Below are 459,182 nucleotides of genomic sequence, written 5' to 3'. Positions count from 1 at the left end.
CTCTCTCCTGCCACCATGTAAGACGAGCCTTGCTTCCCCTTTGCCTTCCACCATTCCACCATGATTGTAAGTTTCCTGAGGCCTCCCAAGCCATGTGGAGCTCTGAGTCAATTAAACCTCTTTATAGATAACTCAGTCTCAGGTGGTTCTTTTTGTTCTTTAATTGAAACAGAGTCTCACTCTGCTGCCCAGGCTGGAGTGCAGTGGTGCGATCTCAGCTCACTGGAATCTCCACCTTCCAGATTCAAGCGATTCTCCTGCCTCAGCCTCCGGAGCAGCTGGGACTACAGGCATGCACTACTATGCTTGGCTAATTTTTTGTATATTTAGTAGAGACGGGGTTTCACCATGTTGGCCAGGCTGGCCTCCTGACCTCAAGTGATCCACCCACCTCAGCCTCTCAAAGTGCTGGGATGACAGGAGTGAGACACTGCGCCCGGCCCCTCTTGTAGTTCTTTATAGTGGTGTGAAAACGAACTAATACAAATTTATTCACTGTAGTTAATTTAAAGTCCTTGTCTGCAAACTGTAATGTCTGGATCACTGCGGGGTCTACTTCTATTGTCTCTTTTTTCCTCTTAGTTATTGGCCATATTTTCTTGCCTCTTTCCATGTCTGAAAGTTGTTTATTAAATGCCTGACATTGTGTATAAAAGAGCCGGTGAGACCCGGGTGATCTCATCCGCACCAGCGAGGGTCTCTTTTCCTCGTTAAGGCAGAGAGAGCGCAGCCTCACCGTGTCCCTCCGGCCAGGGTTGTGCTGGGAGGAGCAGCTTGCAGTTTTAGTGAGACTCAGTCTACCCACACTTGGGTATGGCCTTGCCTGCCTGGCAGACCTCCGTTTCCCTGAGGTCTGCACAAGGCCTGGCTCTGCCTTTTGGAGGTTCCAGCTGAACTCTCCAGCCTTCTATGTCTCCTGGCTTTGTAATCACATGAATGATTTGACAGAGATGGAGAGGATATGCTTGAGGAACTCTGTCCCCAGGGATGGGAGGGCCAGAGAGTCCACTCTGCCTTAGGACTTAGCTAAACTCCCACCTCCCAGCCTCCCCTGTGGCCATAGACTCAGCACATGCCCCTCAGAAGAACCAGTGGTTTGTTTGAGCCCCTCGAGTTTCCAATCTGCCTTTAGCTCCGTGGCAAGCACCAAAAGTTTTGCCATTTCTCTTTGTCCAGAAGTGGCCTCTTGTCTGGGCCAGACCGGTGTCCAGCCAGCAGGCAGCTGGGAAACACTCGGCTCAGCTTGGGGGTGCTTGTCCCTTGCCTAGTTGCCTCTACAGCTCTCTGATGCCCTTGGAGGCAGGATTCTCACACACCCCCTGGCTTTTTCTCGTCGTGGTTGCAGGATCACTGGCCTGCCGTGGGCTGCCACCTCCCACGTGGAAGTGGAACTCTCCATGAGCTTTTTGTTCCATCTTGTCGCTAACCCAGCCTCTGAACCTCTCACCACATCACTCCTCCCTCCGTGCGGCCTCGTCCCCTCCGTGGTTTCATAAGCGTCTGCAACACACCACACACCTGCTTGCTGATAGTTCAGCAGCGTAAAGAATCTGGTTTAAAATCGTTTTGCCCCAGAACTTTGAAGACATCGTCTGTGATTTCTAGCTTTAGTTGTTGCTAGTGAGGACATTGTGTGCTGGGGGCGTTCTGGGATCCGCCTCCGCGGCAGTACCAGGGGACTCCCATGCCCTCTGCCTTCTAGTTGGGTTTGGCAAAGGGAGGAACTGGCAGGAGATGGAGGTGGGAGGAGAGCAAGATCAGGCCTTTTCTTTCCTGATACCCCACCAGGCTGCTCTGGGTGGGCCCATCTCTTAACCAAGGCTGCTGCCCGTGTGAGGGTCTCCTGGCAACAGCTTGCCTCCCAGGGTTCCTGTTAGGGGGGTGCCAGCTCTACGCTCCTGATCCCGAGACGTGGCTCAGTCTTCCGAGTCTCCTTTAAGCCGCACACACACTTCCAGAGGCCCTTTCGTTAAGCACCACTCAAAGCACAAAACCACAAGGGCCCAGGCGGCCGCAGGATGAAACACCGCAAGTGTCCCGGGAAGGCAGGTTCATTACTTGGAGAAAAAATAAAATTATATTCCTAGCCAAGTGTTCACATAAATCAATTCCAGGTGGGCTAGAGAATAAATAAAAAAGCAAATCATTCTATAAATAAAAACACATACGTCTGTAAGTATTGCACCAATTTTGAATTTGATAAGAACTTTCTAAGCATAAACCAAACAGTCTTCATCAAGGGAAAATATGTACAAATTTGAGTGCATAGAATTTTAACATTTTTATTTATAAAAATACCTTAAATAAATTAAAAGTCAAGTGACAAACAGGAAAAAGTATTTGCCACAGATGAAGAACCACAAAACTAATTTAAAAAAAAACAAATATCCCAGTAAAAAAATGGAGAAAGACCAGCCTAAGACGATTTAAATGAAACAAATCAAATGTCCAAAGTAGAAATGCTTAACATCTCTAGTCATCAGATAAATTAAATTAAAACTACGTACAATTTATCCTGTATCAAATCCCCTCTCCCCTGCCCCTTGGGTCCAATCTGAGGGCCCCTAACAGTTCCGCCTTTGAGGCAGCCCTGCGCCCCGTGGGACACCCCTCCTGTGCTGTGAGCCACTTTGACTCTGTTGATTTCAGACGGTGCCCTGAGATTTTCCTCCCACTACCCAAAAGGCCATTAACATATTTTCCTAAACAAATAGGCAGTTTCCCCTGGAGACAGACTCACTGGGACTTGGCAGCCCACCAGAGCACAGAGCCCGCCGCTCAAAGTCAGAACCCAGAAAGCAAAGCTCGCCCCACTCTGCGGCTGGTCTCCAGGCTGGTGAAAGTCAAGGCCATTACCAAGCCCCTGCTCTTCCCCTCCAGCCCCCTGCCTGCCCCAAACTGCCCCCCTGGCCTGGCCTCTGGGACCTGCAGAGGTTTCCCACCTGTGCTTGCCTGAGGCCTTACAGTCAGATCTTTTACCCTAATGCCCCTCCTGGGACAGGCCCCAGGGAACCAGCCCCACCCCGTGGCTGGACACCTGCCGCTGCCCCAGCCCTCCTGGCTGAGCCCTGTTTCACCCTCGCTGGGGCAGCCCTGGTCACCGAGCCTAGCTTTCACGGGTTTATTGTCCTCTGGTGCCCCGGGGCAGGCTCGATCGGGCAAGGAGAGTCCCAAGCAGGGTCAGCGTGCCAGGGACAGGCTGGAAGGGCCGAGCAGACGCTTGCCATCAGGCCTTCCCGCTCCGGGTTTTGGGGTGAGGTTGTGGTTTTCTTCTATTTTATAAATGTTCTACAATTTTATTATTAAATAAGTCAGGAGCCATTATTATTATTATTATATTATTATTTTCAGGGAAAACAAGCATCAAGTGGGCCCACTGAGTTTTCTTCTTGGTGAAGGAAGGGCCAGAGCTTGAACTGAGGCAGACGGCGGAGGGGGACTCTGCGGCTCTTGGGACCTGCTGACCCCTGGGCAGGGGGCAGGGGCTGCAACAGCCGTGGCCACGGGGCTGCAAACATCAGCCTAGCAGTGTCCCGTGGCCCAGGGCAAGGGGCCAGTGCTGCCAGAGATTCCTGAGGCCCTGGTGGGTGGGAGACAGAACCCCAACCCCCAACACCCCCACCACTGTCCAGGAGGCAGGAAGAAGTGCCCACAGGGGCAAGGACCGCGTGAGGGTCAACAGGCCCAAGAGGCCCCAGAAAAGACTCGGAGAGCTGCTGCAGCCCCTTCAGAACAGCCAGCACTGTCTACACTCTCTAGGTGCCGCTAGACCCCTCCCCTCCCCTCCCCTGCTTTCCCTCCCCTCCCCCGCCTTCCATCTCCTCCCCTCCCCTGCCTTCCCTCCCCTCCCCTCCCCTGCCTTCCCTCCCCTCCCCTGCCTTCCCTCCCCTCCCCTCCCCTGCTTTCCATCTCCTCCCCTATCCCATCTCCTCCCTCCCCTCCCCCTGCCTCCCATCTCCTCCCCATCTCCTCCCTCCCCTCCCTTTCCAGCTTCTTCTCCTCCTCCCCTTCTCCCTCCCCGAACTCCCTCTCCTTCTCCCTCCCTTCTTCCCTCTCTCCCTTGGTTCCTCTCTCCCTCCCTTGCCCTCTCCCTCTTTCCTTGCCTCCTTTCATTTCAGCGTTGAGCGGGATGAATGGGCGTGAAGACCCTCAGTCTCCCCTTGTATGCAGGCAGGGAGGTGGACCTGAGTCCTGTCAGCGCCAGACCAGCAGGACTCTGACCACCCCCAGAGCGGCACCCTGTCCCTCACCTCCCCAACACCCCCACGACCCTGGCGCCTCCCAGGGGCTGTTCCCCCGTCCCCTCCCGCCCTGGGAGCTGGCGTTGCCCCGCCTGCCTGGAGCCGGCCTTGGGGCCGCACAGCTCTGCTCAGTAGCGTTCCTCCCTTCCTTAGCCTTGAGCCTGAGACAGGTGTCCCCTGGCCCCACCCAGCACCTTGTGCTCATGCACCGCGTTGAACCGTGGCTGGCCCTGGGAGGGGGATATCCTCCCTTGTGAGGACGTGAGGGGCTGCAGGTCAGAGGCAGCTGGTGTCCTGCCCTCCTCCTGCCCCCAGGCAGAGTCCTGGGCAGGTGGCCTTGGTGGACGGGCATCTTCCTGGGCCCTCGGGAGCCGCGGTAATGAGCTGTTGCGTAAGCGCTCACCTTTCCTCTCTGGGCGGCTCTAAGGGCTTTTTGATTTAATTGCCAGTGTATTTCCAGAAGCAAAATCTGGGGCACTGTGGTGAGAGCAGCCTGGGGAGACTGGGCAGCAGGTGGGGCCAAGGCTTCCCCACCCCTGGGAGGGCAGCCTCGGCCCGGGCAGAGGCTGGCTTTGGGGGGATGCTGGACATGGGCCGGGTGGTGAGCTGAGCCGGGGCCTGGCGCCCCCTCCTCGAGTCAAACGCCCTCTGCCGAGGGTCCCTCCCCCCACGGAGCATCACATGGGGCCCCTCCTCCCCTGCTCAGCTCACGCCCCCACCCGGTCAGCTGGCACTCTCCCTGACTGTCTTTCATCAGGCAAATGGCTGAGTGCTGGGCACAGCCACGGTCCACAGGCCACAGTTACCTGAGGCCTCCTTTTTCAAATTGTCACCCAGGTGTCACCTGCGTGGACCCTGCCGTGTCTCTACCTAAGGGCTCCCCAGCTCAGTGGGTGACACATGGCCCTGGCCAGCTGAGAGCACTGAGGTGGCTGGAGGAGCAAGAGTCTTTCTGTCCAGCACCCAGGGCCTCACAGGGCTGAGCCTCCCTGGCTTTGGCGTCCCCACGTGCAACAGGAAAGGCGGGTCAGGGGAGTTCTGGACTGACCCAGGCCGCCCAGCTTCTCAGGGCTTGCGGTGGGCCTGCCATCCACCTCCAGGGCCAGCTGGGGTGGGGAAGGAAGCAGGACCTCCAGCCACAGGCCGATGGCTCCTTTGGGGAAACCGAGACTTCCATCTGCCTGGCACCTCTTCCCGCCCCGTTGGAAAAAGGACCCTTTCCCACGGAACCTGCACCAAGGCGATGGCCCCACTGGCTTTCTTGCTCCCCGGCCACACAGGGTGGACCCCTGGTCTAGGCCTGGCTCAGGGTAGGGTCCAGTCCACTGGCACTCAGGGAAGCGCTCCCTCTCCTGAGTCTCCAGTCCTGGGGGGTCGGTCCTTTTGGAGCCTTCTCTACAGTCCAGGGGCAGAGCCTGCCTTGGGAGGAGGCGGCGTGGAGGGTGTGATGGAGACCGGGCTGGTCTGAAGCCCTCTGAGCGGAAGGGAGCTCCTTCCCGGGGGCCGAGGACAGCAGGCTCAGCAGGCCAGACGGTGGTGGGAGGAACTGCAGGGTGCCGGGGTGGGCCGGGCACGTCCTTGGGCACCAACCAGGCGGGGCCGTGTGTGACAATTTTAGAAAGGATTTGATATTTGTTATTTCAAAAAAGGCATCCAAGCTGTCTCTGTGGGAAAGAACAGAACTCTGACCTTTCACCCATTCGATGGCTTAGTGCTGTTGTTATTTCAAATCATACACAGGGGGCACCCTGATCCTTCAGCGCCAGGGGCCTCAGAGGGTCTCAGCTGGAAGTTTGCATGCAGGGCCGGGCGGGTTTGAGTTGAGCACACAGAGCAGAGGGGTGGCAATGTGGGCACGACCTCAGCCCGGCACCCTGGCCTGAACCAGGCCTTGGCAGCCTGTCTGGGGCAGGCTGGGCTGTGCTGTGGCCACAGGAGGGGCCCGGTGGGGGCTGCATCCCCTCTGGCATCCCAGGGCCAGCCTGACTGCAGCCTCATGGCTCCTGAACACCCTCCAGCTGGGTCCCAGTGGTGCCCCTCAGGCCCTGTCCCTGGACCAGCCCTCACTCAGAGCCACCAAGGGGGTCTGTTGGGAGGGGGCTGGCCGGCCTCAACCTGCGGGCCCGGGCGTCTCACCTGTAAGGTGACCTGGACGGGACCAGACATGACCCCTGTCCTGCACAAGGCCCCCTGCGTGGTCCGGGTGCCTGGGCTTCCCCATCTGTAAAATGGGAGCGTGACCCTGACCTTATGCAGGGCTTGTGAGGGTCACCGGCTAGGCCTGCACGTGGTGCTCAGCGCCATACCTGGCGTCGTGGTCACTCGTCTTCCTGCTCCGCCCCCCGGGCCCTCCTGATGTCACGGAGACAGAGCCGCCTCCCTTCTGCCGCCCCCTCGCTCAGGGCGTGGTGGGGACTCCAGCTGGTTCTCCACGGCCTCCTGAGCAGGGGCTACAGCCTGGGCCACCTCCTCCTGCTCTGAGCACGCAGGCCAGAGAGCCCCGAGCGGAGGGCCGGGTGCGGTCTGTGAGGCTGCACACTCCTGCTTCTGGGGCCTTCCCCAGGCTGGGCTCGGTGTGACTGACGGAGGCTGCGGAGCTCTTCCGGCTCTGAGCCAGGCACGGAGGCCGGGCTGTGAGTCTCCAGAGGGGCTGTCGGACACGCACCTGAGGGTCCGTGAGGGCCAACGAGCCGTTCAGTAGCAAAGACCTTCCTAAGGGAGTGTGTCCTGGGGCAGGCTGGGCCCGGAAGGATTGCGGCGGGGGGCTGCAGCTGTGTAAGCACGGGGAGGGTGGCGCTAGCGAGGAGGAATTGCTGGGGAGCAGTCCTTGACTGGTGACTACACGCAGGGAGGATCTGGCTTGTGGGACCTTACCCTGGGGATGGCAGGGCAGGGTGGGGCGGGGCAGGGCAGGGCAAGGCAGGGCAGGGCAGGGCAGGGCAGGGTCTGGCTCTGTGCTGCCCACTGGGCTGTATCCACAGGGCATCCGCAGGGCCGCCAGACACTGCCCAAAGCCACCAGCACCCACCCTGGACTCTGCAGAAACCAGCCTTGCACCCTCAGGGAAGGCCGTCAGCCTTTGAGCCCCTGTGGGGGGACCTGCTGCCCAGCAAAGGTGTGGGAGTAGGGGCTGGGGACCCTACCAGGGGGCAGGCACTGAGGCTCTCCATGCTGGACTGTGCTGGGCCACACCTTCTTTCAGCCTTCCCAGGCCTGTGCCCAGGGGGCCCTGGGTTCTGGTGCCAGCAGGGAGGCCAGCCTGGGGTCCTGAGCCACCATCCCCCAGGGAAGGGCGCAGGCCAACGTCCTGACCCCTGCGTGTGCCTACCGTGGGCCAGGATTTGCTGTTCATGTGATCCTGCTCCATGCTGTGACGTCAGGGCTACTGTCACCACCTCACAAGGAAAGAAACAGGCTCTGAGAGAGAGGCCAGGGAGGGCCCCCAGCCACAGCCAGCCCTCAGCTAATCCAAGTCTGCATGTTCCACGTCCTGGGCTCAGCTCCCTGCCCTGCCTGGCCGGGAGGACGGGGACTTCTCTGGCCCTGGCCAGGGCCTGGCTCAGGCAAAGCATCCTGGAAGCTTCTGGGTTGGGGCAAGCACGGGATCTGACTCTCAGCCAGAGAAGAGAACCAGCCAGCGTTGTCCAAGGGAGGCCCAGCCACCCCTACCACACCCGGGAGGCAGCGAGCCTGCTCCAAGGGAGGGAGCTGGGTCTCTGGGCAAAGCAGACAGCGTGGGGTTCCCTGGAACCAGGAAGGGCGGTTGGCTCCCCTTGGCCAAGGGCAGGCAAGCATGGCCTCCTCCTGGAAGCCTGGGCCGGTTCCAGGCTTGGACAGAACAAGCTGGTTTTCACTCCGGCAGAGAACACGAGGATCCGGCCGAGCCAGCGACAGCCTTTCCAAGACACGTGGGCAGGCTGAGCAGCCCTGGCCCCAGGTCCCCTGTGGGCCTGCCAGGAGGCATGCCGCTGTGTCAGGGAGGCTGTCCTTAGGGGCGTGTGGGTAGCCAGTGAGGGGGACCACGGCCCCCAGCTCGGTGATGGATGCATTCAAGGCTGGGGCATCTCCGGCTGCCAGGCCCTGGAGCTTTGCAGGGTGCATCAGGGTTCCAGACCGCCCAGGCTTGAGCACAGCGCCGCCATGCACGTCTGTTGACTCTGGCGAATGACTCCTCACTTTCCCCAACTGCGGTACGGGCACCATCAAAGCCCCCGACGATGCAGCTCCAGGGACCCTGTGAGTAGCTCAGCCTGGTGTGGGCGGCCCAGACCCACCCACCTCCTGCCCTGGGACCTGGGTGCTGGGAGCCGTCTGTCCCGGCCTCATCACCGGCCACGCACTCCTGGGAGAGGTCTTTCCCATAATCACTCTGGGGTCCGAGCACGTCCTGCCCATCTCCTCAGGCCCACTTCCCTGCAAGGGGAAGGGGCTCCTGGCCCACAGAAGCCCCATGGGGCTGGGCCTGTGGGGCTGGACATGCTTCTTGAGCTGCAGAGGCATCTCACTCCCTCCTGTGGCCAAAACCCTCCAGAACCTGCCTGCTCATAAAAATGATGGCACACGCACTGTGCTGGGCCAGGGCTACGGAGCACCCAGACCAGGAAAGCTCTTGTGCTCCTGCCGACAAAGCCCACATGTAGGGTCAGTGGCTGGCACGGGGCAGTCTGTTCCCAGCTGAATATGCTCAGAACCTCCTTGGAAAAATCCCATATTGGTCAGGGCAGAGCCCCAGAAGACACTGGCCAAGGGCGCTGTCAGGATTTGGGGACTCTGGCCCTGGGGCCCAGCCCCCCACCGCCTGGCAACCTTGGAGAAGAGGCTCAGGGTGGCAGTGATGCAACAGGCCACCCTGCGCTGCTCCGACGGCCTCTACGGGCCGCCCTGCGCTGCTCTGATGGCCTGGCTTTCCACCCTGTCCAGCGTTGCCTGGGGCCCCGGGCCAGAGACTGGCCATGGCCCGCACCCCAGCCTCGGGTGGCCACCGGCAGAGCAGCGCAGGCTACTGCCCCTGGGGCCTGCTCAGGGAGTGGGAACCACCCCTCTCTCCAGGAAAAGATGTGGAGCCTCGTGGAATTGACCCGATCCCCACTGGCCACGCCGGGCAGCCTCGGACCAGCCTGATGCCCTCACCCAGCCCGAGGCCCCACTCCAGGGCCTCTCTCCCAGACAACTGTGCAGCTGCTGATGACTGAAGAGGGAGAAGGAGGGAAGGGGAGGGATAGAGCAGGCGCCCCAGGAGAGGGGCACCCAGGCCCTGCAGTGTGGACCTGGCATTCCAGCGCCATGGTGTGCATGAGCTGTGCTCTGCCAGGGCTCAGTCTAAAGGGCTGGGAAGCCCCATGACTGTGGGTTCCACACAGCGATCCGTGCCCACCGGCAGCAGGTGGCTTCCTGAGCCGCTGTCCCTGCGGGGAGTAGAGGCGTACCTGCTTGCTACCCGCCTGGGCCTCCAGATGGAGGTCTGGGCTTTGCCCACCAGCTCCAGCGGCCGCCGGGCCAGGAGGAGCATGGGGCCCATCGAGGGATCCCCCTTTCCTCTGCCAGCAGCAGGTGCCTCCCGGCTGCCCTGACCTCCACGTGCTGGGCTACTCTGGGTGCTCATCGCTGGAGGGTGGGAGCCCGGAGTCCTGCTCACAGCCAAGTGTCCTTGCGGTCTGGAGACCCAGGTAAAACAAGGCATGGGCTGAGGCTGCGCCTCCTGTGGGATGGGGTGCCTCGGCCCTGCAGGGGCCCAGCCTGTCCCTGTGGGTCTCCCTACTTTGTCAGGGGTTGGGTGCCAGCACCTCCCTTTCCCTCCTGGAGCCCAGCCTTCCTGCTCTCTCGCCGCCCGTCCTTGAGCTGAAGCCCCCCACCCGCCCCCTCCTCAGTTTTGTCCCCCAACCCCCCACCATCGTTATTTCCTTATTTAGGGCCCACACACCTCGAGGCAGCTGGGCCTTCCGAGAAGAAACTGCAGGCCCCATTCTGCTGGGACCTCTGGGACGGTGGCTCCCCGTGGTTCCGAGGCCCGCGGAGTCCAACCACCTTCTGTGTAATTTAGAATCGACCTGAAGAATCTCATTCTCAGCTCCCCAGGGAGCCCCCAGCCCGCCCCGGTTCCGGAGGCTGCTCTGCTTCCCAGGAGGAAGAGCCCAGTGACCTGATTTCACCCAAGGCCCAAGGAGGGGCCCGGCAGGGCAAGGAAAGCTTGGGGGAGCTGGATTGGGTGCCGGGTGCAGGGCTGCAGGCTGGACTCTGCTAGGACAGCCACCAGCAGCGGGCACAGCTGAGCCCATGCCTGCTTGAAACCAGCCAGGGCAGGTGGCAAAGGGCAGGCTGCACCCTCAGCCTGGAACCTCGCCCAGGGAACCGGGAGATGCCTCACAGGAGTGACTCGCACCTGCCCCTCTGGGACTCCCTGGACCCCACCCTGCTGGGGCGGCTGCATCACACACAGGCCCCTTCTGCAGCAAAATAAGGCACCTCGAAGAGGTCACAAGCTGAGAGCTCCCCAGTCTGGTGACCCAGCCCGTGCCGCCCTAACTGCTGGCCCTCAGTCAGCCTCGCTGGAATGGCCTCTGCATGCCCCATAGGCCCTCGTCTCCCTGGGCCACGCTGAGTGCTCAGCTGCCACGCCTGGCGTGGGGCGTAGTTAGGCCCCACCCGGATGTGGGACGCCCATGGCTCTTCCTCTCCTGTTCCGGAGCCACGGCCACACGAGCACAGGGGAATAGCACTGGACACAGAGCAGAGCCAGCCATGCCCCCAGGGAGGTGTGCACAGGCCAGAGAGTGCCAGGGAAGCAAGAGAGAGGGGCTGGGGGCAACAAGGAAGGGCGGGAGGGGCTGCCAGGACGGGGAGACAGGAGGGCTCCTGAGAGGAGATCAGATGGAAAGCACTGTTAGCTGGGGGGGAGAGAAGAAGGGGAGGAGGAGGATGGAGGAGGAAAGAGGAGGAGGATGAAGGAGGAGGGAGGAGGATGGAGGGCAGAGGAGGGAACTTGACAGTGGAGGGGGAGAGCTGAGAGCAGGGCAGGCCTGGGGTGCGGGGCCCTGGTGTTGCTGTGAATTCCAAGTAGAGTGCCAGCCTGTCCTTCCTTCCTCTGGAGTCTGGGGGAGACACAGGGGCTCTGAGTGGCCTTGGAACAGGCAGGTCCAGGCTGGTGTGGCTGAGGCTCTGGCAGCCACCGTTCCTCCCGCCTGGGACCACTCTGGGGAGGACCCCCAGGCTCCAAGGGCATGGAGAGGTCCTGCTAGGACCTAATGGAGCTGCAGGTCAGGCAGAGCCTGGAGTGTCCCTGCCATCCCAGGAGGGCCCCTCACTGGCCTGGGGAAAGTAGAGGCAGCCCAGACAGTCTGCAGCCACCTCCACCCAGGCCAGGTGGGGACAGGGCCCCTGGGAGGCAGAAGCAAGGGCAGTGAGAACCCGGCTGCTCCGTCCATCTCTGTGCTGGCCGAGCCCAGACAGACCCTCTTCCCCAGGGGATCCCACAGCATGCAGATGCTGCCCCCTACTCCAGCACCCTCCAGGGCTGCTGGGCAGACCCAAAGTCCATCCTAGACTAGCTCCACAATTGGGAAAGCCTGAATAACCACAAAACAAACCGAAGTCATTCTTCACTGTCCCTCAAGGAGCAGATGTTGGAGAAGTTTGAACCTACATGGGGCCAAAACCACCTAACCGGGACCACCTGCAACATGGCTCATTGTCCTTGCCGCCTGAACTCAGCACTCCCCTCTGCAGTGCCTGGCTGCAGAGGGGAGGGGCCACGTGGAAGGCAGCAGAGAAGTGGCTGGGCGCTGCATGGAGCATGGGCCGGAGGCCATCGGCCGCCATGGAGAAGGCGATCCCTCACCTGGCCAGCTGGTTTAATCCCAGGTCTGTGCTCTCAGCATCTGGCCCCACTTTTCAGCTGCAGCCCCCACCCTGTGTTGGTCACCCACAGGTCACCCTGAGCTGGACAGGCACACCCACTGCAAAGCTCAACTCCGGGTGTGAGGCTGAGGAGGCCGCAGGCACCGGGACGCTTTTGGAGACTGTGTGAGGGCAACACCACCGTTGGAAGAGACCCCCACGTGGGGGGCACGCCCGAGATGCACCCCAAGACATCCACGCCCTAAACCCTCTGACCTGCAAATGTGTTACTTTGCATGGCAGAGGGAACTGAGTGACCCTAACATGGGGACATTGTCTGGATCATCCGGGTGGATCCCCCGAGTTACAAGAGTCCAGAAAAGGAGAGGAGGGAGGCAGAAGACGAGAGTCCAGGGAGACACGAGGGTGGAAACTCAGCTGGTGGCTGCTGCTGGCTTCAACAGGCAGGAGGGGCCAGGAGCCGGGAACGTTGTGGCCTCTAGAAGCTGGAAAAGGCAAGAAAACGAATTCTCTCCGAGTCCCCAAAGAACACACAGCTCTGCCCACACCCTGGTTTCAGCCTAGTGAGATCTGAGTTGGACTTTGACCTCCACACTGTGGGCTCACAGGTGGACTTTTCAAGCTGTTCAGTTTGTGGCCATCAGTTAGAGCAGCCACAGGAGACTCCTCCACCACCTTTCCGAAGCCTGCAGCCCGGCAGAGAAAGGAGCACGTGGCCTGTGCACCGCCAGACTGCACGCAACACAGCTCCCACCATCACCAGGCACCTGCGGCGGGTCTGAGTTGTTCTGTAGACAGAAGTGTGTGGGGGTCCCAAGGCTGAGTGTGGCAGAGCCACCTGCTGAGGTCCTGGTCTACGGGGGTCTCCACCCAGCCTCCTGACCCCCATCAGAGCTGGCAGACAGCCTGGGAGGCCTCAGAGGCTGCGGGGCCAGGCCTCACCTGACGGGAGGGTTGCCAGGGCCTGAGGCAGGAGCACGGCCGGTCTGCGGTGGTGCGGGGAGCCATGCCGGGGGCCGAGATCAATGGGAGACCCCTGTGTCCTCGCTCACTGCGGCACACCCTCCAGTCACACCCTGCCCTGTGTCCTCTCCCACTGCGGCACACCCTCCAGTCACACCTTGCCCAGTTTAAAAGTTCACAGCCCAGGCTCTTCCAGGAACAGGGAGGGCCAGACTCCCAGACTGTGTGCAAAGCGGCTGCCCTGCCCTGGTGCTCAGCTCAGGGTGCAGACTCCTGGAGGGATGACGATGACAAGGATGACGATGATGCCGGTGCACACAGGACGCAGGGACCGCGGCGGCCATCACAGCACTGCACCTTGGAGGTGGGAAACCTGGCAGGGCCTGCACATTCCACGACGGGGGCAGTGAAGCCCAGTGACTGGGGAAATCACAGTGGGAACCGCCTGGAGGACGCGCCACAAGCTGATGGCAAGGCAGACGCTTGGCCTGTGAACCCCATGTCCTCTGTAACTGTGCTAGTGGTTTTGTGGTCAGAGGTCTTTTTGGAGAAGCATTTGGTGCTGTTGGCTCCAGGGTGGTTTCCAGGGGGAATGGGAATGCGTGCGGAGAGGCAGGCTCCCATGGGGCGTGGGGCTCAGGGCACAGGGCTGTGGTACAGGGCGCGGGGCGTCGGGCACCTGCTCACGTGGGCGGGGTGCCCTCTGCTGGTGGAGGTGGGCACGGCAGCGGGCTGGGCGCTGCGGGCTGGGCGGAGGGGGCTGCGCTGTGGCCCACAGGAGTTGGGGAGCATGGGGGGCAGTGTTCTGGCCACACTGTTCAGGGCCGTCTCCAGCTTCCGTCTCCAGTCCCAGGAGCCACTTCCACCTGCCGGCTCTGGGGGACTCGCTCTTTTGGGGGCCCTTGATATCTGAGGATGGGAGTCCTAGGAAAAGTGCCACCGTGGCCACCTTGGTCTCTTTCCTGAGAGACAGACTTGGCATTGATGATGCTCCCTGGGGAACGCCATTGCCCAGAGCAGCCAATCAAGCCACTCGGGTGGACAGCGTTGCTCAGGCGCTCCTGGCGTCAAGGAGGTTTTCAGGCCCCTGATCATGCTGGGTCCCGGGAACACCCCCTGGGCTGAGGCTCTGGAATCTGGGTGGGATGGTCTCTCCTAGACCCCCTCAGCGGGTGCCTGTCATCCACACAAGGCTCAGCCTCATAGGCTCCACGCCAGCAGGGACCATCACCGCCTCCATCAGGGTCCACATTTCCCCCACGTCGCGGGGCCTCTGCTGGCACCCAGCCTTCTATGCTCCTGCCACGAGCACGGCCTCCTTGGAGGATGGGAGCCACAGACAGGGCCAGATGACGAGGAGAGAAGGTGCCCCAAGACCTCCGTGTGCCCACGCCCCTCCCTTCGGGGACGGCCGGGTGCGTTCCTCCATGCCAGCCAGTCAGTGCAGAGCCTGCAGCCCACAGCCGCAAGGAGGTAAAGGCTGAGGTTGGCTGGGCCCTGTGGGATCCGCCTCACATCCACTCTCGGGTGCAGGCGGGAAGGAGGGGTCCGGATGGTGCCACCTGGTGATCTGGCACAGGCAGGTCCCTCATTGGGGTGATGGCTTCCCGGGGCCCTCCAGGCCCCTCCTGGCGGTGGGTATTGGTACCTCCTGTGCTTGGTGGCTGCCCGCGAAGCTGTCCCTCCCCTGCCCTCCCTCCCCAGGCACCTGCTACCCACCTGCTTACCGCGGGGGTGAGTACTTTCTGAGGACATGAAAAGGAGCCAGAGGCTGGCAAGAGGCAGGTGTTGGGGTCCAAACCCACGGTGCTCCGGGCTCTGAGGAGGCTGCATCCGGCTGCTGAGGTGGGTTGGGGGCTGGGGTGGTCCTGACTTAGGCGGCAGCAGGGAAGCACATCCCAAAAGGGAGGCTGGCTGGGAATGTGGGGCTGGCTGGGGAATTCAGGCGGCACCTGGGGCAAGCCACCCTGCCTCAGTTTCCCCTTCAATCAATCATCTTGCCTTTACACCCACCCAATGTCAGCCTCTAACATCCGGTGTGGGCAGAGAGTTGGCACACCTGCCTGTACTGAGATCCTGCAGAGATCACTGTCCACACTCTGAGGCCAGGGCTTGGCAGAGATGCTGACCCCCTCCAGGCACCTCCAAGGGGCTGCAGAGACTGACAGCCCAGCCAGGCCACAGGTGAAGAGGGCTTGAGCTAGACCAGGCCGTCCGCAGGGGCAGAGGATGAGGGCCCTGACCCAGCAACACTGCACAGAGGCTCTGGGCTCCTGCAGGGGCCACGATCACCCCCAGGAGCCACCTCCACTGGCTGGAAGTGCTGCATGGGCTCCTGCCGGGGTTCTGTGGCACCTGCTGCCCACCTGCTGCCCCGCTGGAGTGAGTGCAAAGGTCTGGAAGTGCTGGAGAGCCCACAGGGAGATGGGCTGGACAGCCCAGACCCCAAGGCAGCTTCCTTCACGCAGGGTCGCGCTCAGGAAACGATGGCCTCCTGGCTCTCACCTGAGCACACGTGGCTTTCTGCATGGTTTGTCCATGCATGTCCCATTGGCTCCCAGCATTGCCATCATCTGCCAAGCATTGCGGTTGCTGGGGAATGAAGTTGTCATCTCCCAGTGACAGCATGGCCTGAACCTTGCTCCTCTCCCAGGACCCAAGCTCCCTGCACGGAGGACAGAGCATGGTCCTTGCTCCATCCAGGCTCCACCCACAACACCCTGCATCCTCGCAGCCCAGGCAGGGTGCCCCTGTGGAGGGGACACCATGCCCTGCCACGCAGCCTCAGAACAGCCTCCTGGAGGGCACACGCTCCTGTCCCTGGGCCGTGCGGACACTCTGGCCACACGTGTGTGAGGGGCCTCATGGTCTGGAAGCGGTGTGGTGGCAGCCACATGGCAGGGCCAGCACCAACTCACACCTCAAAGCATGTCGTGTCTTGGGGAGGCCGTGGCCAAGGTGGCCGCCTGGCTCAGCCTCTGTGGTCCTTGGGCCCTGGTCACAGGACTTCCTATGCAACATGATGATGTGCCTGACATGGGGTCTCAGCGGGAGCAATCAGCTTCAGTGCAGGGTGTGCAGCAGAGCAGGCACCAGAATGCACACCCAGGACTGTGTCCCCCCAGGACTGTGCCCATCATGGACTATACCCCTCAGACTGTGGCTGCTGGTAGGATGCACCCCCTGTGGACCGCCCCCCATGACTGTCACCCCCACAGTGCCCCTCTCAGGCTGTATCAGACGCCCTCTGTGAAGGAGCAGGCTCTCCGGAGCAAAGGAGGCACAGGAGCTTTGCGGAGACATGTGCCATTTCCCCAGCCCCACCTGTGCTCCATAAGGACCCTCCTCAGACCTACAGAGAGGGGCTGGCCTGGAGGGTCAGCCTGGGAGCAGGGCTGGGAGAACTGAGACCCCCACAGCTGGGACCCTGAGCACCAGCACCCTGGCCTCATTGGTGACCTGAAGTCCTGCTGTCTCCACCCACAGGGCTCCATCCCCGTCTCCAGGGACTCCTGGCACCCTGAAATGCAGACTAGCAGCTGGCTCCCAAGGTTCTGAGATCTCTGGCCTCAAACCCCTGGCCTGGCTTTCCCTCTGCTGCTGGACTGTGGTATCAGGTCCTTCCCTGCACTGAAAGGCGGCCTTCGACCCGGCCTCCCATCCCCACACGCCCCAACTCGTGCTCCCTTGGCACAGGGCCGCTGGCTCCTCCCACACCTGGCCACTGAGCAAGTGGGGGCCAGGGGACCGCAGCTGGGAGGGACTCGGGAAGCCTGCCCAAGTTATCCTACCTTAGCCGGAACTTCTGAGTCGTCCAGTCCCGGCTGTGGGCTGCCCATCCCTCCCTACGTGCTGGGCTCACCTGCCACCAAAACGGACAAAAATGCCAGGAGATGCCGACCCGTCCTCGGCCACTCGGGGCAGCCGGAGTGTCCTGTCCACCTGGGATTTGTGCTGCTGTCACGGTCGCTCACACATCATCCTCTTTGAGACGTCAGTTTCAAGACTTTTCCACGTGGGGTCACCATGGCTGAGGACTCAGGCTACTCAGAGGAGCTTGGCGCATGGGCCTGACCCCAGCGTGGATGGATGCCCATCTGGGTCTCTGTGCTGCTGGAACTGGAGTGGAGTTGGAAGAGAGGCGCTTCAGAGCTGCTGGAGACAAGCACACCCCAGGCCCATGGGAAACCTGGTCAAGGCTGGCCACAGCTCAAGCTTGCCATCCCAGATCTTTGGGAGGCCGAGGCAGGAGGATCACTTGAGGCCAGGAGTTCAAGACCAGCTTGGTCAACTGAGAGAAACCTCATCTCTACAAAAATAAGTTTAGAAATTAGCTGGGCATGGTGGCGCATGCCTGTAGTCCCAGCTACTAGGGAGACCGAGGTGGGAGGATCTCTGGAGCCTGGAAGGTTGAGGCTGCCCAGCCTGGGCAACAGAGTGAGACCCTATGTCAAAAAGAAAAGAAAAGAAAACCCGTTGGGGGCTGCTGCCTGGAAAAACCACACCCAGGCAGAATTCAGTACTGCCACGCCCCTTCTGAAGTTTGGTTTGAAAATATGGCCATTGCACCTCAGATAATCATGTTTACACTTCTTGACAGTGGAAATTCTTTACCCGGAATCATGCTGGGGTCTCGAGGCCCACAGCGGGACGCCCAGGGCTGCTCTGGTTCTGAGGTGGCTGGGGTGGTGGCTCTGACCCCTTGGCCCTACCCTTCTGGACTCACGCTGGTCACCGGGTCCTGCAGCCTGTGCCCTCTCCCCTGAGAGGACTGGGATGACCTTAGAATTCGTCCAAGAGTGACTGCAGCCCTGGAGTCTCGGACGTTCGTTTTGAGGTGTGTGCAGCTGGGCTCCAGTCTAGGGCCTATCTCTGAGCTGAGAATAACCGCACGCGGTCCCGTGGTTCACGAGGGATCGGTGCAGGCTGCGGGGAGATAGACGTTTGTGTGCCGTGGGGGAAGGGGGGCCCTGGGCTCCCTGCGCACCTCTCCCTGGAGACTCAGAACTAGAGACCTCGCCACTAGACCCACAGACGCTGCCCATTGCTCCTGGGATGGCTCCGCAGACGTAGCCTCCTGATGCGGCCTCACCCTGGCAGCCTGCGAAGAAGCCACATCTTTACCTTACGGAGACGGCTTCTTTCCTTAAACCTCATGAACCAACCTCTGTGGACTTCAGACTTTTCTTCTGCAGCTTCCTCACCCTCTCCACCTTTGTGGAGTTGGAGAGAGTTAGGGCCTTGCTCTGGTCGAGGCTCTGGCTTAAGGGAGGGTCATGGCTGGTTTGATCTTCTGTCCGGACCACTCGAACTTTCTCCACATCAGCAAGGAGGCAGTTTCACTTGTTGGCAACTGTGTGTCCACTGGAGTAGCATTTTAACTTCCTTCAAGGACATTTCCTGGGTATTCATAACTTGGCTCACTGGTGCAAGAGGCCTAGCTATCGACCTTGGCCTTCACCTGCCTGCCTCACTCAGCTTAGCCATGTCCAGCTTGTGATTTAAAGCGAGAGACCAGCAACTCTTCCCTCCACTTACACTTAGAGGCCATCGTGGGGCTCTGCTGTGACGTGTCATGAAAGGGGCACACCTGTGGGGGACAACACAGCCTCTGCACAGTCTCTTCTGAGTCCAAACTCGGGACCACGCCCTGGTGCCTCGGAGAGGGGCCAGGGAGCCGGGGCTTGGCCACCCACCTCTGTGCCTGGGGTCCTGACCTGTCCCTCAGCCCACGGCGCGGTGTGCGGCACCTGCCACGGGCCGTCCCGCCCTGGTCTTCGCTGTGTCTTCTCCACCTGGGAAAGCTCCAGCTTCAACCCTGGGGCTCAAAGCCAGAAGGCTCCTGCCCCTACACCCTCCTATGAGCCTCCTCCGGGCCCTATTTAGCAAATGGTTATGCAGGTACATTCATGCATAAAGACTCGGTTCTCTAAGTCCCTGCTCTAGAAAGAAGTCATCGTGTCCCCCTCTCGCAGCCGCCGCGTCTGTTTGTAAGCCCTGCAGGGGCCACTCCGGAACGACCCCCCGGGCCCCGCCCCGCGGCCACGCGGGGACGCGATGCTAGGAGGTGTCGGCAGGGGGCGCCGCTACACCGTCCAGCCCCTTTCCGGTTCCTGCGGGGCCGGCGGGGGGTGGAGCCAGCGCCCGCCCTGCCCCGCGACCCCGCCCCTGGGAAGTCCCCGCGCACGGGACTCGCGGGGCCTTCCGGAGCCGCCTTGGACAGGTGCCCGGGGCTCTGCTGTTTGCAGAAGCGTCACCACCTGCAATTTTCTGCACATTCTGCAGAACAGTGTTGGGGGGTGGGTAATGTGATCCTGGGGTACAGAAGGGGAAACCGAGGCACAAGAGATTTATCCTAACCTGGCCTTAAATCTGGCTGCTGGGAAGTGGCCACGCAGGGCCTAGTGGTTCACTCTTCCCCTGTCCTTCCCAGGCCCCGCCCCCCCCAATCCCTGGTGGACTGGCCCCTAGGTGGGCTGTGGGCACTGGGAGATGTTCCTTGCGGGGCTCAGTCCTGGGGCCTCCTGCACGGTGCTGGGTGGATCTGCCTAGCCGGGACTGCCAGGGCTGAGGTGCTGGAAACACTCAGGTTCCTAGGTAGGGCTCAGCCCCCAGGGGCAGGAGGTGAGGGGTCATCCTTCAGCCTTAATGGCCAGGCCTGACTGGGGCCTGGCAGGTGCAGCAGGACGGGCTACTTGGATCCCTCAGACCTCCAGTCCCTCCCTCCCAGCTCCATGGCCTCCCAGAGGTCCCCAGCCAGGACACAGGCCTTTCCAGAGCTGCCTGGGGAGATCAGGGTCAGGGTGCCCCTCCCTGGTGGATCCTGCCGCACATGGAGAGGGTGGTCTGCCTGAGTGGCGCCGGCACCTCGTGCAGTGTGAGGTCCCAGGCGCAGCGTGGGCGTCTAGGCACAGTGCGGGCTCCCAGGTGCAGCGTGGGTGACAAGGCACAGTGTAAGCTGCCGGGTACAGCGTGGGCACCCAGTGCCTGGGGGAGCTGCATGCTGGGTGGCAGCTGTGTCCTTCTGTATGGGACCAGCAGAGGGTGTCACGCCCCTCTAGGGCAGCGCTGACCACCCAGAGACTGCAGGGTCGGGTCCCTGGGCAGCAGAGGGCCCTAGGGCTAGGCAGGGCCATGCTGGGTGCCTCTGGTGCTGGAGCCCTGTGGCACCTTTGGCTGGACCCTGACATGGGCTCCCCACCCCACCCTCAGGCCCAGGCGGCTCCAGTGGCCACTCAAGGGCCACGCCCCAGGTACAGTGCATGGCTTTACCTGGAGGGTATGCGGGGCCACCCCCAACACACATATCGCTGTCCCCTTTCCCCAACACACGGACGGCTGTCCCCTTGGGCTCAGCTCCTGCAGGCGGCTGCAGCGTGCTCCCTGCCAGACTGTGGCAGCCAGCGCAGGGGTCCCGGCACCCCAGCATGCCCCACCCAGCACCCTGCTCTTCCACAGGGAGATGCTCCCCTCTTGCCTTCCGTGCCACCTTCCCCTCTGGCCCTGAACATCCTGATTTCTTCCTCCACAGCCAAAGTGTCAGCCAGGGGCTGCCTGCAGGTCCTCACCCACTAACTCACTCATTCAGCAACCGCAGGTGAGGCAAGCCTCTGTGCTGACCCGCCGGGCGCCGCCCCTCTGTTGCGCATGGTCTCCTGGGAGAAGGTTCCTGGAGGCAGGAGCTGCTCCCCTGCCCAGGATGGGGCCAGCAGGGAGGCAAGGGGTGGCCACGAGGTGGTCACCCATTCCCCTGGAATGCTGTGTTTTGGGGGGCCCTTGTCAAGTGAAGGTAATGGCTCAGCTGTTTTGGGACAAGCCCATCTGAGCCTGGAGCATGGTTTGGAACAGCCAGAGCCTGGAAGGTGCTGGGGGAAGCTGCCTTTGCATCTGAGCCCTGTCCAGGTCCCAGCCAGCTCCCAGCCCTGCGTGCTCCAGGCCAGGTGGGCTCAAAATGTACCCTGAGCTCTGAGAGGGCAAGAGAGGGGCTGACATAGACCTGGCATAGAGTGGGGCGCAGTGCTTGGCGGGCCCACCCCTCGCCCTGCCTGTTTCCAGGATTCAGTTCCCCTATCTGCGAACTGTAGAACCAAAGCGGACATCCCCAGGAATTCTAAGACGCTCAGACTCCAAGGACCCTCCCCCATTCAGCCAGGGGCCGCCCCTTCATTTCCTCGGGCCAGGCCTTGTAAAGGGTGGGCCCCTCTGAGGACCTCCAGAAAGCTGATCCTCCTGACTGGGGGGCTGTGCCCTGGGCTTTGGAACATGAGGGGGGGCCCAGAGGTCAGCCCTCCCTCAGCTGGCCCAGGTCCATGTCCAGTGACCTGTGGGACCCTCAGAGTCTGTGCTGGCTGGACACACTCCTGCCACTCCACCCTGTGCTGCAGTGTCCTGGGACCAAGGCTCCTTGACAATGACCAAGACCTTTAGGTGGTTTCTGCACCCTCAAGGAGGGGGGATGTGCAGGGGAAGGACAAGGAGAAGTGGGGGCCTGGGGGGCACGGGCCTGGACTCCCAAGTCCAGGGTGGCTGACGTGAGGGCAGGGGGCCTCTCAGGGGAGCCCCAGGGTGACCACCCTGCCCCCCACTCTCCCTTCACGAAGGCCACACCGCAAAATCCACAGGATAGGACAAATACCTCAGTTTGGGGCCAAGTCCGCCCCTTCCCACCAGCAGAGGCCTGGGGAGTCCCTCCCCGCACACAGATCCCCAAACACTCAGAGCCTGCCCTCTGTCTCCTTCCTTCTGTCACCTTCTCCAGGGTCCATGGTGGGGGCTGGGATGGCAGGACCTCGGCGGGGAAGAGTGGGAGTGGGGTGCCTCTGAGCACGGGAGGGCCTTCTCAGGGCAGCAGCCATGGCCCAGGAGCCTCCTCAGTCAGGCTGGGGAGGGGACCGGGGTGGGGGATGGGGTCGGGGCTGGGGTGGGGGTTGGAGTAGGGGTTGGGGTGGAGGCTAGGGTGGGGCCTGGAGTGGATGTTGGGGTGGGGGTTGGGGTGGATGTTGTGGTGGGGGCTGGGGTTGGGGTGGGGATTGGGGTGGGGGTTGGGGTGGGGGTTGGGGTGAGGGCTGGGGTGAGGTTGGGGTGAGGACTGGGGTGGGGGCTGGGGTGAGGGTTGCGGGGCTGGGGTGGGGGCTGGGGTGAGGGTTGGGGGCTGGGGTGGGGGTTGAAGTAGGGGCTGGGGTGGGGGTTGAGGTTGGGTGGGGGTTGGGGTGGGGGCTGGGGTGGGGGCTGGGATGCCTCCAGTCTGCCAGGGCTTCGAAGTGGCCATCATGAGGATCGGGCATTGGGGAGCCGGTGCCCACCCACCCACTCATGAGCTCCCCAGCAGAGGAGGCAGGCCCCAAGGCTGCCAGTGGGGAGATCCCTGGCTCCCGGGTGAGATCCACCTGCCAGGGGGCTCCACCGACTCCCCGAGCACCCCCCACCCCAGCAGCCCTACTTCCTCCCATTACCTGGGAAAGGCCAGCCCGTCGCCACAGACCTGCATGGGCATACTGGCTCCGTGTCAAAGTCAGACATGAATATTTCACGAGCGGCATCATAAATAATGCAATTATTTAGAAAGACACTGAATATTTTATAGACCGAAGTGCAGCCCAGTTTAAAGAGGGGATCCACATCATGAGGGGCTGGTTTTCTCGTCCACGTGCTGAAGGCCAGAGTGGCACGGGGGGGCACACCTGGTACCGGCTCCAGAGTGGCATGGGGGGGCACACCTGGTACCGGCTCCGGCTGCAGCCCCCACCCCCGCTGACCCCACGTGTCCTCATCAGGGTCCCTTTGGGCCCCACACCTGCCTTCCCAGAGCATCCCTCTGCTTTAGGGGAGTAAATGGAAGCTGGGTTCCTGGAGAACAGACAGAACCTTCCAGGGCCCAGGGCCTTCCACCTCCTTCCTCCACCTCCTGGGCTCCGTTCTCCATTTCTCCTCCCAAATGGAAGTTTCTTTTCGGATTTTTACATCTTCCGTAATGAATAGCTTTTCTAGTACTTTATTTTATTAAAACTTATAATTTATTTTGAAAACCAAAAGCCCGAGACAAAGGCGTGAGTCCCATAGGAAGTGCTGGGGTGAGGTGGGCAGGACCAGGCAGGGGCTGGGGCAAGGGTGGGAGGGGCCAGGCCGGACTGGGGCAAGGGTGGGAGGGGCCAGGCCGGACTGGGGCAAGGGTGGGAGGGGCCGGGCAGGACTGGGGCAAGGGTGGGAGGGGCCGGGCAGGACTGGGGCAAGGGTTGGCGGTGACACGAAGGGTTGGGACGAGTGGGAGGGGCCAAGCAGGGGCTGGGCAAGGGTGGGAGGGGCCAGGCCGGACTGGGGCAAGGGTGGGAGGGGCCAGGCCGGACTGGGGCAAGGGTGGGAGGGGCCAGGCCGGACTGGGGCAAGGGTGGGAGGGGCCGGGCAGGACTGGGGCAAGGGTGGGAGGGGCCGGGCAGGACTGGGGCAAGGGTGGGAGGGGCCGGGCAGGACTGGGGCAAGGGTGGGAGGGGCCGGGCAGGACTGGGGCAAGGGTGGGAGGGGCCGGGCAGGGCTGGGGCAAGGGTGGGAGGGGCCGGGCAGGACTGGGGCAAGGGTGGGAGGGGCCGGGCAGGACTGGGGCAAGGGTGGGAGGGGCCGGGCCGGACTGGGGCAAGGGTGGGAGGGGCCAGGCAGGGCTGGGGCAAGGGTGGGAGGGGCCGGGCCGGACTGGGGCAAGGGTTGGCGGTGACACGAAGGGTTGGGACGAGTGGGAGGGGCCAAGCAGGGGCTGGGCAAGGGTGGGAGGGGCCGGGCAGGGCTGAGGCAAGGGTGGGCGGGGCCAGCCAGGGTTGGGGTGAGGTGGGCGGGTCAGGCAGGGCTGGTGTGAGATGGGTGGGGCCAGGCAGAGCTGGGCTCCCTCAGGCCTGGGAGGGGCCGAGGTCCCAGTGGTTAGGGCAGCCTCATCTGGGAAAGGGACCCTCCTTCTCCTTCTTAGGCGGTCTTCTCTTTTCCTCCTTTGTGGTTAGAATTAATACTGTTAACGTTCTTCTCGGGCTGTAATTAACCGTCTTGTTAGCCCTGGCTGTCGGGGCTGATTTTCCCTTATTCTCTCAGTGTCCGGTGTTTCAGCCTGGAGCCATCACTTACTTAGTATTTTAATTAGGAATTTTGACAGGAGATTTGTTTCCTGCCTCTGCCCTCTGCCTTCTCCCGGAGATAAGGGATTGTGCCTCTGGAGACCCCCAGGCTCTAGACCTGCCCAGGGCCAGCGGCAGTGGGCGGAGAGGGTCCTCTCCCCTTGGGTCAGCCCGGCCTGGCCTCCCAGGCTCACCGCCTGCCCCTTGAGGGCCCAGAGCCGCCATTCCCCGCTTCAGGCTTCGAAGGCCGCATTCCTGAAACCCTGACTAACAGACGCCTGTTCCCACAGGCCCAGCCCAGAACTGGCTCTTCCAGCCGCCTGTGAGGCTTGATCTACCACGGGAGCTGCCTCAGCCAGGTCTGGGCCACTGGAGTGCGGAGGCCGCGGGCGCCCGGAGGCAGGGGCGCTGGGGTGCTGGGGCTGACGCAGAGAAAGCGCTCTCGTGGTCTGGGGTTGGCCTTGATGAGAAATGGGCGACGTGCTTCTTGTCTGAGGTTTCTCTGTGAACAGGAAGCTGAGAACCCATGTGTACTGAGTTATCCTGGGTGCCTGTGGTCTTTTGAGAGGTGGGGAAGTGGGCGAGAGGGAGAGATTAATTCAGACAAGAAAGGAGGGAAGGGGAGAGAAGAGGGAGGAGGCTGCACACAAGAAGGGGCCCGACTGGGAGCCCCTCCATCCCCCACCCCGTTAGGAAAAAGCCCAGTGGACCTCGCCCTGCCAGGCCCTGCCTGAAGCACCTGGGTGTGATCAGCCTGGCTTCCCCAGGGCCCCACTGCGCCCCCACCTTCAGTCCCTCCAGCCCAAGTCTGGGCCACGTGGAGGCTCTGAGAGCCTGTCTACACCACTGCCTGGGGCAGCCCTCCTTGGGCCCCAGGGCTGGGCTTCTGGGCCTACGGGTGACCCCTGCTGCTGGAGGGAGAGGCCCTCTGCCCAGTCCCTGGGTCTCTGGCCATCGGGCCCCAGAACCGCTTCCTGATGACCCTCGGATTCAAAGCTGAGGCAGGAGGGGTTTTCAGGAAATCCCAGCCGCAGGAATCCCAGGCACAATCCCACAGCTGGGCCTGGTGCCCCTCTACCAGGGGCCGGGCTCAGGGGCTCCCATGGGCCTCTCAGGGGACCCCCACCCATGCGTTGATTCATGCACTTCCTGCCCTCCCCCGCCCCAGCAGCTGCTCCCGGCCACCTTTCCCTCCTCTCATTGACCCCTGACCTGCCAGTGCCAGGGGCCCCCCAGAGCCGCATGGAAGGTCCTGCTCAGAGAGCACCTGGGCACCCAGCCTCTCCTGTCCCTCCTCTTGCCCCTCCTCCTCCCGCTTCTCCCAGCTCCCGCCCTTCACTTCCTCTGTGCCCTCCCACAGTGAGGCAGCAGGGGGCAGAAAGGCAGGCTCTTCCGGGCCCTCCCAGGCCTCCCAGCACCTGAGGCCTCCTCAGCCTGGACCAAGTGCGGGGTGCCCAGGCCCCTGCTGTGGCTCTGGAGAAAGGCCAGGCTCCTTCCCAGCAGGGTGGGCATCCTGCCAGCCCGAGCAGCTGAAGCACTGACCTCAGGACCCCCACCTCCTCCTGCCCACCCCACCCTCCTGTCTGGGCCAGGCCGGCGGGCCATCTTGCACCTTCTGCCTGGGTCTAGCCCTCATCTCTCCTTCCTCCCACTGCCTAGGTCCCTTCGGTACTCCACTGCCCACAAGCCCCTCCAAGCTGGGGCACGGGCCATCCGGCTCAAGGCTGGGCCTCGCCAAGGCCCACAATAGCTCACCTGCTAGTGCTTCTACCCCGGGCCTCTCCAAGAAGCTGCTGGAACCTCCCCACACGCCTCTGCAGGTCAAGGGTACCCAGGGCCCACCCTGAGGCCCCTATGCCCTCGCCCTGGCCCCACCACGGGGCTCCTCTGCCCAGACGTCCCAGGTCCAGAGTGGAGGCTCAGCCTTGGGCCTCAGTCCGCTCCCGGCCCGGATGTGAGGGTGGGTCGCAGCTGCACGGCCTCGCTGCCCACCAGGCCTGCGGAAGGGAGGACACGCCCTCCCACAGACCCTGTGATGGCGGCTGCCATGGAAGGTGTCTAGGCCCTTTTGGGCATCCCCTGCCCCCGTCTAGGTCCCCAGGTACTTGCAGAAAAGAAGGGGTGAGCACAGCCTTCTGTAAGGGGGCGCCCGAGTCCTGGCCAAGGTGGCCGCCCACCCTGGGGCTCCACAGTCCAGGCAGCCACCTCTTCAGTCTCTCCCCTTAATGTGGGGCAGAGTGGATAGAGGGACTCCCTCCTCTGACCAGCCAGGCAGGCAGGGAAACCCGGGCACGGGAGCCCAGGGCTGGTGGCCATGCCCTGAGGGAACTGGCTGCACTTGCAGCCCAGGCCACAGGCCCCAGGACACCCCAGACCTCTTGGCAGGACCCCAGGGTTAAAAGGCAGTTTGTGGCGCCACTTCTCCCCTGATGATGGACACCTTGAAGGGGCTCTGGGCACCAGCGGAACAAACGTCATAGGGAAACTCAGCAGCTGACCTACCACCAGGACCCACCTGTCCTCTGCCCTCCCAGAATCCTGGTCATGCGTCCAGCAAGCTCCCAGGGAGGACACGCCAGGCACTGGGCCCATGGACACGCTGTAGAGAAACGCCGCAATCGTTAGGGGCATGTGACTAAGACGCCTCCTTCCCATAGGCACCCACGGGGTGCGGCTCTTTCCAAAACGCCACATTAAAACAGCTGCAGGAGGACCGAAGGGGCCTCGTGCCCATCCCCTGCTGCTACTCCCCAGCCCGCCCTCAGCCTCCTGCCGCTGGAGCTCTGCCCACCTGCACACCCCACTCTTCTTCATCCCCAGCCCCATAAGCGAGACTACCTTGAGGCCAGTAGGTGCTTCCTGAGAGTTTAGGAATAACAGGGGAACTACAGCAAATAGCAACAATTTTAAAAGCAAACAAGGCATCAGCCCTTGCCATCCTCAAGCCGTGACCACCCCTGCCCAGGACGGAGCTCCAGCGGCTGCACACTTCCCCCAGGGCTCGCCCTGCAGCTACCTCTCAGCTCCTGGGAGGAAACTCCACATTTCAGCTGCTTTATACCCAGAGAAGCCTCCTGCCTCCCTTCCCAGTCCTGGCAGATCCTGGGCCTCTCCTGCCTGCCTGGCCTCTTGGAAATAACTGGCTGAGCCTCTCTGTGTGTCTGGCACAGCATGGGGCCCAGAGGCCAGAGCCACCGGAGGTACCCTGCAGAGAGGGTAGGGTTGCAAAATCCTCCCCCCCACCCCCACAACTGCAGAACACACCCTGGGCCCAGCTGGGCTCTAGAGGTGCCCAGGAGAGGGAACTGAATTATTTCAGGAATTGGAGATGCCCCTGTGGCTGAGGAGGAGCTGGGGCTGGGGCCGGGGCCAGGGCCGGGGCTCTGACCTGCCACTCTGCCCCACATTAAGGGCAGAGACCGAAGAGGTGGCTGCCTGGACCTTGGAGCCCCAGGGTGGGCGGCCACCTTGGCCAGGACTCGGGCGCCCCCTTACAGAAGGCTGTGCTCACCCCTTCTTTTCTGCAAGTACCTGGGGACCTAGACGGGGGCAGGGGGCCTGGGGGTCTGGGCCTGGGGGCCAGACCCTCCATCATTTCCTAGGCTGGTGCTCAGAAATGGAGGAATCTCAGGACAGGTCCCTGTGGTCTACGGGGTGGCAGGCCTGAGGCTGGCCCTCTCTGCAGAGGACACCTTGGGGGCTGCTGATCAGCCTTGAGGCCAGAGATGGCTCTCACCTGCTTCCCCGTCACAGGACCAGCACTGTCAGCCTCACCTGGAGGCTTTCTGCAGGGCTGGTTCTCTTGTCCCATCAGTGTCTGTGTGGGGTCACCCTGTTCCCCTAGGAGGGTGGGTCTGCAGGGGGGAAGCCAGAGTGGCCCTTGGAGACCTCAGGACCCCAGAGGGAATGAGCAGGGAGCCTTGAGGGTCTGGAGGAGGAATTCAGAGAGGCAGGAAGCCGGGGAGCCCTGAGGAGAGGCGAGAGGGAGTGAGCGAGCGGGGGAGGGAGTGAGGGGGGAGGGAGCCCTGAGGAAGGGGAGGGGAGTGAGCGGGGAGGGAGTGAGGAGGGAGGGAGCCCTGAGGAGAGGGGAGGAGAGTGAGTGGGAGTGAGGGGGGGAGCCCTGAGGAGAGGGGAGGAGGAGTGGGGGGGTGGGGAGCCCTGAGGAAGGGGAGGGGAGTGAGCAGGGAGGGAGTGAGGCGGGGAGCCCTGAGGAAGGGGAGAGGGAGTGAGTGGGGAGGGAGTGAGGGGAGGGAGCCCTGAGGAAGGGGAGTGGGGGGAGGGGAAGGGTGAGGCAGGAAGCCAGGGAGCCCTGAGGAGAGGGGAGAGGAGTGAGGGGGAGGGGAAGGTGTGAGGGGAGTGGGGGTTGAGAGGAGAGGGAAGGAAGGGAAGGGGGAGGGGAGGGCGATGGGGGAGCCCCCACAGACACCCCAGCTGCTGGCTGGGCGCTGGGCACCCCCCAACCGTTGGGCCTTGCTCCCACTAGGGGCAGTCGTGTCCCAGCCCCACAGTCAGGTCTGAGTCAGGGACCCGTGGCGCCCGCCCTCCCTCAGCTGAGCTCACCAACAGCTGAGAAATATTCATTTAAAAAAGCCCCCATTAAAGAGCTAACTCATTGCTGACACTGCAACTTTTTATTTTATTTTATTTTATTTATTTATTTATTTTGGAGACGGAGTCTCGCTCTGTCGCCCAGGCTGGAGTGCAGTGGCGTGATCTCGGCTCACTGCAAGCTCCGCCTCCCGGGTTCACGCCATTCTCCTGCCTCAGCCTCCCGAGTAGCTGGGACTACAGGCGCCCGCCACCACGCCTGGCTAATTTTTTGTATTTTTAGTAGAGATGGGGTTTCACCGTGTTAGCCAGGATGGTCTCAGTCTCTTGACCTCGTGATCCACCTGCCTTGGCCTCCCAAGGTGCTGGGATTACAGGCGTGAGCCACCGCACCTGGCCTTATTTTATTTTATTTGAGACAGAGTCTCACTCTGTTGCCCAGGCTGGAGTGCAGTGGCACGATCTCAGCTCACTGCAACCTCCGTCTCCTGGGCTCAAGGAATTCTCCTACCTCAGCCTCCCAAGTAGCTGGGACTAAAGGCGTCCCCCACCATGTCCAGCTAATTTTTGTGTTTTTAGTAGAGATAGGGTTTCACCATATTGGCCAGTCTGGTCTTGAACTCCTGACCTCAGGTAATCTGCCCACCTCGGCCTCCCAAAGTGCTGGGATTACAGGTGTGAGCCACCACACCCGGCCTGCAACTTATTTTTATATTAAAAAATTTGAGTCCTTAGAGGACGGAGGCCTACAGAGCCATGGGCCAGGCAGAGCAGAGGCAAGAAGGCAGAGGTGAGGGTGGCACCGTCCCCTGCCGGGGCCTGCAGTGTCATCTGGGGCTGGATCTCCAGGCCCCGTCCTCCTGCGACCACCTCGCTGCCCATGTGAACCTGTGGTCAGCCCCGGGGACCTCGGGGAGGCAGGAGGAAGTGTGCACCCTGCCCTGCCTGCTGGCTGGGAGCCCACGGGGTGGGCAAGGGGTGGGCAATGCCTTGTGACGTCTCCCATGTGGCTTCCTTCATTTTTTCTGAAGTGCCCTGGTCCTTTTCCTTCTTTTTAAACATTTTATTGTGGATGTGTCCCACCCCACTTAAGGAAGAGTCTAGTACCTCATGCCGGCCGCCCCGTCCTGGCCCCCCGCCCATTCCGGCCCCCCCATTCCGGCACCCCATTCCAGCCCCCCCATTCCGGTCCCCCCATTCCGGCCCCCGCATTCCAGGCCCCCCATTCTGGCCCCTCCATTCTGGCCCCCCCATTCCAATCCCCCATCTGCCCCCCCCATTCCGGCCCCCCCATTTCAGCCCCTCCATTCTGCTGCTGTCCCTTGGTGTGTGAATGTTTCCGTTTGTCTCTACAAGATCACGAGTTCCCTGCGCTGAGCTCTTTTTCCTTTCCCCTTCCCCAGCGCCCCTGCTCTGTGCTGCATTTGGAAAGAACCTAAATGTCCTCCCTCTGAAGACTGGTTAAACATCTGGTTATGATCCAGTGGTAAGCAGTGCCTCCCTTGGGTTAAGAATACACACGCACACATGCATACACATGCGTAAACACACACATGTACACACATGCACACTCATACACTCACATGCCCACTTATACACATACATGCACACATGCACTCCTAAACTCACATGCATGCGCACACACGCACATGCACACACACGTGCACACACACACTCATACACATATACGTACACACATGCACACACACGTGCACACATGCAATGCACTCATACATACATGCACACATGCGCTCCTACATTCACACACACATGCGTGCACACACGCACACGCACATGCACACTCACGCAAGTCACACGTGCACATACGCACATGCACACTCATATGCACACACGCACACCCACACTCACATGCATACGCACCTGCTAACAGCCCTGAGGAGGGAACCCCGGGTTAACAGGAGCTGCCCCTGAATGTGTGAGGGATGGGCTGGTTTAGGATACCATGCTTGGCTGTCAATATTTTGTAATTGTTCTGTAAAAAGAGTGGATTCATTTTGTAATAAGCAAATAAGCTTAAAAAAGAAAAAGAAATCTGGGATCAGGAGAATTCGGGGTTTTACCCACCTTCGCTTTAAATTCCATTTCTGCTCTCAATGTTTGGTAATGGTTTCACGGCCTTTTCAATTGCTCACGTGAGTGTTTTCAACCACCAGCTCACGTTTCTGGAATCCGTTCCTTTGGCTGTGCCACTTGTGATCCCTTCTGCTCCAACGTTTGCCTGGGGAGCTCATTAGGTAGCCAGGACCCTGGGCCACTGCACCCCACCAGGACGGCAGGACTGAAAAGGCCACTGACGTGAGTGCGGGGAGGTCGGGTGGAGATGAGCTCAGCCCGGCTTAAAGTGGGGCATCCCGACACCCCCAAAGGCATGGGGCAGGAGCGGCGGGGCGAGTGTCTTGCCAGGCTTAAGGCTCTAGGACCAGAAACCGGGCTCAGGGAGAGGCTCCTGGGTTGAAGAGTGGCCGTGGGGGCTCAGGAAGTCCTGCCCCAGCCTTTCCTGTGCTGCTTGAGTTCTCACTCTATGAGTATATTCTGACGAAAATGAAAATTAGAACATGAAACCTCCCTTTCTCTTCTGCTGGCCTCGAGGGTACACATGCTGTCGGCTGGCGGAGTAGGCCCTGTCCCACCGCAGGCAGCATTCTGCAGGCCAATTTGAGAGGCCTAGTGCCTGCCACGCAACCACCCTCGGCCCTGAGCCGTCTTCGAGGAATGGGGTCCCGGGCCCTGCAAGAGATGCCTGGTGCTGGGCATCACTCAGCCTAGTGTGAGGGAACCCATGGAGTGGAGATGGCAGGGCGTGGGGGGGTCCTGAGAGCCAGAGTCTGCACCACAGTGGTGGCTGGGGCCATGGACAGTGGGGCTCAGGGACGCTGCTGAGGAGACAGTGGGCCCAGATCCTGTGTGCTGGGGAGAGAGTGGGCCCAGATCCTGTGTGCTGGGGAGACAGTGGGCCCAGATCCTGTGTGCTGGGGGGGTAGACAGTGGGCCCAGATCCCGTGTGCTGGGCAGGGGAGACAGTGGGTCCAGATCCCGTGTGCTGGGGGGAGACAGTGGGCCCAGATCCCGTGTGCTGGGAAGACAGTGGGTCCAGATCCCATGTGCTGGGGGGAGACAGTGGGCCCAGATCCCGTGTGCTGGGGGGGAGACAGTGGGCCCAGATCCCGTGTGCTGGGGGGGAGACAGTGGGCCCAGATCCTGTGTGCTGGGGGGGAGACAGTGGGCCCAGATCCCGTGTGCTGGGAAGACAGTGGGTCCAGATCCCATGTGCTGGGCAGGGGAGACAGTGGGCCCAGATCCCGTGTGCTGGGAAGACAGTGGGTCCAGATCCCATGTGCTGGGCAGGGGAGACAGTGGGCCCAGATCCCGTGTGCTGGGAAGACAGTGGGTCCAGATCCCGTGTGCTGGGGGGAGACAGTGGGCCCAGATCCCGTGTGCTGGGCAGGGGAGACAGTGGGTCCAGATCCCGTGTGCTGGGGGGGAGACAGTGGGCCCAGATCCTGTGTGCTGGGGGTGAGGGTAGTGGGAGATGAGGGCAGCACTCCAGCTGTTTTGGGAGTGCCAGCCTGTGGTGGGGTGGGGGAAAGGCCCCCTCATGCAGGCACACATGCACACACACACGAGTCCACACACAGATGCACACAAATCCACAGACAGACATCCGCACATGCACACATGCATCCACACACAGGCGCACACACGCACACATGCGTCCACACGCAGGCACACACGCACACATGAACACACACATCCACATGCAGGCACACACATGCACACACACATCCACCCACAGGCACACAGGAACATGCACATCTACACACATCCACAGACACACACACATGCAGGCATACACTCACATGGGCATACACACCCACACAAGTATCCACATGCAGGCACACACACATCTACATGCATCCACACAGGCATACACATGCATCCACATGCATGCACACAGGCACACATGCATCCACACGCAGGCACACACAGACATGCATCCACACACAGGCAGACAGGCACACACGTATCCACATGCAGGCACACACACCCCCACACCCCACATGCAGGCACACAGGCACACACACATCCTCACACAGGCACACACATGCACGCACGCAGGCACACATGCACGTCGCATGTGCTCTGGGTGGATTTTGGTCACTTTGAGCACGGCGTCACGGCTCATTCTGGGGTCTGTCTCTGCAACTTCAAGGATAGCTGTGGGCACCTGGGGGAGGTCTTCTGGGCATGCCTTGGAGCTCAGATTGGCCAAGGCCCATGCTGTTGACGCAGGAGCCCACCACGTTCACGTTCACCAAAGCCATCCCGGGGATGTAGGTGGCATCTTTTCTGGAAGATTCCATGACTTTCTGGAACCCACTCTCAGCTGAACACAGGGCCTTCGAGAGGCTTCTGCTCCAGGGAAGGTCCCTCCCCCACGTCCAGCTGATCACGTGCTGCTTTCAGTCCAGGGCTTCTGAGGCAGGAAGAGGCCACCGGGACAGCCAGACTCACTGGGCAGGAAATGGGACCCACTGGCCTTGCACTCTGGGGTGACCAGCTGTGCTTGGTCCCCAGGCACCCATCTCCTCCTATTCTTAGGGACAGAGTCAACTGCTCAGCAATAGCAGAGCCCAGGGCCAATAGGACCCCCTGGGGCTCGCCCACACTGTGCCGAGAGGCCTGCACTGGGCACTGGCTCTGGAAAGGCACCGTCAGGGCCACACCAGCTCCAGAAGATGGGAAGATCTGTATTGTACGGCTGGGTGCAGTGGTGTCGGTGGAAGAGGGTCGTGACACTCTTGGAGTGGGCCTGCTCCTGGCCAGCTGCTGACAGTGAGCAGCCTGGTTCTCTGTGTCATGGGCCAGAGCAGACCAGACCAGGGGTGCTGGGCTGGGCCTGGACCGAGGAAGGAGCCTGGCCTGGCCCTCCTGGGTGGTCCCATCTGTCTCTGCATGGGCAGGTGGATGGGGCATCTGCCCTCCTCTGCCCCAGACTCACCCACTGCCCCAGGGATGCCTGGCTTTGTGAGTGGCCTCCAGGGAGAGCCAGCTCCACTTCTCTAGGACACAAACATGCCGGGGCCTGGCTGCGTCCTTGCTGTTGCCAGCTCTCCCCAAATGCCCGTCTCTGAGGGCCGAGACAAAAGCCTGGCCCCGGGACCTCTGGCCACCACAGGGCTGGCAGGGTCCAAGCAGGATGCTTCCAGAAGGAGCGCAAACACAACCCTCTCCAGGCCCTGAAGTCTGTTGCAGGCATGAACTTGGCTGCGCTGGAAGAAGTCCCTTCTCTAACTGCAGCTGTGCTGTGGGCCCTCGGGGATGGGCCTGCCGGGCATCGCTGCCCTCGGGAGTGCATCTCATGGGTGCACCTGGCAGGGGTGGGGACAGAGGCAGTGACTGGGGTGGGTGAATGGGCAGGAGGTCCTGCCGGCCCTGCTGCAGGAGGGAGGCCCTGTGGCTGCCTGTGCCGGGCAGGGAGGAAGCTGCAGCACTCAGGCCCCTGCCTGTGCAAGTGCCACAGAGTGTAGCAGGCCAGGTGGTTCCCACCACTCTCACTTGGTCTACATATAAATATATGGGTCTATATGTGTGTGTCCCAAAAGGAAATATACCAAAGAGGTAACGGATTTATCTCCGGTGGGGGTGATTATGGGTAATTCTAATGTTCTTTTCAGATTTTTTTACATTTTCTTAATAATATGCGGTGAGCACCTGCGATTTTTGTAATGAGAACAGAAGAGAAGACAGATGCAGAAAGCTGGTCAGCGGGCGGTTCTAGGGATGGGCTAGGGACGGGCATGTTTTGCGCTTATAGACTGGCCGCCCGGGCTTCAGGGAAGAGGTGTGGGTGGATCAGATGTAGGCAGGGCCCTGGCCCTGAACATGGAGGCCCAGCTCCCGTCAGAGCCATGGCTCGCACAAGGAGTTGCTGGGGGAGTCCTGTGAGGTCTGGGGGCACACGGCTAGCCCCGCAGGCCCAACTCATTCCCTTGCCCTCGGAAGAGAGAGACAGGCCTCGTCCTCACACAGGCCCACTGGGTGCCCACAGAGGGAAGTGGGGAGCTGGTGGAGCAGTCAGGCCAGCGAACAGCATGGTGTCACCAGTCTGTCCCTATGCACAGGCCCACCTGGCCACACCTCCCCCGGCTACCATCCCCGAGGTTGTGGCAGGCTGTGGCTGGGATGTGGCAGACACACCAAGAGGTGATTGAGGGGGCAGGGGCCTTGGGCCCAGCCAGACGTCTCCCTGTTGTTCACACAGAGGCCAAAAGGGCTGCCCTGGCCCTGACTACTCCTTTGGGGATGTTGGGGTGACATTCTGCCATCTTTCCTGCACCTGGAAGGCCCTGGATTCGAGGTGTATGGGGTCGCTGGTGGGCTTTGTACTTCTCTGGGGTGTTCTGGGGAAACAGAGCCCAGAGTCACCCCTGGAGCTGTCCTCGTGCTCAGGCTGAACGTGGAGGGTGCTTCTTGCCCTCGACTCCATGGAGAGTGCTGTGGGCCTCCTGGCCAGAGATGAGTGTCCCGCCAAATGTCCGCAGGCCAAGAGCGCCTTGGAGGGGGCACCTGAGGAGCTCTGGGCTGAGTCACTGGATGGAGCCAGTCATCCAGGATGCCTGGAAACAACCTTTCTCCCGTCGTTGGGCAGCTGGATTCGCTGGGACTTCCCCTGGGGCCTGGCGGGTTTTCCTAAGGCAGCTGTGTGCCGTGGGTCTCCCTTAGTCTGTCCTAGTGGCAGAGGCCATATGACTGGCACTGGGAAAGATCCCAGCCACGCCCACAGGTCCAGGCCCTCCGAAATGAGAAGACACATGGTGGGAACCCTACAGAGGGGCCTTGGTGCTGGGAGCCCCTCACAGTCAGGGGAGCCAGGGCAGGCGGGCCTGGGTCAGGGGTGTAGACAAGGCTGGGCTGGAGCCACCCAGGGCACAGAGCTGCCCCTCCCCACCGGGCTGGGTGCCCCTCCCTAGGGCGGCCCAGGTTAGCAAATTCAAAAGATCAAAGTTAGAACAACAAATCCATTTTCAGCATACGTGTGCTCCATGCAAATTTGGGACAGACGTATACTAAGCAATGATACATTGCTGATCTGAATTCATCTTAGCTGGGGATCCCGAGTTTTATCTGGCAGCCTGCCTCCCTGCTCCCCACCACCTTGGCTCCCACCAGCTAGGAGCCTTGTAATCTCTGGATGCCAAACTTCAGCCAATGGGCCACATCCAGTGGAGAAGGGACCTGGGGGCACCCAGTCAATGGGCCACATCCAGTGGAGAAGGGACCTGTGGGCACCCAGTCAATGGGCCACATCCAGTGGAGAAGGGGCCTGGGGGCACGCAGCCAATGGGCCACATCCAGTGAAGGGGCCTGGGGGCACGCAGCCAATGGGCCACATCCAGTGGAGAAGGGGCCTGGGGGCACTCAGCCAATGGGCCACATCAAGTGGAGAAGGGGCCTGGGGGCACTCAGCCAATGGGCCACATCCAGTGGAGAAGGAGCCTGGGGGCACCCAGTCAATGGGCCACATCCAGTGGAGAAGGCGCCTGGGGGCACTCAGCCAATGGGCCACATCCAGTGGAGAAGGGGCCTGGGGGCACCCAGTCAATGGGCCACATCCAGTGGAGAAGGGGCCTGAGGGCACCCAGCCAATGGGCCACATCCAGTGGAGAAGGTGCCTGGAGGCACCCAGTCAATGGGCCACATCCAGTGGAGAAGGGGCCTGAGGGCACCCAGCCAATGGGCCACATCCAGTGGAGAAGGGACCTTGGGGCACCCAGTCAATGGGCCCCATCCAGTGGAGAAGGGGCCTGAGGGCACCCAGCCAATGGGCCACATCCAGTGGAGAAGGCACCTGGGGGCACCCAGCCAATGGGCCACATCCAGTGGAGAAGGGGCCTGAGGGCACGCAGGGAGGCTGTGGCAGTGGGCAGAGGGGCGTAGCGGTGTCTGGGGTAGGCAGGATTCTCCAGGGAAACAGAACCATTGGGATGTGTGTACAAACAGTGTACATATAGGGTATATACAGTGTACATAGAGGTCATATACCATGTACATATTGGGTATCTACAATGTACATATAGCGTATATACCATGTACATCATATAGGGTATATACTATGTACATGTAGAGTATATACAGTGTACGTGTAGGACATATACCACATACATATAGGGCATATGCTGTGTACATATAGGGTATATCCCGTGTACATAGAGGTCATATACCATGTACATATTGGGTATCTACAATGTACATATAGGGTATATACCATGTACATCATATAGGGTATATACTATGTACATGTAGAGTATATACAGTGTACGTGTAGGACATATAGCACATACATATAGGGCATATGCTGTGTACATATAGGGTATATCCCGTGTACATATAGGCCATATGCCATGTGCATATAGGACATATACCGTGGACATATAGGGCATATACCATGTACATATAGGGTATATATTGATATTGTGTACATATATAGAATATTCATAGTGTGAGTGTGCATATAGTACACACATATACAGCATATATACAGTGTGTGCATATAGAGTATATATAGTGTGTGTGTGTAAAGTTATAGTGTGTGTATATAGTGTATGCATATGGACTATACTGTGTGTGTATAGTGTATATGTAGCATGCATACAGAGTATATATAGTGTATGTACACATATAATGTGTATATATTATAGAGATAGCATATGTATACATAGTGTGCATATAGTGTACATTAATATAGAGTATGCATATATTTGTGTAATATAGTGTGCATATAGATATATACAGTGTATGTATAGTGTATATATAGTATACATATATAGAGATTATATACAGTGTGCATAGTGTATATGGTCTGTGCATATTGCATACCTATATATTCTATACACAGTGTATGTATGTGTATACATAGTGTGTATATGTAGTATACATGTAGTGTGTGTATATATATATAAAATGTAAATATATACATAGGGAGAGCGTGCAAGAGAGATTTATTTTAAAGAATTGGCTTATGTGTTTGTGGCAGCTGCTCATCTGACACCTGAGGGCCGCTGGAGACCCAGGGACACTCCTGCTGCGGCTCATGTTTGGAAGCTGTCCGGAGGCGGGACTTCCTCTTCCTCCAGGGGCCGCCGTCCGGAGGCGGGACTTCCTCTTCCTCGGGGACAACTGTCTTTTTCTCTTAAGGCCTTGGACTGCCTGGATGAGGCTATAATATGGTCAGTACTCTGCTCTACCCAAAGTCTCCTGATTGAAATATTAACCTCATCCAAGAAACACCCTCACAGCGACGTCTACACTGGTGTTTGACCAAATAGCTGGGGACCGTGGCCTGGTCGAGCTGACACAAAAGTAACCATCACAGCTGCTGCTATGGTCTGAATGTTGATGTCACCCCCAGATTCATTTGTTAGAACTTAAGCCCCAAGGCGATGGCATCACTGGTGGGCTTTGGGAGATGAGGAGGATATGAATGGGACCAGTAGCCTCATAAGAGTTTTGAGGGTCCTGGTTGCCCTTCCCCACCCTCCCGTCCCTGCCACTGGGTGAGGACACAGCAAGAAGCCGCCGTCCTGGGAGCAGAGAGCAGAAAGCAGCCCTCACCAGACGCTGAATCTGCTGGGGCCTCGGTCCTGGACGTCCCAGCCTCCAGAACTGAGCGATGAAATTCTGGTTACAAATTGCCCCCTCTGAGGTATTTTGTTTTAGCAGAAGGAACAGACGAGGATGACCACCGAGGCCCTTCTCAGGCTGCCGCGGGTCTCCAGGATGGGGACAGTCAGCTGGGGCCAACCGAGCTGCATGTGGTCAAGGGCCCATGCATGTGACCAGGGCCCGCCTCCCACGTCACCCAGTGCACCCTCAGCATGGGACACGGACCTAGACACTGCCGGGGTCTCCGTCCTTGCAGGCACTGCCAGGCGCCCCTCCCTGGGAGAAGCTGCAGCTCTGAGGCTACGGTCTTGCAGGTCAGCCACCACCTGGCTTTGTGGTCTGTTATGCCCGGCCTAGTGTCCAGGGTGGTGACATTTATTTGAACAAAGACCAGTCTCCACCACCAAAGTCATGGCTCTGCTGTTGCTTCCAGAACCAAAGAAAGGCTGGCTTCTGGGCTGGGCGTGGTGATTCACGCCTGTAATCCCAGCACTTTGGGAGGCCGAGACGGGCAGATCACGAGGCCAGGAGTTCGAGACCATCTTGGCTAACATGGTGAAACCCTATCTCTACTAAAAATACAAAAAAAATTAGCTGGGTGTGGTGGCACGTGCCTGTAATCTCAGCAACTCAGGAGGCTGAGGCAGGAGAATGGCTTCAACCTCGGAGGCGGAGGTTGCAGTGAGCCAAGATCGCACCACTGCACCCCAGCGTGGGCAACAGAGCAAGACGCTGTCTCAAAAAAAAAAAAAAAAAAAAAAAAAAAAAGTCGGCTTCTCAAGCAGGTGGAATCAGCGCTTGATGAGACTCTGTAATGACTGCATAATGAAGGCCCTCCCGGTCCTCCCCCAGCCGGTGCTCCTGTGAAACGGAGCCTGGGAAGCTCCCTTACTGGAGAAGTCTTTCGGCCGGAGAATCGATTCCTGCAGCCCCTTGTTTCAATTCCGTGAGGCTTGAAGGGAGGGGCCGGCGGGCACCTGCAGACAAATGCATCCCAGGTGTAAGGAGGGTGCCCGTGGTCGCCCACGTGGCCAGCACAGGGCCGAGGGGGATGAGGGCAGGGGCTGCCGCCTGCACTCAGCTCCAGGCCTGCCTCAGGGGAGCTGCAAAGCTACTCATTCTCATCAGCTTCAAGCTGACATCCTTTTTGTCTTCAGTCCAGTATTAGCTTAAAGGGAAAAGCGTTCTTGTTTGAAATGTTAACTGGGTGCATTCTGCTCGTTTTAATTGTTTCATTTGCCTATTACGGCAGCCACAGCAGACGTGTTCCGATTAGCAAAGAGGAAAATCTATCCACTGGATCAAACTTGTAAATGTGCATCTCTCGGGGACTCTGTCCACATCAGGCCTGTCCCTGGGGTCATGGGGTGTGGGGAGGGGAGGCGAGGGGCCAGTGCTGGCCAGGTGGGACGAAGGCCACTGGGTCCGTTCCAGTCATTGACTGCTCTCTTCTCTCCTCGTCCCTCTCACTCAGGCCAGGTCCTGACCCCCTTCCTGCTAAGGGCGGGTGGGCTTGGCAGCCTCTGCTGGGCACAGGGTGGTGGCCACATCTGCTGCCTAAAAGGGCTGCCCCGGAGCATCCCTGGGGGTGCTGTATCTGCACCTCCAGCACTGCAGGCCCCTCACAGTGTCCCAGCCCTGTTGCCGGGTGGCTGCTCCCCTGCCCTTGGGGCTAGGGCATCCAGGTCCTTTGGGGGCTCTGCTGGCGGTGCCCAGACCTGTGGGAGCTGAGCCCCTCCTGATCCAGCCTCCCTGCTGGGTGCCCTCCCCTGGGCCTGCAGGGCGGGAGCCCCCGGGGCTGCTTCTCCTGGGGCCTGGGCCGTTACAGGGTGAACACGAAGCGAGGGCGCACTAAACACGCTCCGTAACTACCTGGGCTTGACTCGGTCTGTCCTCCACACCGCCCTCACCCAGGCCTAACCTGTGTGTGGCACGGCGGGAGGGGCCCCCTGCTGTCTGGGTGGTTGGTGGGCCACTGCACCTGCTCCATCCCACCCGTGGCCTGCACAGCCTGTCCCCACCCTGCATCACTGAGGAGCCTCCTGGGGTTCTGCCGTGGTCCATGCTGCAGACCTGCCTGGGACAGCCCCTGCCAGGCCCCCCAGGCTATCCCTGCTGGGCACTCACTCTGGCCAACCACCATGGCCTGCAGCCTCCCCTGCTTCTCACACTGCCTGGCGTGGGACCCTGTCTCAGAGAGGAGCTCCCCGCTGCGTCCCTCTCTGCATCGGGACGTGCACACTCTGCACTCCCTCTCCAGAATATTTCTCCTTCTCCAGTGACAGCCCGCCAAGCTTGCTCTCAGCTCTTTGAGGATCAGCTTAGAGATGGCTTCTTCCAGGAAGTCCTCCCTGATGCTCCAAAGTGGCTGGTTCCTTCTTTCATGCCCAAACTGCCCCTCACAGCTGCTCACTCCAACAAAGGCACTGGCCTCTGTGATGAACCAGGAGACTGAGAGAGCTGGGGAGATGCTCCAGGGCCTGTCCTGGACTGTCTTGATTCCCTGGGGCCTGGCACATGGCCCGGGGCCTGGAACTCAGACAAGAGCTCCACAGGAGCTGATGGCAGAATGAATGAATGAATGAATGAGGTGCAGGCTCGGGGTCCTTGGAGCCTCCCAGATTTCCAGGCAAGGTGAGACTTTGCCCTGCCTTGGGCCACTCAGACCCTACGGGGAGGGGCCCTTGGGGCCACAGAGCTAGGCAGGTGGGAGCTGCTGAGCCTGTGTGGACAGATGGGGCGTTGGGGGCTACAGGGGGCAGCTGTGCCCCACGGCCTGGCCCTGAGAATGATTCTGTCCTTGGTGCCTCTGAGGGGCTGGTGCCCCAGGCCTCAGAGTGAACCCCAGGCCTTGCCCAGCTGGGTCCAGTCCTGGGGCCTGCACCTTCTAGATGGCCAGCCTGAGCTGCTGGGGGCCCAGCGACCTCAGGGGACAAGAATGGTGGGGAGGAGGAGCCCCTGGGGAGGGGATGCTATTGAGCCCCAGGAGGAGGGTGAGCAGGGGTGGGGTGCGGGGGTGAGGTGGACAGGAAGCTTCAAGGAACACCCCATGATCTGAAGGCACCATCTTCCTTCTCGGGACCCTGCCCCACCAGGCCTGCCGGGCCCTCAGAGGATCACAGCACCCTCACGCTCTGGGACAGGTCCAAGCGCAGCCCGCGTGGCCCCTACAAGCCTGCTGTCATTGGCTAAGGTGAGTTTACCTGAAGGCTCAGGGACCCTGGGGGATGGGCTGAGGGGAGCGGCAGTGTTGCTGGGGACACAGATCCTTGGTGCTGGGTAGACAAGGTTGCCCACCAGGGACCCTCAGGCCCACAGAAACACACTCAGGACACATACGTGACACCCCAACATGCACACACGCTGACACACATGTGCACACACATGCACGGAGAGACACAACGACACCACACAGGCACATGCAGACACATGTGTGCACACATATGCAGATACACAGACACCCCAACACATGCACATATAGACACACCCCAACACACTGACACACGTGTGCACACACATGCACACAGACACAACACCTCAGCATATACACACACGCACACACATACACAGATACATAGATACCCCAACACATGCACACATAGACACAGACACCCCAACACAGACTGACACACACATGCAAACATGCATCCCAACACACACACTGGCACATGTGCACACATCACACCGATGCACATGGACCCCCACACTCACACACACTGACACGCATGTGCTCACACATGCACATATACATACACACTTAGCTGCCTCAGACACACACACCCAGGACCCTCAGGCATGTGCCCCACAATGACCTACAAACACACAAGCTCTCAAGGGTACCCCCACATACACACCACCTCATGGACACACAACCCACGAACACGCGCCACACCTTCCTGCTCTCCCTCACACACACAGACACACACCTCCCACCTGGGTGTCCTCCGCCTGCACTTGCCTGGCAGCCTGCTGTGGTTTCCCTGGAAACACTGTCACCATGGTGGCTTTGCAGAGCCTGGGGTGCAGCTCCAGCGCAAAGCCCAACCTGGGGCACAGGCAGCCAGTGGGCATGGACTGGATTCAGAAGAGACGCCCAGTGGAGGGCTCAGGTGGGAGGGGGACAGGCCCTGAGAGGCACAGTGGGGGCAGGGCAGCTCACTCCCGCCAGAGTCCCTGCAGCTGGGCTGTGCCACCCCTGCCAGGTCCTGAGATGGGAGGAAGTGCAGCCCACCCTGCCCCTGCCTGCCCAGGTCAGCAGTGCCCACGGGCAGAATCCCTTCCTGAGCCCCCTGCTCTCCTGGAGACAGCATGGGCCACAGGAGGAAGGAAGGAGCTGGGGAGAAGGTGGGGCCTGCAGCCTGGCTTGCCAGGGAGGAGGGGTGGATGGGGACCAAGAGCCAGGAATCCCGGCACAGCCGGGAGGAGCCGATGAGCCAGGGCAAGGGGTCAACACTGGAGCCTGATCTCCCAGGAAGGGTGCTGTTCTGGGCCCCGGCTGGGCCAGATGAGGCACCACGTTCCCAGGCCCTGTGTTGGCAGCAGGCCTACCTCTGCCCTCCCAGGCACTCTGGGGTGTGGTCCCAGGGCCTCCCCACTTGAATGGAGGCCAGCCAGGTCCGGCAGGTGGGAGCACCCAGGCATGCGCTGGGTGTGCAGAGGGAGGGCCCATGCTGCCCCACGGTTACCAAGCTGCAGGGACAGAGCACGGGGGCTGCCTCTGTGGCTCTTGGTGGGGCACGGGGCTGTGCTGGGAGGCCCAGACATCAGGGAGGGAGGATGGGCTTGGAATGGGGACTATAAAAGGTCACGGTGGGGAGGGCCGCTGACCCCTGTCCTTCTCACGGGGGGTCTCCAGCACACCCTGCTGCCACTGGCCCCTCGGCCTGGAGCCAGGCTCCATTGTGGAGTGGGTAGTGGCCACTGTGGAAGGGTTGGGGACACTTAGAGGCTGAGCTGCTGGATGCAGGTTGACATTTGAAGCCTGGCCTGATGGAGCTGGGCTTTCCCTGGAGCGCTGGACAGGCCACCCAGCCTTCTGGCTCTGCTTCCCTCCTGCATCTCATGCTGGGATTGATGGGTGGTCAGGGTGCCTGCTCTGAGCTAAGGCCTGACTGGCCCCAAATTCTGGGACCCATGCAGAGGGAAGGGGACATCTGTGGTCCTTGGAGGAAGGAGTCAAAACAATTGGGGCAGAAAATGGGATGAGTGGGCAAGGGCGGGAGAGCACAGCTGAGAATGCCCGGGGATGAGGAGTGAGCAGGGACACTGCGCAGCTGCTCTGGCCTGGACTGAAGCCCACCAGGGTACACCCTGAGGCCTGGTAGAGTGCCAGGGCCACACTGCTGAGGCTCCCTGTCCTCGAAGTCCGCTTGGAGCCCTCCTACCTCTCCAAAGGCGGCATTCTCCCCTCCACCGAGCCCGTGTGTTCATCCACACAGTCCCCATTTCTCAAGGCAGGGGGCTTGCAAGACAGGAGCCAGGCCAGGTCCCGGCCACATCTGGTCCACATGGCTTGTTTGTGGTGTGGTGCCCGCAGCCGTTCCTCCAGAAACATGCCTCAGCAGCCCAGCACCTTCCAGAGAGCCTTGCACACAGGCATGCATGAGGAAGCTGTGAGGAGTGTGATGACAACAGCAATAATGACAAAGGTGATGACAGTGGTGTGAGGTGATAATGAAGACGGTGGTGGTGAAGATGAGATGAAGATGATGGTGGTGATGGTGATGGTGACAGTGATGACAGTGATGGTGGTGTAATGGTGATGAGGTGATGAAGGTGGAGTGATGGTGATGAGATGAAGATGATGGGGATAATGGTGGTGATGACAGTGATAGTGATGGTGTGATGATGGTGACAGTGACTGTGATGGTGATGATGATAGTGATGACAGTGATAGTGATGGTGATGATGATGGTGATTGTGATGGTGATGGTGACAGTCACTGTGATGGTGACAGTCACATAGTGATTGTGATCTGATGATGAATGTGATGACGATGACATTTATAGTGATGGTGTGATGATGATGATGATGGTGATGGTCACGGTGATAGTGATGGTGATGATAGTGATGACAGTGATAGTGATGGTGATGATGATTGTGATGGTGACAGTGATAGTGATGGTGATGATGATGATGGTGATTGTGATGACAGTGAGAGTGATGGTGGTGATGATGGTGATTGTGATGTGATGATGAATGTGATGGTGATGGTGATGATTGTGATGGTGACAGTGATGGTGATTGTGATCTGATGATGAATGTGATGATGATGACGACAGTGATAGTGATGGTGATGATGATGGTGATTGTGATGTGATGATGAATGTGATGATGATGATGGTGACAGTGATGGTGATCATAGTGATTGTGATATGATGATGAATGTGATGACGATGACATTTTAGTGATGGTGTGATGATGATGATGGTGATGGTGACAGTGATAGTGATGGTGATGATAATGATGACAGTGATAGTGATGATGATGATGGTGGTGATTGTGATGACAGTGACAGTGATGGTGTGATGATGATGGTGATGATGGTGATGGTCACAGTGATAGTGATGGTGATGATGATAGTGATGACAGTGATAGTGGTGATGATGATGGTGATTGTGATGACAGTGATAGTGATGGTGTGATGATGGTGATAGTGATGATGATGATGATGGGGATCGTGGCACACCTGAGCTAACCTTTTGGGCCAGCAGCGCCCCCTGCCACTTGCTGGACACCCCAGGCGCCGGCATGCTGGTTGCTCCCCTGCTGTCTCCCAGCTCTCAGGCAGTAACTCTCTCAGTCATGTGAAGACATTGAAATGCAGCCGTCGTGCCTGGCATGCGGTTGGGCATTAATTACATCTCCTTTTGCAAAGCCTAATCAACTTCTCCTAATTAACCTGTTTCCTGTCAATGTGAAATAATTGAATTCACTCGGAATTGGCTGTGCACATAGAGCCATCAGAAGCCTACGTGGCTATTTGTAATGGTGGAGATTTTGCAAACAACATACCTTGTTTTGAAAACACATTTTCAATCCCTGTGGGCATATGTCCCTCTGATGCACAAGCTTTCCGTGCTTTCCTAGAGCAGGGATGCTTCATTCATGGGGTCTGTGAACTTGGACGAGAAAAAGCAACATCTCTATTTTACTAAGCTCTGACTGAAATCTGGCATTTCCTTCCACGAGGAACGCCAGCCATCCCAGGGCTTTATCTCAAATAGAAAACACAGGTGTGTTTGTATCACTTTGCAGTTGTTGCAGGTTTTTCAAACTTGTCCACACTCACCTCCACCTCTAAAACTCAGGGGCTGCTGGACGCTGGGTTTTGTTATCCAGTGCGACGTGTAATGCAGCCACTGCCACCCTCACACATCTGCTTTGTTGATATTTTGACATCTGCTTCACTATGGCTGTTTTCCTTGGTGGCCGTATGTGTTTTTGTCCAAGTAAATCATGAATGGTAGAGCGCAGGGATTTCTAGGGCAGTGAAATGATTCCATACGATACTGTGATGGTGGACACACGGCATCGTGCATTTGTCAAAACTGATGGAACAGCAGCAGTGGTCCCCAACCTTTTTGGCACCAGGGACCAGGGACCAGTTTTATGAAAGACATTTTTCTTATAGACCAGAGGCTGGGGGGGGCGATGATTGGGGATGAAACTGGCCCACCTCAGGTCATCAGGCATTAGATTCTCGTGAGGAGCTCGGAGCCTAGCTCCCTGGCATGGGCAGTTCACAATAGGATTCATGCTCGTATGAGAAGCTAATGCTGCCGCTGATGTGACGGGAGGTGATGCTCAGGTGGTAATGCTTTGCCTGCCCACCTCTCACCTCCTGCTGTGTGGCCTGGTTCCTAACAGGCCCTGGACTGGCACCAGTGCCGATGCAAATGACGGGCATAAGGGCACTGTGGGTGGGGGCTCAGGGAATGCCCTGTGCTACCTGCTCCCTGCTCTGTAAACCAAAAACTGCTCTACAAAATAAAGTCTATTCACTTAAAAAAAAAACTCTTAATTATGAAAAAAATTATCCCCATGCTGTCAAAACGCCCCCTCCCCACAGGAGCAGATGCTCTAGGGACAGCTGGCCCAGGCTCAGGCCAGCTGAGCCCCTTGCCAGCAGGCGTGCAGCCCACGCCTGCCGGAACAGGGGAACAGCATTGGCCTCTGTGTCCTGGAACAGGGTGGGATGCCTGGGGCAGCACAGCCCCCAGATCTATGGCCAGGTACAGCCACCGGCAGTGAACACCTCCGGAGGTGGCCTGCAAGGAAGGAACGGTCACGTCGTTGAAAGTGCAATTCAGCATCCACACGGCACACGCACGCGCACACGTGGGTACACAGCATCCACACGGCACACACACGCGCACGCGTGGGTACACAGCATCCACACGGCACAAGCACGCGCACGCGTGGGTACACAGCATCCACACGGCACACACATGAGCACTCATGGGCACACAGCATCCATATGGCACATGCACACACACACGGGTACACAGCATCCACATGGCACACGCAAGGCACACATGGGCACACAGCATCCACACGGCACACGCACGGGCACACAGCATCCACACGGCACACACACGGGCACACGGCATCCACACGGCACACGCACGTGGACACACGGGCACACGGCATCCACATGGCACACGCACGGGCATGCGGCATCCACACGGCACATGCAAGGCACATGGCATCCACATGGCACACGCACGCGCACACGGCACCCACACGGCACACGCACGGCACACGCACGCGCACGCAGGGGCACACGGCACCCACACGGCACACGCACGCGCAGGCACGGGCACACGGCATCCACACGGCACACGCACGCACACGCATGGGCACCCAGTCGCACATGCGTGTCAGTATCAGCAAGCAGCCCCACTGCAGGACAGGCCCAGTATGCTCCTTTCCCAGTTTTGAGGAGCTGAAATTCTTCCTTAATCTAAATGTTTTCCGTTCGGAACGCACACGTGTTGTGTTTTTTCCACAGTCATTAGATTCAGAGTAATTAAACCAAAACGCTCATTTCTGGAAAGAGACAAAGTATTTTGAGTTTCTACATCAATATTTAACATCTGCCTAACATTTTATATGCTGCCCTGGTGGGTAAAACGATTTCTACTCTCCATAAAGATGGACTCTGCCACAAATCCCTCAAGAAAGAAAGATATTTTCTTGTGAAGAGTCAGCCATAGTGTCTGCCTTACGTAGAGCTTGACAGTTTTTTTTCTTATTTTAAAATCTCAGAGCCAAATTCAGTTCGACAATCAAGCTAAATGATTAGTCGGCTTTAGAGCTGATGTGTGTGAAGTTGGAATTTAGCACATTAAATATTTCAGGGAGAAAGTGCGCAACGTGAGACAGAAAGGCAGAGGCTTCCTCTAGAACTCAGCCTGGAGTGGTTGCAGGAAAATGCGCCAATTAGCAGGGGCTTCGTTCTCGCCAATGTGACAGCTCAGAACATTTGCAATCCATTTTGGAGGATGAGAAAGGAATACTGTGCTCCCCTTCGTGCAAAAACCAAGCCATGCAGAACAAAATTACAGGCCAGGAGGACATGCCAGGGCCTGTATGGACAGTGCTGGATGGTGCAGAACCCACGTGCTGGGTCCCTGTGTGCTCATGCCCATCCAGAGATGCCCTGGGGACACAAACAGGCCCTCAAATGCAGAGGGCCTGTCCAGGGAGCAGGTGAGAGGGAAACGCAAAGACAAGTGGTGCCTCCAGGGTGGCCCAGCTCAAGCCTGCCAGAGCACACCTGCCTCGGCACCGGGGCTTCCGGGACCCCACCACTGAATGCCAGGCCACCCCAGGCAGGGGACAGGCTGCGAGAATGGGCCTCAAGCCCTTGCTGATCTCCTCGCCAGCCACAGTGGGACAAGCTCTGATGGGGCAGCAGGGCCCTACTCACCCCATGGGCAGCCACTGGTTAGAGATACCCCGGCCGCCTGGGTGCCCAAGCCGAGCCTCCCCTGGGGGCCGTGTGCGTCCCATTTGGAGTCCCCACCATGCCCACTGTCCTCTCCACAGCTGCTCTGGTGGGTGGGGTGCTGGCCTACCAGGGTGCAGCAGGGACACCAGGAAGCTCAGCACCTCACTCAGCACCTGCTCTTCAGGCTGAAGCTGGCAGCGGGACCACCTCCACTTGCCTAGGACTGCAGAGCACAACCTGGCACCCTCCTGAAGATGACGCACATGATCATGACCCACAGGACCCAGCGGCTCCACCCCCAGGGGTGAGCCTGAAAGAAGCAAAAACACACAGCCACACACACACACACAGCCACACACACAGCCACACACACACACACAGCCACACACACACAGCCACACACACAGCCACACACACACACAGCCACACAGAGACTGCAGGAAAGCTCACAGCAGCTTTGTGCACAGCAGCCAAAAGGCAGAGACAGCTCACATGTCCACAGACTGACAGATGGACAAACACCATATGTTCACCCACATGGGGAGCATCATTCAGCATAGAAAGGAATGGGGCACAGGCACGCGCCAACACGGGGGCATCGTGAAAGCACTGTGCTCGGCGAAGGAAGCCACACACGACCGCCTGCCAGAACACATGCTACACACAACGGTGTGTCACACACAACCACACATCACACGGAACACGTTACATGCAATGGTGTATCACACACAACCACGTCACACGGACCACATGGAATGCATGTTACAATCATAAATCACACAAACCACATGTCACATGGAACATGTGTTACACACCGTATCTTACACATAACTGCACGTCATACAGAATGTGTGTTACACACAACTGTATCTCACACACAACCGCACATCATACAGAACGCATGTTACACACAATCATATCTCCCACACAACCGCATGTCACATGGATGAAATGGAACGCATGTTACACACAATCATAAATCACACACAACCACATGTCACACAGAACGCAGAACAGGGAAGTCCCCAGAGACGGAAGCAGATGAGGGACTGCTTAGGCCTGGGGAGGAGGGTGATGGCTAAAAGCTGTGGGGTTTCTTTCTGAGGTGAAGCGAATGTTCTAAAAGGGCCCGTGGGGATGTTGCCCATCTATAAACACGCTGAAAGCCATGGACGTGTCCACTGGAAGGGGAGGGATCATATGATATGTGAGCTACGTCTCAAAGAAAGCTGTTTTTTCAAAAAGACTTGTTTCCCGTCTCCCCCGAGGGCTTCCTGGACTCCTGTTGCTTGTCTCTGTCACGAATCCTCACCCCAAAATCATAGGATGAACACCCCAAAGAAATCATGAGAACTCTTCTCTTTGTAGCAAACCACCAAAGGAGAAATTCATGCTTGAAACTGTATCCAAACGGATCAGGGGCCCAAGGGCTGGATGATCTTCACCGCAGCTGGTCTCTGAAAACATGCCTTGTGACCTGCAGTGAGGAGTCCGCATCTGTCTGTGCCACCTGCTGAGACTGTCCTCTCTCGGGCTCCCATGGGGGCTGCGGGCTGGAGCGGGGCCAGGAGGGAGGGGGATGGACGGCTGGGAGGAGGACAGACACCCACACCTCGGTGACAGGTGACAGGCGTTGGCTTGGGCAGAGCCTCGGTGACCTGCCTAGGTTTTCTTCCCCAAAGCAGATCCCAGCTGCGTCTGCACCCAGCAGGCCCCAGAGCCTTCTCCTCCGTGGGGGGGTGGGGGTAAGTCCCCTCCTGCTGGGCTGCCAGGCCTCAGGCAGCCTCGACGCAGCTCTGCACCCAGCTCCCGGCTCCCACAGAGAGCCCTGCAGCTACAGCCGGGGCGGCAGCTTCCAGTGGGCTTCCTGGACCCCTGTCTCCCAGCCACGCCGACCGCAGCCACTATGTGGCTCCTTACAGTCCTCCCCCGGGACCCCTCAGCCCCCACTGGCCTCCGTCTCCCCATCCTGGTGCCCCTCTGCTCTCTGTGGGTCTCCATGGGTCACCCCACTGCCCCGTTCATCTCTCCGTCCTGGCGCCCTCTGCCCTCCGAGGGTCACCCCCGCCGCCCTCTCATCTCTCAGGTCTTGTCCCTGCCTGGCAGCGGGTTGAGCACTGGGCCCACTCCTGGGCCTCCCAGCTCCCTTGGGACCATCTCTCTCACCTCTCCAGCCCCTCCAGCTGTGGACACTGACCCCTGCCTGGCTATGGGGCTCTAGGGCAAGCCCCTCCGGCTCCAGGCCTTCAGCCCCCTCCCCCCAGCCACACCCAGGAAGGAAGGAAGCCCCCACTGCTCTGCCCCTTGGAGGGTCAGCGACGCCTGCCCGCACAGGGAAGCTCTCCTGCCTCCCTTCGTGGTTGGGGAACTGGCTGCCCTGGGTGAGGCCCTCAGGCCTCACCCGCCTCTCTCTGCGGAGAAAAGGCCCGTGGTAGCAGCAGGCGGGGCTGGGGCTAAAAATAACTCTGCTGGGGCAGAGGCTGGCTGGTGAGGCCGCCTCTGTAGGGTGGGGGCGGGAAGGGAGACCGGCCCTGGGACAGCCTCAGCTGGAGCCCAGGGGCGGTGGCCCCAAAGGCCAAGCAGGAGGCCCACTGACCTGACCTCCCCCCGCAGAGAAGCTGGGCAGGGAGCAGGAAGTCCATCTGGGGTCAGGGCGGTGGGGCCCCCCCAGCTGCAGCCCCCTACTTCCAGCCGGGTATTGATCGGCTTGAAGCTCCTTGGGGCACAAAGGAGCTTAACCCTCCTGAGCAGATGACGGCCACGCTCAGGCCAGGGGCAGGGCCCCATCTGCGTCGGCCTCTCCGGAGTGCACCCTTCCCATGGCTGGGGGTGGGGCTGGGGCCGGGGCCGCAGGGTGCAGGGAGCCCAGCGGGAGAGCCCAGCCCTGCCGCGGCTCCTCCCTCAGTGTCCACGGGGAGATGCCCCTGGCCACAGGCAGCCGTTGGCACCTCAGACCTGGGGCAGGAAGGGGAGGGAGCCCCCGGCCACAGGAAGCCACGGAAGGGTGAGCTGGGCACAGAGTTCCAGGGTGACACAAGGCCAGGTCTGCAGAGCAAACATCTGTTAATGCCCAGAAAACTCACCCGGGAAGAAATACGCAAAAGGCCCACAGGGTGTGAGACTGCGGGAGATTCTAATTTTCTTTTTTTTTTTTGCTTTTCTTTATTTTGCTAATTTTTTCCCCCCACCAACAGGGGTTATTTTATAATCAAAGAAACAGAAAACCCTCGCAGAAAAGGGAAGTGCTGGCTGGGGTCCTGGCCACGGTGCCGTCCAGGCAGGATTTGGAAGGGTCCTGGGCTTTGGAGTCCAGGAACCAGCTGTGGCCCCCCGGGTCTCAGCCTCCCCAGCTGTAATGCAAAGTATGCACCCCCAGTGAGGACTCCTCACCTGCTCTTGCCCCTCCCCAGCCATCCCACCACCACCCAGCAGGGCCTAGGCTGCGGGGCTTGCACTGTGAGAAGCCCAGGCAAGGAGGTGACGCAGAGGCCCTGGCCCAGCCCACACAGCCAGGCCACAGAGCTGGAGCCCAGGGCGACCTAGTCTCTGTCCCCAGAAGGCAGACCAGGACTCCAGCCCCAGGAGCCCCACACAGGCCTTGACTCCCTCTCCTGGACCACGCCAGGGTCCCCCTAGATGGCGGGCAGGGGGTTGTGGGCAGGGCCTCCGGGAGATGGGACCAGCAGAAATGGAGCCACCTGGGGGAGGATCTGCAGCAAGAGGAGGAAGATGAAGAACAAGAGGAAGAGGAAGAAGAGAAAGAAGGCTGGAGAGCAGCACCCCAGGCCACGCCACCCACTGCGTCCAGCCCAGCTCTTCCACGCCAGGCCACGACAACCCCTGCGTCTACCCCAGCGCCCATGCCAGCCCCTGCTTCCAGCTCTGTCTGGGGTGGGTTGGAAGTGTGACCCTCAGAGGTAGGGATTGGGGCTCAGGCTGGGACCAGAGAGTGACAGAAAACAGACCGTGCTCCCTGCACCTGCCACCCCGTGTCCTCCCACACGGCCTGGTCCATGTCGAACACGGTAACAGCTGGCCTCAGCAGAGGAGGGACAGCAGCAGCCCTGGTGGAGACGGGATGCTGGTGACCCTGCGGGGCTGGTGGTGCCAGCAGTGCCTTCCCTGCTCCCGGAGGAGTTGCCCTGGGCCCCCAGCACAGCGGCTACTGGGGTCACAAACGTACCCCAACCCCGAAAGCTCCTTGGAAGGCTAAAGGGCCAGAGCCCTCTCCACGACAAACCCTGGGAAGACAGCCAGGGTTGGCTCTGTTCTGAGCGAGGAAGTCTTGCCAGGTGGGGTGCTTGGGAGGCTGGACCCAGAGCAGGGGAGACCCAGAGCAAGAGAGGCCCAGGACCAGCTCCGGGCAGCCCCGCTGAGGCCCCAAGCCCCCTGCCGCACAACCCACTTTGCACCCAGGACCTCGTACTGACTAGGGTTGGCTCCCCAAGGGCCCCTCCCCCAGGAGACCCCTCCTCCAGGCCCCTCCCCCAGGAGACCCCTCCTCCAGGCCCCCCCCCAGGAGACCCCTCCTCCAGGCCCCTCCCCCAGGAGACCCCTCCTCCAGGCCCCTCCCCCAGGAGACCCCTCCTCCAGGCCCCTCCCCCAGGAGACCCCTCCTCCAGGCCCCCCACCAGGAGACCCCTCCTCCAGACTTCCTCCCCCAGGTGCCTCCTCCCCCAAGGCTCCCCGCCAGGTGCTCCTCCCTCAGGTGTTCCGCTCCCAGGTGTCCCCCTGACCCCCTCTAATAGAGGGACGAAACCCTGGTCCCAGAACAGGGCTTTCCCAGCAGGAATTCTTCCCTCAGTTTAGCCTTCCTGGGGAGCCCATGGGTGGAAGGGCGGGGATTCAGGACCTGGTCCAGCCCAGCCTGACCAGTGGGTACTGGCAGCTGGGGAACCCACCTCCCTGGGCCTCCGCTCCTCACCGGATGAAAGCCCCACCCATGCATCTCAGGGTCTCAGGATTGAAGGGCAAGGGCTGGGGCTGGGCTTGGGGAGGAGCTGCAGGCTGTGGCGTCAGTCCTGGCCTCAGGCTCAAAGGCGGGTCCCGTTGCTGTCACCTGCAGTGGCTGAGCTCTAGTTGCAGGCTGGGCAGCTGGGAGTGAATGTGCCCAGGGCTGCACGCATATTTTGTCCCAGGGGTGAGGCCTGCTCCTTCCATTGGACACACACATTTCTTGAAGCAGTGCCAAGCTTTACGAAGGCCTTCCTTCGTAAAGGGGAGCCAACCCTAGTCAGTAGGAGGTCCTGGGTGCAAAGTGGGGTGTGCGGCAGGGGGAGTCACCCCGAGCAGCAGATCAGGCAGGGGCAGCCCCTGGGCACCGGAGCTCAGAGGGATGAGATGCCCAGCCCCAAGGGCCAGGGCCCTGACTCTGCTGCACCCACGTGGGCAGGGCCGGGGAGGGAGGAGGGGAAGGGGAGCTGCTCTCATTCCTCTCAAGTCCTGGCTCTGCTCTCCTGGGCTCATGCGAGCCCCTCCCTGGATTTTCAAAGGCTTCCCAGGACTCTTGGGCCTGGAGGGCTTCAGGAGGATGAGCCCAGCCCCTCCGGGAGGAAGTGATTCTGGGTGATTTTGTTGGAGAAAAGGGCTCTGCTGCTACAAACCAGTTTGAAAACCATGCCCCTCCTCGCAAGTCAGGTCCAGAACCATAGGAAACCATGAGGGTTGTTCCCTCATGTGCCCTGGAGAGGACCCTCCAGGTGTATGCTGCTGCCCTCCCCCGACCCCTCCCCCGCCAGACGATCCTTGCTGAGGGCAGCGATGCCTTTAGAGCACAGAATGTTCTAGCAAAACCAGGAACAAGCAAAGCCACCATCGTCATCTCTGAGATCTCCCTTGGTTCTGAATGAGCAAATCAAGAAACAAGGGATGAGAGGAGTCACTCCAGGAAACAAAGAACAAAGCTCCCCGCGTGCAGAGCACTGCCTCTCCAGGAAATCCCAGCGTCCACTGGAAAGCCAGCAGGGAGGCCTGGAGATGGGGACTCAGCCCACAGCCCTCCTGGGGCTCAGGGCGGTGACCAGCGTCCCCCCACCTGGAGGCAGCGAGATGCAGCCGGTGGCGGCGTCACCCCAACCCGTACGACATGGGCCCCGCCCAGCAGTGCCCAGGGGACTCAGGCCCCGTCAGCCCCGACAGGGACACACGCATGAGTGTGAACTGTGGCCGCACAAGTCACAACTTCAACTATGACATATGTTTCTCTCTCTTTTTGTTTTTAACATTTAAACAAAGAAAGAGCAGATTAATTTTTTTCTTTTCTTTCTTTATTCTTTTTGGTCTTTAAAGTGACAAAAAAGAGGAAAAGGAACACGCTCTTACAAAACAGAGCAAGTTTCTTTTCCTTGTACTGTTGAAGCCCGGTTTCCCAGGGGCCGCCCTTGGCCTCCTCCACACAGCACTGGTCACTCGTAGCAGCATCTGCAGGCCAGGTGCCAGGTGCCCAGCGGGCCCCACGCTCTGGGATGAACTTGGAGTGGGAGACGGTGGGTGGGTCCCCCAGCTCTCAAGTGCACAGAGACCCCGCACCCAAGGGCTGGGGAAGAATCCCACACGTGCAATTGGGTTTTTCTGAAGCCTGCGGGAGACCAAGCTGAGTCTGCGAGACAGCTGCCTCCAGGACACTGCGAGGCAGGGAACAGCTGCCCACACCAGCCGCTGGGCGAGGCCGGGGCGCCAGGCCTGGTTCCTCCATGGGACCCCAGCATGCGGGCAGCAGGTGAGGCCGGGGCGGCAGGCCCAGTTCCTCCATGGAACCCCAGCGCGCGAGGCAGCAGCAGCCAGCAGCCAGCAAGTCACGAGTCCCGACTGCCTCGTGAGCCAGGGCAGCCATGCGCTGAGTGGTGGGAAGAAATACACTCAGCGGGAGGAGCCGCTGGGCTCAGGGCCATCCCCTCCCTGGACACACTGCCGGTCCCCGGGGGGCCTCACACCAGGCCGACCACCGTGCCCAGTGGGCTCTGCACGCAGCCGGCCAGAAGGCTCACAGGGTCCCCGAACAGAGATCGGAAGCTCCAGGACAGCAGGTGCGCCCTCATCGTCGGTGACCTTGGGGGAAAGCAAAAAGGGGCAGAGATTTAACTCAGGGTCGAGTATGGGGGACCAGCCCCTCAAGGTCTGAGCAGCAGGTCAGGGTGCCCCGGAGGGCCTGAGGCTCACCCGGGACCTCCACCGCCCCCCAGCTCCTGCCGGCCCTCCTTCCCTCAGGGCCCACAGCCCGGCTGTGCTGGGAGAGAGTGCAGGGTCTTCCATGCTTGGGGGCTCAGACCACAGCCCTGAAGTCCCGCAGTCCACAGGCCCTACACGCAGGGCCACGGAGAAGCCAGCGGGCCTGGAGCCTTGTGGCCTCTTGGTGGGGGCTGACGACCATGCCTGTGCCGGGCTCATGGTGTGGAAGGACCCCCATACATGACTCCGGGGACCCTCGCCTCGCACTGACGGCCCCGTGGAGACCCGAGCCTGGGGAGGAGCCCCAAGCCCCCTCCACCAGGACACAGCCCCACGCATGGGGATCCCAGGGTGGGAAGGGAGGGCTAGACCCTGAGGGGAAAACCCTTTCCCAGATCTGTGCGGAGCCCCAGGTGTCAGCCCTGCTTCCATCGCCCCCCACCTGAGCCCACGCAGGCCCCGGATGGCCACCTCAGGCAAAAAGACCTGGCGGGGACAGACGATCCCGTCAGCCCCGCAACCCAGGGCCAACCCTGGGCCCTGAAGAGAGCAGCCCCCTAAATCCAACAAACAGAGAGACAGACACTGTCAGCCCCAGTTCTCCACCAGCCGGTGGGTGGAGAGCACAGGGACGGGGAAGGCAGCGGAGCCTGCAGAGCCGAGGGTGCACGGGGCCACGCCAGCCCCGCCACTCCTCCTGTCAGGACAAAGGCGCCCCATGGGCCCTGCCTGACCACAGCAGGGCAGGAGGGACCTGCCCCTGTCGCAGCCCCGCCGAGAAGTCACTGGAGGGACCTGCCCCTGTCCCGGCCCCGCGGAGAGGCCACTGCCACTTCCAGTGCTGCCCTCGTGGAAGCCCTGGGCTGCCATGGGAGAAACTGCAACCGCCCTGAGACCACCATGCCGTGAGGAAGCCCAGCGGCACGCGGGGAGGCCTGGAGGGCACCTGCAGGCGTGTGCCGTGTGAGAGTGTGAGGGTGGATGTGTGTGTGAGCATGAATGTAAGAGGGGATTCTTTCTCCTCACGCTGGGCATTCCTGAGTGACAACACTGTAAACAATTTGAAGACCAAGCACCAAGCCGGGATCAATGCTACAGAGAAGAAAGGGCCGGCAACATCTATAATCCTCTACATGGATGGGCTAAAATCATTAACATAAACACCAAGTCTTGAGTTAGCCAAACATTGTGTGTGTGTGGATGTGTGTGAGTGGATGTGTGTGTGAGTGGATGTGTGTGAGAGTGCATGTGTGTGTGGATATGTGTGTGTGAGTGTGTGAGTGCATGTGTGTGTGAGTGGGTGTGTGAGTGGATGTGTGATTGGATGTGTGTGAGTAAATGTGAGTGGGTGTGTGTGAGTGGATGTGTGTGTATGTGTGTTTGTGTGAATGTGTGTGAGAGTGCGTGTGTGTGACAGTGGATGTCTGGATGTGAGTGGATGTGTGTGAGTGGGTGTGTTTGAGTGAATGTGAGAGTGCGTGTGTGAGTGGATGTGAGTGTGAGAGTGCATGTGTGCGTGTGTAAATGAGTGTGAGTGGATGTGTGTGAGTAAATGAGTGTGAGTGACGTGTGTGACAGTGAGTGGATGTGTGTGAGTGGATATGTGTGTGGGGGGGTGTGTGTGGATGTGTGTGAGTGTGAGTGGATATGTGTGTGAGAGTGGATGTGAATGTGTGAGCGGGTGTGTGTGTGAGTGGATGTGTGTGAGTGTGAGTGGGTGTGTGTGTGAGAGTGGATGTGGATGTGTGGCAGTGAACAGGAGAGATCTCAGCCTCTTCATCTTCCATAGAAAAAGCCCTTAACTAACGTCTAAATTGAAAACTTAAGGATCAAGCAGCAGCAGCAGTACATCGTCTAGAAATACGAAGGTGAATTCTTGTCATTACATATTGCATGTGACCACTGGACTTGTAAAAATTGTACATAGTAAGATTGACACAAACACAAATTAAAGAGAAGCTGCATTTTGGACCATCTCCCATTCACGTCCCAGGGGGAGCAGGAGGCTCTCGGAGGCCCCGCTGACACAGTCCCCAGCCCAACGCCAGTTGAGACCTGCCGGGGGTACCAACAGTGACTCCTAGACAGAGCCATGCGTCAGTGCCTCCACACCACGAGGCTTCACTTTCTCAGTCCTGGAATGACTTCCTCCGACCCCGCAGATTCTGTGCGGGAAGCTGAACAGTCCCTGTGAGGAATGTTTGCGAGGATTAGAGCCGGTCACACAAACGCATTCCTACAAATACCATCTTCCATTTCTCAGAAGGAAGAGGCAGCTGTAACAAGGCAAACTGAGCCACCCACTCCACGGCTGACAGCGAGGTAGAGGCCGACCCCGGAATCGCAGCAGCTCCACCTATGCATCCTCCAGCCCCTGGGGTCCCTCCCAAACTTCTAGGGAGTCACCAGGGACTGCGTGCAAGATGGGTCAGGAGGAGGGCTGTTTGGGGGATCCGCAGAGGCCACAGCTGGTGCTGTGGCACAAGTGGGGTCCCTGCCATGCCTGGAACCTGCTTCGTCCATCCCTTCTAATGCAGCATTTTAGGATTCGAAAGAGGCTCAAATCAAAGGCAACCACACTTCCCTGCAAAGAAACACACAGCCCCAGGAGGTCATTAAAACCATCCAAGTCCTTCTCCATCAACAACAGCATGACCTTTGGAAATGTCGGTAAACATCCATCAGCCACTATCCTCATTAGAAACATGTGTAACGGGCCTTGGGAGGAGACAGCCTGGACGGGCCCTTCGTCCCGAACAGCAGCAGTGGCCTTCGCAGGAGCCTTCCCTCTCCCGGCAGCAGAGACACAGACTCCAAGGCTGGAGCAGCACTGGCCGCTCCTCACGTCTCTCCTACCTTTCTAGATGACCCTCGCTCATGGAGCTGAGCTCAGCTGCTCTGCGTCACTGAGGCCTCCAGGACATGAGGTGTTCTCAGGAACCTGGAGGCCTTGGGGCCCCACCTGCCTGGGAGCCCTCAGAGCCCCCACCGGGACACGGGGTCGGAGTCTCGTGCTCACCTACCTCTCTCCCACCCCACTGTCTCTGAGGCCCCAAGGCACCAGCACCTCCCTGCCTGGGCCACACCTTCTCCATGGTGAGAAAGCTGGTGGCTCACACCCTCCCCACAGCTTGTTGGAGAAAAGACTGGGACAGCCAGAGTCCCCCCAGGGAGTTGGGTGTGTCCCACAGCTCTGCACATCACAAGGAGGCGAGGGGCGGGGAGGAGAAGCCGGCGTGGGGCCTGCTTAGGCTGGAAGCCCGGAAGGACGATGGGGCCCTGCCCAGATGCGGCCACAGGAAGGCCGGGGAGACCAGGACGGGAGTGGACCCAGGGCTGCGGAGGTGCCACAGAATCCTAACACAGTGGGTTTTAAAAAAACGAGGAGTCTCCAAAAATAGAAAGTGAATGAAGATGCTTAAGTGTGTTCTGAGGTCATGACTTTGCCACAGAGAGAGGGATGTGACACATACCCCAAAGGGCCAGACCCCAGGACAAAAAGACGGGCAGGGCGAGCTCAGGCGTTCACTGCCACCACCCACCGGGACGCCCGCGGGCACCCTCCTTGGTGGGAGGTGCTAGGGTCCTTTTCTTCCGAAACTATCATACTGCATCAGAATAGTATTACATATATTATTTTCAGTAATATGTGACATTATGTTGTTATATTTTAAATATTTTACACACCTATATTACATGTTGATATAGATATATTAACCTTTACATCTATAAAATTGATCATGTTAACATTAAACGTCAAGATTTCCGGCATCAGACACAAAAGTGAATCCTAGCTGTGTTGACTGCAAAGGTTTAGAAACAGCAGCGGCCCGAGGGGCAGAAAGCAGGAAGCAGAGCTCCCAGGGACGTGGCTGCCTCAGGCCTGAGCCAGAAAACGCACAGTGAGCCCAGATGACGTGGCACGGCGGGGGCAAAGATGCCAGCAGGCTGCTGTGGTCACCACAGGACACTGGCGCTGGCCTCCGCCAGCTGACCCAAGATGGCACCGTCTGAGCATGGAAAGAATAGCACTTGTGTGGATCGAACCCAACTAGATATGTTAGCAAACATGTGCGCTTTCACGAGACACACACGCTCAGGAGGGACTCCTCGGCCACGCTGGAAGGAGCTGGGGAACCAGCCCCCACATCTACCCTGGCCTCCATGAGAATTCTCTGCAAGCGGGGGGTGGCCGCAAGTCTTGGTGCAGTGCCACTGAAAGCTGGTAAGGAAAGAGGCTTTTCTGCAAGAATTCCAGTGAGTAAATGAAGACCAGGGCCAGCACCTCGTAATCCCTCCTGAAAGAGCAAATCTTAAAGTGATCACCAACGGTAGGCGGAGCCCCAGGGTGAAAACCTGGGTGAACTTGATCGGGAACGGATTAGGCCAACAACCCCAAGCCCACAACCAACCCCCGGGTCTCCAGGAGAGAACAGCCTCCTGCCGGGCAGGAGCTCCCACGGCCCCTGAAGGGGTCCTGGTAAGAGAGTGAGCCCCATGGAGTGCAGGAAGTCCCACCCTCCACTCCCAATCCTCTGACATGGGGCACATGCCCTGTCCAGGGCATTGAAGCCCGGTGGGGTCAGGGGCAAGGATTTGGAGCTGAAGGTGAGACCCAGGAAGCAAGTAGGAGGTCTGGCAACAGGTCCGCATAGTATTAGGGCATCTCACCAGAGGTGGGCACAACGCTTGGCTTTGAAGGCATGGGTGAGCAGGGGCCTCCAGCAGTGTCCCCCCACACTGGGAAAGTCCCCCATGTCCCAGGCATCTGACCCCCTGAGAAGCAACTCCAAACACCCCAGCACCTGCCCGCCTGCCCCACCAACATGGCCTCAATGCCCAAGCTGCTGGCTGGGAGGAAGCGGCAAGGACCGGCTGCCCGGCTGCTGGGAGCCAGGAGGTAGGGCGGGGCCTGAGCCCCTGCAGCAGGCTCAGAATTACAGGCCTCTGTTTCCTTCTGGAACAAAATAATTACAACCTTCACGTGGGACCTGAATTCCCTGAAAGCAACGCAGGGAAGTCAGCTGAGAAACCCGTCCTCAGAAGCAGAAGAGCGTTTTTATTTAGAGTTGGAGGAAGAGAAAAGCAAGTTTTGTGCAGGAAGCTCAAGGACGCTGTTCTAAAAGGAAAACATCAATCAGAAAAGCCGAAGCCTGGAGACGGCGGCGTCGCTGCTTCTGGCCCGGAGACTCCAGTGAGCACCACACTCTCCCAAGTCCCGGCAGCGGCTCCTGCCGACTCAGCACTCCAGTGCCGGGCAGCTTCCTGATTATTATCTTTATTTCCCAGGAGAAATCAACATTATGAAGCTGAAGGTCGGAAGCGGCCCATGCTGCCCCCATGGCCTGTGCACAGCGGACCTTTCTGAAGCAGTGGGTCCCTCCCTTGCCCCACGGGCCCCTGGGCTGAAGCCCATCTCCACCCCTGCTTCCTGGGGCCTTCCCTTCTGTCGGACATGAGGCTCGGGTGGACCCTGGGCTGTGCCCGCGCTGCCCACACAACCGCTGGGGATGTGGAGTGAATGAGACCGGGTGCTCCTCGTCCTGGGAGCCTGGGAATGGCACCTTCTGCCACATCGTGTTTGCGTTGTGATTAAAGGGTTTCCAGATGAGCGGCCCCTCCCGCGCTATCTACGGGTCCCCAGATGCCACCAGGGTACTTCGAAGAGGCAGCGGCCTTGAGCCCATGGAGGCAGAGCCTGGGGCGACGTGGTCATGAGAGGGGGAAGCCTGGACCCCCAGGTCTGTGGAGGCAAGAGGGATTCTTGTCTGGAGCTGAAGGCGCACAGCCCTGCTCGCCTTGACTCAAGCTCCTGACCCCCAGAGGCGTGGGAATAAACGCCTGTGGTCTCAGAGCCCCAGTGTGTGGAGGTTTGTTACAGCAGCTACAGGAAACTCACAGAAGACAAGGACGACCCCAGGAACACTGACCGTCCAGTGGCGCAGAAACCCCGTGCTCCCAACTGCTGACGGAGGCTGTGCTGGGTACGCCCCCAAAAGTCCCCTGCCAGGGCAGGAGGGGAAAGGGTTGGGCCCCTGGGGCCACAGGAGGCTGGACCCCTCCAGCCTGCACTGTCTGGAAGCTGTGAAATCTCCCCCTTGCCCAAGAGGCCGGGACACCAGGAGAGCATTGAGTCCCCACTTCAGGGAGGTGCCCAGCTTCCAGTCCGCACGTCGGTGGAGCACGGCCTGCCCTGGCCACGACAGGGAAGCACAGGAGGTGCCTGTGCAGGACCAAGTGCCCCGTCGGCCCTCACAGCTCCCAGGACCAGGTGCCCCGTTGGCCCTCACGGCTCCCAGGACCAGGTGTCCCCATTGGCCCTCATGGCTCCCAAAACACCAGGCAGCCCGCCGCCCCTCTGGGCACGCCCCCCTCCCCTGCAGTGGTGCTGAGGTGCAGGACGGGCAAGGTCCCGAGCCCCTCAGGTCCTCCCCACACGGCTGGCCAGTGCCACCCACTCTCCGCCACCCTCCTTCCTGCTCCCGCACAGTGCACACATCCAGTCACCTGTCATCTCCACCTGCCTCTGCTGCTCCAAAGCCTCTGCCTCAAGCAGCCAGTCTGTGGAGCTCCCCGCCAAGCATTGTCCTGGCCCAGGTCCCCCCCGATGAATACGGATCCTTGCCCCCAGCCCTCTGCCTGACCCGCCTCTGAGCTTTCCCCTGAGATGCCTCCAGCCAGGCCTCAGGCACCTCCCGAGAACTGGAGCCACCCCTGAGGATGCGGGGCACAGACCGTGGCTCCCCTAGTTCCAGGAGCGACACCTGCACACCGCCCAGCCTCCCCGTCCCCCGTCACTCTCCCTGTCCTCACAGCTGGAGGTCACTGCTTTTATTTGTAAAGCTATCAGATTTTTTTAAAGTTTCATTTTATTTTTAACTGACAAATAATAACAAGACCATCTCACTCCTCTGTCTGTAATTCTCCAACAGCACCCAGAGTCTGTGCCTTGGCCCACCGGGCCCCCTGACCACCTCCGCAACCCCTGGAACATGCCCTGCCCTCCTCCTGCCTAGAACACTTGCCCCCACCCTCACCCCATCAGCTCCTGATTAGCTCACCATTCAGATCCTGGCTCCTGCCACCTCCTCCAGGAAGCCTTCCCGGATCCCAGTCCAGGCCAGGTTTCTCGCTGGATGCTCTGCTTCAAGCCCCTCTTCCCTTCCTTCTCAGCAGTTCCTGTGTGTGATTATGCACTAATTTGGGAACTGGTGATTCACAGCCCTCCCCATTTGGCCCCCTTCTAGCCTGGGCCCAGTGGAGTGCTTGGCCCTCAGTAGAGGTGTGGGTGGGTGGGTGGGTGGGTGGGTGGTGAGGGAGAGACCAGGGGAGCAGAGAGAGGACCTTGAGCCTGGACAGGGGCAGGACCCCAGCCCGAGGCCCTGGGGCTCACCCTGGGGAGGAGCTGCCTTCCCCTCTCAGGCTCGGTGGGCCCAGGCGGTGGTGGGGGTGTGGGTGGCATTGCCTTCTCTGGGTCCCCATTCCCAGCTGCAGGACAAGCCTGGCCAGGCAGCTCCTGCTGGGCCCCTGACCCTGCATGTCCGGTGCCTGCACCTGAAGCAGGAGGCTGCTCCCAGGCACAGTAACCCCAGAGCCTGGTCTCCACCACCTGCCCCCGCCCCGGACCTCAGCTCTAATCCCATGGGGTCCCTGTGGGTGTAGGAGAAGTCCCAGGGAACGGCCTCTCCTGCCAGCCTGAGAGGGCACAGTGGTCACCTCCAAGGGCAGCGGCCACAGGCCATTCACAGGCCCTGGAGCCGGCCGTGACCACCGGGGTGGAGTGCGGCTCACTCAGAGGCGGGACCTGTTGTTACCCTGGGAGCGGTGAACAAACAGGCTCAGAGGTGTTGGCTCCCTGAGACCGCAACAGCAGGTGACCGGCTGGGACAAGGCCCAACGGCCTCTATTCCTGCACAGGAGGCCAGCCCAGCCTCGGCGCACCTCCATCAGGACCTCACACGGAGGGGTGCCCAAGTGTGTCACAGCCATGCGTCCTGGCGCGGCCCCTGCTGAGGCCGATGTGCCCGTCCCTTGTGCCAGCCAGGCTGCCTCTTGGCACTGCCGGCCACAGGCCCAATGCCCTGGCACCCTGTGGTCTGTGGGGCATCCGCCTACCCCTGAGCAGGGCCTCCAGCCCCGCAGCAAGCTGAGAGAGAGTGAGGGGTCTCTCATGGGTAGATGCTGGGCTCAGTGTCCCTGCAACGGAGCCGATCTCGTGGTGCCTGCGGTGACTGCTCCTTGACAAGTGCCTCAGGCAGCAGACACCCACAAACCTCAGGAAGCTTCTGACACCGCCCAGCCATCCCCGTCCTCATCCTCGGGCAGCTGCAGGAGCGGCTGGGGCCAGGCCAGGGTGGCCGGTGGGCGGGAGCTGGGAGGACGACCTTCCCCGGAAGGCCTCCCTGCCCGAGCTCCAGCCCCCACACCAGCCTCCTCCTCCCGCCCCTCCCTCGGGCATGGCCAGCAGCGCCCCACACCTCACTCAGCCTCTGCTCAGAGAGGCGCCTTCACGATGGTGGTGGCGGGTCCCCCTTCCCAGGAAAGGCAGGTACCCCCGCATTTCCCCTACAAAGAGCAGACCAGAGGTGCGCTGCTGACACTTCAAAGCAAACGTGTCCCTCAAGGACCACCAACCCCACAGAGGGCGGGAGATCCCAGGCCCCACGAGACACCAGCTCTGATCACACTGAGCACTTGGTCTTTAGCCCTCAGGAAATAAGACCAAAAAGCCAACCAGGCACACACCACTCTGCGCTTTGGTGCTGAAAGGATCCGGCACCCCCACTCCCAGAGCAGGGGGCTGGTCCCGGCGCAGGCCCCGTGTGCAGGCACTGCCCCCCGTGGAGGCAGGCAAACCCGTCTGGTGAGATTCTTCCTCCACTTCCGGATAAACACAGCCGGCCCTGAGCCTGCAAGACTGTGTCCTCCCGTCCTCCCTCCCGGCTGGGCACTCCCTGCCAGCCAAGGCCTCAGGCCTCACTTGGAGACGTCCTGCGTGGGGGGATGTCATGCCTCGCAAATGCCTGAGTCCAGAACTCGGGGAGGGCCCCCCAGGACAGCAGACGGGAGTCCTCTGACCCTCCTCCTACCCCTCAGAAGATGGTGCCCTGGCTTGAGACACTCCCCAGACTCAAGCTGAGAGACGGCACCCACACCCACTCGCCAACAAGGCACCTGCCCCACGCCTGCCCCAAGGCCCCAGAACTGATCAGAAAAGGGCCTGGTTCCTGGGGCGGGGGGAGCAGCCAGGTTTGTGCCTGGCCTCAGGAGAGCAAGGCAGATGCAGCCGGGTGGCTGGAGGGAGGGGGTGAGGCCAGGCCAGAGCCTGGGCAGCCAGGCAGCCTGGGGACCCTGGGGACCCTGGCTCAACCACAGTGGTCTCTCATCACTGCTTCCGCCGGAACCCCAATACGCAGGGTGCAGCAGTGGAGGGGCACCAGGCGCTCCAGTCCCCGCCCCCAACAAAGGCCCGAGGACGGTCACCTGGGAAACTCTAAGGCCTCTGGGCAGGTGGCCAGGGAAGACAAGGTCACCAGACGTCACCAAGGCCTAGGCGGAGCCCTGCCCCTGCCCTCTGCGTACAGCCCCTGGCCCTGGAATCTCTGCATCCATGGGGTGGTTAGGCCATGGAGCCAGGAAGAAGAGCACAGAGGGCCACCAGCTGCCCCCACCCAGAAAGGACTGCTCCCTGGCCTGCCTTCTCCTGCTGGGAAGACAAGAGGGGCATCTAGGAGGTGCTGAGAAGGCCTCTGGAGCTGGGAGAGTGGCCTTCAGGAGCTCAGGGCAGAAAACAGCCCCTCGGCAGGCTCCGGATGCCCCACGTGGTGATTACAGGGGCATGGGTGGTGCCCCCAGCCCCACAAGGTGACACCCCCACACCTCCACACAGCGTAGTGCCCCCCAGGCACAGAGAATCCACACAAGGCCTGGCTGGAGATTCTAGAAAGTGCTCGTAGTAGAGGCCGACAGTGAGACGCCGTCCCCGGGAACAGGCCCCCACACCATGTCCCAGGTCCCGGGCGCCTGGCCACGCACACAGCCTGCTGACGACGGAGTGCGCACTGACCCAGGAGGAAGATTTGGGGGGTCACAGGGGGCAGGGCTGGGCCAGTCTGGGGAGTTGGGGTGGGGGCTTCATCTGAGGGTGGGAAGCTCACCTCGCCCTCCCTCCTTTAATGTCCTGGGATGGCCTATCCGCGTGCAGGAGGAGGGAGATGCCCGCTCTGATCTTTGGAAAGAGCAGTGAGAGTTTGTTCCCTGAGTGAGTAACGCAAGACAGGGCCTCAGCCTGGGCTCTCCCCTCCCCAGGATCCGTCAAACCACATCCCTGACTCCAAACAACGACTGAGAGCATGAGAAGCTCCCTTCCGGCCTTTGAAAAATGGCTGCCAAACACAAACTCGCTGTGTGCTTCCAACAAGCACCAGCGGTGGCTGGCCTCCTTGCAGTGCGCCTCTTGTGTGAATCAGAAGCGCAGATGGCATCACCAGTGAGGGCAACCATTTTCCAGACGGCTGGGGCCCCAAGCAAGCCAGCTGAGGGGCACAGGCGGCGGCTCCCTGGGCCTCAGGGCCCGGAGCAGAGGCATGGCCTGGACACAGGTGTGAGCTTGGGCCGCTGGGGGGAAGGAGGCTGCCGCTGGCACACTCACCTGGTCAGGGAACCAGTTACGTTTCAAACTGGGTTAAGAGCTCCCTGATTTCCGGGGCCACGTGTCTTGCGGCATTTGCAGCCTCGGTTATAGCTTTCCGATACATCCCCTTCTTCTTACGATTAAATCTCAGTTTGAAAAATTCAGAGAAAGGGGAGAGTTTTGAAATAGACAAGAACGACGTAGTCGGAGAACCAAACCACGAGACCTTCGCTTCTCGCCAAGACGGCTCTCCGTCCTCCTTCTGGCCGAGACTGATGTCAAGAACACGCGCCGGCCACCAAGGAAAACCATGGATCTTACCCCAGACGATGTCCCCCACGGCCACAGTCCTGCCGTCCTCCGTGATGCACTCCGACACGCTCTGTGTGTGCAGCCTGACCGTCAGGGGCGGCACCGTTTGGCGAGCCTCTCTGGACACCGAGGGCGCTGACGCGCCGTGGCCAGGCGAGAGGTCACCCGTGTCTGCCGGCGTCCCTTCCGAGCCGGACGATCTGGCCTCGTCCAGGCTGTCGCTGCTGCACGCCGACTCACTGGCACAGTCCGCTCTCCCCTCAGGGCAGCTGACGAGAAAAGCCAAGCCCTCGCGTCCCTGTGGACCCTGGGGACAGCTCTTGAAGTCATCGTCCTCACCCGAACTTCCAGAAGACAAGTCCGCCAGCCCACCGGCAGGGCCGTCCGCACAGGGCGCCGGCGAGCTGTCCCGCAGGTACCCGTTCAGCTCCCCCACCAGCTCGGCCCGGTACACGGGCTCGTGCTCGCTGTCCCCCAGACGGTGGGGCTTCAGGCGGATCTTAGGGGGCGGCAGGTCCGCGCCGGCCGGCACAGGCCGTGTCAGTTTCAACTTGGGGATGGAGGCCGAGGGCGCGCAGGACGGCCGGTCCCGGGACTCTCTGTCCAGCACCTCGGGGTCCTGGCTGCCGTCGTCCTGCGGGGCCTGCTGGGGACGGAAGGGCTCCAGAGAGCCGTGCACGCGGGAGGGGATCTTGACCACCTCTCCCTTGCCCTGGGGCGTGCTGTAGGAGATCTTGATGACCGGGCTCCGCGGGACCTGCTCTGCCGGGGCCCTGTCCTCCTCGCGCCTCTCCCTCTTGCTCCTCCTGGCGGTGGCCGCAGCCGTGGGCTCGCCGTTCTCCGGCTCCTCCGGCTTGCGGAGCTCCCTGTCCGGGCCGCTGCCCAGCCTCCTGCGGGCCCTGGGCGCGGCTGGGGGTCCGGGGCTGGCCTCCGGGGGGCTCAGCGTGCTCTTGCACTTCTCACAGAGCACCTGGCGCGGCCGCAGGCGGATGGTGCTGAGGATGAGGCGCCCCGGGTCGCGGTTGCGGGACAGACGCCGCCGCGTGCGCTTGATGGTCCTGGGCGGCGGCTGGGGCACCCACAGCTTGTACGTGTCCCGGAGCCACAGCGGGTGAGGGAAGGGGGCGCCTTCGAAGTAGGGAGGGTACGGGGGCAGGCTTCCGGCGGGCAGCGGCGGCACGAGGGGCGGGGGTGGCTCGGGGCGGGTGGTCTCGGGGGGCTGAACCCCGCGGGCAGGAGGGGGGGAGCTGGACCCCAGCTGCATCACCTCTGCATCCCCCTCCTCGGGAGCCCGGCCATGGCTGTCGTTGACAGGGGACTCATCGACCTGGGGCAGCGGAGCCAACGGGGGTAGGCCAAAGAGGCCGGACCTGGCAATGGAGAGAGAGAAACCACAGTGAGAAGGGACCCTGGCACATCTGCCACCCGCACCAGCCCCCAGAGCCAAGGCCCCCGACCCATGCTCCGGCAGGTCTGGGCAGCGAGCCATGCCCTGAGTCCAGGGCTGTATTTCAGGACGGTAAACCAATGCCCATGCTCCCTACGTATGTCCTGGGTTGGACACAGCAGGGCAAGACATGTGCCTTCCAAAGCCAAGCAGCATATGGCCGGGAGGTCAGCTGCTTCCCTGGCCAGAGACAGGCCCAGAGGCTCCGAATCTCAGTCCATGGCCCCAGGGGACATGTGGACCCCAGCAGGAATGCTCCCAGGAGGCCTGACCTGGCCCGGGGAGGGGTCTGGCTGCTTGTGACCCATGGCCCTGGACCCCAAAACTCAGGCTCCTTGCTCACAGGCTCAGCCGTTCCCTCCTCTCCGAGGGGCTGGGGGACTCAGGGAAGACAACCCCTAGGGCCAGGCAACGCTTCAACCCCCAAAGCAAGCCCCTGGAGAAAGCTCCCTGCAGGAGCCCAGAAGAATGCCGTCCTGCAGGAGCCCTGGAGAATGCCGTCCTGCAGGAGCCCTGGAGAATGCCGTCCTGCAGGAGCCCTGGAGAATGCCGTCCTACGGGAGCAGGGTTCCAGGTGCATGACGTGTGTCTGGGGTGGGGCTGCGCGTGGCCCGGGGCTGAGCCCTCTGGAGATGGCCCAGATGCTTTCAGTGGCCCCGAGAGAGCCCTCATCCCCATCTGCCCACCTGGCACCCTCAGGTCCTGCCCTGCTGGGCCACACGAGCTGCAGGGGAAGGGGCACAGGGGGCAGGAGCAGCCACTGCTGGGGGAGCCACAATTAAGGCCCCGCGGCTGCCACAGCCGGGACACCAATCCCAGTTGTAAAGGCCTTCTCATCCTGGGACTCGCTGGGCCGGGCAGCCTGCGCTTAACGGCTAGTGCCCAGCACTGTGCGTGGCTTTGGGGGATTTGTCCTCAGAAGCAGCTCACGTCCTAGAGTGCAGGCCACCTCGCTGCACGGGCACCTGGCTGCCCCATCATTCTCGAGGCCCAAGTGCAGCCAATGTCCCCGAGCCCTGTCCCCTGTTGGCCTCATCCCGCCCAACAAGCTGCTGTGAGCGCGTCAGGAAAACAGTTCTGCGAACGCTGATGTTACCACAGACCATGGAAAACGGGTCCACAGAATCCACGTTTCCACAGGGAACACGCGTAACTGGTAACAAACCAGATGCAATTTTCAAGACCGCTCTAGCTAAACCAGAGAAAAAAGAGAGGGAGATGGAGAGAAAGAGACAGAAAAGCAACACAGCATTGCGACTCGCCGGGGAGGGCACAGCAGTGGCCTTGGGGCCTGTGAGGGGATGAACACGGGGCGGGGGGTTCTGCTCTGTGGTGGGTGGGGGTGGTCAGAGTGAGCGCCACCCGCCCCATTCTCCTCTGGCCAGGCACCGCTGTGGGGCCTGCAGCCACGGGCTAGCAACGGCAGGAGCATCTCTGGAGTGCGGGCTGGGCCCCCTGTGCAAATGGTCTCACTGAGCCCTGCAGCAGCCGTGGGAAGCGGGCTGCCTTCAACTCTGATGGGCTAAGACTTTCGCGAGAAAGGGAGGCCAGTCCCGGGCGGTGCCCTCACCAGTCCCAGCCAGGTGCTGGCGCCAGGACCGAGGAGCACAGACCCCATGCACCCCGGGGGCCAGCGGGCCACACCTGGCCGCTCCAGCGTTTGTGAAGAAAGTTTTACTAGCACACAGCACAGCCCCCAGGTTCCTTTATACGCTGTCCGTGAGCCAGGCCACAGTGGGGCCACCCAAGCCGGCGACTTTCACTTACAGAAAAGGTTTGCCAGAGTTAAGCTGTGGAAGATGAGCCTTTGCCCAAAACCAGCCCCCACCCCCGCCCAGGGTTGCAGGCTGATGTCTCCAAGTCCCCTGGCCTCATAGCCAGAACTGGCCTCCGTACCCAAATCAGCAGCCAGTTCATCATCTTCCATGAGCACCTTGTGAGCATTTAATACAGGCTGAGCATTCTGAGAACCAACTTCGTGTGCTCACACAGAAGCACGTCCATGTGCATGCACACTCCTCACGCTGGTGCACACGCCCGCTGGTGCACGCAGGCACCCTGAGCTTCTGGGCCAGCATGCTTACGGCCCCTTGCTGTTGGGGGAGCCAGGAACCCCTCCATAGGACCCAATGAAAGGGCCTCAAATGAGGGCAAATGAGGGGATGTTGGCAAGGAGAAGGCCTCCCATGGAGCAGAAGCATCCCTGCCAGAGGACGGTGGCTACGACAGCCAGAGGGAGGGGGCAACCCCACTAGGGCTGGGGAACATGGCACCCTGACCACTCGGGGTTGTGGACTGGGCTGAAGGTGCCAGGACCCTGAGGAGGCCCCACAAACGGAGCCAGCCCCATCCCTTGCCCCAGGATCTTCAGCCACAGGCCAGGGGTTAGTCCCTTCCCAGGCAGATCAAATGGGTGGGGGGCAGCCTGAGCTTTGCCATCCCCTTTGGGACCCTGAGTCACACCTGCATCAGTGCCCAGGGACTGGACAAGCCAGCCCTACAAAAACGGCCGGTGACCCTGGCACGTCAGGCAGCCATACTTCCTTCCTGGAGCTGCCGCCCTGCCCAGGCCGCACCCCAGCGCACTGGTGGGTAAACAGGGTGGGAACAGAACAGGGTGGGAACAGCTCACTCCGCAGGCTGGGACGGGTAGGGGAACCCAGCCCTAGGGATCTTGCAAAGCCAACAGCAGAGCCCCCAGGCTGCTGGGACCTCGGCTCCTGCCCTCCTTGAGCAACCCCATGAGATACAGATCACAGTCTTCCCATTTCGCAGATTGGCCAGTGAGGCCGAGCGAGACCAGGGAACGTGCCTCCAGGCTGAGTGGGTGGGTACCCACGGGGGTCTCCAGGCACGGGGACGGCGCTGGCACAGGGAGAACCTCAGTGGCTTATCCTGGACCCTGGGACGTGAAGAGTGGTCCTTCTGGAAGTGCACAGGTGCAGTGTAGTTCCCCACACACCCACCCCCTAGGGACAGGGGCCCCACTGGCCTGGCTGTGACCCACAGGTAACACCGAGCCTTGGCAGGTGGGAAGATGGAGTGGCCCTGGAGCTAGATGGGCCTGCTGGGTCCAGGCTGCCCTTTTAGAGCCATCCGCTGGGCCTTGCCTGTGGGGAAGGGAAGGACATGTGGGGGCCCCATGGGGGCCCTGCCTGTGGGGAAGAGGACATGCGAGGGGCCCCTTGAAATAAGCCTCACGCGACATCCTTGCGAGCTCAGGGACAGAACAAATAACCTTTGCTTTGAGAAAGGGCTAGGGAAACTGAGGCAGGGGTGAGACGCCCTGGAGTCTCTAATTGCAGAACGGACCAGACCCCAAAGCAAAAAGTACGCCAGTGCCACTCCCAATGGCACAGCAGTGTCCTGGCAAGGACACGGGGGCCCTGGAGACCAGGCCTGAGGTCCTCAGCCAGACACAAGTGGCCGAGCCTTAACTCAGCCGTGGCGGCCCTGGGGCCTCGCCTGGATGTCAGGCTCAGCCAAACTCCCAGAAAGGCCCAGGCCTGAGGTCTGCCCGGGACCATGGCCGGGAGGAGCACAGCCCTGGCTGCCTGCCCAAGCCCCCTGCACTCGCTGGCAGCGCCTCCCCACGGCTTCCCCATTCTACAGACCAGGGCCATGAGATGGCAGATGCCCACATGGCAGCCCCCTGCCTGGCCTCCCGGGCCCACATTCACCCTGGACCTTCCTTCCTCACTCTCTGATCAGGAAAGGACACCCTGTTGTGGCCTAAAGAGGTAAAGAAAATGCGGCTCCTGGAACAGGAACAGGCAGCCTCAGCGCAGCGCAGGACAGCCTGAGTCTGGCACCCAAGGCCTCGGCTATGCTCCAGTGTCAGTCTAGAAAGCGTCTGCAGTCTCCCTGTAGCCCTGCAGACACCCACAGCAGGACAGCATGCGGGAAAAGGGCGGGCAGGTCAGGCCTGCTGGGGGCAGTGGGGTCTCCCCAGGCCAACTCTCTCAGGGGTTAGGGAAAAGCAGGCTGGCAGGAGAAGCCACAGGCTAGACACCAGGGGAGCGCCTCCTCCAAGGCCCCACAAGGGGAGCCTGCCTCACCCTGTGGGCACCTGCCCCAGGATCTCCAGGGGAGAGCAGGTGGGGCCAGGTGGCCACGGCCGGCCCCCTGTGTCCTGGACTCAAGGGTTTATGAGCCGTCAGCATAGTCCCTCTCTAAGCCCTGTGGGGCTCCCCAAGTAGCACAAGGCCAGGCCCCCACCCCACACCCTCCTTACCCACTCACTCAGATGCCATCCCCTCGAGACGCTCCGAAGACCAGCCATGCTAGCCAGGCCTCCTGGTGCCCTGGCCTTCAATGCACTAGGCCTGTGTCCCTCTCACTCCCCAAGGGCAGGGGGCACAGCCTATCACCACTGCAGCCCTGGCCCAGGTGCTCCCCCGCTTGGTTGTTGAGTGAATCATCCCAAGAGCAGCCCCCAGCAGTGCAGCCTCCACCTGGACAGGTGAGCCCAGGACAGAGCTCAGGGTGCCCTTCTGCCGGGACAGGCAGTGTCTGGGGTTCTCAGTGTGGGCCAGGGTGTCTGGCCTAGGGTGTGGTTCACAGAGGACAGTCCCCTGACCTTTCCAGCAGTCTGTGTCTGGAACCATAGGCAACCCACAACTGGGGGAGGCCGATAAATACCAGCTCAGAGATGGAGCCAGGAGGCTCTGGTGGGGCAGGCCAGCCCTTCCGCACTCGGAGCCTCGTCTGTCCTCAGGCCACCCCTCAGCCAGGGCCACCCCACCCAAGATCCTCAACCAGAAGCATGTCCCCAAATCACCCACAAAACAACGCAGGTCAGGACAAGGCTTGTGTCATCGATGCTCTGGAAGGAACCACCACCACATTGGCCCAGACTGGGGGAAGATCACTGGAGGCCGCCTGCTCCGGGCTCAGCCCACTTCCTGGCACACAGTAGGTGTGCAGTGAACTCACCCAGATGTACACGCAGGCTGACACTCAAGAGAATCTTGCTTCAGATCACATGGCCCTTGTGGCACAAGCCAGGCAATTCCACCCACCTGCCAAGCCCCTCTCCCCTCTGCTTTGCAAGCAAGGGAGAGAATGCCATCTCCCAAACCGGCCGACAACAAACGCTGGCTGCTGGGCCCACCTCAGCCCTGCATCCCGGCGCCTGTGTGAGCGGGGCCGCCATTCCCGTGGGATTGCTCTGAACAGGTGCCTGGCTGCCCGCCGCCTGCGCTCAACAGCGCCGGTTGTGCTGGGACCCACAGGTTCCCTGAGGTGGGCGGACACCTGTCATAGGGCTCCCAGCAGCTCTTCCCTGTGAGTCAGCACCCACACTTGGGGACTGGGCCTCCACTGTCACATGCAGGGGATAAGGGCGGGCACCACGCCCTGATGAGAAACTGGCACCTGGGGAAGGCAGGTCAGCACCCTGCGGTCCGAGGCAGGGCTGGAAACAGGAGCCCTGGGACTCGGAATACAAGGGCAGAGAACCGGCTGGAGACTCAGGCTCAGGGGAGATGAGGGAGGGGGCGGGGGTCCTTCCAGGACAAGCCTCAGGACTGGGGCTGGGGGAGAGGAGAACAGCCGGACAGACTCAGGCACAGGGGAGATGAGGGAGGGGGCAGGGGTCCTTCCAGGACAAGCCTCAGGACTGGGGGTCGGGGAGCCTGCTCTACCTTCAGATTCCCCACAAGGACAAGGGGGCCAGCCCAAGGCAGCAAGGTTGGCTGCTAAGTGGCTGTGCCCGCAGAGGCCCAGCGCCCGGCTCCGTGGGCGGCTCTGGTTACAGCTGAACGTGGCAGGCAGGGTTGACACCCATGCATCCTACAGCTGCCAGTTCCCACGCCGGGGGTCCCATCGGGCCTGGTTTTTTCCATGAAGGGGAGGCGGTGGTGTAGATTTGCAAACCAGGTTAGCCATGGGCCTCAGGGAGGAGAGCCCGAGGCCACTGCAGATATTCTCAGCCTCCCTTGTCCCGAGTCAAGGAACCTGGGAAATGGGGCAACCCACTGCCGCTCGTGCCCCTCTTCAGGGAGGAAAGGCCAGGCAAGGTGGTGCAGGTCTGGCAGGGGTGCGGCCCTGCTGACCAGGACCAAGCCCAACCCTGCCCGCCAGAGGAAGCTGAGGCCGATGGTGGAGGGGATGGCAGCTCCCAGGTGGCGATTCTCACCCCCCGAGTGTCCCTCCATCCTGCCCGTGCACTCCCAGCGGTAGCCCACACGGAGCGGGCAGGAACCACACGGGAGCCATATGTTAAATCACGTGACTTGTGGATAAATGGCTTCTGGCACATCTAATGAAGAGATAACGTCTGCGAAATAATTGTGGAAGGAACACGGTCCTCTCTGCTAATTCATGTCACCAGGCAAAAATCTGGGCTCCACGGATGGAAAAAGTTGGGCCTTTACAAGAGGAGCCTTTCCCTGCTCCCAGTTTCAAAAGAAAGCCCTGCAGGAGCGCAGCGAGGCCACAGCCTGATTCATGCCTAATCATTGATCTGGCAGCGACAGCTCCCTGCCATGTGACGCGGTGTCCAGGAGGCTCATCTGCACCGCATGGGTCCCTGCAGCCCGTGCACAGGTGCCTCTCAGGAGGAACCGCCCCGCCCTGCCCTGCGCCCCCCACCCAGGAAGCCAGGGCTCCCGGGGGATGTGCCCACGGCTCCCACAGCTTGTACCTCTTCACGCCCCCATGACTCAGGGCTCCCTGGCCTGAAACTGTTCTTAAATCGCACAGCTGGGCGCAACTGCTCTCCCCGAATCCAAACCTCAGCCGCGGAGTCACTCCCAGCAGCCAGGGGCCCGTGGCCTTCGACAGGGCACCCCCACCTGTGAGGAACTGCCAGGGCAAGGCCACGGCGCATCTGACCCTCCCCTGCTTTAACGACAATTCTGCCAACAGTCGAATTCAACAGTGGCTCTGAACAAAGAAAAGTGCATTAATTATGGCAGATGTGTGGAGTTCCGGGACCCCGGCCCCGCGCCCCCCGCCCCGGCCCGCCCCGGCCCGGCGCCCGCCCCGAAAAGTCGCGACGACTTTGAGAACCACTTTTGCCCCCCCGAGTGGCGGCCGCGCTCGCGCGCCCCGAAACTCAGGCTCGGCAGAAACCGAAAGCGGGCGCCGGGGCCACGCCACCCCCAACCCGGAGGCGGGTCCCGGGTCTCCGGGCGGCGGAGGCGGGTGTCGCGTGGGGACCCCGGGGGTGTCCCGGCCCGCGCCCCCGCTCACTTTTTCGTGCAGTCCAGCAGGATCCCCGCGAAGCTCCGCTCGCCGCAGCTCACCGTGACCACCAGCGCGCCGTTGACGACCTGCTCCACCCGCACCGGCAGCCGGCAGCCGGCGCGCGGCTCCATGCTCCCGCCGCGTCCCAGGCCGCCCCCGCCCCGCCGCCGCCGCCGCCGCCGCCGCCGCCGCCGGGTCAGCCCCGCGCGTGACGCCGCCCCGCGGCCGCCTGACGTCACAAAGCTCCGCTGGGGCGGCCGCCACAGCCGAGCCGAGCCGGGCCGGGGGCGCGCGGCCGCGGGCTCCGCTCCCGGGGACCCCGCCCGCCGCCGCCGCGTCCCGGGAGAAGCCGCGCCCGCCCGCAGAGGTCGGCCGGACGCGCGGTGCGGACCCCCGGGCTGGAGAGGGGGCTGCGCCCGGGCTCGCGGCCCACGCTGGCCGGGAGTGTCCCCTGGCTCGGGAGGACCCGAGAGCCACGAGCCCGGGGGCGGCGGGGGGGACACCCGCCGCGGCCGGAGCCCCGGGACCCCATCCCCCCGCTCCCCTGCCTGGGGCCGGTCCCGGGCCCCCCTCCCCCTCCGGGCCCAGCCCTGCGCCCTCCCTCCCTCCCCGGTGGCCCGGATCCTCCCGCCTGGGGTCGGCCGCCCGCGTGTCCCGGCAGCGCCCCGCGCTGGGCTCTGGTGGCCCCGGGCACTGCGGCGAGGAAGTCCCGGGCGGCGCGCGCAGGAAGCCGGGGCAGGCGGAGGGGACGCGGGGCGCCCGGGGGCAGCGGCCTAGTGTCGCCCTCGCCGCGTGGGGGGCGGGACACTGGGTCGCCCCACTGGGCTCGGCGCCTCTCGGGGCGACAAGCGGGCGCGCGCCCGGCTCAGGGCCACCCTGCGCGCCTGGGGGTGGCCGGCACCGGGGCCCGGGGGGTTAACTCCCTCCGGAGGTCTCGGGCGTGTCTCTTCGGGTTGCCGGGCCCAGGGGCCAGGCGCGCCTCCGCCAGTTTACAAAGGAAACAGCCTCCTTCCCCCGCGGCAGGGGCTCCCCGACCCGCGGGCGAGGAGTGGGAGGTGACGGCGCCGGACCCCCTTCCCCCAGGCGCCCGGCTCCCGCGCCTTCAGGCGTCAAAGCCCCCGACTTCCCCGAGCACCAGCACGTCCGCACCCGGCTCAGAACGCAGGGGCCCGGCCTGCTGCGGTGACCTTGGCCCCGGGCCGGGCTTCTGAGCCGGACTTGCAGCGCCTGACGAGGCCTGGAGGCGGGGCGGGGGACCGCGTAGTTGTCCTGGCGACCCAGCGCCGCCGGGCAGGGCTCCTCCCAGCCTGGGAATTGAGGACCACCGCCCCTGGTGCCACTGGGGACCGTCGGGTCGCTGGCGCCTGTCGACCTCGCCCTCCGGCGGCCGCGCGGCAGTGGGAGCCTCAGAGAGGAGCCAGGGCGGAGTGAGGGAGCCCGCGGGGCCTGGGACACCTGACCGTCCGGCTAGAACAGGGGTAGGGACCGAGGCCGAATGAGCCAGAGTTCTGGCCGGGGACAGTCCCAGAGGAGGCCTGGAAGCCCAGTGAGTGTCTGTCCTCCTCTGTGTGGCCTGGGGCTCCCGCCAACACTAAGCCCTTCCTGGGGCCTCAGGCACCTCAAGGCGCCCCGTTCTCCAGGGTCAGCCAGCCCCTGCCCACTGGTTGCCAGGCTTGCAGTGGAGCCTGCCTGCTGTCCTGCCCACAGGCCTCTGCAGCTGCCCCCTCCAGGGGTGGGGCTGACTTTGGAGGAAAAATGCCAGGCAGCAGGGACCCCCTCGCCACCCTGCTCCAGGTTGGGCTGAGCGGCCATCCTGAGGCTGCCCACTTGCTTGGCTCTTCTTCCTGCCTGCTGGAGAGGCCTGCTGGGCACTGCCCTTTCTGAGCATTGGGGACTGCCAGGGTGAATCAGCATTCAGGCTGGTGGGGCCAGCATGGGGTGGGGCTAATGCACAGGGGGCTGTATGTGGGTGGAGGGATCCAGAAAGAGTGTCCAGGGGAGCACCAGCATTCACCAGGGCCCCACCAGGTGGGCAAAAGCAAGGGCTTCCGAGGTGGGGGTGGGGGTGGGCAGGATCCTCTGCAAGGTGTCTGCGTGCGCCTGGGGCTCCTGGTGACTTCCCACGCCAGCAGGAGGAACAGTTTGGGGTGTGCTGAGGGACCCACCTGTGGACTTGCTGGGCTTTGAGAGGAACCAAGGCTGGGTGGCGGCGGGCAGGACAGGGGAAGAGGGTTCCGGGGCACAGAGGGCCAGACAGATGCACCCAGCAGCTGGCAGCTCTGGCTGGAGAGGGGAAGAGGGCAGTGAGAAGCACGGCTGGCCCATGGTACCTCCTGCCCCTCTGCCCTGCCCGCCTTCCCTCTGCCCTGCCCACCTTCCCTCTGCCCTGCCCGCCTTCCCTCTGCCTCTTCCCCTCTGGCCCGTGCTATTTACTGTGTATTGTTAAGTGAACTTGGAAGCCGTTTTTAAAACCTGCTCTCCACTAGGTAAGGTATAAAAAAGACCATCTGCAGACAGGGAGACCATTTTTGCAACTTAAACGGTGGCTGTTCAGGGCCTCCCCCAGCAGCCCTGCCCCCGCACCTGCTCCCACTTGCTTCCCGCCCCGCTCCAACCTGCTTGTTGAAGAAGAGGCCATGGGAGTTTCCAGAGTCCCCGATTAAAGTGCAGGTGTCCTTGGGGACCTCATCAGCCCAGGTATCCCCTCCTGTCTGACCCTGTATTCGGGGGTTGGGAGGCTGTCCTAGGCTTGCTGCTCTGAGCATCTCCCCAGAGGCCACCCTGCTCATGCCAGTCAGTGAGGTCTGCCCAGTTCTGGGAAGCACCCTGGGTACTGGGGCTGGTGCTGCCCACAGTGAGAGGACCCTGAGCTGCCTGGCTGGGCTGGAGAGGAGCCTCGGGAGTACGCCCCTGGCTGGGGTGAAAAGGCCAAGAGTGGGAAGAGACACCTCCGAGGTCTTTAGACTTTGTCTTCAAGAGACTTGATCCAAACAAAAGGTCCTAAAGCCTTTGGTCCTCTGGCTGTAGGCACAGCCGCAGCAAGGCCTAGGACATGCCCAGCTCGGGACGGCCCAGCCAGTCAGATGGGGTAAGCCAAGGGGACAGGAGAGTGTCCGGAACTTCCACCGGGGCTGGGGGTGGGTGACCAGCAGTTGGCAGGATGGGTGGCCTGAAGGGGTACAGTTGAGGGAGGGACAGGTGGCTGGAGGAGGAAGCAGGGGCTGGCCTCTATGTCCCCTGAGACAGCAGGGGAGGAAGGCAGGAACCCCGCAGGCCACCTCCCCTCAGGGTCTGCCTCCCCTGCGGTCCTTGGAGGAACTCCAGGATTTGTCCTCCCTGGCAGCCTGGCTCACTTGCATCACCAGCTCCATGCCCGCCCCTCGTCTTTCAGGGTCGCTCCCCCAGGTCCGAGCTTAGAGGGCCCTCCTGACTGCTGGACCTGGACCTGCCCAGCACTGTCCTACCGCACTACATCATCACTGAGACTTGGGAAGGGCAGTGGTGAGCAGGTTCTCAGCCTTTGTTGGTCTCTTCCACGAGATGAGGCTTACAGCGGCCTCCCCATGACTGAGGTGCAGCCACAGCCTGGCCTGTGTCCAGCCTGCTCCAGAATCACCTGGTATCCCCCCAACCCCCAACACACCTGGGCTTGCTTGATCTTACTGGAGCTCACCAGGGCCTGGCTGTGTGCAAGTCTCATGCAGCATAGTGAGGTGCTCCTGAGATGCATCGAAGGTGTCTGGTCAAGATGGAGGCCTCGCAGGACACAGCCATGAGTCAGAGACCACAGATTTCTCCAGAGCTGGTGCCCAGAGGCCAAAGGCAGGGATGGGCCTTGAGGCTGGGACCCAGGTCGCCTCATGGCAAGCCTTTTGCCCACAGCAGCTGTGGAAGGCAGGAGACAGGATAAAGCCTTTAATACAGAGGGCCTGCTCTGATTTCAGTAAGCAACCATTCATCACTCAAGAAGCCTGGACAGACTAGGGAGCAGGAGCACGCCAGGCCTCCTCCAAGGTGTCTGGCAGGGAGGCCGGCCTGGGGAACACACTCCTTGTCCCTTGTCGTGTCGTCTGAGGCAGGGGCTCAAGGCAATCTTTGCAGATGCTGAGCCAGGAACCCTCGACCTTCTAGCAGGCCACAGATCCTTTGGGCAGTGTTTGTTTTGTTCTGCTCCAGTCTGGAAGCCCTTGGAGGGCAGTGTGGGTCTACAAGGCCAACTTTGTCTTGTCTGTTCTGGAGCTGTCTCCCTGCCCCTTGGGTTATCAGGATGATATAGGGTCACATCCCCTGAGGCAGTATCTCAAAGGACCGGCTGGGAACAGAACCTGCCAAGACTCCACTCGAGGTGGTGCAGAGAGCTGGGCAGGCACATAAACTCTGAGGCCAAACTGCTAGAGTCCTGCCATGTGACCTTGGGGAGACTGCCACCTCCCTTGTGCCTCAGTGTCCTCATCTGTAAAGTGGGAAATATGATGGTACCTACCGTGTAGCCTCGTACTGAATATTAAATGAGTTAATATTAAATGAGATACTTAGTACAGCACAAGCCCCAGTAAAGCTTCCATGAGTTAGCTGCCATCACCATCATCAACACTTTTGTCATTATCAGCATCACCATCACCACCACAGTCTCCACCATCACCGCTACAGCCATCATCACCATGAGCATTACCATCCCACCTCCCCCATCACTACCACCACCATCACCATCACCATTGTCACCACCGTCACCATCATCACCATCACCATCACCATCATCACCACCATCACCATCATCACCATCACCATCATCACCATTACCACCACCCCCATCACCACTACCATCACCATCACCATTATCACATCACCATCATCACCATCACCATTATCACCACCACCACCTCCACCATCACCATCACCACTACTGCCATCATCATCATGATCACCATCCCACCTCCCCCATCACTACTACCACCATCACCATCACCATCATGACCACCATGACTATCATCAGTATCACCCCACCACCATCACTATCACCATCACCATTGCAACCACCATCACACCACCATCACCATTATCACTGTCACTGCCACCACCATCTCCACTATCATCACCATCACACCACCACCACCATCCCCACCATTGTCACCATCACCACCATGACTATCACCACCACCATCACCACCATCACACCTACCATCACCACTACTATCAGCATCATCACCACCACCGCCATCACCATATCACCATCACCATTATCACCAGCAAAATGATCACCACCACCACCACTCTCATGATACTTGTATAGCTGGGCCCTCAGTGGGATCCTCGGGTACACCTGAGGCCTTGTGCTATGCTCAGGGCCAGGTAGGAGATGCAAACCCTGTGCCCACATGCTCTGTGTGCAATCTGCCCCTGCTGGTATCTGGCTGAGGCCCGTGATGCGGAAGAAGCCAGGCAGGTGAGTGGCTCCCAGGTAGCTGCTCTTGAAGCCTCCTCTGACCCCATAACCTGTGCTCTCCCACATCCTTGGCAGGGGAGCCGAGGCAGCCCCCAGGGCCAGGCTGGCTCTCAGCAGTGGCTGTGAATCCCTTCCAGACTCAGGTTCGAGAGGCCCTGTGGCTGCAGCATCTGGGCAAAGATATTTCTAGGGTGGGGCATCCCATCCCCAGACAACTGCTTTGGTTTCCAAACAGTGGATGTGTGACCCTTCTGTTTCTGAAGGAGCTGGCTGTTTCTCAGCAAGACCCGTGCTGTTCTCCATGACCAGAGAACCAATCCACAACACCCGAACCCAGCCCAGGGCCCCTGGGATCACAGGCAACATAGCAGCCTCGCTTAGCAGGTTGTAAGCTCTCTCCTCCGAAGGCCATTCCCAGGATCTAAAGTCCTCATTTCCTGGCTTGAAGTTAACCCTTGAGGTCCTAATGTTGGAGAGAGGAAAAGCCTCCCCCATGTTGATCCAAACGGCTTGGCCAGACATGGATCTCTCTCAGAAGAACCCACGACCAAGGACGCTGGCACGTTCCTGGTGAGGTTCTCCACGAAGAGGTGCAGTGTGAAGTGGCCTGTCACAGAATAAGAGTCCTAAAGCTTACGTTCCCATAAAAGCCCCTGGCCTGGGAAGCAAACACAGACCGGGAGGCCCCTGCCTGGCCTGGGCAGCTCACACAGACTGGGAAGCACTTAAAAGCTGGAGGCCCCTGGAGCTGCTGGTCCACAGGGAGGTGAAGCTGCACTCCTGCCCTAGGGTCTTCCAGGGTGCCTGCTGTGGAGGTTGCTGGAGACGAGCCCACCACTCTAGGGTCCGGGCACCTGGAACACAGCAGGCACTCGGGCGCTTCCAGTCCAGGAGAGGCACCTCCCAGACGGCAGTCTTCTCTGATTGCTTTCTGGAGTTTGAGTGCGGAGGAGGACGAGGTGAGGGAGGCAGCCGAGCTGTGTCCTGATGCATCTTCCAGAGGCACTCTGGGTGGACGCTGGGCCCCTTGGCCTTGCCAGGCTGGGGTCTCCCTTCACAGAGCCCATGCTTGTGGGCCCCACAGCCAGACTAGCACCTTTCTGTCAACACAGCCATGGACACCATGAGAAACTCCCACAGTTAAACACTGCCCAGAGCCCCAGGCCACCTCCTGGGGTGTCATTTTGTAAGGTACCTCACCAACCTCATGAGAAGTCTTTGCTGTAGGGACTTATTTATTTTAAATGAATCAGGGTCTTGCTCTGTCGTGCAGGCTGGAGTGCAGTGGCACAATCATGGCTCACTGCAGCCTCAAAAACTCCTGGGATTAAGCAATCCTCCCACCTCAGCCTCCTGAGTATCTGGTGGTGTTAGCCACCACATCTGGCAGATTTTTTACTTTTAGTAGAGACGGAATCTCGCCATGTTGCCTAGGCTGGTGTAGAACTCCTGGACTCGAGTGATCCTCCCACTTCAGCCTTCCAAAGTGCTAGGATTATAGGCTTGAGCCACCATGCCCTGCTTGTGGGTTTATTTTTTAATCTGACAGTTTTGCCAAACCTCATACTAGAAGGCGGGGCTTCTGTTTGCTAAAAACACCATGATATTTCATCATTAAACCAGTTGTTATCCACATCTGGGATACTTGGAGAAAACCCTCTCAGGGTATATTCACATTTCACGCCCAGCTTGCAAAGGCACCTTCATGCCTTCTGCTCCCCGACCCTGACCTCCCACTCACCTAACGAGCAGGAGCTAGCCTGTGTCCAGAGCGGGGCGGGCGGTGGGGAGGGGGTAGGTAGGAAAGGTCCTGTGCTGCTCCCTCCAGGCAGAGACTCCTAGGGGAGACAGTGTGGTGGCCTGGGGCCCAGGGGCCTCCCTGCAAACTCTTTCCCCTCAAACCCTCCTCCTGGTGGGTGTGGCTATGCATTTGTCCCGACCCCTCCACATGCAGAACCTGGCATGAGCCCTGGGGCGTGGGGACAGACACGGAGTCCAGGTGACCTCAGGGTTGTCCTGAGCTGAGGTGTAGACCCCAGGCAGACCCACAGACAGAGTGGGGCTCTCCGAGGTGTGGTTGGAGGGCCGAGAGCAGAGCCCTGTGCTGGATCTAGGGAGGCACTGGTGTGTCAGCAGGTGCAGCAGCGTGCAGCTGGGCTGGGCTGCGGGGCTCCTGTCCTTGCCCTCCTCCAGTGGCCAGGAGAGGCCAGGTGTTCGTGCTGTCCCCCACAGGATGCCTGAGGGAGGAGGTGCAGGAAGGAGCAGGATCCCCTGGGCTAGGGCTGGAGGGCGCTGGAGGCTGTCGCCTGCGTTCTCCCAGGTGCACAGAAATGAACACCTTCTGGCTGAGAAAGGCTGACTGGGGGGCCTCTGGGCAGCCTGGGGCCTGAGGGGAGCAGAGCTTGCTGGGAGGGCCTCATTCCTTCCCGGGTGGAGGGAGCAGCCAGGCAGCACCCTGACAGCTCCAGCCCTGGATGGAGAGCAGCCCCCACACTGGGCTCCAGCCCTGAGGGGTCTCCCCAGCCTCCTGACCCCACGGAGGAACTGGTGAGTGTAGTGGGTGCAGGGCCAGCTTCCAACAGTGACAAGGGGGACCTGAGCCCAGCTGCCCCCAAGGCCTGGCCAGCACTTGGGGAAGTCCGGCAGGGTGTCCTTGAGGTCACGTGAACTCCGCTTCTGGCCTCACGCCCCAAGGCCCACGCCGGGTTCTGCGCTGTGTGTCCTGAGACCCGGACCGAGCGCATGGGGCCTGAACGGCACCTTCCCTGGCCGGCTGCCCACGGACGTTTGTGGGCTTGGCCCTCCTGTTTTGGGCTCACTTGGGGTGCAGGACTCAGGGATCCACACAGGAGATGAGCCAGGCTTCCTTGAGGGAGCCAGGAGGGCCGGAGTTTTGGCCGATTGCTTTCTCAGCCTGAGACGTTGCCCTGTAATGCTAACCCTGTTGCCATGGCCTGGCGTGGGACCTCCAGGGCCGGGCAGCTGCTTCCCTCAATGAGAGCCCCCGAGCCCCTGCAGGCGGCTCCGTGGTGCGCCCCCTCACCCCCGCATGAGCCCCCCGCCCCCGCATGAGCCCCCCGCCCCCGTATGAGCCCCCCGCCCCCGCATGAGCCCCCCCGCCCCCCGCATGAGCCCCCGCCCCCGCATGAGCCCCCCGCCCCCCGCATGAGCCCCCCGCCCCCCGCATGAGCCCCCCGCCCCCGCATGAGCCCCCCCGCCCCCGCATGAGCCCCCCGCCCCCGCATGAACCCCCCGCCCCCGCATGAGCCCCCCGCCCCCGCATGAGCCCCCCGCCCCCGCATGAACCCCCCGCCCCCGCATGAGCCCCCCGCCCCCGCATGAGCCCCCCGCCCCCGCATGAGCCCCCCGCCCGCGCACGAATCCCCCCGCCCCCCGCATGAGCCCCCGCCCCCGCATGAGCCCCCGCCCCCCGCATGAGCCCCCGCCCCCGCATGATCCCCCCGCCCCCCGCATGAGCCCCCGCCCCCGCATGAGCCCCCCGCCCCCGCATGAGCCCCCGCCCCCGCATGAGCCCCCCGCCCCCGCATGAGCCCCCCGCCCCCGCATGAGCCCCCCGCCCGCGCACGAATCCCCCCGCCCCCCGCATGAGCCCCCGCCCCCGCATGAGCCCCCGCCCCCCGCATGAGCCCCCCGCCCCCGCATGAGCCCCCCGCCCGCGCACGAATCCCCCCGCCCCCGCATGAGCCCCCCGCCCGCGCACGAATCCCCCCGCCCCCGCATGAGCCCGCGCCACGCCTGGCCTTGGAGCGCCACCTGCAGGTGAAGTCGGTTCACGGGAGGCGGGGCCTGCGTCCTGGGGCCCCAGGGCTGGTGACGCCCATCAGCACTCCTGGGACACCGCCTGTGACCCCCTGAGAGCATCCGCCAACCACATTCACGTTTCTCACGCACTGGCTCCCTGCTGCGGCTGCTGCTCTCTCCAAGCCGTGGGCCTGCGACCACCCCAGACCATCTGCCTTCTGCAGCACAGTTCCTGCCCCTGGGGGTTCTCAGGCCTGGCTCTGGGCTGTCGCCTCCCTTTTCCCTTCCCAAGGCAGCTCGGCAGAAAAATGAGAAGTCCCAGAAGCTCAGGACGCCCTGAGCTGGAAGTCAACATAGACGGTACTCACTCAGTAGCTAAGGGAGGCAAAGAGAACAGCAGAGCAGGAACCAGGGGAGGGGGACTCCACCCAGACATCCCAAATCCACCAGGGGAGGGGGATCCCACCCAGAGACCCCAAATACACCAGATAGAGGAGTACCTCCCACCCAGACACTCCAAATCCACCAAGGAGAGGGGTACGTTCCACCCAGACACCCCAAATCCACCAGAGAGAGGGGCACCTCCAACCCAGACACCCCAAATCCACCAGAGAGAGGGGTACCTGTCACCCAGACGCCCCAAATCCACCAGAGAGAGGGGTATGTCCCACCCAGACACCCCAAATCCACCAGGGAGAGGGACACCTCCAACCCAGACACCCCAGATCCACCAGATAGAGGGGCACCTCCCACCCAGACACCCCAAGTTCACCAGGAAGAGGGGCACCTCCAACCCAGACACCCCAGATCCACCAGATAGAGGGGTACCTCCCACCCAGACACCCCAAATCCACCAGGGAGAGGGGCACTTCCCACCCAGACACCCCAAAGCCACCAGGGAGGGGGGCTTCCGCCCAGACACCACAAATCCACCAGGGAGAGGGTTGCCTCCTGCCCAGACACCTCAAATCCACCAGGGAGAGGGGCACCTCCCACCCAGACACCCCAAATCCACCAGATAGAGGGGTACCTCCCACCCAGACACCCCAAATCCACCAGGGAGAGGGGCACCTCCCACCCAGACACCCCAAATCCACCAGAGAGGGGAGGCTTCCTGCCCAGATACCCCAAGTCCACCAGGGAGGGGGGGCCTCCTGCCCAGATACCTCAAATCCACCAGGGAGTGGGGGCTTCCTGCCCAGACACCCCCAATCCACCAGGGAGGGGGGCTTCCTGCCCAGACACCACAAATCCACCAGGGAGAGGGTTGCCTCCTGCCCAGACACCTCAAATCCACCAGGGAGTGAGGGCTTCCTGCCCAGACATCCCAAATCCACCAGGGAGAGGGGCGCCTCCTGCCCAGACACCTGAAATCTATAAGAGGTTACAGGATCCAGAGAGGCCGCAGGGACTTGCTGGCTGCAGGGCCCCATCAGGAGCAGGGCCACGTTCAGAAGATGGGCTGAGTCACAGGGTGGAGGGTGGGTGCCAGGGCCTCCAGCACCGTTTCCCCACCAGCCTGTAAGCACCTTCCAAGCAGGGGTCTGGGTGGTGGCTTCTGTGCCAGCTCCTCTACCCTGCCCAGCAGCAATTACCCGCCACTGCCATCCGGGAGGCAGGCTCTCCCGCTCCCCTTGAAATGGGGCCTCTCACAGAGTGAGGTCGGGGTTTAGAGGGTGAGAGAGGGCAGATGACCACGGGAAGGGTGATGTGGAAAATGAGGGCATGAAGGTGGCCTCCGGAAGACAGGCAGGAGGACATGGATTCCCATGGCGGGCCCTCCCGGAGAACAAGTGGCCAGCTCATCCCTGCCTCCACCCCGCCTTCCAGCTGCTGCCTCTGCCAGGAGCCCGGTCCTCCCTACGGAATATGCAGCCTCTCCCCAGGGCCCATCCAGCAGCACCTTGTCATGAAAGCTCCTTGACCCACAGGACTTTGATTAGACGGCAATGTTCAGGCTGGGCTGTGCCCAGGGCCTGAGGCCAACACAGGGCGCACTTCTGTGTCACAGCAGAAGCAGTGATTGGTGGCTTCAAGTGAAAGGTGGGCAGCATCTTGGCAGGTTCATACAAACAAAAGGTCTCAGGGGACCCCAATTGGAATCCCCCAGACAAGAGTCGGACAAGGGGGCACCACGTGGTGGGTGCACCTCACTCTTCCTGTCTCCCATGAAGACCCAGCTCCAGGCACCCACACCCCATCCTGGAGATGCCAGGACATGGAGTGGTGCTTGTGCACGTGTTGCCCAGAGGGGCGATGTCCGCAGCACTGGCCAGAGAGCAGGGAGGGCCCTGACGCACCACCCATGGCTGGTAGCCAGGCCTGACCCAAGCCGGGCCTGACCCAAGGAGCCACCAAAGAATCGCCTCCCATCTAAAGGCACCAGTTCCCGAGGGAAGGGTACTTTAGTCAAACAGACCCGTGCCAGAGAGATGGCACCAGCAGCACCAGCCAGGGCCCAAGGGGACCCCAGCACGGCACACCCCACACGAGACTTCTAGAGCCAAGAAATAAAGGGTTTTCCAAGGACACATCAGCAAATGAACCGACAGAGAGGATGCGAATGTTGGCATCCAAAGGAAAAGTGTGAAAGAGGAAGTAGAAAAAAGTCCACAAATACTGAGCAAAAGGAAGGAAATGGAAAGAGTGTGGCTCGGGGACACAGCCAGAGCTGAACAATCCATCAAAGGGGCCCCTGAATGACAGAGGGAGCAGGTGGAGGAGAGGCCGCTATTTTTGAAAGAACAGAAGCAAACAGCTTTCCTGAAATGGAGGAAGAGCTGCACCCACAGCCCAGGGGCTCCTGACGTCCCGGTGTAGCTGAAGAGAAAGACCTGAACTCAAAGGCTGGTGAGTATACCATGGCCTCCAGACAGACAGGAGATGCCTCTACAGAATCCTGCTGACCCAGGCTGCGCCTCCACAAGTCTGGGAGCCAGAAGACAGAACAATAACATCGACTCAGAGAGACAAGGATGAGACTCAGCACTTCCGGATCCAGCCCAGGACAACTCACAGCATCCACGCACAGGGCAGGAGGCAGGCTGTGGTCGCTGCCTGTCATTCTACAGAGACCTGGGCTGCCCTGGGACTCACCTTCCCCAGGAGAATACGGAGGAACTGGGGCATGCCAGGATAGGCCCAAGCCTTTGGAAGGCCTGGACACTCCCACTCTGCACTTTTAGAGCCCTGAGCCTCCATGGAGGAAGGCCAGGCACCCTGCTAGAGACCCCAGGGAGGGACCATGGGAGCCAGCGACGTCCTGAGAAAGGTAGTTCCAGTGATCCCAGCATCCCATCTGAGACCAACCTTCCAGGCCACCTGGCCAGAGCGCCAGGTGTGTGAGGGTGCCGTCCTGCACGTCTCAGCTCAGCCCGGCCATCAGATCGCTGGTGCCCCCACGGACAGCCTGAGGACGGGAGAGCCGCCCTGCTGAGCTCGGTCAACCCAAAGCATTCTGAGATCAGGGGGAGGCTGCTGTTTTCAACCACTAAGTGGTCTGTCACAGCAACAGATAACTGAGACGGTGGAGAGAAACAGGACATCAGGACTTCTAAAGGCCTCAGCCGAGGCAGGGGAGAAGAAAAGGAAGGGAAGAGAAAGCCCAATTTTCAAAAATTAAGAGAGAAATATCTGTCTGATATGAGAGAAAGTGGGGGAATGGAAGAGCATAGAGGGACTGCAGGTTCCCAAGAACAATGGAATGAAGAGACTTGATCAAAACAAAGATGGAGGGAATGCAAGCAAGTGTGTGGTTACCACATTACATGTGAATAACCTGGAATTTTCTATCAGCTGTATTTTTTAACACAACCTAACAGGCTTGGAGTTTTTCCTGTACACTGTTTTAAGAAGCATAATTAAAGCAGAGTGATTCTTTTAAAAAGATGGCAGTGAATGAAGTGCGACTTCTGGGCCAGGTGAGCGATGACCTCCTGCTCTTGTAGCCACCAGGGAAGGCCAGACGCAGCAGTCAGAGGAGACGCAGGAGTCACGGGGTGCGTGTGAGGCTGCGAGCCAGGGGCAGCCCTGGAGGGCCTCGAGGGGGACTGGAGCTGCTGCATCCCGGCCTGCCCAGGCTGAGGCCCAGGGCGTCACAGACAGGAAGCAGGGCTGCTGGAGGCCCTGGGGCAGGGTCTAGGGCATCAGAGGCACGGCTGGTCCCCCAGACTATTTTCAGGGTCTGGTACCAGCACAGGAAGCTGAGAGGCTGTTCTGGAGACAGGGTGAAATCTCGGGTTCACAGCAAGCCCAGGACAGGTCTCACCCACCAGCCTGCCAAAGGCAGAGGCTGACCAGGAGTAACTGAAGCTGCGACCCAGTCTCCACCCAGCGCAAGCCCTGCCGGGATGAAGGTGATAAAACCTGTCCCCATTTATGTGCTTCACAGAGGAAAGGGCCAGTCCTCTCACGGAAACCGGCATTGTCCTTAGTCTCTGTGGTTTGTTTACAGAGTTGACCCTTGAACAACGTGGGGTTTACGGCGCGCTGATGCCCCACGCAGCTGAAAATCCACATATTGCTTCTGACGTCCCCAAAATGGAACTACTAATAGGCTACCATTGACGGGAAGCCTTCCTGGTAACATTAACGTTCAATTAGCGCATATTTTGTATGTTATATTACATATTGTAGTCTTACAGTAAGACAGAAAATCATCAGGAAGAGAAAATCTATTTACTACTCATTAAGTGGAAGTGGATCCTCATAAAGCCTTTGTCCTCCCCCTCTTCAGGTTGTGGACGGAGGAGGAGGAGCTGGTCCTGCAGTCTCAGGGGTGGCAGAGGCAGAAGTGGGGGAGGAGGCAGGGGAGGCAGGGGAGGCAGGCACACTCGGTGTAACGTGACGGACATACATGTAATTTCTGCCTGACGTTGCTCTTTCATTTCTCTAAACTTTCTGTGCGGTCCCAATCCTCCTTCCAGCGCTGGCTTTAGTTTCCATGCCTGCATCATAGAAGGGCCCATGTCCTGACAGAGGGCAAAGGCAGCTTGAATGACAGGAATGCTCCTGCCAGGGTCCCGGGTCACCTTCTTTCCCAGCACTGCTTCCTCTACGTCTTTCTCCTCCTCGTGGCCTGGTTTGGAAACACTCATCTCCCTCAGTCTCTCCTGTTCATTGCTGTGGTGCAGCGTCTATTAGCTCTTGAATTTCTCCAAGGCCTGTATCTGGAAACTCTTCACCCTCATCTTTTTTGCTATCTCCACAATTTCTTTAATTGATATATAATAAATGTACATATTTTGGGGGCACATGTGATAATGTGATACACTCGTATAACGTGTGAAGATCAAGTAAGGGTAACTGGGATGCCCATCAACCTATTTCTTCTCTTTCTGCTAGGAACATTGAATGACTCTCTTCTAGCTATGTCGAAATGTGCAACTGACTAACGTTAGGTAGTCACCCTATTGATCTATTGAACGCCAGGTCTTATTTCCTCCATCTCACTGTGCATTTCCACTCATTAGTCACCCCCTGCACTCCCCACTTCCTGGCCTCTGGTCACCACCAGTCTGCTCTTATCTTCGTGAGATCCACTTTTTTAGCCCCCAAGAGTGAGAACAAGCGATGCTTGTTTTTCTGTGCCTGGCTTACTGCAAGTAACATAATGGCCTCCATTCCATCCAGGTGGTGGCAAGAGATGGGATTCCATTCCTTTTCCATCATTTCCGTAATTGGCTGCCATCAATGCTGGGAAGTCGTACACAACATCTGGACGCGGTTTTCCCCAGCAAGAATGTGCCATTTCAGGCTTCGTGGCTTTCCCAGCCTTGCTGCCAACCATGACGGCACGTCTAGTGTGTAATCCCTCAGCCTTTCATGGTGTTCTCCCCTGAGGTTCTCTTCGCCAGCACTGACACTTCTGTCCATACAGTGCCACATGCAATGAGGCTTCCAGGTCCCTACGGCCTCTGGGCCAGAGGCTGCATTGGAGACATATTTGGGGGCAAGTGGGCTCCTTTGACACCTTCAGTGTTGAACTCATGGGGTTCTGGGTGGCCAAGAGGCATTGTCCAATACCAGAACTTTAAAAGGCAGTCACTTACAGGAAGCAAGGTACTTCCTGATTACAGGGACAAAGCATCGATGAAATCAACCCAGAAAAGAGGTTCTTGTCCAGCCTTCTTGTACAACCAAGGAGAAGATGGTGTTTTTCTTTTCCTTTTAAGCTCAGCGGTTAGCAGCTTTCTAGATAAGGGCAGTCCTGATCATAATCTGACTGTGTTTGCACAGAACAGCAGAGCTGGCCTCTCCCCTCCTGCCCTAAATTCTGGTACTTGCTTGTCTTCCTAATTCATGCCTGTGGCATTTTTTTTTTTTTTTTCAGAATAGGGGACTTATGTCTGCATTAAAAACATGTTCAGGCAGATATCCTTTCTCCTCTTTCTCCTCAGTGACTTTCTTCATGGTTTCCGTATCCAGGAACTTGTCTGCTGCCCCTTGGCCGACAGAAGCTGCTTCTCCTGTTATCTTGACATTTTTCCAGCCAAGCCTCTTTCTAAAATTATCAAACCATCCTTTGCTGGGATTAGATTCTCCAGCTTCAGTTCCTTCCCCTTCCTTTTGTTTGAAGAGACTACAGGTACACCTTTCTCAGTGTATTAGTAAGTATTCTCTAGAAGGACAGAATAGGATATATATACATATGAAATGGAGTTTATTAAGGAGAACTGAGGCACAGGATCACAGGGTGAAGTCCCACAATAGGCTGTCTGCAAACTGAGGGGCAAGGAAGCCAGTAGTAGCTCAGTCTGAGTCCCCAAACCTCTAAAGGAGGGAAGCCGACAGTGCAGCCTTCAGTCTGTGGCCGAAGGCCCGAGAGCCCCTGGCAAAACACCAGTGTAGGTCCAAGAGTCCAAAAGCTAAAGAACTTGGAGTCTGATGTTCAAGGGCAGGAAGCATCCAGCATGGGAGAGAGATGAAGGCCAGAAGACTCAGCCAGTCAGCTTCAGCCACCTTCTTCTGCCTGCTTTTTCCAGCCATGCTGGCAGCCGACTGGATGGTGCCTGCCCACACTGTGGTGGGTCTTCTCCCAGTCCACTGACTCAAATGTTAATCTCTTCTGGCAACACCCAGAAACAATACTTTACATTCTTCAATCTAATCAAGTTGACATTTAATATGAACCATCACACACAGCAATCCTATACCCACATAAAAGCTGCATTCCCAATACAAGATAAAAAGGTATTTCACAGAAAGTGTTAAGGCTTTTGTGCCTGCTCACAAATTTCCTTATTTTTTTACTATGGTCCTTACGCTGGATTCATTTATCTTGAATTGGTAGGCAACCGCAGCTGTAAACCTCAATCTACGGAACATATCAAGAAATTCAACTTTTTCTTGAAATGTCATGACTTTTCTCTGCTTCTCAGGAGCTCTTTGGCATGACTGGTGGCACTCTATGGGTCCCAAAGTGTTCTTCAAGGTTTACAGTATTGCGCTCAACATGAAAAATACACAAGAACATCCCGATGTCCCCTTTTTTTCAAGTTGGGGTCTCACTCTGTTGCCCAGGCTTGAGTGCAGTGGTGCAATCACAGCTCACTGCAGCCTCGACCTCCTGGGCTCAAGGGATCCTCCTGCCTCAGCCTCCTGAGTAGCTGGGACTGCAGGCGTGTGCCACCATGTCCAGTTAAAACAGATCACTTTTTACCGTGATACACAATGTACTGAAGACATGAACCGCTCGTGCAGAGATTAGCACCACACGATGTTTTAAGCGGATCCTTGACATGCTTGCGCTCACTGCAATAGCAACAGGAGGTGGCTTTGTAATTATTCCAGCAGCACACTGTGGACTGCAGTTAATTTCATGCAGTTATAATTTAATGCTGCATTTTTTTTTTTTTGAGACAGAGTTTTGCTCTTGTTGCCCAGGCTGGAGTGCAATGGCGTGATCTCGGCTCACTGCAACCTCTGCCTTCCGGGTTCAAGTGATTCTCCTGCCTCAGCCTCCCAAGTAGCTGGAGTTACAGGCATGTGCCACCATGCCTGGCTAATTTTTTATTTTTAGTAGTCACGGGGTTTCTCCATGTTGGCCAGGCTGGTCTTGAACTCCTGACCTTAGGTGATCTGCCCACCTCGGCCTCCCAAAGTGCTGGGATTACAGGCGTGAGCCACTGCACTCGGCCAATGCTGCATCTTTACGGCGACATTTCTCTCTACTGTGAATGGTCCATGTATGGTCTGTATATTTTATGCATTCATGACATAACTTTTTCTTTTTTCAGATATTTCTAGGCTATGTGGCTCATCTGCAAAGTTTTTCAAATTGTTGCAAATTTCCAAAAATTTTTGCAATATATATTTTTTTAAAAATCCACTTATAAGTGGACCCTTATAATTCAAACTCTTGTTCAAGGGTCAACTTATACAATGCTGGACACTCACTAAAAACTTATTAGAAAAATGTAATATATTATAGAAAAAAGAAGAAAAGAGATATAAAGGAAATGAAAAGATGGAGAATTTCAACAGAGAATCGGCATCCACAAAAAATTACCAGACACCTTAGACCTGAAAAACACAACATCTGAAATTTAAAACTGAAAGAAAACACTTATTAAAAAAAAATCATTATAATGATGATGTAAAAGGATCTAGTGGAAAAGGTGGATGGCATGCACGAGCAGATGTGGAATTCCGGCAGAGATGAGAACGAGAACACGGAGGTGAGAGGAAACTCTGGAGAGGAGCAGGATGGGATCTGAGACCACGCACTCCCCGAGAGCTCGGAGGTGAGAGGAAATGCTGGAGAGGAGCAGGATGGGATCTGACACCACGCACTCCCCGAGAACACGGAGGTGAGAGGAAATGCTGGAGATGAGCAGGATGGCATCCAAGACCACGCACTCCCTGAGAACACGGAGGTGAGAGGAAACTCTGGAGAGGAGCAGGATGGGATCTGAGACCACGCACTCCCCGAGAACACGGAGGTGAGAGGAAACTCTGGAGAGGAGCAGGATGGGATCTGACACCACGCACTCCCCGAGAACACGGAGGTGAGAGGAAATGCTGGAGAGGAGCAGGATGGGATCTGACACCACGCACTCCCCGAGAACACAGAGGTGAGAGGAAATGCTGGAGATGAGCAGGATGGGATCTGACACCACGCACTCCCCGAGAACACGGAGGTGAGAGGAAATGCTGGAGATGAGCAGGATGGCATCCAAGACCACGCACTCCCTGAGAACACGGAGGTGACCGGAAACTCTGGAGAGGAGCAGGATGGGATCTGACACCACGCACTCCCCAAGAACACGGAGGTGAGTGGAAATGCTGGAGAAGAGAAGGATGGCATCTGAGACCATGCACTCCCTGAGGCTCACCAGGAAGCCTGACTCGGCCGAGGAAAGACACGCTGCTCAGGGCCTGGGATGTTTCTTCTGAGTGCAATGGTACAATCGTCTATGTTTGTGTTTTTTTCTCTATCATAAAGCTGCTGTTTTTAATGTTAAAAAACCTCATGGGTTTTTCTGTGGGACACAACAGAAGACAGGATTCGTAAATCTAAAACCACGTAGACAGGAGGCATCTAGCCTGATGTACAGAGAGGAATGAAAAATAGAACACATGACAGAAGAGACGTGCAGGTTACAGCCACACACACTCACATATGCACATACACACGGGCGCACACATGCACACACTCGTACGCACGAATGCATACACACATGTGCACACACACACAAAACTGAAGTCTCAGGGAGAAGAGGGAGAACAGGGGAAAAAATAGTAAAAAAAAAAAAAATGGCTAAGAATTTTCCAAAACTGATGAAAGATGCTAACTCCCAGATTTGAGTTCTGTATATTCCAAGAAAAATACGTAAAAAGAAAATTACATCCAGGCACAGCACAGACTGCTGAAAACCAAAGATAAGGAGAAACAATTTTAAGACAAAGAAAAAAGACCCATTACCTTCAAAGGAGCAACAAATAACAATGAACATTGAATCTTTTTTTTTTTTTTTTGAGACGGAGTCTCGCTCTGTCGCCCAGGCTGGAGTGCAGTGGCGCGATCTCGGCTCACTGCAAGCTCCGTCTCCTGGGTTCACGCCATTCTCCCGCCTCAGCCTCCTGAGTAGCTGCGACTACAGCCACCACGCCCGGCTAATTTTTTGTATTTTTTAGTAGAGACGGGGTTTCACCGTGTTAGCCAGGATGGTCTCGATCTCCTGACCTCGTGATCCACTCGCCTCGGCCTCCCAAAGTGCTGGGATTACAGGCGTGAGCCACAGCACCCGGCCTGAACACTGAATTTTTAACAAAACACATGGGAGCCAGAAGACAGTGGAGCCCATCTTTAAAGTTCTGGGAATGGCAAAAATCATCCACCTAGAATTCTGTCCTGTGCAGAATAAAGGCGAACTAAATTTATTTTCAGACAAACAAAAGCTGAGAGAACTTACGGCCAGTCAAAGCATAACCATGATACAAAGAAATACTTAAAAAAAAGTTATTTAGCTAAATGAAAATCAGCCCTCATTGGAGCATGAAGCTGCAGGAAGGAAGAGCATCGGGATGGGTAAAGTGAAGCAAACACTGATGTCTAGGAACAGCGAGTCAAGACACCGTTGGGGCACACGGTACCTGTGTCTTGCGTGCTTACCTGTGGAAGGGAGGCGGACGAGAGCAACAGCATCAATGGCAGGGAACTGGCAGATGGGAGGGACCTTCTCAGGGTCATTGGCTCATTCAGGAAATGCTAATGAACTCAAGGGCATGTATGAAATCTCTAAGGCAACACCCAAGAGAATAATATTAAAAGATATTACTAAAACTCTAATACAAGAGATATAAATAAAAAAATTGATCACTATCAGAAAGCAGCAAAAGAAGAATAAAGGGAATAAAAACATGAGATGGGCACGGAATCCGCCGTACGCACACGCACCTTAAATGTGAGGGCCAAACACTGTAACTGAAACACAGAACTGGCAGCTAGAGAAAGAAAAGGAGTCCCGAGTATATGATGTCTCTATAAGGTGCGCTTTAAATCCAGTACAGTAGAAGGAGGGAAGAAGATGCATTATGAAAACGCTGACCAAAACAGCAGCAGTGTGCCTGGATTAGTATCAGACAAAATCCACAGAAGGCAAGAAGTGAAAAGGAGAGGCGAAGAGAAATAGTTCATAATAATGACAAGGTCAGTTCGACAGGAAGATAAAACAATCCTAAATTTGTAGGCATCTGACAAAATAGCCCCAAAACACGTATAGCAAAAACTCACATAACTAAGAAGAAAACACATGTTCATGATCATAGCTAGAACTGTTCACAGGCCTCTCTCAGTAACTGAGAAACCAGGCTTAAGTCAGTCAGTAAGGGTACAGGAGCTCTGAGCAACAGGATTAGTCAATGTCACCTGACACACACAAAACAATGTACCCAACAACTCAAAATACATTCTTCTCAAGTGCACAGTCTACATTTACCAAAACATATCCTGCGGCAGGCCGCGGGGCGAGGCTTCACAGTTTCAAAGGACTGGGATCACAACGGACACGCTCTCTGATCAACAACCAGGTGAGCACCTTGGAAGCTGAGCCCCAAGCCCAGTTAAACCTTCAGAGGAGAGCAGCTCAACCCACGGCTGACTCCAGCCTCACGGGAGACCCTGACCAGCAACGCCGGCTGAGCTGCTCCAACGCCTGCCCTCAGGCGTGAGAAATGGCAAACGTCTGCTGCTCCAGCCGCTGGGCCGCAACAGGTCACTGACACCTTTTCTAGCTTCCTGAATGGAAAGCTTAGGTGATAAATTTCACGCCCTTCTTCTCTAATACATGGGTTTGGAAGTGATGCATTTCTCTCTAAGCACCAGTTAAACTCTCGGAAAGTACGAAGTGCAGGGCGCAGAGACCCATGAGACAGAAGACAAACAGCAAATCCAGTGAAGCCAAAACCTGGGGCTTTTGGAAAAGAGGAACAAAATTGATAAATCCATAGCAAGAATGATGAAGAACACCAGGTCAAGAATAAAAGAGGGGACATTATTACGGATCCTAAAGATACTGAAAATAAGAGGAACTTTATGCTGATACATTGCACAACTTGGATGAAATGAGGAAACTCACTGAAACCATATTTACCAAAATTAACACAAAAATAAACAAAGTCTGAATAGTCTCACCTCTGTTAAAGAAATCAAACCAAAGATGTTTTCAAGATCCAAGCAAACACTCAGCACAAGAGACTAAGTCACACAGAATCTACACAGCCTGGGCAGACAGAGCATGAAATACGGCTGATCTAGCATGGGGAGGTCTGCAGACCCTGCCGTGTCCCTGGGGTGGAGTCCACTGAGTGGCAGCCTGAGTGGTAGCAACCAGGAAGGGGTCAAGGCTGAAAGGAGGGCCCCGTAGCTGGGCAGGGAGCAGGGGAAAGGAGGGCCCCCAGGGGAAAGGAGGGCTTGTCACTGGGCAGGGAGCAGGGTAACCACTCCCCCGAAGCCCTTTTTGGCTGTCACCCCTCCCTCCTAGCCAAAGGTGGTGCTGCAGGGACTTCCGGCTTGGCGGGAATCGGGTGACCTGGTCTCCTCTCCCACACTCAAATAACTAAGTGAAGGAAAGCTGTGAGTACTTTTGTAACAAGGGCTCCAGGACAGGAGAGAGGCAAGTGCCTGAGTGTGAGCACTCTGTCACATGGCTTGGCGGGAACCTGCAGGAAGAAGGGAAGGCGAGACCACGTGCTCACAGTGTCCTTTCTTTTAATACGGCTGAAATCTTCCACAGCCTCAGGAGAGGGACGTGGACCTGTCTAAGGAAAACAACAGGCTGCGCGAAATCAGCCCTCAGGGTAACACTGAACCTGGCGCTCTTCCGGCACCACACAGGAGGCGACGCCCGGGAAAGAAGACTGAGCGGCTCCTGTCTGAAGACGTCTCCATCAGTCCAGCCACCTGGTGTCACTGGTATCTGCGAACATTTCCTGATTCTCCATATTTTGTGTTAAAAAATGTATTTTGAGGCTGTGCTGCCGGCAGGCCAAGCGAAAGGTTTCCAGTGAGGGCCGCCCGTCGACGATCTTTGTTCAAGGTTAATCCCAATTTTAGCTTCAATACTTCATCCTGTAGCTCTGTGGCCTTATGGGAGACAAGGAGGGGGAGATGTTAGAAAGGCTGGCAGGACTTAGGGCGTCACCACGTCTCTGGCTCAGATTCCACGTGGGGCCCAGGCCATGTGGGCGTCAGCAGAGCCAGCCCCGCTGCCCCGGGGCCCCTGCAAGCCGCATCACGGCGCGGTCCCCCCTGCAATGGGGCCCAGCAGCCTACTTCCAGCCGGCTCCCAGGCCTTCTACCTCATGAGGACACCACCCTCTGCAGGCACACACATGGCCACTCATCCTGGTGTCCCCACGGCCCCACCCAGGTGTCCTGTGCATCTGCACAGGTCAATGGATGAACAGAGACTCAGGGCATCGTCCTGTGGGCAAAGGGAAGGCTGATGCCACACCCCGGGCAGTGTCTTGGCAAGCATCACCACAGCCAAGACCACACCTTAGAGCCGTAACTGTCCTGGGAAGCAGATGGGGCCACAATTGCCACCCCCACCCCACAGACACAGAAGCTGTGGATCAGGGGTTCCTACAGGAGAAGGAACTTGCTGAGCGTGAAACCAGGGGCAGGCTTTCTGTTCCAAACCTCATGGTCCACGGCCAATCCCCTGGGCAGAACAAAGTGAGGCTGAGGAGGGCACTGCGGGGGGCCCTCAGGTGGATAAACTGAGGAGGGGATCTTCCCGTTCCTGCCCCTCAGGCCCTCTGCAGAGTCCCAACCTCCCCCACTCCAAGCACAGGAGCCCTGGGCCACCCGGCTCCCGTCTCCCTCCCCGGCTTGCCTTGCTGGGGGCACAGGTTGGACACTACCTCCAGTGCAGGTCCCAGGAGACCCCTGCAGCCTCCCCGCCCCATACAGACATAATCACAGCAGGTCCCTGGAGCCACTGCACCCCCTCACCATGCAGCCATATCACAGCAGGTCCCTGGAGCCACTGCACCCCCTCACCATGCAGCCATAATCACAGCAGGTCCCTGGAGCCACTGCACCCCCTCACCATGCAGCCATATCACAACAGGTCCCCGGAGACCCCTGCAGCCTCCCCCGCCCCCATATCGTAACTGTGGGCTAGAGCAGCACTCACGGCTCAGCTCTGCGACTTGGTCAATGTTACTTGTTACTGACCCAGTAAGTAGTCATTGATAACGAATTTTGCTTCCCATAGAAACCTGTATTCCCTGTGGGATTCATAACTGCCTCCTTTTAAAATGTTTGTTTTCTACATCTGTCATTACATCCTCTCAAACTGTAAACCTCTCTCGACATCCTCCTCCACTGGCCAAGTCCTCAGACTGACCTGGTCTCCCTGTGGAGACCCCGCCAGGCTCCTCTCACAGTAGGGGGCGGCCGGGGGCTTCTGGGTCAGCTCCCTTTCTTCTGGAACTCTTACCTTCCTCTCTCAGCATCTACTCCCTTGTTTTGATAGAACAAATTCTACAGTAGCTTCTGGAGAAAGACTCTCTAGATGGGAAGCAGCATTTTGAGTCTTTGCGTATCTGAAAACGTCTTATTGTGTGCTGACCCCTGACCTTGCAATGGGAGTACCGAATCCCGGCGCCTGCTGAGGGCAGTGCCATCACCGCGACCAGCTCCCTCCCAGTGCCTGGTTCTGTGTGATCCTCTCCCCCCGCCCTCCCTGGAATCTCCGTGGGTCCGTCCTGCTCTGGTTCGGGATGCTGAGCCATGGTGCCGGCATGTGTGGGCCCTTCTAGCAGGAAGCACGTTGGTTCCTTTGTGACGAGCCCTCCTGCACCTTCTCCCTCCGTCTGCTCTCGTCTCTCCTGCTGGAACCTGCCGGAACCTGCCGGATGCTTCGCTCTGCTCAGGTCGTCCTCTAACTTCCTTTCCTCTTGTCCCATCTGTTTCCCACCTCCCCTTCCTGGGGGATTTATTCATCTACTAATTTAATTTTTTAAATTTTTTGCCACATATTAAACTTTGCCTTGGGAGTTCTTCTGGGTTACCTGAGTGTTCACTTTCTACAACAGCTTGCTGGGTTTCATGGCAGCAGACTTGTCTATTCCTACGGGGGGATTTTAATTCTGGCTTGTCATTTTTAAGTGTCCCCTAATGTTCGCATCCATTCGAAGCTCGCTCCCCAGCCGGCTGGCTTTGGCCTCTCCCTCACCTTGGGGCTTCCCTCAACAGCTGAGGAACCTCTCGTGACTGAGGCCCTGGAACGAGGCTGAGATCGGGGTGTCGGTGGTGGGCTGCTGGCTGCTCAGTGCAGGCTGGGGCTGTCTAGGGTACGCCCAGGTGGCTTCTGTCTTGGTTGGCTGATATCTCAGACAGCGCCATGGAGCTGGCCAGCCCTCCTGGTCGGTTGTGCACCTGACCTTCTGCAGGTCTCTTTAGGCCAAACATGGCTGCTGTCACCACTGTGGTGCCTGGTTGGTCAGCTTATCTAGAGGCAGCCCTGGCTCCTGCTGGGTAGGCTGGAGGAGTCAGTGGGCTGGGCAGAGTAGGGAAGCAGACCCAGGGCCCTGGCGTGACCTGTATAGACTCCGCTTCCTTTTTGTTTTTTGAAATGGAGTTTCGCTCTTGTTGCCCAGGCTGGAGTGCGATGGTGCCATCTCAGCTCACTGCAACCTCTGCCTCCTGGGTTCAAGCGATTCTCCGGCCTTTGTCTCCTGCGTAGCTGGGATTACAGGTGCACACCACTGTGCCCGGCTAATTTTTTGTATTTTTAGTAGAGACGGGGTTTCACCAGGTTGGCCAGGTTGGTCTCAAACTCCTGACCTCAGGTGATTCACCTGCCTTGGCCTCCCAAAGTGCTGGGATTGCAGGCGTGAGTCACCGCACCCCGACCCCCACTTCCCATCCTTCTGTGGTTGGTTTTGTCTTCCTGTGCTTTTCAGCTGGGATTGCAGGCGTGAGCCACCGCACCCCGACCCCCACTTCCCATCCTTCTGTGGTTGGTTTTGTCTTCCTGTGCTTTTCAACTGGGATTGCAGGCGTGAGCCACCGCACCCCGACCCCCACTTCCCATCCTTCTTTGGTTGGTTTTGTCTTCCTGTGCTTTTCAGGCTCTGGGGCTGCATCACTGTGCATCTTTGCTGGCATTTTGCTGGGCAGGCCCTTCATGCTGCACCACTAGGGGGCTTCCTTCGTGCAAAATCGTGCTGGCCTCCATATGTGCGAGGACAAGGGCTCACCTGCCAGCCCCCAGACGACAGCAGCTGAGACCAGGTGGAGCAGTGTGTCTGAGAGGACAGCACCCCCACCAGAGACAGACTCCTGCACACTGGCTCTGCAGCCCTGGCCCACGGCCTCCACCTGAGGGCTGAGGTGGCTGCCCCTGCTCCGGCCATCATGTTTGCATTCCAGCCAGGAAGGGAGGGGACAAAGCTCAGGAAGTTCACATTCATCTTCTGCTCACATCCTGCCGGCCGGAACAGAGCCACAGGCCAATGTCTGGCTGCAAGGGAGGTTGAGAAACGTGGCCATTTGTGGGGCAGCCTGTGCCCAGCTGAGACGTGGGGCTCTATTATTACAGGAAAGACCCTGGGGAGGGGGAGCCTCCTGACAAGCAGGCAGCCTCCTCTCCATTTCCTCATCCTGAGGAGTGAAGGTCGTTTTTGCTCCCTTTCCTGTCATTCTGGTGGCTTCTGGGCAGAGTAGAGATAAGCCTATGTGCAGAATGGGCCGCGTTGACCTGGAAGGGCCACGTCTGTTGGCTGGTTTGCTTTCAGCATCTCCTTTTCATACCTCTGGGCTTTCTTCTCTCTCTGCCCTGACCCGTCCACCCTGGTCCTCTAATCACATGCAAGCTCCTGGCTCATGGGCTGGACTCCAGTCCCTCCTACTTCCCCCATTTGGCATCCCCTTCTCCCACAGGCCAGGCTCCCGGGTGCATGGGGGGGTGCTCCCGACGCACGCCATGCCACCGAGGACTCCTTGCCAGCGCCACGCCATGCGCGGCACTGCGCAGATGCCTTGAAGGAAACACGAGGGGCCGGGGAAGAAGCCGGGAGAATGAGACCCTCTGCTTCTAGAGGTGCAGTGTGAACTTAGATGGTTCTCTGCCTGGGACATGCCAACTGTCTCACGCACATGCGTGCCCGCCTCCATACGGCAGGCTGGTGGGCCACACAGCCACGGAGCCAGGACTCGTCTCTAACGCTGCTGCGGGGTTTGCTCAGGACCTGCTCTAAGGAAAGACACACTCTTCTGGCAAAGCCCGAGACTTCACCTGCAGGGAGGGCTGGCATGATCGTCTCACCAGGATTATACAAATAGGTTCCCTACTGAGTCTAAAGAACACAGTACTTTCTTTTTTGCTAGTGGGCCTGTGTAGGCAGCAGAAAAAGGGAGGGTCATTTGAAATGGACTGAGCCTACAGGAGGTCCAGGTACTCAGAAGGCAAATTTCAGAAAAAAGCATAATTAAGATCGTTTCCTAAACATGCGGCCATCAGGCGGCACGGAGCCTGCCATGCTGTTCTGGTCTGTCTCAGGGACCCCTCTCCCCTGGCCCACCCGCCCGGCGCTCTGTGAGAGGCAGCGGGACAGAGGAGAAGGATGGCTGGAGCTTGTGGACAGCCAACACCACCTGTCTCAACACAATTCACCTCCTCTAGGGCAGGATCAGCTGCTTCCCAGCTCATTCTTGGGAGTTTTAAAACCCCTTCCTCTGGCTCTCCCAAGCCAGGACTGAAGTGAAGGGACCCACCTCATGGGCATCCTCTGGGCTCAAGGGCTGCAGGGAGCCTGTCATGGGAAGTTAGCGGGTGTTTATGTCCCTGTCTCCTGGGCAGGGTGACATAGCACATCCCTCCCTGGATCTTGGCAGTAACTTGGAGTTGGGCACACGACAGGAGCCGGTGCTGGTGACGTGAACCCTTCATCAGGAACTTCACATGAATTTTTTTTAATCACAGAGAAACACGAGACAGGCATTAAAGCACAAGGCGAATTCTGTGGCAATTCATGTCCCCAAGAAGACAGTGCAGTATTTGGACCTTGGCTTTGCATTCAGACCTACCCAGGTTGGACTGAAAGCTCCACCATTTACAGTGTCACCGTAGGGCCAGTTGTGGCACCTCCGTGAGTCTGGGTTTTCTGACCTGTGAAATGGGTGGCACCGCCTTCCTCCTAGGTGGCACGAAAGTCAATGGAGAGACAGGTGTGGCTGGGGCAGGCATTTGAGACCAACCGCCACAGTGTCCTTCTGGGTCATTCTCTTTTGTCTCATGGCCCCACTGCTCTGCATGTAACCAGGGCGGGGGAGCACGGGAGAACAGTGGGGGACACAAGAGCCAGCTCTCAGGTTTCAGATTTCCAAGCAGACTTTAAAAAACCCGGACTTGATTTTTCTAGAGCAGCCTTCATCCCACACTGGAGTGGTCCACTCGATGCGTGCACATGGACACACTGTTACCACCACTCAGAGTCCACAGTCGACATGCAGGCTCATGTGTGGGGTGGCACAGTCTGTGGGGTTTAGACAAACGCATCATCACATGGATCCAACAATACAGCATCATGAAGAGTAGTTTTACTGCCCTAAAACCCTTTTGTGTTCTGCTGATTCACCCCTCAATATCCTACTACCCCCACCCGGGCCACCATGATCCTTTCACCATCTCCATCTGTGTACGGCCTTTTCATGCTGGCATGTCGGCTCCCCCGTGTCTTCTCATTGCTGACGGCTCATTTCCTTTCAGTGCTAAGCAACGTTCCACTATCTGGATGTTCCAGTTTATCCAGTCACCTGCTGAAGGACACCTTGGGTGCTTCCAAGTTTTGGCAATTATGAAAAAAGCTGCTATGTCTGTGTGCAGGTTTTGGTGTAGACATAAGTTTTCATCTCCTTTGGGTAAACACCAAGGAGTGTGATTACTGGATTGTATGATGAGAGTGTGATTAATTTTGTAAGAAACTGTCAAGCTGTCTTCCCAAGTGGCTGTACCATTTTCTATTCCCAACAATTAATGAGTGTTCCTGTTGCTCCACGTCCTCACCAGCATTTGGTGGTGAGTGTTTTGGATTTTTTGATGGTGAATCTCCTTAACTTGCATTTCTGATGACACACAATGTGAAGCTTCTTTTCACATGCTGATCTGCCATCCATGCATCTTCTTTGATGAGGTGTCTCTGCAGATTCTTGGCCCATTTTTTAACTGGCTTGTTTGCTCCTTTTTGTTGAGTTTTTCAGAGTTCTCGGTATATTTTAGATAACATTCCTTTATCGGGTGTATCTTTTCCAAATATTGTCTCCCAGTCTGTGGCCTGTCTTATCCTTTTGGCAGTGTCTTACATAGAACAGAAGTTTTTGATTGTAATGAAGCCCGGCTTATCAATTATTTCTGTCATGGATCTTGCTTTTGGTGTTGTATTTAAACATCATCACCATACCCAAGGTCACTTAGGTTTTCTCCTATGTTATCTTGTAAAAGTTGTACGGTAACACGTTACGTTTAGGTCTATGATCCATTTTGAATTAATTTTTGTGGAGGGTGTGAGGTCTATGTCTAGATTCTTTTTTGTTTTTGGCAGTTGTTCCAGTACCATCTGTTGAAGACTACGCTTTCTCCACTGAGTTGCTTTTGCTCCTCTGTCATATCAGTTAACTCAGTTAACTATATTTGTGTGGGTCTATTTTGGGGCTCTCTATTCTATTTGTCTATTCTTTTGACAATATCACACTGTTATTGTAGCTTTAGAGTCTTCAAGTTGGGGGGTGTCAGTCCTCTGACTTTGTTTTTCCATCAATACTGTGTTGGATATTCTAGGTCTCATCCTCTCCATATATGCTTTAGAAACAGTTTGTCAATATTCACAAAATAATTTGCTGAGATTATGATTGGGAATGCATTAAATCTAAAGTTGGGAAGAACTGACTACCAACAATATTGAGTCTTCCTATCCATGAACATGGAATATCTGTCCATTTATTCAGTTATTTCATTAAAGTTTTGTCGTTTTCCTCATATAGATTTTGTATACATTTTGTTAGATTTTTACTTAGTACCATTGTTTTGGTGCTAATTTAAATGTTATGGTTTTAATCTTAAATTCCACTAGTTAATTGCTGGTACACAGGAAGGTGACTGACTTATGTATATTAACCTTGTATCCTGTAACCTTTTCTATAATCACTTATTAGTTTCAGGAAATTTTTGTCAATTCTTTGGGATTTCCTACATAATCATGTCATCTGAGAATAAAGACAATTTTATTTCTTGTTTCCCAATCTATATACCTTTTGTTTCCTTCTCTTGTCTTCTTGAACTAGCTAAGAGTTCCAGCATGAGGCTGAAAAGCAGCAGTGAGAGGGAATATCTTTGCCTTGCTCCTGATCTTAGTGGAAAAGCTTCTAGTTTCTTGCCATTAAGAATAATGTTAGCTGTAAGTCTTTTCTGGATGTTCTTTAACAAGTTGAGGAAGTTCTCAGCTTATCCTAGTTTGCTGAGAGTTTTTATCATGATAGGTGTTATATTTTGTCAGATGCTTTTTCTGCATCTATTGATAAAACCAACTGATTTTTCTTGTTTAGCTTACTGATGTGATGAATTGCATTGGCTGATTTTTGAACGTTGAATTAGGGTGTGTGATTGCTTTTACACATTGCTGGATTTGATTTCTGAATGTTGAGAATTTTTGCGTCTACATTCATGAGCGATATTGGTCTACACTTTTCCTTTCTTGTAATATCTTTGTATGGTTTTGGTATTAGAGTAATGCTGGCCTCAGAGAATGAGCTAAAAAGTTTTCTCTCTGTTTCTGTCTTCTGGAAGAGATTATCGAGAATTGGTATAGTTTCTTCCTTAAACCTTAAATGTTTGGTAGAATTCACCAGTGAACACTTCTGGGCCTGTGATTTCTGTTTTGGAAGGTAATTAATTATTGATTGAATTCCTGTAATAGATACAAGCATATTCATTTCTTCTGTAAGTTTTGGCAGATGTTGTCTTTCAAGGGATTAATCTATTTCACTAAATTTATCAAATCTGTGGCTAGAGTTGTTCATAATACCAAATCGACTTTTGTGTCCCTAATGTGAAGTGATGGGTTAAGACACAGATGTTTTGCAGCCCTAAGAGGCAGGGTTTGGGTGTCCAAGGACAAGGTCATACTCATAAACGATGGATTTAGAAAGAATAAGAGTTTATCTAAAGGCAGATACAAACTCCTTGGGCTGAGGAGGAAAAGAGTCTCAGAAGTGGGGTCCGAGTCAGGTTGGGTGGGGTCTCCATGAAGTGGCTCCACATCCTGCCCTCATGCCTCCTCTCTCCCATCTCCGGCTCTAGGAGAGAGGGAAACAGCGGAAATGGTGGGAATGGAGCCTGCAGATGGGGTGTGGGGACAGGAAGGCCAGGGTTGCTTCCTCCCCCGTGACAGTGCTGCGTGCTCTGGGGGCAGCCCCGATGCAGCTCGCACCAGCCTGACCTGTGTTCGGGCATGGTACACTGACCTGGAAGAGGCCACCAGCCAGGGGCCTTGGGTAGCTTGAGAGGACAGGCCAGAATCCTTATGGCTGCAGGAAGGGTGGGGACACGGGTATCCAGGTTCACTGCCAGGGACAGCAGCTGTGTCCTTCTACAGCTGGATGGGCTGGCCAGGCAGCAGTTCGGGCAGCAAAGCACTTTCCTTCATTCCTGCGTCTCTCCCACAGCCCAGGATACTCCAAGTACCAGGAGGTGGGCATCAGCGTATGCTGAGTGAATAAACAGCACTGGCGGTGGCTGAGAGGATGGTTAACATTCCAAATATATAGGAGCCACTTCCGTGAGCAGTTCTGCTTAGGAGGCTCCTGGTCAGGAGGCCTTGGATCCCCATGAATATCGGCCTCCCTACATAGACACCGAGCGTGTCAGCCATGGTCCGGTGGCCTCAGCCAGACCCCTCTCTGCAGTGACGCCCCTCATGGCCCAGCCCTGGGCCCACAGCCTGGATCAGCTGGGTGCAAAACCTCAAGCAAGGACCCCACAGACATGTGGAGAGGACTGGTTCCCAGTCCCTGTCAGCAGGCTGCCACTCCTGCCATCAGATTCCCAGTGCTGAGATGCCAAGGCCCGCCATGTGGCCTGGCACATTTGAGGGCTCAGCCCCTCGGCTGAAATGTTTTCCTTCTCATGTGACCAACTGTAATTCTGGGAATTTCTACACCTCATAAGACACATTCCACACAGTCCCACGGTTTTAGAGAGCGCATGCTCTGAAGAGGCACAGTGAGTTCTCTTTATTTTTAATAAAACAATGTTTTAGGCTGTGCACAGTGGCCCAGCAATTTGGGAGGCCAAGGCAGGTGGATCACTTGAGGCCAGGAGTTCGAGACAAGGCTGGCCAACATGGCAAAACCCTATCTCTATTAAAAATACAAAAATTAGCCGGGCATGGTGGTGTACACTTGTCCCAGCTACTCGGGAGGCTGAGGCAGGAGAATCGCTTGAACCTGGGAGGTGGAGGCTGCAGGGAGCCGAGATTGTGCCACCGCACTCCAGCCTGGGTGACAGAACAAGACTCTGTCTCAAAAAAACAAAAACAAAACAAAACAAAAAACACCCCACACTTTTTTAAACAGAACCAAGAAATCCTTACAATTTCCAGATCCTCGGCAGCCTTCCTCATCTCCTCCAGTGGGGCCTGGCCATGGAATCTTCTTTGCTCACGCATTTGGAGGACGTGCTGTTTTATCTTCTCTTCTAAATTTCTCTCCTGCAGGGCACTGAGAAACAAAGGGCAAAGAGGGAAATGACTTGACACATTTACTCTCATCCTAGCAACTCCCGCCATAACCAGGGAGAAAGCATGTGCCTTTCTTCCCAGACCAAACAGCGGTCCTGAGGCTCCCGCACAGCTGTGCCAGTTACTGTGGCGCTGCCCTGGGCCTCCCCGGCACCCACTCTCCTCCAGACTCACGCCGGGGGGCCTGGGCTGCCTCTCCCATCCCTTCTTCAGTAGTTCAGAAGCTGCCAGAACACACACTATTCTTATTTAAAAACCTCAAATTGATTTAAGATATGACACATTTAGGACACTGCACACTGCACCACATGAAGGGAAAAGCAGGTTTCTGTTCCCACATGGAATACACGGTTTTCCTAAATCCTTAAACAGACAAACAGAAAAGTGTATTCAATTATGATTTTAAACATATTTTCTGTTAGCACTGGGGCTCAGGGGTTTGGGGTTCCTTTAATTTTAAAGACAATGACTCAGGGTGGTAGAAAGAGCTGGGGATCTGCTGCAGGTGAGCTGTGGGGTGGCGGGGTCCACTCCAGTCTGCGTGAGTGTGGGGCCCCAGGGTGTGGGCGTGGAGGTAGATGTAAGGGTGGGTGTAAGTGTGGGTGGGTGTGAGTGTGGGCGTGGAGGTAGATGTAAGCATGAGTGTAAGTGTGGGCGTGGAGGTAGATGTAAGTGTGGACGCGGACTGCATGAGTGTGGGGCCCCACGGTGTGGACGTGGGTGTAAGCGTGGGTGTGCAGGTAGATGTAAGTGTGGGTGGGTGTTAAGTGTGGGCGTGGAGGTAGATGTAAGCGTGGACGCGGACTGCCTGAGTGTGGGGCCCCAGGGTGTGGACGTGGGTGTAAGTGTGGGTGTGGAGGTAGATTTAAGTGTGGGTGTAAGTGCGAGTGTGGAGGTAGATGTAAGGGTGGGTGTAAGTGTGGGTGGGTGTAAGTGTGGGTGGGTGTGAGTGTGGGTGTGGAGGTAGATGTAAGCGTGGGTGTAAGCGCGGGTGTGGAGGTAGATGTAAGGGTGGGTGTAAGTGTGGGTGGGTGTAAGCGCGGGTGTGGAGGTAGATTAAGTGTGGGTGTGGTCATGGGTGTGGTGTGGGTGTTGGTGCGGGCGTGGGTGCATGCGCCACTGTGAATACAATGGCACACAGTCTCACTCAGCCTCTCCGAAGACCCTCTTACTCCCAGCAGCAGGGTTTGTGCCGGTTTTGCTTGCTTTTCAGAGTAACTATGGAAAAGAAAGCATGATGTCCTCTGGAGTTCTACAGAACAGAGCCCTCAGGTCAGGGCATGCCCTGTGTCAGCGCCTCAGACTCCAGCTTTTACTGTGCCCAGGGTGATGGGGGGTTAGCGGGCCACTGTGGTCTGCTGTGGGCTTTTTAAAGGCCAAATATGGCAGGTAAACTCCCTGGAGGATGTAAGAGAACATTCAAATGTTTGAGACGAAATGGTTTTAGTCTAAGCCATTTTCACGAGGTTGGGGAGTTAATACAACCTAGTTGGCCTTCGAGATTTTCCCTAAACACTGTCAGCCTCCAGGAGGAACAAATTCTGCAGGAACAGAACATGCCCTTTGTCACCCACATCTCATCCCACCTCACCCTTCCTCCAGGTTTCTTACATCGCAGCCGGGATCCAGGGTACGTTAAACTGAGTGGGGAGCCCCCTGGCAGACGTACGCTGAGCAGCAGGGCCGGGGCCAGGCCCTGGGCCTTCCAAGCTCAGGCCCCACGGTCTCTTCTGCTCTGGCCTCTGAGTGCAGTGAGGCGCTTTCAGTGAGAGCCACAGCGAGCCTGGTGCAGGCCAGGAAAGCACGGGGGCACCGGAGAGCAGTGCTCATGCCCTGGGGTCTCCAGTGGTCTCCCTGAGGCCAGCCTTGGCTTCCCAGGACGCCTGGGAGGTGCGAGGGAGGGGCCCAGCTGAAGAGTCGGCATGGGAAATGCCTGGACAAGAAGGTGTGTCCACACTGAGGCTCCGTGTCAGCCTGGTCCTTATACACGGCTCAGAGGAGGTGGAGGCGACTAGGGAGCCCAGTGATCATCCCCAGGGTGCAGCCACTAACCCAGCTATAGAAGCTGTGAACGCAGAAAATCAAAGGAATGCTGCTGCGAGGTGAGAGGGGTGAACCCCGGACCCCCGAGCAGCTGTGAGGTGAGAGGGTTCATGAACCCCTGACCCCCGAGCTGCTGTGAGGTAAGAGGGGTGAACCCCGGACCCCCGAGCAGCTGTGAGGTGAGAGGGTTCATGAACCCTGGCCCCCCGAGCTGGTGTGAGGTGAGAAGGGTGAGCCCTGGACCCCCGAGCTGGTGTGAGGTGAGAAGGGTGAGCCCTGGACCACCGAGCTGGTGTGAGGTGAGAAGGGTGAACCCCATACTCCTGAGCTGCTGTGAGGTGAGAAGGGTGAACCCCAGACCCCCGAGCTGCTGTGAGGTGAGAAGGGTGAGCCCTGGACCCCCGAGCTGGTGTGAGGTGAGAAGGGTGAACCCCATACTCCTGAGCTGCTGCGAGGTGAGAGGGGTGAACCCCGGACCCCCGAGCAGCTGTGAGGTGAGAGGGTTCATGAACCCGACCCCCGAGCTGCTGTGAGGTAAGAGGGGTGAACCCCGGACCCCCAAGCAGCTGTGAGGTGAGAGGGTTCATGAACCCTGGCCCCCCGAGCTGGTGTGAGGTGAGAAGGGTGAGCCCTGGACCCCCGAGCTGCTGTGAGGTGAGAGGGTTCATGAACCCTGGCCCCCCGAGCTGGTGTGAGGTGAGAAGGGTGAGCCCTGGACCCCCGAGCTGCTGTGAGGTGAGAAGGGTGAACCCCCGGGAACCCTGAACAGCTGCTGTCACTCTCCAGTGAAGCCCCTCCCCTCCCCTCAAGGCCCAGCCAGGGACCCACCCAGGGACCAGCCTCCAGCTTCCGTCCTTGCCTTGCGCCCCGACTCTGCTCTGTCCACCAGGCACTGTGGAGCGTGTCCTGCCCCGTGAACTCGCCGGGCCACCCAGTGCTCCTCAGCCCCATTTGCTCCATCCATCCCTACTCCCCAGTGCCAAGTGCATGCCTCTGAGCCCCTACCCTTCCCCTCACGTTGGTCCCAGGTTAGCACCAGGCTTCCCAAATATCCCTCCCTGCTCTCCTGAACTCCAGGATCCTCTGTGGCTCACCAGCTATCCCTGATGGGCCTGTGGCTGCCTGCCTTTCCCGGGGATGACAACCTGCCCAGCAGCCTGGCCGCCCCCTGGCCAGGGACTCAAAATCAAAACGTCTCAAGTGCTTCCTGACACAGCTTCTCGGTTCTGGCTGTTTCCTCCACCCCATGGTGGCTACTTTGCCTGAGTCCCCTTCACCTGGGTCAACGCCTGGCCTCGCTGCCTCACCCAACACCCCATGAGGGGAAGGGCTGAGCGGCCCTGAGGGTCAGGTCTAAGGAAGCTGGGGTGGGAAGAAATGGGATCAGAACTCAGCATGAGAAGACCTGGGGAGGCAGCGGCGGTGAGGTGGGGAGGGCACGGCAGGGCAGGGCAGGGACTGCAGCGGGTGGATCTCGGATCGCGTCTCCCCTTGGCGCCCACAGCAGCACCCACTACAGAGGGCTCGGGAGCACTCTGTATCCTGGTGACCTACAGGAGCCATGGCTGGGTGACAGCAGTTCCCTGAGGGCAAGGACCCCATCTTCCAGGGTTACCTGGCTCTCCCTGGAGCCCACCACAGCCTGGAGCCCGCCACAGCCTGGGGCCCGCCACAGCCTGGAGTTTCAGGGCTCCTCAGTGCATGCTCATGAAATAAACAACAGCACCTGCCCGTGGGTGGCTGGCTGAGCCCTGGAAGGACTGAGTGCCAGTTGCAGTTACCAACCTCATTTCTTTACTTGCTTGTGGCGATTTCTCTTTGCTTGGTTTCATTTTTCCAGGCGGATTCAGTGGTACTTTCCTGTTATCTATCAGATCTGTGGCAGAGGGAATCTTTGATGCCACCTAGGAAAATGCAACAAGATGATTTCTGGAATCCCAGTAGATGATGTTTTTCCACAAAGCTAACCTGCAAGGTGTGTTAGACTAGCTCCTCGTCCACGAAGAGGTGGGTCCGAGGCCGCCCCGGGTAGACGGTCCCTGTGCAACGCAGTCATCCCCCCAGGTCTTGGCTAGCTCTCGCGCCCTACTGGGATCTGTTTGGACATCTTTCTGGGGCCTCCCTGACAGCCCAGGCTGGGGTAGGAGGTAAAGATGCAGAGTGAGGGGACCCTGGGGTAGCTCGGAAGGCTGCCCTGCATGCCCTTATGCCCCCCACGCCAGGTTTGCTGCAGTGGCTGGCTTCCTACAGGCGTCCTTAGATGGCCCCTCTCCACAGGGGCCCCAGATCTGTTTCTCCAGCTTCAGTGCCAGAACCAGGGAGACCTGGGAGGACCCAACACTCGCTGTGATGTGCAACCTAGGCAGGAGGAGGCTAGCACCCCAACGGCGGCGTGACCAGTGCTGCTCGCTGCTGCCTCCAGTGGACACATGTGAGAGCCACGCTGACCCCTCCGGACCTCAGGGAGCTTTGGGCCTGTGCGGGTGCCTGCAGTGTGTTCCCGGGGACTGTCAGAAACCAACGGATGACAAAAACAGGTAGGAGGGAACCCTGGCAACAGAGTGGGAGAGAAGAACTTCCAACCAGGGGCTACTGCAATGTGGAGACTCGTAGGGTCCATTTAGCATTTACTGAGATGACGTTTGGAATGGTTGTATCTGCCATTCTCTCCTCCAAATGTATTTCCAGGCCGGGGCCTTTGTCTAGCCCTTAGTTTAATCCTAGTACATGCCTGACACTTAGAAAGTGTTCGGCAACCAGAAAGGGCGGAAAGATGGGAGGCAGGGAGGACCAGGGACCACCCACCAACCTTTTCCTATCCCTCCCACCCCACCATAAAGCAAGGCACAGGCTGCAGACACAGCAGAGGAAACTCTTGGCTGACTGAGAGCTGGGACACTTTCAGGTGATCAGGATTCTCCCAAAGGTTCTTCCAACAGAAAGAAAAGAACAAATGCTAAATCCTGGCCGGGCGCAGTGGCTCACACCTGTAATCCCAGCACTTTGGGAGGCCGGGGCGGGTGGACTGCTTGAGGTCAGGAGTTCAAAACCAGCCTGGCCAACATGGCGAAACCTGTCTCTACTAAAAACACAAAAAATTAGCCAGGTGTGGTGGCGCATGCCTGTAGTTCTAGCTACTCAGGAGGCTGAGGCAGGAAAATCGCTTGAACCTGGGAGGCAGAGGTTGCAGTGAGCCAAGATTGTGCCACTGCACTTCAGCCTGTCTCGTAAATAAATAAATAAATAAATGCTAAATCCAGTGGGTGTTTTTTTCTTTTAAAATCAGACACTTAATTTTATTTTAAAAGACATTAAAAGTATGTATTTGGAGGGAAGCCCACCCATCCACATTTTACTCCCACTCTAAAATATAGAGAAGGAAGACTTTTTCGAACATCCAGCTCTTGAGTGAGCAAGCAAAGAACCAAATATAAACACGAACACACCGGCGAAGTCTACAACAGGCTGCCGCTTTGGTGGCGTGGAATGGGCTTTGCGCCAGGGTTTGTACGTCAAGTGTCAAACATGCCACTGACGTGAAGCCCAAAATATGGGCTCAAGTCATGGCTGGTTTCAGAGTGACATGAAGAGAAGTGCAGTGCATTTTACAAAGCAGGTGACAGACCCAGGCTTCACCCAGCCACAGGCTTTAGCTCTGCAGCCCTTTCAGCAGCCGCAGCCTCAAGGCTCCCACCCCATCGAATGTACTTGGGGTGTGACCACACAGTGACGGATCAGCAGAAGCACATGCAGGGCTGGGGGCACACTCCAGGACCAGGCTGCAAAGCCAGCGGCCATGATTCCCCAGGCCCGCCCAGCCCAGCCCAGCCCGTGGGTGCCACTGTCCAGTGGGATCCACCCAGCAGTGGCCACCCAAGGCCGTGGCGCCCTCTCGTGTCCTCCTGCCCAGCTGCAGGGAGCTGGGAGCTTGCCCTCCCCGGGCCAATGCGTGGAACCGCTTCCCTGTTATGGACATGGAAACTGGAGTTGTATTTATTTATGCTTGTCTCTCCAACAATACTGAAATACACAGATACACTTCTGTGTAACTAAATGCCTATATGATTGCTTTTATTTCTATAAAATGGACTCCTAAATGTGTTCAAAGGACACGCTCTTAACTTGGAAGGATGCCTTCCGAGCAGCTGGTGGCAGCAGCCTCCATGCTCTATCCCACGCTCCACCACCTCAGCACCTCCCCACGCTGCTCCACCACCTCGGCTCCTTCCCACGCTCCACCACCTCGGCTCCTCCCCACACTGCTCCATCACCTCGGCTCCTCCCCACGCTGCTCCACCACCTCGGCTCCTCCCCACACTGCTCCATCACCTCGGCTCCTCCCCACGCTGCTCCACCACCTCGGCTCCTTCCCACGCTCCACCACCTCGGCTCCTCCCCACACTCCACCACCTTGGCTCCTCCCCACACTGCTCTACCACCTCGGCTCCTCCCCACACTGCTCCACCACCTCGGCTCCTCCCCACACTGCTCCACCACCTCGGCTCCTCCCTACGCTGCTCCACCAGCTCGGCTCCTTCCCACGCTCCACCACCTCGGCTCCTCCCCACACTCCACCACCTCGGCTCCTCCCCACACTGCTCCATCACCTCGGCTCCTCCCCACGCTGCTCCACCACCTTGGCTCCTCCCCACACTGCTCTACCACCTCGGCTCCTCCCCACACTGCTCCACCACCTCGGCTCCTCCCCACACTGCTCCACCACCTCGGCTCCTCCCCACGCTCCACCACCTCGGCTCCTCCCTACGCTGCTCCACCACCTCGGCTCCTCCCCACACTGCTCCACCACCTCGGCTCCTCCCCACACTGCTCCACCACCTCGGCTCCTCCCCACGCTGCTCCACCACCTCGGCTCCTCCCCACGCTGCTCCATCACCTCGGCTCCTCCCCACGCTGCTCCATCACCTCGGCTCCTCCCCACGCTGCTCCACCACCTCGGCTCCTCCCCACGCTGCTCCATCACCTCGGCTCCTCCCCACGCTGCTCCACCACCTCGGCTCCTCCCCACGCTGCTCCATCACCTCGGCTCCTCCCCACGCTCCACCACCTCGGCTCCTTCCTGCCGACCACACAGGCGCCTCACGTCCACCCTACGTGTCCCTCACAGGCTGAGCATCTTTTCATGTATTTACGGTGGCTTGGATTTCCTCTTCTGTGGACTGCCTGCCATACTTTTTGCCCATTTCTTCTACTGGATTCTCAGATTTTTAAAATCAATTAGTAGCCATTCTTTGTATATTAGATATGAACATTTAGGCACAAAGATTTTCCCTTGGACTCTGACTACAGCACTCTGGGCCATACAAAGTATCTCACCAGTGCCTGGGCCAGCGCAGGCCCAGAGGGTGGCACAGGGAAGCAGCAGGCCTCTCCATGCGTTCAGCTGCCTCACCCAGGGCCTGTGGGGTGCGCAGAACAGCAGCCAGCTACCACGGAGCCCTGCCTGCTGCCACAGCCGAGGGTCTGCCTCTGCACTAGGTGCGCGCTCCCGTGGGCAGGGCCTGTGCCTGGTCCCCTCCCTGCTCAGAGCAGGCCATCAATACTCGCTGACTGAACTGCTCTATCTCATGATAGATGAGTTTCTAGAAAACCTATGTTTTTCTTTTTTAAGAAACTGCGTACACTCTCACTGTGATGGTCTCACAGGACTCAGAAGCACAACTGTGGCAGCATCGACCCCTCCTCTGCGCCCCCCTCCCCAGAGCCACAGCCCTCCCCGCAAAGTCACTGGGTTGCTGTACGTTCTTCCAGACCAATGAGAGTTTTTGTGCACTGTCCTACAACTTGTGCTGCTTTAACTTACAGTGATTTCTTCAAGACACTTGCAAGCCAGTGGATATGATCACTGACTCACCCTTCTGTCGGCCACAGAGGCAGCTCATGGTCTGGATGTGACAATTTAGCCATCTCCATCTGTTGACATTTAAAGTTTCCCATATTTTTGCTATAATTCAGCTCTGAAAGCATTCTTAGCAATGTCCAATTGTGCAAGTATTTTTATTCCTGGAAGTGGCAAAATATGTATTTTTAAACTTTCCCACATATTGGGGAAATTAGGAAAAAGGTGACAGCAAAGATGGCGACTGAGTGTCCTGTGGGGCCTGGGACCTGAGAAGGGTGAGATGCAGTCCTGGTTTATCCAACGCATTGGACACTGTGAATTCCTAACTCTGAGCCTTGTTTTGAGGTTATGTAAGATGTCACCATCAGGGAAGCTGGGCCGGGGGGAGACGGAAACACTATTTTTGCAACTTTCCTGTAAGTCAAAAACTAGTTCAATACAAAGTTAGACAAAGGAAACACTCCTGAACTGTCCAAGCAGTCCACGCCTGCAGGCCCACGTGGCCACGCTCTCTGCTGTAGGGTGAAGCCCTTGGGGGCCTTACCCCAGCTAAGGGGGCTGCAGAGGCAATCCGTGGCCTTTCAAAGTAACACACAGGGAGCATCTCTTAGAAGAAAGCACCAAAGAAACATCTATGACCAAATTCAACAGCACATTTGCCTGACTATGCTCACAGGACAGAGAAGCAAGCCAGGCGCATTCTGGAGGGAGGAGCCACCGGCTCCCACCACCCTGTGCCCACGGCCCATGCCCGCAGCTCTGTGCCCACTGCCCTGTGCCCGGCTGGACTAAGACCCTCATACAGTCTGGGGAAAATGGGAAGAGAGGACTGTACTCAAGATGTCCCGTGTCCCATAGCTTAAGAGCTGGCAATCTTGGGGGACGGTACTCAGGATATCCCATGTCCCATAGCTTAAGAGCTGGCAATCTTGGGGGACGGTACTCAGGATATCCCATGTCCCATAGCTTAAGAGCTGGCAATCTTGGGGGACGGTACTCAGGATATCCCATGTCCCATAGCTTAAGAGCTGGCAATCTTGGGGGACGGTACTCAGGATATCCCATGTCCCATAGCTTAAGAGCTGGCAATCTTGGGGGATGGTACTCAGGATATCCCATGTCCCATAGCTTAAGAGCTGGCAATCTTGGCTTCCAGGGAAACTGCCTGCCTCGAGGTCCAGAGACCAAGGGTGAGGAGCCCAGAAAGACCTCTGTAGCGCTCACCTCGACCTCAGCTGCTTTTTATCTTTTGAATCTTTTCCCCTCATCTCCTCTTCCGCCTTCCCTCTTTGAGCTTCTAATTCCCCAGACAGGAGCCAAAAGTCAGTGAGCCAAGAGGCAAGCCCTCAAGGCTGGGGTGGGAAGCTGTCCCCTCCGGCTGGGCAGTGAGCAATGGTTCTGGATGCTGCACTCCAACCCAGCCCCACCAGCCAGCAGCCTGCACAGGCAGCTTCCTCCCCAAGTCTCAGCTCATCCTCCATGGACAGGGATGCGTGTGAGCACCCACCCACACCCCCAGGTCTCGGCTCATCCTCCATGGACAGGGATGCCTGTGAGCACCCACCCACCCCCGGGACTGGACTAGTGCCCGGTCACCGCCCGCGCGTGCCGTACCATGCTCCTCCGCGGAGGCAGGAGTTTGCTGAGCTCTTCCTTCCTCTTCCTCATCCTCTGGGCTCGCTCTCTCCACTCCTGCAGTGCCCTTTTCTCTCTGGAGAAAGGGAAGGTTAATGTCATAAGTTACAGGCAGCTTCGAGCCAAGGCTACAGGATTCCTCTGTCATTCTACAGCCTTGCGGTGCACCTGTCTCCAGGGGGCACAGGCTGGGGGCGTGCATGCCCTCCGGGTGGGAGTCTGAACCACAGCCTCTTCCTCCCGGCACATCTGGGCAGAGCCGGGAATGCCGGGTTCTATCCCGAGGCTCTGTGTGTCGGTGCTGCCAGCAGTGACTGATGCTGGGGGCCAACCCGACCCAGTGACCGAGGAAAAGGCATCAGGACCCCTTTCAGGTAAGGGCACCAGCTGGGGCTGCCACCACAGGCGCTGCACGACGGGTTGGGGGTGCCTGGCTGCGGGCACTTGTCGACATAAGGTCTATGGAAGATCTGAATGCCTGTCTCTAAGTCCCTCCCTTCAGACACTTGAATTTCACTTTTAAAAACAGGCATCTGGCCAAGGCGGGCGGATCACGAGGTCAGGAGATCGAGACCATCCTGGCTAACGCAGTGAAACCCCATCTCTACTAAAAATACAAAAAATTAGCCGGGTGTAGTGGTGGGCGCCTCTAGTTCCAGCTACTCGGGAGGCTGAGGCAGGAGAATTGCTTGAACCCAGGAGGCAGAGGTTGCAGTGAGCCAAGATTGAGCCACTGCACTCCAGCCTGGGTGACGGAGCAAGACTGTCTCAAAAAACAAAACAAAACAAGACAAGAACAGGCGTCTTCGGGCCTCCGCAGTCTGCAGCCAGAGTCACATGCTCCCTCCTCACAGCTCGCCGCCCAGGGCTGCGAACGTCCCGAGTAACGCCCACATCTGCGGCTGGGCGGGGCTCCTCGCGTGTGGCTGGGGTGGAATGAGGTCCCCAAGAGCCCTTGCTCAGGCCCAGGGCTCCACCCCCGGAAGGCCAGCTCTCCAGCCTGCAGGACTCCTGTGGTTGGTACCCCCTCTCCATCCTGCCCCCAGATCCGGCCTCCTCTTGTTTCTCCCATCATCATCCTGGACGCCTGGGCCCCAGGCCGGGTTTTCCTCGACGCCTCCACCCGACCTCTGCTCTCCTTCCTTGCGGTCACAGCGGCTCAGCCCTCCTGGGCTCTACCCGGCCCACGGCCCACCTCTGACCACCTTCCTGCTGAGGGCTCCATCCCGAGTCAGTGCTGCCTGGGATCAGAGCCTGGCTGCGTCCTCTCCCAGTGCCACCTCAGGGCACAGGTGGTCTCAGCAGCTGCCTCAGGTGAGGCTGTGTCCTGACGCCTGCCTGGGTGTGTCCCAGCCCCCAGCCCCCAGCCCCAGCCAGGGTGGTGCCCCCCGTGTCCCCACTTAGCACCATGTGTGGTGCTGGCCCCGCTGCGCTCCTGGACGAGGGCCTCCACTTAGTGTCACTGTCTTCTGGTCACACCTTGGGAAGCAAAGGGGTGACGCTGTCCACAGGGTGATGTGAAGGGGGCTGTGCCGGGTCTGGGCCCTCAGAATAGGCCTGCCGAGCTGCTCACTAGGAGACTGCAGGACACTGGCTCTGGGCTCCAGGCAGGAAAATAAAGAAGAAAGAGTTCACTTGCTCTTTGTATCCAAGAACTTCTCTTCCATGAAGGTGTGGGACGAGGCCCGAGCCTGTTGTCTGGGGGTAAGAGTGCCCTTTCTGCCCCCTGCAGCTGGTGGTGCCCAGAGAGCCTGGGGCAGGGGCTGTGCCTGCGGAAGGTCTCATCACAATCACCTCCATCACAGCCATGGCCAAGAGGGAGTGGGACTCCCACAGGCAGCCTCCTGGCAGGGCAGGTGATACCTGAGGAGTCAAGGGGGCAGGTGTCTGGACACCCACTTCAGAAAACGGTACCTTGAAACTGGCAGAGCCGAGGCAGGAGTGGGACCCACCTGCAGCAGGGAAGGGAAGGGAGATGCCTGCTGAGGCACACAGTGAGGGGAGGGCAGCTGGCATGCTTGACAGGCGGGGCCGGTCCTGGGGGGCTCACCTCGCAGTGAGTGACGGGCCCGGCTCTGTAGAGCTACCCCGAGGGACAGTGTGGGGCGACTGATGGGCACCAAAGGAAAGCCTTCCCGGTGCTCCCTGGGCCCCAGCAGCTGTGGCCCGTGGCCAGCAAGACCTGGTCCCACAGCGATGGGCTTTCTGGTGCAGCCCGGACCACACTCCCATGTCCTAGGACAGCCCTAGAGCGGTCAGTCAGCCTCATCCTTGCCCGTCAGTATGACAGCCTGGGACAGGGGACCAGTTCTGAGGACTTCACCTCATTCATCTTTTTAATGAAAAAGACAACCAACTACAATGTCTCTCTGGACATTGGGTGACAGCTGTGGACAATCACAGAATCTGTGTGCTGGACACAGCCCCTATCACATGGTCCCGAGAGAAAACAGCACACACACAACGGGGTGGCTTCAGGAGGGTTTATTCATGTTGGGGAGGGAGCAGGTGAGCCACAGGGGCGGTGCAAGAGCCCTGTGCCAGTCAGGGCCGGGCTGCAGCCGCCCACAGGACAGACCAGGGAAGGAGAGATTGTCGGAACCCAGAAGGAGGGAGAGGCTGGACTCGGCCAGCTCCAGGCAGCTCACAAAGAAGCCGGGAAAGTAAAGACGAGGCCCTCGCTCTCCCTTCCTCCTCGACCTCCTGCTGGGGGCCCCCGCTGGCCAAAGCCAACCACCAAGTGAGGGGCACGGGGGTGCTGTGGCTGTGGTCCATGCCAGCCGGACTCCTGGGGCCCAGGGAGGGGTGAAGCCAGGTGGTCAGTGGAGCTGGAGGACAGAGAAGACACTGAGGACACCGAGTCCATCGGCCAACACACCTCGCAAGGTGGTGGCACTGGCGGCAGTCACAGCAACACAAGAATGAACCTCCCTGATGACCGTGTCAGGGCCTGGAATACTCTAGGGAAAATGAGGAGGAAAGGACTGAGGAAGAACAAGAAATGAGGGAAAAGAACAAGAAAGCAGGCAGGTGTCGTGAGGAAGCCAGGGCAAAGACGGACACAAGGGGGCGACCGCGAGCACTGCAACCGGCCTGTCCCACAGGGAGGCCTCGGGGCTGCAAACAAGGGAGCCCATGCACGCAACGCCCTGCAGACCACGAGCGCTGCACCTGCCCCACATGGAGGCCTCAGCGCCTGCCCCACACGGAGGCCTCAGCGCCTGCCCCACACGGAGCGCTGCACCTGCGCCTGCCCCACACGGAGGCCTCAGCGCCTGCCCCACACGGAGGCCTCAGCGCCTGCCCCACACGGAGGCCTCAGCATCTGCCCCACACGGAGCGCTGCACCTGCGCCTGCCCCACACGGAGGCCTCAGCGCCTGCCCCACACGGAGGCCTCAGCGCCTGCCCCACACGGAGCGCTGCACCTGCGCCTGCCCCACACGGAGGCCTCGGGGCTACAAACAAGGGAGCCCATGCACGCAACGCCCTGCAGACCACGAGCGCTGCACCTGCCCCACACGGAGGCCTCAGCGCCTGCCCCACACGGAGCGCTGCACCTGCGCCTGCCCCACCCGGAGGCCTCGGGGCTACAAACAAGGGAGCCCATGCACGCAACGCCCTGCAGACCACGAGCGCTGCACCTGCCCCACACGGAGGCCTCAGCGCCTGCCCCACACGGAGGCCTCAGCGCCTGCCCCACACGGAGGCCTCAGCGCCTGCCCCACACGGAGGCCTCAGCGCCTGCCCCACACGGAGGCCTCAGCATCTGCCCCACACGGAGCGCTGCACCTGCGCCTGCCCCACACGGAGGCCTCAGCGCCTGCCCCACACGGAGGCCTCAGCGCCTGCCCCACACGGAGCGCTGCACCTGCGCCTGCCCCACACGGAGGCCTCAGGGCTGCAAACAAGCGAGCCCGTGCGTGGCGCTACAGACCACAAGGGGCACGTGCAGCTCGGCTTCCAGGTGAGGAAGAGACGGATCCTGGATCAGCATCAGTGAGGGGAGAACTAACTAAACACTTCCACGAGGCCTGCCATAAAATCACAGCCCAGTCCCAGTTCCGGGTGCACTGGGCGGGCTGTGCGGACCCCCACCCTGTGTGGACTCACCGTCTCTGCTGCTCCATCAGAGCCTGCTTCTCCTGGAGCTCTCGGAGCGCCGCCGCTCGGCTCTCTTCCAGTCTTTTTGCTCGGATCGCCATTTGGTACGGTGACAAGAGGTCGGGTAAGATGCTCCTGGAGGAGGCTGTCTTCCTTCTAAAATTACAGAGTGTTTTTAGCTGAATGTTTAACAAAACCCTGTGACGGTAATTCATACAACATGTGAAATGTAAAAGGAGGGCCTGTGGATCATCCGCTCATCTGAACAATTAGCACGACTAGAAGCTGCAGTCACCCCAGAGTCCAGTCTTGACTGTTGATTTCAGGACACGTAATGAAGATGTGTGGATGGCAGCAGGACACTGTCCCAACGCGCCCACTGCCAGCCAGCTACTTTCCCGGGACGCTTGACAGTCGGCTTGGGAAATGCACCTGAAGGACGTGCAGCCTCGGCAGCTGCACCCGACCTGCTTGAGACCAATGCCGCACCCTTGTCTGACCTGGACAGAGATGCCCGCGGAAGCAGGGGGCCTGGCCAGCAGCTCGCCCGGGCTGGACGATGTGACGTGCCTGGAGTTCAGGTGCATGGGGTGGTGCTGCAGCAGGTCGGAATCCCATCGCTGGGTGATGTGGGAGCAGGGGGCGGGGCAGGCAAGGCCATCAGAAGGCGCCTGGCCTCCACAGACACATTCAGGCAGGGTCAGATACTGGGTCCCCCTTGAGGGAAGCCCGCAGGACAGCAGAGGGGATAGCCAGTAACATGGTGGGGTCGCACGGTGCTGGGGACTCCCTCTCCCTGCCCATGAGAGGGAGCTGACAGGTGTGCCTGGTGTTTCCTCCCAGTGAAAACACCTGGGGAAAACCAGGCTGGAGATAGGGGCTCTGAGCCCAGGACTGAGAGCCAGCCAGGTTCCAGAACATGACAACTCCTCACCATGACCCTTGCATCAAAGCAGTTTAAGAAACACAACTGGAAGCCCTGCCTGGTCTTCCCTCTGAAACCAAACACTTCGCCCAGAGGAGAAAGGCCCATCCCATTCCACGGCCTGCCCTGTGCAAAGCCTCACACCAGCAGCACATCTTGGGAGGCCACAGCCAAGCAGCATGCCCGGTGGCCACGTCCCAGGAGGCTGGCCCGCCCCCCCACGCTGCATGACCTTCCACCCTCATCTTCCCCGTCTGCACGGGAACAGCAGTGACTGTCCCTCGTCTTCCCCATCTGCACGGGAACAGCAGTGACTGTCTCAGTAGAGCAGAGAGGGCAGGCATGGCCTGTGCTCTGGGACAGGGGTCACCTGGGGTGCGTGCTGGGCACTGGCCTTTAACCTGCTGCTTTTGGAAGGGCAGGTGGCCCAGGCTCTATGGAACACCAGGCTTCCCCTTGTGGTCTCAGGGTCCTGAGGGGTATGGAGGAGCTGCCCCAGAGGAAGGCCTGCTGGACGTCAGAATCAGGCTGGGGCAGTGATGCTCCGTCGTACTCCAGCTCCATGTTTGATGACTTCAGAATGCTTTGATTCCCTCCCAATATAATTTTGGGATTTCAGGACCAGACCATTATTTACCTATGATTTTTACATAACATCACTTTTCTTGCAAGTATTTTGGACATGAGCACTCAGCCTTATAAGCAGGCCCAGGCCACACGAGTCACCTTGGACCGGGCCTGCTGCTCTCACCATGCCCACTGCTCCCTGGCCAGAGAACACAGAGGAGCACCAGCTTCCCGAGTCCCAGACCCTCAGGAAGGGCCACCACCCTGAGCGCAGACCAGGGCCATAATCTTAGAGCTTCTTCTTAATACCTGTGACCCCACGACAACCTGACCAAGTGGGGAAACTGAGGCCCTGATAATGCATGTGAGACCACAACCACCCCGTGGGAAAGCTGAGGCACAGAGTGGTTCTCTATGGCTCACCCTGGGCAGAGGCAGCAGAGGGGGAAGACAACACTCAGGGCCCACCCAACCATGGGGCAGGGGCTCCAGGTTGAGGCTTCCTGCCAGAGACTCCAGTTCTCTGCTCCAACTTCCCAAGCCACCCAAAGCAATCTCCGAAGGCTAGGGTCTAGTATCCAAATCTGACATATTGATCAAATTATAAGTACGATTAATAAGCATACCACAATTCACTTGGATTAGCTATTATTAGGGTCCCTAACAATAAATAAATATTTGAAGGGAGGAGGGAAGAAAAGAGGTTTCTAAGCAGCAGGCTCAGGATATTCCTGCCCTTTCACCGTGCGACTGTGTGGACTAAGAACACCACAAGCGTGCTGGAGCGTCCGAGGCCTCGCTGTAGCTGGGAACCTGCTGTGTGTGCTGCTAGGACATCCTACCCTTTAATCTTTTAGTGATGCTTCCAAGGTTTGTTTTGTTCTGTTTTGAATGTTCAAACCTACAGGACAGCTGAAAGATCAGGGCCATGAGCGCTTCATGCCAACACCTCCGGGAAGGTCTGGTGCCACTGTGAACCTGCTCGTGCTGGACGCTGCGTGGAGCCTGAGGGACCACAGACCACTGCGGCCTCCAAGAATCTTCACCCCCAGGAAGCCATTGTTGTCCCCTCGGCTATGACAATGTGCCCCTTGAGAATGCATGATCTAGATTCACCAATTGTTATTTTGCAGCATTCTCTCTCTAGATGTTTACACACACACAGGCACACACACCACATGCAGGCACACACACGCACACCACAGATACATACCTCCCATATGTGTAGGCGCACGCCCTACCACGCCCATGATTCGAGTTTTTCTCTCATGTAGTCTCTGCAGAGCCTGTTTCCTAGGGACCCTTGTCCTGGGTGTGAAAGGAAAATAAAATCTCGGCCCCCAAACTCACTGTACCAAAGGCAAAGGCAAGCTTTGGAAGTGGGCCACACAATGACTGCCTTCCTTTTGTCCCCAGGCAGCTGCCATTTATTTTCTGCATAACTGACCTTTCCCCCAACTCCTCTCTTTTCACAGGTAAAATGTGGATTCAGTGAGCACTGATCGAAGCCTCACAAGAATGTGCCCACTTGGCTCACTGCCTGCCCCCACTTTTACTGTTCTTTCCTCCTTTCCCTGCTGCCCATTCTTTCTCCTTTAAATGCTGACATCCTCAAAGCTCTCTCTGGAGAAAGCACAGGCCACAGATCTCACTGTCGCTTATGTCTCTTTTCCCCGGGCGTATCCTCAACCTTGGCAAACTCAGCCTCTGAATGGACTGAGCTCTGCCGCAGATGCTCCGGGCTTGATGCGGGTCCCCGTTACCCTAAACCTGGGACCGGCACTCACTGCACAGTAAACGGTGGCAACGTGGAGGACACTTTAAAAGCTGGACCTGATGTTTTCAAAGATAATTTAAAATAACTGTATAAATTCGCAAAGATCAAGAAAATCCCCCGTTGCTTTTCAGTTTTACCTGAAAACGTGTCTTGGCTTTGGTAGTTCTTTCTCAATGTTCAAGGCCGCCTTGAGATTTGGAGGTAATTCCCTCGTCAAGAGCTGATCTCCCAGAACGTCTGCCTTCACGTGCTCAACAATCTCCTGCCTCAGCTTCCAAAAGCGCCTGATCTCCTCCTCGCTGGGCCAGTTCTCTGAGGAGTCCGCAGACTTCCTGAGTTCACTCAGGTCTGGCTTTTCCACAGGTGGGAGAAAGCTGGCCTTCTCTTTCATCACAGCCCCCTCTGGGTCCTGAGCGTTCACAGCTCCTTGGTTAGACGCGTGGTCTCCAGACAACTCCAGTCCTGGGCTCGGGAGGTCACGGAGGGTCATCTCTCTAACCGGTGGAGCCTCTGGGAGAGTAAGAAACCGCTTTAGTAGCTACCATCAACGCCATCCCTCTGTGACTTATTCAAAAAGCCAGTGACGGCCTGGATGGTGGGGGGTGGGGTGCCCAGATCCTCCATGGCTGCCACGTTCCCTGTCAATCCAAACAATTCCCGTCACCCCACCTGCCACCTGCACCACGCCAGCCTGCTGCGGCACACAAAGCAGTTCCACATGGAGGGAATGGAAACAACACTGCCAGAAGCACACCTGGACTCTCCCACACAGGCCCCACCAGGCGCACCTGACCCTCCCCGCAGGCACCACCGGGCGCACCTGACCCTCCCCTGCAGGCCCCACCAGGCCCCACTGAGCACATCTGACTTTGATGCAGGCCCCACTGGGAGCACCTGACCCTCCCACGCAGGCCCCACCGAGCACACCTGACTCTCACGCAGGCCCCACTGGGTGCACCTGACCTTCCCATGCAGGCCCCACTGGACATGCGTGACCTTCCCACACAAGCCCCACAGGACACATGTGACCTTCCCACACAAGCCCCACTGAGCACGCCTGACCTTCCTACACAGGCCCCATGAGACACGCCTGACCTTCCCACAGAGGCCCCACCAGACACACCTGACCTTCCCACACGGGCCCCACCGGACACGCGTGACCTTCCCACACAGGCCCCACTGAGCACGCCTGACCCTCTCACACAGGCCCCACCGGGCGCGCCTGACCTTCCCACATAGGCCTTACCACTTTGGAGGGACTTTTTGCATGTGTACACAGGGCAATCTTGCCACATTTAATCAACATTTCTGCTTCCCCTCAGATCACTTAGAATCTTTGTTTCTAAGTAATGTTTAGCCCATTATGCCTGCTTTTCTTGTTTGGTGATGCTTTTGTTGACTTTCTCAAAACACGACCTCAGAGAGGCACTCCAGGCACTTTGGGAGCCACTGGGACCTATTGGCCAGTCTTCTCCCAGCACGTGCCCAGCACGACCTGAAGGCTGAGTGAGACCCCAGGTGGCCGTCGCAGTGGACACAGGCGCATGGACATCACGCCCCTGGCTGCCACATGCTCCTGACTGCTGCGTGCTCAGGGTCTTAGGTTTGAAAGGAAAAGTTTTAAAAAATGGGCAAACATGCTTCAAAACGTCCTAAGAAGTTGTAAAATTCCCCCTGGGGTACAAGTGACTAGAAACATGCATATTTGACCAATCTGCCTGTGGACAACTGATTTAGGGCCAGGGACAAAACTGAAATTCATGAAAATGAAAGCAAACAGGAAGAGTGGGATACAGCAAAAAGACTTTTATTTATTTATTTATTTTTTTAAGACGGAATCTCGCTCTGTCATCCAGGCTGGAGTGCAGTGACACCATCTTGGCTCCGCCTCCCGGGTTCACACCATTCTCCTGCCTCAGCCTCCCAAGTAGCTGGGACTACAGGTGCCCACGACCACGCCCAACTAATTTTTTGTATTTTTAGTAGAGACAGGGTTTCACCATGTTAGCCAGGATGGTCTCAATCTCCTGACCTCGTGATCCGCCCGCCTCGGCCTCCCAAAGTGCTGGGATCACAGGCGTGAGCCACCACGCCCGCCAGCAAAGACTTTTTAAAGTAATTGAAAGGACAAAGTACTAAAAATATACATAGTAGCTGAAAAATCACTCTATGTGGCCCTAAAACCTAATAGAAAAGAGTCAGAAAATACTTATTTTTGACCAGTTACTTAATGTATTTTTTTCAAACTTACAGAAAAGTTGCAATAACACCGCTGAGAAGTTGATGGACCCCGCACCCCATCAGCAGCCGCTGGTGCCTGGCCCCCGAGGCTGCTGCCCCCATGAGCCTACCCGCCCTCGCCTCTCTGTCTGGGGTGCTCATGCATTTCCTAAAACACTCAAGGGTAACTTCAGACATCCTGCCCCTCCACCCTCAGATGGAGATGCTCACACATCGCCATAGCGATTCACCAAAACCAGGAGCGTCCCATCGCTGACTTCTGTCATTTACTGGCTGGCCTTCCTCACACCTTGATAACTGTCCCAGTAATGTCCTTTATCATATTTGTCCTGGCCCAGGATCCAATCCAGGATGAAGCATCACATCCAGTTTCCTATTCCTTTAGTCTCCTTCAACTGGAATGAACCTTCAACTTCTCCTCTTTTTTATCCTGATCCTCCAGCAGGGTCTGTCCGTGTCTCCTGTGCTCCCTGTGTCCTGGCTCCGGCTGTGCCTGACGGTTCTGCCCCTCCATCCTTGTCCCAGCTGTCTCCAGGTCCTGGTCCTATCTCTCCTCGGCCACCCCATGCCCTCAGCTACCTGCCCCCACTCCTGCCAGGTGCCCAGTGCCCTCCACACTGCCAGTCCAGCGGCTACTTTTCTTTTCCTATTTTTATCACAACATCCTGGCAGCATCGGGGTCAAGGGTGCCACAGCCAGGCGGCTTCAGCGCAATGCCCCAATGCAGCCACTATAACCTGGTTAAAATATGTCTACAAACAACTCAGCAAGCACAGGGCCAACAGCTGACTCTTAATCATTTAAAACAATTTCCAAATAGAGTCCATCTGGGTCAAAAGTGCAAGGCCACACGTTATTTACGAAGACCTAACCCACACATTTCAATTGCAGCACATCTATAATCACCTTGGCTAATGTTCCAAACATGCATTTTTCTTAAGTATCAAAGTACATCACAAATAGTAAAATTTTAAATATTCTGACAATATTTCAGAATATGTACTTTTTTTGGCAAGGCTTCATTATGATTCTCCTTTATCCCAATTTAACTTTACCTTTTCCAAGTGTAACTACAATGCGTACTCAAGACCAGAACACATCATGAGCATCTGAAAATACCTGGCTGGTCAGTATGTTGAAAGAATGGAACAGGTTAGTGAGCACCCACCAACAAGGTGATTAGATAAAACATGTCTACAGGGCCATTTTCCTGCTAATTTCTTGTACCTCGTTAGGAATAAGGAATATTTCATTGTACTTATTTTAAAATAGCTGCCTAATGCAGCATCAAGTCATTCCTGAAGCAGCCGCCTGCGGGTGGCTTGGAGGTGATAACTGTTTCATTTGATTGATCACAATAAACTTCTACCAAAATCCACTTGAGCCAGGATCTATAATGTGCCCAGATTTATAGAACCAAGGAAAAGTCACAGAGATGACTGGGTCGGCCTGAGATCAGTGTACACTGTGTCAACTCAGCAGAGGACCCATGGCTCCTGTATTTCTCAGGATGTTATTAAAGAGAAGACAGGTTCTGCCCTGATTTTAAAAAGCTGTAACTTCAACGTTAATGTGATTTGTCATAAATCACCTCCTACAAACCTTGAGAAGTTGGATTTCTGGGGAGAGAGTGTTCTACTGCCCACATCCGCAGGAAGCGCTGGATAGCCACCAATCCCTTCTGCACAACGAGCTGAGGAGGGAATTCCAGAGGGCAGTGTCTTAGGTTCAGTGCTTTCAGCGTGGTTACGCTCCCTGCAGTGGAGGAAAAAAAAACTGTCAGCATTCTATATACCATTCTTGAAATGAAAATGAGGAATAAATAATAGTAACTTTTCACATTTTAAAATATGATTCTATTCAGTATTTGGGGGAAAATCACGTTAACAGATGTCAAAGATTTGCTTTAAAGGTAACTCTGCAGGAGACGGATTCCGCAAATTAAGACCAGGATGGTTTCCAAAAAACAAATAAATAAAATCAAACAAACAGAAGCAGCCACAACCACCTTCACAATTCTGTAAAATTCAGAATACAAAGTCGCTATATTATCTAAAATGCCCATTTTCCACATAAAAACTACCAGACATGCAAAGAAAAGGAAAATGTACCCTACACTCAGGAACGGAGCAGACAATGGAAACTGTCTTGGAGGAGGCCCAGATGTTGGGTTTAACAAAGACTTCAAAGCAACCATTTAAATATGTTCAAGCAAATGAAGAAAATTGTGTTTAATTAGAAGAAAATAGAATACAAGGACTCCACAAATGTGAAATGTCACTAAAAATGGAAATTATGTGAACTTGGAGGCTTTGGAAACGATGGCCGCTGAGAGGTAAGGCTCCCGTGGTGGGCAGTGGGCTGGTGGGGGCTGGCTCACTCCCCAGGCTCAGGGCGAAGTCCCCGGAATGAGGAGCACGGGGAAGCACTGCAGGGGCCCTAGTCCTGTGGCGTTTCCCAATCTGAGGGAGCCAGGGTTCAGTGTGAAAGATGGATGCTTGGATTTTGGGTATTTGGGTGTCCCACCTTTCAGCCGCGCTCGCTTTTCACATGTAGGTTAAGTATTAGGCTCTACAAACTGCAAATGCCTTGTTGGCCCTGTCCATTAATGGGCTCTGCCCTGAGCTCACTGGTCCAGTTGGAAAACAGAGACTAAACTAGAAGCTACCTATCTAAATGAAATTCGTTTCCTTATCAAATCCTGTGGCAAGTGACTCTGTATTATCTTGTCATCCATTTTTAGTCTTCAAACACACCCAAACTCCTTCTTTAAAAAGCTTAAATTCTCTCTCTGTTCTTTGAAGTGTAAATTTGCTATTCTGTTTTCTCTAAAACTGTGTAAGGGTTCCAGCCATAACTCGTTCCATTTACAAAGGCACAATTTAACCTAACTGTTCTTTTATTTTTGTTTTTTGTTGTTGTTGTTGTTTTGTTTTTAGAGAGAGGGTCTCGCCCTGTTGTCCAGGTTGGAGTATAGTGGTGCAATCAGAGCTCACTGCAGCCTTGAAGTCCTGGGCTCAAGTTAGCCTCCTGCCTCAGCCTCCTAAGTACCTAGGAACACAGGCATGCACTACTGCACCTGGCTAATTTTATTTTATTTTATTTTTTGTAGAGATGGGGTCTCACTATGTTACCCAGGCTGGTTTCAAACTCCTGGCTTCAGGGGATCCTCCTGCCTTGGCGCCCCAAGGTGCTAAGATTACAGGCATGAGCCACTATGCGTGGTCTCAACTGTTCTTTTAAACTAATGAGTTTTATCTGATTCATGGCTAAAAATAAAATCAAAGCTATACAATCTTAATGTTTGTACTTTTATGTATACATGCGTATACATGTCTGTTTTTATACTGTCTACATGGTAGCAAGTGACTTACAAATAAATGAGTACTCATAAATTAGTTCTCCAAAATGCTTCTCAAGTTCATAATAGAAATGCCTTCAGAATTTTAGACATTTTTTCCTGGGCTACTAGTCCGACAAATTTATACTGTTTCTGCTAGATATTTTAAAGGTCATAAAACTTGCTTCTGTGATAGTTTACGCTTGTTTGATTTGTCTGTCAGTTTATGCTTTTGGTTTTGAGTGTTTAGATTCTGAAGTCTAAAAAAGTGGTCATGATGGGGCCTAGGAACATACGTAAGTGGTAAAACTTCCCAGGAAGGCCAGCGAGATGCAGCGGAGACAGCACGCAGGGCCTGCAGAGGTGTGTGCGGGGCCTTCAGTTTCCTTAGCTGTGTGACGGCGCCAATGGCCCTCACTGTGACTGTGCCTCACACAAGGCTCACACGTCACACCTCCATAAGAACAGTACGTGCTATATCAACAGTTCTTGAGAGCTACATTATCTTGGTCCTAGAAGTAGGAAGGATTTTTAAAATATCTAGCTTACCCTCCTTTGTCATGCCTGATACTTCCATTACAAGGTCTGGCAAGTTCAAAAGATAGCATTTTAAAATCATCTTTTTATTATTTTATACTTACCCAGCTCCACAGGTAACATTTTGATAGGATTTCTTTCTAAAAGCAAAGTTTTCAAATGCCTTTAAAGCAAAACAAAACAAAAAAATTTAAAAAGCAAGATTTAATTGACTATCTCCAAAATATACCATCAAGTTTCTTCATTTTTCTTCTCTTTCAGGGGCAACTTCAATACAGATACACTTAAATTTACAACATGTACACACAAATGGTCTGCTGTCATATGCAAACACAGGTCTAAGCCCTGCACCGCTGACACATGGGACCAGGCAGTCCATAGGGGTGGTGGTGTCCCCTGCTTTGCGGGGTATTGTACACCTCCAGCCTTTCTCCAACAGATGCCAGGGGTACCACCCACCCCCAGGCGTGACAACCACAGATGTCTCCAGACATTGCCAACAGTCTCCTGGGGGTAAAATCTCCCCGTTAAGAACCTCTATTTTAGGCTTTCACACCTTCCAGTTATAACCTCACTGTAAACCAGTCTTTCCTAAGATGTGCAGTGAGGAATCCCAGTGTTTTATCATGCTCTGTGAAAAAAGTTTTCTACGGCCAAAAATGTTTGAGAGACTTCCACCGCACAGTATAACCTGCCCTGCTTGGAGATGAATGATTCATACACTGGGGACTCTGAGAAGCCTCTACGTAAGAAACTCAGCTAAGGCAGCATTTCGGGAAGGCATCTACTTTCATTTAACACCTAGTAACATCCTTATAAAATGCAGCCCAAAATATATCATGGATGCCTAGACAGACGGACAGGAAAGAATGTAAAAATTTACTAGTTGAATGATGGAAAAATCTATATATTCTATTAAACTCTATTTTGTAACTTTTATTGTACTATGCTTCTTGGTTTTCACATTTAATTATGATGATTATTTTTTGAGACAAGGTCTCCACTCTGTTGCCCAGGCTGGAGTGCAGTGACACAATCTCAGCTCACTGCAACCTCTGCTCACTGCAACCTCCGCCTCCTGGGCTCAAGCAATCCTCCCGCCTCAGTCCCCGCAGGTAGCTGAGACTAACGGTGTGTACCACCATGCCTGGCTAAGCTGAGACTAATGGTGTGTGCCACCACGCCTGGCTGAGCTGAGACTAATGGTGTGTGCCACCATGCCTGGCTAATGTTGGTATTTTTTGTAGACACAGGGTATTCCCATGTTGCTGAAGCCAGTTTTGAACTCCTGGGCTCAAGTGATCCTCCCGCCTCAGCCTCTCAAAGTGCTGGGATTATAAGCATAAGCCACCATGCCCAGCCCTCATTTAAATTACCTTTAATTTTTTTATTGGTAACCCCACAGGAAAATCAGATTACTTAAGGTTTAGACAATTTTCTTTCTACTTACTTTCTTGGATTTTCCTTGTTATTTGAATTTTTTTTTTTTTTTTTTGAGATGGAGTCTCACTCTGTGGCTCAGGCTGGAGTGCAGTGGTGTGATCTTGGCTAATTTTTTTGTACTTTTTTTTTTTAGTAGAGACGGAGTTTCACCATGTTGGCCAGGCTGGTCTCGAACTCCTGACCTTGTGATCCGCCCACCTCGGCCATTCAAAGTGCTGGGACTATAGGCGTGAGCCACCGTGCCTGGCCATTATTTGAAGTTTTTAAGGAATAAACTTTATGAAGCAAACTTTTCTTGAACTGCACAAAAGTGGATTATTTCAATGTGGTTCGTTCAGTTCACTGTTTTTGGTTTACTCCCTCTGAATTTTGCTAGTATAAAACCAGCCAACAAGAACAGCATCTGCTCTCTATAAGGTGAACAGAGGCCTCCAGATGCTGAGGAGGGCAGCAAGAGCAGCACCACGCTCTCGGCTTCTCCAATGCTAGGGCTTTGTCAAGGCAGAAAGGTTCTGGCCCACTCACGTGCTGCTGGGTGGGGCTGGGTTCGGTTTTGCCTGAGAGGGATTGCGGGGGGTGCATGTTTACTGACTATTAACCTGAAAGTACAGCACGGGTTTTTCTACCTTATATAATAATATTATTAAAATATTCTGAGCACACTTTAAACGATAAATTGATAAATGTTAATTCCTTAAATACTATCAATAATTCAAAGCTTACCCGTTGATTCGTTTCATTGATTTTAAAATGAATATATAAACGTAAACGTTGAGTTGGACTTGTTGGCCTAAGGAGGTAAATGAACGGATCCATGCTTCCTACATCTTCTCTCTGCCAGCAAGCTGACACATCCAGGACACTGAGAAGGTGGCATGCTAACACCGTCACTGTTTTAATTATGTTTTGAGAGGTTTAAGGCTTTAATAAGCCCACAATCACTTTGTATTTCCGAGTAATATGTCTCAGCTCTGTAGTTGATCTAATTTGAATGTTATCATGGGTTACAAATCACAAATAAAAGTATACCTCCAAAAACATAGGCAGCCAGCTTTGACTAGCAAAATCAAAGAATTTCAAATTTTGAGGACTGTACACTTATTTTAGGGAAAACACGAGTAGTTATGGGAACAGGTCTTAGTTCATTTACATCCTCTGAGTAGCACTTACTCTCCAGAACTGTGTAAGGCTAAAACAATTTGTGGACAAAAGAGCACCCAGTGATTCTAAACCCAGAAGATGATGATCGTGTGAAGAAGAAATCCTTCCCAAAGCACTCTCAGCCTCAGGCTTGGAAGCCTCCCGAGGCCGTGAGGACAGGGTGGACAACTGCCCAGAGAGCACCTGGCTCCCATGCAGCTCCCAAAACACAAGCGGCTGGCCGGGCTCGGCAGATGTACCAGCTGAGCCCCGGAACACTCTTCTCCTCCAGGTCCGTCTGTGGTCCGCCCTGCAGACCCCAGAGTCCCTAGGAGCCCCATGGAGATGCACCGGGTGTGTTTCCACCTGCTCCGGACACCACCTATCATTAGATAAGCAGCTTCCTCGCAGAGCCTGAAGGGTGAGTGATGCATGGTTCCCTCCCATTACCTGTGGCAAAATACACTGACTTCTTATAAAACATTTTTAAAACCAGTGAGTTCAAGGCAAGTGAAGGGCCTCCTACAAGCCTCTATTCTACTGTCCCACGGAGGCCACCATGGCTCTTGGGAGACACCATTCCTCACGTAGGAACTGGGGGCACCCTGGATACCCCTCTTCTTCTTGTGGCCCCACACCCACCCGCATCCCACCAGCTCTGAAGTCCCACCCAGGCCCTGCCGTGGCCAGCCACGCCCAGGCTGCCCCTCCTGCATGGGCTGCTGCCGTGGCCCCAGCTGATATGGGGCCTTCATATCAGCACTTGTCAAAAGAGGTTCAGGTAGCCGGGCGCGGGGGCTCATGCCTGTCATCCCAGCACTTTGGGAGGCCAAGGCAGGCAGATCACTTGAGGTCAGGACTTTGAGACCAGCCTGTCCAACATGGCAAAACCCCGTTTCTACTAAAAATGCAAAAATTAGCCGGGCATGGTGGCGGGCACCTGTAATTCCAGTTCCTTGGGAGGCTGAGGCAAGAGGATCGCTTGAAACCAGGAGGTAGAGGTTGCAGTGAGCCGAGATCACGCCACTGCACTCCAGCCTGGGAGACAGAGCAAGATTCCGTCTCAAAAAAAAAAAAAAAAAGAAAGAAAGAAAAGAAAAAGAGTTAAGGGCAATCATGGCTTCAGAAGGTGAAAAAGCCATGGCGCCGGGGATGTGGGCACAGAAGCAGAGAGCTCAGGAAAGGAGGACGTCTCCATAGTGAGAGTAGAGTCCTGGCTGCTGGGGAAGGGCCAGGCTGAGGAGGGGAAAGGAGGTGTGACGTTTCCACCATGGGCAGGATTACACCCCACAAGTGGGAATGCAAGGAAACTCCTGGAAGGGAAGTGGTGGAAATGGACAGGACACCTGGAGCTTGGTTGGGTGCTCCCAGTTTTCCAAAGTGAGAAGAATTTCTCACTATTTGCCAAGAACCAATGTGGGTTACCCAGGAGCCCTCAGGAGCAAAGGAGCTGGTTTATTTTTTATTTATTTTTTTTGAGACGGACTCTTACTCTGTCACCCAGACTGGAGTGCAGTGGTGTGATCTCAGCTCACTGCAACCTCTGCCTCCTGGGGTCAAGCAATTCTCCTGCCTCAACCTCCTGAGGAGCTGGGATTACAGGCACCCACCACCACGCCTGGCAAATTTTTGTATTTTTATTAGAGATAGGGTTTTGCCATGTTGGCCAGGCTGGTCTCAAACTCCTGACCTCAGGTGATCTGCCCACCTCGGCCTCCCAAAGTTCTGGGATTACACGCGTGAGCCACCGCGCCTGGCCAAAGTTGCTGGTTTAACTCATCAGAGGTATTTCTGATTTTCAGACAGCTTCACACAAGGAGAGTCAGAGCTGGAATCGGCTGTGACAAAAATCACACTGGCTGCCCAGCAAAAAGACACTGTGGCTACAGCATTCTCTGTGGCACCAAATATCCCAAGTTATAGTTCTGTGTTGGGTACATTCAGCCGTCGCAACCTCTTAGCTGGCTTTAAAAATACTATTAAATGTTTCTATTCCGAGGTAAAAATTTAATCAAGAGTAAAGGACAAGGAGCGAAAGAACAGGCACTCGTGCACTGAAAAGATGATTTTTAAAATCTGGAAACATAAACAACTTACTGGTGAGCTCCAATCCCAGAAGGAAGCGCTTTAATTCTATTGTACCGGAGGTCCAGCCAAGTCAGGTTCGGAAGCAACTGAAAGAAATCTTGAGGAATCACACACAGGGCATTCCTTTGCAGATGCAATTGCTTCCATGGAAAAGAGAATCAGAGAATGTTTTGTTAACCAACTAATTTGTAAAACATGATATATCCAAAATCTATTTCCAAAAGAACTACTAACAACCAGAACCGTATATACTAAGTTAAAAAACAAAAACCCAATCTCTTACCCTTAAAAGATGTAAACAGTAGACAAAAGAATCAGAAAGAAAAGAACCAGGACTCCTTCCGGCGGCCTTTGGAGCCGGAACTGACTTCCTGAAGAGCCGGCACTCTGCTGCTGACCCAGCACACCACTGTTTCTATCCCAAAGCCTTTGACATGGTCTGAATTCCGGGGCCCCACACTCAGTGTCTCGGCCGTTTCTCCAGTGCCTGCCGCAGCACCTGGCCCTCGGCAGCCCCCGAAATCGCCTGCTTACTGAGCAAATAGCCAGAGCCATGTCTGGTCTGGGGGACTCAGCCCAACTCAATCATTAAAATGAAACTAAAAGACAGGGACAGAGATGTCTGCCGTGGTGTTCTCTACGATCAGCAGCAAACAAAGCCTCAGCGAGCAGCATTTCAGAAGCAGATTGACACATCAACTCGGTGGCGTTGTAAAGTCGTGACAAATAAGGGAAGGTGGAAGATGAACGTATACACGCTGATTTTAGCTGTGTAAAATGCATATAACATTCACACAATTTTACAGTCACAGTGTGGAAGGATCATAGCTAATTTTTACAATACTGTCATTAATGCTGCTAGTTGTTTATACTCACATTATTATATGTATTTATATCCATATCTGTATTTCCTGAGGGAGTAGAAACAGATGTTCGGAACAATGATCTCAAAGCCAGACTGCCTGGATCCACATCTAGGTTTCAAAATCTATTGGCTGTGTGACCTTGAGCAAGTTCCTGAACCTCTCTGTGCTCCAGTGTCCTCATCTGTGAGACGGGGCAATGTGGGCAAGCACTAAAGAACAGTGCGTGGATTGGCTGTTGTGATTACGTTGCCTTCTCTATGAAACACACACTGCACATTGCACAGAGCACCACATGCCTCCCCATTCCGCCCTCAACACCGTGTCCCTGATCCAAATCACTGACAGATTCCAACTGGAGAAACACTGACTGGAAAAATCACACTCTTCAGAAAGGCACTGGAAACACTATCTTATCTCTGTTAGGAAATTGCCCGAGTCACTGCTTGCTGGCAGCTGGCTCGGTCTCCAGAAAGCATCCTGGCAATCACAGGTCACAGTGTGTGCCCCCACGTATATGGGTGTGCACCCCCCACATACAGGCATGTGCATGCCTCCACGTGCTGCCTTTCTCGGGCCTCTGCAGGAGTGGTTTTACACTTCTTGGTCCTGTTCTTCCCCCCCCAGGGCAAGCTGATTCCAGTGCTCAGCTTTGAAACCATGTCGTTCTCAATGCCAGTAAAAGGAATCTCAGAAAGATAACACTCTTCTTCCTCCCCAGCACCTCTGGAAATGCAGGCACCACCTGTGACTTGGAGCTGGTTATGGTTGAAGGAAATAATATATACAGTGGTCCATTTCCAAGACAAAGTGCCTTGAATTGGCTTAGGTCAGCAAACTACAGAAAAACAGGATGTACTAGGCCCCTACTTGGATAGCCGATGCCTGCTTGTTGGCCATTCCCCACCCCTTAGTTGCCCTCACCCAAACCAAAGAAGATTAGTCTAAGATGAAAGTTTACTAGCCCGCAAAATAGCTCGTTTTGTCCGTTCTTATCAGCCTGCCCAGCTACTTAGGTCATAAATCAAATACTTGAAGAGCCCCTGAGCTGACTGGGATTGCAATGCATTGTGGGCCACGACAAAATAAAGCAGGACAACCCTAAAGAAAATACCTACAGCCCCTGCCCAACAACCAATAGGGAACGTCCAGGAAGACTGCGACCCTATAGTACTCTGCCTATGAGGAACCAGGGGAGGAACCTGCACCGTACAGCCCCTACCCAACAACCAATAGACGACATCCAGGAAGACTGTGACCCCCCCCATAGTACTCAGCCTATGAGGATCTGGGGGAGGGACCTGCGCCCTACAGCCCCTACCCAACAACCAATAGACGACATCCAGGAAGACTGTGACCCCCCCCCATAGTACTCAGCCTCTGAGGATCTGGGGGAGGAACCTGTGCCCTACAGCCCCTACCCAACAACCAATAGGCGAAGTCCAGGAAGACTGTGACCCCCATAGTACTCAGCCTATGAGGATCTGGGGGAGGAACCTGTGCCCTACAGCCCCTACCCAACAACCAATAGGCGAAGTCTGGGAAGACTGTAACCCCCATAGTACTCAGCCTATGAGGAACTGGGGCAGGACCTGCGCACCAGGGGATAAATGGCTTGTTGTAACCCTGCTGGGTGTGCCTGCCCATCAGACACCCAATCTTGCAAGACCGTCATTAAAAAGTCTTTCTTCCACTGTTCTCTGAGTCCATTCTTTGGGTTTGGATGGGTAAGTTTGTTTCTCATGTGGTGAACAGTGAGGTGGCTATGTCACAATACAAATTCCATCTTTCCTATTAGGTCCTGGGAGCCTCATGTGAGGATGGGGGATCTCTGGAAGTGCTGTTTATGACTTTAGAGACTGCAGCCACAGCGGCAGAAAGTCTACCACTCTGATTACCACATTTAAAGACTCTATGCCATGGTAATAAAATTTATACTGACATTTGTCTTCTGAAAGGTATAAACAGTTATCAAGTTTCTTCATCAAGCCTGAAGACCTCTGGAATTTCCTCCTTCTCCCTTTGTGCATAAAGGTAACAGAAACCTCAGGGCTCTGCTGGATCCCTTATTCAGGGCTGAGGATATCTGTTCATTAAAAGTGACACCTGTGTAACAGGAGCCAGGACAAGGCAGGTCCCTGTGACCAGTGCCTCACCCTAGATGTCAGCATGAAGGAAAGAAAGAGCAAGACCAGCGCTGCCGTGACAGCAAAGACAATGCAAATGTAGAGTTTATAACTTAAGCAGCCACTAAAAATCTAAATATGTAGCTCTTGTAGAAGCACTCAAAAATGTCAATCTGGCCAGGTGCGGTGGCTTACACCTGTAATTCCAGCACTTTGGGAAGCTGAGACAGGCAGATCACCTGATCTCAGGCATTCAAGATCAGCCTGGGCAACATGGTGAAACCCCATCTCTACTAAAAATACAAAAAGAAAGTCAATCAATATCATAACTATGTTCCAGACACTGAACTTTCACATTATTCATTTTCACAATAAATGATGTGAAAACATGATCATTCCGACATTCCAGATTAAACCAAATGAGGTTTAAGGAAATTCTGTGAGTCCCAGCAGGGACAAGTGCTGCAGGGGGAACCCTCAACTGTCTAACATCAAACCTGTGCCCTCACAGAAGCTTTCTCTAGAAATCACATGGACAAGACAGCATCTACTGCGGACTGACCCGGAGAAGGGCCGGGCACAAAGTAAAACCAGTGTGTAACATGAGCAAAATCATGGGTGAGAACAAAGTTTTTAACTGCTCATGTTGCCTGATTTTCTTTAAGGTTTTGTGTTTTAATTAAGAGACCAAGCGTGTTTGGCAGTAGTTTCTACCACAGGTTTTGAGAGATGAACTGCAAGGAAGAGAACAGACACCTTCATCTAAATAGATGTACTATTTCCATTGGTTGGTCCCCATCATGAATTTCCCATTTTGTTGTGATTGGCGTATGAAACTATGAGTTAACCTTTCCTCTATTTAATTTTAGAATTCATCAATTCCAAAGAGAAAGAAGCCTACAAATAAAGCCCAGGGGTACATTCCCATTTCTGTCTATAGGGGACCTGTGGGCACACAGCCTGAGGAGCAGCCCCACTTACTTGAAGGCTGGGGATTCTAAAGACCTCCTCCAAACGGCACAGACCACTTTCACTCAAGTCTAAAATCGGTGAGGAGGAAAAGATGATGCCTCCAACACCCTTGTGAACATCTTTGGAGGGGGTGGCAGGCAAGCTCCTAGTCTGACCAGCACCCTCCTCCAGATCAGCAGCAGCCACAGAGGGAACTTCGTAGGAGCTGCTTCCCTCCATCCGTTCTCTTCCAGGGACAGCAGCTCATCCTCCTTGGTCTGGAGTCACCTGGAGACACGGGAAAGGGAAACGTAGAAGCAACTAATTATACCGAGGCAAAACAGAATAGCTGTGTGGCAGATCTACTGTAATGTAACTTGCTTTAAAAGCTATCATTTTTCCTAAGCAGTAGCAAAAATTTGACTTTTAAACATGTAAAAAAAAAAAAAAGGAATACAAAGAGGTTCAGATTAAAATTCTCTGCTCTCACTTTGTACAATGGAGTTCCAAGATTTAACTCCTGGAAAACGCAAAGGCGCACAATAGTAATGATCATTTTAGGGATGTAAACAGATCGGAACATTTCAAAGCCTGTAAATCAACTGCAACGCTTCCATGAAATGACTAGGGGCGGGTGGAAATTTGCACTGTTTCTTACCTCTGGTGTGGTTCTGTGCCATTTGAACTATGTTTTTAGTTTCTTGAGGCCAGGAAGCCTGTCTTTTGTTTACCATTTTGACCCAGTGACCAGAACTAAGTCTGGCTTACACCCAGTTAAGCACCGGGGAAAAACCTGTTAAATTAATCTCGAATTTTCGTTGTCCAGCAACACTTTTACTCAGAAGTATTGTTCACCAAAATCTCATTCAGCGAGGCACACTTCCACTTGCAATTTCCAAACAATTTATTCGGCAATAAGAATCAACGTTGGAATGCATCAGTTCACCTAATTCAAGTCACTCAACAGCCCAATGATTGGCATATGAGGCGCAGATCAGTTAGGGAACTGTTCCAGGGGCGCAGTTAATTGGGGGGTAGAGGCGACACCGGGACCCAGCAGGGTTCAACCCCAGGCAGCCTGCATTCCATGGAAGCCCGCGGGCTTTTTCACGGTCAGTTCACTTGTTTTCTCCGAATCACGGAACTTAAAACAGAGGAGGGGAGGCTTCAAACCTCAGAACAGGGAAAGTATCTTAAAACCAGAAGTGAAACAACAGCCTGGACTCACACAGGGCCCAGGCAGCGCAGGCTCCGTGGGGTTTCCGAGGCTGCCTTCAAGGGATCCCCACGCACGCCCACCCCCGCTCCCTGCCTCGATTTCCCCATCCGGGCGAGGCTGAGTTGGGTCCGACGCTCTGGGCCTCACATTCCAGGCCTCAGAAGGGCAGCCTTTGCGGTCAGCATCGCGGCTGGAGCTAGGCGACAGGGCACGACGGGCCGAGGCACCACCTTCCTGCCGCCGCCCGCCTCGAGGGCTCAGCGAGCTGGCCGTACCCGCCCCGTCTCACCTGCCGCGTCCCCGCCCACTGAAGCGCTGGCGAGCCCCGCCGCTGAGAGCAGCAGCCCGACAATGGAGGCCACCCAGCCAACGCGGTCGCCATGGAGACGCCGGTACGGAATCCCGCAGGCGCCACGCTGAGCGCGAGTGTGTCTGTGATGCGCCTGCGCGAGGGGTGTGGTGCGCCTGCGCGCGGGGGTGTGCGTGTTGTGGGGGTTTGTGCCTGCGTGCGGGGGCGGGGTGTGGGTGCCCCTGCGCGGCAGGGGGTCGGGTGTGGTGCGCCTGCCCGGGAGGGGGCGGGGTGTGGTGCGCCTGCGCTGGGGCGGGGGGTTGCGCTTGCGGTGGGGGGGTTGTGGTGCGCCTGCGCGGGGGTGGCAGGGGGTGGTGCGCCTGCGCACGCACGCGGCCAACGGTAGCATCCGTTTTTCCGCGCCCGCGGCCTTGAAGGGGTGGTGGTCGACGGGCAAGTAGAGACCGCGAGGGTCTGGAGGGGCGACCGGCCTGGCACAGAGGGGAAGGAAGAGAGCGGGATGCTAAGTGCCGTCTGGGGAGCCGGAGGGCCCGGGGCGGGCGGGGCTGCTCGAGGACAGCCGAGCAGAAAAGAATTGCTGCTGAGGCACCACCTTTGGAGCGGTCCTCGCTGCCTGTCCTTCCCGCTGGGCTCACTCCCCGCGTCTCTCCTGGGGCTTCCTGGAGCCACTTCCCACAGGAGCTGCTTGTCCCCAAATCTTGCCTCAGGACTTGCTGCCAGGGGAACGCAGACTCAGAGCGTCCTCTTTGGAGAAGTAAGGCTGCCTCTGGACGGAGGAGTGAGGGGGGCGAGGAAACGCAGTGAGTGTCCTGAGGAAGGGTTTTGAGAATTTGGAAGAAGATGAAATGACACCGGGCGGGAGGGGAGGTGCTCGCGTGGTCCTGTGGAACCCTGGAGTCCCGTGCACCTTCATTCCAGGATCCAACTGATAATGAAAAGTAGCACCCTCTGTCCCACCCAGAAACACTCTGGAAACCCGGACAGTTTAGCTGGAGTCTGCCATGATTTCACTTTTTTTTTTTTTTTTTTTTTTTTGAGGTGGAGTCTTGCTTTGTCTCCCAGGCTGGAGTGCAGTAGCGCGATCTCGGCCCACTGCGACCTCCGCCTCCCAGGTTCAAGCAATTCTCCTGCCTCAGCCTCCCCAGTAGCTGGGACTACAGGCGCGCGCCACCACGTCCAGCTAATTTTTGTATTTTTAGTAGAGACGGGGTTTCATCATGTTGGCCAGGCTGGTCTCGATCTCCTGACCTCATGATCCGCCCCCCTCGGCCTCCCAAAGTGCTGGGATTACAGGCATGAGCCACCGTGCCCGGCCTGATTCCACTTTTTAAAGGAAACGACATAATTATGTGGAGAAACGACTATCCACTTTGAGGGGATTTACGTTTTATTTTTGTGAAGAGATCACAGTAAGAAATGTTTTTTAGGCCGGACACGATGGCTCACGCCTGTAACCCTAGCACTTTGGGAGGCCAGGGTGGGAAGATCGCTTGAGGCCAGGAGTTGGAGACCAGCCTGGGCAACCCAGTCTCTACAAAAATTAAAAAAAAAAAAAAAAAAAAATGCTGGGTGTGGTGGCACACACCTGTAGTTCCAGCTGTGTGGGAGGGTGAGGCAAGAGGATCGCTTGAACCTAGGATTTTGAGGCTGCAGTGAGTTATGATTGTGCCACTTAATGTCAGCTTCGGTGACAGCGAGACCCTGTCTCAAAAAAAAAGTTTTCGTACATACCCAACTATCTACCAATCAGGAAGCTGAAAGCACAACCAGTACCTTCTCAGGAGCGTGGGGAGGCCAGCCACCCGGGCAGAGCAAGGAGAGAATGAGGAGTGACATGGGTGTTGCCGTGAGTGGCGAAGGGGATGGAAGATTTCAGCACGATGCTATTTCTAACAAGTTTCAGCATTCCAGTATCTCTTTTCACAAATAAAACATTTACTAACCATTTGAGCGTATTCCCTCTTGCTTGTTATTGTTGCCTCAGGTTTTTGTTTCACATTTTTCATGCTACATTAATTTTTGTAGTCAGTAGTTAATTGTATGTACGAGCATGTTTTGCCCTTTACTGTGCTCAGTTTTTGCCCAGCCAGATTGTATCCATTGGTAGCCTTTTGGCAAGTATTCTTGGGTGAGCCTCCCAACGTAGGAACGAATGAAGTGTTCGTGTTGATCTGATTATTGAGTGGCTGTGGAGCTGGTGCCGCGTTCCTTGTTGAGTCATTTCCTGTCTTGATTTTAGGACCTTCCTCCGGGCAGCGACTGCTGCTACCCTGCCGAGAAGTTTGCTGCCCGTGGCATTGCTACTTCCATGAAGGAAATCTATCTTCTCTTTTCATGTCTTTGTTCTGAAATTTCGCTGTGGTATTTCTGAGTATAAGTTGGTTTGGCTGTGTTGCCTGGCGCTGGCCGTGTCTTCTCACCTGAGATAGCTAAGTTTCAGTTCCCAGCCCTTCCCGGCCATCTGTCCTCCCGTGGCACCTCTGCACCCTGACATAATTCTTGTTCTGGATCTCCTAAAAGGGAGTAGCTTGCACCCATTCAGTGTCTTCTCCATCTCTCAAACTGCGCTTCCCAGTATTGGTCTCTGTGTTCTCAGTTTACGATCTTCCAGTTTACTAGTTCTGTCTCCATCCAATTAGTTTGTTTAATCTGTTGAGTTTTTAAATAAAACCGCATTGGTCTCTATTTCTAATTTTCTTTTTTGTGTCTAATTTCTTCCAGTTTTTGTTTTATAATCTGTTTTTAATGTTCACGGCTGTTTTCTTTCTTTATCTACCATGAGAATCCCAAACACCTCTATTTATTTATTTTATTTATTTTTTGAGACAGGGTCTCAGTCTGTCACCCAGGCTGGAGTTCAGCGGTGTGATCTCGGCTCACTGTAGCCTTTGCCTCCCAGATTCAAGCAATCCTCCCACCTCAACCCCTCAAGTAGCTGAGACTACAGGCATGTGCCACCACACTGGGCTAATTTTTGTATTTTTTGTAGAGACGGGTTTTACCATGTTGCCCAGGCTGGTCTCGAACTCCTGAGCTCAAGCCATCCACCTGCCTCAGCCTCCCAAAGTGCTGGGATTATAGGCGTGAGCCACTGCCAGTCCTGAGCCACTGCCCGGGGTAGACACATTTATTTTAAACTGTGCTTTATTGTTTTCATCTCCCCTGGGCGGAATTTACCAGTTGATGGCTGATACTGTTATCTGTCTTCTTGGAGTCCTGTGTTTTGAAATCTAGGCTTGCAGGCTTCTGCAGAGGGGGCTTATGTTCTGTTTCCCTGAGTATTCACTGTGTGTCATGCTCTGGCAGGAGCCTCCGTCCAGCCTTTTGGGGTCATGCTTGGGTGCTTGCCTGGCCTTGCCGTTGGGAACTGTAGATCCAGTCCTGGAGCCAGCAAGAGGCTGGGCCGAAGGCTGTCCTCGTCTCCATCTCCAGATATCGCTGCAGAAGTTGTATGTTTTTTCACATTCCTTTCATGGAAGTGAAACCGCCTTTGCAAAATTATAACTGAGGAAATTATGACAGTGAAAGAGATCAGACCTAACCGATTCCATCTTGCTTCTAACTTTTAAGCTGTCCTTGTTCATTCCTGGGCATAGGCCAAACTAACCTTGGGAAGGAATTCAGTTCATGGTTTGACTCTGAAACAAAATGGGTAATAGCCCTTTCCCGAAAATACCCCCTTCTTGCCCAGGGACCAATCTGCCTTTGCAGGACTAACAAATTAGGTACAATATTAGACATTACAGGTTAGGGGTCCTGCAGCCTCTGGCTCCAAGAGTCTAAACCTCCCCAAATTGCTCCTGGGTATAACATCACTATTGTAAAACCCAAGATCAGAGCTTGAGATATTTTGCAAACCCTGCACTCCACAGATCAGCCGACACCACCCAGACCTGTAATCTCGCTCCGGCAGTTCGGGCACCCACCCAGGAGCAGAAAACAGCAAGGAAACCTCACTTCGACCCCCTATGAGTCCATCTCCAACCTGACCAATCAGCACTCCTCATGTCCCAAAGCCCCACCCTCCCAATTATCTTTAAAAACTCTGATCCCAGAATGCGCAGGGAGACTGACTGAGTAATAATAGTAGAACTCCGGTCTCCTGCACAGCCCGCTCTGCGTTAATTACTCTTTCTCCATTGCAATTCCCCTGTCTTGGTAAATGGGCTCTGTCTAGGCAGCAGGCAAGGTGAACCCATAGGGCAGTTACAGAGGCAAGAGACTTATTCCAGCCCTGGTTTTCAGCGATGCTCTTGGCTGTTCTCCACTACTCTCAGGCACTTTCTGCCCCCTCACTCTTCAGGGACAGCCCTCCCAAGCACCTTTCCCTCTTTCTGGGCCCAGAGCCCCCACAGGCCCAAAGTCTGGGTCCTGTGAGCTGCTATGTGTTTCTGATTCATTTTTGGTCTATGAAGTGTTGGTGGTTTTTAAATTTTTGTTTTAAAAATTACCTATTATAGGCCAAGCATGGTGGCTCACACCTGTAATCCCAGCGCTTTGGGAGGCTGAGGCGGGCGGATCACCTGAGGTCAGGAGTTTGAGACCAGCCTGACCAACATGGCGAAACCCCCATCTCCACTAAAAATACAAAAATTATCCAGGCGTGGTGGTGCATACCTGTAGTTCCAGGTACTCGGGTGGCTAAGGCAGGAGAATTGCTTGAACCTGGTAAGCAAAGGTTGCAGTGAGCCGAGAGCATGCCACTGCACTCCAGCCTGGGTGACAGAGCAAGACCCTGTCTCAAAAAAAAAAAAATTTGTTTTAAATAAAAATTACCTATTGTAGCCATGGTTGGGGAGAATTGTGGGAGGGCCTCTGTATTAGTTTGTTTTCATGCTGCTGATAAGGACATACCCAAGACTGGGAAGAAAAAAAGGTTTAATGGACTTAAAGTTCCACATGGCCGGGGAGGCCTCACAATCATGGTGGAAGGTAAGGAGGAGCAAGTCACATCTTACGTGGAGGGCAGCAGGCAAAAGGAGAGAAAGCTTGTGCAGGGGAACTCCCCTTTTTAAAATCATCAGATTTCATGAGACATATTCACTATCACAAGAACAGCCTGGGAAAGACCTGCCCCCATGATTCAGTTACCTCCCACCGGGTCCCTCCCACAGCACGTGAGAATTGAAGATGAGATTTGAGTGGAGACACAGCCAAACCGTATCAGCCTCTAAGCTTGAACTTGCAATACCATCTTGCCCAGAGAAAGTAATATTTTCCAGTACAGGAAATAAAACAGTTTTACTCTGCTTTAGTTTTTTTATGTAATCCCTTATTGTGAAGCTGCCATAAGTTATGTGTGATGTTTTTCCAGTAATTAATATTCTTCTACATTGTAAACCAAAAACAAAAGTCTGAGTCCCCCAACCAGCTGAATGGACCCCTCTTCTCTGTCAAGGGGATTCCAAAGAAACCTGAAACTAGTTCAGACCATGACCAGCAGTGGAGGACTGAGTGCACCTCCTAGTTCAGACTGTGACCAGCAGTGGAGGACTGGGCGCGCTTCCTAGTTCAGACCGTGACCAGCAGTGGAGAACTGGGCGTGCCTCATGATACTCCTCTCCTTTTGGGGTTAGACAGACTCACCAGCATTAACATTAAAATAGAGATCTTGGCTGGGCGAGGTGGCTCACGCCTGTAATCCCAGCACTTGGGGACGCCAAGGCAGGCAGATCACTTGAGGTCAAGAGATCGAGACTAGCTGGCCAACATGGGGAAACCCCATCACTACTAATAATACAAAAATTAGCCAGGCGTGCACCCATAATTCCAACCACCTGGGAGTCTGAGGCACAAGAATTACTCGAATCCAGCAGGTGGAGGTTGTAGTGAGCCGACATCACACCACTGCACTCCAGCCTGGTGGCAGGGTGAAACTTTGTCTCAAAAATAAAATAGAGGTTTTAAGACTGACAGAACAGACTCTGTAGCAATAAGATACCAACTCCAACTGACTCTGGCGTAATATCACATGGCAGATAAGGAAATCAAGATAATTACCCCCAAATTTGTTTATTTTTCATATCTGGAAATGGCCCTGCAAAGCTGTCTTTTGTGGGGCGGAGATTTGTATCTGTGAAGAATCTAACATAACTGGATCTTTACCCTTCCAGGCCTCCCCGATCCTGAAGAGATGAACTGATAGTCTAGCACCCTTTGAAGGTCTACATAGGAAACCATGTTAGTCCATTTTCACGCTGCTGATAAAGACATACCGGCCAGCGTGGTGGCTCATGCCTGTAATCCCAGCACTTTGGGAAGCCAAGGCGGGCAGGTCACGAGGTCAGGAGATCGATAACATCCTGGCTAACACGGTGAAACCCCGTCTCTACTAAAAATACAAAAAATTAGCTGGGCGTGGTTGCAGACTCCGATAGTCCCAGCTACTCTGGAGGCTGAGTCAGGAGAATGGCATGAACCCGGGAGGCGGAGCTTGCAGTGAGCCGAGATCGCGCCACTGCACCCCAGCCTGGGCAACAGAGCAAGACTGTCTTAAAAAAAAAAAAAAAAAGACATACCAAAGACTGGGCGATTTACAAAAGAAAGAGGTTTCATTGGACTTAAGTTCCACCTGGCTGGGGAAGCCTCACAATCATGGCGGAAGGCAAGGAGGAGCAAGTTGCGTCTTACCCGGATGGCAGCAGGCAAGAACTTGTGCAGGGAACTCCCCCTTTTTTTTTTTTAAGACGGACTCTTGCTCTGTCACCCAGGCTGGAGTGCAGTGGTGCGATCTCGGCTCACTGGAAGCTCCGCCTCCTGGGTTCACGCCATTCTCCTGCCTCAGCCTCCCGAGTAGCTGGGACTACAGGCACCCGCCACCACGCCTGGCTAATTTTTTGTATTTTTTAGTAGAGATGGGGTTTCACTGTGTTAGCCAGGACGGTCTTGATCTCCTGACCTTGTGATCCACCCGTCTTGGCTTCTCAAAGTGCTGGGATTACAGGTGTGAGCCACCGCGCCCGGCCGGGGAACTCCTCTTTCTAAAACCATCAGATCTCGTGAGACTTATTCACTATCATGAGAACAACATGGGAAAGACTTGTCCCCATGATTCAGTTACCTCCCACCGGGTCCCTCCCACAACATGTGGGAATTCAACATAAGATTTGGGTGGGGACACAGCCAAACCACATCAGAAACATCAGAATTTACCATCAATTGTTTCTAACAGTAGCCACCAATGAGACTTCATTTACCACTAAGAACTTGATCTCTACAACCCCTTATCTTAACCCAGACACTCCTTCCTGTTGATTGATTCCAGGTCTTTAGATAATAATTCTTTCAACCAATTGTCAATCAGAAAATCTTTGAGTCCACCTATGACCTGTAAGGTCACTCTCCTGCATCTCTCCCCATCCCACTTTCAGTTGTCCTTCCTTTCTAGACCAAACCAATGTATACCTCACAGGCATTGATTGATGTCTTATGTTCCCCTAAAATGTATAAAACCATCTTGCAACCCAACCACCTTGGGCACATCTCAGGATCTCTTGAGACTGCCTTGGGCCATGGTCACTCATATTTAGCTCAGAAATAAACCTCTTTAAGTATTTGACAGAGCTTGACTCTTTTTGTCAACAACATCAAAAGAAAGGCAGTCTTTTTTTAAAATGTAAAATATACTTTATAGAAAGTTGAATGTAAGGACAATACACATTTCTACGTAAGTTTACAGATTTCAAAATGGCCTAAAATTGTTTTTTGGAAGATGTTCAAAATGCCCCTGGCAGCTGATTCCATTTCTGCTCTGCTGTGCCTGCTAAACCAATCATCATACAATGTGACAACTGAAATACATTGCTCTTCCTTGAAAAGAGTTCAGACTGCAAAGTGAAGATGACCTCTGTTTCCTCATATAGGTCTTCTGAGAGCACACCCCAGGACTGGGATTTTGCCAGGAAGATGTGGAATGGTGTGGAAAGACAAGAAGCTGCAGCCTTCAGGCTGCCATGAAAAAGCTGGGGGTGTGTTCTGTGGCCCATCAAGAGGGGGTGTGTAATGAATTGTTAATGAATTTCTCAGATGAGCCAAAGTGGTGAACTTGTCTCAGTACCCAGGGAGACTCAGACTCATCCCCAGCTCTTGGCCTCCATTTTCCCAGCTGCTGTGATTGGAGTGGGTCCCTGGAATTCATATGCTGGAAATTTGGTCCAGGTGTGGGTGTGTTGGGAGGTGGGGTTTAAGGTGTGGTTAGGCCATTAAGAGATTAATGCTGCTCTTTAGGGACTGGGCTAATTCTTGAGGGAGTGAGTGGCTTCCCGCTCTCTCCGGACAGCATTAACTGCCACAGGTTGGGTTATTATAACATGAGGCCACCCCTCATGTTTTGTCCCACTCCCCCTTCCACTTCGCTTCTGTGTCATGATGCAGGACAAAAGCACCACCAGAAACTGTTGCCGTTCTCTTGGGCTTCCCAGCCTTCAAAACTGAGTCAAGTAAACATCTTTCCTGTATAAATCATAACCCAGCCTCAGGTATTCTTTGTAGCAACAGAAAATGGACCAAGACACTGGCCTTGAGACTTGGGTGCAAAATGGTTTAGCTCCATCCATCACCCCATCCCAAGCCAATCTCATGGCCTGTGAGCCTCCAATCCCCATGCACCCCACCTTCTATCTTAAATTCTTTAACCTGAATTCATGTACCTAACATAGACACAGGTTTTGGGGATTCAGACATGGACGTCTCTGAGGGCCATTATTCTGTCTGCCACAATTAGATCAGCACATCTCTTGGAAAGGAACTGTCTTTATTGGAGGAAATACATTGACGAGGTGCCAGGGTGGGCAACAGTCTGTGAACATTGGTATTGGCCTAGGCCAGTGAGAACGCTAGGGATGGAGTCTTAAGCCAGCCAGTGATGGCACTATTCAGTCCATACAGTTAAGAGATATCAAGGATGGGTGACCAGGAAGCCAAGGGCAAGCACCTCAGTAACAATCATGATTCCTGGCCCATTTCCAGACTTGAGCCAGGTTTTGGACCCAGAATGCACTGTGCAAGGAGAAATTGATTTGGTGGAAAATTACATGGTAAGCCTATTGTAAGGGGCAGGAAGAATTCCCAAGAGGTTCAACAAAAACTAAGCAACTGAAAACGTCATTATTTCAGTAAGGACAAGCAGTAGGAAGGGAAATAATCATAGTACACAGAATGAAAGGGTGGTGAGTCCGACGCAGGGCAGCACTTAGACCAGGGAAGAGACATCCTCCTTCCCTGGGCTTTGCATTTTAGAGGGCCTGCATTTCACAGACACAGAACCAGCTATCTGTTCTTTTTGGTTTCGTAAGAACACTCTGGGATTGAGTAAGCGATCAAATGTGTTCAGGAGAGGGACGCACGAACCAAACTGGTCCCTGGGCCAGAGAGAATGGGGCTGAGACATGCACATGTTTGTGGAGAGAGCAGAGAACCACGACCTCCACCCCAGGACACTGGAGAAAGTACAGAGTGGCCACTGCAGATGACCCCAAATGGGTGTCAGGCAGGAGGGCTTCCCAGATCAGGGTGCCTCCTCCCCCTGCTGGGTGGTATGGTCCTGGGAAGGGCTTAGTAATTCCAGGGCTTCTAAGATGCTGGCAACATTTTACTTCCTGTGCTGGTAGTTACACTGGCGTGAAATTTGGTTGAGATGCATGCCCATTACCTGTGTAGTTTCCCACAGGTATGCTATGCGCCAGTGCAAGAGTTTATACACATCCTTAGGAGAAAATGTCAGTGAATTTTACTTTGTTCTTAGGCTAAGAAAGGATTTTTAAACAAGATATAAAAACACCATAAAAATAAATATTGGTAAATTCACTATACTAGAAATAATCCTGTTCATCAGAAAGATACCATAAAGAAAATTAAGTCAGCCAAAAACTGAGAGAAGATACTGGCGACTCTTACATCCAATGAAGATTAGTATCCAGACTATAATCCGATAAAGATAGTATGCAGCATTCCTATGATTCAATAGGGAAAAGATAGAGATACATTTATAGTAATAGGTAAAAAGATATAAACCAATAGCTCACAGTAGAGGAGAAATAAATGGCCAATAAAAATATAAAAGATGCTTCACTTTACTAGCTGTCAGAGAAATGCAATTTGATCCAAGATTGTATTTCAGATGAGTGAGTCTTACACTCACTCAACTGGCACCAGCAAAGCAGCTGCCTTGTGTTGGTGAGCTGGTGAAGCCCACGGAACCCGCTGCTGTGAGAGGGTGTTCGTCAATATCTTGGGAGCATCTGGGGACTCCTGTGCAGGGTTGAATTCTCAAGTGCAACAGCCCCACAATTCCCCCTTTGGACTCCAGTAGAGAAGCAGATGGAGGCGTGCACCAGGACACAGGTGCCAAAATGTGCCCCGCGGGATCATGCATTTAAGCAAAAGCACTGGAAAGGCCAGGACGGGAGAAAGCACAAATACGTCACACTGAAGCCAGACAAGGAAGCATCTTACAGCCTCAAAATGAATGACCAACCCTCCGCCTCCCAGGTTCAAGCGATTCTCCTGCCTCAGCAGTAGCTGGGATTACAGGTGCCTGCCACCACACCCGGCTAATTTTTTGTATTTTTAGTAGAGACAGGGTTTCACTATGTTGGCCAGGCTGGTCTCGAACTCCTGAACTCCAGCCATCCACCCACCTTGGCCTCCCAAAGTGCTGGGATTATAGGCATGAACGACCATGCCCGGCCCTTAGATGGAAATTTTAAAGAGGTTACAGACCAGAGGGTGAATGAAGTGGCTCTGGGACTAGTTTGGGGACCCTCTGGGGAGCTGGCCTTGGGTCATCTTAGACATTGTCCCAGCAGGCTATGTGGAGGGTGACGTGACTCCAGTTGGCTAGTCTCAACAGAATTCCACATAACAAACCATCCCAAAATTAGTACCATGAACGCCAAGCATTTACCTCTTACTCTGCAGGTGGGCTGGGCTTGGCTGGGCTTGGCTGGGCTTGGTCAGTCTTGGCTCTGGGCCACAGATGCAGCTTGCATCTATTCTATGGGTGTCTCATTCTTCTGTGACAAGCAGGTCACCATGTGCCTCCCATGAACATGCAAAGGTGCAAGACGGTAGCTGTGGGAGGACATCCAGGGCCCACTTCGCTGGCATCCCCCCAACATCCCTTTGACCAGTCAGGCCTCACCGTGTTCCATCCCACTCTCCAGTTGGGCCTCTCTGCTCCCTCCCACCTGACACCCCATTGGCCAAACAAACCACACGGCAAGCCAGTCCCAGGATGGTGAGGTGCACTGCACCCACCCCAAGGCCATGGCAGGGTATGGAGATGTCATTTATTATAAGATGGACAGATAAGCTGGACCAATAATTTACAGATTCCAGCAGAGGGTGAGGACACCCAGATGCGCCAGGACTGTAGGAAATCACAATGATGGCAACGCCTTGGCCTTCCTGGGGACAGGGAGCCCTATTTCCAAATATAGTCACATTCTGAGGAGCCGGGGGTTATAACATCAAGTCTGCCCTTGACCTCACACAAGCCAGGCTCCTCCAGGCCCTCTGCTCCACCAGGCCTCAACGTGGCGCACAAAGGATTGAACGGACGCCAGCATCATTTGTAAGAACTCCAGGCCGCATCCCAAGGGTGACCTAGCCCCCCAAATGCCTGCCTGAGAAAACTTAAGCTGCCCAAAGGATCTCTTCTTGGCTCCAGCAACCCGAGAACAGGGCCCCGTGCCCCAGCCTCTGCGGGGGTGGGACCTCACTTCCATAACCGTGGCCAACAAACCTATTATAGACGGGTCTCCTGTGGACCCACCCTCTTCCCACTCTTAAGTTTTCACTTCCCCAGCTCTCCTGAGCCCCAGCGGACCCCCACCCCTCACTGTCCCTTTAAAACCCACAGTCACCGCCGTGCAGATTCAAGCTGAGTCAGGTCACGCTAGACTCTTCCCCATTGCAACAGTTATGACTAATCACAGTCTGCCCTCACCACTCTGGCAATGGGCTGTGTTTATCTTTAACCAGCATGAAAGTGGAGGACACATTCAGCCATAGCACCCATCCTGCACACCCCCCACCATCCCCTACCTGCCCCCTCCCCAGCCTGGATTGTGGGATGTTCCTGAATTTTTCTCTTGTTTTAGAATTTTATCATTCACACGCGCAATGTGCCATCTAGTTTTTCTTGGCTTTATAAACCTCATAAAAATGTGCCATACTGTATGAGGTCTCCTGTAACTTTTTTTTTTTTCTGGAAACAGCTGTTTCTAAGACTTTTTCTCATTGTTGCTTGAACCTGGGAGGCGGAGGTTGCAGTGAGCCGAGATCGTGCCATTATACTCCACCCTGGGAGAAAGTGTGAGACTCCATCTCAAAAAAAAAAAAATCCATCTAAGGTGCAATAGATGAGTTTTATATTATGTAAATTATGCCTCAATAGAGATGACAAAAGGAAGGGGAAAAAAAAACCCTTGGCTACAAGCCATTGTGAAGACACAATACCACAATTTTTATTCAATTTACAGTAAATTTATACCATCCCCACACTCCCACTTTAGGATGAGTACCCTCAGCCCCTGCATTCCCACAGCTGTCTGCAGTCCATTCCGCTCTCACCCCAGCCCTAGGGAAGCACTGACTCTACACATTTGCCTGGACAATGGGGTGCACATTTTAGGTAAATGGAGTCAGACAGTATGTCGTCTTTTCATCTGGTTTTATGTAGAATAATGATTTTGAGGTCCATCCGTGTAGTAGAAGGCATCAGTATTTCATTCCTTTTTATTGCTGAATAATATTCTGTTGAATGGATATACTATTTGTTTATCTGTTCACCAGATGATGGACATTTGGACTATCTACAGTTTGGGGCTATGAAATCATGCTGCTATGAATATTCATGCACCTATCTTTAAGTCATATATTTTATTTTTCTTGGCTAGATTCCTGGTAGTGAAATTACTGGGTCATATGGTAAGATTATGCTTAAATTTAAAATAAATGAACTGTTTTCCAGTGTAGCTGTATCATGACTGGGCGTGGTGGCTCACGCCTGTAATCCCAGCACTTTGGGAGGCCGAGGTGGGCGGATCACCTGAAGTCAGGATTTCGAGACCAGCCTGGCCAACATGGTGAAACCCCACCTCTACTAAAAATACAAAAACTAGCCGAGTGTGATGATGAGCGCCTGTAATCCCAGCTACTTGGGAGGCTGAGGCAGGAGAATTGCTTTAACCCAGGACGTGGAGGTTGCAGTGAGCCAAGATCACGCCACTGCACTCCAGCCTGGGCGACAAGAGAGAAACTCCATCTCAAAACAAAACAAAAAACAAAGTAGCTGCATCACTTTAACAAAATATGGACTCCAGTTCTGCCACATCCAACCCTTGGTATTGTCTGTTTTTTTTTTTTAATTATGGCAATCCTAGTAAGTGTGTAGTTGTATCTCATGGAGGTTTAAATTTTTACTTGCTTCTTCAGAGGTAGCAACAGTTGGCAGGAAGAAGAAAAAATAAACTAAAAGCAATTTTAAAAATTTTATTTGCCCAGTGACTCATAATGTTTATCACATTTTACATGTGTATCAGCCATGTAGCCATTTGTATGTCTTATTTGGTGAAATGTTTTTTCTTTTCTTTTCTTTTCCTTTTTTTTTTTGTTTTTTGAGGCAAGGTCTCACTCTGTTGCCCAGGCTAGAGTGCAGTGGCGCAATCTCAGCTCACTGCAACCTCCGCCTCCCAGGTTCAAGTAATTCCCCTGCCTCAGCCTCCTAAGTAGCTGGGATTACAGGTGCGCACCACCATGCCTGGCTAATTTTTGTATTTTTAGTAGAGACAGGTTTTCCTATGTTGGCTGGGCTGGTCTCGAACTCCTGACCTCAAGTGATCTGCCCGCCTCGGCCTCCCAAGGTGCTGGGATTACAAGCGTGAGCCACCGTGCCTGGTTTTCCAAGTCTTTTACCTACGTTTTTATTAGATTGTTTTCTTTCTCTCTCTCTCTCTCTTTTTTTTTGAGACATAGTCTCCTTCTGTCGCCCAGGCTGGAGTGCAGTGGCGCGATCTTGGCTCACTGCAACCTCCACCTCCCGGGTTAAAGTGATTCTCCTGCCTCAGCATCCCAAGTAGCTGGGACTACAGGCGCCTGCCACCACTCCCGGCTAATTTTTGTATTTTAAGTAGAGACCAGGTTTCACCATATTGGCCAGGCTGGTCTGGAACTCCTGACCTTGTGATCCACCCTCCTTGGCCTCCCAAAGTGCTGAGATTACAGGTGTGAGCCACTGTGCCCAGACTTTTTTTTTTTTTTTTTTTTGAGACAGAGTCTCACAGGCTGGAGTGCCTTGGTGTGATCTCGGTTCACTGCAACCTTTGCCTCCTGGGTTCAAGCGATTCTCCTGCCTCAGCCCCCCGAGTAGCTGGGATTACAGGCACACACCACCATGCCCGGCTAATTTTTGTATTTTTAGCAGAGACGGGGTTTTACCATGTTGGCCAGGATGGTCTTGATCTCTTGACCTTGTGATCTGCCTGCCTTGGCCTCATTTTTATTTTTTTAGACAGTGTCTCACTCTGTCATCCAAACTGGAGTGCACTGGTGCAATCCTGACTCACTGTAGCCTTGACCTCCTGGGCTCAGGCGATCCTCTAACCTCAGCCTCCCAAACTACAGGCACATGCCACCACACCATGTGAATTTTTAAAAATTTTTGTAGAGATGTCATTATGTTGCCAGGCTGGTCTTGAACGCTTGAGTTCAAGAAATCTTCCCGGCCAAGTGTCCTATATGTTCTGGGTACAAGTCCTACACCAGAAAGATGACTTCCAACCTTTCCCCTTGTCTGTTTTCTTAATTGTGTATTTTTGAGTGCCAAAGTTTTTAACTTTAGTGAAGACCAATGAATGAATTTTATGCCTCATTCATGCTTTTGGTGTCACATGTAATAACTCTTGGCCTAACTAGAGGTCATAGAGATTTTCCCCTGTGTTTTCTTCTAGAAATTTTATAGTGTTAGCTCCTACATTTAGGCCTCTGATTCAGTTTGAGTTATTTATGTAAGGGTCTAGGTTTATTGTTCTCATATAAATTTTCAATTGTCTCAGTACTTTCAGTTTTCTTTGGGAAGGAGTTTTAACTTACAAATTCAGTTTCTCTTGTAGATAAATTATATTTTTCAAATAGTTTCTCCATTTTATCTGAGTTACAAATATAATGTACTGGTACTACATTTTCACAACATGCCTTTCTTCATCTTTTAAGTATCTTTTTTTTTTTTTTTTTTGAGATGGAGTCTCACTCTGTCCCAGGCTGGAGTGCAGTGGCATGATCTTGACTCACTGCAACCTCTGCCTCCCAGCCCAGGTTCAAGTGATTCTCCTAATTTTTGTAGTTTTAGAGTCGGGGTTTCATCATGTTGGCCAAGATGGTCTCAATCTCTTGACCTTGTGATCCACCAGCCTTTGCCTCCCAAATTGCTGGGATTACAGGCATAAGCCACCGCGCCTGGACTCTTTTAAGTATCTTTAGATTCTAGAATGATAGCCTTTTCTTCATTTCTAATATTCTAATTCCTCTTTCTCCTTATTCTGTAATCCTGGGGCTTTATACATTTTAATGACTTTTTAAAGGATCACTGATTTGCTTTGCTGATTTTCCTGATCTTTTAGACAGGATCTCACTCTGTTGCCCAAGCTGGAGTGCAGTGGTACGACCATGGTTCACTGTAGCCTCAACCTCCCAGTCTCAAGGGATCCTCCCGCCTTAGCCTCCCGAGTAGCAGGGACTACAGGTGCATGCCACCATGCCTGGCTAATTTTTTTATCCTTATTTTTTGTAGAGACTGGGTCTCACTATGTTGCCTAGGCTGGTCGTAGACTTCTGGGCTCAAGCAATCCTCCCACCTCAGCCTCCTAAAGTGCTCGGGTGACAAGTATGAGTCACCGTGCCTGGCCTTATTTTTTTAACTTTTTATAGCTCATCTTTACTCTCTTCTCCCATGAACAAAACTTCCCATCTTTGCTACATTGGCTTATAGTAGTGATTTTTAAGGTATGTAATTTATTTTTTAAATTTTTTTTTACAATTTATTTTCTTTTTAATTGGCAAATAAAAATGATATATACTTATGGCATGCAACAAGATGTTTCAGAATATGTATACATTGTGGAATGGTTTTTTTAGCTTCTTAAGACAGAACTTAGAAAACTGATTTTTAACATCTCTTATTTTTCTCATACAGGCATTTAAAACTAGCTGCATCTCATACATTTTATTAGTTTGGGTTTTATAATCATTCCATTTGAATATTTTTAAATTTCCTTGTGATTCATTATTTGATAATGGATTATTGTTTAATTTCCAAATGTTGGACTCTCTTTTATAATTGATGCTTAATTTCATTGTGTTCAGATAACACATTATATATTATTTCAATCCTTTGAGATTTATTGAAAATTTTCATTTTGTTTCAGGATATGACATCCTATTTAATATTTCTTGCACACTTGAAAATAATGTGTAATATGCAGTTATTGGTTATTGTGTTCTATAGATGTCGATCAGGTCAACTTGCTTAAGAGTGTTGCCCAAACTTCTATATCCTTAGTAATTGCGTATGTGTGTACCTGTTCTAGCAATTCCTGAGATGGAAGTGTTAAGCTCTACTACTATGACTGTGCGTTTGTCTATTTTTCTCTCCGGTTGTCAAGTTTTGCTTTATATAGTTTGAAGTCTTCTTATTAGGCGCATACATATTTGGGATTGTTAGGTATTCTTTTTTTGTGCTATCTATTTATTTATTTTACTTTTAAGTTCTGGGATACATGTGTAGAATGTGCAGGTTTGTTACATAGCTATACATGTGCCATGCTGGTTTGCTGCACCTATCAACCCATCATCTAGGTTTTAAGCCCCACATGCATTAGGTATTTGTCCTAATGCTGTCCCTCCCCTTGCCCCCAAACCCCCAGCAGGCCTTAGTGTGTGATGTTCCCCTCCCTGTGTCCATGTGTTCTCATTGTTCAGCTTCCACTTATGAATGAGAACATGTGGTGTTTGGTTTTCTGTTCCTGTGTTAGTTTGCTGAGAATGATGGATTCCAGCTTCATCCATGTCCCTGCAAAGGACATGAACTTATTCTTTTTTTTTTGAGATGGAATTTCGCTCTTGTTGCCCAGGCTGGAATGCAATGGTGCAATCTCTGCTCACCGCAACTTCCGCCTCTTAGGTTCGAATGATTCTCCTGTCTCAGCCTCCCAAGTAGCTGGGATTACAGACATGCGCCACCACGCCTGGCTAATTTTGGATTTTTAGTAGAGATGGGGTTTCTCCGTGTTGGTCAGGCTGGTCTTGAACTCCTGAACTCAGGATCTGCCTGCCTCGGCCTCCCAAAGTGCTGGGATTACAGGCATGAGCCACTGCGCCTGGCCAAACTCAATCTTTTTTATGGCTGCATGTTAGGTATTCTTAAATAATTGATCCTTTTATCATTTGAAATGTTCCTTTTTATCTCTAATAATATTCTTTGTCTTGAAGTCTACGTTATCTGATATAAATATAGCTACATCACCTTTCTTATGATTATTATTTGCATGGTATATCTTTTTTCCATCTTTTTACTTTTAAATTCTTTTTTAGTGTTTAGGTTATAATTCATCTTTATATTTAAGATGCAGCTTTTAGAATCAGCATATACATATTAGGGTCTTGCATTTGTATCCAGTCTGATGGTCTCTATCTTCTAATTGAAGTGCGTAGTCCATTTACGTTTACTGTAATGATGAACTCTACCACTCTGCTCTTTATTTTCCTTGTGTCCCATGGGTTGTTTTCATCTTCTCCTGGTGATTTTAGTTACATTGTATCTCCTCTGTTGGCTCGTTAGCTGGGCCACTTTTTAAAGGCATTGCTGTGGATCACGATAGCCACCCTCAGTCTGTCACAGTCAAACCTGAGCTGTAAAACACCACTTCCAGGGAATGTCAGAAAAGCTCAGCAGTGTCATCATCTCTTTGCCCTTTGTAAGTTGTGCAGTTTTACATCTGCACATGCTATCAGGCAGAGTGTTATTAGTTCTGCTATGAGCGATGAATTGTCTTTCAACATGAAATTGATTTGCCCCTCCTTTATATAGATGCAGAAGGGCAGAGGGGCAGAGAAGGGCGGGGCCCAGGTAAGGTGGTGCATCGCGGTGCTGGCCGAGGGCTTATGGCTGGCTGAGTTCTGACAGAGGCTGCTGCTCCATGGATGCCCTGCTTGGCCAGGTAGGATGCCTTCACATGGGCAGGAGAGAGACTCTGCCTGCGAACTCTTGTGGGAAAGAGGAAGGAGAGGTGGCTTATCCTCCCAGCAGTGGTTTTCCATTGGCCAAAGTTCACTGCATGGGTCTTAAACAACCCCCATTTCAGCAGCCTTTCAGGAAGCCAGAGCTAGCACCTTCCACGGAGCTCATGAGGCCTCTTGACCTGGTCCTTGTCATCTCCTTAGCCTTCGTCTCTTGCCACTCCCTGCCTCAATCTCTCCAGCTTAACCAGCCTGGCCTTTCATTCATTCCTTTCTTCTAAAGCATCACATTCTTGCTCACCTCTTGGACGCTACCCATGTTCTGCCCGGAGGGCTGCTCTCCTGCTCCCCTTTGGCTGACGTCTGCCCATCTGTCAGGTGTCAGCTCTGCTGTGGGCTGCCTCGAGGGGGTGTCCCTCATGCTCTGTCAGGACTGGCATCCACTCCTGCTCTCGCAGCCCTCTGTGCATCCCCTCTTTGCCTGCTATCCACTGGGTTCCCGTCTCCCTCGCTGAGAGGGGTGCACGCTCCATCTGACCATTCACTATGTCAGCAGTGTCTGCTGCAGTGCCTAGCATGGAGCAGGTGCTTGGCAAATGTCTGTCGTGTGGCCCGTGTGGAAGGGTCCTTTTTAGCCTTAGAGGCTGCCTCTGTGTGGATGGTAAACAGCCACGGCGTTTAATGTTGCTCATCTCAAGGCCAGTGCTTGTTAGCTGCTGTAAGGGTAGAGTGTGTGACTTAACCGTCACTCGGCATGGCCTTAGGTCCTGTTTATAATTTGGTATCTTATTGCCACAAAGAGCCATTCCGTTTGTCTTATGGTCTCCAGCTTAACATTAAAGCTGGTTGGTTGTTGTGTCTAAACCGTAAAAGGGAGGGGGTATCAGGAGACCCGTCTGACCTCCCATCCCACCATCATAGCCAGGAACTCAGGTTTTTAATTTAATTTTATTTTATTTTTTGAGACAGAGTCTCGCTCTGTCGCCCAGGCTGGAGTGCAGTGGCGTGATCTCGGCTCACAGCAATCTCCACCTCACAGGTTCGGGTGATTCTCATGCCTCAGCTTCCTGAGTAGCTGGTATTACAGGCGTGTGCCACCACGCCTGGCTAAGTTTTGTATTTTTAGTAGAGGTAGAGTTTTGCCATGTTGGCCAGGCTGGTCTCGAACTCCTGACCTCAAGTGAGCCGCCCACCTCGGCCTCCCAAAGTGTTGGGACTACAGGCATGAGCCACTGCATCTGGCCTGGAACTCAGTTTTAAGGTTTTTCTGGAGTTTCCTTGGCCAAGAGCGGGTCTGTCCCATCGGTTGGGGGCTTATGGTTTTAATTTTAGTTTACGTAGTGCAGCATTGAGCCACCAAGAATTCTTGCCAGGCCTTGAAACCTCATGGAACTTGCCCTGCTGGATTTGAACTTACTTGGGACCGATGACTCTTTTTATTCCTTCTTATTTCTCCCTTTTGAAATGGGAATGTATATCTTATGCCTATCTCATCACTGTACCTTGGAAGCATATTTTCCAGTTTCACAGTTACACAGATAAAGGGGAATTTTGCCCAGAATGGATTGAACTGAGGTCTCACCCATGCCTGATTTAGATAATGAGTCTTGGACATCATTTCTGATTGTCTAAATCAGGCATGATTTAGACAATGAGTCTTGGAGACTTTCGAGCTGAAAATATTTAGACGAGAGGCTGGGTGCAGTGGCTCATACCTGTAATCCCAGCACTTTAGGAGGCTGAGTGGGGTGGATTTCTTGAGCCCCAAAGTTTGAGATCAGCCTAGGCCACAGTGTGAAATCCTTGTCTCTACCAAAAGCACAAAAAATCAGCCAGGGGTGGGGTCATGGATCTATGGTCCGAGCTACTCAGGAGCCTGAGATGGGAGGATCGCTTGAGCCTGGGAGGTCGAGGCTGCAGTGAGCCATGATAGCACCACTGCACTCCAGTCTGGGCAACACAGTGAGACTCTGTCTCAAAAAAAATCTTGAGCTGGGATTTTGGACTTAGAGTTGCTGCTGTAATGGTTGGGACTTTGGGGCTGTAGGGTGTGGTGAATCCATGCTGCCCATGGATGTGGTGGGTTAAATGGTGGCCTTTTGCCACCAAAGGACATGTCCGTGCCGGCCCTGTGAATGTGACCTTATCTGGAAAGAGGATCTTTGCAGATGTAACTAAGTTAAGGATCTCAAGATGATATCATCCTGGAGTAGGGTGGGCCCTAAGTCCAATGACAAGTGTCCTTATAGAGGAAGAAAAGGGCGGAGTAGACAGATGAAAAGGCAACGTGATGATGGTGGCAGCAGGGGCTGGGGTTGTGGGTCCTTAAGCAGAGCTGAGCGGTGAACTCATGCTCGGCCCCGGCGCACTGCAGTGGGGGCGAGGGCTCCTTCCTAGTGGCTGCAGCCCGTCCTGCATGTTCTCCGTCGCTGTGCTCCTTCCTGAGTCACCAGGTGGCCACATGACCTTTAAAATCAATACTGTCACCATAGCAACCAAGTGTCCCCACACGTGGGCTCCAAGGCCCTGGCCTTCCAAGAATCCTCAGTCCCAGGCCCCGCCAGGGCTGAATCTGAGGGCGCCACGGCCATCTGTCTTCCATTTCCCAGGAGGGAGGCTGTCCGTGGATTCTCCACATAGGTGGACACCAGCATCGGAGTCCCATGGGAGCCCATTTCCTGTTTTGGGGGTCAGTTCTGAGATGTGTTTTCCAGCAGGAAACAGCACACACGAATCGTGTGATCTGAGGAGATTTAATAAAAGGACTCTTAACAAAGGCGTGGGCAGAGCATGTGTTAATTTCATAATGATGACAGAAGATGAAGCACACATCTCGGTGTGACTGAGCTGTGTGCCAATTATGTGGCAACGGAGGACCCATGTCCAAGGCATGTCCCTCAGGAGGCGTGGCTTTATGGACGAATTATGAACAAATGCACATGAAGCCTGGTGTCAGGGACTGCACCTTGTCCCCCAAACCACCCCCAGCCCTTCAGCACATGCCACGGCCACTCACTTGCTGTCCTGCAGCATGGACCCTCCTGTCCTCCCGCACAAGCCGGTTTCTACCTTAGGGCCAGCTCCTGCTGTTGGAACCCGGACACCTGGCCTCCCTTGGGCTACTCGTTCATGCTCCGGCCTCAGCATCAAGGTCACCTGCTCAGAGACTCATGCTGGACTACCCAAGCTAAAGTGGTCCCACGATCATGCACGTGCTGCCCAGCCATGTGCCTTCCTGTGTGCTCCTGCGTGCTAGACGTCAGTGCACTGAATGCATTTATCTGTCACATTGTCACTTGGTCTCCTGTCATTGGAAGGGGCAGACACCATCGCTGCCCTAATGAAGTTGACGTTCCCGGGCAGCATGGGCACACAGGGGAACTCAGGAATTCTCTACTGGCCTCACTGCCCCTTCCCATCCACAGCTGACTCTGTCCCAGCCTCAGTCCCTCCCAGCATCCCCCTAGAACTTCAGAGCTACCTCCCATGAGGCACCAGGGGTTGGCATCCTCTTGGGGACAGCAGTTCCTGACCCCTCCTGTCTCATGCCTACACTGTGCACCTCTTAACGCTCAGTCTTGTGTTTGCCTGGACCCTGAGCCGTGGCTGGACAGTACAAGAGTTGCACCTGGACAGTACAAGAGTTGTGCCCTGAGCCCACAGGCCCCTCCAGGGCTGATCTGCACTGGCCAAATCTTAGGACCCGGCATTCTTTTGGGAGCTGCTGTTTCCCTACAGATCCTTCCTGTTTCCTGACTGAGAGGCAGGTGCCTGGCTTGGTGTTTGAGGCTCACAGCAAGGGTGAGGTTGGAGGGTCTCCTAGTTAAGTGTGCAGATGTCCCCATGAACCCCTCTGCCCCCCTGCACTCTTGTCTTCTGCAGGACTTGGTATCCCTAGGTCAAGAGCCCCTTTGGACCCTCAGACCAGAGGACTGTCCATCCCCAACTGCCCGGGCCGGGGAGGCGTCCTGGGCTCTGGCTGTATTCACATTCTCCCGCCTTTTGGGGTCCTGGTTACCTGCAGGTCCTCAGCCTCTCCAATCTTCAGAGTCAGCTTTCTACCTGCTGTCTGAAGTCTATTAACATGTCTTCCCTTCTCCTGTTCCCTCTTAGGTGGTGGTGGGGACGTTATATCTTTTATTCCTTTTCTGCCACTTTTAGGGGTCAGAGGGAGAGGAGGAGAGGCGATGATGTAAGTTCAGAGGCTGCGTGTTTTGGGAGGAGCCCTGGGGAGTCTGATGTGTGCACCGGGTACGCAGGGTTCCAGGCACTGCCCTGCCTTGGTACCTCCCCTTCCAAACGCTCCTTCACCACTCCTGCTGGGATGGGCACCGAGGGCTTCCTCTGAGGCAGGTGCTGAACCCACTGCCTTCTGCGTGCCTGCTGGAGAATGGCAACTTTGAGGGAGAGCAGGGAACAGAGCTTCGCAGCTGCAAGGGCTGAAAACTCGGCTCTGTGCACTGGAAGTTAGAGACCGATGCGTTTGTGCTAGCCAGGCAGGGAGAGCTGCGGTGGCTGGTTGGTCAGGTAACCTAGGTTATGCTGCCATAAAAATACCCTCTAAATCTCAGTAGTGAAATGCATGCCATGTGTCCTAAGCGGGTGCATGTCCAGGTGGGTGCATGTCCTAGGCGGGTGCATGTCCAGGCGGGTGCATGTCCAGGCGGGTGCATGTCCTAGGTAGATGGGCATGGTTCCATTCCTTATAGTCCCCAAGGGATGGGGGCTCCTGTTGGCCCAGAAGCCACACAGACTTCCCGTGCTCACATTTCATGCATCAGGCGGTTAGGGCGGGCGGCCACACTGAATGTCAAAGGCCGTGGGGAGGCAGGGCTCACAGTGGCTGAATGACAGGGTAGACAGTTGTGTGCGGTGGGAGGGACGGGAGCGGGAGACACTGGCCTTGGAGCCATGTTGGGGATCCGCTCATCGTCCGGGCGGGCAGCAGGAAATCCCATCTAGGATTTCACCGAGGAGGAAGAGACCCCGTCTTTGTGTCCTGGTTACAGGGCAGAACTTAAGGAGGTAAAGGCTTCCTAAAGTCAAACAGCCCGGTAGCAAAAACTGATTCTTCAGTGACAAGCGCCAGGGGCAGGCGGCGAGGCTCCATGCAGAGCCGCGCCTTCTCCAGGGCACTCCAAGGCGCCCAGCACTTTCCGCGCAAGGTCGCGCCTGGCCCTGCGCAGGGGCAGAGGTGCCCGGAGGTCAAGCCGCGCCCCAGGCCTCCGAAATACGCCGAGTGCCGAGGCCCCTGTCGCATCTGGACAAGGGGACCCTGGGCGACTCGGGCACGCGGTCTCAGGCCGGACGGGGGTCGCGAGGATGGCACGGGGGTGCCCGAGAGCGCGGGCGCACGTGCTCAGGGCTTAGCGCCCACCCCAGGCGCCCGCGTGTGCGCGCGCGCAGCCAGGCCCGCCCTGCCCCACCCCACCCTCTGGCGCAGCGCTTGGACTCAGCCTGCCGCCTCCTGACCGTGAGCCGGGCTCTGCCCGGCAGATTCCCGCCGCCCGCATCCCGGGCCTGCAGCCCGGCCTCACCCTGCGCAAAGCAGAAGGCTGGAGTTTAGGGCTCCCCGCACTGGGCGGCGGAAGCCCGCGCGCCGGCTGTTTTCACGAAGAAGGCAGGGGAGGGAGGCCCCCGGAGACCGCGAGAAGGTCCCGCCGCCGTGCCGGGCACAGCAGTCCCCGTGCCAGGGACGCCGACCTCCGGGGCCCCAGGATACCCGTGGGGACGCTCCCTGCCTCCCTCGCTCTCGTACCCGCCGTCTAGTCTGAGCCGTGGTCCCCGTGTCCCGGCGAACCACAGCCCCCATCCCTAGACTGGTGGCGGCCACCCACTCCCTAGCGACACTCCAGGCACTAGCCCCGCCCCTGCCCCGCCCCCGGCTCGGCCCCGCCCCTACCCTTCCCGAAGCTCCGCACCTGCCACGCCCCGGCGCTCAGCTCCGCCTCGACCCCTTCCAGGAGCTCCGCCCCGCCCCCGCCCCTTCCAGAAGCCCCGCCCCTGCCCCGCCCCCAGCGCTCGCAATCTACGGGGCGGGTTCCACCGCCCAGAAGAGCGCACGGCGGGCGCTGCCGGCCCCGAGCGCTCCCGCTACCACTGCCGCTCCCGGCCCTGCCGGCCGGCCATGCCCCGAGTTCCGGCTGCCGCGCGCACCCAGACCCGGCGATGAGGAGTGGCGCCGAGCGCAGGGGCAGCAGCGCCGCGGCGTCCCCGGGCTCGCCGCCCCCCGGCCGCGCGCGCCCCGCCGGCTCCGACGCGCCCTCGGCCCTGCCGCCGCCCGCTGCTGGCCAGCCCCGGGCCCGGGACTCGGGCGATGTCCGCTCGCAGCCGCGCCCCCTGTTTCAGTGGAGCAAGTGGAAGAAGAGGATGGGCTCGTCCATGTCGGCGGCCACCGCGCGGAGGCCGGTGTTTGACGACAAGGAGGACGGTGAGTGCGGGCACGGGGACGACGTGGGGGCCGCGCGCTATTGCAGGGGCGGGCGCGGCTGGGCGGCTTTTTCCCGCAGGGGTTCCCCCGGTGTCCGGGACGGCTTCCCGGGGCGCCCCGGCTTCCGGAGAAGCTCGCGCCGGGTGGCTGCGGCCCCACGCGAGTTCTGGGCGCCCGCCCGCGTCCTCCGTTTCTAGTGGCGGCGCCGCAGGAGGAGCAGGCTGGGCCCGGGCCCTCGGGGCGAGGGTCCCCCGCGGCTGTGGCGTCTCCGGGCTTGCGCGCGCCTCCGCCCACCGCCCGTGGCAGCCCTGCTTTCCGCTTTCCGTGATCCGCTCGGGCCCACGTGCGGGCTCGTTTGTACTTTGCAGTTAGAGAGGCGCTCACCTGTGCCGCCCGAGTGCGAGTGAGGCTCCTGCCCCACAGGTGGCGGGGCCCGGCCGCTCAGAGGCTCAGTCTCCTTGGTGACCGCGCGGTGTCCATCCTCTGCTCACCCATGTGCGCTGGAGGCAGGGCCAGGCCGTTGTGCAAAGACCTGCCCTGCCAGGAACGAGTGCGCTGCTGAGTCCTGTAGATAAAGCCGCCAACCCCGGGGACTGGTGTCTCCTGAGTGACCGTGCAGCCGTGGGCGCCATAGAAAGCAGAGAAGGCAGGTGAGGTGACATGGGACAGGCCTGCAGGGACACCTCCCGGGGTGCCAGGGGGCCCCGGGGACCCCCGAATTATCACCTGCAGGGAGATGTGGTGCCGCGTCTGCCTGTGGGCACTGTAATACAGTCACATGCAGACATACAGCTCTTTTCTACAGGTAACATGCAAATCATTTAAAATCGTACATTGATGACACATTTCATGTTTTTTGACATTTTCTTAAAATACTTGAAATGTGCATTTTTCATTTATAGATAGCGTGCAGAGGTATGATGGATCCTTCAAAATTTTAGAGCCCAGCGCTCAGGAGCCAGGCTATTTACTTGCGATAAATAATTTAAGCATTATGGGAAATTACAGTAATACGACCTCAGGCCGGCGTTGGTGAGTGTGGGGCCGTGCACCGCCGTTCCTCCGGGAGACGGCACCGGGGATTCATGGTGTGCTGCCTAGAAGGAGGGCTGAAGGCCCAGCCACACCAGGCCCCACACGCTCCAGGGTGGCCCGTCACTGTGTCCTGAACTTCGGGACAGCAGAACTCACGATGGTGAATGTTTGAGAAATGTTTTTGTTTTTAACATAAATATTCAAAGTAAAGAAAGCCCAGAGTGAACTAGGAGCTGATCAGGAGGCAGATTTGCCTCTCGTTTCTGGCTGCGGGTTGAGAGAACGTCTGAGAAACGCATCTGGTTTAGCACTTGCTGGTGTCAGCCAAGAGCTGGCTGCTCTTCTGGGTCTCGGCACCGTGCTCTCCGGGGGTGGGAGTGGAGACAGTGGTGTGGCACTGGGCTGCCTTCAGCTTTGTAGGGTAGACTTCCCTGTGTGTTCACAGTGTGTTATGTCACAGAATTCAAGGATCACTAGAAAGGCAAAAAGAGCAAGCACAGAGTCTGTCTGTGGGGCTCACGGTCTGACTTGGGAATTCTTTCACATCCCCAGCATCACCGTATTTGCCTGTAGTAGGACGGCAGAGATTCGGCTGACGGTGTCCCACGGATGCTGCTGGCTCCGTATGGCTTGGTATGCAGCCACATCCCCAAACTGAGCACCCGCCGGGACTCAGCTGGGCTTTGTGTGGTGAAATCAGGAGGGCAAGACTAGGCCCTGGCCCGAATAGCAGAGGACATCTCTGGGCGGTGACCGCTTCCCTCCGCTTCTTCCTGTCACTGGCAGGGCACAGACAACTTGGGAGTCATAGCACAGGGTTTGCAGAAGAATGTTCTGCACCTCTGAGTGTGGATGCCGGGGACTCGTGTTGGTGGAAGGGATTCAGTTTGGAAGGAGAAAGGAGAGTCTTTTAGGAAGGGACTGTTGCCCCTGAGTCCCACCCCTTTCAGGTTGGTGCAGTCATTTGCCTGGTACTTTCGTGGCCCCGTGGCAGCACTGGCTTAAGGAGGCCCTGGTGCTGTGTTGGTGTCTCGAGTTTACTGAATCTGCACGGTTGCTATGGCAATGCTAGACCTTCCGATGAATTTTTTAGATTAAAACACCTAATTAATATATCAAATTTAGTATGCAGAGAAAAGGAAAAAAGAAATTAAGAGTGCTGTTTAACAAAGTGCCAGGTAAATTTCAACTGATAGGCATAGTTGCGACATATAAGACTAAATGTCCTCTGTTCCTTTTAATCCTTGTGGACTCCAGAACCATTTTCCTAATTTGGCAGATATTTGGTGCATGTACAGAATTCTCTGCACGTCTTTGTCATGCCAGAACTGAGGGTCTCCAGTTTTCCTTCCCCTCAGCCCCTCACATGCTCCCATTCTATCCCTTCTCTGACTTCGGTGAAAAATTCATTTTTGGGGTTGAACTTGGTTAGGGGGTCTTTCTGCTGCTGCTCTGCACCAGAGCTGCATGGCGTTGGGCGAGCCCCTTCATTCCTCTCTGTCTTGGTGTCCTGGTGATACCAAGTGAACCTGAGAGGAGGCTCCGGTACCTTCCCGCTAAGCAGCTCTGCAACCTGGGGGGCGCTCGCCCGTCTCGGGGTCACAGCATTGAGTCTCCAGCCTGACGTGGCATTAGCCCGCCAGCAGGAAGTAGCTCCTCCCTGAGGGGCTTTGCCTTCATCTGGGGAAGGCTGGAGTGGACAGGCCCTTGCAGGCTGTGGACGGCCCGCCCTGGGCGCCGGGCCGGGCAGGCAGTGAGGCAGGACCAGGGGCCACCAGACTCCTCAAGTCATCTCTTAAAATTAGAAACACCTTTGTTTTTTCCTAATTATGAAAGCATTAAAATGTATGCATTTAAAAACATTCTATACTTTATGCCACGGTATCTGTAACTTCAGCATTGGGATCACGGTGTCACCTCCCAGCCTTTTTCTGGAAATACAGTCCCAGGTACAGCCGTGGAGAAACACTCTCTCTTTGTTAGCAGAAGTGGGATCCTGCTCTGCATGCCAATTTGCCGTAAGGTGCTTGTTGATTCAGCGATATGTTGCCAGCCTCTTCCAGACCTGAGGCATCATTTGTTGGCTGAATTTACAACAGTTCTCAGCCCCAGGCTGTGGACCCGAGTCATTCACTGGGCACTCTTAAAAAATGCAGATGCTCAAGCCCCACACCCGTGAACTGTGGGTGAACTGGGGGGGTTTGGTGGGTTGGGGGTGGGGCTCAGGGGCTCAGGCTTTTTTTTTAAGCCCCTCTTGAGTTTTACCAGCAGTCGAGGCTGAGATTCCCGACTCTGCAGTGCTCCCCTGAGCAGCTGTGACTTTCTCTGCTTACTTAGTTTCCTGTCACAGGACTGTGAGGTGTTTCTGTTTTATAAATATCATAAACGACGTATTGATGAACATCGTTGCAGATCTTTGTGCACTTGGCATTGTTTCCCTAGGATACATTTTTAGGAACGACATTGCTCAGGCAAAGGGGTCCGTGTGAAATACCTTAACACGTGTGGCCGCTCAATTGGTCCCTCTCTGAGCATTGTTTATGGGCCATGCTGTCGTGGGGTAACCGGGCAGAGGGGAAGCAGAGAGACTGACAAGACAGGGAGGCAGGAGCGAGTGCAGTGGGTGGCGGGAGGCACCTGCAGGGGAGAGAACCAGACCACCTGCTGCCAGCGGAGCTGGCGGGAAGGGAAAACCCATTTTCACTTGCTCCAGGAGCGGGAGGGTTTGATCGCCTTTTCCCCTGAATCCTCTCCAGCTTTGGGTATCAGCAATGTTTCTATTCTTTGCCAGTCTAAGAGATTAAAAGATGGCACTCATGCTTTGAGTTTCTTTGATTATCAATGAGGTTCATCATCTTTTTACCTTAAATGTTTAGAGCATTCAGCTCTAAACACATTTCACGTGTTTCCACACTTTTTGAATTGCCTGCCCGCGCTTGTTAGCGGCATGTGTCCTGTGGGATGGCAGCCGCAGGTTCCTCTCGCCCTTCCTGGTACACAGGCTGAGCCTTCAGCAGCTTCCCTCCCACGTTCCTCATTTATCTTTTAATGTTGCTACTTAGCTTTTTTCTCTATGGATGTGTTTAATTTGTGTGTGGTCAGATTCATCATCTGCCTTTGTGGCTGCGTCCGGCCTTGCCTTTATGTGACAGCAGTCCTTCCCAGCACAGTTAATAATAATTTAATTCATAAACCTGCATCTGTACTTTCTTCTAGCGCTTCTGTGGTTTCACTTTTTGCGTTGGAAATTGCAGCCCGTAGGGAGTATCGCTTGACGGAGAGTGAGAAAGCTCTCTCCTTCTCGCATTAGTTCTCCTCTTTCCCAGGATGAGTGCAGTTAGGATGTTTCCCCCTGTAGGGATCTGAGGCCTCCCACGCAGCCCCTCACCGCAGAGCCCCAGGCAGGCTGCGCCCTTGCTGCTCCCGGCCTGTGGGACTGGAGTGGGACCGTTTCCACGCTGGCTGCTGCTGATGTGAAGGAACGCTCCACTTTTACAAGGTTCACCTTGTGTGTGGCTGAGACTTCGCTGCCTCTTGCACATGACTGCACTTGGCTAAATTCTCGTTAGTCTATAGCTTTGAAGTTCATTTTGTTGGCTTTCTGGGTGGTCTGTCACGTTGCCTTGGAGTGACTCTAGTGGCCCCGTGATGGTTTTGCCTCGTTCTTTCCTTATGGTGTTGCCGGAGCTCATGGAGCAGAGAAGAGAGAAGGTCCTGAGCCCAGGGGCTGCCGAGGGCTGGGGACAGCTCCTCCCGCACGGTTGGTATGGACGGGTTGTCCTTCCAGAGCGTCAGCTTAGCCCTAGTGTGGGAAAACTTTCCAGTCAGGTGTGGACTCGCATTTTGGAGGGTGCTCTTTCCTTGCCTCCTGACCCTGTGAGGCAAGGGGTGGGGGCTCTCTGTGTGGCCCAGACACCCATCCCCCACAGTGCAGGCGCTTGGTGGTCAGAAGCCTGGTGGCTGCAGAGGCCCCTGGTCTGGGGTGTGGACTGGGGAGGAGGCCTATGGTCCTGGCCTCCTGCCGGGCACCCCGTCACATGTTTGCTCCTGGCTTCCCCGGTTCTGGGCCCAGCACCGGGTGTCCTGGGGGCCCTTGGGGCAGCTGTGCAGCTTGATGCCTCTTCTCCTTCCCAGCTGTGAGGCTGCTCTAGAATGGACTCGGGACCTACTGTCATACTTTTTATGTAACAAATGTCAGCTCTGCGTGTCTATCCATCTGGTTGTGCATTTTACAAGGCTAAAAATAAGCCGGCTTTTCTTTTAGAACTTGAACCACCCAGCTTTCCAGTGGAGAAGTAATGCGAGGATGCCTTGGAGGTGATTTTGTTGAGGGATTGATTCTCTGCGGGTGAAGCCCAGAGACACTCCAAGGTGATCTGAGGGAGGCAAAGTCACAGACAAGTGTTTCTTCCACACGGAGCCGGGACCACTCAGAGCAGCTTTCCTGCCTGTCCCGGACCCCCAGTCACCCAGGACTTGTGAAAATGCGGCTGACCCAGCCGGCCTGGGGTGGGGCCAGGAGCCCACATTTCCAGCCGGCCCCAGGCGGTGCCAGCGCTGCTGGCCCGCGGACATACTTTGAGTGTGAGAGTTTAGTGAGTATATAGCCGGTGCATCATGGTGAGTGAGGGCAGGAAACCCACGGGGTGCTGGTCCCTTGGCCCGGGCTCCCGATGGGCCTGGAGGGGGATCTCTAACCCTCTGTACCACGGGGTTGCCAGTCATCAGAGGGCGCCTCGCGGTGTGGACTTTTAATTTGCTTTTCCTCCTTCTGTTCCTCTCAGTCCTCTTGAAGGCCCAGCCTTCTCCACACGTGGCCGACGTGCAGCTCCTGGTTCACATCTTGCATTTTCACCCGGCCCAGTAGCCCGCACTGTTTCCTTTACACTGGGATGCGGCATCTGTCTTCTGACCCGGATCTGAGGCAGGGTAGTCTGGTGTGTCCACTGGCGGGTTCCTGGGGAGTGTGGCCCCGTGCTTTTGGGCGGAGCATCCTGTGTCCCCGAGCCCACTGCGGGGCCTTGTCTTCCCCGGGGACCCCCACACCTAACGGGCGCTCCCAGCTGTGTCAGGCAGGACCCTCCTAGGGAGGAACCCGGGTTCCAGGCCAGGCCCTGCAGGACCACTCAGAGCAGCTTCCCAGACTTCCTCTTGAGCCCCTCGGCTCTTACATCAAGTAAGGGCCTGTGCCCTGTGGCCCTGACCCTGTCTCTTCCTGGTTGGGAAGCTCGGAGCTGCATCTGGGTTCACATTAGTGGAGGACCAGGCCTTCTACTTGGTGTCGGGAAGCTCGGAGCTGAATCTGGGTTCACGTTAGTGGGGGACCAGGCCTTCTACTTGGTGTTGGGAAGCTCAGAGCTGATTCTGGGCTCATATTAATGGAGGACCAGGCCTTCTACTGGGCGTTAGGAAGCTTGGAGTTGAATCGGACCTCGTGTTAGTGGACGACCAGGCCTTCTACTTGGTGTTGGGAAGCTCAGAGCTGAATCTGGGCTCACGTTAGTGGACGACCAGGCCTTCTACTTGGTGTCATTTCCCTTCCCAGCCAGATTTTCCTCCTCACCTAAAAAGCTCCGTTGAGCTGTGTGTTTCTCTGAACCTCCCTCTCTGCTGTCTGTGTATAACTGGAGATAAAAATAAAGCTCTGTGAACCACCATTTCTCCTGCTGCTGCTGACTAATACTTGGGCACGTGGCGAGACCTTGGTCTTCTCAGCCACCCTCCTGAGTGGGATGCCGCCTTGTTCGGCTCTGGCTGTCAATGGGGGCGAGTGGCCACCCGGGGTGGTATCTCTGTGCCTGGAGCGCTTCCTTACAGGTCTCCTGCCTGCCCTGGGCGTGGGCAGAGACGCAGGCCCCTCCCCTCTCCCAGTATACAGGCAGACCAACCTGCTGATTGATGATAAAGATCAGAACTTGAGACAGTTTGGGGAAAGCTATAAGCAATACAATTATTGTTATTTGTATGGTATGCCTGCTTCATCAGAAAACAGTTTCCTCATTGATTTGAAATCTATTGTTTTAAAAATCAAGGCTGCTGCAGAGATCAGCATGGCTGGGCAGGAGTGCAGACGGAGGTGCTTGCCCTGGCCTGGCTTTGTCCCCCCCAGATTCCATCCAGCCTCCTCTCACCCCACTTCTCCACCTGTGAGGAGGGAGCCCCCATGGTCTCTGCCATGCTTCCTTCTGGGCTCCGGCCCTGCCAATCCTGTGGAAACCCATCTCGATGTTATTTAAGTTCTGAAGCCAAGGAGATGGTGTAGGTGGGAGTCAGTGTCGCCCCCAATTTATTAAAAATAGGAACCGAGCACATTCCATTTCTCACAGTGATTTAGAAAGTTGACTTTGCAAAGGTTTCTCCTCTTTTGAATTCACATCATGACTCTCCGTCCTCCGAACGCAGAAGGCAGAAAGTGTGATAGAGCAGGAGAGAGGCGCCTCTGTGTTTGGAATGTCTGCAGGAGTCTAGCACGGGCGTTGCACGCATTCTGGGGCCTTGGCAAGGATGACATTTGTCTTGTTTTGACCACGATGCTGGGATGTGAGCAGGAGTCCGCGGGGGTTTTGGTGCCGCCTACTCCATGCACCTCTGCCTCTCCCTGTGCCAGCGCCCTGGGTCCCGTCCTCAGTCACTTTGTGACGTCTGACCTCAGAGCCTCTGTTCGCTGTGGGAAAGCTGTTCCTGGCGGCTCTTGTGCCCAATAACAGGGCTCGGGGTCCTGGCACCGCGTTTCTCAAACCGGGTCCTGTTCGTGCCCAGGGGACACATTGTTCCACTTTTCTGTTGCTGCTAGTAAACTACCCTACACTAGTGACTTATCAGCCTCCTTGTGGTTTCTCACGATGCTGTGGGCTAGGAATTTGGACAGGGCCTAGTGGGGACGGGTGTCTCTGCTCTGCATGACGTCTGTGGGACCAGAATGTCCACCGTGGCTCCCTCATCCATGTACACGGCACCTCGGCCAGAGCGGCTCAGAGAGCTGCGGGCTGGTGCAAACCTCCCCAGGGGTCTTGTCCTGAGGTCTCAGTTAGTTTGCTGTTGGCTGGTGGATCAGCTGTCCATGCTGCTGGGTCTCGTCCTGGGGTCTCAGTTCGCTGTTGGCTGGTGGATCAGCTGTCCATGCTGCTAGGTCTTGTCCTGGGGTCTCAGTCCACTGTTGGCTGGTGGATTAGCTGTCTGTGCTGCTGGGTCTTGTCTTGGGGTCTCAGTTTGCTGTTGGCTGGTGGATCAGCTATCCATGCTGCTGGGGTCTCAGTCCACTGTTGGCTGGTGGATTAGCTGTCTGTGCTGCTGGGTCTTGTCCTGGGGTCTCAGTTCTGCTGGTGGACTAGCTGTCTGTGCTGCTGGGTCTTGTCTTGGGGTCTCAGTTCGCTGTTGGCTGGTGGATCAGCTATCCATGCTGCTGGGGTCTCAGTCCACTGTTGGCTGGTGGATCAGCTATCCATGCTGCTGGGGTCTCAGTTCCACTCTTGGCTGGTGGATTAGCTGTCTGTGCTGCTGGGTCTTGTTCTGGGGTCTCAGTTCTGCTAGTAGATTAGCTATCCATGCTGCTTAATGAATTTCCTCATAGCCTAGTGGCCCACAGTGAGCTCCATCTTATCGTTTCTGAGTCGGTGATTCAGGAGTGGCTTAGCCGGTGCATCCTCTTGGTGTCTCTCATGAGGCTGCGGTGAAGATGGCAGCTGGGGCTGCTGTCACCTGAAGGTTTGACTGGGACTGGAGCGACCACTTCCAGGCCAGCTTCCCCATGTGGCTCCTGGATGGAGGCCTCTGTTCCTTGCAAAGGGAGCTTCCCCACACACTGCCTGGGTGACTCCACACACTGCGCTCAACTCCCTCCCAGTGACCCCACACACGGCGCTCAACTCCCCCCCAGTGACCCCACACACGGCGCTCAACTCCCCGGTGACCCCACACAGGGCGCTCCCCTCCCTCCCTCCCCAGTGAGCTGAGCAGGAGCGAGAAGCCACAGCGAGGATCTCAGCCACAGGCTCCTCCCAGCATGTCCTGTTAGGAGCAAGTGAGCAAGTCCAGCTCATCCTCAGGGGAGGGGAGCTGGACCCCGCATCGGAAGGGGCTGCCGTGGGACCTGTGGACTTGTCTCACACCACCACAGCCGTCCTCAGAGTCTCGGCTTCTTCGCCCCACTGGGCCCCACATTGGGGCAGGAGGAATTCCTGAGAGGCCCCAGGGCGCCCACAGACGCAGAGTAGAAGATGCCGGGCCTTCTTGAGGCTTAGGCCTGGGCTGGCACCGTGTCACTTTGACTGCTTTCTGCTGGTTGGAGCCAGTCACAGGCCCAGCTCAGATTCAGGGGAGGGACCACACAGGGTGAAGTCTCCGCATCTGGGGGTGGGCTAGGGCTGCTGCGGGTCGGCCGGGCTGTTTGGAAGAGCTGGACATGGGGCCGGGAGAGCAGGGACGAGTTGGAAGCGTGACCTTCAGGGAGTGGTGCTGCTGCCTGCCACCTGCCAGCATCACACAAGTTCTCTCTCAGCCACCTCTAACCCCAGTTTAGCCAAATGGCCAAGCACCAGCCAGTGTACCCGGGTTGCTGCCGCAGAGCACCAAGACCCCAGGAGACACAAAGCATCTTCTGAGCTTTGAAACTGAAAGAGCTTGGAGGGAAGGCTGTTTGTACTTGAGAACAAACAAACAGGAAGTTGGAGTGGAGTCAACATCTTCCTGAGTTTGGAAAATAAAGCCCCAGAGACCAGGCGGGTGTGCACCTGCTGCTGGCCGCGGGGCGGGCCCCTGACTACGGGGGCTTCGCCGGGGAGTCTCGGAGCTCTGGCTCAGGGCTTCCTGCACTGCCCCTGGAGGACGCACCTGTGACTGCCAGGGTCTTTGTTTATTTTGCCCCCAATTCTTTTTCCTTTTTCTTGTAAACATCAGTCATCTTGTGTGTCTGAAGTGATGTTTTATCTCCAAAGGCAGAAAAGATAATCTGTAAAGTTAGCACATGACTGAAAGAGGGAAAAAGATGAAATAGGAAGAAAGATACAAAGGAAAAGGGGAGGAAAAAAAATCTGTTCTGAAGAAAGCATTGGACCCTGGGACCCCAGCCCCAGAGTGCGTGGCCCAGCTAGTACCGGGGCTGGCGTGGCCCCTGGTGGGGCTGGGAATTGTAGGTGGCAATTGGAAAACCCAGGGTGGGCTAACCAGGCACAGCCACAGCAGGCCCTTCGGTGGATCTTCGGGGTCTGCTGGCAGCGGGGGCGGAGGCACCGGTGGGGTGGCAGCGAGGACTGGCTGCCCTGGACACGCTGGGGATGGCCACGGAGGAGGGGCTGGGGCATGTCCTGCAGAGGGTGTGGGGTGGGAGCCAAGCAGGAGGGGAGTCCTCTGTCATTGGGTCCTGGTGCCCCTTCCCCAGAGCCACAGCAGCCAGAGGCGCAGGAAGGAAGGGGCCTAAGCCGTGACTGTCACCCGCCCAGAAGCTGCACCTGCTCGGGCACCACAAGGAAACAAAAGGTGAAAGGGGTGGTGAGTCAGTGGCAGGAGAGGACACTGGGCAGAGCTGTGCCCAGGCCTTGGCCTCTGTCTGTGGCGATGTCCGCCTCCCTGTCTCTGGGCTGCCTCTCCTTCCCTGCACCCCCTGCCGTGGTCTCCCCACTGGCCCTGACACTCCTTTCCAGAGCCGCAGAGGCTTTCGGCGTCCCAGAGGGCGCGGGCCTGCGAGTCCTGCCTCTGTGGCCACCATGCCCCGGGGTCGCCTGGGACATCTGCTTCCTGCCTGCTGATCGGTGCCATTCCTCACAGCGGCCCCTTTCTGTCTCCAAGTGGCCTGGTTTGGATGATCAATTGTGTGGTTGCCCGGTCTAACCACCAGATGCTGTGCCAGGACGATCTCTTTCTTCCTTTATAGCTTTTTATTATATAATGAAAGTGACGAGAAAAAAATTAAGAAATCCAGCATCTTGTGTCATGTCAGCACTGATAAACAACCATTTGTAGTTTTTCACATGACCTCCCAGTTCGTACTGGAAAACATGCAAAATCTATGTGGCCTTTTAAATTTCAGGATAGTTTAGATTTATAGAAAAGTTGTGAAGCTGATACAGAGAGTTCCCTTGTTCCCCAGAAGCAGTTTCCCCTTACGTCACCGTCTGGCATTAACCGGGTACATTTGTCGTAACTAGAGGACCCGTATCCATACCTCGTTGTGAACTGAAGTCCACACTGGGTTCAGATCTCCTCAGTTGTTCCCCGGTGTCACTTATCTGTCCCAAGATCCCGTGTTACATGAGTCTCCTGGCGCCTTAGTCTACTCCGTGCTGTGACCGTTTCTCAAACTTGCTTTTTATGACCTTGACAGTTTGGACACTGGTCAGCTGTGTTGTAAAATGTCCTTTAACTGGGATTCATTTGATGTTTCTCTCAGGATTATGGGCCTTTGGGAGGAAGACCACGGAGGTAAATGCCATTCTCATGATGTCATACGAGATTACACGCTGTCCACACACCTTCCTGCCGATGCTGGCCCTGTCACTGGTGAGGTGTCTCCACCATGACGTCCCCTTTCCCCCTTTTCCACACTGTCCTCCCTGGCAGGATGGCACCATATGCAGCCCACACCGGGTGTGGGGGTAGTTATGGTCCCCTCATCAAGGGGGCTTATCTATATACGTCATTCAGAATTCTTTTTTTTTTTAAGATGGAATCTTGCTCCGTCGCCCGGGCTGGAGTGCAGTGGCACAACCTCGGCTCACTGCAGCCTCCGCCTCTGGGTTCAAGCGATTCTTTTTCCTCAGCCTCCCGAGTAGCTGGGATTACAGGCGTGCGCCACCACACCCAACTAATTTTTGTATTTTTAGTCGAGACAGAGTTTCGCCATGTCGGCCATGCTGGTCTCAAACTCCTGACCTCGTGATCCGCCCTCCTCGGCCCCCCGAAGTGCTGGGATTACAAGCGTGAGCCACTGCGCCCGGCCTGGAATTCTTCTGTGTAGATTTGTCTCTTCCTTGCGTTAATTCTGTTACCCCGTCATTGATATCACTGTAGACTCATGGGTGCTGATTTTACACGCTGGTTGTAATTCGTCACTGCTTTAATTTCTTGGTCACCCCGTCCCAGTCTGGCCACTGGGAGCTGTCCTTTGCCCTGGCTCCTTCAACACCCCTTCTTCGGTGCTTTCGTTGTTGCTCTTGTGAGTTTCTGATCACTTTCTCACATTCGGGCACTGCACGATGCTGCAGGCTCACCCCGTGTGTTTCCTTACCCAGCCCTAGAACTGGCCATTTCTCCAAGGAGCCCTGGTTTCTTTGTTAGGAGGATGGTGTTAGACACTGAGCTCTGGGTCCCATTGTGCTCCTTGCTCTGGGGGGACAGTGATCTTTTTAAAGTACGAAGCCCATGGTGTCACTGCCGGCTTAAGACTCTTAGCTTTTCCTGTCACTTTGTTTGCTCAGCTTAACGTGTTTTCCGTGCACCTGCTCTGTGCACTGCCGGTGGGCGTGTGAATTGACAGGCCTCCTTTGGAGGCTGTTTCTCTGGGTTTACTGAAGTGGCACAGTCCACACCGAGAGGGGCAGAGGCCGCTGACATCTGGAGCTGTCCTGGCTCTGCTGGCCGGGCCTCAGTGTTCCCTTGTGGACCACACATGATTTACCCGTGTCATACACAGGCAGGACAGATCACGATGAAACAAAGCCACCACACGTGGCAGCTGCAGGACCTGTGGCCTGTCTCCGTGGTCAGGACTTCCGGGGAAGGGGACGGAAGTCACTGCAGGGCTCTGGAATACAGAACCCGGGGCTCTGGGGGGAAGAGCTGTCCATGGTGCTGGCCCTGGGTCGGGGGCTGGTGCACTGACCCATGCCTGGATCAGAGGCTGAGCTGTTGGCTGTAGATGGTGCGAGGTCAATGGCTGATAGCTGTGTACACAACTAGCTGGAGCTCCCGAGGGGCTAAGAGTGAGCCATGCATGTTCGTGTCCCGAGAGTGGAGAAGGGCGCCAGGCATCAGATGGCGTTTGGTGTGTGGCTGTTGAGTGAATAAGCAACATGCTTTATTTCCTGTGCTACGAAAGTGTCAGCCCACAGCCCTATTTCTCAGCCCTCCATTTTCAGCAAAACTCAAACTCACTCACTCCCTGCCGTCTGCAGGCCTCCCCTCCAGTTCTCCCAAAACCCGCTGGAGCTGGAATCTGCCCCACCTGCCCCAAAGATGCCTTGGGGCGGGCCCCTCCCTGTGGCTGTGCTCTGTTCCCAGCCTTCCTTGGCCTCGACCTATGGCAGGGTCTGACACTCCTGATCCCCAACCCCCTTCCCCGTGCCTGCTCCATGGCCTCCTTGGCGGATCCTCCTCGTCTCTGACTCTGACTCTGCCGTGCTGGGGCTCTTTCACCTCCCGCTCCACCCACACGCTGGTGATCTCATGGTTCAAATACCACCTATATGGCAGCGACTCCCAATTCCTGTCTCCAGCTGGGACCTGTTTCCCACATTCCAGGCTTTTCCGTCCACCCTCCGACTCGACATTGCCACTCGAGTGTCTCAGTTCCGCAGGTTCAAATGCGAGTCCTGATGCCCCCATGCTGGCCCCGCCTGAAGGCCCCTGCCTGTGCCCACCTCTGAGCTCCCTCGGGGGCCCCTTCCCTCGTGCCTGTGACCGTCAGGTGTTCTCTTGGCTCTACCCTCTGAAGGGCCCCCTGTGCCCTGGCTCCTTCTGCGTCCCCGGAGCAGGCTCTGCCCCAGCTCTGGTAGGGCTTCCTCGGGGCTGTCCCCACCCCCATTCCCCAGGCAGTGGCTGGTGTGGCCCAGTCTGCTGGACCTCCCACCTGCTGGGCTCCTGGCTCTGTTCTTCAGGCCGAGGCTCACCACGTGCCTGGCTGTGTGATCTCCCCACCCCCACTCTGGCCCTGCCTGCCCTGCGTTCCCTCTGCTGTAGCCGGCCTGACTGCTGCTTCTTAAAAGAGCTCTGCCCACGGCACCCTCCGTGTGCCTGGCCGGCTGCCTTGCTCCCCTGGCCCAGTCTGGGTGGCAGACGCTCTGCAGTAACGCCCACCCCAAGCCAGTGGCTAAGGATGACAGGGCCTTCATTCTGCCGCCTGCCCTGTGTCCCCATGAGTCCAAGGGAGGGCTTGGCTCACTGTCACACTGGCCTGTGTGAAGGTGCAGCCACCAGGGGCTGGAGTGGGAGAAGGAGTGTTCTGAGATGTCTTTTGCTGGCGAAGAATTGCCTTCCCTGGCCTGAGAGTGGCTCACAGCTTGCTGGCCAGGACAGTCGCTTGGCCCTGGGCCATCTCAGAGCCAGGAGGGGAGCCCGCCAGGCGCCAGGCCTGGGTGGAGGGACCGTGAGAGTAGCGATGGCCACTCCATCCTCCTCTCAGCCAGGCCCACTCTAAGTCCTGCCCCAGCCCCCTGGCCCCAGGCCTCTCTTGGCTCTTCCCCAGCGCTGCCCTCCCCGCACGCATGCACGCGCTGCACTGACCGCCCCGCACGTGCCGTGCTCCCCGCTTGCTGATGTTTGCCGTTCGCTGCTCACCTCTGGGTCAGCCTCTTGCCCTGCACGTTGCGTGGGGCAGGTTTCATCTCCTTGGCTCAGTCTTGTGTCCTGAGTGACTTGCAGCACTGGAGCAGGTGAGCACCCACCGAGTCAGGAGGAGGACGTCTGCATGGGGAAGGGAGGGGGGAGGGACCAGGGAGGGACCGGCAGCGGGTCGTCGCGGGGCTTGGGTGCCATCTCCAGAGGGTGAGAGGTTGGCAATCTGATGCCCTCCCTCACACCTTTCTTATAGAAGAGCTCCAGGGGATGGTGTCAGCCAGGCCTCTGAGAGTGGCTTCCCAGGGTCTGGTGTCTTTTTTTCGATAATTCCAGGGCCTGCTTTGGGTGGGGGTCTTGCGTTGGGTGCCCCTCAGAGCACCTGGGCTGGCACCGGGAATCTGTGGATTAGCCTGTATGGGTATGAGCACAAGCATGGGAGTGCATGAATATGGAAGCATGTGTGCAAGCATGAATATATGAATGTGTGTGCATGAGCATGTGAGTGTGTGCATGCGTGTGCATGTATGCATGTGTTTATGTGTGCCTGAGCATGTGTGAATGTGTGTGCATGCATGAATTGTTTACGTGTGTATGAGTGTGTGGATGAATCCGTCAGACTGAGTGTGGATGAGTGTGTGACTGGGTGAGAGAGTGTGGGTATCAATATGCATGTGGTGAGTGTGTGAGCATTGAGTGCCCGGATGGAGAGGCCGAGGCCGATACCCAGGCCCTTGGTGGCAGTGAGGGGACCCTGTCTGGCTGACGCATGGTCCTGGGGGTGCTTGTGAGGGCTGGGCTTGGGCTCCTGGGCTCAGAGTGTGCTGCACTGGCTGTCTACTCCTCGTGGAGGTGCTTATGTTGGCACTGGATGTCCAGGGTGGCAGTCTGCCTCCAATGTCCTTGCTCTTCTTGACTTTAGAGAGTAGCTGAAGTGTTGAGGCCCAGTGCTGACTGGGGTCTGAGGCCAGTCCTGGGAGGTGCTCAGTCCCTGTAGGAGCCTTGGGCCCCTGCAGGGGAAGCCTCCAGGTCTAGAGAGGTCAGTGCAACGGTGGGAAGTGAAGGCTGGGCCGTATGTGGACCTCACTGCAATGCTCTTCTTCCCCGCTCCCCACTGGTGTCTGAGAGGGGAGACACACCACCTCTCGCTGTCAGCATCAGGCTTGCCAGGGCAGGAGGTTAGGAATGGCCATCTTGTGCACACAGGTGGACATGGAGGCCATGTGGTCTGTGTCCTTCAGCTCTGCAGCCTGAGGGTCTTCAGTGCAGGACGGCAGGCAGGTCAGAGCTAGGGTGGGGGGGATGGGGTCTCTGGGACCTGAAGGTTCTCTCTCGAGGCCTGTTTCATGAGCCCCATGGCTCTGCTTGAAGCCTGGCATAGCTCAGCCTCAGCGTTCATACAGGAGTCTGGATGCGTGAAGGATGGTACCTGGTGTGATTCTAAACTCAGACTTGCAGAGGGGCACTCTGGAAGGCTCCAGGCCCAACTCCATTGGGCGGGCTGGCATCTCGTGGGCACAGCCCTTCTTCCCACTAGGTGGCCTGGGCTCTGCAGGTGACCGTGCCTCTAGGCTTTCTTTGGCACAGCTTGACCATGGACTTCTTTCTTCCAAGGCCACGAGGAGGTGTCCACAGGGCTCCTGGGTCCTCAGAAAGCAGAGCCTCATCCTCACAAGGATGACATACATCTCAGATCGAGAACATCCAAGGGGACAGGGTCACCCACAGCCAGTGGAGCCTGTCCTTCCTGTGGACCTGTGTGGCCTGTCCAGGGGCCCAGTGCAGTGGATCGCAGGAAACCTGTGCCAAAATGAACTCACATTCCTTTAATTAAGAAACGGCAATGCTCCAGAGAGCGCAAGCCAGCTCAGCCACCGCCGAGCTAATTGGAAGGTTCAGAAAATTTCCATTAATTACATTTGCCCTCCGGTGGTTTCTTCTCTTCTATGTGCAGTGGCTGTGTTGATTTTGTGTTTTCAACATACAAACAGTGAGGTCCCACAGCCATGAGGGCTGTTATCGAATGCAGGAGAGAGCCGGAAGGGAGGCAGGGGAGAGCCAAGGCAGCGGAAGCCGGTGGAAGACTGGCTGTGCCTCTCCTGCCGTGTTTCCCTTGGGTTGCCCTGGATGTGGCCCTGGGTGTGGTGGGTCTGGATGGGTATCCCTGGACATGGTGGCCCTGGGCTTGGTGGGTCTGGGTGTGGTGGCCCTGGTTGGGTGCCCTCGAGCATGGTAGCCCTGGGCATGATGGCCCTGGATGTGGTGGCCTTGGGTATGATGGCCCTGGATGTGGTGGCCCTGTGAACAGCAGTAGAGCCTTGGGCCCTCAGGGCAGCAATGTCCAGCGCCCCAGGGCTGTGGTCAGGGGGATGCCTCAGGACACAGCATGCTGGACACTGGCTTGGTCTTGGCATCTTCCTGGGTAGTCCTGGGGACCTTAGCTTCTTAGGGGTCTCTTGGAATCCATCCTCATAAACGTCAGAACAGTCAGATGATCTGGCCAAGAGGATCTGGCTTTGAGTTTGGAGATGTCACTCTCCTATGAGCGTGCATGCATACACACATGTGCACAGTAATCGCATCCTCTCTAGGTGCTACCTGCTGCAAGAACACGTTTCTGTCTGTTGCTGAGAAAGCCATGTGGGCAGGGGCCGGGTTATGTTCGCTCTGGACTCCATATGGTCTTGCACATGTAAGTGCTCAATAAATGCTTAGATTTAACTTAACTGGGTAGAAAGAGAAAGTGAATGAGTCAATGTGGAAGGGAGCTGGGCACATGGAGGTTGGGCGTTTTGACCATGAGTGTTGCACAAAGCTGTGTCTCCCTTAGGGAGTGTACTGCGGTGTCCAGCGGGGAGGCATGGCCCAGCCCTGCTCTCCTTTCTGGCTGGGTCCCGGGGTTCTTCTTGGGGTCTATGGTGGAGGCATCTGCTGGCCATAGGGTGGCCGGCTGGTATCTTGGAGACACAGCAGAATCTCTTTGGCAGGTGTGGCCAAATCGGATTGCTGTTGGATGACCATACGGTTTTCAAGAAAATTATGCATCTGAGGTTGGCAAATAATGGGCATTTCCAAACGTGATGTGATAAGTTTTGATATTAGGAACATTTGCATTTTCCTGATGACTGATGATATTCACGACTCTTTCATGTGCTTATTGAACATTGGAGTGGACCGAATGTTTGTGTCCCCACCCACATACATATGTTGAGATCCACCCTCCAGAGTGACAGTATTAGGACCTAGGGCCTTTGGGAGGTACTTAGGTGATAAGGGTGGAACCCTTTTGAAGGGGATTAATGCCTTTATAACAAGGGACCCCAGAGGGCTCTGTCACCACCTTTCTACCCTGTGAGAACATGGAGAGAAGACAGCTGTTTAGGAGCCGAGAAGTGGGCCCTCACCAGACACTGAGTCTTCCGGTGCTTTGATCTTACACTTCCCAGCCTTTACAGCTGTAAGAAATAAATCTCTGTTGTTTGAGGAATCAGGTCTATGGCAATCTGTTATAGTAGCCTGAACTGACTGAGACAGTCATTTGTGTGGCTTACTTTGTGAAGTGTCTGTGCAATTCTTTAGCCCATTTATGTGTGTGTTTTATTAAGTTGTAGGAGTTTAACGATTCTGTATTCAAGTCCTTTGGTGGACAGATGCACTGTGTTTTCTTCCAGTTTATGGCTCAACCATTCATTTTCTCAGCGGTCTCTTTTGATGAGTAGTCTGTGTCTCCTCTAAGAAATCGTTGTCTATCCTAAAGTCAAGTTTAGGTCTAAGATACATTTAAAATTAATTTTTGTGCACAGTGTGAAATGGGGGTAGAGGTTCATTTTTCCATGTGGATATCCATTTACTCCAGCATCATTCATTGAAGAGACTTAGCTTTCCCCATTGGATTACCTTCGTGCTTTTGTCAAAAACCAGTATGTTTGGGTCTATTTTTTTTTATCTTTCTTGTTGCCAGTAACACACTGTCTTGATTATTGTAGCTTTATAGTAAATCTTTAAATGAGATTTTTATGTCCACCAACTTAGTTCATTTCCCAAAATTGTTTCAGCAATTGTGGATCCTCTGTATTTCCATATGAATTTTGAATATAAACTTGTCAATTTATATGTACAGAAGCCTGCCAAGATGTTGATTCAGACTGTGTTAGAAATATAACTCAGTTTTAGGGAGGCTGGACATCTTAATAATAATTAGTTTTTCAATCCATGAACATGGTACATCTCTCCATTTATTGAGGTCTTCTTTAATTTCTCTCAGCATGGGTTGCCATTTTCAGTATACAAGTCTTGTACATCTGTTAAATTTATCCCCAAGTAATTTTTGTTTTATGCTACTGTAACTGGCATTATTTTAGTTGTATTTAAAAATTTTTATTGCTGGTGCATAGGAATATGTTTAATTTTTAATATCAGTTTTATTGAAGTCTAATTTACATAAAATTCACACATTTTAAGGTTGAGATTTAATGAGTTTTGACAAAGGCATACAGTCACCTAACCACTACTGCAATAAAGATGTAGAATATGTCTGTCACCTCAGAAAGCTCGCCCTTGACCCTTTACAGGAAGTCCAGCTCTGGGCTGGAGTTGGCTACACTGGCTCACAGGAGCCAATTCTGCATCTTTGTCTCATTCCTCTTTAGTTCTTAATGGTGGTTTTGGAGAAAGAAGTTTTAAATGTTGATGAAGTTCAGTATATCATCAATTTCTTCCTTTATGGTTTGTTCTTTTTGTGTTCTTTCTAAGAAATCTTCGACCAGCGCTTGATCACAAGGATTTTTTCCTGTGTTTTCTTCTAGAAGTTTTATAGCTGTTAATTTTTGTGTTTCACATGCGGTGAGGGTTGAGGATTTTTTTCCCCTCTTCTTCCCTCCCTCACTCTTCTCCTTTTTATAATCTGGATGTTTTTATGGTCCAGCACTATTTGCTGAAATGACTACCCTTTCCTCATTGTATTACCTTGACACCTTTTTTTTTGGGCTGGGGGAAGAGCTTATAATTGTGGGTTTATTCCTGAACATTATTCTTTTCTGTTGACCTGTATGGCCGTCTTTACCCCAGTTCAACACTATTTATTACTGTAGCTTTATAAGTCTTGGAAGCAAAACCCCAGTTTTGTTCTTTCTCAAAATTATTTTGGCTACTCAGATTATTTGCTCTTTTATCCCAGCTTGTAAATTTCTGCTACTCATTAGTATTATTTGTACTCTTCTGGAGGAGAGACTCATTGGGATTGCACTGAAACTATAGATCAATTCAGGGAGAATGGATCTCTTAAAAATTGAGGATTTTTGGCCAGGCGCAGTGGCTCATGCCTGTAATCCCAGTACTTTGGGAGGCTGAGGCAGGTGGATCACCTGAGGTCAGGAGTTTGAGACCAGCCTGGCCAACATGGTGAAACCCCGTCTCTACTAAAAATCACAAAAATTAGCCGGACATGGTGGTGCACGTCTGTCATCCCAGCTACTTGGGAGGCTGAGGCAGAAGAATCACTTGAACCCGGGAGGTGGAGGTTGCAGTGAGCCGAGATCACGCCACTGCACTCTAGCCTGTTTTGACTGAGTCTCGCTCTGTCGCCCAGGCTGGAGAGTACAGTGGCACGATCTCGGCTCACTGTAGCCTCCACTCCCGGGTTCAAGTGATTCTCTTGCCTCAGCCTCCCAAGTAGGTGGGATTACAGACTCACACCACCACGCTCAGCTAATTTTTGTATTTTTAGTAGAGACGGGGTTTCACCATGTTGGCCAGGCTGGTCTTGAACTCCTGACCTAGTGATCCGCCTCCCTTGGCCTCCCAAAGTGCTGGGATTACAGGTGTGAGCCACCGTGCCTGGCCAAAAATTGATTTTTTAAATCTATGAATCTGTGGCAGTTGGGACATTTTATTTTGGTCGTCTTTAATTTTTCTCAGCACCGTTTCCTAGCTTTCAGTGTGCAAATGTTGCAGATATTTTGTTAAATTTATCCCCACATATTTTATGTTTTTTAAAAAATGAAATCTATTGCTTATATTGTCTTTGTATTCTCCAGCCTTGCTTAAACTCACTCAGAACTTCCATTATCATATTTTTAGATTCTTGAGGGTTTCTCAAATCATTTGCGAATAAAGACAATTTCGCTGCTTTCTTTTAAAACTTTCTGCCTCATTGCACTCTCTGGGATCTCCAGCACAATGAGTAGAAGTGAGAGCAGACATCCTTGCTGTTTTCTGGTCTTAGGGGGAAGCAGTCAACATTTTATTATTTACTGTAATGTTGGCTGAGCCTTGTCATGTGTGCTTTTTATCAGGTAGAGGAAATCTCCTTCTCCTCTTAGTTTGCTGAGTTTTTTATATTTTTAATTATTAACAGTTGTTGAATTTTGTCAAATGCTTTTTCTTCTGTATTTGTGGACGTGATGATTTTTCCTCCTTTATTTTGTTTGTGTAATAAGTTACATTGACTTTTGAATATTATACCAACCTTTCATTTCTAGATTTGTTTTTATGTGTTCCTGAATTCAGTTTTCCAATATTTCATTAATAATTTTTACATCTGTGTTCATTAGGGATATTGGCCTGTGTTTTCTTTCCTGCAGTGTCCTTGTCTGGTTTTGACATCAGGCATGTGCTGGCCTCACAAAATGAGTTGAGCGGTGTTCTCTTCTCAATTTTCTGGAAAAGTTTGTGTAAGGTTGGTGGTGTTTTTCCATTAAATGTTTTCTAACATTCACCAGTGGTGCTGTTTGACCCTGGAGTTTTCTTTGTGTGAAGATTTTAATAATGAGCTCAATTTCTTTAGGAGATAAAGGATTATTCAGATCTTCCATCTCTTTTGTGTTAGTTTTGATAATTTGTGTCTTTCAAGGAATGAGTTTTGTCCATTTCATCTAAGCTGTTGAGTTTGTTGCATGAAGTTGTATTATTTTCCTTTTTTTTTTTTTGAGACAGAGTCTCGCTCCGTCACCCAGGCTGGAGTGCAGTGGCTCAGTCTCGGCTCACTGCGAGCTCCACTTCCCGGGTTCACGCCATTCTCCTGCCTCAGCCTCCCGAGTAGCTGGGATGACAGGCGCCCGCCACCAAGCCTGGCTGATTTTTTGTGCTTTTTTAGTAGAGATGGGATTTCACTGTGTTAGCCAGGATGGTCATCTCCATCTCCTGACCTCATGATCTGCCCGCCTCGGCCTCCCAAAGTGCTGGGCTTACACGCGTGAGCCACCGCGACTGGCCAATATTTTCCTTTTAATGTCTGTAGTGATTCCGCCCTTTTATTCCTCACATTAGTGTTTTGCGTTTTGTTCCTTGTCTATAATAGAGGGGAATGATGCAATCTATCGCTATGTCTGTTGGTTAGTCTGTTCCTTCCTTTCATTTTGTCTATTTTTGCTCCACATATTTTGGGTTGTTGTTGGGTGCATTCACATTTAGGGTTGGTATCTTTCTGATGATTAAACCTTTTAGGAAATGTTCCTCTGCACATTGGTCAAATATCCCTTGTTTGAAATGTGCTTTGATGTAGTCACCTAACTGTATGATCAGTGTTTTCATGATGTATCATTTTCCACCCTTTTCCTTTTTAACCTGTGTCTTTAAATAGGAAGTACATCTTTTACAAATATATAGTGGTGTCTTGCTTTTAAAAATACAGTCTGAAAATATCTGCTCTTTAATTGGAATGTTAGCGTCATTATTGATATGGTTTTCCTTGAGTCTACAGTGTTGCTAATTTTCTCTGTGTTTCCATCTGTTAATTGTTTATCATCAGTCTCCCAGGGTGAGAATATAGACTCCTGAGGGTGGGGACGTTGAGCTCTTTGTGGAGCTCCACAGGCAGGTGTGGGAATGTGTTCTGGGTTCATGCCTGGTCTTTGGGCAGGTGTGGGAATGTGTTCTGGGTTCATGCCTGGTCTTTGGGCAGACGTGGGAATGTGTTCCGGGTTCATGCCTGGTCTTTGGGCAGACGTGGGAATGTGTTCCGGGTTCATGCCTGGTCTTTGGGCAGACGTGGGAATGTGTTCCGGGTTCATGCCTGGTCTTTGGACAGACGTGGGAATGTGTTCCGGGTTCATGCCTGGTCTTTGGGCAGACGTGGGAATGTGTTCCGGGTTCATGCCTGGTCTTTGGGCAGACGTGGGAATGTGTTCTGGGTTCATGCCTGGTCTTTGGACAGACGTGGGAATGTGTTCTGGGTTCATGCCTGGTCTTTGGGCAGATGTGGGAATGTGTTCTGGGTTCATGCCTGGTCTTTGGGCAGACGTGGGAATGTGTTCTGGGTTCATGCCTGGTCTTTGGGCAGACGTGGGAATGTGTTCTGGGTTCATGCCTGGTCTTTGGGCACGTGTGAGAATGTGTTCTGGGTTCATGCCTGGTCTTTGGGCAGATGTGGGAATGTGTTCTGGGTTCATGCCTGGTCTTTGGGCAGATGTGGGAATGTGTTCTGGGTTCATGCCTGGTCTTTGGGCAGGTGGTTCCCAGGGCTGCAGCTCTGTTCGTCTGAGGGGAAAGGCCCATGCAGTCGATGCTACTGGGGGCTCTGTGGGTGTCATGGGTGCTCAGAGTCCCTGTGGAGCCTCATGGGTTGAATCTGCTGCCCTCCCAACCTCACCTGCCCTCCCAACCTCACCTGCCCTCCCAACCTCACCTGCCCCCCCAACCTCACCTGCCCCTGCAACCTCACCTGCCCCCCCAACCTCACCTGCCCCCCCCAACCTCACCTGTTCCCCCCAACCTCACCTGCCCCCCCAACCTCACCTGCCCCCCCAACCTCACCTGCCCCCCCCAACCTCACCTGCCCCTGTTCTCCACCTTGATGCCACCTCCTACTCTGCCCGTTTCCTGCGGGGCTTCCCATGGGGCCCGGCAAGCCGCTGCGGACCCTGCAGACCTCAGGCACGGGTGGATGCGGGGCTTGTGGTCGGCGTCTGCTCTTCACCACCATCCTCCTGTGGTCCACGTGCCCTTTCAGTTGGCCAGCTCTGCTCATGGTTGGTCAGAGGCTGTGGGATGCGCTTAAAAGCCTCAGCAGCAAGTCCTGGAATTTGGAGAGTCTGTGACAGAGAAGGGCACATTCCGTGGCCAGACAGGTTTTGATTCTGTGCCATCTGTGTACTTGCCTCTGACCATCAGGTGGGGGCTGCACCCGTCTTCTCCTTTGGTTCCCCTGGACTTTGGATGGGGCGGGGCTGGACTCAGGGAGGCCTCCTGGGCAGTCTGGGGTGGCTCTTCCCAGCAGAGCGTGGGGAGAAGTGGAGCCACAGCCAGCCATGGGGGCGGAGGAGGAGGCAGCAGCTGTGTTTCTCAGTCTCAGGCGCAGCGGAGTCGGACGTGTATGGCACCACGTGTTCCCTCCTCTTAGTGCTGGGGTCATCTCCATGACAGCCCGCGGCCTCTCCCTCCTCCTCTCTTCAGCTCTGCAGATGCTGGACCCTCAGGTGTTCCCCAAAACCGGGCCCAGACCTGCTGCAACTTGCAGGTCACAAACCACCCCCTTCACTGGCCTTCTGTGCCGAGGAAGATGGGCGGCCTGGAGGGAATCTGCCTTTCTAGAGGCTGGAGCCCTCCCCACTGCCCATCTGTCTGGGAGCCTGGTCCCCATGACACCCTCCTCCCAGTGAGTGCATCCAGGACTCTGCCTCCGCTGGTCGCACGGTGAGGGGGGCGTGGCTGCCGCTGGACCTTCGCAGCCTCGTCTGCGTTCTGCCAACGCCTTCACAGCCTGTTTGCTCCGCTCAGATTTCACAGGGCGGGTTGTGCCATTTTTTCTTGTAACTTACCCGTGTTACAGTCATCCCCAAAGCCACTGATCAGCGTGTTGCTCTGTGCTGAAAACGTTTTGCTGGGGTGTCTTCAGTAGCGCTCACAGAGCTGAGATAGCATAGAGGACTGGCGCAGTCCCTGGGGCCTGGGGCCTCGGCCGGCCTCCCGGCTGGGTCTTGGCCATCGTGGCCCTGAGGTGCACACGCCTCTCCCTGCTCTGTCTGGTCACTGGATTCTTCTCTGCTGCCCCCGGGTTGGCTGCATGGAGTGGGGTCCGCCTTGGTGGACCTTTTGTGGTCAGGACCCCTGGGAATGTGATTGGTGCAGCCTCGGCCTGAGAACGCAGCAGGGCCAGCCTCCCCGACCCCAGCCTCAGAGGGGCTGTGACAGGAAATGACAACACCCCCCACCGCCTCCTGACCAGCAGAGTTGCTGTAGCCTGTGCTGTGTTTTCTCCAGAGAAACCACTTACTTCTTCCCTTCGCTCCAGCAGCTAATAGGGTGCAGCAGTCACTTCTGGCCGGTTCCCCAGAGGAGTGGCTGCTGGTGGCTAAGATGTTTAACTGGTGGCCCCAGCCTACTCAGACAGCTGGGTGATCGGATGCTTTGTGTCGGCTTCCTTAATGGCAAGCTGACTTCGTCGTCGTTGTTATTATTATTTTGTTGTTATTTCTTGTTTCAAGTTGGGGTTTCAGTGTAGTGTTTAGTATGTCACTTCCCCTGGTGAAGCCATGGCTGTGGGTTAAATAAGTGAACTGCAGAAGGACAGGCGCAGGTACAGGTGGGCACAGGCACAGGTGGGCGCAGGCACAGGTGGGCGCAGGCACAGGTGGGCGCAGGTACAGGTGGGCGCAGGCACAGGTGGGTGCAGGTACAGGTGGGCGCAGGCACAGGTGGGTAGCTGACGCCTGGCACTGCCCTCTTCATCAGCCACCAGAAAACTGCAGGAAACCACCCAGGAGCTGTCTCAGAGAGGACTTTATTCCAGTTCCAGCAGCGACTCTGGACGGCCTGGGGAAGCTGGCGCAGCTGGCAGGGCGTGTGGCAGGGATGGGCGCTGTGAGAGCCGGGGTGGGCGGCTGCGAAGCCTCTCGGGCGTGGTGCGGGCTGGTTGGCGCACCTTGGTCCTGCACTGGGCATTTTCAGCACATCCGCTCTTCCCAAGTGTAGCGTGGCTGCTGAGTGTTACACAATGTAGCGCCTCCCCGCCCAGCACCTGTCGCCCCCACCCCCGGAGCGGCTGGGCTGCTGCCTGGCCAGCTGGCGGCTCTGCCTCCAGGCCGGGATCAGGGAGGCGCCTCCCTCTGAATGTCGGCGCTCAGCAGGGACGCTGCTCTGAGAGTGGCAGCGGACAGCATGGGGAGAGTGGCCCCTGTGAACAGGCTCCCGTCTGAGGAGCTCTCTTCCCCCCAGACCCCACCATCCTGGTTGGGCTGAAATAGCCATCGTCAGAGAAGTTGCCCCGCGGCCTCAGCACCATGTCTGATCTCCCACCCGGGCTTCTCCCAAGGTGGAGCAGGTTTCTGTGGGTCCTGGAACCAAAGCAGAGGGGCCTGCAGGTGCCGGGAGGGAATCTGTCTTTTCGTCTCCCGGGGACCTGCACAAACCACCCGACCGGCCCAGGGGGATACTCCCTGTCCGCAACAGTGCTTTCCAACCGGAGCCCTTTTCTGATAGAAGATTTCTGATAGAAGATTTTCAAAGACAGTATTTCTTGAGCTGGGCTTCATGAACATACTCTTTGGGCTATGTGAGAATGTTTTTTTCCTTTAAAAAAAGACAATCATATTAAGCTTGGAATACACTGGTCCAGGCCCACTAAGACGTGAGCTGGCAAAATGGCTTTCTTTTACCCAGCAGGAGCGGGCCCGGTAAGGTACGTTAGGAATAGCTGGGGCACTGTCTGTTTTATGTTGTATTTAACAGGCTTTTGTTTTTTAATAAACAGAGAGGCCCAAAGAAGGAAACAGAAAAGAACCCATAATCTCACACCCAGATAACCCCTATTGCCAACAAAAATAGTTCAAGTAGAAGGTTCAAACACGGACATAGTCTAGAGAAGCAAAAGATGGGGCCTGAAGGTCACTCTGTCTATGCACCTGTGTGTGTGTGTGTGTGTGTGTGTGTGTGTGTGTCCACGAGGATCACGTGTGTGTGTTTAAAGATAGGTCTTGCTCTGTTGTCCAGGATGGAGTGCAGTGGCATGATCATGGAGTGCAGTGCCATGATCACAGAATGTAGTTGCATGATCACAGAGTGCAGGGGTGTGATCACGGAGTGCAGGGACGTGATCACGGAGTGCAGGGGCGTGATCACGGAGTGCAGGGGCGTGATCATGGAATGGAGGCCTCAGCGTAGTCAGGGAGTGCAGTGGCGTGATCATGGAGTGCAGGGGCATGGTCACAGGATGCAGGGGCGTGGTCACGGAGTGCAGGGGCGTGGTCACGGCATGGAGGCCTCAGTGTGATCACGGAGTGCAGGGACATGGTCATGGAGCGCAGGTGGTGTGATCACGGGGTGCAGTGGCGTGATCACAGAGTGGAGGCCTCAGTGATCATGGAATGCAAGGGTGTGATCACCGAGTGCAGGGGTGTGATCAGGGAGTGGAGGTTCATGATCACGGAGTGGAGGTGCGTGATCACGGAGTGGAGTGTGGTGATCATGGAGTGGAGTGTCGTGATCACGGAGTGCAGGGGCGTGGTCACAGAGTGGAGTGGCGTGATCACAGGGTGCAGGGGCGTGGTCACGGGGTGCAGGGGCGTGGTCACGGTGTGGAGGCCTCAGCGTGATCACGGAGTGCAGGGACATGGTCATGGAGCACAGGTGGCATGATCACGGAGTGCAGGGGCGTGATCATGGGGTGCAGTGGCGTGATCACGGAGTGCAGTGGTGTGATCAGGGGGTGGAGGTGCGTGATCACGGGGTGGAGTGTCGTGATCACGGAGTGCAGGGGCATGGTCACGGAGTGGAGGCCTCAGCATAGTCAGGGAGTGCAGTGGCATGATCATGGAGTGCAGGGGCGTGGTCACGGGGTGCAGGGGCGTGGTCACGGGGTGCAGGGGCGTGGTCACGGTGTGGAGGCCTCAGCGTGATCACAGAGTGCAGGGACATGGTCATGGAGCGCAGGTGGCGTGGTCACGGAGTGCAGGGGCGTGATCACAGAGTGCAGGGGCGTGATCACAGAGTGGAGGCCTCAGAGTGATCACGGAATGCAGGGGTGTGATCACCGAGTGCAGGGGCATGATCATGGAGTGCAGTGGTGTGATCAGGGAGTGGAGTGTCCTGATCATGGAGTGCAGGGGCGTGGTCACAGAGTGCAGGGGCGTGGTCACGGGGTGCAGGGGCGTGGTCACGGGGTGCAGGGGCGTGGTCACGGTGTGGAGGCCTCAGCGTGATCACGGAGTGTAGGGGCATGGTCATGGAGCACAGGTGGCGTGATCACAGAGTGCAGGGGCGTGATGATGGGGTGCAGTGGCGTGATCACAGAGTGGAGGCCTCAGAGTGATCATGGAATGCAGGGGTGTGATCACCGAGTACAGGGGCGTGATCACGGAGTGCAGTGGTGTGATCACGGAGTGCAGTGGTGTGATCAGGGAGTGGAGTGTCGTGATCACGGAGTGGAGTGTCGTGATCACGGAGTGCAGTGGCTTGATCATGGAGGAGTGGCATGATCAGGGAGTGGAGTGGCATGATTACAGAGTGCAGGGGCGTGAACATGGAGTGCGGGTGGGCATGATCATGGCTCATTGCAGCCTTGACCTCCTGTGCTCTGGCCATCCCCCTGCCACAGCCCCCCAAAGTGCTGGGATGACAGGTGTGAGCCACTGCACCTGGTCACATGTGTATGTCTTTACACACATGCATGTACTTGTCACGTAGAGTCTGTCATTTACATGAAGAGGAGTGTTGTGTGCAGAGTGTTCTGGACTCCTGCAAAGGCTTTATGTTGTCTCTTTGGGATATGTTCTTATCAGCACGCCGCTCCACCTAGTTTGTAACGTCTGCACGAGAGTCCGTGTTATGGCCGTAACATGGTCATGTCACCTCGCCTGTTATGGACACGGGTAGCCCAGGGCTTTTTGTTCTTACACTTCAGTCGTGAAAGTCACTGCACATCGGTCTTGATGAATTTTTGTGGGCTTGCTGACTGTGGAACTTCACAGTTGCAATCATTACTGTGTTAAACTGGGTGCAGCTGGACTATTGATCACTGTTGCTAATTGCTTCTAGAAGGGCTGGGCCACTTATATGCCCCGTCCCCCGCCCCCTGCATGGTATATGGGCAACTGGCACTGGCTGTATTCAAGACAAAGGGCATCTCCTTGCTATTTTGGCTTGGATTGTTAAATGGGGACTGAGGCAGGGCAGTCTCGGGTCTGACACACTCTTGTACCATGAGTGGCCCTCGTGGCCTCTGCCCCGTCTCCTGTTGGGTTGGTTTTCTCAATAATCTGTATAAGTTCCTTGTAAGAAAAGTAGCCCCTTGTTTGTCATATGTATTGCAAATGCTTTTTCTCAGTTTGTAGTATTTTGAATTTTTTTTTTTTTTTTTTTTTGAGACAGTCTCGCTCTGTCGCCCAGGCTGGAGTGCAGTGGCGCGATCTCGGCTCACTGCAAGCTCCGCCTCCCGGGTTCATGCCATTCTCCCGCCCAGCCTCCTGAGCAGCTGGGAGTACAGGCGCCTGCCACCACGCCCGGCTAATTTTTTCTATTTTTAGTAGAGATGGGGTTTCACCGTGTTAGCCAGGATGGTCTTGATCTCCTGACTTCGTGATCCACCCGCCTCAGCCTCTCAAAGTGCTGGGATTACAGGCGTGAGCCACCGCGCCCGGCCGGTATTTTGATTTTTTAAAAACTGTGTTTATTGTTATCTATGCAGAAGCTTTGCATTTTTGTAGCGTTCTGTGTATCTTCCTGGTCAAGAGCCCTTTCCCTGTAGCTTCTGCAGTCTTTGTCTTCCTTGGAGAGGCCTCTCTTGCTGCAGGATTACAGAGAAATTCACTGGTGAATTTTTGTTTTTAGAACTCACGGAGGCATGGCATGTGCGGGGCATGGCATGTGTGGGTCTTTGCTGGGTTTGTAGTTTCTTCTGTCACTGGACATGAGGTGGGGATCTAGTGTCTCCAGGTCTCTTTCCTGACCCCACAGAGTGATGGTGGAGCTGCTCTGAGAGCCAAGTCAGAGGGCAGAGTCTGCAGAGAGGGGTGTGAGCAATGGGTTCCCAGGGGGTCTTCATGGTAAGGAGTCTATTCCTAAGCTGCCCCCTCAAGACCACCCCCACCTCTCCCTGGAGGGAACTGGGGAGGAACTCCGAAGCCTTGCTTTGCCACTGCTGCCTTCTGCCATCAACAGGATGTTCATGTGATTTTATCGTGATTTGGGAGATGAAGAAAGACCCTCTCCCAGGTGAGCCAGAGTGCAGGCTGGCCCTGCACCGAGACAGCCAATGAAGGAGAGGTCGGGAGGGTGTGTCGGGCCCCGGGTGAGAAGCCAGGTTCCTGCAGCCTGAAGGCAGAGGTTTGGAAAGGAGCATGTGTGCATGTGTGTGTGCACTTGTCTGTGCAAGGGACTCAGAAGAGACACCCTGCTCCCCACAATGCTTTGCCCCGACCAGCTTGGGTCAAGGTCGAATAAAGTCCCCTGCAGGCCTGGGATGTTGCCTGCAGCTGTCCCAAAGGCTGCCGCTGTCCCAAAGGCAGTTGCAAAGCAAGGCTCTGGACTCCTTGCCGATTCCCTGCAGGGCCACGGGCAGGCAGGTGATTGGCCACTGAGCTCTCAGTGAGCTCCAGCTGCCATCCAGCAAGGCGGTGGGCACAGAACTGCAGCCGGGGGCCAGGCTGGCTCTCTGGGTTCCTGAGAAGGAAACTGGTCAGTGGATAGGAAGGGCAGCATGCCATGTTTCTGGATGTTCAGGGCCCTGGTGTGGTCCCAGCCTCCTCAGCCTGGCCACCTCCCCGCACAGGAATGGTGGGCTGGAGCCCAGTTTTGTGGCCGTCTCTGTGCTGCAACTTGGGAAGTCCAGGTGCTGGTGTCCTCCCTGGCTCTCTCTCCAGCGGCTCTCGTGGAGGGCCCTGACTCCCTTCGGCCCGTCTTCGGTGGTTTTGATGGTCCTGGCCAAGACACGCAGCCCAGAATCCACAAACTTGTGCATCCATGGGAAGGCAGACTGCTGGCCCTGCTCGGCTCTTCTGACTCTTATTTTTGGAGACATAAAAGAGAACAGAGTCTTACACTCTGTCTAGAAATAATGCCTTTCCTTACTTCAATTCAGTTGGTCAAAAATAAGCACATCCCTTTCCCAGGGTGATAATCCAATCCTTTGAGCTGGAAGGAGGAATGGAGGAGGGGAGGCTGGGCTGGGGAGGGACAGGAACAGAGGCCGTTCAGTGAGCCCAGATGGGGCGCAGCCACGGCCTCGAGCCCTGGGGAGCCATAGCCTGCATCTGACCTGGACTCTTGGGGACCGTGGGCCACGCTGGGGTAACGGAGGAAACCTTGGGAGAAGATACATTGGGTTTTTTTTTTTTTGAGGCAGGGTCTTGCTCTGTCACCAGGCTGGACTGCAGTGGCACAATCATAGCTCACTGAAGCTTTGAGCTCCTGGGCTCAAGCAATCCTCCCGCCCCAGTCTCCTGAGTAGCTGGGACTATAGGTGTGTGCCATCATGTCCAGCTAATTAAAAACTTTTTTTTTTTCAGAGATGGGGGTCTTGCTGTGTTATCCAGGCTGGTCTCACACTCCTGGCCACAAGCAGTCCTCCCGCCTTGGCTTCCCAAAGTGCTGGGATGACAGGCGTGAGCCGCCGTGCCTCGCCCCTTTTGTGCTCTGAGTGTATCGGGTGGATGCAGATGCTCTGAGTGCCTGTGGTGATGTCCTTCTTGGCATTCACAGGTGCACAGGACCACATTTAGACACCGTGTAGCTGGCACAGGTGCTGACCCTGACCCTGTTCCAGTGCCCAGTGCCAGGAGGTCTGTGGGATGGCTGGTGTCTGTAGGATCACGCGCCTGATGCCAGCCGATCCCAGACTTGGCGTGGTGGCATCTCATCACTCTGCTGAAAGCTCACTTTTCTGCATCTTCCCTTGAAAATGGTTTTTCTGCTGCGGTCATGCTGTTTTCTGTGTTTCGCTGTGGGTCCACCTTCTGATTTGTGTGGACTCGAAAATTGCTGACCGAAAAGCTGGTCCAAAAGCTGGGCCCCAGAATTACCTCCAGGCTCATCTCATGATGAGGGAAGCCTCGCATGTGGGTCTGGCGTCACCGGGTGGCAGCCTGGTGGTGTGGCGGCTTGGGGGTCTTCCATCCTCGCGGGCCTTCACTGTGACCGTTCCGCATGCCAGGGTGGAAGGCAGCCACCACTTGCGGGGTGGGGGGCTGAGGTTTCCTAGGCAGAGGGGGTTTTCCTGTACAGTCTCCTGCCCGACACAGGCCTGGGTGTCTGCTTCTCAGAGATGCCAGGAGGTGGGGAGAAAAGAGGGGCAGGAAGAACATGGAGCTGCTGAGGAGGTTTCCGCTGAAGGCTGTAGTTTCTCTAATGGAAGGGGACGTTTGAAGGGATTTCCCAGGAAGGCAGACCCTGGAGCCTGAGAGAAGGTGGTGTGGGAAGCCCATGGGCCCAGGTCCTCATCCCTGCGGCATGATGCGTCAGTGACGGTGGGTGGCTCTGCACTGCGCTGGCCCCTGGCCACTGGCCCCGTGGCCTGGCTGTGCTGTGACCCTGCATTGCAGTGACACGTCGGCGGAGTGGCCAGAAGGAAGAGCGGGCACTGAGACTCGGAGGTGATTCTGGAGCAAAATCCTAGGATGTCCTGGGCTCTCTTATTGCTTGGATTCCAGGAAAGGGACCTGATTCTCATCCTACGTCCATGGCACGACATCTAGATGTTTCCAAGGCCAGGATGGCTGCCTCCAAGGGCAGGTGGGGCAGATTCATCCCAGACCCCTGGACCTTCCCTCGGCCTCTTGCACCTGCCAGCCTTGCTACTGTTGCTGACTCACCATCTTCCCCGGGGGTCCCAGCACCCACCCCCACCAGCGGCCCTGTGGGGCTGTCTGTGAGTAGCCATGGGGCCTGGTGGGGCAGCACTGCCCAGAGACATGGTGGGCACGGGTACGGGGATGCCGGACCTCCCATGGCTGCTGTCAGGGCTGAGGCCAGACGGGCTGATGGGCCAGATGGCAGCACCAGGGACAGTACCTGCTGCCTGGGCCCCCTGGGTGCTTCCAGGAGGAACTTGGTTCCTCGGCCCTGGGGGACACCGTGAACCACACACTGGGCCTGCTGTGCCATGGTGCTGGGCCCTCAGAAGCTGGGGCTGGCACAGGGTTCTCGGTCCCTGTCCCGGCTGTCACCTTCCATGTTGTCCCCTCTCTGGAGCTGGGGCACCCTCCAGGGAGTGGAAGAACAGGGTGGATTTAAGGCTCTCACTGAAGGAGTCCTGGGAGTGACTCAGCCTTGCCACGTCCCTGGGTGAGGAGGCGCCTGCTGGCTGCCTGTGCGGCGGAGCGACAGGTGACTTGGGGGTGGAGGTGGCCGACTGCCGAGGAGGCTTTGGACTCGGGGACATCTCGGGGCCCTCCGAGGCCTGGTTCCCGTGGATTTTGAGGTTTGCGCTCAGCCGGGTTTATTCTGCAGACAGGCCCACGCCTGAGGGACCAGTGCAGCCTGAGGATCCGGCGTCCGTGGCTCCTGGTGGGCTGAGGGCAGGGGAGGCTCTGCGGCCAGGCCCTGTTAGATTCCCAAGCCTCAGGTGAATGTCAGCGGGCGGTGCAGCCTCCACAGCCTGGTACGAGGTTTTGTCACTGCACATTTCCTGCAAAACAACTGTGAACAGTTGTCAATCTTCATATATTGACCTCCCATCAAACACATACGAAAATTTCTCTGTGAAGAAGTGTCCAAAATAAAACCGTGCACTTACCATGAGATAGGATTTAAAACAGCCGCCTTTCCCTAGCAATGGTGTGTTGCTTCTGTTGACCCACATTTGGTGTGGGATGGGCATTTGATTCAGACGCCACATTACCCTCGTGTGAGTCCTGAATCCGGGCGCAGCTGTTGGCTGCTCCCCAGGCCCTAGGACAGGAGGAGCCAGCCTCTCCGCTGAGTCCCAGTGTGGCCACACCCAGCGTGGATGGTGCTTGCTGTCTGGTCCCGTCCTGAGCAATGACCCCGCAGGCATCTGCAGACTGATGCATTCTCCTTGTAGGTTGCATTTCCAGCCCCAACCCCTGCACCTCAGCTTGCTTCACCTCGCAAATGTTTAAGTCGATGTGCACCTCCCACAACTTGCGGATCTTATGGAAAAAGAGAGCAGAGCCCAGGGTCACACCAGGAATCAGCTGAGAAGTCAGAAGCGCAGTTGGCAGCCCAGGCCCAGTCAGTATGGGGCTGGGGTCAGCACACGCATAGTGGGCTCTTATGATCTTTCACTTAGATCCACTCTCATTCATTCACTCACTGTGCGTTCATTCACTCATTCACTCATCTCTCATTTGCTCACCTCATTCACTCACCATGCATTCATTCACTTACCATGTGTTCATTCACTCACTGCATTCATTCACTGTGCATTCATTCACTCACCGTGTGTTCATTCTCATCTACTCGTTCATTTACTCATTCATCTCATTTACTCATTTGCTAACTCCACTCATTTGTTAACTCCTTCACTCATTCAGTAACTCCACTCATTCAGTAACTCCTTCACTCATTCAGTAACCATGTATTCATTCACTCACCATGTGTTCATTCGCTCATTCATCTCATTTACTCATTTGCTAACTCCCCATTCACTAACTCATTATCATTAACCGTGCATTCGTTCACTCACTCACCATTCACTCACTGTGTTTTCATTCACTCATCTACTGATTCATTCACTCATTCATTCACTCAACAGGGCTTTGTTGAGAACAGATCTGGAGGAGGTACTGCAGTGATATCTCCCTGAGCCCCACAGACACCTGCAGTTGCCCCACCCTAGAGCTGCAGGGACTTAGAGCCCGTTCACAGGACCTTTAGGGCTGAGCAGCTTCCTTTCTTGACTGGGGGCTGCCCTCTTGGTGGGGTCGCTTAGTGAGCACAGAAAGCTCTATCAGATGCCCCGTCAGCCTATTCAAAGCAGTGGAAAGGCTGAGTGGATTGGAACTGATTTGTGTGAAGCTAAGTAAATGTATAGGATGTTAACAAACAAATACTGTTGAGGGGGGCAGCAAGGAAAAAAATGATGTGGGCAATTGCAGTCTTCATTGGGGTGAAATCTTGGTGAAAACGACACACTAAATAGGGATATGGTGAGCCCAGGGTGCAAAGCGTGCGGCTCTGGGGAAGAGGGCTCCGGGCAGAGGGAGCTGTTGGTGCACAGGCCGCATGGTGGGCTCACTGGGCTGCTTCAGAGAGCGCAGCAGAGTCAGGCACAGGGAGGGTGGAGGAGCCGAGGCCAGAGGGGTCTGGGGCTGGGTCCTGGACGGCTTGCTGGCAGCCGGAAGGACATGGGCTATTACTTGAGAGAAATGGGAGTGTGGAGCCTTTGAGCAGAGCGGGGCTTGACATGTTTGTTTCAAAAGGACGACGCCTGCAGCTTTGTTGAGAATAGATTCTAGGGCGAGGGTGGAGGCGGGGAGACCAGGCTGTTGCAGGAATCCAGGCGGGAGTGGACGGTGGCCAGAAGCAGAGGAGGGGCAAGATGCGGTCGGAGTCTGGGAACGCTTGAAGGAAGAGCCTGCAGGATTTCCCGACAGACGGGCTGGGGTGTGAGACAGAGAGGAGTCGAGCCCATGCCAAGGCTTCAGGCCGAGCATCCGGATGAGCTGTTGGTAACTGGGGCTGTGGCAGTGTGAGCTAGGGAGCTGGGTTGAGGGCACGTTAGATTTGGGTTGTGGGTTTCAGACATTGTATTCATTTGCTCGGGTTGTTCGTGGGTGGCGTAAACAACAGCCGCTTGCACTCTCACAGATCCGGAGGCTGGAAGTCCGAGACCACGCGCCGGCAGGGTTGGCTGCCTCTGAGGCCTGGCTCCTTGGCTCGTGGGCAGCGTCCTCACGTGGCCATTCCTCTGTGGGTGTCTCCGTCCTGATCTTTTCTGTGAGGACACGGTCCAGTGGGATTGGGCCCACCCACGTGACCTTGCTTCACCTTAACCAACTCTTTGAAGATCTCATCTCCACACACAGCCACGCTCGGAGGCACGAGGGGTCAGGGCCTCAGCTTAGGACTTCGGGGGCACAGCACAGCCCACGACACACCTACCCTGCCGGGGCTTGCAGGCACACCTGGTCTGTCCTTTCCCCATTTCAGCTGAGCTGGAGAGAAGCTAGACATGCATTCAGGGTAGGGGCCTTGCCCCGCCAGCACACACACAAACATGAGGAGGTCCGGGCGTCCGGGCACTGAGCAGTGGTGTTGTCACTGAGGCAGCCCCAGTGCTGCCTGGGAAGGGGCAGGGCCGTGGCTCTGAGCACAGTGTGCCCAGGAGGCCGCAGGAGTCTCTGGAAAACTCAGACTCCAGATCCCCACCCACACCTGGAAATTTTGTTCTGTAGGTGTGGGGTGTCGGGGAGGGCGCGAGTCTGGGGTCAGGAACGGGTGATCCCAGGTCACTCCGATGTGTGCTTTGGCCACCTTAGGGAAACACCACCGTGGTTTTTCAGTGGTGGGGGCTGGATCCGTGGTTGCAGGTCTTACCAGCTCTCCCAGCCGGACATGACCGTGTCATGCTGACGCCACGGCCACCTTCTTCCCACCCTGAGTGCTGTGTGTGGGGTCAGATTTGGCCACAATGGACGGGACAACATCTTTCTGTGTGAGGCCAGGTGTGGGGCCAGCCTCAGGTGCCCAGTGAGGCAGGGCGTGGGCACAGCACGGGCCCACACTGTTGGGACAAGGAGCTGGGGGCTCTGGGAACGTGGCCTCTGTTCTGACCCTCCATGCTATTCTTGCAGCTCTCTGCCTGGGTCTCTTGCCAGGTGTGCTGGTTTTTTCCTGAGTGCCAGGGGCCTGGGAACCGTTGCTGTAGGGCTGCCTGCTTTACAGATGGGGTGTATGGGCCACTGCCACGTGGAGGCCGAAGCTGGCTGGAAGTGCCTGAGCCCAGGGACACTCTTCTGGATGCCACAGTCCCCAGCCATGGGTCAGGGGTGCCGGCTGCTGAATGGAAGGCCCCGGTTAGGACACTCCTCACCCCCTGTATTTCTATCTGATAATGGAGCCCTAGTCATTTGCGTCTTTGAGTCACTTTGGGGGTGCCACCCTCCTTGCACCCCATCTGACTGTGGTTCAGAACCCCCTTGGTCTCACCCCTGGCTCCTCCCTTAGGACAGATCACCCCCTCTGATTGGTGGGAGGTGAGGCCCCACCCCATTGCCCTACCCTTATTGGCTGTTGCTCTGGAGGGGGGCTGCATCCTTCTGGTCCTGCTTCTGCCCTGGGCCACAGGTGGGTCCTCACCAGGTGTGTTGATGGATGCTTCCAGGATGGGAAGAAGCCCTGGGCCACTCCGCAGCCTCACCGTGGCCAGGATGGAGCTCTGAGTCCAGGGTGATGTGCAGGGCTCGCTGTGGTTCTCTTTGGGCTGCCTGTGGGTTCTCTGCTGGTTACAGACGCAGAGGGAGGGAGGGGTGTCTGGTTGGTACCCCCAGGCCATTCTGCAAGGCAGCACTAGCAAATAAGGCCATGGGTTCATATCCGGCAGGCCGGGGAGCAGGCGTGGGACTCCAAGGGAAGAGGCCATGCTGGGTCCTGGGGTTGCCGTAACTCACGGCCATACCCTGCGGTTCCCACAGTGCACATTCACTCTCAGTTCCAGAGGCTGGCAGGGCCACCTGCCCTCCAGAAGTGCCGTGGAGGGTTTGCTCTCGCCAATTCCAGCTTCCAGAGGTCACTCCCCTGCAGCCATGGCTCATGACCCCTGCATCTGCAAGGCCAGCGGCGTGGGCCCGTGCTTCACTTGTGGTATCACCTTCCCTGGTAGCAGTGTCTCCCTGCAAGGATGGCTGTGAGCAGTTAGGGCCCACCTGGATAATTCAGGAGTCCCACCCTCTCAAGATTGTTCACTCAGTCACATCTGCCAAATCCTTTTTGCCACATAAGGTGAATCACAGGTCCGGGGACTGGGGCCTGGACATCCCTGGAGCCATTGTTCAGCCACCCACAGGCTGTGTGGGGTGGGGTGGGCTCTCTCGGCCTCCTCCTCACGTGGGTGCTGCCCTTGGTCCCCTGCTGCCCTCAGTCCCCTGCCACAGGTTGAGGGGACGCTGTCCCAAGGCCTACAGCAGTACCAGGCATCAGCTTGTAAACTCTGCAGGGTTCTCAAGAGACCATGAAAGCAGTCAGGGGAGGGCTCAGGTCGTCAGGCGTGGAGGACAGGGGGCCTGGCTCAGGCATCCGGGGCCCACGTGGCTGGGAGGCCACCATTGGGTGGGTGTCAGCTATTATGGCCGTGGCAGGCTAGGGACTCTCACTGAACGCCTCCTCCCAACACCAACCTCTCAGGCTTGGGAGAACTGCCCCCACTGTGCCGCTGGAGTCAGCGCTCCCACAGGCATTCGGGGGAGGCCAGGGCTGAAGGGGACCCCAGGGCCCACCTCCACCTTTTGCAAGGCGAGGCAAGGGTCTGGAATGCTCCCAGGTGGATGTGGTTGGGCGACAGCCTGGGGTCTGTCTCATAAGCTCAGGTTTGGAAAATAAGACCATCCACTAGCTGTTAGCCCCGAGCAGCCTTCCTGCCCTTGGGGAAAATCAATCCATCAGCAGCCAGCCCAGAGGCGCTGGCTCTTAGCAGAGCAGTGATGGTGATAAATGGCTGTGAGGCTGCAGCTTGCTGCCACACACTTTCCCCAGGTCCTCCTGCAGCAGCCAGCAGGGCTGGGAGGCAGCCCTGAGCTCAGGGGAAGATCCGGTGCGGCCAGTGGAATCCAGGCTGCATCTCAGTCCTGCAGCTCAGCAGCAGATTTTCCAGGCTCCAGGCACCATGTGTCGGTCAGATGAGGCCAGGCACGTAATCAGCTCACTTGAAGAGACCCTGTGCAGCACCCTGTGCATACCACCGTGTGCACACACATGCACGGAGACACAGACACATGCACAGAGCTGCACCCACAGGCACATGCATGCACACACAGACACACACACGATGTGACACATGCACACACGATGCAACGTGAACCAACAGACACGTGCATGTACACACGCAGGCACACACACACACGATGTGACGCACGCAGGCACAGCTGCACCTGCATACACATGCATGCACACACCGACACACACACACGATGTGGGACATGCGTGCACACAGGCATAGAGCTGAACCTGCATACACAGGCATGCACACACACCGACACACACACACACACGATGTGAGACATGCATGCACACAGGCATAGAGCTGAACCTGCATGCACATGCATGCACACACACCGACACACATACACACGATGTGGGACATGCATGCACACAGGCATAGAGCTGCACCTGCATACACATGCATGCACACACACCGACACACACACACACGATGTGGGACATGGATGCACACAGACAGGCATAGAGCTGAACCTGCATACACAGGCATGCACACACACTGACACACACACACACGATGTGAGACATGCATGCGCACAGACAGGCATAGAGCTGAACCTGCATACACATGCATGCACACACACCGACACACACACACACAATGTGGGACATGCATGCACACAGGCATAGAGCTGAACCTGCATACACATGCATGTACACACGCAGGCACACACACACACACACACACAATGTGACGCATGCACACAGGCACAGCTGCACCTGCATACACAGGCATGCACACACACCGACACACACACACGATGTGGGACATGCATGCACACAGGCATAGAGCTGCACCTGCATACACATGCATGCACACACACTGACACACACACGATGTGGGACATGCATGCACACAGACAGGCATAGAGCTGAACCCGCATACACATGCATGCACACACACCGACACACATACACAATGTGAGAGACATGCATGCACACAGGCATAGAGCTGAACCTGCATACACATGCATGCACACACACCGACACACACACACACACACGATGTGGGACATGCATGCACACAGGCATAGAGCTGAACCTGCATACACATGCATGCACACACACCGACACACACACACACAATGTGACGCATGCACGCAGGCACAGCTGCACCTGCATACACAGGCATGCACACACACCGACACACACACACACGACGTGGGACATGTGGGCACACAGACAGGCATAGAGCCGAACATGCATACACATGCATGCACACACACCGACACACACACACACACACGATGTGGGACATGCATGCACACAGACAGGCATAGAGCTGAACCTGCATGCATATGCATGCACACGCACTGACACACACACACACGATGTGGGACATGCATGCACACAGACAGGCATAGAGCTGAACCTGCATACACATGCATGCACACGCACTGACACACACACACACGATGTGGGACATGCATGCACACAGGCATAGAGCTGAACCTGCATGCACATGCATGCACACGCACCGACACACACACACACGATGTGGGACATGCATGCACATAGACATAGAGCTGAACCTGCATGCACATGCATGCACACACACCGACACACACACACATGATGTGGGACATGCATGCACACAGACAGGCATAGAGCTGAACATGCATACACATGCATGCACATGCACTGACACACACACGATGTGGGACTTGCATGCACACAGGCATAGAGCTGAACATGCATGCACACACACTGACACACACACGATGTGGGACATGCATGCACACAGACAGGCATAGAGCTGAACCCACATACACATGCATGCACACGCACTGACACACATGCACAGAACTGTAGCCCCAGAAACATACATGCACATGCATACAGACACACATGCACATTCACATGTGCAGAGCTACACCCACAGGCACACGCACACATAGGTGTGATCTGAGGTGTATTCCAGGCCTCCAGAATACAAGTGAATGCTGGGCTGTGCAGACTTCTCGCATTTTGGCCAGGTTTCAAGGGACCCCAAAAGGAGACCTGCACCCCACACTGGGCTTGCTGCTTCTAAAGGGGCTGCTACTGCAGCTGGCTCACTGCCTGGACTGAGCCCAGGGCCCACGTGTCACAGGTCAGAGAAACCATGCGGGGAGCAGGGCCGGGGAAGCCTGAGGACAGGCTGGAAGGGGCTGCTCCGGCTTCTGACCCAGCTTTGGGTCTCCCCACTGCAGCGGGGTGGGCGGGGGCTGCCCGCTCAGTGACGGCCGAGCTCCCAACACTCACGGTGGTTGTTGGGGTTGGAGCTGCAGTTCCTCTGCGGCCTCGTCCGCGCAGCCCTCCCCACCCCCAGTGTCCATTGTCACTCCATGCCTCAAGGCTGGCTGAGAAGTCCTGTTGTTCTGACCTCGAGCTGCCCCCAGGTCCTGCTTGTGTGATGCTCTCCTTGGAGTCCCCCCGCCCCACCGGTGGAGCCCCCTCCAGTGCCCTCCTCCCCGAGAGCATTTGTGATCCACTCCTTCCACCCCATGGAGCTAGCCTCCCTTGCCCAGCGCCTCCCCCACCCACGCCCGCGTTCCTTCCTCCCCTCCAGCCCTGGCTCGTTCCTCCCCCAGGGCTCGGGGTTGTCCTGGAGACAAATTGAGGGCTCCTTGGCGTGGGCAGGCCATGTAACCTCAGTGAGCCTCAGTTTCCTGCTGCCAAAGGTAAACACCCATTTCCTGAAATTCAGATAAGATGCCTAAAACGCTTCCACTACAGAATGTCCCTGATCTAGATGATCTATTTATTTGTATTGAGGTATAATTACAGTCAAGGGCACAGATGTGAGTATGCAGATTGATGTTTTGACAGATGGGCACACCTGTGTAACCAAGACCCCCCATGGAGACAGAGAACGTTGTCCTCCTTCTGGAAAGTTCTCTGGGCTCTTTTCCAAGCATCCCCTTCCTACCCCCAGAGACAAACCTGTGCTTCTCACTGTGGATCCGTCCAGCCTGTTCTTGAACTCACACAAACAGAATCGCACGACGCGCTCTTGTAAACCTGGCTTCTTTCCCTCAATGTAACACCTTTGAGATTCATCCACGTGGCTATGGATCGGGAGTTTGTTCCTTTAAAAGAAGTCCCCTAGTGGTATTCCATCGTATGGATATAACATAATTTCTTTATTCATTATCCTCTTGATGGACGTTTGGGTTATTTCCAGTATTTGACTGTTGTAAGGCAGCAAAGCACATTCTTGGGTAGACGTCTGTTTCATTCCTTTTGTGTAAATAGCTAGGAATGGAATTGCCGGGTGGCACAGCAAGTGTATGTTTAACTAAGATGCTGCCTGAGTTTCCCAAGCGGCCGTGCACGGCACCCCCTAACCCCTAGCATGTGGGTCAAGGTGCCCGGTGTCCTTGCCAGGCCTCGCTGCTGTCCCTCTCCCTGGCTGTCCGGGGGGATGGAGGGGGCCCGCGTTGGGTTTTCCTTGTGTTTCCGTGGCGACTAAGGACAGCCTCTCTCCTGTGCTCATTGGCCTTCGGGAGCTTCTCGTCTGTGAAGCATCTGCCTGGGCCTCTTGCCCATCTTTAATGTGCTGCTTGCCATTTATTACTGCCTTGTGTGTGCCCTGGCTGCCTGCGGCTGAATCCTGACCCAGAGCCTTCAGCAGGAAGGAAAGACATTGTCCCGAGCCATGAAAGCGAGAGGCCTCCCAGGGCTGTGCGGGGCTGATGGGCCTGCCCTCCGTCTCTCTGCACCGTGTCCTCTCCTCACACCCAGGCAGGGCCCCAGAGTGCAGTGAGGACCCCACAGGCTCCTCCAGGCTGTGTGTTGCCCTTGCAGCTCTGGTGGTCGCTTCTGCCCTAGTTCCAGAAGCCCAGGACTGGCTCTTCCTGGACACCCTCGCTGTGATGGGCCAGGCCTGGGCTGAGTGTGGCAGGGAGGAGCAGGGGCTGTCATCGAAGGAGAAGAGCCAGTGCCCAGCAGAGTGTCCCCCGGGTGGCTGCAGAGCCCACCTCGCCGCCCTTGCGGCACCCCCAGAGCCACCTCGCTGCCCTGGCAGCTCCCCCAGAGCCCACCTCACTGCCCTTGCGGCTCCCCCAGAGCCACCTCGCCGCCCTGGCAGCTCCCCCAGAGCCCACCTCACTGCCCTTGCGGCACCCCCAGAGCCCACCTCACCGCCCTTGAGGCACCCCCAGAGCCCACCTCACCGCCCTTGCGGCCATGTCTGCTGCTCGCACCTTCTACTGTTCTCATGTTGCAGCAGGTCAGGAAGATGTGTGGCTGTCCTGAATCCTCTGACATCAGGCGGAGTATAAATAAAATACGGGTATGATGGATGAGGCTTGAACTTTTGTGAATTTAACATAGTTTAACGTCTTTCCTAAAGTGAAAGTCAGAATGAAGCGCCCTATTTATTCACATGATTTTTTACGTCTTCCATCAAGGAAAACTGCCATGAGCGACTGTCCCGCCCCCACCTCCCACCGAGGAAACTCGTCTTGAAAAAGAAGACTGTGCTGTCTGCTAGGTCCCACCTCGCTGGCTTTGGGGTGACAGGCCCTGTGGGGGTGTGCCCCATGCGAGCCCCACTAGGTGCTGGTTTGGGGAGTCCTCCTCCCTCCCTGCATCCATGCCCCCCATCAGCTCAAACCCCTCAGGATGGCATCTGGCCCCTCAGCTCCCTGGTGGGAGAGGGTCCTGGAGGGGTCCTGGCCCGGGTCCCTCCTCTCCCTGAGGCCGTTCTTTCACCATCCCCTCTGTCCAGCAGGATGTGCCAGCAGTGCTGGGGTGCAGCACAAAGCTCTGTCCCTTTCTTCCTCAAGGTCCCCAGCTCCCTGTGCGTCCCGCCCACCTAACGCCTACTCCCAGCTCGAGGGGTCCCTGCGGCTCAGTTCTGCCCTGACCACCTTCCCCACCATGTGATGGCATCCACATGGGGCCACCTGATGACCAGGTGTCCCTCCAGGGGGCTGCAGCCTACAGCCAACTGATTGTGGGCCACTTAAATAATTATCTTGTTAATTGAAGTGAAATTCATAGCACACAAAATTAACCACTTTAGAGTGAAGAGTTCCGTGGTGTTTAGTGCATTGACAATGTTGAGAACATACTCTTCACACCACCTCTATCTAACTGCAGGCGCCTCACCAGCCCTAAGGGAGACTCCATGCCTACTGATTACATCCGTCGCCACCGCCTGCCCCAGCTCCTGGCAGCCACCACACTGCCTTCTGTCCCTGGGTCGTGGCACTGGGTATTTCACAGGGACGGAGTCACATGATGCATGAACTCTTGTCTCTGGCTGCCTTCACCTGGCGCTATGTTTCTGTCAGGGTCCTTCCAGCTTGGACCATGTGTCACTGCGCCATGCTTTTTCTTTTTTTATAATCCCAACTTTTTTTTTTTTTTTTTTTGAGATGGAGTCTCGTTCTGTCATCCAGGCTGGAGTGCAGTGGCACAATCTCAGCTCACGGCAGCCTCTGCCTCCCAGGTTCAAGCAGTTCTTATGCCTCAGCCTCCCGAGTAGCTGGGATTACAGGCGTCCACCACCATGCCCAGCTATCTTTTTTTTTTTTGTATTTTTTGTAGAGATGGGGTTTCACCATGTTGGCTAGGTGGGTCTCGAACTCCTGACCTCAGGAGATCCACCTGCCTCTGCCTCCCAAAATGCTGGGATTACATAATCTCAATTTTTATTTTAGATTTGAGGGTGCAGGTTCGTTGCCTGGGTATATTGCGTGATGCTGAGGTTTGGGGTTCAATTGATCCTGTCACCCAAGCACTGAGCATAGTACCCAGTGGCTGGTTTTTCAACCCTTGACTCCTCCTCTTCTCCCCTGCCTCGCAGTCCCGGTGTCCATTGTTCCTGTCTTTATGTCCACGTGTGCCCAGTGGTTAGCTCCCACCTACACATGAGGACATGTGGTATTGAGTTTTCTGTTCCTGCATTAAGTCGCTTAGGATTATGGCCTCCAGCTGCATCCATGTTGCCACAGAGGCCATAATCTTGCTCTTTTTTACGATTGTGTGATATGCCATGGTGTATAGGTACTGCGTTTTCTTTATCCAGTCCACCGTGGATGGGCACCTGGGTTGATTCACGTCATTGCTGTTGTGATTAGCACCACAATGAACACACGAATGCGCGTGTCTTTTTGGTAGAACGATTTGTTTTCTTTTGGATACGTACCCATAATGGGATTGCTGGATCAAATGGTAGTTCTATATTTTTTGAGAAATCTTCAAACTGCTTTCCACAGTGGCTGAACTAATTTAGATTCCCACTAATAGTGTATAAGCGTTTGTTCTCTTTTCTCTGCAGTCTTGCCAGCATCTGTTGTTTTATGACTTTTTAATAACAGTCGTCCTGACTGGTGTGAGATGGTGTCTCATTGTGGCTTTGACTTGCATTTCTCTGATGATTAGTGATGTGGGGCATGTTTTTCATATGCTTGTTGGCCATTTGGATCTGCTGTTGAAAAGTGTCTGTTCATGTATTTTACCTGTTTTTTTTTTTTTTTTTTTTGAGATGGAGTCTCACTCTTGTCACCAGGCCGGAGTACAGTGGTGTGATCTCCTGACCTCGTGATCCACACACCTCAGCCTCCCAAAGTGCTGGGATTACAGGCGTGAGCCACTGTGCCCAGCTGTATCTTACCCGTTTTTTAATAGGTTTATTTGTTTGTTGCTTGTTCAGTTGTTTAAGTTCCTTGTAGATTCTGGTTATTAGAACTTTGTCAGATGCGTAGTTTGTGAATATTTTCTCCCTGTTTGTAGGTTTTCTGTTTCTTCTGTTGATGGTTTCTCTTGCCGTGCAGAAGCTCTTTAGCTTAATTAGGTTCCACTTGTCACATTTCGTTTTTATGGAAATTGCTTTTGAGGACTTAGTCATAAATTCTTTCCAAGGCTGGTGTCAAGAAGGGTGTTTTCTGCTTTTCTCCTAGAACTTTTATAGTTTGAGGTCTTACATTTCAGTCTTTGTCTTGAGTTAATTTTTGTATATGGTGAAAAGCAGAAGTCCAGCTTCATTCTTCCTCATGTGGCTCGCCGGCTCTCCCAGCACCATTTATTGAATGGGGAGTCCTTTCCCCATTGCTTGATTTTGTCAGCTTTGTCGAAGATCAGATGGTTGTAGGTGTGCAGCCTTAATTTGGGGTTTTCTATTCTGCTCCATTGGTCTATGTGTCTGTTTTTGTACCAGTGCCATGCTGTTTTGGTTACTTTGGCCCTGTAGTAGAGTTTGAAGTCCAGTAATGTGATGCCCCCAGCTTTGTTCTTTTTTCTTAGGATCGCTTTGGCTATTTGAGCTCATTTTTGGTTGCATGTGAATTTTAGCATAGTTTTTCCTGTTTCTGTGAAAAATGACTTTGTAGTTTGATAGGAGGAGCATTGAATCAGTAGATTACTTTGGGCAGTATGGCCATTTTAACAATATTGATTCTGCCAATCTGTTAGCATGGGATGCATTTCCACTGGTTTGTGTCATCTCTGACTTCTTTTTTATTTTATTTTTTTGAGACAGACTGTCTCTCCGTTGCCCAGGCTGGAGTGCAGTGGTGCAATCTTGGCTCACTGCAACCTCTGCCTGCCGGGCTCAAGCAATTCTTGTGCCTCAGCCTCCTGACTAGCTGGGATTACAGGTGTGCACCACCATGCCTGACTAATTTTCTGTATTTTAATAGAGACAGGGTTTTACCGTGTTGTCCAGGCTGGTCTCAAACTCCTGACCTCAGGTGATCCACCTGCCTTGGCCTCCCAAAGTGCTGGGATTATAGGTGTGAGCCACCGTGCCCGGCCCCTGATTTCTATCCGCAGTATTTTGTAGTTCCCCTTGTAGAGCTCTTTCATCTCCTTGGTTAGGTGTATTCCTGGGTATTGTATTTTATTTTTTGGCTGTTGTAAATGGGATTGTATTCTTGATTTGGTTCTCAGCTTGAATGTTATTGGTGTATAAAAATGCTGTGGATTGTTGTATGTTGGTTCTGTATCCTGAAACTTTACTGAGGTCGTTTGTCAGTTCCAGGCGCCTCATTCCTTCCCCGGGGAGATTCTCCAGCCACCTGGCAACTCCACAGCCTCCCCATGGGAAGCAGTGATCATCTCCAAGGCCTAAGCTCGTAGTCCCCGAGTCCTCCGCATGGGAAGCAGTGATCGTCTCCAAGGCCTAAGCTCGTAGTCCCCGAGTCCTCCCCATGGGAAGCAGTGATCGTCTCCAAGGCCTAAGCTCGTAGTCCCTGAGGCCTGTGGGAGGTCGGGATGCCAGTCGGACAGCTTCCCCCAGCCCCAGGGGCTGGACTGAGCGGAGGTAGAGCTCTGTGGGCTAGGGGCCTGCTGGGGGCCCGCATGAGCGTCCTGACGGGGTTCTGGGAGGGAGGGTCTGGCAGCGCTGACCTCGCAGCCTGTCCCCTGTGCTCCTGCTGGGCCTTGGCACGTCCAGGGGCCCCCAGGTGCCACTGTGGTGTTGGGCGTGGGCTTTAACTGGGCCCTGTCTCGCCCCTCTCCCTGCCCCTCCAGGTGGTGATGGGCACGTGGTGAAGCAATGCCCACCCGGCCACTGGTGGCATCCATGAGCACTGCATGGGGCACAGACTCGATCACGGGGCCCTGGGTGCAGAATAGTGGGGTGTGCCTCATGGGTATCTGCTGGCCCCTGCTTGCAGGTGGGCCGAGGAAGCAGAGCAGTCCCCTTGAATGACACAGTCCGAAGGTGAGGGTCTGGGAAGCAGCCCCCTGCAACACCCAGGACCCGACAACGGTGCCCAGCATCCCAAGACCGGGGCCTGTGTGTCCGGTGGGAGGGTATGGGAGGGCGCTGGGGCTTGGGGTGGAGCCCATTCCCTGGCACACAGGAGCTGGTGGAGGCAGAGGGGCCGCAGGGGTGGATTTCGCGCTGGCTCCGGCTTGGCCTCCTGCCTCTTCCGTGCAGTTGGCTCTCAGTGGTGCCGTGTCCTTGTCTCCAAGCCGGACACCTGCGAGGACCCCGGGCCGGACTCTGGGGGTGGGCTTTGGTACATTCCCCAGTGGCTGAGCAGGGCCAGGGGCCAGGCGGAGGCTGAGGCCATTGCTGTCCCTGACAACGTGGCTGGGAGGACGTGTCAGTGTCTCCTCAACCTGAACAGTTATTTCTGGGGACAGCTTTGATTCCAGGGTCCCTGAGCCAGGTGACCCTCTCTCAACATCATCAGGGTTTAGCTTGGATTTTTTTTTTTCCTGAACCAGACTTTACACAGCGTGCATTTGTGGCATGTGTGCATGGGGCCTCCGTGATGCGTGCGCTCTGCCCTTGGTCTGGAGCCCATGTAGAACACTCACCCATAACAGGAAACCATGGCAACAACCCCTGCCCTGCGAAGCCCGATGGGCTTATTCAGGCCAGTTGAAAACACACAGTTCCTTCATTCAGGCAACCGGCCCTGTGAGGGCACATCCCAGAAAGTGTGTAGCGAGTGTCACAGGGAAACTGCAGGGGCCGCTCCGGAATGCCGGCCATGGTTTCCTGAGATGGTGGTTATTAGTCCGTTTTCGCATTGCTAGAACTACCTGAGACTGGGTAATAATTTATAAAGAAAAGAGGTTTAATGGACTCACTTCTGCAGGCTGTACAGGAAGCCTGGCTGGGAGGCCTCAGGAAACTTACAGTCATGGTGGAAGGCCAAGGGGAGGCCAGCACGTTCTCATGGCTGGAGCAGGTAGAAGAGAGTGGAGGGGAAGTGACACACACTTTCAGACGCCCAGATCTCATGAGAACTCACTATCACGAGAACAGCAAGGGGGAACTCCACCCCATGATCCAGTCACCTCCCACCAGGACCCTCCTCCAACACTGATCTCGTGAGAACTCACTATCACGAGAACAGCAAGGGGGATCTCCGCCCCGTTGACCCAGTCACCTCCCACCAGGACCCTCCTCCAACACTGGGGATGACAATTCAGCATGAGATTTGGGTGGGGACATAGAGCCAAACCATATCAGGGAGTTACATCTTACATGAGATTTGGGTGGGAACACAGAGCCAAACCATGTCAGGAAGTTACATCTTACCCTGGATGGAAGGAGGGTCCTGCAGGGCCCATTTTCCCACCTGCCCCAGGGCTTGGAGGCTGGGATGGGGAAGGTGCACATGAGGGTGAGAATGGTTGGCTATGGCCCTGTTCATGCCCCCAGCTGTGCCCCAGTACCCGGTGCAGCAGCCTCCCAAGCCACAGCCCTGTCCATGCCCCCAGCTGTGCCCCCAGTACCCGGTGCAGCAGCCTCCCAAGCTATAGCCCTGTTCATGTGTTGTCGAGTGAATGCTTTTAGTTGGAGATGATATTTTCCTACCATTTGCCATTAGCATTTCTAGGATAAAATTCCTTCCTGATGAACTGGTCATCCTCAACCCCCGTCTGCCCACGGGCGGAGACCTTCATGTTGTGGAAGAGGCCATGCCCTGGAGGCCCTCGCAGCCCCTCCTCGGCACTGTGGTGTTTGGGGATCCTCATCCGGCCCTGAGGTGTGCGACCGTGTGGCCTGGGCCCGCTCAGGAGGGGCAGTGGGAATACGTGTGAGTCCAGAAGCAGCTCCTTTCCAGGGCCTGCTGGCCCTCACAGCGTCAGCGTGGACAGCAGTCGGTACCCAGGGCGTTAGGTGCCCAGAGGACCGGCTGTGAGCCCGCCGCCCTGTTCCTGTTCGGTGGGCTGGGAGGAATTCCAGAGGAAGGCCTGCGCGCTGGCCCAGCCACCCGGGAGAGCGCATTGGACCTGTCCTTCCAGGAGAACGCGCTGGCCTAGGCACCCAGGAGAGCGCACTGGACCCGTCCTGAGGATGACACGGGCTCCACCTGTCCTTTGCAAAGAGCCCTGGAAGGGCCCCGTGGGGGGTGATGGGGGGCGGCCAGGGCCACGCTTTCCATTTTAGGAAAAGGAGGCTGTGAGGAACTCTTCGAGTGCTGTTGATGGTTTGGGGAAAGGTGCTTTCCACTCTACCAAGTGCTAATGTGTGTGAAAATCAGACTGGAGCTCATGCCACCTTGGAGCAAAGCTCCCGCTGTGCCCGGCAGACACCTGCCCAGCCTTGGCAGCTGGGCCCTCTTGCCTGTCCACTGCAGATCCAGGAGAGGCAGCTGCCCCCCTCTCTAGGTCAGGTCAGGGCCGATGTCCTGGGGCTGGGACACTTGCTGTTGCTCCCGGGGAGGTCCTGGGGGGCCACTCAGCCGGCATTCATCAGCACATGTGTGTGATGGGGTGACAAGGACAGGGACAGTGAGGGCACTTGGGACATGGAGCCCTTCGTCCTGACCGATTTCCCGGGGCAGGTGGAGTCCGTGCACTGAGGAGAGCCTTGCTGGTCTTTGCAGCCCATGTCAGGGCCTGTGGCTTTCAGGGGCCTGCTGGGCCGCGGCCTCCTTTGGGCCTCAGGCAGGCTGCACAGTGGAGGCTCGAGAGCCCTGAGTCCCACCTGCAGGTGTAGAGGAGCCCCCAGCCCAGGGCAGCTGATGGGTCCCCTGGGGGTGTTTGGTTCTGGGGCCCCCTCCTAGTGTCTGCAGAGGGGCCTGGTGGAGGGTGGGGGTTGGGGGGAGGATTGTGGGGGTGTCAGGCCTGGGATTGCCATCATTGGCTCACAGTGGGCGCCCCTGGGGACAGAGGCAGAGAGAGGGCAGGGCAGGGGGCCGGCAGCAGGGGGTGGGCACCAGATGGGGTGGACAGGGGTGATGTGGCTTTCTGTGCCAGAACAGGCAGCATCCTGCCACCCACTCCTTCGCAGCTCCGCCCCGCCCATCTCTTTGGCTGGGGGGTGTGATGCTCCCTCCCTGCTCTGAGTCACTCCTCCTCCAGCTCTGCCCCTCTCCCTGGGAGCTCTCAGGCACCCTGAATGACCACAGCCCGCTGGCCTAGGGGCCTGTGGCTGCCAGGAGCCACCTCTTCCTAGGAGCCCCTCCGTCTCCCTCTGTGGGAGACAGTGGCACGGGTGTGGGAGGGCTGTGCAGGACCCCAGGGGCTGCAGGTGGGAGGATGGAAGGACAGACACGTGGACAGGGCTTTTTCCAGCCTTGACCCACCCACACACCTACCCATCTCGTGCTGGCCTCTGAACACACTGACCTCTGGGGTCTTTCAGGGCATGTCCTGTATCCACAGGCCTCACCCCCCTGAGGACCCAGCCTCATGGGCAGCCCCCAGCTGGTCCCACAGCGAGCCCTGAGTGTGGCCCTTGGTGCAGCCACACCCCAGGACACAGGGCCCTGCCCATCCATCTGCTCCTGGCCAGGGCTCCTTCCTGGGCTGTTCTGCTTTGATCCCCAGCCCTGGGATCCCACTGGGCTCGCTCCCCCTCATCCAGTGCTGCTGCTGCTGTGGCCAGCGTCCCCCCCACTGGCTAGGCACACCTGCCTCAGGGTTCAGGACTCAGGAGGAACCCCAAGCCCCACCCCGAGTCAGGGCTGTCTCCATTGCAGCTCCGGGGTCCCCAAGCATCTGTGCCTCTGGGCGGGCAGCCCCAGGAGCAGGCTTCTCAGCTGCTGCAGGGCCAGGCGGCCTTGGAGTCCTCCAGGTCTGCCCCTGTGGGTGGTCCTGGGGTGCTGGGCCCTGCGCAGTGAGAGGCAGGGGTGGGTGGGGCCGGGCCTTGGACAGTAGGACCCCTCTAGGCAGCCTGGGGGGAGGTGCTGCTGCCCACCTCTCCAGCGGTTTGGGGAGCTGGAGGAGCCCAGGTCCCTGCTGCCGTGGGCGACTCCTGCGGTCTCAGGCACTGCGGTCTCAGGCCTGAGCCTCTGCCACCCGGAGATACTGTATTGATCAGGCGGTTGCCCTAATCACTCATTTATGGCAGATCCCCGTGTTGTCTGAGGATGTCGATATTAAACACCGGAACATGATTCCAGACAATTTCAGACCAGACAGGACCAGGATCCACAGTGCTGGCCTGGGAAGCTGCCACTGAGCCTGTTTTATGGGTGGAAGCTTTCACTGCAATTAAGGTGGGGGAGGGAGATGGCAAGAATGCTGCCGCCAACAGGGTCCTGCTGGAGGTGTAGGCACCAGGACCCCGGGCTCTGGGTGTGTACCTGGGCAGGAGAAGCCACAATTGTTTCGGAGCCCAGGGGCCCCACAGGACTCAGCTGTGGGCTGCTGCCACATCCTGGCTGTGTCTGTTTCACAGAAAAGACAGGGTGAGGGCATCGCTGCCAAGATGGAGCCTGGGGCACAGGGTATGTTCCCAGAGTAAGACCCCAGTTGGCTCCCCGAGGCTGGAAGGGTGGTGGTGCCAGCTGAGGACAGAGCCCTGTCCCGGAGCTGCCCAGGGATGCCGGGAAGCCGCCAAGCCACCCGGGCGAGTCCAAGCTGGACACCAGGGCTCCAGGGTGTGCAGAGGCTGCAGGCTGCTGGTCATGGGGGTCTGCCCCTGGGTGAGGGGACGGTGGAGAAGGAGAAGGTGGCCAGCTGGGCCCTCGGAGATGCGTGGGCAGCGCACGTAATGCTGGGCCATGGTGCTGGCACCCAGGCATGACCTCGAGGCTCCAGGCCCCCTCTGGACTGAGGAGTCCAGGGTCAGAGGCCGGCACCCACACCCTCATCCCCTCTCCTGATCTCTGACCTTCCTGCCCTGGGGTTTCAACACATCCTCAGTGGTGCAGGAAACCGCGTGGGGCTCAGCAAGGGTTGAGGGACCTGCTTCCTGCAGGGCCCCCTGCTCCTCTCCTGGGTGCTGCTGTGGCTGGACGCTTCTGCTCTATGTTCTCCGCTGTAACTCGGGAGCCTCCTCACCCCTGCCCAGCGGCTCTCATGCCTGTCTCTAGCCCCCACCTGTCTTGTCCCCATCTGCGTCAACCCTGCCCGTCAGCGTGGTGGGTCTTTGTTCCCGCAGGCCATGGCAAGAGGGTGAGGGGTCTGTGAGGTGATGTCTGGTGACTCCTGTGGTTCCTGTTGACCTAGCGGGCCAGGGCACCTGAGGAGTGGGAGTGGGGGGCACCCATTGCCAGGAGGAGCTATCGGGCCGGTTCCAACTCTTCCACCTGGCCCGGTATTTCCTAAGTCAGGAGCCCCGTGTGGGCCAGACATCCCCAGAGGCTGCACAAGCTCTGCGGGGCCTGCGTCTCGGAGTCCTGGGGGATGATTTTCCTCATCATAAGCACTTCCCAGGTCATAGGAGACGAGACGGCATTTAATCAACTTCTGCGTGTGTTTCAACCACGTGTGACATTTGATCTTTGTGACAGCTCTCACAGTAGTGCCCACTTCTGCTGTGCAATCCTCCCATTGGTGAACGGGCTGGTTCTGCCTGAGGACACTTGGACGTGGGGGCCTCTTCCGGATGAGTGGGTGGGGTGGGCTGTGAAGGGAAGCGTCCCAGGCCTGGGACACGCCTGCAGCTGTGGGCAGCTCATCCACCACGTGGCAGCTCTGAAACTGTCCAGCACCCACTTCCCGGGCCTCCAAAGACATCAAGAGGGGACCTGGGGTGTCAGGAGCAGAGCTGATTCTCCAGCTCTTGAGACAGCCTTCGCGTGGGGTGCACGCATTGTGCCGGGGTGACATAGTGCTGATTCCCGGCGCCCTGCGGCAGGCTTATTTTACTCTCCTGGGCTCCCAGGTCTGGGGGCAGCCTTCGTGGAGGGTGCACGCATTGTGCCGGGGTGACATAGTGCTGATTCCCGGCGCCCTGCGGCAGGCTTATTTTACTCTCCTGGGCTCCCAGGTCTGGGGGCAGCCTTCGTGGAGGGTGCACGCATTGTGCCGGGGTGACATAGTGCTGACTCCCGGCACCCTGCGGCAGGCTTATTTTACTCTCCTGGGCTCCCAGGTCTGGGGGCAGCCTTCGTGGAGGGTGCACGCATTGTGCCGGGGTGACATAGTGCTGATTCCCGGCGCCCTGCGGCAGGCTTATTTTACTCTCCTCTCTTCTTTTGCTGTCCTCATTGGGAGTATTTTCTTACCAGTTTTGATACAAGCCCTGGCTTATGAAAAGGCTATTTTTTTTTGTTGTTTTTTTCTCCCCTGATGGAGTTTCGCCCTTTTTGCCCAGGCTGGAGTGCAGAGGCGCGATCTTGGCTCACTGCAACCTCTGCCTCCCGGGTTCATGCCGTTCTCCTGCCTCAGCCTCCTGAGTAGCTGGGATTACAGGCGCCCGCCACTATGCCTGGCTAATTTTTTGTATTTTTAGTAGAGACGGGGTTTCACCATGTTGGCAAGGATGGTCTCGATCTCCTGACCTCGTGATCCACCTGCCTCGGCCTCCCTAAGTGCTGGGATTACAGGCATGAGCCACCGCGCCCTGCCTGAAAAGACTAGGTTTTAACCTGAAACTCCACTGAGGCTTTGGGCTTTCCTAACATGGTTTGTTATTGGAAGTGCTCTTTCTATGCCCATGTGGGCCAGCCACTCAGCCGAGTGCTAGACGCAGAGGCGGGTCCCTGCAGGGCGGGAGGAAGGTTCTAGCCAGGCACACGGGAGGGCAGATCATTTTTTATTCTTGGGGAAAAGTGTTGAAATGTTACCTAACGCTTTTGCCTTGGACTTGGTGGTAGCCATGCCAGAGGTGACGTCTTGGCCATCTCTCGCCTCGAGCCGGTGTTTGGCCTTAGATGTGCTGTGGAGGGGCGGCTCCCTCAGCTCCCTCAGCTCCGCAGGCTCCCTGGACTCCCTCTAGCTCTCTCGACTCCCTCCAGCTCCCTCAGCTCCCTCCAGCTCCCTCGGCTCCCTCCAGCTCCCTCGGCTCCCTCCAGCTCCCTCCAGCTCCCTCGACTCCCTCCAGCTCCCTCGACTCCCTCCAGCTCCCTCCGGCTCCCTCAGCTCCCTCAGCTCCCTCGACTCCCTCCAGCTCCCTCGACTCCCTCCAGCTCCCTCCAGTTCCCTCGACTCCCTCCAGCTCCCTCGACTCCCTCCAGCTCCCTCCAGCTCCCTCGACTCCCTCCAGCTACCTCGGCTCCCCAGGCTCCCTTGACTCTCTCCAGCTCCCTCGGCTCCCTCCAGCTCCCTCTGCTCCCTCCAGCTTCCTTTTGCCCGGTTCCAGTTCCCAGGCCCGGCAGGACCTTCCAGGCAGACATGTGGTTGGGCCACCTGTGCTGGCAACCCAGAAACCAGAAACAATTGCGTTGGAGTGCTGCTTTCCGGAAAAGCTCCTTGCCTTTTCTTTGGTTATTTTGTTGCTCCTGGTAAGCCTGGAGATGGTGGCAAAACTCTCTGAGAACAGGGAAATGCTGCGTTAGGGAGGACGAACGTCCCTGCTGTCTGGGTGCTGGGCTTAGCGCTGACAAGTCTCAAGAGAACCTATCTCTGATTGTGGGGCCTGGTTCAGGGACTGAGACCCCAGCTAGCAGCCCTTGGGGAGGACCTGGAGAGGCTGCCGGACACCGTGGGAGGTGTGGGGGCTGGTGTTGGTTTCTCAACCCACCTGTGTGGATGCAGAATCCAGAGTGACCTGGGAGGAGGCGGCCCCACGCTCGGGTCACTTAGCGGGATTCAGATGGCGACTCTCATAGGACCTGCTCTCAGTTGCCAACACCAAAAAAATAAAAGCCTTCCTTGAAGAATAAATATTTTAAAGACCCTGGATTCGAATGCATTTGCTGTACTGGGAAGACTGTGTCTGTGGCCCTTTGGCCAAGCTGCACAATGAGGGCAGGTGCTGGTGGGCCCGGAGCTCCGAGCCGCTCCGTCCATCCCACGCCCGCCGTTGGGTGCACACAAGTACAGAGGTGCTTCCTTCAGGCAGATGTGTCCTGGTTCCTGGGAAGGAGCCCCCTAGCTGTGAGATGGGATTGTGGGGAGCTGCGTCTGCTTCTCCTTTTACCTGCGTCTTAATTTGAGAGGTGGACAGCACGGGTGAAGGATGCGCTGACAGCATCACTGCACGGCGTAAATCACGCCGAGGAGCGTGACAGACCAGTCTTGGTCCCCGTAATCACGACCCATGCCCACACTTCTTTGCCAAATGTCCCCTTCAGAAATGTCTCCCGACGGCCTTGTAGGATGGCAGCCCCCTCCCCCTTTCCTGCTTTAGCCCCCTCCCTGGCACCTGGTGCCACACTGTGGGCTTGTTGAGTGTTTCCCCCACACTGAAGAGTTCACTCCAGGAGGTTGTCTCCCTCCTTCCTGGGTCTGGAATGGGCCTGGCCAGCGGTTCATGTGGTGACCTCTGACCTTGGCTGGTTAGCAGGCCGCCATGTCCCTAGCGGGTTCTTGGCCAGAGACTTCTGATCAGACAGTGCCAAAGTCCAGCCCTGAGGGGCCCAGCAGGATGAGATGGGGATGTGAGGGGGAGGCGTGGGTCGGAGGCCCCAGGAGGCATAGGGCATTGACCTGCCTGTGGTGAGTAGTGGAGGGTCTGAGGCCCCAGGAGGCGTAGGGCATTGACCTGCCTGTGGTGGGTAGTGGAGGGTCTGAGGCCCCAGGAGGCGTAGGGCATCGACCTGCCTGTGGTGAGTAGTGGAGGGTCTGAGGCCCCAGGAGGCGTAGGGCATTGACCTGCCTGTGGTGGGTAGTGGAGGGTCTGAGGCCCCAGGAGGCGTAGGGCATTGACCTGCCTGTGGTGGGTAGTGGAGGGTCGGAGGCCCCAGGAGGTGTAGGGTGTTGACCTGCCTGTGGTGGGTAGTGGAGGGTCGGAGGCCCCAGGAGGCATAGGGTGTTGACCTGCCTGTGGTGGGTAGTGGAGGGTTTGCATTCAGGGCTCAACCCCCAGAAGCCAGAGTCGATCTGAGGTGGGCACCCACCACCCTCTTGGGGTGCTCACCCAAGTCCTGAGGGGCTGAGTGTGGGGCGAGGTGGGGTAAAGAGATGGTGTGGGGGCTCCTATGCCCCCCCTTCCCAGGGCCACAGGGCTCCTCGGCCGTTCACAGTAGGCTCTGTGTATAAGGAAGGGACCATGCCCACTCCCCTCTGAGGCCCAGATCAAGTGACATGACCCCAACCCTTTGCACACCCACTCCTTCTGGGAGCCTGTCCGGCTTCCTCGGTGACCAGGGCTGCCCATGGCACCACCACGCAGACCCGTCCCTCTGCTCCCTCTCCTCCCATTGCAGGGGCCTGGCCTCTGCCCCCTCCACGGGCCCCCATGAGAGCGGACTTGGGACTAGGCGAAACTGGGTAGGGCCTGGGAGCAGATTCATGGCCTGGGGACCCAGTAGCTGGGGTCACCCCTGCTGTTGGGTGACCACATGGTGGCTCCTAGACCCCCAGGCCGGTCCTGTGGCAGATAGGAGGCAGATGTGTGGGGCCTGGGGCTCAGGGCTCCTTGGGGGTGACCCCAGGGATGGTGGGGTCCTGCTGGGACATCCCTGGCTCCCCTAATGCTCCATAGGCCCCACCCAGGCCTCTGCTATGCAGACCGCCACTGTACCCTCCCACTGGCAGAGGAGGAAACTGAGGCCCCAAGGAGGTGGGCGTGGAGGTGGCCTGCATGGAGCCCACCATGAGGCAGGGATTGGTTTTGGGGGCTCTGAGTGCAGCGTTGGCCTCTTGCCCAGCTTGGAACCTTCCTCCTCTCTGGGGACCAGACGTTGACCTTTGCCTAGAACGGTCTCCGACTTCCGTGCTGCCGATGGAAAGCCAGGCGGAGACGTGGAAGGTTCAGGAACACTTGCCCGGGTCTCCTCTCTGCAATGACCTGTCCCGGGCACCTCACACACACCTGCACTCGGGGCGGGGCCCCTCTCTGCAGTGACCTGTCCCGGGCACCTCACACCCACCTGCCTCGGGGCGGAGCCCCTCTCTGCAGTGACCTGTCCCGTGCGCCTCACACACACCTGCCCTCTCCTCTCTGCAGTGACCTGTCCCGTGCGCCTCACACACACCTGCCCTCTCCTCTCTGCAGTGACCTGTCCCGTGCGCCTCACACACACCTGCCCTCTCCTCTCTGCAGTGACCTGTCCCGTGCGCCTCACACACACCTGCCCTCTCCTCTCTGCAGTGACCTGTCCCGTGCGCCTCACACACACCTGCCCTCTCCTCTCTGCAGTGACCTGTCCCGTGCGCCTCACACACACCTGCCCTCTCTCTGCAGTGACCTGTCCTGTGCGCCTCACACACACCTGCCCTCGGGGTGGGGCTCCTCTCTGCAGTGACCTGTCCCGGGCGCCTCACACACACCTGTCCTCAGGGTGCTGTCCCCTCTGCCAGTGCCACCCTGGGCTCTGCGGCCTCAGCCCCTTCCCTCCCCCGGTGCGGAGCCAGCGTGCAGGGAGCTCTGGGAACTCTCATGAGAGGAGTTTGATGGACTCCGTAGACACCGGCTCCTGGTGACTGTGGTGGTTGCAGGACCACTCTTGGGACACCAGGCTGATTACATATTGCTCCCCTCAAAGCCCACAGGAAGCTGTTTTGACAGATTCCGGCTGGTGGACTTCCTTTTCCTTATCTCCTCCGCTGAGTGCTGGAATGAGAGCTCACCTCTCCTTTGGGAGCCAGGAATGGGGCTGAGCCTGGGCTTGCGTGGGGCAGGGCCGGTGGTCATGGGAGGTCCTGGCCCAGCCTGGGGCAGTGCGGAGACCCTCATGGGTTGCTGATGGCAGGAGCTGGGGACAGGAGCCTGAAACAGCCACTGGGTCTCCAGTTCCACTGGTTTGGAGCCTTTGGGGCTGGGGTCGGGAGGGCATGAGGGCCGCTGTGCACAGTGGCAAGGCCAGGTGGGCACCTGGGGGCAGCAGGAGCTGGGCATCAGGGTGGAGCCACGGTCATCCAGAGGACAGCCACGATGCCGGTCAGCCCCCTGCCAGTGCCCCTGACTCACCTTGCGGGGTCTGGGCCAACAGGTCCTTGAGCAGGGATCCCTGTGGACATGGCCGGCAGGGACCACTTGGCTCGGGGCTTCTCAGGGGCGCTGGTGCGGTGAGCCCTGCCCAGGCCCACAGGTGTCCACTCTGCTGCTTGCACGGCATCCTGGAGCCACATCCAGGATTCCTGCCCTGCCTGCACCTTCCCTGAGCAGCATCTGCATGGCTGTCTTGGACTTGGTGTCCCTTGGTGTCCCTGTGGCTGCCCTCCTTGTCAGTCTTAGGAAGCAGGGACAGTTGTGTTCAAATCACAGGCACTGCAGAGTGGGGGCCGCATGCCCCTAACCCCACAGCCCCACCCTCAGCCCCACTCCCAGCACTCCCGCAACCCCACGGCCCCGCCCCTGACACGCCCTGACCCCCATAGCCCCGCCCCCTGCACGCCCCGCCCCCTGCACGCCCTGACGCCACAGCCCCGCCCCGGCACGCATGCGCCTTGCTGCTGCCTCCCAGCTGGGAGCCTCTGCCGGAGCCGCCGCCTCCGTCGCACAGTCGGGAGGCTTTGCAGGTGTGCAGGGCGCAGGTGACCCAATTGCCGTGACTCCCTTATGCTTCTGACTTGTTATTTAATAGATTTTGTTTCCCATCCTTTTCCTCTCCGGGAGGGACTAACCTTGGGAACTTGTGCTTATTCTCTAAAGTGGAGGTGATGGTGGCTGGACTCCCTTGCTGGTTCACAGCTCGGGGGCCAGAGGCTTAGGGCTCTGTGCTGTGCGGGCTGCTTGGGGTCCTGGGGGAGGCCGCCAGAGCACGTGCCCATGGACAGGAAGATGCTGGCTTCGTTTCCCAGGGCAGTGCAGGACTGGACTCCAGGTACCCATGTGCCAAGTGCCAGGGTCAGGGGCCTGGCACAGCAGGTGCCATGTGGCCGTCCTAGGCATGCACGTGGGCGTGGACCACCACCCTCGTCCTCAGCTCTGTTGGGAATGGCCAAGGCTGTGCCGACCACGGGCTCCTGTGCCCGCTGTGGCTCTTTTGCCTCTACCGGCCGCTGCAAGGAGCACAGGGGTCTCTGGGCAGCGGCAACCTGGGCCTGGGTGGAGCCTAGGTGGACAGAGGGTCCTTGGACCCAGAGCCGCCCAGCGGAGTTCATCTCCCCAAGCTGTAGGCGGCCAGCTCAGCCCTGGGCCTCGCCCTGACACCCTGTCCCCTCCCCACTGCAGGGCAGGCCCCGCAGACTCCGAGGTCTGTCCTGTTGGGGTTGCTGCTGGATGGCATTGGTGTCCCCATCTCCCCTGCCACGGCCCAGCTGCCCTCTCACTCTCCTCCCTCCACTAGTTCAGCCCATCTGTCCCACGTGCTGGTTCACAGCTGACTTTCCTTTAACATCTGGTGACGTTGGGTGACGCCACATGGCGGCAGCTGCTCCCTGCCTGTGCGGCCGCGGCCCGGGCTGCCTTGGAGTGGCTTTGCTGGTGCTGGAGCAGCCTCTGCCTCGATGACATAATCTCTGGGCGTGCATAGGTTTTCTTGAGGAAGGAGGCTAGGATGCAGGGTGGGGCAGCTGCCGCCTGGAACGGGGGCTCGTGGAGGCTGTGTCAGCTTGTGGGTGTCGGCCACGGGTCTTGTCTGTGCAGCACGGCCCGTCCTCTGCGGCCTTTCTGCCCAGTGCCCAGCTCTGATGCCTGGCAGCCTCTTCTCTCACCCCTTGAAGCCCCACCCCCTCCGTCAACTTGGTCCCAACCTCCTGTGCCAGTCAGTGCCCCTCTGGTCACTTGCAGTGGGGAGTGCCTTTCTAAGGCGCTTAAATCAAACCGCTCTCCCCACCTCTGCGAGTCAAGCCCCACTACCGTCTTGTGCAGAGGAGACCAAGGCCACAGGTCACAGCCCCTTCCTCACCCCCAGGTGCTCTGCTGACTGCCCTCCCACTTCACCCAGGACCAGCTTGTGGGTCTGTCCATACCCTTGGGGTCCTTTTCCTGCCTGTGCCCAGGCTGGCCCCTCACCTAGGCACCCCCTCCCTTCCCCCAGCTGATGCCTACTTGTCCTGGAGGGCCCAGCACAGGCGTCCTCTCCCCAGGATGCCACCCTGCGCCTTCAGGCCAGCTCTGCCCTGTGCTCGGAGCCCTGAAGCCTCCGTGGGTCCTTGTCACGGCACCCGTAGCTCAGGCTGAAAGAATTCTGGGTGTGTGACTCTGTCCCCAGGGCCCATGAGGATGGACACTTTGCCTGCTGCGTCTATGCTGAAACCTGGGGCTATCCTGGGGTGCCCTGGGAAGGGAGTGGGCATTTTCCAGTTCAGAGGAAAATGCAAAGAAACCTTTCGTCTAGAAACTGTTCTGTCTCCTCCTCCACACACTGAGTGCCTAAAGCACTTGCCCCACCAGACGGCACAGGGTACCGCCAGGGAGCAGTGGAGATGAGACTCTAGGCCGTGCCTCCCAGGAGGGGTCAGTACCTACCCTGCTGTCTCCCCGGGTCTGCCTCTGGCCTTGGCTGTGTCTTCCCTGCCTTTAGAATAACCATGTGTGTAGGGGGTTGTTCCAGCTGTCGAATTCCCCAGAGAATAAGTGAACATGAGGCTGGGGTAAAAGTGGGTAAATAGGTGAAATGTCATGAACCAGCGGGTGTCCTAAACCTGGCTTCAGGGCACAGTGCTGGCCCTTCATGGATACAGCACACTGAGGGGTGCAGACCTGGGGACACGGACTTAGGGGTGCAGAATTGGGGACACAGGCCTGGGGACACAAGTGGAGGCAGCTGCTGGCCTGGGAGTCATCTGGAGGGGCTCGTCCTGGAGGCCAGGGGGTGACATTGTGGGACCCCCGTCTTATGTGTACGGAGAATGTCCTGGGTTTGAAAGGCAAGTGCAGACGGTCTGGAAAGCCCATCAGAATCCCTTTCCTTGGTGTGAATAGGGCACACGGACAGGTCTCACGAGTGACAATTAGGGGAGCCGTCCTTCTCCCGGAGGGACTTGCAGGTGTGGGAAATGGTGCCTTCTGCAGCTTCGCACAGGCTTGCGGAACGGCTCTCATGCTGGGCGCAGGCTCTCCCAGGCTACACAGGTCATGGTGGACATAGCCACAGCCCTGAGCCGCCTCTCGTTGTTCATCTTGGGGCCGTTTGCAGACTCCCCCAGGCTTGCCCAGTGAGTGCCAGCAGGGCTGACACCCCTGTCCTCTGGAGACGCGGAGCAGGGTGGAGGGGAACCAGGAACAGCTGCTCATGTGTGCATGGCTTCCCCCAAAACCCCAGGCCTGCCTGTCTGGGGGTCTTCACTGGATGGAGCAGCTTTCAGTGGGGGTGGCTGGTGCCTGGGAAGACAGCCCAGTCGAGTCTGGGACTCAGGTGTGTGTGGTTCATTCTTGCCCCATCCATGCTGTGGCTGAGCACATGCCTAATCCCATAGCAATCCTGGGAGTAGGACGTGCAAGACCCAAGGCCCATGTCTTCACTGACCGGGGCTCAGCCCCCTCCTGCCTCGCACAGGAGCGAGAGTTTGGCCCGCCCCACGGCGACCCTCTTCTAGGATGAGGGGCCCTGGGCAGTGTCGGGGTGGGGGATGTTGAGGTGGGGGAGCTGCTCTGGGGTGGGGCCTTGCTGCCACCTCACCAGGTGTCCCTCTGTTTTATCCTGCAGTGAACTTCGACCACTTCCAGATCCTTCGGGCCATTGGGAAGGGCAGCTTTGGCAAGGTAAGGCAGGGCCTGGGGTGGGGACTGGGCTGAGGGGGCAGGGGCAGAACCGTGGAGTCGGACATGCTGTCCCCTGAGCCCACCTACTCCCATCCTCCTTGGGAGAAGCAGCCTTACCTGGGCAGAGGCTCCAGGTCTTTTAGGGAGGACGTGGGCACTCCTGCCACGGAGGCAGCTGGCTGTGCCGCCATCAGACTGGGCCCCATGGTGTCACCAACTCCGCAGCGTCCAGGAGCCACCAGGAGGACAAAATCGCAGCTTTGGCTGAACTGGAGCCTAGAGGCCAGGCTGTGCCTGCGGCTGCTCCTCAGGACCTACAGGGGACAGGACGGAGGGTGGGTGCTGAGCGTGCATCCTCAGCTGGTCCTTGTCCTCATCCTTATCCCTGTCTCCAGCCCCGTCCAGAGTGCCCTGCTGCTGTCCTCCAGATAGGCCTGTTTGCCGGCCTGGACGGAGCCCGTTCCTTTACTCTCCTTTTGTTTTCTCTTGACCAGATCTAACTTCCTGATTGCCGCCTTGTAATATCTAGAGATTGGGGGTAATTATAACTCAAAGAGGCTTAACGAGCACTCGGAAAAGGTTGGAATTAGCCCTCCGGCTTCTGCGCGCAGCTCTGTTGTGGATGAATCACTTCTGAATGGACAGTTCTTTTCAGCTGTCCCGGGAGGCTTAGCAGATGGGTGCTGCCTCCCTCCTGCTCCTGGCTGTACAGCTGCCTGGACACTGTGTCTATTTAAGCCCCATAAGCCCTTTTTAAAGCGATTGCCATGCTACCGGAGCATAATACGTAGGGTATTTGAATGCGATTAATTACCTCCATTTCATTGTATAGCAAACGATGGCTCCACTGGGTTACTTGAGGCCTGGGATGATGAAAAGTCAGAGCAAATGAGCCCCTTTGCGCAGTGCATTGAGAAAGCTCCCGTGCACCAAGAAGAGAGTGCTTTTGAGTCCCTGCATGTTGGGAGGCGCCCGTGGACCTGCACCGTTTTGTTGCTGGTGAGGCTGGTTGACCATCGAGGTGAGGTGCTGAAGCTGGCGGAGTTCGTCAGAGACGCTCAGGGCTGTTGGGACTGACTCAGACCCTCCTGTCCTCCCAGCTGAGCCTAAGTTCTGTTTCCCAGGCCCACAGCGGGTGCACGAGGGGCAGGCAGGATGGAGTTTTGGGGGACTGCTCCCCTCTGGCAGCGGAGGACGGCAGCTGTGACCAGGTTCAGGAGAGGTGGCTTAGGGGGACCCTGGGAGTCACCAGGCATCCAGAAATCAGGTTCAAGGAGGGAGGTTGGGAAGCCTGGGCCCGGCCAGCATGTCTGGAGAGGGCCAGGCCGAGGGCATCTGAGGGGCAGAGACCTGCCCTGGGGAGCGAGGCTGGCGGGTGCAGGTGCTGTTTCCTGGGGCCCCCAGCATCTCCCCATTGCCCCTGTTGCCCCCGCCTCTGCTGGCCCTGCACTCCTGCCTGGGGATGGTCCCCTCCTTCTCATGAGCACAGGTGGGCAGCCTCAGCCCTGCCCACCATCTGTAGACTGCCAGGGTTCTACTCCTTGGACCAGTCCTTAAGAGGCTCGGAAACGCCAGCTGGCCCAGAAATGGGCGGCTGTGGAATGCGGGGAACAGGAGCGAGCTGCTGGGTGCCGTGTTCAGATGCGGGGTAGTCGTGCACCTGGAGGGTTCCTTCCGGCTCACAGTTAGGCCTCCTCATCAGGCCTGCAGGGGTTCTGTGCGGCGCTTGTTGATGGGTGCCTGGCACTGAGGGGAGGGTGAGGTGAGGCCTGTCACTGACCTGGAGGGGTCCTTCCAGCTCTTTCACTGGCCAAGGCAATGACCCCATGGCAGGAAGGATGAGGGCTGAGAAGGGTGGTTCTGCGTGTGGTTGGGCTGTAGCTGTGTCTGCTCACATGTGGCCTCAGTTCAGAGGGGCTGCAGCAGCAGGGGCCCCAGCCACCCCTGTTTCCCTGCAGGTGGTGGTGGGCCCAGGCTCAGCTGTGCCCAAGCCCTGCCAGTGTTTGAGCCACCTGTGAAAATGGCTCCGGGTTGAGGGGTGGGATCCCCTGGCAGAGCACCGGAGCCCACCCGTTCAGGGCGGCGCAGCATTTAGAGTCTGACCGGGTAGAGTCGGGTCCTGCCAAATGGCCCTGGTGCAGCTGCTCTACCACCAGGGCCATGGCTCCACCCTCGGGGCCGCCGCTCTCGGAAATGGATTATCTAGACCTGGCCCTTGGCTTTTGTTTTTGTTTTCAGTTTTTAAAAAATTACAGTGAATTACACATAACAAATTTACCATTTTCACTGTTTTGAAGACAGCTTTGAGGCATGAAGTACATGGTGCCCCCGGTTCTGTCCGGCTGAAAGTGGTGGCGGTAGTTAATTCCAGGACTAACCACTTAGCAGGGAGGAATCTAGACTTGGAGAAAATCTGTTTCTCCCTGCCATGGACATTCGTCCAGCCTGCCCTCCGCCCCTGCCTGCCCCCTTACCCGGCATAGACTTCCGTCCAGCCCACTCTCCACCCCCGCCTCGCCCCCAGGCTGCTCAGTGTGATTAGAAGCCTGCTGCCTCCTCAGCGTCCAGCCGGGGTTCCAGAGGCTGCGGTGTCTGAGAGGCTCGCCACCTCCCCAGCGCTGCCTAATTGTGCTTGTTCAGAATCCAGGACATCGCATTCCAGCCTTGGGCTGTGGATATCTCAGGCTGAGGGCCATGATCCCAGGAGCCACAGATGGGGGCAGCCCCATTCCTGCATCCTCCTGTGAGCTGGTGGGTGGGTGGCTTGGATGCAGCTGCCCCAGGGATGAGGGGAGGTCGCTGCCCCAGGGTCTCTCTGGGACCAGGCTTGGCTGGGGGGTGCAGACCAGTGCAGGTTGGGCTGGGCATGAACCCCAAGCCCATGCCGAGCCCCGGCCCCTCTGGCCTGTAAGGTGGGCCCCATCTCTGGACACGCATCTCTTAAAAGCCATTGACCTTTCCGGTCTGTGGTTCCCCTGGGTGGGGGTACAGCGTTTTCCTGTTCTTTGGGCCCAGGTTTCCCAAACCAAACGTGCCATGGAGGAGCCGCCCCTCTGGCTGCCTTCTGAGGCTGAGAGCCAGGTCTGTGAAACGTGCTGACAGTAGGCACAGGGGCAGGAGGAAAAGCATACGAATTTATTATTAGTGTTACGTGTGCAGGGCATCGTGGGGGAAAAAGAAAACACCCAAAACAGTGGTGGGCCCCAAGGGCTGATGTGCAGGCTGGGAGAAGGGGGCGCGGGGGGCCGCATGGGGGGCACACAGCTTTTGGGGAGACTACAGGGCCCTCGGAGAAGCAGCGGGGGCTGTGATGGTTTGTGACTGAGCCTGAGGCGGGGGTGGATCCTGGCCCCTCTCCCGGGGGAGGGTCCCTCTTCCTGGGCCGCTGGAACTGCAGGGGGGCTGTGCTGGCAGTTCCTCTTGGAGTGTCTGTCTTTAGGCAGATGAGGGGAGTTTGGAGAGAGCCCCCCCAACCTCAGGTGCTGTTTTCCAGTGGTTTCTGCTCCAAACAGTCAACAACGCAGAGTTTACTGGTGCCGTCGGAGCCCCTTCACCACCCGTGCCCTTCCGTCCTCCTGCTGCACTCCCCCCACTCGTCCCGTGTCCTGGGTGCCTTCAGCCGCCCTCCTCCCAGCAGCTCCCAGCTCATGGCCCCTCTCAGAGGACACCAGCCCCTGGCCCCCATACATGCTTGAAGGCCGTCTGCACCCAGCACTGCCTCATTCACGATCAGGGCAAGAAACGTTCTGTTCTGGGGAGAATGGAGTCCATCTGGAATTCAGCATTTTTTCAGTCAGGGTCTCACTGTGTCACCCAGGCTAAAGTGCAGTGGCGTGATCTCGGCTCACTGCGACATCCACCTCCCAGGTTCAAGTGATTCTCATTCCTCAGCCTCCTGAGTAGCTGGGACTACAGGCGTGTGCCACCATGCTCAGCTAATTTTTTTTGTATTTTTAGTAGAGACAGGGTTTCGCTATGTTCTCCAGGCTGGTCTCAAACTCGTGACCTCAAGAGATCTGCCCACCTCAGCCTCCCAAAGTCCTGGGATTACAGCTGTGAGCCGCTGCTCGTGGCTGGAATTCAGCACTTTTAAGTTGGCGGGCTTGAGGTCTGGAGCTGCTTGTGGACAGCCCGTCGAGGGTGCAGGCCTCTCTCTGGGCTTCCCGCTCTGTCCCCTGAATGAAGGGTTCGCTGACCAGTGAGTCCGCAGTGTTCTGGAGCCTCTTCTACACTCTGCCAAAAATGCCGGCTCTTCCTTCGTGTTTATTTTTCCACACGGACTTCTGAATACGTCTTGTCAAGGTCGAAAGTAACCCCGCTGGGATTTGGATAGGAGTTACGTTTTCAGATTAATTGAGAGCAAAGTTGAGATCTTACCCATCTAGGGGTCTAGTGTCTTTTACCCAAATAGGCGTCTGCTTTTTCATCTTGATTCTTCACATTTTGTTCCGTTGATGATACGTCGTTCCTATGGTTATTCTATGTCATGTTGTTACGTGGAACTTTTTGCTGCCGTGACTAACAGACTTTATTTTCTAACTTTTCCCAGTGTTAAATTGTCGACCTTGTCGTTGAGCCACTGCCTGGCCCTGAGCCCTGCCTTCCCGCAGCTGTCAAAGGGGCAGTCGGCGTCCTCTTTGGATGCCTCTTTGGAGCCACGGCTGTGCTTCTGGCTGGAGGAGTTGGGTGGGCTGGGCGTGTGGCTCTTGCACCCAGCCTGGGCAGCAGGTGTGGGTGGAGGGTCGGGTTTGGCTTTGCCAAGCTGTGGCTGGTGCTCCTGGGAATAACAGCCAGGCCCTCACTTAACTAGGAGTGTTTGGGGTGTGAGTGCTAAGTGCTGGGAGATCGTGTGTTCCCGTTGACTTCTGTAGGGGCAGAGGCCGGATTTCCACTCGGCCAGAATGCTGCAGGGAGCACCAGGACGCCAGCTTGACGGTGTCTGATGGGCACAGCTATCAGGAGGCAGAGGCGTGTCTCTAGGGGTGTGGTGCCCCTTTGGGGGTTCGAGAGCCCCTTGCCCAGATGGATTTCTCGGTGGCACGGCTGGCTGTTGGGCAGTGGGCACAGTTGGGTGCAGCCCCGCCCCTTGACCCTAAGTGGGTCTCTGCCCTCTCCTCTCTAACCCCCCTGGCTGGCTGGGCTCCTCGCCCTGCCCTGCGCACCCCTCACCCCAGGCCATCCCCCTGTCCGAGGGAGAGAGAGAGAAGCACAGGCGCACGGCGTCCGCATTTCCCAGGCTGTGGGGAAATAACTAAGAAAACAGGTCAAAAGGCCTTCACCACAGCCCCCACCCACCCCGAGGAACCGCCTGTCCTTGCAGTGACCCCACATCTCAGATGGACCCAACAGAGAGGCAAGAAGAGGATGAGCATGTTTGTGGGTGAAGAAGGTCTGCCTGGCCGGGCTCCCCAGCTCCATGCCCCCGTGCAGGGCCTGTGTACGTGGCCTCTGGATTCCACCTTACCTGGGCCCCCTGTGCCGTCTCAGCGAGAAGACAGTGCCTGTGGTCGCTATGGCAACCCGCCAGCGGCTGCTGTAGGACCACCCTGCCATGTGTGACTGTGACACCGTGGCTGAGCCTGTGGCCTCTGAGTCCACGCCGGGAGGAGCTGGTTCTGAGGGTTCCTCATCCATCGGGGGGACTCGCTGCAGGTGGCGAGCAGCACTGGCTGAGAAGAGCTTGCAGGTGTCCGGGTTCTGGGATGAAACTCAGTTGCCAGCTTGGGGTCATGGGTTTCAGGCCACCACCCAGGCGGCTTGAGTCAGCACTGCCTGTAGCCCAGGCTCTGCCCTGGGGGGGCTTCCCTGGGGGTCTTCTTTGGGGGGGGCCTCGTGCTCTCCAGGCCACCAGGATGGCAGCTCCACCGGAAGGCAGCCTGGGTGAACTCAGCCTGACAGGCAGCTCCGTTTCTTCCTCATGTTCACAGCCAGCGGACGCTGACGTCGATTGGAAGCTGGGTGTGCTGGGGGTTGCTTATCTGTGACGTGTGTTCCCATGGCGAGTGATGCGTCCCTGTCCTCACTGTCCAGACCCTGCTCCTGAGATGTCCAGGCCTGGATCCTGGGCTTGGGACCTGGGGAACCCGGGCCTATGTGCCGTGAGTGACCCCTCACATGACAGCCCCCTAGTGTCCGGGAAGCCTGGCTGAAAGGGAGCCATCAGTGGCCGCTAAAAGTTGACGATGTCCAGCAGCGTCTGCTGGCCTGCTGCCGGGCTCCCGGGGCAGGGGCTGCTGCAGTCACTGCGGGCGGCTGGGCCTGGGTTTCTCCCAGATGGCCCCCACTTTCCAGCAGCACAGGCTCTGGTTTCCTCACCAGCCCACTGCCTGGCCACCCCGCTCAGGGCAGCAGGAGCCCTCTGCGGCGGCCAAGTGCGTGGCATGGAGCGACCCCCATCTGGCAGGGAGTGTGCGGTGCCCCTGGGGACTTTGGAGCAATGGCGTTTCTGGACTCCATTAGTTGGGACTAAGATGGTTTGATACAGGCTTTGTTTGGGTTTTTGCTGACTTTGCTGTGATTCTGTGATTGTGTGTGTGAGATGGGCTCCCCCAGCTTGGGGAGGACCGTTTGCTGGTGCCGGGTCCAGAGAATGTTTACTGGGTTGAGCTGACCTGCTCTCCTGTGGGGACCAAAGGAATCTGCCGGCTGGACCGAGGGCCCCAGGACAGGCTGTGGGGAGGCTCAGTGCACACAGTGCTCTTGTCCTGAGCCCTCACACCATCTATAAAATACCCACCAGCATCCTGAGGGTTCCAGCCTGTGGCTCTCAGGATTGTGGAGTGCAGTACTGGCCACTGCAGACCCTGTCTGGCTTTGGGGTTTAAATGGTTAAGTGCAGTGTGATCTTCCTCCCTTGGACCTCTGATGGGGAGTGCTTGGCCCTGCATGTCCAGCCTGGCCCAGGGCGAGGGTTTCAGGAGCACTGAGGACCCGACAGGGCTGGACAGTCACCCCGGCACTGCAGCCTGGTCTCCGCCCAAGTGTCCACCCAGCGTGCCCGCTCCTCTGTGTGTGCATACCTGTGTACATGAACGTGTGTGTGCCTGCATGTCTGTGTGTTGCGTGTGTGTGCATGCCTCTGTGTGTGCATGTGTGTATGTGGTATGTGTGTGTGTGTGCATGCATTGCACATGTATGAACTGTGTATTTCCAACGCTTTAATGTCAGGGCCTTGCTGACCCTGGAGAGACTGCCCCTCCTGGGCCAGCCACTTCCTAGAGATCAGAAACACTTGCCTTTGGTTGCCTTTCAAATGCAACCCCCAGCTCACCCCCAGCCGTCTGCTCTATGCTTTCCCAGGCTTGAGCCCACATCCCCTGCATGAATCACCTCAGGACCTGACCCCAGACAACCAGGGCAGGCCTGTATTCCCACAGGCCAGTCTCAAACCTGCTCACCTGGCTTTCCCCGCCTTTCCCTGCTTTTCCCGAGGAAGCCTCCACTAAGGCTCTGCCCGTGTTTCCCCTTCACGTCGTCTGCCTCCGAGACCCTGGTCTTTGCTGTGTGGCCCCACGGTGTGGCATGCCCCTCCTCCTGTTGGTAACTATAACGAACGGTCTCATCAATGGCAGGCATCTCCTGATCTCACCCACCTGTGTGATAATAAAACCTACATTTTAAAGCAAGGGGCATCTCCTGAATCATGTGGATCTCTTGGACCTGCTGTGTAGCTTCCCGTGGGGGCCTCCGAGAGCAGCTGCTGCACCACAGTCCTCAGTAGAAGCTGCCTCGGTCCCAAGGAGGCTGCCCCGTGCCCTGGCCAGATGGTGGGAGGAAGTTCCCCCGCCAGCACTGCTGGCAGTTCCCCAGGCCTCGTCCACTTGCCTGCCACACTGAGGGGCCCAGCTTAGCAGCTGCCTTTTCTCTGGGAGGGTCAGGGCTGGAGAGTCTCGGGGGCTCCAGGCTGTGCTGGGTCTGACCACAGTGGCTTTGGAGGGAGGCAGAGATGCTGAGGATTAAACAGATCACCTCCCACCAGGCCAGCGTTGGGAGGGGGATGGCAGCACTGATTAGAGAACCCGGAGGAGCCCTGTGTACAAGGCAGCTGGAGGTTCCTAAATGGTCGGGAAAGGGGGATCCTGCTCTCCCTGCTGTGGGGAAGCTGATTCTTCCAGGGCTGGTTCTCCTCCAGGCTCTAGGGGCAGAGGGGTGAAGCCACACCGGGCCAGCCCCGCCGGCACACACTTGGGGGAAGAGGGGTGAAGCTGCACTTGGGGGCAGAGGGATGGAGCTGCACCGGGGCCAGCCCCGCCGGCACACTCAGGTTCCTCTGTGCCTCGCCCTCTGCTTTGGGTTCACCTCCGCCACCACTGCAGGAGCAAAGAAACCCTGCGTGGGGACCTCGGCGCAGAGTCTGCTTAGGAAGGAGTGGTTACCACGTGCTCCTAAATGGGCCAAAAGGCGGTGGGAATTTGCCGGGCCCGTCTCTCTGGGTCACCCAGGCTGCACCTTTATGCCTTAAAATAGCTGTTTCCCTCATGACTGATTCAGGAGGAGGAGGAGAACTTTCATATCCATTTTCTCATTTTCTTCCCTCGACAGGCGTGTGCATGGTCCTTGCCTTTGCCTTAGAGCTGCAAGGAAGCTGAGGCCAGAGAGGTGGCCCTACTGGCCTCTGGTCAGGTCACCTGGCTTGGGAGGAGCAAACGCCAGTGGAGGGCAGAGGGGCCCAGCCTGTGAGCCCAGGGAGCACAGTCCAGGGAGCACAGTCCAGGGAGCACAGTCAGGGAGTGGGAGCCCAGGGGCAGGAGTGGGCATTTAAAATGAAACCGCCCACCCAGCTGGCAGCTCCGGTCTCAACAGTCGGGAGGCTGTGGCCAGAGACCAAGGGATCCATCCACCCGTGTGGGTCCCTGAGGGCCGGCCTCGTCGTTAGGGGTGGAACTGGGGCAGACAGGGTTTCCGTGATACAACCACAGTGTGGAAGCTGAAGATCTTCTAGTACTTACAGACCTTGGCGGGCGCGTGGCAGGCCTGGTGCCCACAAGCACTTGGAGGTCGGGGGCACAAGCAGGGAGTGCAGGGACCCTGGGGCCAACACGTTTGTCGGGTCCACAGGAGGTCTGCTTGGTGGGTGAACCCCAGGCACCAGGTCGAGGGTCACACCGTGATGGACATGTAAGCTGGCAGGCACATGTCTGAATGGCCGGGAAAGGAAGCCTCTGTTAGGTGGGAGACACGCCTCTAAGTTTCTATCTCTGGCTGCCGGCTGGAGCCACTGGGGTGGGTGGGGGATAGTACTGGAAACCATGTTGAGGGTGACTGAGCCGTTCTGGTGTGGAAAGTTAAACTTGTCATGCTGCCTCAGGTCAGTCTCAAATATGTCATAGGCACCCCCTCCTGGGCTGCCTTCCTGGCTGTCCTGCAGCGAGCCCGCGAGTGAGAAGGAAGCTTCCTCGCCACTGCGCTGGGCCCACACGTGGCAGACACAGCTGCCCAGTGTGTGTGGGGCCCGTGCACGGTGGGGCTGCCACCTGCCACCCAGCCTCAGCTTCCTCATCTGGACCGGGAGCCCCTGGCCACCCCATCGGGTCACCCCCTTCTGCGAACCTCATGACAGGTTGTGGCATCCAGGACCGCGGGGACATTGTTGGCCATTTCCGGGGCAGTCGGGCCTCCGCGTGGGCCCAGAGCCCAGGTCCCAGCATTGACCACGTCCCTTCGCTGACCAGGCCGTGCGCAGGCTCTGCCACCTGGGGAAGGGGCCAGGGGTCCTTTCTGTGCTCCTGACTGAGGCCCATGTGTGGGCTTTGGGGCCACGGAAGCATTGCCTCAACTCTTCTCTTTTTCTAGTTTTTAGAAGATGCAACTCACATGGTATAGAGGAGGAACACTGTGACCCCCCACAAGCACCCGGGTCCGGCCTCATCAGGGACCGACGCGACACCAATCCTGTTACAGCCACAACCTTCGCCACCTCCCGCTGTGCCCTCGGTATCCGACATGAATTCCAGAGAGTGTGTCATTTTATCCACTGATAGTTTAGTGTGTTATCTTTAAAGATGAGGACTCTCTTCGTAGCCACCGCCACGGTATTTTTCCACACCTGAAACAACGGTCTTTACGATCCCATCACACTGCGCCAGGCTTGTGTTCTCCCAGTGTCTGTGAATGTCTTCTGATGGTTTCTCTCAATCAGGATCTGGATGAGTCTGTGCAGTGAGGTGGGTCCGTGACCGCCGGTCACTCTGTGGGCCCTGTCCTTGCTGTTTACTTGCTGAGGGCCCAGATGGCTCTGTGTCCTGAGCATCCTGTCTGCTTCTGCTGCCCACGTCACCTGGAGGCCCCGACACTGTCCCTTCCTCCTGCCTTCTCCTTCCTTCTAGAAATATCCCTTGTAAAAAAGATTTTAGTTCATATTTCCATTGATTGATTGATTTCTTTCCTTTTTTTTTTTTTTTTTTTTAAGGCTGAGTCTTGCTCTGTTGCCAGGCTGGAGTGCAATGGTGCAATCTCGGCTCACTGCAACCTCCGCCTCCCAGGTTCAAGAGATTCCCCTGCCTCAGCCTCCCGAGAAGCTGGGATTACAGGCACACGCCACCACACCCAGCTAATTTTTTGTATTTTAGTAGAGACGGGGTTTTACCATGTTGTCCAGGATGGTCTTGAACTCCTGACCTCGTGATCTGCCCGCCTCCGCCTCTCAAAGTATTGAGATTACAGGTGTGAGCCACAGCGCCTGGCCTGATTTCTTTTAACATATCTGTTTAATCTGCTTCTGCCATCAAGGGTGGCACACCACTCATACAGCTCACACCACTCACACCACTCACACGGTTCATACCAGTCACACAGCTCACACCACTCACACAGTTCATACCAGTCACACAGCTCACACCACTCAGACAGTTCATACCACTCACAGTTCACACTGCTCACACCGCTCACACCAGTCACAGCTTCACCTTGCTTTCTTCCCCAACCGTGTGTCTGGTGCCCCCTGTACAATGTGTATCCCTGCCCTAGGTCCCTTCACAGCCACATCACTTGCCCTGGTGGGCGTGCCACACAAGCTTCCCACCTGCCCCGGTGGGCATACTGCACAAGTGTCCAATGGCTGCTGTAACAAATTAGCCCATGTGCAAGGCTTTGAACAACACAGACTTCCTGTCTTTACCTGACCTCCAACCCCCAAGGCCCCCCCAGCAGCTCATGAGAGCCACAGGCTCGAGGCAGCCAGAGATGCAAGAAGAGGTGGTCCCTGACTGACAGGAACGGATGGCAGCCACACCTGCCCCGGCATCCCACCACTCCCCAAGCAGGAGGGGGAGAGCCCTGGCATGAAGGGGCCGGAAGCTCAGAAGGGGCCATACAGAGCACAGGATGCAGGGTGTGGAGGGTGAAACCCTTTGGGCTCAGAGCTGTGTGGAAACAGGTGAGAGAAAGCTCTCTGAGTGAAGGAGCACCCAGAGTCCCCCCAAGAATTCATAGAGACCTCACCTAGCAGCAGGGCAAGGCAGAAAAAGCGAAGTGGGCAAACCTGCTGGAGGAACCCCCGCTGTTTCAGAGGGGACCGTGGCAAGGCATGGGAATGTGGCAGAAGAGGAAGGGACGTGGAGGTGCCTCCCAGAACTCGGGGATGCATCGGGAAGTGTCAGGAGGACACAAGGGAGAAACAGCGGCAGAGCTCCCTTGGAAGCGGCTGTCAAGCTCGGGCAGCATGGAGGGTGGCCCTCAAGATGGATCACGGATTATGCACATCCTGCACACAGGTCCTCGATCCCAGGGCGAGGAGAGCTGGGAGTAGCCAGGCAAGGTGTTAAGAGCCTTGGTTATCCCCAAGTGGGAGAGTCCACGAGGCCACAGGTTCTCAGCCACTCAGGAGCAGCATCTCCAAGCTCTGTTTGAAGATAGCCAAGAATCCCAGACCTCATCGGAACGATCGCTTGCATGCAAGCACCAGAAAACAGTATGTCCATAGTAGTTCCACAGTGGCGAGGACTCAGACGGCGCCCCAGCCCATCTGCTCTTCCAAGCCCAGTAAGGCTCCAGCCAGCATGAAGCAGCTGAGGGGAGGCAGCTGTTGCCGAAGGGGCCATCCTGCAGTCGCAGCAACTGTGTGCCTTAGCCCCACGGCAATGTTCTGACTAAACAAGGGCTTTAGGCGGGAGCGCGTGTGGGCCTGGGAGGTAGCTCCGTCCCCTGGGAAGCCGGTGGGCTGAGTGCCCCTGCCTGGCCACCAACACCTGACAGCCATAGGGCATGGGGGGTTCCCAGCCTCTTGGGACAAAGACCCCCCTCTGCCATCTGCAGTGGATGGAACAAGAGCCTCAGTGCCAGGTGGTGCCATCGCAGCATGGCCACTACAGCCGCCACCCAGGCCCCTTGGTGAGCTTGCCAGGGTCCACCTCTTCTTGAGAGGTTTGTGGCCTCGTGAGGCGTCTTAACTTCACCAGCCATGGCCTAGGAAGCAGCCACTAGGCATCGGGGGAAAACTGAAACCCCAAAACGGATTCCCACTCACCGCGTTAGAATCCTGAGCTCATCCAGGGAGAGGGACCTGGGACAAGTGGCCTATGGGACACAGCTTCTCAGGGACGTCAAGAGAACAGCTTCAGGGGGGTCTCAGGAGGGGCAGGAGGAGAGTGAGAGATGGAACTGCCTCTGGAGTGCACGGGAGCCCGGTTCTGCCTGGGGGACCCCTCTGCCTCCAGTGCCCTCCCCAGAGGCCCCATACTGGGCTGCACCTTCTTCAGCCGCTGCAGACACCTTCTCCAGCCCCGTCCTGGGCACTGACCCTCCCGTTTTTGTGGTACCCAGCACTGAACCCTGGGAGGGAGCCTGCCTTGCCCTGTCCCGCCCTGCTGTCCCCACGTCCCCAGGCTCTACTTCTCCTTGGGACACCAGAAGCTCCCCCAGGAAGGATTAGGAGGTGGTTTCATTATACCGTTTAGAGGCCTTAGGTACTTGTGGTCAGGCATTTGCTTCTGGGGAACAAAAATTACTTGGAAAGAGAAAGAGCTTGGGTGAATCACTTAAATCTGCCAAATGCATAAACAGCATTTGGTTGAATTGGCAGTCACATGGCTGCAGGCACCAGCCTGTTCCGGGTGGCGCTGTGGCCTCCCCGTCAGTGGCGTTTCATAGGAAAAGCCCAGGGCTCCGGGTGGCGCTGTGGCCTCCCCGTCAGTGGCGTTTCATAGGAAAAGCCCAGGGCTCCGGGTGGCGTTGTGGCCTCCCCATCAGTGGCGTTTCATAGGAAAAGCCCAGGGCTCCGGAGCCCGGGGTTGGCTTGTTCCTCTTTGTGGTGAGACCTCAAACTCCATTTTCTCTTTGGGCTTAAGTTGGTGATTGGAGGAAGCGGCTGGGAAAGCAGGGACCAGTTTCCTGGAGGAAGCGTTTGAGTCGGACCTGCCTGCCCTCAGCCCCCCAGGCCTGGTCATAAAAGGCCGCCGGTTTCCAGTCTTTTTTGTAAACACTGCTCTGCGTGATCTCGGGTGCTGAGGTCCCTCCAGACAGAGACTGCACCAAACCCAGGGCTTTACGCCACCGCTCGTTGGAGCCTCCTGCATCAGGGGCCCGAGGGAGCCTGCCGGACCCGCCCTCTTCTCTGTTGTCTTCACCTAAGAGCACTTTGATGTGATTGACTTAATCAAATCCATTTCAACGGAAAACCCCACACCACCCCAAACCACCTTCAACGTGCCTGACAGTCCAGGCCTCAGAGGGCGGGTCCTAGTGATAAGGGGCAGGACAGGCTCCCCACCTGCTGGCCTGGGTCAGAAAATGGTGAAGGAGATTAGGGGAAGTGGGCTGCTGGGTTGGCAGGTGCTCCGGTGAGGGCGCAGCGTGAGCGCAGGTGAGGCTGCTGCCTGCAGGCGTGGCCGCAGGTGCTCAGAGTCTGCAGGGTGTTATCAGGGATGCAGAGACACAGGAGGCGTGGAGAAAGCGAGTTTCCCGCCACAACCAAGTTCCGTAGCTCAGTGTCTGCAAACAACAGAAGTTTCTCTTGTAGTCCTGGAGATGGGAAGCCTGAGACCTGGCAGGGTGGGCCCTCTGGGCGGCTCCGTGGGAGGACCCGCTGTGCCTTCTCCCGGCGTCTGGTGGCTGCTGGCCACTCGTGGTGTCCTCAGCTTGCCGCCATGTCACTCCATTCCCAGGCTGGCATCTTCACATCACTGCCTCTGCTCCACCTTCACACTCCCTCGCCCCCATGCCTGCGTCATCTTCTCTTTTCTGTCTTTTATCAGGGTGTCTATCATTGGCTTTAGGGCCCATCCCAATTCAGGACCTCCAGATCCTCAACTTAATTACATCTTCAGAGACCTTTATTCCGAATAAGGCCACATTCCGAGGCTCCTGGTGGCTGTGTCTTTTGGGGACGCACTCGGGCCTGCTGTGAGGGATCGAGGCGTTTCCACCAGGGTCTCCAGGGAGGCACCATGGCCACTCACCCTGCACTGCCAGTACCTTGCATGGGGCTGGCATATAGGAAGACTTGCAAGCTTTTCTTGAACTGCAGTTGAGCTGAGAATGTTCCAGGACACAGAGCCCAAAGACTCGGGAGACCTGAGTGTAACCCTGCCTCCCCTTGCTCCTCAGGGCAGCTCCTCCCACAGGGCCAGGCCAGGGGCTTGGACTGTGGCTGATGGCTCCACCATCCAGGCAGTTTGTTTCCCAGGTGGGGTAACAGGCTGGAGGCAAGTGGATCTGCTGCTTTGTTCTGGTGGACAGCAGAGCCGTGGGTGTGCGAGGCCAGGCCCTGTCTCGAGGTGGCTCTTCTGTCCCTGCTCCCTGGCTGTGGGTGATGGGATGCGTGTGACGGGGAGAGCAGGCTTGGGTCACAGGGCCAAGGGGCTGGTCCCAGATGGAGCCCAGGCCACATGCTTGGGAAAGCGGGTGGTCCTGGGTGAGCCTGTCTGGCAGGAGGGTGAGGTCCTGTCTGGAGTAGACACCCGGTCTGTGTCCGCCGCACATGTGACAGGGCCCAGAGGGCACGGGAAGCCCAGGTGCCCTGTCCCCTGGTGAGTGGGCTGTGGGGGTTGAGCACCCCAAGGGAAGGCGTGTTCTTCCAGAGATTCCCCCGTAAGAGCTGAGCTGCATCGTGAGCAGGAGGGGCAGAGGGAGCCTGGAGAGGGTTGGGTCGCCTGGGCAGGCAGCTTTCTGGGGTGGTGCACAAGCGACAGAAAGCCTGAGGCTTGGGACCGGCTGAAGACGGCCTTGGGCTGCGGGTGCTGGCGCCGCTCCAGGCAGAGGTGGGCTCTGCAGCCCCCCCCCCCCCGCCAGCTTCCCCCCCAGCAGCAAGAGCCCTGGCCCCAGCCAGTGGCCCCAAGCCAGGCTCCTGAGGGGCAGAGGGTGAGGGCCGGATTTTCCACCATATTTGTCTCACAGCCTGTCTGGTCCCAGCCCCAGGGCAACAAACAGCCTTTCTGGAGCAGTTTCCAGACCTGCAGTGGCCGCCTTGAGCCTGCAGTGACCGTCTGCAGGAGGCCGCGGGTGCTGGGGCTGGCGCAGGAAAGCACCGTTGCTTCTGCGCCTGTGCAGAGTGAGGCTGGGGCTTCCATCCCGGGCACGGGACTCCTCGGCCTCCTGCGGCCGTGTGCATGGGAGGAAGGCCGTGCTGCCGAGCCACGCGACTCTGCCCCGTTGGCAGTGGGAAGCGGCAGGAGGGGGTCCTGCCAGGGGCAGCCAGGGGCTGCTGCAGCTTACGCTCACTGTCATTCTGAAACCCTCAACTGGCTTTCAAAATAACAATTTAAAAAATGGTCATAGGAAATGCAGGAAGTTCAGGAGAAATCCCGCCCCGCCCCGCCCTCCCAAGGCGGCCTCGTTCAAGCTTAGTCTCCGTCTGTTCTCGGGCTGCCTGCAGCTGCCCCCGCTCCTCAGCAGGTGTGGCCGCGTGTTCAGGAGCCCCCATCAGCACACGCGCCTCTGGGCAGCCCCCAACACAAGGCTCTTCCTGTCCCTTCAGGCTCAGCTTTCCCCTCCCACCGGGCAGGGAGGTGCTGAGGCCACGCCTGTTGTCAGCTTCCTGGAGAGGCCATACTTAGAGCCCATGGTGCCAGGCCAAGCCACTGTCTCCCGCACCACAGTGCTGCAGCCGGATCCACCCAGGCCACCGCTTGGCACCATCAGACATGCTTTCTTAGTTTGGGCCAGCCCGGTGCTCTGTGCACAGTGTGACTCCCAGTGGCCCCTTGCGGGAGGGAGGGTCACCGCTTTGCTTCACAAAAGGACTGAGTCTCAGGGAGGGGTCTCCAGTAAGGGCCCCGGAGCCAGGATGTGACTGAGACAGGTGCCTCCAGGGCCACACACTAACCAGTACAGGAACCTCTGGGGGCAGAATCATGGCCTCCAAAACACCCACATCCAAATCCCAGAACAAACATGTTACCATTCGTGGCAGAGAGGAATGAAGATTGCAGATTGAATTAAGGTTGTTAATCATCTGACTTAATTTTTTTAGAGACAGGGTCTCGCCCTGTCACCCAGGCTGAGTTCAGTGGTACAGTCGTGGCTCACTGCAGCCTCAACCTCTCAGGCTCAAGCAATCCTCCCTTCTCAGTCTCCTGAGTAGCTGGGACTACGGGTGTGTGCCACCACGCTTTCCGGGCATGCAGCCAGGAGCCCAGGGCCATCTGTGGCCCACCTTGAGATCCAGAATCATCCATTTCCTCCAGGCCCCCTGCTGGGCTCCAACTCCTTGAGGACCAGAGAGCAGAGGTTGTGGAAGGCCTTGGAAACGGGTCTGGATTACCTGTCCTGGGAAGGTCTCTCCCAACCTGAGTGTCAGACAGGGGTTAGCTCTGCTGCTCACAATTTTGTGCCTTAATTCCTGGCTTCCCTTTGGGGATCTTCATCCTCAATTCTGATTGACATCCTTGGCCACAAGGGACCCCCCTGCTCATTGATGCTTCTCACCCGTCACCTCACTCTCATCCTCACTGCTAAGCAATTAGCCGTGTGTTTGCGGCATCAGTGTTGACACCGATGATCCATGCTCAGAGGGTACAGGCCTGAAGAGCTATGTGGGGACTGGCGCCCCGGAGGGGGTCCCACTGTGGTGGCAGCGGTGGCCCCCAAGCCCCACGCTCACTCTGTGTGTCTCCTTGCAGGACAGGGTGAGGGGCCTTGGCCTCACGGTGTTGAGACGGGAGTCGGTCTCTGGAGTGTGGAGTGATGTGCGTCCAGGGTGAAGCTGCAGCCATGGTTGATGAGGCTTCCTGAGCGCAGGGCTCTGTGCTCAGTGGGTTTTCGCATTCATTCCCCAGTACCCCTCCGGGCTGCTTGCTGCTCCAAGCCCTGGAAAAGGATGTTGGGGTTTAGGAAGGCAAAACTCCATGCCCAGGTCGTGGCTGGTGAGGGGCGCTCCCCGCACAACCAGCCACTGCTTGGCTCCAACTCACGCCTGGATGCTGTTAGGCTGGACCCTGTCTGTTTGCAGATAGCGCCTGTTGACAGATGTGTCCTGCTGCAGACTTGAAACGCAGGACTGAGTCTCAGGGAGGGGTCTTCACTAACAGCCATGGAGCCAGGATGTCACTGAGACAGGTGCCGCCAGGGCCACACACTAACCAGTACAGGAACCTCTGGGGGGCAGAATCACGGCCTCCAAAACACCCACATCTTAATCCCCAGAGCAAATATGTTACCATATGTGGCAGAGAGGAATGCACCTGCCGCGTCTAGGAGGCAGAGGGGCTGCGGCGCGTCCCCAGGTGTCCCCTTGTGTCCTGACGATGCGTCCCCAGGCATCCCCATGCATTTCCAGGTGTCCCCACGTGTCCCCAGGCGTCCTCAGGCGTCCTGCCGAACAGCCCTGTGCCCTCCAGGTGTGCATTGTGCAGAAGCGGGACACGGAGAAGATGTACGCCATGAAGTACATGAACAAGCAGCAGTGCATCGAGCGCGACGAGGTCCGCAACGTCTTCCGGGAGCTGGAGATCCTGCAGGAGATCGAGCACGTCTTCCTGGTGAACCTCTGGTGAGCCTGCCATGGCCTCGCTGCAGAAAGACTTACCGTCCTGAAGCCGGGAAGGCACTGGCTATCCTCTCCTGCCCTTGGTGCTCCTTGGCCCTCGTGCCTCGGAGATGCCTCTGCCACCCACAGGCCCTCTCTAGCCCTCCTCATCTATCCCCCTTCCTGTGCCCCAGGCCTGGCAGTGGCCCAGGTGGCCATGACATGCTGGGGTTGGTTAATGCAGTGTCTCTTCTGAGCCTGCCGGAAGACCAGGGCTTCCCTACAATGGAGATGTGCTCCCATGGAGTCTCTGGCACTAGTCAGAGAGGGAGAGAGTTTAGGGACTGAAAAACTCACCACTGTCATCACCATCACCATCACCACCATCATCGCCATCACCACCACCATCACCACTGCAACCATCATCACTCTCATCACCGTCATCACTATAATCAACACAATCACTATTGTCACCACCATTACCACCACCACCACGACCACAATCACTGTTATCACCATCACCACCACCCTCAGTCCTCACTACCGTCATCCTCACCATCACCGTCACCACCACCACCATCACTGCCATCGTCAACACCATGGATGCTGGTTGTTAAATGCCAGCTCTTTGCCCAACACTGTCAAGAGTGGTACCTACACGGCCTCATTTTCTGTAACAACCCTCCGAGGCAAATGTCTGTATCCCCATTTTACCGAAGAGGAGGCCGGGCAGCCTGAAGCACCCGGAGCTGGCACTGTAGCTCTGCTCTGCATTTGCCACTCCCAGGTGCCTCTGGCCCCAGCTGGGCCACCTCCAGCACAGGGTGGTGTGTCTTTCCTCAGGATCTGGGCTCAGAGCTGCTCTGGGCTGGGGTGCAATCAGTGCCTTGGGCAGGCCCCTCCTCCTGGGAATGCCTGGTGGCTGATGCTGGGGTGGGGCTGTGGTCCTTAGGGGGAGTGTGTCAGCTGTGGGAGCAGCCATGACTGGCTCCCCAGCTGTGCGCACAACAGGCCTTCCATCGGTGCCCACAGGTACTCCTTCCAGGACGAGGAGGACATGTTCATGGTCGTGGACCTGCTACTGGGCGGGGACCTGCGCTACCACCTGCAGCAGAACGTGCAGTTCTCCGAGGACACGGTGAGGCTGTACATCTGCGAGATGGCACTGGCTCTGGACTACCTGCGCGGCCAGCACATCATCCACAGGTGTGTGCGTGGCAGACGGCGCAGGTACCTGCTGAGGTGGGCGGGGCTGAAGCAGCCTTAGGTCAGGCTGCCGGCACGGCGGCCGTACTCCCTCAGAGCGGGTCTAGCTCCTCTGCCCCACCCTTGCCTGAGTGCCTGCCCCCAGCTGTGGCACCTGTGCCGACCAGGTCAGCCCCATAGCTGTGTGCCTGGTGTCCATCTGGGGGGACCTCGTCCCAGCAGCCCCAGCTGAGACTGGGCACAGTGGGCTGTTAGCCCTGGTGGACAGACCACCAGGCTGGGTCACAGCAGGTGGCCTTCACCTGGTCCATTTAACTGAAGGCTCCTGTTTGCCCATCCACCACATCCCAGGGAATCCAAACTAATTTTAACATTAGCTTAAAGCAGATGAAATTAGGAAGCAGAGCTGGTGTGATGGCTCTGAAAATAAAATTTAAAAAAAGAAAATAGGAAGCAGATTATGAAGGAAGTGAAATTGGGAAGCAGAAATTAGGCTGAAATTCCGCAGCAATGGAACAAAATGAAAATATCTGTGAGGTATATTTTAAAGTCGAATGGACTGGTGTTTGCATTTCTGCTCTTGGGGACTCGGATGTCTGATTATGACCTAGGCACCAGTCACTGAGCACTGGCTGTGTACCTGGAAAAGTTGGGACAAAGCAAGAGCCGAGGTGGCTTGGTCTCCTAGAGGCCGAGTCTTGGAGGGGGAGGGCAGACCCTGCCAGCAATTGCTCTCGTCCTCTGGGGCTCCAGGCCCCCTCCCAGCATCTGGTGCCAGGTGTGTGCTGCTGCCCAGATGCCACAGGGAACGAAGTGGCTGACTTCATCGCCTCTGCCCCCACGCAGGGGTGTGAGGTCCTAGCATCATCCAAGGACCAAGTCAAGCTCCCAGGCCTCTGCCTCGAGTGGGTTGGTGGGATGTCCTGGGGACTCCAGGGATTGTGACAGAGATTCCAGGGCAGAAACAGGGCAGATTCCCAACTCACCTTCCCACTTTCTGCTCTTTCTAGAGATGTCAAGCCTGACAACATTCTCCTGGATGAGAGAGGTGTGTGGGGTTGGGTGTGGGCAGCCCAGGTGGGTGGTGGCAGGGATGGGCCTGTCAGGGGAGGAGGATCCTGCACGCAAGGATGCATCTCTGGTCCTGGGACAGCCACACCTGACCCCTCTCTGCACAGGACATGCACACCTGACCGACTTCAACATTGCCACCATCATCAAGGACGGGGAGCGGGCGACGGCATTAGCAGGCACCAAGCCGTACATGGGTGAGCCCGAGCTGGGGTTCCAGATGGGAGCTGGCTTCCTCCAGGTGGGAAGGACAAGACCTCGGTGGCTTCTCTGTCCCACCCTGGAGGCAGCCTGGTCTCGGGATGTGGCCTCAAGGTGCCGGCCCTGTGCCCACGGGTCCGGGCTGTGACCCCGTGGCAGCTGTTTTTCCTTCTTTCTGTCGGAAAGCTCCGGAGATCTTCCACTCTTTTGTCAACGGCGGGACCGGCTACTCCTTCGAGGTGGACTGGTGGTCGGTGGGGGTGATGGCCTATGAGCTGCTGCGAGGATGGGTATGGACCCCCTGCAGCCCCTGGGCTTGGCTGCCAGGCCCCTGCTCTCTGCCCCCACCAGTGCTGGGGAGGGGGTGGCTGCCCCAGTGTCCAGGTGCGCAGGGATGTCTCCACTGTGTCTGAGGAGTCACGCTTTTATCGAAGTGTGTAGTTGGTGATGGAATGCCTGAGCAGGAGGAGGAAGGACAGACTCACTGTGGTTTCCCGGGGCCGCTGCTGGTGCCTGCAGGCCAGCCTCTGTGGGGGTGGACAAGGCTGAGAACTGGCCAGCAGGGGTGCTGCCTCGGAACTTTCCACAAAAAGTTTCTTTTGGGGCCCTGTGCTCTTACCCTTGTGGCCACGGCGAGGCCAGTCCTGGAGACCGGGAGGCTGGGGGTCCTCTTGTGGACCGTACCCCTCAGCCCTGCACAGGACCCCACCTCTGAGGAAGCCAGCTCCCTCCTGGCCCTCTGGGGCTGATCTACCTGGACCCAGGCCCCCTGGGATCCCAGCCAGATGGGCGCAGCAGCCAGGGCGCAGGACCCAGGCGTAAGCTTTATCTCACCCAGGCTCCTCCGCGGCAGGTGGAGGCCAGGCTGTGCTCAGAGCTGTGCCTGCACTTGGGGTGGGGGGAGGGGGTCCTCTCAGGGCGATGGCACCTGTGTCTGGCATTGTTCTGGGTGTCCTGGGGGCCAGGAGGACCTGCCCAGCACTGCCTCCCTGTCTCCAGAGGCCCTATGACATCCACTCCAGCAACGCCGTGGAGTCCCTGGTGCAGCTGTTCAGCACCGTGAGCGTCCAGTATGTCCCCACGTGGTCCAAGGAGATGGTGGCCTTGCTGCGGAAGGTGAGCCCCCATCCCTGAGCCTCCTCACCCTCCGAGCACCCACCTCCCTCCCTCACTTACCTGCGGCTCGGGACACCCCCTCCAGTGCACAGTTAGTGCCGCTTCCTGGCAGGCACAGATCCCTTCACTGCAACCTGTGGGGGCCTCCGCAGATGGCAGCCCCAAGCCCCAGGAAGCGAGCTGGTGGCAGGCTCTGTGGCCCTCTCATGGCGAGCCCTACCAGGTCACTGGTGTCCTGGTGATCCCCTGAGCTGCGTCTCCAGGCACCCTCACAGCAGGCTTGTGCGCCCGCCCTGCCGGTCACCACAGAGGAGCCCTGAGCCACGTCCCCTTGTCCCACGTATTGGAAGGAGGGTGTCGGGTGGGTGGGTTCAAGCCCATGCTATCTCCGGGACCCTTTGCCCCAGTGCCTCCTGGGGAAGGTGGGCAGCCACTGCCCACTGCAAACACCTCTCAGGGGACATCAGCCTGGCAGGGACACGGGCAGGGGTGTGGCCATCAGTAGTGCCTCCCATTTGTGATCTGGTGCTAGGCTGGGGCTGTGCCTTGACTGGGCTGCACAGCTCCCTGTTCCGAGCCTCGCATTAACACCATAGGGGGTTCGGAGTCAGAGCCAGGCCCAGGCAGGACAGGGAGGGGAGTGAGTGTGCCACACGGGCCCGGCTGCCTCCCGGCCCCCGTGTCTCAGGCAGGTGGGGCCTCCTGCCCTGGAATTGTAGCCAAGCAGCCTAAATCCTTGGGGAGGCCTTGCCTGCCGGGGCCTCTCCCCAGCCCCGAGAGTCTCTTAACTCTGCTGTAGCCCCACGAAGCTCAGTCACACCTGCCCAGGTGGCTCACAAGGTGGCACTGGGCTAGAGAGGGCCTGCGTGGGGACTGGGGATGACCCACACGCCCAAGCCCAGGTCTGGGAAACCTCGCACGGGGTCTGGGTCTGCGGCATTTTCCCTGGAAAGGCGGGAGGTGCCAGCGCTGGGATGTTGCTTCCCAGGCCATGCATGGCTGCCCCGGGCTCATCTGGCCTGTGGAGGTCCCATGATTCGGTGAAGGAAGTGGCTCTGGGATAGTTACTGTGAGGCCAGCCATGTGCCGAGTGTTAGCCGCTAGCCGGGCCTCGGCTGCCACCTCCTGGCAAATCCCAGCAGAGCCTTCCCTGCAGATCCCTCTGCTGTCCTCTGGCGCCAGGGGTTTAGGTAGCAGCACTGAGAACAGGCGTCCCTTGGGCCACATGCTGAGCCAGCCACGGTGCTTTGCCTGATGTCGGCCGTCGGCACCACCCTTCCTCGCGTGGCCCTGAGGTTCCTGAATTCTGAACCTCAGGCTTGGTGGGACCCTCCTCAAGGTGCCCTGGCCTGGGGGTGGCGGGCTATTCCGTGCTGGTGGGCTGTGGGCCCTGGACCCTCTGACTCATGCCTGGTTGCAGCTCCTCACTGTGAACCCCGAGCACCGGCTCTCCAGCCTCCAGGACGTGCAGGCAGCCCCGGCGCTGGCCGGCGTGCTGTGGGACCACCTGAGCGAGAAGAGGGTGGAGCCGGGCTTCGTGCCCAACGTAAGCCTGTGGGCGGCTCAGGTGGGGGGCCCTGGGGATGGATGTGGCGTCCTCCACGGGCCGGGGCTCAGCACCCATCCCTCTGTAGAAAGGCCGTCTGCACTGCGACCCCACCTTTGAGCTGGAGGAGATGATCCTGGAGTCCAGGCCCCTGCACAAGAAGAAGAAGCGTCTGGCCAAGAACAAGTCCCGGGACAACAGCAGGGACAGCTCCCAGTCCGTGAGTGCCAGGGCAGGCTCAGGGCGCGGCGGCGGGCTGGGCTTGGGGCTCCTCTCTACCACCGAGCAAGGCGTGTGGGGACCCCTGGCAGCGCACACGTCTCGGAAGTCCAGCAGACCGTTTCCTGAAGTCCTGAGAAGGCCAGAGACCTCCCTTCTGCCTTTCCCAGCCCCCACCTCGCTCCTTATGAAGCAGGTGGGCAGGGACAACCAGGGCTGGGGTTATGAGTGCACGGGGATGGCCATGTGAAGCCTTCGTGCTTGCCCAGGTGTGCTGGTGTTGGTTGTGTGTGCGGGGACGGCTATGTGAAGCCCTCACACTCGCCCAGGTGCGTCAGCATCAGGTATGTGTGCCGGGACAGCCATGTGAAGCCCTCACACTCACCCAGGTGCGTCGGCATCAGTTGTGTGTGTGGGGACGGCCATGTGAAGCCCTCACACTCGCCCAGGTGTGCTGGCTTTGGTTGTGTGTGCAGGGATGGCCACATGAAGCCCTCACACTCGCCCAGGTGCGTCAGCATCAGGTGTGTGTGTGGGGACGGCCATGTGAAGCCCTCACACTCGCCCAGGTGCGTTGATGTTGTGTGTGCAGGGATGGCCATGTGAAGCCCTCACACTCACCCAGGTGCGTTGATGTCAGTTGTGTGTGCAGGGACAGCCATGTGAAGCCCTCAGACTAGCCCAGGTGTGTCGGTGTCAGTTGTGTGTGTGGGGATGGCCACGTGAAGCCCTCACACTTGCCCAGGTGCGTTGATATTAGTTGTGTGTGCAGGGATGGCCACGTGAAGCCCTCACACTCACCCAGGTGCGTTGATGTCAGTTGTGAGTGTGTGCAGGGATGGCCACATGAAGCCCTCAGACTCGCCCAGGTGTGCTGGCTTTGGTTGTGTGTGCAGGGACGGCCATGTGAAGCCCTCACACTCGCCCAGGTGCGTCAGCATCAGTTGTGTGTGTGGGGACGGCCATGTGAAGCCCTCACACTCACCCAGGTGTGTCGACATCAGTTGTGTGTGGGGGGACGGCCATCTGAAGCCCTCACACTCACCCAGGTGTATCGGTGTCAGTTGTGTGTGCGGGGATGGCCACGTGAAGCCCTCACACTTGCCCAGGTGCGTTGATATTAGTTGTGTGTGCAGGGATGGCCACGTGAAGCCCTCACACTCACCCAGGTGCGTTGATGTCAGTTGTGAGTGTGTGCAGGGATGGCCACGTGAAGCCCTCAGACTAGCCCAGGTGTGCTGGCTTTGGTTGTGTGTGCAGGGACGGCCATGTGAAGCCCTCACACTCGCCCAGGTGCGTCAGCATCAGTTGTGTGTGTGGGGACGGCCATGTGAAGCCCTCACACTCGCCCAGGTGCGTCAGCATCAGTTGTGTGTGTGGGGATGGCCACGTGAAGCCCTCAGACTAGCCCAGGTGCGTCAGCATCAGGTGTGTGTGCCGGGACAGCCACGTGAAGCCCTCACACTCGCCCAGGTGTGCCGGCTTTGGTTGTGTGTGCGGGGACGGCCACGTGAAGCCCTCATGCTCACTCAGGCATGCTGGTATTCTGGGGCTGCCAGGACAGGTGACCACGAATCAGGTGGTTGAAGAACAGCAATGCGTCTCTCTGAGATGGATCTGAGTCGTAATGAAATGGTCTCCTTCACAGCCGGCTGTGCGTGAACTACTCTGTCTCCTGCAGCTCCCCTGTCTTGATAATTGGCTGTCTAGGCAGCGGGTAAGGTGAACCCCTTGGGCAGTTATGTGATGATCTCAGTTTCTGTAAATCGGAAGTCCAGGCATGGTGCAGCTCTGTTCCCTGCTTCGGGGTCTCACCAGAATGTGAGCTAACATTGAGGTCGTGGCCTTGTCAGGTGCAGCTCTGTTTCCTGCTTCTGGGTCTCCCCAGAGTGTGAGCTAATATTGTCTGAGGTCGTGGTCTCATCAGGGATTTGACAGGTGCTGTGGTTGAAATGTTTCCCTTAAAACTCGTGTTGGAATTTGCTTCCTATTGTGATGGTGGTAGAGATGGGACTTTTGGGGGCTGATGGGGCCACGTAGGTTCTTCCAGCATGGATGGGGTTAATGCTGTTGTAGAAGGGTGACTTTAGTCCTCTTTTGAGTCTTTGATCCTCTGCTATGTGAGGACGTGGTGTTCCCAATGTGGACGTGGTTCGTGTTCCATGTGAATGTGATATTCACAATAGAGCATCAACAGGCTCCCTTTTAATCAGCAGATTTAAAAAGAAATGTGTTGTCTCATGGCTTGGAGGCCTGAGTCCAAAGTTAAGATGTCAGCAAAGCCGTGCCCCCTCTGAAGGCTCTCCGGGGAGGAAAACCAGTCCTTGCCCCTCTACCCTCCGGTAGAGGCTGCCTTGGCCTAGACGCATCCCCCCAGCCCCTGCTTCGCTGCCGCGTGGGGTCGGCCTGTGTGTGCGTCTCCATCTCCTCCCCTCTTCTCATAAGGACACCAGGCATTGGATTTAGGGCCCACCCTGATCCAGTATGGCCCCATCTTATCTTGATGATATCTGCAAAGACCTCACTTCCAAATGAGGTCACATTCACAGGTACCCAGGATTAGAATTTGAGTGTGTCATTTTTGGGGACACAGTTTGGCCCATACCACCAGGATGTGGCTGATATTCACCAAGGAGTAGCTATGGTTGTGTGTTGATGTCAGGGTGACGGTGATGACCCTGGGTCCCTCGGTGGTCCCCTTGCCCCTGAGTCTGCCTGAGCCTGTGGTGGATGTCCTGGGAAACTCTTGTGCCTCAGCCCCCGTGCAGCCTCCTCAGACCTGGTGGGCCCTGTGTTGCTCCTGGGCAGAAGACGGGTGTCAGTCCCCTCCTCACCATGATGTGGGGGGCAGGGGTGGGGTCATGCCCTGGGTGCCCTGATTTTGGGGGGAACACGGCCCCCCAGTGGGTCAGGCTCCCATCCTCGCCCCTCCTCCAGGACGGCTGCCGGCAGCCCTGGGTGTCCTCAGGCAGAATTGCTGGTGGAGAGCTGCTGTCTGCCAGGTGGCCACTGTGAGGCACTGCTGAGAGCCACAGGATGGTTGGAAGGTTCTCGGGGTTGGGGGTTCTTTGGCATTGCCCCCATTGGATGTTTAAGTTTTCCCTACCAGAGCATGTCCAGAGCCAGGGCTCTGGGGTGTAGAAACAGGCCCAGGATGAGTTAGGAACCCTCATGGGAGACTCAGGGATGGACAGTGTGCAGAGCCCAGCTGGCCATGCTGAGTTCCCAGGAGGCTCTGGCTGGGAACAGGTAAGGCCAGGCACCTGTGAGCGGGAGGAGCTCGGCTTTGTCTTGGGTTGGTTGTGTGGAGATGTTTTGGCTTGAGGGTAGGAGGTGTTCTGAAAGGAAAGCATCACTCCAAAAAAAAAGTCCCACTGTTAACCTTGAGGCTGAGAGAGGTTTTTGGAAACAGCTTTATTTTGATATAATTCACATTCCATGCAATATACAGTGCATCCATGTAAAGCATATAATTCCATGGTTTTTAATATAGTCACAGGGCTGTGCATTCTCCACCACAATCTGATTTTAGAACCTTTTCATGTAATGTAAGAGAAAGACCCCACCTATTAGCAGTCATGCCCCATTCCCCTCTTCTCCCCTCCCCTGGCAGCCACGAAGCTACTTTCCGTCTCTGTAGGGTTGCCTGTTGTGGGCGTTTCATGGAAGTGGAGTTACACACTATGTGGTCTTTGCAGCTGGCTTCTTTCACTTCGCAGGATGCTTTTGAGGCCCGTCCACGTTGTAGCCTGTCAGTGCTTCATTCCTGTTGATGGCTGAGTAATATTCCACATATGTATCACCTTTCCTTTATCCAGTCATCAGTTGATGAGTATTTGTTCTTTCCACTTGTTAACATTTTTCATTATCATGAATAATGCTGCTGTGAACATTCACATACAAGTCTTTGTGTGGATATGTACTTTTATTTTTGGGGGGCACATACCTAGGCATGAACCCGCTGGGTCATATGTGACTCTGTGCTTCATGTTTGGAGGAAACACCTACCCTTTTCTACAGCAGGTGTGCCATTTTATGCCCCTACCAGCAGTGTGTGAGGGTTCTAATTTCTCCATATATTTACCAAGTCCTGTTATTGTCTGGTTTATTTTTTAAAAAATCATAGTTATCTTAGTGTGCAGTGATTGTGTGGTTATGGTTTGCATTTCTCTGATGATATTGAACATCTTTTGAGGTGTTTTATCAGGCATTGTGTCTAGAGAAATGTCTATCCAAATGTTTTAAAATTTTTATTGTCTTTTTTTTAGTCTACTCTGACAATATATTTTAATTGGCATATTTATTTTACTTTATTTTTTTTTAGAGACAGGGTCTTGCTTTATTACCAAAACTGGAGTGCAGTGGTGCAATGAAGGCTCACTTCAGCCTTGACTTCCTGGGCTCAAGTGATCCTCCCTGCCCCAGCTGCCAGAATGGCTGGAACTGTGGGTGTGCACCACCACACCTGGCTCATTTGAAAAAAATTTTGTTGTAGAGACAGGGTCTCACTATGTTGTCCAGGTTGGTCTCAAACTCTTGGAGTCCTCCCACCTCAGCCTCCCAAAATGCTGGGATTACAGATGTGAGCCACTGTGCCTGACCTAATTGGTGTATTTTAGACCATTCACATTTAAAGCGACCAGGGAGGCTGAGGCAAGAGGACTGCTTGAGTCCAGGAGTTTGAGACCAGCCTGGGCAACAAGGTGAGACCCATCTGTATTAGTCTATTTTCACACTGCTAATAAAGGCATACCTGAGTCTGGGTAATTTATACAGGAAAAAGGTTTAATGGATTTACAGTTCCACATGGCTGGGGAGGCCTCACAGTCGTGGAAGGCAAGGAGGAGAAAGTCACATCTTACATGGATGGCGGCAGGCAAAGAGAGAGCTTGTTCAGGGAAACTTTTGTTTTTAAAACCATCGGATCTCATGAGACTCATTCACTATCATGACAACAGCACAGGAAAGACCCGCCCCCATAATTCAATCACCTCCCACCAGGTTCCTCCCACAACATGTGGGAATTGTGGGAGTCACAATTCAAGCTGAGATTGGGATGGGGACAGAGCCAAACCATATCATTCTGCCCCAGCCCCTCCAAAATCTCATGTCCTCACATTTCAGAACCAATCATGCCTTCCCAACAGTCCCCCATAGTCTTATTTTGGCATTAACTCAAAAGTCCACAGTCCAATGTCTCATCTGAGACAAGGTAAGTCCCTTCTGCCTATGAGTCTGTAAAATCAAAAGCAAGTGACTTCCTAGATACAATAGGGGTACAGGCACTGGGTAAATTCAGCCATTCCAAATGGGAGAAATTGGCCAAAACAAAGGGGCTACAGGCCCCATGCAAGTCTGAAATCCAGCAGGCCTGTCAAATCTTAAAGCTTCAAAATGAACATCTTTGACTCTATCTCTCACATCCAGGTCATGCTGATGCAAGAGTTGGGTTCCCATGGTCTTAGGCAGCTCTGCCCTTGTGGCTCTGCAGAGTACAGCCTTCCTCCCGGCTGCTTTCGTGGGCTGGCATTGAGTGTCTGTGGCTTTTCCAGGTGCATGGTGCAAGCTGTTGGTGGATATACCATTCTGGGGTGTAGAGGATGGTGGCCCTCTTCTCAGAGCTCCACTAGGCAGTGTGCCCCAGTGGGGACTTTGTATAGGGGCACCAACCCCACATTTCCCTTCTGCATTGCCCTAGCAGAGGTTCTCCATGAGGGCCCCACCCCTGCAACAAACTTCTGCCTGGACATCCAGGTGTTTCCATACATCCTCTGAAATGCAGGCAGAGGCTCCCAAACCTCAATTCTTGACTTCTGTGCACCTGCGGGCTCAACACCACATGGAAGCTGCCACAGCTTGGGGCTTGTACCCTCTGAAGCCACAGCCTGAGCTGTACCTTGGCCCCTTTCAGTCATGGCTGGAGCAGCTGGGATGCAGTGCAGCAAGTCCCTAGACTGCACACAGCAGAGGGACCCTGGACCTCGCCCATGAAACCATTTTTTCCTCCTAGGCCTCTGAGTCTGTGATGGTAGGGGCTGCCGCAAAGGTCTGTGGCATGCCCTGGAGACATTTTCCCCATTGTCTTGGTGATTAATATTCAGTTCCTTGTTGCTTATGCAAATTTCTCCTCAGAAAATGGGGTTTTCTTTTTTTTCTCTCTTTTTTTTTTTTTTTGAGACAGTCTTGCTCTGTCACCCAGGCTGGAGTGCAGTGGTGCAATGGCGGCTCATTGCCACTGCAACCTCCGCTTCCTAAGTTCAAGTGATTCTCCTGTCTCAGCCTCCCAAGTAGCTGGGATTACAGGCACGCACCACCACACCCAGCTAATTTTTGTATTTTTAGTAGAGAAGGGTTTCACCATGTTGGCCAGGCTGGTCTTGAACTCCTGACCTCAGGTGATCTGCCTGCCTTAACCTCCCAAAGTGCTAGGATTACAGGCGTGAGCCACCGTGCCCAGCCAGGAGTTTCTTTTCTATTGCATTGTCAGGTTGCAAATTTTTTGAACTTTTATGCTGTTTCCTTTTTAAAATGGAATGCCTTTAACAGCACCCAAGTCACCTCTTGAATGCTTTGCTGCTTAGAAATTTCTTCTGCCACATACCCTAAATCATCTCTCAAATTCAGAGTTCCACAAATCTCTAGGGCAGGGGCAAAATGCTGCCAGTCTCTTTGCTTAAAGCATAACAAGAGCCACCTTTGCTGTAGTTCCCAACAAGTTCCTCATCTCCATCTGAGACCAGCTCAGCCTGGACTTCATTGTCCATATCATTATCAGCATTTTGGTCAAAGCCATTCAACAAGTCTCTAGGAAGTTCCAAACTTTCCCACATTTTCCTGTCTTCTTCTGAGCCCTCCAGATGGTTCCAGCCTCTGCCTATTACCCAGTTCTAAAAAGTTGCTTCCACATTTTCAGGTATCATTTCAGCAGCGCCCTACTTTACTGGTACCAATTTACTGTATTAGTCTGTTCTCACGCTGCTAATAAAGACATATCCGAGACTGGGAAATTTATACAGGAAAAAGGTTTAATGGACTTACAGTTCCACATGGCTGGGGAGGCCTCACAATCATGGCGGAAGGCAAGGAGGAGCAAGTCACATCTTACATGGATGGCAGAGAGAGCTTGTGCAGGGAAACTTTTGTTTTTAAAACCATCAGATCTCATGAGACTCATTCACTATCATGACAACAGCACAGGAAAGACCCGCCCCCATAATTCAATCACCTCCCACTGGGTTCCTCCCATGACACACGGGAATTGTGGGAGTCACAATTCAAGCTGAGATTGGGGTGGGGAGACAGCCAAACCTTATCACCAGCTCTATAAAAGACAAAAAAATTAGGCAGGCATAACAGTGCATGCCTGTAGTTCCAGTGACGTGAGAGGATTGCTTGAGTCCAGGAGTTTGAGACCAGGCTGGGCAACATGGCGAGACCCTGTCTCTACAAAAAAAAATTATCTGGGTGTGGTGGGATACACCTGTGATACCAGCTACGCAGGAGGCTGAGGCAGTAGGATTGCTTGAGCCCAGGAGTTCAAGGCTGCAGTAAGCTATGATCATGCCCCTGCACTCCAGTCTGGGTAACAGAGAGACACGCTGTCTTGTAAATAAATAAGTGGTCATTTATATAGTTCAATATGATATCTACCTTATTTGTAACTGTAGTCTATTTATTGTTCTTCCTTTTTCCCTATTTTTCTGCCTTTTCTGGTTTTAATTAAGCATTTTATATTATTCTAGTTTATCTCCTCTCCTGGCCTGTTAATTATACTTCTTTTTGAAATATTTTTAGTGGTTGGCCTGGACATTGCAGTATACCTTTACCATACAGTCTACCTTCACCTGACACTCTGCCCCCTCATGTGCAGTGGGATGCCTTGTGACGGCACCTCTCGTGCAATCCTCCTGTTCCTGATGACATTGCTGTCATTCATTTCATTTATCTGTATGCTATAATTGCTCATTACATTGTTACTACTGTTATTTTAAACAGTTATCTTTTGGATCAATTAAGAAAAATTAAAAATTTCATTTTACCTCTATTCATTCCTCCTCTAAAGTGCTTCCTTTCTTTATGCAGACCCAAGTTGCTGACCTAAATCATTTTCCTTTCCCCTGAGGAACTTCGTTTAACATGTCTTATAGGACAGGTCCAACAGAGATGAATTCCTTCCCTTTTTGTTTGTCCAAAAAAGTCTTTACTTTCACCTTTAAATAATAATTTCACTGGATATAGAATTCTAGATTGGTAGGTTTTTTACTTTCAACACTTTAAATATTTCACTCCGCTCTCTTCTTGCTTATGTGATTTCTAACAGGCAGTCTGCTCTAATTCTTTTTCTGTAAGTAGAATTCCTCGCCACCCCCCACCCCCAGCTCATTTCAAGATTTTCTCTGTCTTTGGTTTTCTGCAATTTGAATAATGATATGCCTAGGTACAGATTTTTTTTTAATATTCATTCTGCTTGGTGTTCTCTGAGCTTCTTAGATCCTGTGGTTTGGTGTCTGTCATTAATTTCAGAAAATTCCCAGTCATTATTATTTCAAATATTCTGTTCTCTTTCTCTTCTCCTGCTGGAAATCCAATTATGCGTGTGTGGTGCCGTTTGAAATTGTCCCACAGCTCTTGGATATTCTGTTCATTTTTTTCACTCTTTTTTTTTTCTCTTTGCATTTCAGTTCGAGAAGTTTCTGTTGACATTTCTTCAAGCTCATAGATCCTTCCTCATCTGGATCCAGTCTACTGAGGAACCATCAAAGGCATCCTCATTTCTGTTACAGTGTTTTCTACTTCCAGCATTTCCTTTTGATCCCTCCTTGGAGTTTCCATCTCTCTACTTACATTGCCCTTCTGTTCCCCATCTGTTCTTGCCTGCTTTTCCCCTGGAGCCCTTGCCATATTAATCACAGTTATTTCAAATTTCCTGTTTGATAATTCCAACATGGGTGCCATATCTGGATCTGTTCTAATGTGTGCATTGTCTCTTCACACTCTATTTTTTTCCTTAAGACCTTGTAGTCTGCCTTGTAATGTTTGTTGAAAGCTGGACGTGATGTATCTGGTAATAAGAGCTGAAGTAGATGGGCCTTTAGTGTGAGGTTTATGTAATCTGGCCAGGTTTGGGGCAGGGTTTAAAGTCTGCTGTAGCTGTGGGCACCAGAGGCTTCACATTTGTTTTCATTTCCCGGGTTGCCCTTGGGCTTGCCTAAATCCTCCTCCTCAGAGAGAGTCTGCGTCTTGTGGCCCTCTCTGCTGGAATCCCTGTCACACTGCGGAGGCCCTGTGGGTGTGTTGGGAAGATGGTGGGGAGGGAACTGTTCCACAGTCTGTGACCAAATCTCAGTCTTGGGGGCCTGTGCCCCTTCACAGTTGTTGATCTGCTTTTCCCCTCCCCTTAGGTGAGACAGGCTAAAGCGGGGTACAGGCTGAAAAACAGTCCTCCCCCAAGTGAGATAAGCCTTTCCTTTGGAGAGCAAATTCCATTTGCTGTGGAGAATGCTCTGGGTGTATTTCACAGTGGTGACTGTCCCCATCCCATGCCAGAGCCAGGAAGGGATCATCCTTGGCTTCATTAAGACCTGGCAGGGTTCCTGGAGGGGAAACCCACAAAACGTTGGGGGCCTCATAAGACCGCAGCCGCAGGAGTTCTGCACACGGCCCCGGCCGCTCCCCAGAGCTGCCCAGGAGGTGTTCCCACACACCATCAGTTCTGCTCCAGGCCAGCAGGTCTCAGCTGTGACTTTGCTCACCTGTCTCTCCAGACTTGGGGGTCGCCGCAGCGCTTTGACCTCAGCTCTCTGATAGGTCCAGGAAAAGTCATTGATTTTCATTAGTTCAGCATTTTTCCTGTCGCAGGGATGGGAGTGAGGCCTTCCACGTTGTTTACCGCAGAGCAGAAGCCAGAAGTCCTTGCTCGTCTCTGTGTTTCTTCGTCGGAGTCATGTCTTTTATTTCCTGAACGCAGGTGTGTGGTCAGACAGGAGATTGGCAGGTATTTCCTCCTGTTCCATGGGCTATCTTTTCTCTTTCTTGAGGGCATCATTTGCAGCAGGGAAGTCTTGGACCTTGACGTTGTCCGATGTGGCTGTTTCCTCCTTGGCTGCTCTGCTTTGTCTAAGGATCCATCACCTCAGCTGAGGCCACAGGGATTTACTCCCACACTTTCTTCTAAGTCTTGTATAGTTTCAGCTCTTGCGTTTAGCTGTGTGATTCATTTTGGGTTAATTTTTATGAACAATGTCAGGTGAGGGTCCAGCTTCATTCTCTCATCGGTGGATATCTGACTGTCCTAGCACCATTTGCTGAAGAGAGGATTCTTTCCCCATTGAATTGCTTTTGACATCATACCTTGTTTTTTGACTTGCCGTTTTATCCCATTGGTCCAGACGTCTGCCCTGCGCCGGGACTGCACCATCTTGATAACTGTAGCTTTGTAGCAAGCTTTCAAATCAGGATCTGTGAATCCCCCAGTTTTGTTCTTTTTGGACATTATTTGACTGTTCTGGGTCCCTGGCATTTCCACTGAATGCTGAGGGGTCTGACAGTTGCATCTGAGCTGCCAAGCAGGTTTGTGGCGGTGCTAGGGACTGAAGCCTGCTCCATTTCCCAGGCCCCTCCTCGCTGTGGGTGACATCTGGGGTCCGAGGCTGTGTCTCAGCATGTGTGAAGGTGCCACAGGTGCCCTGAGATGGGGATTCCTGGTCCAGTTACTCAGAAAGTGCATCCAGGAGAGACCCCCGCCCTTCTCGGGATGGGAGATGCCAGCAGAGCTTGGCTTTCAAGCAGAAATCTGGAAATCCTGTGGGGAGTGGCTTCGGACTTCAGGGGACCTGGAGCGTCACTTGCGGTTCAAGAGGTCCCTGCCCTGAGGGAGCTGGGCTCTCAAACACCCACACCAGTCAGTCATGGGCGAAGGGCCCCTCTGTGGCCTTCTGACTGTGTGTGTGCTGGCAAAGGGTTCCAGCCACCCAAGGAGGAGGCAGGGGCTGTCAGAGGAAGAGCAGGGCAGATCCAGGCCAGGCACAGACCCTGCCATGGGGTACTGCTGGCGGCGCTACACACACCTTGGGAAGGGAGTCCCTGTGGAAAGGGGTCGTGGTCACACATCTAGGTGACACAGCCCGGCTTGGGCGCTGCTCAGAGCCACCCCTTCCAGATGGTTCTGGAGCAGCTCCTCAGGCTTCTGGTGGCCTCTCTGCCTAGGAAAACATGGCTGTGGACGTTGCAGGATGACCAACAGCCCCTGCCACTGGGCTGCACACAGGGCCACGACGGGCGCTCATGTTCTGCATCACTGGCGCCCACCCCAGCCCCTCCCACCTTGTGTCGCTGTGAATCGCAGGATCCCAGCGGCTCAGTCGGACCCTCATTCCTGAGTAGTCTGAGCCTTAGGTCACCGTCACCTTCTCAGGCCGGCCCGAGTTTGCAGACTTGTCTGTCTATATCAGGGTTAGACCAGAGAGTGCTGAGACACAGCAGATCACCCAGCCTGTCCTCTTCTTGATGACTAAGGACAGGTCCCCTGCCAGGATCGTGACTCCTTTAGGGGAGGCCACAGTGACAGGGCAAAGCCTGGAGGGAGAGAGCCACATGGAGAGGAGAGGGCTGCCCGCAGAGAGCGTGGGAGTCTGCCGGCTTCTTCTCGAGTCCTTGGCAAGGTGCTGGCCGCTCACACCGTGTACGTGTGGGGAATGCCCAGGACCAGGGTGACACCACCAGGAGGAGCGGGCGGGACAGTCCCCACTCAGGGCTAGGAAGAGAGAGTCCACATTCCCGCTGCCAGGGTGAAACCCTCACACCACCACAGATCCAGGAGAGACACGGAGGGCACTGCCTCGGGGTGGGGAACGTGAGCTGCTCCCCAAACCCAAGAAATGTGTTGAGCCCTATGCTTCCTTCCTCGTGGGAAGAGGCGCAAGGTGAGACCGCTTGTCCTTTATCTTGGCGGGCACGTCCGAGTGTGACGCACGTCAGCAAATCCCTGAACCGTTCATCGGAGAACAGCCTTCTGCATCTCCCACACTCTGTTCGTGGGTTTACAGGGTGTCCAGAGTACTTGCCACTTGGCAATCAGCATTAATAGGATCCACAGGGCCAGGCATGGTGGCTCACGCCTGTAATCTCAGCACTTTGGGAGGCCGAAGCAGGCGGAGCACCTGAGGTCAGGAGTTCAAGACTGGCGTGGCCAACATGGTGAAACCCCGTCTCTACAAAAATTAGCTGGGTATGGTGGTGGGCACCTGTAATCCCAGCTACTTGGGAGGCTGAGGCAGCAGAATCACTTGAACCTGGGAGGCGGAGTTGGCAGTGAGCCAAGATCACGCCACTGCACTCTAGTCTGGGTGACAGAGCGAGACCAAAAATAGGATCCATGGATAGCAGGCAAGAGTGTCCAGGTGTTCGAGGCACAGACGACACTGTGACAGGGAAGAGTCCCCTTAGCCCTGGCTGGGGCCGTGAAAGCATGCTGTTGTCCGTCTCGGGTGAACGCAGACTGTTGTCACGCATTGCATAACGATGCTTCCGTCACTGGCCAATCGCATGGGGGGGTGGTCCCGTAAGATGGTAACACTGGGTTTTGCTGTACGTTTTGTATGTCTAGATAGGGTTGAGCGTTCTGGTGTGTACCCACTCACACGTCCCCTCCGACCTTCAGAGCCCAGCTCCCTCCCTCCCAGGGCCTTGGCTGTGACGTGGGTGACTTCCTATGGATCTGAGGTTCTGTGGTCCTCACAAGTGGGCATCCTCTGGCCTCAGCTGCAGGAGGTGGGGGCCCTTTTAATGCCACCCGAGGCCTGCGACTCCCTGCACTTTTCACTGTGACTTGGCTCATCTGGGTCTGTCATTTGCTCACGCGTTGGTAGTGACCAACGTCACCATCCAAGTTCACGGTCACCATAATGATGCTTTCCCCACACCATGCCAGCGCTGAGCGGCCAGCACCCCCTCCACCCCACCCACGCCCTCCCCCGACCCCTGCGTCCTGGGAAGTGGTCCTGCTGCCTGAAGGAAGTAGTCCTGCCTGCCCATCACACACCAGTAAGGGTGGGTCCTGCCAGGGGCAGCCTCCGTCCACAAGCTTGCCCTGAGGACCTGCTTCTAAGACAGCCCTGGTTCCAGGATTCTCTGGGCAGGGCCCCAGAAGCAGGCCTGGGACAGGTGTGTGTGTGCTGTGATGAGGGGCTGGGAGAACCCGGTATGAGACGGGAAAGGCCCGGCAAGGGAGTGGTTTCCAGCAAAGTCCCGCAGAGAACAGCTTCTGCCTGGTCCTGCAGGCCCCACGGAGCAAGTCCAAGCCATCCACCCAGAGGCAAGGGAGCTGGGCCTTGGCATCCTCGGGCTTGGGTGAGTCACCCGCAGAGATGCGAGCTCCCGGGCAGTCTGGCTGCTGGAGGGCCGGGGCACTTCAATAGCCCAGAGGCCGTCATCCAAAGCCACAGGTGGAGGCCCGATGGGGATGCCCAGACACTCACTTGAGGGGACATGGGCGGAACCTGGACAGCGTCCCCCACGCTCACGTGTGCCTTTCCATCCACAGGAGAATGACTATCTTCAAGACTGCCTCGATGCCATCCAGCAAGACTTCGTGATTTTTAACAGAGAAAAGTGAGTGTGTTGGGGGTGGGTGGGCGTGGTGGCAGAGAGGAGGAAAATGGGGCTAAGGTTAAGGTTTTCTTGGCCACGTGAGCGGGCACCTGTGGGCCTGGGGTGCGTGGCCCTGCTCTCTTTGGGGACTCTGAGCAGCAGCTATGGAGGGGAGCGGCGGGAGGCCCCTGCCAGGCTCTGGCATGTTTGTGCTCCACGCGGGGCCCGTGGCTGGAATCTTCTGGGGAGAGACACATCATTTGCCCAGATGAGGGGTGGTGACTTCCTAGGAGGCCCCATCAGAGCCACGTCAACTCCCCCACCCAGGCACGCCCTCAGTCTCTCAGCAGACCTTTCCTGAATGTCAGGCCCCAGGGGACAGAAAGGGCACAGATGACTGGCAGCAGGCAAGGCAGGCCAGAAATAGCAGCAGCTGCCACGGTGGGGCCCAAGGGAGGATGGATGCTCCCTCTGCCCGCACGGGGCAAGGAGGGCCTCCTGGAGGAGGTGGGTCTGAGCTCTTATGGACAGGACGTGCAGGGCAGCACGTGCAGACGGCTGAGGGCACTGACTGGCACCCTGGGGATCAGATGACCGGGTGAAGAATGAGGCTTAGCCGAGCCTCATTCCCAAGTCACTGACCTATGGCACCTGCACAGTCAGGCCTTTCGGCTTCTGGCTGGAAACACGCCGAGCCTCGCCAGCATGCTCACGTGCCCCCACCCGTCCCCAGGCTCCCTGCCAGTGTATCGGGAGCATGGCCTCTCCAGCAGACACCGAGCCTGTGGCCCACGTTTGGGCATCCACGCCATGGCCTACCCCATGAGCCCGTGGGCAGGTCATGGGACCGTGAGGCCAGGGAGGTGGGGGCATAACGCCCTCCATGTGTTCCTGCCACCCCAGGCTGAAGAGGAGCCAGGACCTCCCGAGGGAGCCTCTCCCCGCCCCTGAGTCCAGGGATGCTGCGGAGCCTGTGGAGGACGAGGCGGAACGCTCCGCCCTGCCCATGTGCGGCCCCATTTGCCCCTCGGCCGGGAGCGGCTAGGCCGGGACGCCCGTGGTCCTCACCCCTTGAGCTGCTTTGGAGACTCGGCTGCCAGAGGGAGGGCCATGGGCCGAGGCCTGGCATTCACGTTCCCACCCAGCCTGGCTGGCGGTGCCCACAGTGCCCCGGACACATTTCACACCTCAGGCTCGTGGTGGTGCAGGGGACAAGAGGCTGTGGGTGCAGGGGACACCTGTGGAGGGCATTTCCCGTGGGCCCCCGAGACCCGCCTAGATGGAGGAAGCGCTGCTGGGCGCCCTCTTACCGCTCACGGGGAGCTGGGGCCATGGATGGGACAGGAGTCTTTGTCCCTGCTCAGCCCGGAGGCTGTGCACGGCCCTCGTCACAAGGTGACCCTTGCAGCACAGGCCGCGGGTGCCCCAGGCTCGGCTCAGGTCTTGGAGGTCAAGGGCATGGGTTGGGGTAGTGGGTGGGGAGGTGAATGTTTTCTAGAGATTCAAACTGCTCCAGCAATTTCTGTAGTTTTCACCTCTGAGAATTACAATGTGAGAACCGCTCGATGTTGCATGTTCTGCGTACGTCCTGTGTCTGCCTGGCCGTCAGGCCGGTGCCTGCCGTTTCTGGTTGGCCTGGACTTGGGGCAGCCAGTGGGGTGGGCAGCTCCTCAGGGCAGAGCTCCCGGACCATGGCTTTGGGGTGGGTGCCTGTCTCCGTGGCCCTGGAGCCGTAAGGCTGTGGAAGGCAGAGACGGTCCTGGAGGCAGAGGAGCCCAGGACAGCACCGTGCACCGTGGAGCCACCGCAGTGCCGGGCAGTGCTTGGCCCTCCATAAAGGGACGTATCCCTCTCACTGTGGCTGGGTGGTTCTGTGGTTGGAACTGTAACTAACTGGGTAAACGGCCTGTGTGCTTCTCTCTGGTCTCGCTGGAGGAGGACGGGCTCAGCCCATCAGCCCAGCGCTCCAGACAGGCCTGTGCTGGTTTCCTCTGAGGAAATGGGTGTGGCGGGTCTGTGCCCCTTCCCAGGACAGCGGCCATAGTGGACATGTGCCTAGACCTGTGTCCATGAGCCCCACTGCACCCCTGGCAAACAGGGCCCTCCCGTCCTTGGCTGGGCTGCGAGATGGAGATGACAACGGCCAAAGAACATTTGGGGAAGAACCGGCCATGCCACGAGCAGAGTCAGAAGTCCGAGGGGATAGAATGCAGCTTCCCGTCCCCCACCCACCCCTGTCCTCTGAATCATGGCAGAAACTAGCCTTCCAGCCCTCAGCAGCTCACATGGGGGACACGGCACCCAAATCACCACCAGGAAGGGTGGCCCGGTCTCTGCGAGGGCCCAGAGGCGCCGTGTACTCGGTGGAAGTCTGGCGATGTCAGAGACAGGCTCGGGGCAAGGACAGGTGTGGGGGTTTGAATAAGTGCATTTGGGGAACATGGCAGGGTGGTGCACCTTGTCCTCCTTCGAGACACTGGTGAGGTGTGGGTGCTGTCTGGTTCCCTTGATCGCCCCCCACACTGGGGCAGAGTGGGAGATGCTGGTGTGGGGGACATCAGCTCCCACATCTGGGCCAGAGGGAGCCCCGGGAAGGAAATGCTGAGGGCCCAGGGCCTTCGCCTGGGATCTGCACAGCTTTATAAGCAGCCCAGGGTGAGAGATGGGCCTGTCTGTGGTTCCCAGAGACCACGGCAGGAAATTCTCTGTCACCATCGGTGCATGGGCAGGGGCCAGAGAACCGGTGGCACAAGGTGTCCCTGGCTCTCTGCTCAACAAACAGCGAGTGCCCAGTGACTGCGACCAGGCCCCGCTCTTGGGATGAGGACAACCGTCTGGGAACGTCCACGCACCCTTTGAGACACAGCACGCGCCAGCACCGCAGTCACACACCGGGGGCTCGGGTCAGCCTCATAGCTGCCCGGCCTTGAGTGCTGGGCCTGCGTCTGTGAGCAGCGCCCACCTGGGTGGCGGTGGTGTGTGCTTCACTTCCACACACTCCCGTGCATGCTCCCCGGCCTTCTGGGGTGGCTCGGGCTGTCCGGTGAGAATGTAGGCGGGGGGGGGGGGGGGCCTCTGTCCCGCCCTGGATGTTGGCTGCCCTCTGCCCCGCCCTGGATGTTGGCTGCCCTGCCGGCCCTCTTCCCTGTGAGAGGGTGCGCTCCTCCCTGCCATTGAGGGGAGAAGAGCTGCGGCTGCAGGAGTCGTCGGACCAGCCCACAGCCAGCCAGGCCCCGCCTGTGCAGAGACGGCGTGGGGGAGAGGAGACGGGGCCTTCCTTCCATGCACAGGCGGCTTCAAACCCAGACGTCTTTAATGGGCCTGATTCACATCAGAGGCAGGATGACTGCCTGTCCAGGCGGTGGGTGGCATGCACAGGTTCCTGGCTACAGTGTCCTCAGTGTACAAAGCTGCTACTAAGAAGCCTACGGAAATACACAATCTGTAATAAGAGGACAGTGTCTTCCTAAAGGATCGCAAAACTTCCCTGGATGAGGGCTACATGGAAGCTTAGGTGTGGGCCTTGGGGTGCGTAAAAGGGACCCTCCACGGGCGGGGCTGTGCTGCACCAAGTTCTGATGGGTCCCTGAAGTCTCAGCAGCTGTGTGAGCAGGAGGGCTCTGCGCCCACTTTCCTCCCAGGCCTGCGATGGGCACAGGCCTCTGAGGAGCGGCTGCGGGAGTGTAGGGCTCTGCGAGGCAGTGACTGGTGGTGGGGAGGCGGCGGCAAATGCCCACCAGGCGGGACTCGGCCCCTCGCCGGTTCACCAAGAAGCCTGGTGTCCAGCTGCTCCCACACTGTGAGCCCGGCAGGTTCCCTGTCCCCAGGCTGGGCCCAGCGGGCACTGGGGTGCCTGGGCTCAGGCTGCCGGCATTGTCCCTGCCATGTGGCTCCACCTCACCCTGGCAGTGACATCTCCCCAGGTTCAGCCCTTCTCTTGAGGGGCTCTTGGCAGCAGGACCTGGGACCCCACAAGGAGAGCCTGTGGGGAGGGGGAAGGCAAGACCGCCAAGCACCTTCGAGAAACTTCTACAAAAGAAAATGCTAAGGAGGGGGGCGAGTGCCCTGGGGCCCCCGCGGCCTCGGGTGGGGCCAGCACGGCTCACAGGGCCGGTCCTGGGCGTCTAGGAGAGAGAGGTGATGTTGGAGCGGCCGCCAGGTGGTGCCATGATCTTCTGTGCTGTGCGTCGGGCGATGTGGTCATCAGCCTGAGACCCTGAAGAAAGGGCACAGATGGGCAGGGGAGAATGAGGCAGGGGCAGGGGCCCTTCTATTCAAGGCGTGAGGCAGAGTCAGTGGCTGCGTCAGTGGGGCCAGGACTGCAGAGCCCCCGCACACCTGCCACCACCAGAAGGCCAAGCAGACCAGGTGCCCGGCAGGACTCCCATCCCTGAGGCCCGGGGTGCAGGTGAGGCTGCCCAGGAGATCATGAAACCTGCGGGGACTGTGGGCTGCAGGAAGCCCTTCCTGTCCCGAGAGGAACCCGGGCCAGTCCTGCCTCGTCCCTGCTCTGGGTTCCGGGTGATGAAAGGCTGCCCCTGGCCTCCCAGACAGTGCCGGGTTCTCAGGGACCTGCCCCCAGGCCTGAGTCCCCAGGAGGTGAGCAGGGCTTTGCTATCACCTTCCTGGGTCCGGAGAATGCACCAGAAGCGACGCCAGAGGCCGGACCCTGGCAGCCTGAGCCCTCCCAGGCATTCTCGTGTATCCCTCCAGGCCCCGGGACACAGCTCAGACCCTCCCTTGTGCCTCACGCTTGGTTCTGGGGCCTGCTGGGTGGGGACCTGGATTCCACATGATCCTGAGATCCTCGTCAAGGCCTCCCACCTCCCCTGAGGCTGGATCCATGCTCACTCCTGGGTTCCATGTGACAGCCTCACCCCAGTGCCACTGTCTTGAAGGTGAGGGTTCATCACAGCTGCCCTGGGCAGACAGCGGGCAGGAGGGGCCTCCCTAACTGGGCTCAGCCCTTGGCCCCCACAACACCCCCAGCAGCATCTCCTGCCCCAGTCCCCAGCTGGGTGCCTTCCGTGTGCAGCCCCTCTGGGCACAGGCTGGGCCCTGGTACCTGAGGCCCTGGATGCTCCGGCAGAGCCCCTCACCCCCACTGGTGCCCCAGGCCCAACTCACCAGATAGGCTGAACCCCGACTGATGTAGGTTGCGCACAGGAGGGACGGAGATCTTGCCTGGGCAGGACGCGCGGGCCGGAGCGCCACTCCCTGGCTTGGCAGGCACCATCACCTCGTGGACGGGCCCGTCATACAGTCCACGGGGCACACCGTGGATCTCCGCCAGCTGCCGGGGGGGTGGGGGCAGAGACAGGGCATGAGGGGCTGAGCCTGGGCAGCTGTGGGGCCAGAGATGGGGCATGAGGGGCTGAGCATGGGCAGCTGGAGGGCTGGGCCTGCTCTGCGCCTCTCCAGTGCCAGCTTCAGGAATTTGGGGCTGCCCTGGGGGGGTGCTCAACCCAAGTTCACACACGCCTCCCTCCTTGCAGTCCTCCCCATACGTGTATAATGCCCGCCTGCGGTCCCATCTGCATGTGTGTGCAAACGTCCCTCCCCTCAGTCTTACCAACACAGGTGCACATGCTCAACCTCCCTCCGAGGCCCCACGTGCACTTGTGTGTGCACAGACGCCACTGCGAGTGCCCCTGTGCGTGTGTGAAGCACCTGGTGGTCTGGGGAGACCACACCTGCTGCACCGTCAGACACGGATGATGCCGGGCAAGCGTGGCGTCACCACAGTAAGAGACTGGAAGGCCATGGGGGGGGGGCTCCCGTGGCTGAGCTCCTGAGAGCCCATGTGGAGAGGAGCACACGCCCCAGTCCACAAATCAGCGTGCACGTCTGTCCATGGGGAATCCCAGAAGGACCCACACTGAGGTCCAACTGGGCAGCTCCCGTGGGGAGCTAGATTTCTGCTCACTTTATATCTGTATTTTCTCTAACAACCGTGGATGACTTGGGTGGGACCCAGCTGCCGTTCACAGGCACTTGCAGAGCTGATCCAGGGCCTGAAGGTCCCAGTGCCATGGGGGCCTCCCCTGCCATCTTCCGGGAGCAGGCTCTTCTCCACTTAGACCCACCAGGGCCCTGGGCAAGCAGCGGCCCCGCTCTGTCTTCCTGACCCCTCGGGAGGCCGGGCCAGGTTGACCAGGGGTGCGTTCTGGGCCTAGAACTCAGCGCCCACCTGCCTACCTGCACAACACCCTTGCGGGTGCCGCCCTACCCTGTTGCGAGCTTTGATCCTCTTGTAGACAAAGTCCGGGAATGTTTTCCGAGGGACGAAGCGGCCCGCCCCCGGGGTGACAAACATCTTCCCGTCCTCCAGCGCCACTCGGCCCTGACTTATGACCACGGCAGGCGCTCCCCGGCACTCCACTCCCTCGAAGATGTTGTACTCCACGTTCTGGGGAGAGAGGCCCGAGGGTCCAGTGCCTCCACGCTGGGGCCCAACAGTCCCATCCCCGTTGAGCCGCTGGAGCACTGTGGCCGCCCAGCGTGGAGCAGGCCCGGTGTGCCTACACTGAGCCCCTAGCAAGATGCTGGAACTGAGGGGTTGGAACTCGGGAGGAATGCCCCCCCTCGGCCTACGGACCTCGTTTCTGAGTCCCGTTTCTCTCGAGGACAAAGGGGACAGGCGTGGGCAGGCAGGGAGGGTCACTTCTCCCTTGGCTAGGCAGGTGCACACGGCACCGCTCTGCCCCAGCCTCCTCCATGGCACAAGGGGACCACAGATGCAGCGGCCACGCAGCGAGGTGACGTGGACAGGGCCCATTTCAGTGTCTGGCCTGGGACAGGCTGTGTGGACGGCCCTGGGATGGCTGAGGCCACTGCTGCTGCCACGTGGGCCTCTGTCCTGCGCCTCTCCTGGGAAGGCTGCCCTGGGGTCCCGGCCCCACAAAGGCCAACCCTGACTTACAGCCGCCTTCTCTTACCAGATTGTGGGTCTTGGCAGAGATGATCTTGGTGGCCTTGGGGTTCCATATGACCAGGTCAGCGTCAGAGCCCACAGCCACTCGCCCCTTCCTTGGGTAAAAATTGAAGATTTTGGCAGCATTTGTACTGGTCACCGCGACGAACTCATTCTCGTCCATCTTCCCAGAGGCCTGGGGAACAAGAAGGCTGAGCTGAGGGCGACGGGTGGGGTTGGGGTGAGGCTTGCGCGAGGACAGACACTGGGCCACCAGGACCCCACAAGGATGGATGCCAGGTCACCAGGCCCCCGTGAGGACAGACGCTGGACCACCAGGCCCCCCACAAGGTTGGACGGCAGGACACGGGGCCCCTGCCAGGTCAGATGCTGGACCGCTGGGACCCCACAAAGACGGATACCAGGCCCCCGTGAAGACGGGCACTAGAGTGCCACCCAGGCAGCCAAGATCAGGACAGGGCTCCAGCCACGGCCCTCGCCATGGCAACACTCAGGGTAAGAACGCCTGAGTAACCCCTGGGGTAAGAACGCTGCACTGGTGAGTCAGGGAGCCCATCTCAGTGATGCCTGCTGGTCTGCCCCTTCCTGGGCGAAGCCTTTCTGCATTCACTTTGTGGGTAAAGCTTCCACGAAGGTTCAGCGAGAGTGGAGCTTCAGTGGCAACACCTGTGTCCCCTGAAGGACGTGACAGTCTCCTTGGGGAGCCCTGGAGGCTGGGAAGGCAGGAGCAGCTGAGGGGAAGAGCTCAGTTGCCCGGGGAGGTGGGGCTGAGGATGCGGGAGGGCGCAGGACAGGGCGGTGTGCGACGGGTCGTGAGGGCATCGCGGGGGAGCACTAACATCACAGCGTGGAGACCCCATGCTGACCCCTGGGCAAACACAGTGTCCGGGCAACACTAGAGTCTGCTGAGGGGTGGGGGGCTACCAGCTGCCCCTGTTGCTGTTGGAGTCTCATCTGGAGGGGCCAGAACCACGTGTCTGAGGCGCCCTGGGTGGGGAATCCGCCACCCCGGAGCCCGTGTGCTCTGATCTGTTTCACGAGTGTGCACTGGTTAGATGGGCTCCCTTCTGACCAGCCATCACAATCCCGCCCACAGCCGCTCCCCAGACGGCGTGCCCCGGCCAGGCCTGTGCTCACCACACATTTCTCCCAGACCATCGACATGCGCTCCTCAATGCCGTTGGTGCCCTCGGGGATCAGCGCGAAGTTGTCCTTGCCCACAGCCTTCTGGGCAGTGGTGAAGGTGCAGTGGGCGCTGCCTGTCACCTGGAGGTCCCCGCTGGAAACAAGCCAGGGTCAGAGGGTCCTGGCCTTCCTGAGCCGGCAGAGGCCAGGTCAGCTCCAGCCCCCTTGGCCAGCACAGCCGCAGGGGCTAGAGGTCATCTGAGTGGCTCTCGCTGGGCAGAGCTGGTGCCTCTGTGCAGGGGAGCGGGGACTGGTTCCTGCCAGGGGAGCCCCCGCTGGGACCAAAGGGCTCAGACTTCCCCACCCGCCACTGTCCGGGCTGCCCTATGGGAGCCGTGGGAGAGGCCTGGGGTGTCGGGGCCACAGCCTTGGCAGGGTGTGCAGCGGGCGGCCAACCTGGGGCCACCTGGAGAGGCTGCTTACCTGGACAGCAAGCAGGTGAGGTGGTCCGCCGTGGTGGGGTCTGGGTTGACAGGGGGTGATGTGACGAAGGCTGCGGCCTTGGCCCAGTTCTTGCTCCAGTAGTGTGAACCGTCGGTGCCCAGGCTGGCGGTGATGGGCTCCCCAAACACGACCACCCCTGCAGCACGAGGCCCATGAGAGGTGCCCCACCGACCACCTGCACCCCCTGGGGCCCCGAGAACTGCTGCTGCTGACACCCACGACTGCCCCTCACTTTCCTTGCCTGGGACAGCTTGTGCCCAGTCTAGAGTCCCTGGCCCTGGGCAGGAAGTGGGGCAGAGGCCTGGGTCGCGGGCAGACGTGGTTGGCCCTGGGGGTCCTTCTGGGAAAGGGAGTCTGGCCTGCGGACGCCAAGTCCTCTCTCTGCCCACACCCCACCCCAGGACCCCGGGCACTCCAGCGGGGCCAGGGCGTGCCTGTGGGCTGCGAGGCACAGTGAACTGCATGGCGGCTGACTGGCCGGGGGTGCCCTGGCCATGGCCTCACCAGGGTTCCAGCTCACAGCTGAGGCAGCTCCCACCAGTGGGTGGGGGAGAAATGCTCCCAGGTGGGGTGGGGCACCCCCCGAGAAGAGCCTGGCGGGTGGGGTACCCCTGAGAAGGGCCTGGCCTGCTGCCCCGAGGCTGCTTGGTGTCCTGAGTGAGGCCCGGGCCTCACCCCTGCAGACCCCCATTCACCTGCACGCCTCAGAGTCCTTTTCCCAGTTAACTGAGTGGGTTTCAGTTTCAACCCTCGATGCAGGAAACACATAGAAGGGCACCACCCACCACCACCACCACCCCGCCCCCCACCCTGCCCAGGGACCTGCACAGCCCCAGGCAGGCCCAGAAAACGAGGTCTCTCAGGACTCAGTGCGGACAGCAGGAGGAGGGGAAACCAGACCAGATCCAGAGGCCGCCTAGGGGATGCCCCCTCATTTACCCGTCACCTGGGTTCTGTGCCTGGATCCTTGGCCCTCTCCAGCCCCAGTGATTGCTGGGGCTCCATGGACCCTCTGAGCCCAGTAGCCTCTGGGGGACACCACAGTCAAGCCGCTGCCAATCACAGCTCTGGGTGGCACCCCCCCGCCCAGGCCTGAGGCTCTCTGCAGTGCCAGGCTCCAGCTGGCTGGCATTCTGTGGGCAGGTAGCACCCCGGCTCTGGACACAGCAAATAGCAATGTAGGGAGGGCCTCCTTGTTGGAACTGGAATTCTCTCTTGGAGACCCTCCTCATCATTCCATTCTCCCCACACCCACCCCCACTGGAAATGGGATGAGCGTCCCCATGTTTTGCCTCAGGGCCCCTGGTGAGCAGCTGCTGCTCCAGCAAGGCTGGAAACTCAGGTCCAGCCCCTGCCCCGATGCAGGGACTCAGGGTCCAGTGCCCCACCCCGATGCAGGGACTCAGGGTCCAGTGCCCCGCCCCGATGCAGGGACTCAGGGAACCTGCATCTCCCCAGGGCTGCACCCAGGAGGCCGAGACCATGGCCCCTCGGCATCAGAGGCGGGGCTGGGTGCTCACCTCTGCGCTTGGCCTGAGCGATGGCGTCGGCCGCCCCCTTGCTCATCACCTTGGTGACGTACAGCGGGCAGTTTGCCTGCTTGGCGATGGTGACAGCTCGGTACACCGCCTCAGCCTCCACCTGGGGACGAGATGAGAGGGATGAGGCCACACGAGGGCCCTGGGGCTCCAGACCAGTGTGGGCAATGGGGATGCCCAGGTGTCACCCATGGGATCCCAGGCTCAGGGCAGCCTAGTAGGAGCGGCCCAGCCTCGGGCTCAGTGCCTGGGCCTGCCCACGCCACCTTCTGGGCCTCGGGTACAGGCTGTAGGGTTGTGGGGGGATGGAGGACAAGTGCCTGGCACGGGGAGGATTCACGCCTCCCAGATGAGGTCGGGGCGAGCACAGTGGCAGGGCCAGGAGCCCAGGGCCAGGGTCAGCACAGCCCCAGGCAGCAGTGGTCTGGGCGGAGTTGGCTCGGGTGTGCTGTGGTGCCCTGGGATCTTACCTCCTCGGGGTGGCTGAGCACGTGGCCCTCGGGGCCAGTGATGCCGAGCTCCAGCAACCGCTTCTGCTCCTAAAGAAACCAACAGGATGCCTCGCTCCAAGCCCTGAAGGGAGCCTGGGCCTTGGATGCTAAGCCCAAGGCTGGGAGGCCCCATTCCCCAAGTGGTCCTGGACCCCCAGGCCTCCCAGAATTTCCCAGCCACAGAACACTCAGAATAGAGGGCAGAGGGGCTTGGAGAGGTGTGATTCCTGCTCCCTGAGTTACCAAGGAGGGGACAGCTCGGATAGGGGAAAGTGGCTCCCCCAAGGCTGCAGGGCTCCTGACTGATGGCACCAAGACCCCACCCTCCCACCACTATGCCCATCACGCTGCCTCCCCCAGCGGGGGCATGTGTGGGGGTGTGCACAGGCAGGGAGGGCTCTGCAGGTCAGGAATGGACGACCACTCCTTCCTCCAGCACTGCCTTTCCGTGCAGATTTGCACTACGGCATCCGCTCGTGTCAGGGAAGACATGGTACCGGCCAGAAGCAGCAGCCCCAATACTGAGGCTCCCTCCCGCTGTATGTGGAGCATCCCTAGACCCAGGACAACCTCCTGACGGTGCAGCCGGGGCCTGGCCTTGGGCCACAGAAGTGTTTGTGATGCCCCGATGCCCTCACAGCTGGACGGGTGGACGAGGACACTGGGGACCCCCCACATGCCCCTGCCCGAGTGCCACCACCTTCCTGTAGAGCTCAGGAGGTGGGCAGAGCCCGTCCCGTCCCACGAAGTCTCACTGTGGGTTTGCAGTGTCAGGGAGGTGTGTCCTGTGTGGTGACCCCCACTGAGGTCCCACGGGTATGGGGTGGCCCACTCTCTGAACTCCATCTGTACCTGTGGGTGCCTCTGCTAGAGGGGAAAACAAGGTGCAGGGCCAAGGTTGCCTCAGCCCCAAGGGCCTGGGGGGTCGGCGCCACTGCACGCGGGCTCAGGCCCTCCCCAGCCCGGTGGGATGTGTCTGAAGGATGTGGCCCTGTCAACATGGGTGCCCTTGGCTGGAAGGAAGGTGGTAACCCAACCCCCAGCGGGTACCCCGCTCCACAGGAGGGGCCTCGATCCCTGGGGCTGACACTTTGCTTTTGAGGTATTTTGGATAAGAAGTGTTGATCAAGGAGAAGCTGTTTTATGGCCTCAAAGCTCCCCATCACCCCCCAGTCTCTCTAACTCACTGGTTGACCTTTGACTCGGGGTAAGCTATGACCCTCCCTCAAGGTTTTGTGGGATTCTGTGCTGATGTCTGCGTATCATGAAAGTCACCCTCAGACCCCTGCCCCACCCCACAGGCAGCCCCTGCCCCACGGCAGCCCCTGTGCCTGCCCCACGGCAGCCCTGCCCCACGGCACCTCCTCCACGATGTCCCCGTTCTCAGCGTGCACCTGGGCCAAGGCCCCCAGGTCCCGGATGATGCTGAAGATCTCGTACATCTGGGAAGAGAAGTGGTGGCGTCCTGGGTGGGGCTGCGCCTGCACCAGCAGCGGCCTGGGATATACCTGCCCACTCCGTTCCCCACGCCTGCCCTTACCTGGCTGTCGCTGCACTGGCACCGGTCCTTGTATGCCATGAAGACCAGGAAGGAGTTCACACCTGGAGAAGAGGCAGGGGTCAGAGGCTCAGCCATCACCAGTCAGACAACCTACGGAGCCTCTGCTGCTCCTGCCCACTGGAGGGTTGGGGGTCTTGGGCCCCTCCCCCGCAGTGCTTCCCTCACTGGCTTGCCAGCCCTGGGAGCAGTCCCCCGCTTCCATGCACACACCAGCAAGCTGGGAAGTGAGGCGGAGGCAGCTACATCCAGGCCCTCCTTGCCTGCTCCTGTGCTCCGGGTTAGGAACTGATTGTCCACCCAGCGGCAAATGCAGGTGAGAACCCCTCACACCCATCCAGCAGACCCCCCGTTACTGGAAGAGCCGCTGTGCCTGGGCTCTCGGCCTGGGTTCCACTGGCTCCCTCCTGGAAGTGCGGCCAGGGCCGCGCTGTGCTGGGGACCTGCATTCTGGCCGTCCAGCACATCCAGCACCTGCCTGCAGGGCCTTGGAGCCCCACTTGCCATGCCTGGCTCACAGTGCAGGCTTGTGGGACCACCCAGATCTCAGGGCTGGGCCCTTAGGACGAGCAGAAGGATGAGGGGCTGCCTCTGACGTTGGGGCCCAAACAGGAAGAGGGCTGAGCTCTCCTGTTTCCTGGGCAGCCACAGCCCATCCACCTCCCCCAGGACTCGGAACTTGTGTGGGGACCGGCCTGGGCCTGGAGGCAGGATCCCAACCTCCCATCACTCAAGCCCACCCAACCCATGGCATCTCCTCCTCGCTGGGTGGAAAGTGCTAGTGTGACAAGCTAAGGCACACTGGGGAAACTGAGTCACACTGTGCCCCACAAGCCATCCCTCCAGGTAGCAACCTGTATGTGACCTGGAGTTTGAGGCCTGCCCCCGAGTGTCTGAGGAAGGTCATGTTTGGGTTGCGCAGTGCTGTCCCTGCAACACTACCCCGTGGGCACAGGACTGAGGACTCCTGCATGGCTCTTGGGGAGCAGAGGCCCCAGCACTGCCAACACAGGGTGAGGGGAGGTGCAGGCCCTGCTTCCACCTCCGCTCTGAGACACGAGGCCACAGGCCTCCCGAGTCCACTCACAGAACAGCATGGGTGGCAGAGCAGCTGCCTGGAGTGAGGCCCAGGGACTGAGGATTGACGGGCTCCACCAGCCCCCGGGCAGGGAGGTGAGGGGTCCTGACATCAAGGGGCACCTATGTGATGACCGTCACCCTCTGAGGAATGGGAACCCAGAGGAATGGCCTTGAAGAAATGCCCCTGCCTCCTTCAGGTCTGTAGGGGACGGGTAGCAGGCATCCCTGGGAGTGCCAGGGCCTTGACAGGCTCCTGGGCTTGCTTGGACCCCATCCCGCCCCCACCTCCAGGCTGGAAGCTGTGGGCCGGACTCAGATTAGGAGAGATCGGCTATAATCAGATATGCCACTTGTCAAACCCACTATGAAACTCTGATGTAGTTTTAGCTTCAGGGTTTTTTGTGGGGAAAAATGTTAACTTGTTTATAGACTGATCTGTTTTAGCATTGGTGACAACAAAGAGATATGGATTTAAAAGGGTCTCCCTCTGAAAGGATCCCCAGATGCTAGGAGACTGGGGAACTGCTGCTCTTCCACCCTGGGCAGCCTCTCTTCTAAGAAACGACGGATCTGCTGCATCTTTTCATCAGGAGGACAATTCCAGGATGGGTCCCTCGGATTGGGAAAGAGAAGGCCTCTTGGTCTAGAGCCTTTGAAGGTGGGATGGGCCTTCAAATGACTTTTCTCCAACTTCCACTCAAACCTGGACACCAGCCCCCAGGGCAGAGCAGCACCATCGGCAGAACACAGGGTCAGGGCAGAGGCTCCTCCACCAGGCTCCATGCCCGCCCTCCAGCCCCTCCAGCCACCCTCACCCTTCTCCTTGACCAGGGCCTCCAGCTCCTCCTTGATGCTCTCATGCCATCGGGTGATGTCCACGTGCAGGGAGTAGTCGCAGCAGGCCGCGCTGTCCGCCCGCTCCCGCCACTGCTCGTAGGCCGCCAGCAGGCTCACACCCGTGTCGGGGAAGACGTGGTCCACTGTGAAGGCAGCATGGTCAGCAGCTTCCCCCACTGGTCCCTGGTTCCCACCTCTGCCTCCTCCATGGGAGATTCTGTTTCATGTTCCCAAGAGACCAGAGGACCATTTGAGGGAGACACAGCAGAGGCCACCGGCCCCTGAGAGAGGATGACGCTGCCACGAACCCGTTCTATTGCTTTGTTCAAAGAGGAACCTTCTGTCCCAAGTGCCCCAGCCACCCTCTGAGCACAGAAGGGAGAGGGGAGAAAGGAAAAGCCCCACCCCAAACCATCCCTACTCCCACATCGCACTTGGAGGAGCACAGGAGGTCGGGGCTTTGCCCTGCCTCCAGCTCCTGTCAGGCTGGGTGAGGCACCCCGAGGGCCAGGCTGGGCCAGTGCGCTGTCCAAGGTGCTGGGCCCCACCTCTGGGTGCCTTCCTAGAACAGTGGGAGCTGGGCTGGTTTCCCGAGTGCCCCACAAGACTTGAAAGGGGCCATCCTGCCCCCTGCACACAGCCATCATGCTGCTGCCCCACCAACCACACACCCAAGGCCCGAACACTGCTCACTGGCCTCTCCTGGTGCAGCCAGACACAGCTCCAAGCCAGGTGGTCGGACAGGAGGGCGCACCCGCCAGGGATGCCTTCCTCCAGCACAGCCCTCCCTCGGGCCCCTACTCATCCCAACAAGATGAAGTGGGCACCCAGCCTCCCTGCAGCCACCCACAGTGCCAGCCTGGGCCTGCAGGCCGAGGAAGACAGAGGCAGGATAGAGGCCAGCCTCGTGTCTGTGGTGTTTCTCTGTCTTCGCGGGGACCCACAGCTGGCCGGGTGCCTTGGCACTGGCACGAGGCAGGTGGTCTCGACTGTGCAGACGTCCTGACCGGCTTGGGCCGCCCCCTGAAGGGCGCGAGCAGTGGCCAGTCTCCTCAGACTGCAAGATGGGCTGCTGCTGGTGTTTTCTCCCTTTGTGGCTGAGTAAACCAAACCAAGCTGTGATTTGGTAATGGCTAAATGTCCCGCGAGGTGTTTCAGGGTCCTCAGAGCTGCCCTCCCCGGTGTGCCAGGGACACAAAGCAACTGACGTGCATTAACTCACACATGCCTCAGAAGCTCATGAGGCCAGTGTTCTGTTTTACAGATCAACAAAGTGTGACTTATAAAAGCCAGCTGAGTTTATCTGGAGTCACACAGCTAGAAAACCATACAACCAGGTTCAGCTAGGCTCCTCAGACCCGTTCTCAACCACAGCAGCGATGTCTGTGCCAGACGGACGCCGCAGAGTGAATGGCACCCAAGGCCACACAGTGCAGTCAAGGTCTAGGCTCTGAGGCCTCGTCCTGCCTCCTGAGCTCACCACGTGCTCGTGGTGGGCAGGCGGACTCCACTCACCCACCTGTTAAACTAGGCTTAGCTGAGCCCAGCTGGGCTGAGCTCAGAGGGTTTTAGGAGGAGAGCATGTGAGCCGATGGGTGTCAGGATAGAGCCCGTGCCGGGCACGCAGCCAGCACTACAGAAATAGCAACTCGGGTTATTTTTTGATGGGATAATAATGAGCATTGCTTTTATCTTTTTCTAAAAATACAGTCTCCATCCTTAACTCTTCTTGACATGAGCAAGAACCTTCCAGATATGAAGCTTCCGAGGCATGTGGCTCAAGGTCAAACATGTATCTGGCATTTCAGACAGCATGACCCCTCCCCTCGCCCAAGGCATTTGAGTTTTCCAACCCCCAACTCCGAGCTGGCTACTAGTGCCCAGGGAAGAACAAGTGGACACACGTCAGTCACTGATTTCCAGTCCTGGAAATCCCAGGAGCATTCCAGCACTGGCCACACAGAAACACCCAGAGTGAGACACAGGGATTAGAAAAGCACTCCAGGTTCTCAGACAGATGCAATAAAGGCAGACAGCTGAGAAAGGCACCTTTAGGCGACACTCCTCCTCCCACACACACCTGGCCAGAGAGAGGGGCAGCAGACGCTGGCTGCCCCCTGTAGAGGAGGAGACCCAGACACTCACAGATCATGGTGGTTCCTCCTGCTAGCGCTGCCTTGGTGCCCTGACAGAAGTCGTCAGCCGGTGTCATGCCCAGGACAGGCATCTGCAGCCTTGTGTGGACGTCAACGCCACCAGGAAGGACCATCAGGCCGTGGGCGTCAATGGTCTTGATGCCCCCAGGGACGATGAGGTTTTCTCCGATTTGTCTGAAAGCAGCAGAGATTTCACTGGTTACAGGGAGCCCAGGTCAGAGCCCAGATGGGCTCCCAGCAATGCAGCAGAGCTAAAGGGTTTGCATGAGCTCCAGACCCCGAGGAAAAGGCCAGCACGGCCGGCCACTCACTGGACTAGCTCCTCGGGAGTGCCAGGGAGCAAAGCATCACTCAGCGCAGCTCAGGACGGTCACTGCAGGGTCCAGCCTCACGCAGACGCCACGCCCTGTGGTTTTCCACTCAGGTCCCTGGTTGGTACTTTTTTGACTAGAGGACGGAGCAGCTTGACAAACGGAAGCAGGTGCGCTAATAGATGTGGGCACCAGTATTTAGGAAGCACCTGCTATGAGCCAGGCACCATACTAAGTGCTGCGATGAACAAAGAAACGTGGAAGCTGGTGTCCTGCTTTCGCCCACAGCCACCCAACATACCTCTGCCCTCACCAAAGGCCGGGGCTCTGACAGTGGCCACCAGCTTACTGCTGCCAAGGATGGGTTTAGAAAAGAAGAAACCTCTCCCATGGATTTCACCCAAAAGTCAATGCCTGGATACCACGTGACCAGTGTGTACACAAGAGCTGGGAACTATTTTCACCTGCCTGGATACCACGTGACCAGCGTGTACACACGAGCTGGGAACATACTTTCACCTGCCTGGATACCACGTGACCAGCGTGTACACACGAGCTGGGAACATACTTTCACCTGCCTGGATACCATGTGACCAGCGTGTACACACGAGCTGGGAACTATGTTCATCTGCCTGGATACCACATGACCAGCGTGTACACACGAGCTGGGAACATACTTTCAACTGCCTGGATACCACGTGACCAGTGTGTACACACGAGCTGGGAACTATTTGCACCTGCCTGGATACCACGTGACCAGTGTGTACACAAGAGGTGGGAACATACTTTCACCTGCCTGGATACCACGTGACCAGCGTGTACACACGAGCTGGGAACATACTTTCACCTGCCTGGATACCACGTGACCAGCGTGTACACACGAGCTGGGAACATACTTTCACCTGCCTGGATACCACGTGACCAGCGTGTACACACGAGCTGGGAACATACTTTAACCTGCCTGGATACCATGTGACCAGCGTGTACACACGAGCTGGGAACTATGTTCATCTGCCTGGATACCACATGACCAGCGTGTACACACGAGCTGGGAACATACTTTCATCTGCCTGGATACCACATGACCAGCGTGTACACACGAGCTGGGAACTATTTGCACCTGCCTGGATACCACGTGACCAGTGTGTACACAAGAGGTGGGAACATACTTTCAACTGCCTGGATACCACGTGGCCAGTGTGTACACAAGAGGTGGGAACATACTTTCAACTGCCTGGATACCACGTGGCCAGCGTGTACACACGAGCTGGGAACTATTTGCACCTGCCTGGATACCACGTGACCAGTGTGTACACAAGAGCTGGGAACATACTTTCAACTGCCTGGATACCACGTGACCAGTGTGTACACAAGAGGTGGGAACATACTTTCAACTGCCTGGATACCACGTGGCCAGCGTGTACACACGAGCTGGGAACTATTTGCACCTGCCTGGATACCATGTGACCAGCGTGTACACACGAGCTGGGAACATACTTTCAACTGCCTGGATACCACGTGGCCAGCGTGTACACACGAGCTGGGAACATACTTTCACCTGCCTGGATACCACGTGACCAGCGTGTACACACGAGCTGGGAACATACTTTCAACTGCCTGGATACCACGTGACCAGCGTGTACACACGAGCTGGGAACGTATTTTCATTTTCGGCGGAAACTTACTTTATCAAGCCATCTTCCACGTGCACATCAGCGTAAAAGGACTGGTCGTCATTCACGATCCTCCCACCTCTGATCAGAAGGCGGTCACTCTATCGGGAACAACAAAGGGTAATTTTTCTCCAAACTGAGTTACTCAGTAACACTCTTGGTGCAACTCCTTCCTCTGAAATTATGACTGAAACATTCAGGCAAAATTTCTAGACGTAAAAACGAGCACAAAAGCCTGCAGCGGCTTACTATTCCCCAAGAAGTGGCACCAGGCGCTCAAAAACAGTTGCCCCTGGAAGTGCCACGCACGCCCCACAGCTGCTGCTCAGACCTCGCTGAGGGCAAAGCCCGTGTTGGTGAAAGTGTGGTAGTGCCACAGGTCATATTTATATCTTCTGATTTACCACTGGATTGAGGAGCCCCAGCCTGAGGTGGGAGGCGAACGCTGCCTCATGGCCTCCTGTGCAGCCTCAGAGATCCTGCTCTCCTCCACCCTGTCTTCCACCCACGCAGAGGAGGCTGGGAGCGGACGGAGCTGGACTTTGGTTCCACCCAAACACTACAGACCAGTGATGGTGCCAGGAGGCGGAGGCAGACAGCGCCCCCACAGGCATGGTCCCCACCCCAGGAGGCTGCCTCCCACTGAGGGGAGACCAACGGCAGCAAAAACACACGTGCACAGATCATCACAGTCGGTGACGAATGCGCAGAGCACAGTGAGGGCGCCATGGCAGGGCCATGAGAGAGGGGCTGGGAGAAGGACCTCTGGGGCCAGGGTGGCTGATACAGGGGCAAGGCAGACATGGCGAGCGTTCCAGCCAGGAAGCAGCCTGGCCTTGGGGCAGGAAAGGGCTTGAGCTGCCATCAGCAGACCTGGGAGGAGGCCGAGGGATGGAACCTTCTGGTGGGGTGGTGGTGCCAGAGGCAAGTCGGTGCCCAGAGCTTGGCAGGGGCAGGATATGTAGGCCTGGGGACTCCATGGCTGCCCCCTGACTGGGGGCCTTAAGCAGGTTTCAATCCTGGTTTGATGTTTTAAAGAGATCACCTTTGGCTGCTGTGTTAGAAAGTAGCTTGTGACAGGTAACAGTGGGAGCCGGATCATTGCTGGGGTGATTTCTGAGTGAGATGAGGGGCTCTGGGACAGGACTATGGGAAGGGACGGGAGGAGAGTGGATTCCAGAGAGGCTGGGAGTCAGGAGGGCAGGACTTGCTGACCAAGAGGCCATGGGGGTGATGGGGAAGAGATGGGGTGACCTCGGTTCCAGTGCAGCTCGGACGCACTCCCAGTGGGACACAGAGCGTCAGGCTGGTGAGGCCCGCTCTTTGTAGGTCAGCCCTGGCAGCACAGAGCTGTGGCGTTAGACAGGGATTGACTCCAGTGCTTGGCAGTCATAAATCCACTTCTAAGAATCCTACCAGATGGCCGGGAAGCAGAAGATTAGGCAGAAAGTAGGGTGTCACTGATGGGACTCTGCATGACCGTCAGAGGTGAAGATCTGACCTCATTGGAGAATGGGGGAGAGAAACACAAAAAAGGAGTGAAAGGAGGTGGAGAAGGACGCGCCCACGGGCTGGACTCGGCAACGCTTTTCCCTCCACCGTCTGGCGTGCGCCTCAGCACGCCCTGCAACTGACCCGGCAGGACTGACCGTCTGCATTTAACAGGGAGGTCCGGCCGCCTGCTCTGGGTTTCCAGGGCCCACCCATAGGTGGCCAGGGCCCTAGCCTGGGGCTAGAGCCTTCACGCACCGTCAGTCTGAAGCCAAGAGCATTAAACTGAAGTGCACAATTGGTAAAACTCTCAGAATGAGAAGGAGTTCATTATCTAGGAACTCCATTACAGGATTCACTGCTGACATCTAACTGTGGGGCTGTATTTTCAGGATCCCAGTGACTTGTCAACCTCTACCCCATAGTCTACAAACGGTTGGCAGACTATGCCACAGGCCAGACCCAACCCTCTACCTCTCTTCATACAGCCCTAGGCTAAGAATCGTTCTTGTATATTCACTGAAAACAATAACAAGAGTATGTCATGACTCAAAAATTCTATGAAGTTCACACTGCAGCATCCACAGATGAAGTTTTGTTGGAACACAGTGGTGCCCATCGACTTCCTAAATGTCCAGGACTGCTTTCCTGGCAGGGCCAAGCAGCTGAGACAGGAACAGCGTGGTCCGCAAAGCTGACAACATTTACTCTCGGGCTGGTTGTGGAAGAAGTTTTAGACCCTTGGTCTACAGAGCTGTCTGTTCCCAGCCGCTGCACCTCTCCTCCTCCTGCCCAGTCCCAGCTGAGCGCCAGGCTCAGCCCTGACCCGGCACCACCATGCATTTGCAGAGCCTCTGTGGCCGCATCAGGCCCTGGCTGCCTTCCCGGTGCTGTCCCTCTTCTTCACTTTCCACCCCTCCCAGGGGACCCACGCATTTTCAAGGAAGCCCTAGAAAACGCAACCGGGCAGAAGGAGGCTTGAGGAGACGTGTGGTCTGGGCTCTCTGCTCATAGGCGCCCAAGTGTTCAGGCACCCGCACTGAGACTGGGTTTGGAACCCAGAGGAGACGCAGCTGGGGTGTGGGGCTGTGCTCTTCTTACTGCACTCATCCGGATGGAGGTGAAAGTTCCCGGGAAGCAGCTGCCCCTCCGCACTGACATGGTTGCCTGACCTCCCCTGGGAAGGGGTCCTCCTGCCACCCCCAAACTCGACCCCCACATGCCAGCTGACTGGCAAGACCTCCTGCATCAAGACCAGACCCAGCCGGGCAGAACCCTCTGGAGGCAGCAGCCCCTCCCATCTGGAGAGGGGAGGGCTCCTTCCTCGCTCAGAGTCTGGGGGAGTGGAGCCCACAGCCCACGGCTCGAGCTAATGCCAGAGGTCAGACCCCACGGCCCTCCCGCCGAGGCCAAGTCCAGAGTCGGGTCTGGGACCCCATGGACTCCCCCGCCCAGGTCCTGCCGGGTCCCGAAGCCTCCTTCCTCCCACCCCCATCTCCCCCCGCCCGAGCGGGGAGGCTTTGTTTCTGGCAGAGCGGGACCTCCCGCGCCGGTGCGTGTGGGTGTTGGGGAGGGGTCTCTGCTCTCGAAGGTTCAGGGGCTGCCAGGGTTCCCGGCCAGTGGCCCTTGACCGCTCGCTTTCCTTGGAGTCGCTGAACCCAGGTTACTGGAAGGGTTCGGGGCCACCAGGGACTCCGGCCAGAGCGGCCGGGGCTAAATCGCTTTGTCTCGGACAAAGAGCTCCCGACGCAGCGCCAGTGCGTCCAAGGGGCGGGCGACCCACGGGCTGCGCCGGGAACGGCATCTCCCCGCGCCCCGGACCAGCCCGGGCCAACAAAGGGCCGCGTCCGCCCGCCTCGCCACCCGACCGCCGTGGGAGAAAGGAGCCGCTAGCGCTCCGAGGGACAGGCCGCCCGGCCCCGGGTTCTCCCCGGGCGCAGCCGAGGCTCCCGGAAGCCGGCAAGGCCGGGCAAGGCCGGGCAGGGCCCGGCAGGGCCCGGCAGGGCCGGGCAGGGCCGGGCCGGGCCGGGCCTGGGCGCCCCGCTCCTTAAGGGGGTCTGCGCGGCGCTAGCGGGGACTCTCGGACCCTGGGGCGCGAAGGAGCCGAGCAGGGAAGGGCGGGCGCCAGGACAGGGACCAGACGCAAAGGCAGGGACCCCCCACCCACGCACAAGACCAGGAGGGTCCGCCCGGCGTCCAGGCCCCACTCCGGGCGGCGGGCAGGGGGCGCCGGGCGAAGCGGGACCGGGCTCACCGTGATCCGGGGGATGCTTTTCTTGCCCTGGAAGGACATCCTGCTCCTGGGGGTCTCTGGTAGGGGCGGCACAAGCGGGGGCGGGCGGGCGGGCGGGCGGGCGGGGGGACGCGTGAGCCGGGACGCGTGCGTGGGGACGGCGGGAGACAGACTGCGAGCGCGCGGGGCCGCACGGCTCCGTTCCGGTCCCGCCCCCGCTGGGCCCCGCCCCCACCCCGGCTCCGCCCCCGGCAGGCCCCGCCCCCGATAGGGCCCGCCCCAGCCCGAGCCCCGCCTCACCCCGCCCATCAGCCCCGCCCCCGCCCTCAGCCACTCCTTCGCTTTAAAGCCCCCCCAGCGCTGGAACCGCTGCAGGGTCTGATCTCTGCACCCCGGGCCCCCGCGCAGACCCGCGGACGAGCGCTGGGTGGGGATTTCAACCTGCTCCAGCTGATGTGCGCGGGGTTTGCACCCCGGGGAGGCGAGGGAGAGAGTCCGGCCACGTCCTGCCAGGCCCCGCCCGCGCCCCCGCTGCCCTCCAGCGCGGAACCCAGGTCCCAGGAGACGCGAGGCGCCCAAGGCCCCGGGATTCCGAGCCAGTCAACCCCGGGCCGCGACGCTCTGGGAACCACACCCGTCCAGGAAGGCACCTTGGCCAAAGCCGGCTCCTTCGCAGATGACCCGGGCCAGGGTCCGAGCGCCAGGCTGTGACCCCGCGAGGCTGTTCCACGCTGGCCGCGAGAGACGGAGGGCAGGAGGGGCCCGAATAGGACAGAGAGAGAGAGAGAGAGAGACAGAAGGAGGCGCACGCGCTCCCCAGGGACCGGGACGCGGTGGTGGGCGGGACCTCGCGGGGGTGGGGGGTGGTCGCAGGACCCAGAAGGCTCAGGACCTTTACGGATAGGGAGGACCCCGCAGGGGGGAGCGGGGGAGCCCCACGCCCGGCGTCCTCCGGGTGCGAGGGTCTCGGGGAGTCCGAGCCCGGGCCCACGGCCTCTGTCCCGCGGCCACTACCTGCTGGGGGTCCCGGGCCTGGGCCACGCCGGGCTGCCCTCGGGGACTTGCTGCGGCCGTTGAGGGGTCTCCGCGCGCCGCGCAGACTCGCCTCCCAACCCGAGGGCCCGGGCGGCCGCCGCCCAGAGCGTCCAGCGGCAGCGTCTTGCTCTCGAAGGCGTCCTCCACGCAGCGGAACACGCAGCCAAGCTTGGGCCGGGCCAGAGGCCTCGCGGGCTCCTGAGGCTGCCGCGCGGTCACGGCAGGAGCGGGCGACAGAATCCGGTCTCGGAGCCTCCTGTAGCGAGGTCTGCGCGGCAGGTGCACTGGGCGGACCTGGAGGCCGCGCCCTCCCCCCCCGCCTCCTGCCGCCCGGCAGCGCTGCGCGGAGCTGGCTCTGTCCACGTAGCGGGTGCTGAACGCCCCATTCTGGCCCCTGGGTGCTCGCTTAGTCCCGGCCACGCGTGGCTGCTCGCCCTCGGGACACACTGGGCGCTGGGAAGGCCGGGCGGGGAGCGCGCACCGGAGAAACCGCTGTGGGAATCCCGGCCACATTTCCAGGCCCCTTGGGCCGTCCCACGCCAGACAAGAAAGCCCTGACTCCGAAACCCTGGGCGAGTGTGGAGGGCGCGCGGGGGTGGGGTGTACCCGCCCACGCAAACTGCTGCTGATCTCCCTTAAAGCCGAGTTAGAGGCTTGGGGCGAGACAGGAGTGACGGGCGATGCTGTCACTCCATCTGTCATTCTACCCAGCCTGCAGCAGCTGAATTCGAACCCAGAGACTTCAGGCCTTTGCGTTGTTACCGCAGTCCGCATTTCAAAGCCAGAGTTTGGCCACTGAGTCACCATGACCTCGAGTACTGGCGGGGCCCGAGCCAGCAGAGCTAGGTCCAGCAGCTTCCCACCCCTTCGTCCTCCTCTGGGCTCCCCCTCCCCTAAATGATTAATGCAATGTCTGTTACTCACCTGTGTGGGACCGTCCACGGCAAATATCACCAACTGTTCTTATGCACGTGCAGAAGTTCCGTCCCTTTCCTAACTGTCTGATCTCTTCCATGGTTCACATTTGACCAACAGCCACAGGAGGGAGCCTCCCAGGTGGTCGACCGGAGCCAGGTGCTGCCAGGCACCCGACTGCAGAGCTTGCCCTCCAGGTGATCTCGCAGGTGAGAACTGGGGCTTTCCTCCACAGTGGGCGGAAGGCGCGGACTCCGTTTCTGGTGTGCAGAGGCACTGTTCAGAGAATGAACTCAGAAGTGCAGAAATGGCTCATACGGCTTTCAGTTCAAACTTTAATACCTTTGAGGGGACTTTAATCGTCTAAGATTTAAAACATTTTTTATTAAAACTGTACAATAATTTACAAACGAGTAAAAAATTCTCTGGTATATATCATAGGAATCACAATACAAAAATATTTGTAAAATCTTGTAGATCACCATACAAACCTATTTTAGGCCTGTGAATACTGCTTAGCATGGAACGGAATGTCACGTGGTTAGAGGGTGACTATGAAGGGAGTGCCTGGGAGAATACACACACTACCTGGCATGCCGCCGTAAGAAAACAGGCCCGGTTAGTTTTTGCATAAATTTACAATAAAGCTTTTTAAAAAATATACAGTAAACAAATATATGATTTGATACCTATATTCACAATATGAGTTTCCTGAGGCTAAACTGAATTCCATTACTGTGATAAAACACACACTCTCTCTCAGGGTTTCAAGGATGGGATGACGGTGAGTTGGCGAATGCGTCAGTGCCTCCAAACCCACACTTGGGCACTCTCTTCTTTTTGACTTCTAGTATCGGTGTTCACAAGCCCTGTAAGGCACTCGGGGTATCCTGAAGGCTACAGATTCTGCAAGGGCAGAGACTTTAAGGAACAGCCATAGTCCTTCTCCAGCTCAAAATCTGGACCATGGGCACAAGGTAAACAACACACTGGTGTCAACAAAGGAATCTGCTATTTATGTGGATTTTTACTTTAGACAAACTAAAGTATCTATGTTGTTCTGTGTGTTGAACACAGAGTGTGATGATGTTAATATAATGTAAATGTTGATGTAACAGTACATTTCTGGCAACATTTCAGGGTCCTTCCTCTTGCCTTATTAGGGGGTGATGCATTCATACAGACTTCCCCTGTTAGAAGAGCTAGCAGTAAGACAGCCCAAGTACTTGGAGGAAATTCACTCTAGCCCATTGGTTTGGAAAAGAAGGTATAGCCTGCAATTTAGAAATGCACCTTATTTTTAAATACTTGAATTCTGCTGCTGCTCACTGGACCAGGAGGAGTCAGTGATAAATGCTCATATTTACCTTTTTGGGGGCAAAAACCCAGTTCTGAAATGCTGGGTATTGTAATCAGATGTAAAGAAGGTGCCTATGATAGACGAGTGAAAACAATGATATCTAAGGAGAGGAACTGACGCTCCAACTAGATGTGTGCTTTCAGGAATGGGGCAGAGACGCGATGCAGTTTGGATGTTATTCAGCACATTCCTTGCACCTTCTCCCGTTCCTATATACATACTTTTTACATATAAACAATTACAACTTCATAAGGATTTGGTACATATTTACATGCTTCTCTTTGCCGTATAGTTTGCCTTATTATTATTACAGAACTGTGATTAAGAGTGTCTGTGGTGGATAGAGGTGTATGAAGTGCTCCAGACATATATACAACATGCTAAACCATGATGACCCAAATAAACATGAGGGATGTGAATCTGGGAATGTGAGTTTCACTGCACATCTTTAGATCCGAAACAGCTGGCCCATGCAGCTGTTGTTCCCATGCAGGTACACATTGGGACCATGCCAGGAGCTCTCCCAGAGGAGGAGGCCAGGCTGGCAGGGAGCCAGGTAGAGTTACAACATATTTCTGGATGCCTGCATCGTAGAGTCCATCGGACTTCAACCCAGCGGTTCACCCACAGCGCCACGGTAGCTTTTATTAACACAAGGCTATTGTGTGCCATTCAGTTGTGAGTATAATAAATGTGCCAAGAAGATGCAGTCGTTAAAATGAGACAAAACTATGCACAGAGGACTAAACAGGATTTCAGACTCGAGACGCAAACCCCGAGGTCAGGCTCAGCTAGAGACACTGAACTGGCCCAGTATCTTGCCGAGTAAATCAGGAACTGTGGCTTGAATGACAACAGAAATGGATGGGTCTTTCTTGGACAAGTGCTGATTAATAGTGCATTTTCCAGCAAAAATCCTGCAGCCACCAAAGAAAAAGCATATCTGTCTGATACTATTAGCTTTTCCCTGATTTCAACCTAGGGAGCCATGCCTGGTCCGCAGCCACCGTGTCATCTGCCCCAAAGTCAGACATTTCTTCTGACACAAATATAAAATGAGCCTAATACTTCCAGACAACCCAGTCCTCCCTACGGCAGCTGAGTCGTGTCTTTTATACAATGCTGCCAGTAACAGTCACACCTGGCTGCACAGCTGGCTGCCTCAACTTCTAGGTGCCTCGAAATGGCTAAATCCCACGAATGGCTCTTCTGGTTGCGTGAAAACATGCATAAACGCATGCTTGTGCACACAAGTGAGCACACACACACACCTCCTGTCAATTCAGCTCTGAGAGCAGAACCTTAGCCCACCTAGGGTGGGAGGACACAGAAGTTCCATCTGCAGCCAGTCAGGCTCCATCCACAGGCTGGACGAAGCTCCCGGGCTGCGTCCCGGGTCTCCCAGCAGGAATGGAAATCACACCTAACGTTGCCTTCACCAATGCACTGCTTCCTCTCTGAAAAAGAGTGGAGAAAACGCCGTTTAGTGCGACGACCTGGGGAATGTGTGTGACCCACCACAGGTCAGCACTCAAGGCAGTTGGGGCCTTGACCAGGCACTGGCTCTGCACAGGATGGTCACTGAGCCAATGGCAGGCACTGCCCTCATGGGTCCAGCACCAGCTACAGCGCCACGTCCTGAGCCTCCAGCCCGGGAGACGCACCTGGCACCCACCGAAGGCCACACTCTCAGGAAGATGAGTCCATGCTCCTCACAAAGCCCCTACAGAAGTGACCTTGGATCTTTCTCACCATGTCTGGGCCAGCAGCCCGGTTTCTACCCAACTTCCCTCATTGCTTAGAAAGTGGGCCTCTGCTAAGTTCAAAGTTTTTATTACCTTTCCATTTTTTCATGTTTTTGAAGAAGTTATGAAGGATCTGCTTTTCACAAGGGCGGGCCCCGGATCAGTCCCTGGGGCATGGCAGCATCGGGTGGGAGGCCACGTGGGCTGAGGGGCGGGAGCGAGGGCACGCTGGGACAGAGGCAGAGGGGCGGGAGTGAGGGCACGCTGGGACAGAGGCAGAGGGCCCGGCCGTAGAGACACCACGGTTTTCTAATCTAGGAGAGGTCTGAAGAGCTTTTTGGTTTTTGATTTAACCTAACTTCTAAGTAAGAAGATATTACCTCAAACAGAATGAAAAATAAATGTAGTCAAATGACACATACATGTTTACTTCTTCCCGTATTAAGCGTTACAGTTGAAATCTCTGCTGCAGTTAACATAGTACCTTGTTCTTTGTGCCTTTAATCGGGTTCGTTTCTAAATAGGTTGTCCCGGAACCATCGATCTCTAGAAGGTACAGGAGGAAGGGGACCTGCCAGTCCAGCCCTCATATTTTACAGAGGGAAAAGGTGAAGCCCCATGTAAAACAGGGATTTCCCTCGGTGACACTTCCAGGCTGAGAAGGGCCGGGGATCTGGACACCTACCCAGAAACACTCCCACCCTGTCAATGCCTCTCTGAATTATGTGATCAACTGCCTGGAGTATGAACTAGGCACATGCAAATAGAGAACAGAGGTCTTGTTGAAAATATGATGCTGAATTTTAAAAACTCACTCCCCAAATTAAAGGAACAAGACCAGAGCATTTGGTTTCCTGTGGTCACTTGATCCCTCTCCAGAGCCAGCTGCTGCTCTCCATTGTCAGCACACTCCACTCACTGCCCTATTTCCAGAACAGGAGACTTTCTGCCCCATCCATGGCCGCAACATACCACTCACACACACACACTACATGTGCACGTACACACAATGCACAATACACATACCTGCACATGTGCAAACAGCACATACACACTGCACATGCATGTACACACAATACACTACACACACATGCCCACACAATACGCACAAATGCACTGTACATGTGTACACACAATGCAAAATACACATACAGGCACATGCAATGCACAACACATACACATACATGCACATGCCCAAAGACACCACTCACACACAGCACACACATGCACACGATATATACACACATGCATACACAACACACCACTCACAGCACATGCATACGCGCACACACACACACGCACACACACGCACACACGCGCGCGCACGCACGCACACACGCACACACACGCACACACACGCGCACACACACACGCACGCACACACACGCGCGCGCACACACACGCACACACGCACACGCACACGCACACACGCACGCACACACGCACACACACGCACACACACACGCGCACGCACACACACACGCGCACGCACACACACACGCACACACACGCATGCACGCACGCACACACACACACACACACACAGTTCTGCTTCCAGGTTTGCAGTCTTCCCAAATCCCTCCCGCCCTACCCCATCTGTTCCGTCTCTTCTAGGGAACGTGATCTTCTCCCTCCCACCCACCCTCCCCTTTCTGGGCACTGTCCCTCACAGTCAGCTGAGGACCTCATCCAAACTGGAGCCATGTCAGGCACAGGACAGGTGGGAGGCAGCCATCCATGGGTCTGGCCTTGGTCTCTGTGGCTCCATGGGGCTCCTCAATGCCCCCAAGCAAGCTCTGGCACCCCAGGGTCCTCACTCAAGAGTGTCTCTGTGGACAGGCCTGAGGCTGCTAGCTGCAGAAGTGCCTGCTTGCAACGGTGGCCATTGGCTGGCGTCTGGGAACTTGGCTTCGAAGCATTCCTTTAGTGAGGAGGTTCCTGCCTAGACTGTGCAAACAATGTGATTCATGGCAAACACCAGCCTTCCTTTTGAGGGCCTGGCATGTTAGTGGGTGGGGGGCGCACAACTGAGTAGCCCCCAAATCAAAACCATGAATTTTGGGTCTTAGCTGGAATTTCCCGAGCAGAAACACTGCATATATGGGGCTGTGTTTTGCTGCTGGAGGGAGTGTGTGCCCCGTGTGCACCTCACAGGGGGAAGAGCATGGGAGGGGAGAGAGCACAGGAAGTCTGCTCACAGGCCTCTCCAGGCTGTGCCTGTGAACTCTTCCCTTGCAGATCCAGCCATGCCTCCCGATTATAGGGCTGCGATAATGGTGTGGCTGTGCCATGGTGTGGCTGTTGTGGTGTGACCCTGCCGTGGCGTGACCCTGCTGTGGTGCGACCCTGCCGTGGTGTGGCCCTGCTGTGGTGTGACTGTGTGCTGAGTCCTGTGAATCCTAGCGAGTCCCCAGAGATGCAGGTGGTCTCGGGGACCCCCAGAACATCTGCTTTCACTGTTGCCTGGAAGTGTGGGGGGTGGGGGGAACATGGGGCTGCGAATTGCCTTCAGGGAGCGCATTCTTTTACGTACTTGGCCATTCACGTGGCAAATGTTTATGTGAGTGTATCAGTGCCACAGTAAGGGTTCCGCGGGAGAAACCCAGATAATCCTCATCCCAAGAGCTCCCAGTTCTCAGGGAGGGGGCAGGAAAGTGCTGCTCAGGTGGCTGAGCTTCGAGTGACAGGAGAGAGGTAGGATGTGGGGAGCTCAGGCATAGTGCAGGTGGAGCCCCAACCAGCTCAGAGCCCGGGGAGCCCAAAAGTCCCGTCAACAAATACAGCCCCGTGACCGTGCATGATGCTGGGGGAGGATGAGCACTGAGGGCCCCTGCCCTTCACGCTGGAGGGGAAAGCCTGGGTAATTTTATCTTGGGCTGCAACGAGGATAGCTGATGAAGTGTAGGAACAAGTTGACAACCACAATCATGAACTTGGCTCATTGGACAGTGCCAAGGGCGGCAGCAGGGACAGGAGATGGCAGCATGCCTGGGGCACCACCCAGGGCTGACACAGGGTGTTTCCACAGGTCGGGGCCCCCAGCCCCACGGGCACGAAGGCACCAGAACCTCGCTAAAAGCTGCAGGGCAGAACCCTCATCAATACCACCATGGGTACCACGTGCAGACGTAGTCGTACATATGGATCAGGAAACAGCATTCTGATTGATGTCAAAACAGAGCCGGAGGAACAGGCCCCTGCCGTCTGTGTGTGCTGGAAATTTCCACTGGGATCTCAACTGTTTGGAAACATAACTCAGTTGGCAAGGAAGACAAGAACCTTCCTGGGGTCCGGAACTCTGCCTGCTTCAGAATCAACAGATGATGAATGCCACTGGAAGGCTCGGGACCTACAGCCTCAGTTTCCAAAAATGTGCATGAGACAAGCAACCCCAGGGTTCTCACACAGGGTGAGCCGCTTGGGAGGGGGTGAGACCCTGCAGTCTGGATCCTTGCTCTTCCCCAACACCGCCCCACAAATACACAGATTCCCAGCTGATAGGACATGGAGTGAGGGCCAAGCACAGGACCTTTCCCCATATGCTCTTTTGTCTGAGAAACTTTAGCCAAACATTTTCAAACCAAACAGAAACAAATGGCAGCCACTAACTCTGCTCACAGTCAAGGTATTTTTTTCTTGAAGCTCTGATTTGGGGAAAATATGAAACAGACCTTACCCAGACACAGGCTGTGCCTCCTCCTCCCTCTTCCTCCTCTACCCCCTTCATGGGGTCTCTCTCAACTCTACAGAGGGGACCAGTGCTGTTATCAACTCCCTGTCTGCCCAGGGCCGCCTCTGAGGTCATCCTCTCCCCAGCCACCACGGCGGAGCCCCATGTGGCTCACACGGATGCTGGAATGGTCCTCCCATCCTGGGACAGTCCTCAGGCACGTGGTGCTCTGCTCTGGGTCACCCTCCTACTGATTTTGGCTCTACAGCTCCCTAATAAATAATAAAGGCAGAAGCCACTTTGATGGTGCAGGTGGCAGGTGGGACAGTGAAGTGGGTGCACAGAAGCGGGTGCACAGGAGCAGGTTCACACACAACCAAATGCACAGTGTGCACAGACACACACACTACCCAGGGCACAAGAGCAGGTGCACACATACACGCACACTACCCAGGGCACAGGAGCAGGTGCACACACACAACCAAATGCACAGTGTGCACACACACGCACTACCCAGGGCACAAGAGCAGGTGCACACACACGCACACTACCCAGGGCACAGGAGCAGGTGCGCACGCACAACCAAATGCACAGTGTGCACACACACGCACACTACCCAGGACACAGGAGCAGGTGCACACACACCACCAAATGCAGTGTGCACACACACACACTACCCAGGGCACAAGAGCAGATGCACACACACCACGGCCAAATGCACAGTGTGGACACACACACGCACACTACCCAGGACACAGGAGCAAGTGTATACACACCATGGCCAAATGCACAGTGTGCACAGACATGCACCCTACCCAGGGCACAGGAGCAGGTGCGCACACACGACCAAATGCACAGTGTGCACACACACACACACTACCCAGGGCACAGGAGCAGGTGTATACACACCACGACCAAATGCACAGTGTGCACACACACATGCACACTACCCAGGGCACAGGAGCAAGTGTATACACACCATGACCAAATGCACAGGCACACTCCCCCCACACACTGGCATGTGTGCACACACGTGCGCACACTTTCTGCCTGTTCTCCATGGGTTCCTGGTTTCATTTTGTATCTGGTGGCGGCAGCTGTTCTCACAGGCCTCCACAGCGATGCCCAGCTACCCTTTCTGAAATCGGCTTCTCTAATAATGACATCCCCTATTAACGGCCCCATGGCCAGGCTAGTAAAAGGATCCATTATTGCTTTAACCAAGATGGTTGCATTATAGATTGCAAGACAGCTGGCCCGCAGGCTGTAAGCTGCTGGCTGAAAAGAATAAATTAGACAATAGAGCAATAAAGCGGGGAGGGGGACTCATGGTTTCAAGTCAGTCGTTCAGTTTCTGAGATTTTGTGCAAATCACCCAGTAACATTTGAGAAACACCTTCGCCCTTGGTAAAAACAGAAAGATTCTAAACAAAGAGCAAAGAGAAATAGCTCCAAAGCCAATAGGAACCAGAAAAGAGGTTGGCATCATCTCCCAAAGTCGAAGATTCCAACTCCTAATGTGACCCATGAGGAGTCGCGGCACCAGCGCATCCGGAGACTCCACAGGAATGTTCAAGAAGCAGCACTCGTAACAAGCAGAAGCCTGGAAATAACCAAATGTCCACCAGAGGGGAGGTAAAGCCCCAGCACGAGGTCACAGATTGGAGGGTGCACATGGCTGAATCCCTGCAGAGTGATTCCAAGCACAAACACCCAAAAAAATGCCCGTTAACAAAGATTTCAAACACAATTAAAGAGTCTGCCTTTTGGAAATGTGTCTGCTGCCGTGATCGTATAGCGGTTAGTAGTCTGCGTTGTGGAAACGTGTCTGCTACAAAGCACTGCACAAAGCCCTCATGGGGAGGGGATGGGATGGGCCACGAAGTCAGAGGTCAGTGTTTGTTTTGGGTGGCAGCCACAGATGTAACAATGAAGGGACGAAATGAGCAAGCAGCTGCTGCAGACCAGCAGCAAGAGCGAGGCACACACCAGCACCAGGACCAAGGCCATGCTGTGCACCAAGAAACACGAGGACGATGCTGTGCTGAGGATGAGGGGACCAGGCAGGAGCTGCCAGCAGGGACCCTCCCGCTGGTTCTGCCATGCAAATGCAACGTGACCCCATGGCTGCCTGTGAGCTGGAGGCTGCACGGGAGCTGCTTCTGCCATCAGACAAACACACGGCTGAGCCCAGGGCAGAGTCCCTCCCCGTTCCCTCTTGCGGCTGGAGCCCTGGCTGATGAAGCTGCCTTAACGGGCAGGTGCTGGGGGGCAGATCCTGCAGGGAACATGGTGAGGCACCTTGAAGACTCCGCCCCCTGATCGGGATCTGGCAGCCTCTGCTTCCAAGAGAGACAGGCAGTGCCTGGGCAGTACTCAGGGAGGGGCGCTTCCCCCAGCTCAGCAACTGCCCTGGGAGGGGACAGCCCCAAAGGACTAATTGTTCACACTTGGGTGAGCTGTTTCTAAACACCTCATCTTTTATTTCTCTTTCTTTAACAATATAGACAAATTCAGTAAGAAAACAATTTCACTGGTCTATGATGCAGAGCATTACACATTTCTTTTAAGTGAAGCTTCCTGCTCCATCATGCATGATGGCCATGAACTGTGGATACATCCTGAACAGGGGCAGCCTTTTAAAATCCCTGGATTTTAAGATGACCAAACAGACATCATCTCCAGCAGCAGCATGGAGGCGGCAGTCTGTGACCCAGCTCAGAAGAGCAGGGCTGCTCATTGGCATTCAGGCGCCTGCTCCACAGAAGCTGTAAATCTGAACCTGCTGACAGTTAATCAACACACCTCGAGCTTCCAGACCCTGAGTGGCCACAGGCCCAGGCCCTAGAGATCCAGCCCACCCTGGGGTCAAATGGGGACCAGACACGCTGGCTCTGCCGGCTCAAGGGACCCCACCAGCATCCCTGCTTTCCCATCTTGTGGTGGCAGAGTAAGGTGGACACCCCAGCCAGGACGGCACTGACCACAGAGCCAAGCAGAAGGGACTTTAATAACAAAAAGGAGGAGTTATTGACCATGGGGTGGAAGGAGACAAGGATGTTCTTGGGTGGACATTCACATGCAAAAAATAAACTTCAATCCATACTGAGCCCCATATGCAAAAGTTAACTCAAAGTGAATCACAGGTGTTTTAAATTTAAGACATAAAACCACAGATTCTAGAAGGAAATGGGAGAAAATATTTGTGACTTTGAGTTAGGCAAGGTTTTCTTAGTTCTAACATCAAAAACCACGCTTCATTTTTTTAAAGTAGATAAATTAGACTTCATCAAAATTAAGAATTTCTGCTCTTTAAATGACACTCAAGGGAATGAAAAGATGAAAGACAGACTGGAAGAAATACTTTTCAGCGGTGTATCTGATAATGGCACGTATCCAGAATAGAGGAAGAGCCTCTCAAAACTCAGGAATAACAAAGCAAACAACCCAATACAAAAATGGGCAAATGATCTGAACAGATGTTTCACCAAAGAAGGTATAAGGATGGAAAATCAACACACAAAAAGATGCTCAACATCATTAGTCAGTAGCAAGATGCAAATGAAACCCCAAATAAGATGCCACTCCCCCTCTATTGGAAGGGACCAAATAAGGAGAACCAGCCTAACCTGTGAAGACGTTGCGTGTGGGGCAACGGAAATCCTCCCAGCGCCGGTGGAAATGCAAAATGGAACAGTCACTCTGGACAACAGTTACTTATAAAAAGTAAGCATGCACTCACCATGTAATCCAGCAGACCCAATCCTAGGTATTTACCCAAGAGAAAGAAGACTTGCTTTCGTGAAAAAACCTGTCACACATTATAGCAGTTTTGTTCACATTTGCCCCAAACCGGAAACCACCCTGACGTCCTTCAACAAGCCCCTGGTGCACTGTGGTCCTTTCACCCGAGGGGATTCCGCTCGGGAACAGAAGGAAAACCCACGGAGCCCACAGAGCCCACGGAGCCCACTGAGCCCACGGAGGCCACGGAGGCCATTGAGCCCACCAAGCCCACAGAGCCACACAGCACAAGGAACCTTATGTGGGTTTTGCTGAACGTAAACACAGCCAGATCCCCAAAGCTGCACTATGTGACTCTATTTACCTGATGTGGAAGAGGCAAAACTGACACAATGAGAAACAGGTCAGGGCTGCCAGGAAGGGGCCACTGCACAGGCAGCAGGAGGCAGCTTGGGGATGGGACGGTCTGTGTTGGGGCTGGGTTGGTGGATGCATGCACTGTGCATGGGTCACAACCGAGAAAGCCATTGCAGACACACCACACACACCACAAACACACCACCACAAGCACACCAGAAACCACCAGACACACCAGAGACCACCACAGGCACACCACACACCACCACTAACACATCACAGACACACCACACACTACCACAGACACACCACAGACCACCAGAGACACACCACAGACCACCACAGACACACCACACACACACCACCATGAACATACCACAGGCCACCACACACCACCACTAACACATCACAGACACACCACAGACCACCAGAGACACACCACAGACCACCACAGACACACCACACACACACCACCATGAACATACCACAGGCCACCACACACCACCACTAACACATCACAGACACACCACAGACCACCAGAGACACACCACAGACCACCACAGACACACCACACACACACCACCATGAACATACCACAGGCCACCACACACCACCACAAGCATACCATAGTCAATTGTACTACATGTAAATTTTTTCAAAGAGTCAATATGTGAAGAAACATGAATGAAATATCAGCTGTACAAAGGCACCTGGCTGTATTACAAATGAGCAGCCCTAGGGAGGGTGGGTAAGAAGAGACCCCACCTGAGTTGTTTGGAAAACAGTGTTGTGTGTGGACACCGTGAGGCTGGGGGGAAAGGAATTGTGCTCCAGCTGGGGCATCTGTTTCCTACAGGGTCTGGGTTAGCAATCCTGAGGCAACATGGGTGTATGCCAGGGCCGCACAGATGAGCAGGTACATTGCAGACAGCAAGCGCCAAGTATCTGCTACCGCCAGTGTCACAAACAAGGAGGGGAAGATGGCTGCGAAGAACCACACACCATTGGCCTGGAATTGGAGGCATCACTAAGAACTTGTGGTTTTGTAACAGCAATAGATAGGTAGGTAGATGATGAGAGAGAGAGGGAAGGAGGGGGGGAGAGAGAGAGAGAGAGGGAAGGAGGGGGAGAGAGAGAGAGAGAGAGAGAGGGAAGGAGGGGGAGAGAGAGAGGGAAGGAGGGGGAGGGGGAGAGAGAGAGGGAAGGAGGGGAGAGGGAAGGAGAGGGAGAGAGAGAGGGAAGGAGAGAGAGAGGGAGAGAGAGAGGGAAGGAGAGAGAGAGGGAGAGAGAGAGAGAGGGAAGGAGAGAGAGAGAGAGGGAAGGAGAGAGAGGGAAGGAGAGAGAGAAGGAAGTAGAGAGGGAAGGCGGGAAGCACAGGTGTGTGGGTGTGCACAGGTTGGTTTGCACATGTATTTCCAGGCTGTCTCTGAGACAGCCTAGAAATACTGTCACCCCAGTAGCAACAAGCACACCCAGGTCCAGAGACCTTGGTTTCTGCACACTGCTCTCCAACACAGAAGCCAGAGCTCCCTGGGGAAGGGGTTATGGACCCCGCCTTGTGGGGACAGAGAGGAAGAGAGTGCTTTGCAGGGCGCCGGCCTGGAGGAGCGCTGGAGGCTCCGTGGCAGCGTCTGGGTGAAGAGACATTAACAGCCTGGCTGGGCCACGACCCAGGGACAGACTGAACGGCTGGAAGCATACAGTGCGATACATAAGCAAAGAAATAGGAGAAAAGGGGCAGGTCTTCTCTATAGGAAAATTCTAACCAATGAAATAGAAGGAAGGGGGAGAGCACGTCCCCACAGGAAGACATGCTGCAGGGAAGATCCACCAACGGGTGCGGAGATCGGGGCAACGTTCACAGAGAAACGTGGTGTTTTCAGTCTCGGCGAATCTCCCCCAGTACACGCATAGATTACAAAGGACTCCTTCTCAGTGGAGACCCTGGCAGACACCCCCTTAGGCAAGTGATCAAGGTTACGGCCTCAGTGATGAAACACACCCATCTCGGGCACCCTGGTGTGGTACTTAGGGTCCATCACTCCTGGGGCATGCCCCCCAGATGCATTATCTCCACGGAACCACAGGCCAGGCAGATCCTCCTGAGGAACCTTCTACAAAATAACCCGCCAGTTCTTATCCAAGCGTCGAGGCCAAGAGTGACGAGGAAGAACTAAAAAAGTGTCACTGATGGCAGGCACTACAGAGACAGGATGAGTGAATGCAACGTGGGGTCCTGGAACAGAAAGGAGCATTTGCCAGGAGGAAACCTGGAGAAACCAGAACCCAGGGTGTGGCTGAGTTAAGTTTTGAAAATCTATCATGATTATGCAAGACAGGGACAGGCCGGGCGCAGGGGCTCATGCCTGTAATCCCAGCACTTTGGGAGGCCGAGGCAGGCAGATCACGAGGTCAGGAGTTTGAGACCATCCTGGCCAACATGGTGAAACCCCCGTCTCTACTAAAAATACAAAAATTAGCTGAGTGTGGTGGTGCCTGCCTGTAATCCCCGCTACTCGGGAGGCTGAGGCAGGAGAATTGCTTGAACCCAGGAGGAGGAGGAGGTTGCAGTGAGCCGAGATCGCGCCACTGAACTCCAGCCTGGTGACAGAGAAAGACCCTGTCTCAAAAAAAAAAAAAAAAAAGAAAGAAAAAAATAAGACAGGGACATCAGGGGAAGCAGGCTGAAGGGTACACAGGACTCTCTACACAATTTGTGCAACTTTAAGTCTAAAATTATTTCAAAATAAACAGTTGGGGAAAAAAGCTAATTGGAGAGAAGGGAGATGCTCACTGGGACAGCACAGTAACGTCTCGCGTCTCATTTACTGGGCAAAAATACACTCGGACGGACATTGTCGCAATTCCTCTACCACAGAGCAGGGCGCACAGTGCACCTGCCGGGCTGTGGGTGAGGGGCCCTCTGCTTCCCATGGGTGTGGGGTTGGTGGTCCAGGGCTGGGAGTGGGGACTAGGGCACAAAAGCCCCTTGCTGGCTGCAAGTTTAGGTAGTAGCTCTTTCCTGACACCCTTCAAACTCACGCTGGAGACTGCACACTCGGAGCAGACGCGGTGGGAGAGGATCCCGAGAGGATGACAGCCGCCTCGCTTCAGAGGAGCCCTGTGAGCTGGCGGCCTCGGCCCAAAGTCCCCGCTCCGTAACCTCCCCCAAGGGAGCCTGCAAAGGCATCGCTCTCCTCTCCTCACTTGACTGAACATGCTCAAGAAGGCATTGCTTCTGGTGCTCCAGCGGGGACAGGTTTCTGCTCACAGGTTTCCCCACCCCTGGGTTAGCTGCAGGGTTGGGTGACAGCCCTCCACGAGCATCTGGGGCTGACAGCTCTGCCTGGTGCAACGTGACGCTTGGGGCCAATTGACTCACACGTTTTCCTTTCTGATCTAGCATTCGAGGCTCACTCCCTGATCCCGGGAGGCTGACGGGACTGGCTGAGAAGTCTTCTGTGCGGAGCTGTACAGACGCCTTGTCCACAATGAGCCTGTGGCTTGTCAGCCCCCGAGCGGAGCGGCGCCCACCCACCTCTGTCCCCGCCATGCCGACAGGCCTGAGACACAGTCTGCACGTTGGCGGCCGGCTGCCCCTCCCTGATGACGGTGTGGCCTGTCTACCCTGACCGCCCCCATGGACACACGCTGGGAGCAGGAGAAGCTCCGAGTCACCTCCAGGTCCAGTACCCAGGAAATGGCTCCATCCAGGGATGCCGTCCATGGATGTCCAAGTCCCAGATGTCACCGAGGGCAGCTGTGGGGGGCCTTGCTCCCCAGGCCCCCATCTCCTGACCCGGCGTCCCCTCTGTGACCTGTTGTGGGAACCTGCTCGGGGCTTAGCATGGCCTGGATGGTCCACCTGCCCCTGCTGTGAGGCCTGGCCCGCAGGGGGTGGGAGTGAGGCAGCCGGGAAGCCTCCGCGGGGAGGTTCGTATGGCGGGGAGGTGCGTATGTCCACGCCGTGTGTGTTGTTGTGCTGTGGGGCGTTCCCTGTCCCCAGCCGCCCTCGGGGGACCCTGGAGGCTGTGGAGCTCCCGACCTCTGGCTGCGCTGTCCTTGCCGCACAGTTAGAGATGTTATGCTTGGAGCTCCAGCTCTTGCTGTGGGACCAGAAGTCTCTGGGGACTCGGCAGCCATGTCCTGAGGGATGGTGGGCCTGCGGCGCCCTCGTGTGCCAAGCAGCGGGCGTCCTTGGACAGGGCTGGGACTGCTGGTCTCCCGCTCCTTCTAGAATGAACCTCTGCAGCGAACCTTCTGGCCTGAGGCTGTGCCTGGGCGCCCTTGGTGGATGCAGGAGCCAGATGCTGCTGGGTACCCAGGTCCCGACCCCGCGAGGACGCCGCCTCGTCCACCACGCACCTGAAGAACGCGCCCCAGGGGACCTGCAAGACGGAGCCGCCGCCCCCTTCGCACCTCCTCCTCGCTGCGGACCCCTCCTGAGTCAAGGGTGAAGATGGAGCTGCCGCCCTCTCCTGAGTCCAGGGTGGTGGTCGCACCTCCTCCTCCCCCTCCCATTTTCTACGCAGGGAGCATCTCCCGGGAACAACAGTGCCCGTGGCCCACAGCCGCTGCCCACTGCAGGAGACACAGGTGGCTCTCAGACACGGTGTGGGTCGGAGGTGGGGGAGATGGAGCGCTCCCTGGGCGGCCCCCCATGGGGCTGCCACTGCCTCCCCAAGAACCGGCTCACCCTGCCCCAGGGCCCCGCTGAGTCCCACAGACACAACGGATCCACAAACCCTCCCATAGGGAACCCCGCTGGCGAGGAAAGCTCCACGGTGGAGCATGCCCAGAGTCCTGACCTCCCTCCCTCCCTGCTGGGAGCACCCAGAGTCGCCTCCCCAGAGCGGACACCTCAGGTGCCGGGGCCGAGTGTGGGGCGGCGTCCACGTTCAAGTGCACGGGAGCAGCGGAGGGAGGCGCACTCGGAGAGCGGCCTCATTGCACCTACGGGGTTTCTCCCTTTTCCCGCAAGCCTCCTCCTGCAAGTGGGAGGAGGACCAGCTCTGCCAGACGCCAGGTCCCCGTGGAGCACCATGTCTGCAGACCCTGCCCCAGCGACAGCTCACGCCACGCTCCACACCAGCCCCCAGGCCCTGTCCCGTCAGTGGCGGGAGAGGTGATCTTGACGGGTCAGCAGTGGACGGGGTGGCAGCGTCACGCATGTGCAGACGGGGACACAGAGGTGTGAAGAAGCTGGAGCTCACCTCGCAGGGAGGGTGCAAAGGCCCTCCCCGCGGACAGATGGCAGCCCTTACCTGTCAGCCTCTTGGTCCACGGCTCGTGCAGCGTCCCCACACAGGGCGGGAGGGGAAAGGCCGTCCCCGCGGTTCCCTTCTTGCGCCCGCCATCCCCACCTGGGCTGCTCCTTGTGTGCAAAGGCTTGGGGTGAGGCTTCGGTGCCCGCCGGGGTCCATGGCCTGCAGGGCTGGCCCGTGCAGGGGCTTCCAGGCTGGGTGGCTCTGGGTGCCCAGGGCCTCTGTGACTTCTGGAGATTCACTATGGAGGCAGCCTCTGGCATCCGTGTTCCAGCCAGCTCCGCCCCCTCGTCCCACCTCCTGTCACCACGCTCCCCACGCCTTCCTTGGCTCAGTCCCGCGGTGCTCCCAGCTGGCGGCTTGGGCGGGATCTTGGCCTTCCTGTCTCAGGTTGAGTAGGGAGGCAGAGGGTTGATGGCACCACGCGGCCCGCGGCGGCCACGGCTCTTGTCTGTCCCCACAGAGATGATGATGAACGAGGGTGGATGTGGGGTCTGTTGGCCAGCGGGTGCTCAGGACCCCAGCAACATATTGCAGCATCGGAGGGGCCCCTGAGGCGTCGGGGAGCCCTCCCAGGACCATCCCAGGGAGCCTCCAGGTTCCCCTGAATGAAGGTCACCGTCCAGCTTTCATCTTGTCATCAGGCCAAGCCTCTGTTGTTTCTGAAAATCTTCCTCCAGACACCAGTGGCAGCTACTGTGAGAACCAAGAGAGAGGAGGGGACCCGCGGCTGGTGCTTCTGCACAGAAGCAGTTCTCACCCCTGCTTGGCAGGGAATGCTACACATCCCTGGAAATGGGATGGGGGCTGCCGTCCGGGAGAAGGGACCCAGGGTCCAGCAGCCAAGGCCAGGCCCGTCCCGGAGAAGCCCCCGAGAAGTCGGCAGAGCCAGTTCTAGTTCTGGCACATCCCACGTGGACGGCAGCTCCACGCCCCACACACTGCCCCTTCTCACTCTTCCTCCACGGGACGGGCGTGCAGAGACCAAATCTCCCTGGGTCTTCAGGATGGAGACGCGACGTCCCATTTTGTCCCTGCTTTCTGGTCCCACTGGAGGAAAAGGGTCCGATTCAATGTGGGGCTGGAAGAAATGAAACGTAGAGTGCAGAGTCAGCGAGGCTCCGCTTGGCTGGAGTGAGGGGCGAGGGCCGAGGGGCGAGGGGCGAGGGCCGAGGGGTGAGGGGCGAGGGGCGAGGGCCGAGGGGTGAGGGCCGAGGGGTGAGGGGTGAGGACCGAAGGGCTGCGTGGAGAGGATGTCAGGGAGACTCCACTTGGCTGGAGTGAGGGGTAAGGGGTGAGGGATGAGGGGCTTCATGGAGAGGGAGAGCCCTGCTCCCAGGGGAAGCTCCTCTCGGGACCTGCTGAAGGGTGCAGACTCGAGGACCGAGGCGAACAATGATGTGACGTCCTACTTGCCCCTCCTCCAGTTTGGAAGGAGGCAGCCATCTATGCTGGCGGGTGCCATGGTAGCAGCAGCCATGACCTGTAGACTCCAGCTATCCTGGCCTAAGCTGCCCGGCCTGGCAGGGAGACCAAGCCCTCCTGGCTGAATCTCCAGCACCGCCCGAGCTTGTGCTCAGCACCACCCAGAAAAGAACAAGGACGAATCACAGAACCACCGTGTCTGCCCCCAGGGCCTGCTGCCGAGTGCCACCAAAGCAGAAAGACCCCCTAGAGAGGGTCCTGCATGTTTCTGCTACACTGGGGTGGTGGTGGGAACCCTGCTCTCCTTCCCGTTCAGGAAAGGTGAGCACCTTGCGGCCTCTACAGTGGAAGACTCCGGGTCCTGACCCCCAGGGAGGGACTTCCAGTGTTGAAGGACGCGGGTGGCTTTCTAACAACCCTTTTGGGGATGCTGGGTCATCGCCTTCCAGTTGATCGAATGGCAGGTGGGCAACTCCCTGGCAGGGCAGGGGCAGAGGAGTCTTCCGGGAAGCAGAGCGGGACCCCTGCTGGGCCCTGCCAACGAAATACTCACCACGTCAGGGTGCCAAGACGGACTATGACCAGAGAATGAAAGCTAAGGAGAAAAATAAGAACAAAAATAGAAACTGAAACGGAAAGGGGAGGATGGAGAAACGGAAGGAAAGAAAGAGAAAAAAGAGTTTGTAGTGCTTCTGGCAAGAAATACACGCGATTACAGACTGAAGACAGAGCTGTTGGCAGGGAGGAGAGGACGCTATTAAGGACTGTGCCGAGGGAGGGATGCTGCCCAAATCCCCGGGTCTGAGGGGTGGTGCCGCCACCCCTAGGAACGCACTGGGGACTCTGCACCGGGCAGATGCGGGTGGTGGGCGCTGGTCAGGGGCCCCACACCCAGCGTGTCCCCAGCACCACAAGGCCAGCCTCCCGGGGACTGGGTCTCCTCCTCCCTGAAGTGAAACCCATCGCTGAGACCTGCTGCAGGAATTTTTGGCAAGAGCACCAATGGGGTAATAATAATGGTGAACGTTGTATTGAAAGACATTCCAAGTGCCCAGCAAACAAAAGCAGGCCTGTGAGAATATTGTGGTCTCAGTCCCACCGTAAGCAGCAAAGTACAACCAGCACCCTGAGCAGACAAAGCGCACACAGTCTCACTCTGGGCTGGGGGTCGGGAGCCAGGCCCATCTGGACACGAGAGAAAATCGGGCAGTGGGGCATCGCTTGGGAATGAAGAGCTATTTAGCTAGATTTAAGAAATAACACCTGATCTATTTTTTTCTTTGGAGACAGGATCTCAGTCGGTCACCCAGTCTGGAGTGCAGTGACGTAATCATGGCTCACTGCAGCCTCAACCTCCCAGGCTCAGGTGATCCTCCCACCTCGGCCCCCTGAGTAACGGAGATTATAGGCACGTGCCACCATGTCCAGCTATGTTTTAAAATTTTTTTCTAGAGACAGGGTCTCACTATGTTGCCCAGGCTGGTCTTGAAATCCTGGGCTCAAGCGATCCTCCCATCTAGGCCTCCTAAAGTACTGGAATTACAGGCATGAGCCACCACGCCTAGCCCTCACATTTTTCTAGTATTTAATACAAACAAATATCCTTAGGTTAAGATGCAAAATGAAACAGACATTTGGTTTGGGGAGAGGCTTTGCCCTCTGAGGCTCCAGCCCCCAGAACACTGTGTCCCCTCCCGGCAAGGCCGGGTGCCCCTGCGTGCTAGTGGGTGCTTCCCCACGTGGCCTGGAGTCCACCGGGGCCTCAAAGGCTGTGCCTTGAGTAACTCGTTCCTCAGGATGATGATTCTCACAGGCGGCAGTGAGTGCCCAGTGGAAGGGCATGGGTGTCACCGCCTACGAGGGGCGGGGCAGGGCTAGGGTGGATGTGGGATGACACACGGCCCGTCTAAGGCGACTGCTGTCCAGAGGGACCCGGTCTCTCCTGGCAATTGCAGAGCATCTGTGGGCTCCTCCTCAGGCCGGGACCAGCACATGCCAACCACAGGGGCATCCCAATGCCAGCCTCCTGTTCTCTCCGGAAGGATGAGGCAGAAGGTGGGGCCACTGACCATTTCATTCAGCCCTCGGAGGGAGCCCGTCCCTTCAGTGAGCTCCACCGCATAGCAGATTTAGCAAAAAGTCTCACTCTGAGCTGGGGGTCGGGAGCCGGGCCCCCAGGACCAATCACAATGGAGTGAACACTGTCACCCCCAGACATGACTGAACCAGCCCCACGTGGGAGAACAAGCGCTGCCCTGAACGCCTGCAGGCAACCCCGGGAGAGACTCTGCTGTGCTCCCCTCATCCTGACTTGGGGAGCACCAAGTCTGTTATGTGCATGGACAGAGCAGCCCTGACCCCACACCTCACGGAGCTGGGACCCCGAGAAAGAGCCAGACAGCCCTCCCCAGCCCTGGTGTGTGGCCTCTGCCTAACTGCACGTCAACGGGTGCTTCTGATCCGGGAACTGGATTCTTAGACCAGTGCAAGGTGAACCTGCACGGATCAAAGGCTTCCACACAGCCCAGGCTTCAGTGATGGGAGGAACCCGAGGCCGTTGGCTCCAGATGGGGAAACTGAGGCCACAAGAGGAGTGGCTCCTCTGCGGTCGCATGGCTGGGCCCTGGCAGGGGCATTCCTAGACCCTGGGGCTCCTGTCTCCGGGTCCAGAGCCCTTGCAGCTACCACCCAGCTCAGCTCCGCCCAGCTCAGCTCCGCCCAGCCTTCAGGCCTCCAGGCGGCCGCTTCCCGCTGCTGTTGGGAGCGAAGTCTGCTGCCCCAACGGCCTGGAGCTGAGTGACTCAGGTCGGGGTGACACCGGGTTCCTCTCCCTTGATCTTAACAAGCAACCCCCAAAACTGCATTTGTTTTACCTTTTCCTCCAGTTCCTTTATTTGTCTCTTCTGAGCTTCTATTCTTTCTTCTAACTCTTTAATTCTCTGCAAGATTAAAAGGAAGAACATCTTCAATAGTCACAGTACTCGGGAAACCCAAATCCTTCAAGATTTTCATTCATTTCCTTGGTAACAGATCGTCGCAGAGCAGCTGGCATGGCCATGGCCCGTGGCTCCTGACGAGGACACAAGCCTTTGCTGCACTGCTCTGGCAGGAGAGTGGAGGGTCTTCGCCATGCCACACTCCCCGTGGTGGGAACAATATCCTTCCAATTCCTGCAACTTCAACTCAGAAAGCACAACGCCTGACAGCCAGGGAAATGGTAGGAATGGATTCCCGGTCCCCCAGATGCCACCGCAGCGGAGTAAGGGGCCGCCAGAGGGTCGCAGGAGAGCTGGGCACAGAGAGAGCCTCCCGGTGAGGGGGATGCTGGCGCCTGGGGTCCCCCAAGCATCCGAGCTCCAACCACAGCCCCTCTGAGGCAGCAAAGGGGTTGCAGGTCACTGTCCTCACCCTGAGCCCCTGGAGACCAAAGAGGCCCAGGAGGCTAATGAGGAGCCAGCAGAGCATGGCCAACATTAACCCACCGATGCCCACAGCCAGCTGGCACACAGCACACTTGTTTATGTGAATTTCAACTAAGCCTTCGCTAGTGGTGTTCTTAACAAGGAATACATCCATAAAGCCGCCTCCCAGCCAACCTGGCTCACGGAGAAGCTGGGCCGTGTCCTACACATCCAGGCCATCTAGTCAGCAGGGCTTCTCACCTCCCATTAGAGCAGAACTGACCCAACAGGCCTGAGGTCCCACAGTGCCCTGAGGCAAAGGCAGGCCTTGGGCTGCTGTCCCCAGAGAACATCCTTGCCATCAGGAAACAGTGTCACGGAAAAGACAGTACCCAGGGGTCCAAAAGAGGGGAACTGCCACCCAGAGGCCTCCGCAACACGCCCAGGACACTAGGCTGGTAGGGGAGGCAGTCTGGCCTGAGTGCCTGCCATTGACAGGCATGGCCACCAGGGGTGTGGCCATCAGAGGGTGTGGCCAGCAGGGGGCGTGGCCATTCTGGGGCATGATCATCAGAAGGTGTGGCCATCCAAGGCTCTGTGTGGAAGGCGTGACGGTTTGGGGGCATGGCCATCAGGGTGTAGCCATCAGAGTGTGTGTTATGAGGGGTGTGGCCACTGGAGGGTGGGGCCACAGAGGGGTAGTGGTTGGAGGTGTGGCCGTGGGAGGACCCCCCCTGGCTCTGTGCAGGTCCTGGCCAGGTCTTCACGCCAGCCCTGCCCCCGCCTGCCACACACCTGCTGAGCCAGCTGCAGCAGCTCCATGCGCTCCCGCAGGATCTGGGCGTCCCGCTCGCGCAGCTCACTCATGACCTGGCGCTTCCACTGCTCCACGGCCACCTTGAGCTTCTCGCGCTCCTCCTCTGACAGCAGCTCAGCCACCTTAGCCCCGGCCTCCTGCTGCAGGGCATCATACAGCATGGCTTCCAGCTCCAGGATGTGCTGGGGCGGAAGGGGAGACGCCTTAGTCCTTGCCTTCTCCCCAGAACAAACCTTTCAGGAAGGGCAACGGAGGCCGGGCCACCCTCCGCCTGGGAGCAGGGCCAAGAGGATATGCAACAGGGAGGGACCCAGTGCTGTGGCCTCTGCAGAAGGACCAGGGGCCCCACGGACCTCCCCAGTCTGTGAGAAGACCCTAGAAGCAGAGACGCTGACCAGGCCAGCAAGAGCCAGGACCCTGACCCCAGAGTGGGGGAGGACTGAGCTATGAAGTGGGGAAGCTGAGTGGGAGGTGGAGGGGCTGCAGGTGGCCTGTGGGGATACAGCAAGGTGGGAGGGAGCTGAGTGTGGGGTCACACGCTGCCTCCCCAAATCCAATTCACAGACCCATGGAACCCGATCCTGGTGCTATAACCAGCAGCCAAAATACATAATAACCCAGCAGCCAAAATACACACCTTTTCATGAATTCCTGGGGTTTGGCAGTTTGCTCTGTATATTTCAAAGCTTTTCTTAGGCAAATTTTATTGATACAATCTTTGTAAAAAACAAATTCTCACACTACAGAGGCTCTTTCTTCCCAACCAAATGTAACATCTTCAGAGATAGCAGAAATATTAGGAAATGGAAACAAATGCTTTTGGGCCTCAGTTACACTTTATTGTTCTTGGCGGCCACAAAATAAACTGTCCCCAGCTGTCACAACCAGCTCGCACATCAACCTCCACTTCTTACAGTCACAACCAGCTCACATGTCAACCTCCACTTCTTAGAGCAAAAGAGCTTGGTGCCTTTAAGATGAGCTCCAGCTTCTAAAAATAAACCTGGTCAAGTGCTGGCTTGGAATTAACCTCATGGTGGCTTCACGTGCACCTGGTGGTGGGAGGTGCTCATCAGGACCTCCGTGGTGACACGAACTGTGGGCTGCCTGGATGAGCCTCCCTGCCTTCGGCAGCCACACAGACCACGGTCTCCCACACCCATGTCCAGAGAGGCAAAGTCGGCACTAGCCCCTGCCATAAAGAGCCACCACTGCCCCAGGAGGAACCAGTCATTCCCCTCCTTGCCCCAGTGTCTCCCAGAAGCAGAGCAGGAAGTGCAGAAAAAAACCTCGGTGCTCACAGGCCTGTGGGTCACCTGAGGGCACCCGAGCGACCGAGAGCCACACCATGAACGACATAGGAGAGAACCGGGCGAGTGTGCAGGGAAAGGGAAGGAAATCAACAGTGAACTCAGAAAACTCGGAGCATCCCAAACAAGGGGGCCTTCCTGTTGGAAGTGGAGAGAGAGGCCCACACATCAAACAGGAAGTGGCCCCCCCAATATCACACAGGAAGAGGCCCCCCCAGCATCACCCAAGAAAAGACCCCCTAGCTTCACCCAAGAAGAGGCCCCCCCCAGCATCACACAGGGAGAGACACCCCCCAGCATCACACAGGGAGAGACACCCCCCAGCATCACACAGGGAGAGATACCCCCCAGCATCACACAGGGAGAGATACCCCCCAGCATCACACAGGGAGAGATACCCCCCAGCATCACACAGGGAGAGATACCCCCCAGCATCACACAGGGAGAGACACCCCCCAGCATCACACAGGGAGAGACACCCCCCAGCATCACACAGGGAGAGATACCCCCCAGCATCACACAGGGAGAGACCCCCCCCAGCATCACACAGGGAGAGGCCCCCCAGCATCACACAGGAAGAGACCCCCCCAGCATCACACAGGAAGAGGCCACCGCCTGCATCACACAGGAAGAGGCTCCCCAGCATCACACAGGGAGAGGCCCCCCCCAGTAAGACACAGGAATAGACCCCCCCCAGCATCACACAGGAAGAGGCCCCCCCAGCATCACACAGGGAGACCGCCCCCCCAACATCACACAGGGAGAGACCACCCCAGCATCACACAGGGAGAGACCACCCCAGCATCACACAGGGAGAGGCCCCCCCAGCATCACACAGGGAGAGGCCCCCCCAGCATCACACAGGGAGAGGTCCCCCAGCATCACACAGGAAGAGACCCCCCAGCATCACACAGGAAGAGGCTCCCCAGCATCACACAGGGAGAGGCCCCCTCAATAAGACACAGGAATAGACCCCCCCCAGCATCACACAGGAAGAGGCCCCCCCAGCATCACACAGAAAGACACGCCCCCAGCATCACACAGGAAGAGGCCCCCCCAGCATCACACAGTGAGAGGCCCCCCCCAGCATCACACAGGGAGAGGCCCACCCAGCATCACACAGGGAGAGGCCCACCCAGCATCACACAGGAAGAGACCCCCTAGCATCACACAGGAAGAGGCCACCGCCTGCATCACACAGGGAGAGGCCCCCCCCAGTAAGACATAGAAGTAGACCCCCACCAGCATCACACAGGAAGAGGCCCCCCCCAGCATCACACAGGGAGACCCCCCCCCCAGCATCACACAGGAAGAGACCCCCCAGCATCACACAGGAAGAGACCCCCCCAGCATCACACAGGGAGAGGCCCCCCCAGCATCACACAGGGAGAGGCCCCCCCCAGTAAGACATAGAAGTAGACCCCCACCAGCATCACACAGGAAGAGGCCCCCCCCAGCATCACACAGGGAGACCCCCCCCCCAGCATCACACAGGAAGAGACCCCCCAGCATCACACAGGAAGAGACCCCCCCAGCATCACACAGGGAGAGGCCCCCCCAGCATCACACAGGGAGAGGCCCCCCCAGCATCACACAGGGAGAGGTCCCCCAGCATCACACAGGAAGAGACCCCCCCAGCATCACACAGGAAGAGGCTCCCCAGCATCACACAGGGAGAGGCCCCCTCAATAAGACACAGGAATAGACCCCCCCCAGCATCACACAGGAAGAGGCTCCCCAGCATCACACAGGGAGAGGCCCCCTCAATAAGACACAGGAATAGACCCCCCCCAGCATCACACAGGAAGAGGCCCCCCCAGCATCACACAGTGAGAGGCCCCCCCCAGCATCACACAGGGAGAGGCCCACCCAGCATCACACAGGGAGAGGCCCACCCAGCATCACACAGGAAGAGACCCCCTAGCATCACACAGGAAGAGACCCCCCCCAGCATCACACAGGAAGAGGCCACCGCCTGCATCACACAGGAAGAGACCCCCCCAGCATCACACAGGAAGAGGCCACCGCCTGCATCACACAGGAAGAGGCTCCCCAGCATCACACAGGGAGAGGCCCCCCCCAGTAAGACATAGAAGTAGACCCCCACCAGCATCACACAGGAAGAGGCCCCCCCAGCATCACACAGGGAGACCCCCCCCCAGCATCACACAGGAAGAGACCCCCCAGCATCACACAGGAAGAGACCCCCCCAGCATCACACAGGGAGAGGCCCCCCAGCATCACACAGGGAGAGGCCCCCCAGCATCACACAGCGAGAGGCCCCCCAGCATCACACAGGAAGAGACCCCCCAGTATCACACAGGAAGAGGCCCCCCCAGTATCACACAGGAAGACATGCCCCCAGCATCACACAGGGAGAGGCCCCCTGAGCATCACATAGGGAGAGGACCCCCCAGCATCACACAGGGAGAGGCCCCCCAGCATCACAAAGGAAGAGGACCCCCAGCATCACATAGGAAGACATGCCCCCAGCATCACACAGGGAGACACGCCCCCCCAGCATCACACAGGGAGAGACCCTCCCAGCATCACACAGGAAGACACACCCCCAGCATCACACAGGGAGAGCCTCCTCCAGCATTACACAGGAAGAGAGCCCCCCCACCCAGCATCACGCAGAAAAAACACACCCCCGGCATCCACAGGAATAGGCCCCCTCAGTAAGACACAGGAATAGACCCCCCCCAACCAGCATCACACAGGGAGAGGCCCCCTCAGCATCACACAGGGAGAGGCGCCCTCAGCATCACACAGGGAGAGGCGCCCCCAGCATCACAGAGGAAGAGGTGCCCCCGACATCACACAGGGAGAGGCCCCCCCAGCATCACACAGGGAGAGATGCCCCCACAGCATCACACAGGGAGAGATGCCCCCACAACATCACACAGGAAGAGATACCCCCACAACATCACACAAGGAGAGACGCCCCCAGAATCACACGGGGAGAGACGCCCCCAGAATCACACGGGAAGACACAACCCCAGCGTCACACAGGGAGAGGGCCCTCTGACATCACACAGGAAGAGACCCCCCCCAGCATCACACAGGGAGAGGCCCCCCCCCAGCATCACACAGCGAGAGATCCCCCCCAGCATCACACAGCGAGAGGTCCCCCCCCCCAGCATCACAAAGGAAGATGCCCCTCCCACAGCATCACACAGGAAGATGCCCCTCCCACAGCATCACACAGGAAGATGCCCCTCCCACAGCATCACACAGGAAGATGCCCCTCCCACAGCATCACACAGGAAGATGCCCCTCCCACAGCATCACACAGGAAGATGCCCCTCCCACAGCATCACACAGGAAGATGCCCCTCCCACAGCATCACACAGGAAGATGCCCCTCCCACAGCATCACACAGGAAGATGCCCCTCCCACAGCATCACACAGGAAGATGCCCCTCCCACAGCATCTCACAGGAAGATGCTCCTCCCACAGCATCTCACAGGAGGATGCCCCCAGTCCCCTCCAGAGTAGGGGCCATTAATCCTGGCCCAACCAGCAACCATGTGCCTCCCCACTGGTCTTTGGGGCTGAATGATCCCCTGAGCAGTTGGCCCCATCTGAGGTCTGAGAACACAGCTACTGTGGAGGTGGCAGAGAGAGGTGGCCTCACAGAAAGCTGAAGCTGGGCTTTGATCTTCTGGAAATGTGTGTGGAGACCTACATCTCTAATCCCATGGGGTGTCCATGGGATGTTTGATCACAAGGACCATGGTGGCAGTTGCTCTGGGCCAGGGCCCCCACTCCTGGAGCTCTCTATGCTCAGATCCTGCATTCTGGTCAGGTCAAGGGGGCCCATAGGCCACTTCTCCACTCATGGGACAACTCTCCCGACCCAGTGGAGGGATTCTGGGACTGAGGCATCACTCCAGACACAATCTTACAAAGGGGAATTATCTGTGACGTTAGGGTGGAAAAGGTGGATGGCTGAGTAGACAGATGCTGCCGGGGGCGGGGCGGGGCGGGGCGGGGCGGGGGGGCGGTGGGCAGCCATCCTGGAGGTGCATAAATTTCCATTTCCTCTTTACACCTGCCTCACACACACCTCAAAGTAATGCTGAAAGAAAACACTGGAATTTTTTTGTACAATCTCTTTTTTTTTTCTGTACGAAGTTGAAATTATGCCATAAAACCTGGAGGCCATCAACCTCGTAAAAATTACCCAAATTCTGCCAGGCCCTCAAAACAGTGTTTGATATCAAAGAGCAACAACAAGCTGGGTGAAATATTTGCCATGTCCCATTCTTCTGACTAAGGAAATAAAGGAAATATTTGCAATGGATGGCAAAGGGCTGGTTGCCTTCTTTTATCAAGAGCTCTGACCAAAATGTCAGATAGCATGAGAGAGGTGGGAAAGGTTACAAACAGACGTGGCGTGGAGTTGCATAGAAACATGTTAGACTTTGAGCTCACCAGAGACATGCCTGCTAGGACTGCACCAGGCGGCTGCATATCATGCAGTGGAAGTTTGGGCTGCAAGTTATACCTACTATGGGGAGAAATATTCGGCAGTTCCTAACAACACCTTAAGTGTGCATACCCTTTGGTCATTCCAAATAACTTTTCCTGCAGATAATCTCCATTTGTGTGTCGGGACGTCAGAAATGGATAGGAATTGCTGTTTTGCTGGTGATAGCTAATGCATGGACAGTACCTAAGTCCACTACTGGGGATGAACAGTCCATGATGCGCTCACACCAAGTCACTCCTTGGGCTGGTGGGAAGCGCCCTGGCTGTGCACAGTCAGGTGAAAGGGAAGCATGCTGCAGCTGGTGGGTTTCTCAGGCTATCCATGAAAATGCACGTGCGCACACATGTGGTTACACCCCGCACTTCAGAGAAGGAGAAGAGAACCAGCAAGTGGGGTCCCCTTTGTTGGTGGCATCTGGAGTCCAGAGAACAGGAACGGGAAGAAAATGTCCTTTTCTACTGTGAACATTTCCTACCATTGGCATGATGACCATCTCTCGGAGAACAAGCCTCAGATAAGCATGGGGACCGCGCTTTTGCAAAGATACTATGTGTATCCCCATCCTGCCAAGAGACCATCAGGAGAGAAACCAGAATGCCCACAGTCTTTCTCTGTGTGCTGGGCACGTAGTGAACTTTTTTCTTGGATTTTTCTGTGTTGTAAATCAGAACTATACATTGATTATTCTTTCATTCAGAAAAAAAATGCAATATTAAAAAAAGAAATGCATGTCCTTCTCTTCCCTCTCCTGTCTCAAGGTGGGCTGGATTTAAAAACCTCCGCATAATCCTTAGCTCTTTTCCTCTTCACCTATGCATCACCCGCAAAGCACCTGCTGCCTGCCAGGCCTCGTGCTGGTCTAGGAGACCAGATGGCAGCAGATGCACATGGTCCCTGCTTGCCCCATAGAAAGGCAGAACCACTTCCATGAGTGGGGCATGTCAGGGCCACCTCACTGGGGGTCAGGGAAGGTTTCCTAGAGGAGACGAGGTACCAAACTGAGGCTTGCAGTGTCAATCAGGGATGGGCAGGAGAAGGAAAGGGAGGGCGCCCCAGGCAGATGGAACAGCAGCAGCGAAGGCTGGGTGGGGTCCTCTGTCTCCCGGCCTGCTGTGGTGGTGGCTGCACAGCAGTGGAGATGCCTGCCAGCTAGGCTGATCCCTAGCTGGATCCCAGCCCTCTCCACCCGGGCAGCAACATGGGCCTTGGTGCTCGTGGGAGAGCACTGTTCTAGAGGGTTCTTCCTCATCCAGCAGAGAGGAACCTGTCCATGCCAGCAATCAGCATGAGCAGGATGGAGGAGGATAAGGGGGTACGAGGAGGCTGGAGAGCAGAGGCCAAGAAGCTTCGGGGGACAGAGACTGAGCCGAGGGAGGGAGGCGGGGGCCTGGAGCCTGCAGGACCTGTCGCCTCAGCAAGAAGGTCTCTCCAGTAAGGGCAGCTGGGAGTCCCAGAAGGCGCGGGCAGAGGAGTGTCAGCTGGCTGCAGTTTGGATGGTCTGGGGCACTGAGGGGCCTCTGCTTTTTACATCAAGTGACCACCTACTTCCAGCCTCCTTCCTTCTGACCAAAGCATGCAAGGCCCAGAGGACTGCCTGGGTAAGCTAAGCGCACAGCAGCCTGTGCCTGGGAGCCGCCCCATGAGCAGGGTGGACAGACATGCTCCGTGCTGCACAGGTCCCCGGCCACCTGGAGGGACTCAGGTCTCACCACCACTGGGGCCAGCTCACCCGGGGCTGGCTCTCAGTACTCAGAGGCCGTGAGGACAGTGGCCCAGGAAGAACAGCTGGCAACCTGTGAGCTGCTCCCACGCAGTCATGTGCACACTGCTGGTCAGCAATAGTGACACTAACCATAGCAACAGGAGGGCCATTACCAGTTTAGCCAGGGCCAGCCTCCATGCCCAGCATCTTACAGGAACTCCCAATCCCTAGTGGTTACCAGCTGAGCTGGGCCTCAAACCCAGGTCATCTGCCTCCAAAGCCTCCCATGGCTCACACACTGGCTTCCACAGCAACTGACATGGGCCTTACACCCCCACCCAGGATGCTAGGTGCCTGGTGTGGCTGTTCTTTGCTCTGTAGGCTTCTGCGTTTGAGCCCTGGCCCCTCTGTGTGAGGAACTCACATCCACAAGTGCAGGAAGGAGAGATGCCTAGTGCAGCAGTCATGGCTGTGGGCACAGGAGAAGAATGCTGACATTCGACTCCTGCCTTCATTCTGACTGCGTGTCCTTGGGCAGGTCACCAGCTTCTGTGCCTGGCTGGCCAGACCAGTGCCTGCCACATAGGAAAGGCTCTTGAGTAGGCTGTCATTATAACACTATCATTACCATCCTCATCACCACCACCACCATCATCACCATCATCATTGATCACTATTGTCACCATCATGATCACCATCATCACCACCACTACCACCACTGTCATGATCATCACCACCATATCACCACCATCACCATCATCATGACCATCATCGCCACCATCATCATCACTACCTCCAGCAGCATCACCATTACCACTACTACCACCATGTCATCATGATCATTGCCATCATCATCACCATAACCATTATCATCATCATCATAATCACCATCATCCCCATCATGATCACCATCATGATAACCATTATCACCATCATAATCACCATCATCACCATCCCACTACCACCACCGTCATCATGATCACGATCATCACCATCATCATCACCACCACTATCACCACCATCACCACCACCACCGCCACCACCATCACCATTGCCATTGCCAGCACAATCATCACCACCACCATTGTCATCATCACCATTATCATCACTATCACTCTGAGAGTTCCCAGGCTGAACTTGGCCCCAGGAATGAGCATTTTCATCCCAGCCCACTTTCCCTTGCTTTGAGTAGCCAAGCAGGTCTCCTCACAGGCATGAGGGTCAAGACCCTGCCTGCTGGGCTGGGTCCCGAGGTGAACCTCTTGGTGGTGACACTTGTCTTTCCACAACATGGCCTGATATCCTCCTGGTCGTACCTTCCGTCACGTGATAGGAGTCCAGCAGGGACAGATGATTTTGCTTGTGCAGTCACGGGGGAAGTAGCTCCCAGCGGGGAACCCAGTTCTGAAGCCTAGTTTTCAACCTAGAAACGTCCTATGCTCCTCCCAGCCACACCAGATGAAATAGAACAAGACCACACCTCCCACTAGTGAGCAGGCTGTTGTCCCAGAACAGCCACCAGTTTCTCCAGTTCCTCAGGGGAAGGGTGGGAGGTAGACACCAGCCCACACCAACACCTGGATGGCCTTCAGGAATCCGGGCATGTTTCTGTGCTTGAGTGACCTGCACAAAGGCTGTAGAACATTCTCACTGCACAGTGTGGGTTTAGGCCTCCTCAACTAATCCTGCTCCGTTTATGAAGCTCCAAGTGAAGACCCCATCAGGCAGCTCTGGAGAGCCAGAGCCTGCTGTGCAGGTGTCATTAGGGGCCATTAGGGGCCCTGCGACCTGGCCCACATGGGCACCTGAGGCACTGCTGGGCACCTGAGCCACGTGGCCGTTTCAGCCCAGTGCCCCTCCCCGGGGTTCCAGCAGTCTCGTGCCTCTCACCTTGTTGGCCTGGTCCAAGGCCTGTTTCCGGTAGTCCAGCTCCTCGTCCAGGTAGCCCTTCTGCTTACTGAACAGCTCCTGAAACACAGGAGGGCCATGCCTCGGTCTCGGATGTCCCACCTGCAGCACCGAGCCGCAGAACCTCGGTGAAGGTGCCACCAACCTTCTCGCTCTCCAGATCCACCATCTTCCGCTGCAGCGCCGCCTCTGTCTCCTCAATCTGCTGGAGCCACTGGACACAAACAGAACAAGCAGGACAGTGACCCCTAGGGTCCCCCACCCCGGCTCGTGGAGACAGCTGGGAGAAAAGCCAGGACAGCCTGGGTCTTCCTTCCTCTTCTCCTTAGGGAGGGGAGAGCACAGCCCTCTCCAGGGAGTTGAGGCTGCGCTGGCATCATGGCCCCACCCCTCCCACCCTCCAGGTGTCCAGGAAGTCTACCCCTGACACCTTCTCCAGGAGAGGAGGGACACTAGCTTGGGGCACCGTAGGAGAGACACATCTGCAGAGCTCTGCCAGGACAGGCGGGGAGGGGTGGCCTGTTTCTCCAAACCCCTATGTGCCAGGAGCACCCCTTCTCCTTGCTGTGGGAGGCCCAGCTCACCAGGCAGGTCAGGGCTAGGGGTGGGACTAGGAGCAGGTAGTGGGCTGGGTGGCCCCAGAAGGGGGTCAGGGTAAGTTGAACAGAGAACGCTGCCTGCAGACTCACCATACCTTCCCGCCTTTGGGAGGAAACGCAGACAGGGTTGGTGACAGAGCAAAGTGGAGCCGAATCTGTCCTTTGCAAAGATGCACAGTGGGTGCTGTCTGACCTGAGTGTGTCAGATCTCCCAGGGCAGACGGGGCTTAGTGGACCCCCCAAACCCGGCCCTGCAGGCCCTCCTCCCGAGATCACCACCTCTGAGCTGAGCAGGGCAGGAGACCCCAGGAGCCCGGCCCTCTCCCGACTGTCCACACAGCTGCTGTTACCTTTTCGGCCAAGGTCAGGACTGTCCTGGCTTGTATGACAACCACCTGCTCCTCATTGGTCAGGTTCTGCACCCAAAAGCAGAACACAGGTGCGGTCAGAAGCAGTGCCTTTGGGGGTGAGGGTGAGTGATGGATGCATGGGGAAGCTGACTGGGGAGGCTGACTGGGGACGCCTGGGTGGGGGCCAGAGCTAAAAAGTGCTTTGACTGACATCTCCCTCCCAGCATCTCTGACACCCTTGACTTGAGCTTGTTCCCTCCGGGTGCTGCCGATTTTGTTTTCTCTCATTCTCCCTCTGCTGGTAATCACCAGGTCTAGGTAACCAGCTGAGGCAGATGCGTATGCGCTGCTCAATGCAGGCAGGCCACCAATACATCCCCAGCAGTGGCTGCTGCTCTGCCCAGCCTCTGTCCCCTTCTGTGTTTAAAGCCAGCCTCTGCATATGCACCTGTGGTTATTAAAACACCACTTGGGAACAGTGGAGGAGAGACCACATGTTCATGGCTGTGAAATGGCTGAATCCCTGGAAGGTTTTGTCTCTTTTATGCATGTTTTATTCATGCTTCCTCCCCAACCGAGGGGCCCCTGGGTGGCCCTTCTGGGTAGAGTGATTATGGCTTTCGATGTGGGCACCTCACACTCTCAGACTCTGCTGCAGCCTGCATCCAGACCAGGGCTGCCTGACTCCAGCTCGTGGGGCCTCTCTGATTCTTGCCAGCTCACTCCAAAAGCCCTGTCCATGCCATTCTCTCCCTAGAGTGCAAGCTCCCTAACAGCAGGCATCTCTTGCTGTCCCCCAACCCCAAAGTCTGCACAGGGTCTCCCACAGGGGGGAGTCAGGCTCAGTCTGTAGTCCATGGTGGGGGCCAGCTGCACTCCTGACTCAGGCAAGAACCTCATCCTGCATGGCTGGGGCCAGGTGCCCTCATCTCTCCTGCCCTGCTCCCTTCTCCCATGGCAGGGCTGGGCAGGCCACAGACCTCTCCCAACACTTTAAGTTGGGGAGGCTGAGCAGGTGGCTTCAGGGTGACTGAGGGAATCTACCCAGATGTGATTAAACCACAAGTTGCATGTGAAGTCAACACTGATTGCACAGCCAGGCTTGAAGGGCCACTGTCAGCCCACTGTCAAGAGCTCCCCAGCATCTCCACAGGTCCCCTGAGCTTAAGCCTGGCCATGAGCCCTCCAGTATCCAACCTCCTCTGTCCCTGGGCTCTGTGACAATGGCCTCAGAGGCTGCATGATGACTGCAGGGCTGTCACACTCAGTGGCACTCTTGGTGGACAGCTATGGGGCTGGGCAGGAACCCTGAAATAGGCCTGGGTGGGGCTGGGTACCCCCAACTCTGCCACTACATCAGCTCTGTGACCCTGGGCAGTGCCTTTGGGGACTCAGCTTCTCCAACTGTGAATCAGAGTTGCCCAATACAGTTCCCAAGACCTCATGATGGGGCTGATACCCAGGACTGGACCCCAGAGATGTCAGGTCCACGGCCACCCTGCTGTGGCTCTTCGGCCACCTATGACCACAGTGGAGCCCCCAGCTCTGAGAGAAGCAGACCCACACCCAGAGCCTCCCTGCTGAAAGTACCCCTGCCCTGTGCCTCACTGCTCCCCAGGGGCTGGGCAGGCAAGGGGAGAAGGGAGTCCTCGGATGCAGAGCACTGGATGGAGGAAGTGGAAGGTCAATGAAGGTAGGATGAGGGATGGATAGATGGATGGATGGAGGGAGGGGATGTGGATAGGTGGAAGGATAAAGGATGAAGGATGGAAAGATGGATAAATAGCTTATGGAGGATGGATGAATGAATGAATGATGGAGGATGCATAGATAAATTATGGAGGGTGGATGGATTGATGGATTTTGGAGAATGGATGAATGAATGGAGGATGAAGGAAGGATGGATGGAGAATGAATAGATGGATTATGGAGGATGAATGGGAGATGGATGGATGGGTGAAAGGTTAATGGGTAGAGGATGGTAGATGGAGAAGGAATGGATGGAGGATGGTGGATAGAGGACAGATGGAGGATGGAGAATGAATGGATTAGGGATGATGGATGATAGATAGATGGAGGATGGATGGACAGATTGTGGATGATGGATAAATGGATGGATTAAGGATGATGGATGAAGGATAGATGAAGGATGAAGGATGGATAGATGGATTATGGAGGACGGATAAATGAATTGTGGAGGACAGATAGATGGATTATGGAGGATGGATAAATGAATTGTGGAGGACGGATACATGGATTATGGAGGACGGATACATGGATTATGGAGGACGGATAGATGGATTATGGAGGACGGATAGATGGATTATGGAGGACGGATAAATGAATTGTGGAGGATGGATACATGGATTATGGAGGATGGATGGATGGATTACACAGGATAGATAGATGGATGGATATAAGACAGAGCATGAATGAAGGGCTAGGTAGATGGTGCATTGATGGGGAATAAATGGATGGAGAGCAGAGGATTAGTAATGGGCGGATGAAAATTGGGATGAAGAGGTGCATTATTTTGCCCACTCAGTAATTAACATTCTTTCAAGGAGTTTGCTATAGAAATTGGAACTCTGCCCCAAATGAAATTTAGGAGTTATCTATAGAGTCTGCTTTTCCCCCAAGCCAAGGAAGTGGAACCCCTAAGGGTCTTGGTTTGTCTAAGAGCAACAGCCCCCTATCCTCATGGCAAGTATGGAAGGGCTGAGAGATCCCAGAAGCTGGGCAATGTGATGGGAAGTGCCATCAGCTGGAAGAACCAGGTGTGCACAGCAGAGGCCCCAGTGGGCCCTGGAGCAGTGTGAGGAAGGCTCCGATTCTGAGCAGGCTCTGGGCCTAGTGGAGGGTCTCAGGCAGGGTGGCCCATGGCAGGGCTGTGGGAGGCTGGCAGGGCCTCCTGGACCCCAGAGGGGCTGGGCTGGGGGTTGTGGGTGTAAGAGGCATGCACAAGCCAGGAGAGCGACATACACTTACGGCGTTATCGCCCAGGATGTCCAGCTTCTTCATCAGCTCCGCAACCACAATGTCCTAAGGCACAGAGGACAGGTAGGGGTGAGTGGCCACGGGGTGGGCAGAGGGGGTGGGGAAGGACAGGGCAGGGAAGGGCGGAGGGGAGGTGGTGGGGGTGGGGGAGGGGGAGGGGAGGGGCAGGGGTGAGGTAGGGCAGGGTGGGGGCAGGGGTGAGGTAGGGCGGGGTGGGGGCAGGGGTGAGGTAGGGTGGGGTGGGGGCAGGGGTGAGGTAGGGCGGGGTGGGGGCAGGGGTGAGGTGGGGCAGGGGTGAGGTGGGGGGGTAGGGGTAGGGTGGGGGCAGGGAGGGGGTGAGGTGGGGCAGGGAGGGGGTGGGGCGGGGGTGGAGAGGGTGGGGCGGGGGCGGAGGGGGTGGGGCGGGGGCGGAGGGGGGTGGGGCGGGGGCGGAGGGGGGTGGGGCGGGGGCGGAGAGGGGGTGGGGCGGGGGATGGGTGAGGTGGGGGCGGAGTGGGCAGGAGGGGCGGGACTCACCGTCACACCTTCGGCCTCGCAGTACACCTGGAGGGGGCTCTTCCCGTCCACGAAGGGCGTGTGGTGGAAGCTGATGGCGGGTGACTTCCTCTCCCTCTCCTAGGACAGAGGGACAGAAGGGTGAGCCGCTCCCCTCCCATCCCTTCCCTCTAAGAGGACTGTGCTGGGGCCTGAGGAACACGGGCCAAGACCATGGAACCAGGGATCAACACAGCATTTATGAAAACCAAACCGCAGCGGCAGCAGTGGTGGCAGAATCTGCACTGGACCTGGACCTGCCCACAAGGACTGCCCCTGTATATTCGCTGACCCCAGATGTGCCGGGCAGAGTTCATCACACTCTGGCCACGTGGCCTGGGCAGTCCCACCCTGAGCCCACGGGCACATCCCTCAGTGAATCCCAGGGGCTATGGGGAGGATCAGGGGAGGGGCTGCAGGTTGCATCCCCTTCAGGTCTGACCAGAGGAGCCTCTGGAGAACACAGGCTGGCAGTGCTGCCACTGTCCCCACAGGCAGGCCCACGTGGCCGAGGTCGTCCACACATGGAGTGACCACACAGCTGCCCTGTCCTCCGGCAGTGGACGGGCAGACTCTTAAGAGGCGGCTCCAGCTGGACTGTGAGGCTCCAGGTGCTGGCCTGAGACGGAGGCCTCGGGGCTGTGTGTGGTGCTCGGCAGGGGCGGCCCCTGTGTGGGCCACTTCCTCCCAGCCCCACAGGTGGACCACCCTTGCCGTGAAACAATCACAGCGACGTGGCTGCCCACACCCAGCCTGAGCTGCCCGTGGGATTCCCCTCCTCCCTCCTCCTGTGCAGGTCATGGCAGAGGACACAGGGCCAGGGATGGCAGGGCACAGGCAAAGGGCTCCCAGTCACCGCGTGGCCCCCACTGTCCTCACTCAGGGGCAAGAAACAAACGTCTGCCGACGGCGGAGGCCTGGACAGAGCCCCACACCAGCTGCAGCAGGGCCACGGGGGCGGATGGAGGACGGGCGGATGGAGGACGGACGTGCCGGCTCCTTGGGGGTGGATGGAGGACGGGCGGATGGAGGACGGGCAGATGGAGGACGGACGTGCCAGCTCCTCACCCCACAGGTCTGGAGCAGATGCTGCACTGTCACCCGTCGTGCTTTTGTTTTGTTTTCCCTGCATGACACTGAGCGCCACGGGCCATTTCCCCCATATTTACACGTGCTTTGGGCGGCTGGCCTCATCCTTCGTATGAAGAGGTGGTCCCTGCCTGACACTGAGCTCCATGGCCCATGTTCCCCATTGGATGTTTGGACGGCCGGTATGAAGAGGTGGCGGTTTACGGCCATTTGCCTCTTTCCTCCCTGACGCAGCCTTTTGGGTTCATGTTCATGTTCATGTTCATGTTCAGGGCTTTGTGTGGGTTAGGAAGGCTGAGGACTAGATCCCTGACACAGCCACAGGCCACAGTGCTGGCCATCCACTCAGCTACCTCAAGCTCCAGGATCCTGAACTCCAGCAGCTCGTTTTGGTCTCTGGCGTCCTGCACCTCGTGTCTGAGCCGAGCCTCTTCCGTCTCCATTTGTTTGATCTGCAACATAAAAGATGCATGAGGTGAGGGGTCTGGTTCTCTCTCACCAGAGGTCTTGGGAGGTCAACTCCAGGCTGACGGGACAGCTGCTGGCTGCCGGGGAGGCCGGCTGGCCTGGTACCCAGCCCTGGAAGCGCCTCACAGCCCTCGGTATGTTTGGGTTTGTCCTAGTGAGATAGCCTAGCCATCCGGTGGTGGGTGGGGCTGGGCAGGCAGCACCGCATACCACAAGCCAGGAGCCTGGCGATCATATCGGGGCCCTGAGCTTGGGTGGCCCCTGGACAGGGATGTGGAAGGGAGGCCGTCAAGGATAAACGTCTCCAGCAGGGGCTGTACATCACAAGCCAGGAGCACGGGGGCCTTAGCGGGGCTCTGAGCTAGGATGAGGAAGGGAGGCCGTGGAGGGTAAATGTCCCAGGTGGCTCCCGGGTGCCCCTTGGAGCCCAGGCTGTGCCCAATGGAAGGAGCGGGTACCACGGCTGCCTGGCCACCGGAATTCACTTGGCTAATTAAGGAGCTGTTTAAACGGAACCAGTTACGAGTAAACCGGATGCAGGAGTCCCCCACCCCTTCCAAAGGGTCAAGTGACACGGCCCACGGCATGTGTCCTCAGCAGCCTCATGAGGGCAGGGGCCACCAGGGGCAGACAGCTGTGTCCATCCCCTGAAGCTGAGCTCCAGGGACTGAGGGACCTGCTCTGATGCTCAGGGGACCAAGATAAACTCAGAAGCATTGCATCCTTGGAGTGAGCCGGCTCAGTGGGAGCTGGACCCCCTTGCAGGGCCAGCTGTGTACTGCTGCACAGTGGGCCTGCCGTGGAACACCTGCAGGGCCAGGAATGTGATCTGCACCCAGTGTAGCCAGAAAAAAGCATGGCTCCAAGTGTGCACATGCGCATGTGTGTACGTGCACAAGCATTTCCATGTGCGTGCCAGCATCTCTGTGTGCATGTCTTCAAGTGTACATGCCAGCATTTACGTGTGTGCGTGTTCAAGTGTGCACGCAGGCATTTACGTGTGTGCGTGTTCAAGTGGGTGCCCTTAAGTGCACGTGGATCTCTGCCTGTGCCGGCATTTACGTGGCACACACAGCACTGTGCTGAGCCCTGTGGAAACGCACTTCTAATTTAAGAGATGTTCCGTGTGTCCACGGGAAACATGGGGGTGTCGTTCGCCATTCAAGATGCAAACCAAGCCTAAAGCAGGACCCCCAGAGGGCACGACCAGCCCTGGGCTGGCAGCAGTGCAGAGTCTGCATTGGACGCCTCTGTTTGTCTGAAGCTCTGTCCTGTTGGCACAGATCAGACTCATCAGCCAGGCTACCCTAGCTTCTCCCCAGAGGGCCGCACCTGCCAGCGTGAGACATCGCTGCCTCCTCAGGACACCTGTCCCTGCCCATGGACAAGTGGGGTGGGGGTCACACAGAGCACCCCTCACCTGTGCGTGGTAATGACAGCCCTGCTGGCCTTCCTGCCCCTGGACCCGTAGCCAGCCCCGCCCCTGCCTCATGCCACATCACCTGCTCCCACAGTTGTGAGGTGCACCCCTCTTGGGATGGCCCTGGACTGCCCAGACCTAAGTCTAGGGCCCTCGGTGCTGTGACTCCCTCTTTAACCCAGTGCAGGGAGCAGCTGAGCCAGGTGGGCCTGATGTGGTGGGAGGTGCCGAGAGAAACCTGCACTCCCTTCCCTGCACCTCAGGCAGAAGCTAAGGCCACTGAGAGCAGCCTGGCCACACATCGCATGTTCTGATCTGTTTTACGTCTGATAGTCTTCCAGACCACAAAGCCCGGGCCAGGGTGGGGGTGGGGGTGGGGGTGGGGGCGGGGCAGCACTTCAGGAGCCTCTTGTCATCTGGGACCAAGAGAGCCTGGACCTGGGCCTGCCAGGTGACGCCTTGCCGAAGTCTCAAACACGCACTTGCTCAGCCAGGCTGGTCCATGGGCTCTTCCCCGAGGACTTCAGCTTCCCCACAAGCGTTGCTGGAAGGAGACTTCCCTGACCCAGCCAGGCTTCCCAGGGGGATGATTCTAGTGGTCTCAATAAAGCTCCTCTGTCACGATGCTCTAACCAGCCCACCCACAGAACCATCAGCACAACGGGACACGAATGGAGATGCTGCTGCAGATAGGGGCCTGCCCGGACCCAGGAGAACAGGACCCAGGAGAACAGGCCCCAGCTCCCTCTGTCCAGGCCATCCTCCTCCCCAGGGCTCCTGATGGGGTCCCGCAGGAGGGAGCAGAGCAGAAGGGGCCTGGGACAGCCATTCAGAAGCCTCAGCCCTCGCTCCATCCTTCAGCCCCGCAGGGACCACTGCAACCCCCAGGAGCATAGAGCGAGTCCTGCCAGGGCCTCCAGGGGTTCGGGGCTCACCTTTTCCACAAGCTCTTGATTTCTCCGGTACAGTGCCTGCTTCTCTTCAATCCACTTCATATCCTTGCAAATGGAATTGAAAGAAATAAAGACACTGAGGGAGGAACTCATAAACCAACGTTTAAATCGTGATGTGGCAGAACACCAAAGACCAGTCTGGCCAGCGTGGCAAAGCCCCGTCTCTACAAAAAATACAAAAATTAGCCGGGCGTGGTGGCACATGCCTGTGGTCCCAGCTACTCAGGAGGCTGAGGTGGGAGGATGGCTTGAGCCCAGGAGGTCAAGGCTGTAGAAAGTTATGATCGCACCACTGAAGCTTGTCTTTAGGTACAGCCAAATACCTCCCACCCACGTGTGCCCCCACGCCCGTGCAGATGGCTGCAGGCTCACCTGCCCCTGCTCCGCCAGGGCCTTCTCCAGGTCCTCTATCCGCGCCTGTGCCCTCTGCACTTCGGCTTGTAGCTGCTCACGGGTCTGTAGGACGGGAGGAAAGATACATCAAATTTTCTCTAAAAGCTGGGACAGACAGCACACACACTCGTGGGACGTCAGAAGGGTCTGTCTTTTGGTTCAGTTCATTGAGAAGTGACTGTTCGCCCTTCCTTTGGAAGAGATGCTTTCTAAGAGAGGGAGAACTGTTTTGTTTTTTTTTGAGACAGGGTTTGGCTCTGTCATCCAGACTGGAGCTCAGTGGCACAATCTTGGCTCACTGTAACCTCCGCCTCCCGAGCTCAAGTGATCCTCCCACCTCACCATCCTGAGTAACTGGGACCACAGGTATGCACCACCACACCCCACTAATTTTTGTATTTTTTGTAGAGACGGGGTTTCACCATGTTGCCCAGGCTGGTATCAAACTCCTGAGTTCGAGCAACCCACTTGCCTCAGCCTCCCAAAGTGCTGGGATTACAGGAGTGAGCCACTGCGCCCAGCCCTGGAGGGAGAACTTTAAGGCTTATTTGAAGCAAGAGATCTCACTTAGATTCTAAGGGGAAATCCTGCAGGTTGATTTTGAGAGCCTGTTAGGAGAAATCTTTGTTTACAGGATGACACAGCCAATGAGGATGACTGAGGCCTAGCGTGTGCTCAGCCCTGCCAGGTGCCGGCCAGAGGGCTTTGTTCGAGGGACTCTCCACATGGACCCGCTGGAAGCCCCGGGTGGTGCCGCTGCCTGTACTGGAGCTGCCCCTCTGGAAGCCCCGGGTGGTGTGGCTGCCTGTGCGGGAGCTGCCTCAGCCCAGGGCTCACTGCCTTCCTGAATTCTGTGTTCCTTAACTGACTCCCAGAGCCCGCCCCACATCTACAGGAAAAGCCCTGGCGCTTCCCCCGTCCGCATCCTGGTTTGTGAAGTCCCTCCCGAGTGCCACCGAGGCTTCTAGCCGAGGTCTGAGCCACCTCCCTTAATTCACTTTGCTGTGGTGGCTCCGAACCATGGGGCCACAGTGGCTCCTGCTCTCTCTGGGGATAGCTTCCAAGGGAGAGGTGCGTTTCGGGACAGGACGCAGGGTCAGAGGATCCATCAGCCGGGGTGGGGGGTGGGCGAAGGCGTGACCTGTGGTGCCCGCCCCCGAGTGCTTGGTCCCAGCTCCCTGCCCCCAGGCCGTCCTGGGCTCCTCCCATCACCCCAGCCTCTTCCCTCCCTTAAGGGGTCACAATCGTGGATGTGAGCCCTTGGGTTGGAGAATGCTTAGCAGAGAGGGAATTCCAGTTAGTCCTAACCCTGTTTCCGGACAGGGAAACGGAGCCCACAGAGGGCTGTGGGCCCCCTGCAGCCTCAGGACCGTGGCAGGGATGGGCCCACGTCCATGTCTTCAGACGCCTGTCCTCTCCTGCCCCCTTCCTTATCCTGAGGCTTCCTCGATTTCCACAGTGAGGAGTGACATTTCCAATTATAATACAGAATCAGACTGTGGGATGCCGGCTAGTCTATTTTCTTCATTAATCTTTTCTGTATCTTCTAGTTTTTAAAATAACCATGCAGCACTTCTCGGCATCAGATTTTCCTCTGATTCTAAATGACATTAAACTTTTTTTTACATGCAGTTTGGACATTTTTACTCTCTAAGCAAAGCTTCTGAGTTCTTTGCTTCCATGTGGCCCCCGAGCAAATGTTTCTCTGGCACCCGACAGGAAAAAGGGAAGACAGGATGCTTTCTCCAGCTCCTCCAGCTCCTGGCGAGCTTGGCCAGGAGGATGCGGCTGTTGCCCCGCCCCCGCTGTGAGGGAGAAAGGCTGGGCCCATGAGGCTCTGGGATGTCTCGGGGCTGCTGTGCTTTATGATGCTCTGAACCGAGGCCTTGACTTTTTCCTTTCTCCAAGGGTCATGCAAAAATTAAGTCAAAGTGAAAGAGGCGATATTTAAAGTCCCCAGTTACGGAGACAAATCTCTCCGAGCCTGAGGAGGGGACGCCCCCTCCAAGGCCAGCCCCCCCCACCCCGACTCAGGACAGGAGGAGGGCACAGAGGGGTGGAGCTCTCTCTTAGTTTTCACAACAGACGTCCCCAATGAGGTGCCAGGAAGGCAGGAGGGAAACCAGCCACGTCACCAGGGCGGTCTGGGTGGACAGAGGATGAGGCTGGCGGCTCCCTGGGGCACTAGCGTGGACCACGCTGGGGATGCTCTGTGGACACTCTCCCCTCGCCCCAAGAGGTCCGTCCCCCACCCAGCTCAGCCACCCTAAGTTGCAGAATTGCCAGACACTGGCATCTCTGGCCCTGCAGGGTGGTTTTGGGGTGGGGAGGCCAACGGGAACCCCACACCCCACAGCTGCCTGCTCTGGAGAACCCCTCAGCTCCCCCGGAAAGCAGCCCGTCTCGCTGTGAGGGGTACCAGGTGCAGGTCCTCCAGCGGCTTCCCCTCCGAGCCTCAGTAAGGGAGGGTGGGGCGGCAAGAGGACCCCCGACCCATGGCCCACGCTCTCCCCACGAGGCCTGGTGCCTGCACTGCCCTCCACGGCCCGCAGAGGGCACCCGCCAGCCACACTGAGGCCTTTCCTGGGGGACGACGCTAAGGTGAGCCAGGGAAGTGGGCGGAGGGACACGGCTGCTGGGGTGCTGCCCAGTGGGGAGGCCGGGGGAGAGGGGCCGGGGCCGGGGCCGGGGCAGGCACAGCCTGTGTGAGCTCAGCCTTTGAGGATGAATGACCTCCACAAGTTTCAACACCGAGCTCGATGCTGCCACGGGCCATCGCCATGCTGCCAAGAGTGGAAGAGGTGGTCTGGAAGGAGGCCCACCCTGGGCGCTGTGGGCCCCTGCCACCACTACCACCCCGCCTCCCCCAGGACCCTTACTCACACCTGTGCCTGGCACCGCTCTGGGCCAGTCCCTCCCACCTGGGCCAACTCCCAGCACCGGGATCCCCAATCCCTGGTTTTGATCGGCTTCCATGGGCACCACCAGGACTGCAGGCAAGGGCAGGAGAGGAGGGGCCCGGGCCCAGGAGGGCTAGTGAGGGGGGTGTCCCAGCCCAGGCCACGGGGTCAAGCGGGAAGGCACGAGGGGGGCCGGAACGCGCGGTGGAAGTCACGTAGACCTTAACTTCTCGCTCTGCGTCCAGCGTCCCTCCAACCTGCTCCTGCAACAAAGCGTAGGCACGCTGCAGGGCCTGGTACTCCATGGTCAGCTGCCGGAACCTCAGCTCCGTCTCCTCCTTGGCCATGCCCTGGAGAGACACGGATGCCACACACGCACAGAGACACAGTGTCAGTAGCCAGCACCTCCTCCGATGGCGGGGCCCCGGGGCTTCCCTTCTCCCCAGATATCAAATGGTGTATGGGGGGGTCTCTCTAGCAGCATGAGGGAGGGGACCTGCTCCAGTGTGCAGGGAGGGGCGGCTGCCTGGGGACTCAGTGCTGTTTGGAGAAAGGTTTCCCTGGGGAGGGGAGCACCGAGCCCTGGGGTGGGAGCTGAGTCGGCTGCACGGCTGAGGACAGGGTGAGCCTGCTGGGCTGGTGGCCATGGCCAGGGGCTCAGCTGGGGCTCCTGCTTGCTAGCCAGGCTGCCCTGACCCAGCAGACCCTCTGTTACCAACCAGGCCTGCACACGCTCTGCTCTGCTGAAACACGTCCTGGGAAGAAAGCTGGGCTTTGTGAAGGGGGTAAAGTACCCCAGGCAGCACGTCTCCTCCCAGGTGCACTCTTGCAGGCTCACCCTGCTAGCTGCAGTGCCCCCCGTCACCCCAGGGAGAAGACAGGTGAGCCTGCTGCTGCCTTCAAAGGGTCCCGGTGGACCCCCGGGGCTGGAAGGGTTGGCCACGTCTAGGAGTGACTGAGCCCAGAAGCCTTGGCCTGGCCCAGTTCCCCTGCCCAACCCTGCACCTGAGGCTGTGAGAGGATGTCTTAGATCCCTCAACAGGTCTATGGCCATTGGGCCACCCTCCAGGGTCTGCCACGGGAGGCCCAATCCTTGGCTGTGCCATTGACTGCAGACCCCACTCCTTGTCCCACAGCCACAGGGTCTGGGTCCCACAACACCAAGCCCCGACCTGGTGCTGAAATGGCTGCCTGCGCCTGAGGGTAGCCGTCCTTCTGGAAGAAGGGGCTGGTGGGCAGACACACCTGTGCTGTTATCAGAAAGAAAACTCCTGCTCAACACCCCTCACCCTAATGTGCTCTTGGCACTGAGACCAAACTCCCTGATGAGTGGTTCAGACCCTCCTGGGGAGGCCCCTTAGGAAGGGAGAGCTCACCGTACCCCTATGCAGAAGGGGCGTAGGCTCAGTGGCAGAAGGAGGCATGGTTTGGCCTTCATGGGAGCAAGAGCGGGCCTCAGCCCACACCCCAAGCCATGTCATGGGAGCTTCTCACCGTGCCCGAGTCAGCTATCAGCGGGTCAGTGCCAGTGAGGGCCGCGAAGGGCTTCCCCGTGAAAAGCCGGCAGCCCATGCCCAGCCAAGCCCAGGACCCGGCAGGAGACCCTCGTTACCTCCTCCAAGCCCAGGACCCGGCAGGAGACCCTCGTTACCTCCTCCAAGCCCAGGACCCGGCAGGAGACCCTCGTTACCTCCTCCAAGTCATCGTCCGGGGTGCACGGGGTCTGGTCCGTCCTGTCTGTTTGGTAAGAGACGGAGGAGCCGTCGGATTCCAGGGAAGCCTCTTCGTCGTATCCAAAGAAGGTCTCCACAACCACCGGCTTGTGACCAAAATGCGACGTGTCAGTTCAAACCAGACCCAGGCACAGCCGCCTCCTCCCGCCGCCTCCTCCCGCTGCCCAACGGTGGGGGCCGCAGCCCCACCCTGCGACACACTCCCATCTCTGTCCCTGGCACAGGCCGAGGAGGTGGCCTGGGTGTGAGGGGCGCTCTATGGCAAGGCTGGCAGGGCGGGTGGGGAAGGGGCCTGGAGTCCCGTGGGTGAGCGGGTCCTGGCCCTGCCCTTGGTGGTGGGGAATGAGGCCCTTCGTGGGGCACCGTCCCTGCGGTTCCCTGAGGGTGGTACCCGGGTTAACAGAACCGACGATGGGTGCCTTCCCTGTGTGATCTCATTCCCAGTGATGCATTTCTGTTCCATTTTTTAAAGTTTCAGTCCTTGACTGATTGGAATACAAACAAAAACGGGGTCCTCCGCCAGCTGGTGTGAGAGGCCCTGCCTTTGGGGACCCTCCAGGTTCACCCCGACGTCTGCATCTTTAGGGCCCCCTCACCCCTGCCTTCAAGAATCGAAGAGGGACTCATCTGGGTCCCCTTCAGAAGTGTTACAAAATGGAAAGCCCGCCATCTTCTTCAGTCCCTTCTGCCGTGGCCACAGTGGCCTCCAGGTCTCCTCCCAGTTCTTCTGCCAGAACCTTCCAGCAAAACTCCCTCAGGGACCCCAGGGCCACCCGACTTCCCCTACTCCCCGCCAACCACTGGCCCCTGTCCTGTGTGCCTCCCCACACCCTGTGTCCTCCCTTCACAGGGCCAAGGCGTCTGCTGGACACTTCCAAATCCCAGAGGGGTCCCGAGCGGGGAGAGCCTGGACAGCTCCTCCTCTCCACCTTTCAGAGGGCAAGTGTTTGTGACCGAGGAGCATCTCACAGTCTAACAGCGAGAAAACACTGCTGACAGCTTACAAGCCACACACACACTCACACTCACACATACACACTCACATACTCTCACACACACTCACACATACACACATGCAGACACATATACACTCACATGTACACACAAACACACACACACACTCACACATACACACTCACATACTCATACACTCACATACTCACACACGTACAGACGCATATACACTCACATGTACACACATACAAACACACACACATACACATACACACTCACACACATACACAGATGCATATACACTCACATGTACACACATACACACACACACATACACACACAGATGCATATACACTCACATGTACACACATACACACACACACTCATACACACACATACACAGACACATACACACATGTACATACACACTCATACTCACATACACATGCACACACACACAGATGCATACACACACATGTACACACATACACGCACTCACACACACATACACATACACACACACACACACACACTCAACATAAAGCAGGAGATGAGTTAGGTCCTTTGGCAGCTGCTCCAAAGCCTCCCTTAATAAAAATCATAGGTTTATCACAAAGGATTCTACTGTAGAGAAATGATGACAGGTGTTCACATTTCCTGGGGACGTGGGTCTGCCCTGTGGGGCCTGTGGATGAGGCTGCCACAGCCTGCAAGTGTGGCCGAGGACGGTGAACGGCAGGACAGGCGAGCGTGGGGTGTGTGGCACAGCCAGGATGGGTGAGTGTGAGCAGCCTCAGCCGCCCGTCCTCAGAGCCGTGCATCCCACAGGTCGTGGGGACTCGGACCCTACACAGGCAGTGAGGACACCAGAGCCGGCACCTCTTCATTGCTAGTGTTGCTGGTATGGTTGTTACCAATTCCTATCTTCTCTTGGAAATTTGAAAGAAACAAGTTTATTAAAAATGATAAACAGAATATTTTCTTTGGGTCCTATTTTGGTCATTTCACAGTAACAATTTTTAGAAATAATAAAATTGTTTTTTCATCTCCAAAGACTGATTCCTACTAAGCACACGCCAGCACGCTCTCCACACACACCAGCGCTCTCCACACACGCGGGCGCGGTCCTCGGCACACACACCCAGCGCCCTCCACATACACCGGCGCACCCCTCTCCGCACACACCCGGCGTACTCTCCACACACGCGGGCGCGGTCCTCTCCACACGCACCCGGCATACTCTCCACACACGTGGGCGCGGTCCTCGGCACACACACCCAGCGCCCTCCACGTACACCGGCGCACCCCTCTCCGCACACACCAGCGCTCTCCACACACGCGGGCGTGGTCCTCTCCGCACACACCCGGCGTACTCTCCGCACGTGCCGGTGTGCTGTTCCTTACCTTGGGAAGTTTTGCCATTTTCTTTCTTTGCTTCCGGAATCTTAACAGCTTGTCCCGCTCCTGCGGAAGCCAGTTGAAGAGGTTGTGTAAGTGGTAGAGCAGCTCCACCGGTTTCAGTCCACGGTTTACTGCCCGTGTGCCATCATTTGGATGACAGGGAAGACGGTGTCTGGGCTGGCTTGTCCCCACACCACAGCGGGAGGCCCTGGCTCCAGCTCTGCTCCTCGGGGAGCTCCTGTCTCCAGGGTGACACGGACGGCTCCCCAATTAGGTGGGCTCTGAGCTTGTCTTGCTCAATGGTCTACCAGCTCCCCTTCTAAATGCGTCCAGGGGCCACACGGGGCAGGTGACTTGAGGGGCACACAGTTGTGGGAAGCTGGAAGGGGACTCATGGCCAGGGCCCCTCCGGACCCTGCAGGGGTGGCGTCCACATCTGTGTGGGGACTGGCGCCCTTAAAATACTAAGGAGACCAGGGTCCTGCTGCTCTCCGGGGAACCCATGCTGTGGTTTCATGGCCGTGATGGTGAACCTCTTGGGCTGCGGCTGCCTGTCTGTGCTGGCCAGGGAGAAAGGCATGGTGGGGTGAGCAGCCGGAGAAGGGCAGCCGTCTGACCCTGGCCATTAACTGAGAAACATGATCGTCCCAAGCTGGTGCTGTCTCAACTGGGGCATCAGTGGGTGTCCCTGGCTCCTCTCTGACCCACACTGAAGGGCGTCAGCCACCCGTGCACAGCCTTGGCCAGGTGGCACTGCAACAACAAAATCCACCCGAAAGGCTGCCGCGGCCGCTTCTGTCTGGTCTGTGAGGAGCCCTGGGCACAGAATGGGTCCCACGGGCAACTGCGTGGGGAGCGGAGGCGTGGGGAAGCGGGCGCTGACCATACTTACTAACACGCTCTTCACGTAGCCGGCGGTCTCAAGGGTCTAGGAAAGGAAGACAGCATGTTACGGAATTGCTCAGGGTCCCTGTTAGCCAAGCCCCTTGGGAGCCAGAGGACGGGGCCGCAGCAAACAGCCCGCCGGGTACCTTAGACAGTTCATCTATGAGGTTTTGCTGCTCCACAATCTGAAGCTTCAAGAAATCGACTTCTCTCTCATCCTGACTTTGATCAAGGTCATTCAAGGAACTGGGTCTCCGTATGATTCCAGCTCTCTGTCTCTGAAACGCCAAGCAGCCCACATCACAAGTTGGGGAGTGAAGGGGTCTGGCTGAACACAGTGGGTCGGCGGGGGGGTCTTCTCCCTCAACCCGGGCTGCCACTCTCAGCTGCCCGGCTGGCGGCCTCTGCTCAGGCCTCAGAACAGCCCAGCTGCAGAGTCCCTGGGGAAATGAGGCCTATGTGGGCCCAGTCCTGCAGCAAGGGCAGGTGTGTGCAGCCCGGACAGACACACATGGGCCCTGCGGGTCTCCCAGAAAGCATGGCTGGAGGGGATCGCTCACAGCCCTGAAGCTGACACTGGGTCATCTGTGCCCATTTCCCATGTGGCCTCCTCTCCCAAATCCCTCCTGACTCTAATTCAGTGTGAAAAGAAGGGGGCTTCCATAGAGAGGGGTAAGGAGAGCGCCTCTCCCCCACATCCGGCTGAATTACTCATTGAGTAAACTCTGGCTTCATGGCCTTTGGGGTCCTCAGGGCAGGGGAACGTGGTGACACCGGCTGACGGCCCCCCACTCCTGGCTCATGGCCTTGGCGGAGCAGAGACTCCCTGCCCCCGACTCCTGCTTGGCGCTGTGTGCCAGGCCTCCTCTCCTCCCCAACAGCCGGGACTCCGCAGCCTCTTACTACCCTCGCCCGGGATTTTCCGAGTTGGAGGCCACCTGTTCCAGGCCCTTGAGTGAGACGTGGGCAAACAGGCCTGGGGAGGGGACGCCCCACAGCCGCATCCTTTGCAAGGTCAGGGCCTCCTCCAAGGGTCCCCCTCCCCAGGGCTGGGCTTGGCGGTTGCTCCCCTTCAAACATGCGTGAGGCCAGACTCCAGCAGAAGGCCTGGCCACCCGCCCGGGACCGGCTGTCATGCTAAATCTTGCGTGGAGAAGGGAGGAGATGCTGCCTGGAGCTCGGGTGCGACCGTGGCCCCGTGGAGCCCCCCACCCCCTCACCATTTCTATGTTCTCCTGGGTGACAAATTTTAACTTGTTTTCCATTCGGCGTAAAGCATGAGACAAATCCTCGTTCTTCCGACTGAGGCGCTTGTTTTTATCCAGCAGAGGCTTGTACTGACTCTCAGCTTCTCTTACGCGCTTCAACTGAAAGACAACGCACTATGTGATTGTTCTTTAAGTGACGGAGAACCAGCAGGTCTCCACGCAGAGTCGGCTGACTGACCACAGCTTGGGCTGCAACAACGCAGTCCCCAGCCCTCTACTTGGGAAGTCCACGCCTCCAAGTGGTGCCCACTGGCCCAGCGCCCGGGTGAACCCACTTGCCCAGAGCACTGGTGAACCTGCTCGTCCAGTGCCCAGGTGAACCCGCTCGCCCGGTGCCCTAGTGAACCCAAGCTCAGGGCTGGGCTCGGCGTCCCCGGGGGTGAGTCCCGTCCCATTGACAGATGGGGATGAAGATGAAGACCAGCAGTCTGGGGCCAGCGCTTTGTCTTGCCAAGAAGGGCTGTGGTAAAACCACCCAGCCTACTGGACCCTTGCAGACACGTGACAGCTCACGCACCCTCCGGGATATCGAGTTACCTGGAAATCTCAGTGGCTATAAGGACCAATGGCAACAGCCCCACTGAGAGGCCGCGTCTGCACATCCCAGATCACCTGCAGAACAGAGGCGGCTTCTGCCCCCACTAACGCAGAGCAGGGGTTAGTCAACCAGCCCTTGAGGGGCAAATGTGACCCCTACCTGTTTTTGCTAATAAAGTTCAACTGGAACACAGTCAGGAGACTTCGACGCAAGGCCGGTCCTTGCAACCACCACTCCTTTACGCAAGGAATTTTGAAAGTGGATGCCCCCCAGGTCCCCAGCTCCGCAGTCACAAACCCCCAGGAGCCAGAAGCCCCCGCCCGCGCTCACCAGCTCATTCCTCTCTTCCGACAGCAATGCATTGCGGTCCTCCAGTTTGCGGATAATCGCACTTAACTCCGCGATTTTAAGCTGGAAGCGCCGGGCATCTTTTTCATCCAACTGCTGTTCCTAAAACAAAAATCAACTGCAAATAACGGTTCCTACCCACAAGCCTGGGAAGCCTTTGCAAATCCCAGCACGCTACGGGAACAAAAACGCTGCCGTGGGACGCGCGCCTTTACCTCCACGCGGCTGCCGGGAAGGTTCGGAGCCCCCCGGGGAAAGGCACCCAGCCTGGCACTGTGGTTGCCGCAACCGCGTGAGGCAACAGAACCGACGGGCAGAGCGAGACCCTACCTCACACACAACTATTTTAAAATAACATAAAGTAAAATAATGAAAAGGAGCAGACATGTCTAGAAGTATGCAGATGGAGAGGGCGGGGGCGTGCAAATGCAGAAACCGCGAGTGTGGGTGATGCCAGGAGGACGTCTGCCAGCTCCCAGCCCTCTGCCTGGCCCCTGCCGCTGCCCCTTCAGGAGGGTGCGCGCCCCCTGCCCCACGGGGCGGCATTTCTCTGGTACGATGACATGAGCACGGGAAAGACACTTGTGGGAGACTTCCAAAAGAGGTGACCTGCCTCCAATGGGGCTTCTAAAGAGCCGCTTTTGGGACCCCTGGGACTTCACTCAAAAATTGGTGAAAACATTTGAATCCGGTTTCAGATCTCTCTGGAGTGAATGCTGTAGTCTACCACGCACCAGCAGGAGGGGCTGGATCTCATTCAATGAAGCTGTCTGAATGAGATCTTAAAATAATATTTTCTATTCTTGAAATGTCACTGTCCTAGGACCGGCTCAGCTCACACACAGTTTTATCCTCAAAGCGAACAAGCAGCATCCAGGATGGTCCTGGGCCCGACTCGAGTTCCTCATTCAACAGGTGCAGGAGAGGCTCGGGGTCAAAGACCCAGAAGGACCAGCTGGAGGGTCCCTGGACTTCAGATCCCCCAGCGCATCCCAGAACCACGACAGAGGATATGAGTGCGGAGCGGCAGCAAGGAAGCGGGTGGAGCTCAGCCCGGGGTGGTCGGCAGACCCCACACGACAGAGCGGCCCAGGGAGGAGCGCAGAGTGGCATGATCACATGAGAAGCGGGTGGGAGGGTGACTGGTGATGAGAGTGCCGGAAATCACCCTTGAGGGGCCAGCTGGGCACGCGGTGGGCAGGGAGCCGGTGCACCAGCCTTCCCGGGCCAGAGGCAGAGGCCGTGTGCTTGGAGATGGTGGCAGCGCATACCCAGCACAGCCTCCTCCCACCAACCCAGGGCCGGACTCCGGGCCAGCAAGTGCCATGAACTGCAGCAGAAGGGTGATGAGGCCGGGGCCCACGGGAGGGTGACAGGGCCAGAGCTGATGCTATGTAGACAGAAAGGAAGGAGACGAGTCCACCAGCCCTCTGGACCAGAGCCAGAGGAGCTGAGCACCTAGGGCCAGGCTGGGTGGGGAGGTGCCCAGGCAGGAGGGTGCTGCCTCAACTCGGGCTCTGGTCTCCTGGGGGAGTGGCCCATGCAGGGCCATGCAGCCACATGGCCAGGTCTGTCTGTGACACGGGGTGGGCCGGTGGGCCTGGGAGGTGCTTACAGGGCTTCCCGAGTGGTCTGAAGCGTCTCCTGCACCAGCTGCATGAGGAAGTTCCCGTCTGGGGCTGCCCGGGTGCCGGTCGGCCTCTCGGACCTGGGACAGCTGCTCATCTAGAGCCTCTTTTTGGAGCTGCAGTCTCTGAGCATGCCCGGCTTGAACCCCTAACTCTCTCTCCAGCACGAAGACTGCTCTGTCTTTAAATTTTATCTCCTCCATCTACAAGGAGAACAGAACACAATCACACAGGCGGCAGGACACGGATCTGCAGTTACCATAGAAACGGGCGCAGCCCTGCCAGGCTCTGGGCTCTGAGACCGGAAGCAAAAGCGAAGCATCCTGGACTAAGAGCAGGAGCCCGTGGCCCTGGGCTGAGGCACGACACCCGGGCTCCCAGCAGGCCCTGGCTCAGCCGGCTACGCAGAGCTGCTGCCAGCGGGAGACTCCTTCCTGACGGTCCCCGGGCTCTGTGTGCTCAGCAAGGCACCCCATTCCGTGCTGTCCTGCCGGGGCCCTGGGTGCACACAGGGGTGGTACTTTCTAGCAGGGTCAGCAGAAACCACCTCCAGCTCCTGACTCTGCTGTAGGTTGGACAGAGAGGAGGACACCCAAGTTACCCACACTCTGCCAATAGGAAGGTGCCACGGCCAAGTTTCTTCCCTAAACAGGCAGGGGAGACCATGGGGAACAGAAATTCTGGCCTGAAAGCCAGTGCTACCCCTTCCCCAGCCCAGGCCCACTCCCCAGGGGAGGGCTGTGCAACGTAGGGGCACCACTGTGGTCCTTGGACACCGCCCCTCCATGCTTCTGGGCATGGCTACAAAGCTGGGGCCCCGCACAGCTGTCTTCAGGCAGAGCCACACTGCTCATTAATCTGGCTGCGAGCCAAGGCTTTTGGGGTGAGACGGCAGCCCAGGGGTGTGCAGGATGTCTGCCCCACCAGTGGCTGTGAGAGGTCGGCGGCCCTCCCCACCCTCCCTACAACGTGGCGCTTTGTGCTCAACCTATGAAGGGAAGAAGTCCTTCCTTCCGGGGATATGGCAGCCGCTGCCTGCAAGTACCCCGCCCCGCTTCCGGGCAGGAATGTGCCAGCCAGAACGCGGGCACAGCAGACCCGACAGCCCCCGCTCTTCAGACAGACACGCTCGGCACTTTGGGCATCATTTTCCACGGCACTAGATTTATGAAAAGACAAGGTCTTTGGGGATGAACAACTCAGTTTGAAATATATTTTCAAACAACAGAGCAGAATGGGATATCTTGCTGCTTTACCCATTGTTTGAGGTTTAAACAAGCTAATAAATCTGCTATTGCTGAAATTAGCTTGGAAACAAAGAAATGAGATGTCTAATTAGCCTGGATGGAGCAAGTGATGAGCTGAACAGAAGAAAATAAATCCTTAATTGCTAAATCCCCATTTTCTCTGCACACAGCAATGCTGAAAGAGGCAACACAGTCAGTTAGCAGGAATGGGGCCGGTGAAATAAGAGCGTGTCCATCAGCAGCTGTGCCTGCGGCCTGGCATTTACACTCTCAGACTCAAACAAGATTTTCTTTTATCAGGAGCCCCCACCTTGCTCACGGTGGGCTGTTTCCAGCAGCAGGCAGGGCAGGATTCGGGGGCTTCCCATGCCTGTGCAGGCGCCGCACCCCACCCTGCACTTCTTCCCATGGGGCTGTGGGTGGGGGGCGGCACACCTGTCTCCTGTCCCACCTGCACCCACACAGACACCCGGGGGAAGAGCCCTCCCAGCGGGTTCCGGACTGAGAGGGCTCCCAGGACACGGGACGTTCAAAGCTGAAACAGGCGTCCTGGTGCACCAGGCTGCAAGCATCACCCCACTGCCAGCATCTTCCACTGGGACGAATGCTATGGCTTCCAAACGGCCGCCCTGTGTCCTCTCCTGTGCCTACCCAAGCTGCTCCACTCACAACCCTAGAGTCAGCTCCACAAACAAGAGTCAGAGGCTGTCATAAAACATCCTACCCCGGCACTAAGAACAGGATCCACAACACTTGCTGGAGCCCCCGGGTGCCCCAGAGCTCCCATCTCCCCGGGCCCGACACCCTCACCCCTTAGGTACCCTGTCTCTCAGGCCCCCATACCCTCACCCCATAAGCTCCCATCTCCCCTGGGCCTCACACCTGCACCCCAGAGCTCCCATCTCCCACACCCTCACTCGTTAAGTCCTGTGTCTCTCAAGCCCCCACACACTCACCCCATAAGCTCCTATCTCCCCAGCCCCCCACACCCTTACCTCATAAGCTCCCATCTCCCTGCCCCCCGACTCTTCCCCATACTCTTCATCCCCTGAACTCCCGTCTCCCCACAACGCCCCCATACTCCCTCACCCCATGAGCTCCCTCTGTTGCCTTCCCCACCCACCAGGACCTCCTCACTCCCAGCTGCAGAGGATGCCTGGAAACTGGAGAGAAGCCCCTTGAGACGGTACTCTCCAGGACAGGGGGTGTGCAGGCCGACGCTGAGGCTGGAGGAGAGAAGATGCCCCTCCACTCTGCCCGCCCCCGACTTGCCTGCCCCCAAGCATGCCCCGCACAGTGTCTCTCTGCATGGGGCCCCGACATGCAGCATCACAGCCACCTGTGACGGCTGTCCATAGGCAGAACCCTGAGCCCCCCAAGATGAGCATGTAGAACCTCTAGGGTGGAGCCTGGGAAGCTGCATTTCATAAGCCTCCCTGCTGTGAAGCCCACGGACATGATCTCACCACTGCCCCACAGTGCTGAGGCCCCTGCACACATGCGTCTCGCCACAGCCATGAAGCATGCTCACTACACAGGCCACGTCATCACCCCCAGCATGGTCACTGGCAGCTGTGGCTGCTCCCAACCTGGGCTGACCACGCCTCAGTGCCACAGACAGGTGACTGCCTAAGGTGTTGGCAGAGTACCTGCAACCCCCGAGCAGGTCTCCTGACCCAGGGCCCATGGAGCCAGGATCCTTCCAAACACTGGGCCTGTGCAGGGAGCCCTCACGTCTGGCAGGCGTCACTCACACCACCTCTTCCTCCAGAGGAGTCTGCACCTCAGGGGGGCCCTCCCTCCGCATCAACTCTTGGTTCTGTGGGTGGTGACGTGAGCACACGAATGCGCCTTGTGAGACAGAAAAGGCTGCTGCTCCCAGCGGATGTGCTAGAGATAAGGAGATGTGCTTTGTCCTAGCTGGGGCTTGTTTTCCTAGCACAGAGGGTCTTAATGAGAGAAGGAAGGACCTCCATCACCCAGCTCCCAAGAGCTTAGAATGGGTGGGGGAGATGGGAAAAAAATACACAGATGAGATACAGAGCCTGGTCCTATTATTCCCTGTGAGAAAGCAGAGACCTGGGTGGGGGTGCGTTGGAGGTGCTAGAAGAGGCCGCCAAGCCTCCCTCAGCCTCTGGTGGGGTAGGAGAGCTTGTATGATGAGGGGGAAATGTGACATTTTAGGAGCCCAAGCCCCTTGATGTCCCAGAGACACCAGGACTTACTGCATGTCTGGGAATTAACCCTTGGGAATTTTTCTCTAGACAGAATGTCCAGGTCCCCCTCAATCATGGGATAATCTGCCAATACCATGAGAAGGTGGTTCCCAAGCTTGGTGGTCTCGTGCTGGAATCACCTAAGCAGCTTTCTGAAGGAAAAAAAAAAAAAAAAAGGTACTGATGCCCAGAAACTTCTGGTTCCAGACGTGATGGGGTAGTTGGCATTAGACTTACCCTTCTGCGATGAACAAGTCTAGAAGCTGAACAAGATACACAACGCAGGGGCAGGAGAAGGAGAAAAGGAAAGCAGTGCCTGTCAGCACAGGGCCCCGGACACACAGCGTCACAGCCCCTGCGACCGCTGTCCACAGGCAGATCCCTGAGCCTGTAGATCAGTGCCTCTCATCACGGGGCCCCGCCTCCCCTAACGTTTTCCCTGAGGGCGTTCTTGCAACCTCTCTCCTGGGAAACAGAGCCCGAGCTGCAGAGGCCTCTTCTGTTGCAGGACACTAAGATCAGAATTTGGTTGGGGCTGCCACAGCAGCTGGGATTTGGAGAGCAGAGGAGGGAATGGCAGAAAAGGAATGCCAAAGATCTGACTAAGGATTCCCTCAGGTCCCTGGTCCACTGCTAAGCTGTACGTGTGCAAGGCAGGACTCCCAGAGGCCTTGCAGGAAACAGTTCCTGAGAGTCCGAATGGTAAGTAGAAATGTAAGTGGCTGCACATGGCTGTCGAGACACTGCAATTCAAGCCCAGACAGAATAGAAGATCATAGTGAATTCTCTAGACCCTGGCTACACTCCAGGGGCAGGACAATGTCCTAGGATTTTAAAACTTCATATTAAGAGAAAACTAACAGACCTTCCCTAACAAAGCCTGAAACCACACCTCAAAAGGATCCAGGTAGTCTGCTGGTCAGTACTTGTCTGCTTGAACAAAACTCAACATTCTCTAGACAACAATAACATAATGCGCAGCCTCACAACACATCACCCACAGTGCCAAGAATATAATGAAAATCATTAGACACGTGAAGAAGCAGGGAAAAATAACCAATAACGAAGCTAAGTCTGTGGCAGCACATCAACAGATGACTAGAGTTAGCCAACAAGAACTTAAAAAATAATTGTGATTGATAGAAACAGACCCAGAGATGATGAGGATATTGAAGTAAGCCGATAGGAACTTTTTAAATCATTGTAATTAACTCACTAAAAATAATGTAATTAAAACTTTATATTTTTCTAATAGAGATAGAAAATGAATAAAATGCAGTAATTCAAATGAGAATTAGGATCTATTTTAAAAAAGAAGTAGGCACTCAAATCCTACATACAAGGTCTAAAATTAGAAATTCATTACAAAGGTTTAAAAGCAGACTGGACACAGTAAAATCACAAACCCAAGATAAAATGATAGAAAATATCCAATCAAAGCACAAAAGGAAAAAATAGAAAAATAAAACAGAATAGAGCTCAAGAAAAATGTAAGGTATAGTCAAAGTGTCTAACATACATGTTATTGGAATCCCAGAAAGAGAAAGGAGGAGAAGTAATATTTGACTAAATAATGGTCCAGAATTTTCCATATCTGGTAAAAGACATCCCTTCAGATTCAAGAAGCTCAGCTGTCTCCAAGCAGTATTTTTTTAAAATTACAAAAACACACCTAGACACATCATACTGAAACTGATGAAAACCAGAGTTAAAGAGAATATCTTAAAAGTAGACAGGAAAAAAGACACATTGCCTGAAGGAACAATTCTAAGAGTGATGGCTGGCTTTTCAACGGAAACTAACAAAATCAGAGGACACTGGCAGGACATCTCTTGAGTGTTAAGAAAAACGCCTGACAATGTGAGAGTTCCAGGTTCAATGAATACATCCTTGGAAATGAAGGCAAGTCAAGATGTCCTTAGACAAAAGTAGAGAGCGTCCTTTGTTAATACACCCACAATGCAAATAATTCTAAAGGGAATCTTTCAGGCCGAAGGGAAAAGACTGCAGATAAGAAATTGTAAAGATATAAATATAAAAGACCATTGGCTGCTTATGGGAACAGCAAAAGCCATTTCTTTGGGGGCTTATGATATGTGTCAAAGTAAAATATATGACAATCATAGGAGAAGTGGGTAAATGGAGTTGACCTATTGCCTTATAAGGTACTTGTATTTTGGTTATACGGCAAAATTACTAATTTATGATAGAATGTAGTTAAGGATACATATTAATATTTCTCTGTAACTACTAATGGAATAACACTAAATGTTGACAAAAAAGGAGATAATCCCATACAATGATTGGATAACCCCATGGGATAACCCCATCCAAGGCAAGGAGTAGAGAGAGGCAAGACGAGGGAGGGAGGGAAAAAAAAGGAACAGGGGGATGAGAGTAAAAAACAGCGAGAGAAGAACACAAATTCTCAGCATCAGCAATGAAACAGGAGACAGTGAATGGATAACAAGAAGCTCCGATGAAAAGTCTAGCAAGCAGTGAGGTGCCATGGCTCACGCCTGTAATCCCAGCACTTTGGAAGGCTGAGGCGGGTGGATCAACTGAGGTCAGGAGTTCGAGACCAGCCTGGCCAACATGGTGAAACCCCGTCTCTACTAAAACACACACACACGCACACACACACACACACACACACACAAAATTAGCCAGGCATGGTGGCGCACACCTGTAATCCCAGCTACTTGGGAGGCTGAGGCAGGAGAATCGCTTGAACCCAGGAGGCAGAGTTGCAGTGAACCAAGATGGCACCATTGCACTCTAGCCTGGGCAACAGAGTGAGAAACCATCTCGAAAAAAAAAAAAAAAAGAAAAGTCTAATGTCAATAAGTGGGAAGATGTGTATTAACTGAATATACTCCTTGAAGAATCTATTTTACCAAACTTAACATAAAAATAAACATAAAATCTGAACTTTATATTTATTAAATACATTTAATTCATAATTTAAAAATATATCACAAAACTCCTGACCCAAATAGCTTCACTGGTGAATTTTCCAAACACTTAAGGAAGAAATATACTTACGTTGAACAAACTCATTGAGAGAATAGAAAAAGGAGAATAGTTCCAAAATCATTTTATGAGGCCAGCCAAATCTAGATACCATAACTTGGCAAGGACATTATAAAAAGTGGGAAAAAATCCTAAATCCAGTGTATACTTATATATAAAATAGACAATATATCATGGCCCAGTAAAATTTATTCCAAAAATACAATGCTTATTTTATACTTAAAAGCCAATTAACGTGTCATCTCATCAACAGAATAAAGAAAAAAACACATGATCATTTTGATTTATGCATAAAAAGCATTTGACAGAATTCCATAACCATTCATGAAAAAAATGCTTAGCAAAGTAGGAATACGAGGGAATTTTCTTAATCTGATGAAGAGTATTGCTGGCTGGACACAGTGGCTCACACCTGTAATCACAGTACTTTAGGAGAGTGCAATGGCTCACACCTGTAATCACAGTACTTTGGGAGGATCAGTTGAGCCAGGAGTTCACGACCAGCCTGGGCAACAAAGCGAGACCCTGTCTCTACAACAAATTTAAAACTTAGCCAGGTACGGCAGCATGTGCCTGTAGTCCCAGCTACTCAGGAGGCTGAGGTAGGAGGATCACTTGAGCCTGGGAGGTCAAGGCTGCAGTTAGCTGTGATCTTACCACTGCACTCCAGCCTGGGTGACAGAGCGAGACCGTGTCCAGGAAAAAAAAAAAAAAAAGTATTGCCAAAAAACCCACCAAAAACAAAACCAAAACCAACCAACCAACCTGCAGCTAACATCACAGTCGGTGAAATGAATATTTGATACTTTCACCTGCAGCTGGGAATTAGGACAGGAGGTGGTCACTCTCAACACTTCTCTGTTCAAAGTTACACTGCAGGCCTTCACAGTGCATTAAGGCAAAGGAGAAAACAAAAGGTATGAGCTTGGAAAGGAAGACTTAAACTGTCTTCGGGATGAGGTATGGTGGCTCACTCCTGTCATCCCAGCACTTTGGGACGTGAGGCGGGAGGACTGCGTGAGCCCATGAGTTTACGGCTGCAGTGAGATACGATCATGAGAACTTATCTCTCAAAAAACAACCCCCAAAACTGTCTTTGTTCACATACAACATTATGTACATGGAAAATATTTTTGAAATATACAAACAAGCTGTTAGAATTAATAAGTGAATTTAGCAAGGCTGCAGGTTAGAAGATCGATATAAAAATCAATTGTATTTCTGTATAGCAGCGAAAAATAATTGGAAAGTAATATTTTAAAATGTGAAAAGCAGACCATTTATAATAGCATGAAACGTTAAATATTTAGGAATAATTATAATAATGATATGTAAGACCTCTACACTGAAATTTACAAAACATGGCTGAGAGAAGAGAAAAATCTAACAGTAAATACACCAGGTTCATTAAGGTTCAAGGTGCCAGTTTTTCTGTGGAAACTGACAAGCTGATTTAAGTTTCATACAGAAAAGCGGTAACAATCTTGAAGAAGGGAAAGAAGGAAGTTGTAGAACTTAGACGACGAGATGTCAGGATGTGCTTTAGAGTGTCGGAACTAAGACGTGGTACTAACGCCGCAAGGCGGAGCACCAGACCAGCAGAACGTAACGGGGCCTGGAAAGAGACCCGCGTCTGTGGGCTCACTTGATGCACGACCAAAGTGCTATCGCAGTTCAGGGGGAAAGGACGGTCATTTCAAAAAACAGTCCTGAAATAGTTGGATATCCACACAGCAAGCAGGGATATCCAACTCAATCCATCCCAAACCACTCACAAAAACCGAACTCGGACGAATTATAGAATTAAATGTTAAGAGAAAAACAATAAGGCATCTGAGCGACACAGAGGGGGCAACTTCACGCCCTCGGAGGGGCAGAGGATGTCCAAACCGGACACACACAGCACACAAAAGAAACCGACAAATCGGGCTTCCTTAAAATGCCAAACTTCTTTCATCTAAAGCCAGCATGAGGAAGACAACTGGGTCAGCCACAAACTGAGAGAAGCCATCAACGGGGAGAAGGTGAATACTCTGGCTTAATGGCAGGGAAGACATGAGCAGGTGTTTTATGAAAGGTGACATGCAGATGGGCAGTGGAACGGCCAGCCTCTTTCTTGCCGCTGTCCTAAAGAAATGGCAATACTGTCACTGATGAGGATGTAGAACGAGAGGGGGCTCTGCCCACCAGCCGAATGGCTCTTCTGTCTTGAGGTGAAGCAGCTGCCCGACCTACCACACTGCGATTCCCCTCGTCGCCCCATGAACGCACAAGAGAAAGGCATGCACGCGGCCACCCAGGATGTGATAGGTGCTCGTATGATGGCCAAGTGTGGGACATGACTCAAATGCCTCTCACAGAAGGACGGGTGACCGCGTGGCAATGGACATGTGTAGCACAGCTGGCTGGCTCGGCTGTGATGTGCCGGGGTGGGACAGGTGACCATGTGGCAACGGACGTGTGCGATGCGGCTGGCCAGCTCAGCTGTGATGTGCCGGGGTGGGATGGGTGACCGCGTGGCAATGGATGTGTGTGGCAATGGACGTGTATGGCGCGGCCCACCGGCTCGGCGGTGATGTGCCAGGGTGGGACAGGTGACTGCATGGCAATGGATGTGTGCGGTGTGGCCGGCCGACTCAGTTGTGATGTGCCGGGGTGGGACGTGTGATCACGTGGCAATGGACGTGTATGGCGCGGCCGGCTGGTTCAGCTGTGATGTGCCAGGGTGGGACGGGCGACCGCGTGGCAATGGATGTAGGTGATGTGGCCGGCTCGGCTGTGACGCACCGGGGCGGGCAAAGCAGCAGCAGAAGGACGGGTGCTGCCGGGAGGGGCAATCCTGCTGGGCCCCCACCCCAGTGCTGGGTCATGGTGGACACACAGCCTCAGATCATCACACATTTCTTCCGGATTTGAGCCCATTCTCTGTAGACGTTTCCTCAACATCCACAAAATGGAAAGAAAAGCGAACCCTGATGCCAGGCGTTACCCTCTGGAAATTCTGGGTTAGTTCGGCTGTGGGCACAGCCACGCCCTGGGACTCTAAAGGCTCTCAATATTCCCAAACTCGTCCCCAGCAGGTGTCTCTGGACATCCACAGCCAGGACCGTGGGCAGCTACTCAAGGGTGGGCCTTACCTCAGGGACCCCCTCATCATTTGCAAGGCAAGCACCTGTACGGTGAGGCTTTGGCCCCAGAAGCCGATGCTGCATCTGGCTGTGGGTGGCTGGAAGTCACAATTCAGGGTCTTCAGCAAAACCAAAGCATCATGTGGGAGCCAGGCTTGGGGTGCAAAGGAAGCTGCTGCTGCTGCACTCAGCAATGCCATTTTTGAAGACACACTCATGCCCAGACTCTGAGCGACGCCATCAGAGAGCAAGGGCCTGGCACAAGCTCTCGGTCACTTACCTGACACCCGTCTCCAGGCAAAAAGCAAGGACAGGCTACTCCTCCTACCCCTACCCCCAAAATAGCACTTGGGGAGAAACTGACCTCATTTTTATAGCCATATTTGAATGGGGTTTTAATTACTGCTGTATATTAGCATTCCACTTTAACTAGCTGTCTAGACAACTGGGGGAGGAGGAACCAATATTAGAAATCACAGATCTTTACGGGAAGGAGAAACTGGCTTTTGCGTCTAATTCTTTGGATTTAGAGAGTCTTTAACAACGTCTGAACTTGTATTTTAGCAAACGCGCTGAGCGTGCATGCAGTAGCTGCGTGCACCCAGACGGCTCTCTCAGGCTCTGTGATGACATGGCACAGATCTGCCACGCAGCTGCTTCTGGGGCCCCAGCTCGGCCCTGTCCTCAGAGCCTGTCACCATCCAGATGCACGGACAGGATGGGGCACTGGTCATCGCACCTGTGGGTGGAAAGTGCCTCGCCCCTTCCACGTCTGACTTTAGCAGAAATTTGGCCAAGAAAGCCGCTGGGAGCCCAGCTTCTCCAGGAGCACAGAGTGGGCCATGCGCAGACGAGGATTTGGCTCCGGAGCCTTCCGAGGCTCCAGGTTCCTCTGCTGTAAAATCAAGGGGTCTGCACAGTGGAATCACTGGGGCCTGAAGATGATGGGCCCTGGGCCAGTGGGTGATTCCTGAGTTCCCTAGCCAAGGCATTCTGACACGTACAGGGCAAAGCAGCAGCTCTAACCCCAGTGCCACCCACCACAACCTTCTGGGCAGGGAGAGGGCGTCCCTGACCCACTGGATAACCCAGCTTCTCCAGCAGCCCAGCCCTGAGTGCAGCCTTGCAGCCCTGCTGTGCCCAGCCCTGCCCTGGCAGCAGCGACCGTGCTTGTCTGGGGTGTCTGTTGGCTCCCACATCCCCACCCTGCAGGCCTCTCCTGTCTTCCCTCCATCTGGCTTCCTCTCTGAGACCCTGAGCCCTCACCAGGTGCCACACTTCCAGGCCTGCACTTAGGGTCCCAGGACAAGACAGAGGGCTTGCCTGTTAAAGCCTCCATGCTCTGAGAGCAGGTGTGGCCCTGCCCGGCTGGGCTTCTGCCCCTGCCCAGTCCCTGCCCTGCTGTGTGGCCCCTCCAGTCTCTCCCCATCCAGGGCTAACTGAGGTGCCCAGTGGGCTCCTGAGATGGCAACAGCCTCCCGTTGGCACCCAGGAGCCTCGGCCCAGAAGACCCACAGTCAGGCTGGTGTCTGGGCCAAGGCTGGGGTGCTGGGGCAGGTGGCAGTCAGGGCCCCGACAGCCGGGGAGCCGACCGGGGGGCAGTCAGGGCCCCAACAGCCGGGGAGCCGACCGGGGGGCAGTCAGGGCCCCAACAGCCGGGGAGCCGACCGGGGGGCAGTCAGGGCCCCGACAGCCGGGGAGCCGACCAGGGGGGCTGGGGAGGCCTCTGACTCTGGGCCTTTGCGGGGACAGGGGTGCTGTGCTCTTTACCAATGGGCCACCTCTTGTTGAAATCCATTCAACAAAAATTTATTGAACACCTACCGTAGGTGCTGGGGACTGAGTAGTGAACAAAACAGACCCAAAGTAAAGACAGGAGGCTTTGCTGGCCAGAGTTAGGGAGGCAGAACCTTGAATCACGGGGTCCATTTTGGGAAGAGAAGATGATGGTTCTGAGTGTGTGCTGAACACCCAGGACTCCCTCAGACCCTCCCCCTCCTTCACCAGCCCTGCCAGACGCGACTGTCCTCAGGGTGGACCTTGGTGGGACAGGTTCCACCCCATAGAAGCAGCGCCCTCAGAGAGCACATCCTTGCTGGGGTTGTGGCCATGCGTGTGGCGCTAAGTAGCAAGGGAGGCACGGAAACCCCCAGCTCCCACAGTGTCCCAGTCAGGCCAGCCTCGTCCACAGTGCTCTATCCCCAGGCCTGCCCGTCCCCAGACTCAGATACCACCCTCCCAGGGCCACGGCAATGTGCCCACACCTGGGGGTGGAGGCCATCATGGGACAGCTCTCGAGGGAGCAATGTCTGACCGTGAGCAAAGATCGATTCCTCCCAGAGGCTGGCGCTCCCTGCAGCAGAGACCCATCCCTGACCCGCTACGTCCTCACCCAGGGCCCGGTGAGGCCGAGCGTCCCACACCAGAATGTTCTAGGACTCAGGTGCCGGCCCGTGCTATGGCCACAGAAACAGCAAAATGTTTGCCTGATGTAAGGAACCAAGGTTATGTGATATTTTCAGCTGTAATAGTAGCTGTCTCTCGTTGGGAGAACCCGAGGCCTCCGTCGCCCACCTAGCCTTGCTGGAGCCCCATGAGCTGGGTTGGCGGCTGTCCTGGAACCTGGGAATGATGTTCCTCCCGCCTGCAGCTCCTGCCAGGCCCGGGAGGCCACTGTCCTGCCCTGGGCTTAAAGGTCCAGCAGCACCCCCAGCTCTACTGACTCTGCTGACACTTGGGGCAGGGCCCTGCCTCTGGACCCCACCCTCACCCCAGCCTGCCTCTTCTCTGACTGCCCCCAGTCCCCTGTCCCCAGTCCACCTTCCTCCCACTTTTCTGTCCCAGCCCTGTTCCGAGTCCCTCTCTGAGCAGCTTCCATCCCAGACTTCCCCATCCTCATGAAGCTGCCTCTCATGCCCAGGCTGGACACCACGCTGTGCCGCTGCCCCCGCAGCTCGAGCGGCCACACACCTGCCTGGCTCTCCCAGCCCCTCCACCTCACGCGTAGATTTAACTCCAGACACTCCCTCACAGCTGGGCCTGGGGAGCAGCCCTGTCCGTCACCACGGGATTTTAGAGGCCGGGGTGTTCTCTCATAAATGACGGCCTTAAAAGAGAAGATCTGAGGTCCTGGGACCCTTGTCAGTTAGGCAAGGGGGCCCCATTGGGACAGGGTCCCCAGGAAGAAAGGGTCCCGGTGGCTGGATTCCTGATGCCACCAGAAGCTCCATCACCACAGCTGACACCCTCAGGGCACCTCTCACCACAGCTGATGCCCTCAGGGCACCTCTTGTGATATGGGCATGGAGCCAAGTACTCCCTGGGTTTTTCATTATTTTATTTAAATTGCACAAAACCAGGATATAGACAGATAGATAGCTGGGCTCTGGGAATGGGGCTGAGGGTGAACTGATGGGAGCTGTGTCCCTGATGAGGCCTGGGCAGCTGTGGTCAGGGGTGGAGGAAGGAAGTGCATCCCAGCAGCTGTGCGGACTGAGCTGGGCTCCAGCAGCCACCCCTGGGGGAAGGGGCGAGTCACACCGCGGATGGGATGTGAGCCCCCAGCCAATCCCTCCCCCGCAGGACCCAAGCAGACCCAGAGTTCCTGGATGTTGGTGGTGGGGCAGGGGCTCTCACGGGCAACACTGGTCTTCCCACTGACAGGGGTTTAAGCATCGAAACAGTAAATAAAGGAGATGTCCCAAATCTATGGATTCTGTAGGAAAAGATCATGTAAGACTTTGAAATAGGCAAGAGAAGATTTCTGACTGTCCTTGTATTGGAATGCCAGAGGCCCTGGGGACGACCTGACCCTGGGAGGCCTGTGCCTTTGTCTCTGACTAGGCTATTCTACGACTCCATGGAAAGAAAAGTTAAACTTGGAGAAGAGCGTGAGCAAAGTGTGCATTTCCTGGGCACAGGTGGACATGATTCCTGCTCACGGGAATGCAAATGGGTTTTGTCAGGCAGGAAACGTGAATCTCTGTGGGCCAAATCCTCATTTGAATTGGTTGTAACATCTTGTTTCCTCATCAATTAATGAGTTAATAAAATCTTTGACGTGTTCATTGTAGAGTTTGTATGACAGTCATGATTATACCCTCTGCTAAAATTTACCCTTGAACAGTTTGGTTAAAAACCCAAAATTCCAACAGTTCTTTTTAATTTACAGCAAAGATGATTCTGAAATGTATATGGAATTCTAGAGGGCCAAGAAGAGGCAGGTTACTCTTTAAGGTGAACAAAGCAGGAGAACGTGCTACTCCAGAAATGAAGCCTTTTTATAAAGCTAGAATAATTACTACAAAGTAGGGCGGAGGAGGGACTGACAATGAGACACCAGAAAGTCCACTCTTGTAAGAACAGGTGCAATCTGGCAGAGAGGAGCTGTGAGAAAGGGGGAGACGGTTTTTGAAGTAAGGGCTGCTACAGACATAAGTATGCAAGACGAAACTATAACATTTTTAAAAGATGAAGATTCCTGACTCTGGGATCGAAAGATTTCCTAAACAAGACAAAGTGAGTACCAATCCTAAAGGGAAAGATAAGCAAATTAGACTGTTTTACTTTGAAATTTAAGACCTTAGATCATAACACGATGCTGTTGAGCACAGGAAAAGATAACCCACAGAACGGGGAACACACCTGCACTTCGGTGTAAGTTTTAGGACCAGCTTGCCCGTAGCTGCAAAAAAAAAGCCTGTACGGAGGGGAGAGATCTGGCGAGGATGGAGAGTGAAGACACAGGTTGGAGCATGCTTTTGAAAATTTGAAATAAAATCCAGAAGAATCAGCCAGAGGAACTGTGAATAGCTGCCTCTGGGGGTTCAGATCGGGGGTGAGAGGGGATGGCAGGGAACTGCTGGTTTCTGTTACGAGCCTTTACTTAAGAAAAAAGCTGCCTTCCTCTACTGAGAGCATCGAATCCAACCAAGACAAATGAAAGGGTCGTGTGGCACTGGGCAGAGGCAGCCACCTGTCCCTCCCACCTTCCCGGGACAGTGGCAACGCTTCCTTCCTTCCCCGCACAGAAAAGCAAGCATCGTGTCACGCGAAGAAAGCACCCGGTTCTTATGAGTGCTGGTTTGGGCCGGGTCCTTGGGTTGCTAAGGTGACATCGATATGTGGCTTGGGACAGGGCGAAGAGGTGTAGGGGAGGTTGGAACAGGGACCACTTTGGAAAGGAAGGGAATCACCCGGGTTAGGCACGTTTGGGGGCACCCACGTGTACACTGTGGCGAGGTCATATTTACTCCACAATGGCTGGTTCTCCCTTCCTGGCTGTGGGTGTGGAGAGCGGCTGCCCCTCTCTGGGAGTTCCACATGCTGGCCCAGCCTGGAGGCCATCCCTGGAGACCGGAGGCCCCGGGAAGCAGGCAGAGGGAGGCTGCCCCAGGTGCACAGCCACGCCCCGTGGAAAGACCACTGCATCCCACCCAAGGTGCCCGGGGCTCCGGGTCCTGAAGAGGCACAGGGCTGGGGCACGCACCTCTAAGACAGAGCTCCATTTCCCCCAAAATCACAGGACAGTCTCCTCTCCAAAGGACAAGGGGCATCGGGTGGAATCAGTCCCTTGCAATCCCTGGACATTCTCGTCAGCTGAACCCTGGGCCTTTGAGAACATCGACTCTCCTGGTGCCTGCCATGGGTGCCCAGGTCTCTGGAGCTATTAGGCTGCACCAGATGCCAACGTTAGACCTCATTGATCCACAAAACCGGCAGCTCATCTGGTCCAGCCCAAGTGCAACGGTTCTGCAGAGACAGGGACCTCAGGGCAGCTGGGGGCCATCCCACCCCCCGGGGCCTCCTGATCTCGCCTCTCTGGATCCTGTGAGTTCAACTGGAGAATCACTGGAGAATTCCCTCTGAGTCCCCCCGTGAGGATGTGTGGGACTCCTGCTGCGAAACACTGAGCCCTGCCTGGTGTCAGGTGTGACCCGGGACACTAAGAAGAGATGTCCGTGAACCCTGCGGTGTGGATGGGCAGTGCCGATTTCTAGGTTTCTTGCTGTGGCCCAAGTTAAGAAAGGAAGTAGAGCTGGTGTTTGTGGAAAAGGGGAGGTGAGAGTCTGGCCTGCCCCGTGCGGGCCTGACTGTGGGTCTGAACCTTTTCTAGTGGTCTCGTGACTCTAGGGTCCTCAAAACCAACAGGGGTGGCATGAGGAGCCTGTGCTAAGAATGTCATGGGGGGTGAAGCCGGTGCTGCCCGCGTGCTCCCCGAGCCCACGCCTGCACCCTCGCCCACGCCCGCCCCTGCACCCTCGCCCACGCCCGCCCCTGCACCCTCGCCCACGCCCGCCCCTGCCTGCCCACGTACCAGCCTGCGGATCTCCCGCTCGCACTCCTTCTTGATGCGGGTGATCTCCTCCTGGTGCAGGTGGTACACGCTGCGGATCTCTGCGGCCTTGATCTTGTCCGCTTGGATCACCAGCGTCAGCGCCTCCTCCACCTGCCTTTTGGCGCCCTTGAGCTCGGAGATCTCCTGCTGCATCTTGACCTTCTCCACCTCGAACCCCTTCTTGGCCTCCTCCTTGGCCTCGGACAGCAGCACGGTCTTGACCTTTTCGGGGCCGCCATCACGCAGGGCACTGAGCAGTGCCTGCAGCCGCTGGTTCTCGTTGTCCTTGATCTTGATGACCCTGAGCAGCTCAGCCTCATGCTGCCGCAGCAGCGTCTCACGCACAGCCTGTAGCTCCTTCATCTTCTCCTCGTGCAGCTTTGTCTTGAGCTCCGTGAGCAAGACCGCGGTCTTATGCTGCTCATGCTCGCGCACCTGCCGCAGCTCCTGGTTCTTCTCGCGTTCCACTTTGCTGACCTGAAAGACAACAGCGAGACTGAGTGTGGCAGGAGCTCCAGCCATGCACACACTCACACCTGAATGTGCATTTGGGGGAGCTTCCACGTTGCACACACTCACACCTGAATGTGTATTCAAGGGGAGCTTCCACGTTGCACACACTCACACCTGAATGTGCATTTGGGGGAGCTTCCACGTTGCACACACTCACACCTGAATGTGTATTCGGGGGGAGCGTCCATGATGCACACACTCACACCTGAATGTGTATTCGGGGGGAGCGTCCATGATGCACACACTCACACCTGAATGTGTATTCGGGGGGAGCGTCCATGATGCACACACTCACACATCTGAATGTGTATTCGGGGGGAGCGTCCATGATGCACACACTCACACATCTGAATGTGTATTCGGGGGGAGCGTCCATGATGCACACACTCACACATCTGAATGTGTATTCGGGGGGAGCGTCCATGATGCACACACTCACACATCTGAATGTGTATTCGGGGGGAGCGTCCATGATGCACACACTCACACATCTGAATGTGTATTCGGGGGGAGCGTCCATGATGCACACACTCACACCTGAATGTGCATTTGGGGGAGCTTCCACGTTGCACACACACACTTGAATGTGCATTTGGGGGGAGCTTCCACGTTGCACACACTCACACCTGAATGTGTATTCGGGGGGAGTGTCCATGATGCACACACTCACACCTGAATGTGTATTCGGGGGGAGCGTCCATGATGCACACACTCACACATCTGAATGTGCACTTGGGGAAGATTTTTTTGAAAATCACTGAACACCTGAGGAGCAGGTACTGTTCAGGCAAACCTGAGGTCACCCACCGGAATCTGTAACGCGCTGAAAGGTTTTATCAGTTGTTATTCATGAGAATTGTTGGTATCTGAATCAAAAATACGTTCCAGAAGTTGAGATTGTGTTGTTACTGTTTGAAACCGCGGAGAAAAGGCACTTCTTCTAAGAAGCAAAATAGCCCAGCAAGGGCCTGTCTGGGGTTAAGGGAGGACACGCTGTGGGGGTCCTATATTCAGACCACAGTGCCGGGACCGCTGCCTGCCGTGGGCCAGGCTCTGCTGCCAAGGGCTTTGCTCTCCCGCTCCGAGGAGTTTCCAGCACATCCGGCCCAATGCCCGCTTATGGCTGGACACGGCCATACTTCATTGATGACGTCGCCAAATATTCACGGCTCCAGTGGGAGCTGGAGGACAGCTGAGCCCTCAGGGCTGCTCCAAGGTTGACAGAATCTTAAATGAAATGGACAAAGGTCCTTTCATTTTTTTTTCACGAGTTAACTTTTAGTCAAGCCACATTTCTACTAGAAACGACATTTTTCTTTACATCTTATTTCCAGAGAAATTATCTTCTGCTAACCTCCAACAATTGCTCTAGAATTTGGGGTCCTCTTTGGAGACAACTATTTAAGCACTATTTCCTTTACGTGAATGACACGCTGAAGAGGAACACACCAACCTCCTCTGCCAGTCCTGTCCTGCTGGCACCGAGTCACAGGTCAACATCTCCATTTCAAACCAGCCGTAATTTCCCCTGAGAGGACTCCAGGATGATGCAGAAAACTAGAGTGCAAGATCAGGGCTGTGGCGCCTAGAAGGGCCCAGATGAGTGCAGCCAGGCTGACAAGCGGCTGTGCGGAGGCCTCCTCTGGGCCGCTGGTGGGATCCCAGCCCATCGGTAGCAGGGGCCCAGAGTCCCCCTCTGATCACAGAAGTGTACCACTGGCATGACCCCAACCATGATCAGTGCCCCGCCAGGGTGACCCCTAGCCGCGATCGCGGTGACCCACCAGGGTGACCCCTAGCCGCGATCGCGGTGACCCGGCAGGGTGACCCCTAGCCGCGATCGCGGTGACCTGCCAGTGCTGGAGCTGATTGCAGAGCTGTGTAGTATGAACAGTGCTCAGCGCTAATTTGAACAGATAGGCATTTGGCAGCTTGGGGAAGTGTCTATGGAATCGGAGCCACAGCAGCTAACACTTCATGCGTAATTCACCCTCGCCCGATCACAGCAGCCACTCACCATGCTTTTCCCATATCCTGGAAAAATATGTATTCATTACATTGGTTGAATGAAGAAATGAATTCATTGAGGAACGCTCAATTCAAATATTTTTTAAATCACTGGATTTCTATATATCATCAGCAAATAATTAGGAATGAAAATACCAAATGTACCATTTATAATGGTATCAAAAAAACCAACACTTTTGATGACGTGTTAGAAAACACGCCCAAGACCTCGGTGCTGAAAACTACTAGGTGTTACTGACAGAAATTTAAAAGCGTTTAAATAAATGGAAGAATATATCATACTCATGAACCCAAAGACTCAATATTATAAACATGTTTATTTTCCCCAAATTGATCTATAGATTCAATGCAATTCAATGTATAGAAGCTTTTATAAAAATGCAAATCTCCAAATGGATTCTAAAATGTAGATGGAAATGCAAAGAACCAAGACAGAACAGAATCCAAAACAGACTGTCTCAGGGAGCTACCATGACTAACAGCCAACTTCTGCTGTCCCAGCACAGTGGCACATCCTGTAATCCCAGCACTGTGGGAGGCAGAGGCAGGAGGATGGCTTGAGGAGTTCAAGACCAGCCTGGGCAACACAGTGAGACCCCATCTGTACAAAAAAAATAAATTAATTAAAAAATTAGCCAGGTGCAGTGATGCACGCCTGTAGTCCCAGCTACTTGGGAAGATGAAGTGGGAGGATTGCTTGAGCCGGGGGGTAGAGGCTGCAGTGAGCTGTGATCGCACCACTGCACTATAGCCTGGGTGACAGAATGAGACCCTGTCTCAGAAATAATAAGTAAACTTGTGCCATGCTGCACAGAAGCAACAACCATTCCTTGTTTCTCATCAGTCGGGTAGTCAGCTGGAGTCAGGTGGCCTAGGCTGGACTCAGTGGGTACCACGTGGCAATTTTCCTGGGACTGGCCACTAGTCTAGACACAGTCTCCTCACAGAGAGGACAGAGGTAAAGGAGTAAGCAAGGGACACAGAGGGTTGGGCTTGGGCCTGGCCCAGATCACTGCTACACTGGCCAGAACAAAGCAAAGCTCTACAAAGTCGCACGGCACAGGCATCCTCCCGGGAGAGGCGAAGGACGGGACAGTAACGCTGTCTATGACACAGGCTCACACACGTGGCCATGGATTTATTGTAAAAGTGAAACTGCAGTGCAGCGGGTAAAGCCTTTTTTACGTGAATGGTGCCAGGTCCATCTCACATCCACAGTCATACCCTGCTTACTTCATGTGCCAAAATCAATCCCTGGTAGGTTTCCGATATAAAATTGAAAGGTAAAACAACACAGCTTCTAGAAGAAAACATAGGAAAGTGTCTCCATGACCTGGTACAGGCAAAGATTTCCTCAAAAGGAAAACTCCACAAAGCCCCGCTATCTCTTTCCCAGGCTTTTCTTAGCCCTATGATGAGGAATTCCTCTATTAGCAAACATTCTTCCTCAACAAGATTCTAATGGCTGCAGGGCAGTCTGCTGCGTAAATACAACCTAACGTCCTTAGCAGTTTCCTCAGGCTGGGACAGCCAGGTGGCCGCTTTGTTCCTTATCATTAGCAGAGCTAAAACCAACACCCTGTGTATCTGCTGGATTCCGCTTTTTCTAACAGTGGAGTCACTGTCACAGAAGCCTGGCAGCATCTCAGGGCTGTGCACTGGTGGCCAAGGCACCTGCAGAGAGGCTTCCAGCGGCTTCTGAGGGCATCACTTCTCCACCCAATCAGCAACCCCGGGGATCTGCCATGTATAAAAGTGACTGGGTGCATTCAACTTTGTTTTGATTTGCATGTCCTTAAATAATACTGCTAATGCTTTCGGCCATTCACAGATCATCTACCTCCTGAGCTTTATCACAGAATCCTGGGAGGTGCAAATTGAATCCCCTAAAGCAGGCCAAGAGTGGCTAGTGAGCCCTGAACTGAGGTGACAACTGCTTTCAGACCAGGGATATACAGCATCCTGGTCACTAGGTAGGTGTGTTTCTTGTATATTTCAGTAAGTCACGCTTTAGAAAGTGGGACGGTCACAGTCTTTCAAACCCTAGCTGTGCATGCTCTCTGATGAGAACTGTCTATTTTTTTCTAAGGAGTAGGAAAGAATGGAGCAGCCAAAGGGGGCAGAAGGGAAAGACAGAGGGAGCGAGAGAGGGGATTCGCAGCCAGGCAGAGGCAGGCTGACCAAGAAGCGGCGGCTGGAGAGTCAGATGCGTCCACCATGTGAGCCGGTGTCCAAGGGGAGGTGGAGAGCTGCCCTGTCCAAGGAGACACGTGGCTGTGGACAAGGAGAATCCGAATCCCAGACCCTTCATGGGAACTATTTCCCCACTCCTATAGGCTCAGAACATTCAGGTACCCACAGTAATAAGCAGACAGTCCCCAGGGGAAGGCAGGAGACTTCTTTAAAATGCAAGACATTCACATAAATCTCTGTGAACACAGAGCCAAGCGGGACTTTGTAGACAAAAACACTGAAGAAAAGAATACAATTGAACAAAATAAGGAACCAGGAAAAGAGACCCTTCTTAAAACCTAACAGCCCGAAAGAACAGAGGCGGGATGGAATGTTCTGGAAGCAGGCATGAGGTGGGTGAAGTCCAAGAGTATGGCCTCCTCGCTGCCCTCTCTGGGCTTCCCAGCTGACGAGCCGAGTGCCCAGGGCAGGTCCCAGCCCCGTCTCCCCTCGCACTGTTCTCTGGGCAGCATCTCCCACCACCCGGAGACCCCGCTCCCACACCTGAGGCCCGTGTGCCCCGCGGGACAGCAGGCACCTGTGCTCACCACCCAAATGTCAGCCCCCGCCTGGATGTTGGTGTGAGGCTCCACGGTGTCCTGTCTCACGCAGAGTCCTTGATGTCCTCCGGCCCCCAGTGCCCATCATCCTCGCCCAGATGCCACCTCAGCAAAGGGCAGCCCGGCCACTGCTGCTCAGACCCAAGCCTGGAGCATCCCATGCACCGTCCACCCGCACGCTCTACCCCCGCCTGCCAACACCTCCTGGCTCCTCTCCCCCGTGTCCCAGAGCAGTTCCACACACCATCCACCCACAGATTCTACCCCTGCCTGCCCACATATCCTGGTGCCTCTGCCCCATGCCCCTCCACGGCTGCCACCCTCAGCCATGGCACGGACCTCTGAGCAGCTGCCTCCCACTGCTCTCTGCTCCCCTCAGCCCCTCCCACAGCAGCCAGAGGGTATGTTTAACACGTCAAAATATTTTAAATATATAAACATATTTATAATATATAATATGCAAATAGAAGTCAGGTCATGTCCAGCTTTAAGGCTCCCAGAGGCTGCTGGCTGTGCCTGGAGCATGGCCCAAGCTCCTTGCCTCGCCATGGTGGGATGCCCAGCGGTCCAGGGAGGCCGGCTTTCCTTGTTGTTCCAGCATAGTGATCAGTAACCCCCTTTCTCCCTCCAAAGTGTCCCCAGGCAGACTATAGGTTACTAGGCCCCCTCCTGCCCCACACCCGCATGGCCCCCGGGGCCCATGGCCACCTCTGCTGACCTCTTCTGCACCCTCCCCATGAGGGCTGCACCTGCCCTGGACTTCCCGGCGCTCGAGGTCACACCCATGCCCATTCACCCCATGTCTACCTGGGCTCTAGCCCCACCTGGAGCCACCCCCGACCCTGGGACCTTGCTGTGCTCATGGGGGGGGTCTCTGCTCCAAGGCCACTTCCTCAGCAGTAACCCCAGCACTACTCACTGCGTCTGCTGGCTCTGCCACCCCTTGCCTCGGCCCCTGTCCCCGTCATTGCTGCCTCCCTCCACAGGTCTGCAGGGGCACAGCTGCCTGGGACATGTTTCCTGTGGGGGCAGGAGGCCGGAGCTTCCATGGCGTCTCCCACCTCTAGGCAGGCCCCTCCATTAGAGCTGGGATCTTGTAGGACTTTCCGGGCACCTCCGAAAGGTGTGATAGCCGTGAATTTTCTCTGCTCCCTGCACTTCCTCATCCAGGGTACAGTTCCAAGAGTTGGGGCTCAGCCTGCAGGAGGGCGGGCAGTGGCCAAACCCCAGAACAGGCATCAGGGGCCCTGCTGTGCCCAGACCAGAGCTGGAGCCTTCGTGTCCACGACAAAAACACGGTGACTTACATCCTCATGACACGTATGGCTCTTCCCTGCTTTAAAGGAGCCCACGCTGCACCTTCCTCAAGACAAGGCCGAGTTCACGCCCCTGCGGTTCCCTCGAGAGCCCTCCCTGTGAGCCCCTCCCCTTCTTCACTGGGAACGGTCCCATCTCTCTCCCGACAGAGGGCTGGCACCTGGAGGAGTCAGCTTTTATTTAAATCATTTTATTCTTGAGTTGTCAGATCTCAGTCTGCTCAAGTCTTCCTCAGTGATCGATTAACCATCGGACTGAAATCCAAGACGCTTTTTCCAGAACTCACAGGGACCTTCTTTACCCTGAAAATCACAGTCTGCAAAATGTGATGAAGCAGTTGCAGAATTCTGATGATTTTTGATAAAGAGATGAGCTCCCCACTGCACGGCAGTCCAGTACCGCAGCAGAGAAACAAGCAGCTCCCCTCCCTCGGCTGTTCAATGTAAACGGATTTAACCACCACGTGACAGCACATCTTCACATAACCACAGGCAAAAACTGCACAGAAGGCTGAGCCCATCTATCGTGGGCCCCACGTTGGGATCCGGCCTTGGGAGCTGCAAAGGCTGAGACCCTGCTGGAGGCACCAGCAGCCCGGGAGCACCTGCCCGTGCCTGAGCTGGTGGAGGCCACCAGATGCCGCCTAGGCCACCAGTGGGCTGTGGGAGCTTCCAGAGCACGGCTGGATTCCAGAATGGCTTGGGGGCTGCCTGTCCCCTCCAGGCTACAGGAGGCCGGTGGGGCAGGGTCGGTCTGTTCTGGGAAGGGCTCCTCTGGCTGGCCATTGATTTCCCTCTTGAGGTCCAGAACTGGATTCTCCCCCACGGGTGCTTCTGAGACACCTGGATCTGCTGGAAATTAGATAGGAGGCTCCAGTTCCACAGCTGCAGGCCTAGTTACAGAATCCTGTCCTGGGGTTGTAATGACGATATTACTTTTGGCACGGACACAGTAAAGACTTCAGAAGCATTGATGCTGCCAATTGTAATGACTGAATTCCTATTTTCTGTTCCCTGCTTGGCCAAGACTTATGCAAGTGTTTGGCAAATCAAGGATCCCCACATTTTGTGGTAGAGGCCAAGATGCTGTGTGAGCTGCGGAGCTGCAAGAGCCCAGGGGCCCCGAAGGCTTCCCATAGTCCTGTTTCTGACCACACAGAAGCTACAGCCTCAAGCCCTTCCCCACTCAGGAAGACTCGAAGGTCAACTCAGATGGGATATTCCATTTATGGAATGGAGTAGGGAGAGGAGAAAGCCCAGGTGGGAGCTGGAAGAAAAGCGGCCGGAGGCTCCAGGGTCCTCAGGATCCTCAGGGCCCTCAGGTGCAATGAGCTGAGGTCTCACTACCGTCTGTGAGACCCTCACTGTCGTTCTCAGGACAGAAGACGCCCGGGCGCAGGGGGACCCACACCTCTCTGCGGGCGCGCAGGAACAAGGGCAGGCAGCCGGGCGGAGAGCTTCTAGTTTGCTTATATTTGAACCCAAATGAGGTCATTCGTTAATTGTGGGGGGTGCCTAGCTGCCTGTCTGCCATATTCTTTTCTGTGTGCACACAATCTTTTTTTAACCTCAAATGTTTTTAATTAAAAAAATTTTTGTTTTTTGAGACAGTCTTGCTCTGTCACCCAGGCTGGAGTGCAGTGGCACAATCATGGCTCACTGCAGCCTTGACCTCCTGGGCTCAAGCCATCCTCCCACGTAGCTGAGACTACAGGTGAGTGCCACCATGCCCAGTTTTTTTTAATATATGTGTGTGTATATATATATATATGTGTGTGTGTATATATATATGTGTGTGTGTATATATATATGTGTGTGTATATATATGTGTATGTGTGTATATGTGCATGTATGTGTGTGTATATATATACATATATAATTTGTATACATATATACATTTGCGTGTATATGTATATATACATTTGCGTATATAATTTATATATACATTTGCGTATATAATTTATATATACATTTGCGTATATAATTTATATATACATTTGCGTATATAATTTATATATACATTTGTGTATATAATTTATATACATATATATAATTTTTTTTTTTGGTGGAGACCAGGTTTTGCTATGTTGCCCAGGCTGGTCTCGAATTCCTGGGCTGAAGCGATTCTCCCGCCTCAGCCTTCCAAAGTGCTGGGACTACAGGTATGAACCACTGCACCTGGCATTGAATGTTTTAAATGACACTTGGCTGGGAAGGTCCAGGTTTGGCTTGGAGGCACCAGTGGGAGACAGGACCAGGTAGGAGAAGAGCAGGTGAATGAGGCAGGGGAGGGGTGGGGCAAGGAGGCAGGGGAGGGACGAGTTAATGAGGTAGGAGCAGGGTCAGAGAGCGCTCTGGGGTCTTGGTGGCCCAGGGGCCCTCTCTTGTCTGAGGCTCCACCTGTGTCCCACCCGTCCTTTTTCCCCTCCAGCCCCTGCTTCCAGTAGCTGCACACCCTGGAAGCTGAGGAGATGAAGAATAATTATTTTCTGCATCTCCTGGAAACTCCTTTAATGTTGGAAATCCACTGTCCCCCGGGACTGGCAGGATGAAAGGGCTGGGAGAGGGAGAGAGCTGGCCAGAGGAGCTGGTGTGGGAGGGCAAGTCCACGATGCAGATGCTGAGCGGCCCTGGGCAGGTTCAATGCCTCCCCGTGCCTCTCAGCAGCTTCTGCTCCAGCAGGACCAAGGTCCAGGCTCTGCTGCACAGTGAGGTGTGAAAACCCCAACCTAGAAAGAACCCCCTGGCAGAGATGAGAATATTTCAGAGTCCTTGGCTAAGCCAGGATAACTAGGTCTGCAGGAAGGAGCAACGCCGAGCCATGATCTTGAACCCCACTGGTCCCAGAGCAGCCAGCACCTTCCCACCAGTGTAAGCCAGCAGTGAGGACTCTGCCCGGACCCAACTCCTGGAGCTGCCCTTGGGAGCCAGCTGGATCTCCCTGAAGGGCCCTCTCTGTTCTCCATGGGCCCTGGGGACGTCACCGTCAAACTGCAAACATAGACACGCTCTGGCCCAGCAATTTGGCTTGCAAGAACGTCTCCTGCAGGAGTTCTTTTGCATGTAGTCCAAGACCCAGGTACAGGGCTGCAGTATCAGCCGAGAATCGAATCAGCCTGGATGCCGTCGACAGGCCCACCACGGTGGGGCATGTGAATAACATGGACGAGCTTGTGCCAGCTGCACTGTTCCACGTGGAACTGACTCCAAGAGGCGCTGTGATCACTTGGCAAAAGGGAGTTGCTGCCTGTGCATCCAGCATGCTGTCAGTTACGCTTGAGGAGGCAGGGCTCAGATCGCTTATGCAGGAAACCATAACATGAACCCTCTGGCGAGGGCGTCCAGGATGAGGAGCTCTGAGGCAAACAGGCTTCTTCTCCATTCCTTTCCTCCGGTGCCTTCTGCACGTTGTGCCAAGAGAGCACATCCTCTCCTCCAGGTACAACTAAACATGCCCCGCAGGGTGCCCAGCGGGTCTGGGTTGCAGCCCTCAGACGCCGGCCCTGGAACCTTGCCGGCACCTGGGGAGCCCGCAAGCCTGGCCTGTTGACCATCAAGGAGCGTGTGTCCCTCGGGGCGTCACAGATGGATGTGTTTTGGCAAAACTGCACAAAAAATCACATGATGCTGTTGTAATTAGGTGGACAGAGAACTGGGGACTAAACCTGGGGATGTCCACATGTGGTGTTTTTGTTAAGAAGATAATTATTGGCTGGGGGCAATGGCTTAGCCCTGTAATCCCAGCATGTTGGGAGGCTGAGGCAGGAAGATTGCTTGAGTCCAGGAGTTTGAGACCAGCCCGGGCAAAATGGCGAGACCCAGTCTCTACAAAAAAGTTAAAAAAAAAAAAAAAAATAGCCGGACATGGTGGTGCACACCTGTGGTCTCAGTTATTTGAGGGGCTGAGGTGAGAGGATTGCTTGAGCCCAGGAGGTCGAGGCTGTAGTGAGCTGAGATCACACCACTGCACTCCAGACAGGGTGACAGAGTAAGACTTTGTTTTTTTAAAAAAAGATAATTGTTATATTTTTACTCAATAAAACAAAGGGTTTCATTCTCACTGGGCTCTTGACAAGTCATCTCTTCTTCCACCAGCAAAATGCAGAGAGGGAAGACGACAGCCATGTCTGAGGCTCACCGTGCAGCCTGGTCTCTCCATTTGGGGCAACTCCCCATTTTTTGACGGGGGGCATTAGCACCCTGACCTTGTGCTCCTGCAGCGAGTCGGGGCCTCTGGGCCTTGTTGTTTGGGATTTATGGGCGCCTGGCACAGAGCAGGTGCTAGACGCACATTTACTGATCGTGTCCCCATGCCATCGGCCTTCTGGTATCCGAGAAGCGAGACTCCCCGAGCTGTGCCCCGAAGCCTCAGCAACACTCCCCCCTCCAGGCCACAGGCTGTGTTCATCCCCATTCTACAGAGGAGGGACTCATGGCAGGAGGGGGAGGAACGGGGGCGGGGCCAGATGGTAAATATTTTAGGTTTTGTGGGTCAACTCCAAGGACAATATGTAAATGAGCAGGTGCAGCTGTGGGTTTTTTTTTTTAAATCATTTTTATTTCTTTAGAGACAGGGTCTCGCTCTGTCATGCAGGCTAGAGTACAGTGGCACAATCACAGCTTACTGTAGCCTCAACCTCCTAGACTCAAGTAATTGTCTTGCCTCAGCCTCCCGAGCAGCTGAGCCCACAGGAGCATACCACCGCACCTGCGTAATGTGTCCATTTTTTTTTGTAGAGATGAGGTCTCCCTATGTTGCCCAGGTTGGTCTCGAACTCCTGGGCTCAAGCTATCCTCCCACCTTGGCCTCCTAATGTGCTGGGATGACTCATGTTCTAATACAACTTTCCTTGTGGTGTGGGCACCAAAATCTGAACTACACATGATGATCACGTGTCACGAAACATTCTTCTTCTTTTGATATGACAAGGAGGTGAAATCACAGGAGGGTCAATAAGTCAGAGGTTAAGCAACCACCCCCAAATAACCCGACTCCCCTCCACCGCCAGACCATGCAGGTCCCAAGAGAGATGCCTTTGATGGGCAAGAAACAGGGAGGGAGAGAACTAGGGCCTGGAGTGGGGACACCATCCACGCGTGACCCAGGCCCTTCCAAGCCCACGGCAGGCACCTGCCTTCGTTCCCAGCCCCTTCCTGGAGCTGCCTTCTCTCCAGATGCTCTCTCCCTCGCCTTCTCCTTCCAGGAACCTGGGCACACTTCTTAATGGCTCCTGGGGACCAGGAGATGGAAAGGAGAGGGCAAAGGTCATGCTAGAGGTGGAAAGAGGTTCAGGCGTGGGTAGCCCACCCCAGGGCTTGTCTTGTCTTCTGGTCAGCCCCTCCCCCTGCTTCAGACCCCCACCCCCTTGGCTGCCAGCACAGCTCAGCACAGCCCAATCTTTCCCGAGGCTTCAAAAGCCCCAAAGTGCTGGGCATCCAGCCAGAGGCCATCGTGGGCCTCCCCATCCCCCGGGCTTGCCCCTGCATCTCCACATTCGCTAACGGGTGCTGTTCCTCCAAATCTGGAAGCTCTAAACCGATGGCCCATCCTTTTCCTTTATTCCCATGTGAGAGCCATACCTGCCCACTCTGTTTCAGGTCAGTTCCACCATGGACACTGCAGTGGGAAAGTCAGCGTCCTTTCCAGGTATGGCACCACTGGACACAGACCCCAAGGCCCTGCGGCCTCAGATGGGAGGGCTGTCCCCATGCAGCAGAGGATAATTTCTGTGAGCTCAGCGTGGTTTGCGGTCACCACCACGGCACCTGTGCCTACAGGCCCTCAAGTCTCCCACTGCCTGCCGCCCCACCCCCCACCAAGTGGTCTGTCCCAAGCAGCCTTTAGGACTGGGTGGGGGTTTCCACAGGGATCTGGCCAAACCCACTCCAGGAAGAGCCTCTGGGCCCCAGGGGAGGCAGGAGGGAGGGACATTCAAGGGTGGAGGTCTGGGGAGCGCCCACCTTGCTCTTCTCCTGCTGCAGCTCGATCTGGATGTCTGTGAGCTTGGCTCGAAGATCCTCGTTGGCCGCCTGCAGCGCCGCGAGGGCCTCTGCCTTGTCCCCCTTGGCCCGGCTGCTCATGCCCCTCTTGGACATGGTGAGGCTGGATGGCCAGGGGGATGCCCAGGGGTAGGGTGCTCCGGCTGGGCTGGGCTGGGGGTGGCTGGGGTGTCCACGCCAAGCTCCCAGCAGGTGTCACCCGGGCTGCTGTCACACTACATCTTCTCATTCACCTGGAGGGGAAAGCACACCGCGGTGAGCAGCTCCCTCCGGAGCCGTGGCCTGGAGCTCAGGGGCTTGTGTGCCGGGGCAGGGGCACGTGGACCCCCCACCTCATTGCAGTGCTGAGGATGCTACCTGGACGACGCAGGCCAGGGAACCAGCCCCAGACCTCAGAGCCCATCTGCCCGCCATATGGTGCCCCCAGACAGGGACCCCACATCTAAGAGGACATCCCCACGCCCAGCATGGGATGAACACTCAGCACGGGTGAATTCTTTTCCCTCTTAGGAATCAGAGAGTGAGGGAGTGGGCACCCAACTTCGAACTCAGAATTCTGTACATGGCTGTGAGGCCACATGGCGGCAATGGCACATATAAACCACGAGCTCTCAGACGGCAGAGGGACCCCGTGACCGGGCTCCTCCACAGAGACCCACAAGCTGCACCCAGGAAATGCCCAGAAGTGCGGAAAGCAGGGACTGGAACAGAAGCGCACGCCCAGCTCACAGCAGCACAATCCAGGTAGCTGCCAGTGGAGGCAACCTGCATCCATCGATGGATGAGTGGCTACACAAAATGCAGAATATCCACGTAGCAGAATATTATCCAGCTGTAACCAGGAGGGAGATTCGGACACACGCTATGACAGGAGGATCCCTGAAGACATTAGGCTGGGTGAAATGAGCCGGTCACAGAAGGACAAATGCCGCATGATTTCACGTATATATTCAGGATCTACAGTCGGCAAACCCAGGAACTAAGTAGAATGGTGGGTGCCAGGGGCTGGCAGGAGAGGCAATGGGAGCTACTGTTTAATGGAGATGGATTTTCTTTCTTTTTTTGGAGATAGGGTCTGGCTCTGTGTCCCTCAAGGGGAGTGGCCGTAAATACACAGGAAGCTTCCCTCCCTCGCCCACTGCTTGCCTCCTGCTGTATGGCCCAGCTTCTAACAGGCCACGGACAGGCACCAATCCATGGTCAGGCACTAGGGACCTGGTGTAGGCAATCAGTGATCTCCACTGGTCACAGCAAGTCCTCCAGGTTCAACCCCAGGGAAGCTGCTCATTGTCTAAGAAGAGGTGATTAGACGAGGCTGGTGAGATCCTCACACTTTCCTTCTGTGCTGCCAGGCACCTCCCCTAGCTGTTCCTTTCCCTCAGAGGCTCCCCCCACCAAGCTACTCCTCTCCCCCAGGTGCTCTTCCCCTCCAGCTGCTCCTCCCCCCCCCAGCTGCTCCTCTCCCCCAGGTGCTCCTCCCCTCCAGCTGCTCCTCTCCCCCAGGTGCTCCTCCCCGTCTCTGATGTTCCTCTCTCCCCCTGATGTTCCTCTCCAGCAGCTGCTTCTCTACCCCAGCTCCTATGTCAGATGCTCCTCTTGGCTGCCCAGAGGGTCAAGGACCCCCGGTGCTCCTAACAGGTCCATTGGGCTCCTCTGTGGCCCTCCTGCTCCTGGGGCCTCCTTCCATCCCCACCATGACCAGCTTTCCCCGACAGAGGGAAAAAAGCACCTTTCCCTCTTGTCCTTGTTTACCTTCTGCTCCTGTCACCTGTTACAGGGCAGTGAAGGCAGCCAGGATAGAAGGGACAAGCAGGCAGATCACACATGGGAACTTTCCCGGTGAACACAGCCCCCACCCCCACAACTCCTGCTCCCATTTCCTGATGAACACAGGCCCACCCCACGCCCCCATCTCCTCTCCCGGTGAACACTTCCCCCCACCCCATGCCCGCGTCTCCTCTCCTGGTGAACACAGGCCCCCATCACTCCTGCATCTCCTCTCCGGCCTGGTGAACACAGCCCTCCCCCCCTACTCCTGCATCTGTCTCCAGCCCCCTATTTATCAGTCCACAGGACCATGGGAGGGAGACTTGGACATGGGCCCTGCAGTTTGATGAAGGCCAAGCTGTGTGGGTGTGGGGCTCAGAGACCAGCGGAGGTGGCAGGACGGGCAGGTGGGAGGGCCACAGGGCAGCCAAGTAGACTTCCACGGGTGAGTGAAGATGGCCTCACAGAGGGAGGGTGAAAGGAGGGTCGGAGGTGACCCGTCACCTGGGAGGCGATGCAGACACCCAGGAACCACGAGGAGCCTGCGGGGCTGACAGGTGAACTGGGAAGAGGCTGGGCACGTCTCACCCTGCAGGGCCGCCGGCCTCCACCTGGATGGGGAGAAGGGCCCGGCAGGGTGGATGTCAGCTCTGCACGTGTGAGACGGGGACTGGAGGGACCAGGCTCGGGCAGATGGCAAAGCTGGGAGCTGTCATGGGGTACAGAGGGAGGAAGGTGCCCTCAGGATGCCACTGCAGACGGAGGGGCTGGACCCATGGACGGGGCTGAGGCTGCACCCAGGTTGTCCCGCGGACGTCATCAGAGGCATCTTCATTTACAAAGGAGAGGGTGCTCGCCGGGCCCGGCGCACTGCCTGTCTCCCCTTTCCAGCTCCATCCTGAGGACAAAACCCTAGGCAGCTTGGGAAAGGCCTGAGAAGTATGCAAGAAGAAGGGCCTGAGGAGGAAAGGGGGCTCGGCTGGCCTTGCTGCTGGAGAATGAGAGGACATTGGGTGGGCACAGACTCCTAGAGATGGGACAGGAGGTTCTGCAGGTGCTTTGCTGTCTCTTGATAACAAGCTGCTCTAAGGGGAGACACCAGCTGACACTTGAGCGACTTTTAGTGACTCCTGGTCCCAACCACATGAGCGTCGGGTGGGCTCCTGCGGGCTCCAGAACTGTGGGCCCACCTCCCACAGTCCTCCCTGGGGACCCATGAAGGGGACTCTCCAGGGGGATGAAGAACCCACTGGGGAAGGGCCAGGTCCTGTCCTGTGCCCTCGGGTTCTCTACCACCACAGGTGACTGCTCTGGTAAACTTCCCACCTCCACACAAGGGTGTTCTTTCCCACTTCCAATAACACGTTCCCACCTCCATTCAAGTCCTCATAGACAGCCCCCGAGACACAGGGCTCCAGCTTCCTTCCAGCGGCACCCCAGGACCGAGCCCCGGGCCACCACTGCCCTCTCCTGGCTGCCGCACCACTCTCTGTGCAGTGCTCACTGATGGCGGCAGAAACTCATTCCCATCTGGCTGTCATAGGGCATTGAGCATTTGAGGAAAAGGGAAAATAAAATCTGGCTGCCGAGACAGTTGTCGTTCCCATAGTTTTGCTATTTAAAATAGATGAAGCAGTTTTTTGAAAGAGAATCTGTTTTAAAGGGTCATGGTTGCTAATACACAATGGTCAACATTTAGACCCATCCCAGGAGCTAATTTCTAATTAACCCACTGTTCGTAGCATTTAGTTAATTTTGTTTCGGGGAGACTTCAGTGGTGGGGTTGGGGGGTCGGTCCTTGCTCTGTCGCCCAGGCTGGAGAGCAGCGGGGCAATCACAGCTCACTGTAGCCTCGACTTCCTGGGCTCAAGCAATCCTCCCACCTCAGCCTCCCATGTATGGATTTCCACTTTGGAGGAGGGAAAGTATAGAAAGCTAAAACCTTGTCTACATTGCAGAAAAAGCTCCCCAGACTGGCCTCCCTCCTCCCGTCCCAGGCCTGGGAGTGCCCAGCTCCTCCGAACAGATTCAAGTCCACTCTGGGTCCCGCACTGGCCACCCTGGTCTGAGAGCTTTCACTGGCATCTCCCTAGAGGCAGAGTTGATATTTTTCTCCAGCACCAATCTGGGAACTGATACGGTAACTATATTGAGTTTATTCCTTATGAAAACGAGCAGGGATGGTGTGAATCTCCCCCAAGTGGCAAGGCTCAGGCACCCAGCTGGGGTCTGCGGCAAGCTCTTCCTTCCCGCCCAGGAGCACAGCTGGGGTTCCTCATGCAGAGAGAACGGGGAGCGCGGCAGGGGTTCCTCATGCAGAGAGAATGGGGAGCGCGGCCGGGGTTCCTCATGCCGAGAGAAAGGGGCTTTCAAGTCTCGCCTCGCATCCTAAAATGAAATGATGTTGGGGCGGCTGGGAGGCTCCGCACCTCGGATGATCACAGCTTTGGTAAATGGAGGCATCTCCTTTCCCCACAAGGACACTGCTGCTGTTGGCAGGTGACGGAGCTCATAGCTGCTGGGGGGGCGTGGCCTGCGCTCCGGCCCTGGGGGTGGCTGCTAGGTTTCATGAGCTTTTCTGCTCACCCCCCAACCCTCGTAAGGAACCAGGGTGCAGAGAATCATCCAGTCTCAAGGGTGTGTGAGGCTGTTCTGGTCAATACGTCTTCTCGTGGCCTTCCTGACACCCTCCTGGGAGGCAGACGGGGCGACTGGAGAGAGACCCAAAGGCTGCGGGAGTGGGAGATCTCAGCTGGTGGTGGCCCAGACACCCCCACCTTGGGTGTGGCATGGGCTTCAGCCATGCGGGAGGTCCAGCCGGCTCATGCCAAGGGCTCGGCCCCACGTGGCACACTCTGCACTGAGTCCCAGACCATGGCGTTCCTGGCTCGAGGAGACCCACAGTTCTCCAACGGGGTGGGAGCGGGTCTGAGGGACCTGTGTGGGGGTCTGTGCGGGGGGTCCGTGTGGGGGCCTGTGAGGGCAGCACACTGTGGGACACCCACTGGGCAGAGTCTGGTCACAGCTGCATCTGCCCTGGGGAGCCTGGATCAGCCCGGGGGCAGGAGCCAGGGTGGGTGCAAGCTCAGAGCAGACACCCCCTACAGCACTGTGCCAGCCCCTCACCACGATAGGATCACAGGAGGGCTGGGACCGGGGCTGTCCCTTCACCGGGAATCACAGCAACGCAGCGTGAATCTCAGATGCAGACGAGCCCTCCAGACACTGTGGACTCTGCTCAAGACCACCATCACCAGGGTGAGCACGGGAGCTGCAGACGGACAGCGTGGCAGTGCGAGGGGTTTGGGGTGCCGAGGAACGTGCCGTCCGTGACACGCACCTGAGCCACAAGGCACAGGGCAGGCGGTGCCCAGGGGACTGGCCTGATGAGGACTTGTGAATGTACCCATGAGTTGATTCATTGACACAATCAGGACATGCATTAAAGCACTTGGCGTCTTACACACATGCTGAGTTGCATTTGACCAGGAAAAATAAGGGTCCTGAGCCTGTTAGTCGGGGAAAACCCACAGCATATGCAAGAGAGGTTGAGTTTGCACCAGGGCCTCCCCAAACCCCCGTAGACAGAGTGCTTCCTCTGCTGCACAGGGTTCCCCAGTGGGCTTCGCGGTCAGTTTCAGACCGGGACTGCACCTTCATACTTTCCTTAGGGAAGTCGTTAAATTAACAGTGCAGATTGCCTATCTTTTATTTCGGGGTCTCTGAGGAGGTAATAAAACAACTTATTTCCCAGTCATCATCTGAAGGCTGAAGAAGTGCTTTGGGTTGACCTCTGGTAAAGTCGTTTTATGGCAGGAGGTTTCTGTGTGGAAGACAAAGCTTTACAGCTGATGGATGTCTTTCCACCGCCGGTGAATCACCACAGTGAACCTCAGTGTCGCTGACGAGGAGGCTGGCCCCCTTAGAGCTTTGCTCCACTCTGTCCCTGTCGGGCTGTTTACTCAGTGTTGAGCCTCTGGATTTGGGCTTCAATACCACCACGCGATGCAGAGGACACCGAGAAGTCAATCAGACCTGTCCACACCCGAGCAGCCTTCAGAGCCACCTCCTGTGATTCGGGGGCATCCTGGGGTGGGACGGTCCATGTCTCTGCAGCTCCTGTGACCTCACCAGGCTGTAAACATTTGACTTGCATTCTTTCTGGGCTAAATTGTTTACCTACAGAGAAGTCCAAGGTTCGGGTCCCAAACCCAGGTGAGTGTAAGAACACCCTGAGGAGGCTTACTGAGTATGGCCTGTCTCTCCAGGAGGAAGGAGGACCCAGGACTTCACCCCCGGCTCCTGATCACGAGACCAGTGTCGTAAATCCAGCTCTGAGAGAGGAGCGCTGTGGTAAAGAGCCCCCTCCTCACTGCAAATGCCCCTGGTGTGGCCAGAGGTCACGGTAAAGACCAGGCCCAGGATGGGAGAAGCCCGGTGGAGGTGCTGGGGGCTCTGGCAGCCACTCAGCACCCAGGAGAAGAGCAACGCCACTAAGCTGGCCTCACAGTGATACCTAGAAGGGCTCTTAAGGGACGTCCGCACTCTGATCTGCAGTGGCCACTGCGATGGACGCTAAAGATGCTTCAAGATGGACAAGAGACCATTTCATCCCACAACAACCCACACAGCCCTCAGGAAGTGCCATGAGTGACTTTCTGAAAAGCAGCTTGGGATCATCCACAAAATCTCTGCACTGACTTCAACACATTCACATTTTGATCGATAAATGTTAAGACGGTGACAGTGAGCCATCAGTCCTCATCTCCAGAACTGAATCTAGCACATTTCACTTTGTACTGAAAGGCGATCTTGGCTGGGCACAGTGGCTGAGGCCTGTAATCCCAGCACCTTAAGAGGCTAAGGTGGGAGGATCACTTGAACCCAGGAGTCTGAGACCAGCCTGGGCAACAGAGGGAGACCCCATCTCTGCAACAAATAAATTAACCAGGTGGGCACCTGTGGTCCCAGCTCCCTGGGAGGCTGAGGCGGGAGGATCGCTTGGGGCTGGGAGGTCAAGGCCACAGTGAGCTGTGATCATGTCACTGCACTCCCACCTGGACAACAGAGGAAGACCTTGTCTCAAAAAAAGAAAGAGAAAAGAAAAAGAAGAAAGAAAAAAAAAAGGAAGGAGGGGAAGGGGAAGGGGAAGGGGAAGGGGAGAAAAGGAAGGAAAGGGAAAGGGGATGGGAAAGGGAAAGGGGAAGGGGAAGGAAAGGGGAAGGGGAAGGGGAAGGGGAAGGGGAAGGGAAGAAAATAAAAGGAAGGAAGGAAGGAAGGGCAATCTCTGTGATAGGAAGCTTAGGTTCTGAATCACCTGCAAATGCATTAAAATTCTAAATTTTCACTGAAGTGCCATGACTTTTTCTTAAAAAAAAAAAAAAAACTTTTAGTTTGAGATAATTGTAGACCCACATGCAGTTGTAAGACAGAATATACAGATGCCGCACATCCCCTTTCCCTATTTCCCCCAATGAGAACATCTTGGAAAACAGCGGGACAGTATCACAGCCAGGGGACAAAGGTTGGGAACACTCCTGTCCCTACAAGGGTCCCTGTTATTGTCACATTCACTTCCCTCCTACCCTGCCCCCTCTGTAACCATGGGAAGCCACGATCTGCTCCCCAACTACATAATTTTGCCATTTCAGAAATGTTATAGAAATGAAGTCATACAGTAGGCGACCTCCCGAGAGTCCGTGTGATGCTTGGAGGGCCACGCAGGTTACCATGGGCACCCACAGCTCAACCTTCTCACTGCTGGGTGGTGACCCACAGTTCACCCCTTCTCACCGCGGAGTGGCCCACGGTTCACCCTTCTCGCCGCAGAGTGACCCACGGTGTGGCTGCACCACTGTATCTTTCGCCACTCGCCCACTGGAGGATACCTGGCGCTGAACCATTTCCGGGCTCTACAGCAGCTGGATGTTTATTGCCCAGCTGGTCTCCAGAGGGGCCTTGCCTCCCACCAGCCGTGTATGAGGGACCCAGGTTCCCGACACCTTTGCCTGTATTTGGTGGTGGTGCCATTTCTAACGTTGCCGTTCTCCTAGGTGAGCTCACAGGCCCTATGGCTTCTGTCTGCATTTCCCTAGCACCTCGCCGTGGCGTCTCTCCTGTGTGCCTTGGCCATCTGCACATCCATGTCGGGAAATGTCTGCTGTGAGGCTGCTGCCTAACTGGTTCTGTGGCTGGAGGAAGCAGGCTCTTCTTGGGGATGGTTTGTCTGAGCCAGTTGGCTCTGGGTTGCTGGATTCTTCAGCTCTGTGTCTGGGACATCCCAGGCAAAAAGAAAACCCAGGGACCCTGCCATGGCGTCATTCCTGGGGTCTGAGGTCCCTGGCCGGCCGCTTTCTCCAGCCTGCCTTTCAGAGTCTTCTTACACTGGTTTCTTATTTCATGTCCAGGGTTTTGATTGTACTAATGGGGGAGCAGGGAAAAGTATGTCCCCTCCATCTATCCAGAGGCAGAAGGCTGGCCACAACTTAAAAAAGAAAAAAAAAATCACGGCCAGGTCCAAAGCCACAACTTTTTCATCAAGGAAAAAAATCTTGCACCTGTATTTACCATTATCATTTCAGTTACACAACAAGTGTGATTTAAAATTTGCGAGTGCACTTCCTGGGGTGGAAGTCAGATATTACACTAACCAAGTACAGTAACCACCACCCCGTGTTAAGGAAACAGCCGTCGGCTCCAGGGCTCAAGGGCATGGCCATCTTCAAAGGAGACACATGTTGTATGAGTCACTCTCCGGTGGTTTTCAGTCTGCCTGGGTTACTACTGGCAGGAAGGCTTAGGTCACATTAATAACTAGAAGTCCCTTTTGAGATATAAGAATTGGCAGCAACGATCACTCTATAAAATAAACCACTGAGCATGTTATGTTTTCCAAGTGGTAGTACCAGTGTTTTAAAAATATCAGAACTAAAAACAAAATTGTGCATGATTTACACACAGCTTAGCTTCTGCCCAGACCAATTGTCTACTGCTCCCAATGTAAAAAGGGAGGTTTCTGGCACAGGAAGAAATGTCAGGATCACCTGGCCAGATCCCCCAGCTCTTCAGGTGAGGAAACCAGGATCCAGAGGAAGACCCCCCCAAGACCACAGCACCTGCTTCCCAAGAGAGCTGGATCCCTCCTGCTCTCCCTAACAGCAGCATGGGACAGTATGCCGGCGGATTCTACCATGGGTGGAAGCCTGAGCTGTAATACTCAGGGCATTGGGCAGAGCACCCAGACAGGCACTGTCTCTGTGGTGGGCCACTCCTGCCCCAATCTTGAAGGCAAGCCTCACAGAGAATGCTCTTCCCAAACAACTCAGCAGTGTCCCAGAACAAAGCTCAAAAACACCTATCAGGAATAGTAAACACCCAGGAGGAGGATCATGGTGGATGGGACTAGATTGCAGGCAGAACCAGATTGCAGTTCCCACTCAGATGGAGAAAAAGTGTGTGGAGTCTCGTGTCGTGAACTTCTGCATCCAGAACGACTGCAGGAATAAATCGGGAAAGCCGAGAGAACCCCCAGACCCTCTGAAGGTAGCAGATTGCTCCTGCAGGACCTGGGAGACACCCCAAATACTGTGAGTGCCCAAGCTATGGAAGTGGGAAAGGAGGACCGTTCACCCCCAAACACACACCCCCACTGCAGAACCTGAAGGTCTAGATCACGGGAGAAGATTCTGAGCTCACCTGGAGCTGAGTCGAGCGAAATACAGGGGCGGAGGAAGCAGTGGGAAAAGCCCTGTGGGCTCTCTTGGTTCCCTAGGAAGCCATCTCTGCCTTACCTCAGAGGGGTCCTTTGGAAGGGCAGCCAGAGGCACTGGGGAAAGGCCACAGGGAGAAGGAAACCTCCAGCTGAACTTTGTAACAATTCCAACCTAAGGAGAAGCCTCCTGGCCAGAACTTGGGGGAGGGTGTGAATCCAGTGACAGACTCCACAGGTAGAGGAAGAATGAAAGCCCCATTTTCACAGCTGGGAGGCAGGTAGCCTGGGGCACGTTCTCAACCCTGCTGGCCCACTGCCTGGAAGCAGACTCAAGGCTGCTGTGGGGGACACAGTGGGAGTGAGACCAGCCCTTCAATTTGTGTGGGAGCTGGGTGAGGCCTGTGCTGCTGGCTTTTCCCCACTTCCTTGACAACCTGCATGACTCAGCAGAGGCAGCCATAATTCTCGTAGGTACACAACTCCATTAACCTGCGAATCTCACCCCCATGCCCCACAGCAGCCACAGCAAGACCCGCCCAAGAGAGTCTGAGCTCAGACACTGGCCCCGCCCCCACCTGATGGTCCTTCCCCATCCAGCCTGGTAGCTGAAGACAAAAGGCATATACTCTTAGGAGTTCCAGGGCCCCACTCACCGCGGGTTCCTCTCTATGCTCCCACAGCAGATGCTCTCTGGAAAGCTCCACCTCCCAGCAGGAGGCCAACCGGCACAAAAATACAGCATTAGACCACCAAAGCTAAGTGCATTGCACCCCCTGCCACCTCCACCGGAACAGGTGCTGGTGTCCATGTCCAAGAGGCCCACAGACAGCTCTCTGGGCAGACAACCCCCAGTACCAGCCCAGAGCCTGGTAGACTTGCTGGGTGGCTGGACCCAGAAGAGAGATAACAATCACTACAGCCCACCTCTCTGGAAGCCACATCCATAGGAAAAGGAGCAGAGCCCTACATCAAGGGAACACCCCATGGGACAAAAGAATCTGAGCAACAGCCCTCAGCCCTAAACTTTCCCTCTGACAGAGCCTACCCAAATGAGAGGGAACCAGAAAACCAACTCTGGTAATATGACAAAACAAGGCTCTTTAACACCCCAAAAAAATCACACTAGCTCACCAACGATGGATCCAAACCAAGCAGAAATCCCTGACTTACCTAAAAAAGAATTCAGAAGGTCAGTTATTAAGTTAACCAAGGAGGCACCAGAGAAAGGCAAAGCCCAATTTAAGGAAATAAAAAAAAGTGATACAAGTCAGGAGTTCAAGACCAGCCTGGGCAACATGGTGAACCTACTAAAAATATAAAAATTAGCCGGGCATGGTGGTGTGAGCCTGTAGTCCCAGCAACTTGGGAGGCTGAGGCAAGAGAATTGCTTGAACCTGGGAGGCAGAGGTTGCAGTGAGCTGAGATCACACCACTGCACTCCAGCAGCCTGGGTGACAGAGTAAGACTCCATCTCAAAAAAAAAAAAAAAAAAAAATAGATACAAGAAATGAAGGGAGAAATACTCAGTGAAATCAAATAAAAAACAATCAAGAAGATGCTGAATAGGAACAGCTCCAGTCTACAGCTCCCAGGGTGAGTGACATAGAAGATGGGGGTGATTTCTGCATTTCCAACTGAGGTACTGGGTTCATCTCACTGGGGCTTGTCGGACAGTGGGGGCAGGACAGTGGGTGCAGCCCACCGAACGTGAGCCGAAGCAGGGCGAGGCATCACCTCACCCAGGAAGTGCAAGGGGTCAGGAATTCCCTTTCCTAGCCAAGGGAAGCGGTGATGGACAGCACCTGGAAAATTGGGTCACTCCTACCCTAATATTGTGCTCTTCCAACGGTCTTAGCAAATGGCACAATAGGAGATTATATCCCGTGCCTGGCTCAGAGGGTCCCACGCCCACGGAGCCTCGCTCATTGCTAGCACAGCAGTCTGAGATCTAACTGCAAGGTGGCAGCGAGGCTGGTGGAGGGGGCGCCCGCCATTGCTGAGGCTTGAGTAGGTAAACAAAGCTGCCAGGAAGAAGGCCTGCCTGCCTGCCTCTGTAGACTCCACCTCTGGGGGTAGGGCACAGCCGAACAAAAGGCAGCAGAAACCTCTGCAGACTTAAACGTCCCTGACAGCTTTGAAGTTAGTAGTGGTTCTCCCAGCATGGAGTTTGAAATCTGAGAATGGACAGACTGCCCCCTCAAGTGGGTCCCTGACCCCCGAGTAGCCTAACTGGGAGGCACCCCCCAGTAAGGGCAGACTGACACCTCACACGGCCGGGCACCCCTCTGAGATGAAGCTTCCAGAGGAATGATCAGGCAGCAATATTTGCTGTTCAGCAATATTAGCTGTTCTGCAGCCTCCACTGCTGACACCCAGGCAAACAGGGTCTGGAGTGGACCTCCAGAAAACTCCAACAGACCTGCAGCTGAGGGTCCTGACTGTTAGAAGGAAAACTAACAAACAGAAAGGACATCCACACCAAAAACCCCATCTGTACGTCACCATCAAAAAAGATCAAAGGTAGATAAAACCACAAAGATGGGGAAAAAACAGAGCAGAAAAGCTGGAAATTCTAAAAATCAGAGCGCCTCTCCCCCTCCAAAGGAATGCAGCTCCTCGCCAGCAATGGAACAAAGCTGGATAGAGAATGACTTTGATGAGTTGACAGAAGTAGGCTTCCGATGATCAAACTTCTCCGAGCTAAATGAGGAAGTTCAAACCCATCACAGAGAAGCTAAAAACCTTGAAAAAAAGATTAGACAAATGGCTAACTAGAATAACCAATGTAGAGAAGTCCTTAAATGACCTGATGGAGCTGAAAAACATGGCACGAGAACTACGTGACAAATGCACAAGCTTCAGTAGCCGATTCGATCAACTGGAAGAAAGGGTATCAGTGATTGAAGACCAAATGAATGAAATGAAGCAAGAAGAGAAGTTTAGAGAAAAAAGAGTAAAAAGAAATGAACGAAGCCTCCAAGAAATATGGGACTATGTGAAAAGACCAAATCAATGTCTGACTGATGTACCTGAAAGTGATGGGGAGAATGGAACCAAGTTGGAAAACACTCTGCAGGATATTATCCAGGAGAACTTCCCCAACCTAGCAAGGCAGGCCAACATTCAAATTCAGGAAATACAGAGAACACCACAAAGATACTCCTCAAGAAGAGCAACTCCAAGACACATAATTGTCAGATTCACCAAAGTTGAAATGAAGGAAAAAATGTTAAGGGCAGCCAGAGAGAAAGGTCGGGTTACCCACAAAGGGAAGCCCATCAGACTAACAGTGGATCTCTCGGCAGAAACTCTACAAGCCAGAAGAGAGTGGGGGCCAGTATTCAACATTCTTAAATAATTTTCAACCCAGAATTTCATATCCAGCCAAACTAAGCTTCATAAGTGAAGGAGAAATAAAATCCTTCACAGACAAGCAAATGCTGAGAGATTTTGTCACCACCAGGCCTGCCCTACAAGAGCTCCTGAAGGAAACACTAAACATGGAAAGGAACAACCAGTACCAGCCACTGCAGAAACATGCCAAATTGTAAAGACCATCGATGCTAGGAAGAAACTACATCAACTAACGAGCAAAATAACCAACTAACATCATAATGACAGGATCAAATTCACACATAACAATATTAATTTTAAATGTAAATGGGCTAAATGCTCCAATGAAAAGACACAGACTGGTAAATTGGATAAAGAGTCAAGACCCATCAGTGTGCTGTATTCAGGAAACCCATCTCACGTGCAGAGACACACATAGGCTCAAAATAAAGGGATGGAGGAAGATCTACCAAGCAAATGGAAAACAAAAAAAGCAGGGGTTGCAATCCTAGTCTCTGATAAAACAGACTTTAAACCAACAAAGATCAAAAGAGACAAAGAAGACCATTACATAATGGTAAAGGGATCAATTCAACAAGAAGAGCTAACTATCCTAAACATATATGCACCCAATACAGGAGCACCCAGATTCATAAAGCAACTCCTTAGAGACCTACAAAGAGACTTAGACTCCCACACAATAATAATGTTGACACCCCACTGTCAACATTAAACAGATCAACAAGACAGAAAGTTAACAAGGATACCCAGGAATTGAACTCAGCTCTGCACCAAGCAGACCTAATAGACATCTACAGAACTCTCCACCCCAAATCAACAGAATATACATTCTTCTCAGCACCACATCACACTTATTCCAAAACTGACCACATAGTTGGAAGTAAAGCACTCCTCAGCAAATACAAAAGAACAGAAATTATAACAAACTGTCTCTCAGACCACAGTGCAATCAAACTGGAACTCAGGATTAAGAAACTCACTCAAAACCACTCAACTACATGGAAACTGAACAACCCGCTCCTGAATGACTACTGGGTACATAACAAAATCAAGGCAGAAATAAAGATGTTCTTTGAAACCAATGAGAACAAAGACACAACATACCAGAATCTCTGGGACACATTTAAAGCAGTGTGTAGAGGGAAATTTATGGCACTAAATGCCCACAAGAAAAAGCAGGAAAGATCTAAAATTGCCACCCTAACATCACAATTAAAAGAACTATGGCACTAAATGCCCACAAGAAAAAGCAGGAAAGATCTAAAATTGCCACCCTAACATCACAATTAAAAGAACTAGAGAAGCAAGGGCAAACACATTCAAAAGCTATCAGAAGGCAAGAAATAACTAAGATCAGAGCAGAATTGAAGGAGATAGAGACAAAAACCCTTCAAAAACTCAATGAATCCAGGAGCTGGTTTTTTGAAAAGATCAACAAAATTGGTAGACTGCTAGCAAGACTGATAAAGAAGAAAAGAGAGAATCAAATAGATGCAATAAAAAATGATAAAGGGGTTATCACCACTGATCCCACAGAAATACAAACTACCATCAGAGAATACTATAAACACCTCTACGCAAATAAACTAGAAAATCTAGAAGAAACGGATGAATTCCTGGACACATACACCCTCCCAAGACTAAACCAGGAAGAAGTTGAATCTCTGAATAGACCAATAACAGGCTCTGAAATTGAGGCAATAATTAATAGCTTACCAACCAAAAAAAGTCCAAGACCAGATGGATTCACAGCCAAATTCTACCAGATGCAAAAGGAGGAGCTGGTACCATTCTTTCCGAAACTATTCCAATCAACAGAAAAAGAGGGAATCCTCCCTAACTCATTTTATGAGGCCAGCATCATCCTGATAACCAAAGCCTGGCAGAGACACAACCAAAAAAGAGAATTTTAGACCAATATCCCTGACGAACATTGATGCAAAAATCCTCAATCAAATACTGGCAAACTGAATCCAGCAGCACATCAAAAAGCTTATCCACCATGATCAAGTGGGCTTCATCCTTGGGATGCAAGGCTGGTTCAACACACACAAATCAATAAACGTAATCCAGCATATAAACAGAACCAAAGACAAAAACCACGTGGTTATCTCAATAGATGCAGAAAAGGCCTTTGACAAAATTCAACAGCCCTTCATGCTAAAAACTCTCAATAAATTAATTATTGATGGGACATATCTCAAAATAATAAGAGCTATTTATGACAAACCCACAGACAATATCATACTGAATGGGCAAAATCTGGAAGCATTCCCTTTGGAAACTGGCACAAGACAGGGATGCCCTCTCTCACCACTCCTATTCAACATAGTGTTGGAAGTTCTGGCCAGGGCAATCAGGCAGGAGAAAGAAATAAAGGGTATTCAATTAGGAAAAGAGGAAGTCAAATTGTCCCTGTTTGCAGATGACATCGTTGTATATTTAGAAAACCCCACTGTCTCAGCCCCAAATCTCCTTAAGCTGATAAGCAACTTCAGCAAAGTCTCAGGATAGAAAATCAATGTGCAAAAATCACAAGCATTCCTACACACCAATAACAGACAAACAGAGAGCCAAATCATGAGTGAACTCTCATTCACAATTGCTTCAAAGAGAATAAAATACCTAGGAATCCAACTTACAAGGGATGTGAAGGACCTCTTCAAGGAGAACTACAAACCACTGCTCAACAAAATAAAAGAGGACACATACAAATGGAAAAACATTCCATGCTCATGGATAGGAAGTATCAATATCGTGAAAATGGCCATACTGCCCAAGGTAATTTATAGATTCAATGCCATCCCCATCAAGCTACCAATGACTTTCTTCACAGAATTGGAAAAAACTACTTTAGAGTTCATATGGAACCAAAAAAGGGCCCGCATTGCCAAGACAACCCTAAACCAAAAGAACAAAGCTGGAGGCATCACACTACTTGACTTCAAACTATACTACAAGGCTAGAGTAACCAAAACAGCATGGTACTGGTACCAAAACAGAGATATAGACCAATGGAACAGAACAGAGCCCTCAGAAATAATACCACACATCTACAACCATCTGATCTTTGACAAACCTGACAAAAACAAGCAGTGGGGAAAGGATTCCCTATTTAATAAATGGTGCTGGGAGAACTGGCTAGCCATATGTGGAAAGCTGAAACTGGATCCCTTTCTTACACCTTATACAAAAATTAATTCAAGATGGATTAAAGACTTAAATGTTAGACCTAAACCCACAAAAACCCTAGAAGAAAACCTAGGCAATACCATTCAGGACATAGGCATGGGCAAGGACTTCATGTCTAAAACACCAAAAGCAATGGGAACAAAAGCCAAAATTGACAAATGGGATCTAATTAAACTAAAGAGCTTCTGCACAGCAAAAGAAACTACCATCAGAGTGAACTGGCAACCCACAGAATGGGAGAAAATTTTTGCAATCTACTCATCTGACAAAGGGCTAATATTCAGAATCTACAAAGAACTCAAACAAATTTACAAGAAAAAAACAAACAACCCCATCACAAAGTGGGTGAAGGATATGAACAGACACTTCTCAAAAGAAGACATTTATCAGCCAACAGACACATGAAAAAATGCTCATCATCACTGGCCATCAGAGAAATGCAAATCAAAACCACAGTGAGATACCATCTCACACCAGTTAGAATGGCAATCATTAAAAAGTCAGGAAACAACAGGTGCTGGAGAGGATGTGGAGAAATAGGAACAGTTTTACACTGTTGGTGGGACTGTAAAGTAGTTCAACCACTGTGGAAATCAGAGTGGCGATTCCTCAGGGATCTAGAACTAGAAATACCATTTGACCCAGCCATCCCATTACTGGGTATATACCCAAAGGATTATAAATCATGCTGCTATAAAGACACATGCACACATATGTTTACTGCGGCACTATTCACAATAGCAAAGACTTGGAACCAACCCAAATGTCCATCAATGATAGACTGGATTAAGAAAATGTGGCACATATACACCATGGAATACTATGCAGCCATAAAAAAGGATGAGTTCATGTCCTTCGTAGGGACATGGATGAAGCTGGAAACCATCATTCTCAGCAAATTATCACAAGGACAAAAAACTAAACACTGCATGTTCTCACTCATAGGTGGGAATTGAACAATGAGAACACATGGACACAGGAAGGGGAACATCACACACCGGGGCCTGTCATGGGGTGCGGGGAGTGGGGAGGGATAGCATTAGGAGATATACCTAATGTAAATGACGAGTTAATGGGTGCAGCACACCAACATGGTGCATGTATACATATGTAACTAACCTGCACGTTGTGCACATGAACCCTAGAACTTAAAGTATAAAAAAAAAAAAATCAAGACTTCAGGAAACAATGGACACACTTATGGAAATGCAAAACGCTCTGGAAAGTCTCAGCAATAGAATCAAACAAGCAGAAGAAAGAACTTCAGAGCCTGAAGATAAGGTTTTCGAGTTAACCCAATCCAACAAAGAAAGAAAAAAGAACAAGAAAATATGAACAAAGCCTCCAAGAAGTCTGGGATTATGTTAAATGACCAAACCTAAGAATAATTGGCATTTTTGAAGAAGAGAAATCTAAAAGTCTGTAAAACATATTTGGGGGAACAATCAAGAAAAACTTCCCCAGCCTTGCTAGAGACCTAGACATCCAGATACAAGAAGCTCAAAGAACACCTGGGAAATTCATCCCCAAAAGATCATCGCCTAGGCACATTGTCATCAGGTTATCTAAAGTTAAGACAGAGAAAAGAATCTTAAGAGCTATGAGGCAAAAGCACCAGGTAACCTATAAAGGAAAACCTATCAGATTAACAGCAGATTTCTCAGCAGAAACCGTACAAGCTAGAATGGATTGGTGCCCTATCTTCAGCCTCCTTAAGCAAAATGATTACAAGCCAACTCTTTTGTATCCAGTAAAACTAAGCTTCATAAATGAAAGAAACATACAGTCTTTTCCAGACAAATGCTGAGAGAATTTGCCACTACCAAGCCAGCACTACAAGAACTGCTAAAGGGAGCTCTAAATCTTGAAACAAATCCTGGAAAGACATCAAAACAGAACCTCTTAAAAGCATAATCTCACAGGACCTATAAAACAAAAATACAATTAAACAAAAAGCCAAGCTATACAGGCAACAAATAGGATGATGAATGAAACAGCACCTCGCATCTCAATACTAATGTTGAATGTAAATGGCCTAAAGCCTCCACTTAAAAGATACAGAATTGCAGAATGGGTAAGAATTCACCAACCAAGTATCTGCTGCTTTCAAGAGATCCACCTAACACATAAGGACTCACATAAACTTAAGGTAAAGGGGTGGAAAAAGACATTTCATGGAAATGGACACCAAAAGGGAGCAGGAGTAGCTATTCTTATATCAGACAAAACAAACTTTAAAGCAATAGCAATTAAAAAGGCAAAGAGGGACATTATATAATGATAAAAGGCCTTGTCCAACAGGAAAATATCACAACCCTAATTATATATGCACCTAACACTGGAGCTCTCAAATTTATAAGACAATTACTACTAGACCTAAAAAAAGAAATAGACAGCAACACAATAATAGTGGGGAACTTCAGTACTCCACTGACGGCACTAGACAGGTCATCAAGACAGAAAGTCAACAAAGAAACAATGGATTTAAACTATACCCTGGAACAAATGGACTTAATGGATATTTACAGAACATTCTACCCAACGACTGCAGAATATATTCTATTTAACAGCATATGGAACTTTCTCCAAGATAGACCATATGATAGGCCACAAAACAAGCCTCAATAAATTTAAGAAAACTGAAATTATACTAAGCACTCTCTCAGACCACAGTGAAATAAAACTGGAAATCAACTCCAAAAGGAATCTTCAAAACCACACAAATACATGGAAATTAAATAACCTGCTCCTGAATGATCACCGGGTCAACAATGAAATCAAGATGAAAATTTAAAAATTCTTCGAACTGAACAACAGTGATCTATAAAAACCTCTGGGATACAGCAAAGGCAGTGCTAAGAGGAAAGTTCATAGCCCTAAACACCTACATCAAAAAATCTGCAAGAGCACAAACAATCTAAGGTCACACCTCAAGAAGCTAGCAAAACAAGAACAAACCAAACCCAAACCCAGCAGAAGAAAGGAAATAACCAAGATCAGTGCAGAACTAAATGAAATTGAAACAAAAAATATATACAAAAGATAAATGAAACGAAAAGCTGGTTCTTTGAAAAAGAAATAAGGCCAGGTGCAGTGGCTCACGCCTGTAATCCCAGCACTTTGGGAGGCCGAGGTGGGTGGATCACGAGGTCAGGAGTTCGAGACCAGCCTGGCCAATATGGTGAAACCCCATCTCTACTAAAAATACAAAAATTAGCCAGGCATGGTGGCATGCGCTGGTAGTCCCAGCTACTCGGGAGGCTGAGGCAGAAGAATCGCTTGAACCCAGGAAGCGGAGGTTGCAGTGAGCCAAGATCGCACCACTGCACTCCAGCCTGGGTGACAGAGCAAGACTTCCTCTCACAAAAAAAAAAAAAGAGAGAGAAAATTGATAGACCATTAGTAAGATTAACCAAGAAAAGAAGAGAGGAAATCCAAATAAGCTCAATTAAAAATGAAATGGAAGATATTACAATTGACATCACAGAAATACAAAAGATCATTCAAGGCTACTAAAAACATCCTTACACGTATAAACTAGAAAACCTAGCGGAGATGGATAAATTCCTGGAAAGATACAACCCTCCTTCTTAAATCAGGAAGAACCAGATACTCTGAACAGACCAATAACAGGCAGCGAGACTGAAATGGTAATAAAAGAATTACCAACCAAAAAAATCCAGGACCAGATGGATTCACAGCTGAATTCTACCAGACATTCAAAGAATTGGTACCAATCCTATTGACACTATTCCACAAAATAGAGAAAGAGAGAATCCTCTCTAAATCATTCTATGAAGCCAGTATCACCCTAACACCAAAACAAGGAAAGGACATAACTAAAAAAGAAAACTAGACCAATATCCTTGATGAACATAGATGCTAAAATCCTTAACAAAATACTAGCTAACCGAATCCAACAACATATCGAAAAGATAGTCCACCATGATCAAGTAAGTTTCAAACCAGGAATGCAGGGGTGGTTTAACATATGCAGGTCAATAAATGTGATACAATACATAAACAGAATTAAAAACAAAAATCACATGATCATCTTAATAGATGCAGAAAAAGCATTAGACAAAATCTAGCATCCCTTTATAATTAAAACTCTCAGCAAGATTGGCATACAAGGGACATAACTCAATGTATTAAAAGCCATCTATGACAAACCCATAGCCAACATCAGACTGAATGGGAAAAAGCTGAAAGCATTCCCTCTGAGAACTGGAACAAGACAAGGATACCCACTGTCACCACTTCTCTTCAACATAGTACTGGAAGTCCCAGCCAGAGCACTTCTCAACATAGTACTGGAAGTCCCAGCCAGAGCAATCAGACAAGGGAAAGAAATAAAGGGCATACAAATCCATAAAGAGGAAGTCGAATTGTCACTGTTTGCTGATGATATGATTGTATACCTAGAGAACCCTAAAGACTCCTCCAAAAAGCTCCTAGAACTGATAAAATAATTCAACAAAGTTTCCGGATACAAAATTAATGTACACAAATCAGTAGCTCTCCTATACACCAACAGCAACTAAGCTGAGAATCAAATCAAGAACCCAACCCCTTTTACAATAGCTGCAAAAGAAATAAAATACTTAGGAATACACCTAACCAAGGAGGTGAAAGACCTCTACAAGGAAAACTATAAAACACTGCTGAAAGAAATCATAGATAACACAAACGAGTGGAAACACAAACATTCTACCCATGGATGGGTAGAATCAATATTGTAAACATGCCCATACTGCCAAAAGCAATCTACAAATTCAATGCAATTCCCATCAAAATACCACCATCATTCTTCACAGAACTAGAAAAAACAATCCTAAAATTCACATGGAATCAAAAAAGAGCCCACATAGCCAAAAGCAAAACTAAGCAAAAAGAACAAATCTGGAAGAATCACATTACCTGATTTCAAACTATACTATAAGGCCATAGTCACCAAAACAGCGTGGTACTGGCATAAAAACAGGCACATAGACCAATGGAACAGAATAGAGAACTTTGGGTTCAAATAAACCCAAATACTCACAGCCAACTGATCTTTGACAAAACAAACAAAAACAAAGTGGAGAAAGGACACCCTTTTAACAAATGGTGCTGGGATACCTGGCTAACCACATATAGGAGAATGAAACTAGATCCTCATCTCTTACCCTATACAAAGATCAACTCAAGATGGATTAAGGACTTAAATCTAAGACCTGAAACTATAAAAATTCTAGAAGATAACATCAGAAAAACTCTTCTAGACGTTGGCTTAGGCAAGAATTTCATGACCAAGAACCCAAAAGCAAATGCAATGAAAACAAAGATAAATAGCTGTGACTTAATTAAACTAAAGAGCTTTTGCATAGCAAAAGGAACAGTCAGTAGAGTGAAGAGACAACCCAGAGAATGGGAGAAAAATCTTCAGTATCTATACATCTGACAAAGGACTAATATTAAGAATCTACAATGAGCTCAAACAAATTAGCAAGAAAAAAACGAACCCATCAAAGAGTGGGCTAAGAACATGAATAGACAATTCTCGAAAGAAGATATACAAATGGCCAACAAACATATGAAAAATGCTCAACATCACTAATGATCAGGGAAATGCAAATCAAAACCACAATGCAATACCACCTCACTTCTGCAAGAATAGCCATAATCAAAAAATCAAAAAAAAGAATAGATGTTGGCATGGATACAGTAAACAGGGAACACTTCTGCATTGCTGGTGGGAATGTAAACTAGTACAGCCACTATGGAAAACAGTGTGAAGATTCCTTAAAGAACTAGATCTACCATTTGATCCGGCAATCCCACTACTGGGTATCTACCCAGAGGAAAAGAAGTCATTATAGGAAAAAGATACTTGCACATGCACGTTTATAGCAGCACAATTCACAATTGCAAAAATGTGGAACCAACCCAAATGCCCATCAATCAACAAGTGAATAAAGAAACTGTGGTATAGGCCGGGCGCGGTGGTTCACGCCTGTATTCCCGCACTTTGGGCGGCCAAGGCGGGCGGATCACGAGGTCAAGAGATCGAGACCATCCTGGCCAACATGGTGAAACTCTGTCTCTATTAAAAATATAAAAATTAGCCGGGCATGGTGGCAGGCGCCTGTAGTCCCAGCTACTCGGGAGGCTGAGGCAGGAGAATCGCTTGAACCTGGGAGGCGGAGGTTGCAGTGAGCCTAGATTGCACCATTGCACTCCAGCCTGGGCGACAGAGTGAGACACTGTCTCAAAAAAAAAAAGAAAGAAACTGTGGTGTATATATACACAATGGAATACTACTCAGCCATAAAAAGGAATGAATTAATGGCATTCGCAGCAACCTGGAGGAGACTGTAGATTATTATTCCAAATGAAGTAACTTGGGAATGGAAAACCAAACATCATATGCTCTCACTCGTAGGTGGGAGCTAAGCTACAAGGAGGCAAAGGCATAAGAATGACACAATGGACTTTGGGGACTCGGGGAAAGGGTGGGAAGAGGGTGAGGGATAAAAGACTACAAATTGGGTGCAGTGTATACTGCTTGAGTGACGGGTGCACCAAAATCTCACAAATCACCGCTAAACAATTTACCCATGTAACCGAACACCACCTGTTCCCCAATAACCTATGGAAATAAAAAATTTAAAAAATAATAATTTGAAAATTATTAAAAGGGAAGCAAAAAAAAATTCAGCCCCCCCCCCCAAACAAACAATGCCCAATGTCTGGCATCTAATCAAGAATTACCAGGTTGGGTTTGGTCAATGGGAAGCAAAATAATAAAAATTAAATTTAAAAAATTGCCAAGCATGCAATGAGCAGAGACCTGGGACTCACAATGAGGAGGGTAAAGCCGACCCACAGAGACAAACGCAGACATGACACAGATGACAGAATTCGTAGGCAGGGACAGGAAAACAGTCAGCATAAATAAAATCCCTATGTGCACGAAAGCAGAGGAAGACAGTGGCCGGTTAAGAAGAGACATGGAGATTTAAAAAGACCCAAATCAATGAGGCCGATGAGGGCTGCTCTGTAGGGAAGCGACGTGTGGTTCTCTGTGCACTGCTGCTCCCGTGCCTCAGGAAAGGATCACGTCTCCCCCCAAGACTCCTCGGAAAGGCCAGTTGGCTCAGCAGAACCACAAACCCAAGCAGAGGGGCTGGCTCATCTCTGCAGCTTGACCTGTGCTGTACATAAAAGAACAGGAGGACAAGAATAACGGAGGCAACCGTGACGATGAAGGCAGAACCGGAGGCCTCGCACTACCCATCTCCAGACCTCTCCAAGGGCACCTTAGTAAAGATGCGGGCACTGGGATAAGAACAGACAAGACTCAGGATTCACTCCAGAGCTCAGGAGCCGACCAGCATGTGAGCAGTCGCTGGTCTGTGATGCAGGCAACACTGTGAGGCACTGGGCAAAGGCAGTCTTTTTTCTCAATAGTGCTGAGTTAACTGGACATTCACACAGAAAAATATAGCTTGCTCCTACCATAGACAAAAAATCATTTTCCAATGGATTGCAGATAACAATGTGAAAGGTAAAACAATAATCTTATAGAAGCAAACATAGGAGAAATAAATCCTGGGTTTACAAATAAGTGTGAGTTCACATATAAAATGATCTTTGACAAGGGTACTAAGTAAGACTACTCAATGGGGAAATGATAGTCTTTCAATAAATGATGCTGGGAAAACTGGATGTCCACATGCAAAAGAATGAAGTTGGACCCTTACCTTACACCCTATGCAAAAGTTAACCTAAAATGGATCAAAGACCTAAACATAAGACCTTAAAGTACAAAACTCTAGAAAAAAAATTAAGGCAAAAGTTTCATGACACTTAGGGGATGATCTCTTGAATATGACATCAGTGCAGAGGCAATAAGAGTAAAAATAGATAAACTGGACTATGGCAAAATTAAAAACTTTTGTGCATCACAGGGCATAATCAACAGGCTGAAAGGACAAACTGTGGGATGAGAGAAAATATTTGCAAATCCTATCTCATAAGGGGTTCATGTCCAGGATATATAAAGAATTCCTATAACTTGGCCGGGCATGGTGGCTCTCGCCTGTAATCCCAGCACTTTGGGAGGCTGAGGTGGGCAGACTGCTTGAGGTTGGGAGTTCGAGACCAGCCCGGTCAACATGGTGAAACCTTGTCACTACTAGAAAAAAAAATTAGCTGGGCATGGTGGCACATGCCTGTAGTCCTAGCTACTCAGAAGGCTGAGACAGGAGAATCGCTTGAACCTGGGAAGCAGAGGTTGCAGTGAGCTGACATTGCACCACTGCACTCCAGCCTGGGTGACAGAGAGAGACTCCATCTTAAAAAAAAAAAAAAAAAAAAAAAAAAAAAAAAAAAATCCTATAACTTGACAGCAAGAAAATAAATAATCTGATCTTAAAATTAGGAAGGATTTGAATACACATTTCTCCAGAGAAGATATACAAATGGCCAATAAGCACATAAAAAGGTGTTCAACATCACAAATTGTCAGGAAAGTGCAAATCGAAACCACTATGCAACGCCACCTCACACCCATTAGGATGGCTATGATCAAAAACCAAAAAATAACAAGTATTAGTAAGGGTGTACAGAAATTGGAAGCCTGGTACACTGTCGGCAGAAATGTCAAATGGTGCAGCCACTGTGGAAAACAGCATGATGGATCCTCAAAAGAAATCTTTTTGAGTGGGGTCTCACACTGTTGCCCAGGCTGGAGCGCAGTGATGACTGTAGCTCACTGCAGCCTCCAACTTCTGGGCTCAAGCAATTATCCTGCGTCAGCCTCCTGAGTAGCTGGGATTACAGGTGTGAGCCACCATGCCACCTCAAAATATTAAAAACAGAATTGAAAGCGGGGTCTGGAAGACACATTTGTCCACCTGTGTTCACAGCAGCAGTATCCACCATGGCCTAGAGGCAGACGCCACCCACCCAAATGTCCCTTGACAGATGAATGGATAAGCAAGATGTGGTCTACACACAAGATGGAACACGATTCAGCCTTAAGAAGGAAGAAAATTCTGATACGTGCCGCAACACGGAGGCATGAGGTCTTTGGAACAAACTCATAGAAACAGAAAATGGAAGGTGGCTGCCAGGGCCTGGACGAGGGGAAGTGAGGAGCTGTTCAATGGGGACAGAGTTTCAGTTTTACAAGATGAGAAAGTTCTGGATATTGGTTTCACAATAATGTGAATATACTTCACACTACTGAAGTGCACACTTAAAAATGGCTAAGATGGTAAAACTTATGTCTATTTTACCACAGTTAAAATTTAAAAACTGGTGGCATATTCGTGTTCCATGTACGAATCTTGATTCTTTTATATGTAAATAGTGTCAACCCTCCTGGCTTGTTTCCATGTTGGTATCTCTGCAGCCAACTGCTGGCATGTGTGTGTAAATAAACAACTTTCAATCCTCAAAACAACAAAAACGAAAATGCATGCCCTCCAGTGCTACCGCTGAAATCTGCTAACAACCAGAAGTACAAGAGATGAGACCCAGGAAAGGCAGTGGGGCCAGAGCCTGGAATGAGCCCCAGCCCAGACTTCAGGGAAAACAGCAAGAGGCAGCAAATGGACCCATCTAATATGGGGAACTCTATGTGAATTTGTCATGGCAGCAAGAGAAAACAAATGCAGATCCCACCACCAGAAGCGAGGCTACCGGGGTCCACAGACCCCAGCGCTGTGGGGCTGGGCCGTCCGCTCCCAGGCCAGGTGCCCACGTTGCGGGGGCCACTGTAAGCCGGGCCCAGGCCTCGGCAGCTGGCTGTGGGGGTCTCCTGGAAGCCGCAGGTGCCAGGAGAGAGGGTGACGGGGCAGGAGTGGGCATTTGGGTCACTCCCATGCGCCGCTTGTCTGAGCCTTCAGGGCCACCCACCAGCCCTGCGCTGCGCCTGACGGCCTGTGCAGTCAGACAACACCGGCTCGTGACGGGCAGCTCAGGGCGCACGGCGGCCACGGCCAATCATCCGGCCCCCTAGGCCTGGCAGCCAGCACAGTGGCAGCACGACAGAAGAGGAACACGCTCGGGGGAGGTTCTGGCGGCCGGGCCAAGGGAGCAGCTTCAAACGGGCCTGGGGGGAAAGCTGCAAACTTTGTTTCAAACAGAAAAACAATTCTCTAGTCCAAATAATGCAGTTTTACCCAACTGGAAAAGAAACCCCAAAACCTCAGGAGTAGCTACATGATTGAACAGGAGCACATGGCCAGAAACGGGACCCCCCCCCCCCCCCGCCCCCAGAGAAGGTCCCTGGGCTCAGTGGGAAAGGGGGCGTGTTATGCGCAGGGAATGGGATGCTGGGCTGCTGACTTGAGGAGAAATGAATCTATGGATCATTGCCTTTCTACCTTAAAATTCTAAATGGATTAAAGGGAATTAAAGGTGAAAAAAGTCAAAGCATTAAAACCACTGGGAAAAAGCAAAAGCGAGCATTTTTCAAATCTCTGGAGAGGAGAGGCCTTTCTAGGCTTAAAAAAGATAAAAGGAATATACAAAAGGAAAAAAAAATGTCCCAGCAAATGAAATCCTTCCACATCTTTATTATAAATGTGTGATGCAACTGAGAGGCTAGAAACCAGTCGAAATAATCTTTGCAGTAAATACAACAAAAAGCATCTTTACTATATCAGGAGGTTGTGAAATGTAATAACAAACCAATAAGTTCTCACTAGATAAACTGGTAACTATCAAAAGAGGTAATTTACAAACAAGGTAACAAAAGTCTTTTTAAAAACACAAGAGGCTGGGTGAGGTGGCTCACACCTGTAATCCCAGCACTTTGGGAGGCCAAGACGTGCGGATCACCTGAGCCCAGGAGTTCGAGACCAGCCTGGCCAACATAGTGAAACCCCGTCTCTACTAAAAATACAAAAATTAGCCAGGTGTGGTGGCACATGCCTGTAGTCTCAGCTACTCAGGAGGCTGAGGCGGGAGAATCTCCTGAACCTGGGAGGTGGAGGTTGTAGTGAGCCGAGACCATGCCATTGCGCTCCAGCCTGGGTGACAGAGTGAGACTCCATCTCAAAAATAAAAAATTAGCTGGGCATGGTAGCGGGCACCTGTAATCCCAGCTACTCTGGAGGCTGAGGCAGGAGAATCACTTGAACCCAGGAGGTGGAGGTTGCAGTGAGCTGAGATCGTGCCATTGCACTCCAGCCAGGGCAACAAGAGTGAAACTCTGTCTCAAAAAAACACAAGAAAACCACCTCCGCTTAAGATGTAGAAAATCACAAGAGAATGTCACTCCCATCCTGGAAACAAATAAAGCCACCTCATCTACATAATCATGTCTTTCCTGGAGTCCATTGATGAGCTCCAGGCCCCCGAGGGGCTGAATTCCAAATGGTGACAAACCCTCAAATGGCCCAGGTTCCCCACAGTCAGCTGAACACAGGAGACAGTGGGCGAGGACTCTTCGGGCCCCCTGTGGCCCAGTGTGCCCTTCAGAAGAGCTGGGACCAAGTTCTCAGATAGGGGAGGGCACCAGGCACTCACAGGAAGGGCTGAGAGAGAGCAGAAGACGGGAAGTGGCCCCAGGTGCAGGTACCGGACACCCCCTGCCCAGAACCCTCTTTCGGACAAAGCCACTGGGGGAAGCACAGCAAACCCTCTCCCCAGGTCACCGGGAGAGGGGGAAGCAGAGGCCCTCTTCTTCCTGGATCTACCCCTTCTAGGCTAAGCGTGGAAGCAAAACCCTTTTGCTCACGAGCAAGGAGAGGAAGCCGTGTGGGCAGAAGTTGGCTGCCACTTGGGGAAGAGCAGAAAACTCTCACACGCTGGGGTGGAGGCTGCCTGAAGACAGTGTGGCCACCACAGACCTGGGGCCACCACAGACCAGCCCTCACGCGGTAAGACCCAGGGCCACCACAGGCCAGCCCTCAATCAGTCAGACCCGGGGCCACCGCAGGCCAGCCCTCACACTGCTGTCAGATCCGGGGCCACCACAGTCCGGCCCTTAATCAGTCAGACCCGGGGACACCGCAGGCCAGCCCTCACGCAGTAAGATCCGGGGCCACTGCAGGCCAGTCCTCATGCCATCATACCTGGGGCCACCGCAGGCCAGCCCTCAGTCAGACCCGGGGCCACCTCAGGCCAGTCTTCAGTCAGTCAGACCAGGGGACACTGCAGGCCAGTCCTCACACGGTAAGACCCGGGGCCACCGCAGGCCAGTCCTCATGCCATCAGACCCGGGGCCACCACAGGCCAGCCCTCAATCAGTCAGACCCAGGGTCACCGCAGGCCAGTCCCATGCCGTCAGACCTGGGGCCCCACAGGCCAGCCCTCACACCATTGGAACTGGGGCCACCATAGGCCAGCCATCCACCCCTAGGTGTAAACCCAAGAGAACGGAAACACAAGTCCACACAAAAACACACACAGGTATGTTCACGGCAACGTGACTCACAATTGCCAAAAAGCGGAAATGACCCAAACGTCAGTCAACTCGTGAACAGATAAACAAAAACGGTCTATCCACGTGATAGGATATTATTCCAGCAATGAAAAGGAATGAAATCCTAACGCATATGACAACACAGATGAACTCGGAAAACCCCACGCTAAGTGAAAGCAGCCAGACACAAAAGGCCACAGAGTGTATGATTCCATTTATGTGAAAGGTGCAGAAGAGGCGAATTTACAGAGGAAGAAGGGAGATGCGTGGCTGTCAGGGACTGGGGGCAGGGAGGGGTGGGGAGTGACTGCTCAAGGGTTCAGAGTTCCTTCTGGGGGCGATGGAAATGTTCTGAATTTGTGGTGGTGGTTGTGCAACTCTGTAAATGCACTACGATCCCGTGAATGCACACTTGAGTGGACAAACTGTGTGGTATGTGAGTTACATTTTATTAAAGCTGTTACCAAAAAAACAAAAAACGAGAAGTAAACATTTCCAGACAGATACAAGTTGAAAGGAGTTGTGGCCCACAGACCTACACTACAAAAACTGCTAAGGAAGTTCCTCAGGGGAGGAGGTGTTGTCAAATGGAAACTGAATTTACACAAAGAAACGAAGCATTCTCAAAACAGCAAAAAATGGGGGTATATAAAAAGACTTTTTTATTTTTATTCATTTGGAAGGATAAGAGATTATGAACAGAAAAACCAGCAACAAGGCACTGGAGGCTTCCTAACATATATAGAAGTATCTGAGGCAGGGCGTGGTGTATTACAGGCATGAGCACTTTGGGAGGCCAAGGCGGGCAGATCACCTGAGGTCAGTAGTTTGAGACCAGCCTGGCCAATGTGGCAAAACCCTGCCTCTACTAAAAATATATAAATTAGCCCAGTGTGGTGGTGCATGCCTGTAATCCCAGCTACTCGGGAGGCTGAGATTGAAGGATCACCTGAACCTGGGAGGCAGAGTTTGCAGTGAGCCAAGATCACACCACTGCAGCACTCCAGCCTGGGTGACAGAGTGAGACTGTCTTTAAAAAAAAAAAAAAAAAAGAGGTGAAGTATATGAAAGCAATAGCAAAAAAAAAAAATGGAAAAATTTAAAGGGAGCATTATTTCTTCAAGAAGGACTGTGAAAAGCTGTAAATTTGAAAACCCTAAAGCAAACACTAAAAATTCAGTTAAAAGAGAAGTATAATCCATACTGCCCAAAGCAATCTACAGATTCAATGCCCTCTATCAAATTACCAACATCATTTTTCACAGAATTAGAAAAAACAACCTTAAAATTAATATGGAGTTCAAATGGCCAAGAGAATCCTAAGGAAAAAGAACAAAGCTGGAGGCATCATATTACCTGATTTCAAATTATACTACAAAGTTATAGTAACCAAAACAGCATGGTGCTGGTATAAAATAGACACATAGATCAATGGAACAGAATGGAGAATCTAGAAATAAAGCCACTTACCTACAACCAGCTGATCTTCAACAAAGTCAACAAAAACATGCACTGGGGAAATGACACCCTTTTCAATAAATGGTGCTGGGAAAAATGGATAGCCATAATTCAGAAGAATGAAACTGGACCCATACCTCTCATCATATGCAAAAATTAACTCAAGATGGATTAAAGACCTAAAAGTAAGACTGAAAACTATAAAAATCCTAGAAGAAAACCTAGGAAAACTCTTCTGGACATTGGCCTAGGCAAAGAATTCATGACTGAGTCCGCAAAAACAAACTCAACTAAAACAAAAATAGACAAATGGGACTTAAACTAAAATGTTTCTGCACAGCAAAAGAAACGATTGACAGAGTAGACAGACAATCTAAAGGATGGGAGAAAATATCTGCAAACTATGCATACGACAAAGAGCTAATATCCAGAATCTACAAGGAACCCCAAGAACTCAACCAGAAAAAAACCCATTAAAAAGTGGGCAAAGGATAGATATAAACACATTATTCAAAAGACAGACAAACTGCCAATAAATATATGAAAAAATGTTCAATGTCAGTAATCACCAGAGAAATGCAAATCAAAACCACAATGAGATACCATCTCACACCAGTCAGAATAGCTATTATTAAAAAGTCAAAAAATGGGGCCAGGTGCCATGGCCCACACCTGTAATCCCAGCACTTTGGGAGGCCAAGGTGGGTGGATCACTTGAGGCCAGGAGTTCGAGACCAGCCTGACCAACATAGTAAAACCCCATCTCTACTAAAAATATAAAAATTAGCTGGGCATGGTGGCACATGCCTGTAATCCTAGCTATTCAGGAGTCTGAGGCAGCAGAATCCCTTGAACCCAGGAGGCAGAGGTTGCAATGAGCCGAGATTGTGCCACTGCACTCCAGCCTGAGTGGCAGAGCCAGACTCTGTCTCAAAAAAACAAAACAAAACAAAAGTCAAAAAATAGCAGATGTTGGTGAGGATGCAGACAAAAGGGAACTCTTGTACGCTGCTGGTGGGAATGTAAATTAGTACAACCTCTATGGAAAACCGTATGGAGATTTCTCAAAGAACTAAAAGTAGAACTGCCATTTGATCCAGCAATCTCAACATTGGGTATCTACCCAACAGGAAAGAAATAATTATATAAGAAAGATATCAGCACCCATATGTTTCTTGCAGCACTATTCACAATAGTAAAGATAGGCCAGGTGTGGTGGCTCACACCTGTAATCCTAGCACTTTGGAAGGCCAAGGCAAGTGGACTGCTTGAGCCCAGGAGTTCAAGACCAGCCTGGGCAATGGGGTAAAACCGAGTCTTTACAGAAAAGACAAAAAAATAGCCAGTTATGGTGGTGTACACCTATAGTCCAAGCTACTTAGAAGGCTGAGGTAGGAGAATCGCTTGAGCCCGGGAGGTCAAGGCTGAAGTGAGCTGAGATCGCATCACTGCACTTCTGCCTGGGCAACAGAGCAAGATCCTGTCTCAAAAAAAAAAAAAAAAAAAAAGTAAAGATAGGCCGGGCGCAGTGGCTCACGCCTGTAATCCCAGCACTTTGGGAGGCTGAGGTGGGTGGATCACAAGGTCAGGAGATTGAGACCATCCTGGCTAACATGGTGAAACCCCGTCTCTACTGAAAATACAAAAAATTAGCCAGGCCCGGTGGCAGGCGCCTGTAGTCCCAGCTACTCAGGAGGCTGAGGCAGGAGAATGGCATGAACCTGGGAGGCAGAGCTTGTAGTGAGCCGAGATAGCGCCACTGCAGTCTGGCCTGGGCGAAAGAGCAAGACACCATCTCAGAAAAAAGGAAAAGAAAAGAAAAGAAGATCAAAGTGTCCATCAGTGGAGGATTGGATAAAAATTTGTGTTCTACATACACACACACAACATGGAATACTACTCAACCACAAAAAAGAATGAAATCATGTCTTTTGCAGAAACATGAATAGAACTAGAGGCTATTATCCTGAATGAAATAACTCAGAAACAGAAAGTCAAATAAATACACGTTCTCACAAGTGGGAGCTAAATGATGGGAACACACGGACAGACAGAGTGGAACAGATACTGGAGACTATAAAAGGTGGAAGGGTGGGAGGGGTGAGGGTTGAAAAATTAGCTATTGGATACAGTGTTCACTATTCAGGTAATGGGGACACTGATAGCCCAGCCGTCGCCACTGTACAATATACATATGTAAGAAATCTACACGTGTACCCTAAAGAAATAAAAATAAAAATTTTAAAAAGAGAGGTATAATGAATAGAGGCCAAGAATGGAGATAAAATAGGATCATAAAAAATACTTAATACAAAGAAGGCAAGAAGAGATAATATTAACAGAAAATAAATAGCAGAAAGCTAGATCTAAATCCAATCGCATCACTAAATATTAAATGTAAATGGGCTAAACAACATAGTTGAAAGGCAAATATTTTCAGATTAAAGTTTTATTTATTTATTTATTTGAGACAGGCTGTTGATCTGTCCCCCAGGTTGGAGTGCTATGGTACGATCATGGCTCACTGCAGCCTTGAACTCCTGGGATCAAGTGATCCTCCAGCCTCAGCCTCCCAAGTAGCTGGGACTATACCACACTACAGCTAATTTTTTAATTTTTTGTAGAGACTGGGTTTCACTATGTTACCCAGGCTGGTCTCAAATTCCTGAGCTCAAGTGATCCTCCCACCGCAGCCTCCCAAAGTGCTGAGATTACAGGCATGAGCCACAGCACCCAGCCTAAACGTTTTAAAAAGGCGAGAATCTACTTTATGCTTTCTGCAAGAAACCCACTTTAGGCCAGGTGTGGTGGCTCATGCCTGTAATCCCAGCATTTTGGGAGGCTGAGGCCGGCGGAACCCTGTTTCAACTAAAAGTATAAAAATTAGCCGGGCATGGTGGTGCATGCCTGTAATCCCAGCTACTCGAGAGGCTGAGGCAGGAGAATCACTTGAACCTGGGAGGCAGAGGTTGCAGTGAGCCGAGATCGTGCCATTGCACTCCAGACTGGGTGACAGAAGTAAAACTCCATCTCAAAAAAGAAAGGAAAGAAAGAAAGGAAAAAAAGGAAAGAAAGGAAGGAAAGGAAGGAAGGAAGGGAAGAAAGAAAGGAAAGAAAGAAAGGAAGGAAAGAAAGAAAGGAAAGAAAGGAAAGAAAGAAAGGAAAGGGAAGAAAGGAAAGAAAAGAAAGGAAAGGAAAGAAGGAAGGAAGGAAGGAAAGAAAGAAAAAAGAAGAAACCCACTCTAAATATAAAGGCATAGACAGGTTAAAAATAAACAGTTGCAAAACGTTATACAGGGACAACAAGAGCTATACATAATGATACAGGAGTCAATACATTGAGAAGACATGCCAATCCTAAATCTATATGTACCCCAAATACATACAACAAAAATAATAGAAACAGAAGTAGAAACAGGGATATTCACAATCATATTGGAGACATTAACACTCATCCCTCTAAGAGATGAAAGCAGTGCAGAGAAAATTGGTAAGGATATTCACTTCCTAGGACTGAAAAAGCAGCAAGAGAAAATTTGTAAGGACACAGAAGATTTCAACACCACCATTAACCAAGTGGATCTGACTGGCATTTGTGGGATATACCACCCAACCATAGCAGAATATGTAGTATTTTGATGCACACATAAAACATTCATCAAAATAGACTATTTGCTGGGTAATAAAACAAATCTCAACAAAGTTAAAATAACTGAAATTATCCAAAGTACGTTCTCTGGCCAAAAAGAAATTGAACGAGAAATACGTAATAGAAAGATATCAAGAAAAAAGGAAACATCTGGATTAAAACACACACACACACACACACACACACACACACTTTTAAATGACCCATAGGTGAAAGAAGAAATCATAACGAAGTTATAAAAATATTTTGAACTGAATGAAAATACAAGAACAACATACCAGAAGTTGCAGGACACAGCTAAAGTGGTATAAAGAGAAAAAGTTATGGCAATAAAGGCTTATACTGGAACACAGGAAAGGTCTCCAATCATAATCTAATCCTAGTTTATGCTTTCATCTTAAGAACATAGAAAAAAGAAAAGTAAATGCAAAGTAAGCGAAATAGAAATAATAGAGATCCTTCTGCATGGATGGGAGCTGCAAGCCCAGCGCTTGTGTCTGAGCGTGGCTGTCAGCTGGAGAAGAAACCATCTCCTCTCTTCCTGAGTTTGCTCCAGCCAGCACTGCAGCTGCCCCAAAACTATGACATGTGCCACCATGCCCAGATCATAGGGCCTTTGGGGGCTCTTTTAAAAGTCATAAAGACTAAGCTCTTCTTAAAGTACACAAGCATCTGTGAAAACTGAAAAGGAAGGTACCAAGGTCTGTTTCGGAAGCTGGACTCCCCTCCCCTTTGGACTTCAGGAATGAGTAGACAAACGCATCTACATAAAAGGAAGAGGGTCAAAAGGCCTTCTAGGAGCTCCACTGCTTCACACAGCAAAGATCACGCATGGGATTAAGGATCTGAAGACATCAAAAAGCAGCAGAGGGTAAGAAGTGCTGTTAAAGGGAGGACAGAGGACAGGTCGGGCGCGGTGGCTCACGCCTGTAATCCCTGCACTTTGGGAGGCTGAGGCAGGCGGATCACCTGAGATCAGGAGTTCAAGACCAGCCTGACCAACATGGCGAAACCCCATCTCTACTAAAAATACAAAATTTAGCCGGGTGTGGTGGCGGACACCTGTAATTCCAGCTACTCGGGAGGCTGAGGTAGGAGAATTTCTTGAACCAAGGAGGCAGAGGTTGCAGTAAGCCAAGAACGCGCCACTGCACCCCAGCCTGGGCAACAAGAGTGAAACTCTGTCTCAAAAAATAAAAATGCAACTAAAAAAAAAAATGGAAGACAGTGCTGTTTAGACAGAGGTAGATCAGGTGGAGACACTCACTGGGAGTTGGTGCCCGAAGCCCCCACAGGGTGGTACATCAGCAGCCGCACCTCTCACCGCTCCTGATGCCACCGGCCACCTGCCAGCCCCGTGTCACTCTCTAAGGTACAGGGTAGGCTGCAGAACTCCCCATGTGGGTCACACTCTACTGGGGACCGAGCCCCGTCTGTGCTCCCATTGTGCCCTATGCCATCAGTGCCCACACACAGGGTGCTGGTACCAGTGAACATTGGTGGAATGGATAAGCAGCAAGGGCGGGCTCAGGAAGCCCCCACCTTCCCAACCCAACATCACCACCTCACTTTCACACTTTGCTTCTTTTTGCTAAATGTCACTGGAAGGTCCTTCTGTCCATGGTTTCCTCTTCTTCCCACTCTGAGACCAGAGCCATGCTGCAGGCTATCAGGTGCTATGCACCTGCCAATTGCGCTCTTTAATGAAACTCTGAAATGGACATGGCCGCTGGACACAACAGGAGGTTGACCACAGAGACCTGCACGCAGGGGGGGATGCCAGACCTACATGTGAGACAGCTTCAAACAGCAGAGCTTCAGCCCAAGTCCTAACTCCTCCCCATCGGAGCTCATCACCAAAACACCCAGGAGCCCCCTGAGAAGGTTGTCTGGGGGGTCCCTGGTGAAGATGGGATGGATTCCAGGCCCCTTCCTGCTCAGACCCACCCCACCACCATCAGGATAGTACTGGATCTCAGCTTAACACGAAACAGGTCAGTGGGGACCTGGGAAAACGTGTCCTTGGGGGTGTAACACAGACCCAGTGTCCCTTCAGAAGAAAAACCGAGGCCTCCAGACCCCTCCCCTGGCCTCCCACCCCTGGCTGGGTGCTCAGAGTCCTCCTCAGGCAGGAAGACCTGGGGTCCTTCAAAGTCAAAGTAGTCCTGGGTCAACCACCCACCAGGCAGGTGGATGTCTGGGAAGAGCAGCAGCTGGGGAAAGTTTTAATAAGCTCCGTGCCCAGGAAGAATGGCGCCTGGGTAGGATTCCTCCTTACCCAATTAAACACATTGGACCAGTCCAGCTAAAGGCGCTCCCCTCGAACTCAGCCGCAGGCCGAGCACTAAGGCCAGTAAGGTCTGCAAATCCTCCTGATCCAGTCACATCCTTCATCCTGAGCTGGCCGGAGTCACTTTCCCTAGGTTTGAATTCCGGCTTCACTTTGAGGCCCGGTTTTTCTGGAGACCAATTCTCTGTGCCAAGGAGAGGGTTTCCCATGATGCCCCTGCCAGCTGTGCTTGCTTGGAAACTGGCAACCACAGGACATTCCTGATGTCATGTCCTGGGGTCAAAAACCCAAGGCAATCAAGAACTCAGCTCCTGAGAGCCTTCCAGAGGGACCCCAAAGGAAAGTAAGCATGGCCCTTGCCTGCAGCACAGGTTTGATAAATATAAGACGTCTGCAAAGAAAGCAGGCCCAGGCAGCTCCTGGGGCTAAGGTGCAGGACAGGAGACACCTCCAGTCTCCGGCTCCCAAAGCACGTCTACCTCACATCGCTCAAAGCCCAGCTTGGGGTGCCAGACCAACAGGGCTATATTGAGATAAGAAACACCTGCCCAAGAGGTTCATGGATAAGAAACACTTGCCCAAGAGATTCATGGAAGAAGCCTAGGAGGCCAACATAGGCTCTTTCAAAAAGAGTCATCTCAGTGGCTAGTGTCCTGAACTTATTCAATCCCCGTACTAAAGAGGGCCGTTTCAGGGTCCAAATGGAAAATTAACACCACCATCCAGCCACATCCTAGCTTGCCTGTCTGGAAACTCAGGAGTCAAGGAAAAATAAAAAGATATGGCATTGGTCCTGAATGGAATTCAGTTTACAGAAGCCCACAGTCCACACGGAAGCCACAGTGCACACGGAAGCCCACAGTCCACATGGAAGCCCACAGTCCAGACCACGCAGAAACCCACAGTCCACACAGAAACCCACAGTCCAGTCCACACGGAAGCCCACAGTCCAGACCACACAGAAACCCACAGTCCACACAGAAACCCACAGTCCACACGGAAGCCCACAGTCCACACGGAAGCCCACAGTCCACACGGAAGCCCATAGTCCAGTCCACACAGAAGCCCACAGTCCACACGGAAGCTCACAGTCCAGACCACACAGAAACCCAGAGTCCACACGGAAGCCCACAGTCCACACAGAAGCCCAGAGTCCACACAGAAGCCCACAGTCCAGTCCACACGGAAGCCCACAGTCCACACGTAAGCCCACAGTCCACACAGAAGCCCACAGTCCAGTCCACACGGAAGCCCACAGTCCACACGGAAGCCCACAGTCCACACGGAAGCCCAGAGTCCACACGGAAGCCCACAGTCCAGTCCACATGGAAGCCCAGAGTCCACACGGAAGCCCACAGTCCACACGGAAGCCCACAGTCCACATGGAAGCCCACAGTCCAGTCCACACGGAAGCCCAGAGTCCACACGGAAGCCCACAGTACACACGGAAGCCCACAGTCCACACGGAAGTCCACAGTCAAGATCAACCTTCCAAGAACATGTATAGGACACTTACTTCTCTTGGAGGAGCTCGATCCAAAATACGGGGGCAGAGGCACAGCTCTGACTGACAGCTCCCTTGCTGTGGGACCACCACCTGGTCGTTTGGATATTGTTAGTTAGGACCTAAAGTAGTAAGGCCTTCCCAGGGCTGTCGGGAGAGAAGCAGGAGCTCCGTGCATGTTCTCTGCCACAGCGTGCCCTTAGGTTTCACAGGGGTGCCCTCAACTCACAGGAGAGGCAGGGAAACCTCGGGAATAGCAGGAATGCCAATGCCCTCCCCCCACCCTCAGCCTTGGAGAAGGAATGTGAATGTGCCAGGCGTCTTGTCTTCTCCAAGCACATATTGATCATATTGATCTACTCTGTGGGACTCTTAGGGAACCTCATCCAAACGCCAGCCTTTTGCCGGTAATGCTGTGAATGTAAACTGAGGGTCCTTCCTCGGCCCGGCTCACTTTCCTCTTCTGCTGCTCTTCTCGGGAACTGAGGTGGCGTTTTACCACGGACCTGCTCAAAGGCCCGATCCACTGAGAGGACTCTCAAGTCTACTACTCCAGGCTTGGCTTGGAATGAGAAAACCGTTTTGTGACTGGTTCTCCCACACTGTGAACAACAAAATCAACGGCAGCAGCAAGTATTTACATCCCTAGGGTGCCTGCATGGTTTCCCGGCCAGTCTCACTGACATCTCAATAAGCATCAGTACAACAACGTACTGCCAAGTTACCTGTGACACCCTTTCCACCGCAGCCCTGCCAGTCCCAATCAGCAGTGGATTTTCTTTGAACAACTGTAGAAACTGAGGCATGGTGCAATAACCTCAAAGAGTGAATTAGTAAGTTAATAAGCTGTTGTTTCCCAAAAACCTGGAGTTCCTTGCATAAGAAGTTATATCAATGAGTGATGTGTGATTCTTGATTAAGTTTTAAAGAGAAGACACCATCCAATCAATGCGCAGGTAGGTGGTGAGGCCTCAAGCCATAAAGATGACCTATTCTTCAAAAGGAAAACAAGCAGCAAAAAAGTCCAGCCGGTTACCCCACGGAGCCAGGAAGCACCCGGACGCCGCAGGCCTCCCGGGCTGTGCAGACAGCTCTCTGGTGCTATGTCCGTGGGATTCTCACCACAGCCGGCAATACACAGACTCAGCCTGGCTTCCCCAACCCACCCCACCACGGCTGCCGTGCCAACAAGCATCCGCTTTACATATGGGATGGAACACACACCCATGCTTTAAAGGAGAAACCTACTACTGGGAACGCAGGCCCAAGCCTCCTCCAAATGTGTGCATGAGCATGAACGTGAAAACGGATAAATGAAGCATCTTCCTCTGTGATCGTCCCTGCACCCCTCAGAGGACAGACCCCAAACTGTCAACTTTCCAGCCACATACGTGTGCGCACTAAATACAGAAGAGCACCAGGTGGAAAGAGCCTGTGCAGAGACAGCCAAACCGAAACCAACAAAGCCTCTGCAGCAGTCAGAAAATAAACACTCACATTCCAAAGCTCGCTGTCTGCTCCTCTCTCCCATCGCTCTGCTCGACTGTGAGAATCTTTCCCGGCTCGTCCAAGACTCAGTCCGGCTTTTGCGCAAATCAGCTCCGAGCTTCTATGACTCAGCAAAGAGCTCGGCTTTTATTTTTCAGATGGAATTTACCACGCTGTGACTACATCCAGGGGGAGGAACCATTTCCCCGAGCTGTTTCCAAGCAGAGCCCTTGAGCCAGGATCGCCCAAGCTCTCCCTGTGCACCTTAAGGCCAAGCACAGAGGCATCCTCTGAGCCCCCAGCCCAGCTCCCTGCAGGGCGCGAACAGACGCTTCTCGGTGGGGAAGGGGCCCGCAGCTCTGCACGGCCGGGCGGCCGAAGGCACAGCCACGCAGGTGAGATCCTGAAGGCAGCTTGGCTCTATTCAGATGCAGAGGCGGCCTGGGCTCCGGGTTGGCCCGGCGGCAGTCTCACGTGAAAACCAGCGAGCGGCAGAGGCCACGGCTGGGCCATCCCTGCCCTCACCGCCCCCTCGGCTTCCTGGCTGCTCCAGGACCGCGTTCTGGCCGGCTTTCCCTCCTGCTTGGAGAACCCCCTTCAAGATTGCAGAGTGAGCGGGTCAATAATAGGAACGAACTTCCACTCTGAGGGTATCTATTTTAAATGTCAGGTGATAGAAGGGATTTGCACACACTCAACACTGAGGACTGAAAATGCAGACGGGAACCAGACACAGGAGACCAGCAGCATTCCTGTGTGAAGGGCAAGCACGAGAGCTCACCTGGCCCGCCAATCCCACACGCAGTCCATAATCACCGTCCGGAAAAGCCGTGTGACAGCCGCTCTGTAGAAAACGCAGGGTCTGACAGGGTTTCCAAGCAGGAGGCCGCTTAGAGTCCATCTGGGTCCGATTCCATCAAGGCAGCCTTGAGGGCTGCCGGTGCGGGTGGCCTGAAGCTCCTGCCCTGCCCTGTCTCCGGCCACCAGGGCCTGCGCTGAGACTGCATCGGAGCCTGGACCCCAGAGCAGGCCTGCACGCCCAGGTTCTGGGGGTCAGCCTGGGAGGACCCTACATCCCCCCTGCTCCCAGCCCGCTCTGCCTCAGTTCCCTCGCCTGCACCCTGCCTGCCCCCCACAACCTGCCTCTTCTAGTCAAGGCCAAATGTCACTTCACCCCAAAGCTGAGACCGGCAGGCATCACCCCGAGAGGAGCCCACAGAGTGAACGCCGATGATAACATGTCAGAGGATGGCACAGGGCAGGCCAGGACTTCGGGTTACTTCTGCTGTCTGTCTAGATCTGGCCACCCTCATAAGTTAGAGCAAGCAAAAAATTGTCCTGATTAAAACCATGGCCACACGTCTGGCCAAACGTCCAGGGTGATGCAACAACCCTCCAAGGGTCACATGTCCTGACTCGTGTGACGGAGCCGCCCGCTGTCCCTGGTTACCAACCATCGCTGCCTCTATGTCACAGGGGAGGAGGCTGGAGCGCCAAGAGGCCATGCGGCTGCCCCACAATCACATCCCTGTCAGGTCCCGGAGCTGGATTCAGACCCGGAACGGTGGGTCGGAGATCCAGACCCCTCCCGTGTTGCCCTGAAGCAAAGAGGGTTCCCATGCCGGCGGCTCGGGGTCCACGCCCGACCCCGAGGGTGGCTCCTCCTCAGTCGGAGGCAGGCCACGGGGACAACCTTCCTGACGAGGGCAGTGCCCCCTCAGCCCAGCTGTCCTCCTGCTGGAATTGATCCTGGGGAAACAACACAAGGATGGTGTGTGCACAGATTTGACTTTAGTCCAAATACTTTATAGCACCTACCCCGTGCCAGGCGCTGTTGTAAGCCTTTAAATATAACTCACTCAGGGATGCTTACGGCAGTGTTGTCCATAATATAACAGGGAATAATTGGAAACATCCTAGACGTCCAACAGAGGAGTGATTTAACAAGCGATGGGAAACGCACATACGTCCAAATACAATGGGGCCATTTAAAAATGTCCCCAGTCCAAGCTTAACAGAAAGACGTAAACAACCTATTGTTTAAGTTTTTTAAAGTCAGCCATAAAAAAGCTGGTATCGTATGCTCACATTTCTGTTTAAAAAAGTGTGTATAGTATGATCACATTATTTGTTTTTAAAAACGCGTGCCTGTGTGTGTTGCACTCAAGAAAAACAAAGCCTGAAAGCGTAGATACCAAGCTCTAAAGTGGCCATAGCTCCAGGTGATAGGATCTCAGGTGACTTGATATTTTGTTTTGTATCTTTCTGAATTGTATGTATTTTTTTTGTAGAATTGGAAACAATATTTTTAGAATCAGAAAAAACATCTACTTTCATTTCCAAACAGATGCACATGCGTGTATGTGCTTTTGATTCCTGCAGTAAACGTGCCCCTTGCAGACGGTCCGTTCTCTCCCGGAGCCCAGAGGGAGACACTGTCCCTTCCAAATCCCCACGCTGGCTGAGGCGGAGAGCAGGTGGGTGCTGGGCCGGGCTGACACCCGGCGTTCCAGCTTAGGGAGCAGCCTGCTCTTTAAATAGCATCCATTTTTCTAGTTGTAAAAGTGAAATGTGCTCATTGTAGAGAATTTGGAAAACACAGGAATAGATGAATAAGAAAACCATCCTTGCTAGTCCTCAAGAAGCTGAGCTTTGAGCCTCCCAGCCACATTGCCAGCTCCACCCTAATTCTTCCAGATCCCAGAAACCGAGCCCCAGCACCTGGGATGGAGCCAGCACCCCCAGGACGTGTTCTGAGGAAAAGAGGCTTAAACAGCAGGCCTCACTTGTGTCACAGGGTCTGGGAAAACCACGACCTCCAGTGGGTCTCTATGTCTCACGTGGCTGCCTCACCAGGCACCACGAGGCCCAAGTCTGATCCCACAGCCCGTCCCTGGCTTCCCTTTCCCACCCACGGGCAGTTGTCACCTGTCCTTTCTGGGGGAGCTTGGCCACTCCCATGATCACACCCAAATCCAGGGCTCTGCTGCTCCATCGCTGATTCCCAGACCCACCCGTCCTGCTGGCCCGGTGTCTCCATACAATTCCTCGGGGGCCTCTCAGACCCGGCGGGTCCAAAAATAACCTGCCCTGCCCCAAACTTCACTCTTCCTTCTATTATATTGCAGGTCCTGACACAGCCATTCACCAGTTATTATCCAAGCAAAAATATGGCTGCCTTCCTTTTCTCCTCCCTTCCCAGACAGGCCTGCGCCTTCCAGGCCCTGCACACAGCTGTTGGACCCACCACCCCAGCTCCCGTCATGCAAAGGCACCTCCTCCTGGAATCCTGCCAGGACTGCCCCCAGGGGCTCCCATCCTCGGTCCCTCTGTCTCATGACTGAGACCTGTTTTTTTATTCCCATGCATGGCTTCTGTATTTTTACTACATAACTATGAATTCGTCATCATTGCTTTTTGTGTTTTGGAGAAATAGCATAATTGGCATCATACTCTACATATCCTTTTGCAATTTTCTTTTTTCACTCAACGTCATGTCCTCGAGGGCTATCCGCACTGGTGCGTGTAGATCTTCGTCCATCTTCGCTGTATCCCCGCATATGAAATAACCATGCGCTGTGTTGGTTTCCCACCTCCTCCTGGCTGACGGGGAGTTAGGCGGGTTCTGTTTTCGCATCATTGTAAATGGTGCTGCCACGAGCACCCCTGTCTGCATCTCAGGCCCATCTGCTCAGGAGCTTTCAGAGCAGGCGCTTGAATGGGAGGTGGCAGGGCTGAGGGACAGCCATCTTTGACTGTTTCAGCACTGCAAGCTGCTACCCAAAGCAGCGACCAGGATGAACGCCTGTCTCCCGACACCTCCCAAGCCTGATGGGCAGTCTGAGGGGCAGAGAGGATTTCTCCCTGTTGAATTTAATGTGCATTTCCTGAGTACTCATGATCAGCCACTCACTGGCTGCCCAGGTTTCTTCATCTGGGCTCTCCCGGCCCCTCTTCCCCTGTGTCTCTGTGGCGTGCTCATCATCCATGGCTCTCAGGTTTCTTCGTCTGGGCTCACCCGGCCCCCCTTTCCCTCTGTGGCTCATCACCCGTGGCTTTGAAGGAGGCTGTTCTACAATCTGGATAGGAGTCCGGTGTTGGTGAAGCCTCGGCTAGTCTTTGTCTACCATCTGGATAGGAGTCCAGTGTTGGCGAAGCCTCAGCTAGTCTTTGCAGTTTTTATGTTGCCTTCCATTCTCCAGAAACTTTCAATTGAACCATTTTACCCACATGTTTTCCTCTGTTTTATGTTTTTGTTTCTTAAGAAATGTATGTCTCATACATGAAAACATCTCCCCAGGTTTCCTCCTAGAGGTCTGTTTTAGCTTTTCACCCTTGGGTCTTCTCCATGTGGAAAGCCAAGCGTGCACCCTTCCTCGTCGAGAGCCCCGTGCTACCGCTGACCTGGCAATGCCAGCTTGGGTGGCAATTCTGCTCCATTTTTGGGGACCCTAAGTTCTCTACTGTGATGGTCTCTGTCAAGCTCTGCCCCAACGTGCCTCTAGTGATATAATCTTCAAATTTGGCCTTTTTATATCAACTTGCCAAGCTCAATAAAAACTGGTTTCAATTTTGATTGGAATTATAATGAGTTTATAGATTAACCGGGAAAGAAATGACATCTCTTTGACATTGAATCTTGCCTGTGAACGTAGGCTAGTTCTCCATTTATTTAGGACTTCTTTTATGTCTTCAACGAAATTATATAGCTTTTCCCCAAAAGGTTTTGCACAACGTGTGATGCATTTACTCCTTGGTGCCTAACGTGTGTGTGTGTGCCGTCACGGCAGGTGTGTGTGCGCGCCATCACGGCAGGTGTGTGTGTGCGCCGTCACGGCAGGTGTATGTGTGCGCCGTCACGGCAGGTGTGTGTGTGCGCCGTCACGGCAGGTGTGTGTGTGCTATTGATACCTTTCCTCATCACAACTAGCAAGAAGGTGGTGCTCAGGACTGTTACTCACTTCATATTTACCTTATACTAGCAGCTTGCTGAAATCTATTATTCCTAAGAGTTTGTTTCTATATTCTCTTGTATTTTTTTTTCTTGAGATGGAGTCTCACTCTGTTGCCTAGGCTGGAGTGCAGTGGTGCGATCTTGGCCCGCTGCAACCTTCCCCCACCACCCCTGGTTCAAGCGATTCTCCTGCCTCATCCTCCCAAGTAGCTGGGATTACAGGCACCCACCACCATGCTCAGCTAATTTTTGTGTTTTTAGTGGAGACGGAGTTTCACCATGTTGGCCGAGCTGGTCTCAAACTCCTGACCTCAAGTGATCCATCCGCCTCAGCCTCCCAAAGTGCTGGGATTACAGGCGTGAGCCACTGCACCTGGCCATTCTCTTGTATTTTCTATGTAGAAAATCATTTGTGAATGATATTTTTGTTTCTTTCCAATCTTTATACTTTTACATTATTTTCCTACCTTTTTGTGCTAGGTAGGTTTTCCATGACACGAAACATCATTAATCATTCAGGAGAGGCAAATTCATGCGAGATAGCCTGCACCCCTCTCTCATTCCTGCCTTGCAGGAACACGCACCAGGGTCATTGCAGGATTTTGGTAGGTTCCCTTCCTCAGGTTAAAGCCTTCATCTGTATTCCGAATTCGCTAAGTGTCCATTTTTTTAAAATTGTAAATGGGTGCTGCAAGTCATCAAGCGCTTTCTCTGCATCTCCTAGAATAGCCGTATTGTTCTCTCCCTGTCTCTTCAGAGCCTGCCTGTGCCTGCCCCTGTGACTGCCCCGCCCACCAGAACCTGCCTGGCCCCCATCTCATCATCACCTCCCGGCCGGGCAGTTTGCAGTCACAGGATTGCATTATTTACAGCCTCAAACTTGGGGGAGGCAAAGACCTAGCTCTTCAAAGTCCCCCTAAAACATTCCCCTACCCAGAGTTAGTGGAAACAGACACGTTTCTGCCCTCTCTTGGTGCTGAGGTGGGCTTATTTCGTCCAGTGTCACAGGGCTCAGTGCATCGAGGGTCCAAGCTCTATGCCAGGGTCTTCGCAGCAGCCTCCTTCAGCAATGTTTTATCTCCCCTTCCTGTTCCCAAGAGGGCATGAAGATGCAGCCTCTGGCTCCCAGGGACAGCATGGCCTGCCCAACCCAGCAGCTGTGGCTGTGGCTCCAGGGCTCACGGCTCCACTCTCCCCTGTCCTTTCCAGCAACCCAGATTGAAAGCTCCCCATCCTCCCTCCCTCTTTCTCTCTCAGTCCCTCTGGTTCTCCAAGGTAAAGTCAGCTTATATCTGGGAATTTGAACACCTGCAAATTAGCAAGGCCAGTGACAAGGGACAGGTAGGGTGGAGCTGGGATGCCCTGGCACCAGCCCCCTCCCTGGGGACAATTTCTTGCCTACCTCATTCCTGCAGGTGGGTGGGGCCCTCGCCACAACCACCCCACTAAGCGCCTGCTGCGATCCTCCAAGGCCGCTCTGGCATCTCTCTGAAGACTGCTGGAGGCTGCATGCCCTGAGGGGTCGGCCTCGGCACCCCCAGACATCAAGACGGTGGAGGCCCAAGAGCCCCACAAAGGGACAGAGCCTCAGGGCTGAGCCTGGCCTCCTCCTGCACAGGGCGGCTGGGTCATCCTTGCTGTGGTCACCACGCCAGGCTCTGTTAAGTTAGAAATATACAAACTTGGGCGTTTTCACCCTGACTTGAACAAGTCAATCTCTTGCACCTTCATCTCCAATAAAATGGAAAATATTGGCTCATATGAAAGGCTTCAAATGCACAATCCTGTGGCCAGCGCACAGTGTCTCCTGGCAGGCACAGGGTCCAGCCTCCCAAAGCTGCTTCATCACGATGCCCCATGGCGGACATGGCACCAGCAGCAGGTGGGGACGGCACCCAGAGGCTGTCCAAAGGAAGCTCAGCGGGAGGAAAGGCTCCTCTCCATCTGCAGGAAGTTTAGCAAAAGCCCCAGGACGTTCTTTTAGGGACGTGGCAGCTGAAAATGCACAGGAGACAGCATCCTGGGTCGCGTTTGTCGTCCGCGCGAACAGCTGTTCAGAGTCAGACAGACACAAGCCGGGCATCCGACGGCTCCAACCACTGCAGCTGGGGCTTGTGGCCCTGGGACAGTCCTCGGTGGCGTGAAGCCAGGCAGCCAGGCTCACGTGGGCGCGACGCGATGCGAAGGATGACCAAGGAGCCGCACAAGAAGCTCCGTCCGGAATCCTGAACCAGAAGCACAGACGGTGCCAACTTACAAGGCTTCGACCTTATGATGGGATTACCGGGGTACTTTATGCATTTTTGATCGCTTGAACATACGGTGGATTTATCCAGACATATGACTCCCTCGTCTGTCGAGAAGCATCTGGATGCAGCACCCATCAAGACAACCTGTGATTTTCCAACAGCCGGGTGCGTCCCCTCCCCACTGCTTTGGGTAACTGACTTTTTTGATCCTCACACACGTGTAACCAGAATGACACATGAAAATACTAAGAAGCATCTTCACCAGCTGCCCACGGCAAATGAGTCATTGCTGAAGTTCACCACCTGCGTGCCCAGGGGAGCGGCCTCCGGGGAGGAGGGTTCTCTGCTCCGCAGCAGATGGGGTTAGCACACAGGACCCTCCAGAGAAAGGTTGTGGGGAGGACAGGCTCCTCCTCCCACCTGCAGGGAAGTTGAGCAAAAGCCTCGCTACCTCTTCCCGATGGAGGCCGTCACCCTGCGCCCCTGGGGCCTGGATACACCTGTGCCTGGTCTACGGAGCTGATTTGGGCTGCAGCAGGGGCTACTTCCAGAGCCCTGTGAACCACAAACCACATCAGAGATCAGCTCTGAGGCCCTCACTTTGTATTTCCACCCATGGGTGCCAAATGAATCCATCACCAGATGAAAGCAGCCTCGTTCCAAAGTCACTGCCGAATCCATGGGAATAAATTGGGCCCCAAGGTGTTGACCTCAGCCTTGTTCCCATAGGTCGGTGGCTCTCACAGGATCTGAGACTCATTCCCACCACCAAGCAGCCCCAAACACCGGACACCAAGCCAGTCCCTTAATTGAGGGAAGGATGTGGCAGGCAGCACTTGGACTTGAGTCGTCAGGGGCCGAGGATCTGGCCCCGTCCAGCCCCAGGATGCGGCCCTGATTGCAGACTCTCCTGTTTGAGTGTCACCCGAACCCTGTCTCCACTTCGTACGCACCAGTGTGCAGTGTGGTCACAGTGCCATTATGTGCGTTATTAGTGTATCTGATCCAAAACCACTGCAGAGAACACACTGCATTCATGCTGGGTTGAGGGAGGGAGGCGCTGTCCAGGACGGCACTGGAGACAGCGTCCCTCTCACTGGGGTTGACACAGGACCCAGCTGCCTTCGTTTCAGCCCTGAGCACCCAGCACCAAGGGGTCGACACCCCTGCTGTACTCGAAAGAGCAGAGATACCTGCACAGGAAGGAGAAGAAGGCCAAGCGGAGAACACACACGTGCAGGGCTGCTCAGGTGACGACAGGAATCGCCAGCCTCGTGGGGCCTGTGCCACATGCCGGGGCCCTCCTAAATGCACTCTGTGCTGCATCTCATGCAGTTCTGACACTAACCGGCGGGGCAGCGTGTGTCCTGTGAGCATCCCACATTTATCCTTCCTGTGCAACCAGCCTCTGAGGGCGATACAGTGGCAAGGCAGTCGGCGGCGTGCTCCTGCCCACGCTGGGCTCTGGGCTTCCTGGAACCACAGGACATGAGGCCTCTTTCATGCACGCAAAGCCTGGTGTGCAAGGAGCTCACACCCAATGCACGTCCAGCCAGTGGGTCTGAAGCCAGGAAGTCAGCGCACGCCTCTTCCCTCCTGGGGTGGACAACAGTGAGGCCCACTCTCCGGCTCTTTCGAGGGTCCCAGGGGGTTGCGCCCAGATGTTGCCACAGTAGTGGCCAGCAGCCAGCACAGCCTCTGGGGCTGACCTTCCTCCCTCCCTGGTTCACTCTTCCCAGCCCCCATTCCTTTCCCCGGAGTCCTTCCTAAAATACCACATGCTACACACAGGTCCTTGTCTGAGCTCCGCTTGGGATGAGCACTGGTGGGATATAGGCTGAGAGCCACCCCCAGGGTGGAATTCTAGACCCCTGGGTAGGATCTAGAACCCAGGGTAGAATCCGGACCCCAGGGCAGGACCTGGAACCCAGGGCGGGAGCTGGACCTCTGACCCCTGGATGGGATCTGGACCACTGGGTGGGAGCTGGACCCCCGAGTGCCTGGTATTCTGGAAATGGATCAGTCACCATCAGGCCAGGCGAGAGCCCTCCTGCAGTGGGTGTGGGTGGCGATGCCCCTGGCATTCAGCAGCCTCACTGGTGGTGCACCGGGACAAAGTACAGACGGGAGGTGGGGACCACTTGGCTCCCATGGGTCAGTGCAACTGTGAGGACTTCAGAGGGCTTCTGCTGGCAGCTTCGGTGGCCTCACAAAAAGAAAATGACAGGCATGATCTGCCTCGCTTTCAACCCAGCGCACACTGCCCAAGTCCGATGGCCCTCGTGGTGGCAGATAAGGAGGCCCTAGTATCCTGTGGCCACTGAACACCAGGTGCAGGAACTCTAAGGGCAGCAGAGCCACAAAGGGGATGGAACACATGGCCTCGATTGGTCTCCAGTACCAAAGTCAGGGCCCTGTAGGAAAAGATGGGACCCTGAGACCTGGATGGGGTTAGTGGGTATTTGGGTTTCCAGGGCTTTCTCTGCATGCAAAATAAAGGCAGAGGACATGCTCACAGCTTGCGATTAAACCAATTCAACGTGGACAACAGTGAGCAGCAGAGACGCTGGGGATGGGCTGCACCCATCACCTCCACAGGCCACGGACAAGCTTTACAGCCCGGTGGCAATGTGCTGAGAGGCGCCCTCACTGTTGGTGGAGAAACTGAGTGTGGGGGTGACAGAAGGTGCCCAGGGTCCCACCGCTCACCAGGAACGAGGCCAGACTCATCCAGATTTTCCAACTTCTGAGCCAAACTTTTAAAAAGACAAACACAAACTGACCACAAACAAGCAGGCAATGCTGGCTGGAAATGGATGGGCAAGGGCGGCGTGTGTCCCCAGGCGGACTCAAGTGTCCCCAGGTGGAGTCATGTTCACAGCACTTGGAAGGAAACTCATTCTGGACCATCCGCATGCACTGTGGGGAGCTCCAGGGAAAATGACAGCTGGAATTCCTCTTCAGAATATCTGAACAAGACTTGAGGCAGGAAGGGGGCAGAAGCCCAGGAACCCCATGGGGAGAAGGCTAATTACTGGGCTCTCTGCACCTCCAGGTCGCCTGATGGCACAGTGGGACACAAACCCCGGGGGAGGCAAGGGTGAGAGGGTGGTTGAGCCAGGACACCACGGGGCAGCTCATTAGTCTCCTGTTGACCAAGTTCAGATAGAATGTTAAGATGTCGGGATAAAAAGACAGTGAAGTGAGAGCAGGCATTAATTAAGACCGAGGCACATGCCAACTGATATGGCTCAAACCCTGCTTGCCGGCGGGCAAACTGCGCACACACATCCATCCTTTGCCTCTCTCCTTCACTCCTGCTTCCCAATCCCATTTCATCATGGCCTGCGGGCTTCTTGGCAAGACCTGCTCAGTTTTAATTTCTTTCCAAACATTGAAGAAAAAAAGATGTTGCATTTTAATTTTCTTATGCCATTCGCAAATCATGTGCTCTTAGCCACTGTTTTCGAGACCAAGTACTGATCAATGCTGGTGGCCAACGTGACCTGCCTGCATGAACTCTGCATGTCATCGTAGAGGACATGTTTGTCATTGATACTTGGACAATTTATTTGAAATCTGCTTCAGTCTTTCTGGGGTTTATTTGTAAAGGTCTTGAAAAGAGTTCTATTGATAGCAATTTGTTTTCTATGCCTCCCAGAGAAAGGCACTACTCCTGTTGAGGAAAGAATCTGCTGTGCACCTCCCAGTTAAGAGTCCAACTTTAGAATCACTGCTCAGGCCCCTGGAGAGAGAAAAAGAACAAAACCAACCCCAGCAGCCCTAAGAAATCTGCGCCCCCTGAGCCCCCAAAGCATCCAACACCTTCCAAGTGCACCGGAGGATCCTCGGTGTAGGAGGGCAGGACTCTCACTATCCCCAAGCGGAGGGTCCTCGGTGTAGGAGTGCAGGACTCTCACTATCCCCAAGCGGAGGGTCCTCGGTGTAGGAGTGCAGGACTCTCACTATCCCCAAGCGGAGGGTCCTCGGTGTAGGAGTGCAGGACTCTCCCCATCCCCAGGCCTCAGGGCCAGGGCTGGCTCAGGAAGCTGGAACTGCCTCTGTGAAGAAGTGGGCAGCTGTCCCCGAGCCCAGGGGAACAGCTTCGGTGCTGTCCGTGGTGCTGCTTCTCTCTATTCCTGACTTCAGCTCACTGACCACACCTTAGTCTTATCTGTTAGCCCGGTCTGAAATCTAGTGGTGACCCCCTCCTCCCTTAATCTATGGCACTAATCCTGCCTCTGTCTGACTCTTGACCTAGGTCTTGGCACCAGCCCTAGCAGAGACTGGTTCGTAGTGTGGGCTACCCAGGGGTGGTTCCGGCCCAGACTCATACACACCCCACCTGTACCACACCTTGTCTCCCCCCATATCTGCCAAGCTAGCCCCTAACCTCTGGCAGAGCCTCCCATGTTGGCCTGCACCCCTGCAGGTGAGTGATACCAGAAACACGAACCAAGAAGTTTTTCTCTGAGCTTCTTCACAGAGGAAGCTTCTTGGTGGTCTTCCTACACACGCCCTTTTTTTAAATTCTTGGTAAATTGAAGTTATTGGGGAAAAAAAGAGGGTACCCAGGCCTTTTCCAGGCATGCCCCTTACATTCACAGAACCTTCCCTGAGCCTGCCAGCTCCTCCGAGCCACAGTTTACACAGACACTGGGAAGGGAAGTTATATGAAGAGGCCTCATTCCATGTCCTCTTCCAAGTTCATGCAAAGTTCCCCTGGTCCATCCTTGGCCATTCCAGAAATGAGCTGAAAACTGACGTGGTAGCCCCATGTTCACAGGCCTGCTTTCAGTGGCCAGCATTTTTTTTTTTTTTTTTTTTTGAGACAGAGTCTCACTCTGTCACCCAGGCTGGAGTGCAGTGGCACGATCTCAGCTCACTGCAAGCTCCGCCTCCAGGGTTCATGCTGTTCTCCTGCCTCAGCCCCCACCCGAGTAGCTGGGACTACAGGTGCCCACCACCATGCCCGGCTAATTTTTTTTTGTATTTTTAGTAGAGACAGGGTTTCATCATGTTAGCCAGGATGGTCTCGATCTCCTGACCTCGTGATCTGCCCGCCTCGGCCTCCCAAAGTGCTGGGATTACAGGCGTGAGCCACCACACCTGCAGTGGCCAGCATTTTGTTCTCACTGCTCCACTCCTCCAACAGCGCCAAACCCTCTTCAAACCATGGAAACAATGAGGACTGGAAGAGCTCTCTCAGGTAATGGCAAGCGAGGTGAGGTCAGAACTAGAGTTAGGTTAGGGTTGGTTGGGGTCTGAACTCACCTCCCACTTAAGGTAACAAAAGTGCTGAGAGGCCACATTACGTGGGACGATGTAGACTGAGAGACATGAGCAGGTTACTGAAGAACCAAAGCAGTGTTCGCCTGAGGGCATTCACCAGCACCCAGCCTGCACCTGTGTTCCATCACCTTGTGGGGATGAGGGAGATGAGAGACAAAGACCATGTCTGCTTTGGTGTGGGGTTCCACAGGACAGTCTCCCCTGTTCAAACCCTTAGGGTAAGAGGAAACAGAACTATACAACCCACACTCTGCCTCACCCCAATTCCATAGGACTGCAGAGAAGCCTGCCTTGGTAGGCAGCAGAAGAAGAAAAGGAAAAGGAAGGAGAAACCCCAACTTTGAGGGTGGTGACAGAGACTGATCAGCAGATGACCTCAGCAGACCAAGGGACTCCAGACTGAAACCGGGGCTTGAAGTGTTCCCAACTGGAGAGCCTCCAGCTGCCTGGCAGGAGCAACTGTGACCCTCTCTGGGGGAGGCACATTGATCCCAGGTCTCAGAGAAACCCCACAAACATGTCCTAATATTTAGCCAATGAGAACCAGGAAACCAGGAAACAAGGCACATGAGAAACAGCCAGGATACAAACAATTAAAAGACCCAGACTTTTTGAACATTAGAATTGACAAATACAGTTCACAAAACAATTCTATTTTTAAAACTAGACTTTTTAGAGCAGTTTTAGGTTCACAGCAAAGTTAGCAGAAAGTGCACAGAATTCCCACATACCCTTACTCCCCACCACATAAACTTTTTCTATTTCTTTGAAGAAATAAGTTACAAGCTTGAAAATAACTTCATGGAGTAGAAAACTATAAAAGGTGATATACCAAATTTGAATAAAAAGAACACTCTTAGAAATAACAAATGTAATAAATTAAAACAAAAGGCACAATGGACGCTTTTGGTGGCAGATTGGACAACAGATGAGAGGACGGATGCTCTGAAGATAATTGAGAACAAATTACCTGGAATTAAGTACAAAGAAACAAACAAAGAGGCAGAACCCAGAGAAGAAGCTACGAGAGATAAAAGATAGAATGAGTAGGTCTCTCAGAAGGAGAAATGAAGGGGAAAACTTGCCAGATGCAAAAGTTGAAGATATACTGACAGAATTCTCTAGAATTGATGAAAGACAACAATCTGAAGATTCAAAATAAGTCAAAATCTAGATCTACATAAGAAAACTCAAGGAGGAGAAGGAGCAGGAAACACAAAGACAAAATAACAAAATGTGCCAAGGGAAAAGCTCAAGGTCAAACGAAGACATTTAGACTAACAGCTGACTTCTTATAGGGACAATGGAAGCCACACAACAATGGAATCATGCTTTTGTTTTGTTGTTGTTGAGACAGGGTCTCACTCTGTCACCCAGGCTGGAGTGTAGTGGCACAATCTCAGCTCACTGCAGCCTCACCCTCCCAGGCTCAGGTGGTTCTCTGCCCCTCAGCCTCTTGAGTAGCTGGGACTACAGGCATGCACCACCATGCCTGGCTAATTGTGGTTTTATTTTTTGTAGAAACAAGGTCTCATTATGTTGCCCAGGCTGGTTTCAAAATTCTGGACTCAAATGATCCTCCTGCCTCTGCCTCCCAAAGTACTGGGTGTGAGCCACCACACCTGGCTGGGATAATGTTTTAAATATGCTTTTAGAAAAATAACTGCTGGCCAAGCGTGGTGGCTAACACCTGTAATCCCAGCACTTTAGGAGGCTGAGGTGGGTGGATCACTTTGAACTCAAGAGTTTGAGAGCAACCTGGGCAATGTGGCGAAACGCCATCTCTACAGAAAAATATAAAAATGAGCTGGGTGTGATTGCCGATGCCTCTGGTCTCCTACTACTCAGGAGGCTGAGGTGGGAGGATGGATGGCTTGAGCCCAGGAGGTCAAGGCTATAGTGGGCTGAGATGGTGCCATTGCACTCCAGCCTGAGCAACAAAGGGAGACCACATCTCAAAAAGAAAAAAAAAAAAGTAAAAATAAAGTCAAAAGACAAACAACCTAATTAAAAAAATAGGCAAAAGAATCCAACAGGCACTTCACAAAAGTAGGTGTACAAATGTCCAACAGATGTAAAGAAGCCCCCAGAATCATGAGCAGGCAGGGAAATGGTCATTAAACCCACAAAGACAGGCAGGTACCCCCCCACATAACCAGAACGGCTGGAATTAACAAGACCAACCATGCCAGGAAAGACAGGCAGGTACCCCCCAACCAGAACAGCTGGAATTAACAAGACCAACCGTGCCAGGAAAGACAGGCAGGTACCCCCCAACCAGAACGGCTGGAATTAAGACCAACCGTGCCAGGAAAGACAGGCAGGTACCCCCCAACCAGAACGGCTGGAATTAACAAGACCAACCGTGCCAGGAAAGACAGGCAGGTACCCACCCACCAGAATGGCTGGAATTAACAAGACCAACCGTGCCAGGAAAGACAGGCAGGTACCCACTCACCAGAACGGCTGGAATTAACAAGACCAACATGCCAGGAAAGACAGGCAGGTACCCCCCAACCAGAACGGCTGGAATTAACAAGACCAACCATGCCAGGAAAGACAGGCAGGTACCCACCCACCAGAACAGCTGGAATTAACAAGACCAACATGCCAGGAAAGACAGGCAGGTACCCACTCACCAGAACGGCTGGAATTAACAAGACCAACCGTGCCAGGAAAGACAGGCAGGTACCCACTCACCAGAACGGCTGGAATTAACAAGACCAACCATGCCAGATGTTAGCAAGGATGCAGAACAACTTTCATCCAAAATGGTGCATGTGGTGTTTTGTTTTTCTTATCAGTCAAAATGCACACCTACCTTACAACCCAGTGGTTCTACCCCTAGAAGGTTCTCCACAAAAAATGAAAAAATGTGCCTTGTATGGGAATGATCAGGGTGGAAGCTAATGTAGGCTGTTACCATAATCAACCCCCCCCAAATCTCCTTCCTAAATTATGTAAAATAATTTTACAACCTCAAGAAATCCTTCACCAAACTACACCCTTGGCATGACTTGAAGATGAAGCTGGAGAGTGCCAAAAACTGCTAAGTAACTGAGTAAAAAGAGAAAAAGCAACAAATCCAGGCCCCACATCCTCCCGCTCCCCACCCCACTACTTCCCGCCCTCTGGTGGCAAAGGCGACCGGCAGAAACCACAGGGACCCAAGCTGAGCGATGAAGGGTCCATTGGACACCACCACAAAGAAGAAAGCTGCTTTCCACGTGGGTGAGCCAGAGAGGTGCCTGGGCAGGGCCTCTGTCACTGCCGGAAAGAAGCCTCAGAGAACCCAAGCAGCCAGACCCTGTTAACGGGCAGCGCGAGGATCTGAGGGCCAGGAAATGGGCTGTGAGCTCTTCAGAGAGGCAAACCCGGCTCAGAGAGGCAAGAGTGATGCAAACAGGCATGCAATTGAAAACATCAGTCCTCCAAACACAGAACTTCCGGGGAGAAAAGAAGGCAAAAAGGAAGAGAGAAGCTCCCTTTGGCAATCAGGTAGAGGAAGAGAAAAGAAGAAAAAGAGAGAGAAAGAGATAAGGTCCTGAGAGACAAAATATGACCATGAACTTGGGAATATTCACAAACCTCCATCATCAAAACGAAACAAAAAAACCTCACTAAAATGTGTGGACATCGCCAGGCTGACAGAAAAGGGATTCATTAAGCTGGGAACCTTGTAAAATATCCCAATATCAAAAATAGCCAAAACAAAAACGTCACAGAAGACTATGGAAGAAAATCAGGAAAAAGAACTGATACAAATTCCCTCCCTGTTAAAAACCACCATAGGGCTGGGAAGGGTGGCTCACTCCTGTAATCCCAGCACTTTGGGAGGCCAAGGTGGGAGGATCACTTGAATTCAGGAGTTGGAGGCCAGCCTGGGCAGCATAGTGAGACCTCCCCCACTTTTAAAAAAGAAAAAACACAAGGCAGAAGAAACCTGTACATCCAAACAGAACCGGGCACACGCAAACAGCATTCAAGGATATGGAAAAACACCCCGATTTAGGAATTCAACAGCTTAGGGCAAAAAATCAGAGAAATGAAAAAAGAATGTATTGAACTCAGGAAAAAAAAAAGCATCTCAAAAATGAGAAATAAATTGTAAGATGCCCAAGGGAGAATAACACAAACGACAATTTAATAAGAGGCAGTTGAAGAATAGGCAAGGGGAGAAACAAGAAAATAAAATGACATAAAGAGAAAAGTAACAGGTCAGCAAGAAAGAGGAGGAAGTGGAAGGTGAGGAGGAGGGCAGCACTCCCAGCCCTAAGGAAGGGAAGCAAAGCCGTGGGTCAGTGCTCATAGCTATAGCTGTGCTCCCGGAAGACCGTCCCTACATAGAAACAGACCCGAATCCACGGTGCAAAGAGCTCGCCAGCCGCTAGAAAATCAACCCAGACCACCAACTTTGAGACATGCTGGTGAAACTATTCCATTTCAGAGCTAAAGATAAAATCCTCAAGGCTTCCAGGCAAAAAGGTCAATTAACTTGATGGAGTCGGCCGGGACCAGCAGCAGGCTTTCAGGACATGCAGAGAAGTAAAGAAACAATGTGGCAACATTAAAAAGAAAAAAAAAAAGCTCCACGAAAGAAAGCATAGACTAAGGATTTTAGAAACAGTCAAGCCCAGGCCGGGCGCGGTGGCTCACGCCTGTAATCCCAGCACTTTGGGAGGCGAAGGCAGGCGGATCACGAGGTCAGGAGATCGAGACTATCCTGGCTAACACGGTGAAGCCTTGTCTCTACCAAAAAATACAAAAAAAAATTAGTCGGGGGTGGTGGCGGGTGCCTGTAGTTCCAGCTACTCAGGAGGCTGAGCCAGGAGAATGGCGTGAACCCGGGAGGCGGAGCACTCTAGCCTGGGTGACAGAGCAAGACTCCATCTCAAAAAAAAAAAAAAAGAAAAGAAACAGTCAAGCCTGGAATTTCTGATGGTTCCAGAAAGTAAGGAAATACTTAACAAAACACACACACACACCGCAAAACCATGATGAGCTGGTCAACAGAACACAGCAGCCAGCCAGGAGCTCCTGAAGCTCAAAGCTGGAGTGATTTGTTTAACAAAACAAATATTGTCATTACCGGATTTTAGCCCATGGAATAAGTATCCACGTGTCCCTACTGACATAAACAAACAGACAAATGGGGAGAAGGAACAGCCTTTCCTTACAGCAAATCGCAGGGAGTGGAAAAGCACGACAGGCCAGTGCCTGGGAGCCCGAGAGCACCCGGTGCCAAGGCCAGGAGCAGAGACTCAAGAACCAGGCCCAAGAAGCAGGCCCTGCACAGTCTCAAAGCAGCGCTCGGAGAGCCATTAACTACGGAGGAAAGCTCTGAACAGGGACTTCCCAAAAGGAAGCCCCTTCCCCGAGGAGAAACCAGCAGACACAACCTCAGCCCCGTGGTCCAGCAACATCGCCCTCAACATCACACCTGCTCTGCTCCACGCGGAGGATGCACCATCCATGCTATTCCTACCAAAATGCACGACCTCGTTCCCGTCACGAGAGAACCCCAGCTAAACCCACACTGGGGACCCTTTATGAAATAACAGACGAGAAGTCTTCAGAAGGACCAAGGCCACACAATACAAGGAAAGACACAGGCGGCGCCACAGCCGGAGGAGCCCGAGGAGACACACACAGCTCCGCGCACCCCAGCTCCATGCACCGTCAGCTCGCGGGGGGCGGGGCGGGGGGTGGGGAACACACAGTTCTGTGCACTGAAAGCTCGTGGCGGGGTGGGGGGACACACAGCTCCATGAGGGGACACTCAGCTCGCAGAGGGCGGGGCGTGGGGTGGGGAACACTCAGTTCTGTGCACTGAAAGCTCGTGGCGCGGTGGGGGCGCACAGCTCCGTACACCGCCAGCCTGCGGGGGGCGGGACGGGAGGGTGGGGACACACAGCTCCGTACACCGCCAACTCGCAGGGGGGGGTGGGGACCCTGGGTCAGGAGGAGGATGTCCACGGGAACCTGTGGGATTAGGACAGGTGTGTGGCTTGGGTGATGATGTTGTACCAATGTTAGTGTCCTGGTTTTGGCAAATGCACTGTGGCTGTACGAGATGCTAGCTGGGAAAGAAAAAGAACTTTATCTGAAGTATGCAGGTCCTTTTAATGATCAGGCCCAGAGACACATTAAAACGAAGCAGCAGTCATGCCCTACTCCTCCACTTTGAGCTATGCGTTCCTCTCTGGAAACTGCTATTGCCACGGTAACTATCAATTAACGCAGTAATGCTGCACCAGACACTATAACCCATGGCCTGTAGCTTAGCTATGGATAGCCAATGCCAATCAATGTTATCTCTGCAAACCAATGAGAATTTCTGACAAACAACTTTATATCAGTCCACTCCCTGCCCCGCCTTTTTACCTTAAAAAACCTGCTTGTGGCTGGGTGCAGTGGCTCATGGCTATAACCCCAGCACTTTAGGAGGATTGCTGGAGGCCAGGAGTTCAAGACTAGCCTGGGCAACATAGTGAGAACCTGTCTCCACACACAAAAAAATGTTTTTAAATAGCTGGGTGTGGTGGCACCTGCAGTCCCAGTGACTCAGGAGAGCTGGGGCAGGACAATTGCTTGAGCCCAGGAGTACAAGGTTGCAATGAGCTCTGATTATGCCCCTGCACTCCAGTCTGGACAACAGAGCAAGACCTCAACTAAAAAAAAATCCAGTTGTAACTGCTGCTAATCACAGTGTATATTAAGGGCAACTTTAATCAGTGTTCCCAAGCGGCAAGTTCCTCAAGCTTGGCCCAGATAGCTCTCTACTTGGGTTAATTTTGCCTCAGCTTCTTCCTCTTAGGTTGAGAAAACCTTAGGAGAACCTGGGTGAAGGGTATACAGAATTCTCTTCTGTTTTTGCAACTTTTGTGGTAAATCTAAAATTATTTTAAAACTTAAAAGTTCATGACAGCTTGATTTAAAAGAGCCTAAACTAGGAGAATGGATAAATAAGCCGTGGCGGATGCGCACAGCTGAACAGCACGAGGCGGTGAGGTTGGGCGAGCTGGACACACACAGAAATGGAAGACCCAAGACGCGATGCTGAGAACAGAAAGCCAGGTGCAAAGTGGACGCCCTGGATGGTTGTTTTTTTTTTCTTTTTGAGACGGAGTCTTGCTCTGTCACCCAGGCTGGAGTGCAGTGGCGCGATCTCGGCTCACTGCAAGCTCCGCCTCCCAAGTTCATGCCATTCTGCTGCCTCAGCCTCCCCAGCAGCTGGGACTACAGGTGCCCGCCACCACGCCCAGCTATTTTTTTTCTATTTTTAGTAGAGACGGGGGTTTCACTGTGTTAGCCAGGATGGTCTTGATCTCCTGACCTTGTGATCTGCCCGCCTCGGCCTCCCAGAGTGCTGGGATTACAGGCATGAGCCACCACACCTGGCCCCTGGACGGCTTTATCTATGTGAAGTCAGAGAGTGGCTGAATGCATCTGTGGTGGGAGCGTGGAAGCTGGGGGTGTCAGGAACCTTCTAGGCTGATGGCTATGTTCTGTAATATCTGCCGGGTGTGGGTTACACAGGTGTGTGAATTTATCAAAACTCACTCAAGATCCATGCATTTCATTGTGTGTAAATTTTACCTTAAACTGAATATAAAGAGTGTGTGTATTTTTTTTTTTTTTTAAGACAGGATCTTGCTCTGTCACCCAGGCTGGAGTGCAGTGATGCAATCTCAGCTTACTGCAACCTCTACCTCCCTGGCTCAAGTGATCCTCCCACTTCAGCCTCCTGAGTAGCTGGGACTGCAGGTATGTGCCACCAAGCCCAGCTAATTTTTTTCCCAGATGTTTTGTAAAGATGGGGTCTTACTATATTGTCCAATATCGTCTGGAACTCCTGAGCTCAAGAGATGCTCCTGCCTCGGTCTCCCAAAGTGCTGGGATTATAGGCATGAGCCACTGTGTCCAGCTAAAGTATATTCTTGAAATAAAGAATTATAAACACATATCATACTTTTGTATTCACTTCCAAGTGAGCTGCAGACCTCAGTACACTTCCCTCTCGACACCTCAGCTCACACCGCGGGCTCTCCTTGAGGGCTGGAAGACACAAGGGCCTCAGCACAACCACATGTGCCCTTCACTAATTAGGGAAGCTGCCTCTCCTGAGCACCCACCTGTGCCAGGTGCGGGTAGAGGGTGATGCAGTGCTAAGTCAGCCTCGGACCCTCTCCTAGAGGAGCTTAAAATCTGCCGGGGAGACAGAGACGCGCCCAAAATCACATCAGGAAGAAGGGAGAAGCCAACATCCAGGCAGCCAACAAGCATGAAACAGGCTCAGAATCCCTGCTCACCGGGGAAACGCAGACCCAGCTGCAGCGAGCCACCTGCTCACCCGTGAGGATGGCCGGGATCAAAACGGAACAGAATGGAAAGGGAGCGTTGTGAGGATGTGGGGAAACTGGAACGCTCGTGCACGGCTGGTGGGAACCTGAACTGAGGCAGGCACTGTGGAAAACGGGATGAAAGAACTGAAAGCAGAATCTCGGACGGGCATGTGCACATCCCTGTTCATAGCAGCATGATTCGCAAGACTGAAACATGGAGCCCCCCAGTGTCCACCCGCGGATGATGAGTCAGCAAAACGCACATCCCTTCCGTGGAGTAGGATTCAGCCTTCAAGGAAGGAAATCCTGACGCGCATGCAACACGGTGAAGCACGCCAGTCACACACACGCACAAATACCATGATTCTACTCAGCTGAGGCCCCTAAAGGAATCAAAGACCAGTGGGGGTGTCAGGGGCTGGGTGGGGGGTACAGTTTCCGTTTGGGAAGATGAAATCGTTCTGGAGGTGGTTTGCACAGCACTGCGATTGTCCCTACTCTGAGCCGCACACCTAAAAATGGTTCAGATGGTGACTTGTATGTGTATTTCGCCACAATTTAAAACAAAACCTCCATCCTGAGCGCAGCATGTGGTGGCGTCCTGCTGCCCTGAGGAAGAGCCCGCGCCAGGACCCCAGCCTGCTCTAGTCCCAGGTGCACCCCAGCTCCCTTGGGCCACACTGGCTTCTCCCACTCCTCCTGCATCCTCCTCTGCACCGGCCGCACCCTCCTCTGCACCAGCCATAACTGTTTTCCCAAGCAGCCTTCCCTGACCTTCCCTACTAGACTGGTGAGCTCCCGTCACGAGCTCTTGCAGAATTGTGACAACTCGTTGGTGGCAGTGGTCACTGCTAAGATGACCTGTTTGCACGACGGCTGAAGTTGTGTCTGTCTCAGCCACTGGCCACTCCCAGCAGGCAGGGACTGTGTCTGTGTTGACTACTCACCCCAGGGAGGTCCACGATGCCTGGACCAGGAGACGTGTCTAGGAAATGTTTGCTAAGGGCACTGGAGCAGGAGCTGTGGCGAGCCACCTGGAAGGGCGGCCCTAAGGGCAGCTGAGGGCCCAGAGAAGCCCCCCCACCAGGCATCGGGCTGGTCCCAGGGGAGCAGCATCAAGGCGGCAGCCTGTGTCCCCAGGTGGGCCACAAGCGCCACTGCACACACGGTATCTGAACTGCCTGAGAGCCTACTGAACCCCGAGGTCTGTGCACTTCCTGCCCTCTTTGGATGGATTTTGGGACCATGCTGGGATCAAACGCAGGCCCAGCAGGATAAGAGGAAAGATCTTGAATCTCATTGCTCAAAAAGCAAAAAACTCAACTTGATTCAATTCCTAGCTTATTTCCAATCCTTATTCTCCTCTTGGGATTTTAATTCAAATGTTAAGGAAAACAACCCAGGAGATCATTAACACCGACGCCTGAAGCCCAGGGCGGGGCAGAGAATTCTTCCTCCCCACATGGTCCAGCTGATGAAGAGCCAGGGCTGGAAAGGGCCCCGCTCCCCCCAGCCCTCCTCGTCATGCTGTGTCCAGGTGGAAAACATTTCCCTCGGGCTTGCCTGTGTCCACGGGCTCCTGGACCCCCACATTGGTAAAGCCCAGGCGCCTGTGGGATTCTCATCAGAGAAATGCTTTGCTGGAATCCTGACTAGGACTGAAAAACATTTAAAAACTAAAACAGGAAAGAAGTGCTTTGGGGGCAACAGCATCCAACCCCGTTTCCCCCTGGATTCTCTGCGGTGCTGCACCAGACTTCAACCTAGAAAAGCCCAGGTTAAAAACCATGTGTGGATAATACAAAAGGTACAGTGCAGATTTGTATAACACAAACATACACACACACACACAAACGGAAAGGGCCAGGTGCAGTGGCTCATGCCTGTAATCCCAGCACTTAGGGAGGCTGAGGTGGGAGGATCACTTGAGCCTGGGAGGTCAAGGCTGCAGTGAGCCCACATCACACCACTACACTCCAGCCTGGGTGACAGAGTGAGACTCAAAAAGAAAAAAATTAAAAAGTAAAATGCAAACAGCCTATAAAATACATTGACCAGCAGAGGGAACAAAACACAGCCACATTCAGAAATAAACTATTACAAAGCTTCCCAACCAGGAAAAGCCTTTTGTGTTTTTGAGAGAGGATCTTGCTCTGTTGCCCAGGCTGGAGTGCAGTGGTGTGATCTCAGCTCACTGCAACCTCTGTCTCCTGGGCTCAAGTAGTCCTCCCACCTCAATCTCCCGAGTAGCTGGAACCTCAAGAACGTGCCACCATAACTCGCTAATTTTTGTTTTTTTTTTTTTGAGACATGGGGTCTTGCCATGATGCCCAGGCTGGTCTCGAACTCTTAGATTCAAGCAATCCACCCACCCTGGGCTCCCAAAGGAAAAGCCTTTTATAGGACCAGCCAAGTAAAGCTGATACAAAACAGCTCTTCAAGCACCTGGTTTTCTTAACTATTTCTAATACCCTAATGATCCAGGGTGAGTTACAATGGCAGAGAGCTCTAAAACCAGAGGAAAGGAACAGACGGGCTCTCCAAAGCTGCTCCAGGATGCTATGGCCTGGCTATCAGAGGACACAGGCTCCAGCCCTCTCCCCACGCAGTCCCTGGTTCCTGAGAGCCTGCACTCATCCCTGCAGCCAGGATGGGGAGGGAGGAACTCCAGGTGATCCAGGGTGGCCGCACCATGAAGAGGAGTGAAGATGAAAAGAGAAACACAGCAGGCGCCGTGGCTCACGCCTGGAATCCCAACATTTTGGGAGATCGAGGCAGGCAGATCATTTGAGCCCAGGAGTTCGAGACCAGCATGGACAAGAGAGAGACCCGTCTCTACAAAAATACAAAAATTAGCCAGGCGTGGTGGTGCAAACCTGTAGTCCCAGCTAATCAGGAGGTTGAAGTGTGAGGATCACTTGAGCCCAGTAGGTGGAGGCTGCAGTGAGCCATGATCATGCCACTGCACTCCAGCCTGGGTGACAGAGACCCTGTGAAAGGAGGAGGAGGAAAGAAGGAAGGAAGGAAGGAAGGAAGGAAGGAAGGAGCGAGCGAGCAAGTGAACTAGCGGGGCACGGTGGCTCACACCTAAAATCCCAGCACTTTGGGAAGCTGAGGCTGGCAGATCACTTGAGGTCAGGATTCAAGACTAGCCTGGCCAATGTGGTGAAACCCCCACTCTATTAAAAATACAAAAATTAGCCAGGTGTGGTGGCACATGCCTGTAATCCCAGCTATTCGGGAGGCTGAGGCACAAGAATCACCTGAACCTGGGAGGTGGAGGGTGCAGTGACCCGAGATGGCACCACTGTACTCCAGCCTGGGCAACAAGAGCAAAACTTTTTCTCAAAGAAAAAAAAAAGAAAAGAAAGAAAAAAGAAAGAAAAGAAAGGATAGAAAGAAAAGAAACACAAGCAGCCATGGAAGAGGCCTGAGGTGGGATCCCAGGCAGAGCAGGTGTCTGCTGGCACAGGCTGGCCACGCGACAGTTCAGGCCAGCTATAACGGACGATGAAATTCTCTTAGCAGCTCACATGCCCACCCAGCCTGGGCCACGGGGCCAGCGTGCTATGTTTCCAGCTTTCCTGACCGTGGTGCTCAATGATGCCACCAGCCGCAGGAAAGGAGTGGGGGTGTCGGCCTTGCTGGCCCAGCCCCAGCCAAGTCTCCCATACTCCCAACACCAGAAGATGCACCTCCTAGGGCGTGGGGACACGCGGCAGAGGGGCCACACTGGCTCCTGGTGTTTACCGCTGTGCCCGTCCGGGGCAGCAGCTCCCAGAACACAGCCCATGCTGCCGGGATCCTGCATACAGCCGCCCTCATCCTCTCACCTCCTCTCAGGGTTCCCCACCCTGGCTGTTCCCACTGGCACCTACCACCCACTCCAGCCCACCCGGACCCAGCCAGCTCTCCACTCCCTGAAACATATGCACTCCAGTTTGTCTGATCCACAGGAAAGCCTTAAAATAAACAGGTGATGAATGTTTATAGAAAATGTGGTGTCAATTAGCTGGACATGGTGGCACACACTTGTAGTCCCAGCTACTTGGGAGGCTGAGGCATGAGAGTCGCTTGACCCCAGGAGGCAGAGGTTGCAGTGAGCTGAGATCACACCACTGTACTCCATCCAGCCTGGGTGGCAGCAAGACTCCATCTCAAAAAGAAAGAAAATGTGGTGTGCACATCTGACGAATGCCGCTCAGCCGCGAGACACAGGTGCTTCTGCCATTTGCAGCCTGGATGGACCTTGAGGACACCATGCTAAGTGAAATAAGCCAGGCACAGAAAATCGAGTACTGCATGATTCCAGTTCTATGAGGTGTTGAAAATAGTCAAATCACAACAATAAAGACTGGAAGGGAGGCTTCCAGGGCTAGGAAGTGGGAGCTCTCAACAGAGAAAAGTTTCTGTTAATGTTAAGTGAGAGGAATAACCTCCAGAAATCTGCTATTCTGCGCTGAACCTGCACCAACCACCAAGGGTCATTGACACTTTAAGTGTCGTACACTTAAAATTTAAGAGGATTTATTTCATGTTAAGTGTTCTTATCTACCACGATAAAAAAAAAATGAAAATGAAAAAAAAAAAAAGCTCATCGGGAGTGGTTCACAATTGTAAAGGATTAAAATCAACCCAAAATACTTTATAAGGAACTGATTAAAGAAACAATTGAATAGTAAAAAAATGCTCATGAATATGACATTTTTAAAAAGCAGGATATAAAATGATTATAGCATGATCCAAACTCTGTGTGTGGCTGGGGGAGTCTGCAAACCCATCAGCGGTCAGGAGGTCAGCAGGCAGCCAGCAGATGTATAGATACGGAGCGAGGGGAGGGCCCTGTCTCGGTCAGCTCATCCCCATCACAATATGCCACAGACCAGGCAGCCTAAACAAGACATTTCTCGCAGTTCTGGAGCTGGAAGTCTGAGGCCAAGGAGCCGGCCGGTTTGGTTCCTGGTGAGGGTCCTTCCTGGCTTACAGAGCTGCCTCTGTGCCCTGTGGAGAGAGCCCGATCCCATGTCCCTTCTTGTAAGGGCACCCATCCCATCCTGGGGGCCCACCCTATAACCTCATCTCACCCCGTCAGCTCCCAAAGGGCCCACCCCCCCAATACCATTACATTGGGGGTCAGAGCGCAACCTGTGAACTTGGGGGACACAATTTGGTCCACAGCAGCACCTAATGACTTACAGCAGTCACCTGGGCACGTGTTAGTTATGAGTACTGATTGTCTTCATCCCAGCCTTCTGAAATTTTAGAATTTTTATAAACAAAACAAAGAAGCACGAGCTTGTGAAGGAACCCAAGTGCTTAGTGTCATGGCAAAGACTTGGGGAGCAGTGAGACCTCCACACACAGCGTGACTTGCAGAGGCGCCCCAGCACGTGAGGCGTGGAGGTGGGGGCAACCCAGAGAGGCTGTAAGAGCCAAGTCAATACAGCGGCTGGAGGCCGAGAGAGGAGGCCAGAAATGAAGCTTCCCCCATCTTCAAGACCTTTGCTGGATGCCGCTGTAGGGAATCGGGGGCCAGCCAGATTTTCAGACCTCACTGGTCTGACAGCCCAGCGCTATGGAGGGAGTGGGGGTCGCCTCTCTGGAGTGCACAGATGTGCTGCTGTACTAAGAGACCTCTGCCAGGGAAGCCAGTGAGCCACAGGCAGGTGACATGCAGCAGGAAGTCCTGGCACGTGTAGAGGGCCAGGCCTCTCAGCCTTGCAGGGACCACGCTGTCCAGGGGCCATGGGAGAAAGGGTCTAGCCCTTGGCCTTACTGGGAAACGGTGGGTGGCCTGACTGAGACTGTTCTGCTTGGGGGTTGCAGGTATGGGGGGATGTCAAAACCGGAGGGGGCAAGGCAGGGCAGACGGGGGCCTGGTGTGGGATCCGGGCCCAAGCTGAGGTGACTAAGTTCCTGAATCACAGCTAAGAGACATAGGTCCTGGCTGGGCACGGTGGCTCATGCCCATAATCCCAGCAGTCTGGGAGACCAAGGCAGGAGGATCACTTGAGATCAGGAGTTCAAGACCAGCTTGGGCAATATACCAAGATCTTGTCTCTATTAAAAAAATGTTTAAATATTTTTAAAAATGAGACAGAGGTTCGAATGCTGAGTTTGCAACTCCACACTCCTTAGTTCTGGTGATTTTAGGCGATGTCTGTACCTCCTCCCTTGCTGAACTGCATGCTCCTTGATGTGGCCTGAGCCTGGTTCCCCGTGTGGCCTCACGAGCGGCTCCGCTGGGTGAAGGGTGTGGCCTCCACCTGCCTCTGCAGCTCTTCCCAGCCCATCCCGGGCTTCTCCTGAGCCCCTGCAGCCCAGCTCTTGTACCCTAACAGGGGGACACCCACACCCCGTAACACAGGTAAAGAAATGGAACAGAGCCTGCCATACATGCAGCAAGTATGTTTATGATGGTTTTTTTTTTTTTTTTTTTTGAGACAGTCTCATTCTGTTGCCCAGGCTGGAGTGCAGTGGCGCGATCTCAGCTCATTGCAACCTCTTGCCTCCTGGGTTCAAGCAATTCTCCTGCCTCACCATCCCGAGGAGCTGGGATTACAGGCACACCATGCCCAGCTAATTATTGTATTCTTCATAGAGACAGGGATTCACTATGTTGGCCAAGCTGGTCTAGAACTCCTGAACTCAGGTGATCCACCCACCTGGGCCTCCCAAAGTGCTGGGATTCCAGGCATGAGCCACCACACCTGGCCATGGTTGACTATTTTGATCATCGCTATTTCTTTTGTGTCGTCTTTTTTTAAAAATTAGCTTATTGTTATGCCATTTTCCACAAACTCCTAGATCTTGCAAAAGTGTCATGCATGCACACTTGTGGGACCAAACCCCAGAGCCTGGAACCTGCTGACTATGAGCTGACTGCCGTGGGGGTTGTGCCCTGTGCGTGGGCTCCCTCGGGGCACCTGGAGTGTGAGAAACGCTGACTGCAGGGCATGCTGAACTGAACCCACCTGAACGGAACCCACCACCAGTCCTCTTCATCTTTCCCTTTCAAAATCTGGATTTCAGTGGCTATCATTGGAAATTGACAATAAAAGCCAGAATCATGTCTGGGCAGCTATTTTCAATATAAATAATGTCCTAAAACAGGAAGCTTGTCCATGGACAGATCAATTTGCTTGAAAAATCCTACTTAAAACAAACTATATCCTCAATGAACTCCAAACTATAACTTGTTGTTACATAAGTTGCTTCTTGCCAGGCATATTACTTTGTAGTAGAAAGCTGACCAGGCCAGACAAGGAGTGACATTCCCGGCTTCTTCCAGATTTGTGGCAAAGGCTGCAACCGACTCGGGGCCAATTGGTACTGCTGTTCTCTACAGCCCCAGAGCAGCCCTGGGCCAGGCCCCCGGGGCAGGGGTAGGGGGAAGCCTGCGCTGCGGCCCAGGCAACTGAAGCCCAAACCAGATATGCGCTTGGCCAGGCTCTTCCTCCTGAAAGGGCTGCAGGGTGCCTGCCCGCCTTCCGCTGAGCCTCCTGGAGACACTCCGCCCTCCCCACTCCAGTTTACTAAGGGGTCAGCAGAGCAGCCCGACTTGCCCTTTACTTGAGGGAGGGAATCCTGCCCCAGCTGCCAAAGCCAGCACTGATTCACCACCAAATCCAGCAGGGGTCTTTTGACCCCTGCGTTTAATCCTCAGCCCCTGCAGACACACGGCCTGGCACTTTCTCCTCCTGCCACCCACCCGCAGGTGGAGGGAGGCTTCCCCAACACCTAAGAGCTCCCTGGCTCCCTCCATGACAACGGATTTCCTAGGTTCTGCAAGCGAATCCCAGGTCTGCGCGTCACCACCCCATTTCTTACATTTGCAGACAGCTTGCCTAGGAGAGCCTCCTGTGCATTCCAGCACCTCACCAAGAAAACAGCCAGCCAGACCTCAGACGGGGGCAGGAGGGAGCCGCTCCAACTCCCAGCGGCTTTCCACGAGAGGCAAGGTCGCGGGTACACGCAGAGAATATTTTCTAGGAAAACTGTCCAGGCCGGCGCCTCCTCCCGACCTCCACCAAAGCCTTTATTCTCTGGCTTCCCGTATCGTCAGCATCCCACGGCCACGCTGGCCATCCCTGAAATGGGGGCTGTGAAATTTAAAAACCAGACACCAACATAAAAATAATCGCACGGCGCCCCTTTCCGCGGGAGGCACAGTCGGAGACACGGAGATGCGGGTCCCCAGCCCTGGCCCAGCACCTGCGCGGGCCCCACCCAGCGGCCGCGTCACGCCAGCGCCGAGGCCTGTGCAGGGCAGGGGGTGCCGTGGAGAGGACCCGCCCACGGGGGGACCGCCGGGAGAGGCAAGGAGGACCCCGCCCCAGACAGGGGCGTCTCTGCCGCGGGACCCCCTCCCTCGGGACGTCGCCCCCCGCCCGCCCCACGGCCGCCAGGGCGCCCGCGTCCCGGACGCACCGTGCCAGACGCAGCGCAGAGGCCCGGCCCCCGGTCGCGGCCCCACCCCGGCCGCTGCTCACCGAGGCTCCCCGCGAGCGACTCTGGGCGGCGTCCGACGGACCGGATCGGCCATGGCAGAGGCGGCGGGCGGGGGCGCGCGTCACCGTCACCGCGGGCAGGAGCCCCGAACCCGGCCCGCCCCGCCGCCCCCACTCCCGGGCGGTCCCCGCGGCCGCGCTCCTTGCTCGGCGACGGCCCCCGCCGCGATCCTCCCCCACGCAGTCCCGGTCTCCGCGGAGCCGCTGTGCAAGCTCCTAAAACAGGGCTCGGCGTGGCTGAAAATAGCCCGGGGGCCGCGGGGCGCGCGTAGGGAGCCGGGCACCGGGCGCCGCCGGCTTAGAGGGACTCACCCGCCGCTCAGGCCGATCCCAGCGCCATGCGCAGCACGGGGGAGCTGCACGCGTGCGGCCTCACCCTTAACTCTTGGCGTCCCATCCCCGAACGCTGCCTCCCCTGGCCTGTTGCGAGAGAAATGCTTTTTGGAGTCTGGCATTGAGCAGATGAAGCAGCTGCTGCGGATTGAGAGCCACAGTCTCAGCGCTGCGCCGGGGCCTGGGATCGCAGCTCACCACGGCCGCGTGCTCCGGGCTGGGACTTCAGGGTAAAGCGGGAGGAAGGTCCGCACCCACTTGTTGGTGTTCAGCCCACGTATAATCTCCATCCACGCCACCACGGCCACACGGATGCGCGCTTTGTGAAAGGCTGGGATAGAGCAGCAGAGCTGGCGACCTCTGCAGAGCTGGGAATCCCCTGAACCACGCCCCCCACCCCCACCCCCACCCCCACCGAGCTTGCAGGTGCAGGAGGAGTCCTGGGGAGCACGCACGTGGAGCACAAAAGCCCCCTCACCTCCAGACCCCTCCACACGGTCTGTCGGTCCACATACCTCCTCAACTCCAATCCTCCAAACCTGTGCCTTCTAAGCCCCTGATCATCAACTGTCCCTCCAGGTAAAGGAGAGGATAATCAGGTGTGAGGCTTGAAGTTTGGCCAGCTGCATGGAATTCCTTTCCACCACGTCCATCAGGGCCAGCTGGAGTAGGGCTGTGATGCTGAGCCCGGGCCCGCCGCACCAGCCTAGTATGCAGAACCATCTGTACACCAGGCTCCATTTTTCATTCCTCAGCTTGTTTTAGGGAACTCCCCATAAAACCAAAAATGCAGGTGGAGGAGCAAGGATTGCAGAGGGAGTGGGTGCCTTTGGAGGGCGAGCCTCCTGCTCATGTGGTGTCTCAGGGTGTCTCGGATATGCTTGAGGACAACCTCGTGTCAGTCTGTTCGGGCTGTCATAATGGAAGTGTATTTCTCACGGCTCTAGAGGCTAGAAGTCCAAGATCAAGGTGCTGATGGGGTTGGTTTCTGCCGAGGACTCTCTCCTTGCCTCACAGAGAGCCGCCTTCTCTGCAGGTCCTCAGGTGGTCTCTCCTGTGTGTGCTCATGTCTGGTGTCACACCTTTTCTTATGGACACCAGTCCCATTGGGTCAGGACCCACCCTGATGACCTCACTTAACCTTGATGGTTACCTCACTTCCTTAAAGGTCCTGTCTGCAAACGGGGTCTAGGCCTTCAAAATATGAATTTTGGGGGAACACTATTCAGTCCATAACAAACCTCACATGTACTGCCTCCATGTTTATGATAGTTTTGTTGGACAGGCCCATCTCTATGGCTTGGTGGATCAGACAACACCAGGTACTGATTGACAGCTTATGTTGCATGATCTTTTAGTGAATTGCAGTGAAATGTGCTGTCTACTCAACCCATGAGCAAGCCAGCAGCTGTTTCTCAAAAGGGAATGGTGACCTGTTGATGAGGCGATCACTCAACAATACTCATCAATAACCATGATTGTGGTTGTTCTGTCAAGGTTTGCCACAGGCTCCACACAACATTCTTTTAAGAGATGAGGTCTTACTATATTGCCCAGGCTGGTCTTGAACTCCCTGCACTCAAGTGATCGACGTGCCGCAGCCTCCCGAAGTGCTGGGACTACAGGTGTGAGCCCCATGTGCCTGGCCCTCCATATGACATTCTCACACTCCTCAGACACTCAGATTGCCATGGGTTCACCACGTCATAGGGCCAAGTGGAAGAAAGGCTTGTCTGGCAGCCTAGTCAGCAGGCCAGCATTTCTCTTGCTCTGAACCTCACTCAAAGTTCCTTGTTAAATAGGAAAGCACACCCAAATTTTGTATATATGGCCTCTGTGTTAGTCCGTTCCCACACTGCAATAAAGAAATACCCAAGACTGGGTAATTTATAAAGAAAGGAGGTTCAACGATTCACAGTTCCACATGGCTGGGGAGGCCTCAGGAAACTTACCATCACAGTGGAAGGGGAAGCAGGTGCGTCTCACACGGTGGCAGGTAAGAGAGAGATGAGAGAACGAAGCGGGAAGAGCCCCTTATAAAACCAGCAAATCTCGTGAGAACTCACTCAGTATCACAAGAACAGCATGGGGGAAAGTGCCCCCGTGATCCAATCACCTCCCACCAGGTCCTTCCCTCAACACCTGGGGATTACAATGCAAGGTGAGATTTGGGTGGGGACACAAAGCCTAACCACATCAGCCTCCAATATTCAAAGAGGTTTTAATAGTGACACGTACAGCTTATGGCAGACTGCCTCTCCCTCACTTTGGAGGACTTTCTGACATGTTCCCATCCTCTGAACCCCAGAAACGATGCTGAGGGGGCACTCGAACTTTCATGGCTATCTTCTCCCCTCACCTGGCACCCGTGTGCCTTTAGCCAGGTGTCCAGGGTACTTGCTACTTCCTGTTCATCAGGTCCTGTGGCTGTGATGCTTGCAACACAGCTGATCAGCATCATTTGGTGGGGATGACAAAGGCCGCCCTGGACTAAAATGTGGCACAGAACAGACTTGGTTACTGTTGAATCAAGACTGTGAAGGTGTACTGATGTCCCTACAGTGTGAAAGTGAACTCTTCCTGGTATTCTGTGATTGCTGGTACAGAGAAAATAAAATGCATTTGCCAGTTCTATAGTCACATGCTAGATGCCGGGAAGTGAACTGATTTGCTCCATTGTTTCAATCAACATGCCCCATCCGCAGTAGCCATTCAATTGAGATCACGACTTGACAAAGCTTAGGATAACTCACAGTCCTGCCCCATCATCCATCTGTTTCCACGCAGGCCAGAAAGTGAATTAAAGAAATCACCACCCCCAAATGTTTCGAGATTTTGATGTGGCACTAATCTACGTGATTCTCCCCAGGTAGGCAACAGTGCTTTGAGGTTACTGTTGTGGTGTCGGGCAGGGGTCCCACAGGATCCCAGGAACTTTCCACCTTACGGCCATCTTTCCAGAATCAGGGAGCAGATCTGGGAATCCCATCCATCACTGAATATTTCTGTCTATTCTGACTCTATTCTGAAAAGCAAAGGAACAACCACAGACTAGAGTCACGGACTGGGCCCCCTGGGAGTTGGACTCACAGCAAAACTTGTGTTCATTCTGCTCGTTATAGACCCTCACTCTTGGCGGGCATGGTGGCTCACACCTGTAATCCCAGCACTATGGAGGCAGAGGTGGGCAGATCGCCTGAGGTCAGGAGTTTGAGACCAGCCTGGGTAACATGACAAAACCCCGTCTCTACTAAAAATACAAAACTTAGCCAGGCGTGGTGGCACGTGCCTGTAGTCCCAGCTACTCGGGAGACTGAGGCAGTAGAATCACTTGGGAGGCGGAGGTTGCAGTGAGCTGAGATCGCGCCACTACACTCTAGCCTGGGCAACAGAGCAAGACTCTGTCTCAAATAAATAAATAAGTAAATAAACCCTCACTCTGCCCAACAGGTCACTGGGTTCTGTCTCCTGGTGATCCATGTTGGTTCTGAGTTAGTGTCCAGTCATCTCCCACAGCTCTGAATACGCCCCTTTACCCGGCGCCTGGTCTAGGGAACCTGGCTGCAGTTTCTTTAGGAAAAGCTGGAGGAACTTTCTAAAAACATGTTTCTGGTGCTAGCATAGGATCCTTCCCCAGGGACATCAAACGTTTCCCTTACTGAAGGGACTGTGGGTCTGTGAACGGATTCAGGTCCTGGCGTGGACTGAGGAACTGGAACTTCTACACAGTGACTGAAGGCTCTGGCTCTGTTTGCTTAACTTAGAGTTTGTTATTTCAATCAAATGTGTCAAATAGGCCAGGCACGGTGGCTCACGCCTGTAATCCCAGCACTTTGGGAGGCTGAGGCGGGTGGATCACCTGAGGTCAGGAGTTCGAGACCAGCCTGGCCAACACGGTGAAACCCTATCTCTACTAAAAATACAAAAATTAGCAGGGCATGGTGGCACATGCCTGTAATCCCAGCTGCTTGGGAGGCTGAGGAAGGAGAATCACTTGAACCCGGGAGGAGGAGGTTGCAGTGAGTGGAGATCGTGCCATTGCCCTCCAGCCTGTGTGATGGGAGCGAGACTCCATCTCAAAACAAACAAACAAAAAAAAAGTGGTAAATAGACCCTTAGTGGGCTTCCCATCTATTTCACTCTTGGCAACTGCGTGGCAATTTACTACCACAAAACACTCCTGTGGCTCAAGCCGTTCTGATCACCACCCAATTCTTCTGACAATTAAGGTAACTTCACCTGTGTTGCTTTGGCAGTTAAGAGCTGTTACCCGACCTCTACCTCCACAGGGTCCAACTCTCCACTGAAATCAGGAAGCCCATTTGCAGCAATCCCTCTACCTTGGCCTCCAGAGACAGCCACTGAGGTGCCATCCAGGGATTCAGGCACCTGCCTCACTGATGGGTGTCTTATTGTCCTGGGGAGGGGAGTGCCTCTGTGCCCTCCAGGGGGAAATGGGGGTGGCAAGAAATGAATCCACCCCCTCAGCCAGGCACAGTAGTGGTACACACCCATAATCCCAACACTTTGGGAGGCTGAGGCAGGAGGACTGCTTGAGCCCAGGAGGTCAAGGCTACAGTGAGCTATGATCATTCCACTGCACTCCAGCCTGGGTGTCAGAGCAAATCCCCATCACTATTAAAAAAAGAAGAAAAATTCGGCCAGGCACGGTGGCTCACGCCTGTAATCCCAGCACTTTGGGAGGCTGAGGCAGGCGGATCACCTGAGGTCAGGAGTTCAAGACCAGCCTGGCCAACATGGCAAAACCTTTTCTCTACTAAAAATACAAAAAGCAGCTGGGCATGGTGGTGGGCGCCTGTAATCCCAGCTACTAGGGAGGGTGCAGCAGGGGAATTGCTTGAACCCAGGAGGCAGAGGTTGCAGTGAGCCGAGATCGTACCACTTCATTCCAGCCTGGGTGGCAGAGCGAAACTCCATCTCAAAAAAAAAAAAAAAAATCCACTTCAATGCACCTGTGTCCCTGAGCATTCAGAGGCTTTCGTGTACATAAAGGAATTGCTTGCCTCTCAAATGCTTTCCACTTAAGTTACCACTGAGCTCAGATCTCACTGAAACAAATGCCCATTTGGAACTGCTCCCATTGTTGGAGTTTGTACGTTGAGCGCAGAATCTCTGCTTACTCACAAGTGAGCAAACCCGCGTCGAGAAAAATGTGCGCCCAATAGCAGCACAAGAAAGAGGAAACGGCACTGAGTGAGAGTCAGCTGAGAAACAGGAGAAGTAGGATACGTAAGTGGCCTCAAAGCACCTCTTCCCAAGGTGCTTATTGACAGCAAATGGGGATATGGTATATTCACAGAGGGGAAACCTGGCAGGCACCCGTTTAACCGAGAAATTAACATTAACAACATCTGTAAGAGGGCAAATAACTATGAGCCTCAAAAGATAACTGAGACACAATTTCATTTCTGAGGTATTTCTGCCCAAATTCATACCATGAGCAAACATCTGAAGTTGAGGGACATTGCTGCAAAATAACTGTAGCCCAGCGCTCAGAAAAATATCAAGATGCTGAAAAGCAGGCTGAGGGGCTGCTCTGAATTCAAGGAAAGCAAAGAGACGCCACAAAAGGCCAACTCGCCATCCAGGAGTTTGTTTTCCTATAAAAACATTAGTAGAATGTGGAACAATCTGTTTGGTTTTTTTTTTTTTTTTTTGAGACAGCGTCTTGCTCTGTTCCCCAGGCTGAAGTGCAGTAGCGCAATCACAGCTCACTGCAGCCTCATCCTCCTGAGAGCAAGTGATCCCCCCACCTCAGCCTCCCGAGTAGCTGGGACTACAGGTGTGCACCACCACACCATGTCCAGCTAATTTTTAAATTTTCTGTAGAGACAGGTCTCCCTGTGTTGCCCAGGTTGGTCTTGAACTCCTGGGCTCCAGTGATCCTCCCGCCTTGGCCTCCCAAAGTGCTGGGATTACAGGTGTGAGCCACTGCACCCAGCCTAGAGGATGTGGGAAAATTTGATTAGCAAATATTATACCAATATTAATTTCCTGATTTTAACAGTTTTTATGTGGTTACATAAGAACATCTTGTTTTTAGGAAATACACAATAAATTATTTGGGGAAAGAGGGCCTCATGTTTATAATTTACTTTCAAATGGTTCTGAAAAAAGTATATGTACATAAAATGGTATAAACACACATGTGTACACATGCATAAATACATCGTTATGAAGTAGATGTGGTAAAATATTTGAGGAATCTAAGTGAAGTCTATGTAATAATTCTTTGCCCTATTCTTGCAATCCTCTGGAAGTCTGGATCACGTCAGATTACATTTTTTTTCAAGTTCTCATCCCCGTCCGTGGTCTGGCACCCTCAGAATCCATTTCCTCATAGGTTCCCCACAATTTTGCCAAAATACATGATCAGCTCCTGCAGCCCCTCTGATGTGTGAGCTTCTCTGCCCAGGTTTGACTTTGTCATTGGTCCCTGCAGCAGGCTAGTCTCTAACCACCCTTCTGGCCCAGAACCACAGAGAAGGTAGGAGAGGGAACTGCAGCCTCCTGGCCTGTGACGACCACAGGTGAGGTTGCCGTGAGTCTTCAAGCAAAGCAGGACCAGTCTCCTCGGGGTGTTCACAATTACCCAGACCCCGGCAAGGGCCACCATTCCAGCCCAAGACCCTCACACTCTTTGCATTTAGCTCTGTATTATCCTGTGCTTCACAGGGGCCACCTGGCCAGCCAAAGCCAGGCCTTCAGCCAACGTGTCTTTCCAGGCCACCATGCCCAGGGGATGCAGATGCCCAAACGCTAACCACACGCTATGGTAACCGATGCTGACCATACACTACGGTGACCCAACGCTGGCCATAACGAGACAATGATAATCTCCTGTCTTCAAACTCAGCCAGGCAGATACGTCTCAGGCTCCCATCCCTGAGGATGTATTGCTTACAACCACTTGAGGAAATAATACTGTCATAGGTCAAATGCATATGAAGAAACAACACAATTTTTAGCAGAAATAATTTTCAAACAAGAAATTGACTGCTTATAAAATCATCAAGAGACTGGAAGAATGGGCTCCAGGCCGGGTCTCAGGATGTCACTCCCAGAATAACCCCACAGAGACAGCCCAGCAAGGGAACACCTACTGTGACAAAAACAAGAACTGAGTTCGAAAAAACACAGTTCAAAAAAGACCGTGTTCCCGTCTGGGAAGTGAGGATCGCCTCTGCCTGGCTGCTGCCCCCCTGCCATCTGGGACATGAGGAGCCTCTCTGCCCGGCTGCTGTGCAACCCTCCAAGTGTGAAGTGGCAGCCTTATGTGTGATCTTTCTGTCCTCCCCAAGTTTGCATTTTTGACATTAAAGTTTACTTTTAAATTAAAAAAAAAAAAAGACTGTGTTCAGAAACCCACCGACCCCACCACTGGCTCTGTGATCAGGCAACACCTGCTATACTCCCTCCGGGGGACAGGAAGGCACCACAACTTTCGGTCCCAGAAATATGCCACACCCATTAGCTCCACAGCAGTAAAATGACGACTCTCACAGCAGAACCTCACTTCCCACTTAACCAAATCCTGACCCCAGATCTTGTTCAGTTTCATTTGATTAGTGGAAACTGAATCGCACCTGGAAGCCTAGAGCTGCCAGAGGCACTGGCGTTTAACTCTTCAATCTCTACATCCAGGAAGGTGCCAGAAGGAAGTCAAAATAGACAATGAGTGGGGTGATCTGCTATACTGAACCCACGGGTAGAAAAAAACCAGGTCCTAAGAGAAGTGTCAGGAAATCCTGCAAGAATGCCGAGGAGAAAACCGCTTATCTGACTAGGAGTGTCTGCTCAGAAAGACTTGAATTAAGCTCCAATGGAAGAGCAGTGTTTTTGCAAGAAGAGAAGGAAGAGGGTGAAGCTGGTTGAGGGGCAGCATGGGTACAGTCACTGTTGCTGCCGCTCTTCCATAAATGTGAAACTGTTTCAAAGCCATGCATGTAAAATTACGGATATGAGGACTATACAGAAACAAGATTTTGGCCGGGCGCGGTGGCTCACACCTGTAATCCCAGCACTTTGGGAGGCTGAGGCGGGTGGATCATGAGGTCAGGAGTTTAAGACCAGCCTGGCCAAGATGGTGAAACCCCGTCTCTCCTAAAAATACAAACATTAGCCAGGCGTGGTGGCGTGCACCTGTAGTCCCAGGTACTCGGAGGGCTGAGGCAGGAGAATCACTTGACCCTGGCTGGCAGAGGTTGCAGTGAGCTGAGATCATGCCACTGCACTCCAGTCTGGGTGACAGAGCGAGACTCTGTCTCAAAAAACAAAAAGAAAAAAAGAAAGAAAGAAAAGAAAAAGAAAAAAGGTCTTGTGACATAAAATTATATCAGTTCAATGTCTTAGCAGCAAGTAACCAAAAAGGAAGAAAAGAAAAAACCCTCCAACACACTTAAAGAATAAGCAAATCTATCACCTCACATAGTGAGAAATCCAGAGATAGGGCAGACACCAAGACTGGCTGATTAAACATCTCCATATCATCATCACCAAAGACACAGGCTCCTTTCCCTCTTACCCCATCCTCAGCCTAAGGCTGATTAGCCACATGGTGCCAAGGTGGCTGCAGCGGCTCCACACATCACACTCAGTAATGACAGGGACCAAAAGAAGGGATGAACAGCCTCTTTTCTCCGAATCCCTGGAGCAGGCTTTCCTTCTAAACCATCTAAACCCTTCTAAGCCATCATTCATGAGAGAGGCAGTATAACCCTGGTCAGCTCAGCTGACTCATCCATGTGGAATGAATGTTGGGGGTCAATCATGTGACCACAACAGATACTGAGTTTAAAAAGCAGAGACAAGAGAGTGGTCATTAAATCCCTCTCATCATATTTGCCTGCATGTGCTAAATGGAAATAGACGTCCATAATTGGAAATTACTGTGTTTGGGTGGTGATTGTGGCATTATTTTCCTTTGTGTGAAATGTTTGCCACTAGTATTGGTGCTTCACCCTTTTTTTATAATTCTGAGGTGCCAGGGCATCAGTGCTGCCACGTGACGGGCAGTGCCGGTGCTGACAGAGGGCTTCCTTCAGCCTCAACCCCTTTGTCTCACATCTTTGTCTTTGCCTCTGATTCTCCCAGGTAGTGTGCAAATGTGCAGCATTTACAAGAGCAGTCATCGGTGGGGCTCTCCCCAAAGTCTCTGTCCATCTGTCTCTTTTACAGCATGATCGGCATGTGTAAAATGTGGATAATGATTCCTGTCACTTCCTACCTCCAGAGGTGGTTGTAGGGACAAGGATTTGTAGTAGATAAGAAAGGTCAGGCATGGTGGCTCACTTCTGTAACCCCAGCACTTTGGGAGGCCGAAGTGGGCAGATCACCTGAGGTCAGGAGTTCGAGACCAGCCTGGGCAACATGGCAAAACCCCATCTCTACTAAAAATACAAAAATTAGCCAGGCATCTGTAGTCCCAGCTACTGGGGAGGCTGAGGCAGGAGAATCGCTTGAACCCAGGAGGCGGAAGTTGCAGTGAGCCGAGATCACACCACTGCACTCCAGCCTGGGCGAAGAGTGAGTGAGACTGTCTCAAAAGGCACGATGGCGCATGCCTGTAATCCCAGCACTTTGGGAGGCCAAGGTGGGTGGATCATGAGGTCAGGAGTTCGAGACCAGCCTGGCTAACACAGTGAAACCCCGTCTCTACTAAAAAATACAAAAAATTAGCCGGGCGTAGTGGTGGGCACCTGTAGTCCCAGCTACTCGGGAGGCTGAGGCAGGAGAATGGCGTGAACCCGGGAGGCGGAGCTTGCAATGAGCCGAGATCGTGCCACTGCACTCCAGCCTGGGTGACAGAGCGAGACTCCATATCAAAAAAAAAAACAAAAACAAAAACAAAAACAAAAACAGTAATAGATGAGAAAGCGCTTGAGCTGTGGAAAACTGTGCAGGAAATAGTCATGCCATCCAAATCTATCCTGGAGCCTTCCTGTCCCCTGAAGATGTTGGAAAAGGTGCCTTGAATTCATGCCTCGTGGAAGCACAAAGCATGCTTCAGCCTTTTTGGTTTCTGAGACTCGTGTGTCTAATGATCACTCTACCACGGGGCTTGTGACTGAGGGTGTGGTCGTGTTGTTGGTTCCATATCACAATCCTTTTTTGATAACCTCATTCCTCTATCGTTTCCAACCCAAATACAAAATTTTCATGGGAAGGAGAGATTTGCTAAGGATCCGACAATAATAACCGCACAGGCAATCTTAGGCATCTTTGCTCCTGGAAAGGCCGTTGGCCTCTACCCCACTGTGCATGCATCCCCCTTCCTGCTCCCTCCCACCTCACTTCCTTCTCACCTCTCTCTAAGACCACCCTCTAAAACTCCAAATATTCTGGGTTATATAGAGGAGTGTTTTGTGAAATGTGGTCCACACACCCCAGGTGTTCACGTTAGGTTGGGAGGGGAGGTTTGCTTGGTAACCGAAGATGCCTAGACCTCAGCAAAGACCCACGGTCATGATGTGAATATCCGCTGGGATCGTTATAAAAATAAACATTTGTCTTATATTTTTATTAGATTATTTGAACGAACCCTTTCATAGAACGATGAAAATGATGCTAAGGGCTGGGCGTGGTGGCTCATGCCTGTAATCCCAGCACTTTGGGAGGCCGAGGCGGGCAGATCACCTGAGGTCGGGAGTTCAGGACCAGCCTGGCCAACACAGCAAAACCCTGACTCTATTAAAAATACAAATATTAGCTGGGCGTGGTGGCGGGTGCCTGTAATCCCAGCTACTCGGGAGGCTGAGGCAGGAGAATCGCTTGAACCCGGGAGACAGAGGTTGCAGTGAACCAAGATCGCGCCATTGCACTCCAGCCTGGGCAACAACAGAGTGAGACATTGTCTCAAAAAAAAAAAAAAAAGAACAAAAGAAAATGCTGTTAAGATTTTTTAAATCTCCTTAAACTCATCAGAGAAGTGATGAGACGGCAAGGACTTACTAGGCCAAAAATCTAAATCGAAGCAGGAACAAGATGGGTGGGCTGAAGACGGCAGCTCTTTTTACTACGGGGGCATTCACCTGCCCCAGTGTACTTAAGCATAGTTCTTAATGGTCTTTCAGGGCAAGAGGCACAAGAGTAAAACGCCAAGCCAGTGGGGAGTGTCGGAGGAAGCCCTCTCTCCATAAAACTGAGAACCCCAAAGGCTACACCCCGAGGGTAAGGGTGAATCAGAGGTAACACCCCCCAACCCCACATCATCAAGGGATGGCAAGACAAGCGGGGCAGGGGCAGGAGAAAACCCTTTTCAGAGAAGACAGAGGCATGAGCCAGCCACGTCCAAAGCTGCATCACACGGGTGACCTGGATCACACCCATGACCGAGAACTCTTTAAGCCTGTAATTTAATGTAATTAATGTAAAGTGGTCCCAGATTACCACGGCCCCTGGGCGCCTGGAAGAAGCAAATGCCAGCCTCTTTAGAGGGACAGCTTCGTGCAGGGCTCACAGGACACCTACAAGCAATTTTTCAAGGACAGCTGAAAACAATCATGACACAGAAAATAAGGTATTATGGGAGTGAATCAGATAAGAAGAAAAACAGGAGAAGAAATAGGAGGGGGTGGGTGGGAAGGAAAAGACAGACAGACCTAGAAAGACTTCAGATATTCAAACTACCAGACAAAGATATTAAAACTATGCACACTATGATTAGAGACATGAAAAGCAAGACGAAATTTTCTGGGGAAAGACAGGAACTGTATAAAATAGACTAGCATATTTGAAAAGCAACTCAATAGAATTTCTGGAAATGAAAAAATATAATAATCAAAATTAAAAACCAGGTTTAACAACAAATTAGCCACAGCCAAAGAAAGAATTAGTGAACCATAAAACAGGTAGAAGAACCCAGAAGCAACCCAGAGATACAAAAAATTAAAAATCAGAAAGAGAGGTTAAGAGAGATGGAGAACAGAGTAAAAAAAAAAAAAAGTTTAATATATGTTCAATTAGTGTTCCAGAAGAGATCAGACAGGAAATAGCCAGAAGCAATATCTGAAGAGGTAACAGTTGAGTCTTTGATGTACTGGTAAAAGAAATGGGCTGGGTGCGGTGGCTCATGCCTGTAATCCCAGCACTTGGGAGGCTGAGGTGTGCGGATCATGAGATCAGGAGTTCGAGACCAGCCTGGCCAACATGGTGAAACCCTGTCTCTACTAAAAATACAAAACTTGGACCAGGCATGGTGGCTCACGCCTGTAATCCCAGCACTTTGGGAGGCCGAGGCGGGTGGATCAGAAGGTCAGGAGTTCAAGACCAGCCTGGCCAACGTACTAAAAATACAAAAATTAGCTGGGCGTGCTGGTGATCCCCCATAGAATCTTCTAGAGACGCAAACCCCATGGCACCGCCTCTGCTGGTAAACCTCCAGTGGTGTCTCATTATCCTCTGGTTTAGTCCAAAATGCTTCCCAAGGCCCACAGGGCCCCCCGAGACAGCATTTGCTGATTCTGCTCCACAGAAAATGAACGGGTTTCACTTTCTCAAACCCTCCTATTTTTCCGTAGACTCCGGACCCTGGAGCATGTTCCTCACGGGAAGAAGAACGGTCTCCCTCCTGCGTTCCGGACTCAGCGTCGCCTCCTTGGGGATCCTTGAGGGGATGGGCAGTGACTCAGTGGATGAAGCCGCACTTCGTTGCATTCAGTTTCAGAAAACACGGCACTGTTTCTGGATCAGGCTCTTCAAGGGACACGCACTCCCCAAGCCGCATGACCAGAGTATCCACAGAGGCGAGTGAGTCTCCACCTGGCCCTGCTGCCCCTTCTGGCTAGTCCCTGCCCTTACTCTCCCAGAGGCACCCATTTTTTCTGATGATTTTCCCCATAGATTAGTTGAGGGGAGCTTCGCATCCATGCAATCCGTGTGCTGTTCTGTGGAAGGTTTCCAAATTGCCACGCGCATCAGTGGCGTGCTCTTATTTATTGCTGGAGATTGTTCTCTTGTACAAATTTGCCACGGTGTATGTATCTATTCTCCTGTTGAAGGACACCCGTCTGCTTTCCAGTTTGGGGCTATTACAAATAAAACGGCTGTAAACGTCTTCTTGCGCACAGCCTCCTGTCACGGGCACGCTCTTGCGACTTTCAGGTCTCCCAACCGTGGACAGCAGAGGGCGTCGGCGAGCCAGCGAGCGGAAGCCAAGCGTCCAGAGCGCCAGGCTGTCTCGGAAGAGGAAGCTCAGTGACCACCTTCTCAGGAATAGATCCAGGAAGAAAGGCGTCAGCATATTCCAGATATTAAGGAACTTTGTTCGATACGACAATTTCTTTTTAGAGACAGGGTCTCCATATGTTGCCCAGGCTGGTCTTGAACCCCTAAGCTCCGGTCCTCCAGCCACGGCCTCCCAAAGTGCTGGGATCACAGGTATGCACCACCATGACTGGCAGACAGTTCATTTTTTTGAGGTGGAATCTCGAACTGTTGCCCAGGCTGGAGTGCAGTGGCTTGATCTTGGCTCACTGCAACGTCCGCCTCCCGGGTTCAAGGGATTCTCCTGCCTCAGCCTCCCGAGTAGCTGGGATTACAGGTCCCTGCCACCATGCCCAGCTAATTTTTTGTATTTTTAGTAGAGACAGGGTTTCACCATGTTGGCCAGGCTAGTCTTGAACTCCTGACCTCGTGACCCACCCACCTCGGCCTCCCAAAGTGCTGGGATCACAGGTGTAAGTCACCGCGCCTGGCCAACAGATCTTAATTATCAGGGAGCTGGTTATTGCAGGAATCATGACCAGTGGCCCAAGTGTGGTAGGTTTCATCACCAGCAGGGAGGCCCCACATGCGGGATGTGGTGAGTGACAGGGCAGGGGAGCAGCAGGGGAGGCCCTCACGCCCTGCAGGCCTCACTGCTGCTGCCCATGGGGCCACACTCAGAAAACGCCGTGCTGCTGGGCTCCCGCGGCGTCTCTCACAGGATGCAACCCAGATGCTGCGGCGCAGAGATCCTCTGACACGTTCTTCCTGGTCCACTCTGCGGGGGACGTCCTTGGACCACCAGCACCGCCCCTTAGCGTTCCTACAGCCTCCGGATCTCACCCGGGCCTTGGGTCCTGGGTGTGGCTGTGTCCCTCCCAAGTGTCCTCTGCTGGAAGCCACTTTCGACGCTAAAATGGAAAGCAGAGTGGTGGGCAGGAGGGCATCAGATGCCGACAGACTGGTTCCAGCAAGAGTGGAGTGACTTGGTTCACAGTGCGGCTTCCAGAGTCATCGAAACCTTGTTTAAAATGCAGAGTCCGGCCCCCTCCCCAGTAATCCTGAGGTCTGGGCTGGGACCTGGGAATTGGTCATTTGAACTCGCTGACCAGGCCACATGCAGCAGGTTAGGAAGCTGCAGGTCTGAGCGCCTGATGAGTGTGGGTTGGAGAGGGCAGGTGTGGGGTCCTGAGCGACCAAAGGGACCCACAGGGGACGGGGAGCAGGCAAGGAGTGCCACGTGGGTTGGCCAGCCTGTTCCCACCAAGGCCAGCGCCCGGCACTCACTGTCATAGTGCCAGACACACTGCCCTTTGTTCTGGATCCCCCTCCACCAACACCTCTTCCACCCACCCCACCCTCTCCCCGGTGATGAGCACGTGCTAGGCTCACACGTGCTGTGTGGAGACATCTCTCCTCCCAGCCCTCCCAGGCCCCGAGCCTCAAGCTCTCCTGCAGCCGCCCCTGTGCACCTGGGCGTCTCTCTGCAATGCCTGCCTCTCCCGCACCTGGACCCACACCACACAGCAGCCGTGCAGCCTGTGCCCACAGCACTGCCATGGCATCCATCAGAGAGAGGAGGCCCAATGGGATAGATTGAGGAGGGCCAAGTGTGACACCTTAATGACATGTTCATTTCTGGCAGCAGCAGCATCTCAAAGTGCCCTGTAAATGTGGGCATCAAACCCGAGGCAGGACAGGTAGTCAAGGAAGTGACCAGGTCCTCGGGGCATGGCGACCATGGTGACCGTACGGTCGACACAGCAAGCCTCAGCATTGGCAGTGTAATGGAGCTCATTTGAGCACAGCTATCTTCAGTAGGGACCTTCCCCTCTGGAGAGCACGCGCACTGTGAGCTTACCTGTCCTCACACCGACCCTGGCGTTGAAGACGCTAGTGAGACAGGCGACGTATGAACAAGCGTGGACGGGTACTGCGCGTGCGCACCTGGAGGAGCACCCGGAACAAGCTTCCCAGCAACGCCTCTCGCACCTCCTCATGCGTAATCATGGAAGACTCCCATAGAGGGAATCTCCCTCCTTCCAGTCTTTGCCGTCTCATCCTCATGAGCAGCCGACCCCGAATCCTCTCTTTCAGAGTGTACTGCCCATTCTGCACCAAACTTTTCTCATATTATTTTTCTTTTGCACTAAATCACTATACATGCCGCCTCCTTTGCTGTGTGTCTCTTGCTTAAACTCCCTTAAACTAAGAAGACAAGAACTGAGATCTCACAGCAACCATCAACTAAACTACCCATCAAGTTGGCCCCCAAAGCTGCTGAGCCCTGAGAGAAGCCTCAGGGGAGCACGATGAAGTCTGTCCTGTGAAGACACGAGTCCCTTAGAGAACGCGCACACCCGGCAGATCAGTGGTAACAAGGGAGCAGGTGCTCAGTGAGTCTCTAGGCAATGACCGCTGCAGCATCTGGAGGAGAGTGTGAGCCCGAGGTCTGGGCCAGGCTTGGGAGGACTCAGGAGGCAGAGAGAAGAGCCAGGGCACTGGGGCCAGGCTTGGAGACGAGAAGAGCAGGAAGAGCTCGGCAGAAGAGGGCTGCCTAAGAGAAGAGCTCGGCAGAAGAGGGCTGCCTAAGAGACACAGGTGGAGGTTGAGCTCCTGGGTTTTTACCCAGAGGAACTGGAAACGTGTCCACACAAAACCTGCGCGTGGATGTTTACAGCAACTTTGTTCATACTCACCAAAACTTGGAAGCTGCTGGGATGTCCTTCAGCAGGTGAGTGGAACCATCAGTTGTGATTCATCCCATCAAGTGTGGTTCAGGGTTAGAAAGAAATGAGCTATCAAGCCAGGAAAAGACATGAAGGACCCTTAAATGTACATTACTCTGTGAAAGAAGTCAATCTAAAAGGCTACACACTGTATGATCCCAACTCTTTGACATTCCAGAAGAGGCAAAACTATGGAGACAGTAAAAAGATGAGTGGTTGCCAGGGGACAGGGGAGGGAGGGAGGGAGGAACAGGCAGAGGATAGAGGACTTGGGGCAGTGAAAGTGCTCTGCGTGTTACTGTCGTGGGGGATACATGTCATTACACATCCGTCGAAACCCATAGAATGTCCAACACCAAGAGTGGACCCTAACGTGGACTCTGGATGATAGCGATGATGGCAGAGGCGGCCCATCTGGAGCGGTGGCTGCCATCATGCTGGGTACAGTGGGGAGGTGTGGCTGGGGCTGCATATGGGCTGCACACTCCACAGAGCCGGCGGGAGCCAGGGACAAGTGGGATCCCTGCCCCTTCTGAGTTGATCCCTGCCCCTTCTGAGCAGGAGCTCTGTAGGTGCAGCCACAGCCAGCCAAGTTGTGGCTGCAGACCGGAGCCTGCCACTACAAGGAGCAGACAAGAGCCCTGCCCACCCCCATCAGGCACAGCTGCAGCTGCCCAAGTCATGGCTGCAGACCTGGGCCTCCCTGTGTTCTTAGGGGGACTGGAGCAGGCAGGAGCCCCGCCCTCCCAGGCTCAGCTGCAGCCACCCAAGTCACAGTTGTAGACCTGGGCCTCCTACTCCATGGAGAAGGCAGGAGCCCTGCGGCCCCCACCCTCCAGGCGCAGTTGCAGCCGCCCAAACTGTGGCTGTGGACCCAGGCATCCCTGCACTCTTGGGGGCCCAGGAAGGCATCCCCCTGCCCTCACAGGCTCAGAAGTGCCTGCTCCCACTGCCTGGCTTCTCCCTGCTTTCAGTGTTCACTCCAATCTCAGAGCAAAATTGGGGCCAAGCCCGGGTGCTGTCACAGCCCGGTTGGGTGTGCATGCACGTGGAGCACTGCTGACATGCCAACCCCCTGCTGCCTGGCCCCCTCCAGACTTTGGGCATTGACGAGCTTGGGAGGGAAGCCGATGGGGTCTGAGGGCAGGTCTGTGCTGGCCTGCAGGCAGCCCTTGGCACCTACAGCCTGGACACTATGAACAGCAGCAGGAGGCAGACAGGCTCCCGGATGGAAGGGGGTGGGTCCCTGGTGAGAGCCCACCTTTAGGCCAGGGAGGGCCTGAAGGCTAGGGGCAGGGCTGCCAATCCTGCAGACCAGAGAGGGGACTTGTGGTGCCTTTTCCAGGCCTGCCCATGGCCGCCCATGGACCAATTGGTACGCACTTCCTCCCCTCTGAGGCCCATAAAAGCCTGGGCTTAGCCAGAGCTGAGCAGACGTTGGGATGAGCAGTTACAGAGAGGAGCTACTCACTCCAGGGCCTCCTGTGAGCTATTCTGTCACTAAATGAAGCTCCTCTTCACCTTGCTCACCCTCCATTTGTTCACATACCTCATTCTTCCTGGACACAGGACAAGAACTCAAGACCTGCTGAATGGCAGAGCTGAAAGAGTAGTAACACAAACAGGGCTGAAACACACCCCTTGCTCTCCATGTTGCAGGTGAAGAGAAGGAGAAAAGAGCTGTGGCCCTTCAGGGAGCCCAGTCCTCGAAGCTCCCTGAGCCAGGGCTGTAACTCCCTCTTTGGGGCCCTGTGGTTCCTGGAGTCTCCAAGCTTCCAGCACCACTGCATTTCCCAGTGGCAGCCTTGGAAGCTGCTTGCAGTGCACCTGGTCCAGCCACAGCCTCACAGAGAGCCAGCGCCCAGGCCAGAGCCAGGCTGAAGAGAGAGGATTGGTTGAGGCCAGGAGTTCAAGATCACTCCGGGCGACATGATGAGACCCCATGCCTACGCACACACAAAAATAATAAATTAAAGTTTATTAAAAAAAAAAAAGAAAAAAAGCAGGTGAGGCCTAGTCACAAATACAGATGAGAGCCCAAGTCCACGTCTCATGCTGAAGATCTGACTTTACCTGCCTTTGGTGTCTCTTTAGATAGTTCCTCTCCAGCAATTTAAGCTGCAAGTGTTTAGCACCTCTAAGAGTCCCACAATGAACAGCATCCCTTTTCCTTGCTTGAGTATTGAACAGAGAGAGAAATAAAACAAAAGCAGATGGAGCCCAAAATATTCCCCTTGTTACTGGCAATGGCTAATTTGAGCAGTGGCTGAAAGTCAGAGTTGAACAGTTAACCAAACCCCAGAGAGGAAGACACCTTCCCAGATCGCTGTGGGTCCCCAGCCCTGGGCACCCCTCAGCCCCTCAGGCTCCTCATGCCCCTGAACCCAGCCCAGGCTTCTGAGGTCCCAGGATGGCTCCATGTACAGCACACTCCCAGGGAAGGAGGCTCAGACGTGGGGACCCCCCACCCAGGGAAGGAGCCCCAGAAGTGGGGACCCTCTCCTAAGGAAGGATGCTCAGAAGCGAGGACCCCCTCCCAGGGAAGGAACCCCAGAAGTGGGGGCCGTCTCCCAGGGAAGGATGCTCAGAAGTGAGGACCCCCTCCCAGGGAAGGAACCCCAGAAGTGGGGACTCTCTCCCAGGGAAGGATGCTCAGAAGCGAGGACCCCCTCCCAGGGAAGGAGCCCCAGAAGTGGGGACCGTCTCCCAGGGAAGGATGCTCAGAAGCGAGGACCCCCTCCCAGGGAAGGAGCCCCAGAAGGATCGCTGGTCATATGGTATTTCTGTTTTAATGTATTTGGGAGCCTCCATGCTGCTTTGCGTAATGGTGGGAATATAGAATGCCATAGCTATTTTGAAAAAGCATTTTTCATTTTGAGGTATAATCTAAAAACAAATAATGTTTGATCATGGTTCATATGAGGCTGTAAATCTGGTATAAGTCTGGAGAGTTTTCCCACCTTGGGCAAGGATGAGTTTGCCCCTAATTATCTTTGAGGCAGAAGATTGGCAGAACGTGAGATGGAGACTGTTGGCAGGATTCAGTATGATTCAGTAATAAATAGCATTGACAGAGAAAAATAGAGACATGGAGAGAAAGGGAGAGAGAGAATATGAATCTCATAAGAGGAAAATCTGCTGGATATCAGTGTTGGGTTTTCAGTCACAGAGACATCTGTATGAGCGAGGAACCATGAAGTCAAGTGAGGAGTGGAGAATATGTCCAGTCCAAAAATCAGCATGTTCTCAGAGGCACCCAGTGCCCCATCACACGGGTGAGAAATGTTTGAAACCAGTGATGTGTGAGTGCACAGTAAGTGATAAAGGTATCATGTCTCCATGAACTTTCATTAATAAGACAAGGACTTCTGTAGATCACTCATGCACAAATATACAAAATGTGTTTTTGCATTTGTGAATGTTTAGAGAAAAAGAATCTGTTGAGAAAACTTCTTCGGTTACAGAGAGTCTAGCACCTTCTAAGCATCTGAATAGGAAATATTTGTCATCTATTGTCTCTGAGGGCAGCCACTATGAGGCTTCAAAAGAAACTTGGGCTCCACAGTCTTTTATCTTAACCTGAATATTTCCTTTCTATAGATCCCAGGACTTTAGACAAACTCAACCAATTGTCAACCAGAAAATGTTTAAATTTACCTGTAGCCTGGAAGCCCCGCCCCCCACTTTGAGTTGCCTGCCTTTCTGGACCCAACCAATGTATTTCTTAAATGTATTTGATTGATGTCTCATGACCCCCTGCCCCGTAGAAGATATAAAACCAGGCTGCACCCCGACCACGTGGGGCGCAGGTTCTCAGGACCTCCTGAGGGCTGTGTCACGGGCCATGGTCACTAATGTTTTGGTCAGAATAAATCTCTTCAAATATTTTTCAGAGTTTGACTCTTTTCATTGACAAAAGTAAAGTGAAGGAACAGCTACTCCATAGACAGAGTAGGGTGTTCCCAAAAGTAAGAGGAGGAATGTGTCCACCCACAGTACAATACTTGTTTATACACACGATAAAAAAAGATCATGGGGAGATGTGCTCTGCTATGAGGGTTTGTGATGAAGAGTTACTGTTCTTAATTACTATATTTTGCAAGAATCGATATTATCTTTAAAGCAAAATAGGACTGCTTCTGTTCTCAAGATATCGGGATATCAGGACACTCCTATGTCTGGATCTGTTTAGTAAATGTTGTCAATCTGTTCCCTTGACTATAAACATCCAGAGGCTGGGAATACCTAACTTTCCGGCCCTGCAGCCCAGCAAGCCCCAGCCTCCTTTCCCAGCCCTCACTGTAAAAAGTAAAGTAGAGGTTCCTCTTCAAAGACTTTCCTCCCCATCTAATTAGGAATAAATAGCAACTTCTCTTAGAGGCAAAAATTTGTTCAAAGACCTGTGCTAACATTCTTAAATATCTGCTAGCTGTAATAAAGAAATCAATGTACTTTAAGTTCTTAGCTCCCCCAATTTAGCCTAAATATTTGCCCTGGCATGCTTATACTAGCCTGAGCAAGCATTAGGTCAGAGCCTGTTCCTCTTCCTTATTTGAAGGTGTTTTTACCTTCCTCAGCATTCCACAAGTTACTTCCTCCTTTCCTTGTTCTCCTATGACTTTGCCTCTTTTAAAAAGTTCTAAGTTGCAGCCGGGCGCAGTGGCTCAGGCCTGTAATCCCAGCACTTTGGGAGGCTGAGGCGGGTGGATCACGAGATCAGGAGTTCGGGACCAGCCTGGCCAATGTGGTGAAACCCTGTCTCTACTAAAAATGTAAAAATTGGCCGGGCATGGTGGCGGGCACCTGTAATCCCAGCTACTTGGGAAGCTGAGGCAAGAAAATCATTTGAACCCAGGAGGAGGAGGTTGCAGTGAGCCGAGATCGTGCCATTGCACTCCAGCCTGGGTGACAGAGCTGTTATAAGTTGCTAGCCAACTGGGACAAAACCAGAATGTGAGGTCCCGTTCCAGCCAATGGAAACCGGACACAGACGTAGGGTGGACACGTCAGGTTATAAATGACCCTGCCTCCTTTGTTCGGTGTACTCTCATGGCAAAACTGCTGGGAAGTGTACCCTTTCTGCAGAAAGTAAAAAAAATGCCCTTGCTGAGGAAATTAAATTTATGTTCAAGTGCTATTTCTTTATGGCACCGGGGAATAAGCATTACGAACACTCACTCACGAGAGAGATGCTGTGATTTGAATGCCCCTGACATGGGTGTTCATGGTGGAGGGTGTCCAGGTTCTCGGTGTCTGGAACAAAGAATTGGACAAAACCTACAAACAAAGCAAGGAAGAGATGAAGGGATCTATTGAAAATGAAAGTGCACTCCACAGTGTGCGAGCGGGCCTAAGCATAGGGGCTCAAGGGCCCCGTTAAAGAGTTTTTGTGAGTTTAAATACCCTCTACTTGGGGTACGTCCTATGTAAATGAAGAGGATGAAGTAAATTTACAAAGTCATTTACTCGGTGTATGCCCTATGGAGAGGATATTTCCTGTTATAGCTGAAGTGTGAATCGGCCTCATGCTTCCTGCCTGCAGACCCTATTTTCCTGTCTCATATCCCCCCAGTATGTGATCCCCATAAATCTTTATGGGAGGCAGAGGGACCAATGGTCTTTTTTCTGTACTGCTTCATGCTGACTTGGAGCGTAGTCCCTTCCTATTGGGAATCATGGAACTCTCGCCCTGCTCTGTCTAGTGGAGGAAGGGTAGCTGTTTGATAGCCAGGGGTGGTGTCTTCACCTGGAACTGGCTGGAACATTTGTTGCGTGATCATCTGAGGCTTGATGGTCTTTAGGCGAGAGGAAATAAATTTGGTTAAAAGATTTCATAGGAACTTCGGAGGTGGATACCCATGCAGTCAGAAATGTTCGTTATAGAGATTTGCAGGAGAAAAAAACAAAACCTGGTCTGTTCTAGAATCTATGTGTTTCCTTAAAGTCTTAGCACAAGTGACTCCATTTGGGTTTGGTTTGGTTTGTTGGGGCCTAGTGCATGAGCTTAGTCCAAAACAATGGCCTCCCAGAATTTTGTTTAAAGAATGCCTCCTTTTTGGTCAGGTTCTCACTTCGGCGAGAGAGTGACCAAAGCTTAGGGGCTTTACACCACTCTCAGTTACCATCATTTTGGGTTTCCAGTCTCAGCACATCATTTATAGGTTACGGGGCCCTCGTGGTTGCACATTTATTTTAGCTCCTGCTATTTCAGCTGAAGAGAGACCATGTGACATTCTAGAGATAGCTACACAGCATTTACAACCTGAGAGAACACAGCGCGCCAGGGAGACTATTATTATGACTACTGGGAGGATAATACCAAGAGTTTGGAGTACGCCCCTTAGCCAGGGTTCTCATAAACTGAACCTCTTAAAATCAGATAGATCAAAGAAAGAGCTACATAAAAAGCTCACTCACTTGACTAAGCAATTTCTTCATCCATCTCCTACCACTGAATTTCTATAATCTTCATTTGCTGTATTTCTCCATAGGCCACAAGTGCCAGCAGCTGCACAGATATTTCTCTGGTCAGCCAGTTCTATTATAACTTTCACAAGAGAATTTAAAGTCTGTTGCGTAACTGTAGCCTTTACAGGAGAATCTTCTATAAAGCCTATCATGAGGGAAACATTTCTTTCTTTCCTTTTTTTTTTTTTTTTTGAGATGGAGTCTCGCTCTGTTGTCCAGGCTGGAGTGCAGCGGCGCGATCTCAGCTCACTGCAACCTCCACCTCTAGGGTCCAAGTGATTCTCGTGCCTCAGCCTCCCGAGTAGCTGGGACTACAGGCACACGCCACCACGCCTGGCTAATTTCTTGTATTTTTAGTAGAGACGGGGTTTCACCAGGCTGGTCTCCAACTCCTGACCTCATGATCTGCCCGCCTCAGCCTCCCAAGAGGGATACATTTCTAATCATTGCTTCTTTTATTTTAAATCATGGAAAAAGGACCCAACAGATGATGCCTTTTTAGAATAGTGAAGACCTCCTGGCTATGTTCTCTTTAACCCATGATGTGGGTTCAGAGGAGTGAACCAATGTTTTGTTTTTGATTGATTACGAGGCAACGTGCGTACCAGTAAAATTTCTTACCTACATTGGGCCTTCATCTTTTATCTATCAAAGTATAAGGTTATCCATGTATAAGACTGGCTGCAAACTCCTTCACAAATAA

The 459,182-nt window shown here is 55.2% G+C and overlaps 5 protein-coding genes and 5 long non-coding RNA genes across 117 annotated transcripts, besides 78 other annotated features; 4 read left to right on the top strand and 6 right to left on the bottom strand.

The window, feature by feature from the left end:
* Window positions 1-4,354: 4,354 nt before the first annotated feature.
* Window positions 4,355-10,353, bottom strand: LOC105378569 (uncharacterized). Of its 3 annotated transcripts, XR_007062344.1 has the most exons (4): window positions 10,162-10,353; window positions 9,668-9,895; window positions 7,570-7,636; window positions 6,260-7,012 (listed from the first exon to the last, which is right to left on the bottom strand). It is a non-coding gene; the product is annotated as an uncharacterized LOC105378569 (long non-coding RNA). The 3 variants fall into 3 exon arrangements; XR_007062343.1 differs by having other exon boundaries at window positions 4,355-7,636; XR_007062345.1 differs by lacking the exon at window positions 9,668-9,895.
* Window positions 6,605-7,195: an enhancer, noted in NCBI's record as "H3K27ac-H3K4me1 hESC enhancer chr10:134278755-134279345 (GRCh37/hg19 assembly coordinates)". NCBI's record gives its function as "activates a minimal SCP1, AML or CMV promoter by ChIP-STARR-seq in naive H9 embryonic stem cells {active_cell/tissue: H9 hESC(naive)}" and the evidence as "EXISTENCE:reporter gene assay evidence [ECO:0000049][PMID:30033119]".
* Window positions 13,797-13,846: a silencer, noted in NCBI's record as "silent region_2968". NCBI's record gives its function as "represses an Ori minimal core promoter by ATAC-STARR-seq in GM12878 lymphoblastoid cells {active_cell/tissue: GM12878}" and the evidence as "EXISTENCE:reporter gene assay evidence [ECO:0000049][PMID:35858748]".
* Window positions 18,292-19,156: an enhancer, noted in NCBI's record as "H3K27ac-H3K4me1 hESC enhancer chr10:134266794-134267658 (GRCh37/hg19 assembly coordinates)". NCBI's record gives its function as "activates a minimal SCP1, AML or CMV promoter by ChIP-STARR-seq in naive H9 embryonic stem cells {active_cell/tissue: H9 hESC(naive)}" and the evidence as "EXISTENCE:reporter gene assay evidence [ECO:0000049][PMID:30033119]".
* Window positions 18,292-19,339: a biological region, named in NCBI's record as "H3K27ac-H3K4me1 hESC enhancer GRCh37_chr10:134266794-134267658".
* Window positions 18,910-19,339: a silencer, noted in NCBI's record as "silent region_2967". NCBI's record gives its function as "represses an Ori minimal core promoter by ATAC-STARR-seq in GM12878 lymphoblastoid cells {active_cell/tissue: GM12878}" and the evidence as "EXISTENCE:reporter gene assay evidence [ECO:0000049][PMID:35858748]".
* Window positions 23,809-23,878: a silencer, noted in NCBI's record as "silent region_2966". NCBI's record gives its function as "represses an Ori minimal core promoter by ATAC-STARR-seq in GM12878 lymphoblastoid cells {active_cell/tissue: GM12878}" and the evidence as "EXISTENCE:reporter gene assay evidence [ECO:0000049][PMID:35858748]".
* Window positions 23,909-24,148: an enhancer, noted in NCBI's record as "active region_4225". NCBI's record gives its function as "activates an Ori minimal core promoter by ATAC-STARR-seq in GM12878 lymphoblastoid cells {active_cell/tissue: GM12878}" and the evidence as "EXISTENCE:reporter gene assay evidence [ECO:0000049][PMID:35858748]".
* On the bottom strand, window positions 24,140-27,257 carry LINC02870 (long intergenic non-protein coding RNA 2870). The gene is made up of 3 exons (NR_149317.1): window positions 27,168-27,257; window positions 26,667-26,750; window positions 24,140-24,709 (listed from the first exon to the last, which is right to left on the bottom strand). It is a non-coding gene; the product is annotated as a long intergenic non-protein coding RNA 2870 (long non-coding RNA).
* A 206-nt stretch (window positions 27,258-27,463) lies between these two features.
* LINC03068 (long intergenic non-protein coding RNA 3068) lies at window positions 27,464-39,684 on the top strand. 2 transcript variants are annotated; one of them, NR_184029.1, is made up of 4 exons: window positions 27,464-27,674; window positions 30,103-30,185; window positions 30,874-31,015; window positions 37,755-39,684. It is a non-coding gene; the product is annotated as a long intergenic non-protein coding RNA 3068 (long non-coding RNA). The 2 variants fall into 2 exon arrangements; NR_184030.1 differs by lacking the exon at window positions 30,874-31,015.
* Window positions 28,518-28,567: a silencer, noted in NCBI's record as "silent region_2965". NCBI's record gives its function as "represses an Ori minimal core promoter by ATAC-STARR-seq in GM12878 lymphoblastoid cells {active_cell/tissue: GM12878}" and the evidence as "EXISTENCE:reporter gene assay evidence [ECO:0000049][PMID:35858748]".
* Window positions 28,668-28,717: a silencer, noted in NCBI's record as "silent region_2964". NCBI's record gives its function as "represses an Ori minimal core promoter by ATAC-STARR-seq in GM12878 lymphoblastoid cells {active_cell/tissue: GM12878}" and the evidence as "EXISTENCE:reporter gene assay evidence [ECO:0000049][PMID:35858748]".
* Window positions 32,356-33,019: an enhancer, noted in NCBI's record as "H3K27ac-H3K4me1 hESC enhancer chr10:134252931-134253594 (GRCh37/hg19 assembly coordinates)". NCBI's record gives its function as "activates a minimal SCP1, AML or CMV promoter by ChIP-STARR-seq in naive and primed H9 embryonic stem cells {active_cell/tissue: H9 hESC(naive and primed)}" and the evidence as "EXISTENCE:reporter gene assay evidence [ECO:0000049][PMID:30033119]".
* Window positions 33,020-33,684: an enhancer, noted in NCBI's record as "H3K27ac-H3K4me1 hESC enhancer chr10:134252266-134252930 (GRCh37/hg19 assembly coordinates)". NCBI's record gives its function as "activates a minimal SCP1, AML or CMV promoter by ChIP-STARR-seq in naive H9 embryonic stem cells {active_cell/tissue: H9 hESC(naive)}" and the evidence as "EXISTENCE:reporter gene assay evidence [ECO:0000049][PMID:30033119]".
* Window positions 41,378-41,878: an enhancer, noted in NCBI's record as "H3K4me1 hESC enhancer chr10:134244072-134244572 (GRCh37/hg19 assembly coordinates)". NCBI's record gives its function as "activates a minimal SCP1, AML or CMV promoter by ChIP-STARR-seq in naive H9 embryonic stem cells {active_cell/tissue: H9 hESC(naive)}" and the evidence as "EXISTENCE:reporter gene assay evidence [ECO:0000049][PMID:30033119]".
* Window positions 48,260-48,786: an enhancer, noted in NCBI's record as "H3K27ac-H3K4me1 hESC enhancer chr10:134237164-134237690 (GRCh37/hg19 assembly coordinates)". NCBI's record gives its function as "activates a minimal SCP1, AML or CMV promoter by ChIP-STARR-seq in naive H9 embryonic stem cells {active_cell/tissue: H9 hESC(naive)}" and the evidence as "EXISTENCE:reporter gene assay evidence [ECO:0000049][PMID:30033119]".
* Window positions 49,604-50,507: an enhancer, noted in NCBI's record as "H3K27ac-H3K4me1 hESC enhancer chr10:134235443-134236346 (GRCh37/hg19 assembly coordinates)". NCBI's record gives its function as "activates a minimal SCP1, AML or CMV promoter by ChIP-STARR-seq in primed H9 embryonic stem cells {active_cell/tissue: H9 hESC(primed)}" and the evidence as "EXISTENCE:reporter gene assay evidence [ECO:0000049][PMID:30033119]".
* Window positions 50,965-51,024: a silencer, noted in NCBI's record as "silent region_2963". NCBI's record gives its function as "represses an Ori minimal core promoter by ATAC-STARR-seq in GM12878 lymphoblastoid cells {active_cell/tissue: GM12878}" and the evidence as "EXISTENCE:reporter gene assay evidence [ECO:0000049][PMID:35858748]".
* Window positions 51,055-51,114: a silencer, noted in NCBI's record as "silent region_2962". NCBI's record gives its function as "represses an Ori minimal core promoter by ATAC-STARR-seq in GM12878 lymphoblastoid cells {active_cell/tissue: GM12878}" and the evidence as "EXISTENCE:reporter gene assay evidence [ECO:0000049][PMID:35858748]".
* Window positions 51,145-51,194: a silencer, noted in NCBI's record as "silent region_2961". NCBI's record gives its function as "represses an Ori minimal core promoter by ATAC-STARR-seq in GM12878 lymphoblastoid cells {active_cell/tissue: GM12878}" and the evidence as "EXISTENCE:reporter gene assay evidence [ECO:0000049][PMID:35858748]".
* Window positions 52,318-53,222: an enhancer, noted in NCBI's record as "H3K27ac-H3K4me1 hESC enhancer chr10:134232728-134233632 (GRCh37/hg19 assembly coordinates)". NCBI's record gives its function as "activates a minimal SCP1, AML or CMV promoter by ChIP-STARR-seq in primed H9 embryonic stem cells {active_cell/tissue: H9 hESC(primed)}" and the evidence as "EXISTENCE:reporter gene assay evidence [ECO:0000049][PMID:30033119]".
* Window positions 53,223-54,126: an enhancer, noted in NCBI's record as "H3K27ac-H3K4me1 hESC enhancer chr10:134231824-134232727 (GRCh37/hg19 assembly coordinates)". NCBI's record gives its function as "activates a minimal SCP1, AML or CMV promoter by ChIP-STARR-seq in primed H9 embryonic stem cells {active_cell/tissue: H9 hESC(primed)}" and the evidence as "EXISTENCE:reporter gene assay evidence [ECO:0000049][PMID:30033119]".
* PWWP2B (PWWP domain containing 2B) lies at window positions 54,587-75,246 on the bottom strand. 6 transcript variants are annotated; one of them, XM_011539387.3, is made up of 4 exons: window positions 75,095-75,246; window positions 66,460-67,820; window positions 62,567-62,684; window positions 54,587-55,385 (listed from the first exon to the last, which is right to left on the bottom strand). In XM_011539387.3, the coding sequence occupies exons 1-4, from the start codon at window positions 75,217-75,219 to the stop codon at window positions 55,265-55,267; spliced, it is 1,725 nt and encodes a 574-aa protein (XP_011537689.1). In that variant the 5' UTR covers window positions 75,220-75,246; the 3' UTR covers window positions 54,587-55,264. The 6 variants fall into 6 exon arrangements, with proteins under 6 accessions (XP_011537689.1, NP_612508.3, NP_001092107.1 ...); NM_138499.4 differs by lacking the exon at window positions 62,567-62,684 and having other exon boundaries at window positions 66,157-67,820; NM_001098637.2 differs by lacking the exon at window positions 62,567-62,684.
* Window positions 57,992-58,659: an enhancer, noted in NCBI's record as "H3K4me1 hESC enhancer chr10:134227291-134227958 (GRCh37/hg19 assembly coordinates)". NCBI's record gives its function as "activates a minimal SCP1, AML or CMV promoter by ChIP-STARR-seq in naive H9 embryonic stem cells {active_cell/tissue: H9 hESC(naive)}" and the evidence as "EXISTENCE:reporter gene assay evidence [ECO:0000049][PMID:30033119]".
* Window positions 62,823-63,449: an enhancer, noted in NCBI's record as "NANOG-H3K27ac-H3K4me1 hESC enhancer chr10:134222501-134223127 (GRCh37/hg19 assembly coordinates)". NCBI's record gives its function as "activates a minimal SCP1, AML or CMV promoter by ChIP-STARR-seq in naive H9 embryonic stem cells {active_cell/tissue: H9 hESC(naive)}" and the evidence as "EXISTENCE:reporter gene assay evidence [ECO:0000049][PMID:30033119]".
* Window positions 63,450-64,077: an enhancer, noted in NCBI's record as "NANOG-H3K27ac-H3K4me1 hESC enhancer chr10:134221873-134222500 (GRCh37/hg19 assembly coordinates)". NCBI's record gives its function as "activates a minimal SCP1, AML or CMV promoter by ChIP-STARR-seq in primed H9 embryonic stem cells {active_cell/tissue: H9 hESC(primed)}" and the evidence as "EXISTENCE:reporter gene assay evidence [ECO:0000049][PMID:30033119]".
* Window positions 64,078-64,705: an enhancer, noted in NCBI's record as "NANOG-H3K27ac-H3K4me1 hESC enhancer chr10:134221245-134221872 (GRCh37/hg19 assembly coordinates)". NCBI's record gives its function as "activates a minimal SCP1, AML or CMV promoter by ChIP-STARR-seq in primed H9 embryonic stem cells {active_cell/tissue: H9 hESC(primed)}" and the evidence as "EXISTENCE:reporter gene assay evidence [ECO:0000049][PMID:30033119]".
* Window positions 66,590-67,217: an enhancer, noted in NCBI's record as "H3K27ac-H3K4me1 hESC enhancer chr10:134218733-134219360 (GRCh37/hg19 assembly coordinates)". NCBI's record gives its function as "activates a minimal SCP1, AML or CMV promoter by ChIP-STARR-seq in naive H9 embryonic stem cells {active_cell/tissue: H9 hESC(naive)}" and the evidence as "EXISTENCE:reporter gene assay evidence [ECO:0000049][PMID:30033119]".
* Window positions 70,903-71,679: an enhancer, noted in NCBI's record as "H3K27ac-H3K4me1 hESC enhancer chr10:134214271-134215047 (GRCh37/hg19 assembly coordinates)". NCBI's record gives its function as "activates a minimal SCP1, AML or CMV promoter by ChIP-STARR-seq in naive H9 embryonic stem cells {active_cell/tissue: H9 hESC(naive)}" and the evidence as "EXISTENCE:reporter gene assay evidence [ECO:0000049][PMID:30033119]".
* Window positions 73,666-74,188: an enhancer, noted in NCBI's record as "H3K4me1 hESC enhancer chr10:134211762-134212284 (GRCh37/hg19 assembly coordinates)". NCBI's record gives its function as "activates a minimal SCP1, AML or CMV promoter by ChIP-STARR-seq in naive H9 embryonic stem cells {active_cell/tissue: H9 hESC(naive)}" and the evidence as "EXISTENCE:reporter gene assay evidence [ECO:0000049][PMID:30033119]".
* Window positions 74,189-74,711: an enhancer, noted in NCBI's record as "H3K4me1 hESC enhancer chr10:134211239-134211761 (GRCh37/hg19 assembly coordinates)". NCBI's record gives its function as "activates a minimal SCP1, AML or CMV promoter by ChIP-STARR-seq in naive H9 embryonic stem cells {active_cell/tissue: H9 hESC(naive)}" and the evidence as "EXISTENCE:reporter gene assay evidence [ECO:0000049][PMID:30033119]".
* Window positions 74,974-75,113: a silencer, noted in NCBI's record as "silent region_2960". NCBI's record gives its function as "represses an Ori minimal core promoter by ATAC-STARR-seq in GM12878 lymphoblastoid cells {active_cell/tissue: GM12878}" and the evidence as "EXISTENCE:reporter gene assay evidence [ECO:0000049][PMID:35858748]".
* Window positions 75,124-75,233: a silencer, noted in NCBI's record as "silent region_2959". NCBI's record gives its function as "represses an Ori minimal core promoter by ATAC-STARR-seq in GM12878 lymphoblastoid cells {active_cell/tissue: GM12878}" and the evidence as "EXISTENCE:reporter gene assay evidence [ECO:0000049][PMID:35858748]".
* Window positions 75,644-76,073: a silencer, noted in NCBI's record as "silent region_2958". NCBI's record gives its function as "represses an Ori minimal core promoter by ATAC-STARR-seq in GM12878 lymphoblastoid cells {active_cell/tissue: GM12878}" and the evidence as "EXISTENCE:reporter gene assay evidence [ECO:0000049][PMID:35858748]".
* On the top strand, window positions 75,890-79,631 carry LOC124902526 (uncharacterized). Its single transcript, XR_007062342.1, has 2 exons — window positions 75,890-77,785; window positions 78,116-79,631. It is a non-coding gene; the product is annotated as an uncharacterized LOC124902526 (long non-coding RNA).
* Window positions 76,094-76,473: a silencer, noted in NCBI's record as "silent region_2957". NCBI's record gives its function as "represses an Ori minimal core promoter by ATAC-STARR-seq in GM12878 lymphoblastoid cells {active_cell/tissue: GM12878}" and the evidence as "EXISTENCE:reporter gene assay evidence [ECO:0000049][PMID:35858748]".
* Window positions 76,094-76,804: a biological region, named in NCBI's record as "H3K27ac-H3K4me1 hESC enhancer GRCh37_chr10:134209146-134209668".
* Window positions 76,282-76,804: an enhancer, noted in NCBI's record as "H3K27ac-H3K4me1 hESC enhancer chr10:134209146-134209668 (GRCh37/hg19 assembly coordinates)". NCBI's record gives its function as "activates a minimal SCP1, AML or CMV promoter by ChIP-STARR-seq in primed H9 embryonic stem cells {active_cell/tissue: H9 hESC(primed)}" and the evidence as "EXISTENCE:reporter gene assay evidence [ECO:0000049][PMID:30033119]".
* Window positions 76,805-77,328: an enhancer, noted in NCBI's record as "H3K27ac-H3K4me1 hESC enhancer chr10:134208622-134209145 (GRCh37/hg19 assembly coordinates)". NCBI's record gives its function as "activates a minimal SCP1, AML or CMV promoter by ChIP-STARR-seq in primed H9 embryonic stem cells {active_cell/tissue: H9 hESC(primed)}" and the evidence as "EXISTENCE:reporter gene assay evidence [ECO:0000049][PMID:30033119]".
* Window positions 82,239-82,918: an enhancer, noted in NCBI's record as "H3K27ac-H3K4me1 hESC enhancer chr10:134203032-134203711 (GRCh37/hg19 assembly coordinates)". NCBI's record gives its function as "activates a minimal SCP1, AML or CMV promoter by ChIP-STARR-seq in naive H9 embryonic stem cells {active_cell/tissue: H9 hESC(naive)}" and the evidence as "EXISTENCE:reporter gene assay evidence [ECO:0000049][PMID:30033119]".
* Window positions 84,226-84,345: a silencer, noted in NCBI's record as "silent region_2956". NCBI's record gives its function as "represses an Ori minimal core promoter by ATAC-STARR-seq in GM12878 lymphoblastoid cells {active_cell/tissue: GM12878}" and the evidence as "EXISTENCE:reporter gene assay evidence [ECO:0000049][PMID:35858748]".
* Window positions 90,938-142,383, bottom strand: LRRC27 (leucine rich repeat containing 27). Of its 25 annotated transcripts, XR_001747213.3 has the most exons (12): window positions 140,190-140,253; window positions 138,712-138,969; window positions 134,751-134,881; window positions 130,175-130,233; window positions 127,796-127,948; window positions 124,090-124,462; window positions 120,693-120,839; window positions 116,560-116,656; window positions 110,871-110,989; window positions 106,896-107,022; window positions 105,769-106,011; window positions 105,445-105,600 (listed from the first exon to the last, which is right to left on the bottom strand). XR_001747213.3 is itself a non-coding variant. In XM_011540208.2 (11 exons), exons 2-11 carry the CDS (start codon window positions 138,919-138,921, stop codon window positions 97,204-97,206), a joined length of 1,593 nt encoding a protein of 530 aa, XP_011538510.1. In that variant the 5' UTR covers window positions 138,922-138,969; window positions 142,154-142,383; the 3' UTR covers window positions 90,938-97,203. The 25 variants fall into 25 exon arrangements, 24 of the variants coding, with proteins under 24 accessions (XP_011538510.1, XP_047281741.1, NP_001137229.1 ...); XM_011540208.2 differs by lacking the exons at window positions 105,445-105,600; window positions 105,769-106,011; window positions 140,190-140,253 and adding exons at window positions 90,938-97,380; window positions 142,154-142,383; XM_047425785.1 differs by lacking the exons at window positions 105,445-105,600; window positions 105,769-106,011 and adding an exon at window positions 90,938-97,380 and having other exon boundaries at window positions 139,340-140,253.
* Window positions 118,801-119,763: an enhancer, noted in NCBI's record as "H3K27ac-H3K4me1 hESC enhancer chr10:134166187-134167149 (GRCh37/hg19 assembly coordinates)". NCBI's record gives its function as "activates a minimal SCP1, AML or CMV promoter by ChIP-STARR-seq in naive H9 embryonic stem cells {active_cell/tissue: H9 hESC(naive)}" and the evidence as "EXISTENCE:reporter gene assay evidence [ECO:0000049][PMID:30033119]".
* Window positions 132,855-133,009: a silencer, noted in NCBI's record as "fragment chr10:134152941-134153095 (GRCh37/hg19 assembly coordinates)". NCBI's record gives its function as "represses an EF-1alpha promoter that drives an FKBP-Casp9 reporter gene in an ReSE screen in HepG2 liver carcinoma cells {active_cell/tissue: HepG2}" and the evidence as "EXISTENCE:reporter gene assay evidence [ECO:0000049][PMID:32094911]".
* Window positions 136,663-136,722: an enhancer, noted in NCBI's record as "active region_4224". NCBI's record gives its function as "activates an Ori minimal core promoter by ATAC-STARR-seq in GM12878 lymphoblastoid cells {active_cell/tissue: GM12878}" and the evidence as "EXISTENCE:reporter gene assay evidence [ECO:0000049][PMID:35858748]".
* Window positions 137,073-137,202: a silencer, noted in NCBI's record as "silent region_2955". NCBI's record gives its function as "represses an Ori minimal core promoter by ATAC-STARR-seq in GM12878 lymphoblastoid cells {active_cell/tissue: GM12878}" and the evidence as "EXISTENCE:reporter gene assay evidence [ECO:0000049][PMID:35858748]".
* Window positions 140,211-264,964, top strand: STK32C (serine/threonine kinase 32C). Of its 21 annotated transcripts, NR_134911.1 has the most exons (13): window positions 223,338-223,416; window positions 226,491-226,546; window positions 244,318-244,469; window positions 245,478-245,651; window positions 246,662-246,699; window positions 246,830-246,919; window positions 247,110-247,213; window positions 247,923-248,039; window positions 249,460-249,585; window positions 249,674-249,805; window positions 263,082-263,151; window positions 263,345-263,412; window positions 264,295-264,964. NR_134911.1 is itself a non-coding variant. In XM_011539693.3 (12 exons), exons 3-12 carry the CDS (start codon window positions 244,351-244,353, stop codon window positions 264,434-264,436), a joined length of 1,110 nt encoding a protein of 369 aa, XP_011537995.1. In that variant the 5' UTR covers window positions 140,211-140,292; window positions 226,491-226,546; window positions 244,318-244,350; the 3' UTR covers window positions 264,437-264,964. The 21 variants fall into 21 exon arrangements, 20 of the variants coding, with proteins under 20 accessions (XP_011537995.1, XP_011537990.1, NP_001305807.1 ...); XM_011539693.3 differs by lacking the exons at window positions 223,338-223,416; window positions 263,082-263,151 and adding an exon at window positions 140,211-140,292; XM_011539688.2 differs by lacking the exons at window positions 223,338-223,416; window positions 263,082-263,151 and adding an exon at window positions 140,566-141,010 and having other exon boundaries at window positions 244,303-244,469.
* Window positions 140,432-140,551: a silencer, noted in NCBI's record as "silent region_2954". NCBI's record gives its function as "represses an Ori minimal core promoter by ATAC-STARR-seq in GM12878 lymphoblastoid cells {active_cell/tissue: GM12878}" and the evidence as "EXISTENCE:reporter gene assay evidence [ECO:0000049][PMID:35858748]".
* Window positions 140,432-140,970: a biological region, named in NCBI's record as "H3K27ac hESC enhancer GRCh37_chr10:134144980-134145514".
* Window positions 140,436-140,970: an enhancer, noted in NCBI's record as "H3K27ac hESC enhancer chr10:134144980-134145514 (GRCh37/hg19 assembly coordinates)". NCBI's record gives its function as "activates a minimal SCP1, AML or CMV promoter by ChIP-STARR-seq in primed H9 embryonic stem cells {active_cell/tissue: H9 hESC(primed)}" and the evidence as "EXISTENCE:reporter gene assay evidence [ECO:0000049][PMID:30033119]".
* Window positions 149,585-149,674: an enhancer, noted in NCBI's record as "active region_4223". NCBI's record gives its function as "activates an Ori minimal core promoter by ATAC-STARR-seq in GM12878 lymphoblastoid cells {active_cell/tissue: GM12878}" and the evidence as "EXISTENCE:reporter gene assay evidence [ECO:0000049][PMID:35858748]".
* Window positions 160,747-161,041: an enhancer, noted in NCBI's record as "tiled region #5064; K562 Activating DNase matched - State 8:EnhW, and HepG2 Activating DNase unmatched - State 4:PromP". NCBI's record gives its function as "activates a minimal TATA promoter and a strong SV40 promoter by Sharpr-MPRA in K562 cells, with weaker activation in HepG2 cells {active_cell/tissue: HepG2 | K562}" and the evidence as "EXISTENCE:reporter gene assay evidence [ECO:0000049][PMID:27701403]".
* Window positions 162,683-163,225: an enhancer, noted in NCBI's record as "H3K4me1 hESC enhancer chr10:134122725-134123267 (GRCh37/hg19 assembly coordinates)". NCBI's record gives its function as "activates a minimal SCP1, AML or CMV promoter by ChIP-STARR-seq in naive H9 embryonic stem cells {active_cell/tissue: H9 hESC(naive)}" and the evidence as "EXISTENCE:reporter gene assay evidence [ECO:0000049][PMID:30033119]".
* Window positions 163,226-163,770: an enhancer, noted in NCBI's record as "H3K4me1 hESC enhancer chr10:134122180-134122724 (GRCh37/hg19 assembly coordinates)". NCBI's record gives its function as "activates a minimal SCP1, AML or CMV promoter by ChIP-STARR-seq in naive and primed H9 embryonic stem cells {active_cell/tissue: H9 hESC(naive and primed)}" and the evidence as "EXISTENCE:reporter gene assay evidence [ECO:0000049][PMID:30033119]".
* Window positions 164,023-164,672: a silencer, noted in NCBI's record as "silent region_2953". NCBI's record gives its function as "represses an Ori minimal core promoter by ATAC-STARR-seq in GM12878 lymphoblastoid cells {active_cell/tissue: GM12878}" and the evidence as "EXISTENCE:reporter gene assay evidence [ECO:0000049][PMID:35858748]".
* Window positions 174,431-174,594: a silencer, noted in NCBI's record as "fragment chr10:134111356-134111519 (GRCh37/hg19 assembly coordinates)". NCBI's record gives its function as "represses an EF-1alpha promoter that drives an FKBP-Casp9 reporter gene in an ReSE screen in K562 erythroleukemia cells {active_cell/tissue: K562}" and the evidence as "EXISTENCE:reporter gene assay evidence [ECO:0000049][PMID:32094911]".
* Window positions 188,605-189,204: an enhancer, noted in NCBI's record as "H3K4me1 hESC enhancer chr10:134096746-134097345 (GRCh37/hg19 assembly coordinates)". NCBI's record gives its function as "activates a minimal SCP1, AML or CMV promoter by ChIP-STARR-seq in naive H9 embryonic stem cells {active_cell/tissue: H9 hESC(naive)}" and the evidence as "EXISTENCE:reporter gene assay evidence [ECO:0000049][PMID:30033119]".
* Window positions 207,407-207,907: an enhancer, noted in NCBI's record as "H3K4me1 hESC enhancer chr10:134078043-134078543 (GRCh37/hg19 assembly coordinates)". NCBI's record gives its function as "activates a minimal SCP1, AML or CMV promoter by ChIP-STARR-seq in naive H9 embryonic stem cells {active_cell/tissue: H9 hESC(naive)}" and the evidence as "EXISTENCE:reporter gene assay evidence [ECO:0000049][PMID:30033119]".
* Window positions 217,192-217,691: an enhancer, noted in NCBI's record as "H3K4me1 hESC enhancer chr10:134068259-134068758 (GRCh37/hg19 assembly coordinates)". NCBI's record gives its function as "activates a minimal SCP1, AML or CMV promoter by ChIP-STARR-seq in primed H9 embryonic stem cells {active_cell/tissue: H9 hESC(primed)}" and the evidence as "EXISTENCE:reporter gene assay evidence [ECO:0000049][PMID:30033119]".
* Window positions 217,692-218,193: an enhancer, noted in NCBI's record as "H3K4me1 hESC enhancer chr10:134067757-134068258 (GRCh37/hg19 assembly coordinates)". NCBI's record gives its function as "activates a minimal SCP1, AML or CMV promoter by ChIP-STARR-seq in primed H9 embryonic stem cells {active_cell/tissue: H9 hESC(primed)}" and the evidence as "EXISTENCE:reporter gene assay evidence [ECO:0000049][PMID:30033119]".
* Window positions 228,676-229,560: an enhancer, noted in NCBI's record as "H3K4me1 hESC enhancer chr10:134056390-134057274 (GRCh37/hg19 assembly coordinates)". NCBI's record gives its function as "activates a minimal SCP1, AML or CMV promoter by ChIP-STARR-seq in naive H9 embryonic stem cells {active_cell/tissue: H9 hESC(naive)}" and the evidence as "EXISTENCE:reporter gene assay evidence [ECO:0000049][PMID:30033119]".
* Window positions 242,114-242,193: an enhancer, noted in NCBI's record as "active region_4222". NCBI's record gives its function as "activates an Ori minimal core promoter by ATAC-STARR-seq in GM12878 lymphoblastoid cells {active_cell/tissue: GM12878}" and the evidence as "EXISTENCE:reporter gene assay evidence [ECO:0000049][PMID:35858748]".
* Window positions 264,965-266,686: 1,722 nt separating the features above from the next.
* On the bottom strand, window positions 266,687-285,498 carry DPYSL4 (dihydropyrimidinase like 4). The gene is made up of 14 exons (NM_006426.3): window positions 285,344-285,498; window positions 281,611-281,699; window positions 279,604-279,788; window positions 277,437-277,601; window positions 275,524-275,585; window positions 275,345-275,425; window positions 273,963-274,031; window positions 273,475-273,595; window positions 271,934-272,090; window positions 271,463-271,604; window positions 270,330-270,500; window positions 269,621-269,800; window positions 268,519-268,684; window positions 266,687-267,607 (listed from the first exon to the last, which is right to left on the bottom strand). Exons 1-14 carry the CDS (start codon window positions 285,380-285,382, stop codon window positions 267,516-267,518), a joined length of 1,719 nt encoding a protein of 572 aa, NP_006417.2. The 5' UTR covers window positions 285,383-285,498; the 3' UTR covers window positions 266,687-267,515.
* Window positions 284,278-284,779: an enhancer, noted in NCBI's record as "H3K4me1 hESC enhancer chr10:134001171-134001672 (GRCh37/hg19 assembly coordinates)". NCBI's record gives its function as "activates a minimal SCP1, AML or CMV promoter by ChIP-STARR-seq in naive H9 embryonic stem cells {active_cell/tissue: H9 hESC(naive)}" and the evidence as "EXISTENCE:reporter gene assay evidence [ECO:0000049][PMID:30033119]".
* A 195-nt stretch (window positions 285,499-285,693) lies between the features above and the next one.
* JAKMIP3-AS1 (JAKMIP3 antisense RNA 1) lies at window positions 285,694-295,820 on the top strand. Of its 9 annotated transcripts, none has more exons than NR_184041.1 (5): window positions 285,694-286,623; window positions 287,393-287,481; window positions 288,124-288,249; window positions 290,902-290,985; window positions 293,406-295,820. It is a non-coding gene; the product is annotated as a JAKMIP3 antisense RNA 1 (long non-coding RNA). The 9 variants fall into 9 exon arrangements; NR_184043.1 differs by having other exon boundaries at window positions 285,694-287,203; NR_184042.1 differs by lacking the exon at window positions 290,902-290,985.
* On the bottom strand, window positions 287,588-436,082 carry JAKMIP3 (Janus kinase and microtubule interacting protein 3). Of its 48 annotated transcripts, none has more exons than NM_001392048.1 (25): window positions 407,157-407,739; window positions 367,503-367,774; window positions 354,872-355,369; window positions 338,919-339,134; window positions 337,286-337,405; window positions 336,370-336,516; window positions 335,296-335,427; window positions 335,157-335,192; window positions 334,268-334,327; window positions 331,867-331,995; window positions 330,404-330,526; window positions 327,256-327,339; window positions 326,866-326,928; window positions 324,396-324,494; window positions 322,936-323,034; window positions 322,405-322,464; window positions 319,423-319,488; window positions 318,619-318,687; window positions 318,456-318,533; window positions 309,034-309,237; window positions 307,711-307,776; window positions 305,391-305,463; window positions 303,413-304,493; window positions 301,533-302,536; window positions 287,588-290,089 (listed from the first exon to the last, which is right to left on the bottom strand). In NM_001392048.1, the coding sequence occupies exons 2-22, from the start codon at window positions 367,635-367,637 to the stop codon at window positions 305,413-305,415; spliced, it is 2,535 nt and encodes an 844-aa protein (NP_001378977.1). In that variant the 5' UTR covers window positions 367,638-367,774; window positions 407,157-407,739; the 3' UTR covers window positions 287,588-290,089; window positions 301,533-302,536; window positions 303,413-304,493; window positions 305,391-305,412. The 48 variants fall into 48 exon arrangements, with proteins under 48 accessions (NP_001378977.1, NP_001378968.1, NP_001378969.1 ...); NM_001392039.1 differs by lacking the exon at window positions 301,533-302,536 and adding an exon at window positions 319,168-319,227 and having other exon boundaries at window positions 322,411-322,464; window positions 330,398-330,526; window positions 337,286-337,399; NM_001392040.1 differs by lacking the exons at window positions 301,533-302,536; window positions 407,157-407,739 and adding exons at window positions 319,168-319,227; window positions 406,385-406,500 and having other exon boundaries at window positions 309,034-309,192; window positions 330,398-330,526.
* Window positions 308,244-308,943: an enhancer, noted in NCBI's record as "H3K27ac-H3K4me1 hESC enhancer chr10:133977007-133977706 (GRCh37/hg19 assembly coordinates)". NCBI's record gives its function as "activates a minimal SCP1, AML or CMV promoter by ChIP-STARR-seq in naive H9 embryonic stem cells {active_cell/tissue: H9 hESC(naive)}" and the evidence as "EXISTENCE:reporter gene assay evidence [ECO:0000049][PMID:30033119]".
* Window positions 324,156-325,118: an enhancer, noted in NCBI's record as "H3K4me1 hESC enhancer chr10:133960832-133961794 (GRCh37/hg19 assembly coordinates)". NCBI's record gives its function as "activates a minimal SCP1, AML or CMV promoter by ChIP-STARR-seq in primed H9 embryonic stem cells {active_cell/tissue: H9 hESC(primed)}" and the evidence as "EXISTENCE:reporter gene assay evidence [ECO:0000049][PMID:30033119]".
* Window positions 325,540-326,039: an enhancer, noted in NCBI's record as "H3K4me1 hESC enhancer chr10:133959911-133960410 (GRCh37/hg19 assembly coordinates)". NCBI's record gives its function as "activates a minimal SCP1, AML or CMV promoter by ChIP-STARR-seq in primed H9 embryonic stem cells {active_cell/tissue: H9 hESC(primed)}" and the evidence as "EXISTENCE:reporter gene assay evidence [ECO:0000049][PMID:30033119]".
* Window positions 326,040-326,541: an enhancer, noted in NCBI's record as "H3K4me1 hESC enhancer chr10:133959409-133959910 (GRCh37/hg19 assembly coordinates)". NCBI's record gives its function as "activates a minimal SCP1, AML or CMV promoter by ChIP-STARR-seq in primed H9 embryonic stem cells {active_cell/tissue: H9 hESC(primed)}" and the evidence as "EXISTENCE:reporter gene assay evidence [ECO:0000049][PMID:30033119]".
* Window positions 329,104-329,950: an enhancer, noted in NCBI's record as "H3K27ac-H3K4me1 hESC enhancer chr10:133956000-133956846 (GRCh37/hg19 assembly coordinates)". NCBI's record gives its function as "activates a minimal SCP1, AML or CMV promoter by ChIP-STARR-seq in primed H9 embryonic stem cells {active_cell/tissue: H9 hESC(primed)}" and the evidence as "EXISTENCE:reporter gene assay evidence [ECO:0000049][PMID:30033119]".
* Window positions 329,951-330,798: an enhancer, noted in NCBI's record as "H3K27ac-H3K4me1 hESC enhancer chr10:133955152-133955999 (GRCh37/hg19 assembly coordinates)". NCBI's record gives its function as "activates a minimal SCP1, AML or CMV promoter by ChIP-STARR-seq in naive H9 embryonic stem cells {active_cell/tissue: H9 hESC(naive)}" and the evidence as "EXISTENCE:reporter gene assay evidence [ECO:0000049][PMID:30033119]".
* Window positions 334,150-334,671: an enhancer, noted in NCBI's record as "H3K27ac-H3K4me1 hESC enhancer chr10:133951279-133951800 (GRCh37/hg19 assembly coordinates)". NCBI's record gives its function as "activates a minimal SCP1, AML or CMV promoter by ChIP-STARR-seq in naive H9 embryonic stem cells {active_cell/tissue: H9 hESC(naive)}" and the evidence as "EXISTENCE:reporter gene assay evidence [ECO:0000049][PMID:30033119]".
* Window positions 350,944-351,781: an enhancer, noted in NCBI's record as "H3K4me1 hESC enhancer chr10:133934169-133935006 (GRCh37/hg19 assembly coordinates)". NCBI's record gives its function as "activates a minimal SCP1, AML or CMV promoter by ChIP-STARR-seq in primed H9 embryonic stem cells {active_cell/tissue: H9 hESC(primed)}" and the evidence as "EXISTENCE:reporter gene assay evidence [ECO:0000049][PMID:30033119]".
* Window positions 351,782-352,620: an enhancer, noted in NCBI's record as "H3K4me1 hESC enhancer chr10:133933330-133934168 (GRCh37/hg19 assembly coordinates)". NCBI's record gives its function as "activates a minimal SCP1, AML or CMV promoter by ChIP-STARR-seq in naive H9 embryonic stem cells {active_cell/tissue: H9 hESC(naive)}" and the evidence as "EXISTENCE:reporter gene assay evidence [ECO:0000049][PMID:30033119]".
* Window positions 364,522-365,022: an enhancer, noted in NCBI's record as "H3K4me1 hESC enhancer chr10:133920928-133921428 (GRCh37/hg19 assembly coordinates)". NCBI's record gives its function as "activates a minimal SCP1, AML or CMV promoter by ChIP-STARR-seq in naive H9 embryonic stem cells {active_cell/tissue: H9 hESC(naive)}" and the evidence as "EXISTENCE:reporter gene assay evidence [ECO:0000049][PMID:30033119]".
* Window positions 387,088-387,257: an enhancer, noted in NCBI's record as "experimental_11227 CRE fragment used in MPRA reporter constructs". NCBI's record gives its function as "activates a minimal promoter by MPRAs in K562 erythroleukemia cells, with activity observed for both the introgressed and non-introgressed 10:133898778 variant alleles {active_cell/tissue: K562}" and the evidence as "EXISTENCE:reporter gene assay evidence [ECO:0000049][PMID:34662402]".
* Window positions 392,949-393,118: an enhancer, noted in NCBI's record as "experimental_11225 CRE fragment used in MPRA reporter constructs". NCBI's record gives its function as "activates a minimal promoter by MPRAs in K562 erythroleukemia cells, with activity observed for both the introgressed and non-introgressed 10:133892917 or rs6560679 variant alleles {active_cell/tissue: K562}" and the evidence as "EXISTENCE:reporter gene assay evidence [ECO:0000049][PMID:34662402]".
* Window position 393,033: a transcriptional cis regulatory region, noted in NCBI's record as "Neanderthal adaptively introgressed variant 10:133892917 (GRCh37/hg19 assembly coordinates) or rs6560679 in the experimental_11225 CRE". NCBI's record gives its function as "modulates activity of the experimental_11225 enhancer by MPRAs in K562 erythroleukemia cells {active_cell/tissue: K562}" and the evidence as "EXISTENCE:reporter gene assay evidence [ECO:0000049][PMID:34662402]".
* Window positions 397,641-397,810: an enhancer, noted in NCBI's record as "experimental_11222 CRE fragment used in MPRA reporter constructs". NCBI's record gives its function as "activates a minimal promoter by MPRAs in K562 erythroleukemia cells, with activity observed for the non-introgressed 10:133888225 variant allele {active_cell/tissue: K562}" and the evidence as "EXISTENCE:reporter gene assay evidence [ECO:0000049][PMID:34662402]".
* Window positions 399,671-399,840: an enhancer, noted in NCBI's record as "experimental_11218 CRE fragment used in MPRA reporter constructs". NCBI's record gives its function as "activates a minimal promoter by MPRAs in K562 erythroleukemia cells, with activity observed for both the introgressed and non-introgressed 10:133886195 variant alleles {active_cell/tissue: K562}" and the evidence as "EXISTENCE:reporter gene assay evidence [ECO:0000049][PMID:34662402]".
* Window positions 404,201-404,701: an enhancer, noted in NCBI's record as "H3K27ac hESC enhancer chr10:133881249-133881749 (GRCh37/hg19 assembly coordinates)". NCBI's record gives its function as "activates a minimal SCP1, AML or CMV promoter by ChIP-STARR-seq in primed H9 embryonic stem cells {active_cell/tissue: H9 hESC(primed)}" and the evidence as "EXISTENCE:reporter gene assay evidence [ECO:0000049][PMID:30033119]".
* Window positions 406,976-407,723: an enhancer, noted in NCBI's record as "H3K4me1 hESC enhancer chr10:133878227-133878974 (GRCh37/hg19 assembly coordinates)". NCBI's record gives its function as "activates a minimal SCP1, AML or CMV promoter by ChIP-STARR-seq in primed H9 embryonic stem cells {active_cell/tissue: H9 hESC(primed)}" and the evidence as "EXISTENCE:reporter gene assay evidence [ECO:0000049][PMID:30033119]".
* Window positions 427,346-427,863: an enhancer, noted in NCBI's record as "H3K4me1 hESC enhancer chr10:133858087-133858604 (GRCh37/hg19 assembly coordinates)". NCBI's record gives its function as "activates a minimal SCP1, AML or CMV promoter by ChIP-STARR-seq in naive H9 embryonic stem cells {active_cell/tissue: H9 hESC(naive)}" and the evidence as "EXISTENCE:reporter gene assay evidence [ECO:0000049][PMID:30033119]".
* Window positions 427,864-428,381: an enhancer, noted in NCBI's record as "H3K4me1 hESC enhancer chr10:133857569-133858086 (GRCh37/hg19 assembly coordinates)". NCBI's record gives its function as "activates a minimal SCP1, AML or CMV promoter by ChIP-STARR-seq in naive H9 embryonic stem cells {active_cell/tissue: H9 hESC(naive)}" and the evidence as "EXISTENCE:reporter gene assay evidence [ECO:0000049][PMID:30033119]".
* Window positions 432,523-433,360: an enhancer, noted in NCBI's record as "H3K4me1 hESC enhancer chr10:133852590-133853427 (GRCh37/hg19 assembly coordinates)". NCBI's record gives its function as "activates a minimal SCP1, AML or CMV promoter by ChIP-STARR-seq in naive H9 embryonic stem cells {active_cell/tissue: H9 hESC(naive)}" and the evidence as "EXISTENCE:reporter gene assay evidence [ECO:0000049][PMID:30033119]".
* Window positions 442,758-443,258: an enhancer, noted in NCBI's record as "H3K4me1 hESC enhancer chr10:133842692-133843192 (GRCh37/hg19 assembly coordinates)". NCBI's record gives its function as "activates a minimal SCP1, AML or CMV promoter by ChIP-STARR-seq in primed H9 embryonic stem cells {active_cell/tissue: H9 hESC(primed)}" and the evidence as "EXISTENCE:reporter gene assay evidence [ECO:0000049][PMID:30033119]".
* Window positions 452,321-452,992: an enhancer, noted in NCBI's record as "H3K4me1 hESC enhancer chr10:133832958-133833629 (GRCh37/hg19 assembly coordinates)". NCBI's record gives its function as "activates a minimal SCP1, AML or CMV promoter by ChIP-STARR-seq in naive H9 embryonic stem cells {active_cell/tissue: H9 hESC(naive)}" and the evidence as "EXISTENCE:reporter gene assay evidence [ECO:0000049][PMID:30033119]".

This window comes from Homo sapiens, chromosome 10 (genome assembly GCF_000001405.40).
Source record: "Homo sapiens chromosome 10, GRCh38.p14 Primary Assembly".
Lineage (NCBI taxonomy): Eukaryota > Metazoa > Chordata > Mammalia > Primates > Hominidae > Homo > Homo sapiens.
This window is presented reverse-complemented; position numbering and strand designations above follow the sequence as displayed.

What these genes read in the sequence shown, in the direction of transcription:
- LRRC27 (XM_011540208.2), bottom strand. Translation starts at nt 138,921, where the DNA reads ATGGAGGGAAGCAGCTCCTACGAAGTTCCCTCTGTGGCTGCTGCTGAT. An exon ending in CAGAAATCCAACTTCTCAAG is followed by an intron (nt 124,463 to 127,795) that starts GTTTGTAGGAGG and finishes TTACTCTCCCAG; the next exon opens with AGGCTCCACCGGTTAGAGAG. An exon ending in CTGCCGAGGATCTGGAAATT is followed by an intron (nt 97,381 to 106,895) that starts GTAAGGATTTCT and finishes GTCTCCCATAAG; the next exon opens with GCCACAGAGCTACAGGATGA.
- STK32C (XM_011539688.2), top strand. Translation starts at nt 140,710, where the DNA reads ATGCTAAGTGCCGTCTGGGGAGCCGGAGGGCCCGGGGCGGGCGGGGCT. An exon ending in AGGCACCAAGCCGTACATGG is followed by an intron (nt 246,920 to 247,109) that starts GTGAGCCCGAGC and finishes TCTGTCGGAAAG; the next exon opens with CTCCGGAGATCTTCCACTCT. An exon ending in AGCCGGGCTTCGTGCCCAAC is followed by an intron (nt 249,586 to 249,673) that starts GTAAGCCTGTGG and finishes ATCCCTCTGTAG; the next exon opens with AAAGGCCGTCTGCACTGCGA.
- JAKMIP3 (XM_011539676.3), bottom strand. Translation starts at nt 367,637, where the DNA reads ATGTCCAAGAGGGGCATGAGCAGCCGGGCCAAGGGGGACAAGGCAGAG. An exon ending in CGGACGATGACTTGGAGGAG is followed by an intron (nt 330,527 to 331,866) that starts GTAACGAGGGTC and finishes GTGTCTCTCCAG; the next exon opens with GGCATGGCCAAGGAGGAGAC. An exon ending in CCTTGGACCAGGCCAACAAG is followed by an intron (nt 309,238 to 318,455) that starts GTGAGAGGCACG and finishes CTTCCGCCCCAG; the next exon opens with CACATCCTGGAGCTGGAAGC.
- PWWP2B (NM_138499.4), bottom strand. Translation starts at nt 75,219, where the DNA reads ATGGAGCCGCGCGCCGGCTGCCGGCTGCCGGTGCGGGTGGAGCAGGTC. An exon ending in CTGCTGGACTGCACGAAAAA is followed by an intron (nt 67,821 to 75,094) that starts GTGAGCGGGGGC and finishes CTCCATTGCCAG; the next exon opens with GTCCGGCCTCTTTGGCCTAC.
- DPYSL4 (NM_006426.3), bottom strand. Translation starts at nt 285,382, where the DNA reads ATGTCCTTCCAGGGCAAGAAAAGCATCCCCCGGATCACG. An exon ending in GCCAGTGCAGCGACAGCCAG is followed by an intron (nt 275,426 to 275,523) that starts GTAAGGGCAGGC and finishes TTCTCTTCCCAG; the next exon opens with ATGTACGAGATCTTCAGCAT. An exon ending in CGCTCAGGCCAAGCGCAGAG is followed by an intron (nt 272,091 to 273,474) that starts GTGAGCACCCAG and finishes CTCGTGCTGCAG; the next exon opens with GGGTGGTCGTGTTTGGGGAG.